The 576,716-nt window shown below is 43.5% G+C and overlaps 6 protein-coding genes and 1 pseudogene across 9 annotated transcripts; 5 read left to right on the forward strand and 2 right to left on the reverse strand.

Moving 5' to 3' along the window:
- The first annotated feature begins 4,569 nt into the window (after positions 1–4,569).
- TRAF3IP1 (TRAF3 interacting protein 1) lies at positions 4,570–36,541 on the forward strand. 4 transcript variants are annotated; one of them, XM_055001255.1, is made up of 17 exons: positions 4,570–4,711; positions 7,042–7,110; positions 8,783–8,944; positions 14,858–14,992; positions 15,095–15,559; positions 16,351–16,428; positions 20,863–20,938; positions 21,062–21,163; positions 21,435–21,500; positions 22,738–22,758; positions 23,465–23,558; positions 26,624–26,707; positions 27,538–27,658; positions 28,653–28,689; positions 29,393–29,466; positions 33,993–34,216; positions 34,747–36,541. In XM_055001255.1, exons 1-17 carry the CDS (start codon positions 4,589–4,591, stop codon positions 34,904–34,906), a joined length of 2,091 nt encoding a protein of 696 aa, XP_054857230.1. In that variant the 5' UTR covers positions 4,570–4,588; the 3' UTR covers positions 34,907–36,541. The 4 variants fall into 4 exon arrangements, with proteins under 4 accessions (XP_054857230.1, XP_054857239.1, XP_054857249.1 ...); XM_055001264.1 differs by lacking the exon at positions 21,435–21,500; XM_055001274.1 differs by lacking the exon at positions 21,062–21,163.
- Positions 36,542–43,470: 6,929 nt separating this feature from the next.
- On the forward strand, positions 43,471–56,646 carry ASB1 (ankyrin repeat and SOCS box containing 1). Its single transcript, XM_054986303.1, has 5 exons — positions 43,471–43,573; positions 48,521–48,662; positions 49,657–49,959; positions 52,927–53,312; positions 55,625–56,646. The coding sequence occupies exons 1-5, from the start codon at positions 43,471–43,473 to the stop codon at positions 55,750–55,752; spliced, it is 1,062 nt and encodes a 353-aa protein (XP_054842278.1). The 3' UTR covers positions 55,753–56,646.
- A 31,631-nt stretch (positions 56,647–88,277) lies between these two features.
- Positions 88,278–88,781, forward strand: TWIST2 (twist family bHLH transcription factor 2). Its single transcript, XM_054995542.1, has one exon. The coding sequence runs from the start codon at positions 88,278–88,280 to the stop codon at positions 88,779–88,781; it is 504 nt and encodes a 167-aa protein (XP_054851517.1).
- Positions 88,782–110,113: 21,332 nt separating this feature from the next.
- On the reverse strand, positions 110,114–111,162 carry LOC129324015 (uncharacterized; annotated as a pseudogene).
- HDAC4 (histone deacetylase 4) lies at positions 110,605–283,865 on the reverse strand. Its single transcript, XM_054970213.1, has 27 exons — positions 283,708–283,865; positions 241,867–242,084; positions 225,731–225,802; positions 208,166–208,410; positions 202,412–202,562; positions 200,402–200,522; positions 199,585–199,706; positions 197,013–197,144; positions 195,955–196,067; positions 190,713–190,829; positions 190,423–190,621; positions 185,071–185,309; positions 178,487–178,741; positions 173,058–173,244; positions 167,204–167,337; positions 164,347–164,467; positions 162,470–162,516; positions 160,674–160,781; positions 159,563–159,618; positions 152,212–152,299; positions 146,833–146,952; positions 132,695–132,792; positions 126,800–126,918; positions 124,742–124,875; positions 119,116–119,200; positions 116,113–116,257; positions 110,605–114,902 (listed from the first exon to the last, which is right to left on the reverse strand). Exons 2-27 carry the CDS (start codon positions 241,886–241,888, stop codon positions 114,863–114,865), a joined length of 3,270 nt encoding a protein of 1,089 aa, XP_054826188.1. The 5' UTR covers positions 241,889–242,084; positions 283,708–283,865; the 3' UTR covers positions 110,605–114,862.
- Positions 283,866–295,746: 11,881 nt separating this feature from the next.
- TMX4 (thioredoxin related transmembrane protein 4) lies at positions 295,747–320,372 on the forward strand. Its single transcript, XM_054995278.1, has 8 exons — positions 295,747–296,021; positions 299,908–300,023; positions 301,889–301,934; positions 303,042–303,170; positions 303,889–303,934; positions 305,408–305,509; positions 315,731–315,788; positions 317,121–320,372. Exons 1-8 carry the CDS (start codon positions 295,756–295,758, stop codon positions 317,372–317,374), a joined length of 1,017 nt encoding a protein of 338 aa, XP_054851253.1. The 5' UTR covers positions 295,747–295,755; the 3' UTR covers positions 317,375–320,372.
- A 4,277-nt stretch (positions 320,373–324,649) lies between these two features.
- On the forward strand, positions 324,650–369,186 carry HAO1 (hydroxyacid oxidase 1). The gene is made up of 8 exons (XM_055000515.1): positions 324,650–324,863; positions 335,501–335,652; positions 340,377–340,632; positions 343,430–343,605; positions 346,214–346,305; positions 360,679–360,837; positions 363,693–363,762; positions 366,981–369,186. Exons 1-8 carry the CDS (start codon positions 324,727–324,729, stop codon positions 367,049–367,051), a joined length of 1,113 nt encoding a protein of 370 aa, XP_054856490.1. The 5' UTR covers positions 324,650–324,726; the 3' UTR covers positions 367,052–369,186.
- Positions 369,187–576,716: the final 207,530 nt, after the last annotated feature.

Here is a 576,716-nt window from a genome sequence, read left to right on the forward strand (position 1 = left end):
ATACTGTCTGTGTGAAGAAACAGAGAGAAGGAGCGAGGAGGGAAAGAGTACATGGAGCAATCAGAAGGCCTTAGGAATTATATTTTGGGTTTTGTATGGTTGTTTTAAGTTAATGTGGAATGGGTTTTGTATGGTTATGTTTTAAGTTAATGTGGAATAAATTTATAATAGTAATAATAATGTTTTAAAAAGAAGGCCTCAGTGGTTAGACTGAGGTATTTCCTTTAGCCTGCAATATACATTTTGATGTAAGAAATAGATCAAGAGCATTAATGGTTTGCCTTTGCAGATGGGATAGTAATAATTGGGTGAGGAAGTATATCCTTTCATACAGAAATTATTTAATCTAATTGTCTCGTTGGTGTTCATAACATCTTTACAAACTTCTCCTTCTTTGATTGAGAACTAAACCACACTTCCCCTCTCTGTGAAAAGGGATGGTTGAGTAGCAGCTCCTTCTGCCAATACTAACCGCCTGTCAGCTTCGGGCTCACCTCACTGCCTCTTTCCCTTCTGTCCTTCTGGCCCTGCTGCTGCTGCTGCTGCTGTGACATGTTTCTGCCCCCGAGCTCCCAGAGGAAAACCTGAGCAAAAAAAAATACGTGCTGAAGTTTGTGTTGCTAATACCACTGGTGAAAGTTCCACGGTTAATTCCACTTTGCTACAGGAATAGAATAGAATAGAATAGGTTCAACCATGTGCCTCCCCCAAGGAAACTGAGGAGTCTGCACCCCTGGAAGGAAGAGTGACTGCCGTTATGAAGTGCATGTCAAGAAACTGGCCTTTCCTAGTCTGTTTCTTGGCTTTTCAAATCTTTGGCTCAGGATTTTAGGCCTGATTAGGAGGCCACAGAAGGCCAGTCTCTGGAAAGGTACAGTCACCATGACTTGCAGTTTTCAGAGATAAGTATGAGTTTGTCCTCATATCACTCCCTGAAGCACGCAGGTGCAGATAAGTTCATGGGAACAGAGAGTTTCATGGCTAAGAGACCACGAGGGAGTTTTGCACTCTCATTCACCCTGGGTGAAAGAGAATTGCTTTGGTTGCGAATGCATTCCAGCTGCAGAAGACTGTGGTCACATGTCCTAGGAACACCCCTTGATTGCTCAGTCAGGATCAGGCCAGGCTGGGGCATGAACCTGGCATGAAGCAAGGGTCTTCATTCCAGTTTGGTTCCCATTCTGTGGTTGCAGGTGGAATACCTGCCACTATACGCTTTTCTGTGCCCTCGATCTGATAACATGGATAGGTGTCATTCCAGGACTCTTGTCTCTGGATTTTGAACTTTGGAGTTCTACTTAGGGTTGCCAGGTCAGGTCCCCCAATTTGGGGGCCAAACTGGGGGACGGGGTTCTTGGGGGGCCATGGGAGGAACTTACCATGCATGGGCGCAACATGCATGCACGCTCCAGAGCCTGCCTTGTTGCACTGGGAATGACGTCATTCCTGGCGCAACAAGGAAGATTCTGGAGCATGCAGAAACACGCTCTGGAACTCCTGTTCCCCGCACCTCTCCCGCCCCCACCGGCCAGATAAGATGCAATGGGGGGCAGTAGCTAGGAGCAGAAGATCCCTTACCAGGGGACTGGGAACCCTAGTTCTACTTGGACTGCAGCTCAGTAATTATTGGGGGCATTAATATCACTCCCATTCTGCAGTCACTCCATCGGCTACTGTTTAGCTACCGGGCTCAATTGAAGGTATTGGCTATCATGTACTAAGCTCTTCACAGCTTTGGTCTATCTTATCTTTGGACCACCTCTCTCCCTATTTTCCACCACGACAGCTTCACTCATCTGAACAGGGCCTTCTGCAGGTGCCACCTTGCACACCGGCAAAATCAACAGCAGTGCATAGACATGCATTCTCTGTGGTGCCCCCCACTTTATGGAATGGCCTACCTGTAGAGGCCAGGAAAGTACCCACTCTCCTGGCTTTCCACAAACTGTGCAAAACTGAATTATTCAAGAGGGCTTTTTACTCATAGGAGGGCTGTACTGTAAGGAAACGATCTCAAAGAGATGCATAAGCAAAGGAGCAGGGACTATACTACTACGTACTGTCTGTTGCTATAAGAACACTCCTACTGGGTAGATCTTATGTTGCTTAATATGCCAGTCTTAGAGTTGCTTATGCTTTGGTTCAGCAATTCTTTAAACTCTGTAGTGGATCTCTGCTGGTTTTAAATCTTTCTAAATTGGCATTTATATACCCTATTACCTTGTTTATTGAAATTGACTGTACTGACACAAACTGTGTAATCCCCCATGAGTCTTGTGAGTTTCATAAATAAATAAATTAGTCTAACAAGGTAACATCTGTGTCAGAAACCAAAACCTGTGTAGTATTTTAGGGTAATTATTGTATTTCATTTCCAGTCTTCCACACCGTCTATAATCGTAACATTTTGCAAGTTCTTTAATAAATGTTATTAATTATACTTCTGTGGTATTATTTGGATTTGGGAGCTTCAATCTAAATCCAGTAACTTAACCTATTTGGTTACAGTTACCAAGAAATTTTTGTGGAACTCAACTTGTAGGGTTGACTTCTTCATTAACACGTGGTACAGCTAGATTTGGGTCCAGTGGCACCTTAAAGACCATCTAGATTTCCAGGCGATGAGCTTTTGGGAATCAAAGCTCCCTTGACTTAATTCCTTAGTCTCTCAGTTGAGGGTTAGTCAGGAGTGGTAGTGGCTCCTGTTACTCTGGGAAACGAGGTTTTCACCTCCGAGTATTTTGTTTTTGCTCTTGACTTCCCCTCCATGGCCTTTTGGTGGGACGAGGGACCATGACAGTGCAAGAACTAACTAGTGAACTAACTAAAGGCCCTAACTAGAGGAGTTTAGTAAAGAGAGGAGCTAAACCGGGTGCATGTCAGAGAGGGTGCTCTGCTTACTCACATAAGCTTGGTGCCTACTTCAAAGAGTTGCTTTGGCTGCAGCCTGCTCTTACACTAGAGGAGGACCCAGAAAAAATGGGGGAGACCCCATTTTTCCCCCAAGGATTTTTTTTAAGAATTCCCAGCACAAAAACTGGAACTTAGAAGGGACCCGAATTTTTGCAAATCTTAGAGCTTCCCCCCCATGTCATGATGTCACTTCCCATTTTTTCTGGAAGTGATGTCCACCATTGTAATGCTGGTGCATACCTGTCTCCACCCCGTTCCTCCCGTATTGCCTCTGGCAGGAGCCATTTATTGCCAGTATGCTGAAATGGTTGTTCATGGTTTTACACTGCTATACGAAGCCTGTCCAGGACCGCGCAAGCAGAATTTCAGTTTCACCTCCATCAACAAATCAAAACCAAAAAAAATACAGGCAGGGAGAGAATTTAACAGACAGCAGCTGTCTTGTCTTGTAGCAGCCCACCTCACCTCACCTCAGACGGTAGTGGCATGTGGAACAGGGTCTCCGTCAAAGATTTTAACAGACAGGTTCATATGGCATCACGCTATGCCAGTCAGAAAAGAAATATCATGTTTCACTCAAAGATTCCTACACTTATTATGGTAGGAACACAGTTGCCTTACAGATCTCCAGACAAAACAGTGTGTGAAATGGGCAGGGATCGTTGAGTCAAACATTTCTTTTCCTACTGCATCATCGTTTTTTCCCCTTCTATTCTTTGACTCTGCATTGGTGAGGCCTTCTTTTCTGCAACCAGACCATGCTAGAGCAGATAGCGTTTTAAAGGAAAGAGCCAAAACTTGGAATTGTACTCAGAAACTAACTGGAACGCAGTACAGCTTTTTCCAAAACTAGCAATATGTGTTTCCAGTATTGTGCCCCCGCCCGCCCCCCCCCCCCCCCCCAGTCTCACAGTTGCTGTGTATCATGATTGCCAGCTCCGGGTAGTGAAATTCCAGGAGATTTGGGGGTAGAGCCTGTGGAAGGCAGGGTTTGGGGAGGGGAGGGACCCCAGCAGGGTGTATTGCCACAGAGTCCACCCTTCAAAGCAGCCATTTCCTCTAAGGGTACTGATAGGCTTACCAACCTCCAGGTGGTGGCTGGGGATCTCCCGGATTTACAACTGATTTCCAGGGCACAGAAATCAGTTCTCCTGGGAAAAAATGGTGACTTTGGAGGATGGCATTATACTCTGCTGAGGTCCCACCCAAACCCCGCTCTCTCCAGGCTCCACCCCCCCAAATCATCAGGAATTTCCCAAGCTGGAGCTGGCAACCCTAGGTACTGATCTCCGTAGTCTGGAGACCAGTTATAATTCCTGGAGATTTCCAGGCCCCACCGGGAGGTTGGCAATCCAATTAAGCTTATCAACTCTAGGTTGCAGAATTCCTGGACGGTTGCAGACAGAGCCTCAGCAGGGTATAAAGGCATAGAGCCCACCCTCCAAAGCAGCCATTTCCTCCGGGGGAACCGATCTCCGTAGCCTGGAGACTAGTAATTCCGGGAGATCTCCAGGCCTTGCCCGGCGGTTGCCAACCCTACCCAGCCTTCTTCTGGTTGCCTTGACGACCGGCGCAGAACCTGACGTCATCTCCCGCCGCCCACTAAGAAGCTACCGCCGCACCTTCTGGTTGCTAGGGCCGCGCCGCCGGGTGGCAACGAGGGCGGTTGTCCGCCATGGAGGGGTCCGCGGTGCGTCGCACGCAGGAGCTGCTGGGCCGAGTCATCCGGAGGCCGCAGCTGCACGACCGCCTCCTCAGCAGGCCGCCCTTTCGCTACCTGCACGACATTATCAGCGAGGTCAGCCCGAGCGCGGCGGGGGGGAGGCCGGGAGAGGCCCCGGGAAGGCCGCTGGGCCCCCTCGGCGCCGCTCCGAGGAAAAGCCCCGCGTCTCTGGCTGGCCAGTCCGCCCCAGAGGCCGTTTCTTGCCAACGGCCTCGCCTCAGAGACGTGGAGCGGCTGTGATTTTGTTCTGCCCCCTTGAAGCGATTCCTCTGAAACTTAGACCAGGGCACGGGGAGGGGGCTGCATGGAGTCATGGGACTTCTTTTTATCATCATCATTATTGTTTATGTATAAAATCCACTTTTCGCACTGGGTTCCAAGGCGGGTTACATCCTGCAAGCGAGTACAATACAATCAATAGAGCAGAAATAAAACAGGGTCAACAGGACATTTCCTCACCACAAAAACACACGCCCGCTTTTAGGCAGCGTTGGGAATTACTAGACCACTGTACTCTTCCTCTTTTAATGGCTTTTATAGGAGGCATCGTTTAGATTTAGCACTGAAATACCTTGATTTTTAAATGCGGTTGTAAGGAACAGAACAAGCAAAACAACGACCAAGCCCCACTGATTTCACTGAAAGAGATTTTAAGCACATGCTTAATTTTCCCATGGGGAAAATGGGATTTAGCTGTGGTTGAGTCTGGCTGGATTTTTAGAATGAATGAATGAATGAATGTATGTATGAATGTACATACGTACTTACTTCCTTTCTCACTGAGACCCACATGCAACTGTATACAGTCTAATCAGCGGCTAGGATATTCACTGTGAATACAATGACATTCAATGGTATCCTGAAGACTAGAAAGGATGTTCCCAACAAGCATTTCTTTAAGTTTTCAGGCTAGTGATTCATTTTATTGGTTGTAGTGACTCACATTGGGCAATCCACCTTGAGTCTCAGTGAGAAAGACAGACAAACAAACAATAAAGTATTGCATTTTAGTTGCATTACTACCTTTTCTTTCTTATCTACCAAATTCTGACAGTCCTTTTCTTAGAGCTTACTTATGTTTTTTAAAATTTATACCCTGCTTTTCTCCCTGGGGCTATCATTCTCTTTTCCTCTTTATCTGCATAACATCAACCCTGTGAGGTTGTTTAGGTTGAGAAAGTTAGATGCAGACCCAAGGTCCCCCAGTGAGCTGCCGCAGCAGAGCAGGGATTCAGACCTGGTTCTTCCAGATCCTCGTCCAGCATGCAACCCTTATGCTGTGCTGTATAATCTAGGGTAGCAAGTTTCACGTTTTCTTCAGAGAGTACTATTAGTTGCACAAGAAAACAAGCACAAGACTTCTGAGTACGTCTTTGCTCCTATTCAACAGTTTTCTGTATAGGAAGGTCCCAACAGCAACAGGATGTATATGTTTACAGAAGAATGTTGGTACATTCAGTTTATCCATATCTAGACTACCAGGCAGGGAGAAGCTGCATCTACCCGAAGTCCCCTTCTTTGCACCTGTTAAAGGTACAAGCCTTTTCTGGTTCATGAGCTGACTGTTCTTGTGTAGGATTGCCAACAACAACATAGTTGCTGTCGTGATTAAAAACAGCATTTAATTTGCAATAAGGCCAGGATGGTAAATGGTGCAAGGAGCCATTAATGAGTTAAAGGATCAGTAGACATTCAACTTCTTCATAAGTGTAACCTGGGAATAGTACTGGGAGCAGAGTTACTTAGAACATCGTCATTATCAGTAGTGTTCTTTGATTCTGCCTTCAAACAAATACAGTATATATGCAACAAGATTCTAGGCCAATAGTGCCGTTAAGTCCAACAAGATCTTCAAGATATAAGCAAGAGAGCTGCTGTAGCATCATGGTTAAATGGTTGGGCTACAAATCAGCACTCTGCTAGTTTGACTCCCACTACTGCTCTGAACTCAGTCGGTTGCCTTGGGTAAGCTGCTCCTCTCAGCCCCAGCTGCATTGCAGGGATAATAATACTGCTCTGAGGCTGATTCCGCACACGTTGGATAATGCACTTTCAATGCACTTTATCAATTGTTTGGGGTGGATTTTTTGTTCCGCAAACAAAAACATCCGTTCCAAATGATCTATAAAGAGGATTGGAAGTGCATTATCCAACATGTGCGGAATCAGCTTGAGTGTGGCACTGATCTGTCCAGAAGGGCAGTATATAAGCATACCGTTGTTGTTGTTAAAGCTCCCTTTGTCACCATATATGTGTTGTCAAAAACCTTTTAGACAGAATTATGATGCCAGTGGGCTGTCTCATTTAAAATGATAAGTATGAAAGTATTAAAATCTCCATAAATTTTAAATTATAAGCCAAGTTGCCGTCCAAACCCAGAACACATTATTTATGTTTTTTAAAAGGTAATCAGATCAACTGGTTTCATGAAAGGACTGTATACAGATGCAGAGATGAAATCTGACAATGTTAAGGTATGTCTGGAATGTCATTATTCAATCTTTATCCTAAGAAATCTTCCTAATTTTCAATAAGTAGAGTTGTATCAGAGGAATGCATATATACAGTATACATCTGTACCAGGAACAAAGGGATGATACTTTTCTCAGTGGACCGGCACTAGTGGAAAAGGAACAGTTTCATTTAATCCTCACTCCACCCATGCAGTGGTTCCTCTGTGTGGTCCTGTGACCCTGGGAATCTTTTTAGGGGCAGAAGGGGCTGTAAAAACAGGAATGTGGGGGGGGGGAAGAGGCTTTGTGTACACAGAGAGATAATATACTTGCCAATATGTAGGCTGAAGTGAAATATCATACCAGACTGCAGTTTGCACTAACAAGTTACCTACAGCAGTCTCTGGAAGCAAAGCAGTGGCTGTAACTCTGGTGTGCTGGTTCAGAGTTCTATGCCAATATGAAATATGGTCCTCTAATGGAGCCCACGTGCCCAAAACTGATGTCAGAAAAAGTACCTCTCCTCTACATTTTCTTTCTCTGAATAGTAGAGATGCTGGCTCAAATTAGCTTTGGATGAAACGATATTTTCGGGATGAATACGCTTATAAGCTTCTACAAATGTGAATCCAAAGGAAAGATCCATAAAACAGTAATAAGCATCTTTGAGTGGGTGATGAAAAGCTGTCATAGGATTAAGAATGCATGATGCCAGTAAGATTTTTGGAGCAGATCATACTAACTAATAAAGTGAAGAAACCAGGGTAAGGGAGCAGAACTGAACACTGAGAAAGTGAGCAAGTTACCATGGTGTGACAGAGATGAGTTAGTTAGAGAGGGAAGGCAGGGTGGGAGAAGAGAGAAAAAATAGTTTACCAGCAGATCAGCAGAAAATCAAGTTATCAGAGGGGAAGATACAGACAGCTGGAAAATTGAAGTGGGGCGGGGGAAAGAAGCAGGACTACATACCATCAGCTAGACGGGGGCTTGTAACCCCCTTAGAAGACAGGTGTTCTCAGCAGTGAAGACACAGGTATGCACTTTGGGCAACACTGTCTCCCTTGTATAGGGCATGCAGGAGAAGCACAAAAATAAAATATTTCTGGGCTTGAAAACAAGAAAAGGTTAGATCCTGGCCTAGGAGGAGGGCAGTAGGCTAGAGGGGACACCTCAGTGATTCTGCTGCAACTGCATGCTCACCTGGTACAGGGTGGTGTGCAAAGAATCATGGGTGTTCAAACTGTGGCTGGACCCAAAGAATTAAAATCTGTTCTTTACAAATCTCCATACCTGGTAAAGCATTAGGAGTGTATCATGCTAACAGCAAGTCGTATGGGTTTTTATGACCTTTGGTTTGCATTGTGGGGGTGACTTGACAGACAGAGTCCTTGTGCGGGCCTTAATGGTGACTTTTGGTGATCTCGATGGCTTGTGGAGGGCAGTGAACATGCTCTGTGTCCATCAGGCCCATTTTTTGGAGTTTCTTGGGGTTTCAGTCTAATATTTTTCAGCAAACCTGGAGAACATCCTACAGCATGCAAAACCTCTTGTCTGTCAGCGGTTCCACTTCATTCTCCTACTGCTAGCCACAGGACCATTATCTTTATTGTTGAAGGCATGATACAGTATTAAGACCACAAAATTTCAGATTTAAACCTGGAGAATTTTCTTTAACAATCTGTTGTTGTTGTAGGACAAAGATGCAAAAATCGCCTACCTTCAGAAAGCCATAGATGTTGTTATCATGGTAACAGGAGAGTCCCTGGCAGTGAAACCTGCACGTATCGTCGCGGGGCATGAGCCTGAAAAAACCAATGAACTGCTGCAAGCAATTGCTAAGTGCTGCCTCAATAAGGTATGAGATGCCTTTAGGCACTGGCTGTTACAAGCTTCCATTACAAACACAAAACTGGAATCCAGGGAATGTGAGGAAAAAGGTATCTGTCAGGAGTCGCAAGTTGGAAGTATCCTTCCTCTCACCTCCTCCTTAGTTGGATTTATGTAGCACAGGTGAACTTTCTAGTTTCTTACAGTTACTGTGATTAAGGAAAGTGGCAATTGTGGTGGTTCTTCCCCCACCTTCCCCCCAATAGATACCACAGGGTGCTCACCAGGTTTTCTTAATCGTCTCATTTTTTAAAAAAAAAATCCAATTTATTTTTTAAAAGGCATCAGACAAAGAGACAAGTTTTTTACATGTTTATTTTCAAGTAAGTAACCCTATCTCTGCTGCAAATTGCCTCCAGCAAGTAGCCTACCAAAACGTGAGGTGAGTCTAGCCTGGCTCCAAACTTTGCCAGAGCTACTGCTGGCTTCCTACCTACCCCTTCAGTTAGGACCTGATCTTTCTACTCTAATTAGGTCTGTTTACATAAGCTAAAGATCCTTGATACAGTATGAAGCAGATGAAAAAAGAACTCTCATGGCCAGTTAGAGACACTCCGCAAAAATTCCTTCTTGAGCCTGAAGTGACTGGCTAAATCTAATATTGTATATAATCTAATATATGCATATCTTAATATCCAAAAAAGGCACACGTGTAGACCAAATGTTTCTCGATGTATTGTCGAAGGCTTTCACGGCTGGAGAACGACGGTTGTTGTGGGTTTTCCGGGCTGTATAGCCGTGGTCTTGGCATTGTAGTTCCTGACGTTTCGCCAGCAGCTGTGACTGGCATCTTCAGAGGTGTAGCACCAAAAGACAGAGATCTCTCAGTGTCTGAGATCTCTGTCTTTTGGTGCTACACCTCTGAAGATGCCAGTCACAGCTGCTGGCGAAACGTCAGGAACTACAACGCCAAGACCACGGCTATACAGCCCAGAAAATTCAAAACAACCAAATGTTTCTCATTTGTTTCTGGTCAATTAAAGGTATATATTTCTTTAACTGCAAGGTCTAACATTGCTTCAGTCCATATTCTTATATGTGGTATAACTGCCACTTTTCATTTTTGAAGAGATATTTGTGTAGTTATTACCAAAATTCATAAGATCCAGAGCCTTTGTCCTTTTGAGAGTTTTCAGGAAGAAGTAATGTACCTTAATATTGCAGTAAGTGGATTAAGAGCCAGCAAACATTCTAGTGTAAAATTAATTTGTCTATTAATTTCTAACAATGAAATGTCATGCTAAAAATGGCTTAACAGACATATCTGTAATAATTTGTTCTTGGCCGCTTATATCTCCAACACCTATCCGAGTCTGACAATTTAAGGAATCTCCTAGCTATCTAATAACTGCAGAGAGTAATAGTTTTTCTGGTATTAATTGTAATCTAAGGTTTAATATTATATTGTAATCTAAGAAGTTTAACATTATTGTAATCTAAAAAGTTTAACGTTGTACTATATTTCTTGCCATATTGTTTTCTGAATTTGGGGGAAGAAATTGTGTTTAGATTGCGTGTCTCTAAAGAGTTTAACAACCTCTTTGTTCTTTAACAGCTGTATTAATGAAATGATACCGGACTTTGCCCATGTCAACTATATGAAAGATTCATCTGCAGTTTTGATATTAGGTTGCCTCGTAGTGTCAGTTAAACATGTATAAATGAGTAAAATTTTGATGCTAACCCATTATCTTTCCAGATTCTTTCAATTGCTTGAACTCTATGGCAGTGTGCATAGTGTGAGCTCACTAAGAAGCTGTTGTAGCATAGTGATTAAGTGGTTGGGTTGTGAATTGGCACTCTGCTGGTTCAGATCCCACCACTGCTGTGAGCTCACTGCCGAGAGCCAGTTTGGTGTAGTGGTTAAGAGCGTGGGACTCTAATCTGGAGAACCGGGTTTGATTCCCCACTCCTCCACTTGAAGCCAGCTGGGTGACTTTGGGTCAGTCACAGCTTCTAGGAGCTCTCTCAGTCCCACCCACCTCACAGGGTGTTTGTTGTGGGGATAATAATGACATACTTTGTAAACCGCTCTGAGTGGGCGTTAAGTCATCCTGAAGGGTGGTATATAAATGGAATGTTGTTATTATCAGTAAGTGGTCTTGAATAAGCCACTCATTGTAAGTATCAGACCCAGCTCCCCAGTTGTATTGTGGGGGTAATAATAACATACACTTTGTTCACCACTCTGAATGGGGCATTAATCTGTCTACAAGAGTTATATATAAGCACTGTTGTTGTTGTTGTTGTTGTTGTTGTTGTTAAAGCTTTTTTTGTTTGTGCCCATAGAGGCTAAACAGGGTCCAAAGAGGGCTGTTTCCAATAATTTGCTTGTGCTATTTAAAAAGGTCATATAACAGGCCCTTAAATTAGGGTGTCCAAACTCTCTCAGTTGATAGTTGTAATTTTTGTATGCAGTTCTAGATCTTTGACTATCTCTCCAAATGAAAGTTTGAAAATTTTTGAGAAACGCTTCTTTGGGAATATACATTGGCAGGACTTTAATTAAGATTAACTTGGGGCAACATTCATCTTTGGATGTTAATTTTACCCCAGAATGTTAAAGTTGAAGGTTTCCCTATTTATATAATCTGTAATGTATTGTCGAAGGCTTTCACGGCCGGAGAACGATGGTTGTTGTGGGTTTTCCGGGCTGTATTGCCGTGGTCTTGGCAATCAAACCCAGGATGAATCAAACAACCAAGGAAAAACAGTCTCCTACAAGAAAAGTGTTTTTGCCATATATCAAAGGAATTACTGATCAGATGGGAAAGCTTATGAAAAAGCATAACCTTCAAGCAGTATTCACACCCACCCGAAAAATACAACAGATGCTACGATCAGCAAAAGACAGTAGAGACCCCCTCACCTCTGCAGGAGTATACTGTATACCCTGCAGCTGTGGACAAGTTTACATCGGGACCACAAAGCGTAGCATCCAGACAAGAATAAAAGAACATGAAAGACACTGCAGACTTGGACAACCTGAAAAATCAGCAGTGACTGAACATAGCCTAACTCAAACAGGGCACAGTATCTTATTCCAGGACACCAAAATACTGGACAACACTTCCAACTACTTTGTCAGACTGCACAGGGAAGCCATTGAAATTCACAAGCATAAGCAAAACTTCAACAGGAAAGAAGAAACCTTAAGAATGAACAGAGCATGGTTTCCAGTTCTGAAAAACACCAGGCTAACAAAACACTCTATACTCGACAATAGTCCTGCAGAGAAGATTAGCACATCAAGCACCAATCCATATGCAAAAGAACCTCCTCAGGATACAGTGAAGCCTCCCGCCATTAGCATTCCACACCCTGGGAAACTCTTACAGGATGACTCAGCTCAACCCCACCCCTCCTGAGTAGATACAAATGACCTGCCAACATCTTTTCCACACTGTGACACTAAGAGATCTCTGTCTTTTGGTGCTACACCTCTGAAGATGCCAGCCACAGCTGCTGGCGAAACGTCAGGAACTACAATGCCAAGACCACGGCAATACAGCCCGGAAAACCCACAACAACCATAATCTGTAATGTTTTTTAATTTTGTGGTGATATTTAATGAGACCACATTTCCAGGGATTATTAACCCTAAATATTTAAATTACAGTGTGGTCCACTTGTAGGGAGCAGCTAGTTCTCTCTTATTAAATTCAAATATCCAAGTTAGCTCTTACAGAGCCCTGCTTGCTTTGCTCTGAAGTCTACGTTCTGGTTAGTCTCTTCCTTGGTTGTTCTGCATACTAAAGGTATAAGCAGTACTTCTAAAGCGAGTGATTTCAGAACTGGTTATTAAAGGCACTAGAACTAGGACCCCAAGGTGCTGCTCCTAGAAGACTACACGGCTTCCTCAGCTAAACCTTTTGAAGCTTATCTTCCTCCAGCCTCCATCTTCATCTCAGTTCACCTGCCAGAACACAGGCTTCCTTCTTTGGACAGTTGTTCTTCTACTGTCTGTGCTGCTGTCCACATACATTCACGCATACTACCTGCAGTCAAGCTGTGTCTGGCCTTTTATTTCATCTGGCCAGGCCTGTAATGATTTTAAGTAAATGTGTGCATGTGCCTTTAAATGCTTGGTGTGATATAGGTGAAGAGTGGGGGTGAAAGAGAGGGATGAGTGAGCGATATGATTGGTTGATGTCTGAGAGTGTGAGCGGAGTGAATGCAGTTTTAAACTGAGAGTGGAGAAAGAATATTCAGTCAGGGAAAGAGAGGCTAGCTGTGTGCAGCCTGAGCATGTTTTAAGTATTATTGAGAGAAATATAACCTATGTGGAAACCTGATCTGAGTATGTTTGTGAAAGAACATTCAGTCAGGGAAAAGCAGGCAAACTTTGAGTGAAGCCTTAGAAGAGATCTGTATGAATGAGTTTAAGTGAAGTAACTTTAAGAATTGAGAACTACTCTTATGAAACCGATACGCTTCTTGAAAAAATAAAAGTTTACTTTGTTTTTGTTATATCCCAGAGTATCTGTCATTGCTATATCCCATTTCTATCCTCAGTGCTACATAGAACCAACCTGACGCTTGGGCACGTTACTAAAGGGAAAATTTAAATAAAATACCTTGGAATATAATATTCCTGGTGGCAGCAATCTACCCAGAGGGTGTAAGGGAATGATTAAAGGCAAAATCTACCCAAGAGAAAGAAGGGGTCGTAAGAAGGCCCTGTCAGCCAACCATTGACTGGCATATCTCAGGGCCCTGGCTCATTGTTTTTTAACTAAAGACCAGTGAGAATGGATAGCTTGCCCACTAACTGACCAACCATATGTGACACATTTGGATGCATCTATTCTATATAACTATGAGAGATTCTTTGACAACCTCCCAAAGCTTTTTCCCTGCTAATGTAATTGAAGCAGCTTTGATCCTTGGCAGGTTGCCTAAGGCCTACAACTTTGTAATTAGAAAATCAGCCTGGGAAGTGAAATCACCCCAATTTCCATCATAACTTAATTAAGTGCCCTCAAGTTGCAGTCCACGTATGGTGACTTTTCATGGGGTTTTCAACACAAGAGATGAACTGAGGTGGTTTGCCATTGCCTTCCTCTACATAGAAACCCTGGTCTTCCTTGCTGGTCTCCCATCCAAGTACTAACCACAGCCAACCCTGCTTAGCATCCAAACTTTGCGATCTCAGGGTAGTCTGGGCTGTTCAAGCCGCTGTCATAACTACCATTTTTTAATATTAAGTAGAAACATTACATTATTAAATTAGGTCAGCAAAACACCCAAACAAGTGCTCTTTGGAATCCGTCTATGCCTGTAGTCAACTCACATGCAACAGCTGTTCATCCATCAAATGCCAAAAACCTCTGGAAAGATGTCATGTAACATAAATACTTTCATTAGAATGGTGATAACTTTTGTTAAACTGTAAAACAAATTATATAATTCTCTTTATTCTTTCTGCTACTCTTCTGTTTGTTATCCTATTCTGTTGTCCTGTTGCTATATACATTTAATAAATAAAGTATAATTTTTTTTAAAAAAAACCCTCTTGTATTAAAGTATTTTGGGATTCTCTTTTTGTATTACAGCTGTGTATTAATGAGCGAAAACTTGTGTTAGTGCTTTAAATGTCAAATAATAATCATTAGAACTGAAAAAACCGGCAATTTATTTATCAGCAAGATCATATTGTGAAAATATTGGAGTGACAAGAAAATTTATCTGACAAGCGACCCAAATCCTTAATGGAAGTAAGGGACATTCTCCTGACTAAGTGTAATTAGGGTTACGTAGCCCTAAAATGAATGTGGAGTTATATGTAGATTCTTGCTTTTAAAGAATTTTTCAGATTACTGAAAAGATTACTATTGTCAGCTAAATTTTCCAGTTTGATTATATTTTTTCCTCTTTGTAGCTCTCCAGTGACGATGCTGTTCAAAAAGTTCTTGCTGGAGATAAAGTTGATGTCAAAGGAAAGCCGTCCTCTTCTAAATCCCAAAACAAAGAAAGCAAGGAATCTAAGACAGAAGAACACAGATCACATAAAGAGGTACTGTGAAATATCTTTATGATAAAAATGCTGCTACTTGCATGCAAAACAAGATAAAAGATTTTAGTACACTTTGATACTGTTTTATCTGTTTTTTTTTAGGGAAGAGATAAAGGCGTAAGTCAAGACCAAAAATCCAAAGAAGAGTTGAAAGAATCAGAAAACAAACGAAAAGAAAAAGAAAATGACAAATCTAAAGATTATGAGAACAGGCAGAAAAATCTTGAAAAAGACACTTCTAAAGAGGGTGAAAAACATGAAAGGGACAGAAACAAGAGCAGAACAACCAAACATGGGAGAGAGGCAGAGAAATACAGAGACAAAGAAAAAGGAGAGCAAGAAAAAGATCCAGAACACATTAAAGGGAGGGACAAAGAAAAGAAACATGAGGGAGGAAGAGAACGAGACAGATTAAGAGAAAAGGACAAAGAGAGAGGTAAAGACAGGGAGAAAGAACATGAGAAGGACAGAGAAAGGGGAAAGGATAGGGAAAGAGAGAAACGAAGGGAGCGAAGCAAAGATGTGGAGCCAGCACAAGAACATGGAAAGGACAAAGGAGAAAGAAAGGTAAATGACATTTTTGGAACATTTTAAACTAGTGGTTGATGGCAACTGTAATGAACAACTCTTTATAGCACCTCTGTCTCAACAGTGTAGAAGACTTCTGGACCTAGCAACTAGAAGGACTTAGCTAGACAAACAGTTTTTGGAGTTTTGCATCTGTTGGATTATTTTACATAATTCTGCATCCATGGAGCTAGGTAGAGCACTGAATTCAGCCGCCACTCCTCTAGCTTCTCCTTAGCACCTTCTGGCATCTGAGATTATTCCAGGCACTGTTGACATATTTTTCCAAACCAGAATCTATTCCCCTTTTTAAAAACTTCCTCTTTGTTCATTCTTGGAGCTGAAGTGACTGACTTGATTCAGATAACACAGAGATGTTCACAGCCTGCCTCCTCTCTGTGCACTACAAACCACACACTGCCCAGTGGATTATAGAATAATTAACATTGCAGTGAGCGGGGAGAAGTGTTCTGTACAGGTATCTCGTGTTTTACTGCTCAGAACTCCGTGACGTTTGATGGAAGGTTGTTGGAACAAAATCCTTGGAGTAAAGTTACAGAGAATCCCAACTGAGATGTAACTGATGGAATTGGCTCCACCCTAGTTCTTACATTAGGAAAGCAGGAGATGGGTGTTGCATGGGACAGAAGCTCAGTATAAGCCACGTTAGATAGCATTTGGCTTGTGGTTGGAGGGCATTTTTCTCCGTATGGATTGATTAACTCCCTTAGAAAATTGAAAATGAAAACAACAAAGTCAACGTTAATAGTGTAAAGCATTTTTTTCTGTAGTCCATAGGATCCGAAGAAAGTGTAACTAGAAAAACAGGAGAAAAGTCGACCAAAGATACAACTGAGCCAGATAAAGAAGTAAGTAATAGAAAATATGTTTTCTGCAAATACTCTGATTGTAATCTCATTTTTAGATTCCCCAAAGAAATGACAGCATGAACAAGAAGGTTTCTGTCATTGAAATGCTGTATCTCTGCGCCATCCTGTTATCTTCAGTGGACTTAGAAGGGTCTAACTCTGCATAGGATGGCACAGTGAAAGAAGGATTCACTATTACAAATTGCACAAGACTCAGTCAAAATCTTGAGGAGGGGCAGGAAATACAATGTTGCCTCCTCAAGAGCTAAGGAAATCATCTTTGTACCTAGGATATTCATACTGCAGCTGCACAGCAGAATGGTACGATGGAGAAATCCTAAGGCAGTCCCTTTGGTATTGCATTACACTCAGGTGGAGTGCATAAAAATTGCATGCTGCTGCTGCTGCTTTTGGTTGAATCATGTAAATGATGGCAGTTTTATTTGAGCGTGTTGTTAGTGTTGGAAACGGGCCTTGGAGGTCAGCCCCTTACGTGATGCAGAAATATGCAAAAGACAGCCATCCAGCCTCCGACGAAGAGGCCACCGCCTCCCAAAGCATGCCATTCCGCCCTCGAACAGCTCTTAATGTTAGGAAGCGTCTCCTAATATTTGAAATCTGCTTCCTTCTAATTTCCATCCATCAGTTCTAGTCCTGCCATCGAGAGCAAGGAAGGTCATAAGGGTCTGGAACAAGTCTCGATCTTCTGTGTGACAGTCCTCCAGATACTTGAAGACAGCAATCATGTCTCCCCTTAGTCTACTCCAGGCTAAACATTCCCAGCTCTTTCACCCTTAGTTTCTAGACCCCTCACCCTCTTGGTCACCCTTCTCAGGATACGCTGTAATTTGTCAACAGCCTTCTTTAAACGAGGTGCCCAAAACGACACGAGTAGAGATGGGCACGATCGCCATTACGATAGAAAAACACCCACGATAATGGCAATTGCGCAATCGGGACCCAGCAAATCGGTTCCGTCCACGGCGACCGATCCAGCGTTCGGGGGGGAGCTTGATCGGGGGGGGCATCGGGTGAGCCAGACACTCAGGCTCCAATAATCTATTCCCCTAGCAACGGAGCTAGGGGAATGCCTGAGCTGTATTTGCCCTCCTTCTGTCGCCCTGGAAAACCGAATGGAAGCCCAGCTTTCCTTGATTAGCAGGGCTTCCTTCTAACCACGGAGCAGCAACCCGGGAGGGGGAAGGGGGTGTTCTGAAGCCATGGGCACTCCACGTTTTTTGCTTTTTAAAAAAACGTGGCTTTGTAGGAGGAATGGGTGTTTTTCTGTCTGTCACTCTGTTTTTACCTTGCTTTTAAAACACTATTTTGTGGGAAAACCTCATTCATGGTTCTGTGTGTGTGTTTAAAATATGCTTTTGGAAGACTGGCTGCTTGCTTTTAAAATCGGGTGGGGAGGAACGGAGGATTCTGTCCCTGCTTTTTTTTTAAAGCTGGCTGAAACATGTTGACGGGATGTCTCTCTATTTGGAGAGGCAGGGACTGGTTATTTACTCCCCCCCCCTCTGCTCTAAGTATGTGTGTGTGTGTGAATCAGGACCAGATCGACAGGGGGGCAGGGGGGGGTAGTCTGCCCCCAGCGCCGCCAAAGAGGGGATGCCGGGCGCAGTTGCCAGCCCCAGGAGCGCGCATGGGGGAAGTCGAACGGCGTGGGCGGCCTCCCAGCCACCCGCGCTGCCTTTTGCCTTTCCCGCAGGACAAGGGGCGGCCAGCTTGCGGGAAAAGCAAAAGGCAGCGCAGGTGGCTGGAAGGCTGCCCGCGCCGTTCGCCTTTCCCCAGGACAAGGGGCGCGCAGGCAAGCTGGCCGCCCCTTGTCTTGCGGGGCAGGTGAGCGGCACGGGCAGCCTCTGAGCCACTCGCGCTGCTGCCAGCTCTGCAGCACGCCGGGACAGCTGGCTTGCTGCGTGGGCGGGGGGGGCCACCCAGGAGCGTGCGCGTGCAAGAGCCTGACTACGGTTGCCCTGGGTGCTGGCAACCATAGATCCGGCCCTGGTGTGAATGTCCCCTCCCTGAGGGGAGGCGGCTCGTTGCCGGGTTAAAAACTACCCCCCCCCCCCGCTCTAAGTGTGTGTGTGTGTGTGTGTGAACGTCTCCTCCCTGAAGGGAGGTGGCTCATCGCCGTCTCCCCGTGCCAGCTGGGCCCGGCAGCCGCCGCCACCACCCACCTTCCCACATAGCTGGGAATAGCAGCGCGTCCCGCTTTGGCCTCCCCGAACCATGGATCGGAAACAGGAGATGACAGATGCGCATCGGTGATTTGGGGTCGTCGCTGGTGCGGATCCACGAACAGCTTGATCGACAATTTTTTTTTTATTGTGCCCACCTCTAGACATGATACTTCAGATGAGGCCTCATTGGTGTAGAACAGAGTGCTTTCTGTGATCCATATACTGTAATTTGGTTAATGCAGTCCAAGACTTCATTTGCCTTTTAGCAGCTGCATCACACGGGGCTCATGTTAAGCTTGTGATCAGTTCAGACGCCTAGATCCTTTTCACATATACTGCTGCCACACCAGATCTCCCTTGTCCTATACTTGTGCCTTTGATATATTTTTAGTACTTTACATTTATCCTTGCTTCAGTTAACTTGATTGGTCTTGGCTGGGTCTTCCAGCCTGTCAAGATGGTCTTGAATCCTGCCCCCGTCTTCTTTGGTGTTCCCAATCCCTTGCAGCCGCATGTCATCTGAAAATCTGAAAAGCATCCCATATATGCCCTCATTGACAAAAAAATACCATTTATAAAAAAAAGTTGAACTCCCCAGGACTCGGGACAGAGCCTTGTGGCACTCCACTTGAGACCTCTCTCCAGCCATTAATGAACACTCATTGCTTAAGATTGTCCCACTTGCGAATTCATCTGATATGAATATCTTCCACTACACATTTCTTTTTGTTCACAAGGATAACATAGCAGACTTTGTCAAACACTTCAGCGACCTCGCGACATACCATGTTCATGGCATTCTCATCCTCTTCTGAACTAATGACTTTAAGGGAAAAGGAGGTGGTTTGTCTGGTATAACTTATTTTTGATGAACCCATTCTAGCTCCTAATAAACAACTTATTCTTTTGTAGATGCTGACAGACCAACTGTTTAATAAGCTGATCTAGGGTTATACCAGATATCCATGTCATATAGACCGGTTTGTGGTTTCTCAGGTCCACCTCCCTTTTTTGAAGATCAGGACATTTGCCCATCGCACCTTCTGGCACCTCACCTATTCTTCCAATAGTTTCAATGGTTAGAGCCAGTTTGGTGTAGTGGTTAAGAGCACGGGACTCTAATCTGGAGAGCCGGGTTTGATTCCCCACTCCTCCACGAAGCCAGCTGGGTGACCTTGAGCGAGTCACAGTTCTCTGGAGCTCTCTCAGCCCCACCCACCTCACAGGGTGATTGTTGTGGGGTAATAATAACATTTTGTAAACCGCTCTGAGTGGGCATTAAGTTGTCCTGAAGGGCGGTATATAAATTGAATGTTACTATTATTATTATTAGAACCAGAGACTCCAGAATGGTTAGAGCCAGGCTTCTTCAGTACGCTTGCACGCAGTTCATCTGCCCCTTATTTAAAGTAGCTGGGTACTTATTTAAAGTAGCTAGGTGTTTTTAAACCATCTCCTTGCCTATCCTTGACTGGAAGTAGCTCCTCGTATCATATGTTCTGCTTTTCCCAGGATGGACACAATTCTCCTAATGGGAAGGTTCAGATTTCTTCATGTTCCAGATTTTTTCTCTATTTTCTTTTTCCTCCAGAGTTTTTAGGCCTTTGCATTTGAATGTACCTTGTAGCAAATGGAACACTGTCAAAGTCACACTTTTACTTGTTGTTTAGCGCACAGTTGAGGAAGGAGATAGATAGGGGGTTCTTCCCGATATTGTGGCTAGCGTGACCACAGGCAAAGGAGGACCAGGCTTCTGTTCCTTTAGTAGTAACATAGACAATGGAATTTCAGCAGATACTACTTTTCTCATCTCTGCGTGACAAGTTTGAATGTATCCAACTTTGTTATTCCCAAGTCTTGTATAGACAAGAGTCTTCCTTCCTTTGCCTCTGGTCACCCAAACTGTATGTCCCCACTGACCTTGAGCATCTCCTATTCCTTGATTCTGTCTTCCCTAGAAAAGGGGCATGTGTGTGTCCTCTCTGATCTTTCTCATCCAGAGGCACAAGTTAGTGGAAAGGAATTGCTCTTCCCCTTCCTGTCATCATGTGGAAGAGTTGCTGCATGTGTGTCCTTACACAACTTTAGCAATGGTTCATCACACGTCTTGTTTGTTATGTGATATATGCCTCTTTGAAAACTCTACTCATCAGTGACTGCTGCTTTGCCAGGGTGCATTGCAGCAAAAAAAGAAATCGAATTGAATGGCTTTTGACATTATTACGTGCTTTTTCTATGTCTTTGCAAGAATGAAAATGCAGCAAGATTACCAAAGCAACATTCAACAAAGGGATCGCGACAGCGAGTCAAGCCTGGCAGTGAAGGTAACTAAAGAGAGTTTTTTCCAGTTATCCCCTGAGGATTTATGAGCAGCTGAAGCGTAACTTTGTTTCAGTGACTTAAAATTTTATGGAGGACTCACCTGTCTGTAAATTTTTTCATGTCAGGACGAAAGGAATGTAATAAAAGTATGTCTAGTGGTGCATTTGAAAGAACATCTAGCTTATTAAAAGAGAACGTTGAGCCAGTTTTTGGAGTGCAAGAGCCAGGTAAGAAGCAGCAAGGCACCCGTGCTGGGTCTTTCAGTGCTAAATGGGCTTCCCTGTTTATAGAAAGCAGCACGACTGCTGTTTATTTATTTTTAAAAAGTTATATCCAGCCTTTCCAAGTTTAGTTCCGGCTGGTTTACAAAATATATTGAAAGAACAATAAAACCATTTATTTAAAAATCACACTCTTTTTCCACTTCTTATTTTAGTTTTATCTTAAATAGCTTTCAGTATCAAATTAATCAAAAGGACCTCTCCTTATATATTTTAGAATCTGAGAGAATTGCAGTACACCCTTCTAAGCCCACTGAAATCAACACTTCGGAGTGCACTGTTGGTATGGTATAGTTAGTGGCGGAGCTACTAGTCAAAAGTACTAAGTTTAAGTCTCGTCAGAATTACGAACTCACTTGGACAAGGCACCCTGCTTTAGGCCTCCATCTATGAGTTGAGGATAATAACACCCACCTTACAGGGTTGTCGTAGAGCCTTCTATAAAATGGTAGATGATTATGAGGACGATAATAATCTTCACTGAAGACTCTAAATTTAGGGTGGCCTTTGTTTAGCTACGTTTTAATGTATGGGTCATTTTAAACTGCATTTTAAATGTATTCTTATGTTTGTTTCTGTTTCATATTGTAAGCCGCCTTGAGCTTCTCTAAGGTGGAAAGGCAGCTAATAAATGTTTTAAATAAATATTGGCACAAGATTTATCAGCCTCGTCAGGGCCAAATTATCAGGATTCCAAAAATGCAAAGGTTCTTCCCTCCTGCCTGTTGTCAGAAGATGATATCCATGGCTCCTGGGTGGGAAGTTTATAGCTCCATTCCTGAATTTATGCTCTCATCTCTGATAATGGGATGTTAGGGAGGACAGGTAGGAATGTAATGGTACTACCCTAAGCAATGTTACATCCTTCCCAGACCATTGGCATCAGTGGGCTTAGAAGGGCGTAACTGCTTAGGGTGGCTGTGTAAGCGTACCATCAGGTGTTTCCGTTGTGATTCTTGGATTCGCTGAATGTTTGAGAAGTGTGCTTGGGAATGTCTCTTCTTTGTGGGGTGGAGGGCGCTTGGGCTGCATGTAATCCGTCTTAAACAATGGATTCATCAGGACAAAGTTCTGTACAGTTTTGGGTAAGCCACTCCTCTCAGCTCCAGCTCCATTGTGCGGATAATCATGACACTGACTTTGTTCACCGCTCTGAGTGGGGCACTAATCTGTCTAGAACAGTTGTTGTTGTTTCTTATTGCTGCCTGGAGAGAATAAGAGAGATACTGAGGTTCAAAGCCAAGATCTGGAGTTTGGGGAAGGGGGAAGGGAGACCATGCATGTGCTCCTTCCTGATGCTGAATATAATGTGGATGACTCCTTGCATCTTCCTACAGTTCTCCCCGTTGCACTTACCCAGTAGAACATCTCTCCCACCCCTCACCCCCAAGTGTGTTTGTACCCTTTAGCAGTTCAAATACATTATTAGTAATCAGCAGTGGCATATATATTGGGGTATATAACCCATTTCTAGATTGCTTCCAGATCTGAAGAGTAATCGATAAATATTTATATTGCAGGTGAATCAACCAGCGATGCAGGTAAAATTAATGCTTAATTTTAATGTTAACCGTATACCAGCATGTCTTTGCAATAACATGAAACTTGGAAATAGGTTATTGGATTGCTGGCGGTGCTGCTGCTTGGCAGAAATGAAGCTGGACAGGCAAAACCACAGCAGTGGCAGCCAAAATGAGGAAGAGGCAGTGCAGCTTTCTCCTTCCTTTGACAGTTGTAGTCCCTGCCAGGAAGGGAAGGCAGACAAGTAGTGGTGGGTGGGATGCGAGGGGAGGGGAGGGCAGAAGTGGCACGGCTGCTTTTTATTTTGTATGCCCAGTGCAAGCAGCAGAGAAGGAGAAGCAAAAGTGGCTGGGAAAATGTAGCTTCTTTCCCTGTCTACTGCCCCACCCACTATCAGAGAGAGGATGTGAGCAAGTGGGGGTGGGCATGAAGAAGAGAGGGAACAAGTAGAGGAGGCAGCCGTGTTTTCTTGGCAGCCCCCCACTTGTATGAACCTAATGCTAATTCACACTAAAATTTGATAAAGGTCATAAGAGTGGTAACTGGGAGAGAAGTTACAGATTGCCCTGGGTTTCATACTGAAATTCAAATAAATAAAGTTTTTAGGGTATTATGAGAGGGATCATTGGGGGAAGGGAAGGGGGTCATCTCTTTCAATAGGATTAGAAAAGAAATGCTAAATGAGGTTTTCAGAACAAGGTGTAATGGAATCGTTTCATTTAATAGAAGGCGATGCTGTGAACGCTGCTGCTCCTGAGAAAATAACGCCTGCAGAGGATAGCAAAATAAATAATGAACCTCCTCCTCATGTCACCGTGAGGTCTGGTTTTTATCCTTCCTTTCTTCTTTCTCTGAAATACATATTAATTACGTTAAGCTGACTATTTGGTGTATGATCCAGCTTCTAAATTCTTAAATCCCATTAAGCTCTCTCGTGGGAGAGATTTAAACGTGTTCCTAATTCTTCTGTTGAGATTAGCATGATGTAAAAGTGGCGAATGTTGGTTGGCTCCTACCCCATCAGTTTAAACTAAAACTGGTTTCAGACATTTTCAGTAGTTAACCATAGTTAGAGATGCAGTGGAACAGTGTAAGGTGTGAGAGAAGTATAATTCTGGTTCCCTGTGAACCGTGGTTTGCAAGTTGGACTCCAGCTTCAGAACAGGAGCTTCTTCCCCCTTCTCCTCCTGTTTCCAGAGTAAATTTCCTTTTCCCTCCCTCCCTCCTTTCCCTTGTTACCTTTGCTCCTCATTTAGAGTTTATAATTTATTTAAAACCTTTTTTAAAACCTCTGTGGGACCGCCTCTCCCCATATGTGCCCCAGAGAACGCTCCGATAAGGAGATAAACAACTAACTGTTGGTTGTCCCTGGCCCCAGGGAGGCCCACCGGACCTCAACCAGAGCCAGGGCCTTTTTGATCGTGGCTCCAACATGGTAGAACTCTGTGTCTAGTAAGACCAGGGCCCGGACAGATTTACTATCTTTCCGTCAGGCCTGTAAGACACAGATATTCCACCAGGCGTGTGGTTGAGGCTAGGCTAGGCCTCCACCAGCCTGGATAGAGGAGGAGAAGGGAAGATCAGATTCCTCCGTATTAGAGGCGTCCACCATCCAGTTTTAAATTGGCAGGTTGATTGCCTCCGATTAGCTGATTGTTGCTACCTTGTATATTTTAAACTGTATATTGTACTGCTGTACTGGCCGTTGATTTTAAACTGTTTTAAGATGTAAGATTGACTATAAATGTTTTCACCTGATGTAATCCACCCTGGGCTTGCTTGTGCGGGGAGGGCAGAATAAAAGTTGAAAGTAATAAATAAATATGCTGCCTTTCCGCCCAAGTTAGGGTCCCCAAGACAGTGAGCACTGAAACAATTTAAAACATTTCAGGCATTAAAACAATTAAAACATTAAAACAGTGTTTAAAATACACACACACACACATATATAATGTTTAAAACCCTTAAATAAAGCATGTAAACCCAAGCAGGGAGGAGTCCTAATAAGAATTAGTGAGTTCCGTATGCATATATACCAAGGCTGGTGTGAAATTTTGAAATTTATGAGCATTAGCCATGGTAAATATACTGCACATTTAACAGGCACTTGATTAAAGCCAACAGGAAGGAAATGGGGATTTGCTTGGGAAGGAGTGTTTATCCCTCCTGGTTTACAAGCCAGGCCAGATACAAAGTAGCTGATGAAGAGAAGTATAATTTTTTTGTCACAGCCACCACCACTCATAGACTTTCAAATGGAATCTATAGCATGCTCTGTCAAATTCACTTCCATGCAAATAAAAATGGAGACAGCTCCCAGCTCCATAGAAGACCATGGTGCCTGATTCTGCCTTGAGGGAGGGAGAGGACACGGGGAAGGCCTGTCTGTTGATTCCACATGCTTCATACTCCAAACTCCTAACGTAGCCTCAAAAGAGCTGCATTTTGGGATCCTTAAATAACCTGTGCCTTAAACAATTACTAGTTGGAGCATGACACAGGCTGAACTTTCAGCCATCTAACCAGGCCATCCCCCAGAGGCTCTGAGAAAAACATTCTGTATGTCTTTTTCATGAGCTGAGCCCATCAGAGTCTGGGTTGGACTTGTGGAGGTCATGAATTCCAGAGCCAGCCCAGACAAGGGGCCTTCAGCATGAATGCTGAAGAAGACCCCTAGACCAATCTGTCTGGGGTCTCCAGTCCATCAGTCTGTGGGGAGTTGGCAGTGGTAGACAGAGGGGCAGGGCACCATGGGAAAACAGCCTGAGAGCATACAAGCGGAGTACAAATGGTTTGTCAAACTTTCAGTTGTGAAGATTGCAGCTCAGGGGTAGCTTGCAGTCTAGTGGGTAATTAGCTGCCTCTTGATAGAAAACTCCTATAGCATGCTATTCAAATCGCAGTAATTGTCAGTTTCATAGAACTGTCAGTTCTTGAACTGATATGCAATCAGGGTCTCTGATATGGTCCTTTTTGATTTTTTGTCTTCGATACTGTTGAGACAAAACCCAATTCTCAGTTGCTTCAAAATGTCACAAGTTGAATGCCACCTTGTAAGCAATCTAAAATGAATTTCCTCCATTTCTCGTTTACATTGTGCATTTTTGCAGTGCCAAGTAGACCACCATTCAGAATAGGGAAGCAGGAAGGCCTGGAGTCAGGTCAGAACAGGAACACGCCCTCCAACAAACCATCCCCACACACCCCACACCATCCTCCCCCTTGTCTGGGCAGAGGGCTCCTCCATACTTCCTGCTGCTTTGGATGGGAGATCCCACGCATTCACCTCTCTGATTCTTGGAGCCTTGACATTAGACTGTAGGGCTGCTACCTCCTGCTCTGCCTGAGACTCTAAAGGCCTGCTTAGCCACCACCAATGCGCAGTTTAATAAAGAAAACGAAAGATCAGAGGGTTGAAAGAGAATGCTTCTGTTCAGGCCAGCAACACCAGAGGCTGGTTCAGCATTGTACTTACAAAACGAGGTCTGCTTTCCTTGTCCTTCCTCCAACAGGCTGCCTTATCTTTACAGTCTTTCTGCCTCTCCAGTCTGGTCCCTGCCCAATGCTTCCCAAACTGAGCCTTTAAAAAGGGCTAAGTGGAGAAGTCTAGGGGAGGCAGACAGCAACCATTAGTTTTATTTTATGTGGTTATTGTGGTTTTGGTGGAGCCAGTGAGTGTAACATGTCAGGTGTCATTGGTCAAAAGCATATTCTAAACCAGTATCCTGGTTTTGGTATACGGTCTCTTACCATGCAGGTTCAACAGAGACGCTCAGACCTAGTCCTAGTTCAGGAAAAAAATAAAAGGTTGTTCTGGATTGAGGTTTGAGCTGCTTTTTGCTAATAACAAAAACGATATTCCACCCCCCCCCCTGCAATTTTCAGAAGATTACCACGACCCAGCAGTGCAAGGCCAGCTCCACCTCGGATAAAACGTCAAGAAAGCGCAGAGGTTTTACAGCCAGAGAGGTATGGGCAAAACGAGATCTTCACTGTGGAGATAAGATGCCTCTCTTAATAGTCAGTGGTGGTTTGTACTTGAATACTGGAAGTTTAGGTTTTTCTGACTGATCTTTTTGTTTCTGTGAGGAGTATTGAAACTTTTCATATGTCTCCTGTTGCTAAAGTTTCAGAACCGCTGGCACGCTTTGAAGAAGACGTTTTACAGTCCCTAGTTCAACATCTGAAGCCCTGCTCTTTTTTCAAGCTTTTTAGAAACATCCTCCCTCCCCAAATAGTGGAGCATTTCGCTGATTCGTTGTTAACGCATCACTGCTTTTATGTTTTCAGGGTTATTAGAAAGTTTAATGCGGCGCTGCTTTTAGGATTTTAAAATTTTTAACGTTTTAATTGCTCTTTTTTCCTTTGGCTACTGTCGCTTTTATGTTTTTGTATTCACCTATTGAGGATACGTATTATTGTTGTTTATTACGACGTTTCCTGCCTCATTTATATAGAGAGGCAAATATTTTAAATAAATAATTGGCTTCAAAACACACAGAAGCCTGTGATACTCTTTACTGTTAATATTATCGCAAAAGATTGCAAAACCTCTCAATGACTGCCGGAGGATAAAGATGCCTGCACGGTGGGAGGAAAGTGTGACTGCATGAAGTGCAAGCTAGAAGAACCACCTCCCCCCCCCCAAAAAAAATGTGGCTTCATTTTTGTTAGAAATGTTTTATCTTTTTGAAGGAGCCTGGCTCCTATTTTTCTACTGGCAACCGAGCTATGCTTCTGCCTCGGGTGACTGTCAGTCTTCTGCCTGAATCATATTTCTGTCTTGGCTTTTTCCCCAGGAATGGCAGTGCCAGAATAGTCTCAAATGTCATTATAGATAAAGAGGAGAAAGAAGAAGAGGATGAGCAGTTTGTAGTGGAAGCAGCATCAGAGGGGCCTGAAATGGCAGAAATGGCAACGGTTGGTTGTTGAATGTCACTGTTCAAATGAGAACTGAAAATTCATTTACTAGTATCCGTTGTTTTGCTTTCCCTGCTTCCAGAGAGGGTTCCAGATGATTGCTTTATACTTCTTTACTGGAGGCTGTGTCATTAATTTCAGTTCTTATTCAGCATTTCCAGGGCTTTTTTTCAGCTGGAACGCGGTGGAACGGAGTTCCGGAACCTCTTGAAAATGGTCACATGGCTGGTGGCCCCGCCCCCTGATCTCCAGACAGAGGGGAGTTTAGATTGCCAATCTACACTCCCCTCTGTCTGGGGATCAGGGGGCGGGGCCACCAGCCATGTGACCATTTTCTCCGAGGGCAACCCACTGAGTTCCACCACGTCTTTTCCCAGAAAAAAAGCCCTGAGTATTTCTATACAGTTGATTGACTGTTAAGAGTTATGGCCCAGCCTGAAGAAGAAATGAACTGGGACTAAAAAGCAAGGGTTGGCATAGCTACACAGGACTGGAGATGTCAGCAAGAATGAAATGTCAGATTATATAGCCCCTTATAGCCCCTGTATTTCTCACATGGCCCAGAAGTTAAGGCGGTAGCTTTCACTTTCAATTTGCATAGTTTTTGGAACACGAGTGAAATCGCAAGTGCCTTAACTCTTGTTTTTAAGCAAAGGTTTATTGTAAAATACAATAATCTTGGACACTTCTAGAATTCTATTATTGTCTAGGCTTCACATTTCAACACACCGGATCGAAGCTCAGTAAAAGACCTTATGATCTGTGATAGAATTTGGGCAACAGAGATCCCTTTGATTTCAAATGGAAAAAAAAGTTGTAAAATACAGCAGTCCTCCATATGTGAGCGATCAGGGGTTTAGTCCCTTTGTAGAGCAGAGAGCAAACTCACTGCTGACTCCAGTTTGTTTTTGAGTAATTTCCTGCCTCCGGAACATGCAGACTATTTAATCACAGTAATTTAAAGCGTCTTTTTATCTTCTTTGCTGATACATAGGAGGCAACGGTAGAGTTGGAAGGGGATGAGAAACATGGTAAGTGAATTATTTGGTTAGAATATTTTGCGGGTTCTTTTGCCTTTTATTCTTCAACATATAAAATCAATTCCAGGAAAATGTTTTACAATGATCTCATCTTTTTTTCCTTCCTCCATCTCTGTCTTTTCCTGCATGATGCTCCTTAACCTGGACACTGCTCACATTCTTATTCTGTTCCATCCTCAGCCTCGTTTACAGGATTCTCTTGCTTTTTTTCTCCTCCTCTGCCTGTTGTACGTACCCTGAAGAGAATTCTGACTCTGCACGTTTCTTTATTTTTCTGTGTACTGGATGTTCTTGCAGTTAATGAAAGTTGGCAAGCTCACTGTAGGTAAAATAATGGAAAGCACTTCATTTAAGATTATGTTGGATAGCGTTGATACCTGGAAGGGTGCATTGTCTAAAATCTCATTTTGTTGGAGAATGGTGGTTATCTAGGGAACACACTTAAAGCAAGATGAGATAAAACGGAGAAAGTGCACACAAATAACTCTGACCGAAATATTTAACTGGTCAAAATCTTCTCCATGTATTTATTTGAAAAAAAAGTTTTTGAAGTGTTAAGCTGTTGATTTTTGATATCTCATTGCACAAGTAAAATTGATCAAGTTTTGGATGATAGAAGTTTCTGAAAGCAGATTTAATACGTATTTGATGGAGTTGTCCTTATTTTCAGTAAACTGATTTTGATCTTCAACAGGTGGGCTTGTCAAAAAAATACTGGAAACCAAGAAAGATTATGAGATGTCACAGGTTCCAAAATCTGCTGAGAAGGTAACGTACTTTTGGAGGATTGTTCTTTCAGCGTTTTCTGTGCAGTACCCTTTTGCATTGTTGCGTAATTATATGTCCCGCAAACATGACAGTTCTGCCAGAGTTTTTAGTAGCCTGTTATAAAAGCATCTGCCACAAGGTGCCTTTGTATAAATAGATCCAGAGGAGTTAGCCATGTTAGTCTGTACTAGCAAAATCGAAAAGAGTCCAGTAGCACCTTTAAGACTAACCAACTTTACTGTAGCATCAGCTTTCGAGAATCACAGCTCTCTTCGTCAGATGCAACATCTGAAGAACTCACAAGAACTGAATCACAAGAACTGTGATTCTCGAAAGCTGATGCTACAGTAAAGTAGGTTAGTCTTAAAGGTGCTACTGGACTCTTTTCGGTTTTGTATAAATAGCCACTGCAATCTACCTTTTGCTCTGCCTTCAGGATAATCTTTTAGCCCACAAGCTGCTGAGTTCTATTCAAATACCCCTTTTGCTTTGTTTTATTAAAATATATAAAATCATATCGTATTGCTGCAGTGCTAGAGCTCTTTCTGGAGCCACCAGTGGTTAGACTTAGACTGGGGAGACCTGAGTGCAGGTCTCGCCTCCTTCCATGAAACGCTCTGAGTGACCAGGTGCTAGGGTTGCCAACCTCCAGGTAGTGCCTGGCAATCTTGTAGAATTCCAACTGATCTCCAGGCCATAGAGACAATATCTCCTGTAGAAAATGTCTGCTGTGGAAGGTGGACTCTGTGGAATTCTACTCCATTAAGGTCTCCCCACCCACCCACCCCCCCGGCAAGCCCTGCCCTCTCCAGGCTCCACCTCCAAAATCTCCAGGAATTTCCCAACTTGGAGCTGGCAACCCTGCCTGTTGCTGAGAGAGAGCGATTAACCCAACTTACCCAACAGAGCTGTTAGAGGATAAAAAGGGACACTCTTCTATTGAAGAGATGAGATCAATCAATTCCAAAGTCTTCGCGTACTAGCCTCTGTGAAGGACGGAATTTTGAAGCACTTAATTAACAAATGGATGGGAGAGATCGTTACTCAAACTTCCACTCAGCCATGAAGCTCCCTGGTTGACCCTGGGCCAGTCCTCCTCCCTCAGCCTAATCCACCTAACGGTGAAATAAAGGAGGAGAGCCACTGTGTTTCGTTGTTGTGGGTTCTGTGCAGTCGCACACATGAACTGCGCACAACAAAGTTGTCAGGCTTCTTCAGTCGCACGGTGCTTCCCTTTTCTCGAAAGGTCTTTTTACCTGCATTGCAGAAAGGAGAGCGGTCCTTTCCCTTGTTCTTCTGACAACCACTGCCGAGAGAAGGCGTGTTTTCTCCTAGTTCTTCCTCGCCTTTTTAATCTTGCTGTTGCGTTTGAGAAGAGGTCATGGCTCAGAAAGCCCTGTTTCCCAGCTGCTTCAGTGGGAAGATGTTGCCATCGGATGATCATGTATTTTCTCCGCTGAGTAAAGAGTAAACCGCCCAGATTGCGAGCAGTTTACACCCAAGTACTTAGGGCAGCACTTCAGGCGAAAACGCTCTCTGGGGAGCCACTTCAGCCTCTCTCATCACTGATCAGTTCTCAGGTCAACCCTGTCTTTGCTGGGACTGATGTTTTCCAAGGCAACAGGGACGCCTCTCAGCCTTTCTGAATCCCTGACAAAGAAAGCCACATCCAAACAGAGGCATTAGGGGATCTCTCTTGGGGAGAGAGCTAAAAACAAAAGCGAGCCTAGTTCCTCCACCACTAAAGATCCTGCAGATTGCTCCAGCGAATTGGTTTGGGAGAAGAGGAAGGCCACAGCCTCAGTTCTGAGAATGCCTTCCCCTCATTAGAGCCAGTTGTACTAGCCAAATAATGTCTACATCAGAAAGCAGCATGTCTGAGGAAGAGGTCAGGCATTCTGTTGGATGTACGCAGGGACTACTGTTTTAACCAGGAGGGTCACTCAGGGTTCCCTTCTCGCTCTGGTTCTCCTTGACGACTGCCACACTCTACACTCCTACAAGGCAATGCCTGACCAGGCTGGGATGGATCCAGACTTCCTGCTTTGCTCCTTGGCACTGCAAACAGTGATTCTGCCACTCCAAACCGATACCTCCTCATCAGTCCTCCGGATCTGTAATCAGTCTGATGTGGGAGACATCCCTTCCAGCTCCTGTCTTGAGACAAAGAGGCACCTGCCCATGATTCAGGTCTAACCCAGGTTTCTGACTCTCAGCTGGAGCATGGTTGATCTCCATCAGACTCAGAGATTCCATTGGAACCCTCCCCGACAACTCTTTTGGAAACCTGAATCCTGCTTCCCCCAGTGAGGATCTACAGTGAACAGCTTCTATGGCCACAGCTCTCTAAGCCAATGTGACTTGCTCTGCACTTCCAGCCCCAGACGTGGTCTTTCGGGGCCCTTCATGTCTTCCTTGTAATGCAGAGTTCCTTGGATGGGGCTATAAACCCATGGTTAAAACCTGCATCAGGCCCTGCCTCTAACTATAAGGTTTAGGCAATATATAAGCAACAGATTGCCACATATGCCTGATGGTACAAGGCTATTACAAATGTGGCTCGTCAGAATGTTCAGCAGTATTTTAGACAATCATAGGATCTAAAGCATTTCCGTGCTGAAAAAACTGGAAGAAGGAACTTGAATGAGCCATTCATACACATGTCCCCCTGCTTAAATTCTGCTAAGGCATTGCAAACAGGTGTAATCTGGAGAGCTTGGACTGGAGCATCCTGAGCAACGTATCACTCCCATATGGAAGGGGCCTTTTGAGACAGGGTGAGAGAAACATTGCAGCAGGTGCTGTCTGTGGCTATTTGGATGACCTTTCCTCTGAAGAGTTCCTGAAAGGCATGTTTTATAGCTCTCAGTTCTGGAACATTTTTGTGCAAATGATCTTGTGGGCCAGACCAGCTCCTGATCACAGTGAGACTATTGCAGTGTGCTCCCTGCCCCCCAACCAGACAAGTGCTGGTAGTATGAGTCAGGGTCAGGAGGATGGCCCCAGAAGGGGTCATGGAGTTCTCGAGTCCAAAGAATAGGATTGGTTATAGCTCTGGGATTGCTCAGTGGCAGAGCCTCTGCTTAGTTGGCATGCAGGAGGTCCCAGGTTCAGTCCCCAGCATCTCCAGTTCAAAGGCACTCTCATCTTCAGCTATATTTACTTACTCCATTTATATTCCCGCTTTCTCCACAGTGGGGATCAAAAGCAGCTTAACAGCAGGCCCTTCATGGTCTGGCCCCTCCTAGCTGCAAAACTGCCTTCCTCCCTGTGTTCCACCAGGGCAGCTTTGCTCATTTGAACAGGGCCTTCTCAGATACCACCCTGCGGTTGGGCTAAATCTACAGCTGCCCGTACACATGCGCTTTCTCTTGGTAGCCCCCACTTTGTAGAATGGCCCACCCGAGGAGGTTAGGAAAGCTCCAACTTTCCTGGCTTTCCACAAACTATGCAAGACTCGATTATTCAGGAGGGCTTTCTAGTCAGATTTATGGAGCTGTGTCATAAGAAATAGCTCAAAGAGATACCTTGGTAAGGAACAGGACTGTAGTCTAGGCTGTTGGGTACTGTCTGCTGATGTAGATATGCTCCTGCTGGGTAGTTCAGCATTGCTGAAGAAGTCATATTAATTACTTATGCTTTAGTTCAGAAAAGTTTCATCTGTATGTTTCGGTTTTATGCTAGTTTTCACATTTCTGGCGACCATACCCGATTGCATCTGTTTTCATTGAATGTCCCAACTGCTGATCATACTGTATTTTTGCTCTGCGGATGTCTTTGCTTACACTGTATTCACTTGCAACATGTAATTCGCCTCGGATCTCAGTGAGAAAGGTGGACTATAGATAACAACAACAACACTGTGAGGTAGGTTAGGCTGAGAACGTGTAACTGGTCCTAAAGCTTCCATAGTAGAATGGGGATTCGAACTCGGGGGTCTCAGATCCTACTCTGTAACTCTAACCACTACACAACATTGGCTTTCATGGGGTGGTTGCTGTTGAACAGAAGCAAGCAACCAGGCCTGGGCTTGCAAGTCGCCCAGTGGTCGCTACCGGGCCTTACCCCATGAATCTTCCCTCAAAGGTCAAAAGAGCCTTGGAAAGGGCCATGCCCCCTTCGCCTGCCTTTTGCTGACGGAAACCAAAGCTTGGAAGGCTTGGTGATACTGTTGTAGCTTCTTAAAGCTAAGACGTTCTTTTAAGATTTCCGGTATGTCTGCAAACCTGGGGCCTTTCTCAAGTTTGTAAAAAGATCTCTCTTGTCCTTCCATGGTTCCAGTGTCCAGATTTAAGCGTTCACAGATCTGGCCATGTTGAGAATTAGGTAGTATTGATGAGCAAGTACTGCTAGACTTCTTTTTCTTGGTACAGGTTTCTCTTCATGAGTTTGGCATTGATGCTGCTTCTAGCGGCATTTCTTGAACAAATCTGTTTTTTATTGTACTATGTTCTTTTCAAAAAGTCCCCCATGTTTAGTTCACTCTCTAATGGGGCACATCTTTTCCTTGTTTTTAAAACCATTAGGAGAAGCCACTTTTGTACGAATCAGGAAAACAGAAAGAAAAGGATCTAGTATCAAAAGAAGTAGAGAGATTTCGTGGATCCGTTCAGGCGCTTTGTCGGAGTGCGCTGCCTCTTGGAAAACTCATGGATTATATTCAGGAAGATATGGATGCCATTAAGAATGAGTACCATATGTGGAAGAATGAAAACAAGCAGCTTGCAGAAGCCCTGCACAAGGAACAGAGGTGAGTAGTATATTGAGAAATGCCATGTGCGGCCTTGGTTATTCCAGAGTAATCTACATGCAGTCTTACCAGTCACGATTGAACTGACAGGGATTTTAAGAAGCAGAGTCCATGGGACCTCTTAAAAGGACAGCTCTTGCTGACCTTCCAGTGTTGATGCTGTGAATAGACATCAGGAGTTTCTTCTCAGATATCCTGTTTTGTTTTGTTTTTAAAGTTTCTTCAAAAATACAGCCAGCCTGTGTTTTCCAAATGTTCCCGAAGCCAAAAACTACCCCCAAAAATTCCTGAAACACCGACACCTCTGAAATTTTGTGAAAATGAAAATCACGCTCCTCAAAACAAATGAAATAAACGTAAAACTCGAAATAGGTTTTTTTGGGTAACTCTTCGCCCAAACTTCATGCCACGGACAAAACCAGGATAATTATTTGAGCACATGCATTGTGAAGCACCTATCTGTATCTCTGTTTCAACTGTGATTCACAGGAGTTCTACAACGAGTAATTGGCTGTTTCTGTCCCTTTCAGCATCACAGACAGTTCTGTGGAACCGCTAAAGGCAAAACTTGCAGAATTGGACCAGCTGATCAAAGAAGAACAAGATAAAATTTGTGCTAAAAGGGCCACTGTTTTGATGAACGATGAAAAAATTCAGAAGATGATTCTTAATATCAACTCAAGAAAGTGAATGTTGTCAGAAAAAGAGGCTGGAGCTCTTCCCCCCGCCCCCCAGTTGAATATAAATGGAAAAGGAACAAAAGCACATTGTATGCAAATAAAGCTATGGCATACGATACCATATACAATTTCAGGTTCATATATTCATGTTGCTGGTACTATGTGGATGAAATTGGTAGATGAAATTCAGTGTTTGCAGCTATTTAAAAAAAGATGAATGCAAAGCATCAAGTTTAACCTTAGTATAGTAGCTTTTTCTGCTGCTATTTGCAGAGGTCATGTTCCTGGATATCTTTTGATCAGACTTCCACCTTTTGAGACGTTTTAAGCAAACAAGCTATTCTGTTACTTTATTTATCTGATTTTGGAAGGGTCGCAGTTGAAGTGGCCTGAAACACTTCCTTATGTTGGCAAATCCATTCTCTTTTAAGTCTGCTTCTTGAAGTCTTATATAACTAACCATCGTAGATTTCAGTACAAGCCGTGTCAAATGCAAGCCAAACATCAGCACAGAGAAGGAGAAAAGATGTTTATCAACACATGAATTCCATTTGATTTACTTAGAAAGAACTAGTTTAATCATCTTTCCCCACTTAAATTTAGTCATGTATGTTTTTATATTAAATCATTATACGAGAATCGTTAATCAGCTTGTGGCAGGGGGGATGCTTGAGTGTACCAGTCTTTTCCACATATGTCCCCAATGCACTTTTGAAGAGGTTGTGTTATGCTTATTAATATAGAATTGTCTGCTATGTGACGCAGACGTTGCAAACTGTGTATAATTGGAAGTATGTTAATACTTCTGAAGTTATACCATTATTTCAGTCAATGAGATGGGCATTTCGAACTTTTTTCAGTGGATAAGATTTCCCAGACATCACTGTCTTTCTGCTTGCAAACCTACCATCTGTTTTTCTGCTGGTTTAAAGGTGATTTACTACGTGCTATACAAGAGAAATGTATACTACATTTTGGACAGCTTTTGGAGGAGGGTGAAATCTAGGGTGGGGTGGGAATCTTGTAATATTGCAGGTAGGGACATAAACATATGAGCTTAGAAGTAGTGGGATTTTCTTTGAAGGACAGCAGAGCGCTTAGGGATAGTTAGTTGCCTGAGCCATTTATTGAGCAACACATACTGTTCGCTTCTGTGTGTGCCGACTGGTAGATTCTTGGTTCTTGCTTTTGACTAATAGGAGCCCATTGACTGCAAAGATGCCACCTTAAATTCCTGCCATGAGAAGCACTTCAGAAGTTTGCCACGTGTCAAGTCTCTAATCTGCCCATTTTGACTAAAATACAAATTGGCGATCCTAGAAAAGAGTATTAGAAGGGAACTTGGGGAAACTGCTGTGCGGCATCAGCATGGGTGGTAGGCTACTGCTGCAGTCTCTCTGCAAAACACTTGGTCTGTATAGTGGCCTCTGCATTGGGACAATCACACACTTGCAAATTAATTCAGTATCTGAAATATCTTGTAATGCTTCTGAACGAATCTGTATATGTGGTGAGTGCTGGTTGTGTTAGAAGAAACAAACATGTACTTGGAGAGTCGGAAAATGTACAGCGTAAAATGTAATTTGTATTATACATATGTTATTTTTATATAAAATAAATTAATATTATAAATAAAATAATATTATTTTATTATATAAAATAATAAATGACCTGAATTTTTTTTCTCTTGTACATAGCAGTGTTTGGATTGTACGGTTATTTTGGAAGGTCATTAAAATGAGAAACTGAATTCGCTTTGCGAACCCAACATCTGCTTATTCTTGTACACAGCTGTAGCTATCGATCAAAGAGGAACCGTGGACTGGAGGATAATGCAGTGAAATGAATTAAATCCTGCCCTCAAGTCATAGCTGACTTATGGCTACCCCTGGCAGGATTTTCATGGCAAAAGACTAACAGAGGTGGTTTGCCATTGCCTGCCTCTGCAACGCTGGTCTTCGTTGGAGGTCTCCCATCCAATTACTAACCAAGGCCGACCCTGCTTCTGAGATCTGACAAGATTAGGCTCACCTGGGCTATCCAGGCCAGGCTGGTGGTGTGGTACAGAAGCTGAAACATGGGAATAAAGCCTACCATTGGACCTGTAAGATGGTCTTTTAAGAGGAAGAGATGGGAATACTGTGAGGATCTTGGCTGGTAGTAAGCACAACAGTGAGTTGCTGGGGGGAAGCGTGGACAGAAGGTTGAAGTAACACGGGGAGTGACAGTCACGGAAATGCTCTTTTGAACATACAAAGCTGCCTTCAGATAAGACCGTCATCTTCTTGGACTGGCAGCAGCTCTTCAGGGGTCTGGGGAGGGTCTTGCAGGGGTTGGATTTAGGGTGAGTCTGACTTCTGTAGTTATTTCAAAAGGTAGGCCCGGATGACCTAGTTGTTAGCTTAGAAAATGTGCCAGAGACCTGGTTGAGATGACTCACTAAGTAAAAACAAACTAAATAAGCCATGAAACAAACCAAGATCCTGGGGGGCTGGTTGATTTTGTTGCGGAGCATTTTTTCCCCTCTTGCTGATTTGGAGACTCCATTTGGCTCAGTCATTCCCTCTCCCTTCTTTTGGCAAATATATTCCCTGTCCCTTGTGCCTGCCTAGTATATGCCTATTGAAACACACTAGACGCTTCACCTTCTCACTCCACACAATCCTTTTCTTTCCAACCTGGAATGGACAACCCTATTTTGAACTTTTCTTAGCACGATGCTCCTCCTCCTCGGCCAATCCCGAGCAAAGTTATGCCCTTCGAAGTCCATGTCTCTGTTACTGTAATGCCAAAAGACCTCCAAGCCCACCTGGAGGTTGGCAACCCTAGTGCTATGACTAAAAACTTGTTTTGCATTCAATACCGTTTTATCGAGTAAGTTAGCATTCTCACTTTAAAAAGAAAGTGAGTCAGATTAACCTACTCTACTAGTACAATAGGTTGTCCAGAGAGGAGTGCTGTTTCAAACCTGTTACCCCCCCCCCTACTCCCTCCCTCTTGCTGGCGTGGCCAGGGGGCTTTAGTCCCTTTAGCAGGGGGCTCTGTGTTATTTTAATAATAATGCCTTCGTTAAGAGTTCCGTGTAGGGCATTTTCAGGAAAGGGGATTCCTGGAGCTCTTTCTTCTCTGGGGTTTCTGCTTTGAGTGGAGGGAGATTATTCTTAACAGGTTAAGGAAACGTCGTGGAGGAGGGAGAAATTCATCAGAGACAAATTTTGGGGATTCTGTCTCCATCCCTGCCCTAAGATGTGAGCATGAAGACTTCCCAGGACCCTTCAGCCTTGTACAATGCACAATGCCTGATCAAATAGGAATAAGATAAATGTACACTATATGAGAGAGTATATGATACTCTAGTAAAGATCAAGATTGAGACTGGTTTGGGTTTTTATTCCTTGACTAGATGAGACTGGTTTGGGTTTTTATTCCTTCATCACCTCCCTGTGCCAAATGTTGGCTGCTGAGATTGTATATTCCCACAGTGGGTTTCAGGGACAGAATGTATCATCCGCCTAGCACATCAGCGGAGGCTGATATCTGAGCAGGGGGAGGTTGTCTCGGCTTGGTGTTGGAGACCCTCCAGGCTGGTTGTGCTGGGGGAATTTAGCGTCCATGTGAAGTCTCCTTCATCTGGCTGTGGTTCTTCTGTTCCAGGTTTTTGGGAGCCCCAAACCTGGAAAAGATCATATGCTGGATTTTGAATGGCCGGGTTGCAGGACCTGATACCCAACCTGGGCCATCATGAAATCAGGCTGATTGAAACAGGTCGCCCTTGGAGGCTGATTGATCCACTTGGTTTCCCTGGAGGAGTCTGTGAATCCAAACAGTAACTCTTGCCAAAACCATGGCTGAAGCCTGACAGCCCAGGCTCCAGAGGGTGACAGACAGGGTTATTCCTTAGCACCCTCTTCCACACAATACCCCAGATTAGTGCAACCTTGTTAGAGCTTAGAAGTTAAGTGGGATCCGCCCTGGTTATTATTTGGATAGAAGATCATCAAGGAAGACTTGAGTTGCTATGCAAAGGAAGACAATGGCAAACTACCTCTGCTTATCTCTTGGCTTGGAAACCCCATGAGTTGGTTGCAACTTGATGCCACTTAATTATTAATTGTGCTGTAGAGCGAGTTCGAAAGCCGATGAGGAAGCAGTAAATAGCAGTAAAGAAACAATACTTTCCTGTGACCATAGCAGCAGCTAAATCACATCCAGCCCAGGAATTCTGGTGTCTTGACCGGATGATTTTTCAGTTTGCATTGCAAATTAAAAACCCAGCTGATGGCAATGTGTGATTCTGCTGAAACGCATCACTGGATTGATGCCAAAAACTAACAACTTATTTTAAGGGAGGCAAAGAGCATGTCCCAGACCACAAGGATGCAGAAGATGGCATCTGGGTCAGGAAAGTCCCATACCAAAAGTCTAATGAAGAGGCATATTCAGGCAGCAGCAAGTGAAGAAAATTGCAAGGGTGGTGCAAACAACTCATCTCTTGCATCCACAATGGTATATATTATCGAAGAACACACTATTTAAACATGGGGGAAACGTCACAATTGTTCAGGCCCTGAGACCACCTTCCTTTGGACACCAGTTAACATTTCTCTGTCCTAACTGAGCATTTTTTAGCTTTCCTTGTCATACTCAACTTGTTGACAGAGTGCCTTTACAGCAGCCAGGGCATCAAACAAATATAAGATTAACAAAAGCTTTATTATCAGAACTGACAAACAGGATGGGAAAGTGGAGAGAGAAGTTTAGCTCCCAAGCTATCTCAGAGTTTGAGCATGGAGAGTTCTAGCATTCTGCAGACAGACAAGGGGTAAGGGTCCTTAAGAAAGAAGGTACTTCCCCTACAATCCTGTCTATCTAGAGCTTGCTGCCCCTGTAGGATCTTCTTCCCTTCTTTGTATATTAGACACTGCTATATTCCAACACAAGTTGAGCTTTCCTAATACTGATCCTACAAGTCTGAACTAGAGGTGTAAAATTTCCAAACCTTTTGAAGCCATGGGGAAACTGCACCCCTCCTGGACCCCCATGGATAGCTATGGGTAAAAGATTTTGTTTACTGAACTATGTGAATTAAGATTACGGAAGCAGTAGGTGGGGCCATAGCTCAGTGGTAGAACATCTACTTAGTGTGCAGGTTCGATCCCTGGAATCTCCAGTGAAGAGAATCAAACAGTAAGTGATATGAAAGATCTTTTGCTACCCGAGACCCTCAAGAGCTGCTGTCAAACAGAGCCTCAACTGATTTTGATAGACTAATGACCTGGCTTAGCAGGTTCTTATAAACTGCTGGACTGTTACTCCTCAGCTTGTGCATTTTCCTGATATGTGATAGGTTTGGTGGCCCTGGGAATTTAGCGGTCTGCTGTTTCTAGAAAGAACACTGAAAGTGAAGGCAGCGATAAAGGAACCCTTAATTTGAGTACCAATCACGAATTGTTAGATTTTGTCTGCCCTCATCATGTCAATAAATAAGACCAGACATATTCAGAGTGCTGCAGTCGACCCAGCTAAAACAAGGATGAGAGATACTGTCCTGTTATTTCTCATCTAGTGAATATTCCAGCATTAAATGTAACTTCTGGCTCACCTCCAAAGGGTAAAAGCAGTAGGAAAGCTGAGGTTTCTTTCCAGCCAAAAACAAAACCATCATGTAATAAAATCCAATTAGATGAAAAAAAGAATCTGTTGCGTGTACGAGAGTACTGTAGAAAGTGGTCAGTTCATTATGTTTCTTCCTCTTGGGTAAAGTACCCATATTTTCTAACTTCAGATCTGCTAAGGGCTTTAGATTTGTACAGCTCAGGAGTCTCCAACCTTTTCGAGCCTGGGGGCACCTTTGGAATTCTGACCCAGGGTGGTGGGCGCAACCACGAAATGGCTGCCACGGGAGGCAGAGCCCACCACAAAATGGCAGGGAGTGAGGTTATGCATAACTCTAACAGTAATTCTTGGCCTTTTCAGGTTGAAACACTGTTTTAAAAGATGCCTTTTAATTTGCACAACCAATCAGATCTCCAGGGATCTCAGAAGCCCAGCTGGGCAAAAGCCCCACCTGACCCCACCCACTTTCTATACACCGTGGTGCCCATGGGCACCACATTGGAGATCCCTGGTATAGATACTGCATAGATTCCACACCCATTTAAGTCTACTGGAAGCCAGGAGACACTTCGGGTGTTCCATGAGAAGTATTATTCAGCCCACCATCTCTTATTTAACACTTTTCAGTTACAAGGAAGTCCCCTGTGCTTGGTGCTATGATCTCCAGTGTTCTGACTCTCCCTTCTTCCTGCTATTGATGTCTGCAGTCCATGATTTTTCATGGCTGATTAAGGCAGTGGTAGGATTTTTGTTCCATGGTTTTCATACCACAGAACCGTGGCTAGGAAAGGGGGCTTTTCATGCCAAGCTACAGACATACAGAGGAGAGTGCCAGCAAATATGTAAAGGCCCTTGATGCGGTCTTATTTCAAGCAGTTTCATAACGCTGGCACAGGGTGCTTTTTCCTATTCTGAGATCCCTTTCTGGGATTACCAGTCTGCCAGAACCGGAACATGCAAAACCAGGATAATTTCAGCCAAACCATTTTCTGCCCTTAGTGTGCGTTCTTGTGAGAGCGCATGCCTCAGCGTTGTGCATTTGTGTGCTGAAGGGGCTGTGCAGAATTAATGCCCATGCATGCCCATGTCATGCTTCCATGTGGGACTCCACCACTTAAGAGATTTGGCTCCCCAAAACTGGTGGCTAAGAAACTGATTTACCAACAGTGTTGCTCCACACTTGCCCCCCCCCTTAGAAGAGCCCACACAAGAGACTGGCTTAGCACTGGCCTGCTTGCAACCTTTTCCAGCAGAAAGCACCTTGCTTGGCTCCCACTGGAGCAACTCAGGCCCCAGGGATCCCTCATGCCGCTCTTTTCATAGAATCATAGGGTTGGAAGGGACCTCTAAGGTCATCTAGTCCTCATAGGGTTGGAAGGGACCTCTAAGGTCATCTAGTCCTCATAGGGTTGGAAGGGACCTCTAAGGTCATCTAGTCCACCCCACTTTACAATGCAGGAAATTCACAACTACCTTCGCCCCACACACCCAGTGACCCTTACTCCATGTCCAGAAGATGGCAAAACACCATCAGGATCCCTAGCCAAACTGGCCTGGGGGAAATTGTTTCCTGACCCCAAAGTGGCAATCAGCCTTACACTGGACATGTAAGAAGGGCCCACGAGAAACAAGAGAGTGCTGTTGTAGCACAGTGGTTAAGTGGTTCGGCTGTGAATCAGCACTCTACTGGTTCAAATACCACTACTGCCATGAGTTCAGTAGGCGTCTTTGGGTAAGCCACTCCTCTCATCCCCAGCTCCCCAGCTGTATTGTGGGGATAATAATAACACTAACTTGTTCACTGCTCTGGATGAGGCACTAATCTGTCTAAAAGAGCAGTATATAAATCAGGTTGTTGTTGTTGTCAAATGCTGCTGGATTAGCCAAAAGTTTCATGTAATCCAGCACCCAGCTTCTAACAGCACCCAGCCGGATACATCCTGGATCTCCCACAAACAACAGCTAGGGAGGCAGTGGTCCTCCCCAACTGTTTTCCCCCCAGCAACTGGCGTCCAAAGGTACACTGCTTTTGCACACGGATGTTCCCTTTAGCTGTTGAGGTTAATATCCATTGACAGACCTCATTGCTACCTCTTCCAGCGGTGAACTTCTCTAGTTTATTCTGCATGGTTGCAGAGAACTCTTTTCTTTCATCTATCTGTACGCTGCCATCAATATCGCACACACCAAGTTCTAAAGTTATGTAAGGAGAAAAAGTTGTGTGCGTCTTCACTGCCCCTTCTCCATGCATGATTTTATACATCGCTGTGTTCTCCCTTAACCGTCTCCCCACAACCCCTTTAGCCTTCCTAGTCTCTCTACACAAGACATCTTACACCAGGACGTCCAAGTGACTTACTTTCTGCCTGGTCTTGTATTCAAGTGTACTCTGTCTCCCTAGCAGTGCAGGTGTATCCACAGTGGGAGAACAAGTGTAAAATCTTTCACTTGATCCTACTAGTGTAAGTAGGGTTGCCAGCCTCCAGGTAGTGGCTGGAGATCTCCCGGAATAACAACTGGTTTCCAAGCCAGAGAGATCAGTTCACCTGGAAAAAATGGCTACTTTGGGGGGTGGACTCTACGGAATTATGCCATGCCAAGGTGTTTTCCCTCCCCAAACTCCACGTTTCTCCAGGTTTCACCCCCCCCCCCCCCCAGATCTCCAGGAATTTCCCAACTTGGAGCTGGCAACCCTAAGCGTAAGACGTCTTGCGTAGAGAGAGATGCAGACCCTCCAACCTTTAATTGCTTCGGCTGCACTTCTCCAAGGCCTTAAAATGCAGATTCGGACAAACCACCTTAACTAGGACGCAGGACGCGCCCCCTCCATTCATTTCCAGCCAATCGGGCTGCAAACAGGCCGGGCCCAGCAGGCAAGGGAAAGAGGCGGGCGGCGGCTGTTATTGTGCCAGGGGAGCTCGGGGCCTGTGGCATGCCAGCGGGGCTCCCTTTGGGCAGATGGCTGGTGCAAGCAATCCGGGTGTGCCCGAGCCGGGCTCCCCCGGGGACCTGGGCGCCCAAAGACCCAGCGGCGGTCCCAGTACCACAAGTGGAAATGCAGGTAATGTAAGGGTGGAAAGCGCTGGCTCAGAAGGGAGGAACCAACGTCTGGCTTCGAAGAAAGGGCGTCTGTCTGCACCAAATGCCAGCGTACGGTTGCCAGCTCCAAGTTGGGAAATTCCTGGAGATCTGGAGGGTGAAACCTGGAGAAAGCGGGGTTTGGGGAGGAAAAGGACCTTGGCATGGCATAATTCCATAGGGTCCACCCCCCAAAGTAGCCATTTTCTCCAGGTGAACTGATCTCTGTGGCCTGGAGACCAGCTGTAATTCCGGGAGATCTCCAGCCACTACTTGGAGGCTGGCAACCCTATGCCGGCATGACTAGCATGGCCTGAAAATCTAGGGTTTCCCCCTGCTCCCCTCAGTTTTTTAAAAATTGTAACATCCAGCCTGACAAAGAGATCTGGTGATCTTGAAAGCTTGCACACTGTCACATAGAAAAGAGCAAGAGTCCAGTAGTACCTATAAGACTACCAAAATTTGTGGTAGGGTCGGTATTATCTGAATGGGGTTCTTGGCTTTCTGGCTTTTGCTTTTGGATCCAACAACTTCTTAAAAGAATCGACCCTTTCATTTCCATGTTACTGTCTAGACAGTTGGATGTTTGGGGCTTTTCTGCAAGGATTTTACCTTACGCTGAAGGGGAGAAAATGGGCAAAACGATGAGCCCTGCATGTTTTTCTCTGAGGGCAGCCGCATTTGGAATTTTTGCCACCTGGCTGCTTAATTTTGAGTTGTCCCAGTTATTAGGCTTATGTTGTTTTACTGGTTGTGTTTGGGCAGGATCTTCCCGATTTAACGTTTATTATTTATTGCGGTTTTAATCTTTGTAAACTGCTTCAGCACTCGTTCAAGGGAGAGGCAGTATTCAAATTTTTAAAATAATAAATAAAACAAAGACCATGTTTTCCAAACGATCATACCGCTACCGTCCCTGTAGGAGATTTTCTGGAGATTAAAGTCACTCTATGAGTAGTCATAGTGGTTAAGATGTATACCCTGAACATACAACTTAAATTACACTTTGTTGTTATTGGCAACCTGTTGGGCTTCCCTCTCAGGCTTATCTGCAGTTCCATCATTCGCTGAGATGCTTGAGCTTCAGTAGTTACTGAGTGGCTGTGGAAAAAAACATTTCTCCAAAGACAATTTTCCACAGTATCACCTATTTGTTCTCTGGTAAAGAGGGGGAGCTGATGTCAGAAGTCAATTCTGTCAAAAAGTCTGTCAGTCAGCACCCACCATGCGCTGCTAGGTTTGTGTGGTCAGATGTGGGTGAGGAGTCATGCGCCAGATTCCAAGCTCAACTGCCGGATGAATGGGGGGGGGGGCGGGATGCTTTCTCTCTGTCTTGCTGTTTGTTTCTGTAAAATGGGGATAATGATATTTTACCTGTTGTGGAAAGTGCTTTAATTTCTACAAACAAAAATGACATTTCCAGAAAGAAATGGAAAGGTATATGGAGAACATTCCATGTTCTCCCTCTCTTTCTCTCTCCTGTTCGCTCCACACAATGCCAGTCACAAGGGAGAAGGCTATTCAGTGTCCGATAAAACCATAGATTTTCACCTGCCCTGTTTACTTATATGGAAACAACTCAAGGGGTGCTCTTAGGAAACTCATTGGGTCAAGGACAACAAGTACTGTAAGGTATCTTAACCAAATTAGCTAGTAGTTACCAGCTTATGGTGAAAACGTTGCCTTTTTTCAAGCTTCAGAAATGCTCTAAGTCACTGTATCAAATGGGGCAGGGTGATTTTGGCTCTTGCTTTGTGCTCTTTTTTAAAAACCAGGGCAGACCTAGCCTACTCAGTAATTTTTAAGGGTAAGGCCTAGTTTCTGCTTAGGGGTCTCGTTTGATGATGGGGAGTGCCCTTAAGTCATAGCTGACTTATGCGACCCGTGCTGGAGTTTTCGTGGCAAGCGATAACAGAGGTGGTTTGCCATTGCCTGCCTCTGCAACCTGGTCTTCGTTGGAGGTCTCTTATCCAATTACTTACCAAGGCCGACCCTGCTTAGCTTCTGAGATCTGAGAAGATCAGGTTCACCTGGGCTATCCAGGTCAGGGCAAGGGGTCTTGTTTACATTAACAGAAAACAACGGAGTCCCTTTACTGCTGATGAGAGGGGCAGAGGGTGCTGGTCCATGCAACTGCCTGGGAAGCAGTTTGCAGTTGTGGAAGAGCCAGATTAGAAAAAGAGAGTGGCCAGCTCCACTGCACAGCAGCTAGGAGCACTGGCAGTGCCCAGGCCACAGCAGGTGGGTGGCACTGCCCTCTGAACAGGGTTGCCCCCAGCCTCTACCCCTGCAAAGAGCCAAAGGAGACACACAGCCAGCAGTGAGCAACGTTCCACTGGAAGAGAAAGCAGCCTCCAAAGGGCTGGATCACAGGCCAGTTCTGCAGCCCCCCCACCCCCCATCCCTCTACATGGGAAGGAGGTTCCCCAAGGGTGGCTGCACCCATACAGGGAGATGTAGTGTAGCTATTCAGCTAAGACTGGGAGTAGCGGTGGAATTGTGCCCATCCTCTCTGCTGGGGTAACTCCAGGGGGCCTCCGGGTATTGCAGGTGTCCAGGAAGACACTTTATATAAAGTGAATGGAACCTTGGGTTACACTGCTGTGCACAGTTTGTGTTATCAGTTTGCTATATGTATTCTCCTGCTCCCATTGCATTGTCTTCTACTTACACGTTTTCTGTATTGTTTAACAGATCATGTGCAATACCATTTTGCTTTGTCTCAGACTTCTGCAATCCTAGTCCTACTACATTGTTTATTAGGTGTCTCATCCAGTTGGGTGTAGTGGTTGAGAGCATGGGACTATCATCTGGAGAACTGGGTTTGATTCCCCACTCCTCCACTTGAAGCCAGCTGGGTGACCTTGGGTCAGTCACAGCTCTCTCAGAGCTCTCTCAGTCCCACCCACCTCACAGGGTGTTTTGTTATGGGGATAATAATAGCATACTCTGTAAACTACTCTGAGTGGGTGTTAAGTCATCCTGAAGGGCGGTATATAAATCGAATTTTGTTGTTGTTATCATTGTTATTGTTATTGTTATGGCCCCTTGTCCACTCTGGAATTAGGTGCTGGCATGGCCGTACAATCTGTTCAATGAAGAACCTTCAAAATATGTTGGATGTTAGATTCCCACTCACTCGCACGCACGCATGCGCGCGCGCACACACACACACACACAGTGGCTTGAGAATGAGAGTCGCTTTGAGCAATATTCTACATGCTTATTGGACACAGAGCACTTGAACTATTTCTCCTCTGGTTGCGCATAATGGAGAACCCCAAACTATGAGCGGTTTACAACATTTTAAACAACTCTCTAGCTTTTTGGAATATTCGCAAATAGATTTAGGGTGAAGACACATAAAAATGAGAGGCGTACTGGAAGTGGTTTAAATATATGTGCACTGTATACCCAGGCAGTTTTTTTTCAGAGCAAGACTTGGAATGTCCGTCATCACCCTTGGATTCTTTTAGCTTTGGGAGAGCAGCCTCCATCTCGTTTAAAAGAATAGAAGTGGTTGTGAATAGTATATTTGAGAGATGTGGAGGTGGCAGCTTGACAGTCTTGCCCCCCTGTGAACTCTGATCTGTCCGAGTCTACTGATTTTGAGGTGCCCTAAATTGAAAAGCCTGTTGGAGCAGAGCCACCATGGGACATGAAAAATGAGCATATCATATCGATGGACAAAGAAAGCTCGGTCAGTTTTACCTTTGTATTTCCAAAAAAGCTCAGCGAACTCATGGGAGGCCACAAAGGAAGTCCAGGGTTGCTAGGCAGCGGCAGGCAATGGCAAACCACCCGTGTTGGTCTGTTGCCTTGAAAAGCCTTTGAAGACATAAGTCAGCTGAAATGTGACGGCAGTTTCCACCAAGATCTGTAGAGAAACCGGAGCAGAGTGGTGGTTTGACTAGGAATGGAGTGACACACAGATTCATACCTCCCCTCAGCCACGAAGCTCCCTGGGTGACTTTGGGCCAGTCATTTTTTTCCCCTCAGGGTGCTTGTAAGCAGGGCTTTTTTTCAGCTGGAATGCGGTGGAATGGAGTTCCGGAACCTCTTGAAAATGGTCACATGGCCGGTGGCCCCGCCTCCTGATCTCCAGACAGGGGAGTTTAGATTGCCCTCTGCGCCGCTCCAGCGGCACAGAGGGCAATCTAAACTCCCCTCTGTCTGGAGATCAGGGGGCGGGGCCACCGGCCATGTGACCATTTTCACTGAGGGTGATTTAAACTTTAAAAAACTCCCCCCTTGTTCCAAATGACCCAAAGTGACATCAGTGTGTGGTCCTGGGAGCATGTGCGCACTTTGCGCATGTGGTACCAGAGGCACCACCTCCCGCCAAGAGTTGCCCCCTGTGCTGGCAACCCACTGAATTCCACCGCCTCTTTTCCCAGAAAAAAAGCCCTGCTTGTAAGTATTAGATGGAGAAGGGGAAGAACCATCTATGTCAACCCAAATTTCTTAGGGGAAGGGCAGGATAAAAAGTCAATAGACAGATGGATGGATCGATCTCAGGACTTCCCGTAGCTTGAGCCAGCTGACTCAGGCTCTCTTCTGCTCTGCAATACTCTTCCTAAGTAATAACATAATAATAGTAATAACAACATTTGATTTATATACCGCCCTTCAGGACAACTTAATGCCACACTCAGAGCGGTTTACAGAGTGTCTTATTATCCTCATGACAATCACCTTGTGAGGTGGGTGGGGCTGAGAAAGTTGTGACTGACCCAAGGTCACCCAGCTGACTTCAGGCGGAGGAGTGGGGAATCAAACCCGGTTCTCCAGATTAGAGTCCTGCTGCTCTTAACCTCTACACCAAACTGGCTCCAGTGACAAACATTCCCTCCAGTGACAAGAAAGCCTGAGGCTGAGTCAAGGAGCTGACCCTTGCAGTCTCAAGGCAGCCACACTCTCTCCAGCACAGGTCGCAATCTGAAGGAGTGGTTGAAGGAGCAGTTCTGTGATCATCCAATCGAGCACTGTGAGGACACCCGGCTGCATGACGCCGCCTACGTGGGGGACCTGGCCACCATTCAAAGGCTGCTTCAGGAAGACAGCTTCCAAAGGTAAACCCTGATTTGATGGAGTCTCACCCCTAAATAGGGATTCTCATGTGGCAATAATCCCACTGGGTGGTAACTCTCTTTACCTGCTGGCAAGTAATTTGAAAACATGGCTTCATAATGGAGATAACTGAAGAATCACTACCCCATTGTTTTAGGTATCTTGGTCTGCGGTAGAACAGTAGGATTTGAGTCCAGTGACACCTTAGAGACCAGCAAGATTTTCTTGAAAGCTTTCAAGAGTTAGAGCTCCCTTATTCTCCTTTAAAAAAAAAAGCACAATGCTGTGTCTTATTCTCCTTTCTAAAGGAGGCAGCTCTAACTCTCAAAAGCTTACACCCCGAAAATCTTGTTGGTCTCTGAGGTACCACTGGACTCAAATCCTGCAGTACTCCCTCCCTTCCTTCCATTGTAAGAACTGTCTATTCATTCCTACTCTCTGCTTCCAGCCATTTAACCAGCTTTTAAACCCACCCTCTTACCCCCTGACTTACTCAGGAGTCTTTGTTGAGGCATGTATCAAAAGCCTTTTGAAAGATCGAGTATATAATGTCGACCAGATTGCCCTTTATCCATATGCTTGTTCACTTTCTCGAAGAATTGCAAATAGTTGGTGAGGCAGGACTTCCCTTTATAGAAGCCATGCTGATTTTCCCTCAGCAGTCTTTGCTCCTCTGTGCGCTTAATAATTCTATCTTTAATAACAGTTTCTACTAATTTTCCTGGAATAGGTGATAGGCCGACTGGCCTGAAATTCCCTGGATCCTCTCTGGAACCCTTTTTTGAAAATCTGAGTGACATGTGCTGCTTTCCAGTCCTCCAGTACAGAGCCTAACTTCAGCGATAATTTACACATGCCGATTAGTAGATCAAGAATTCCACATTTATGTTCCCTAACAGGCCACAGGTGTATGCCATCCAGACCTGAATTTCACAGGCTGGAAGTAAGGCAGAGTCTAGGTACATTAATGCCATGTTCCTTTTGTGCCTTCTTCAGTCGCATCAATGAGAAATCTGTGTGGTCTTGCGGTTGGCTGCCTTGTACACCTCTGCGGATTGCTGCCACAGCAGGGCACGGAAATTGCGTGAACTTCCTTATTCAGAAAGGGGCAGAAATAGACCTTGTGGATGTGAAGGGACAAACGGCTCTCTACGTAGCTGCCGTGCACGGCCACCTTGAATGTGTGCACATCCTTCTGGAAGCTGGTGCGGACCCCAACGGGAGCCGCCATCACCGCAGCACCCCCGTGTACCACGCAGCCCGTGTGGGCAGGGCTGACATCTTGAGAGAACTAATAAAGTAAGTAGAGATTGATTTTACCGCCTGTTTTCAGAGCCAGTAGTCTGTTGAGGGGATATAACAGATTTACAGCAGAAAGAATCTGTTAGGTACCAACAGTTCTAAATTGGCAGGCAGAGAGAAGAGGTGAGGAGGGAGGGCTGCCAACTCTGGGTTGGGAAATCCCTGGAGATTTTGGAGGTGGAGCCTGGAGAGGGAGGGGTTTGGGGAGGGGAGAGACCTCAGCGGGGTATAATGCTATACCACCCTCAAAGGCAGCCATTTTCTCTAGGTGAACTGATCTAGCTGGAGATGAGTTGTAATTTCAGGAGATCTCTAGGCCCCACCTGGAAGTTGGCAACCCTTTGAGGAGGGTGGACTAAGAGTCCAGCAGGTGGAAATACATAATTCCCCTATTTAGAGAAACAGGACTTCTGAATCCTTTCTAACCTCTCTCCTTGGTATACAAAATTTAACTCATTACCTTCCCAACACTAGACAATATACTTCTACTACTCCTCTGTCACCCTTCTGAGTTCTAGTTCAGCCACGCACAGACCTTTTTTTCCATTGACAGATTACAAATATGCAAATACACCCTGATACGGCTTTCCACATCTACGTGGAGTGAGGTATTAGAGAAGGCAAGTCCAGAAAGTGAATGACACAAATACAGTTTAACCCTCGATCAGGTTTATATCTGTTTTGGAGGAGACAGATTATCTAAACCCCTTTCAGTTCTGATTCACGTCTGGTTTGGGATGAAAACTGCCTTGGTCACTCTAACTGATGATCTTTGTCAGGCGACTGACGAGGAAAGTGTGTCCCTGTTGGTTCTCCTGGACATCTCGATGGCTTTCAGTACCATCAGATCTCAGGTTGAAACATACCAGAGGAAGCCCCGCACCTTGATTCCCACACATTTAGATTCCCATAAAGATCTCCTTTTTCTGTAGTGAGAAGTAGTAAATCTTAAAATTACCTGTATGTTAGTCCCCTTCAGTTTAGTGTAGTGGTAAAGAGTGACAGGACTCTAATCTGGAGAACTGGGTTTGATTCCGCACTCCTCTGCTTGAAGCCAGCTGGGTGACCTTGGGTCAGTCACAGCTTCTAGGAGCTCTCTCAGCCCCACCCACCTCACAGGGGGATTGTTGTGAGGATAATAATAACACACTTTGTAAACTGCTCTGAGTGAGTGTTAAGTTGTCCTGAAGGGTGGTAGATAAATTGAATGTTGTTGTTGTTCAGCCTTTTGGCCTTCTACCATGAAAAATATATTTTTCCATACTGAGAGTTTTGGGGATTTAAATCTCCCTGAGCCTTATGCCTCTTTAGTCCTTCAGCACGAATCCCAGATTTTGAGGAGGTGAAGATAAGATCTTGACTATGGTTATTAATTATTATTTACTGTTATTTTGTATTCCCTTTTGAGTAAAAGTGGATTCCCTTTAAGCATGCTGCACGTACTCAAGGGCATATTCTTTTTTTTTTTAATAAAATTTTTATTGGAATTAGAATCATATAATTACATATTACAATCAATTGCCATTTCCCAATTTCTAACCCCCTCCCTTTCCCCCCTTTTCTTTTGACTTCCAACAGTTTTCCAACCCTTTGTCCCTTTTCTCTTACTCATTTTTAATTCATCTAACAAACCTGTATTTTCCCTTTAATCTAAGCAATAATTCTTTAACTATTTTTAATACTCTATACCTTATCTTTAAGTCCCTTCTTCCACATTAGACAAACAATTTGTCCCTTTTTAACATAATTCTATTACACAGGCAAGTTGCAGAAACGTCATTTGCAATTAATAACTAGAAACCAGACTGAGTGAAACTGTAATTTCATTTTTCTGCTCCAGTGTCCTGCTGCCTGTCCTATCCCCATTTATCCCCGAGGTAAATTTTATACTGCAAAAGAGAAAGCAGCCCCAGAGTAGTATAAACCTCACTTTAGATTTTGCCCAGTGTTCTCACATCAAAGGACCTAGGGAGGAAGAGTGACAGGACAGAGCAGAACATAATTAGATTGGTCAAGAAGGGGTTAACTGACCTTCCAGACGTCTTGTTTCTTCAGCTTCCCCTTCCATCCTAGAACAAAAAATAGGAAGGCACCTTCACAAGGAAAGACAAGCACGACTGGTACAAAGGTACATGTAAAGGAAAAAACAAGAAATCATGCATAAACACACTGAGACAGTGAAAAAGCACAGTGGCAATATTGTTAAAGGAGTCAAAGCAATTAATCAAACATTGAAGACAAACAAACAATATCACTACAGCCTCAAACCGCTGTTTATAAATTTAAAGTTGTGAATGTCCAATGAAGAAATGAAGGAAATGGCGGCCGTGTAGAACAAGTCCCAAAGGGAAACACCAAAGGGATGCCGTCTGTGGGCTAACCAGGAAGTCCTTTTCCTTAGCCCAGTTAGTCCCACTAGAAGATAAGAATTCTTCAAAACGCCTGCCAGGCATTCCAGGCTCCACCCGACAAACAGGGCCAGCAGTGCTACCTGTTGTTTCATCGGCAGGACCTCCTCCGGGGCGGTTATAATCAAAGTAACGGAGCTGATGTCTCCCAAATACAGTTAACACAGGCAAGTAGTCAAAAGCAGAGCGGCTGAGACATCCTAGGCAATTATAACAAACGCTGCTTACACATGTACTCTTATATGTCCACAACAAAAAGGGCCAGAGAGAGAGAGAGACTTTTAAAAGTAACATTAAACCTAGGAATTCAGGGAGGGACATATTATATAACTGAGGGGGTATGAGAGGCAGATTGGCTATTTACTTTACTGAGTAAAATCCTTGTGAGCTTCTGACCTGAACCCTCACCCTCCCTATGGTGGAATTGGCAAGGAGGCACACAGTGGTGCCTGGCTTCATCTAGATGCTTGGGAATGGGATTGGGTTCAGTTCTCTGGACTATAGTGGATCTGCCACAGCTATGTCCCAGTGAATGTTGCCTTCCTTTCCCCCCCAGGTATGGTGCCGATGTGGATGTGAATCACCACGTGACTTCAGTGACCCCAAACCCTTCATTCAGACCACTGACATCCCTGGTGGTTTGCCCTTTGTATATTAGCGCAGCTTATCACAACCTGCAGTGCTTCAAGGTACTGCTAGAAGCAGGAGCCGACCCAGATTTTAACTGCTGTGGTCCAGTAAACATCCAGGGTTTCTCCAGAGGCTCCGCAGTGTGCATAATGGATGCCGTCTTACGACATGGCTGTGACAAGGCCTTTGTCAGCCTCTTGATTGACTTTGGTGCCAACCTGAATTTGGTGAAATGGGAGGACCCTGTCGAAGGAGCTCTGGGGAGGATCAGAGTGAACTCAGAAGGCTTGCAGATGTTCAAAGAAGCCAGAAGTAAGTGGAAGAGATTTGGGGATATCTGCTTCTGAGTTGTGCAAATGTTGTGGTGAGCATGCTGAATGTACATCCTCCTCGTCGATATATCTTATTCTCAACACGGCCACATCGGTGGGCACATAAATCCAAAGGTTGGAGTCATAAACAGACAAGATGAATCCTACAAACCTGAAAAATGCCCCAGATTTGCAGGATAATCTGAAATCTTTAAAAAAAAACACACACACAACGCTAATACTTGGAGGAGGGGGTTTAACCCCCCTCCCAAATAATAGAAGCAGCACTTGTAGCTTTAAGAAACGAATGCCCTCTGTCAGTAAAAGGCAGGGGGAGAATGCAGGCCCTTTCCAGGGCTGTCTCAGCCTTTGAAGGAGAACCAAGGGCAGGCCCACCAGCAACCATCAGGTGACTTGCTTTCAAGTGACTTTCATGACCAGGAGCGGCACCAGGGTTTCCGGTGCCCGTGGCACGCGCACACATACCAGCCTGCGTGATGACGTCACGTGTGACGTTATCACGGGCATGCGCCCGAGCCGGCCCAATTGCTGCAGCGGGCGGCTGGGACTGCACACGGGTGGCCTCCCAGCTCTCCCGCTCAGTTGCCCTGTGCCGCCCCAGACGCCTGCCCACGGCTGCTGCGCTCGGCCGGGGGGGTGTGCTGGCGGCAGCGTGGGGCAGGAGGGCTGGGAGGCTGCAGCTCCGTGGGGTGCGCTCCCGCCCCCAGCGCCGCCTCCGGCGCCCCCTCCAGCACCCGGCGCCCTGAGGCAACCGCCTACCTGGCCTCAATAGGTGCGCCGGCCCTGCTCATGATTCACCCAGGCCTGGCTGCTTGCTGCTGTCCAACAGCGCCCCTTCCCAAAAGCCAGTGTAGTGTAGTGGTTAGTGTTTCAGAATAGGTTCTGGGAGACTCAGGTTTGAAATCCTCTGCCCCTGGGTGACCTTGGGCCAGTTACACATTCTCAGCCTAACTTACCTTCTTGCAGAGTTGAGAATGAAGTAGAGGAGAGGGGAGTGATGTAAGTTTTTATGGGTCTCCACTGTGGCTAAATGTGGTGTATAAAGTAATACAGCTGAAGACGAGGGCAGATAAAAGGTAGTGGGTGGGTAAGAGAGAGGAAAGCAGGAAAAGGGGGAAGGCTGTGGGGGCTTTTAGAAAAGGAAAAGCAACAACAAGGCACAGGGCCTTTTCAGTTGTAGCACCCCGTTGTGGAATGCCATCCCCTCATCAATCTGCCTGGCATGAACTTGTGGAGTTTTCATTTCCAAGTGCTTATTTATTTACCCAGGCATTTTGTTGAGCTTGTATTTTTTTAAAAATGTTCACTGCTGATGCAAAGTTACTGTTACTGTTTTTACTGCCTTATTTTATTGCTGTCTTGTGCCTCATGGTTTGTAAGCTGCCTTAGGAGCATATATTGGCTGAGGAATGTAACAGATACATTTAAAAATTAATTTCGAGGGAGGAGGAATTGTGGTTCAGACTGCAGTCCCATGCACACTTTTCTTAGGGTTTATTGTATTCCACTATTTACTACTTACAGATGTATTTATTTTAGGTTTTTATGCTGCCTCTCCCTTGAAACAAGGCCAAAAGTGGTTTACAAAATTAAAAACACAATAAATACGATGCATAAAAACTAAAAAACAGATCACTACAATTGAGAGGTTCAAGAAGAAAACAACCAGGTGGCAAAAAATTGCATAGTACATCACGGCTGGTTAAAAGCCTACTGAAACAGTTTCGCCTTGCATGCCCTGTGGAACCTAGAAATGCATATTATCAGGCTGAGCATTCCATCAGGATGGGGCCACCACAGAGAAAGCCCTCAACCTGGTGGAAGGGAGACAAGCCTCTTAGGGGCCAGGCACTATCAGTAAGCTGCGAGATGAAGATCACAAACTTTGTGGGGGATCATATCTGCAGAGCCGGTCTTTCAGATACAATGGTTGCAGGCCATTTAGGGCTTTAAAGGTTAAAACCAGCACCTTGAATTTGATCCAAAAACCAACTGTAAACTAGATTAATAGGTGCAATAGGTCTAACAATCAAAGTATATATTCTGAGATGATAGATCTACTACTGGTAGACTAGTTGGTTGTTTAAATAGAAGACTTACCGTAGTCGCTCATAGGCTCAGGGAACCTTGGAACATTCCCCAAAAAACACCATACAAATGCTTGGGCAGAATAAAGATTTACTAAGCGTAGATCACTGTGGCGTGGATTGGGTGGATCAATTTCTGGTCCTTCTAAGTCGTTTCTTTTTCTTTTTTTTGCTTTCTCATTGTCTGATGCTTCTTTCATTTCAGGCTGTCCCAGGAGATTGATGGCTTTGTGCCGTATGGCAGTGCGAAGAGGACTTGGCAAAAGCCGTCTGCATCTAATAGGTGCTCTTCCTGTTCCAGACCCTATTAAAAAATTTTTACTTCATGAATAACAGTGAGATCTAGATGTCCATTGCAGGGGAGGACTATTTTCTTTCTGTGCCTTTTTAAAGATCTGCTAAAAGTGGGAAGCATTCTAATGCTGTTCGAAAATATATTGTATTTGATCTATACCTTTCTTTCCTTACTTATTCTTCCTAATTTGCATCATGGAATTTATCAGTGTTATTTTCTGTTGAATCTGATACAACTTGATCATTTCATGAGAAAGATGGATGTATAATTTAGTGTAGACTTGTGTTTATTTATTTCTATTTATTTTTTTTAAATGTCTAGCTTGCTGCCTGGGCAGCTTACAGTATTACATAAGGGGAGAAAAAAGGCAAAGTGTGATAATTAAATGAGTGAGGGTGCGTGAAATGGTTTGTTTGTCTGAAACTGCCTGAGCTGGTTAACAACATAAAATAAAACAATAAAAAATATAATTAAAAGCATTAAAGCGGCTTGTCCTAGTCATCCAGTCTTGCCAACTGAAAGTCATCGATGTGACAGCCATCAGGATCGCAGACCACAGAATCCCAAATGCCAGTGATTTTCTCCACAAAATACTTCAAAACTGAGTCACTGTTCCTGTTGATGGCTGTCTTTTATCTCTTGGGAGCTTTTATGTAATATCCACTTCTTAGTTACATGCAAGATTCTCTGGTATCTTGCATGCCCAGAGGTCCCCCCCACCCCGGGATTCAGTTGCCAGAAACTGTTAACACATTTCTTAATTATTTTGTTTGCAGGCTTTATGATAAGTTGAGAGTTTCTCTGATAACTCCTTTTCTTGCTACTTTTCCGAATTGTTCCTAAGATTTACCATCTCTTAAATCTTCTGTCAGGTATTGACAGAAATGTTATCTTTGCTGTTGCAAAGATAATTCTCAAAAGGAAAAGTTTTAATTTTTAGAGGCTTCTTTCTCCTTTTTAAGTTCTGGCAGGAGCTTATTTTGTGGCTCCTCTGGAGTCTTATTTAAATTTTATCTGTGCCTTTATGAATAAACATAATACTACATGGTGTTGATTTTGTTCTCACTTTCTTAATGTATCTTTTTAAAAAAATACTCGTTTCCTGCACTTGAGTTCGTTCTCTCTCTCTGCTCAGCCTCCTGTGGCAGCCATTTTGTGGTTGGCTCAACTTCCTGTGGTGGCTGTTTTGTGGTTGGCTTCGAATCCTGAAGCAGCCATTTTGTGGTTGTGCCGAACACCCTATGTCAGAATTCCCAAGGTGCCACAGTTTCAAAAAGGTCAGGGGATCCCCTGCTCTGTGTCTGATAAAGTGAGCTGTAATGCACAAAAGCTTATATTCTGATTCATTTTATTAGTTTTTAAGATGCCTCTGGAATAAACAGGGTTTCTCACCTGTAACTGTTGATCGTCGAGTCTCTTCTGTGCAAACACACATTGGGACTGCGCAGGCGCAGGCCAGCCGCGGAAAAGATTTTTCTAGCTTTTAGAGATGTGAAGGGGACGTTCGGATCCACTGCGCATGCGCGCCGGTGTTCCCGCCAATTTTGAATGCATATATATCCGAACGTCCCCGGCATTCCCTCAGTTCACCTGAGCCGCCGGAGAAAAACCTCAGTGAACCAAGCACTCACAGCGGGGTAGGTGGGAGGGAATGTGTGTCTGCACAGAAGAGACTCGACGATCAACAGTTACAGGTGAGAAACCCTGTTTATCGTCTTCGTCCTTCTGTGCAGCCCCACATTGGGAGAATAACTAGCATCTCACCAATGGGGGCGGGTGTGAGTGTCTACTTGAACAAAGAATGCAGAACAGCCGTGCCAACAGCGGATTCACGCTGTGCATTCACGTCCACCAAATAGTGTTTGATGAAAGTGTCTGCGGTGGACCAGGTCGCAGCTTGGCAGATGTCCCGGAGCGGCACTCCTCGCAGGAAGGCAGCAGAAGCAGCTTGCGCTCTAGTGGAATGTGCAGTAACCAACAAAGGGCATCGGATTCCAGCTTGCTAATAACAAAGTTTAATCGTAGACACAATCCAGCGAGAGATGGACTGGGCAGAGGCCGGAGAGCCCTTGCGAGGGCCAGAGTAACATAAAAACAGGGCAGGAGACTTCCTGAAACATTTGGTGCGATGTAAATAAAACAATAAAGCACGCTTTACATCCAATGTGTGTAGTGCCCGTTCCCCCGGAGACGAGGGTGAGGGAAAGAAGGAAGGGAGGAACACCTTTTGCTGCAGGTGAAATTTGGAAACCACCTTGGGTAGAAACTCCATGCTAGTGTGGAGCATGACCGTACCAGGGAAAAACTGCAGGAAGGGAGGGTCACACCGCAGGGCAGACAGCTCCCCAACACGCCTGGAGGACGTGATTGCCACCAGGAAAGCCACCTTCTGTGTGAGTAAAGGCAGGGGACAAGAGGACAAAGGCTCAAAGGGCCTGAGCATTAGTTGGGAGAGAACCAGGGACAGGCTCCATTGAGGAATGGGAGGGGCCTTAGGAGGGAAGGTCTTGAAGAGCCCCTTCAGGAATTGCTTGGAAAGCCAGTGGGTAAAAACGGTCTTTCCATCAATCTGCTCATGAAAGGCAGAGATTGCAGCCATGTGGACCTTAATGCTCGAGAAGGCTAAACCCTGCGAGCACAAAAACAGGAGGTAGTCCAGAATGATAGGTAAGGGGCAATCAAAGGGAGAAATCCCTTTCGGGGCCAACCACCGGGAAAAACGTGACCACTTCCTCTGGTAGGACAGCCTGGTAGACGGCTTCCGGGCATTTAGAATGATATTAAGAACCCCTGAGGAGAGGCCTACTCTGGAGCGCACAGGAGCCAGGCAGCCAGATTCAGGACCGCCACATTGTGGTGCCTGACCCCGTCCCTGCTTAGCAGGTCCGGGGCAGGTGGTAGCGCTAGGCACCGACCCTGTGAAAGGGAGAGTAAGAGAGGGAACCAATCCTGGCGAGGCCACTGTGGGGCAATCAGGATACAGTGGGTGCCGAAGGTCCTGACCCTGGAGAGGACCTTGTGCATGAGTGGGAAGGGCGGGAAGGCATAAAAGAGCCCTGGGGACCAAGGTATTTGGAAGGCATCCCCTAGGGAGTGACGGCCAATACCGGCCCGGGAGCAGAACACGGGGCCTGCTTGTTGCGGGCTGTGGCAAAGAGGTCGATCACCGGTGTACCCCATTTGTTGAAAACCCGGTTGAGGTAAGCCCTGTTTAGGGACCTCTCGTGCTGAGGCAGAAACACCCTGCTCAATGTGTCTGCCGAGGTGTTGAGCTCCCCGGCAATGTGCACGGCTCTGGGAAGGACGTTGTTGACCATGGCCCATTTCCAGAGAGTCGTTGCCTCCCTGCAGAGCTTGAGCGAGACCGTTCCTCCCTGCTTGTTGAGGTAGTAGCAGGCTGTGGTATTGTCCGACAGGACCTGAACCCTCCTGTTCCGGATGGCATCTGCAAAAGATGTAAGGGAGTAACGGATCGCTCTAAGCTCCAAAAGGTTAATGTGCATGGATGCCTCAGACGGGGACCAGACACCTTGGGCCGAAAGCTGCCCACAACGCCCTCCCCATCCCAAGTTAGAGGCGTCAGTAAAGACGGCGACCTCCGCCAGGAAAGGGCCAAAAGGACAACCTTCGGACAGGTTCTCAGGGACAGTCCACCAGGCCAGGGAGCGCTGCACCACCCTGGGAATGGAGAACTTCTGATGCTGGCCCATAGTGAGGGGGTTGTACCTCCGGACGAACCAGTTTTGCAGAGGCCTCATATGCAGGCGTGCAAAGAAAACCACCCCTGTGGAGGAGGCCATAAGGCCCAATAACGTTTGTATCAAAAGGGCAGTTTGGAAACGGTTATGCAGGAAATGACGGGCTAAGGAAGAAAGCCTGGTCAGGCGATCTGGGGGCAGGTAGGCTCTGCCCCGTGGCGAGGCGAGATGAACCCCAATAAACCTAATGGCTGTGCCCGGAGTAAGGATGGACTTATCCCCATTAACCACCAAGCCCAACTTAGCCAGTACAGACAAAGTGAGGGCAATATGGTCCCGGAGAGAGTCAGCTGAGGGTCCCACTAGGAGCCAATCATCCAGGTACGGGTAGATAAAGCATCCCCTGGACCGTAGGTATGCCACCACAGTGGCCATGCACTTCGTAAAGACCCTGGGTGCAGAGGCCAGCCCAAAAGGCAACACCGTATATTCATATACAGAATCCCCATAGACAAACCGCAGATACTTCCTGTGGCCCTCAAAGATGGAGATGTGGAAGTAGGCGTCTTTCAAGTCTAGGATAGCTAACCAGACTTCCACCTCTAGGAGCTCCATGACCCGTGCCAGGGTCAGCATCCGAAATTTCTCAACCTTTAAATAGCTGTTGAGGCCCCTAAGGTCCAAAATGGGCCGGGAACCTCCATCCTTCTTATCCACAAGGAAGTACCTCGAGTAAAATCCCCACGGGGAAGTAGCGACATTGACCACCCGGACAGCACCTTTGTTAACCAACTCTATAACATTATTGTGCAACACAACATCACTACATGGAGAACAACGGGGAGGGAGAGAGAGAGGAGGTGCATCTGTAAACATCAATCTGTAACCATGGGCCACAACGGACAGGACCCAAGTGTCAGAAGTAACAAGGTGCCAACAGGGCAAAAAAGGCCGAAGCCTGTCCAAAAACCGGCCAGAAGAGGGAGCGTCCTCAGAGGCCAACTGGGGAGCGTTCAGGGTTAGTCAGAAGACCGAGGGCTTCTGCATGGAGGTCGAAGGCTTGGGCGAAGAGGGCTGTTGCCTGCCCTTGGACCGGCCGGAACGCCTGGAAGAGTGACGCTGCTGGGCAGAGTAGGACCGCTGGCCATAGGACTGGCCCGAGAAGAAACGACCTTGATGCTGCTGGTAAGGCTGGTAAGGGGTCTGGTAGGATCGGAACCGACCGTAACGATACCTCGGACCCTATGGCTGAGCTGAGGGGGCAACTCCCAGGGACTTGGCCGTTTGCTGATTTTTCTTCATCAGGGAGAGGGATTCATCCGTCTTCTCCGAGAAGAGCTGGGGCCCCTCGAATGGGAAATCCTCCACTTTCGCCTTCTTCTCTGGCGGCAGGGCCGTGGATCGAAGCCATGCGTGCCGACGCAGGACCACCGAAGTCGCCATCGAGCGCGCCGCGGAGTCGGCAGCGTCCTTGCCCGCTCTCATCTGCTGTTTTGACAGCCTTATGGCCTCTGCCTGAAGGGCCTTCACCAAGTGGCGGTGATCCTCGGGGAGATCGGAAAGGTAAGAGGACAGTTGTTTCCAGAGGAACAGATTGTAGGACCCCATTATGGCCTGGAAGTTGGCAATACGGAATCCCAAGGACGCGGACGAGTAGAGTTTCCTGCCCATGCCATCCAGCTTTCTGCCTTCTCGGTCTGCCGGGGCCGACGAAGAACCGGAACGGAACCGAGCCTGACCCTCCTCAGCCACGATGGAAGAGGGCTTAGGGTGATTGAAGAGGTACGGGCAGTCGTCGTGTTTCAGACGGTAGTACCTCTCAACCTTTCTTGCCGTCGCCGGCAGGGACGCCGGAGTCTGCCAGATCGCAAGAGCGTTGTCTACGAAATCCTCCACGGGGGGAAACGCCACCGATGCGGGGGACCCGGAATACAGCGCCTCCAGCAGCTTGCTTTTGGGCTTGGAGGTCGTGGAGGAGACGTCTATCTCCAGCGCGGCAGCCATCCTCACCATTTGCTCGGAGAACAGCCTGTAGTCGTCGTTTGGGGATGATGAACGGGGCCCACCCACGGTGTCATCCGGGGAAGGGTCAGAAGCCACATCCGAAGAGCACTCTGACGGGGAAGCCAGACCCTCCTCATCCTCGGAATCCGAAAATTCCGGCGAGGTTTGCGTCGGAACCGAAGACCGGCGTGGCGTCAGGGCTGATGGATGAGTCGCAGGAACTGACGGGTGGAGAAGCATGCCAGTTGTCGGAGGAGCGGACGCCGGGTGCCCGATCGGCTGAGCCGGAACGGAAGGCTGCGGAACCGAAGGGTGTTGCAGGAAGGGCACGGACTGCTGGAACCAGGCCACGAAATCCTGCCAGGAGGTCATGTTCCCAATCCCCGCGACAGGCTGACAAGGAGGCAGAGGAGCAGGCATCGGGGCAGGCCAGCGAAAAGGCGGCGGAACCGACGAGGTAGACGGCAGCGGAACAGAGGCCTCCAAAGGCGCCGGGGCGGACGGCAGGGAACGTTCAAAAGATTGGAACGGTTCCGGGAAAGGCGGAAACTGCATGAATTCCTCGGGAACCGACGGAGGAGGCGTGCAAGGAGGAGACGGGGTGTGGAGACTCACCACATCGTCAGGGATCAGGACCGGTCCAGATGGAGTACCGGGTTGCACAGTCGGAGCCGGGGATAAAGTACGGCCCTTGGCCCTCGATTTCATCTTGGCCTTCTTGGGCGGGGGCTCCAAAGTAGCCTCTGCGGCCGAAGGCTTGGAGGAGGACTTCGGCTTGGATACGGAATGCTTCTTGGCCTTCCGGCCGGAAGGACGATCCCCGGAACCGGAGTCAGATCGGGCCTCCGGAACGGGTTGCCCCGTCGGTTCCGAGGGGAGCGGCTCTGGCGACTTACGAGACGGCGCCGGCGACGGAGCGGCGGAGCGGGGCCTATCTCCCGAAGAGCCCGATGGCTTGGGGGGGAGAAGGTTGGCATCCCACAAGAAGGCACGGAGCCTGGCCTTCCGATCACTCCTTGCCTTCGGAGTGAAGGACATACAGATAGAGCAACGCTCGACAACATGCCCCTCGCCCAGGCAGATGAGGCAGAGCTCATGGCCGTCCGAGTGCGTCATTTTAGTGCCTCACTTAAGACACTTCTTAAACAAAGAAGTTTGCGACATAACGAACGGTATCTCCCGCAGATGACAAGGGGAAAAATACCGACCAGCAGAAGAACGATCCAAAACTCCGAAGAGACGCTGAGAGAACGAACGCTAGACAATAGAGCCTTTTCGTATGGCGGCGAAAAAGGAACTGAGGGAATGCCGGGGACGTTCGGATATATATGCATTCAAAATTGGCGGGAACACCGGCGTGCATGCGCGGTGGATCCGAACGTCCCCTTCACATCTCTAAAAGCTAGAAAAATCTTTTCCGCGGCTGGCCTGCGCCTGCGCAGTCCCAATGTGGGGCTGCACAGAAGGACGAAGACGATCAAGAGTTGTAGCAGTGGTAGAGTTGCCAGTTTCCTATACCCTCCCACCAGGAGGGGGAGGGGCCTGGCACTTACATTGTGCCGGCAGTGAGGTGTTCTTCACACACACGTGCTGTGACGCCTGTGCGATGATGTCACCCCCAGAAATGACATTATTGTGCCAGCCATAGGAGCGCTCTCACACTCTGTGTGGGGCCTATTCGGCCTGTTTGAGGCCCAAATTGGCCCCAAACGAAGCGCAGGAACACTCCTGCAGCCGGGGTGACGACATCACCTCCGGGGGTGACATTATTGTGCCCCTTGGGAGCGTATGTGCCGAGCGCATTCCTGAGGTGCCTGCCAGTGGCAGGCAACTTCTGGGAGCTTGCCAACTCCCACCGGCCACTGGCGGGTCAGCAGGCAAGAGGCAAACCACTGGGAGTTTGGCTGCCACCAGCAGGCACCTAAGAACCCTAAGCAGCAGCCATCTGATGCAGGGTTGGGGACTCGGAGACAACATGCTGGAGCCAGTTCTAGGGCATCCTGATGTGTCCACGTATGCCCTCTTCAAGACAGTCCATTTTCCATTCCAGGATGATCGCCTCTTGTTCCCTTCAATTATCTGATAGGGGGCAATTTTTGAGTCTTGCAAGTGAATCACTCCCCCCCCCCACAACTTTTATTTAGTTTTCAACACCAAGACACAGTCAAGGCAATCAAAGCCGCGTAACATCTTTCAGTAACAATACTGATCCCTTTATATCCCACTACCACCCTCGTCCCTCCCAGAGAAGAAAAGGAAATATTTTTCTCTTTAGGTAGTTTATTTCCATTCCTTATCATCTCCGATGCGAGGCCTGGTCATTTCATGGGGGTTGGTGGGGGGAGAGTCTGTGTAAAGATTCCGGATTCAAACTACTTTCCCCCAGAATGATATCACAATATTCTGATTTGTGCCTTATTCTGTCCCTTGATAAATGGGTGGCTTTGTCACCTTTCCTTTTTGATTTTCTTTGTCATGCTCTGAAAACTTTTTAGAAATAGAAATATTTCATAATTTTAAGAAATCCTTGTCAGCATGGGCTCTGAAGCCTGAACAAAGATTTGTTAGCTATATTTGCAAAAATATTTACTGTTCCTTGGGTGGTTGGATCACTACTTCTGCTGCAAGAATAAGCAACCCTCCTTGCTGATGAAACACATGGAAAATACAGTCAAATTGAGACCCAGTTTGGTGTAGTGGTTAAGAGCGCGGGACTCTAATCTGGAGAACTGGGCTTGATTCCCCACTCCTCTTGAAGCCAGCTGGGTGACCTTGGTCAGTCACAGCTCTTCCACAGCTCTCTCAGCCCCAAACCACTCTGAGCGGGTGTTAAGTAGACATGGGCACAAACCACAAAAAAACCCGAACCATGCAGTTCCTGGTTCGTGGATTTCCACGAACAAGGAACCATGAACTCCCATGAACTGGGGCAAGTTCCTGAACCAGTTGGTGGTTTGTGGGGTTTAAATGCCCCTTTCCCTGCTGCTTAGCAGCAGGGAAAGGCATTTAATCATTTAAAGGGCCCTTTCCTGCTGCTTGTAAGCGGCAGGGCCCTTTAAATGGCACAAACCCCAGCCCCAGCCTGGAAACAGTGAAGGCAGGCCTCAGTTACATGCACATTAGCGCACTCATGCCCATGTGCAGCAGCTGTAAATGATGCCATTTCTGGCATGATGCCGAAGCACCAGGAGGTGATTTTCTAAAAAAGGACAAGTCCCAAACACTAAGTTTGGTGGTCAATTTTTAGAGAATTAGTTCCTGGTGCTTCTACATCATGCCATTTTTGGTGCTGTGTACGACACACAGTGTCCACAGATCCTGCACACATAACCCCGTCCGGTTTGGCTCCCAGGGGAGCTGGCAACCCTAGGCTCAGCTCCTCATCTGCAATGTGGAAGTAATATTTGCCTACCTTACAGGATCGTTGTAAGGCCTATAATAGGCATATATGTGTAGTGCTTTGAGCGTTTGAAATGCTGAACACTACATATTATTTAATATAGTCTGCTTTTCTCCCCAATGGGGGCCCAAAGTGGCTAACAACACACAGAGAAATAGAACAAACCAAACAGGAAAGGGAAGGGAGACTTCCAATGGTCTAGCAGGCCTGTTCTCCAGTGGCTGATTTGCTAGCCAGCTCTAGGCTGGGAGGACAACAGCCCCTTGGCTCTGGCTCGTAGCTTCATGCTCAAAAGCCCATACCTCTGGGTATGTGGAGGCCTCATATACCTGTGTACAGGAGAACAAACTCTTGTGAGATGCTGTGCAGCTGCCGCTAACTAACAGGATCTTCCCTAATTCCTCCCCTACTAGATTAGCGTGCACTTAAATAAACTTCTCTTTTTGGTTTCTTATGTTGAGGCTTCTTCTCCCATGGAATTTTAAAATATGTCTGGGGCCACGATGACCAAAAACTTATTTCGAAGAGGTGAAGGCTGAAATGGTTAGCGTGGTGGTGCTTCTTGTTTATTGTCTACCAGTTTTTAATACTTGCCTTTGCATGGACTCAGACCAGCCCTTGGCCAACTCCCTCGTACCACCCCTCCCCCCTTTACTTCTCCATTTGGAAGTTCTGGCTCAGCGTATAGTCGTTTCGTGACCACACGGTCCAAAAGTTGCGTCCTCTGGTTTTTTAATTATAAAGGGAAAAGCCATGCTGTTTTAGCCATTAGTCGGTCTGCGCTACCGCTGCATGAAGAATTATTTCAGCAGAGAAAAGACACTCCGTAACAGACAGTGTGGTTACCTTTTCCAGGGCGGAATTTTTTACATTTCTGTGTCCTAGAGACCACAAATTAGAATTCCAGGTAAAACTAACATTTAAGTGCAATCCATGGAAAACCAAGGAGGGCTGCCTGGAAATTGTGATTTCCCACCCCCGCCAGAAGTTGAAAGTGTTCTAAATAAGAACCCACGCCGGTATTGTTGCTTGTGCACGCATACCAGACCAACACTTTTGCAATCCCTCCAGACACTTTAATTCCTGTTCTGATTTCACTGAAAGTTGGTTCTGAAAAGAGAGGAGGTTTAAAAAAAAACACAAAGTAGTTAAAAGTAGCTCATAATCTATTAACACCTACGATGGACCCCCTTGGAGGATATTGATTTGGTGGTTATTTGTGATGCTTTTGAATGGTTTTCTGCAGATAAAGGCCATTTTCACGCAACTTACTGGCTGCGCAAAATTGCGCAAAACTCCTGGAACGACGATGTCTTCGTGGCGCGATTTCCCATCATGACTCTGGTTTGTGGCGCGAATTACGATTTTGCATGGCCAGTAAGATATGTGAAAACGTCCAAAATCTCTCTGATTTCATTCTATGTATCAATTGGAATATATCCATCGCATAGCAAAGATCGTGTAATAGAAGTTTCAGTAGTGCCAATTCATCTGTTTTCAAAGGGTAACATTGACAAGCTCCTTAGAATGGTGAAGGACACCATCTGCAAGGAAAATCCCTTCACCACAGCCTATGAGATCTTGCCAAGAGAAAAAACTGTGTGCCTTTTGCTAGCACTGGGAATATATAGCCCACACCCTTGAAAGAGGCAATAATCAAGCCATTGTTTTAAAAGTCCTCCATTTTTAAAAAAAGGAGCTGGTCAATTATAAGCTTGGCTCTCGTTTCTGTTCTTCTTGGGCATGGTGCTGGCAGAGAATGTTTCTGGATGGCATCTCTGCCCTTGACTACTTTCTGGTTTGAGGCCTGGCTTAGGAACAAACAGCTTTAGTTGCTCTCGCTGATGATCTTCACTTGCAAATGGATAAAGGGATCTCTTCCATTGTTTTTTTTAATCTATCTGTGGCCTTTGATAATGCGGACCATTCAATTTTGCTGAAGCACATGGAATTTGGAATGGATATAAAAGACACTTCACCGTTGGTTTAAACCTTTTTTTGTCTGATCATAGAGAGTTGTCATCAGAGGGATTGTCAGCTGTGTGAAATTTATCTTGGGAGATGCCAGAAGAATCATACTTATCACCAATGTTCTTTAATATTTATGGTATTCTGCTAAGCAAGATCATTCACGACTAGGGTTGCCAGCTCCAAGTTGGGGCTGGAGAAAGTGGGGTTTGGGGAGGGAAAGGACCTCGGCGTAGCATAATTCAATAGAGTCCACCCCCCCCCAAAGTAGCCATTTTCTCCAGGTGAACTGATCTCTATGGCCTGGAGACCAGTTGTAATTTCAAGAGATCTCCAGCCACTACCTGGAGGCTGGCAACCCTATCCACGACTACCGGTTTGGCTCTATTTTACTGGAAGAACTAGGGGTCAAATTACAAGATACCATGTCCCTGAGTCTACAATGTGCACATGGTGCCATTTTAGAGCCTGCTTTAAAACACACACACACACACACACACACACACACCTTTTTAAACCACCACAGGGATTCAGTCCTGCTGGAGACTGCAGTATGGGGAGAAGAAGGGTTCCAATCTCCTCCCAGTGCCATTTTCAACATCACATCCAGTTTATTTGATGCATCCTATTTCTCTGTTTATTTCTCTGTTATCAAACAGTTTTATTGCATTGCTTATTTATGTGTTTGCTGGTCTGTATTAGAGCACTTCATAATTTTTTAATCTGTCTTGGTTCTCAATTGAGAAATTCAGGTGATACACGTGAATGAAAATGTCTAAATACTACAGAATATGATGCACTAGATGAATAAAGACACACGATTATGCACACCACATCAACTGGATAAATGGAACAGCTATATCATGGGGGACCACGAAGCTTGAAATAGCTAAGACCAGGGGTCATTTCATAGAAAAAGAGCTGGAGGAACTCATTAGCATACCTCATTAGCATATGCCACACCCCTTGACAGCACCAGGAGTGTGTCATTGGCATAACTGATTTGCATATGCCACACACCCCTGACATCACCTATCCTGGCTGTTTTGGACCCAATCCTGGCCATTCAGGGCCGAAATTGGGCCCAAAATGACAAAAAAGGACTGAAAATGGCTGAAAAGGGGCCCAAAATGGTCAGGATTGGGCTGCTGCTGAGTGGGAGAGTGATCCACCACCCATCAAAGGCCGGATCCAGGCCATTTCGGCCCCAATCCAGGCTGAAATGGGCCCAAAATGGCCGAGAGTCAGGTGGGCGGGGCCACCTGACATGTGACCTATTTGGGGAACTGCCGGAACTGCATTCCTGCGCGTTCCCCCTCAAAATGAACCCTGGCTAAGACTGGTAACAGCAAATAGCAAAAACATACTGGTAAAAATTTGATACAAGTCACAGGGCATAGCATTTTTATGACTATTACCCACTGTCCTCTAGATCACCTAGTTAAATGCTGTGAACCCTGAATGACATTGCTCTCTGCCAGTAACATGTCCAAATGTACGGGTTTCCATAACCCAATCGCTTGATAGAAGGGAGTCAATCAGCCTTTAAAACTAAAAAGAAAAAATTGAGGGAGAAGAAATTGGGGAGAATAAAATTCAGCTTTAAAAAAAACAAACTAGGAATAAAATGGAGGAAAAGGTCTCAAACCTTCCAAAATAAAAGGTGGAGGGAATTTTCATAACATTAAAATGTTATGGGCAAGGGAAAGAGGCAAACAAACTTTCCCTACCCTAAACTTGTATACACTCTCTTTTGGCTGGGGGTAGTGTATTACAGAATTGCCAACTGTTTGGAGGAAAAAGTGTTGTCACTTTAATAGGTGCTTATAAGACGTTATTTACCAAATGATTCTAGTGCCATGAAAAGCTTAACTTCTGCATTCGCACACATGCCTTCATTAAGGGGACAGGGCATTTGTCTCCAGACCTTATGTATCAGATACAAAAATGACAGTTTGGGAGCTGCCCTCACAATTTGACCCCGTCATTTCCCCAGGGACAATGTGACCATTGCCTCAAAAAAAAATCCAGTTTAGCAGGGCTCTTTTGTTTGATCATGTATCAGTTATTTCCTGGCATGAAGATAAAAGATAAAAACAGCAGGCTGCTGTTAAGGATCCCGTGAGCTACCCCTGTAAGAAAAGGTGGCAGCCCTAAGCACCCCACCGGGATTGCCCTCCGTTGCAGCATTATATAAAACTGTAGATCCAGATAAGAGAAAATTGCACAAAAGTTCAGAATATGGAGTCATCCAGTATAAAATCCGATAGGTTCCTGCCTGTAAGAGAAAATTGCACAAAAGTTCAGAATATGGAGTCATCCAGTATAAAATCCGATAGGTTCCTGCCTGTAAGCATTGATGAACTATTAAATTCCTACTGTGTGTCCTTTAAAAAGATAAACGGGGGGCTTATACAATGAATACTTTCCCATAATCAGCTCTGGTTTCATTGGCAAAGTGACAGTGTGGCGTGAATGCAAAAGAATACCATGGAGTAAATGGCAATAGCAGATTCAATTCTCTTGATATGATAAAATTCCTACGAGGCATCTCAGTTCTGGAGGAAGAAAGTAAAATTTTGCTAACTCATATAAGGAACGTATGCAGTAAAAAGGATATGCGCTGCTGCTCTATAACTGAAACAAGCCACATAACAGATGACTCCAATTGTCAGGCATCTTCCTCTGTTTCCCTTTCCTTCTTCTTTCTCATTTTATAGAAGATGTGCCTGGATGACTAAGCAAGGGCAGGGAAAAATAACTGAAAATCTCAAAGACTTTGAGGTGCCAGCTCTAAATAGGAAGAACGATGCCGTAAATCGGGGCAGGTTCCTAAAAATAGTGTATGGGTTTGACATGTTTGCAAGAGTCATAACCTACTGTTAATAGTGTTTCTTTCCCCTACAGTGTTTTAGTATTTTTTAATTCAAAGAAGAATATATATAACACAGCTAATAAAGGATCTAACAATAATAATAAACATTAAACAAGTGCTTACTGAAAGTCTCCAGCTATGTCTTGCAAATACGGATACAATTACAAACATAAATTAATCCATCTGTTATAAAAAGTTGCAGAATTATATACATTAATAGACAGATGTAACTTTTCCCTCTAAAAATCATAAAAAGCTTTCCAACATTCAGAAAAATAATCCTGATTAGCTCTTCCATCCCTTAGCCTAAGTAATTTTGACAATCTTGCTATCTCCCATACCTTATTTAGCCAAGAACTTACAATAAAATATTTGACACTCTTTCACTTTTGTGCAACTAACATTCTTGCAGCAATAAAGAAATCTAATACCACACCTCAATGAGCTTCAGGAATATTTTCTAATAGGAGTCCCAACAAAAAAACATCTTGGATCTTTGGGGATTTCATATTCTGCTCTTTGAGTGATTTTGTCAAGTGTCTTTTCCCAACACTGTTTAACTAGTGACCATAGCCAAAGCATCTGTTTAAACTCCACTTTTTTAAACCTGAATTTCCAACACGTGCTTATTGACATGATAAATTCTATTTAATCTGTGCAATGTCAAGTACTATTGGCATATTGTCTTACATTCTCTTTAATTCTAATGCATATGGCTGAAGCAGCAGTTGATAAGAAGGCCGTCAACCGTGCTTTCTCTGAGATCCTCTCTTCTCTTCCCAGAGCCTTCAGCAGCCAGGCAGGCAGCACCTACATTCACACCCCCTTGCCAGCTAAATGCCCAAGGATGTTGAAATTAGGGAACTCAGTATGTCATTCCCATATAAACTGCTGCTGCCATTTAATTCCTCAGACACTTTGGTCATGATGAGATAGAATTGTGTGTTCATGTGTGTGGTGTTTCTCTAAGACAACAACTTTCAAGTCTTCCATCCATCCAGGGTCAAAACAGAAAAAAATAATTTTCATTTAGAAGATGAACAACATTCAAACACTTGGATACATTGCTATTATGTGAATTTATAATCCTACTCTCTCATAACAGTGAGTAATTACAATAAAATATAACAAGTATCAGAAACCATCTTTCTTTGCTACTCCCTTTCAGTGGTTTAAAATCCTTTCCCCTCTCTAACTGTCCTAACTGATCTTAACTGCTCCAAGCCCCACCATTTAATTAGCTCTCAATGGCTGTTTATTTTTGGGAGAGGCGGAATGTAATCTGTCCGTCACACTCAGGAAACAGGTCTGGGATCCTTAAAATGCTGGCTCTGGATACTTCTGAATATTCCAGAATATTTCCCTATGCAAAAGAAGAAAAAGAAGAATTGAGAAGAGCCCCAACAGATCTATCCAAAGATCCATCTGTTGCATTATCTAGTTTCTCAGAGTGGCTAACCAGATGCTTCCAGGAAGCTCCCTGCTGATACAAGGCCAAAAATCATCCCTTGCTTTCCCCTCTCAGTAAGTGATATTCTGCCTTTGAAACTTGATGTGCCAATTATTTATCATGACTTATAGCCCGGGACAAGCCTGTCCTCCATGCCTTTCTTTAATCTCATTTTAAAGTCATTTTATCCAGCAAGCCACATCGTGTGGCACCACATTGGGTAAATTAACTGTGTGAAGAAGTGTGGAGAAGTGGGCAGCTGTGAATAGGATGCAATTCAACCAAGACAAGTGCACAGTATTACATCTGGGCCACAAAAATGGGAAGCACAAATACTAGATGGGGAATACACTTCTGGGCAGTAGTATATGTGAAAGAGATCTTGGGGTAAGAGTGGACTGTAAACTAAATATGAGCAGTCAGTGTGATGCGGTGGCAAAAAAGGCTAATTCAATCCTGGGTTGTATCAAAGGGGCCATAGCATCGAAATTACAGGAGGCCATGGCCCCTCTCTATACTGCCTTGGTCAGGCCGCACCTGGAGTATTGTGTGCAGTTCTGGAGGCCTCACTTCAAAAAGGACGTGGACAAAATTGAGAGGGTGCAGAGGAGAGTGACGAGGATGATCAGGGTCTGGAGACTGAGCCCTACGAGGAAAGGCTGAGGGCCTTGGGAATGTTTAGTTTGGAGAAGAGGAGGTTGAGGGGGGACATGATTGCTCTCTTTAAATATTTGAAAGGCTGTCATTTGGAGGAGGGCAAGGAGCTGTTCCAGTTGGCAGCAGAGGGTAGGACCCGAAGCAATGGGCTTAAATTACATGCACAAAGGTACCGGCTGGATATTAGGAAAAACTTTTTCACAGTCAGAGTAGTTAAAAAGTGGAATCAGCAGCCTAGGGAGGTGGTGAGCTCCCCTACACTGACAGTTTTCAAGAAGAGGCTGGATGAATAAGAACTACTTTCTTTTGTCTATTCTGAGAAAGCAACAGTAAGTGAAAAATAGTGTTTAGTAGTTTTTGTATAGTCTGTGTCAGTTGTTCAAACATGATGAAGAATATGCTATGAATCTATCTTTTGGAAACATGCCATTTTGAGCATTCATCAGAACTAGAACGAGATTCATTGTAGCACTTGTGGGAGCCCCTGACTCTAGTATTGTGGTCTTGGAGAACTAGGAAATAAAATCGAGTAGAGTAGCATCAGTAGATCGAGACTGCTGGTAGTTTGGACAAACAATCTTAGGAAGGAATGGCACATCTCCTGGCAGCTACAATTAGATCTAGACTGGGCAGCCTATTTCTGAGGAGACCCATTCTTGGCAGTGGATTATTGCTGGCAGATCAACCTTGAAGGGTCAATATCAAAGGACAGCATCCCCGTGAGTCCCACTTTCGGGCATGGGGAATGCAGACTGGATTACGTTCATTTATTGTTAGGGTCTATTCATTATTTATTAAAATAAGCTATGTTGGAATTTGTTTTCTGATGCTGGCAGTCAAGGGTGATTGTTGTGGGGACAATAATAATGTACATTGTAAATCACCCTGAGTGGGTGTTAAGTCATCCTGAAGGGCGGTATATAAATTGAATGATATTAAATGGAACTGGGGGTGGGTATGGGACAGGGGAGATTTTAATGGCGTGGTTTTAATGGTGTTTTCATTATATTTATTTATTTATTATATTAGGTTTTTAGTCTGCCCTCCCCGCCAAGCGGGCTCAGGGCAGAGCACAACATTTTAATTTACATAAAAACACATAAAAGCAGATAAAACATTACAATAAAATTTAAAACACTACGTACAATAAAAACTTCTCCTCAGATGGTGATGGAAGAGTTACTTCATTTCAGACATGGCCAGGGCTTTTTTTCTGGGAAAAGAGGTGGTGGAACTCAGTGGGTTGCCCTCAGAGAAAATGGTCACACGGCTGGTGGCCCTGTCCCCTGATCTTCAGATAGAGGGGAGTTTAGATTGCCCTCCATGCCGCTCCATTTTCAAGAGGTTCCAGAACTCCATTCCCCCGCATTCCCCCTGAAAAAAAGCCCTGGACATGGCCCATATATCCATATCTATAGATATATATAGTGAGGTGGACAGATCTTTTCAAGTCAAGTCAAGTATGGCCAGCGGGGGCCCAGCCTAGCCTCCACCATATGCCTGAACATCTCTGTCTTACAGGCCTGGTGGAAGGATAATAAATCCTGCCGGGCCCTGGTTTAATCAGACAGAGAGTTCCACCAGGCCGGTGCCAGGACTGAAAAGGCCCTGGCTCTGGTTGAGGCCAGGCAAGCCTCCCAAGGACCGAGGACCACCAAACATTTTTTGTGTGTAGAACGAAGTGTTCTCTGGGGTATATATGAGAGACGGTCCTGCAGATATGCTAGACCCAGTCCACATAGGACTTTGTAGGTCAGCACCAAAACCTTGAACTGGACCCGGTACTCAACTGGTAGCCATTGCAGCTGGCGTAATGTGTTATATGTTCCCCTATCAGGACTCTTGCAATCACCCACGCAGCTGCATTTTGAACCAGCTGTAATCTCCAGATCAAGCCCAAGGGAATCCCTGCATAGAGCGAGTTGCAGTAGTCTAATCGAGAGGTAACCGTTGCTTGGATCACTGCTGTTAGGTCATGGGTCGACGGGTAGGGGACAAGCTGCCGGGCTTGTCTCAGATGGAAAAATGAAGACCGGACAACTGCTGCGATCTGTGCCTCCATAGTCAAGGAGGCATCCAAGATCACCCCCAGGCTCCTCACTCTCACAAGCGGGAGTGCCTGGGTATTGCCTGGGTATATATTATATGCAATATTGCAGTTGTGTGGGAGGGAAAGGCACCAAGGGACAGGAGGATATGTTGGGGGAGAGGACTGGCCCATTATAAGAGGGAGAAGGACAACAACTGGTGTTCTGTCCTTTCTCTGAGCCTTCTCTCAATAACCTGTCACAAGATCAGAAGATAACATTGAGAAATGCTAGGTCAGTCCATGGAAATACAAGTGCCATGCAGTAATTAATCTTAAATGGGAATGCTTACCTGGCTTGTATTATTGAGATCCAGGTGGAGTTTAGAAATACGTTTATAGATATTCTGAAGAGCATTTTGAAGCACAAATCGGGGCTGGCATCAACAAGAATAAACAGGACTGCAAGGAACATATTGTGGAAGGAAGAAGAGAAGATCTTAAAATGTTTGGTGAAAAGATTAAGAACATGGTAGTGTTTCGTTTTCAGCTTCACGTGGGCATCAAAAATGAAAAAAAAAAAATAGTGTGACATTTACAGGTATATATGACATTGGACAGAAGACCGCTGGTGTCCTTTAGGAAGCTCAACTCCTGTGATATATCTTCTCCTTTTGACAGAGTGAAATGTTTTTAAAGACTTGGTGTCGCTCAAAATGAGTAATGTGAACAATTTTTATTCTGTGTATACTGTAGGCCCATACAACATATTTTAAAGAACGGTTTAAAGTTTAAATGTGACTAATTTTGTCCACAATTAATAATCTAAAATGGTCATTTTAATGATACGCCATTAACTTATTTCTGACAAGGCGAGTCCAGTTTTTATTATTCTCTTAATTCCTTGACTTCCTTAGAAGGTGAGATAAGAACGATGGGTATGAATGCAAAAAGCACGCTGAGAAAGGGTGTGAAGTAATGAAAAAAGAGCCATAATCACGCTGGAGATATAAGGAACAAATTTCATGTTAACTTGTTGATAGCACTCTGTTGAATAGTTCTGTGTGTTCTACGTTACAAAGTTTAACTTTATATTTAAATGTGCTGCTAGCCCTATCATGACTGTTGGTTTTCAAATAGTGTATTACACAATTTTAATTTTGTATTTTCAACTTTTTTTTCTTCTTCTCAGGTGGCCAAAACTAAGATACATGTGGTAAGGTAAAGTCCGTGGAGTGTAGTAAGAGTGTTGGTCTAGGACCTAAGAGAACCAGATTCAAATCCTCATTCTTCCATGGAAGCTCACTGAGTGACCTTGAACCAGTCGCTCTTATCCTAACCTACCTCACAGGGTTGTTGTGAGGATAAAATAGAGAAGGGGAGAATAAGGTAAGCCACTTTGAGTCCCCATTGAAGAGAAAGGTTATGTATAAATGAAGTAAATAAGGTAGCCTAGGATGTAACATTGTTGGCTCCATCTCAAGTATTGCAGGTATATTCACAATTTGCTTACAGAAACAAAGGCATTGCAATTCATAAATATGCCCCAAAGTACAATTTGATATGCTAAGTTTTACTGATACACTGTAAACTGATAAATCAGTAAAATAAGTCTAGGGGAGACAAGATAATGTCGCATACAGTTCAATTTCTCTCCAAATTTCTGGGGATTTTTAAATGAAAAAAAATCTACCCCCAGGGTTTCAAAACCTTGAGATTTTACACCTCTAGATTTATAAAGCACCTTGTTAGCACTTATTCCACCAAAACAATGGGACGTATCCAGCCATCTACAGACTTTGCCAGCTAAGGATAGCCTTGCATAACCACAATAAACTTGTAGCGCCACGAGCCGCTTTGTTGTTTTACCAAAATACATCCATACTGGCCTAAATAAGTATGAAAGAGCAACATCCTCAGATGTTTGTATTCCATTTTAACACAATAGATTTGCATGCCTCTTTCTCCACTTCACTTGTCACTTTACAAAAAATACGGGGGGATCGAAGTGGTCCTTTGAATAAAAAGGCAAGATCATGTGTTTCTGACATTATTACAAAACAGGGTAAATTCTGTTATTCAAGTCAGCTGCAGAACATTATATGACTGTCTTCAAAAGGATAAAAGGGGCACTTTAGTCTCCTTTCTCCACTCTAGCCTCTGTAAAATTTGCTGTCTCAATTGAAGGCTGTGAGTAAAATGAATGAACTTGTGGACAAACTTGGTAATGACATCAATGGGTTGTCAATCTGAAAGTCAATAGAAGATGAGTTTTTATTATTCCCGGTAGCCAAAATAGAACAAGAGAAACCTCTTATGAAGGCTAAGAAGTATTTAAAGCCAAAGATCCACCCCATTTTGCAATCCGAAGTAAACGTTTTAAGACTGATAACAAATTAAGGCTATTGGGTTTCAGAAGACTTTAATTTTATATTATCGTTAGGGCACCAAAATATTTCTCTAATTTCATTGAGGAGTAGTGTGTAGGTTTGTTTGTCAGCTTAATTCAACTGATTTGAAAACTATTCAAGAACCAATGATGGAATCTTCTTATTTAAATTTTGAAGATGAAACAACGTCAGATTATCTGTTTTGGGTCAATATGGATTCAAGTGACCAGCAAGATAATTTTCTGTTTGGTGGTTCTCCTCCGGCAGGGAAACCGTCTTCTAGGCTACCCATCACTTGGCAGTCTTTACTTCCTGATGCTCAAATACCGCTCCCTGACCTGGGTGAGGAGATCCGGCAGCTTGAAAGGAGTGCTGAACTGGACAGCTCCCTGTTGGTTCAATCTGATGATAGCACCCAATGGCCCGGACATCATGAGCCTCTTGCTGCTCATCCTTACCAAACACAAAGATACGCAGCCAACGTGCGGGAAAGGAAGAGAATGCTCAGTATCAACTGTGCTTTTGATGAGCTTCGAGGCCATGTACCAACTTTCCCGTATGAGAAGCGGCTCTCCAAAATTGACACTCTCCGACTGGCCACAGCTTACATTGCATTGCTTAGCGATATCCTGACTACAGGAGCTGATCCTAAATCTTTTGTGCAGAAATGTATGAAAAATGGATATAAAGGCCATCGGAATGCATGCTGGTACACAAGTGGTAAGTTGGCAAAAATTATTTTCCCCTCTTAGAGACCTGTCTTGGATCTAGCTTTGATTGCAAGAGAATGAAATCAGTAAAATAAACGAACACCCGTCTCCAACATAACAAAATGTGCTATACAAAGAGCTCATCTTAACAAAGCATATACTTAGAAAGATCATTAATGCTGATGTCCATTTAAAAATTGCATTAAGAAATCAAGATGATGGTAGACAATTTTGATGCAGCTTTTGAGACGGGCCCTTTTAAAATGTAATGTTGTTTGATGTGTCCCTGCATTTAGACATTTCCAAGAAAGAGTCTGTTTTATTTGGACAATTGTCAGACTTGGGAAAAGTTATTCATTGTAATTATTCCATTTACAATATATCACTGGTTTTAAACTTATGAATAAAGAGCATCCTTAGTTGAAATTTGTTTTTCACCAGCCATTAATTTACCAAATCCCTTTGTTTTGCAGCCACTTAAGACTACAAAAATGGTTCAAGAATAAGATGAAAACAATCCAAACAGGGGGAGACCATAGAAACAGGATAATTATAAAATCAGTAATAATTGGCTGTGTGGCTGGTACCCTGCACTGGACCACTGTAACAAAGCTTTGCATATCCACATCCTTTCTTCTACTAAGTATTATATATTCCATGTTATTCTACATATTATTGAATTAGGCAGTCCCCAGTTAAAATCCTCTCATAGCCTTAAGGTAACTATTCTTTCAGCTTCAGTTCCTCCCTTACATTATGAGAACAACTACTCACCTTCCTTTCACGGTTACTGTAAAGATTGCAAGATGGAGCATATTAAAAGCCTTGAAATCCGAATACTAAATATTATTAATTAAGGTAAAAGGTAGTACCCTGTGCAAGCACCGAGTCATTACTGACCCATGGTGGGTCGTTGCTTCACGACGTTTTCTTGGCAGACTTTTTGTTACGGGATGGTTTGCCATTACCTTCCCCAGTCATCTACACTTTACCCCCAGGAAACTGGGTACTCATTTTATCAACCTCAGAAGGATGGAAGGCTGAGTCAACCTTGAGCTGGCTACCTGAACCCGGCTTCCGCCGGGATCGAACTCAGGTCGTGAGCAGAGCTTGGGCTGCAGTACTGCAGCTTACCACTCTGCGCCACGGGGCTCTTTATTATCAATTAACAATGATTAATAGTGGCCTGTATCCTACTACTCTGCTCAGCTAAGTCTGAACTCTTCTCCAGCCCTCCAGCTTAAGCGGCTAATGCCTTGTACCACTGGTGTTCTATCTATATCATTCACATATTGTACCGGACAGTACTTAGCACAATGGACAGGGGGAAGACTGTTGATGCTGAAGTCATATTAAGTAACATGGGTAAAATGATAGTGTTAATGTTTTGTAAAGGAGTCTGCAAAGTTCTAACAATAATTGTGTCCTGCATCCAAGTATAACCAACAGTACTTTAAAAGCTGCAGTCTTGCATGTCATCAGGCTGTTTAAATCCTACTGGCTTTGAGGGGATATAAGCACCATGCAGGATTATTACCACTATGTTTTATCTAGCAAAGGGTCCAGTAGCACCTTAAAGACTAACCAACTTGATTGTAGCATAAGCTTTCAAGAGCCACCACTATCTTCATCAGATGCACCTGACGAAGAAAGCTGTGGCTCTCGAAAGCTTATGCTACAATCAAGTTGGTTAGTCTTTAAGGTGCTACAGGACTCTTCGCTATTTTGCTACTGCCCACTAACACGGCTAACTCCTCTGGATCTATGCTTTAACTCTTACTGGGTTATTATGACCGGTTTTAATCTCTAAGCAGTTTGCATTTATTATTAAAATAAATAATTATTATATAAAAGATTCACATACTTTATCACAATAATCCTTATAAAAGTCCTGTAGATAATTCGTATTATCCTCATATTGTAGATGGGATGGAAGTTGAAGTTGAAAAGGAATGGTTTGGCAGTGGCCACCTATATCATACCAGAGGCAAGATTTTAAGGAGCAACTTCCAAGTTCAAAACTCAGCCAACAAGCCATTAATGCAGCTATATAAGCACTTCTATATTTCCTCTGTTAGTATATCTAATAGCCTCCCATTGAAAGCTGTGAAGCGGACCTGAAAAACCCAGTCTCTATGTAAAAATCCATAGCACCGAGATCTTCCTAATAGAATGACTCAAGTCAGGAGAGGTTTACCTCGGAGTAAACGCTCACTGCCTCAATCTAAGAATCTCCTTAGTCAATAAATATCATGAATATATAAATATCAGTATGCCAATATCATACTGAAACAGTGTGAAAGTGCAACGGTGCATATAAATATTTAAATGACATAAACACATCAATTAATTAAACATAAATCATCCAATCAATAGAAAGTCTATAGAAAATATTTTTAAAGTCCACAATGTACCTTTAAAATTTATTATTGTGGACTTTAAAAATATTTCCGAATAGAATGAGACAAATTAAGCACTAAGATAAAATGCTCTGTGTTAATCACTTTTTCATATTTTTCTTAGCAGCTTCCTCTAATACAGGGTAACAGATGGGGAGAGCAATCGCAAGAACAATGTAATATTCTTCCGTTTTTCTACATTAACATACTCCAGCTAGGTTTCTTCAAACTCGTGAGTTGATAAAGGTTTTCACTAGCTAACAATTTCACTCAAGAACAGTGCGAACGTTTAAATGGATTTGGTGAGGGGAGGGTTTGACATTTTAACCACTTGTGAAGCATATCTGAATCTTTGTGATTTTTCTTTAATTTATATTCTGCCCCCTGCAGATCTGACAGCCCGCTTGTCCTGGATAAAATGGGATTAAGAGATTAGCCGATTAAGAAAGAAGAGTGGATTCTTCAAAGGATCGATCTGACTATCATCAGCTGTAAAGTTATCATCATCGTCCATGTAAAACTTTCAGACAATCCTGTGCCTAGTTCGGCTGCTTGAACAGAGTCACCTTCATCATTGTCAGTCAACTGCTGTTTTTTCTTTTCTTTCAGTTTCCGTGGCATTTTTATAATGCCTGCACGCTCTGTATGGTCTTTAAGAAGCTTACTTAAATTTAAGAATCTACATTTTTGTGGTAGTTGTTTCCCTGTTATATAGCTGACACTTTTAAAAGTTAATAACTAGTATCATCTCAAAAATGATTAGGCCCATTAAAATCCATTAACTAGCCATTAGTAGGAATATTGTGGTACCTTGAAGACTCAGGCTGTCAATCTGAGCAGTTGAAGGGACTGGGATTTTCTGAACTTTAAAAAAATATTTTCCATATGTGGTATGCCTTTTTTCTCCTTGAATAAGCTCCTCAGTGACGCTCATCACATTCTGGCAACCTTTTGGGCCCCACAAACAGGCGTTGCATAACAGAGAAAGCAAGCTATTTTCCCTTGAGCAAGAAATGCCAGTTGCCCATAAGACTCGAGTAAGGAGTTTGTGAGTTCCTTTAAAATCCTGGGACACAGAAACACCTAAAAACATTTTCCTGTGGAGTGTGTGAAGAAGCACGGTGTGTCTGGCAGAGGGAGTATCCACCAAGAGCTATAGGTGTAGAAATTCTGGCCAGTAGATAATATCAGTCTACATGGAACTGAGGGCCAAGCTACAAGTGACGAATGACAAACGGCAAGTAGATTGAGTGGAGCGCAAGTGAATAGGGAGAAATACACTTGCCGTTCAAGTGTCGTTCGTCACTTGTAGCTTCACCCTGAGTGAGGGTCAAACCACATGAGACAAAATACACTCGAATTACACAGGTAATTCAAGTGTATTTTGTAATTCTAGTGTATTTGAGTGTAATTCGAGTGTATTTTGTCTCATGTGGTTTGAACCTCAGGAACGTAGGCAAGGGAAATAACTCAGGAGGGCAGAGGGGAAGACAAATAGGGAGGGAACAGCTACTTAGACGAGAAGCACAGAGAGAGAGTTCAGGACAGGAGTTACATTTTTTAAAAATTTAGCATTCATGTTAATTGATACAACAAGTCAAACAGATCGATATAGAGTAGAAGAAGATGGAGGAAATGAAGAAATAATACAAGTTACAAATATTCAGCCTGGGTTATAAATGGTTAATAAAAGTTGACTATACCTTTTCAGGCTGATTTAATTTTCTATCTCATCGTAAATTAGTAAGCTTTAACATCAAACTTGTTTCTAGGGTTGCTAGCTCCAGGGTGGGAAATTCCTGGAGATTTGGAGAGTGGAGCCTGGAGAGGGTGGGATTTGTGAAGAGGCATGACCTCCGCTGAGTATAATGTCAGAATCCACCTTCCGAGGCAGCCATTTTCCCCAGGGGAACTGATCTCTGTCGCCTGGAGATCAGCTGTAATTGTGGGAGGTTGGCAACCCTACTTGTTTCTTTTACTTTTACAGTCCAGTTCTGGATATTATGACGTAACTCACATTTTCAGTAGCAGGCAAAATTAATTCTGGCTACTGAAGCAGCATATGACAAAATATCTTGAAACCTCCTCAGTAAGTATACATCTGAAGAAGCTGGTATGCCAATGTCTAAACTTTGCTTTGAGAGATCAATGATTCTTGATCAATATCAATAACAACAACAACAACAACATTTGATTTATATACCGCCCTTCAGGACAGCTTAATGCCCACTCAGAGCAGTTTACAAAATATGTATTATCCCCACAACAATCTCCCTGTGAGGTGGTTGGGGCTGAGAGAGTTCTGAGAGAGCTGTTACTGACCCAAGGTCACCCAGCTGGCTTCAAGCAGAGGAGTGGGAAATCAAACCCAGTTTTCCAGATTAGAGTCCTGCCGCTCTTAGCCACTACACCAAACTAGCTCTCAGCATGAGAACTTTCCCACCACATAAGTAAGAAATTTGTACTAGATTGTTTACAATACCAGCAGCTGCTGGAACATGTCTTATATATTTTAGATGATCTTTTAGGTATGAGATACTATTGGTGAATCATTTTCAAAAAAATTTCTTTCTATTGGAGAGAAATTCAAAAAGATAAGCCGTATGAGTTCCCTGTGCAAGAAGTGAGGGGTAAGAAGGAAGGTAGCAGTCATAGCTGTAGCACAGATGTGGATTCCAAATGGAGAAAGATTGTGTACCCCAAGTGATAGCAAGGTTTTGCTGGCAGGGCAGGGCAGGGCAGGGCAGGGCAGGGCAGGGCAGGGGTCAATATTATAAGAGATACCCTGTCAACAGTACTTAATAGATTTCAGATCTACAATCTTTCTTGAATGAGCTATAGTTCTACAAAATGAGGGGAAAGGACACTGATGAGTAGCATAGTCCATTGCCCTTGCTAGAGTTCCAGGCAGCTATCAGCAGGGCTTTTTTTCTGGGTAAAGAGGTGGTGGAACTCAGTGGGTTGCCCTCGGAGAAAATGGTCACATGGCTGGTGGCCCCGCCCCATGATCTCCAGACAGAGGGGAGTTTAGATTGCCCTCCGCGCCATGCAATCTAAACTCCCCTCTGTCTGGAGATAAGGGGGCGGGGCCACCAGCCATGTGACCATTTTCAAGAGGTTCCGGAACTCTGTTCCACCGCGTTCCAGCTGAAAAAACGCCCTGGCTATCAGGTTTCTTAACTCTCCCAGGGTGTCCTGGAAACTGATGGGATCCCTAAGTCTTTTAGGACCCATCATTTAATCGATCCACCACCCTTGCAAGGGAAGGGGAAATAACCAGAAATCTGTTTAGTACAGAATAGTCATTCCAATGTGTCTTTACCTGTAGTATGTCTGATGAAACACTGACTGGGATGATTTATAAATATTATACATCGTGCTCCATTTTTGAGAAGCAAGAGTGAGCAAAAGATTACTCCTCTCTCCTTTCTGACATAAAGTAATAATGGCCGTTTCCACACAGCTTACCTTATCCTGCAAAATAGCGAAATCTCGTGCGAAATCTCGCACGAAGACGCTGTTATCGCGTCTTCTCGCGCGATAACAGCATCTTCTCGTGCGATAACAGCGTCTTCTCGCGCGATAACAGCATCTTCTCGCGCAATTTTGCTATTTTGCAGAATAAGGTAATCCATGTGGAAACGGCCCTTGTTAGAGCACCCCAAACGGCGATGGTATGTTATCACCATGTGTGAGAAATTGTTTATGTCCTAGCAACTTCAGGATATGGTAATATGATGTTTCTGCATGCAATGTGATCCAGAGATCACAAGGTGGGCACAGAAGGAGGCATTACTATGCATGTCCCCTACTGCATTGGGAACTATGTGTGCAAATAAGTAATGTGGTTGCGGTTTCCAAGGATGAATTACCACGTCCAGATCTGGATGGTGGATAAATTCTTCCACTGAGCAAAGTTCAAATCCTTCCTCCAGCCGAAGGAGCCTTTCCCCAACTTAAGTGACTCTTCCATTGGAGGTGGTGGAGAGTGCCCCCAATTCAAAGCTGACTTATGGCGACCCCTGGTGGGATTTACATGGCAAGAGACTAACAGAGGTGGTTTGCCATTGCCTGCCTCTGCAACCATGGTCTTCGCTGGAAGTCTCCCATCCAATTACTAACCAAGGCTGACCCTGCTTAGCTTCTGAGATCTGACAAGATCAGGCTCACCTGGGTTCCCCAGGTAAGGGCTCCCTGGGAGGAAGAATCACTAATTTGGAGGAAGTTTCCTTGGAAGAAGGGTGGATCCACCTCACAGTTTTTGCAGCTTGTTTGGAAACCATATGTACAACACCAATCACATAGCTGATATTTTGAGCTTTGACATGATTGATAATCATTTGTTCATGAAGAGAAAAATAATAATAATGGTGATGATGATATAACAACAACATTTGATTTATATACTGCCCTTCAGGACAACAACACCCACTCCGAGTGGTTTACAAAGTGTGTTATTATCCTCACAACAATCACCCTGTGAGGTGGGTGGGGGTGAAAGAGCTGTATCTGACCCAAGGTCACCCAGCTGGCTTCAAGCGGAGGAGTTGGAATCAAACCCGATTATCCAGATTAGAGTCCTGCCGCTCTTAACCGCTACATGAAACTGGCTGTAGCCAATCCTCCACTCCCGAACAAGTGATCAGCACTTTCTGAACAGCTGCCAAACTACATGGAAAATTTAAAAGCTTCATAATAAAAATCTACAGGCCCCATACTTGTATTCCCTCAAATTTACCCGCTTCCACTCATATTCATAAGCCACACCCCACAACTCCATTTCTACAGACTTCTGTATATATTATTCCTATAAATATGGAATCATTATGCACCAGATTTATGAGGGCATTAGCACAGCAATCAGAAATGTTCTTCGGAAACTTATGCCATTTTCAGTATAGATTTAAAAACTGTGCCAAGGCCAACAACCCGCTTAATTGCACTGAAACGAGAGGGCTAGCAGAATTTTGGGATTCTGTTTCCAAAATTCCCCCCATACTCAAAACCTTCTTAATATAACCTTCATCCTCTTCAGTCTTGGCTCTGAGATACAAGGTTCAACATGGGAAATCTCCCCCTACCCTCCATGCTGAGCTCGCACAAGAGTGACACAGAAGGGCTGTCTACTGAAATATAGGGGTGGATTGCTTTCACGGATAACATTGTATTGGCCAGTGGAATCTCTTCCTTTCCACTCTGGGATAAATAACATTCACAGGGAAACATTCCCCGTGAATTCATTCACATTCACGTCTGGTTCTGGCCTGGAATCTATCACCACTTTAATTCCGGAAGAGAATGTACAAGAATTTAATTCACTGGTCTCATTCCCCAATCTGGACCTCCACAAAGCAAGGCGGCTTGCAATGCTTTAGGATTTCTTCTGCAGCTGTTATGCCTAGGGTTGCCTGGCCAACCTGGCAACCGGCTGGAGGACTGGGGACAAGGGGGCGTGAATTTAATGTCAAAACTATCACCAACATGGCTACGGCACTTTTGGAAGTGAATAGGGCTGCCAGGGGTCCCAGGGTCCCAAGCAAGGGGAGAGGGGACAGCAGGGAACTAACCTTCCAAGCATGCACACAGTATATACGCTCTCCTGCATGCCCTAGCCTGATGTTCCCTCAGTGAGGGTGAGGGATCCCCAGCTCCTACTCTCTGCCCCCTGTCAGAGTGTGAAAGTAACTCTGGCAAGATCCAGCATTGTCTGATCATACTAATCAAAGTGACAGTTAAGTCATGTGACAATCCAAGGTTGCAAGGTTGCATCAGCCGAAAGTGCTGAGTGCACAGGTACATGCTGATTGGATGTGAGTATGTATAAATGTATTATGAGTACTGTGTATTGTGTGCCTGCATAGGTATCAGAGTCTGGCAAAGCACTTTGCCACTCTGAATTGCATAGGCTATTGGACTGTACATATGTATATATCTCTGTGAATAAACTTGTAAATAGTTCACCTTACTTGGTGTGGTCTCTGCTGCTTCTAACCTGCTTCGTATTGCCAGCCAGTAAACCGCCAGAGAGCTTTGCGTCACCCTCCCCCCACTCACCTGGCCGGTGGGGGGAAAGATGGGGGAACAGGCCTCCTGGACATGCTCCCGGTGCAGCACAACAACATCACTCCTGGAACTGACATAATTGTGCTGCCCCAAGAGCGCTCCTGCGCTTTGCAGTGGGCCGATTTGGGCCCTAAATGGGCCAATTTGGGTCCAGTTGGGGCCCAAATTGGCCCACTGCAAAAGCGTGCATTGGCCCACTGCAAAGAGAGGGGCCTCAGCAGGGTATAATGCCAGAGTCCATCCTCCAAAACAGCCTTTTAATACAGGTGAACTGATCTCTGTGGACTGGAGATAAGTTGGAATTCTCGGAGCTCTCCAGCCACCACCTGGAGGTTGACAACCCTAGTTCCTTCCTTCCCTAAAGTCTGTCTGTCTGTCTGTCTGTCTGTCTGTCTCTCTCTTATTCTCTCAGTCTCTCTGTTGTGAAAGAAAGAAAAAAGATGGGATTTCGTCATATGTGAATAGAGCAGGCAGGGTGGAGTGGGATTCCTTGGGTGGAAGAGAGAAAGAAACGTCAAAAGGTCCAGGATTTCAATCCATGCTCACGGTTAAACTGCAACAATCTGTTTGCTGTTGTGCTACAGCAGAACATTCTTCCGGCTCTTTGTTGTTTTTGGCAGTTTTGAGTAACATAATATTAAAAATCTTCTGGATCAAACCAAAGGTACATCTGAACCAGTATTCTTTTAGTAGTGAGCCAGATGCCCCAACTGGTAGCCTCAGGCCTCTGAACTGGAATGTTTCATTTCTCCTATACTGCTAGTAGCCATTGATGAACCTCTTCTCCATGAATTTCTCCAATCAACTTTTAAAGCCATTTAAACTGGTAGCCATCACTACATCCTGTGGCAGGGAGTTCCATAAGTTAATTAATCTTTGAGTGAAAAAGTATTTTTCTTTTGTTCATCCTGAATATGCTTCACCTTCACTCATCTGAACAGATACCACCCTGCAATTGGGCAAAATCAGTCGCTGCCTGTACACATGCATTCTCTGTGGTTGCCCCCCCCCCTTATGGAATGGTGGTGGGATTTTTACAAGTATCATTCTCATGAAAGAGTTAATTTGTTTGTGTTTAGTTAGAGACAACTAGTTTGCATGAGACTAGTTAGATGTCGAGCTGTTCTTCCTGCCAGGGTAAAAAGGGAGTTGCATGTTTAATGAACAGAAATAGGATTGATTTTTGGCTAAGCAGTTTTACTGGAGGGCAATTGACATTCTTTCCTTTTCTCAGGACACCATTGCTCTCCAGTTGGTTAGACGGTTACCTTTAGCTCATCAGGATGTAAGGATGTAGGAGCTAAGTTAGCTATTCTTTATTTTATCTCCAATGTACCCTATTTTTCCCTATTTGTAGTAAACATTTATTCTAGAAGCTGAACACACATGTGTCTGTGATTCTTTATATGCTATGCAAATAATTTTTACTCTGCGACAATACTTATCCAACAAATGGCCTGCCTGAAGAGGTCAGGTAAGTAATTTGCAAAACTGGATTATTCTTGCTGACTGTGCATATGTATGTCCTGTTATGCCAATAAAGGTATTTGATTTGATTAGAAACTGGATTATTCAGGAGTAGAGATGGGCACAAAATGGAACATGAACCAAAAAGAACCACGGAGTCGGCCAGTTCATGGTTCGTGAAACAGCGGTTTGTGGAAGCTCGTTTTCCACGAACTTCCACAAACTGGTCTACTACTGCTGCAAAGCGGCATGAAAAGGGGCATTTAAACCTGTGGATCAGGCAAAAGACAGTGTGGGGGGCTGCGAGGCCACCCACACCATTCACCTGCCCCGCAGGACAGGGGGCAGCTGGCCACCCCCTGTCCCGAAGGGAGGCGAATGACACGGGTGGCTTCCCAGCCCCACACGCTGCCTCCGCCAGCACACCGCACAGGTGGCACACTCCACCCTGCGCGATGACATCACAGAAGTGATGTCATCATGCAGCGCTGGGAGCGCACACACACTATGCACTTGCGAGTGCACGAGGGGTTGAACTAGGGTTGCCCTGGGTGCCGGCAACCCTAGATCCGGCCCTGGGTGTGTGTGTGTAATGTCTGCACATATGGAGACATCTCTACTAACTTGTTGGTGCCTAGTGCCAATTTTAAATCATTTCATTGGAAAATTCCTATTCAGAGACTGCTCTCCATCTTGTATTTTGTTTAATGGTAATGATGAGAACTGGATATTTGGAGGCCTGTCAATTGAGGGGGTGTCCCATGTTCACTGCACCCCCAGCAGAAGATCTGCTCACTTTGATGCCTGGAAAATAATAGCAGAGGGCAACATGTTGGCTGCCTTAGATATAGCAGGAGAAGGGGATGAACCCCGTCTCTAAATTCTTTTCTTGTCCCCGTAAATGAAACCTTGTGCTGCGATCTGCTTGGATCCTCTTTTACCATCAGCAACATCAAGCAGCTTCGTCAGACAACAAGCAGTCCCTTTCTAATGTATTTAATTTGGAGGTCTTTCTGTTGCTGCTCTTATATATACATACTGGATTGGGGATAAAAACTTTGCCGTTATATGTTATTCAAGGAGCATTCCCAGGATTTGTAGTTAAGTGTAACATAAAACCATAAAAGTGTAGCTGGAGAAAGCCGTTTCCTCCCCTCGGCCCACTTTGTCCAATCAGAATGCCACCCCACATTTTCCTCATTTCTGACAACTCTTTAGCAATTGAACTCGGCTAAAGTTTCCAAAAAAGTTAGAATAACTTCCTCTCTCCAAGACCTCAATTTTTGCACAGCCCTGTCCTTGAAATAAGATCCCTTCAAGAGACCTAGAAAACGTTCACTCAGCAAAACCCTCCTGTTTTCGCAAAGGCTCCTTCTCAGGAATTTTAAAACACAAAGAGACACACACCACATTGGGGGGGTGTGGATGGAATTTCCCTCCCCAGCTTACAGAAGGAATGGAAGAAAGTTCTTGTTCTACTGTTTCTCCGGTGGATAGCTTGGGGAACCATGAAGAGAAACGGGAGAGGCGGGCAAAACGGTGTGGAAGGAAGAGAAGAGATAGTAAAAAGTCCAGGGAAGATGGAAGCCCAAACCCAGGCAAAAGGGGAAAGAAGGCCATCCCAAGTGTCCAGTCCTATGAGGAGCTCCAAAGCCAAAGGATTCTTGCTAATATCCGAGAGAGGCAGAGGACTCAGTCGCTCAACGAAGCTTTCGCAGCCCTGAGGAAAATCATCCCAACGTTGCCTTCTGACAAGCTGAGTAAAATCCAGACCCTCAAACTAGCTGCCAGGTACATAGACTTCCTTTACCAGGTACTGGAGAGTGGAGAGATGGATGCCAAGATCACCAGCTGCAGTTACGCCTCTCATGAGAGGCTCAGTTATGCCTTTTCGGTGTGGAGGATGAACGGACCTTGGCCACTGTCTACCTCACACGAACTAGTATCAGGGGAAAGCTAATACAGCTGCCAGCGTGGTAGGTTGGCTCTTTCTTCCTTAGTCAGCTCATGGCCTGTTGTGTTCTGTGCTTTTGTATCTTTGACGGAGGGGACAAGCAAGTAATACAGCGAATCTTGTTGAATGAAGACATGGGGCCAAAATTCCAGCTCCGCAGGGGATTCACTTGGGAGTAAGTCACTAATTGCTCAGTTTTCTGTCTGTAGAACTGGAATAATAGAGGGATGTTGCCAAGTTTGAAAAAAAAAGATTCTTGCTGTACTCTACAATTGTATAGGCTAGGAGTGTAATTTTTTAAATCATATTTCTAAACACCATTTGAACAATTCTAACCCTAAGAGGACTCTTAAATCAAAAGGAGGCAAAATGGCTTTCAACTGTAGGATTCATACCTAGGCTTCAGAACATTAAATTACATATCTTGTGTAGGATAATTGTTACCTTTGACCACATCCGGATATAAACATCTGTATGTGATTGTTAATAAAATATTGACATGGTGTTTGTGTGGCCTTCCTTAAACCAGACTTTTTGTCAGTTCCTGGTTAGTTTTGCTTCCATTTCCCACAAATTACTGGTACTCATTTGAATATTCAATTCTTATTTTGTAGCATGAATCCATACCCCCCTTCTTTTTTATTTTAAATCTCTGTGTTTTTCCTTACCCACTTCTAGACAAATTATTCCATTCTTTATTCAATTTTTTAAAGTGTCAAAAAGAATAGACAGTTTTTTTTAAAAAAAAACCTCAGCATTATATGATCAGCTTTTAAATTTTGTATTAATTCAGAAGTACTTTAGAATAATAATATAACACTTTTCCTGTAAATCATGGTAGTATTTCATATGTATTATGTACAATCAGTCATTTTTCATGTGTTGTGGTCATCTGTGGATATATGAAAAGACTGCAATAATAAGGGTATACTGCAAAATATAGGTATTTAATGTAGGGAGAATATATTTTGCAATATAGAGTACAGCAAGGAGTGCAGAGATATATTCCTTTGTGGGGGAATATGGGTTTTTCTACAATGGGTCTTTTCTAGACATTATTTAGGTAAGGTAAGGCTCAGAATTCAATAATCTGTAGTAAGATGTTCAAGGAATGCAAAGATTTTTGCAATAACAGGGAAGAATAAAAGTGCAAATTGCAAGATGTTTGAGTCTTTATGTTTTATTTGCGTGTAAAGGAAGAAACATCAGGTATGTTTTTCATTGATTTGTTCTTTAAATACACAAGTGGATGTAGATCAAAATGCAGAAAGTGTATCCCTCCAGTTTCCTCAGTTTCTCTTAATGAAAATAATCTAGATCTGTGAATAAGGATTAACTTGCATGTGGCTTTGCTTTGTTATTGGTATTTTCAAATTATACATTTATATTTTAAAAAATGCCATTAGCTTTTCCCTTGTAAATATGTAAAAACAACTATACAATGGGAAAGAGGGAAGATCAGTTTAGAGGAAATCTTTGGCATTCTTTTGTCCCAGAATTCACTAGTTTAGACTGTGCTTTTATAAGTCAGTCACAGGAACAATGAATGGCTGCTATTATTGAACACCCTTTTGGCTATAAACTGCACTTTTCCCTCCCAAAGAAACCCCATTAAATTTAGCTTTACTGATCCAGAGCAAATATTCTGAAGATGGCAACCTTCTTTATTATCTTCACTATACCGTTTTTTAAACCTTTACATTTGAAAACTCTTTCTTTAGGAGTATTTAAGAGTCAGGCTTTGTACTTCCCCACTGTTTTTACTTTATCAAACTCAAGAGTAAGTGGGTGATTTTAATTTTTTAAAATTTTTACTTGATTTATACCCTGCCTTTCTCCCCCATTGGGACCCAAAACAGCTTACATAACTTTCCTGTTCTCCATTTTATCCTCTTAACAACTCTAAGAGGTAGGTTAGGCTGAGTGTGTGTGACTGGCCCAAGGTTAACTAGTCCATCATTCTAGCCACTACACCACACAGAGTCCTGTAAAACGGAGTGGAAGAATCATATGCAATCCTCATAAGTATCATGTGCTGCTTATCCAACTGAAATTTGAGAAGCAGTTTTAGGAGATTACCTTCTCTAGAAGTTTTGGCATATTTCGGAAGCAACATGAGAGTTTTCCACTGGGCAAGAATTTGGAATCACATTAAAGAATACCAGAGTGGTTGTTCTGTGGCAGCAAAAAAACCGTGAGTTGTGGGACCTTGATGACTAATACAATTGTATTCTATCACATTTCAGAATAAAATTAGATTTGTCTTTAAGGTGCTACAAAACTTCTGTTCATTTTCATAATTAAGGAAGTAAAGGGGGGTGCAGTTACAGGGGTTCGATCCCCTGATTTTACAGATGCATAATTAATTGAATGTGTTAACAATTAGGGACTAATTTTAACTTTTTAACTAGTATATTGTTTGCTTCAAGCCTAGATTATCAAAGGCATACCCAAGGCCCCCGGTTGGTGTTCCGGATGGGGAGTGTCCTGAGGCAGGATGGATGGATTCCAAAGCACAGCTGAAATTTTACCCAGTCAAACAGCGTCTTGTGGGACAGGCCGGTCAAGCTAATTAGGGATGCTACGAACTTCATGGGAGCTGTGCTCGACCGTGGGACTTATTGCATTGGGCAGTATTGACTGGGTGTGAGACTGTGGCTGGCTGTCTTTGGTTCATCACCAAATACTTGAATGCCCGCCTTGCCCAGGCTCGCAGAATTGTAATTGTGCAAAATTGCTGCTGATCCAAACATCGGGCTAAGGACTACTTAGATGAACACCAAATGGTAGGATTTTTGTTTGTTTTTAAAAAAGCAGAACATTTATTTATTATGACTGATGTATATGAATGGTGACTGATTTGATTATTTAAACGATTGCCTGCCAAATGGAGCAGAGCTACAGAGGAGGTGTGGGGGATGAGAAAGATATTTGTGAGAATGGGCACATGCAGAAAGCCAATTGCTTTGTATTGTACCTTTTCGGAAGGAATAGTTGAACCCAGCTGAGCAGTAAACAGGATGTGAGCCTGGTGGATATTCGAGCATCCTAATGTGGATTGCTGGCTCCATATGCCCACCGACCTGCCTGGTACCATCCCCCTGAGGCACCAGGGGTCGCATACCCACCACCTTCTCCCGGCTGCCCCAACAAGATTTGTGCTCCAGCCATGCCTCCACTTTCAGGCTGCATGGCTTATAAGATACCAGCAGTGATCTGAGTGAGTGTGGAGCCCAAGCCGAATCTGTTGAGCCCTGATCAAACAACTGTAGAGCATTCCACACATTCCCTGAACAGTATCAGGAATAGTGGAAGCGATTCCGATGAAGAGGGCTGTTCACTTCCTTGTTCCAGTGAGGCACTTGTGTCTTGGAAGCCACACTGACAAACCAGAGTCATGGGTAGAGATGGGCACGAACAGAAAAAAAACCCGAACATGATGTTCGTTGTTCGTTGCCATCCACAAACAGAGACTCACGAACAACCACGAACATGGCCCTGTTCATGGATATGTTCGTGGTTGGCTGTTTGTGGGGGCCAGCAGGCTCTCCTCCAGCCATCATCCAAGTCAAGATCTCTACTGCATCACTCCCAGAAACCTGACCTGAGCAGGCACCAGGAAAGGTACCAATAATAAATAATAGCTTGGCCCCAGAGCCTGGCAGCAGCCCTGGAACTTGAAGGGGTAGATCCCTACTGCACCACTCCCAGAAACCTTACCTGAGCAGGCAGCAGGAAAGATACCAATAATAAATAATAGCTTGGCCCAGAGCCTGGCAGCAGCCCTGGAACTTGAAGGGGTAGATCCCTATCCCACCACACACAAGCTCCAGTGCACTCTATCAAAATGCCAACAGCAGCTGTCTCTCTCCCTCTCCACTGTCTGCAAAGTCAGAGCTGGGAGCCCCCCTCCCCCCCGGTCTTTGCTCCCTTGCTGTAACAAATTTGGAGCTCCACACTTGAAAGGAAGACCTGCCTATCAAGCTAAACTGGGGTTTCCAGGGCAACAGCAGGAGTTCAGACAATCCCTGCTTAAGTTGCCAAGGGAATTGATTGCAGGTGCCAGACTGTCTGGCTTGATGAACAGCAAGACAAACAGCAACGAAGGAGGCTTGCAACGACCACCTGTTCATTTAGAATGGGGCCTCACAAACAGCTTGTTCGCGAACAGCAGATGGGGCTGTCCGTGGCTTTTTTGTGTGTTCGTACAGCTGTTCATGCCCATCTTTAGTCATGGGAAGAGTTGTCTCGCTTTCTGTGTGCCTACCATTGGTGAAGTAGCTTCCAATGGTGGAGGAGCCAGGGGAGAACAAGAGAGTTGGAACCACAGGTGCATACTGGTCATTGCAGGTGCTGTTCATGTCATAGCTTCAGCATTGCATACAGGAAACAGAGTCCTTCGCCCTTTTCTTCCCACCCTTCACCCTTCTCTTCACACCCTAAGTGTGAAGAGTCCACTTAGGCATTGACAGTAATGATGAATTGTTCTGCAACAAAAATCTGGAGTTAGGGACAAACTTCATCTTATATTATTTTAGAAAGTTATCTTTGGGTGCCCCATACCTGACTTGTTTCCCCTGTAGTCTCACAGCAGCTGCCAGGAGAGGTATTTTTAAAGTCCCCAGGAGCCCAATTTGGCTTGGAACTGTGGCATGGGGTGGAGAAGGGGTTTCTGCCTTCCCCTCCATGTCATTGTCCTGAGCTGAAATGGCCCCTACAGGGAGTTATTTAAGTATGTAAGAATCCTATTATATAAAAGGCAAGCCGTATTGGCGATGACTCACTTTTTATCCTTATGCAGGCGCACTCTGGCCTCGAGGCTGGTGCAAAGCGCCTACTTGCCACTGGGAGGAGTGCTCAAGCTGTCGAGTCATGAGGCCCTCTTGCATCGGCAAGCGAGTGATTTGCAACAGCCCTCAGGCCACAGTGGGAGGGCACTGAGGGAAAGAACAGCAGAATATAAATGAATCTTTGTGCAGGGGCATTGCTGGGAAGGGGCCCGCCAAATTGACAGCCTAAGCACTTCTCCCTGTGCCTTACCTGAGAGTCGCTGATGAGAAAGCTGACTGTCCTGAACCAGTCTTTACCCATGGACAACTTTATGTTGCTTTGTCAAGAGTATGACGCTTTGATGATGCGAACATTCAAATTGTCCATGGACCAGAGCAGGGCAAGCTACTTCCCAATTCTGAAAAAATCTTTACAAAGAACATTGTACACAAAGCAATCTTTCCCCATCAATGACTGATTGTTACGTTTCATGAAAAATAAAAAAATGACTAACAACACTTTTCTAGTGCCCTTTCCCCCCCCACAGAACGGGCTTCATTCCTAGTTATATGCATAACTTTGGAGCTGCGTGTTGAGTCTTCTGAGCATGCGCAGCCCCAAAGTTGTGCAGATCTCTAACTGCCAGGGCTGTTTTGGCTCAGGAAAAAGTTGTGGAGGGGATAGCAGAAGCCCTCCTGCCCACCATGCTGCAGTTCCGAGCAGAATTTATTTATTTATTTTTATTTATTGTATTTATTGTATTTATTGTCCGCCTTTCTCACTGAGATCCAAGGCAGATTGCACAGTGCAAGTGAAGTACAGTACAGTCAACATTCACCAAGTATAATGATGAACAACATTTAGGACACTCAGTGAAACATACACAATTGGTTACCGTTGCAGAGAATTTGAAAATAAGCACGAAGTTGAGCATAGAGATGAAATCTTTCTGAAACAACTTATAACTAATTTACACAGCATGTTAAGCAACGTGGAAACTCCCTAGTAGCACATATATGCATCAGCATACAGTATCCAATAGCATAGCGTAGAGTCCCTATCCCTACCAAAGCATCCCTCTGAGCTATTTCTTATGACACAGCCCTATAATCTTAGACAGCCCTCTTGAATAATTCAGATTTGTATAGTTTGCGGAAAGCTAGGAGAGTGGGCGCTTTCTTGAGCTTCTCAGGCAGGCCATTCCATAACGTGAGAAATGCCTTTTAAAAACCTCTCTTCTGCTGAGTGACTGCAAGGAAAATGAGTCAGGTCTGGGGATCCAAAACCCATCTTACCAAAAATGTTTTCAGTGCAAAATACAGGATATAAAGATATGCTTCACAATCCATCCCAACCTCTGAACCTGTTTCAGTCCATCCTTTCTCAAGATATTTCGCTGAGCCTAGAAAAATTCAACCCGTAGGTTCTTATGTCAATTTCCACTCTTCATTTCAGTTACAACTTCTCCTTAAAGCAATATATGCCTTCTATTTTCAATTCCTATAGTCTTTGTATTTCAAAGTTTATTGATTTAGGATTCAATTGTTTATGTGGATTACATTGTTATTGCACATTATATGCGCAATTAACTCTGGATGTGGAGAGCTAGTGATATTTTTTCTGTCAAAATTATATTTATAAACATTGCTGTACTTTGCGAATCCTGTATTTTGTGCTGAAAACAAAATAAGAACATTTATTTTTGCTAAAGTGATGTTTATTGGTATTATTTAATACAGAGTAAGGTTTTGAAAGTGCGTGTTTAGTAAGTAGTTCACGACAGACTTTTTTGTTCCAAAAACGTAACGCGTAACTTAGCCCTAGGTGTGTCCTGAAAGTCTGTGCATGGTACTCTAGCAGGGTGCACAATGTGTAATAACCACTTTGTAGGTAATTCCATTGGAACTAAATGGTCTGCTGGGGCTGTTCCATGGGGCCAATCCTGCAAGGCAATGGTATTTGGTCTGCTGCAGCAGCACAGCCCGGAGTGGCATGGCTGGCCATTGTCCCTGGACTGGAGTTGTGCCCTCTACTGAGATGTGGGGTGGAATTATTTTCCATTACTAAAGTCTGAATGTTTCATAAAATTGATAACAATGGACAGGTGCCATTCCAAACATATTAGCCAAGCCTGGCAGGTTCAAAGTTGTAATTAGAGATACAAAGAGATACAAATGGATTTTTTCTTGAGAGCTTTTCTCATGGAAACATTGGGAAAGCTGGGAGAGCGTTGTTTCAAAAAAGAAACCTCCTATGATGTATTTTCTCTTTTGGAATAGGTAAATGGTTTTTTAAGACAAAGTTTTGTTTACTCAAAATGCATGGAAATGTTTATCTAAGACAAACTATAGCATCTACAGAATCAAATGATAATTCCTGTGCATACTATAGACGTATGCAAAATATACACAAAGCTTATTTTAAAGGATGTATTTATTGTTTATATTTGAATAATTTTGGCATCAATTAATATGCTATGTTTGGTAAGAATACATTATCAAAGAGTTCAGTGTTTTCTGGTTTTCTGGTTTGAACTTGTGATTTACCTGTTGTGATTTACCTGTTGTGACTGTATGAGAGCATTTCTATCCAAATAATACATGTTCTTTTCTTTATTACAATTTCTTTTTGCTAATTTTCACCCCCTTCTCCTTTCTCAGATGGCTAAAAAGCTGATATGGTAGTATAGAAAGTACAGCAATTTGCAGCCTCTCGGGTATATTTGCAATTTTGTTTGTACATAATGAAGACATTTAGAACTTTAAAGTCCATAAATATGTCAAATAGTTCAATTGTATATGTGAATTAAATTATAATTTTTAAAACTGCTTTAATGTTTTATTTTGTTCAAGCAATAAAATAAATTGAGGTTTGATAGTATTGCATATGTTTTCCTCCCCAAATAAAACCCTGGGCTTCAAAATATTTCTCATATGATCGTCCCTAGGAATTGTGGGAAAGTGTAAATGTATGCTTTCTTGATTTGTAACCTGGGGTGGAGGATAAAACCTCAAATATATATCATAATCCAAATGAATTTGTGGCTCCACCTGATCGGCTGTGCCGAACAAATAAAAAGCAGAGCTAAAATGTTTATTTATATTGTGTCTCATATTGTGGAAGGGACACAGTAATCTTCAGTCTCATACGGAGCTAACCAGCAATGCAATACGGAGGATTACAGTGAAACTCAGTGACTTTCATGGAAAAGAATTAAATTCTGTGGAAACAGATGAGTGAACAAATGTATGAATAGATACAAGTATTATTCCAACAAAATAATAATGTTTTGTGAGGATGATTGAAAACTAGCAAACTGTGATGAATTTTTAAAAGAAAACATTCCAAACCCATAAAAGTGTCATGTCACTTTTTTGTGCTTTGGGGTACTTTTCTAATGAGGCTGTGGCCCTAGTAGGCATGTATTTCTGATTTGGGTGGGGGTGGTAGTGGTGGCAGAGTATAAGGTCACAAATTGCAGGCACGTCGGTGATGAAAGTCAGCTGCAGCCCCTCTGAACCAGGTTGCAGACTGTAGAAGAGAAGAGGGTTGAGGGAAACAAAAAAACCCCTCCCTCTTGCTTTCTGAGGCCTTGGGGAAGTGACATATGTGTCTGTCTGCCTCCTACCATATTTGGCCTCGATTCTGTTTTACTATTGGCTTCTTTGCCCTGGAGGAAGCATGGTTTTTTTCCTCCCATGGGAAACAATGAAGACAAGGATGGCTTGAGTGCCTGCATGACGGGCAGGCGACACTCCTTTTTGCTGCCATGAAGTTTGCATGCTATCCCCGAGGCAGAGGAAGTCTTTGAGGGGTGGGCAATTGCTCTTCTAAACAGGCAGCAAAGGGAGGCGTCTTTGGCTTGGACTGAATAGGGACTTGGGGCAGGGGTACTTGCACACATAGTAGGGAGGTAGTTGTGGGGCTGCTGTTTTGTACTCAAAACTTGCATCCAGTACGTGACCATCTTTCAGTGTCAGAGGTGTCCATGTATTTCTTAAGTGTGCATAAGTTATTTTGCATGAGCCCTCTCTTGGCAATCAGGTCTTTTCTGAACCCACTCCTTATGGTTATGCATTTGGGCAAGTTCTGGGCATGAACTGGTGTGTGTGTGTGGGGGGGTGCTGCTGTGGACTTGCTCATAGTGCCCTTCCTCCCATGATAACTTCTCTGTGGAGTTCCACTTATTGGATGGCCTCCCTTGCACAAGAGGGTTTGTTCTTGCTCCCTTGCAATGTCCCCTTCACATCCCAGACTTCCTCCCACCTGCATTCGCCCCTCGCTCCTCAAGCAGTTCCTTCTCAAGATACACTTCTGCGAATGGACAAGAATAATGTTAATCTTCTAGCGCTTCTTGCCATTCTCCTATAGGAGGAAAGGAAGTGGGCAGACTGCTTTACATAGTTTTTAACGAAGTTTTGGATTTTTCTTAGAAACGAATAGAGAAACTGGAGAAACGAAAGCAGAGGAAATCAAGAGCAAGTGTAACTCCCATGAGCTAATTGGTTTAGCTCGGTAGGGCGGAGTCAGAAGCTAGAGCCAGGCAGCTAAGGAAGAAGCTGGTTGCTGGGGTGATTGGTAACAATCAGTGTCCTCTTATCACTGTGAACGAGGCCATTTCTACATGTCCTTAAAGGGACAGTCACTCATCGAACGCTACCAGCTTTCCCCCTTCACTCCACACGTCTCTGATTTCAAAATGGTAGCAGGCTGTTTGGCTTCCGTTTTTTTGGCACCTTTTCTCAGAATGCACTTTTCTGCAGTCCCCGAAAAGGCACTGACAAAACGAAGCCAAACAGCCTGCTACCGCTTTGAAATCAGAGACGTGTGGAGTGAAGGGGGGAAACTGGCAGCGTTCAGTGAGTGGCTGTCCCTTTAAGAATGTGCGGAAAGGCTTAAGGTAATCAGAAATGTTGTTTGTGAACAATAGTGACTAAAAGTGGTGTATGTATGCTGTGTTTGGTTGGTGTTATTACTGGGATTGTAATGTTCTTGCAGAGCTGTAATTCCCCAAGAAGAGGACAGAAGCCTGGGTTCCAGTCACTTCATAATTGGAAGGATTGTGGTGAAGGGCTCTATCACTTGGTGGGATCCAACGAGTTGAACTTGCTTACCATAAAATGGTTTCCAAAGACATTGTTGGCTGAAAGTTTCTGCTTTTGTGGCCAGGGCTTTTTTTCTGGGAAAAGAGGTGGTGGAATTCAGTGGGTTGCCCTCGGAGAAAATGGTCACATGGCTAGTGGCCCCACCCCCTGATCTCCAGACAGAGGGGAGTTTAGATTGCCCTCCGCACCGCTCAGCGGTGCGGAGGGCAATCTAAGCTCCCCTCTGTCTGGAGATCAGGGGGCGGGGTCACCAGCCATGTGACCATTTTCAAGAGGTTCCGGAACTCCGTTCCCCCGCGTTCCCCTTGAAAAAAAGCCCTGTTTGTGGCACTTACGAGTTTGGTTAAAGAAAAGAAAAAATAGTTGTATTGTTCTAATTGTTAAAAGGTTTAATGAAAAAGAAAAAAATGTCTTAATTTCAAATTGTGTGCAAGTTTCCCCCTTAAATTAGCCCCATACAATTGAGGTTACACAATCTCGATGGCTGGACTTTTCTGTTTTGTTTTCAGGTGGGAGCCTGAAGAAGGCTAGAGAAATAAACTCCTTTGGGTCTAGCAGCTTGGGATCTTGGACACCTGGTTAAGTTCTGCATAGTTGTGAGGTCTTTTCTACCATACTCCTCACAAAGGACAGGACGGGAGCCTTTCAGCGGAGTTAGTGGGAAAGGCTGCATGCAAGCTAACTTCCAAATATGCTGCTGGATTCCTTCTTTAGATCACAAAAACATGCAAACATCTTTATGTTACTTTTATTATTTCTTAGTCTTGTTGAAAGTGTGCGTTCTAAGACCATCAGATATCAACAATACTGATTCGTTTAAACCTGGCAGGGGTGGGGGCATGGCACTTCCATCCATCCACGATACGAGTTTGCAGAACTGATTAAAGTTTGTTGCATGTTTTCCTCTAGTCTGTACTGTCGAGTGGGAGTTTTTAAAATAAATAAATACGTGTTTAGGAAAGTACCTCTTTACACAGTGGGATTACGTTGCTGTTTAGGAATTAAGTTCACACGAGGCTGGCTGCTACAAACTAAAAATAGTAGTTCTTTATTATAAGTACATGTTGGATAGGAAAGAGTAAAGTTCATAGCATTATAAACTATCTGCCTAGTCTAGGATAGAGAGAAAGAGGAGCATATTTTGCTCCTAGGGTAGTTAGGCAAAGAGAGAAGAGGGATGGTTAGCCAGAAGGAAGGAAATTCCCTGAGAGCCACACTACATGTTAAGTGGCCACAGGTTTGACCCATGGCTTCCAATGCCATTTTACAGAAGGATTTGACATTTGAAAAAATGCCATGAGAGCCCGATCCTGATTGGACCTGTGTCATGGGGGGACCAGGTGATCTTGTCCCTCCCCTACGCCTTTTCAAGTGTCAAACAGCCACGTGGGGTCGAACCTGTGAGTATTGTAACAAGTAGTATGGCCCTGAGAATAGCAGTCTAAGGTCAATAGGGCAGCAGCAGAGAAGATCAAAATAAAGGGGTATGGAGAGTCTTGACCTCTCTGTCTTTTAGCTCTGTTGCTCCTTATTGAAGTCTGTGTGTGCATGTACTAAGAGACATTACACTTGTCTATTCCTTCCAACATAAATAATGACTAGTTGGGAAGGTAGAGAGGGGAGCTGAGGGAATGGAGTCAAAATGGAATCTTTCCTTGGTGGGAGAAGGGCCTTGAAAGGGAAATTTAATGCCATCTCCGAAATGCTTATATGGTTTCCTTCAGCCGAGATAGCTGAAGGCAAGTCTGTGTGCATTCCTTAATTCCATGAAAATTCAGGAAAGAAGTATAGGATTTAGATCTGGTCTGGGCACAATATGTTGCATTCTAGAATCTCAGGTTTCATTTTTTTGTAATGTATGACTGAAATGGCAACACCAGATGAAAGGAATCTAAGGGGTGCCAACCAGACTTCCCAGGGATTGGCAGTGTCCTCTTGCTCTGTGCACCTACGTGCCGGTGGTGACAGAGATTGTTACAAGTTCTATGCAAATGCATAGTTTTGCATAGAACACACGTAGTCTCACCGACTCCCTGTGATTGGCATTAAAATTATGATCCTGTCCATATTACAAAAGTGGAGAATAATCTCTATTCAATGTGATGCTGTGGGATCCTCATGCCCACATGGAAGGGAAACATCAAAATGCATCTCCCTGGTGGGAAAAAGCACGCATGCGGTGTCTTGTTCTTTTCTCACTATTCATTGACATTATAGACACAGTTCCCTTCACCCGCTGGTCAGTCTTCAGTTTTAGGGTGCCAACCCCCATCTCCCAAGCTGGGAAAACAGCAGGAGGTTAGAGGAGTCAGCCAGCCACTACTCCCTGTTCACCCCGAGGAGTCATCTCTGTCCGAGAGCTGGCTGACCCGCCCCTCTGCCTGCTCTAGGAAGCTAACTTCCATCACCAGTGCTGTCCGCCCCTGGACCTCTCCCTCTTTTATAGGTCTGGGATCTCCCAATTCAACAGCCCACCCACGCTTGTGCTGTCTCCAAATCCCACCCTACATCACCCTATCTACTCCTGAGGATGAAGCCCATAAAGTCTGCCGTCTGCCATCCCTAAATGGTGCCTTCTGTCCATACCTACTCTGCCGCCATTCTTCTGTATTTCTTTGCAATATGGCTTAGGTGACTTTTGTTATGGCAACCCCCACATAGCACTGCGGTTCTCCTTTATGCATCATTGTGTTGTATTATGTTTCATTAGGGAAAAAGGAAGAACCAGAGAACAATTATTGGAATGCGTGCGATACTTATTTGTATACTTTTCTTTCTTTTTCATTAGACTGTTCAGTTTTGGAGACTGGAGTGGAGCTGAAATGTATCCGTATTTGTAGCTCATGAACTATTAAAAAACACCCCCAAAGACTGGTCTAAAGGAATCACTTCTTGCTTTGAACTCCTGAAGTGCATTTAGAGAGAACAGAAACACAACACCAAAGCTCCGGGGTCTGTAAGGTTGCTACATTTCTTCCTCCAGAGGCTGAATGAAAACACAAAGAAGCTATTCAAAGTTGTATTTATTTTCTGGAGTGTGTGTGTGTGTGTGTTTAACAAAACCAGGAACACATTAACAGGATAATAAGTTTGAATTTCAATTTCTTTTTGTATTTTCAATTAAAATCATGTTGTAGGAAGTAATATTTAAAATTAGACTGAGGCTCTTAGGAAAACAAACTTCCTAATTCTACATTATTTATTTTACCTCCAAGGAAGCCCATACTACAAATTCTTCTTTATCTACCCATCTTCCAACTTTGTTCATTAGCATCTCCCTTTTGCAAACTGTAGAGTGATTGTATGCTTTATTTTTTTTAAATGTGCAAAGATTCTGTACTTTTCTGGCTTATAAAAATTAAAAAGATACAGTTAGGAAAGAGACGTTTGATTTGTTTGTTGATTTTATTAGTCAGAAAAGATAATAAAACATACATAATTTCATACAGTATAGGTTACAGGGAGCAGGGACAACGACCATAGTCCCTCTGTGCATCAAATGAGTTCAGAAACTGCTTATGTGTTCAAACATTATTAAAGGCACAAAACAGCCAAAATTAATCACTTGCAAGTTTTTTTTTCCAATTGGGAAATCTTTTACTTTAAAATCCCATAGTATGTGCAACCCAGAGATTCAGGAGTCCCCAAAAAGACACCCAAGTGTTGCAACATAGAAAGAAACAAAAAAGAACCCCCCCCCTGAAAACTTAACCATCTGGAGTAACAGGGTTTTAAAAAAAATTTGGCATGTAAAGGACTAGTTTTGAAGGGGTCCCTTTTTGGCTAGTTTCAGTGTGACAGACTGTGTGTAGTTGTGCCTTTCTGCGCTACAGCAGCAAAGATGTTTCCAATCTTGAAAACTTTATACTTTTTGCTTTTTCTTTCGCAAAGTTTTGACGTTTTCCTCTTCCGTTGTTATTATTTCCTATTCCTTTCTTACTTTTATGTTGTCTTTGCCCAGGATTCCCAATACAGGAGCGCTGATTCCAGCAGCCCCATTTTTTAGGCTTGCAGAATTACCTGCCCAAGGAATTTGACCCCCCCCCCCGCCCCCGCCCACACACATTTGCCCATGGTCTCTACAGACACAGGGGAAATGATGAATTATGCCTGTTATCTTTTTATCTTCTGTTTATTGGTCTCCTGTGTAAATAGTTTTATTATTATATGTTTTATTCTGCTGGCTAATGACTGTAAAAACAATTCAATTCACAGGGGAAATGGGCAGACCATTCTCTATTTAATTTTTTTAAATTAATTTTTATTCCAATTCAAACATTTTTACATACAAATAAGTACAAAATGCTTTTAATACATTGGAAGTAAAGCTTAACTTGAACCATATACAAAAATCTGATTTACTAACAGTGTGTGATATATCTTGCACGGAATTGACTTTTTTAGATAGCAAATTAGCATTGTGAATTAAGATTGAAAAATAAGGTTGAAGGAGGTTTTCCTGTATTCTTTATAACTGTACATTTTATTATTTGCTGCTAGCTTTCAGTATCTATGAGTGACTGATATGGTGACTTAAATATTTGCGAGTCGTTATTTAAAAGGTAGCTTAAGAATGGATACCATTTTTCTAAAAAATTTGACAATTTGGAATAGTTTTCTGATTGTTGTAATCAGAACATTCTCTATTTAATCGTGGCTTCCACTGCTCAGAGTTCTATGAAATTTGATGTAACACGGTTGGAATAAAAGCCCAGGACTAAAAATGGAATAAATCCTAATCTTGAGTAACCTACCCATCTATATAAATTTAATGGTCCAGCCCAGAGAAGCAGGAATCACAAATCAAACACATGCAAAATTCTTCTGTCTTATTTCATTCTGATGAAAATTTTTACAAAGTGGTCCCCTTTTACTCATCCATAGCTAAATAGCTCCTTTATTATATCATGTCATGTAACAATAAAATTCTGTAAACAAACAAAAAATCAGAAATGTGGATGTCTAAAATGCTCATTCCATTTTTTACACATTGAACAATTGTCTTCAGTGCCCCAGAAATATTTTCTCACAAGCCCCATGGATATGAGTCTCATGCCTGATGCTCATGGATCCTCATCAGGTGCTTTCCTCGGGGAGAAATCACAAGAAAAGCGCAGATAGAAGCCTTTCATTTTGTTCTCTTGCTTTTGTTATTGCAATAGAAAGACACACACACACACACAGAGACTCTATACTGCAAGCTGTAGACACATGTATGAGGTATTCCAGTCCTGAAGGATATGAAGGTAGGATAGGGTTGCCAGCTCCAAGTTGGGAAATTCCTGAAGATCTGGGGAGAAAGAAACCTGGAGAAAGTGGGGTTTGGGGAGGGAAAAGACCTTGGCATGGCATAATTCCATAGAGTCCACCCCCCAAAGTAGCCATTTTCTCCAGATGAACTGATCTCTGTGGCCTGGAGACCATAGAATCATAGAGCTGGAAGGGGCCATGCAGACCATCTAGTCCACCCCCTGCCCAGTGCAGGATTAACCTAAAGCATCTCTGACAAACATTCGTCCAGCCTGGACAAATATTCGTCCATTACCAGTTGTAATTCTGGGAGATCTCCAGCCACTACCTGGAGGCTGGCAACCCTAGGGTAGGACTTTGCCTTCTGTTCTCCTCCCAAAGCCTGCCCTGCTCTGCCCAGTTTCCCCTTGAAGTCTGAGCTCCCCTTCTTGACTGCTGATCATCAAATCTTATCCTTTGTCCTAGCAAACCTACCTGGAGATCCTCCTCCTCTTTCTTACCTGCCCAGATACCTGGCCTTCTGTGTGACCAAATGCCTTTGCCTTGTCAGTCTTCTTCTTCCTCATGCTACTGTTAAATGGCTGCTGAGCCAGATTCTTTCACTAAAAACTGCTGTCATTGTGTGTTTGGAATCTTTCCCATAGACTTTAATGAACATGGGTGCCTTTCACTAGCTGATTCCGCACACGTTGGATAATGCACTTTCAATGCACTTTAGCTATCGTTTGGAAGTGGATTTTTTGTTTCACACTCAAAAAATTCAGTTCCAAATGATCTCTAAAGAGGATTGGAAGTGCATTCTCCAACCTGTGCAGAATCAGCTACTGTCTGAAAAGGCATAGGGGCTTGATTCTATCTGTGTGGAATTTGGGTGGGTATGCCTGCAGTGCAGCATCCTAGATCTTCTTTACCGTCTACAGAAGTGTGAAGTGGAGAAACACTGAAGTCTTGCCCTGTGCCTGTCCTTGCCAAGTAGCTCATGCTGTTCTGGTATCACCCTTAAAACAATGCCCATGGCATACACCTCTGGCATGGCTAGGTTGCCTCTAGCATTTAAATGGCAGAACCAATAGTAGAGACACCATGAAGGCATTCCAGAGGGAAACAGGGCTTAAGAATGTAAGAAGAACCCTGCCAGAACAGACCAGTGGCCCATCTAGTCCACTATCCTGTCACACAGTGGCCAACCATTTACTTTGTAAGGCCAACAACAGGGCATAGAGGCCAAGGCCTTCCCTTGATGTTGCCTCCTGGCATTCAGAGGTTGGCTGTCTCTGAATGTTTCCTTCAGTCAACATGGCTAGTAGCCACTAGTTGACCCATCCTCTACGAACCTGTCTAATCCTCTTTTAAAGCCACCTGTGGCCATCACTACATACTCTCGTCCTGCCTGGATTCCGCTTCGCTTCAGCTTGTTCTGCCTTAGTCATCTGACCGCAGCCTCAAAGTACCGTTTCAGAACCCAAGATGGATCCGTCTGGAGGCATGGGTGATGAAATACAGAGTTGGGCATCATCTGCACATTGATAATACCCAGTTCCAATTCTTCAGACGACCTCTTTCAATGGCCTCGTATCTATATTGAAGAGCATGGGTGAGGGAATTGAACCCTGCGGCACTCCATAGGACATATTCTACCCAGTTGATTCTGCTCCTCTGGTGGAAACTCTTCGTGTGTGAAAAGACTCGGGCTACTCCCTTAACACCAACTCCAATCAATGTATAAGAAGGGAGCAGTCTCTAGATCAAAGGATGCTGAAAGATCTAACAGTAACAACCAGGACGACCATCCTGTTCCACTGAGTTCCCAACCCAGGCCTGAAACTGGACTGAAATGGGTCAAGGGCAGAAATCTGCAAAGGGGCAGCCGTGTTATTCTGTTATAGCAAAATAAAAGTCCAGTGGCACCTTACAGACTAAAAACATTCATTTCAATTATGAGCTTTTGTGAGTCACAGCTCACTTCTTCAGACAGGTGAAAGGAAAATCATACTGGGAATTCTTATGGGAAATATGTCGGGGAGGGGAATAGGAGGTGCTGAGGCAGAGAAACTTGGTGTGACTTTTGCCATGAATCTTTCAAGTGTAAATTCTTAGTGTAAGCGGAAAAGGGAGGAGTTGAGGTAGAAAGTTTAGGTGTGTATCTTGTCATGAATCAACAGAAATCCATTACATATAATGGATGATGACAGAGGTCAGTATTTCATACAGCCTTCTTCGTCAATGAGGCATTCACCAGGATGGGTATGGATCGAGAGCTCAAGTGGTGGCTTTCACACTCTGAAGGCAACATCAATCCGAATGTATCCATAACAAAAGGACAAGCAGGTGCTTCGGACACTTTAGATACCGGAGCTCCTCTCAGCTTGGCCTCCAGATAGGAACGAATGAGATTGATTTTGTCATCAAAGAACTTTACAAAAATATCACAGTTAAGGGCCAAATTAAGATCATTGGCAGGGTTGGGCTTGGGTGTTATGTCATGAACCAGTTGAAACAATTGAACTGGGTAAGAATCTGTGGACACAATGGTGGCAGAGAAGAATGCCATCTCTGTTGCCACGATTACCACTGTATCGGCCTACAAATGGGCTCTCTGGCATGCTTTGTCTGATTTTTCCACCCATGTCACTCTAGTCCTCTTCCAGCCCACTTTCATATCCCCCACCTCCCTGGCAAACCATGGTAGTGAGGATCTTTTAGGGAGGAGAAGAGGACACCAAGGAGCAACACTGTTTATGGCGCCATCCAGTCCATCATTCCATGCAGCTACAAGGGCCTCCATAGAATCACTACAGAGGCTCTCAAAATCCCCCAGAGCTGCCTGGAAACTAACAGGATCTATTAATTTCCAGGGGCAGACCCTCCAAATAGGTCAACTACCTCTGCAGGAAGAGAGGTGGCAATCTCAACTGTACTTTGAGAAGATCAGAACAACAGCTGCATCTCCAGACCCCTAATCAGATCCTTTCCAAGCTGTTCAGTGGAGAAAAGAAGGTCCAGATTTTTTTTTTCATGTGTTGGGCCCAGCACAATCTCAGAAAGACCCATAATTGTCCTAGTGGCCATGAAGCTAGACCTGACAAGGCAGCCTTGGCATGGATGTAGAAATTCCCGAGGACAATAATCCTTGGTGTCCTGAGCACCAAACAACCGATTGTAGAAATGAGGTGTGCATGTCTATATGAACTGCAAAGTCCAGGCAGGATAAGGATGGGGGTTTCTCCCCATTGACATAAAGGCCCAGGGTGGCCAAATGGTGTAGGAAAGATGTGACGAAGAACTAAAGCATGAGAGGAAGCTGTCAAAAGCCAATTGTCTATGAAAGATGGCTATCCTGCAGTACCAAAGATGTGCTGCAACCATTGCTGTAAATTTGATGAAGACCCTTGGGGTGGTAAAGAGGCCAAAGGGAAGGACCTTGTACTAGCAGAGGGCATCTCCCACAGCAAACTGTAGAAATCAGAGTGTTATGAACATGTAGCAGCTGTAGCATAGTGGTTAAGTGGTTCGGCTGCGAATCAGCACTCTACTGGTTCAAATCCCACTTCTGCCATGAGCTCAGTAGGTGGCCTTGGGTAAGCCTCTCAGCCCTACCTCCCCAGCTGTATTATGGGGATAATAACCACACTAACCTGTTCACAGCTCTGGATGAGGCACTAATCTGTCTAGAAGAGTGGTATACAAGTGCAGTTGTTATTATTATTTATTATGTGGAAGTATGCATCTTTGAGGTCAACAGAAGTGAACCAAGCTTTCTATGCCAGATGGGGGAAGGATAGATTCTGGAGTTGTCACTGAACTTCATGGGTCTGACGTATTCTTTGACTTCCTCAGAAATGAATGGGATGGAGACTTGCATCTTTTGGGGGGCGGGGGGGGAGTGAAGTATCTTGAGAAAAACTATGGAGAACCAGTGTAGTGTAGAGTTAGTGTCAGACTAGGATCTGGGAGACCCAGGTTTGAATCCCTACTCTGCCATGGAAAATCTCCGGGGAACCTTAGGCGAGTCAAATACACACAGCTTAAACTACTTCACAGAGCGGTTGTGAGGATAAAATGGAGGGGAGAATGCTGTACACCACTTTGGGGCCCCAGTTCTTTTAACTAGCAGTGCCTGCAATAGACCTTTGGACCTCCTGCACACAAAGCAGATGATGCATTCTGACGACTGGTCTTTACGACGTGCCTGCTTTAGTACTCAAGGGTACGTATGCAGGGGGGAGAATCCTCCTTTCAGGCTAAGGAACTAAGAAATGAGCTTGGTTAATTGAATATTGAGCCCTAAATCCAGCTACTTCAGGTGGTAAGGCTCGTTTCTGTAAGTGCTACTTAACACAAACTAAAAATTTTAATACTGAACCTGGGATCTTCTGCATACAATATATGAGTCTCTTGCCACTGTGTCACTCAAGGAAATTTCATGTTTTAACATGTGATTGCTATGGGGCCTTGCAGCAGCTGCAAACTCCCTTTGGCAAGTTAGAATCACAGCAGGGGTCCAATTAGGATTGGGAACATGATGTAGGAGGAGTTTCTGTCTCCCCCACCCCCAAACACCACCAGGGCTGAATTTAGGGAGGGGCGGGGGGGTTGTTTGCCCTGGGCGCCGCCAGAGAGGGCACTGGGTGGGGCTTCTGGGCGGGAGTGCACAGAGCTGGCAGCAGTGTGGGTGGCAGTGCAGGAGGGCTGGGAGGCCGCCTGTGCCGCGCCAATGGGGTGGCTGGTGTGCTGGCGGCGGCAGCGCAGGTAGCTCTGCAGGAAGGCTGCCCATGTCGCCCTGGTTGCCTGCTGTGCCAATGGGGCAGGCGGCTCACTGGGCACATGGAGCTGGCGGCAGCATTGCGGGTGGCTCCGGAGGGCTGGGAGGCCACTTGCGGTGCCCTGACCACCTGCCAACGGGAGAGCTGCAGCCCATCGTGGGAGTGCTTCCAGGGGGCAGCTGCTCCCGGCACGATGTCATTTCCCGGAAGTGATGCCATTGCATGGTTCTGGGAGTGCGCATATGCACTTTGTGCACGCACACATGTGGTAACAGGGGCACCACCTGACAGGAGTTGCCCCTGCTGCTGGCAACCCAAGATACAGTGCTGAGCACCACACAAATGCTAGAGATTGTAAGCAAATCACCCAATACTCAAGCATACAGATCTCCAAAATAATACTAACCCATCAGATGGATCACTATAGCTTCCTGTCAAAATCTGATTTGAGATGACATCTGAGCCAAGAGAAGTCCTACAGCAGGGGGGCTTGCTCCATCCCCATGGGTACCTAGTTACCTTTGGATACACATTTTATTTCACTTATGTCCTCCTTGTTGCTGGATGACGATTCTTGGATTACATCCAAGATGGAGCCTGTCTGCTTCTTGGCATCATGACTCTGGGTCACTGAGTGTTCTTGGGGGTAACAATCTATTATTTGAACCTATTTGAAGTATATGGATTCTTTCCCTCCAAAACATATATACTGACACTGTTTCAGCCCAATTATTTAGCGAAGATACAGATAGTTGTATATTTGGCAGACATTTTGAATGCCACCTTACATTGTATGGAATTTCCACCCAGGAATATGTTAACATTTGTTGTGCGTAGTAACTATGTGTGGGTGTTAAGCTTTAATCCAATGCCTCACAATCATTCCCTAAGCCACCAGACTATCTGGGGTGTGCAAATGGAGCTGACCTGATTGAATGCTGCTCCGTACAGAATAATTCCCTGTATATACAGGCAAGAATCCCTTCTGCTGACATCTAGCATGCAGTCATATAAGCCCCGCCACTTCACTGGAGTGATATAACCAAGACACAAGTTGCACGCATTCATGAAAACCAGTTCTTAGAAAGAATAGGTTGGATCCAGTGGGATGGATTTCCATCAGCAGAATGGGACTTCCTCCCCTTCCCCATCTCGCTGAAGCCAAAGACCACCCCCCTCAATGTTGCTCCTTCGGAACCGGGACAGCACAAGGGGTGAATCTGCAGTGTTAAGGAGAGATTCAGCAAAGATTCCTCTGCTGCTTTTAGTGGAAATCTACTGCTGGATCTTATGCAATGTTTCCTTTTTTTAACAGAATGTATCTGCAAAAAATTTCCTTCACAAGAACTCTGAAGGAATCATGGACAGGAAACAGAAGGCGTTAAGTAATTTTCTGGTGCAGGGATATGAGTGAGTCAAACAATGACAAAGAACACAACAAATACGAAAATCAGCAACTACAGTAGAGAGAGTACTTTTTTCTTTTCACTTTTTTCTTTTTATTTACACCACAAGAATAACAAGTTGTCATAATGTGGTACAAAATACTGGACTTCTATTAAAGTTGAAATTGAAGTTGGTATTATCAGAGAAAGACACCATTGGCCAGTAAAAAACAAATGAAAACAAAACAACAAAAACAGGAAAGTGAGAAAGCTAAGAAACAAAACTTTCAACTCCACCAAGTAAAGGAAAAAGGTCATCAGTAAATTTAAGTACAAAGAATATGCTAGCGTCACTTAAAGGGTTCATACAGTTAAGAATGAAACTGTTTAAATTACAGAATAAACTGGTAGCTGCTACCAATGGTGACAACATACTGAGCATGTATAGGTATAAAGCAGACTATAATAGAGTTACAACTTTTGGTACTACATATCTGTAATAAGCTCTTGGGTGAATAGTTTTTCAACCCATATATATATAGCGCCTCCAACGTAGAGCACCAGAAGTGTTAAATTCATTCATACATACATTCATTCACTCTCTTTCTCTCTCTCTCAGATCCTTTTAAATCAATATCAAAGACAAGGTGAAGCTGGGAGGACCCCAGGCTCAACTATCACAATGAAGAACTTCATTTCCTGCTGATATAAAGTTGTGTTTGAAACCACAGTGTTTGTACAGTACATCACTGCTTAAAACTGAAATCTATTCAGACATCATTCCAAGAAATTAAAAACACGTTAACACGGCTGTGCTGAAGAGTTTGCTCTTCAAGTCCTCGTCGTTTGCATCTGAGAATACAAAAAAGGTTGGCATAGGGTTGTGCCTGCCGTATCCCTTTCATGCCTAAAGGAAACACACAAACACACAAACACACAAACTCCTGCCTCTCTTACCCCCTTTTGAAAACGACACAGGCAGTTTACTTGGGTGTTCTGTGTAGTTTCCCCTGGAACATTATTTCTACATAAATACAATAAACTCTATTATTGGTTTGTCACAAGTGCTAGATATTTTTTTTCTTAAAATGACAAATGTTTAAGTAGTCCTTTTTAATTTTTACAATAAAAAGCACAGGTCCTTAATAAGTTCGGTAAGACAAACTGCCTTCCCCTCAATGCGCCTCACTTTTGATCGGTCAACATGACACAAAACATCTCCACCTTTTACTCTCTTGTGAATGCCATTCGAGGGGAACTTTTTTTCTCTCCAAAGCTGCCAAGTGTGGCGTGCAAAATCTGTATACAATATAAAGACATGCCAACCTAACAGACCATGCAACTTCAAGGTGTAGGAAACTTAAAAAAATATATTCATATATATTTTATATATATTTTATATATATCAACGCCCATAAAATGTGGGCCCAAAAAGTTTACAAAAGGAAGAATGGAATGAGTACATGACTAATAAAAAGGAATGTCTGTGTATAGAAAGTAAAATAAAACCAAATACTTGATTATTAGTACTGTGTACTACAACCTAGGAGTCACTTCTGGGTAATATAGCTTTAAGATGTTCCTTCTTTTCTAAATTGCTACAAAAGAAAACCAGTATGCCACCCAAGTGTTTTGGAAGCTGCATTAGTGAAAACATCCTCTAGTTATCTTGCTGGTGGAACTGAGTTACCTCATTTCTGTATATAAAAATGTGGGAATGGTAGGTAAGTACCTAAATCAGCTCGTGCTTCACGGAGCTCATAAGCATTCCCATCAGGTCCATATTAAGTAAACTCGTAAGAAAAAAAATCAAGGCTACAGTGGTACCTCCCCAAGTCTCATGAGGCCAATGTTCCCTTTCCATTGCACTTAAACTGTGGAGGGAAACCCAAACCTCATCTTCGTGGGAGATTATACAACTATCATTTTAAACAGATGCAAGAACTTTGGATTGTGGGACAGACAGTGATGTAACAATGTGCTTGACAAAACAAATGAAGAATCTTAAAGAAGCTATTGGAATAGCTTGGAAGCTACAACTGAAAAGTCCAGATCATCAGCTCAATACCATAAAGCTGTGTATGAATCATTTCTTGCAATGCGAAAAGTACATAACATGAAAATTGTTGTTGAAAGTAAAACATGTTTCAGGCTGAAATGATTATGGATGCATTAATGTTACCGACAGTGGTAAAAGGGCTAGATCAACAAAATATATGATCAGGTGATTCCACAACAAAAAATCTTTTCAGATCACAGCAGCAAGGCAATCCTTTTACAAAATATATGATTTTATCTTTACTGTCAAACTATACTCTCAGAGTATGCTCCTGGCAGTTCTAATGCCAAAAATAGTCATCAGTTTGAATATACTTGGATTAGTAAGAACTCAAATATTGTAGTGTATGTTTAAAAATTATATTTCTGTCTTAAAACGCTATCCTGCATGCATTCAGATGTGTTTTTGTGTTTTAATTCTCACAACTCTGCTCTTCATGGAATGAATTCTTTTCCAAAAAAAAAAAAAATAAATTACCACAAAGTGACCCTGTCATTATTATAACACAAAATAAAAGGGGTAAAGGTAAAAAAAAAATACCTCCAGTTATTCAGAAGACGAAGCGACACTACTTGAAAAAGAACACACGACTGCAGCCTCCTCCAGCCACCTGGGTTCACTACACAAAGTTTAGTTTCTTATTCTGAGGTACGCCTCCCCCCCCAGACAAGGCAACAGGAGGAAGGATGCGGTGGCAAGGATCAGTACTCCCCCTGCCTGAAAGATACGATTCTTACGTTTCACTGTGAAATAGTCTTTCTACAGAACTTAAGTTTAGGAAACGTTCTGAGTATTTGCATTAGTGTTAACTGCACCAACAGCGTTTGGCAGATCTTCCACACGGTCACTTAAATTATTAATGCCTTTAACAAATCTCGCCACACTCTATAATGAGGATATATGATACGTCACTCTTTGTAATACTAACATGTCTTAAGGTAAGAAAGCTCCGTATTTTCTTTATATAGCATAGCAAGTGTGACTGAAAAACTGAGGAAATATACAGTGTTTCCTGATATAACAAAGAGCTTAGAATCCTTCCTTTCATGAAATGAGGTTTCTGACAGCGAAACCCAACAATTCTCAACCATCCCACATGACTGTGAAAACTGTTTAAATTCCAAACACATAGACCCCACCCCCCCACCAATGTGCAACGAAAGATGGCACAGGTTCAGACAATGTTTGGAAACAGCGGTCAAATGGATAGCATAAATGAAATGTCATGTAAATAAGACATGAGAAAACTAATATAAAATGAAGCAAATACACATTCACAGAAAACTCATTTTGCCAGAAGAGGATCAAAGTTAAGAACCTTAAATTAAAATATCAATGTTTAGGGTAGTTGCCCAGTGGCTAAAATGTTGGCATTCTGAAAACATTCCAAACTACAGTCTGAAAATGGTCACTTTCAAACTAGATTACTTTTCTAAAAACCCTTACATTCCAGTCCACAAATAAATCTTCTGCAAGGGACCTTCCAATGGCTACCATTGTAATCTGCATTTATTTATATATTTTCTATAAATGCATATAAATACTTAATCAAAATTTGTAAGTCATATTTCTAAGCTTGGAATACATTTGGAATATACATTATAGATATACATTTATACATCTATAGCTAAAATATTAAGCAATATCTCATGCTACTTGCTTTTAATGAAAAGCATTCCAATTCTTTTAAATTGCAGTCGAGTCTCTCGCATGCTTTTACAACCAAATTGATAGTTAAAATGGTTATACATAATGGGTAGGAGAAAACACTGGAGGTTTTTTATTTTTAAAAATGGTTGAATTTTAGAACCCCAACAGTATTTGCCACTTTACTGGCAACTACCTTAATATCATTTTAAACAGCAATAAACCAAAACAAAACAAAATCCAAACTTGTTTTGGAGACGCTCCGGCCACTGCTTGCTTAAGTAATCGTGCCAGCACAAATCCAAGAGCCTGGCTGGCTGATTGCAGTTCTTCGCCTACCCTGCCAGAGGAACTGCTGTGGAGTTCTTTTTTAAGGCATTGTTCCTCAAAACATCAGGGAAAAAACAGTTGCCCCAAATCAATCCAATCTTTATTTAAAGGCACAACAAACTCTTCAGGTGGCTTTGGAGATATTAAAGCCAATCCCCTTTCTGGGCTACTTCCCTAGTTTAACGTTCTTCCTCTCCACATGTTTATTCTGCTTGTATATAGGTATCTATATAGGTAGAAAAATCTAAGTTCTCTTTTCACCCTTCATATGAAAAAAAACTCCTCATATTGTTTGGGTTTTGAAGAGAATGTCTGAATCACAGAGAGGCAAAAGCCACATTTTTTTAAAAAAAAAAAAATTAAAAAACTTCCAATATGGGTTGAGTGGTCTGAAACAGAGGGTAATCAAATTTTAAGCACCAGTTTCAAAAGAAAGTTGTCACATCTGTGTGAAATTTTTGATTTCTTAAAAAAAAAATATTGGCAATTCTGCCAAATACTTCACTGATTTCTTGTCTCTTATGGCTCCGAATGAGGAAAGAACAAGAATGCTCAGTGCACACGTCTTTAATATTTCTGCTCTTTGCCTGCATTTTTCCTTTTCTATAAGCATATTCTGTACAGCTATGAAGAGATTTTGCTTTCTTTCATGCATGGCTGCCTTTCTGTAGTCTGGAAGTAAACCAGGACTGGATGCAGGAGTAACAAGAGAAAGCTTCCTTGAAGAGCCTCAAGACAAGACGAACAAACAGGAGAACTCCAGCCCAGAAGATGAGTGCTACAGGGGAGGGTCCTCTTCCATGGGTTCCTCATCTGCCCTATAAACAAACAACAAGATGCAGTTGGACAGAGCTAAGCGTGAGAAGGTGACAGAAAAGGGATGCTTAACTGTTCAAAAGAACCTGATTTCAAAGTGAAGCAAGCCTCACAACTACTGAATTCTTCTCTGACTCTGGTAAGTTGGAGCCAGAGAAGAATTCTCCTTATTCCCTGGAAGCCCTTTTTCATTTCTCTGCAACTTGTCTGCCTGACTGCTGGGGAAGTAACAGCAGGCAGCTGAATGGAGAAGAAATCTGTGCTGCCTACCTCCATCCACAGAAGAAGGGTAATTCTGGGTGGGACGCCTAGACCTCCATGGCACTCTGATGAGATTACTGGATGCATCCAAGTTCTCCAAATCAACCTGACAATAAAAATTTCTTGCACATAGCTGGGCGTAAGGGAGCTCACCCATCACTAGGACAAAGTCAATTGACTGATTTGATAGACTTCTTGTAAGACTGGATCCAATCAACTGCAAACAGGTGAGTTTGCAAGAGGTGCTTCCTCCTTTCTCATTGCAGCCCTCTGTGCTCCCCCCAAAGCCACTTCCGAGGGAACCCTCAGAACAGTATGGGATGAACCACAGGAGCTGCAGCAAGCAGGGGATCACAAGTCAAACCACGCTCTTGTTTGTAGAAGCGCTTGTGCAGGAGTGAGGAGAGGTGAAAAACAAATTTGGTTTTAGCGTGCTTCAAATTATGCAGGCCACAGAATGAAAGAATCAAGATGTTAGAAGGGATTTCTTGGGTGTCAAATCCTACCCTGGCAATGTAAGGATTTGCTTTGCCCTTGAGAGTGGCCTAACTAGCTGTACTTTACACACTCTAAGAAATTGTTAGGGAAAAATTCCGTAACTTTCACTGCCCAGTTATTTATTACTCTTTCAAAGTTAATGTGGCTGCAATCTAAGCCCCATGCCTCTCACTACAATGTAGGCCTTTTCATTTTCAACATTTTAAAACTGCAAACGTTATAATTTTACTGATTTTTCTTTATACAGGTGGAATACCATCCGCTATTCTTTTATGCTGCTCCCTTGATTTTGCATTTGGAGCCTCTGTGCATTGCTTTCATTTTTCTTTAAACCAGGACACTAATCCACCCAAGGGCTAATTAGGTACAAGTGGACTGGCAGAATGACTTCCCACTTCCTGTCTAAAATATCACTGTCTGACTTGGAACTGGAGAGAAAGGAAGAAAACTCACTTCTTGTCAGGGGGTGGCTTGACTCCCACTGACAACGATGCCATGGCTGTTACAGTTTCTGCTTCTTCGTTCTCACACTTTTGCGCCTCTATCAAAGAGTAGCCAACCGTTGAGGAATAACGCTGGAGTGAGTGCCAGTACTTGCCTAAAAGGAAAACACAAATGGATGTACCATCATGGCATTCGTAGCTATTTGGTATTGTTAAGAATCTAAGTTACCAGCCTGAGAGTGCCATTCTATGCAGGTCTGCTTGGAATCCAACTTCTGTGAGATTTACCTCCAGGAAAGAGTCTTTTGGAGTGCACTGTTAGTCATGCCTTGAAATCAGTCAGCTAAACATCACAATCTCACTTCTGTATTGACCTAATTATTCAAGAGGCCAGACACGGATGGTCAGAAAGGATTGTTCTGTGGTTTTCACAGAAATGAGTTCAGGGGAACGAGGACATAAAACACTTCAGATATGTTTGGAAGTAAGATACTCAGTAAGGAAGGAAGGAGACAGATACTTTCAGAACCTCCCTTTCTGTTTCTGGAACAAAAGAAAACTGGAGTCCATTGGCAACTTAAAGTCTAAAAACATTTATTCTAAACATTTATTCTAAAAAAATTATTCTAATGGGTCAGAGCTCATTTCATCAGATGCATGAAGTGTTCATCCGTTATGCATTCACATATTAATAAATGCAGATAATGTGGTATAGCGTTTAGCGAGTTGGACTAGGATCTGGGAGGCCCCAGTTGAAATCTCAGCTCTGCCACGGAAGTTTGTTGGTGACGCTGGGCCAGTCACACGCACTTTCTCTCTATCACAGGGTCACTGTGAGGATAAAATGAGAGAGGGGAGAACAATGTACTTGTAAACTGCTTGGGGTCTTCAAAATACAGGGTATATATATATATATATATATCTAAAGAACCAATAAACAGATTCAGTTAACTTTTAAGATGCCACTGGACTCCTATTTTGGTGCTTCAGGCTAATATGACTATTCATCTGGAATTTTCAAGTTTCTGGGATCGGCTATATTAGGGTTGTTTCCTTTTAGGTTGAAGGCAGTGGTGTGATAACTAATTGAACAAGTAAAATGCTAAAAACAAATTCTGCATGTCAGGTTGGATCCTGCGATGTGCCAGCTGTAAACACTGATAGCAGTGGGTCTTCCCAGCTCCACGCCCCCGCCCCCGCCCCCCCCCCGCAGCCATTATGATCACAGAAGTGTGGGAGTTGTGTGAAGTAATAGCCCTTTGGGTCAGGGGGCTACAGTGGGGAGGGGCTTGAAGTGAAAGGGTGTCCTCCTGCCTCTTGCATGAGCGGATCCCCACACAGACCTCACTAGCTTCAAGATCATAGTAAAATTCTTTTGTTAGCTTAGTGGTTCTAAGATCACCATGATTAAAAATGAAAGTAAAAGGAAGTGGCTGATAAGCAGTTGGTTTGTTTGCCTGTCTTAAAAGAGATTCACCATGAGCCAAATTCACCATGAAGCGTAATAAGTAGGGTTGCCAACATCCAGCAGGGGCCTGGAGAGCTGGAACTATGACAGATCTCCAATCTACAGAGATCAGTTTTCCTGGAGAAAATTACTCAGTGATTCTATGGCATTAATATGTACTGAGGTCCCTCCCCTCCCAGGCCTCCACCATCAAATTTACAAGAGTTTCCCGATCTGGAGTTGGCCTATTAATAATCCATATAACACACTTAGTTGGCTTCCAGCACTTCACTTTTCAAGACCAGATGTCAAACTTCTGTAGGATTCAGATCCTACATTTGAGTTCCACACTTACCTGAGAGCTCCTGTATTCTGAATTAACATTATACCCTTCTGAAGCCCCACCAAATCGCAGGTATTTCCCAGCGTTGAGTCAGCAACCCTAATAGGGAGGGGTTGAAGGCTTCTCCAAACCCAGTGAGTTTGCAGAAGCGATTTTTAGTGCCTTCTACCAGTAACCTTTAGAGAAAGGTTCAGGATCCTTCTGGGACACTGTAACATGTTGCAAAGGGAACTTCAAGCTGGAACAGAGCAGGAAGGTGGCACTGGCCCAAACTGACTGCTCCTCAGCCTTGCACACACTTTTGCACTGCTCTGGGAGCTTGCAGGACTTGCACAAGGGTGGTGGTGGTTTCAATTTTTTTCAGTTCTTTCTTCTTACAGCAGCCTCTCAGCCACTATGTATTTTGGAGAGCCCTTCCATTTTTAGCAGCGGATTTTCAGGCATGCAGGGATTGCTAGGGGAAGGCAGTAAAAACAGGTTCCATTCACAGTCTTGGATCCAAACTGTTTCCTTATCTCCCTTAGTTCACTTTCTGACTTTGGGTTCTTGTGGGATTTTGTTTTCTCTTATGGTTCAGAGATTTTTTTCCCCTGGGTTTTTTTTAGACAAAACATTTTTGCAAAATTTCTTTTTCTGAAGTGTTCTTAACTAATACTCAGAGGGGGGGCGCCAGGGTTTTTGGCGCTTGTGGCCAGCCGGCCGGGCGCCACCCCCCCGTGCGCGCACACCGGCCTACATGATGACGGCATGTGTGACATCCTCGCGCACGCGCGCACACAAGCCGCCGGCCCGATTGCTGCAGCAGGCGGCTGGGATGGTGCGCGGATGGCCACCGAGCTCTCCAACTCGGTTGCCTGCGCCGCTGCAGACGCCTGCCCGCGGCTGCTGTGCCCAGCCAGGGGCGTGTGATGGCGGTGGCGGCGTGGGGCGGGAGGGATAGGAGGCTGCAGCTCTGTGGTGCGCGCTCCCGCCCCCGCGCCTCCTCCGGCGCTTCCTCCGGCACTCCACACCTGAGGCCACCGCCTACCTGGCCTCAATGGGCGCGCCGGCCCTGCTAACACTCTGTATGTAATTTTGAAACGATCCATCATTTAGCATGTAAATTGTAGGAAACTATTGTTATAAAATTTCACTTTTAAGAATAATTTAATCCCAAAATCAACTATTGAATGGCACCCTCCCCCCCCCACAAAAAAAACACCCCAAAAGCAGAAACCACTCACTGTGTATCTCAATGACTTTGTCGATGGAATGCAGTGCATTGGCATTTGCTCTTTGTTGTAATATCTTTTCAGGGAGAGGATCAAGCTGAAAAAGTAAAACCCAACGTAAGTCCTCGCAATATGTTTTAAAAATATAATTATCATTATTTCAACAATGTATGTACCTTTCCATATATATGAATATGATTCCCATTCAAGTGAGGTGGTTTTTACTCCTTGTAAGGCTATGCCTGATACCTGCCCCTCTCTCCCATTCCCAGTTATCATCCCCAACTATGGCTACAACTACCGTGTACACGTGGCGGACCCTTGGAAGCCAGCTAAGCACTTCCTCAAGACTCCTGTTCTTCACGCCCTTGCCTTTAGAGGGGAGGGAAGTGGCAACTGAAGACAGGGCCTTTTTAAAAGTGGCATTTTGCAAGCAGAATGTCCTTCCCCTTAAGGTTCCTCCTGCTCATACGCTACTGTCTTTTAGATGCCAAGCCAAATACGTTTCTGATTACTCAGGCTTTTAATTAAGGGGCTGCTCTTTTCATACCATTGGTATGGTGTGCTTTTAAGCCTGAACATTTCATTTTATAACAACAACTGCATTCGATTTATATATGATTTATATATTTTAAACTGCTCAATAATTTATGCTTCTATCTGATCTGTCTGAGTATTAATGTTTCATGTTTTCGTATTATAAGATGCCTCAGGTAGATTCTGCGAAGAGGTGGCATAAAAATCATGGACAATCAAAGCGTGGTAGTTATTATTATGTCCTGGCTTGATAATGCCATCTCACACAATGACCACATTTGGTTTCCTGTAACTTTAGCAGATGAGTAGAGAAAATGAATTGCATCAGGTGTCCCTACTTCTACGCGAGGGTACAAGAATCTACTCTATTTAAAGGTACAGGAAGCCTTGCGGCCTAGGTCATATCTGAAATGGTTATTCATTTGCACAAGTCTTGCTATTGCGTTTGGTTATTCAGTTGCACAAGAAAGTCCTGTTGAAGTGTAAGTAGTCTGTAGACAGAGGAATAGGCTTAATATGTGCCTGCCGAAACTCTATGTGCCACTCTATGATGATTCCTAGTGGACTGACATCACTTCCAGGATTTTTCCTGATGGTGCCCTCCCACCCTACCCCCATCCCTGACTTCCATTGGTTTCCAAGCATAACTTAACCCTAGTTCAAATACAGGAGGTGGGTTTTGCTATTATAATTAACTCAAGACTAGATTACTGTGTCTGATGTGTTATGTATTGTCTTAAACTGGAAAGGATCTTAGCGAGTCAGGATGTTTGACTGTACAATGAACCTTCTTGCAAATGGGTATCTGTCACCTTACTTTGCATTCTACTTATTATTGTTGCCATTTTATTTCCAGTTTGGTGTAGTGGTTAAGAGCGGCAGGACTCTAATCTGGAGAACCGTGTTTGATTCCCCACTCCTCTGCTTGAAGCCAGATGGGTAACCTTGGGTCAGTCACAGCTCTCTCATAACTCTCTCAGCCCCATCCACCTCCCAGGTGATTATCCTGAGGATAGTAATAACACACTTTGTAAACCGCTGAGTGGGCATTAAGTTGTCTTGAAGGGCAGTATATAAATTGAACGTTATTATCAGTCTGATTCAAGATGAATGTTTCCTTTTGCCTTACTGGCATCTGTGTTCCTTGTATGGGGTCAAAGGAAGGCAGGGGGGTGCCTTTTCAGACCCCTTTCTCTTGGTCTAGGGTCTCATAGTATACTACAAATCTATTAAGTTCCTGGAATAACACTGCCTCCTTACCCACAGCAGATGCCTTCTTAACTTGCCGCGACATTGATTTATTTATTTAATTTGAAGGAACTGTGTGTCAGAGGCACAACTCTGGCCATGCACAGTTTGAAGCTGCCTTTCTGGTGGGAAGAGGTTTTCATACCTAAATCCTTGCTCTAGAAGTTTCTGAATTGTTGGTTCTGTGAATGCAAAAAGGCTGCCAGTGTGAATGCATAGACTACCACTCAAACAACAATTACAGGTAAACAGCTTGTCTTTCTGGGGGATTTCAGCATCCATGTGGAAGCTTCCTTGATGGGCTATGCTGAGGACTTCAAATCTATGAGTTCAGTGGCAGCTGGTGCTGCTCAGAAATGGTGATGCTACAAGCCCTGCCCTGTGTGAAAAACTCAGTCTAGGGCGTCTATCACCAGGCAGATGAACACCTCTACCAGCTCAGAGTAGGTACCTCTTTGGAAAGCTAGGTCAACAGTATACCAGTAGGTTATCCTGTCAGTCCCTAAAAGCCAGCACAATGAATATAAGTCAGGTCTGGCAATTAGTTTGGTGAGTCTGGCCAGTTTAGTGTAGTGGTTAAGAGTAGTGGGATTCTAATCTGGAGAACCAGGTTTGACTCCCCACTCCTCCACTTGTAGCCAGCTGGGTGACCTTGGGTCGGTCACAGCTCTCTCAGCCCCACCCACCTCACAGGGTGATTGTTGTGAGGATAACAACAACACACTTTGCAAACTGCTTTCAGTGGGTATTAAGTTGTCCTGAAGGGCGGCATATAAATCATATGTTGTTGTTATTAACTGCACTAGGAATCTGCAGGAGAAAGATAGCCAGCACCACCCCATCCCCCCAGTATGGGGCTGATGAGGGGCTATGAATCCAGCTGTTGTGGAACAGCTAACACTTAAGAGAAATAACAATGCAAAAGAACCTTGATAGGTCGGAAAGGTGAGCTGAAACTAATACAATGAATTTTAACAAAGACAAATGCAAAGTTGTGAATTTAGGCAAAGAAAGTCCATTGCAGAGATGGGAGTGTGGTAGCTTGACTTAACTGTGAACATGAATCAGAAGATAGATCAAGATGGGCAGCCGTGTCAGTCTGTCTGTAGCAGTAGAAGAAGGCAAGTGTACAGCAGCACCTATAAGACTAACGAAATTTGTGGCCGGGTATGAGTTTTTGTGAGTCACAGCTCACTTCTTCAGATACTGCTTGATGTGGTTGGGGTGGTAGCTAAAGGCACGTAGATCTCTTTGCCCATTTGTTGGTTTCCGTTATAACGTGGTATTTATGTGTCCTTTGTGTATCCATATTGTGGCGTCCAGGAAGTTTATCTCTTGTGTAGAGTGATTCATAATCAGATTGATGTTGGGGTGGAAGTTGTGGAAGGCCTGGTGAGATCTCTCAAGGGCTTCTTTGCCATGGGTCCGGACAATAAAAATGACATCAATAAATCTCAAATAAAGGAGAGGTGCCAATGGGTAGGAGTTCAGAAAACACTGTTCTAGGTCTGCCATGAAAATGTTGGCATACTGTGGAGCCATGTGGGTGCCCATGGCTGTGCCACTGATTTTGAGGCATAGGTTCCCACCAAATGTCAAGTAGTTATTATGGGTGAGAACAAATATGCCGAGTTCAGTGGCAAGATCCGCTGCGGTCTTGTCAGCAATGATGTTTCTAATGGCTTGCAGTCCATCCTGATGGGGGATGTTGGGTGTACAAGGACTCACCTTCTGAAGAAGTGAGCTGTGACTCATGAAAGCTCATACCCTACCACAAATTTTGTTAGTATTATGAGCCAGAAGATGATGGAGCTACAAGGAAGGCCAGTGTGATTTTAGGCAGCTTTTAAATAAAAACACAGTATCCAAGTCATAAGCAGTAATAGTTCTACTCAGATGGCCTTATCACATCTTGTGTTCTGTTTCTGCTACACAAAGTATTCATTTACTTTGTTTATTCCCCACGTTTCTCCCTAATGGGGACCCCAAATGGCTTATATTGTTCTCCATTTTATCTGTAAAACGACCTCGTGAGGTAGGTTAGGTTGAGTGCATGAGATCACCAAACAAGCTTCCATAGGCAGAGCGCGGATTAAAACCAGGGCCTCCCAGATCTTTGTCTGATACTCTCTCCACTGCACTACACCAGCATTATGGAATCTGGAAACTGGCTTTTACAGAGACACTGAAAAGTTCCTGTCTGAAATTTTAGGTAGAAATTTAACATGTTATGTTTCAATGATTCCTCAAAGAATTCCACAGAAAAACCAACCAACCTGGCTGTTTGTAATCACCCCAAAAGCTTGATGGGTTTATATCACAATAATATATCAAATGAAGAATGTTGCTTGAAATAAATGTACACAATTTTGATCCAGCAGTAATTTTCACTGAAAAATGGCATTTCTGTCAGCAAAGCACAAATTTCTTGCCTCCCTAAAGGGAGTCAGAGTTTTGCAGCAGTGAGGGGGAATGTATGAGAGCCCTCTCCTATCCGCGGAAATCCTCTGCTAGATCCAACCCAGTATCTGTTAAATCTCTGAACACAATCTGATCAATCTATTTCATTAACTACTAATACATTTTAATGTTTTCAGAGGGTGTATGAATACTTGCGAGTTTACCATTCTCTCAGCAAGAACTAAGTCTAGGAAAAGGAGATCCTAAGGATCCAAGCAAGAGAATGTGTCATGCTCGACAAGGAATTGTGTCACATGCAACCCTTACCTGGTTACAGCCAATAAGGTTAGCAAACCTGAGCAGGGGGAAATTATTTTTTACCCAAATATGTGATTTGAGCCTCATGTTTGATTCCATCTCTTGAGAAACCACAGTAAATGAGACTCATAGTAAAAATAAAATTACTGTTGAATGAAATATTGCACTTATATTACAAAATTCTTGATCTGAAATTGTCCTACAATATTGTGAAAATTGTCCGTAATTACTTGAACATTCCTAATAAAGAAGCCTGGAAAAATTTTGCTGTTTCTTCAGAACCATCTCAGATGTTTTGTAAGCACTGACAACTGCTGCAATGCGCCCAGATGGTTCTGAAAGATTAACTGCTGATATTCCAGTCCTCCCTGCAGACAGATTCATAAGCATCAGCTTTCATCTAAGCATATAGAGCTGCCTGTGGATTAGATTGGGATCTGCATATCACTTTGCGAGGAAGTAGCACATGCGCTAGTATTTATTTAGAACTGATATACTGTCTTTTAACATAAAACCCCCAAGGCAAAGTACAAATCAATACTGAACTCAGTTTTCAATTTAGGTTGGATCCAAACGTACGTCTTATCACGATTTCTATAATGGATTCAAGTATAATCTCTTGATGGTATTATCTGTATAAAGAGGACGTAGTGGCATTCTCATTTCATTCTGACTATTTCCAAACAGGTTCCATCTCTTCTGATGGGTCAGCTCAACGCAGATACAAAATTGTCAATTCTAAATAGCTCCCAAAGAGATAAAGAGAATGGGTTGCCAACTGTGGTGACATTCAGGTATGTAAGAGAGGAAACCTGCTTTGGTTGCATGGACAAAACAAACTGCGGCATCTTTGCCTCATCTGTTGAATCCTCACATGGCTGCCCTTAATTCCTCTGGGAACTGCAGTGGGGAAATAAACAGCCACATGCCCAGACTCCATTTCAGTGAAGGCACAAGAAAATGTGGGCAAGCACAACTCTAAATTGCAGCAACTAACAGAGTTTGTTATTGTTCTTACGCACCTAGAGAACACAACAAATTTAAAAAATCAATTGATACTGCAGACAACCTGTGATGTGTATGCCACTGTGAATTTGTAAAGACTGAATTCAGTAATTCAGACTCTTCTTTATACCTCATTTCCTAACAGAGCAGAAACACAAGCTTCTGATGCATCACAAATAGCTGTCAGGTCATGGCCTCCTTCGAGGGCTAGAACAATTCGTCCTCCAGCAAGCCCCATGAGCTGTTTCGTAAGGTACCCAAAGCCTGTAAAACATGGAAACGAGAACTCAAGACAAGCACAAACGGCAGCAGAATCAAACTCTTCTCAAAAGTTGGAAATATAAAAAAGTAGTACATTTATAATTTGTATGATATTTGGGAGAAGAAAATATTTAACACATCCTGTGTCAATAAGTGGAATCCTAAGATTCAATTCCAGAGCCAAAAATAGATACAAAAACCACTGTTTTGATTTGTTACCATGATTTTCCAGAATGGTAACACAAAGCCAGGATTCTTAGGTACTGCGACCCCCCCCCGCTTCCCCGGGACCCAAATTCATGTAGTTTTTCATGTTCGGGTGCTTACTCTTAGCAGTGTAGCAGGCATCTTGTTTTTCTTTAGGTCTACTGGCAGCTTCCAGCCAGTCCAAGCCAGGTGCAGGGCGTGGCAGAGGTGCATTTCTGGCTTGCTCCTTCTCCTTCCTCCTTCCTTTGTAGAGGTGGGGCTGTTTTTCCCTCTGCAGGTATGATGACTGGGGGCACATTGTTCAGGGGCCTGAAGAATTGGGACTTGTTGGTCCCACTTGTTTGAAACTTGGAGGTTCTTTAGTGGGCAAGCACTGCTAGCTCTGCAGCAATTTTGGTGTCATTTGGTTGAAAAACAACCACTCTAGCACCCCTGAAAAAAGTCCTCATAGGGAAAAATGGCAGAGCTATGGATCTCCTTCTCTCCCAATCCTTCCTCACTTTGTGAAAGGAAATATACTATAACAATGAAGAGGGGCAAACAGTTTTCAGCAAAAAGGTGAATTTTTAAAATTGTCAATCAGTCACTTAAGAGTAGGAAAATTAAATGAATGCAGACAGAGGTGTTTTTTTTTTAAAATGTCAGTGGCCACTTGGAGCTCTTCTGCTAGGCTGCTGCTTGAGTGCCATTTTCCCTCTACAAGTATCAGTAAAGAGAAGTTTATCTGCACCAAGAGATACCTACTTTAGACAACTGTAAAATAGAACCTCTGTGTTCAATCTGCTTGAAACTTAGGGGGTCATTAGGTTAGAAGCAGGACTGTGTTCTGTGCAAATTTGGTGCCATCATCTTTATAAATAGTTGCCCCAGAATCTTGAAAATATTCCCCATTGAAAATAATGGTCCTGAAACGCCAAAACATGTAAAACCACATGGATTTGAATCCCAAACCAGTAACATTCTATGCAAATATCACAGTGACTCCCCCCGCCCCCGGATCTGTAATTATAATGAATTTTTTTCTTGAAACACACCACTAAAAGATTCCCTTCTGCTCAGTTGTACTTCCATAGTGAAAGACCTCATTCATCAAAGGATATTCTTTTGGAATCACACCTATCACTACTGTGATAACCATTGTATGTTTCTCCCAGAGATGCTGAACTTCAAATCTTAGATCTTGCTATTCTATTATCTTTTCAATCTCCTTTTCTTCAATTCAACTGTCACCTGGCATTGCCAAATCAATCAGTTTGACTTTCTTACTGTCAACCACAGTAATATCTGGAGTATGATATTCTAAATTCTTATCCCTTTGGATTTTGAAATCCAACAAGATCTTAAATTTCTCATTTTCATTAATGTTCTCGAGCTTATGTTCCCACTAATATTGTATGTTCAGCCTAAATTCCAATGCAGCATTGCAAGCTACTTTAGTATTATTGTTATTGATCTTATTATTATAATATTCGATGTCTTAAGTGTACTTAAGCGAGGGAAAGTAAATACAGATAAAAACCTCAATTCAGAATACAATTTGGATGTTTGTTCTACTGTACTGAAAATATATTATGTTGACTTTTACTGAAACTGTCTCAGGGACCAATGGGGAGGGAGTTTCATATTGAGTTACTGTTAAATATAGACCGAAACAGATCCTATAATCAACTAGACAGGCCCACAAAACTGCAAAATTATTGAAATGCTTGAGAAGACTCACATTTTGCTGATAGATTATATCCTCCAAGAGGTGCAGGATGACCTTCCACTGCATCGAACCCAGATGATACCAGAACAACATCTGGAGCAAACTCATTAGCAATTGGCATTACTACTGTTCTGCAACAAAAATGAACAACAGAAAGCACTTTATGTTTTGTTATTCTATGAATACTGAACTATTTGGTTATCTTCAAAGATATATCATCATATTTAATACGGAAACACAGAAAGCCAAAAAAAGGTGGGGGGGCAGACACTGCACAATAACCGCACTTCACAGGCAAGTGGTACAGAGGAACACCTTGAAACTGGCTAACTTGACATAAATAAAAAAGCCCTACAGGCTTCTTTAGTTTTTCTCCATGTCTCCCTGAAAATTCAGCAGCATCAGACTCCAACTTTAAGGCCCAGGAGAAGCAGTGGGGGATGAGCTGCACATCTTGATGTTAACTGCCAGCCAATTCTTTAAGTGCTGATTTCTGGTTTCATAAGAACAACTAATTTCACTGACATTCTGCCAACAGAGCATAAATATTCTTCTCTCTATATTTTTATAGAGAGTATCTACTTATAGTGAAATGAAGTACAATAGAAGGGGAAAAAAGCATTTGTATCACTGCCTAGCTCAAAGGGATTTCCAATGAATCACTGAAAACTGCAAAACATTCAAACGCACAGTCTGTAGGCTGCCATCTGCTGGCAGTTCCACCACTGAGGGTGGCCTGCCTCACACTGACTGGAGCCCAAGCCTTTTTTGTGCCCGCCTTGGGAAACACACTCCCTGAAGAGGTGAGAGGGAGACCTTCAGAAGGGGAGGTGGTTATTTGGGGTTTTATTTTATCTGGTTTTCATCCATAATTTTAAAATTATCACCTGAAAGCCACTATGAGACAAGTAGAAAGGTGGGAAGCCAATATTTTAATAATAAATAAATAAGATTCTAAAAGGTCCTCTAACAATAGATTATCGAGGAAACTGTGGGATAAGATGTAACAGGTTCCCAGTGTATCTTAGAAGGTGCACATGTATCTCCCACTGAAGTCGTTTCAGTGTATCTGACCTGCAAACATATTACTCTTCCTTAGCAGGGCATTTCCTGCATATGGCTGGGGAGCCCTGACCAGTGGTGATGGCTCCTGAACCCAGCTAGCCTTCCAGGCTGCAATGAGGAAGGATGCTTAAGCTATGGAGAGGGGTCTTGTTTTGCCCCCTAGGGCCCGCACTCTGCAGAGGCACTGGTGCAGCTGAGGGATTTATTTTAATCACACCTTTCCTCTTCTGCCTAACGAATCCACGGGAATTTCTTTTGTTTGCTCCACTGCAGGTCTGTTTAAGTGTGATGAGACCTGATGGGCTTCAGTCCTCAGTGGGCCTTCCTTCATATGCAGAGACTACTATGGTAGGACTGCAGCAGCAGTGGAAAGAACAATAAAGTGGCCTTGTTGATCCCTATGCTAGGAGAGGAAGGATGTGTATGACTCAGTCCAGCTCTGTTGCAGGTGGGGAATAGAAGGAAGAGTGCGGCTCAGGGAAAGAGGCACCTGGCCAAGCCCTGTAAAGCGAAGGAGACACTTGGCCAAGCTGCACCGGGCAGGGGCCAGGCTCTTTCCCCGCTCCTTTGCAGGTGGCAAGTCTGGGGCACACCATGGCCCTTTTTCCAGGGCTTTTCCCTCCCAGGTTTGCTTAGTGAGAAAAACTTCACCTCTTGTCTCGCTTCTTCCTGAAAGTGTCACAGCAAAGTTGGCAATTACAGATGAAAACCATTTAAAATGAAGAGGAAAAAAAATGAACCTTGAACTTCCCACAAGGCTTCTTTTGTTTATTTCACTCTGATTATAGTCCACCTTTCTTGCTGGGACTCAAGGCAGATTACAGGATATAAAAGAGACAGCAAAAAACAATAACTGAACAATGCAAAAGGACCTGGATTACAGAATTAGAGAACAATGCCAACAACAGATTATCTAAGGCAAAGTATAGTATAAAAAATACCTTATATAAGGTGTGAGACAATACAGTAAAAGCAGGCGACACCTGCAATTTCAGCGAGTTACAATCCTCTTCCATGATAAAGGCACCCTCCAGGAGTGCATGTGTCTACTGAGCCTCTGACCTGGATGGCCCAGGCTAGCCCGATCTGATCAGATCTCAGAAGTTAAGCAGGGTCATTTGTGGTTAGTACTTAGATGGGAGACCCCTAAGGAAGTCCAGGATTGGTATGCAAAGAATGACAATGGCAAACTATCTCTGTTTGTCTCTTGCAGATCTCTATTTATCTTTTGCCTTGAAAACTGTAGAGGGTCACCATAAGTTGGCTGCAGCATGACAGCACTTTACACACAACAGTGAGGGAAGTGACGTCATCATTCTATCTTGGGAGAGCGCATGCGCGCAAGCATGTATTGAGAGGCGCACCACCTCCTCCTGGGAGTTGCCCCAGGTGAGAGTTCCCCCACCTCTTTCCCCAGAAAAAAAGCCCTGCTCTGAGGGAAGTAACGTTGGAGCCAGGGGGGCACGGCAAAGGCAGGAATGCCATTGCAAGTTTGCCTCCTCTTGTCCTCATTTGGCTGAGCATGCAGCCTCTTCTCCCAGCTCAGGGGAGGAGTTGAATGCCACCTCTCCTTCCCCTCCCTCTGGGGAAATCTGAGCCTCTCGCATAGCCCAGGTTGCCCCAGAACCCAGCCTGCTGCTTTTGCAGGTGGCTGCATGTTGGCCAGCAGCCAAGCCAGGAGGGTAGGCTCACTTCCTGCTGCTGTCTGCGGGCTCAAACACAGCATGGGGAATGCTCATTGTTAGGCATTCAGTAGAGGCACTTGCCCAACTTGCCAGGTGAAAAGCCCACTTGTCCAGGGTGAGGAAGCAACTGATTGGGGGAAAGTCTGAGCACAACCCATTGCAGGATACCCCCAAACCATTTTTGACAAGCAACACTGAATTTCATACTTAGACAATGCAGAAGGCCAGAAGTGAGCAACATATTGTATCCTTGAGTTGTGCCCCAGTACAAGGAAGGGAGGAAAGGGTCACTTTACGGGACCTGGCCAGAGTGTGCGCGCGCGTGCGCGCCTTGGCCACAAGCCCATGACTTGTGGTCTATTTATAACATTTCACAACTAAAACTGAAAACTTCATTTCATAATTCATGAGATTATATATGGATGGGTTATTATCAGGTGTCTGTGTGTACACAAGTACTACCAACTTTGACTAATTCTAGGGTGTGTGACAATACAAGCTTGCATTAGGCTAATCTCTGATGACATTTGCCTATGTTATTTCTTGAAAAAGAGACAGTATTATATCCACATCTTGGGTGACAGGCTTAAATCACTTTTTGTCCCAATGTCACAGTATACAGGAGGATGAGACTTACTGCAATTGCTGCATAATTTATGCAGGTGTGATGGATTGGTGCCAAAAGGTTGCTGACTTTTTACAATGTGATGGATTGGTGCCAAAAGGTTGCTGACTTGAAGAAGATGGCAGTGATACAGCTGGCTGCAGATCAACCAGTGCATAGATAAGGATATTAAAATAGATGGCCTCATGCAAAAGGGGTATTAGGCAGGTTTCACACACACACACACGCATGCGCACACACACAATGTCTTATCTCAGTGTTCTAAGAAAGGTAGTGGTCTTGAAGAATTAACAGATTATTCTTGGTAAAGATTACACTACCGAGGAATGTATCCCTATAAACTAACAGAATATGGTAAAGCAAACACCTACTTAAACAACTGACTGCTCAGTTCAGTTAGTACATATCACTACAGAAGATGGACATGATAAACATTCTAGTTCAGCTGCATTTCAGCAGCTGGTATTTTGGCATAGCCAAGAATTTCTGGTCTCTGATTACAGATGTTAAATTCCTCTTTCATTTCATTTCATTCCTCTGACATTGCCTGAAGAGCGGAACGCACTTGTAGACTTGCTACAGATTCACTCTGTGAGCAACTTAAGGTATGTCAATTCTGTAAGTTACCTGTCCTTTTATTACTGGCAAATGATAACTCTGAGAGAAGATGAAAAGCTGCATTTTGTTTCCATTTTCATTGACTGAAAAGAGACCACTCTCTAAACAAATTCACTGAAATGGCTATGAATGTACCTTATTAAGTAGAAAATAATGCATTTTTTGAACTTCAGGGGGAGAGCTTTTAAAGGGGACTGTCATCTTAAATATAAACTCATTTAGAGTTGTCTTCATTCTATGCCTGGTATTTTCTGCTAACTGGGTCTGTCACTCCCATAATCCAGTTGATCTGAGGCTACTCCACCTCTGTCTGTGTACTCTCTAAATCCACTTGGCCAGAAAGCATGGCAGGGGAGAGAGTGTAGTGCCACTCCATTAGCTGGGTCATGGTTATCAATGGCCTGGGCTGTCTCAGTCAAGAGAGAGAGGTGTGGAGTCTATGCTAGAAGACATGGCTGCTGTGAAAATGGAGCCTTTGCGCGTTTGCCGCTAGTTTGTGTGTGTGTGTGTAAGGGGGGGGAGGCTGGAAAGACAAAGGATAATGGGAGAAACAACTCCCTTGTTTAAAACCTTGTTTTAAAAAGCATTTCACTTATTCTTGGAGTAATACTATTTCACAGGAGATTGTCATTGCTCCCCTCAAATTTCCACTTTTTTCCAAACCAAATCTATTTTCTGTTGCCAAAAAATGGTCAATAAAGATGGTTCTTGCATCTAAAGAGATCCCAACCAATGGGTCATTGCTCATCAAAATTCAAAGGACATTTGTAGGTTATTGCAATGTCTTTAATGTTCTTTATGAATTAAAAAGCAGCCTTGGCATTACTGAGATAGCAACACTTATTCATTCCATTAGTAATGGCTGTCCTTTTTTTAAAGATCAGAGCAAACATCAAAATTAGAAAAGTGACTTCCTTGGCTAAATTTCTTCTTTAGCAACTGAGTTATAAATTTTAAGCTAAAAAAATTTAGCCCCCTCCTTCCAATACACAGATTTTATATATATGGCTGCAGTATTCGCCTCTCCAGAACAATCCTGTAAGTTATGACTCCAGTTAAAGAACAAAAGGCACCTTGGTTATGCATGACATTTAATTAATGTAGATTTGAATGCTCATTATCTGGAGTTAAAACTTTCAGTTGCAGCATTAATGCACACCAGCCTGTGTTGTGTTTTGCAGTTTCCCTTTGGAGAGATCTGAATTATGTGTACTATAAGTTATAGTACGAAGAACGGCAATTCTATCCATTATTTCATCCCATACAGTCTATAAGCAAAGCATTTTCTACAGAATGGACTTCAGCAAAATACCAAGGATTGAAACTAAAAATTACTTAATGGTTCTGATCATGGGAATATGCAATGATATGAAGAAGTACCATAGGATACAAATAACTCAAAACGGGTGGAAGTGTACCAGTTCAGTTGACACTTCCCTGAGCTCCTTAGCAACATGGTGGGATTAAAAAGCGACAGATAAGGTACAGTACAAGAAGGGGACCTTGTATTTACTTTTGTTATTATTTCCTCTACATCCCAATCTTTTTACACTGCAGTGGTAATTCTAAGTGTAGATGCTTTGCTCTCTGTGCATCAAGAAAACAGAAATTTCCAGTCGTACTGAATTATTTACCACAACAATTCTGTTTTGTTTATCAATATACTTCCGTTTCCGAGAACAACCTGTTAATTAATATAACATGATACATGTATCTGAGCAGATCAGCACTGTTTAAGTGTCTTTCTTTCAACAACTGCTAGCTAGCACACTACCATCTGCATCGACTGGGAAAACTGTCCTTGTTTTCTTTGGCTTGGAACACTCGAAGACAGAATATACATGATAATTTCAAAGATGGCATGTTTAATTTAGAGAGAAGTCTCCAGAAAAAGTAATGAGATTTGAGGATTACCTGAAAGCAGTCAAGTATTCAGTGTCTCCCATCAGTGGATCAAGACCACCAGTAAATGCAATATTAACATTGAAACCGACACCTGGTCCTATGCCAACCTAAGCGGGGGAGGGGGGGAGAGAAGGAAAAAGAAAGTGACAGGTAAACTTCTAGAAATATTGCCATGTATCTCATCACTCACATTTTCTAAGCAACATCTCCATGCCTTTCATAGCTCTCCTACAAATCAATATGCAATTATACAATAGTTGCCATACGCACAAGTCCTTTCCCTCTTGAGGTTGTGTGAATGGAACAGAAGAGACAGCCTCCATCCTTTAGTATATTAAACATGCTTGTAGTTTGCAAGAGAGCCTTTAAAAAAAAAACCCCACTAATTTCCAGTGACAGAAACAGTCATATTTTAAAGCAGTAGACATCGAACATGAAGTATTATGTAAGCGTTTTCCCAATTGACATGGAAATTAAGCCCTACGCCACTATATCTGAAAAGCATGGGGAGCACATTTGGAGATTCACCAACAACAGGTTGTGTTATCACTGGGCTGATGTAACTTCAAAGCTACCACAGAATTGTCCAGCATCAGGAATGTACTGGGGATTTACTAGTATCCTAAACCTCTCTGGCCCTGGTCGAGCTTCAGCCCCTAGACTAATGTTATGCCAGTAATAACCCTAACATACTTTTTAAAATCCCCATTCAACACATGGAGGGTGAAAATACAAGACCCCCACCCCCGGCTTCCACTTTGCCCCAATTATGGAAATCACTTCCATCTGTGGAAATCTTGAGTGTGATCTAACCCATTATTCCAATGCAATTCCAAACAAGGAACAGGTAAATATGGGCTCAGTAGCTACATTATGCCCCTCAACTGGTGGGAACCTGCCACTGTAGAGAGAGGAACAGAACTTGCAGAACACCCCATGCAAACCTTTGGATCTTGTCAGCTCTGCCATAGGGTCATGAATTTTATTGTAACTTCAGTCTACTCTCCTGGCTGCCTACTTTGGTGCTGCATTAATTATCCATATCTTACAAAATGTTACTTATTCTAATCAGCAAATTATCAAAGAGGATTACAAATAGGATTGCGACCCCAAATTATCTACAAGGCAGGAGGAAGGAGGGGTATCACCTAGGTGGGGGTGCCAGTCCTCTTTATAGCAAAATTACCATGTTTAGCCCTGCTGAGCCCCAGTTGCTTCCATTTTAAAGCGGAAGTGACATCAATGGAAGGTTTCTGGAGCATGCACATGCAATTTTGGTGTGTGCTCTGCCATATTCAGATAGCTTCCTGACACTGTTTCCCCCCTGCCAGCCAGGTGAGTGGGGGTGGGGCCACGGCAGGTGGGGACGAGGAATCCCCCGCCCTGAGTGGGAGGCTGCTGGCCCTAATTACTAACTTCCAACTCACAGTCAAACAAGTTGGTTTTCTTGAGTGAAAAAACCTGAGCCACAAGGGAAGGGGATATGCTCTATGAAAGTGAAGTGATACCCTTTGAAACAGGAAGAACAGAACTGTGGCTTATTTCCTGACATGACATGTACTCTTTGGGAATGATAAATAGCATTCTTGTTATTGATAATTGGAGGAAAATATTCCACCACCATCAACAACAACCTCTACATTAAACCTTAACAAGCAGATCTCCAGTAGCACCTAAGACTGAAATTAGAATGCCATACCAGTATATCATCTAATCTTTATGTTGCATTCTTTTGCATTTGGCACCGAGTTGGTTGGACTCTAGGATGGAAATGGGCTAGGAATATGCAGTGTGAAGAGTAAAGGATGACATCAACAGAACAGATCTTGCAGCTCTCAGGCACCACTGCACTGGGAGATTTATTAGGAACAGGCAATTCATTTCAAACCAAACAGGATTGACAGAAATGTTGGATCCAAAAACATGCACATTCCTAAACTTAAATCAGACCATACAGTATGTTTCCTGTGCAAGCAATCTCAACTGTTCTCAAGTGTACACTTCTATGAGAAACACTGATGCATCTAGTAACAATTCATGTGATCATGACAGCTACTAAAAAGTATTATTGCCATCATACAAATTATTGTTGTTATATCCATGCAAGCACATGCTGAAGAATGATCAAGACCCCCCCATGCATAAATGAATGTATGTGTATATGATCAAGACCTCCCCATACTTAAATGAACTTATTCATATGAACCACCTTTCACTGTTTTGCAGATACGACTTAAAATGCTTAGTCTGCTGAAGCTTCAAATGTTCAATGACAGTTCTTCCATGTCTCCCCAAAAAAGCACCACTGCTTTTCAATCTTTCCCCTTTTCAAAGATGGCCAGTATCTGGCAAAGATGTTTGCTGCTGATCTAATATCAGTAGCATCCTAAGATTTGACAATGCAAGGACACCTATTTCCCCCTTCTCTTCTCTAATACTGTGCAATACGAGACAGGTGCCTCACTGGGAAGTTACAGAAAGAAGAAACTGAGCTGGCTTGCATAACAGAGAGGTGGTTGGAAGAAAATGACATGGCTTCTCTGTTCCAACAAACTCTACCTTATTAAGCTGTCCACCACCAATCCTGCACAGGAGGCTGGAGAGGAGGGATTGGTATTAACCTCTGTGAGTCCTTCACTTTCAACCAACTCCCAGTACAAACTACAGCTGGCACTGACTGTATGTTGGGGACTAAGAACAGAGTAGGCATTCTGCTTGTCTGCTAATCATCTAGTTTCCCACTGAGCACCCTCTCTGAGTTGGCAGAGATGCTCTTGGATGTGCTGCTGGTGATACCTAGACTTACTGTTCTAGGTGACTTCAACATTCATGCTGAATGCTCCTCACCAGGACTAGCCCAGGATTTTGCTGCCCCAGGCCTCTCTCAAACTGTGATGGGCCCAACTTAATCTTTTGCACTGAACCTTTGCAGGGAGCTCTTATTTTGAGGATGGAGATTTGGCCTGAACCATGGTCTGGCCATTATCTACTGAAGGCAAGCGTGAATATGGCACCAACACCCTGTAAAAAGGGGGAGGGGAAGTTAAAATGGTTTGCTCATGGAAGTCTATGGATCCTTCTGGATTCCAAAATGCTCTGAGGGATTTTAGGATTCCAAATACATGCTCTGTTGATGGTATGGTGGGAGACTGGAATTGAAGCTCTTTAAAACTATTGAAAAGAAATTATCCTTATCAACTCCTCCCATCCTTGGTGTAGAAGCCAGCCCAAGGGTTTACTGCAAAGTTGGGTGATCTAAAGAAGGCCAGAAGACATCTAGAAAGACACTGGTGGAAAAGTCTCACTGAATGACAGAGCAAATTATGGAGCCCATTGGAAGACCCATGAAGCAGTGCCGATAGTGGTAAATTAAACCAGGATTGCACTTACCTGTAACTGTTGTTCACTGAGGTCTTCTGTGCAGGCACACATGGGACTGCACATGCGCAGGCCTGCTGATCAGAGATGTTCTGCAGCTTTTAATCCTCTAATGAGTGCCTCTCTTCCCCAGAGTGCATACATGGCCGTTTCCTGCCAGAAACCGCCTGTATTCTAGGAGAGATGGTGCCCCCGATCCTCAGTTTCTCCTGAGCCGCCAGGCCCTCCAGGTAAGACGTGATGAGCATTCAGTGGGGCAGGAGGCAGGGTATGTGTGAGGAAACTACAGCTAGGGTTTCTATCAGTCCACTTTCCAGGTGTACATTCACAGGATAGGAAATAACACTATTCTTAGGGCAGTAGCCAGATCATTACTGTGGTGGTCAATGGATTCCCACTTGTTAAGAGTGGACTTTGGTTCACCCAAGATTAAGGCCACAATCACTACAGATGCTTCAATACTTGGTTGGGGAGGCTCATTGTGGACACTTCTCTATCCACGGCACATTGTTAGAAAGTGAACAGAGGTTGAATATCAATATTTTGGAGTTAAGGTGAACTTGTCACCAAACACTACATATTGTTCCTGTTCTAGTCAGAATTGCTTTGGATTCTGAGCCTGATCCTTGTTGGGGGGGGGGTACTCTGCCTCAACTTATATGCTGGCTTTTGTCTTTGGTACTGCCATTGGTTGATTGAGGCTAAATGGCTCTGAGGATACTGATACAGTTATCCGTAATAGCAGCCCTCCACTCTGCTATGTGTTTCTACAGGTATGGCTGTTGAGTGGAGCCAAGCATGCCTCCTGAGCACAATGGCCGATAACAATGCTCTGGTGGAAGCATTCCTGCCTGCATTAAATCTGCTGTTTTGAGAGCCTCAATGCCTCTTCCTGGATCACCTTTACCAGAGCTCTCAGGTCCTCAGACAGACAATTGTTGTACCCCACCATCTTGTTCCAAAGAAATATTTAGCATGCCCCCATGTGTGTGCGTGTTATGTGCTGTCAAGTCACCTCCGACCTATGGCAACCCTATGAAGGAAAGACCTCCAAAATGTCCTATCATTAACAGATCTGCTCAGATCCTGAAAACTGGAGGATGTGGCTTCTTTTATTGAGTCAAGCAATCTCATTTTAGATCTTCCTCTTTTCTTACTGCCTTCCAATTTCTCCTAACATTATTGACTATTCCAGAGAATATTATCTTCTCGTGATGTGGCCAAAGTACAATAGCCTCAGTTTTGTCATTTTAGTTTCTAGGGACAATTCAGGCTTGATTTGATCTAGTACCTACTTATTTATCTTTTTGGCTGTCCATGGTATCCGCAAAACTTTCCTCCAGCACCACATTTCAAATGAATCAATTTTCTTCCTGACAGTGTTCAACTTTCACATTCATACACAGTAATAGGGAGTATCATATTTCTATTATCTTGATCTTGGTTCCCAGAGAGATATCTTTATCTTTAAGGATCTTATCTTGCTCCCTCACAGCTGCTCTTCCAAGTCTCAATCTTCTTCTGATTTCTTCATTGCAGTCTCCCCATTTCAATTTCCTCATTGTCAATTTTAAAATTGTGTAATTCCTCAATAGTCATTACTTTTGTCTTCTTGATGGTCAGCTATAATTCTGCTTTGGCGCTTTCTCCTTTAACCTTCATCAGTAGTTGTTTCAAATCTTCACTATTTTCTGCCAGTAATGTGGTGTCATCTGCATATCTCAAACTGTTAATGTTCCTTCCACCAATTTTCACTCCACCTTCTTCTAGACCTATTTCCTTATGATATTCTCTGCATAGAGGTTGAATAGGTAGGGAGATAATATGCATCCTTGCCAACTGGAAACTGTTCTGTTTCCCCATATTCTGTCCTGACAGTAGCCTCTTGTCGTAAGTACAGGTTGTGCATCAAAACAATCAGATGTTGTGGAAACCCCATTTCTTTTAAGACTCTCCATAGCTTTTCATGATCCACACAGTCAAAAGCTTTGCTGAAATCTATAAAACACAAGCTGATTGCTTATTTTTTTCTGAAATTCCCCCATGATTACTGTATTATTCACGATCTTTATGTTGAGGGCTGATGAGGTATAGATCTTCCTTCTGAACCCATCAAGCTTTCCCCCTTTTCTATTGGCAGGTGTGGAATGAGGTCCCTGCTTATGTTTGGATTGCATTTCTTCGTTGACAAGCGATGACAGCGGGGGTATGTGTGAAGAGGAAAGGTATTTATCCTCTTTCGTTTTAAAAAGGCCCTCAGTCTTTCTGGATGTGGGTGAAACAGACTCCTTTTGGAGGAATGCTGAGACTTAAACTTGGCTTTCTTCCTCAGTGGTTCTTGAAATTCCAGGGTTTGTGCCTCCATCCCTTCAGATCTCTCTGTATTTAGATCTGAGCAGGCAGTCGAGACTACATTTGTAGCAATGGCTGGTACGATCACAAATTCTCTCGACTTCAAGCGCTGTTGGATTGTATGGATTCAAGTCAGGTCTGAGGGATTTGGAGAACCTGAGGCAGAATGATGTTGTCGGCTCTGAGGCCACTCTGATGGGCTCCAGTCATCTGAATGGTGTTGTCAGATCCAAGATGCTGATACCAATTCAGAAGGCCTCAGTGGCCTCGATGTCAGAGTAGATGGTGGGATTGGATTGGATCACTCAGTTAGCTCTGCAAAAGCAGAGGACTTAGTAGATTTGGGGGAAGGGCTGGTTGGTGCCGAGAGAACCCACTTCCACAATACTGCTTTGAGTCTACTGGCTCTTTCTGCCCAAGCCTTGGGTGGGATGTGGGAGAAGGCCAACCCGATGCAAGAGGAATAATGGAAGAGTGCACTGTAGAAGAGCCTCTTAGACTGGTGGCGAAAGAGGAACTGAGGGTCAGGGGATCTGTTTTGGTGGGAAATGGCCATGCATGCACTCTGGGGGAGGAGAGGCGCCCCCTAGAGGATTAAAAGATGCAAAACATCTCTTATATGCAGGCTTGAATGTGCGCAGTTCAATATGTGCCTGCACAAAAGACCAACAATGAATGTTATTTCTCTGCAACCACTGTATTAGTTAGTTCATGACCATCCTGATTCTTTAAAGTATCTCAACATCTGCTGACTCCTAAATCTGAATCTTTACTGTCTCCAGAATAGACGATTAGCTGTGACATCTTGGCAAAGTTTTTTTTGCTGATGAAAAATCAAATACATTCTGATCTGGATACTGGCCGTAATATAGGCCAGGCAGAAGAAATACTTAATACATCGTCTGGTCTGCTTATTAATCATTTTGACCAGTTACTTTGATGGATATTGATAGAATCCTGGGCTCTGTGAAGGATACCACTTTTGCACTGGACACTTGCCCATCCTGGCTGCTAAAATCATATAAGGACCACATTAATAAGACTATCATAAACTAGTCTATCATAAACCAGTCATTAACTCAGGTGGGTAATCGTGTTAGTCTATAGTAGAAGAGCAAGATTTGGGTTCATAAACTCAGGCCACTCAGAGAGATGATTATCCCTACCCAAAACTGAGCTCTGAACTGGATGGCCCAGGCTAGCCTAATCTTGTCAGATCTCAGAAGCAGGGTTGACCCTGGTTAGTACTTGGATGGGAAGTCCAGAGTTGCTACATAGAGGCAGGCAATGGCAAACCACTTCTGCTTGTTTCCAGCCTATAAAACCCTATGGGATTGTCGTAAGTCAGCTGCAACTTGATGGCAGGTTCTACCACCACACAAAATTGATGTGGACAATAATTACTCAGTCCCTAATCTGTCCTTTCTAGCAAAGTAATTGAGAAAGCAGTAACAGACCAATTCCAGTTCTTCTAGGATAACTGATGTGCTCTGGACCATTTTCAGTCTGGTTTCAGGCTGGACTATGGGACAGAACTGGCTCTAGTGGTTTTAGTTGATTACCTCCATCTGAAGGTAGACAAAGGCCATGCTTCTTTGTTTCTCCTCCTGGATCTATCTGCAGCCTTTGATACAGTTGGTCATGCCATCCTGTTGAAGCGTTCAGAGGCAGAAGTAGGTATCAGGGAATATGTTTTGGATTGATTTAAATTGTTCCTTATACGTCAGGCTAAAGTGTTACCATTAGAGACCAGCTACCTTCAGTGCAGGAATTGTCTTGTGGGGTTCCACAGGGTGTAATCTTATCCCCAATGTTATTCAATCTCTATGTAAAGCCTCCAGAAGAAATCATTCACAACTTTTCAACTGGATGTCATCAATATGCAGATGACACTCAGCTCTGTATCTCTATCCAAATTTCCTTGTGATGCAGTAAAGGTCTTGCACCATTGTCTGACTGCTATGGTCAAGTGACTGAAAGCAAACTGAAACTGAACCCAGACATGACGGAAGTGATACTGGTTGGGAAGGTGGAGATCTTCAGGGACACTGTGCTTCCTACTTTTGATGGTGTTCAGCTGTCCCTTGCTGACTTGATTAAGAGCCTAGTGGTTATACCAGATCCAGCACTGCTGCTGGAGAAGCAAATTAATGCAGCTGCAAAGAAGGTCTTCTCCCAACTCAGTCTAGCCCACAAGATTGCCCCCTACCTTGACACAGGTGACCTGACCACCTGGATCCATGCCACAGTAACATTGAGACTAGAATACTATAATGCACCATACATAGGTCTCCCCTCAAAGTAACTCAGAGACTTCAGTTGGTGCAGAATGCCGCAGCTCAGTTATTATCAGGAGTAACGCAGAAAATGCATGTTACTCCCGTTCTGTAGTCACTCCATTGACTTCCCATCAGTTACCAGGAACAATTTGGCTATCACATACAAAACCCTTCATGGCCCTGGTCTCTCATATCTGTGGGACTGCTTCACCACAACAGCTTTGCTCATCTGAGCAAGACCTTCTGAAACTGGGCAAAGTCAACAACTGTCTGTACATGTGCAGGGACCCACATATCTGAAGGACCATCTTTTCCCATATGTTTCTGCCCAGGCATTAAGATCACTGGGAGAGGTCTTCTTAACTGTCCCATTAGCTAAAGAAGCTGGGTACACGAGAGAGAGCCTTTTCAGTGGTAGTCCTATGACTATGGAACAGCATCCCAAGGAAGCGCAGCTGGCTTCCTCACTGCTGATCTTCAGGAGGCAGCTGAAGACATTTCTATTTAGGACTGCTATTTAATTAACTTTACTTTTATGCTTATTGGCAGTCCTAAATGTATTTTTCTATGTCCTTTATATTTTTACACTGGATTTAACTATTCTATTGATTGCTAAGGATGTATTGCCATTGTTATGGTCTCTGACCGCAAATAAATCCATTCATTCAAATTATCCTTGTCAGCTTTACACAAATTTACTGTGGAAAAGAAAAAAAAACCTGTAACTCAAAGGAAATCCACTCAAGATAAACAATGCAATGGAGGGATTAATATGTAACATGTAAGCCTGTATTATGGAATGGCTAGGTTACTCTGGATTTTTAAATGGCTACAGCATGATGTAGATCAACTCTGATTACAATCAAACTAAGCTTTTTCCAGAAAGTTTTTGCCACTGAAGACATGGATGTAGGCAAAGAATTCAGGCAAGAAAATTAATTGCACTAAATTTAGTCATCCATGATTCAATATAAACATGAGATAGTGTTAGCAGTAAATTACCCCCTCCCCCTATAACTCCCTACTGGCTTCATAGAATCATTGGTACCTCCAGGATCATCTAGTCCAACCCCTGCATAATATAGGAAATTCACAACTACATCCCTGCCCACACACCCTCAGTGACCCCTGCTCCATGCCCAGAAGATGGCGAAACACCATCAGGATCTCTAGCCAAACTGGCCTGAGAAAAATCGCTTCTGAATCCTGATCCAAAGTGGTGATCGTCATTACCCTGGTTATGTAAGAAGGGGCCATGAGAACTAAGCAGTGATGTAATTCTTCCTGTCCTCCCTCTCACGATCTGCTTAGGTTCACAGAATCAGCATTGCTGTCAGATGGCCATCTAGCTTCTGCTTAAAAACTTCCAAAGAAGGAGAGCTGACCACCTCCCAATGAAGCCTGTTCCAATGAGGGACTACTCTGTCAGGAAGTTCTTCCCAATGTTTAGCCAAAACCTCTTTTGATTTAATCTTAACCTGTTGGTTGAAACAAAATCTTAATTTCAACCTTAAGCCTTAATTTCAACCATTCTTAAATTGTGGTACCCAAAACTGAACACAATACTCTAGGTGAGGTCTAACCAGAGCAGAGTAGAGTGATACCATCACTTCACGTGATCTGGACACTATTCTTCTGTTGATACAACCCAAAATTGTATTTGCCTTTTTGGTCTCCCCCATCCTACAATTATGCATTTGATTTTCCTACCTAAATGCAGAACTTTACATTTATTTCTGTTGAAATTAATTTTATTTGTTTTAACCCAGTTTTCCCGCCTGTCAGGATCATACTGCAGCCTGTTTTCTACCATATTTGCTACCCCTCCCAATTTAGTATCATCTGCAAATTTAATGAGCATTCCCTCTATTCCTTCATCCAAACCATTTATAAAAATGTTGAACAGAACAGGTCCCAGGACCAATCCCTGAGGCACTCCATGTGTCACTCTTTTCCAAGAGGATGAGGAACCATTAACAAGCACTCTTTGGGTGCGATCTGTCAACCAATTACAGATGCACCCAATAACTAATAGGATCCAAACCACATTTTACCAACTTATCAACAAGGATATTATGTGAAACCTTATCAAAAGCGATATTTTGTCGAAGGCTTTATCAAAAGCCTTTCCTTAATTGAGATAAACTATGTCTACAGCATTCCCCTGAACTTTTTCAAAAAAAGAGAAAGTCTGACAAGACTTGTTCTTAAGAAACCCAAGCTGGCTCTTAGTAATCACAGCCATTTTTTCTAAATGCTCAAGGACTGACTGTTTAATGATTTGTTCTAAAACTTTTCCAGGTATAGATGTCAAGCTGATGGTTGGTAGTTACCAGATCCTCCTTTTCCCCCTTCTTGAAGATGGAGACATTTGTGCGCCTCCAATCTTCTGGCACTTCGCCTGTTCTCCAAGAATTCTCAAAAATAATGGACAGTGGCTCAGACATTATATCCGCAAGTTCTTTTAGTATCCTTGGATGCAATTCATCTGGCCCTGACAACTTAGTTTCATTTAAAGAAACTAGGTGTTTATGTACTACCCCCTATGCTGATCTTAGACTGTAACTCCTTTCCCTCTCCATGTGTTCTGTTATCGACATGTTGGGCACCATTTCCCTCACAGGAGAAGACTGAGGAAAAAGTAGGAATTGAGCAGTTCTACCCTCTCTTCATCGCCTGTAACAATTTTCACTTTCCTGTCCTGTCATAGGTAAGGCAGCTGGTTTCCACAGGGGGCTTTCAATTAATGGCAGAAAATGAGCAGAATCTGAAATTCTGTGCTATTGTCAGATGATTAGTAGTAACGTAGCTACATTTGAAGCAATATTGTTATGCAGTAATAATGGCATAGCAATTTTTCAATATATACAAATGGTGAGTTTCTTGATGGTTAGAATATAGAAAGGGGAAATTCTTAGAAGAATACTGTTTCTTAGGAACTGGAAATTGTTCTCTCTCTTAATACTTTTGTTATTAAACAAATGGCACAATGTTTTAGACTATGCGGTTAATTCACAGGACTGGACTTTTTTAACCCCTTTGACCTCATCATTCTCTTGTAGTCTTATGTTTCAAAAGAAAGCTTGGAAAATGTTACATTAATGACATCTCCTGTCATGGAGACTGACTAGAATGTATAAAAATTCTAGAGGAAACTATTGATCCTGTAATGAAGACAGAGCAAGCATGTGGGCTTGTATCTACATGCAGCAGCACTACTGATATTTACTCTTTTGTCTCTAGGATTAGAATCAGAAGCAAGTTGTACACCAGAATTTGCTTTATTTAATTAGGTTGTTTCAACATCAAAATGTAAATATACATTTACTCTAAATATATTATTCTGAAAAAAGAAGAATGGTTACATATTACTTTATATATGCTTTTATGCTTAAAGCTTTCCAAATATCTTAAGATGTTAAAAATAAGATTTACATTGGAAAGCAGGCTGGAGTTATGTTTTATGGAAGTATAATTCGTTACAAGTTGGGGGGCCTGGGAGAAACTCACAGGGAAATTCCACCTTTCATTCTTTTGCACCCCTCCCCCTCCAACACAGCTCCTCCCTGCTTCCTCCTACACTGCCTCTGCTTTCTGTAACTGAAGAGCGGGTGCCATATTGACCGAGTCAATTATTTTTAAATTTGAAGTATTGGTAGAAACAAGGGGCGTTAACTTTGGGGATTTTGTTTTCTTGTTACAGAAAAGCAAAGGTGCGTGTGTGTGCATGCACGCGTATTCCCCTTACACTGACAGCCCTAGGGAAGAAAGAGGGTAAATCAGAAAGGTGCTTAATAGTGTGGCAGTAGGTGGAGGAACTGGAAGTAATTCTAGCCTTTACCAGTACCAGCCTTAGACAAACACAAACACACGGACACACAAAAATACACGAGCACACACTTGCAAAGGGGAAGAAATGACAGCTGGTGAATCTTGGAATATGAATCTCCCTCCACCATGGGAAATACCACCTCCATGCCATAATGAGGTGAAAGAAAAGGACGCTGGGCCAGAAGAACGGTGCAGTGGGTAAGAGGGGGTGGGGGCGAGTCAGTTCTTATGGGGCCCCTCTTCACTTGGGTACTTTGCTGAGTGTGGAGGTAGCTTCCCCCCCTGCTTGTTGTCCATCTGAGGGTGGGGGGTGGAGGGAAGCCTTTGCCTCTTCCTCCTGCCTGCTGATGCTTGTCCATCTACTCTCTCTGATGTGGACTGGGGCAGCGGTTGGTACCTCCTGGTCCCTGCCACCCACACTTCCTCTTGACTCCTTTCTCTCCTCTATAGGGATGGGGAGTTGAGGAAGCAAAAAGCAGTGGCAACAAGTAGCAGAACCACCAACATGGCTGCCTCCTGATCCCTTCCACCTGTCTTTCTTTCCCCGGCAGCGGTCAGGAAGAGTGGCATAGCTGGGAGGAGGGAATGGTGCTGCTCCTGGCTGCCTGGTTGCACACCTGGCTTCTTCTCTGGTTTGCAGCAGCTTTTGCTGCCACCCACGGTCACTGGCCACCTGCCCTGCCCAGGCAGCTTTGATTGCCCACCCAATCTCAGTGCCTGCTTAATTTCTTTTGGCTGCCTTCGCTGCTGTTTCTGACCCTAGAAATGTTTACCGGAGTTAGCAGCCAAGCATCACAATCTCCATTTTTTGTTTACATTGTCTGCAAACCTCTCCGTTTTGGAGAAGCTTCTCTTGCTGCACCCCTGCCTCTGCCACCACTACCACCCGTCTGTTCTCCTTCCTGCTCCTCTGCAAAAGTGGTGGAGGAAGGATGGCAGTGGCTCCTGCCCTCCCCCCTCACTCAGCAGCAGCCTCCCCTCCTTCTTCCTCTCCCACACAGCACAAAGCAGGTGGTGGTTGTTGGAAGCAACAGAGGCACATTACTGGAGCAAGCAAAGATAATGCTCCTCTCTTGGGAGGATTTAACCCCCATCCTAAAAAAACTTTTCATATTTTTCTGCAAACCTGGGGAGTTCCCCAAGTTTACAGAAATAATCTCCTTCCTTTCTATATGGCCATGGGTTTAAGTATCTATCCATGGATTTAAGTATTTGCAGACGGGGTCATGCTGAAATTTAGATATACTGATATGATTGACAGTTTGAACCATTTACTCGGAGGGAGTTTCTAATTTGCATTTTGTTTTCCATCTAAAACTACATATACAATATGTAGGAGGGACTATCTCAATGATGAACTTTACTTGGTAATTTTGTAATTTTAAAATATTATTTTTTAAATTCCCCCCAATTCTATAGAACTACTAAAACCAAAGAATTCTGTAGTTTGAAACCAAAAACTTCCTGCTAAGTATATTTCATTTTTTGAACACGCAGCTGTAACTAGGCCTCATTCTCTGTGTGTGCTAATATTTTCTCAGCTGCAAGGGCCAAGTCCAACCTTTTACAGAGAGATACAGTATCACTAGCTCCAGCTATACTTTATATTAGTGTAGGGACAGACAATCTAACAGGTATAGAACTATTGGAGAAGAACAAATGGTAATGGCATCTTTGCAAAGACCAGATAGTCATCAGTGGCTTTTGTCACTGTAAGACGTTTCTTTTTCTAGGCTATTCAGGGTGTGTGTGTGGGGGGGGGGGGGGATGGGTTCCCTCTCCTGCTTTGAAGAACAGGACCTTATAACAAATTAAGGCCAAACTATCTAAACAACCTTTGATATTAAACGCCAACTTCTTTATTTTTGCATACTTTGCTCCCACCCAGTGAGATTGATAAACTTTTTCTTTAGCTGATGTACATGTAGAGGGAAAATACTGAAATGCAGAAAATAGGAATTTCAAAATGACAGACAAAATCAGATTTTTTCTCCAGTTGTATAATATAGAAAGTCTGTGGCTTGGGTACTATACCTTTGCTTCATACATGTTTCTCTCTGGACACTATGGAGGTGGTCCTCAGCTGCAAAGTGTGTTCCTCTCTTGCTAGGCGGTTTGGGGATCCTTGAAAAACATTGGTCTAGTACAAGTAGAGGTGCCGAGTGCCAGAAGACGCCAGCTCTGCAGCGCGGGACCATCTCTACAGTGCCCTTTGCATGTGGAGCAACAGGATAAGATCCAAGCCCTGTGTTTTATTGACTGAGTATCAATGCAAATATTACATTTATTATCATTATTTAACATTACCTCATCAGGAGCTCCACTTCCTGGGAAGAAGTTTCCATCATCATACCGATGTAGTGAAATATAAAGAACATTTGGATCATTGTAGAAAGCCTGCTGAGTACCATTGCCATGATGCACATCCTTCAGGGACAGAGATGGAATTGTAGAAGAAAAATTATTACATCAATTGTCAGTAAAATTAATTTTAATACTGTACTTTTTCACGCTCCAAAGTCCTGTTTATGGAAAGGCTGGAATAAAGGAAGCGTGGAACCATAATTATATTCATACAAACCCTGATTTCATTAACACCAATGAACTGCTAACAGCATTAAAACCGCAATCTCAAAATAAATATTTACATGAATGAATCCAAACAGGCTAAACTATTTACAGCTTACTCTGCTTGCTCGTGAAAGAAGGCACACACTAGGTAGAGACTGACTCGTTTTCAACCTTCTAAATAGAAGATGCTGAAGACAGTTTGGGATACATATAGCTGTCCTGGTATCATATTATGTAGAGATTAGTTATCATTATCAGGTGAGCTTACTTGAAGAACAATCTGACTCTTCCAGTTAAAACTGAATCTCTGAGAAAGGGAAGTTGGTCTTAATGCAAAGTCCCCTTAGTTCAGACAGGAAAGGACAGCAGCAGGAAAGGGTAAGCTTTTTTTCTAAATGAAACGTTACAGGGATAACTATAGCATAAACGGAACTGTTAGATAAAAGCACAGTCTCACTATAGATAGACCCAGAAAATAGATACAGGAAATCCCAGATTTCTTGGTTCTTTGGAGATGGCATAGGAATATTCTAAATAAATAAATAGACCATGTTTTGACCAGCGACTGCACGCAAAGGTCTACATACTGTCCTGCCACCTAAACAGAAGGGAATAATTTTCCGTTCTTATTTAGTCATAGGTTAAGCAGGCAATCTAGATGTATTATGTGCTCCTAAGCTGAAAATGGGAACTGAATGACTTGGTCCCACATTGATCTGTCACAGAACCTACTGCAGCACCTTCTTGTCAAAACAAAACCATCAGTCTTATAGTGCCTCACAAGGGTAGATAAACCGAAGATGGCACTACACAATGTCTTCAGTTAAGGAGTGAAGGATTACCGCACTGCTGAGGGAGCTGTCCAGTGATACCAGTTAGGGGAGTAAACTACACTAAAGTTTTTCCCAATTCTCTTTCCAACGGTGGATTTGGAGACATGACAGCACTAAGCATCATATGGGTGTACAAAATGACAAGAAATTCAGTTTGTCTAAATATGTCTGCATTTTTTCAAAGCTCTCCAGACATCATGTATGTACTACAGCAGGATGGAATAGCTTGGGCACAAGTCCTTAAAACTTGTGAAACAAACAGTTGAATCCTAAGCAGAGTTACTCCAGTCTAAACCCATTAATTTCAACTGGCTTAGACTGGAGTAACTCTTCTTAGGATTTCACTGTTATTCCTAATGTGAGATTGGTAAATTTAGAGGTCCATCCTGACTGGGTGAAAAATGTATCCCCCATTCCTCTTGGTAGGTGGTTGCAACTTTGTAGGTTATTTCTAGAGATGATCATAAAATCCAATTCGGACAGATTCACAACTGATCCATTAACCCCTCCCTCACTGGTCTTATGGGACAACAGAAGGGCAGTCTGAGAGAGATCAAATTTCAATTGGAAGCAATCTAGATTAAGCTCATTTGTGAAATCCCAGTACCCATGGAAACTGAATGTCACAAATTACTTTTTAAGTCCCTCAGATGTGCATTGCTGAGATTTCAAGATTCAGGATCCCAGAGAAAGCAGATCTATATGTGGCTTTGGAAGCATAAAATCAGCTCATTCAAAACTAGAAATAGCGTTAGACTGGATTTACCAGTGATTAGGGAGACCAACTACCAGCAGCAGAGGAAGGTGCGACAGACTGCTTCCTTTTGCCATTCTGCTGCTGGATGAACTGGAAAAACACCAGGCTAACAAAACACTCTACACCCGACAATAGCCCTGCAGAGAAGATTAGCACATCAAGCACCAATCCATATGCAAAAGAACCTCCTCAGGATACAGTGAAGCCTCCCGCCATTAGCATTCCACACCCTGGGAAACTCTTACAGGATGACTCAGCTCAACCCCACCCCTCCTGAGTAGATATAAATGACCTGCCAACATCTTTTCCACACTGTGACACTGAGAGATCTCTGTCTTTTGGTGCTACACCTCTGAAGATGCCAGCCACAGCTGCTGGCAAAACGTCAGGAACTACAATGCCAAGACCACGGCAATACAGCCCGGAAAACCCACAACAACCATTCTAAAGAGACTTCCTTTGAAAACTCAGCCAATACATGGCACTTCTATTACAAGGAAAAGTGAGAACACCATCTCTAGAAGCTATATGGGTTTGTAATGGAGCAATCTTCTGCTCTATTTCTGTCATAGCATTGACACAAAAAGAGAATATGATTCCTCTTAATGGCACTCATACTTGAACCATGATTACCTGGCTTTCTTTCACTTCCATCTTCACACTGGTTCTCATCTGCTATGATTTTAAATCTAGTGAACATGATGCACACTCTGTACCGAAGCCTCCATGTAAGGCTGAAAGAAGAGTGTGTTTCCATGCAGCGTAAACAGATAATAAACCACAAGTCCCTCTCCCTCAACATAACCCTATTCATAGGGTTGGTGTAAGGACAAAATGGTTAACGGATAATCATGTCTGCTGTCCTGAGTTCCTTTGATGAAGGGATAAAAATGAACTAGGATCAGGGACCCCCAATCTCATTAAACCTAAGGGGACTTTAGAAATGTTGAGAAAAGGCAGTGGGTGTCATCCAAAAAGGCTACCATGAGGTAGAGCCAAACACAAACTGTTAGGAGGTTATAACTCCAGTGTTGTCATATAATGATGGTAGCTGCTTCTGAAAGGGTGCTCACTGCAAATGCTATGAGGATGCCACCTGGGCTGTCTTGAACTAAGGAGGTGAAGGAATGCCAAGATAGGAGAGCTTGGAAAGCCAGGGTCCTCATAGGCCCCCTCGAAGATATCCCTCTCCTGAGACTGTGGTGAGGTCAATATGACACAGGTCAACAAACCTCTGAAATGCATACAAAAGTTTTCATACAAACTTTTCTATTTGAGATACCAACGGAAGGGGCTTGAGGTCCAAGATAGCTCTCTGATCCTCATTATAGTTTGGCATAGTACAGTAAATGAAACAAATAACCAAATAATCTTTCTGGCAACTCTATTTATGCCAATGTTCGTGATGGCTGTGAAGGCTCTCAGGTGCTTCTCCCAGGGCAATAATGCAGGAGAAAGGATGAATCTGTGTCACGATGACCTCTGCAGTTCCAGGGACTGGTCTGGACATACTGTTCTGAGAATCCTCCAGTCTACTTTTGGCTGCCTCCCACTAGATGACAATTGATAAGGTTTTTGCTGAATATGTTATGTGTAAGGTGAGATCACTCTTTCAATCCTGCCATTTGTCCCCATCCCTAGGGTCCACCACTTTGGAACTAAAGGTGGTTTCAGACAACTCCACAAACAGAAGGTTAGGCATGAGTATAGTTTCAAGGTGGAATACAACAGTCACTTTGGAACACTGCTGGGAGATTCTGCCTTGGATGGATTGTGCCTGTTCTAATCTAAGATTCTTTGACAAAATTAAGGAAAATGAATAGCTGGAAAAACTCCTAGTCCGTATAAAGCTCAGGGGGAACCTCTTTTTTGTTTGTTTTCAACTAAGTGCATGGTGCACAAAGCCTTGGAGAGAAGAAGAGGTCTCAGTTTGATTGTAGTCTACTGCTATGATTATTCTAGACATCATCTTGCTTTACTGCCTTTGTAACTCCACTTTCTCCACTGTTTATAGCACACCTTGCCCCATGCAGTTTGTTCTTACATTGTCTTCTAATGTTGTGGTTCACATTGTTTATATTCTGATTCTGCAATTTTAATCCTACTGTATTATTTATTCTACGTCTTATGCTGTATGATTACATTCCGTACAAAAAATCTGACCACCCTTGAGTCTCAGCACTAAAAGCAGTCTAAATATAAAGTAAAAAAAATAAAATAGAGATGGGGAAGACTTCAAAGTATGTTTCCTAACTGAGCCAGTTTGGTGTAGTGGTTAAGAGCACGGGACTCTAATCTGGAGAGCCGGGTTTGATTCCCCACTCCTCCACAAAGCCAGCTGGGTGACCTTGGGCGAGTCACAGTTCTCTTGAGCTCTCTTAGCCCCACCCACCTCACAGGGTGATTGTTGTGGGGTAATAATAACACTTTGTAAACCGCTCTGAGTGGGCATTAAGTTGTCCTGAAGGGCGGTATATAAATCGAATGTTATTATGTTATTATTCATCCCTCCAGTGTTGGGGATGGCTAGAAGAATCAGTGGAGCTTGTTCTAGATCTAGCAGAATGGCCTCCAGAGTCCATGAACTACTTAGAATAGAGGCTGATAATATAACAGCCTGAAAGACTCACAGGATCTCCAAGTTCCACAGAGCCCTGACACAGAAGATTGCTTGGGCTCTAGTAGAGGAGAGAAACATCAGTCCTGGCAACAGAGGAAGCCAGTCTCTGTATTTCTGATGCTAGTGGATATCCCTGTCGCTGAATGGCATAGCTGCGAATCTTGATCACGAAGTGTCTAATCCATTTAACTCCAGACGGAGTGGTTCTCCTTTGAACAAAAGGGAACTCTTGTTCTCAGTGGAAAGAAGATTTACTAACGGGGCTTCCGTTCACAACTCTAGGATTATTTGATAGGGAGCACTTCGTCATCCTGCAGCACTGCTGGAGTCAGAGTGTTCTGGTTGTCCCCTCCTTGGGAGGCACAGGGATTTGTCAGACTGTAGGCTGCAAGGGTCTTTCTCGGCTGTAATCACAGCAGCTAGCAGATGGCATTGCAGGGGGGCTCATCTACTACAAAAGGAAGTTGTATATAAGCATAGCTTCATCCTTGCTGAACTGGAAGGAAGGGACTTCTGTCTTTTTCATGCAAGAAAGGAATAACTAGATCATTTGTTTCCACTGAGGTGGGAGTCTCTAGGTAGCTGAGATAAACCTGTCATGCAGAGTGGCCAAGGAGACAATAAGCTGGAGAAAATTCATTAGGCCCAGAGAGAGCTGTCTCCCAGTGTCTGAGAAGAGTATGGAATCCAAGCCTTGGCACCCGATTAGGAAAGTAGACTTCCCAAAAAGGGCAGGAGGGCACTGATGCTCCTGAAGTCACTGCTGGCTCCCACCAGAAGAGGAAAGCTGGAAATGGGGAAAGTTGACCTCCATTCTTTTGACTTGGAAGAGGGGGGTTACAAGAACCTGCCACAGAGAAACAACAGGGTACATTGTGATTGGATTGGAAAGCTGTTTCACTCACCCAGTCCACTATGAGGATTTTGCTCACATTCAGTCTTTGTTGGAGCAGCTTAGCTGAGATTGCCACTGAATTGAAATAGCAGAAACCCCTGAAAAACAATGGAAGAGACATGGAAGATACAGAAAGGAAGTTCACGCCAAAAGTTGCCCAGAGGCAACAACATCTTAAAATGTCCTTGTTAATCTAATCTTTGCTCATTTAACAATCTAACCTGGATGAGATCACTGCGTTGCCAAATCACACTTTTTGAGGAACTGTTGTATCAGCCAAAACCAATAAAGCCGCTATATTACATGGAGGACATTCAAGTCTGCAACCGCAGGCCAGGATCCAGCAGTACCGCCAAACTCTGAAACTGCTTCTTCAGGGCTTAGAGGAGTGCAACTCTCTCCATGACTAAGTGGCTCCTCAGTCCTCCTGAGGCCTTGCCACTGGCCAACAGTACTTCAGTCTCGTCTGGACTGAGCTGCATCCAGCTAGGTAAGAGCAGAACCCCCAAACCAAAGTATTCTCCATCCCAAATCCAGCCAGCTTCTCTAGAAGGACACCATGGATGACAGTATTGAAAGCCACTGGGGGCCAAACTACATATTCAGGTTTTTAACAAGTTTGAGACAGGATTCCCTGGGCCCAGCCCAGGTCCTCCACAGCCATACAGCACAGCATCTGTGGGCAACGGCTTTTAAAAGATTAAGGAGAACCCAAACTGGCTTGGAACACAGTTGCAGGGGGAGGGCTCCCCCTTCCCCGCGGTCATTTTTGTGTGCGGAAACAGCATCAGGGGTGAGAGTCATTTCCCCATTGCCGCTGCTTCACATTCTGTTAAACAGATCTTAGTATAACCTATAGTTGGTGTCTGTCATCTTCTTTCTGGGGTGTGAAGGCAAGGGCAGTTCCTACTTTTTGAATGGGAATTGTTAATGTGTTCCCACCCCTCCTTCAAAAGCAGGGCCAGGCAATGCCTGAATGGGATATACTGGATCCTAGACAATAGGATGGACTGATGGGAAGGCTTTTAAAAGTTTTCTTGCTATTTAAAAGGTTTCTCCTCCGTTTTTTATTGGTAAAGCTTTCCCACCTTTCCTCCTTTTTCACATGGCAGAGGGGGATCAGCTGATTGCTTTGAACCTGTGTGTCTGACTGATATAGGGATGGTATTGATAAACAATATTTCGGCGCACAGGTTATGACAAATGAAGAGGGGCAAAGTTACTGCTCCACGCCTGGTGCCAGGATGGGAGCTTCCAAAAGCTAATGAACGCTTAGGAAACACCAACCTGCACTACACGGATGGGAATGAGTTAGCTGGTTGCAGTTCAGCTTCAATAATGCCTTGTGTGAAATGCCCTCCACTCTAGAACTTACCCAAATAATTCAAACATATGAGTGGGAACTTGGCTGTAAACTGCTGGCAGAATGGAATGAGCCCAGGGAATAAGCCATCAAACCCCAAGCACAGAGAGAGACAGTTTGGTGCAGTGGTTAAGAATGGCAGGACTCTAATCTGGAGAACTGGGTTCGATTCTCCACTCCTCCACATGAAGCCAGCTGGATGACCTTGGGTCAGTCACAGCTCTCTCAGAGCTCTCTCAGCCCCACCCGCCTCACAGGGCGATTGTTGTTAAGAGAATAACAACACACTTCGTAAACTGCTCTGAGTGGATGTTAAGTTGTCCTGAAGGATGGTATGTAAATAGAATGTTGTTGTTACAGAATACTTTAGTGCTTACAGATACAAATGGACGGCTGCAGTAAGAAAGGGACAAAAAAAAAGTTTGGTTCAGTGGGAAGACAATTTTTTTTCACTAGAAGATCTCTATATGTTTTGTACACAGCTCCGTCAGGGATCTTCAACAATATATATAAAAACTATATTTTTTTCAAAACCAAGCATAAATATTATAGAAGATTAAAAATGAAAGACAAATAAGTTCTAAAAAAATACAAACTGAGTATGTTAAAACTATTTTACAGGAGCCATACATATACTTATCCAGAGACGCAGCAGCTGAGGTTCTTTCATAAAAGAGGCCCATATATATTCAGATGGAGTTTGTACATACTTGCAACATCACAAATTGTACAAAATTGACATGAACATAACGCCCAAGATGAAATTAAATTCCTTAAGCTAAAGAAATTAAAAAGTGTGACCAACTTGTAAGGCAACCTTCTCTTAGAGTGTTCCCACCATAATAAAGCCGTAATAATGCTGATATACACTGAGATGGTTATAGTCAGTCACACAATATAAAACATCTAGACTTTCATTTAACCCCTGTGAAGTCTGAGGATCCGTTCTAGTTCTTTCCTCAGTAGCACCTTGTCACTTTTTGAATAGCCAAGGAAATGATGTCATTGAGACCATGATTGTGTTCAAGGGATGCTGGAATAAAGGAGCACCTGTTTGGGGGGTTTTGTGTGTGGGAAATATTGTTTTTGTGTTCAGTAATACGTATTTTGAGACTTTTGAAGGTTTTTGCCACGTATTTCTTACTGCAGGGGCAGTTAATGATGTAAAGAACATCTTTGGAATTACAAGTGGGGAAATTTTTGAACCCATACTGTTTTCCATCTACTGGATTTTTAAATTCCTTAATGCTACACGTAAACTTACATTATGTGCAGTTCCCACAGGGAAAATGACCCTTTGGTAGGCTCCTGGTAAAACTAGCTAAGTGCAAGTGGGTAGAGATGTATTGCCATGTACTGTTACTTGGTCTCTCAGATTAGACATTCTTTCAAAACGCACAGATCTGGGGAGTCTGTCCAATATCTCTTTGTAGATGCTTTTAGTGAGTCTGTCCATTACACAAAAGAGCTAAAAAAGAAGCTGCACACCAGCCTCTCAAAGTCAACTTTAATCTTAGAGCTAAACTATGAGTGACGCCTGGCAAGGGTTCTTCAAGTGTCTGGTGACGCAATTTTACCTGGGAACTGTAGTTTTAAAAGAGCCCCTCAGGATCACTGTGGAGAAGGTGCTTGAAAATACAATCAAAATTAGGTCTGAAGCATTTTTCTGGTGTAGTTTATGGGCACACACCTTTATTCCTTGCCCCCGCCCCTGGGTAGAATGTGCCAAATCTTAAAAGAAAAGTTGTGAGAGATCGTTGGGGGGACAGGAACTTTGCAATTCCACTCAGTGTGTCTGTGTGTGGGGAGGGGGATGTTGAAATCCTTCAAACCTAATTTTGCTTGTGTTTTCAACCATCCTCTCCACAGCGATCCTGAAGGGCTCTTTTAAAACTACAGTTCCCAGGTAAAATTGCATCACTCAACACTGGGAAGAACACGTGCCAGGCGTCACTTGTAGTTTAGCTCTTACTCTGAAGAAAATTATCTCTGTTATGAGAAAGCCTGGGAATATGTTAGCTGTAACATATGCTTTGGGTACCCTCTAGAGGTCAAACTATGTCCCCAAACAAGGGCCTCTTCCTGGAAGTCTTTGACTGCATGGTAAATTTCTCATAATATGTGCTGGCTGGTGACTATCAAACCCTTAAAAAGGAATTCTTATCCGTAGGGTTTTTTAAAATATGGACCTGTATTATCTTTCTGCCCTTAACATTAACCGTAACACCTGGGAAATTTATCTGTTAATGCTCCTTATTCATATGTAATTCAAGCTTTATATTCTCATCTCGCTGGTCTTACCAGTTATGAAAATATAGTAGCTGGTCCTGGTTTCCTCTCCACAGTAAGAATACATCATCAATTAACGTCATACGTAATCTGCAAAGTGGTTATCACTAGAGTAAATAAATTGCTGTTCAAAGTTTCCCATTTGTAAATTAACAACTGCTGGTGCTACAGAAGATCCCATGGCTATATATTTTGTCTGCCAATAGAATTTGTTGTTGAATGAAAAGTCATTCCTTTTGAGAGCAATTTCTGCTAATCCTGTCAAAAAAGAGTAGGTGGATAACAATGCTGCCTGTTACTCAAAATATTCTTTACTGCCAATAAAGTAATGCATCTGTTTGTAGAACAGTGCATCTGTTTGTAGAATATTGGTATAAAGAGAGACGACATCCAAAGTGACTAGGAGAACATCCATTCCAAAGCTGGCAATTTCAGACTGTTCATTCATAAAATGTTCATATAAGATGGAATTACTAATACAAAGGGTCGAAGAAAGAAAGCTGCTTATTTAGACAGTGGATCTAAAATTGAATCTCAGCCAGAAATAATTGGTCTCCCAGAAGAAGGGGAACATTCTTATGGATCTTAAGCAAAACATAAAATACTAGAGTTCAAGGATTAGGGTTAATGGGAAATTGTCTCTCCCATAAAGAGAGATACTCCACAATAAAACCATCTTGAAGGAAGGTCCTGTACATTTAACTGAGTTATAAATGCCTGAAGTGTATGTCTGGTTATTAGTTGTCTCATAACTTCAAGTTCATATTCCAACCTACTTTGTATATCTTCTTTAATGATACTACCTACATCATGAACCAAGTTGTTTAGTGCTCTCTTCTCATTGATATTTAAATTGTTCCATCTGGGTTTAGTATTCTTTTCTAATTTTTCCAAGTCTTGGGGACTCTTACTCTTAAAGATGTGTATCGTAGGTGGAATTGGACCTGAGGGCATAAAGTGAGATACAGGAGTGAAGGTGGAATGCTCTAAATATACATTCTCTTTAAAAAAAACATCTTAAACCTTAAAGTTCTAATAAATTTTTAAATATCCAACCATGCGTCCAGTGGCTCATGCAGTGGAGTTGGCAGAAAGGATGACCCTGTTGTAAATCTTCATCTTATGCTCAGATAAAATACTGTACAAACAGCTCATTCTGAATATATGCAGGCCTGTTACATAAAAGAACTTCAACTGCTTCATGTCTGGATAAGACCAAGTATTTGTATGGCTCCTATCATGCTTAATTTGAATTTTTACAGAAACTGTTTTGGGTTTTATGCTTTGTATTGTAAGACTTTTTTTAAAAAAAAATCTGGATTTTGTCTCTATTGTAGATTCCCTGATGAAGCTGTGTGTGAAATGAGTAAGGATCTTCTAGTGAAATGAAATTTCTTTTCCCACTGCACATTTTTTTCTTCTTTTCCTTGATTGTACATTGGTGTGGCCCTCTTTTCTGCTGGCTGAAGTAAGAACAGAATGTTTAATGCCTTGCTTGTTTTAATATTGATAATCTATTTTTAATGGTAAACCGCCTCAAAGCAGAATTCTGGGCAGGTGGCACAAAAATCTCCTGAATAAACAACCAAATATAATAAATGGCTAGATAGTAATTTCTTCCTCTTGAAGCCAGAAGATCAGAATGACCCTGATGGAGGGTGGACTACCAAGGGGAGATCATGAATTCTCAGGTCACAAGAAAGAACTCTCTCTTATCCTTTGGGTTTTGACCAAGGAGGCAAAGCCATGAATGACTAAGACTTTACCTGGAGACTCCCTCTTGACTACATGGTCAGGCACAATGGGGAGAATTTCCAACTCTGAGAATTCAGATAAAAATGGACTTTTAAATCGCTACAATGTCAAGATTTATCAGCCTAACCCAAATAAACATTGTTTAGGATAAGTATACAATTAAGAATTTTAGCGTTTTCATCTTTTATTCTTGCTCAGAATGATGTTTGAACTGACCAGGTGTAATCTTTACTTTCTGTTTATTTAACCTTACATTTTGAATGCTCTAAAACTGATCTGTGCAAACACACCAATTCCATTCATTCTTGCTATCTAAAAATCAGTAAAGGGGGAGGAGCAGCTCACCTTCCTTTGAGGGAAATAGCTCAGAATTGCAAAGATGTGATAGATCACCCTGTAGCAGTAAAGCAGAGGATGCCACAACTAGGTAGAGACTTTAAAAGGCAATGCAGGTACAGAGTGCAAGATGTGCAAATCTATCTAGCAGGAGATACAATCTGATACCCTGGTGGCAGAAGTTACTATCCAGTTTGATTTTGATACCTCCTAGGATAAAGGGGAAAGGGTTTCCTCATGAGGTGGAGACAGCGGCAGTGCTTTTCTGACCTTTTGGGACTCCAAAGGAACAAGGCTTGTGAGACTATTCACACCCGGTTTAATAAATCCTAGTTTAACCCATACTTGGTGTATGGAATCTTTCTTCTGGGGCACGGGGAGAAATGATATTTAAAAAGTATTTTAAAATGTGTAAGATTTCTGCAATTCTAGCATATAGTCACCAGTTTTATTACATGACTGTAAGCGCTGCATCACTGATATTTCCAGTTTTAAATTTAGACACACCACACAGGATTTGTGATCCAGCTAAATAGTCAGATTTATGTCGATCTGGCATAATCCAGTGATGCTAGATCAAACTGGAGAATTCTGTATCGGATCTGGGGAGCCAAACTCTGCTGGGCTAGATTTAATCAGCTGCAGGCAGAGGCAGGACAGCAGCGAGTGAGAGGGAAGCCAGGGACACGAATGAGAAGCAAGAGTGTGAAGCGGAGGCAAGCTCCACGCTGCCGCAGGAGAATGGTGCAAGGCTGGTAGGGACAGGAGGCAGCAGGCAGAGTCAGTTCTCATCTTGCCCCTCCACATTGTCCTGAGTTCCGAAAGAGTCCTTCAATCTACTACTAGCTGCCTCTGTGGCTCTGGTGAGCGTTACCCCCCGCCTTCAGTTCAGGATCTCTATTTTACATTGGGATTCTCTGGTTGGACATTGGTTCTGGGGTCCAATAATCATGAAACTTGGGGTTTTTTTAGTAGACAGGAAAGAGTTGGTTCTCTGCAAATTTGGAGGAATTTCCTGAAAAACGATCCCCTCCTGCCCTCCCAGATAGTTTCTCCCATAAGGAATAATGGGCAGATAAATTTGGGATTCTTTAACTGGATTAGAGAATCTAACCCAGAGTTCAGGGATACTGTATTTGGGGGGGGGGGGGGGGGAGATATCCCTGAAATCCAGATCCGGATCAACTGATTTTTTTTGGAGCACGCCATTAACCACAAATGTTTAGCATATATTTAATCTTAATAGCATATTTAATCTAGTAGTATATATTTAATAGCATATAATCTAATTGCATATATTTAATCTTGACATAAAGACATATAAATGAAGACAAAGTGCTTATTAAAACCCCGAAGCTCCTTTCTCAATAGTTCCTAACCCCAGAAAGGTCAGGATGCTCTAGCCACACTCAAGATACAGTAAAAACCACAGGACTTCAGAAGACAAAACCACTGCAGTAAAAAGTATTCACCATTACAAAAAACTCAGAATTTGGTGTTTTTAAAATTGTAAAGCAATTCAGTGCCAGGCCATGTTTCCCAATTCCACATGGGGTTTTCATTCACAAAAGGGTCTTACTATCCAAGTAAGCAATCAGTGCTCCCAAAATATACTTACATGGGTGTACTTTCTTCTGCATGGTGACCAGGAGGTCGAACTACAGCAAATCCGTTCTGGCAAAACATAATAAAGAAATGGTGTGGGAGACAGAGGAAAAAACACACACATGTATTTCAAGCAAGTTAAACAATCTTACAACGAGTTGCTGGAACAATTTCAAAGAATTCTGCTGTTTTGCTTAATAGGCAGATTTTGGTCAGAGTAGGGAGGAGAAGAGTAAGCAACAACTAAATAAATCGCAAGCCCTGCCATCTTTTAAAAGACATGCCAAATTTCTTCAGTACATTTATAGAAGACAACTCTCCCCAAAAGAAATGTTTTTACCAACACCTACATTAAAGATGCGGCTAAAATCAGGAACAATTCCAGCAACATCACACATAATAAGAATGATGTTTTATACCTTACAATAATAAATGTTTCCCAAGCTGTGGGGCATGGTTGTCAACAGTCTGGAAGAAGTTTGGTTACATTTACATTTTTAATATAATATGCAGTGTATATATGTAGGGACAATGAAAAATACAGCTAATGCAAGTCCATGTTATGTATACAGTACTAGTGTCCCTCCACACCTAGACAGGTGGGTGGCTGTGTTGGTGTGCAGTAGAACAGCAAGATTTGAGTCCCAGAGCACCTTGAAGCCCAACAAGATTTTCAGGGTATAAGCTTTTGAGAGTCAAAGCTCCCTGCGTCTTCACAAAGGGAGCTTTGATTCTCAAATGTTTAAATCCTAAAAATCTTGGTGGTGTTAAAGGTGCTACTGGACTTGAATCTTGCTGCCCCACCTAGTGGCATTTTCTAAATACTTTTCAGGGACAGGCCCAAAAGTTGCCAGGTACAGTTTAATAACTTTTAATATGAGTGAGCTGAGTTGGAGGAGAATCAGAGGATTTCTAGCAATAGTTATTACAGTTATACTGCTTAAAAATATAAAACAAAACTCCTAGTAGAATCTCGGAGTAGTGCTCTGAATCTTGGTTCATTTACAGTTTTATACATTTATATATTCGAAGACTTATATTTATACATTCGAAGACTGGAAGGACTATGAAAAGAACATCATCTAAGTCAATCTTACATCAAACCAAAACTGCATCATACTAACCTTCAGTTCTCCTGTGGCCACTTTAAAAACAAGCTCTATTACACAGCCAACAGCGAGGCGAGCAGCACTAGATGAATGTACTTCATTCCAAATTGTATCACTGTCAACCTAAACAAAATGGATTAACAGATACAATAAAGCCATGTTGTTGTTAATACAGAGCAGCTTATGTTAGTTGTGTAAACTGCAAGATCATCATCCATCAGGTTCTGATTCTTGCATTTTTGCCCCATGAATAATTTACTAAGTAAGTTTTGGGGGCCAAGATTAATACCACTGGAATATACAATGCAGGAACAAACTTAAAGGAACAAACTTAAACAATGTCAACCTAAAAAAAGAAATGCTCCATTTTACGAAACAAATCCTATCAAATGGTAAATCAGCTATAATGTTGCTATACAGAAACCATTCAAAGCTCAAATTAAAGGTGCTTTTATACCTTTTGATATAAAGTATGAATAGATTAAACCTCAGTTAAGGTAGTATATGCAACGCCACCCCCTTAAAATGTTTTTATACACACTTTTTAAACTGAGCATTTGTAAGTGAGGGTCCGTTTAAGGAAATCCTAATTTTAAGGCATAAGTCCTGGTAAGATGGCTGAACCTCAGTTCAGGAATTGTAAATGTTGGTGAGATTTTAGCCTGCTTCAGAATGTGCTAGATAAGCTAATTGCTGTAGGGTGTCTTTCCATGTTGGTTTTAAAATTTTGTTTCTTACGATGGTTTGCACAAGAAATTTCTTTATGGATTTGATTTTGTTCCCTATCATGAAGCAGATGGTGGGCATGGGCTTTCATAAGAGTAGTGGCTAAGATATAAACTCAGAAATGTAACCAAGATTCAGCCTGCACTACAGGCAACTGAACTCTACAACAAAGTAAACATATATACCATCAAACTGAAACAAAAGCCAAACAAAATCACTATGTTTTCATCTAATGCCTAAACATAGTCAAATAACATGTCAGGGGAACTTCTACAGAGACTGAATTTCATTACCAGGGCACCACTACCAAGATCTTCCCTTTTCCCATGTCCTACCCTAGCTCAGAACATGGGGTATACAAGAAGGGCATCTCCAAAAGATCTTAATTGAAAGACAGAAAGAAGATGGCTCTTCACATACTTTGGGCCTTACTATATAGGGCTTTAATTATCAAACAAGCACTTTAAATTACTCCAAGAAACCAACCAATAACCGATTCAGTTCTTTTAAAATGGGTAAAATGATCACCATAGTGTGTGATGTTTCTGATATATTTTCAAGATATAATCTAATGTGGCATGCAGAATGATGGAATGGAGAAAAGGTCCCTCAAACAAGATGATATCACTAAGGAGACTGTTACAGTTATGAGTATATCCTATACAGTATTTGTATACAAAGCACTTGGGTTGGTCCAGTGATCCATCCGTGAGAGGCACTGTCACTTCTAGATCTTTCCTGCATTCTTCTCCCCAGAGCAGCCCTTTCAAACCTCAGAAAAGTGTAATTCCAATGACAGAAGAGACACCCCTTCGTTCCCTTTGCCCTCTCTACTACAGTTTTGTGATCTGCATGGCTATTAGTAGTTGTGGATCCTACAACCTCAGAAATAAACTTTCCTAAGGCTGGAAAGGATTGCTGGGGGATAGGAATGCAGGAAAGACCCATTATCCTTGTGTCTGTTGATTACTGAATCCAATCTCATGCCCTAAAACAGACAGTAGATCACATATTATATATATTTGCCAGTCTGTTGCAATACTTAAGATAAACACAACATTATTTACATGTGTGACAATACTTACGCCAATGCCACCACAAGGGAGTCTGACAAACATTGATGTTAAAGAACCTACAAAAGGCAAAGCAGATGTCATTGAAATTACTAATTCTAAGGATTTAGAACTAAGTTACATACTATTTTTAAAACCTGTAACTGAAAATACTGAATCTTAAAGTCTGCTACTGACGAAAGTGATCCAGTCATGAAATGTCACAGTGCAAACCTAAGTAGAGTTAAAGCGCTTCTAAATCTACCAAAGTATGTATCTTACAAGGATGTAATGGTTTTAGGATGGCTCTGCAAGAGTTGTATGTATAATAAAATATCTCTGCTCTTGCTTATACCAGCACCCTAATTTATAAATTCCCTACATTCTTCAATTTTGACTGCCACCACCCCCAGCCCCAATTACATCACATCATTTTCACAAGCCACAACACCAATTTGGTAACATTTGAACTGGCGCTCCATTTGGCTCAGAATGGTATATTACAAATCAATTCATATCAAGAAAATCCTTTCTCTATATTGGTGGGAAAAATTTATTTCCCCAACTTCCAGATAAGATTCTCTAACATAGGAGTTCCTATTCTTGATAATACTTCATGTTTTCCCAGATAATAATCCCCATAGGCTAGGGGTACATTCTTAAAGTATGATTTGGTAACAGATGAAAATACATAGCATTTAAAGAATAACTCCTGTAGTTGAACAATTAATTGTTGCCATTGTATTTTTTTACCATTATACTAGCTTTTCTACTTCCTTCAACAATACTCTAATAACACAGATAAGGGATGTGCAATTCGGGTTTGGTATTCGGTAAAAACTACAGAATTTTACTTGATTTGGCAAAATTTGCCATGACTGAACTTAAATCTATATTACCAAATTCATTTGGAAATACCGAGTTTAAGTTTACCGAATTTATTCAGTAAAATTCGGGAAGCACAGCAGCACTGTTCCTTTGCTGCTTTCTGCCTTTTTACACTGGGGGGAGAAGGGTGGGGGAGTGTGAGTGTGGGCCAATCCTTGTAGCAGCTCTCCTTCTCTCACCAAAGGGATTCTCAAGGAAGAGAGTGCTTTTTGAAAACCGTTGCAAAGAGTTACATTAAGAGGCTTGCCTCAATCACCCTCCATTTTGCTCTGGCCTGGAGACTGAGAGGGACTGCCTGCTTGCTGCTGCTGGCTTTCTCTCCTGGCCTGCTTCAGACTGTACCTGGATCCTGCTGCCCAATGAGTGGAGTGGATTCCTGGCTGCCGCCTGGTTTGAGAGTTGTAGACACTGGATTTTTTCTCTCTTTGGGGGGAGGGGGGTTGGCCTGGTGGTTTCTGGCTTTTGAAGTTGGTTATATTTACTGTTCATTTTTCTACTTGTTCTTCTGGGGGTTGTTTTATCTTGTTGTGGATAATGTGTTTGGACTAGTTCTTGTTCGTTTTATTAAATTCACTTATTCTTCTGGGGGCGGGGAGGCTGTTTTCCCCTGTTATTGGGCTTTCTTAACAGAAGTTTGGTTGATATTTTTTTTCTGGGTTGTTTTCTGTTAGTATAGAAGTTTGGTCAGGTGTTGTTTGTTCTTCTTCTGGGGGGGGTGTTTGTTGGGGTGCTTGGTTCAAACTGGGGTTCCTTGCAAACACAGGATGTGAAAGATCTAAACAAGCACTCTGTTGTGTAAGTACAGAGGGCTTGGGGTAGCATTTTTCAAGTAAGCTTGTGAGCATCAAAAAGCATGCTCCTGCTAGTAGCTTATGTGCTCATGGAATGTAGAATTTTAGATTATAGAATTTAGAGAATGTAGAATTATGGATTATAACCCAGATAGAAAATAACAGATCATCAATGAAGCTTATATATCGGCATTTCAAACTGCATAGAGAACACTGAATTCCTTTCTGTACCTAACAGCTTCTTGCTGTCCAACTTCTGCCTGTTCAGAGGATTGGTACCATAAAGCAATGCATGAGCTTCTGAATGAACAGTCTGCAGCTCTTCTAGAGTTGCTTTTCTTCCACGGATACACTGCAGGAGAAATTAAAGGAATTAAATTACATTTGCATATGAGCCACAAGGGCACAAGAAAATACAAGAATTGGTCAGAAACTTAATTTTCAGGCAAATTGACTGGCATTATTTTGAAAGACCTCTATAGCTTCAGGTTAAAATCTGGAATGTTTATTCATAAAACTAACTACACAATATTTTTATTATCTGTGAATAGAGAGATGGGAAGATGCTGGCTGCGTTGGGGAGGTCTGATGAAGTAGTCAAGCTGCTCAGACGTTTGTGAGCCACCATGTCTACACTCAGCTCTTCATGACGGTTGGTATCAATCTGGGCTGCACTGGTTGAATGAGTATGCAGGAAGATATAGATCTAACTGCCTTGAAAGAGGTGGTTGTGCAACTCCTCCTGAAGAAGGCATCTCTGGACCCCCGCTGACCTGAACTACTGCTGCCTGGTGGCCAACATTCCATTTCTGGGTATCACTCTGGGGATTGGTTGAGTTGGGAGTGGGAGGGCAATGTGCTTTGGAGGTTCCCTGTAGGGGTGTGCAGTTCAGTTCAGAGCCAAAGTGAAGCAACAGGACTAACATCACATCAGAGAATTAACTGAAGCTCAATCCAGGTGAGACTGAAATGCTACTAGTCAATAACAAAGCTGCTCAAGGACTGAGGACCTAGCATATCCTGGATGGGGTTGCACTGCCCCCAAAGGAGCAAGTTTGTAGTTTTGGGGTGTTACTGGATCCTTGTCTACAGGCCCAGATCTCTCCTGAGGGGCATACTGCCTTTTATCAGCTTCAGCTGATGTCAGTTATGATCATTCCTTTAAAAGCACAGCCACAATGATCCATACTCTGATTACATCCAGGTTAGATTACAGTAATGCTCTTTATATGGCGCTGCCCCATGAAAACAGTCCAGAAAATTTAGCTCATCTAAAATGCAGCAGCTAAGCTATATTCGGGAGTCACGTATTCAGAGGCCCCATAGATAAACAAAAACAATAATTCACATCTATTCAGTATAGATCCATTAAATTTATTGGTGAATTATTGTTTTCCACAGGGAATTCTTATCCTATTGTTCTGGACCATACCATTCCAGTGCTGCAAGATCTACACTGGCTGCCTGTTTGTTTCCAGGTACAATTCAAAGCGCTGGCTCTTACCTTTAAATGGCTTGGAATTTGGGTACTTAAAGGACCACCTGCTCCCATACCGTCCAGCCCACCAGTTAGGATCTGCCTCACAAGCCCAGCTCTCTGTACCCCTGCCTTCAGAGGTGAGGCAGGTGGCAACCAGAGACAGGGTTTTAATTAGGATTGGCACCTCATTTGTGCAAAGCCCTTCCCCTTATTTTTGTTTTATAAGCTTCCACAGGCAGGTTGCAGGAGAGGTGGAGTATAAATGTTCTAAGTAAATAAGAAAAATGATGAATAATCTCTGTCCCATCTGGGGAAATGTGGGTGGTGAGGCTCTCTCAGGTAGCTCCAATTTCACGTTTATGTTGTGCAACATCAGGTCTGTAAAAACCCTGCTGGATCAGACCAGTGGTCCATCTAGTCCACCATCCTGTCACACACACTGCAACCAACCAGTTATTCTGGAGAGTCAAAAGCAGTGGGGGTAGTAAAAGATGGTAATGTGAAATACCTACCAAGCTTAATAAAGGGTGAATTAGTAGCAGTATATGAAAGCATGCTTGAGAGTAAGGTGGGAATTAAATAGGAATATTATGAATTAGATGAGTTTAGAAGGACCCAATCACTTCCATGAGCAGTTCAATGGGTTATGCTTACAACAGGAAAAATGAATTTTCAGTGGAAATGCTGGCTATGTTTCCCAAAGGAAGGTAAGTCTGAAGCACACAAAGAGCTCTTGCAGCTATCTGCGAAGGATCCGTTTTTACTCTCTGTGGCAGAACAGCCCCACTGACCTGGCAGCACCGTCCCTTCATGCCCTCATGAGGTGTCTGGGGATTAACCTGGGGCAGGCCACGTTTCTGCCCGGCACCTGCTACCTACCCATTTCCTCCCAACCCTCAGAGGAGCTTTTGCTCTCCTTTTGCCCACCCACTGGACCAGTAAAAGGAGAAGGTCAGGGAGGCTTTTCCTGAAGGCTTCAGGAGGATTCCTCTCTGGCATTTTAGTCCCCCAAATCCCTGCTTCACCCCTGTCCCCACACACCGGGAAGGGCCAGCTTTTAGCAGAAAATCTAAACTGGGCACCTGCCCAGTGGGGCATGATCGAAGTCCCAGGCTGGGTGTTGCTCAGAAAGCATGTGGCTTTCCCTCCTACCTCCTGCCTGTTCTCAGTTAAGAAAGACTTTTAAAAGTAGGACTGAAGATTTTGATACAGTCCAAACCTACAAAAAAAAAAAAGTATTTCTCCACACAGTCAAAAGATAAAAAGCCAAAAGATGTGCTGGAACAGGCAGAGTTTGCTGATCAGCTGACACTGAACAGGGTGGGATGCTATTTTTGAATGCACGTTCATGTAAAAACCACCTGCGTATAACAATTAAACATACTGGAGGGGAAGGATCTAAACAGCTTTCCCCTGCTGTGCAAGATTTTTATTTGCAGGGACTGTCAGTGTAGAAAAGCATTCAAATGTGATCTCTCAAAAATTATACAGTTCAGAATTTTATGAATGACATCTCTTGCTCATTTCACCACCTCTTTCGACTAGATTCTCCCCAAAGCACAAGAACATTTTGCCCTCCCCTATTTCTAACAACAGGCCATGTGTTACCTCACACTTGCTACGAAGACCTGTCTCCTGGAGCCGAGACCAAATGCTTTGGATTCTCCCTGCATGCTCTGGGTGACTGTTTGTGTTTCCACAGGTACACTGGTGCTTCAGCATCAAGGTGTCATACACAAGGCCTACATTAGAAAAGAAAAGATCACTTCAAATTATACAATTATTATATGCATTGACACGACCTAACTGTATAATCGAATGAAAAATCAATCTTCTAAAAGTTGGTTGGCTAAAAGACAGATGGATGGGTTTTTAAAAGTTGGTTAAACGCATTAGAAAATTAAAGTAAAAAAAAAAAGATTCCGTGTCAACATACAACAAAGTAAGAATACAAGAATTTAAAAGTAAAATTAAATTAAAGAAGGGAAAAAATGAGATTCAAAGATGTGTCTGAAAAATAATTGGTATCAAAGAATCTTGTCTCACACAATTATATGAGTAAAATTCAATTTATTTTAATGGAATCTAATTCCATGAAAGTATGTTTAATTTACATACAATTACAGTAGCAGATGAAATATCTCTGTGTTTTTTTAAAGAAACAGGAAGAATAAGTGGACAAATTTCTTGCAAATGCAGTGACTTACAAAATAACTACAACAGCAATCCTAAAGTGCTGGTTGGAGAGGCTTAAGATAACAACAAAGTCTTCCACACCAGTGTGTCCTGAAGACATGCTTGCTGATGTTGGTGTCACATTATATTGATACCAATGCTGGTGTGGGCCTAGAATAGGGTTGTGTTGAGGACTGGCTGTTGGAAGAATCTTAAACTCTATAGTAACCACAGATCACCTACAGAATCGTAAAATTCCCAGCCAGAACACCCATTAAGGAACTGAAACCATGGAATTGTGCCTTCTACATGAAGTTCTGAAAAGGAGTTTCAGACTGTTTTTAGGACAAAGGCTGAAAGCCAGCAGAGAAAAGGCTGGATTGGACGTAAATGACACAATCAAATAAACGAATGAATGAATGAACTAACAGGTATGCTTTCTGATTATTGGAAGGCGAGAAAAAAGGAGTTCACAAATCCTGGGACTATTCCCACAGATTTACCAGGAAACAATGGCAGATCATGAGAGAAACCAGCATTTCCCTAGTGCCTAGTTACAGATCATTTTTTAGAAACTATCAGAAATTAATCTAGGAGCACTTCAATGAAAAGAGGATCCTACTGCATTAACAGGTTCACAATTACATTTTGGGACTAAAAAACTTCCCCTTCACATAACCCAACGCTGGTTTGTTCAAGGTTGCTTCCAACTCTCATCACTCAATGAAGTAACTAAGGCTGACTCCAGCACTCTATCTCCTCACCTTACCTACATTTTCTTATATGAGAACATTCCCAAGATCTGGGATTTTCCTCCCTGCCTTCCACAAATCACGGAGCATGCATGTTAGTTCATCTAAATTTAATTTTTATTCAGATATTTAGATCCTACTTTTCTCCCTGATGGGGGTCCAAAGCAGCTTACTTCATTCTTTATCACCATAACCACCATCCTGTGAAGCTGGCTAGAATGAGGGCCAGCTACACGATGCATTTTCTAAGGAGTCAAGTCCATGTTTCCCAGCAGTTTACTGTACATGTGCAGCTCCAGAATGAGGTTAATAACTCTTCCCGGGGGCTACTATGGCTTGAGAAAATGGCACTGGGAGTAAAGGCAGAAGCCCCCCCCCCCCCCGTGCTGTGGTCCCAAGCCAAATCCTTGCAGACCATTAAAATGTTGTTCCCGACAGCTACTGCGTGTGCATGGTTGGCAGAGAAAATGAGGTAAATCCATGGAACTGACTTCCCTATTTCTCTAAGCCTGGGGAAAGAAAGGTATCTTTTGCCTATCATTCAAGCCTAAGCCCTATAACTCTAACCAAAATCTATCCCTAAAAAATGCTTGATGTGCTACAAACCCTCAGCGTCTTTATAGCAGCTTAAGCCCTGCCTGCCATGACATCACACAGAACCTTCCCTCCTCTTCTTCATTTTACAGCAGGATTTGAGTCCAGTGGCACCTTCTGAAGGAGGGAGCTTTGGCTCTCAAAAGCTTATACTCTGAAAATCTTGGTCTCTAAGGTGCCATTGGACTCAAAACCTGCTATTCTACTGCAGACCAACACAGCTATCTTCCTGAAATTATCTTCATTCACTGTTTTTGATTATTGAGTATCCAGACATTTGGGACTCTTCTCTTGATTATCTGTATTTGGAATACGTTCAGAGAGTTATCTTTCCTTTTAACTTTTATTTTACTGTCTTGTTCTAATTCTGTATTCTCTTGCCTCCCTCCCCTTCTTGAGTGGTACAAGTTGCACATTTTGTGAGTCTGGGTATTTGGAAACTTTGCATCTTAATACGGGCAGTCTAATATTTGGCACAGTTGCTTTATGACTGCTATTATTAGTGCATTAGCTATTCCCCCTAATAAAAGCTAGCTCTGATTTTAGCACATTTCAGATCTCAGTGCTTCTCAAAAATAGCCTAGCAGCCTCATCACTTGTTAAATGATCAGTTAGTTAGTCTTATTGTGTAACATCCTTTCAAACCAGGTGTTAAAACTAAGGAATAGCAGCAAATTTGGCTCACACCTTCTTCACCAGTAGTGATCATCATATAACAACAACAGTGTGTTTACTGCTCCTCTAGACAGATTAGAGCCCACTCAGAGCAATGGACATAGTCAGTGTGATTATTATACCCACAATACAGCTACGTAGCTGGGGCTGAGAGGAGTGGCTAACCCAAGCCACCTGCTGAGCTCCTGACAGTGGTGGGATTTAAACCAGTAGAGTACTGACTCTTAATCCAACCACTTAACCACTATGCTACAGCAGCTCTCAATCAATGAACTGTTTGGCGACATGCAACCTGTTTGTGCCTGTTACCAAGAAAAGTCTACTAGCAGCCATCAGGATGACTTGGCAGTAGTACATGTGAAGAGGATTTAGTCTTAGAAGAACATGCACTGAATATAAGTCAGCAGTGTGATGTGGTAGCTAAAAGGGCAAATGCGATTTTAGGCTGTATCAACAGAAGTATACAGTCCAGATCATGCAAAGAGATGGTATCACTTTATTCTGCTCTGGTTAGATCTCACTTAGAATACTGTGTTCACTTTTGGACACAGTTTAAGAAGCATGGTGACAAGTGGGAATGCGTCCAAAGGAGGGCAACGAAGATGGTAAGGGGTCTGGAGACCAAATCTTATGAGGAAAGGCTGAAAGAGCTGGATATGTTTAGCCCACAGAGGTGACTGAGAAGTGATATTGTAGCCCTCTTCAAGTATTTGAAGGCTGTCACATAGAAGTTGGAGCAGAGTTGTTTTCTGTTGCCCCAGAGGGTTGGTCCACATCCAATGGGTTAAAATTAAACCAGAAAGCTTTTTGGCTAAACATTAGGAAGAACTTCCTGACAGTTACAGCCATTCCTCAGTGAAAAAGGCTTCCTCAGCAGGTGGTGGCTCTCCTTCCTTGGAGGTTTTTAAGCAGAGGCTAAATGGCCATCTGATAGCAATGCTGATTCCATGACTCAGTATGAACTTAGGCAGTGAGAGGGATGGCAGGAAGGGATGAGCCAGTGATTGGCTCTTGTGGCCCCTTCTTATATGCCCAGGGTAATGCTGATCACCACTCTTGGGTCAGGAAGGAATTTTTCTCCAGGTCAGATTGGCTGGAGATTGTTTTTGTGTGTTTGTTTATTTGTTGCCTTCCTCTGGGCATAGAGCAGTGGCTACTCAGGGAGTGAGGTGTGGAGATAGTTGAGAATTTCCTGCATTGTGCAGGAGGTTGGTTTAGATGACCCTTGGGGTATCCTCCAGCATTATGTTTCTATACTTCTATTTTCCAGTGGTTGGGGGATCAGCCGGGAGCTGGATTCTGATCTCCTGCTAGGGAAATGTTGCTGTGTTTCAGCCTTGCTGGGGCCAAGGAAAGCACCGCAACTGAAAATCCAGAACCAACTCCTAGCTGATTGTGACAATTAGCTGGAAGTTGGGTTCTTCTAAATTCAACGGAATCGAGGGGGAGGAGGTCATCAGAAGCCCAGCTGATTCCATTGCCAAGCTGGATATCAGAAGCCCACAGCTGATCTTGAACTGTCAGCATGTGACCTGGAGAACAGAAAAAACAATACAAGACCTGATCTCTCTGGTTCTCAACAGCACAGACTAGCTGCTGGGGGGGGGAGTGATCTTTCTTACAATTCCACCCAAAACTGACTGCCCGGGCTACAGAAAACAAGAGCAAACCACTCCTTTTCTCTGCAATTCAAGCCGACAGTTTGGTGGGGGGAAGGAAAAAAGAGGCCTACATTCCAGCCTTTCTGGGACATAGATAGAAGTTTGGGAGCAAGGTGGAGAACAGAAGTATTGCAGCTCTTATCAGCCTAGAGTGAAACTTTTGATCTCTAAACTTCTCACTGGATCTGTCAAAGCAGGGACTCACTGAGATGTCTGGGAGGCAGCTTATATTTGACACCTGTTTGAGTTGTTCATAGGTAGATGAACAGATTGGGTGATTGGTTCATTTCTATTTAGGACAGCCAAACACGGTATGTTCAGTCGTTGAACTCATTTGCTAGAAAATTCACAGCCAGAAGCTCATATTAGCATAAGAATGTAGAAGATGCTTACACTTTGGCTTCCCCAGATGAAACTTGGGTCAGACTGGAAAGTGGGCATCATTCACAATGACACTTGTTTAGGATATGAGAGTCTTCACAACTACACCATATATCAGATGGCAGGATGTATGGCATGGGGCTACATTTCTCTGACCTCATATTGTGCATATACAGAACACACACCTTGATGATATTAAGCAAAAAAGGGAGCATTTTGCACAATAAGCCCACACTGATAAAAATCATGAAAAAGTGGTGGTCTTTGCTTCACTACAGAAGTTTAACAAGAGTCTGCATAGCCATCTGTGGTGGATATGATTGCCTATTCCTGCATGGAACAGCGGGTTGGACTAGATGACCTCTGAGGTTGTTCTGACACCTTAAGTTTTTTTCAGAACCTTTACAAGTAATCTGAACACGCACCCAACAGGACCCTCTACTTTGTCCTCCAACAGGATATGAAATCACAATGCAATCTACATGGGAATGCAAGGAAGAAGGGGGAAGTCCATGCCTCAAAGTTTAACTGCTGCAACGTCTCACAGCCACCCCCCATTATTACTAGTGCTTATAAGAGATTTGATATCTAATTTTCCAGCGTGTCCTTTGGCTGCATGATAGTGGGATGCTCTATTAAAGTGCCAAAGTGAATTTCAGGCCTACCTTCAGCACCAAAAGGTGAGTTTTGCCTTATTGCACCTTTGCCCACTGGAAAGACTAGAACTCTTAACAACTACTGTCTGCTTCTTTCTCAATGAGCGATGGAAAAGATGGCATGGATGCTTTGTGAGAATGTGCCAGTATATTTTCTCTTGTTACTTATCATAGTGTCTATGATCCCCTTTATTTGCAGAAAGTTCCTTTTCCTTCCCAAATTCTTGTTCCCACAGTGAGACCTGAATCCTTGCCTGGGAAAGACCACCCCTATTTGCTGAGATGTAGAGGTGGCTAGGTGATGTCCATGGACTGCCCATCCTTTTGTGTTCACCTATCAGAATTGCCCTCAGCAGTCTGTGTGACAAAAGGTTTAAGCTTGCATGTGCAGGGATCCCTGGAGTATGGCTGTTAATGGACAGTCCTTCAGATAGCTGGGGGCATTGCACTGAATGTGTATCTGCCTATGAGTGATGTGATGAGTGAGACCATAGAACTGTGCTGTAAAAATGCAACCAACTGAATTTATGGGGACATTTAATACTGTGAAAATAGTTCTTGACTGTACCTGTTGTGAATTGGGGTTTGCAGGGTGGCTCCTGTACTGACATGGGAAAGTTTGCAGAAGCAGGTGAGGATTGGGCACGAGAAAGTGGCCGATGCCCTCCAAAGGACACAGGGATACCAGCAGCTTCCATGGATGCTTGGTAATTTCTCAGCTGGTGAATGCGTTGCTGCTCCAGTAAAAGGGCTTGCTGTCAAGGAGGATGGATCGTGTTATCACTGCAAGAACTGTTCAGTGCATTTGATACATTTGGGTTTGGAGTTACTTTGTGAAAATGAATGCATTGACAATGACTTCACTCAGTCTCAGCAACACTAGCCAATAGATCTTCAAGTATAAATTAAAACTGATCACTATTAAAAGCCAAAATTTAAGCCTTTCAGTAGTGTTCCTATTGAAGAAAATTTTAAATGCTTTAAAACATCATTCATAACTGTCACTTAATAGTTTGCCTGAGAAGGGGGAATCTTGTTTTCAAATGATAGTTAAATTGATTACCTCATACACCAACCTGTGTTAAAGAGGAGGTTGGCAAAAAACTTTGAGAGTCTCTGCTTTAAAGCACCCAAGCTGTAATTACCATTGGATTTCTTATGCCTGAAAGTCAGAAGGAAAATTGTACATGTTAGTCCATGGGCCAAGAGCTGAAAATTCACGTATCATGTAAGGTAGCAAAATCTCATTTTGTTTTTCTGACATATATTTGTATATGGATTATGTTTTCACATAGCTAGTTGTCGCTTAAAAGTTTTATGTCAAAATGGCTGAAACAATCTTTTCTCATTTTAGCTGTAACCGTAATTGACAAAAATAATAATAGTAATAATAGTATAATAGTAATAGTATAATAGTAATAATAGTATTCTTAATTGTGGTTATTCTTTCACAAGAGAAATAACAAACAAATATATGTGGTGACAATGGATCCACCACATGAAAGATGTATACTACCATAGAATCAACTCTGTACGGACTGTATTATCCACTGCTGTAATGAGGCAACAAATCCAAAATGTGTGTCAGCTCAAATCCCCAAGCTGCAGAAGATATTGTAGATTAAGTAATAATAAAGATGGCAAAAGTTTTAGAAGAACCCTTGTACACTGCCGAACTTAGTATTTTCAGTCCTGTGTGTCCTTTAGTTTATAAGGACTTCCAATGATCTCAGGCTTCAAGTGATATGTATGACTGATCTGACCCTGAGTCATTGAATTCAGGAACTTTTATTGTGTTAACATGGTAAAAGGTGCCAGAAGAACATCACTCTGACATCTCAAAATCAGCAGTTATTCTGCTGCAGACCAACACAGCTACCCGCCTAAAACGATCTCAAAATCATTTTCTTGGAATGCTGCATGTATTACTTAATGATGAAAGAAAAGTGTTTTTGTATCTTGATCACGGCTCATCTCCTGAACTTGTAAAAGAAAACCAGGCCCTGAACAGCAAGTTACATCATTTGATTGCTCATTATTGCTTCAATTACTCCCCCCCCCCCACTTGCACCCACATGCTGTGGCTCACATTTTGCTTGTGATGCTCTCCTGATTCTCAGAGAGAAGTTTTAGGTCAAACCAAAAGACTATTTGAGAAAGAAGGAGGTGGGGAAAGACCTGCTTCAGCAACTTCTATGAATTCTTCCAGTGAACCCAGCCCTTTCCTGATCCCAGATGTTGCCAAAATGTTTATCCTACCACATGAAGAAGCAGGCCAGAATTTCAAGAATGTGTGTTCAGAATGAACTTGCCGATGTTCAGGCCAAAACGTAACTGTAAAATGGTTTCCAACTTCAAGAGGAAGATGACATTCCATTGCAGCAAAGCTAAGCAAGTTGTACTCAAAACCAATAAACTTTATTAGGTAATTTGCCAAAATTATGCATAGCTCACCCTCTGGGAACTTTGCTTGAAAACAGTGATGGATCACTCCATAAGCTGCAACTGCTAAAGAACTGGGGGGTGGAATGTGTCTCCAGTGTAGACACTGTTTGCAGCACTGATGGAGCAAGTTTCTTGCAGCACTGATGGAGTAAGGGCAATTAGAAGACATCTGAATTGCTAGAAGAATACCTAGATATGTGCATGAGGGCCAAATGTTAACCTGTAGCTGAAAACTCTGTACCACCTGACAAAATTCAGCAGCTGAGAAGGTTATCTACAAATCTCATCTAATAAGTCTCCGTTGAAGTTTTCTTTACTTGAAATCCTTATATTCAGCTTTTCTTCCCATCAACAAGTACTCAGGGTAGCTTACATCTATTAAAACTGATTCCCTCATATCTTTGGGAAGCCTGCAGAACAACAGCCATCAAGAAATGGTTGTTGTGGGTTTTCCGGGCTGTATTGCCGTGGTCTTGGCATTGTAGTTCCTGACGTTTGACGCCATCAAGAAAGCATGAGCCCAAGCAAGTAGAATTCTCACTGACCAGAGTGAAGGACCTACTAATAATCCCTGATTTGATAAATGAAACTGCCTTGTGGACACATGTGGATGGAGGTGGTCCTGCAGATATGAGGGTACCAGGTCATGAAGGGCTTTAATGGTTTACACACCAGAACCTCAAATAAAGCACAGAGGCAAAATGGCAGGCTATGTAACAATCTTAATCTTCAGGTAATATCTTAAAAAATATTAACCATCAAGAGTCTAGATGCCAAGTTCTGTAGTTTCACCACAGTCTTCAAGGGCAGCCCCACGTTACAGTAGTCCAGTTGTGAGGTCATTGTAGTTTGCACAACCATGGCTATGTCAGGTGAATTTTAAAAAGGGGACAATATCCAGGTCATATGAAGTTGAAAAAAGCACTTTTGCTACTCGGTTTACTGGTTTTTCCAACAGAAGCTCCAACAAAACTCCCAAGCTCTTAACTGAGTCTGTTAATGACAGAGCACACCATCCAAGGACAGTTGCATAACTCCTTCCATAATCTTAGCATTCCCAATCAGCATCACTTCTGTCTTATTAGGATTAAACTTCAGAATTTTCTTCCTCAACTACAATCTCCAAATGCTGTTCTAACACAGAGAAGGCTATGTCTGGATGCTTACTTAATGCAATGTATATTTGGGTGTCATCAGCACATTGATGACAACCCATTCCAAAACTCTATATCTTACAACACAGTCGTTCAATAACATTGGTGACAATACTAAGCCCTGCAGAATTCATGCAGTAATTGGGTAAAAGAAATAATAGACTTTTTCTTGTTCTACAGTTAACACTGTGAAACAGTTAAGCTAATGCAAGCATCAGTAGAATTTATTTGCAGATCTGACTGGCTTTTCTCGATAGTTTTAAAATTAAAAATTGACCACAAAGATACTACAGCATACATTTTAAAAATTGCTCTTCAGCCATCTTGATGATGATGTAAAACTTTTATGACTCAAAACGGTTATAACGTGCAAACATAATCCATATATTTGTGCCTTTCAAAGACACAGGAATTAGCATTTGCTACCTTACCTGATACTGATTTCTGCTCTGGCTCACAAACTATGTGGTTTCAGCATGTTTAAGATAAAGGGCCACTGAATTTTAAACTGCAGTTTCTAGGACAACTTTATTTAAACACAAATGTCCTAAAATCAGTTTAATTTGGTGGATTACAAGCTACAAGCATTTCTGGGGAGGGAGAGAGAGGCGGGTTGGAGAAATATGGGCAAAAGAGACATAGAAAAAATACAGATAGGTAAATAGAGAAAAAGTAAAATGTATCAGAAAAAATTAAAGATGGGTCCCATGTTGTGAGCTGTGGTTAAAGATGGTCCTGGATCTAAAAGACGGAAGACCTCTTTTCTAAAAATCATAATTTGAATGTAAATAGTTTTCTCCTTTTATGCCAGCTTTGAAAATGAGGATATTCAAAGCAGTTATCACTATAAACTTCATTACTTTATGGGCCTTCTATATGCATATTAGTTATCATTACCTTTGCAAGGCACCTCAAGAAGTCGTATAGCCATGAGGGAGAATATAAATTAATACATATCTGCAAGATTGATTAACAGGATTGGATCCCATGGAAGAATTCCACATGTGGAAGTGGAGCACTAAACTTGCTCTTCACTGTTTGCTTGCTCTAAGTAGAAGTGGTCACTATCCTTTCTGTGTGGGCAAGACCTAGCACAATGTATTCTGACAAAATTTCAAAAGCAACTTAAATCATGCAAAATGTCTGTTCAACATTCCATTGTTCCAAATGCCCGTTATTTTATTAAAAATTACACGGAAGTGTTGCTGCTGCCCTTGTGCTATTGCTTCTGCAGGTAGAACTGCGCTAAGTACATTTTCCTTCCCACTAACTCATGCATTGCTGGATTTGACCCACAACATGCTATGTTTCATATTCACATCATGAGTCACAGGATGGCTCTTCTCAATGGGCAAACACATGTTCAGATTGATTGTTCATACAAATCATGCAACTTTTGTTAAAAATGTTTCTCCCATGTTGTGCAGAGAAAGAAAGAAATCTTGGGTTCTAGCTGCAGGGTAACATAGCGGCTAACAAATTTCAAGAATACTTCTAAAATAATGTTAGTTATGAATGGCTCTGACATATGAAGGGGAAGTGGTGCATCTGCAGTCTTCCTTCTTTTTTATCTAAAACAAAACCATGCAGGAACAAATAAATAAAAACAAATACTCCTTCCTCCAAGAAAGGATCTGAAATCTCTGTTTCAGATATGATAGAGAAGCTCAGAAACAGAAAATGGCTTCTTCCTCACATGCATATTAAATCTGGACATAAGTCAGAGACCTTGTTGATGTGGCTGGCGAAATGATGTGTCCCATCATTTCGCCTGATCCAAATATAGGTTAAACTAGATGCTTCTTATTAGTGTTAAGGTTTGGGGCCATCTACTTGAAACTGACTGGCGGCAGGGAAAAGATAGTACATCTTCACATAACATATAATTGACAGGATGTGGTGAGGGGCAGTAGCTTAGATGGCTTTAAAAACGGACCTGAGAAAATCATGGGGGGGAAAGTTCCATCACTGCTGTTAGCCGCGGTGGCTGAACATGAAGGGGATACCTCTGATTGCCCCATGGTATACCCCATGGTATGCCTCTGATTGCCAGCTGCTGAAGACTTCACAGCAGTTGCAAGGCTTCGGCCTCTGTGTCCCTTCTGGGGCATCTGGTCTGCTACTATGGGGAACAGGATGTTGGACTTTATGGACCATTGGTCTGATCCAGGAGGGCTCTTTTAATGTCCTGTTCTTGCGAGAGGAAACTGTCCTACTATGGAGATAGCGCAGCACAAACTAGTCCCAGAATTTCTGTCAACTATATGGTAATGGAGTCAGCATTTGGTATCAAATATTAATCCTGTGACACCTCTCCTTTATCCTGTCTCTGTTTAGAATGAGCAATGAACATAAAGTCTGCAGTCAACAGTCAATAAATTAATGCATTCAACTTTACCTGTCTAAATAGCAGCTCTTGCTCGGCTTGCTTCTGCCCTGGTTCTAGTTCTTGTAGCATCTCTCCATCTTCATCATTTTCAAGCGGTTCTTGTTTTACCTGGACCATACTGGCCAGCCCTTGTGCATCCTTTTGGTTTGATAGTCTATCAATATATGCGTCTTCCAAAAATGCCTGGTGTTCTCGTAATTCCTCTTCAGTCTCTTCGGGATGGCTTTCATGCTGGCGAGAAGATTCATTTGGTTTTGGTATTTTCTGAAAACATGCCCCAAAATTTATTTCTAAAGCATGATCCAGGAGTCAAAGCACACAGTCTTTTCAAATAAACCATTTGAAATGGTAAAGAATAGGAGAAAATTAATTAATTTTCTTACAATGTATATGCAATAGGGCTTTAAGCAAAAGGAGTAGAATCTGGACTCACTCCGTTTCACATTTCACTTGTTTTCCTCCTCATTGAAATGCATGCACTGGTTGTTTTGTAAAATGGGAATTATACTGTAAAGTGGCTTTTAATAGTCTTCAAGTAAGAACTTTTGGAAGGGACTGTTCAGACTGATATTCATTTACTGCCTCAAAGACTCCTTGAACACTGCCACTTAACTAATGCACACTAATCATCATAACATGTCAAATTATATATTTTTGCTACCATATAACAAAGACATTCAAAGTTGCTGGCTGCATCCAACAACTCTTGCAAATTCTACTAAGCAGTTATGCAGAATATATTCATTTAATTCCACAGCACAGATCTGTAATTAATAGTTCATTTTATTCAGTGTCCTTTTTTCATTTTCTTGAGTGGATTAATATTTAGAACGGCAATACAAACATGGATATTAATTCAGATCTGTTCCTGTCTTTGGAAGCATTTATAAAAAGCCATACTAAAGCACATCTAGCATCAATTTCTTCTTCAGTATCTGTTTCCTGACACCTGAAACAATGGGTGTTGAAGTTAGTGCAGTTCATCAAATATAAAGAATGACAAAGGTAATTAATGTTGTCTTAGTTTCAGGAATCATTTTCAGCTTTTTAATTTTAAAATGGTATTATGGTATTACTATTATTTAACATTAGCAGCTCCTGAATATTCCAAAGTTTCAATTCTTTTAAAAGTGCCAGAGACTATGTGGCGATATCTGTCAGAGAATAAATTTATGTTCTTTTCCATGATTTTTATCTGAAATTGTATCAAATATAAAGACAAAGAAAGATGATCAGTGGAGAGTATCTAAAAATGTGTTTGATGAAATGATTTGAGATACTTGTTGCCCACGATAATATGGCAGCACAGCAAACGTTCTTCTGGTTTTCTACTTTTCTAGCTTTCCAAACGGAAAAGAAAACATTTGCTGCACTGTCATATTTTAAAAATGAATACATTTATGAAGAATAATCCTACGAAATGTCAGAAATAACAGTGAACAGACTGTGTCGGCCAAAGACATCCGTGGAAGCAGAAGGCTCAATGGATTGTCTGAGACACAGCATGGAGACAAATGTCCATTGCCAATAATATATGTAAGGAAATAGTCTAACACTCAGATGCTGATGGCAAGCTGCAATGACCGCTGCATATTTGTTAAAGACTGCTAAGTGTGGAGAAACTATGAAATACAAGATATGGCACTGGAAGCAATTGATTCCCATTGCACACTGGAGGTGAAGGAAAATGAAAATATTAAAATAGCTATCGCTGAGTTCTACAGATATGGACCCAACTCAGTGACAGAGATGGGGGAAACTATGTGCCATTGAGAGAACATTATGAAGAAACTGACACAGAAGATGAAGGAAGAAGCAAAGACCTCTAAGAATCCAGAGGATCCTCAGTGATCCTTCAGTTCTGGAACTAGAGTCATCCTTCACTTCTGAAGAGTATCACCATTTCTTGAAAGCCAGTGAGGTGTGCTGGTTACAACATGGGACTAAGATCACAGAGACATACGTCAAATCCCCACTTGGCCACAAAGCTTGCTAGGGGATCTTCAATTCATTACTCTTTCTCACCATCACAGAGGTGGTGTGAGAAGGAAATGGGAGTATAGGAAATCCACACATGCCACCCTGAGTTCCTTGGAGGAAGGGCACAATAAAATGCAAGACAGATATATTCTTGTTGCAAAACATGAATTTGGAGAGGACATGCAAAAGATTACTGAAGGATGCAGTATGTCATATTTGATGTAGTATAGCTAAGATCCATTAGACGTAGTCATTCCAAAATCTCAGCAAAGTTATACGAGGAAAACACTCCTATTAGAACAATCCAGGAGTTTTCATTTAGGCAAAGACTTTGGAACAGTGGTAACTGTCAGAGTATATAAGAGCAGGACTTCTTGAAAGAATGCTGGACAGTGGGGAATTGGGAAGTTAAGTAGACTGATACCAAGTGTAATATTTGGTGGAGTAGGAAGGTTTAAAGGCACCGGGGTTCATGTTAGAGAGTCATTCTTCATGGGTAAATATTCACAAGTTCTACTGTTTCGAAACTGAGAAGTAGACTGGAAGCAGCAATGCTGGTACAAAACAACAGCATCTATCACAGGAAACCAACCCTGCATGCATAACACAGATCTGGTTGTATGAGGAGCTGTGCCCTGTAGGTTCCCAGGAGCAGCATCAGTCTAAATGTCACGGCTACAGGCCCTTAGTGCCTTGACCCAGCTAAGGGGAAGAGCCAGCAAAGGTCTATCAGCAGAGCTAAACAAAATTAGCAAACTGGCAAGAGAAGGAAAGCCCCTCAAATGCCCTCAAATTCTGCCACCAGTCCCTCAGGGTTCCCAAAGCTTTAGGAGGGGAGGGACACCCTCCAAGCCTATTAGGGAGCTAAACGTAGCAAAGTCTACCTTGCAAGAATATGGTTGCAGGCAGAGTTCACAGCCAAAAATAGTTATAAGGTAGGTGGTTCACGAGAACTAGCAAAAATGGGTTCGGCAAAGTACCTTGAGTTTTGAGACCCCGAAGTCACACACCCAAACACAAAGTATAATATTATTTATTAAGGAGACTGAGCCCTACGAGGAAAGGCTGAGGGCCTTGGGAATGTTTAGTTTGGAGGAGGTTGAGGGGGGACATGATTGCTCTCTTTAAATATTTGAAAGGCTGTCATTTGGAGGAAGGCAAGGGGCTGTTCCAGTTGGCAGCAGAGGGTAGGACGCGAAGCAATGGGCTTAAATTACATGCACAAAGGTGCTGACTGGATATGAGGAAAAACTTTTGCACAGTCAGAGTAGTTCAAAAGTGGAATCAGCTGCCTAGGGAGGTGGTGAGCTCCCCCTCACTGGCAGTTTTCAAGAAGAGGCTGGATGAATACTTGTCAGAGATGCTTTAGGCTGATCCTGCACTGGGCAGGGGGTTGGACTAGATGGTCTGTATGGCCCCTTCCAACTCTATGATTCTATGAAATTTGAGAAGCAGGCAGAGGCAGTCAATGCTGTTCATCAGGCTTCTGTAAAACTCATTGGATACTTTGTCAGCAAGTGTCCCAATTTTGATTGTATGTACCTGATTCTGGGGACTCAGAATAGAATAGGGATTTTGTTAGTGTACCTCCCACCTCATAGTCCAATAATCTCACAATCTGAGCGGATAGAGTCAATTTTGGATTGGTATTGAGGAACCTATGTTATTCAACTCCCACCTTTGGGGTGGAACCTGGCCCTGTGGTTTATCATGGAGCAGGGTGAACTATGCTGGCAGAAAATCTGTGTTGAATCTGACAGTGTGCGCTATAGAGCTCTCTGGAAGAGTGGTGATAACAGCAGACAGGTTGCTTACCTGTATCAGTTGTTCTCTGAATGGTCATCTGTGCATTCACGCTGATGGGTTGTGTACCTGCACAGAAGCCAATCTCAGACACTTCTAGAGCTACAAAAAAAGGCACAAAAATTCCCTTCCCCTTGGTCTGGACTCTGGAGATACACCATGCATGCCCAAAGTCATGCTTCTCCTGCTTAGTTCCTTCCAAATTTGAGGACATCACCAATATCTGCAGCAGGGAAGAAATATGGGTTGTGTGAATGCACAGATGACCACCTGAAGAATGTGTGTTCCTTGGCTGTTTCGACTGTGTCTTGATAATCATGTCCAGGATTCTTTGCCACCTCTCCTGTGACAGGAAAACACTATCATGTCTCGTGTCTATGTACACGCTCACATTTTGAACTACTATGTGTGATCACAAATGCATTTGCATACACACGACATTCCTGCTTCCTACTTGCAGGTCTAGATCAGGAAATAATTCTGATAAGGGAAGACTGCTAGCTTTTGGAGGTAAGAGGTCGGCTGCAAGTGCCACTAGGATCTTGGTGCAGCTGCTAGATGAAATCGTGGGCCTGGTACTTAAATTTTCTTCCTGCATATACAAATGGGAGGAACATCTTGTGTGCTGAACAGATCAGAATGTGGAGCAAGGCTTTGGAGAGATCTGCTGATACCAGGAAGTCTCTGCAATGCAATGTTGCAGTCAGGCATCAGAAGGTTTCCATTCACAAGTATTTATTTCTTCTCCAGCGTTTTAGCTATTTGTAGTTGTAACTGTAAATGGTTTGCATTTTTCTTAGATATTACGTAATTTTTTAAATGAAGCAGATCCTGGAATGAAGATATTCAGCCGGAACAAGTTTAATGGCTCCTGCTTTGAGGAGATCCTGCATCACCTATTGTTTCTTCATAAGATACATTTGGAAAACTGCAAGCTCTGAATCACCGCTGTGGTAGTGGCCATCTGCCGGGCTAAGCTAAGTGTGTAAAAAGCATTTCTGTGCCTACCTTAACTTGCTACTCCAGCACTAATGCTAGGTCCTTAAGCTTTTACTAGAGTCAGCGAGGGTCAGCTGATCAATCGAGGTCCTCCATGACAACTTTGCTCATCTGAGGAGAGCCTTCTGGCACCCTGTAAGTGGACAAGTTCAACAACTGCCCGTACATGTGCCTTTTCTGTGGTGACCCCAACTCTATAGAATGGCCTGCCTGTCAAGGAAAGGAAGGCTCCCACGTTCTTGGCATTTTGCAAACTATGTAAAACAAAATTGTTCAGGACGTTTTTATAAAGGAAATGGGGGTTAAACATAACATGAGTGCTCCAAGAAAATGCACTGCGTTTCTACTTGTGAAATACCATGTTCTGCACTGCTTAATATGTTATGTTTAATATTTACATTTCGTTTCAAATATCTGAAATCCTAGTTCTATGAGCTTGGCTATGGGCAAGTCTTCCTACTGGTCTCCTGTTGGGAGAGGCAAGGCAATCTCCACCCTGGTTTCCTCCTCCGGCTGGACCACTCCCACTCCTTCATCGCCCACCCCATAGAACGTTTGATTGGGGGTTGGAAATACGGGCCGTCATCTAGAGTTGTTTTATTACTCAACTGTATGTTTATTTATGGTTTTAATGCAAATTTTATTGTAAATTTTAATACTGATGTTATCTGCTCTGAGCCCATTTACAGGGAAAGTGGATTATAAATTTAATAAATCAAATCAAATTAGATGTATCATCCTATTGACTGCATTGATTTACATTATGTAACCTGCCTTGAGCCTCAATGAGAAAGTCAGTCTCTGAATAATGTAAAATAAAAAATAATGTAGTGACCGGTGGTGATGGTGGTGGTATTTTTCTTTTAACTTGTAACTCAAGTGATTAGAGTAACTGGAAATATATGCATCAGAAATGCAAATACAGCATGCGGAAAGCAAAAGCATGGTTTCTGGATTTTTCTCTTTGAGAGAGAAGCTTCTATTAAGGTTTGAGAAAGAAGAAGATAGAGAGGAAGAATGACATGGCTTAATTACAAAGACATTCTTAGACATGAAAAAATTAATTGCTGTTAAGAAAATTCTGGTTTATATTTCTTAGGGTTGTATTCAATCAAAATTATGTCTGTTTCAACCAATTAAAAGAACAGCTGTTCTGTATTTGTATATACACTCATACATGTAAATGCAAAAGATATGTATATCTACATCAAGGAATTATTCCCTTTATATGGTATGATGCAACTGTCACTTTTGTGCATATAACAAAAGCAGCATATCACAGAGGGATTCAGAAAGAAGGCGGTCATCTTACCTTCAAAATATTCTTGGAACTTCAGACATTACACTTAAATAATCCTTCCAACCTTTACACATTTATTAAAGTAACATACTTTTTAAAAGGCGAATTAGATAAATTGTGCAGCAAAAGGCCTTAGTATAAGCCTGTCAGGCCTACAGCTGTGAACATAACCTCAGGCATACCAAGCAGCAATCCCATTCACTACTTAGGGCTATTATTTTAACGCAAAATGTCACTCTAGTGAATACATTTCGTAAACATTCAACTCTTACTCAGCTGATTTTCAAAAGAATACTTTTTTATTTCTGCCACTCAGGTTTAAGAGACCATATTTTGTTCACATGTGCAATGTGCAATATATCTTTTCTCCTGTGTTCTCTAGCAAGATCTAACAATAAGCAACCCAAAGATGAACACAACTGACATTACTATAAGCCATGCACATTATGGCAGAAGGCTATATAAGTGCATTAAAATTGCATAAGCAAGAACAGGCAATCAGTGAACCTACCTTATTAATGTGCAGCTGCTGCTGATGAAATTGTTGTTTGTGTTTTTCTAAAAATTGCTGATGTTGTTGTTGAATCACTAATTGCTGCAGGGCCTGTGCATTCTGGGGAAGAGGAGCAGACTGTGTACGGCCCAGAGGGCGATGTTGCCGCAGTTTGTGTATTGAGGGAGAGAGCCGATCCGCACCGACCAGGGATTGCGCATGGAGGGGGAGTGCCCCTAGTCCTGAAAGATACCAGTCTGAAGATAATATGTAGAAAAACAGTGGGGGAAAAAGAGGAAGAGGAGAGGAAGGGAGAAAACAGCTTTTGAGTAAAGCTCACGGTGACATTAATGTGCCATGAAGCCAGCCATGTTGCCATTTTGTTCAACCAAAAAACCTTTAAAAATAAAAGTGCCTTCAGATAAAGATTGCATTATTTATACAATACCCATACACCCATTCATCCACAACTCCCAAGACACACAAATGAGAAAAAACATGCTCTCATGTTTGAAGTTCCACTGAAACTTGAATATGATGTTCTTCAATAAAACACAGCCCCTGAATGAGACTCAGCTCCTGACTGAGACTACCTGGTATAGAAGCCCAATCTATTAAATAGCTATTTCATGAGAGGGTCAGAAAAAAGTGGCACCAGCAGCAGTATGAGAAAGTTAGATAAGAAGGTGGATGAAGACCGCATATTGAGTTGCTGTAGACCACATATGGTGGGTCTGCCATCAAGAGATATTCATCCATTTGTATATTTTTTATGGTCTTAAATGCGATTTTATTCACGGTTGTTATCTGCTATGAGCCCTCCTAAGTGGGGAGAGCTGAATATAAGATTAATAAATAATAACAATTAATACTGTTTTTCCTTTTTCATGCCTCTCGTGATAAAGTATTAAGCTGCACGTAAGCAGGTGTCAGAAGTATATGCAGCCAATGAAGTTTGCTTTGCTATGAATGAACCAAATATGTATTAACAAGATGTGCCTTCCCTGCTTTGATAAACCAATGAATACTAGCTTCTTGTTCTGTAACTTATAAAATATAACTGCACCATAGCTGTAGTTCTCCATTTTGGTGGAACAGCAGCTGCTTAAATAAAGCATTGCAGTTTATTTTAAGATGGATTGAGTGACTATTCTCCAAAACACTAGGTACTAATATGAATGTCAATGGGAACTAGACTGTTTGAAATCAGGACGATTTTGTTTCCTAGTGACAGGTTATGTTACACTCAGTCCCAAGTATCACCAATCAGCAATTTGGTTTAGCACAGAGAAATGAATGCAATTGGTTTGCAATGACATAGTCTATTCCTCATCTCTTGCGTAGATAAGCTAGTGGCCTTGATTCCAAAGTGGGTAACTGTCCCCTTAGATACCAGGTCCCCTTAGATACCGTGCTTTTAACTGAAGCTGTTTTAATGATCTGCTTCAAGCCTTAAGTTTCTTAGTGTTTTTTTAATGGCTTGTTTTAATATTGATACATTTATGGTTGTGATATTTATGATTTTATTGTATTTTTTTAACCTTGTGGGCCACCTCAAGCAAGTTTCCGAAGAGGCAGATACACATTTTAAAATAAACAAATACACTTGTTATTTATAGATATGAGGATATCTATACAGGTTTATTTGCTATGACAGCTAATCAAAACTTCAGAGTATGGATGCAGCATGCCTCGGAATGACTGCTGCTGAGAGTGAAAAGGAGGAAAGTCCTGTTTGTCTTCATGCCCTACTTTGAGGCTAGGCCTGTGGATGGCCATGCTTGGGAACTTTGGGTGCATGCTCCAGGACATGATCCTGCTAAGAAGGACTTCTGCTGAGTGAGGTGAGTCAGCTGACTGCTACTGTCAGAACCACAGCTCACCTGTGTAACTCAAGACTCCATCAGAGGTCAGACTGCACAAGAAGGCACACAGGTTTCCCGAGGGCTTGCATCCAGTGCTTTCAAACAGGGGCTTCTAGTAGGAGAGCTGAGCTTGGGAGTTTCAGCAAGGGATTTCAAAGGGGAGCAGGAGGGTACCCCCCTAGTCAGAGTTTCCCGAACCAAAGGACCTACAAGTTCTGCATCAGCGAGGAAGGCAGTGTACCACAATACTCTTCCTGTTATAGAAATCTGCAGAGATTCTTCAGGCGAGCCCCCTTTCAGCCCTAAAACAGCTTTAAACAACCAAACCAGTTATGAAGGTAGAAAGCCAGCATGGGAATGGGAGCTATCCAGTGTTTGGCACTGATAATCTGCCCACTATGTGCAAATTGTGGGTGTGTGCTCACAGCATGGGAGCAGGTTTGTTCCCTTGAGACTAGGATTGACAAGTTAGAGAAGCTGAGGGAGAGAGGTATGTGAACGAGACTTTTAGGGACTCAAATGTGAAACTGCTGATGTGCCAACCACTATATGCTAAACCTATTACCCAGGGGAGGAACCAGGAAATTATAGGCTAGTCAGCCTAACATCTGACCCAGGCAAAATTAGCAGAAACTGTAAACAGAGAGAGAACTATTCAACTGTAATCAAAGATAGAATTTTTAGGCACATAGAGGAATAAAGCATTCTGAGGGAAAATCAGCATGGCTTCTGCAAAGGGAAGTCCTGCCTAACCAAACTTTTGGAGCTCTTTGAGAAAATGAACAAACATGTAGGTAACAGTGACCCAGTAGAAAAGGCTTTTGATATACTACCTCACAAAAAACTCGTAAGATTAGATTACCCCTCCCTGCAACTGCCCTGCTGCAGCCCACCCTACTCCAACAAATTCCGCCACATTTGTTTGCAGGTCCCCACTTGTTGGAGTCTTAATACGGAGTATGCTTGCTGGGTGTCGGCGAGGGGTGGGGAGAGAGACAACACCATGCCCTTTTCCTTTTCAGCCCCCCACAGGGTAAAGCCCAGCAGCTACCAGGTCCAGTGGGTTGACTGAGGCACCTTATAAAGAGCTGTGCACCAGCCAGTTGATCTTCCCGGAGGAAGCTCTTCCCTGGAGGCACAGAAGGGGAGGAACAAGGAAGAAATGGCACAGGAGGCCCTATCGGTCCGTCACAGACTGGGCCACCCCCTCCATAAGGCTTCTGAGTAGAAGAAGGCCACTGAGCATGCTAGGTCCTTTAAAAGACTTGAGGGAGAAGGCCAAGGAGGACATACCAGTTCAGAAAGGAGACGAGACAGATTAGGAAGGTGCCCAAACCCTGCCCCTCTCTCTGTCTGAGGCCAAGTGAAGGCACTTCAGCCAAACTGGGCCCTGGAATTCATTTACATATGAATTCCAATTCAGTGACCTTTCACTGTAGTCCAACAGAAACCTTTCAAAAACAAAATCCAACGGGAAGCTGCTGAATTGGAATTCATATGTAAATTTGACTCTCTCAAGCTGGGACTGAATAGGGACTATGAATGGTTATCTCATTATCAGAGGTAACTGATTTCCTCAACAGAAGCAAACTGATCTCCATATCAGAAGGAGCTGTTTGCATCCCCATATCAGAAGGAGCTGTTTGCATCTACTCCACCCTCCCCTCTCCTCCTCTATATCTGACCAGTTTCTTTTTGCCCTCCATGCATCTGACGAAGAGACGAAAGCTTATGCTACAATAAAGTTGGTTAGTCTTAAAGGTGCTACTTGACTCTTTTTGATTTTGCTACTACAGACTAACACGGCTAACTCCTCTGGATCTTGGGTAATGGACTCCCACGCTTGTAAAAGAAGAGAAGTAGCACAAATAGTGAGCAAAACACGACTGCAGCTTGAGACTGAAAATGTACTGGACTTTGTAAATTAACCAAAAAAGGGAGGAGGGCCACTAAAATGACTTGGCAAGGAATAAACAGAAGGAAACAACTAAGCATCAGTAAAAGAAAAATGGGGAGGGGTGATAAGAAACCAATCTGCTCAAAACTTGAGTGCTTACTGAATCTTAGCAGAGGAGATTTTGAGGTATGACATGGGATGTCCCAAATTGTTATCCCCAGTAGCTTGTAATATAACTAAATATGACATACCCAGGACACCAACACTCAATTTTAGGTACTTCTAAGAACTTGGTCATATTAAAGTTTCAGGATTTACTCAAGTGAGGGTACATAAGCCTGCTGCTGCTCTGGGTTGAGAAACATTATCAGTAAGATCCTATTCCATATTCGGGAATTCTATATGTAAGAGAATTACCATGATGTGATAGGAAATTCAAATTTGTTCTGTTCCTACCTCTGTGTCACATAACTTCTGGAAGGGGGGTTCTCACTTTTTATAGTTCCAGAATTCTGTAAACATTATTCAAGGAGAGAAATCAAGAACTACCCAAATGATTATTACAAGCTGCTGTTTCCAATGTCTCTGACATCTGCTATGCATCCAAGCTAATGTCCAAGTTGGCCAATATTAGAGATACTTTATTAAAGAATCTTACCAAAAACAAAACATGGCTAAACCCAATTAATTACTTAGAGTTTAGATTACCTAAAATAAGTCTGCAAATGGCATGCTCTGTCTGATTCAGAGCATTTTTTTCTGTAGCAACTCTTAAGTCACCTTGCCTCATGTTTCATTTCCCCAACTCATCCGGTTGTGGGATCATTCTAGATTCTGGGAGGGGACACGGGGTGGCAAATCCATCTACAGCCCTTAATAATTCTCTATTTCAAAAGGACACTAGGGCATCGTTGTTTAGATTTCTGAAATCCCACAAAGTGGTACCTCATTACATGAACGCATATTAGAGTGCCATTTGTTAGCTGTTCCCAAATGTGAGTTTGTAGCATTTTCATAGATGGCCAGGATACAGGCCTGGTGGGTCTGACTAAGAGTAGGTTCTTGGGGAGAGGAAAGATTCCTCCACCCCACCACCTGAAGTTACTGACTGCCTTTAGAATATTTGATTTATCATAGAGAAATCTGGTAGGGGCTTAATTAGTACAATTTACCTTATCTCCCTTACTTTCACAACTTATGCTTTTACAAATGGGCAAAAGTACTTATACTTGTTTAGGGTAATGAGGATGAACACCCACCAACATTGAGGGAAACATTACTGCCTGGATCCAGGCAGGTAAGTGTTAAAAGTATACATCCAATTTGGTTAATGGTAGCAGACATACACTTGCATAACCCTCTGTCTCACACCATTCCTTACCAGGCTGCTAGACTGGGCACTACTCATTTTGAGTGGTCACCATGTAATTGTCAAGATTCTTGGAGTCTCATTTTCCAATCAGATCAAAGCATCAATATTGGTCTCTTCTCCACTATCATCACAAATAACCTCCTCTTAGGTATTCTACCATCTGTATTCACACTGGCTTTTAAGAAAAATCAAAGAACATACATGTACTCTTAAATTACAACTTTGGTTTTGCTCACCTTGGACTAAGGGATTTTGTGCAGTTGGTTGTTCCAGTAAGACCATGTGTTGAAGAAGAGGGTTGTGTGTAGTTCCCCCGTCCCTTTCCACAGTTGAACTGCTCAAATAAGGAGTTAGATGGGTTCCAGGAAATAAGGAGATTCGTTGTTGTAAAGATGGAATAACAAGTCTTTCAGCATCCTGCTGTCCTGATCCCCCCTGCAAACATATAACTGGTAATACATTGAGCTTATGAATGGAGTTAGTGTAACCACAACGAAACTCAAATGTTACATTAAACATCACTTACGCTGGAAGGGGCAGTTGCCGGTAGTCCTAACGTTATATTGGGTAAGGAGGGAGATGTGTATAGAGGAAGCTGCGTTATGGAGCTTTCACGATTCACTAGCCTGTGAACCAGGTTGGTCTGAAAAGAAAACCAGAAGTGACAGAAAATGAATTGAAATATGTTCAAAAAAATCAATGGATGCTTGATTATTTTACTGTAATGTGGGTAGTGTGCTGTCTTCTGTGGTTCAGTTTCTTTCCACGTAAGTGTTAAAGAACAGGGTCCTTGCTTTATTGATTTGAAAAAACCTTCTAATCTCTCTTTCTCCCCCCAAAGACCTAAGACTACTGAATCCAACAATAAATAATCCATCGAGCAGGACACATCAAAATATCACAAAACAGAAATAGATCAAGAACTAGTGAAAAGACATTCAGGTCCCACCAGGTGAGTAAACAACTCTGATTTCATCTTGAAAGGCTTGGTGAAAGAAATAGTCCAACACTTTGATCTTAGGCTGTCTATTATCCTACTGATTATAAAGCCACTTTGAGTCCTGTGTTCCAAGAGGAAGCAGCAAATAAATATTCTAAATAAATAAATAAATACGCCTTACAACCCCTTCTGAGTACCAAGGGGGTTTGAAAAAAGTGAACAGTTCTGAAAAGATTATCATTACTGGAACAGCCACTGAAAACACCCAGGACTAGGCAGAGGCATTCCGCACCATCCTGCAGGGAAGAATGACCAGAACACCCTGCAGACTGGAAGTTAGGGGGGAACACAGGTTCATATTTGGAGAGGTCCCCCTTCCAGTATGTCGGCTTTAAGGCTAGGAAGGCTTAAAGATTAAAACCAGAACCTTGAATTGAATCTAGAAGCAAACAAGCACCCACTGCATATGCATGAAGCACAAATACGTAAGTGATTTCCCCAGCCAAAAGATAGGAAGCCACATTTCATACTACTTGCAACTTTCGGGTGGTATTCAAAGACACAACGTGTACTGCCAAAGTTACCACAGTATGTGTCAGGCCTGCTATCCACAGTAACGCCGTATTGTTTCTGATGCTTTCTCATTCTGTAGTTTTCCAGTGTTATTTGTCTACAGGTTCACAGAGAGCCAGCTGTGTTCCCAAGAAGGTCTTATCTACCAGGACTAGACATCGACCTTGGAAGAGCTTCCCTCGCCTTCCCAGGCATCTACTGCAGCCGTGCAATTGGGGGGGGGGGGAGTGGAAGGAGGTTTTGATATATTGCAACTTGTAACTAACGCGTCATTCTCAACAAAGCTTCATGGTCAGCCAGAAGCTTTCATGCCTTTGGATTAATTGTGGACACCTGTACCTGGAATATAATTTCTCAATAAAGAACCTGTTGACTCAAGAGACCTTGGATTTCTTGCAGCAAAGGGGTGGGAGATGAAATCAGAGTAACTGGAATTCCATAAGCTGACAGTACGTATCAGCATGGCTAGGTGGGCCAAGTTCAAGAACAAAGACGGCTTCTTCACTATATGGAGCTGGAAAAAGCGTTTTTGCTGTTGTCATAATCTATCTTTCTAACAAAGTGCTGGACCAAAGAGCGTCAATGTACTGAATCAGCAAATGAAAGACTCACTCCATATAAAACAGGCCTTGCTTCAGCCTTGCTAGCACCACCTCCATCTTGCCGGGATTAAGCTTCAGCTTGCTTGCTCTCTCTGCCACTTGACTATGGTATCCAAGCACTTGGCCCAGCACAGACATGGCAGCTTCTGGAGACTTATTGAATGAATACAGAGCTGGGCATCACCTCTGTACTAACGACACCCAACTTTAAAGCTACAGATGTTCTCTATGTTGAGCAGCATGGGTGACATGAATGAGCCCTGCGGAATTTTACAAGACAAGTTCCACCAAGCAAGTTCAGCCTGTCCCAAAACAACTTTCCTTTGACAGCTTGAGATAAAGGACTTGTAACATGTGAATGCTGACCTCCTAATACACTCCAAGAATCTCTCTAAAATTAAATGGTCAACTGTGTCAAGTGCAGCTCACAGATGTAACAGAAGAGAGAGATTCCTTTTATCAACTTGCAGATGGAGATCCTCCTCCAGAACTACTAAGGCTATCTGTCTGCAACATGTGTGTGTAAGCTGCTCTCAAGTCACAGCTGACTTATGGAGACCCCTGCTAGGTTTTCAAGGCAAAAGACGAACAGAGGTGGTTTGCCATTGTCTGCCTCTGTGTAGCAACCCAGGACTTCTGTGGTGGTCTTTCATTCAAGGCCGACCCTGATAAGCTTCCGAGATCTGATGAGAATGGGATAGTCTAGGCCATCCAGGTCAGGTCTCTGTGTGCTATAATCAGGCCGAAAGACAGAATGAAAAGTATCAAGGATTGATGTGTCATCTAGGATCACTTAAGCTCCTCTGCCACCTCTGCTCAACAATTTTTCACAGAAATGGCAACTCGAACAATGATTTTTAATTACTCACCAGCTCCTTGTACAGTGAAAGTTAATTCAAAAGAAGACTAACAATGTACACTAATCTTAACCAAAGGGTACCTAATTTTCTCCTGGCAAGCTTTTAATAACAAGAATCCTACGTGTGGTAGCCTTCACATCTAAGATTCTGTGAACATATTTTGGGGACACCATACTTAAACTATCTGATAAAGAACAAGACAGTGCAATGGATACACATACAACTTAGGTCAGTTCTCAGAAAGGCCTCTAAGTTGGATTGGATCTGAGAAATTTTACCAAGAAAAAAAATTATACAAGAAGTCACAGCCAGTAATCACGAATACTTCTGAAATTCCATCTTTGCAGGCAATAAATAAATAATTCTGCTGGATGTGAACTATGTCTTCTTCACTGCTGAGAGCACCTCGCACAAGCCTTCCAAAGGGCTCTCTAGTATACTATGTCAGATTTAGCATGAGTTTTGCCAACAATACTCAAGTCAACTCCCCATCCTTTTCAAATTATGCAGCTCAGGGCTCTGGTGCAGGGAGAAGACGCCAAAGAGCAACCATGTGAATTGCCCCCCTGTGGGCCTGTCATTCTAGGCTCCCACAAGACTCTCAACTGAATTACCATCCAAATTCTCAAAATACCCCAGAGCATAATATTTTAGCAATAATTAATATGCTATAATGTGACTGATAATACATTATTAAGAAGCTCAGTGCTGCCGGTGTACTAAGATAGTATAAGCAGCTTTTTCTTAAGCACTGGATATATTGGCAATTTTGCGAATAGAGAACTATTTTTAAATTCCACAAATATGCTAAATAGTAGAATTTTATGTGCTAAGTTGGAAATGATGCATAAACTTCGATTTTTCCAAAAATGTTGATTTTTTCCCAGACAGTCCCACAGATGTTCATTGCTTCAGTTGTTTTCAGGTTTCTGGTTGGATCCAGATTTCTACAATCTAAATCCTATTGTATTGTTTAGTGGATGTTTCATCCTGTTGATTGTATTGACGTAGCCTATGTAACCTACCTTGAGTCTCAGGGGAAGAAGCAGACTATGAATAATGCATATAAAATTATAGTACAGTATTACCAGAGCAGATAAACATTCAACACTCCTCCACCTTGACGGCACAGGCAGTAACAAGCCAGGTATATTTCCACTCTACAGTTGTCCAATTCCAACCAGCCGTTTCATGCCAGAGAGATATAACAAAGTGCCGCCCTAGCTACAGCCTCAAGAGGCAGTCCCATCAAGAACAAGTGGCCCTCAGGATCACTACTGGTCACTCCATTTCCTTCCTTCCTCTAACGTTACTCAACCTTCTCCTCAGCTGATGGTAAAGGAAGTCTCTCTGACAGACAGGCTTTTCAGCTGAAGCCCCCCTGCCCTACCCAATTCTGAGGCCTAGGGAAGACCCCTCAGTGCACCCGGTAGGATGGTGGAGGGGCCGCCCAGTAGAGCAGGCAGTGCGGAAGCTTACATGGGCCATTTTAAATTCATACTGGGTAAGTTTGAGTAAGATTTTTTGAGCTATGAGGGGAAAAGAGAGACAAAACTTCACATCCTTTCTTGGACAAATCTCTTCAAACTTCAGAACTTATATACACAGTTTATGTGATGAGAGTTCTACGATGCATCTTTTTCTGCAGCCGTGAAGAGAGGAATGAGGCATGGCCCCTCTCTTCTTCACATGACTAGAAGGTGGGACAAACCATGGCATGGGAGAACCTTGTGCTCTGATCAGCTCTGACATTTTCCACAGCAATCCTGCACATTCCCAGTTCTGATGTGAGATTGCAGAGAAACAACAAAACTGCACATTAGATCACCAAAAAATGGAAGCCTTATTTACAACATTTTAAAATGTATCATCATGTTGATACTGTCAGTGCTTAAAACAAGGGATCTATTTTTCATTCCATATGCTGCAATTGCCTTGCATCCTACCACTTTGCTCAGCCAAGTTTGAAATCTTTCTTAAGTCTGTGGAACATTGCTCTGATGTGAGAAACTCTTCTGCCAGAGGAAAAGCCTCATCCATTGGCAGAAAGTCCCTCGGGTTGGAGGAAGGCTTCAAACTTGGCTGAGCAGAGGCAAGGGATAAGTCATTGTTATTGCTCTCAGCTTACTGCTCTCTCAGCTGCTGATGACTCCTTTCATACCGTTTACACTTAGGAATCTTTTTATTTCATTGTTATAATATACACAAGAGCAACAGACAATATAATATAGTAGTAACAAAATATCTTATATATTTACATAATACATTCCAAGCTTGACATCCCCAGTCAAGCCCTTCATATATATTGCCAAATTTCCTCATATTTTCCTCTGGTTGAATTTTGTTCCAGTGTATGATGAAGAATTGGCAGGTTGAGCATCAGTTTAGTGGTGCTGTCCTGAAACTGAATTCCCTGAATAGCACTGTTCTGCCATGTTTTTATGGCTGAGATTTCATAAGATTTTATGGCTAAGATTTAGATGCAGTTTGCGCACAGAACACTGAAAATGCATACATTTTAACAGAAAATAATCAGAAAATAGTACAAAAGTAAAAGATTCACAGGGTTGTAAAAAACAAAAATGTGAATATTCAAACTGAACCAACAAGTTGTCAAATCTCATTTCCATTTCTATTTAAAACTCTAAATACTACCACAGCTTTCATGCTAGTTTTCATTTCTATTTTTAGAAATAGCTTGTATCTGATGTCAAGTACTTCAGTTTCCATAATGTAAGGTAGGCATATTGTGGAAGCACATACATTACTATGAAGCAAAAAAACAGATTATACCTCTGCTTGAATATTTGCAATGGATCCAGTAATTCCATTCTCAGCACTTATATTACTGGAGCTGTTGTTTGGAGAACTGGGACCAGATCCAGGAGCGCTGTTGCACACTGAGTCTGAAACACATTCAGAAGCATTTATTAAAGAAACTGTCTTGCAACAATATTAAGACGATTTCCCTATGGCTTAAAAAAACAGACCACCCTTTACTTTTCCAGATACTTCTTGTTTAAGTGACAATCTTCTAGTATTCCAAAAGCAATTTAACTTCCACAGAATTTCACAACTGTGGCAAGATTAACAGTCACTGAGATCTCTTATACCAAGAATGAATCCACAACATAACCAAATACTCCTAAACAGTTTATCTTGTATATCCACTAATGTAGGTAAAATGTATCATCTAAGAGATAACTGAACAATATATTTAGCAAAAGACTGCAACCTAATTTTGCAACCTTTGCTAAGCAAACAGAATCAATGATGTCATGTTAACATGTAGCTGAGAAAACGAATGGGATCCTGCTCAGGCATAAAGGGCAAAATTTCCTTCTAGTGCCAAGATAACCAGGACACGAGTTCTACCAGATTCTCTACCAAGACACTTCCAAATCTGGAATATATTTCCTAATGGTATAAACTTGAAAGGAATTGTCTCTAAAATTTAGTACCAATATAGCACAACCCATTATAAAAAAGAAAAAAAATGTCTTGAATTATAGTAATTGTCGAGATACAATGCCCTATTTTTTTCTAAAAGTGGGGAAGGGTTTAACAAAAAGCAAAAAGTGAAGAAAGAATTTACTATTTTATATAATATAACCCAGTGGTTGTTCTGTTGGGCTATTTAAGTACACCAGTAGAAACAGATCTTGTGATTATTAACTGCTTCTAAAAATGAATGTAGCTTACTGAGAAAAACTGCATGCTCCTAAATATGATTGGCACATCAGAATTAGGCAACAGTAATTTAATGTAATGGTTACATTTACCTACATATTTTATACACATTTGTTTTGTAATTTTTAAATGTTAAATTGAATACTGCCTCTCCAACCTACCTGTAACATCTAATGGTCGCTTCTTATGAGCTGTAACAACAGGACCATCTTTTCTTCGCAATAAGGGGCTACTGCGTCTTTCAGCAACCTTCTGCTTTAATCTGGATCTCAATTTGAGATTCGGTTCAGATGCTGGAAATGAAAAGAAAGGCGTGTGGGAGAAAAAGATTGTCTTACACAAGCACAGCAGTGACTTGTCTATTAAGGCAATAATACCATCAGTGCAGGAAAAACTTTATCCCTAATAAAAATCACCTTCTGAGCTGACCCACTACACCACAGCTTTGCTCCTTCTACAAGAATGCCCTCCTGAACAATTCTGTTTTGCACATTTTGCAAAACGATAGAAGTGTGGGGGCCTTCCTAACAGCCTCATTCACAATGTGCCATAATGTAGGAGCTGCCACAGAGAATGCACGGGGACAAGCAGTTGCCAATTTTTCCTGTTTGTGACCTTCAGAAAGCTTTGCTCAGATTAAGAGAGCTGTTGCAGTAGAACATAGCAAGAGAGATGATCCTGCAGGTAAATGGGTCCAATGTTCTTAAAATCTCTACAGGTGGCAGCTAGAACCTTAAACTGAACCCGGTTACTGACTGGTAACCCATAGAGTGTCTGGAGAAAGGGAGTAATATGCAGATTCTGCTGTGCGCCTGGTAATAGCCAGGGTGTGGTATCCAGCATTAACAGGAGTTTTGGAGTTGTTTTTAAGGGCAGATCCATGTACAGTGCATTACATGAGTCTAGTCTCGAGGTAACCATAGCATGGATCCATTTGGCGGGTTCAGCAGTCAAGGCAGGGCCCGTTTTCCAAGCTAAGCGGAGATGGTAGAATGCCTTTTGGGCAGCTGCATCAGCTTGTTTCTCCAGCAATAAAGCGGGATCAGGTATCACCCCATGGTTCTTAACTGAGTCAGCTGGATCCCATCAAGGGCTGCCCCTTCAAACGGCCAAAACAGTAGGCTGACTCACAGGTGGCCATGCTGGGATCATTGTTGTTGGTTTTTCTGGCGTCACTGGACTTCTGTTTCGTTCAGCTGAAAAACATCACAGAAGTCCAGTGGTACCTTGAAGCCTCACCCTATGTATCGGTTCCCACCCCCTTCTTACACACACACTCTGCTGGCTGCTATGTGCAGCTCGAATGGGGAGAGGACTAGTGAGTGGTCTGATGGTATGTGTGGCTGCTCTAGCACAGGGAGAGGGGCACAGTCTCTGGGTCCCAGTGTCTCCCAAAACACTGCTGGCGTCTGATAAGCCATGCAGCTTGATGGCACAGGCTCAGTAGAACCAGGGTGGACACAAGAGAGCTGCTGCCACAGAGAAGTTGTGGAGCACCAATCCTACCAAAAATGATAGATTTTCGGGGCAGCCCATCTGGGCATTCTGTATCCCCTTCTGCAGGTTACAGGTGCAAAATTCAGCTTTGAGGGCTGCCCATGCACCAGAGAAGCAGTGCTAATGTCAAGCTCCTCCTCCAGCTCCTGCAACACCTTCAATGTCCATGGGACAACTCCAGACTCTGTTAAGTCTCTTCACCAAAGGTCACACCAAAGATGGCTCTTGTTGCTCCTCCTACTGAGTTAAAACGGGTCTTGGTACAGCAGGAAGAACACCATGAGCAGCAGGCCCAGCACCAGCAGCATCTAAATGTGCAGAGAGCTGTGCAGGTGGAAAAACAGCAGCTTTTTGAAAAAGGATGTGTTTTCACAACAGTGGGTGTTGGGAGTACTGCTGACTCCCAGATGCTCTTATGTCCTCCCCCCAGTCTGAAGGAAAACCAGAGCCTTTCCCCCACTCCAAATACTCTTACACCTAACCTTATCCCTCGGGAGCCTTCCACTCTGGGGTCTCATCCTTAAGCTCCTCCCCAAAACTAAGCAAAACTTGTTGCATGCCCCCCTTGCAGGCATACACAAGCACACAAAACAACCAACAATGACAGAACACACACACACATGCACTATCAGATTATTAAAAAACCATCCATTAATTTTTTAAAAATACCCACAATAAAAAACGGGCACAATCAAAGGAAACGTTTTTTAAAATCCTTCAAATGAAGGGGGGGGGGGGGGGAAACAGATTTAAAAACCAGGTCCCCGAACACATGGAAATTACCAAAGCAACAATAAAAGAACAAGTAAAACAAAATCCAAAGGGCAGCCAGCTCCCCCAACTCCAGAGAATACAAATAGGTTTTCTTTCTAAGTAAAGGCCCAAGTTAAAAAGGAAACCCCTGGGTCAGAGTGCCGGACTAGGATCTGGGATGCCCAGATTTGAATTCCCACTCTGCGATGGAAGCTTACTGCGGGACCCTTGGGCCAGTCACTGGCTCAGCCTAACCAACCTCAGAGAGTTGTTGTGAGGATAAAATAGAGGAGAATGATGTAAGCAGTTTTGGGTCCCCGTGGAGAAGGAACACAAGGCATAAATGAAGTTGATTGATTAAAACTCACCATTATTATAACTTAGCAAGCTCATACAGAAAAGAGAACAGGGGCAATACCTCATCTAATATAACTTAAAGAAAATACTTGGCATTTTACATACATTAAAAAATGTACAATGTACCTGTTTTTCTGAGTGGAAAATCATCTTTGGAATCATACATCCCTAACACAGGGTGATTGTAGGTACCCGATACTCCACTTTGTGGTGGAGAGCTCTGGTCAAGTGAACTATGTTGTGTTTTCCTAAGAAAAAAGGATATTACTGAAGTCAAGATTATGTAGCCTTAAATATACTAAGTGTCATATGGCCACTTAGCCTACCCTAGTTTATCCTGTTGTGTTTAGAAACTAGGTAAGATCTCTTATTTTTGGGAATGGCCTGACAAGATACAGGAACTCAAAGGTAACTACTGGACATACATGCATGTTTGCCAGCTACTTTCACTGTCCTACACTTATTATGGCAGAGCTTCAGGTTTATATGTTTCCACTAAAATTTGAGATATCAGAGTGCTGACTTCGTTAGAAAAGGTATAGATTACCTTTTATCTAAAGCCATTTCAGACATCCTTCTCCAACATGGAAAACACTTCCAGTTAAGGAAAAGCAGGAAACACTTGTGTAAATTGGCACACACACATTTATTCTACTACAGTGTTTGGAAGAAAAATAAGTACTTTCACACAGAATGAATTACGTGCAGATTTCATGCCTCTTTTAAGATGAAAAGGTATGGAGTGTTCCTTAGAAATTCTGCATAGTCGGTAATTCTCTTGCAACAATTTTGTCATCCATAACATGTCATCCTAACAACAAGGTAGGCTGGAACAGTTATTTCCTATTCTTAAAAGGTAAATGTCAACATTAGATACAACCTCCTATTACTAATACCTTCGCAAGAATTGTGCCAAACACAGGACTGAGTGAGGACCGCTTACCCATACCAGAAACGAGGGTCATTGGAAATGCAATGGTTGAGATTCCGCTGGGCTAAAGCTTTTTTTTTATTCAACACAAACTCTTGTAACTTCATTTTTACCTCTGTGCTTGCCACTGCACCTGAAACACCAAACCAAACATAAATAAAACCAGCATCCAATATATTAACTTGAAAGTTACTTCAAAATTAGGGGGGAAAGGGTTATCTAAAGCTTTTAATTAAACCTTTTCAATATAAATAAAGGCTATCAATAAAGAACTGTTCTTTTTGATGAGGACAGATACACAATTACACGGATGCTTAGAAATGGAAATTTAATCAGAGATTTCTCTTTTTCCTATAAAGGGTGGAGAAGCTGAATATGATTTTATGCACAATTATGTTTAGACTTAAAACACTTACATAAGCTATTTGAGCATCTCTTAATCAAAGGCTTTTAAGAACAGGCTTTTTTACATGCTCAGATTTTTTTAAAAAGTCACATCTGCAGGCAAAGGTTGAGATGAAAGGCTCATGTGCAGACATTGTCTTGAAAAGTCTTTCAAATAAGGAACTTTATTCACAATATCTGTAAAATGGGATCTACATAATATTTCAATTCACAATCAATCATGTTTTGTCAAACACAAAATCTGGCTTGTAAGAAAATTACGTATCTTCAGAGTCTAGAATTATATTTCCAACAGCACAGTTTTAATCACTATTTCCTTTACAAGATAGCAGTCTATTCATGTGTAGATAGACGGTTTCTTAAGCTGTGACAGTGATGGAGCAATAAACAGAAAAATTGGACTTCCCAAGGATTTTTATTCTGTTCTATGGAAGAAAAGGCGTTCAAGAATGTTTAACCTCTGTGTAGGGCTATATAAAAAATAACAGGAAGTAGTACCACCCCTAAGACTGAGATATAACTTTAATTTAAATGGACTAGAGCACCCCTCAATTCTCTCCATGCTGCTGCTGGAGACCCCTAGAAACTAAGACTCCAGAGAGTTCACAGTGGAGCAGGTGGGAGGGATGTTTACCTGCACAGAAGACCATTCAATGAACAACAGTCGCAACCCTGCTTTCACCTTTGTGGCTTGTGTGCAGTCTCACATCGGGAGAGTAGCAAGCTCACTTACCAAAGGAGTTGGGTGTCAAGCTCTCAATGTAAGAGACTACGGAAGATCACCCACCCAACAGATTCTTAGTGTCTCATTGACATTCACCCAGAGGTGCTTCTAAAGAAGCAGGGAGCTCTCTAAAAGCGTCCCTGCCAAACTACAAGCAGGAATGCAGCAAGGGAAAAACAGCACTCTAGTGGGGAAAGCCGTGCTAGGTAAAGGGCATCGAACAGTCATGCACTCGAAAGAGTGTGATAGCTTCTACCAACCAACAAAAGAAGGGCTGTGTGAGGATAGTGCCAGGTTTCTCCTGGAGCCTGAACAACCACCAGTAGTGTTGTGAGACATGAGGACTAAAAACCGACCCCTGGTAGGGAATCTTGGCCAGGGCATTGGACACATTAACACTGTGAAACACTATGAATGGGGGGGGGGGGCGGGGGGAGACATAGGTTAGAACCCACAATGTCCTTATTTGACAGGTAGAAGTGCTATATACTAAAAATGAAGCACTAGGTTTAAAACTTAATTCTCCTCAGCCTCAAGAATGAGGTGAAGGAAAAGTAGAGAACAGCAATGGAGATCCACTCTCTGTGGTGGCAAAAAGAGAACTGAGGGAATAGCATCCCGCTTCCTGGTCATGTTATGATTTTGGCGGGAAAGCACCAAAGGGAGGACGGGTGCTCCTAGTCTTCTAGGAAGCTATGGAAATCTCCACGGCTGGGCTGCGCATGCACAGTCCCAATGTGCGAAGCCATGAATAGGAACTAAAGAAAAACTGCCAATGCACTTTCTTTTCTTGGCATTGCAGAATGATTCAAGCATGTTATTGTAAAGCACTTTAACATTATTACAATGTAATCAGATGAAAGCTGCTCTTACAGGTCTACTGTGCTACTTACTTTCTTTCCCTTTCTCTTTGTTTTTAAGCTGTTGTAGTTTCTGTTCTCTGTGCTGTTTCTCCAACTCTTGCTCCTGTCGATGCTGCTCTAACTTTCTCTGGTGTTCCAAGAGCTCCTGCTGATGTTTCATTGCCAGAATCTCTTGCTGCTGCTGTTGGATCAGGAAAGGGAGGGAGGGAGGGGGGTAAATGCTCATTAAAAAAAATTTTTTTTTTGCAACGCTCCAGTGGCCATCTCCTAAGCAAATGGATATAGTGGGACAAGTGAATAAACTGATGTAGATTTTTTTGTAAAAGTCAGAAGAGAAATAACATAAAGGGAATTTAAGCCTTGTCATGGTGCAATAAATGCTTTTGAAATTACACTGAACTATGTTTTCACAACCCAGATCTACATCCTAAACAAAAAGAAATTTATATTAGTAAGACACACCAGTTAGATGCATTTAAAACTTCAAAATAAAATGGTTTTAGAACAAAGTATATTTCAGAATTTTCATAATGATGCAAAATGACACAAATCTAGCAGCAAGAGACCGTGCGTATTTGAGGATATCATTTTAACAATGTCCTGAGCCTATACAAACTTGGTATTATATGGAGGAAAACTGAAAAGCATAATTGAAATAAAGAAGTATGCACAACTGTGCTCTTGTTTGAAACTTCACAGAAGCCCATTCTACCTGGCTTTAAATGAAAGGCATCGGGTGGTGATTACAGTAGATTCCTGAGAGAGGTGTGAAAAGTGGCTGGTCTATTCTTTTTCTTGTGTCAAGTCACTCCTGGAGAGTATTGTGAGAGACAAATATGCAGGTCATTCATAGCAGCCTTTGGAACTCCTGTTACCTGTTTCCAAAGCTCAGTCCTGAAGCACATAATATGTTAAGACCGAAAGCGCCTTTGTGTGACCCCCTTTTCACACTACCACTCACCAAAAACCTCCCTTCCCAGGTCTGTGGCTGGCCACAGGCAGTTCAGGGCAGTCACAATATGCCACCTGTCAAGTCCCTAGTAGAGACTCAAATTCATACAGGATCCCCTCTCTCCTCTTCCCAGGGACTTCACCAGACAGGCAGCCAGTTCCTTTAATTCACTACCCCTCCCCCAGCAGAATACCCAAGGTTACTGGAATTAGGGAACTCAGTATTTCTTTCCCTGCTATACTGCCATCATTTAGTTCACTTATATTGGCTGTAGTTGCAAAGGCTGGCGTGTGTGTGTTTTATTTTCCCTGAAGCATAAGACATCCTGGTCAAACAGAAAAAAAGGAATGAAACTTTATTTACACTTTCAACAATATTTAGATAATTCAAACATAGAGATACACTGTTTCTAATTATTGACCTTTCTCTCTTCTCCACGGTTGGGGACAGAGGGTGGCGCTTGGGGAGAAATTGTCATCTTTCCACCCACTGGTGTGTGGGCCAGGGTCCTGCAGGGGGCAATACTCTCCCCATTATTATTCAACACTTATATGTGCCCCCTTGCCCAGCTGGTGCGAAGCTTCGGACTTGGGTGTCATCAGTATGTAGATGATACCCAGTTATACCTGATGATGGACAGCCGACCTGATTCAGCACCAGATGCCCTGGAACATGCGTTTGCAGCCATGACTGGTCGGTTGAGACAGAGTCGGCTGAAGCTGAACCCAACAAAGACAGAGGTCTTGTACTTGAGCCAGAGGGGACTAGGTTCGGGACTCTGGCTCCCAGCCCTCGATCAGGCACAACTTGTGCCAGTTCTGAGGGTCAAGAGCCTGAGGGTGATCCTGGATGCCTCCTTAAAAATGGAGGCACAGGTGACAGCAGTTGTTAGGTCCTCTTTTTTCCATCTGCGGCAGACCAAGCAACTTGTCCCTTACCTGTCAATCTGTGACTTAACTACAGTGATCCAGGCAACGGTCATCTTGAGGTTGGACTACTGTAACTCACTCTATGCGAGACTGCCCTTGAGCCTGACCTGCAGATTACAGCTGGTGCAAAATGCAGCAGCGCATGTTATTTCAAGAACACCAAGTAGAGCGCATATAACACCGATACTACGCGAACTGCATTGGTTGCCAGTGGAGTACTGGATCCGATTGAAGGGTCTGGTATTGACCTATAAGGCCCTATGCAGACTGGGGCCAGCGTATCTGCGGGACCATCTCTCCCCATATATTCCCCGGAGGACTCTCTGATTGGGAGAAAAACAGCTATTAGTGGTCCCTGGTCCCAAGGAGGCCCGCCTAGCCACGACGAAATCCAGGGCTTTCTTGGTCCTGGCTCCTACCTGGTGGAATGCTCTGTCTACTGAGACCAGGACCCGGCGGGGTGCTGATAAATGATAAAGGTACTCTCGAGCCAGCCAAGTATCTGGCCTCTGTAGAAGTAAATAATTTGAGAAGGGCATTTTCTTTGGCCAGGTGTTCTGCTTTTCCATCAGCGGTTGTTGAGGGTAGGTACAACAAAATCCCATATGCAGAAAGGCTATGTCTATGCCCTTTGGGAGAGGTAGAGTCTGCAGAGCACATGTTCTTCGGTTGCCCATTTTATGGAGAGGTTCGTTTAAAAATTATCACCCCACTATTAGATAGGATTCCCAGTCATATCATTACAAATAAAGCAAAGCTCTGCTGGCTCTTAGCCGATAAAAACCACATGATCACATGGCAAGTAGCCAGATTCTGCACATTAATTTTTAAACGGCGTGAAATGTATTTTAAAAGTTCTTAAATAACCGATGATTTTTCTTTTTATTGATAAGTGGTTTGGTAACATAATTTTTGTATATTGGTCTTGGTACTGTAATAAAAATGATGATGATGACCCGGCAGGATTTATTGTCTTTCCGCCAGGCCTGCAAAACAGAGTTGTTCCACCAGGCTCATGGCTAAGGTTGGGCCTCCGCTGGCCTGAGAGGGGGAAAGGAAATTTAACCCCTCCCATGAAAAACTGTCTACCACAGTATGCAAGCAAAATATTATAAGTCTTCCTGATGCTGCCGCCTCACAAAACAAAATGCCGTTGTTTAGATGGTGTTTTAACATTTAGTATTTATATAGATGTAATGTTTTTAAATTGTTTTTAAATGTTGTTAGCCGCCCTGAGCCCGCTTGTGGGGAGGGCGGGATATAAATATGAATGAATGAATAAATAAATAAAAAATTCCGGTTCATTCCAGCAGTCAATAATCACAAAGTATCAGTTCTTAGAAGTCAGTTTTATTCAGGCTGCTCCCTTCACAAACTCAGATAATCCCTCTCCCCCACTCACTAGCTGTCCTAATGGATTTCAACTGTCCAAAGTCCCATCATTCCGTTCTCTCACTGGACGTTCCCCAGGAGAACGTCCATCACAGCCTGTCTCATTGTGAGCAGTCGACCTCAGCCTCTGACATTTTAAGAGCTGCGTGTGATACAAAAATCACAAGCTCCTTGGATTTGATGCACTTTAATTCACATTAGAGCCCCTGCCAGCTCAGTAAAGAGCCATCAATCAGCTCTGATAAGTTTGTAACTCCTGCCTGGGAACATTTAATCAAGGATCTAAATTCATTAGCTAAGCTCTGAGAACATTAATTAGCAACTGTTTCTTTGTGAAACACCAGGAGAACCCAATCTGATTTCTTTGTCCCACCCTGGTAGCACCAATCAATGGTACTTAAACCTTTGTCATTCCCAGGAGGTGACCTTTAAGGTCTTCGTCCTAATGGCTGAGGGGGCTCCCCAGCCTCAGGACATGATTTGCCTGGGCTTTGCCCCATTCAAATTATGCATGCTTCTTTGGATCTGAGCGCTGTATCCTTAGGATCTCCTTCCTTAAGCTCTCCTGGTCAAGAACGCTGGCCGTTTGAAGGCCTCTTCCCCTGTGGACTACTGCTCTTCGTGGATAGGTAATCATCATCTGAAATCCCTCAAATCGATTCCACTTTCACCACTGCTTTTCCTAGGAATCCTGTATGCTTGCAGCTTGTGTGTGTTTTCCCATTTAAATAAAAATTACTCTTTTGACTTTGAAGACCACCCGTTTCATTAGTTTCCTTGGGGAGGGGACCCCATAAAAATTGGTAGAGTGTCTTGCTTTGTTACTTCGCTCACACAGCCTTCTCCTTGCTGCTAATTCCCCCCCTCTTACTCACAAGGAGACCAATTCCGGTAACATCATCACCTAAAATTATTAAGAAGCAGAAGATAATTTTATATTCAAGCCTTCATCCAAAGAATTCAGGGTTATGTAATTTTCTGGCCTCTTCTATTTTATCATCATCATAACAGCTCTGTGAGGTAAGTTAGGCTGAGAACATGTGAATGGACCAAGGTCACCCACTGAGCTTCACAGCTCAGGAATAACACTTTAACCACAACACTAGTTCTGATTAGGACTAAAATACTCCCAAGACAGAAGGTTTAAATTTTAGGCAATTTCAAGCCCTAGCACGATTCTTTATAAAAATTGGAATAGCCCACTCTTCTTATAGGTTTGTTTCTTTTAGAGGATTTTTATAGCATTTTACACCTATATGCAAAAATAATATTAAAACATAAAGGAAGAACTTGACACAAAGGAAAAGGTCCAAAAACACACCCAAAGCAGAGGGGTGGTGGTGGAATTGAAACTGTCACACTTTCTGTGAGTCAAAACAGTGGGGCTACGTAATTTGGGGAGGCTCCAGACATGGCTGCCAATGTTTGAGAAGATACGCATCAGTCGCATTTTTATTCTATCCAAATAACTTAGAGAACTGTTCTCCTTTCCCTCTTTTATCTACCAAACAATTCCGTGAAGTTGGTTAGACTAGCTAAAAAGTGACTGTCCCAAGATCTCCATGAAAACTTCATGGTGCAGTGAGATTCGAAACCAGGTCGCCCAGACCCTAGTCAGATACCCTAACTAGTACACCACACTATTCTATGTAAAAACACTCCCACCAGAGTGCACATCAGAACCACTCCCACCAAAAAGCAATTTTGAACTGCTGGCAAAGTCTCCTAGTATTTCAATCAGTGAGTTAAGGAATTTAATGAATGATTTTTTTTTGTATTTGCATTTTACTTACACACTGCATTTATATTGTCTTTTAGTGAATCAGGGCTCACAAAGCTGTCAGAGGATGGAAGGGAAGGAGCAAGAGAAATAACATCTTTGCTGAGAATTACTTTTCCCTTCCTCATTTAGGTACTTTATAAAGCTTGGATGTTGCCACATGTGAAAGCCCTTAAGCATGAGCCAAGGAACCAGAGCCAAAAGGGCTCTTGATCTTTTGTCTTTTAGCCTGTGGTTCACAGCCTGTTTTCAATCAAGCCAGCCAATGACACCAGGACCTGTTTGATATAACACTTGTTTTGCTTTTTTGTTTTATTTGCTGTGTGCTGGTTTATTTATATATTTTTCTTGTTATAAACCATTGGGGGTTTTTTTGGAGAAAAGCAGGATATAAATGCTTAAATGCATACACAGTGGCGGTGAGTGACATAGCTGACTTAAGATGACGCTGCTGGGGTTTTCGTGGCAAGAGACTGATAGAGGTGGTTTGCCATTGCCTGCCTCTGCAACCCTGGTCTTTGTTGGAGGTCTCCTCATCCAATTACTAACCAAGGCCAACCCTGCTTAGCTTCTGAGATCTGATAAGATGGGGCTTGCCTGGGCTATCCAAGTCAGGGTAAATGCATACAGATATACATACATACATAAATTCACATCATTACTTAGAGATTCTGTCCCTAAGTTAACGGCCTCAACTTTTGCTACTTAGGGTTTTTAGTTACATCACTCACCTTAACATGTTCATGTAGCTGAGCTTCATGCTGACGAGACAGCTGATCATGTTGTCTCTGGAATTCTGCTATGAGGATCTGTCTCTGGATCTGTTGTTTTTGTTTGAGGGCCAGAAGTTCCTGCTGGAGCTGCTGTTCTCGTAATGTAGGTTCTGCCACTGGCATGGAGAATTGATGGTCCAGGTGGAGATCCATGGGGACTACAGATGGTGCAACTTGCAAAGGTAGTGCGGTGGTCACATCAACTGCAAAATGAAGTCAAAAAGGCCAATCCATCTCCAATCAATAATGCGTTTGTTGAATCAAAAATATTGTATCATAACTCAGTTTTAAAAGGCATTTTGGAATGGAGGTGATCCTGCATGCCACATGAAACTCTTCAGAATGAAGTCCCTCCTTAAAAACCACCTAAGAAGAAAGAAGTGCTGTCTATTTTGACAGGCTGCATATATGCTCACAGAGGAACAAGGATTAAACTTTATAAATCTTCCTGTTCCTCATGTCAGGATGGATCTCTGCACAAAAAGAGGGATCAGACATTCCACTGCCAATATCAGTACTTAAGTATGCTGATTTTTTAAAATAATTTGAATGAAAATTAATGTTGCAACTTTTAATTGGCAGATTAATCAGCTAAAATTCTAGTTAATTAATATGAATCAGCAAACACTACAATGTGCAAGTTTTTAATTCTCCAGAAATCTTCATTAGGGTGGAAAAGAAAAAGGGGAAAGATATTTCAAGACCACAGTATAAAGGTCTTTTTATCAGTCAGTCAGCTTTTGTTCTTGGATTTTGCTATGGACAAAACTGACTACTATTTTTTCACTCTCTCTTTGGTCCAACAATGTTCATTATCTCCAGAGATAGCATGCTTGGTATCAGCAGTATATGGAGATAACAGCTGGATCAACCCTATTGTCTCTCTACCAATTTATTTACAGAGAATAAGAAATATTGATATGGGAGGGACCTGCAAGGAATTACCGGGGGCATTTCATTTTCCCATCTCCCAGTTCCTCTTCCCCTTTCCTGAAAGCCCCATAGTCTCTCAGGTTTTCCTGCTTCTTTCTCTCCTTCCCACCCACCACCCAACCTACCTTTATCTGCCCACCTAACTTCAGCTTTCCCTCCTTCCCTCCCCAGGCAGTCTTTCCCTAGAAAAACTCTGGCCATACTGTACAGTAGCAGTTGCTAGACTGGACCAAACTGTGCAATGGGGAACCTGCAAGGACTTGCAAAGTCCTTTTCTCCTGTATCCCCTTCCCCACACTATTTCCTCTTTCCCCATATCCTCACTTTCCCTGCTTCCTTGTCTCCTTCCCATTCACCCATCAACCTATCATTGATCTGCCTTCCATCTTCAGATACACTTATTTATTTACATCTTTTATATCCCATCCAAATCAGCTTATTTCATTCTCTTCTCCTCCATTTTATCTTCACAGCAATCCAGTGGGATAGGTTACACTGAAAATGTGTAACTGGTCCTAAGTCACCCTGGGAACTTCCATGGCAAAATGGGGATTCAAACTGGGTCTCCCAGGTCCTAATGCGAAAGGCTACACTAGCTATTGTGGAGTGGCTGTTGTTGAGCAGCAAGCAGCTGGGCCTGGGTGAAACATGCAAGTTGGGTAGTAGTAAGTCTTCGTTCAAAAGCCAAAGCAGCCCAGGAAAGGGCCCTGCCCCCCCTTGCTGCCCTGTAACAACAGAACCCAAAGTTGAAGACTGCAATACTGTTGTGGTTGCCTAGCAGTGAACACTGAGGGCATTTGTTTCTTAAAACTACAGGAGCTGCTTTTATGCCCAATGGATTTTTTTTATTTCAGACTTTTTTTGCAAACTGGAGATTTGCTCAGATTTGTAGAATCTATGTCCATGACCCCAATCTCCTGATCCAAGTTTCCATAGATGGAGCCATGCTGAGAATTAGATATATTGATGTCAGTATCTAACTAATGATAGTTTCCAAAAGCCGATAAAAGGTTTACATGTTGTAATAAAAATCTAATATGCCTTGCACCTGGCATATTCAAGATTTAACTAATACTAACTTAGCAACTTGCCAATTTTTTGCAAAGATCATTTTTGCAGTGATCAACAGATCAGCTATCGTAAGATGTTGGCCTGCAATTATATGACAAAATATTGTGATCTCATATATGAAAAATATGTAGACTGAATGCATTTCACTATTGTCTTACTAGCTGATTATATAACACAATCAGCTGGTATTAATAAAAATGTTCTAACACAAATATATGTCTAGTAAAAACAGAATTCTTAAGAGTGAAAAAAGCAGGATCAAACTATAATCTTATATCTAGAACAGCTGTTGGAATTCCAAATCTTTATTTAACTCTTTGGGAACCAGTATGTGGAATCTTAAAATCCATTCAGGCTCTTTTTTTCAACAGCAATTTGTCATTCTGGCAATCAAGTTTTTCTATGGCCCAAAATATAAAATCCTTAAAGCAGTTATTATGTTTTATAAAATGTTTAACCAAAGGATCATCTATTTTTTTCCAAAAAAGAACATCTGATGATATAAACAACCATCTTTATGATAAGCTATATTTGGGAAAAACAAATATAAGTTGAAAGTCATGCATGGCAGAACACAAGAGTAACATTAACTGGAAAAAAATTAATTAAAAATATGAAAAAATACTACAGTTTCATTCTGCTTGTTCCACTCTCTGTTTTCACAAGACATGTCAAAGAGACAATTAACTAGCAGGCTGGTTCTACCCTATTCTGACAATACGTAGGATTTTTCTTCAGAGGCCAACCTTTGTATATATTTGATAAAAAACTTTTTAAAGCTTTTAAAACAAAGTTATGCTACTTTCAGCAGATTTAATTTAGAGTAGGCCTTTACATACTTTTAGCTTGCTCTTTTAATCCTAACTAACTGTTATTGGGACTTTCCATCTCAACCTTTGGAATGTATTTTTATTTTGTGTTTCCATTTCATCTTTGGTATTTAATATTTGTGTATCTTAAAATAAACTTTGTATTTGTATTAGAACCATTTTATTATTACCAGCTAATTATGTTGTATTGTACATTTCCTGGAGAAGTGACAGTAAGCACACTAGAGCTATATATATGGGATCACAACATTTTATCATTACAATATTTATTGTCTCTTCCTTGCACCAATAACTTGTTGTTTTTCCTCCTTGTTTTTAGTTTTTTTTTTTTTTTTTACTGGTGCAGCCCTTTTGTTTTCCTTTTCTGTCTCTAATTATATGACCATGCAAATAACTTAGTAAAATTATTTTTGGCTTTCTGGATACTACAATGGGCACCAGGAGGACTTACCTTGTGAGCACGCTCCGGAGCAGTTCTTTGTTACACCGGGAATGATATCATTCCCAGCGTGACAAGGAAGTGAAAGCCCCTGCACAGGGCTGAATTGATAAAAATTGGCCCCCAATCTAGTGAGGGGCTCCTGAGCCTATTTTCTGCATCATTTTCCCTTGCTGGCCAGATGAGCAGTGACAGGGGTTCACCAGAGGAATAGGAACCCTAATGGGGAATGGACAAAAAATACTTTTTTACTCAAATAACCAAATGGAACTCACAGCCAGTGAATGTAGCGATGGTGTCAAGCACAGATAGCTTTAAAAGGATACTAGATCAATTCATAGACAGCAATTCATATCAATTCATGCTAAAATTCTAAATTGTGCTTACTTCATATTGAAACTAATGGTAGATCTGAATGAGATTTAAGCAAGACTTTCTCTGGATTGGGGCCCTTAAGAGTCAGGAACATTCCCATGTATGTAGTTTACCTCCCAAAGTCTCCACTACCAAGGTGGGAAATATACAGTGTATAATGCCAGCAACCAACACAGAGACTTTCTTCGCTAGCATACAAATGATTTTGCCAGTAAACCAGTTTTTGTTACAGACGTAAATGAAAGCCTTTCCAATGAAAGCCTTCATGTTTTCATTTCTTGTTACAAACGAATCTAGCTCATATGCCTTCGGCAGCAGAAGAGTACGCCAGCTGCAGAAATCATCAACATCATTCCCATTCATTATATTCATAGCATGGTGTGTCAAACATGACTCATACTATTTCAGTCACCAAAAAAACCTCAGACGGGCCACAAGTGCTGAACAGAACTGATGAGAGCTTCCGACCCTTACCATTCTTTGGGAAACAATAAAATCTTCTCTACTTAATGAGCATGTCAGCTAAACAGAAAAGGCATACATTGTCATGAATATTTAATGGAGAACTGCAAAACTGCGTTCAGCGGCTAAGTCTCACAACGTATTAGTATGATCAGATTCATGAAGTCCACAAAAAGTAGAAAGACTATATTCAGTGTTTTAACAACTAACACTAACAAACACTAATCAGGTCTAAATTATAAAAAGATTTTATTCTTGAAGTCCAATCGTATCAATAACGATGATAAAGTTATTAAGGATTATATTGTTTTTTAATTCAGGGGTACTCACTCTGTGGATTGCAAAGCACCACATTCGCAATGCCCATCAACCACCAGATCCTTGTGACTACTGTATACTCTGTGCTACACCTCAAACACAGACAAACAATGCATAACTATAAGTACATAATCCTTTTTAATTACCAGAGTACCTCTGAGCATGGAGGGTTGTCTCTCCCTACTATTGTTGAACTTTAGCCCTTGTGTATCTGGAATGAAGAGAAGAGCTTGCAAGTCAGGGTTATGACACAAAACAGCATGCAGGATTTTGACGACTTCTTCACAGCTCTATAAAGCTGAATGTTAAAAAAAAATAATGCTTCTCTTATGATAAAAATTCCCTTCAAGTTTTACTTTAATGTTGCAGGAGAAGGGGCGATTAGAAAGAACCCTTCTCTACACCAAGATTTGTTTTATGGGCCAGCATTCCATAATGGTACACCCTGTTCCATTACCTAATTCAGCTGTGTTTGTTGAGCCAGACTCATACCAAAAAACCCTACCTCTCCACAACCTTGGTACAATCGCCTTGGTTTACTATACAGCTGAGAGACTAGCAGAGGACTGGAGACGTCTAGAACAGCGCTGGCAAAAAAGGTGAACTGAATCAGACAGAATGTGCTATAGATCTTCCTGGAAGATCTATGAAGCAGCAGTAAGAGAGGCAAAGAAATACTACTTTGCTATTACCACTGCATCAGCTAGTTCAGGCCCAGCTTAGTTGTTTAAAGAATACTGGCAATTGACTCCAAAGTCTGAGCCTTTAAATTCCGAGGACCTGATGATTGTGACACTAGTGTAATTTTTTTTGCTGAGAAAACTTCTCAAACACAATTTGATTTGGATGCTGAGACACTAGTAAGCCCTAGTGCACTCTCCTGTAACATTTATGGATCACTTGATCTTGTTAATGGTGTTAGATGCTGACAGTATCCTGGGATCTGTGAAGTCCACGCTTATACTTTGGGTTCTTAAATGTCTTGGGGTTACTGAAAGCCCGGAATGGTCACCAGTGGGTCCCTAACTCCCATTATAAATCACCACTGATTCAGGGCACCCTTCCCCTGGGCTTTAAAACAAGTAGTCATCACTAGAGAGTAATGGTGTGGCCAATTATCTCTCTCTCTCTAATTTGCCTTTCCTTGTCAAGGTGGAATCACTGAGACCATGGCGTGCACAGAACAGAGAGCACCTGAAATTGATTTATTTGGATGAGTGGACAACTTGAATTTATTGTATGGGTGGACACAAGTGGCCCCTGAGGAAGATAACATCTGTGAAACAAACTCATTTATCTTTGTCGGCTGCTTGTTGGGTGAACAGGAGGAGAGGGGCCCCTCCCCTCGGGTCCCGCTTCATCTGTACTCCTCCACCTAAAGATATAGAAATCAACAGAAACTACACTATTATGGGACTCAACCGCGTTTTACATCCGTGACATTCCATCAGAGGCTTGAGCGGGGTCTCCCATTAATTGTCTACTTCATTGGATCATCACCTACACGTACCGCAGTGTTTTGTCTATATGAGCAGACTTTTCAGGACTGAAATTAAATAAGACTTTATACACACTGTTGGATACTTGTAGAGTTATACGGTCCATGAATTGCACTTATGAGAATCTGTATACCCATAGTGATGGTTTGGCTTTTGTATAGAGTCACTACTGGTTTTGTATTTTGAATTTATGACTCATTTACCTATTCATTGAGTGATTCTATATTATAAGAATTTGTATGAATTGTTATTCATTATTCTATTTATGAGTGTGCATTGAATTTTCTATTGATTGTTTTCGGAAACCCTTGTGAGGACTGTGTGGATTTAGTTTCCAGAGGTGCCTCTTTTGCTGATATTGTTCCTACTATCGGTCACAAAGCAAATGTGCTTGTCATACTCATTGCCATTGACTACTGATTAATTGCTGGGTTCAACATAAGGCTCAGGTTACTACCTACAAAGCCCTTAATGGCCTTGGACTTATATCTGCAGAACCACCTGTCCTGCTATGCCCCACTGCAGAAGATTTGCTGATCTGAGCAAATCCTTCTGAAGATACTCCCATATAAACAGTAAGATCTGCAACTGTCTATTTACGGGTATTCTCTGTGTGGCTTCCACCCAGTGGAACAACCTGCTTGAGGTGGTCAGGAAGGCCCCTCCCTTCTGTCATTTCATAGTGCAAAACAAAAATGTTCAGGAAGGCATTTTTATGCAGGGATTGGAATGTTAGAATAATGGTACAGCTCAGGACGGAGATCACTTCTATACAGGACAGTATTGTAAGTTTATTGCAATGTTTATTGTATGTGTTACTAAAATGTCCTCTACATTTGTGGCCCCCTTTCTTTGTTATGTTATGCCTTGGTCTTTGTTTGTACTGTTGTCCAGTTCTACTGCAGTGTTTAATGGAGATCATTGCTGTCTGACTGAATTGGCTTTCATGTTTTGTAATCTGTCTTGAGTCTCACCGAGAAAGATGGGGTATAAATGACATTCTTCATCATCATCTTGACCCCATAATGAAATTCCTCTAATTTCTAAAGAAGTCGTTCACTCTCCTAGAACATGGTGCAGGTGCCATGAAAAATGGTGCTTAGAAGACGAACCACCGAGTATTAATGTTTTAAGAGGGAAGGAGGACAGATCACTTTCTTTCAAGTGACTATTTTATCATTAAGATCACTGAGTTCTATTTTCAGGTCACTTCAGCCAGACAAGGGTGCCTCCTCAGCAATGGAAAGTTACAGTGGGGAAAAAAGGTAATTGCAATCGTGCTCCCATAGAAGTCAATGGAGAGACAAAAAATGACCACCTCAGAAACACACACCGTTCTCTCCACTCATTAGTTGCAGCTCAGAGGTGGAGGCATGAGAATTGGAAAAGCAATAACTCAATGCCACATTCAGTCATTAAAAAAAAAGTCTCTAGCTCATTCCATTGCAAAGGTAAAACTTTCCTCTTACATCTCTATAAGGGATGGGGCTAAAGACTTTTTTTATTAAGTTAAAGCTGGGAATTCAGAGAATCTGCTGCATGCATTGCTACAACAGTATGTCGACAGAACACTATGAAAATGACAATTTTTAAGAAATATTGCAAAAACCTGTGGGTCCAAGGAAGGGGGTGGTGGCCTCTGCTGGCACCAGAAAAAGCAGCATGGTTTGAAAAGTACACAGCCACTGCTGCTCTAGGCTCCACTGCAACAGAGGTCAGTTTGCCCTGCCACTGCTGGTCTCTACCTCATAGCTCTGGGTCAGCCAGGGAGGGACTCACCAGTCTGGACTGCAGGGGGAGGGCACTTTAGTATGGGCGGTGGAGCTGCTCCCCTTATAGGTTTCTCCACGCAAAGACTTCCCCATAAGGTCATTTTCTCCCCCCCCCTCAGTTAAAAAGTTTATTTGAAAAGAAAAAGACAATAACAATACATAAAAACATGAACAAAATATTATAACAGCACATTTGAGCTACAGAATATTGTTCCTCTCTATAAGGTCATTTTCCATCTTTTTTTAATTCAGTCCTTATATTGATATAACGTTATAAGCCTGTGCAAAATATTAAAAAAATTGTGTGCTGTGAAGTCCCCAATACCACCAATGACAACAGCACCCTCACCTGAAAATCCTGATTATTTAAGGCAAGTACAGAACAAATAAACCAACTCCACAACTGTAGAAATGCAAAGAGAGGGCAGATTTGCAGAAGAACCATACCCAAACCGATGCCAGCGCTTGGGGAGTAAATGCTAAGAATATCAGGAATAAGTCAAGTATGTGGGAAAGCCCTATGTCATATACTTTCAAACCAATTCCCCTTCAATCTTTTCCCATGTTTTGATTTGTTTCTATTTATTTCATTTATAGCTGACCTTTCTTGCTAAGACTCAATCTTAGAGCAATTCCTAATGATCTTTAGGAACTACTAACATAATCCTAAACCCCAGCTGGGAAAGGATTTAGAATAGCAACTATACCATACTATTTCAAAGGTACGCCGCTGTATCCAGCAGCATACTGTATCTGTCCACACTGTGCTTGCATAATCCCTATTCTATTCTATTCTATTCTATTCTATTCTATTCTATTCTATTCTATTCTATTCTATTCTATTCTATTCTATTCTATTCTATTCTAGCATGAAACTGGACAACATCAGAGGCATCCTGTGGGCCAGGCACATCTTCAATGCTGCTGAAATACCATTGAAAATCCTGGCATAGCTGAAAAACATCCCATAGAAGCCCATTCAGTCATAGATCCAGAAAAGTTAGCCGTGCATCTGACGAAGAGAACTGCGATTCTCGAAAGCTTATGCTACAATAAAATTGGTTAGTCTTAAAGGTGCTACTGGACTCTTTTTCATTCAGTGGAGAAAATCAAGATCCCTCCTGCTTCCCACCATCACCACTTTCCACAAGTGGGGTCACACAGAGCACAAATACAGACTGAAGTGGTTGGCAGCCAGACCAATCTGTTCTGAGCTGCTAGTGGTCCAGCATCTCTGATGCCAATTGCCATGCAGGATGAGACAACCCACCTGAGCAAGAGTAAAACAATGTCAAAGATAGAAATTATAATGTGACCAAAGCAGTTTGCTTCCAAAAGCTGCTTGTTCCTTAGTTATCAGGTGACTTTAATTTCCTTGCTTCAGTCACTCTAACAATGAAACCGTTGTGTAGTGTAGTGTAGTGTAGTGTAAAATAACCATGGTAATAATTCCAAAGAGGTAGCCAATACTGTGTTCATCTGTTGCAGCTACAAGACAGGCACCACAGGCTGCTGTTTATTATTTCTTTCACATTTCAGACAGCTGTTCTATAAATATGGATAGTTGCAAATGCACACAACTATTCACACTGGCAGAGCACCGAAATTGGCAATTATGCCCCATGATGATGCCTGTCAACCAAAATCATGTAATAAAATCTTACTACCAGATATAAATCAGGGTGTGCACACAGCACAGGCTTAAGTATAAGCAAGGGAATTCTGCGTCTCCACGGAGCTGTTCCAATGCTACAATGAATGAGGGGCCCATGTGCCCACAGAATCCCACATCTCTATGACAGGACCTACGGAACTTTAGATAAGGCTGATGGCTGTTGGAAAAACTTTGTATACTAGAAGGTAGAGCCAGCACAATTGTTCAAAGGAATCAATTCTTTAAAAGAACCCATTAAGTTAGTACAAATTCTGTTAAACTCGATCATTGTTCAAAACATGAGATTAAGTAATCAAATTTCATCTCTATAAAATGTTTCTTTCACACTGTTTTTTTCATTGCTCAATATACACCACTGTTTTCCTTCCACTCGATATACTTACTTTTAAAATGGTATTGTTTAGAAGAAGGCATTGAATACGCAAAGAACACTTTCTACTGTCTACATCTCAGTAAATGTCAAAACACAATGAAGCACTAAAAGACAGTGAGATCATAGCTATTTATAGAAACAAGCTTCTGCAGTATCTGACTGCAGTGTCAATAGAAAGGAATAATAAAGCACAAGTGGAGAAAAACGCTAAGTGAATGCAACTGGACACAGGTGACAGCGCATCACTGTGTCTACTCTTGTGGTAATGATGGCAGCTAAGGAAGCTCACTTTCCTGCCCACCATGGCATCTGCACAATGCTGTCCTGTGCGGCTTTTCCAGATTGTGAGAGGGCTTTTATTGCTGGTGAATGTTGACCTGGAAATCACACTACCCTATCATAATTCCTTTGCAAAGCATTTTGCAAATAAAATTGCTCACATCCTTCATGACTTAGACACCAGAATTGGACTGGTTCAACCTCAGAATGTTATTGGATGGATAATCAAAAAGAGTCCAGTAGCACCTTTAAGACTAACCAATTTTATTTTATTGTAGCATAAGCTTTCGAGAATCAAGTTCTCTTCATCAGATGCCTGATTTTGCTACTACAGACTAACACGGCTAACTCAATTGGATGGATAACTTTCAGTTAGGCAAAGTGCTTCAAAACGTGTGGCCCACCACATCCAGTCTTGGCCTTTCCCCATATGGCTAAAAGTATCAAGCTGGGCTTGGCTGGTTTACTGAGTCCAGGAGATATTAATGACTCTTTGAGCGTTCAGGAGGTAATAAATGAAAATATTGAAAGAGAAGATGAGGAGAATCCTCCTGAAGAAGGCAATCCCTGGACCAAAATAACCTAAACAACTACTGCTTGATGGTTAATATTCCATTCTTGGGCAAGGTGCTCAGGTGGGTTGTGGCTGCACAAAAGATTGAGTATACAGACCCATTTCAGTCTGGATTTGGGATGGAAATGGCCTTAGTCATGCAGAATCATGTCCTTTGCCAGGAGAGTGACAGGGGGAGTGCATGTCTGTTGATTATCCTGGTCCTCTGAGCAGTTTTCAATACTATTGACCATAGTAGCTCATTATTTCCTAAATCAAGCCAGGTGGGTCTTTAAAAGTCCTGAGTAGGCACCTGGAGAAGGTAATGGGATGGATAAGAACCAATAAACTGAAGCTCACTCCAGAAAAGAGTAAGGTGCTCTTGGTCAATGGAGAAGCTTCTTGGGGACTGCACAGTCAGCCTGTCCTGAATGGGGTCCTGAATACTTGCTTTCTATGTGGGGCTGCCTTTGAAAATGTATGGAAACTTCAACTGCTCCAAAATGCAGCAGCCAGGCTACTGTAAGGGAATGGTTACAGGGATCATTCACTCCTGTGGTGGAAGAGCTGCACTGGTTATCCATTTGTTTCAGTACTATTCAAAGTGCTGTCTCTTACCTTTAAGGACTTAAAATAGTTTTGGGCCAGGATATCTAAAGGATCTTTTTTTTCCATACTATCCAGGCCATGTTAGATCTCCCTCTCAAGCCCTGTACTCTGCGCTCCTACCTTCAGAGGTAAAGCGGGTGGCAACTAGAGGTGTGTTGTTTGGGGTTTCGGGTTTCCCTGAAGTGGGAAAAAATCCAGAAATATGCTTCGGAAGGTATTTTACTTACTTCGGTATGCTCCGTAAATACTCAGAGCATACTGAAGGGAGGGGGGAATTCCCCCCCCACCCCCCCCTGGGGAAACCCCTCCACCCCCACCCACTTACCTGGCGGGAGGGTCTTTGACAGCTGGGCGGCGGGCCGTGGTAGCAGCAGCGGCAGCACGAGCCTGTGACGGCCTGGAGCCAGCCGGTTCTGCTCCTCTGCCGCCGCGCCGCTGCCTGAGCCTGCGGGGCGGTGGAGAAGGCTGGAGCCGCCACCCGCCACCGCCTCCAGCCCTTCCTGCCCCTCAATTGGCTGCGGTGTGGTGGTGCCGTGGCGGCCATTTGAGGGGCAGGAAGGGCTTTCTCCGCTTCCTTCAGTCCTTCCTGCCCCTCAAATGGCCGCTGGTGCACCACGGCCAATTGAGGGGCAGGAAGGACTGAAGGAAGCGGAGAAAGCCCTTCCTGCCCCTCAAATGGCCGCTGGTGCACCACGGCCAATTGAGGGGCAGGAAGGGCCGGAGGAGGTGGTGGCTCTGGCAGCAGTGTGGCGGCAGAGGAGCCGGAGCCACCATTGCCGCCGACAAGGTAGGTGGGGAATGATGTTTAAAGGGCCCCGCCGCTGCTTGCAAGCAGCAGTGGGGCCCTTTAAACTCAGTCTCGAAGCTTTCTGAAGCATTCCAAATGCTTCGGAAAGCTTTGATTAGATATTTCTGAATCGGGGCCAGCAGATTCGGATATCCCTAATCTTTACGGATCGGGTCCGATTTGGGTAATTTACCCGAATCAGAAACCCGAAGCGCACACCCCTAGTGGCAACTAAAGATGGATTTTTTTAAGCGGTGGCACCTCATCTTTGGAGTGCCCTCCCCTTGAGGCTTGCCTGGTGCCAATGTTACTTTCTTTTAGGCACCAGATAAAACACCCTGGTTTTTAATAAGGGGTTTTTATGTTATTAGCTTTTTAATAGTCTGCTGCTTTTTTATTGATAGTTTTTATGCTGCTTATGTCTAACAACTTGTTTTGGCTTTTTTTTTTACCTACTGTGGTTTTTAACTGTAAATTGCCTTGAGCAGGATGCTGAAGAGGCAGCATAGAAATTTGTTCTTCCTCGTATTTTCTCTCTCACCCACACACAGACGCACGTGCGTGCACACACACATACAAACACAAAAAACCAAACTATAACAAGCATGGAACAACATCGCTGAAAAACACCATGTATTAACTTATTTTAACAGAATTTCAGTAAAAGAATTAAAATGTTTCACAGCACAATCCTAAACTGTTTAGGACAACCAACTAAGCCTTTTATTGGTATAACCTGAAGAAACACCAGAGCAACTCAGATTTACTAACAGTGTATCTGGAGATGTGCTGGTAGCACTGACCCATTGCTAGTTAGGCTCTACTATTACCAGTCCCAGAAATGGGTGGCACTGGGGGCATTGCTGGGATAGTAATGTAGTTTTGTAGAAACACCCTTCACCAAAAATTCACCAGAATGATTCAATTATTGTGACTTGGCTCTGTTCATAGACAAGAGCTCTACTGCAGAATGACAGCTGGCAGAAGGGAGTTGGAAATAAGAGCTGTCATGCTCCAGGCAGAGAGTGCTCATGCTTAGTTATGCTAACAGTCTTACTACCTCATCCCTTGCTCTTAAGTCACACCAAAGCCATGAAGCTGGGGAGACTAAAATGATACTTCCTTTGGGACATGAAAGCCATCCCCCAAAAGGAGGGAGGAGATTATAAAAACTCGGGCCACTGGGAAGAGAAGTCTCTTCCAGTTCAGGCAGCTCTTTGGATGCACGCCAGCCATGATGGACTAAGCTTTCACCTAAAGACTCCATCTTGTCCACAAGGCAGAGAACAACTGAGAGAGAAGTCCAAACCTGGACATCTCAGGTAATGATGCATTCTTATTTACTGTGACTTCAAGTAAAGCTCACCTGTCCTAAATCCAACATCATTTAGGAAATACCTTAAGAAGGGAAAGAGGTCTCTGTGCTCGCACCTTTACTTGTTTCCGTGCTAAACATGAAAACTTGAATAGAACATGAGTACTTTTTTATTCATTTATCAAACTTTTGTTATATTTTGAATTCTCTAAGCCTGATCTCTGGAAATTTACCATGGCAATCAGAAATGTAGTACTGGGGAGAGGACGCAGAGAAGTTTGCCATCACTGAAGCATGATAGCTGTAAAGTGGGTAGTTGTGATAGATAATAATAATAACATTCGATTTATATACCAGCCTTCAGGATGATTTAACACCCACTCAGATTGGTTTATAAAGTATGTTATTATTATCCCCACAACAACACACCCTGTGAGGTGGGTGGGGCTGAGAGAGCTAGAAGCTGTGACTGACCCAAGGTCACCCAGCTGGCTTCAAGTGCTTGTTTGTAGAATGGTAGCAGAAGGTGCAGCAAATATGTGGAAGCCTCTAACTGGAAATACAGGTATGGAGTGTTAGACATATGACTCCTCCTTGATGGGAGATATTTCTAATTGTCATAGGTGAGAGTTGATGGATTACGAAGTATTTATTACTATTTTGGCTAAAGCTGAACTTAATAACTGACACATACACTGACCAGAATGGGTTCATTAAGGACAGAAGTATTAATCATGCTGAAGTAAAAAAAAAGGATAACTGGCCTTTGTATTTAACATACATTGAAAAAGCATTTGACAAAGTGGAGTGACCTTTTCAGTTCCTAAGGATGCCTCCATGATGATGAAGTTGGGAGGCAGGTGTGGGTGGAGGGGGGAGTAAATTATACCCTTCTACTGGCGATGGTAAAGGTCTTCTTGGAAGCTAGAGGAATCAAGGTCAGTTTGACTCAAGATTATTTTACAAGTTCCAGAAAAACAGGAATCGAGGGAAAAGTCACATGTGATTCTGAGTTAAATCCTAGGATGCCAAAAGGTGGATCAGACTGTGTTTATGTTTGCCTGGTAATTTGAAATTCAAGTACTTTTCCCACTGGCACCTTCTGTTCTAAATAAAGATAAATGTCTTCTGATGGAGAAAAAGATTATAATTCAGATAATTTACTCAGCTAGTGAAGAATTGGAAGTTTCATCTGAATCTGAATCAGGGCCTTGATAGAGCCTTGAGAGGATCAGAAATTACCCAGAAGGTCTTTATACAGTCAAAGAATTTTTAAAGGAGCATTTAATTCAGTGGTAGGCACAAAAGGATTCCCTCCTTGATATTATCACAGTATGGTATGGAAGTCAAAGGAACAGTTGCCAAAGGTACTTGTGATACACATGGCAGTGCAGATCTCAGTCCCAACGAGCGATTGGCGGCGGGGGAGGGGGAAGCAGACAAGGTAGTGAATCACCTCTCTGGCGAACCTGAAGTTTCGAATCCCAAGCAAATTAATGCTGCTAGTCTCTATCCTACCAGGTTTCATGGGTAAAGCATTCATGGCCATAATGACGTCTCCTGTATTGTTCTGTAGAATTGTAGGAGTACTGGTCCTCCGAATAGTAATGTTAGAGAAGGCGAGATTGGTTGAAACGAGCGTAAGTCATCAGATACTTACCGAGACTTGCTTTTGATATTAATTTGCAATCTTTCATGGAATTGTATCTATTGAACTATACTGTCACAATTCCAAAAAGATATCAGTACTAAATCACCATGACATGATTAACTTTTGCTAAATGTTGGAAAGTTGTCTCCTAAAAAAGATTTAAATAAATTTAAGGAAGATTTTATGTTATGTAAGTTAACCGCTTTGCAAAAACCATGGGATATTAAAGAAATACTTTCCAATTTAAACATTATACTTAACAAAATGAAAATATTTTAATTGTTATTTGACAGTATGAATTTGGACTGATTTTTGTATTTTAAAGTTTTTATAATAAAATAAATTAAAACAAAAATTTAAAAAATGATCAGGACACACAAACTGAAGAAGACATATAGAAAGAGCCTGTTCCCAAAGAAAGGTATGGAGTCTAAAGTTGGTATCTTTTTTTTTTAATTGGTTTCTTCATGCTTGCCTGTTGAAGTTAAGGCAAAGAAGTCAGTATTATGAGCTTCTCTGAGATGGACAAGGCAGTGATTGTATCTGTTGGCAGAAGGGAGCTTACCTTCAAAGGAATGACAGTGTTTAAAGAACATGGCTTTTGTCACAGTCTTCGGAGGCAAAACACATCAAAGTAAAGAACCCCCTATAAAAGTTGGAGGAAACTTTTTAAATATAGTAACTGTGCTGTGCTTATATACAGCTCTTCTGGACAGATTACGACTATATACACTAAATAATATTTATCTACACTGGAGGAAAAATAGCTCTTCAAAGAGAAAAGTCAGAGAAGTGCCCTAATACTGCTGCAAGTGTAACCTAAACTTGCATCTGTGAGGAGAGATTTCCACACCGAAATCAAAGTTCTAGGACAAGGGTCCATAACATGGTGCTTATGGGCACTATGGCAAACTGTTGACACCTTTTTTGGCACCCACCAAGCATCTTCAGAAAGTGGGCAGGGACAGGTGGAGCTTTTGCCCAGGAGGGCTTCTGAGTGGCTGCTGGACATATGACTGGCAGTGCAGATTTTTAAAAATGTTACTTTGGCAGCAGGTGCCACCAAGGTGCTGGGCTGTCTCATAGGAAGACCTTCATGGCCTTGGATCCTCTTATCTGTAGGACCACCTCTCTGCTTATGTTTCACAACAGCTTTGCTCATCTGAGCAGGGCCTTCTGCAAGTGCCACTCTGCAAATGGGCAAATTCAACAATTTCCTATAAATGTGCATTCTTTATTGTGACCTCCAACCTTGAAAAATTGCTTGCCTGAAGAGATCAGGAAAGCTCCCATGCTTCTGTCATTCCACAAACTATGTAAAACAGAACTGTTCATGAAGGTATCTTTATAAAGGTAATAGGGATATATTATAAAGGAATGGTTTAGAAAGGTGCTTTAATGAAGGAAACAGGACTATGGACTATACTACTGTATAATCTGCTTCCCTGCATTGCCTTCTACTTGTGTAATACTATTTTCTGCATAGTTTACCATATGATGGCTTACACTTTTTGTTTTGATTCAAATTTCTGTAATCCTACTCTAATAGCACTGCTTATTAGAGAGCCAGTGTAGTGTGGCGGCTAGAGTACTGGACTAGAATCTTGAAGACCCAGGTTTGAATCCCCACTCAGCTATGTAAACTCACAGGGTGATCTTGGGCCAGTCACATTCTCAGCCTAACCTACCTCACAGGGTTGTTGTGAGGATAAAATGGAGGAGAGAGGAGAACAATGTAAGCTGCTTTGGGTGCAACTGAAGTAAATAAATAAACAGATGTAACATGCTATTGATTGCATTGACTTACACTGTGTAATCTTCCTTGAGTATCAGTGAGAAAGGCAGACTATAAATAAATAATAACTGTAGTGACCCAATGTTTAGATGTTAAATTCTTGAGTACGGTCTACGTTTTTTATATTATAAATGTATTTCTGAACGGGGTTTTTGTACACTGCTTTTGGTCTCATGTTTTTCAAGAGGGAAGTGGGCTAAAAAATTAAATTACAAATTATTAAAATAAATGTTTTCATATTGGTTATTCTTCCCCTGCTAATGAAAAGCATGAAGTGTTTCATAATGTTAAGAATAGGTCATGAATTTCTTGTGTATTTGCTATGTCAGGAAAATAGACTTTGCATTTTAAAAAATGATGTTCTATTGTCCAACTTTGCTTTTTTAGCATCAATTCTGCTTTCTTTCAGTGTCTTCCCTGTTCAACTGTTAATTCCACTTTTTTTACAAGATATCAAAATATTATACAGATCCATCATGAGATGCCTTGGAATGAATTTCCAAATGGAGAACAGCCAACATACATTTAAAATTGCATTTAGATGCAATTCTAAACAGAGTTACACCTTTCTAAGCCCGGTCACTCCAATGGACATTAACCTTTTTTTTTTTGGTCCACTTTTATCACATTTTGGGGGGTGTGTGTGCATGTATGTGTACACAAATGCGCATATATACTTTATTATTATCTGCAGTTATATTTGTGGGATCTTATTAATATTCTTATTTTATAGATTTCTCTCTACAGAACAGCATCTCTCACCCATGGCATAGCATTTGTCTCTTACCAGAACTTGGCATGTGGTTTACTCTGGTTGGCTTCAGTAACTCTACTGGCTGGTCCCTGCCAGAAAGTCCATCTGAAAAGAAAAAAGAAAACCCACCTTGTATTATCAGATTCTAATAGACATGCCATTGAAAAAAATAAGCACTGCTAATGGCTGAGTGACCACAAGCTCAATAAAATGCTTAATTTTAAGGTATAATTGGTTGTATTTATATCCTATTTTAGTTCTCAATCTACATGTAACAAATCTCTTATCTGTCTGCTCTGCAAGACAATGAATATACCTGCACATGAACTGAAGATTTCTCTTAGAGAGCACTCAAGAAAACAGGACTGTACTTTTGGCACTGTCAATAAATTATATTGTAAAAATATGATTTTATAAAAATTTTAAAAATCAAAATTACTATTTACTGACAAAATACATAATGGGCAAATGGAAATACAGCTCCAGAAAATATGTTGTATATTGGATAATCCAAAATAAAACTGTTAGATGTAGTTGGAGAATTTATACACCTGAAATTTCAAAGAAGTCACATATAATTAACATATATGATTCATGATTCAGGGATTCATGTGGTTAATATCTGTTGATGCTTTTTTCCTAAGTATCCAAGTACATGAAAACAAAATCAATGCCGTGCACAAACTGTCAACTCCAATTTAACTAACTTGCATAAACTTTCGAGAACCACAGCTCTCTTCGTCAGATGTATCATGTATCTGACAAAGAGAGCTGTGGTTCTTGAAAGTTTATGCTACAAATAAGTTGATTAGTTTTAAAGGTGCTACTGGACTCTACTATTTTGCAACTACAGACTAACATGGCTAACCCCTCTGGATTTATAAACAGAACTGGTTAAGATGGTTCCATGATTATAAAACGAGTCCATAATTAGGAACTAGACATGCCTGTTACCTTCATAACTACAGCTCAATTTGGCTAGCACATTCACTCTCATTCATGTAATGTACACTTCCTTTCAATTTCCTTTTCAGCAGTAAATCAGCAAACTATTGTGTTAGCTCTTTCCCTCCAAACCAGAATCAGAACCTGTGGTTGGATGTGGGTTTCCGATTCTGGTTTGGAGGGAAAACACCAACCACAGTTTGCAGATCTGGATGAGGTTAATGCTAACAAAAAGCTGAAAGAGAAGCCACATCCAAGAGAATGAGCGCGAGCCCATGACTCTATCAATCCTCCAGACAGTCACTGAATTGGCCCTAATTAAGTAATCTGTATACGAAATTAGTGAATGAATACTTGGGTGGGAAGTAGTAGATACCAGGTTCCAAGACAAAATTAATCTCTTTCATGCAATTTGGCACCCATCTGCAAGTTTTCAAAGAAGTCCTTGGATATAAAACAAAAATGTAAATCTAAGCCCGACAAAGCAAAAGAATGCTTGCTTTATACAACTGCTTGTACCACTTATTTCAGCAAAGTCAGTCTAAACTCACTTAATGGGGCAACAGCTGCTGGGTGCTGTCCACACAAGAATTCCATTGCTACTGTCAGCTGCTCTGTAAATAGCTGCCAGTGGGCAGTGCCAAACTAGGGGCCTTACATGGAAAATTTTATGTATCCCTTTATTCTCCCCCTTCTTAAATACAACACTGGAATAGCTATATGCCTTCCAGAGCCTTACAATAAAAGTGAGATGTAAATACCATCAACCAGTTTTTCTGTTTCACAGAGCAAAAAGAATGTGAAAGTTTCTAATGAAGTGGATAAGAAATGAGCCAGGAATTGTAACTGCAAGGAAGAAATAAAGAAATGTACAAAGTACAGATCACATGAACAAATGAAACTGTCTTATGCTGAATCAGGCAATAATAACAACAACAACAACAACAACATTCGATTTATATAGCGCCCTTCAGGACAACTTAATGCCACACTCAGAGCAGTTTACAAAGTGTGTTATTATTATCCTTACGACAATCACCTTGTGAGGTGAGTGGGTCTGAGAGAGCTGTGACTGACCCAAGGTCACCCAGCTGGCTTCAAGTGGAGGAGTGAGGAATCAAACCTGGTTCTCCAGATTAAGTCCTGCAGCTCTTAACCGCTACACTAAACTGGCAAATCATTTATCAAGGTCAGCCTTCTTTGACTGGCTGCGGTGCTCCAGCGTTTCAGGTAGTCTTCACATCACTTCCTAGCTGATACTTTTAACTAGAGATGCTAGGGATTGAACCTGAGAACGTCTATATCCAAATCAGATACTCTTATCACTAAGCCACTGTCCATTTCCTGATGTGACTAATTTTTCCAGCAGCTGCAATGAACATTTCAGAGAACAAAAGAAAAGCCTTAATGATTATGATAAAGTCCTATTGGATTAACCAACATAACTGAAACAGTAATTCTGAAGTATTTTCCAAGGGCCAGGTAAAGAAAAAAGTGAAGCTGCACTTATATGTCAAGATCATATGCACTTGTATAAAGAAGTCACAAGACGAGGTATACAAATAGGTTGAGTGAAATGTATTTATCATGTTACCCTACTGAACACCAAGTAACGGAGTGGGGGGAATGGGTGGGTAAGACATTTTCTGAGGAAATACCAATATATGAGCTTGTTAATACACTTTCCAGCATTAAGTAAAAACAAGACCAGATTGAACAAAATCACCTACAAAGCCCTTCACAGGATCTGCGTATCTGCAGGATTGCCTCATTTGATATGTTCCACTAGATACAGTTCTAATCTGAGCAGAGCCTTCTGAAGTTGCTGCCCCTCAAATAGGTAAGATCAGCAACTGCCCATAAACATGCATTCTATTGTGGCTTCCACTTGGTCAAACTGCGTACCTGACAAGGTCAAAGATGCTCTCACTCTCCTCTCATTAAGCCAAATGAGTAGAACAGAATGGTTCAGAAGAGTATTTTTATAAAGAAAAAAGACTGCAATTAACATCTATGCAATTTAAGGCAGTTGTCATTGTATATACTATGCTGTGCTTATTGAACTGTTCTCTAAATTTGTAATCCAGCTCTATTACATTATTGTATTTCATTGAACTGTTTTCTGATACCGTAATTCCTGCTTTACTGTCTGTATTATACTGTATTTTAGTGTAGTGTTTTCTGATTTTGAGGGATATGTTTCTCTCCTATGATGTGGAGAACAAGGACGGTCCCCAGGGCATGTGTGCCCTGTATCTGAAGTCACCAGCAATCCACACACAAAACTGTTAGTGCATAGTCTTCTGCAGAATCACTGGATTCTATCTAGGAAACCAGTCATACGAAGTGGGGCTGGATTGTATGCATATAGGCCCTTTCGAACACAAATACATAAGCAAGGCAGGGTAAAAGTGCTGAGTGGTCTGGGAAAGGAGACAGTCTTACTGGATCCTCCCCTCAACAATACTAATAGGGGAGCAAACTTTTGGAGTCTCAATGTGCATCCAACCATTGTGGACTTCACGGGACTATCTCAATTCACTTTCCTGATGGGAAAGAAGCAGAATAATAGAAGCAGAGAGTTCTGCTAAGGAATTGGTCAGGCTCACAAACGCTCTGTATCCAGCAGTAGCCTCATTCAGTGCAGACACATAGCCAAAAATGTTATAGTGAGGTGACACAGGGGTTCCCATAAGACTCACTCGTGGGCATGGGACCATCATGATGGGATCCCATGATCTCATGTAGTGGGATCTGCTGATGCCACAAGGCATCTGCGCATAATCATAATCATGTGGCTTTGTAGAGATGGGCCAGGCTAAAAAAAGGGAGGGAAATGTGCTAAATGAAAAATAAGTTGTTAATATCAGATTTACTGTCTCCTATTCCCAGTTCATGAGTGCAGCAGTTACCACAAGCAGGTGTACACAGAAGTCTTAGCAGACCTCTATCTGTAATAAATAAGTAATAAATATGCAATAAAACAAGGTTGAACTTGTCTGTAACTAGATCAAGATGGGCAGCCATGTTAATCCATTTGTAGCAGTAGAAAAGAGCAAGAGTCCAGTAGCACCTATAAAACTAACAAAATCTCTGGAAGGGTATGAGCTTTCGTGAGTCACAGCTCACTTCTTCAGAGCTGTGGCTCACAAAAGCTCATACCCTACCACAAATTTTGTTAGTCTTATAGGTGCTACTGGACTCTTGCCTGTAACTGATATTCATCCAGCGATCCCCAGTGAAGTCACACACAGTTACTGCTCAGGACTGCCTCAAAACAAACTTTTAGAGCTTTTAAAGCCATCTGAGAGCTCCCCCATCCTGAATTTCCTGCTTTTGTCCAGGCATAAGGAGAGGGCAGGGAGCAGATTCCCTCAGTTCCTCAATGCTGCTTGGGGACAGCTTAATGTCATGGAAGCAGAATAAGTACCAAGTGAGCTCTCACAGCATAGCAGTAGGGAGAGATGTGCGACTGCATTGTTGACCACTCAATGAACATCAGGTACAAGTAAGTGCAACCTTATGTTCATTGTCACTGTCACAGTGTAGTCCCAGATGGGAAAGTGGCAAGCTAACTGACTGCCTGAAGATGGTGAGTGTTATGCTCTCATCTAAACAAAGACTGTAATATAGCCTATCCCAATGATGCCTCTCTTGAATCAATTGTGTAATGTGAGCAAAGCTGGAAGTTCAAATAGCTGTGCTACAGATGTTGTCAATGGAGAGACCAGGTTAGAATGAAGCTGAAGAAGCCTGGGACCTGGAGAGTATATGTGTACCTGAAAAGAACAAGCAACTTAGGACGAATCATAATATAGCCTAACAGTAGAAACTATTCATTATCAGTTATTTATACACAGTAAGAAAAACTATTGAAAATGGTTAGTATCCCATACTGACATCTACTAAGAGGTACTATAAAGAAATAGAAGGCTGTTCTACAAATGTTCCTTTAATGGAACAGACAGCTGACCTTCACTTAAGAGAAGAGCTGGAGAAGGCCTTGGGCTGAAGTACAACTCAGATGGAGAAAAGAATTATAGGAAAAATGAGAGTGAACAATTGAGAGAACCCAAAAAATTGAAGCAGTCTCTTCCCACCTTCGAAACTCCAACAGGGAGGAAATATGAAACTGACTGACAAGGCATCACATCAAAGAATCTTTCATTCACACTAAATCATCTTAGAAGACAGATGAATGGTTTTAAAGGATTTTATATCCATGCCTGGTATTGGATACTCTTTCAGTTAAAAACAAAACCTGGCATCTTCTGCATGCAAACTACCCATGAGACACCACACCATAAGGAGGGCCGGAAGAGATGGCTCCTATGGATTTGACCGTGAGTCTGTTCTTCCTAAATTTGGACATTATACATCTGAACTGGACAATTCATAATCTTCAAGCAGTAATATAACAATAATGATAATATTTGATCTATATACTGCTCTTCAGGTCAACTTAATGCCACACTCAGAGTGGTTTACAAAGTGTGTTATTATCCTCACAACCATCTCCCTGTGAGGTGTGTGGAGCTGAGAGAGCTCTGAGAGAGCTGTGACTGACCCATGGTCACCCAACTGGCTTCAAGCAGAGGACTGGGGAGTCAAACCCAGTTCTTCTGATTACAGTCCTGATGCTCTTAACAACTACACCAAACTGGCTCTCTAAAGGAGCCTTCTATCCCCAAGCGGTGTTAGCGAGGGGCGCTAACTCCAGCTACGGATGCCTCTGAAAAAACAGCAACTAAAACTTAATTTGCTAGCGTTTGAAACTTATTTTATTACTAGACTATCTTTGTTAGCAGGGCTTTTTTTCTGGGAAAAGAGGTGGTGGAACTCAGTAGGTTGCCAGCACAGGGGGCAATTCTTGGCGGGAGGTGGTGCCCCTGGTCCCACATGTGTGCGTGCAAAGGGCATGCATGCTCCCAGGGCCAATGACGTCACTTTGGGTCAGCTGGAACAAGGGGGTTGTTTTTAAAAGTTTAAATCACCCTTGGTGAAAATGGTCACATGGTTGGTAGCCCTGCCCTCTGATCTCCAGACAGAGGGGAGTTCAGATTGCCCTCCGTGCTGCTCCAGTGGTGCGGAGGGCAATCTAAACTCCCCTCTGTCTGGTGATCAGGGGGCGGGGCCACCAGCCATGTGACCATTTTCAAGAGGTTCCAGAACTCCGTTCCATCGTGTTCCAGCTGAAAAAAAGCCGTTTGTTAAACAATTCATCACTTTGCCATGAAGCTCTCTGAATGATTTTGGGCTGATGATTGTCTCTCAATCTAAGCTATATCATGGGGTTGTTGTGAGGATAACAGAAAGAGGGAAATCATGTATGCTATGAGCTACTTGAGGGGAAATGTGGAATGAAAATAAAATGTGAATTTTAAAAAAAAAGGTGTTGTAAGCAAGCCACACTGTTGGGCCTTGCAATGTTCACACCTAGTCTTTATAATTAGGCACTCAAAGGAGCATCAGAGGGCATGCTGAGCCCTGAAGGGACTGGTCAATGTGGAACTGCCTCTCTATCACTGTATTAGCCTCTACAGGTAGATATTTCCAAGAGGTTCTGAGCGGCTGACAAAGCCTCACTGGAATGGATGGTTCTGACTTCAGAACTGGAACTGAGGAAACCCAAAAGGGAGTAAAGAATGCCTTCAGTCAGTTGGCACACAACCAAACACCTTTTACTCTATTTAACCAAACCTCTGGAGTAAACAGTCTGCCCTTCAGAACCCAACAGGTGGGGGAAGAGTGCTACAAATCACACTGGCCACAGCCAAAGGCATTCTCAAAGAGCACTATATCAATCATGCCTGATGACAGAAATCAGCCAGATTCACCACAATTCCCCAGCAGATAAAACACAGAGAATGGTCACCTGTCAGGCTTTTATAATGTCACAATCAATATGATCTGAAGACGTCCTCTTGCCATAATGACAAAGTTATTGACCTCAACTTTTTAAAAAAAAAACATTTACAGTTAGCAATAGGTAGAACTTTAAAGAGAGGGGGAAATCCTCAGTCTCAAGAATTACATGAGAAAGAAACAGAACAATGGAGGATGGAGGTCTTTAAAGTTACATTTTTTCTCAAAGAAAAGGAAGCATGGAAAAGCCACGAACAAGAGCAGTCTAATAAGCAGCATCAGTTCTCCATGGTGGCAGAGAGAAAACTAAAGGAATCCACTTCCCACCCTCCTGGACTGAAAAAAAGGTGGGAATCTCCAGAAGAGGGGGCCCGGGAGAGCTCAAACCACTTTAAGAGCTCTAGCAGTTTCTTCCACAGCAGGCTTGTGCAATCACAGTACCCATGTGGGACTGCACGGAGACCATGATGGTGAAATACAGCATATCACCAGCTGTCCAGAAAAAAAGATCTGATTATGAGTCCTGGGGCAGACTGGGAAGCAAAAAATAGCCTTCAAAAAAGCTTCAGAGGAGCCCCTTGCATGCATCTGTTCAGGTTTAAAGACAGAGTCTTGTAGGTCAAAAGGCACAGAATTATAAGGTGCCCAAGGGCAGCAGGAAAGGGTAGGGGGTAAGGGATACATCTTCATCTGTACAGAATCGTAGGCTGGGTTTTTATCTCACTCTGTCGCTGAGGAAATTAGAACAGCATGCCTAAGTTCTCACTTCCCTCATTTTATTCCCACAACCATCTTGTAAGCTAGGTTAGGCTGGTAGAGAACGAGTGAGCAACTGGCTAAAAGTCACAAAGCAAACTTCAAGGGTGAAAATGGATTGCCCCCACATCTCCCAACTAATAGATCAAAACTACATCACACTGGTTACCAAATAATCTAGGTGGCCTAAGGCCACTAGAGTGTGAGTGTGGTGAGATGAGACCTGACACAGTACTGATCCCACTAGTCAGCATCCTACACTTGCTCCACAAAGTACAGAAAAGGCCCTACTCCAAGATGCACAGCACCTGCATCAGCATCCACAGCGATCCCATCACAACCCACCAACCACGGGAAGCGTGCAGACAACATCCCTGCAATATGCAGATGAAAGCAGCCAACAATTAGTATGTGCTACACACTAGTGTACACGTACTGCTTCCCTGATGTCAGGCCACTGTGCACCTGAAGAATTCAACAAGGGAGGGAACATTAAGAATACAGCACCCTTCACTGAAAGGGAGGACTGTGGTATGACTAGGGAGAGCCCTGGACTGAACACACCCCAGACAACTTTGAAGATGCAGATTCTAATCCCCTTCTGCAATCATGTTCTTTTTACCAGGCAGTCACAGAAAAAAGGAAGCATGTCCATTTCAACCACAGCACTCCAGCAGCCTCCCCTCCCTCTTATTTTAGTATCTCATTCTCCAAGCAATCTCCTTCTTACTTAGTCAAATCACAGAGAAAAACAGTGTTTCACTTACTTGTAACTGTTGTTCATCTAGGTCTTCCGTGCAGGCACACATGGGACTGCGCACGTGCAGGCCTGCCGATTCCAGAGATTTGTATAGCTCAATACCACCCCGGGGCGCCCTCGAATCTCAGCGCACACGCGCAGCCGTCTTTCCCGCCGAAAACGGCTCCCTAAGAGGCAGGGCACCACCGACATACCCTCAGTCCTCTTTCGCCGCCGTGCTGCAAGCTAAGTCCCAAGAGTGTTAGCGGAGAAGGAGGGAAGGCATGTGTGCCTGCACGGAAGACCTAGATGAACAACTGTTACAAGTAAGTGAAACACTGTTTTTCATCAACGGTCTTCCTGTGCAGTCCCACATGGGAGATTACAAAGCTTAAATACCTGGGTGGAGGCAGTGATGTGTTATCATAGGAAGATCGACTGTAGGACTGCTGTACCAACTGCCGTCTCCCTTCTATCCAGGATGTCCAATGCATAATGTTTGACAAATGTGTCAGCTGAAGCCCATGTTGCCGCCTTGCAAATGTCTTGGAGCAGAACACCTTTCAAAAGAGCAGCTGAGGATGCCTGGGACCTAGTGGAATGGGCATGAACTCCCAACGGACAAGGTAAGTTAGCAGTTTCGTAACATTTCACGATGGTTTGCACTACCCATCGAGCTAAAGTCTGAGAGGTCGCCTTCCTACCCTTCTTTTGCCCTGAGAAACAAAAAAGAGGTGGGAATCCACTCTAAAAGGCTTGACACGATCCAAATAATAAAGGAGTGCTTTACGCACACAGAGTGAATGCAGGGCTTTCTCAGCATTCGAGGTTTTGGTTTGAAAAAAGACTGGGAGATATATCTCCTGGGAAAGGTGAAAACTAGAGACTACCTTAGGTAAAAAGTCCACTTTACTTCGAAGGACTACTTTTTTAGCGTGAACCTTCAGAAAAGGGGGCTCACAGGACAAGGCAGCCAATTCTCCCACCCTCCTGGCTGAAGTGATGGCTACCAAAAAACCCCACCTTCATAGAAAGGAAACGTAAAGGGTATGTAGCTAAAGGTTCGAAAGGCTTGGACATAAGCCTGGTCAATACTTAAGGCAACGACCATTGAGGGACAATCGCTTTAACAGGAGGGAATAAATTGTTTAAACCCTTCAAAAACAGTTTGGCAGTGTGATGAGAAAATACCATTTTGCGATCTATCGGGGGATGAAAAGTGGAAATAGCCGCCAGATACACTTTCACTGACGAGTGGGATAACCCATGTTGTTTTAAACCCCAAAGAAATTCTAACACTTCGGAAAGGGAGGAGGTGAAAGGGTCTAAACTCCATTCCCTACACCAATTAGTAAACCTCTTCCATTTGAAAGCATAAGATTGGCAAGTGGACAACCTCCTTGCATTTTGCAACACATGAGTCACTTCAGAAGAAAAACTGAATCCTGAGAGATTAGCCAGGCTGAGTTTCTCTATCCTGTGGTGGAAAATTCCCCTCCACAGTAAAAGGTCTGGTTCCCCCGGAAATTTGTGCATCTGAGTCTGTAACTGCAGCAGCATGGAACCATGGTTGGTGCAGCCAAAAGGGAACTATGAGGATGACTGACATCCTGTCCGCTAGAATCTTGCTGATCACTCTGGACATCAGGGGGAATGGGGGAAACACGTAGAAAAGGTGTCCCGACCACCTGAGTTGAAACGCATCTCCAAGAGACCCGTGGCCTAATCTGCCTCCAGAACAAAAATTGGGAACCTTGGTGTTCTCTTCCGAGATAAAAAGATCTATTTCAGGGTAACCCCACTCGAAAAAAACAGGACTTAAGTAAACGTCTTGAAGGGACCACTAGTAATTTCCCCCTGTAACCTGCTCAGATGATCTGCTATTGAATTGTCTATGCCAGGGATATGAACCGCCTGCAACCACATCGAGTGATACATTGCCCAATTCCAGATTCTCACTGCCTCCTTGCATAGCGTCACAGATGCCGTGCCTCCCTGCTTGTTTAAGTAAAACATAGTTGTTGTATTGTCCGTGAGAATCTGGACGGTTCTGTTCTTCACAATATCTGAAAAGGAAATTAATGCATAGAATATAACCCTCAGTTCCAGTAAATTAATATGTTCTCTTTCTACTTTCAGATTCACCCCACACACCATGAGCGTAAGAACCCTTGCAATGGGCTCTCCAACCTAAATTGGAAGCATCCGTCGTGACTGATATCTGCAGGTGTCTACAGCCAAATTGAGTCCCTTTGAAAAGATTCACATCGACCAACCATCAGTCTAAAGAATGGACAATGTCTCTAGGGGCATTAAATCTCTTATGCTGAGGATCCCTCTCAGGGGAGAAAACTGAGGTAAACCAAAGCTGCAAAGAACGCATGTGAAGTCTAGCCAACGGCACTACAGCCATGGTAGAGGCCAAACAACCTAACAAGGTTTGGAAGAAATGAGCCGACTGGAACCTGCATCTCTTAAGCTTCCTAACAAGGGTCTTGCTCTTCATGGGGAAGAAAACCAGCATTCTTTGTACCATCCAAAGTGGTACCTATAAACCGTATAAACTTTAGAAGGGGTAAGTTTGGACTTCTTTTGATTAACAAACAACTCCAGATGGGGACAAGTAGACAAGGTAATCAACACTTGTCTGGTTACATCCTCAGCTGAATGCCTGACGAGTAACCAATCATCCAGGTAAGGAAAAATACAACATCCCTGGAGTCTCAGGTGGGCTACTACAACTGCCATACACTTAGTGAAGACTCGAGGGGCCGTAGATAATCCAAAAGGGAGAACCCTATATTGAAAAACACGTTTCCCATAGGAGAAACCAAGGAACTTCTTATGGTCCGGAAAAATAGAGATATGAAAATCGGCATCTTTCAGGCATCAGGCATCTTTCAGGCAAACCAGGCATCAGAGCGCAACAAGGTGAGGACCATCTGCAGAATATTTTATCTTAATTTTACGAACCCTAATGAATTTATTGAGATTACGAAAGTCCAGTATGGGTCTAAGACCCCCATCCTTCTTTTCCACCAGAAAAAGGTTTGAATAAAAGCCTAATAACTCATTCTGGTCAGTGACTTCCTCAACAGCCCCTTTATCTAAAAGGGCAGACAGCTCCATTAATATCCCTGTCTGAGACATCTCAGAAGAAAACACAGGGAGTTGTAAGTAAGGTAACTGCAAAAACTCAACTTTATAACCAAACTGAACTATTTTTTGAACCCAAACATCAGAGGTGATAGAACACCATTCAGCAAAAAAGGCACTCAACCTGACCCCCAAAACCGGTCAGAGTCCTGTAATTGTCAAAATTGCTTATGGGGTTGAGGCTGGTCCTTGGCATGCTGATGTTGCGCGCCATTCTTGGTCTTCTGATTTGATCTCCTTCAGGAAAAGGAGAACTGCGGGCTCTGGTAAACTCGCTGGTTCCGGTAAGTGTACCCTTGATACGGTTGGAACCACTGCTGTCAACCTCTCTGAAATGATCTATAGTGCAAGCATGATGCACTCTGATGTTGGTGTTGTGGAAGCACCCCACAGGAACGAGCAGTCAGCCTGTCTGTCCGTTTCTTTGAAAGGTACTCATCCATTTTGTTGGAGAACAGGGTGGTACCCTCAAATGGGAGATTCTCCACTTTGTTCTTCGTGTCAGCCGGAAGGGCTGTGATTCTCAACCAAGCGTACCGGTGAAGGACCACCACTGATAGCAAAGATCTGGCAGAGGTGTCTGCCATATTCCGACTGGCGTTAATTTGGTGGCGGGAAAGGCAAACAGCCTCCTCTTGGATGACGCTCATAAATACCTTCTGGTCTTCTGGCAGTTTGGGTATAAAGGTGGCTATTTTATTCCAAAGCAGGAGTTGATATGCCGCCATCATTGCAGATTAATTAGCGATTTTTACTCCAAACACAGCAGAGGTATAGAATTTACGCCCCATCGCATCTAGCCCTTTACTTTTCTTATCCGAGGGGACAGATAGGGATCCGTTTTGGCTTTGATTGCATCTCCTCTGTCACCAAGGATGATGGTGGAGGATGGATTGACAAAAAGAGGCAGAGATCATCTTTTACTCAATAGAGGTTTTCAATCTTCCAATTCGTGGCAGGAGTCGATGCCGGTTTTAATTTCAGATCCGTCAGTAGCTTCACAAAACCCTCAGTGACAAGGAAGGAAATAGCAGTAGATCCAGAGTAGATACGCTGTAGGATATCAGTGAACTTCGGCTCCACAGAAGACACTTCAATCTCGAGAACCTTAGCCATGCATTGGAGCAGTTCATGATAAGCCCTGAAGTCACCCGTAGGAGATGCATCATCCATAGGGTCAATCTCCCTATCCGGAGAATCCAACAGAAGAATAACTAACGCTGAAATGCTTGACATCAGGTTCCGAAGGACACGGGTTTCATCCAGAATCCACATAGGAATGAGATCTACACTCTCTTCTATAATGGAGATCCGAACAATAAGAATCCTCTCTATAGAAGCGACTGGGAACCGGTTTCTCAGGTATATTGTATTCCCTCGAATAACTTCCTCCAGAATAAGGGCTCACCCGATGTCTAGAACGCCCTCTCTGACTATGGGACGAGCGGAAGGACCAAGTGTTGAGAGACAATGATCTAGGTCATCCCAATGGAGGGGCGGGCTTTTCTACAAGGATCACATCCTCCTCATGACCGCTTCTGGAACGAGGAACACTATGCGATGACAGATGGTCTCCCGAACCCTTGCGACTCTTTCCGAGGGGTTTGGAACCGTTCACCTCCGATGTTTCTGGAGGGTTCTGGGCAGAGAGAACACCTTCTAGGATAGCTTTATCCTGCTTAGAAGATTGGTGTTTCCTCTTCTTCTTCTTCCCCACATCTGTATGGGCCAGCCCTGAACTTGATATCGGATCCGACAGTGTCAGAACCAGGGCAGAATCTCCTTGTTGGAGTGGCAAAGGTCAGTTTGAGATGGCAATCGGAGCCGACGGTGTCCCACTTCGGGGAGTCTTCGAACCGGAGGCTCTCACAGGAACGTCTTTCCTCGGGCCCGAGGGGATGCAGCGACCGCTGTTGACCCCAAAGGCGTTTGACCCGATGCGGTCAGAGTTGGTTCTGAGGCAGGACAGACCGAAGTCGGAGTCGAATCCAGTGGCGGTCTAGACTCCGAGCGGGCACGTTGTGTTTTCGAGCCTGTAGAGGCGGGACCGGATTGGGTAACGGAACCCGGCGAGGCAGCAGATTTTGCCTTAGCCACTGGATCAGTTGCCTCCATGGCACACTTCCAAATGGACAATTGTAATCTACCCGCACGCTCAGCCCTGGCCTTCAAGGTGAAGGCGTGATAATGCTTATAAGCTTGCACATTACCAGTCTTGCCTAAACAGTAAAGGCAACTAGAATGCCCATCCAATCTTGTCATTTTCCTGTTGCAAGCCACACATTGCGTGAAAGGAGAGGTTTCTGACATTGCTGATGAACTTCAGATGGACAGATAGAGCTATGAACCTCTTTCATCGGCGGCAAAAGAGGAACTGAGGGTATGTCGGGGGTGCCCCGCCTCTTATGGAGCCATTTTCAGCAGGAAAGACAGCTGCGCATGTGCGCTGAGAGGCAAGGGTGCCCCCTGGTGGTATTGAGCTATAAAAATCTCTGGAATTGGCAGGCCTGCGCATGCGCAGTTCCATCTGGGACTGCACAGGAAGACTGTTGATGAACAGTTCATTACAATAGGTTTCAATATTTTATATACTCTTCTTGTTGTTAACCCCCATGCCTTTCTTTTACCTACCTACCAGGGCTCAGCAGGGAAGCAATTTTTCTGAAACGGAGATGTCACAATAAGCACATACTGCATATTCAGAGGGGCAGTTTAAAGAAAAGCTCTGAGTGGTGGTAGGGAAGCAAAAGTAGGGTAAGCAGTGAGGGGGAAAACAGTTGCACAGTGAGGTGTTGCTAGTCCATTCTGCCACAGCAATGGGATAAGGCCTGTTCCGCCACAAAAGGAACAAGCATAGCATACTCAAAGTTCTTGGTTCAAAGACTTGCATATGGCATTTTGTCCCACTGGACACATTCATATGGGATAGGCCATTTATAATAGCTTCCCCGTATATCCATCATTTTTGCCAGCATTCACTTAACTACTATTTCTCAAGGGGGCCACTGAAGGTCAGTAACAAGGCAACGGATGGGTACTGATCCCTATCTATCAAATCTCAGTGAAACAGAGCTGTAAAGCAATCCGCACATTTATTGAATGGCATTCTACTATATAAAAGGTGAGCTGTATTGGCGACAACTCACCTTTTATGCTGGCACAAGCGCAGTGAGGGGCCTGCGGGTGTGCCTATGCCAGGCTTCTAAGGGGCTGCGGAGGCAGTGGGAAGGCCCAGTGTCAGTGCAGCATGGCCCAGCAGCCCAGGCATGGCGCCTTGGATGGCACAACCCTCCCAAGGTCCTGCAGCAAGAGCCTATTGTAATGTTTCACATAACTAGCTCTGGAGCTAGTCAGGCCATAAGCCCCAGAAGACATTAAATGCATATTTGATTGTTTGATGTAGCTGATGTTGTGGGGAAAGTGTCATGCCGTCATTGTGGTCATATGGTCCATGTAACTGAGAATGGTACCAATTAACTGAAGGATCATCCAAGATTCTTGGTGTGACACTCCACTGGCTGAGTCCTAGTGAGGCTAGGATACATAATGTTGTTTTGACATGATGAGGAAGGGAAGATGAGACTGTGTGGTGAGGAACTAGTAAATGATGCGGCAAAAGACAGTGATTCCTCAACATTAAAGGCATGCTGCAAACCCTGCAAAACACTTGGTGAATAAGCGTGGATCAACACCTTGTACAAGCAACCTCCCACAGAATACTTCAGAAACCAGCAAAGTTGTGGCCTTAATAAATTCATTGATGTCTCTAAGATTAAAGACAAAGCAAAAAACCTCTGTCTTTAGGAGGAAGGGCAATGTTCCTGGAGAAGAATCCTATGCCCCTCTGGAAGCGAGGCACTGTTTCTATGACCATTTTCTGCAGAAGGGAGCCCTTCTGTTGGAAAAGGATGGGGAAGAAAAGGTTATAGATTCTGGATAGTAGGAGTAAGAAAAATTCAATCAAGTATCCCAGCCTGCCAATGATCAACAGCTGACAGCTGGGAGAGGTACTAGGAAAGATGAGGTACTAGAACTAGAGAGAAATTTCAAACACTTTCAAAACTGTGATTTAACATCAGACGAAAACTTGGACTGTGACAATGGTTGAGATTTTGGAGTAAGAAGACTTGCATGAAGAGGAGAAAGGTCTCTCAAAGGATGAGCAATCAAGGGAAAAAACAAGATTGTTTTAATCATCTAGATGATGATTGCCACTGAACTTGCTTGTAAGGCTTGAAGGATAGAGGAGTAATGCCCATCTACTTTACTGTATAACAATTTTTGCTGATGCTTCAGTTTGCTGACTGACTTGTTGCTAAGGAGACCTTTTCCCTCAAAAAGCAAGTGCTTACACACTTTGGTAGCATGTCAAATAGCAGACCTTAACCATACATGTCTTGGTTAAACCGCTGAACTTGACATTTAACACCACACTCCCACAAATTCTGTCTTCTTCCAAGTCTTAAATCCTTGTCTCTAAAAGTAGATGCCATAAACCTATCATCTGATAAGGGATGTAGGACAAGAGAGATCTTTTCTTGGGGAAAGATTCACACACACACATACACACCCCGTATTAAGTTTTTTGCCTTTGACCTCCACTTCAGTCTACTTGTGGGACAAGGGACCATGACAATCGTATCAGACCAGGTTCGTGGCTTTGTTCACAAGCACATCTACTTCTAAAAATAAGTGTCTGTGTTCTTACCTGGATGGCTTTGAGAACTCATTGCTAGAAGAACCTCAATGCTTTAAAACAAGTACTAAAGAGAGGCTGGCTTCTGAAAAGATTCAGTGCTCTGGTGGAAAACAGGAAGCATATCCAGGGAACATATTCAGCCAGTCAGAAAGACATCCTCTCCTGTAAAACAATGTCACCCAGTGGGATAGTAGATGATCTTCATGTTGTTTCCCAAATGTAGACACCTGGAAAACGGTAGGTGGGAAGATTGAAAAAAACAAGTTCATAGAACAACTACTGACATATTTTAGTTTTCAATTTTTACTATAATAACAGCATCAATTTCTAATTACTCATATCTCACCCCAACCTTCTCTTTCTGGTAGGTTTCTCTCCCTGCATAGGACCAGTTCTGAGCATTCCAAACCCAATTGATTATGCTTAGGGCCCTATGGGAATGGGAAGCTCATTCTGGGACTCCTTGTGGCTTCATAGTTTGATTACGCTGGGCTTCTGGTATCATGTGCATCTTTCTACTTCATGGGATGTAAACAAAAACACACATCATGACCCTATGCACCATCCATACCCTAATAAAACTTTCAGTCCTTATTTCAGACAGTCAGGGCAATCTTCTATACGGCTCAAGGCCATCATAATGGCATAAAAATGTCACTAACTAGAGCATGTCTCTAGAAAGTGGAAGTAAATTCTAAATCACTGGTCAATTAATTCAACACAGGATTTGTAAACAATATTGAGTAGGAATTAGTTAGGAGAGGATGTACTTCAGCACTATACAAAGATATAAAATGTATTTCCTTTGTTTATATCAAAGCAGCAGGAAGTTAGATGGATATTTCATAAGGTGGTTTCAGGGTTCTTACAAACTCAAGGTTATATGTGTTAAGAGTTCCTGCATGTGTTAAGACCCAAACCTGGTTTTTGGGATCTCAAACCTATATATACAAAGATATGAGTTGAGAAAGAAATGAGGCACTTGTATTTAACTACATTCACTTTGACTACAAAGTAGATAGAGAAAAAGGAAAGAACGAAAAGCAATTTCATTGGCAACATTAAAATATACTGTGGCAAATTTAAATAGCTGTGAGAAAGACACATCTGGGTACAATTTAATTCCTATTACTGTTGCGAAAGAAGTGCTCCATTTCAGAGCACGTCTTTCCAGTGCTAGGCGTTGTCTGTTCATTAAGAAATGCGTGAGCAGAAAACACTTAGCAGCTGAGGAAACATGCTCTACAATGGTCCTCCATCTCTGTTACAGAGAAAAGCGTATTGGAATTGGAAGAAAGTTACAACAAAGGGATACAAGTTATTGGGATTTCAATGTCTGATGATGATAAGTGGTTAAAATTTATCAAGGTTAAAAACAACAGTTAAAGGCTCCTACTTTTCTCATCTCAGGTTTGAGTGCCTTACAAGATGTGTGCACCATCTGCAAAAGATTTACACTCCAGATCCACAGAGGAAGTAACTTTTTCTTGTAATGTAGGTAAAATAACTAAACACTGAAGGGGTACTTATTAGTCTTCATCTGCCTCCTGAAGTTGGAGAGTGAGGGGTCCAAGCACACCCCCATGAGGAGATTGTTCCACAATCTCAGGAATGCCATTGAACAGGCCACCTCACATGTACCCACCAACTAAGCTTCTTGGGTCTGTGGGACACTCAGGAGGGTGTCTCTCTATGATCTTAACTCCCAAACAGGAATATGTGGGAGAAGACAGTCCTTCAGATAACCCAGTACAAAGCCATGTAGGGTTTTACAGGATAAAATCAACACCTTGAATTGGGTTCAGGAGTAGACTGGCATCCAGTGTAGTTGTTGTAATATCAGGGTGACATAGCTGACCCCAACCAACCAACAGCTGACCCCAACCAACAATCTAGCTGCAGCTTCTGAACAGTCCTCAAGGGTAGTCCCAACTAGAGCACACTGCAATAATTTAGTTGACATGTAACAAAGGATTGGATCACTGTGGCTAGATCTGAGTTAATAGACACAACCAATGCACCAGGCATCCAATACTTCTACTACTCTTTCCTTGCTCCCACTATGATTTTTAGTCCTGGACTATTCAATGCAATAAATTAAATATACTTACAATAGTCACAATGATTGCTAGAAGTCATGCTCTACTTAATGGTTATTGCTCCTATTTTTAATTTATTTTCAACTACCATTGCACCAATCTCTTATTCTGTTATCTATCTGCTATCCAAGATACACAAACCTGGCACCCCAGGGCACCCCATTGCCTCAAGCATCACTACTATCACTGTAGAAGTGCCTGGCTATTCAGATTCCATCCAAAATGGAGTGGGGTGGATCTCTCATTTTAAAGTTTACTAAGAACAAAGCAGCTCTTCAAGAAATAGTAATAATTGAAAATTTTAATTTAGATGCGTTCTTGAAAGAACAGTTCTGCACCTGAACCTAGAATCCTGAGGATTCTATGGTCCATTTTTTTCAGCAATCACTGTACCTAAATCAGACAATGAAGTGTTGCAATGTGCTTTGCCTATCTGTCAGATGTCTTGCTCTGACCTCTTAAGATAGTCCCTTCCTATTTATTCCTATTATCATTTTCCACAAAGGTTCACCAGTGGGTTGGCTGGTTTGCAGCTGGCGAGCCACAACAGCCATATAGCAAATGGTGTGGGCCTTTGCTTTCTTCCACCTCTGAAACTTAACACCTCAAGGCTTAGGAAAGTGCATGGCTGTATGGATGAGTGCCATCAGCACTCACTTTCTCAGGCAGTAGCAAGACTGGTCAAGTGTTAATTCCCTTAGCAGTTGGTAGGATCTAACTGAATGCAGTACTTTCTTCTGACTAAATGTGAACAGGACTGTTACAAAAAGAAGTACAAAATGTAATTAGGAGTTTTTCATTGAAGAATTTTTTTCAGTTTAATCATCCTTCTTTGGTTTCATGGCCTTATATTTGGGATGGATTAAAGATCTATTTAAGAAGATGTTCCTTAAAGAAACAATATGAAATTAATAAACAAAACAGATAAAGAAAATAATCTGATACAGCAAATTCAAGACTTGGAAAAGTATCTTGAGACTCGCCAAATGGAAGAAACATGGGAGAGATTAACTATGGAGAGTTACTCCAGTCTAAGCCCATTGACTTCAATTGACTTAGACTGGAGTAACTCTGCATAGGATTGCACTGTAAGTTATCTTAAATTGCAATTGGATGTTCTAAGATCTGTAAAAACAGAGAGAATGAGTTTTCTTAGGCAAAATAATTTTGAACTGGGCAATAAGCCTACAAAGTTATTTTCCAAACTATTAAAACAAACAGAAGAAAAATTCTATATATTAAATCTCAGTTAATAACAGAGGTTTTACTCACAGAAGAAATTCTTACTAAATTTATGGAATACTTTAGTAAACTGTACACATTAGATAATCCTGTTTTGTCAAATATTAATTTCTTTCCAAAATTAACATGCCTCAATTTACTGCTGAAGACATAACTATAAGCACCCTTTACTTCATCTGAAGTAGTTGCATTAGTTAAGAATTTTAAAAACAATAAAACACCAGGACGATGGAGTTTTAGAAGCAGTTCACTGATTCAATTAAAACTCCATTTACTAGCCTATCCAATAATATTAAAAAATCTCAACAAATTCATGGTTCATCATGATACATCTTATCCTCCTGAAGAATCAACAACAAAATACAGCTTTCAATCTTGTATAACATCAAAAAAATCCACGCAGATAACCTAATTGAGTATTGACTCAACAGACATAACATAGGAATGTCAATATTGTACCTTGCAGCAGCGGGTTTTATTGTTATCTTTAATGTTATTGTTGATTATCTTTAATGTTATGATTGTTTATAAGAAGTTAAAATCAATTTTAATAAACGTTTTAAAATTTAAAAAACAAATTCATTATGGGAAGAAGCAAAGGGAAAAGTATTGAAACCAGGAAAAAACATTCCTTGGGCATGAACTCCCACCAACCCATATCACTTTTGAATCAAGATTTTAAGATTTGGTCCACTTTAATTGCTCAAAGACTTCAGAGTTATTTCTAAAATTATAGATCCATCTGAAATTGGATTAATTAAGGGTAGACCTACAGTACAGATTTTAGAAAGATTTATGGTTATGAATCATGTTCAAAAAACAAACCAACAGTGTTATTTTTTATGTTAAAAAGCTTTTGATTACATAGAATGGGATTTCATGAAAACAGTTTTATCTCAGCGAAATTGCCTATTTACAACACGGATTTTCGCTTATGTATAAGAATCTCACAGCAAGAACTGTAGTTAATAATGAATTATTAGAAGAGATAAATCTCAACAGGAAAACAACGCAGGGCTTCCTTTATCCCCATTGTTACTGATTCTTATGATAGAATCATTAGCAGCTGGGTGAGAAAATTATAAACTTTGCTCTATTTGTTGATGATCTAGCACTCAATGTGGTTCAGTCCTTTATTTCAGTGCCTGCCTTAAGTACTTTGGACCAATGTTCAGGTGTTTCTGGTTATATGATTTTATTTAAAAACTCTCAAGATAGCAATTCAGGCCATGTCATAGAATGGAGACTGCTCTAGTAGCTTTAGTGGATGATTTTCATTTGAACCGAGACAAAGGACATGTTTTATTATTGCTCTTCCTGGATATATCTGCAGCCTTTGATACAGTAGACCATATCATATTGTTGAGGCATTTGGAGGCATAAGTGGATATCAAAGGATGTGCCTTGGATTGGTTTAAACCATTTCTCATGGAACGGACTCAAAGCATCACTATTGGAGATCAGTTATCTTCAGAGTGAGAACTAGCCTGTGGGGTTACACAGGGTGAAATCCTATCCCCCGTGTTAATCAACTTTTATGTAAGAGTTTCAGGAATGGAAAAGTTGTATAAACAGGAGAGAAGGAAATAAACCTTCAAAATAACACAGTCTTGTTTCAGCATGAGAGTGAATTCAAAATCCTCAAGTTACTTTGGGTGAACATAAGAACATAGAGATGCCATGTTGGATCAGGCCAATGGCCCATCCAGTTCAACACTCTGTGCCACACAGTGGCCAAAAAAACAGGTGTCATCAGGATGTCTGCCAGTGGGGAAGGGAGAAGCCTTCCCACTGATTGCACCCCTAAACACAAAGAATACAGAGCATTGCTGCCCTAGACAGAGTTCCATCTATACCTTGTGGCGAATAGCCACTGATGGACCTCTGCTCCATCAGAGGTCCATCGGTGGTGGGAGGTCCATCAGAGGTGGGAGAAGGACCGCTTTCAGGTGACAGGATGCAAAACAGCCTTGACCTGGCTCAGATCTTGTCTTTTGGTCATGAAACCAATATTCATCATTTTTAACATCCTATCTTGAAGCCCTAAAATTCAGTAATCTAAAACTCTGGATGACTGGCCAGCATGCGTTTGGTGGAAAACTTTCAGCTTGCCCTGCAAGTTCCAAAAGGTACTCCCAGGATACAGGAAAAAGATTTAAAAAGTGCCAGCCTGGATATGTTCTTGGCATCAAGAAGCAAAATCTGTGTTCAAGCACTGAAGTCTGTGCCACGACTCAGGGGCAGTCTTTGTAATATTTTTAATTTCTTCCATCCATTCCAAGTAAAGGAATGTAGAGTCCTCTGTGTAAGTACAGACTTAGCACTGCATAGGGGTTTTGTTTTAAGGACTCATAATTCAGTCCCTTTTAGTCACCCCTAAGTGGAAAGGGGGGCCTAGATGGAAGTTTGTGACAGGGAGACACAAGTCTTTGGAGAACCTCTGATTAATGTTGTTTGGATGAATTACTCTCTTATATCCAAGTACTCTTTTATCCAAGTGCTTGAAACTTCGTGGAGGGGAGAAGGGAGGATGAAAATCTCTACTATATCAGTATTTCCTGGTTAGACAAAGTATGGAATCATTAAGGGCTACAATGCAACTAATAAACTCATTATATAAGCTTCTTACAAAAAAAGAAAATTATAGTTTTTAGAATAAACGGGGAAAGGATTTGAAAATTACAGTATGAAGTAGAAATGAGATGCATTTGGAAAAAATCTTCATCAAATCTGATACTAACCAAACAGATTTTTTTTACAAAATACTACATTAATGATGTATGAAGAAGGTAGTAGCCCTGACTCTTGAAAGCTTACACCCTGAAAATTTTCTTGGTCTCTAAGGTGCCACTGGACTCCAATCTATGTTATTTGTCACTATACACTATACATGTATACTATACTATGTTATTTGTCACTATACATATTAAGTTGCATAAATAGTACCATTATGGATATCAGTTGGTTGTGTCAGAATTAAAATAAACTTATTCGTGTATTTTTGCAATGTCCAATGGAATTAAAGACAACTGGATATTGCCTCTCAATGGATCTTAACATTGTTCTTCATGGATACCTCAAGGGCAGAGATAAACAAATGAAGAGGCAGTTCTGAGTTTAACTATGGTTGCCTGAACCTGCATTGCTTCTTACAGGACCAAAGTTAACACACTAACATTAATAAGGGGGCTTAAAAGAATTTGGGAGATTGCTCTAATGCCAAATTAATATATTACAGGAGAATGAGTATGGGGTGGAGTATGGGGGAGACCAGGAAGTTTATAAGAAGGACAGTTATATTATAAATTACTTAACTAAGGCTTGGTGCTAAGTAATAAATTGTCCCCAACGATATCACCATTGGCTTTAGGATGAACAGATTAGGATTTTAAACCTGGTATACAGTTTCAAGTTCAGGGAGGAAGTAGATAATGCACATTCTAAAAATCCAGCTATAGACAAAAGTAGTATATAAATAATTAAAGAGTAACATGGTTGTCATCACCAAAACAATAAGACAATCTTTATCCCCAACCTAACTTCTCATACTTTCATTAGTACTTTAAAGAGCTCCATTTAATCCAATATTTGAGACAGTATAGAAAGAAACTGGTTAATAAATTCTTCATCACCACTGATTGGTGTAAAGTTAAACATGTAATGACAAAAACTTAATGCACATAATTTTTAATGTTGCACAACAAAGCATACTGATATGAAGTAATAAATAAGATTTACTTCTACTGAGAATTGCTAAGAAACTATGATAAAATAATTGCTGAAAATACTAGGTATTGCAATGAAATTTCTAGGCACCATGGCAACCTCACTCTCGGGATTTGTCAACCCCATTTATAGACAGAATTACTATGTATGACAAACTGAGCTAGAAGAGCGGCAGAAAGACTTCTGCATTTCAGTATGTATTTCTATGTCTGTTAAATTAAGAGTTGTTGTTTTATGATTTATGACAATTTGAAAAACCAAAGAACTGTGTTGGCTGAGGGTACTTATACAAGAGTCTTGGAATCTGAAAGCTGAAAAAGCCATACAGCAAAATGGCATTAACTCAAAAGGAAGGCATTTTATGCTTGACTTAGTTTGAAACTTTCAGTGTGAATGTGACAAGGAAATATACTTAAGATGGTAAATCAGTGTCATTTGTCACTCCAGAAATTGGCACTCATAGATAAAAACAGAAGACACGTTCGCACTTACCTGTCACTTTTGTTCATGGAGAGGTCATCTGTGCAGTCATTCATAGACATAGGCATGAATTGAAATAAGAATAAAGTTTCATGACGAATTGGGCTGATTCATGAGGCCGTGGTTTTCACGAAATTCACAAATTTGGGGGCTGATTCATTTGATTCGTGAATGATTCGTGAAGCCAGACAGGCTGGTGCCAATCCATTGATTCCGTAGGCAACATAGGCCCAGAATGTCTGCAGACCTTTTGTTGCCATTGGAAACCCCAATCTTAGCTCACATAACCTTGACAGGCAGCTCTCCCTGCCAACTGGAGAGCTTCCATTCTGCCCTGTACAGCAAGGAGCAGGGGAGTTAACCCTAGGCAACTGAGGAGATGGGCCATCTGTAGCCATGGGAACACCAATCTCATCTTTCCAAACCCTGTCTGTCAACCAGAGACCTCCTGTTCTGCTCTATGTGAGCATTTCTTATATAAGGCACAGTTTTTTAGTTCCAGTAGACAGAGGGAGAGGACCTGTTGTTGGGATTTGGAGTGAGAGAGTAGAATTGGGCTGGATTTGCTGCTGCTTTAAAAGAGAATGAAAAGCCTCTTTCTTATTTTCAGCTCTTGGCCTTGCTGGGAAGGTCACAGGGTGAGGGTGCCTTCTTTCCTCCACCCCACACCAGTCTCAGGGCATTGCCTGGCTCTGGGGCCTAGCTTGACTGAGACCTACCTTTTTTTCTTTAATTTTCTTTGCTTATATTCTTATTTAGAGCATTTGTTCTTGCTGGCTTTTTGGGTGAGGGTGGGTGGAGGAGACCCTGCTGAAGTCTCCCTGCGAGTTTGGCATCTCTGGGTATGAAGGGGGTAATTGAAGTGCCCTGATTTCTGACAAATCACGAATCTAACAAATCGTTTCGCGAAACGGAATAATTTTGTGAAAGCTCGTGATTCATGGAATGCAACAAAACACGAAATGCTCATTTCATTTTTTTTCCATTTCGTGCCCATCTTTAGTCATGCATGGGTACTGCACCTGTGCAGGCCTGTCGTGGAGAAATTTCTAGAGTTCTTAAAAAGGTGTGAAGCATTTTCCCCATCACACCAAGTTTCCCATCCATCTGATGGATGCAAGGGGAAAGGAGAGTGCCTTCTCTTAGTGCCTTAATGTTGCTGGAGAGAGCTACAGACAGCCAAAATAGAATAAAAATAATAGGGAGCTTCCAGAGAGGCAGGAGGAAGGATATGTGACAACACAGATGACCACTGAATATCAAGGGAACATAGTTAACACTCTCATCAGTGCTGTGGATTGGAACAGGACACTACTCATGAATGAAAATAGAATTATGGTGTTAAGAATAACCTGGGATCACAGACCTTGAAGTAGAGAGGGTCAGGCCACAGAGCTTGTAGGTTTGATACCCATCTTGCAGAGATGATGGCCAACAGAAATGCACTTTTCCAGGAAAGCAAATGTAATGAATAAGTGGCCATTGGCTCAAAAGGCTTCGATATTAACCTATGTAGAACCAAGGCAAGATGTAGGAGGAAATTTATTCCGTAGGTTTTTAAAGAAGGCTTTAGATTCCTTTTGAGTAAAGACTGTCTTATTAATGCCAGCGAACCAGTGTGGTGTAGTACTTACACAGTGTTGGACTAGGATCTGGAGACCCAGGTTTGAATCCCTGCTCTGCCATGGAAGAAGCCACAATGAACACTCGATTCAAGGAAGGAGAAGCCCAAAGTCCCCATAAGATCTGGGGTAATGAAGGCAAATGGGGCACCCCCTACTTAGTTTTCTGTCAACATCCACCAGTCTAGAGATTTCAGAATTGACATAAGGAATACAGAATTTTTTTTTGAGCGGACTATCTTGGAGCAGATTAAAACCAATTTTGCATAGGTTTCACATATACTTTTGCTAGAGGAATTACAACTGCAGTAGAATCATTATATTAAAACCAAAGGCTTTGGGATGATTATAGCCTGTTGAAAATGCCAAGTCAGAAGTCTCCTGATCAGACTCTGTATGGACACTGCTCTTACAAAGGAGGCAATACCCTCCCCGATCAGAGTCTAGCACTGTGATAATAAACTGAGCTTTCTGAGAGAGTTCTAGACTGGACTTCTTCCAAATGATGTTCAAATGCTGACTATTTAATGTAGACAGAATCGTGCAGATACGAAGGTAACTTGTCTTCTGAGTATAATATTATTAGCTGGTCATCAAGATATGGAAAAATCTAGCAGCCACAACTACTGCCATAACCTTGGTGAAGATTCAGTGCTGTAGGAATATCAAAGGGAAGAAATCTGTACCGAAGAAATAAATTCCCAAAGTGGAATCAAAGAAACTTTCTGTAACTGTTCTTTATTGCAAGGTGAAAAAACGCATCAAAGACATCTACTGTTACAAACTAAACTCATTGGTGAAACAAAAGAATCATGTCCACAATAGGAAATGAAACATTTTAACCATTAGGATCTTATTAACTTGCCACCAATCTAATATGGGATATTTCCCTACTTTTTTCTTGTCTACAAGGAAACATCTAAAGTAAAAAATAAACTAGAGGAACTAACTCAACAACTGCTTTATATGGCTGAACTTCACCCCTGTGTTTCAACTGCTAAGGAGAAAGTGGTTCTGAAGCCAGGGATTGTTGGGCAGGAGGGATTGGAAAAATGCCAATGAGTAAGAATTTAACATAACTGACTAAACTCAATGGTCTGTAGTAACTGTTCCCCAAGACATAGTATGCAAAAACCCAGAAGTAACAAAGAAAAGAGATGTCAGGGTGGCCCCTGCCGTACTTTGAGGAATTGGGCGTTCACCGTTCACTGATGCCATGCTTTAAGAGTGCTATTGGAGCCTGTGTATCAAACCTGCCTGAGAAACATTACTTGTTGCTGTGGGAAGCTGTGAGAAGGAATACAGTTATCAGCATTGCTACAGAGACGCAGCCAGCTGGTTGGAGAAAGACACAACAACTCTCGTTTTACTTTTCCTGCTTTCAATGTGTAGATGGGAAATTAGAGCTTAGATACGGGGAGAGAGAAATAGGGTGGGTTGTGGGTTGTGCTTGAAGGGTTTAATGCTTAGCAGGTGGAGGGGACAGGCATTCCAGTCAAGAGATGTCTTCTGTACTGTACTCTTACGTTATCATTAAAACTTTAACTCCTGCATCTATGGACTCATGCACTGAAGTTCTTTGAGATCTAAGTTGGCAGTCTCTGACAGTTTGACTGAGGAATAGTTGGTTTCTCTCCAGGGCAAACCGCTGAAAAGTGGCCAGCAGCCCCACATTTTAGCCACAACCCGCACCTTATTCTCCTTTCCCTCTAATTCAGAGTAACAGGCTCCCGGGGCCATGGTTTCTCTGTCCGCTGGTACTCTCCTATTTCTTGCCTCGGCGGCTGGGTGCGAAGCAACTCCAAAAGGTGGAGTTCTTTTCAAAGTTTCAATTCATACTCAAACACCTCCCTGAAACCTCAAATTTCCTGGCAGATGCCTTATCTTGGCTCCTGCAACATGAAAGCCAAAGGGAGGAGGTTATAGACACTATGTTCACACCAACCTAGCTGGGAGGAGCTGTAGTAATGTGCCAGCAGGCATGTAACTTCTGGGAAAACCCACCGGACTCCTGGTTAGAAAGAATCAAGGAAGAACTAAGAAAAGGAGGGGCGGGCTCCTAAGATCTTCTGATGGAGAAGAAGGATGGGTGCCAGTACAGAAATGGCAGACTATACATACCAAAAATCCTACGTGGGGAGGTTCTAAAGAAATGTCATGATGGCAAGCTGGCTGATCATTTTGGGGTCGTCAAGACATTAAATTTGGCCCAGAGACAATTTTGGTGGCCTGTAATGCAGAAGGACATTTCCCAATACATGATATCTTGCCCAATCTGTTTAATGGGGAAAAACACGGGGGGGGGGGGGGAGACCTCCGAGACTATTGCAACTGATTGAAACCCTTTCCAGATTTTGGTCTACGATTTCTATGGGCTTTATTATGGACCTTCCCCCCAGTAGGGGAAAAACAGTGATCCTGGTGGTGGTGGACTTATTCTCAAAACAAACCCACTTTGTACCATGCTCTAAGCTGCCTACAGAGAAAAAGCTGGCTGCCCTGTTTATGCAAAATATAGTGCGCCTGCACACATTCCCTGACAAGGTGATCTCAGATAGAGGAAGTCAATTCGTAGCCAAGTTCTGGCGGGAGCTTTTAAGAGTAACGGGGATTGAGCAGGGACTTAGCTTCTCCCACCACCCAGAAAAGTGTGGACAATCAGAACGAATTAATCAGATTCTGGAAAAGTTTTTGAGGCGCTACATTAACCATCAACAGGATGATTGGGATATCTGCCATATGCAGAGTATTGCTACAACAATAGCATTCATAGCTCGATTGGAACATCCCTCTTTCAGGAAACTCAAGGGTTTGAGGAGGAAAAGGCTGGCGAGCTCCCCCCTCACTGGGCCACGAATTGCGCCATTGAGCTGATTCCCGGGCAGACCCTTCCCAAGGGGAAGCTGTATTCCGTGAGTCCCACAGAATGCAAGGAGCTCTGCAAATTCATTGATAAGAATCTGGCAAGAGGATTTATCAGGCAGCGCCGGTGTTGTTCAGGAAGAAAAAAGATGGGGGCTTAAGACTGTGTACTGATTACAGAGGGATCAGTGCTGTTTCTATGTCCAATGCTTATCCACTCCCCCTCATCAGAGACTTGTTAGGGGTTGTTTCCAAAGGGAAAATCTTTACTAAGCTGGACTTAAGAGATGCTAACTTCCGTGTGCGCATCAACGAGGAAGATGAATGGAAAACCGCCTTTAACACACCCCTCGGGCAATTTGAGTATTTGGTGATGCAGTTCGGACTCCAGGGGGCACTGAGAGTTTTTATGAACCTGACCAACGAAGTATTACACAAGTTCCTGTACAAAGGGCTGGTAGTTTATCTTGATGACATTTTGATCTACAGTGATAGCTACAAGGATCATGTGAAACTGATTAAGGGTTTGAGGGTAAGTCAATGCCTATGTTGGAGACTGACTCCCAGGGAGGGGGGTCTAAAAGAGTGGTGGACTAAAATAACTGATCGGTGGATGCTGGTGAAGCAAACACTGAAAAAAGCTAAGAAGGATTATAAAACCCAGGTGGACAAGAAACACTACCACCCAACCCGCACGTTGAAACCAGGCAGTGCAGTGTATGTGTCAATGAAGAACTTTAGGGGAGAATAACCAAGCAAGAAGCTTGGTTGGAAATATCTAGGGCCATTCAGTGTTGAGATTAATTAAAGATGTGAGTGTGAAGCTGGACCTGCCTAAGAACTTAAAGCATGTACACCCAGTGTTCCATTTCAGTCTTTTGAAGAAGGACCGTGAACTGGACAAATGGCATCCAGAACCAGTGGCTCTGCCACCTATCATGGTTGGGGGACAACCACATCATGAAGTTGAACAGATATTAGACTCTAAGTGGAAAAGATGCACATTGTTTTACTTAATGCAATGGAAACATTTTGACAAGAGCCAAACTGAGTGGGTCAAGGCTACTGAAGCTAAAGTGGATTGGTTGGTGAAGGCCTTCCACAAGAAATATCTGGACAAGCCAGGGAGAGGTTGACTTTGGGGGGGGGTGGAATGTCAGGGTGGTCCCTGCCATACTTTGAGGAATTGGGCGTTCACTGTTCACTGATCTCTGATGCCATGCTTTAAGAATGCTACTGGAGCCTGTGTATCAAACCTGCCTGAGAAACATTACATGTTGCTGTGCGAAGCTGTGAGAAGGAATGCAGTTATCAGCTTTGCTAGAGAGACGCAGCCAGCTGGTTGGAGAAAGACACAACAACTCTAGTTTTACTTTTCCTGCTTTTAACGTGTAGATGGGAAATTAAAGCTTAGATACGGGGGAGAGAAATAGGGTGGGTTGTGCTTGAAGGGTTTAATGCCTAGCAAGTGGAGGGGACAGGCATTCCAGTCAAGAGATGTCTTCTGTACTGTACTCTTACATTATCATTAAAACTTTAACTCATGCATCCATGGACTAGTGCAGTGAAGTTCTTTGAGATCGAAGTTGGCAGTCTCTGACAACAGGGTTCCCAAGATTTGTCAAGAATTCTCCTTTTGGGAATTCCCCACAGACTCAGGGGACTATGATCTGTGCATTCCCCTTTATGCCTAAAAGTTCTTACACTGCTTGGAACTCCCAGACTGGTATTATGGATGGAAAGGACAGAAACTAAACTGAGATTGATACTGGTAAAGTCTCTGCCCTCTATAAAAAGGGGTGTATGTTATATGCTATCAAGTCACTTCAGTCTTATGGTGACCCTATGTATCAACAACCTCCAAAACATCCCATCACTAACAGCCTTGCTCGGATCTTGCAAATTGGAGGCCATGGCTTCCTTTGTTGAGTTAAACCATCTCATGTTGGGTATTCTTTTGCTACTACCTTCAACTCTTCTGAGTGCTGAGGTCTTTTTCATCTTTTTATAATGTGATTAAAATATAACAGACTCAGTTTTGTCATTTTAGCTTATAGGGAGAATTCAGGCTTGATTTGATCTAGAACATACTCGTCTTTTTGGTGGACCACAGTATAGCACAATCGGATGCTGTGGTACACTCATTTCTTTTAACACCACTCATATCTTTTCCATCATTCACAAGTCAAAAGCTTTGGTATAATCTAGAAAACAGTCTAATTTTCTTCTGAAATTCTCTGGTATATTCCATTAACCATCATCAATTTGCAATATGATCTCTAGCGCCTCTTCCTTTTCTGAATCCACCTTGAATAGGTAGTGTTTCTTGTTCCATATATGGTAACAGTCTTTGTTGTAGAATTTTGAGCATCACTTCGCTTGTGTAGGAAATTTATGCGATGGTACAATAAATTCTGCTATCTTTGGCATCTCCTTTTTATCAGAATCAGAATGTAGACTGAACATTTCCGGTCTGCAGGACATGGATTCCACCCCCCCTGGGTATTTGTTAACATATTCTTGTTAAGACTCTGTTTCTATAGTCTGAAATACCTCTACTGATATCCCATCTACTCCAGGTGATTTGTTTCTCCCAATTTGTTTTGAGTTCCACTTTCACTTCATTTTCTAAAATTGCAAGCTCTTCATCAAAAGATTATTTTAAGAAGGAATCCTTCATCTCTTCTGTACAGTTCTTCAGTTTATTTCCATCTTTTCTTAATTTTTTTCCTGATTGGATTCTGTATTTCCATGTTGATCTTTCAGCATCCCTAGCCATGGTTTAAATTTGATTCCCTGGATCTTGAGGAACAGCTCTCTTGTTCTTCCTTGTTTATTATTCTCTTTTCTTTTGCACTCGTTATTCTAATAGTTCTTTTTGTCTCTGCAAGCAAGTTGTTGAAAAGCTGCATTTAGAATTTTGATTCTATTTCTGTCATCTTTTACTTTTGCTTCTTGTCTATGATTGGCATTGTTAAGAGTTTAATCACTCATCTATCTAGGCTTCCCCTTTCCTTTAGCAACAGGAATTGTCTTTGCATATTCTTCCTTGATAATGTCACTGGCTTTAGCTCACAGTTCTTCCAGTTTACAATCAACTGAAGTTCTTTATATGATCTTTAAATTCTTCAGGGATATTATTGAGACTATATTTCGGCACTAAGATTGTTTTAGGAAATTATCTTCAGCTTTACTCTAATTTTTCATATTAATAGTTTGTGGTCTGAACCGCAGTCAGCCCCTGGTCTTGTATTTGTAGGGAGAACCCAAAACTCAAAAGGAGGTATGTAATCTGCTGTAGCCTTTCATGTAATTAGCTATTTTAACAGCAGACATAAATGCCTCAAAGCCACACAAAGCAAAAATTGGGTCAAAAATAACCAACAAGCCAGCAGTTGACCACTCCTACTTTAAACTAGGAATTCGTTTTCCCATTGTTGAAAAATCATGGAAAAATCAAGCCAAATATACAGTTCAAGTACCACTAATTTCACTAGGAGTTGTATGGGCTCACCTTGTTCCCACTGAAAACAGTGAGCTTTCATCTCTGTGCCCTAGTTTCTTTTTGTTTTCACGCTTTCTCAAAATAACCCCAGTAAATACCATGACAACTCCACTTTCTACATATTATATATAGCTTGCATTTTGTAAGTGTATAGCCCATGTGAGTGGTTGCAATTGCTGCAGAGCTTATCTTCAGATGACACTTTACAATAGAATTAACAAATGCAACTCCATAGCTCTCTCTACAGTACACTAGCGATGTTTTGAACGTGCTCAAGTATGTTTAGTATAAAGTGACAATCAGATTTTTCTGAACAATTCTGCAGCAATGAATCCATTTTGGCTGTTCACCAAGTTATAACTACATTGTTTATCCTTTGGGAAAAAATCATAGGTGACCACAGGGTGGGGGGAGATAAGCACCATGATGCATCCATGGCAGCTATGACTGGCCTGGAGAAAGTCTCAACTTGCAGACTCTGCCACTCAGTATCGAAGGGGGTCAAATGAAGCCAGCTGGGGTCTAAGAGGGGGATGGGTCCTTGGGTCAGCCTAATGGATACCACCGGCAGAGTCCAGGGTGGCTATACCAGCAACAACACTGGGGCAGAAAACCACAGCCTCCTTAGCCAGAAGAGAATGACAAAAATGAGCTCCACCCACTCCTGTCTGAATTTGCTTATCATTTATGCCAGGACTGGAATGGGGGGGAAGAATGTAGAGCAAACCCTCTGGCCACAAAGCCATATGCACATGCACTATCATGGCCGACAAGCAGCTAAATTGTATGAATCCACTTTCACATTGCCATGAGTTGCAAAGAGATCCACACGGGGAAGACCAAAGCGCTGAACAGATCACTTGAAACAGCTCTGGACAAAAGGACAGCTCCCCTGGTCCAACTGGTTCTGACCTATTCTGTTCAGCCTGAGCCAAAGTTGCTCAGAGCCTGAGGGCAGGAAAGGAGGGAAAACTAGACCCTCTATTGGGCCCCCTCCACAAGCCCTGCCGAGCTCTCCCTCCTATCAATTTCTGCAGCCAGAAAATTCCCCAGCTACTCAAAGTTCACAGAGACCTAAAAAACAATCAAGATCAATCCCAAACCTCAAGCACACTCATGTGCTAGAGAATTCCACACTTTAATCAGTTTTTTTTTCAAAAAAAAAATTCTTTTCTTTGACTTGAATCTACTGTCCATTAGCTGCATTTAATGCCCTTGAGTGCTATTTTGGGAGATAGAGAAATAGTTCTGTGTCCACTCTCTCTACACTGTGCATAATTTTGTACATCCCTATCATCTCTTTTCTAAACTAGATTCTTCAAGCCTTTCCTCATAGGAAAAGTACTCCAAATCCCTAATCATCTTGGTTGCCCTCTCTAGCATCGAAAAGGTTCAACATTATCACCTCTTACACTACCTCCTCCTCCAATATCTTTCAGAAATCGGTAAAATCAAAGTTCAAGAACCATAGGTTCAGTGAAGAAAAAAGGCAGTAACTTGTTCTGTCAGCACAGAAAAAATATTTTCTTCCTTTAGACTCACTCATTCCACGTTGAGAAATTAGTTGGGACCTGGAAAAGCAGGAAAGCTTGTTTCTCTTAGCCAGATTATGAACTGGAAAATGAAGGTCAAAATGCAGAGTTAACTACAGAAGACTTAAGTTTCTCACATGGATTCGGCTAACGTAGTTCATTTAAGTTTTTTATTTCACAACACCATGTTAAAAACAGTTCCAAAAACAAACCTCATTTTAAGAAACCTGAATGTTTAATCAAATTCATAAATATATATGCTATAATGGTGTTTTATTGAAATAAAATAGTTTAAATATCTGTATGGTGATTGTTATTGTTCTCCTCCCAATACAGCACAGCGAGGAAGTCTTCCAAATATTAATGATTAGTTGAATTTGATATAGTTTCCCTCCTGGTGACTTCATAATTATCTACAACTACCTTTGGTAAATAATCATTTATTTTCTGATACTGCTGTAAAACTAACATAAAAAGGTTCAAAATATATCACTATATAAAAATGTATAGTGTATAAATCTTCTAAAAATGAAACATACATCTATATCTGAGTTCTGAATATATATTAGGCTACAGCAACCAGCAAGCACGAATGCTTACATAGAAGACTATGATTTAAATCAAGTCCTCGTGAGTAGTGATTTTAATCATGGTTTAAATCCATTTGATTTAAATCCACCCTGATTCCAAAATGGTCAGAAAGCAACCCAGTACCTGGCAGTGTTTTTAGAGGGTGATGTCAAGGCATTGCACCTGCAGCTTCCTAGCACAGATCAAGGCTCCTAACATGTAGCTCTGCACATACTTGAAAGGTCATTATGTGGATGGCCTTATCCTTCTGAAATACAGAAAGAAAAGAGGTAACCGCCGCATATTTATGTGCTCTGAGAAAGCCATCTGATTTCCCTGCTCCTCCCAGCCCACGTGACAATGTAAACGAAGCTAAATCTGCCCAATCAAATTTGGAGATGGGCAAGGCTGTAGAGGCAGGTCATGCAGGAATCTTACGTAAAAAGCAAACTGATAATCATGTTAACAGGAAGCTTCTTAGCCTACTTGTTAAAGATGCCATTTTAGACTAACCAGTACATTATAGTACATCCAGACTATGGAAGCAGCAATGAGTTTTTCCATAATGTTATATCCTATTAATTCTAAGCCCCACAGTGACTTTTTCATGACATCAGCAGCCTTCCAGGAACAACTTGCCACAGTGGTGGTGGCTGAACAGTTAGGAAAGGACCACTTGCAAGAAATTCAGTCTTGGAGAGAAAATAATAGCAGCTGTTCCCCAGGCCAAACAACAACTGTGAACAATGCAGAGGAAAAGGTCACTGGAAGCAGAATGTCTAAGCAAAGAAAAGATGCACCAAGGAAAGCTGCTGATGCAGAACAGCCACCATCAATACCTATAACAGGGGTAGCCAAATGGCGGCTCGTAAGCCGCATGCAGCTCTTCAAGCCTTATTTGGCAGCTCCTGGAGGCTTGCAAGTTCACTCCTCCTCCAGGCTCATTTAAGGGGCAGAGCGGACCAGCCACTCTCCTGATCTATGCACCCAGTGTGCTTCCCCTTTCTTTCCCAATGCTGGAGCAAGGAAGGGGCAGGCCAGGACCGAGGACAGCCCACCCTCCCTCGCCATGCCGGGTGCTCCTCTGCAGGCACCGAGCTCTGCCAGCTCCGAGCTCACAGTGAGCGCCTGGGAAGGGCACTTTGGAGGAAGGGGAAGGGGAGGAGCAAAGAAGTGGTGAGGAAGCACCAAGGCAGAGGTGGCTCAGGACTTCCTGCTTGCCGGCTTACTCCTGAGTAGGCAAGTGCGCAGCTGCCGAGAGCCGCTCATGGCATGAAGCGCAGCCTATGCCGGGGTGCTTTTGCATGGGTAGAAGCCCCATTCGTTGTATGGAGGACTGGCTCACCCCTAAGTGTGTGCAGGACCGTTGGAATGGAGGGGCAGGGAGTGCGCTTGCTTCAGAGGACAATGCTGTTAGATTCTAGTTCTGAAATAAATCTCATCCATAGTGATTATCCAGCTCTGAACATAAAGGCAATGGATGCAGCTGGGGTTAAACTGGTAACTACTGATGACAAGTCACTGTTAGCAGAAGTAGCGGTTGGGCTCTCAGTGACAATGAGGTCTCTGAAGACTATGAAGTCACCAGAAATTTCTAGTACAATTCTTGAAGCAGAACTTATTTGGTAGCAGGACAAGAGTTCTTGGACTGCAAGAAGAACACATTTAGTCTTAGATAATATCTACATACTTCTCCTGACTGTAAGCGTTCCAAAATCTGAACCTCAGCATGCAGCACTACAGAATGTAGGAGGCTTAGACCATGTCACCATACTAAGAAAAAGAAACTGCTTTCTATAGTGACTCATAATAAAGTGCTGGCGAAGCCTGGACAAGATGCCCTAGCACCATGAATGTTAAACAGTCCCTGTAAGAAATGTATCAGAATATTTGAACTCAAAACCATCAATCAAGGCCTATTATTCAGGAGAACTTTGTTTCAAGCTGGGTGAAAAGGGAAGCTCCAGGTTAGAACATTTAATGAGATTGACCAAGAGCCATCTCAGGTACTCAGACCTTAGAAACAGTGTCTAAGGTAACTGATGTTTCAGAGCTTCTTCAAGATGTACAGGTTGAAAACCATGCAGAAGCTAAGTCAGTAAGTAAACTGGATATTGATTTGACAGAAGCAGAAGGCACTGCTAAGAAGCAAACGGAACAGAAATTCCTAGTGTATGCAAGTGTGTCTTCATACAATAATGAGGAACTTGGGAGATATAATAAAATACAGAATATCTTTTGGTTTTATGAATGCCCCAAGTACCTTTCAAACAATTCTTGAAGCAGAACTTATTTGGTGGCAGGACAAGAGTTCTTGGACTGCAAGCAGAACGCATTCGGTCTTAGATAATATCTAGTGCTAAAAACTGAGGACATCTTCACTTACCTAGAGGCCTTCATTTATTTCCATAAAACAAGGGAGGAACATTTGTCAGGGCTGGACAGGATTCCAAAACTATTCAAAGAGTCTGGATTTAAACAGGCAGGGAATATGAGACTGTTTGCAAGAAGTTGCATCATGTTCCTGGGGCACACTGTCAGTGAGAATGGGATGGAGCTTCAACTCCCAAAAACTAAATGTGTGTTTTAAAAAAATGGAAGATGCCAACCGCCATGGAGCAGGTTCTAAGATTCCTTGGGTTTGTTTTCTATAGATCTGTAAGATTTCTCAGAGAGTACAACTCTTCTGTACCAGCTACCAAAGAACAACTGCGTGGGAGGCAGAGCATCAGGCAGCTTTGAGGCACTGTAGAAGGGTCTATCCAATTATGAGATCCTCAAATGTCCATATTTGTCCAACCCATTTATTGTAATCTGTGATGCCTCAAAAGTTGGCTGTGGAATTTTTGCTGTAACCGAAGAACTGGGAAAATATAGACCAGAAGTTTTGGTAGCCAGAAGCTGAATGAGAAAAAAGCTAAGTGTTCAGCAATTAAACTAGTACATCTAGTTGTTGTGGAGATCACAATGCTTTGCAGTGGCTGCTTATAAAGAACAGTCCAGAAGGCCTTCTTTGAAGATGGCTCCACAAACTTCTAAATATATATATATATATTAACAATTTATCACAAACCTGGAAAGCAGAATGTGGCTGCTGATGCTCTCTGCTGCATAACAGCAGTGAAAATAGATGCAGCCGGTGTGGGAGGACATTGTCCAAGAGCAGGGCAAGAACCCTGAACTGAGTGTTGTGCTTCAGATATACTAAAAGAAACCTGGAATGGGGATATGTTGCACAATTCAGGGGAAATTATCCACTAACTCTGTTTCAAATTTCAAAAGGCTGGTATGCTGCCATCCTTAAAGAGAACAGTACTAGAATGCTTGTATGATAATAAAGCAGCAGGTCACATCATCAGCTTATCAGAAAGATGTTTTCAGTTTGGTATGGCTGAAGGATGTTGAAGAATGTGTGCAGTCTTCTCTCATCTGCCAACAAAAGAAAGCATTTGCAAGAAGAGAACCCCATTAAGGAACATGCCATAATCTACAAAAATCATGGGTATTCAAAGTTGACCTCAAAGTCCCACTACACAAACTGGGAATCAGTATACACTGACAGTGCATAATACTTTCTCAAAGTATGTAGTAGCACAAATACTTAAAAATAAGAGAACTGAGACTACGACAGCTGCACTTCTGAAGCATGCGGCATTGCAGTTTGGCCCACCAAACTGTATTTGTAGTAATCAAGACAAAGAATGTGAATCACAGTTGCTGAATAAAGTGTGCCAACATCTCCAGATAACCAGGGTAAAGACAAGCATTGCCTGCCCTGCAAGGAATGAGAGAGTGGAAAGTGTAAACTACACAATTGGTTCAGTGCTCTGAATCCTGATGAGTGAAGATCAGAAGAATTGGGATTTAAAGGTTCTGTATTTTGTGTTCACTAGTAACACTAGCAGACATTCAACAATCCAGGACTTACCTGATGAAATTTTTGGACTTTGTAAGCCCATGCTCCCATGTGATTTACTCTTCAAGCAAAAAGAACAGATGAGACATACAACCCCTTACATAGGACAGTGACTTCACACAGGCCTATGATAATGATCTGGTCACAGCTTCTGGAAAACTCAAAGCTCAGATGAGGCAGAAATGTGTAAAATAAAAATAAGATGCTAGGACAAAATAGCCCAGGTGAGCCTGATCTTGTCAGATCTCAGAATCTAAGCAGGGTTGGCCTTGGGTAGTAATTGGATGGGAGACCAAGGTTGCAAAGGCAGGCAATGGCAAACCCCTAGTCTCTTGCCACGAAAATCCTGCCAGGGGTCGCCATAAGTCAGCTATGACTTGAAGGCACTCTCTACCAACAGGACAAGATAAACTACATTCCAAACCAGGAAGGAGAGAAAGTGTAGCTTTGCGACTAGGAAAAAAATCCAAAATATGCCTTTTTGGAGGAAAACTTACACAATAGTTAAGATACTGAGCAACCTATTTTATTGATAAAGAAAGTCCACTATCACCCATTTGTAGTTACATAGAAACCTGGTGCACCAATGCATTGAAAGAAACATGATCAGAGGAGAAAGATAAGCACAGACTCAAAACAGTACAGGAGAAATAGTGGATATATCATCACAGGTTCCTGTACCTTCTGAGGGGCATGCAGTCATTGAGGAGGAGTTGGCAGGAAATTCTGATTAACTGGACATGACACTACAGGCAAAGACATAGGCCCTTAGCAGCAACTTCGAAACTAATAAGATGCCCTGAAATGCAAACCTTGCTATGGGTCCAATCCCTGATTTACTGCAACAATTCGTCAACCAAAGGCCTGTAATATCTATGTGATAGATAAGCAGTTTTAGCAATACTTTCACAGAGACTAAAATTCCCATTCTAATGTCTCTAGATGTCTCTAATGTCTCCCTTAGAATTCTACTGGCTAGTGTGCCCAGATCTTATGTAACATCAAAACAAGTTAGCCAATAGTTATCATAAAACAAAATCGACTAAGACTATGAATAACATCAACTGTAAAACCCTAAGAAGTTTGTTTCAGTGCCAGCAAGCTTCATCATCTTATCCCAACTGTAGTTACTGTAGTCTAAAATACAATCTTCAAGGAATCAAAATATTAAAAACATATGTGACTTACGGGAAGGGCTTGTTCCATTCCCCTCAACTATGCTACTACAAAAAGGAGACTGGGGTCTTAGTACTGATAATACCTTGTTTTCCACTATCTCCATTTACCCTTAAAGGTAAAACGATATTTTATATTTTTATCTTGTTAAGTAATTCTGCTAGCAAACACAGGACAGTCACATACTAAGTGGAACAAAAACAAAATATGAAGATCATTAAATCAATGAGCCAGCGCGGTAGTTTTTAGAGTGTCAGACTAGGATATGGGAGACCCAGGTTCAAACCCACATTCAGCCACGGAAGACTGCTGAATGACCTTGAGCCAGTCTCACTCAGCGTTACCTACCACACATGATGATCATTGTAAAGCAGAGATGGGGAGAATGAGGTCATAAGACGCTTTGGGTCCCCATTAGGTGTTAGTGGTCAGATATGCCCTCACGATATTAAGAAGGCTTATGAATATGGCAATATCATAAGCCCCCTCTCCATGTGCTTTAAACACAGAAACGCTGCCTATCAAAGCAGGAAATGGAAGCCAGATCCTGGCTGGGAGCTGGAAAATTACAAGCAAGCGAGGCGCCAGGCGAGACCAGCTTTCAGTCCCGGAGATGTGCAAAGATCCTAAGATAATAGGTTCTTCAAAGAGTTCCTGAATTAATCTCCTAACACATCCTACTGATCTTCTCTTATCCACTCTCCCATTCCAGGCTCCTCAGGGCTCTGATAGCCTCACCCATCTAGCCATTGCAGGTCATCAATCATCACTGATAACTTTAGTTTTGCTCAGGAAGGCTTTATCAAACCTTCAGTTTTATTGTCTCACTCCAGAGATAGCAATTAAGTTATGGTTTGGGGGCAGAAGATGCAATCTCGCCCCAGGGTATGTTCCACAGTATAATGGACTACTTGCTGCCCCATTCAGTATGTGTGCCCTTCGGATTCACACGTGCACACCCTCTGCATGTCTAAGCCCCTCTCTCCCTGCTTGTTGCACAGCACTGGACGCTGAAGCTGTCCCCCTTCTGGACTGGTAACTATAACCCTCAAACCCTGAAACTCTATCTAAACTCCTCTTGGCTTTTCCTACGAAACTGTGTGTGCGCGCACGTTCGCGCACATGCATGCATGTGGCATATGCTCTTGTATGACTGTTTTTGATATCCCCGTAATAAAAATTATTTTTGTTATACACCTGGTAAATTTCAAGAATCATCTGAGGGAAGGGACCTGGTACACATTGGGGGAGAAGATCCCAGTTACCCCTCCTCTTGCAGCCTCTCCTTTCACAATAATTCATTCCCCGAACTTGCAAGGAGACCCCCATTTAGGGTAACAGAGAGAAACGCAGAATGTCTAAACAAATAAATACTATGTTTTAAAATAATAAATACAGCTGGAAAAATTGTTTTCATTGAGACAGCCAAGCCTTGTATTTCTTTATTGCTCTGTTTGCATTTTGCATGCATGCCTTAAGCACAGACACAGTGACTTCACGGAAATATTCACAAATTTGGTGTGGTGTTTTGTAGCCTTTATGTGACCTGTATATTCTAACTAACGTCACCTCACTATCAGGCTCTAAAATTACCTATATTATACTGCCTTCTAGCTTTGTGTTTCAAAATAGTTTTTGCTGCCACCAAAGGCTTTCACCTTAGATCTCTTCAGTTGGCTTTGTATTACAGGAAGGCTTAGTTATAGATGGTACTAGGACAGAACAGTCAGCAAGTAGGGGTGATTTTGAGGTAAAAAATTAATCCTATATTCCAGATGAAACAAGTATTTTGCTTATTTTGTATTGTTGCGGAATAGGTTCATAAGCTTGTTGGTTTCAAATTAGGTCTAGATCCTTAGATGTTTATTCAAAAACTCAGCTGCAAAGACTAATTTTCCACTCAGTTGCCACTTAGGCTAAACGTATCCCCAAAAGAAAAGAAAATGGAATTATCTGAGTTCACTTGCCACATAGGCTGATCTCCACCAGATAAAAATGTAGACTACTTCCCTTAGCTCTTTACTCACAGAGTAATAGAATAACTCACCTCTCACCATAAAGACTTCCACATAGTCTCAATGAACCAGAGAGACTCGCTGAACTAACCACGTTCCCTCGGCACTCTGACCAAAAGTGCAGTTCTCTGTGCTCCCTAGGGTACAGCTACCATGCAATCTCACCCATCCTTACTTTTGAGGCCTGCAAGTTTTAACCACAGTGCCAAATATTCAAAACCTTCAATTTAACCAGCAGAAACAAAACACACCATTTAAATAGTAAAACATTACACTGGATCTCTTATAACCTGTTACCATTATAGGTTCTATCTTCAGGGAAGAGAGATCTCAGGCTACGGTAGATCTCAGGCTATGGTCACAAAACTTCTGGGATATTCTGCTTAGTTTCTCTTTTGTTGCTATTACTTGTACCTTCTCTTCTCATACTTATCTCTTGACATTGCCTCCTCATCCAGATTAAATCATCCCCAATGATCTTCTGCAAACGTAACACTTAGGTGAGTAAGGGATTGATCAAGTGTATACTAATTTGCTATGGAAAAATAGGATTCTGTTTTTCACAAAACATTTCTGCTATTAACAAGATTAATATAATTTCTGGAGAGAAAAATCCAGAGTTCGGAAATTGCAAAACTAAGCATGGTATCGTCTAGACCGAAAACTAACGCCTATTAGGTAGACAGAAAAGATTAACACAAATAATCTTCACAGAAGCCTCTTAGACAGCATGAAATTGGGCCGCTAATCAATGAATTACTAGAAATTCATTTACAAGATTTCTTAAACATTATGTGGAGATATTGTCTTGTACCACAGAATTATAAATTAATCTCTTCCATGATGAAATCTTTAAGCTATAACGTACCTTAAAAGCTTATTTGTTTTTCCTCAAAAAGCATTTTATCAAAACATCAAGTTTAATTTCTTTTAAAATTCAACCGTTTTGATTTTTTTTTAAAAAAAATCATTAATTTTCCATCCGTCTTGCAATCAGTTTAAGCTCATTACGTTTCAAACTTTCATCCCACTGCTTCCAAGATAAAGGTTAATGCAAGTGGTTAAACTGACCACTAGATGCCCAATCATAAGCTTTATAAATCTAAAGCAATGTATTTTGAATTCTTCAGTCCCGTGTAAAGATGAAAAACACTCACTGAAAGCCTCAGCAAAAAAACCACTCCCTTAGCAACAGCAACTAAGTATCAGCTCTACAGCTTGGCAGACTGCCCACAGGCCTACACGCTTTGTAGTTTTACTTCCCTCAAAGCCGTAGATGTCTCACATCCACTTCATAACACTACAATCTCTTAATAAATATTAAACAGTATCTTTCTTTTTACTGAACTTGTACTTAGAAAAAGGGCTGTCGTCAATAAATATGAGACTAGCCCCAAGGGAGAGAGCTAGAACAAGAGCAGGGGGATAAAAAGAGGGCCATGCCGAGAGACCAAAAGGCTGAGGTCAGCATCCTTGGGGGGGAAAAGCACAGTACAGGTGTCTGTATCTGCCTTTGATCCCTTTCAATCCGCCTTCAGGCCAGGATTTGGGAACTGAAACTGCATGTGGCCTTAGTTGATGACCTGTATGGCCACAGTGGGATCTCAGGCCTTTTCCATGGTAGGCCCAGTCCTTTGGGGCAGCCTGTCCATGGGGTGAGGAGGGCATCTTCTGACAGTTAAGAAGGAAGAAGTAGGGGACCTGCAAAGAGTTGTGGGAGTATTTTGTTTTCCATTGTATACCCTGCCCACACTATTTCCTCCTTCCCCCTGGCAGATCCTATAGTCTCTCCCCTTTTCCAGTTTCCTTCTTCCCTTCCTACTTACAAACTAATCTGTCTTTACCTGCCCCCCCTCCCCAGTCTTCACCTTTCCCTCTTTCCAACCCCATCAGGAAAAAATCCAGCGAAGTTGTGAGAGTCATCTGGTAGCTAATCACTCAAGTGATTTGTACAAGTTCCATGGGAGCCACGGCAGGGCCCAGCAGAACTGAGCAAGTTGTCTGATAGCAAGTTGCCCGGCAGCCACCATCTGACCTGGCTGAGGTGCATTAACAGTGTGTTGCACTAGCAAGCTGTGCAGTAGTCACCGCTGGGCCTGGGCTACTTTTGCAGCCCCAAGAAGCCCAATGGCCAATACTGGGCTTGGCCTGGATTCTTCTCCCTACATCAGAAGACATAACAGGGAAGAAAGGACAGGATTTTTTTAATGGATGTTTTTCACCTCCCTTTCTTCTTTCTCCCTCTCCCCCCTTTGATTTACAAAAACCAAGGTTTGGAAGACTCAGCAATATTGTTGTGGTTGCCTAGCAAGTCTCAAAATGCCCACCAAGTTCTCAGAACACAGTCTCATAAGACCTCAGTGAGCAGTAATTTCTCAGACCTGATGTTCTATCAAAACTGATGTTTTTTCTAGTATTTTTCTCCAACCCTTGAACTTCCCCCAGGTTTTCAGAACTTGCAGGTTTGCATTATGACCAGGCCAGAATTAGATGTCTGATGTATGGCAGTTCTAGAGCATTTAGTAGATGATGAATTTTTCCAGATCTGGCTATGAGCATACTGGTCCTGTGTGTTTTAAATCTGGATGCTTCAAAATTATTTATTATTATTATTATTATTATTTATGCCCTTGCAAATCAGACAATACATAGTTCACTGCTTTGAGTCCAAGGCCATAAAACCAGGGTGGATAAAAATCAATGATTTTTTTTAAAAAATCAAAAAAATCAGATTTTTTTGATTTAAATCGGATTTTTTTTATTTAAATCGGATTTTTTAAATTTAAATCGGATTTTTTAAAATAAAATGCTTTTTGAGGAAAATATATTACCATCCAAAGGTTATTCCATCATGAAATAAAGGTTAGTTTTTAATTATGTAGAATAAGGCTGTATATGTTTTATTTTTTTGGTAAATAAATTCCATTAATCCATTCACAATGTCATGCTCTTCCAGAGGTTTTTGTAAGATTATTGGGCAGTTTCTCTGCCTACAAGATATTATCACAGATGCTTGGTTTTGCAGTTCTCAAAACTGAATTTGTGTCAGCTCAGCAGAGATCACATGCTTCTTCTTCACAGCAAAAATGTTATAACATGAACAGAGTTGAGAAAAAGACCTTAATCCTATTGTTCTACAAACCTATGAAGACAGAATCAACCCCTTCAGTGCTAAGTTTCAAGAAGTTCAGTGAATAGAAACAATATTTTTCTGATTGTCTGGAGTGGAATAGATCTGCACAAGAAGAAACTAAGTGTGAGGAGGGAGGGGCAAGCAGTACAAAATGAAAGTTTTGAGCACAATACTGCACAAGTCTTTGGATCTTTTGTGTGTATGACCTGAGGTTTATCACATTCTTTCCTTGGAGGAAAAAACCTATAATGGCAGCAGGCCGTAAAAGAGACCCAGTTTGGGAATACTTTAATGAAGTTCCTTTACCTATCGGTAAGGCAGGTATGCGTGCAAAATGCAAACACTGCTACAAAGAAATGCAAGGCCTGGTGGCCCGAATGAGGCAACATCATGAGAAGTGCTGTGATGAAGAGGCCAAAGAAACACATTTGAACAGGCAGGATCTTCAGGTTCGTAAACATTTTTATTGAATCCTGTTTCTAAAGACTGCCTTGAACTGTCATGTTTGAGCAAAATTATATTTCTTATTATTACTGCATGTTACTGTCATTTGGTACAGTTATAAAGAAAAGCAAATATTCCTTTTGGGGCAGTGCTGTACAATAAGCAGAAATTGTATAAACAATAAAATAACAGCATTGACTTTTTTGTTTAGGGGAATTCATCGTCAACATTAAGGATTCTGGAAACTATCCACCTTCAAGATCACCATCTTCCTGTTCTACAGTTTCAGAGTTATCCATCCCGGATAGTGCTTCATTTGCATCATCATCAGACACCCACAGTATATCACCTAAAAGAAAGAAAAAACCCTTCCCTCCTGGAACCACCATAGATAAGTTTGTGATAAAAACTAGCAGATTAGAAAAAGAGTTAATTGATGAAAAAATGCCCAGTTTGTTTATGCAACGAACTCTTCTTTCCGTCTGACTGAGAACCCACATTTCATTAATATGGTTCCGTCACTGAGACCAGGATACAGTCCACCCTGCAGAGCAGATGTTGCAGGAAAACTGCTGGATAAAGTGTATGACAGAGAAATGGAGCAACGTGCAACAGCTCTGGAGGGTAGAATTGTTAACCTAAGTATTGATGGGTGGAGTAATGTCCACAATGATCCTGTTGTATGTGCTTGTATAACAACAGAAGAAGGGAAAGTCTTCCTTGCACAAACAATTGATACGTCAGGAAATGCACACACAGCAGAATACTTACAAGAAGTGGCAGTAAAAGCTATAATAACATGTGAACAAAAATTCAAATGTCTAGTACGCAGTTTGGTCACAGACAATGCTGCAAATGTATCCAAGATGAGAAGAAATTTAGAAGAGCAGGAAGGGAATACAAAGCTAATTAACATATGGTTGCAGTGCTCATTTGCTGCACCTCTTAGCCAAAGACTTAAGTGTTCCAGAAATAAAGACTAATGTTGTTGAAATTGCTAAACACTTCCGTAACAATCATTTTGCTGCAGCAGCTCTGAAAAGGATGGGTGGAACCAAGCTAACGCTTCCACAAGATGTTAGATGGAACTCTGTGGTGGACTGTTTTGAGCAGTATATCAAGAACTGGCCTATTCTGATGACAGTTTGTGAACAAAATCGAGATAAAATAGACGGCACTGTCACGGCCAAAATCCTCAACATTGGGCTTAAGAGAAATGTTGAACATATGCTGAGCATCCTGAAACCCATCTCTGAAGCTTTAAACAAAATACAGAAAAATAGCTGTTTTATTGCTGATGCTGTTGAAATTTGGAAGGAACTGAGTGAACACTTAAAAACAGAACTACACATGGACAGAATTAAATTACAAGCATTAAAAAAACGAATGGGACAAGCACTGTCTCCAGCTCATTTTTTGGCAAATATTGTCAATATCCAGTACCAGGGTCAAAACTTAAGTGCTGAGGAAGAGGAGCTAGCTATGACATGGGTATCCAGCAATCATCCATCTGTAATGCCAACTATAATAAACTTCAGAGCTAAGGGGGAACCATTCAAGAAATATATGTTTGCTGAAGATATTTTAAAGAAAGTCACACCAGTGAACTGGTGGAAGTCACTTAAGCACTTGGATTTAGAGACTGTTCAAGTAATGATTTCATTTTTAACAGCAGTAGCTTCTTCTGCAGGCGTTGAAAGAATATTCTCTTCCTTTGGACTCATTCATTCTAAATTGAGAAATCGTTTGGGACCCGATAAAGCAGGAAAGCTTGTTTTTCTTTTCCAGATTATGAACAAAGAAGAAGATGAAGATGACGAGTGAGCTACAGAGGACAGTATTTAAGTTTTTCATGTGTAGGCTGGGCTGACAGTCTAAGTTTCTTAAAATATATATATTTTGTTTAGCCAAATTAGTTAACAAACATGGATGTTTGTTTAAGCAAATAACATATGCTGTAATGTTATTGTTTCAGTCGAATAAATAAAACTATTTAAATTGTTATTATTAAGGTAATGATTATTTTTCTCCTTCCAATAAAGTACAACAGAAAAGTTGTCCAAATATGAATGATTAACCTAAACTGGGGATAATTCATCTCACAATAAATTAACTATAATGTGTTTCTAATAGTATTAAAATCAATATTTTATACAACTGTAAAACGAATATGAAAAGTTGTTATTCTAAAAATCTTCATCTACTTGCATATTAAAGTTATATCAGCAAGAATTAGTCTTTATGTAGAAAACTATGATTTAAATCAAGCCTTACTGACTAGTGATTTAAATCGTGATTTAAATCGTGATTTAAATCAGTTTGATTTAAATCAAATCCACCCTGCATAAAACTAAATAAAAATGTCTTAAATAATTAAAATTATATAAATATATGCCAACATTAGAAGCTTCCAGTTGAGAGAGCCAATTTGGTGTAGTGGTTAAGAGTGATGGACCTCTAATCTGGAGAACCGGGTTTGATTCCCCACTCCTCCATTTGAAGCCAGCTGGGTGACCTTGGGTCAGTCACAGCTCTCCGGAGCTCTCTCAGCCCCACCCACCTCACAGGGTGATTGCTGTGGAGATAATAACATACTTTGTAAACCACTCTGAGTGGGTATTAAGTTGTCCCGAAAGGGGAGGGGGGGTATATCAATTGAATGTTGTTGTTGTTGTTATTCCAAGCCAACACTGAGGAGCTAGACTGCTTAGTGCTAAATGACAATTTAGATATAGAGGTCATTCCAGAAACAGTGGAATGGGGAAAATCAATAGGATATAGCAACCTCCTGACACACAACCCAGACACTTTATAATTAATACCATTAAGAACTCTGTGCAAACTAAAGCTAAAGTTAAAAAGAAAATCTGGCACAATACAAGGCCAGTTTATACAAACAAATCTTTAAATACTCCATACAAGGAGAAGTAGCACGACCACACATGTTGCACACAAATGATTACATGCCACCTTATCAAATACATCATCAATAAATTGAATTCTAACACAGGCAAATATGTGGAAACTAAAATCCAGAGACTGGAGCAATGAATAAATACAACTTATTTTTCTACAAAGCAAATCTGACAAAGATAGAGGTGTGCAGAAAAATCTGAAACCGGGGAGAGGGGATATACTAGGGTTTAAAAATATACCCCCATGCCAAACAGAAGCAGCATCTGTTGTTTTAGGAAATACTCTCACTGACTACTGCTAGGCAACCAGAACAGTACCAGCATTCAAGCCTTGGTTTCTGACAGTAGAGGGCAGGGCCCTTTCCAGGGCTGGTTTGACCTTTGAGTAAACACTCAAGGGCCTGGCAACAACCACCAGGCAACTTACTACCATGCAATCTGCATGATTCATTCAGGCCCAGCTACTTTCTACTGCTCAACAGCAGTATCCTCATGAAAGCCAATGTGGTATGATGGTTACTACCCCTGCTCTGCTCCCCTACACCCCACTCTGCCATGGAAACTCAATGGGTGTCTTTGGGCCAGTCACACATTCTTAGCTTAACCGACCTCATGGGGTTATTGTGGGGATAAAACAGCGAGGAGAATGATGTAAGCAGCTTTGAGTACTCATTGTGGAGAAAAGGTATAAATGAAGTAAATAAACAAATATAGTTAGAGATGGGGGACAGGTGAGTGGGAAGGGGAGATGGAACCCAGAAAGGCGAAGATGCTATGAAGGCTTTCAGGGAAAGGAAAGGAGAAATAGTGGCAGAGGGAGAAATGAGATGCCTCCGGCAAGTCCCTGTACATCCGCAGTGGTATATTCCATTATGTCAGGGGGCTGCTACAACACACTATGATTTCAGCCAGGCCTGTTAACATCTTTCTATGCCAGAGTCAACAGTGACCTCAGATCCAAGTGGACAGGAGAATTCCATCACCCAATTCTTCCTCCTCTTAACAGCTATCTCTGCCACAGCCAGTGGAGAGCACATGGGGACCTTCACAGGGGTCCTTATGAAAGCACTACGGCAAATCAAGCAAGCTTTCCTGGCTTCTTTCAGATTCTAATAGAGAAAAGACTCCCTAAAAGATGCTAGGACACACTCTGGTTATGCACAGGACTGTATCCTCTGAAAATTGTTCAATTTCTTCCTAAAATATATATTTAAAGAGCACAAACAAAATAAGATGTCCAAATCACTTTCATAGCTAGGGACAAATAAATGTATTACTTCAAAAATGTGATAATGTGAACTCCAAAAAATGGAGAAGAAAGACGGCTCTCTCTTGCTCTTACCTGTAACTGTTGTTTGTCTAGGTCTTTGTGCAGGTACATATGCAGGCACAGGCCAGCCACTGAGAAAGATTTACAAGCTCTCAAATGCTAGCAGGTGCTCCTGGCCGGCAACACGCATGTGTGGAGTGTTCCCGCCAAAACAGTGTGTTGCTGGGCAAAGCAACCCTTCTTCCCTCAGTTCCCCCTATGCCACCGCAAGAGGTCTAGTGTCTCACAGTGGGGTAGGAGGGAGGGAAATGTGCGCCTGCATGAAGACCTAGACGAACAACAGTTACAGGTAAGCGCAACACTGTTTTCATCTTCAATCTTCAGTGCAGTCCCACATTGGGACAATAGCAAGCTACTCACCATTGGTGGAGGGTGTGAGACGATCAAGTGAAGAGAGAGTGGAGCACTGCTGTTCTCACTGCTGCATCGCTTCTTGTGTTTACATCCACAGTATAATGTCTTATGAATGTGTCTGCAGATGACCAAGTAGTTGCTTGACAGATGTCCTGAAGAGGTGTACCCCTTAGGACTGCTGCCGATGAAGACTATGCCCTGGGGGAGTACGCTCTAATGGTCACGGGGCAGGGGACCTTGGCTGAAGAGTAGCATCATCTGATGGCTGCAATGATCCACCTGGAAAGTGACTAGTTAGCCACCTGTAGGCCCTTACGTGGACCTGAATAGCACATGAAGAGGGCCTTGGATTTCCTAAAAGGTTTTGCTCTGTTAATATCATACAATAAAGCCCTTTCTACATCCAGTTTATGTAGTGTGCGTTCTGATTCTGATGAAAGATGTGGGAACAAGACTGGCAGGACAACCCTTTGTTGTAAGTGGAATCTGGACACTACTTTAGGGAAGAATTCTAGGCTGGGGTGCAGGATGACCTTCTCCTCAAAGAATTACAAGGAAGGTGGGTCTATGTGCAGTGCTGCAAGCTCCCCCACCCTTCTAAGAGATGCCACTACTACAAGGAGCGCCACCTTCCAAGAAAGTAAATTTAGGTTGCATGAGGTGAGAGGCTTGAATGGGGGCAACATAAGCTGTCCCAACACCAAGGAGAGGATCCACTGGGGTAAGGGAGGGGCCACAGGTGGGAAGGTGTTGACAACGCCTTTCAGGAATTGTCTAGAGGCTTGGTGTGAAAACACCGTCTTGCCATCCACGAGTTCATGGAAGGCTGAGACAGTGGAGAGGTCTTGTTTCAGAAGGGATACCAGGTAATTAAAAAAAAGTGATACGGGGCAAGAAAAGGGCGGGAATGGAGTACGGGCTACCTAGGTTGAAAAACGAGACCATTTCTGGTTATGTGATAGTCTCGTGGAAGCCTTTCTGGCATTTAACATAATTTCCGTGACCTCTCTGAAGAAAGGAGTAGTCAAGGGAGCAGGAGCCATGCCATGAGCCTGAAGATGGCCACGTTGTGGTGAAGGATCTGCGAATAAGGTCCAGGGCCTGTTGGAGATGTGAGAAGGAGCCCTTGGACATTTGCCATAGAGTTGGAAACCAGTCTCTGAGTGGCCAAAAAGGGGTGATTAGAATGCAGTGTGTTTTGAACCGCTTTATCCTGCCCAACACCTTGGATATCAAGGAAAGGTGTGGAAAGGCGTAAAAGAAGCCATGCTCCCCAGGGATTTAAAAAGTATCTCCAAGAGATAGGGGGTCTGCCCCTCCTAGTTAGCAGAAGGCCTTGGCGTTGTGGGATGTTACGAATAAGTCTATATCTGGCGTTCCCCAGTCCTGAAAAATGGGACGGAGGTAAGTAGGTTTGATGGACTACTCGTGCTGGGGCTTGACTACCCTGCTCAGGGTGTCTGCCTTCTTGTTGACTTAGCCTGCAATAGCTATTGCTTGGGGTAAAACATTGTGACATATTGCCCATTACCACAATTTCGTAGCTTTTGAGCAGAGTTAGTGAACAGTTCCCCTTTGTTTGTTCAAATAATAAAGGGCGATCATGTTGTCTGTGTTGACCTGAACCCTCTTGTTCCGCAGGAGATCTGTAAAGGAGACAAAGGAATAATGAATTGCCCTCAATTCCAGTATGTTTATGTGCATACAACTCTCTGATTCTGACCACTCTGATCTAGTATTGAACGGAGGCCACTGTCCTTCTCCACTATAAAATATGTGAAGTAGAACCCAAACTGGGAATCATCAGGCAGCACATGCTGTATGGCCCCTTTCTTCAGCAATTCCTGGATGACAGGAGAGAGTACTTCAACAGAACAGGTTGAAGGATTCAAAGGGAGTGATAGCTGTGGCAACTCTTTGAAATGTAGCCTGTAGTCTTGTTTGATACCTTAAGGACCCAGGAGTCCGATGAGATTGATGGCCAGGCCTCATAGAAGGGGGCTAGTCTGAAAGAGGAAGTGATGTGCCTGTTGAGGGGTGGTCAGTCAGAACAACGATTTTTGGCCCTGACTTGACTTAAGGGATTGAGGTTGTTGTTGCCTAGGTCTGGATTTGCTAGGCCCCTTCCTCCCCATTCTGGGGTAAGCCTGGTAGCCTCTTTGCTGGTAGAGCTGGTAGGAGTACCTACAGCATTGGTGGTATGGATGCTGCTGCTGGTATCTATACCTCTGGGAGCGTCGTTGCTGTTGTTGTTGAGGGGCGATTAAGCAAATGAGCAGTTTGTTGGTTCTTTTTCATCTGCTGCAGGGATTCGTCAGTGTGTTCCGAAAAGAGGGAAGTCCCTTCGAAGGGGAAGTCCTCGATCTTGTGCTTCTCTTGGGGCAATGCGGTGGAACAAAGCCAAAAGTGTCGTCAGAGGACAGAAGCTAGGGATCTGGACACGCAGTCAGCAGAATGCTTTCCAGCTAACATTTGCTGCTTAGCTAGCCTCCTGACCTCACCCTGGAGAGCTCTAATCAGGGCTTTCCTGCCCTCAGGTATGTCCTGGGTATAGTGGGGAAGGTGGTCCCACAAGAATAGGTTATAGGAACCCATTATGGCTTCGTAGTTGGCAATCCTGAACTCCAGAGCCGCTGAAGAGTATATCTTCCTACCCAGGGCATCAAGTTTATTCCCTTCTTTTTCTACTGGAGAGAAGTAAGATCCATACATCATGTCTGGACTGAACTGTTATAGCAGTTCTCAATCTTTCTGGATGTGTCAGAAGATGAGGCTGGTTTCTTCCAAATGCTGTGTGCTAATTCCAGGAGATCTTCCACTGCAGGAAAGGTGACAGAGACAGGAGTGTCACTGTATAGAGCCTGGAGAACCTTGCTCTTAGGTTTAGGCGTCTCTGACGCTATATCAAGGTCTAAGGCACGGGCCATTTGGATCATTTATTCCAAGAACAAAGAAGAGTCCTCTGTAGTGGAAAGGGAGGTAGTGTCCCCCACAGTTTCCGCAGGTGATGGGTCTGAGGTCAGGTCCGAGGTCAAGTCTGAGATTGTTGGATCAGGAGCCGATGTCCTCACCCTCCTCAGAGTCAGACAGAGCCAAAGATTGAGCTCGGAACCCGTAAGATGGCGTGAAAGACACTGCTGGTGCTGGACCCGGTGTGGCTATCGGTTGGTTTGGAGCTGAAGTGAACCAGAGGCAGGATTGAAGCTGCTTGCAGCCAAGATAAGAAGTCTTGCCAATTAGGAGGCTGGATGTAGGGCAAGCTGGTTGGCCTCAATGGGGCCAAGGGTGGAGCATTCAGTAGCACTGAGTTTCAAGTGGATCCTTGTTGCTGAGTTGGTTCTGAGCAGCTGGTTGTCGGAACTGGAGGTATGGGCAACGGAACCGAGCTCGGATTCAGAGAGAAGCTAGGTTGAAAAGTGTGTTGGGCTGAGGTCTTCTTCGCATTGCAGTGGAGTGCGAGGTGGTGAAGGGGCCAGCGGTGTCTCAAGGATCTCCTCCTCTATGATGAGGGATGGAGTATAGGTGGAGGAGTGGTGATGCTGGCGAGAAGGAGTGGAAGCCGGGCACTTTGGGTGCTTGGATTTATCCCTAGCCTTTTTCGCTGGGGGTTCTGAGGTTGCTCGTTCCGTCCATTCCAGGAAGCGGAGCTTTCTGGAATCCGACTTAGGCTTAGAGTGTTTAGTCGGAACTGACACCTCCTTAGGCAGAATGGCAGTTGGAGCTCGTGGTCAATTCTGATGCAGATCCAGAGTACCCACTTTGGACAGTGTCTTGTTGGGCTGCATTCTTGGTTCCTGCTCGGCAGAAGATGATGCAGCCAGCCTTTCAGAACTTGTTAGGGACATTTCCCAAAGTGCCACCTTAAGGCATGCGGCATGATCATTTCTTGCCTTTCTTGCAATGCTGGAAAGCTCCAATGTTGTGTCCTTCGCCCAAGCAGAGTAGACAGAGACTGTGCTCGTCAAAATGTGGCATTTTCATGTCACATTGCGAGCATTTTAAAATAAAGCTTTCTGAGACATAGCTTACGATGATCAGCAATACAAATATCCAAATGTCCAAAATTCCGATAGAAACAGCAGGACTAGTGAGCGAGCAAGAAGAACCTTTCTCAGAGGTGGCAAGAACGGAACTGAGGAAAAAAGAGTTGCTGCGCCTGGCAACACAGTTTTGGTGAGAACACTCCACACATGCATGTTGCCGGCCAGGAGCGCCCTCCACTGTTTGAGAGCTTGTAAATCTTTCCTGGTGGCCAGCCTGCACCTGCGGAGTCCCATGTGGGACTGCACTGAAGACGAACATGCAAACAGACTTCTTTCTTTAAACCTACCACAACTTAAACTGATTTACTTTCCTACCCCAGCTGAACTTCTATCTGCAGAATGCACAGAGAAGTGGCTGTGCAACTTTGTCCTCTTAGGACACTGTCACCTGTACAATAGTAAACAGTGCCTTTAATGTACAACCAGTTATTACTTAGTTTGCTTTATGTAAACAAAAAAGCACCTGAGGTACAATACAACCCCAGAAATATAAACATTTTGCTATGGGATAGTGTTTACCCCAAACCATTTAAACCCATGAGTTTAAGAAAATACTGATCAAGGGAACCATTTTAAGTCTCCGGAGTGGTACAGCTCTTTATGATAATATGATGATCATTCCTGATAACCTGGGGAATATTAACCTCACCACTTTTATAGCCTATCTAGTCTAGACACAGGAAGGCACGGGAAAAATGGGGAGGGGAGAGGTTTGAGGGGAAACGGTCCTTCCCAGAACCACTTTTCATTTTTTCTGAAAAAGAAAAAAAAAACTGATGAAAATGTGGAGGAAAGCTGAAGAAAAACTCCAATGCCTTATAAAATAGAATGCTTTTAAATGTTTTACTCACTCAGTGCAAAAAGTGCATTTTCTTTTGTACATTCAATAAAATGTATGGGGAAATGTATGTTCCAGGCTCTTTTTCAATCATTGTATCTTAAAAAAACAAACAATTCCCTGCCCAAAATGTTTATAACCACAGTTTTTAAAAATAAACTAAAGTATTTGTCTAGTTTTTGTTAACAAGTTTCTGAAACTTACTCCCTTCATACAGGTATAGCTTCTTTACAGCTTCTTGCAGGTTTTTCTTCAAGTTTAAATTGTGGGTACAGAGAAATCCATCTCAAGCTAGAGGAGAAAACGTAGCATCTTCTCTCTCTTTAAAAACTGCCACTGCAAAAATGTTACAGTTCCAGACTGAAAATTAAAATAGATTAAATGAACTATGTACCGGCGATGAGCTTTATCAAGGTGATAAAACAGGAGCACTTCTGCTCTGAACAGAATAGGAAACCCCACACCGTTTGCTTGAAGCACACAGACTTCAATACAAGCATCTATCTTGTTCACTCCTTGCCAATTTTTTTGTTTCCCACTCCAGATTAAGTCTGCAGTAACAGACAGAAAAGATCAAACACGTGGCAGTGCCTGCTCTGCCAAAGCTGGATAGAGACAGAATCACCCAGATCTGTCCAGTGCTGCTGCTGCTACCGCTACCACACCTCACCCAAGAACAGAAACAGCAAAGGGAGGGAGGCAGCTCGACTTTCAAGAGGCACCAGACACTACTGGCCACAACTTCTGGCCTGTTCCAAGGTACAGTCTGTTGCCTGAGCCCAGTGTGACTTTTGAGGCATGTGTTGGGCTTGCAAGGCCCTGAATCTGCTGCTGGTACACGTCTGGGTGTGGCCTCATCCTTGATCTTTTCCCACAACAACCCCTGATTGGGCTGCCTGCCTCAGGAGGGACTGGGTGAGGCTGTTCCCTGCTGGAGGTCCCTCTGGAGTAGAAGAATACTGGCGTGGAGCAGCCCCCACTGCGGACACTTTCTTATGTGAAAAGGCTGTAGAGTCTGGGACTTCTCAGTCCAGAAAAGAGACAGCTAACGGGAGATACAAAAGAGGTTTACAAAATTATGCATGGCATGGAAAAAGTGGATAGAGAAAACTTCTCCCTCTCCCTTTCCCATAACACCAGAACTTGGGGACACCTAGTAAGTTGATCAGAAATAGTAGTTAGACATAGTCACAAGCATAGATAGCTTTAATAGAATGTTAGACAAATTCATGGAGAAGAGGTTCATTAATGGCTACTAGCCATAGTGACTGAAGAGAACCACCATATTCAAAGACAGAAACCTCTGAATCTCAGTACTGTGTGAGACGGCAGCTGGGAAAAGCCTTGACCTCTACATCCTGTTTGTTTGGCCCTCTAGGACTACTGACTAGCTGCTCTATTGCAATAGCATGCTGGACTAGATGGACCAGTGGCCTGACTCACCTGGATCGTCTTATGTTCTTCAACTAGAAGGAAGAAGTAGACAAGAACACAGCTTCATGAAAGAATGCTTGCTACTCCAGCAATGGAAATTGGCAAGTATGCCAAGAACTCAAAAAACAAACAACACCATGAATGGCAGACCTTCTCAACCAACAAAGCAGCAGAGAAGCCAGGGTCAATATACTTTCTGTGGAAAGAAGTACAGACTACAAAAATCCTGTACCAGCGAGAACTCTTGCCCCAGAATAAAAGATCAAATATCCCTAGAATAGGAACACAGCTATTTAAAAGCCCCAGAGACATAGAATAGGATGGAAATATTCTACTCCCTCAACTTCCCCAAAAGCTCATATGCTGTCTTAAAGGCACAGTGTGCATACAGTATTCTTATCCAGTCGGAAGTTATTCTACTGTGACTGACCTAATGCATGAGGTGACCCATGCGTGCCCATGCCCTTGACCCAGCCAAGGAAAGGAATAATAATTTGCCCAAACAATGACCAGCCCCAAATCATGAGCTATACTTCTCATGTTTCTGGATTTCAACTTACCAGTCTACTTAAACCTGTTAGTCAAAAGTTACTATAGCAACATTTGTACAAAGGAAATCAAATTTAGGAAAGATATCGATACAAGATTCTTAGGTATATATTTAGAACATTCCGTATCCCACACAATTCAGATTCTAACTGCATCTCTTGCATCTATTCTTCAATTCTCAATATTACTTTTCTGATCTATTTGAAATCTATAAAGCAATGTTATCTTAATGTCAGCATCCCTGAGCCAATTTAGTGTGGCTACCTAGTCAAGGAATCCTAAAGATTATCTTGTCATATTAACTTGTTGCAACAAAAAGGAGAGAATTCGAACACCCAAAATACAGACCAGTCTGCTACGAAATCAGCTTTAATAGCCAAAAAGCTACTTCATAGGAGCACACAATGCAAACCGGAACAGTCTGTACAGAAGTATCCAGGCACTACACAAAAAAGGAGGGGAGAGTCAAGGTAAAATAACCCCCCCCACACACCATTTCACACATCAAATTATATATGCTTTTGTATGACAAAGTCTTAAGCTATCTCATGTCTGTTTCTTTTGGAAACGTCACTCCACAGTATATCTATAGCGTATCTACACAACTGAGTATAAACATTTAAATGAACACTGCACAGAGCATGAGCATTTTAATGAACACCACACTGAGTATGAGCAATTAGATGAACACCAATGAACACTACCGCACTACTGGTGGGGGATGGAAGAAGAGAAAGATCACAGTAACAATGAACATACAAGCCTTACTTAACAAACAAAAGTTCATTAACAAATACACCTGTAACACCTGATACACTTACAGATGAATTGCAGAGGAAACTTTTACGAACTAGAGCCCATACTGTCAGATGCATGGTGTTATTCTCTGTTGACAGACAGCTACACTGTGTGAAACCCAGTGGGGAAGAAAGAGCATAAACACGGAGACCCAGAGCCCTTTAAGTCCGAGAGGGCAGATCTTCAAAGCCGGGGCAAAAGAACACGCATTGCAAACCTATATGGCTTAAAGGACCACTTCATGCATCTGATGAAAGCAGACCAACGAAAAAACCCTTCAAACCATTACATCTTTAAGATACAACCAGCTAATCTTGTACATTAAAAGAGCAAATATTATCAATCATCATCATCTCCTCTTATTGAAACCGAGGCAAGACCCTTAAAATGGAACGCGCTGCCCTCTCCCGTTCCTCCCTCCGCACCCGAGAGCGAGAAACTGACAGGCGCCTCGGCGCAGAGGAGGGAAGCGCCATTTCCCGCCCCTTCTGCCCTCCTTCACGGCTCGCTCGGCCTCTCCTTCCTCCTCATCCCCAACAGGACTGCCCAGCCGCGCCTGGACGGGCGTCTCCGCGCCGCTCAGCATCTCTCTCTTTCCCGCCCGCCGTCCCGCTCACCTTTCGAGCCGGTGGCGAGCGACGAGGGGGCGGGATCTGCGTGGGAACAGACGGGCGCGGCTCTTGGCCCCATCCGCTTCATTCACGAAGGGCGGAGGGGGGGGGTAGAAGAGGCCCCGAAGCGCACGCTCCCCTCGGCAGCCGAAAGGGCGGTTCCCTCCCTCCGCTCGCCGAGGGAGAGGCCAGAGCAGGTGCCCATCAAAGGCCCGCGGCCCCGCCCTCCCGTTCAACAAGCCGCCGGGCTCCGCCCCTCACCGGTGACGAGCTCCTCGCCTGGCCAGTCCCCAAGCGGGGGGCACGCGAGTGGCCCAACGGCACCCGCCAAGGCAGCAAGCAGGGCCCTGGTTGGTGCTCCGCGGTGTCCGTCGCCTCACGGCTCTCCCCGCCCCCTCCCTCCGTCGCCTCCCCCGCAATCTCTCGAAGCAAAAGAACATGCCTTTTTTCCCCCCTCACAGAAACACACACGCGCGCGCGCGAAGGCTATCACTCCCTTTAAGGGCTTCTCGCCGTCGATCTGAAGGGAGAAAAAAATCCGGCGGTCAAAAAATGTCCACCACCACCCCTTCCCCTTTAATAAATAACGACTGCAGAATAATAACGGTCTCTTGTGAGGGAGACCCGCTGGGAAGCCGCCACGCCGGGCAACTGACCTGTTCGTGGAGAAAGACGGCTTACATTCAGCGCCGGCCCGGGGGTAGGAAACGAACTATCCTCTCACACGACCCACCCTCGAGAATACCGGGAAGGAAAGGCCCAGGGGCGCCAGCACAACGGTGCGCGCGCCGCCAACGTACTCAGCCCGTGACGGGACCCGCCATCTTGGAGTTTTCAGATGGAAAGTCACGTGGTACAAACCACTTTTTTTTTGCTTCCATCAGCCAATCAGAAGACTGGGCTATTTATAGTATCGTTTCCTGCCCTCTCTCACTCTGCCCCCCTCCCCTCCCCGTTTCGTCTTCTCCGGAAGTGGAGAGGGAATGAGATTTGTCGCCGCCGGCCGCCTTTAGGAAGCGGGAGGCGCCTTCGTGCCGTGCAGTTGCCAACCTCCAGGTGGGACCGGGAGATCTCCCGGAACTGCAAGTCCTCTCCAGCCCTCCAAGATTGGTTCCGCTGGAGAGCGTGGATGATTTGGAGGGCGGGATGTGTGGCATTATACCCTGCTGAGGTCCCTGCCTCCCCAAACCACACCCTCTGCAGGCTCTACCCCCAAATTCTCCAGGAATTTCCCAAACTGCAGGTGGCAACCCTAGAACTTGATTCCGGTGAATCTAGTCTGCTGAAGCTGTGACAGTTCATCGCCACTGGACTCAAATCCCGCTGCAATAATATATGAACACTGATGGGAAATTAAGCCTCTTCGGCACACTGAGACTAACTTCCAAATCAACAAGATGAGCAAGGATGCAAAAGGCCTTTCCCAATCTATTTTAAGACTGTTAGAAACTGCAGCCAAATGCTTGCATCATGCACAAAGGCATCTTTTTTTTCTCCCCTCCCCCTTTGTTTTGTGTGTATGCCTGCTTGCCCTTTTCCCATTTAGCATCCACTCTGAAGACAATATCTTGCAATCTGAAAAATTTGCATACTCGTTTCTGATCTTTCAATGGTCCTAATAAAGATATTGATCTACATCAATGTAGGAACATCAAAGTTAGTCTCTAAGATGCCACAGGACTCGAATCCTGCATCTCTACTTAGCCAGAAAGATACTGTTGCTCACAGAGCAAGACAGCAAGTAACCAGGGCTTATAGGCAACCATTCAAATCCCTCCAGCAGCTGCTTTTAGAAGAATCCCCTTTTTGCTAGCATCACATAGGTGTGAAAAGAATGCCATTCCACTCACAGGAAACAGCAAGCTGTACAGCTCCCTGTGGAGGAGGTGTGTATGGAGAATCTCTCCTCATCCACCACCCTAGGAGAGGAAGATTCCAGTTGCACTTTTGGGACCCTGCTGGATGAGGGGAGCAAGCTTTTTGTATGTTCAAAACTACTCCATTGCTCTTCTATTAGTATTTCCTTTGAAATTCCTAATAGCAGAGTGGGGAAGCCAGCTTCAGATAGCAAAAACAAACGGAATATAAATCTCTGGTCCCTTTTTCTGCACAGCCCTGAGCCAAATTGAGGCTGCACAAGCCAGCAGTTTGCATTTTTTTGACAGACCAAGGCATGTAATCATTGTTTTGTCTGTTTGAGCCCTCATATAACCAAGAGTAGAAGCCGCAAAACCAAGCAACGGAGTCAGCTTTCTACCAGCACTAGGAGACATGCTGTGAGAGGGAATAGGAAAGTAACCTGCCTTGGACAGAAAACAGTACAACCCTTACAGAATTGCTCCATAGACCAGCAAGTGCCACTCCATCCAGCCCTCTGAGCCATCTACATGCCCAGGAGCTGTCCCAAGTCTCCACTGCTGCTACAGTGCTTTCCTGGCTCAACAAACCTTGGAGGGGGTTTCTTCTCTTGCTTCTCCTTTGGTACGCTGCCACCAACTGGTTGTTTTTGGAATTACCCAACAAGAGGGCCAGTACTCCCAGCTTCCCTTCCTGAGTTGCCATTCTAAGGCTCCACCAAGCTCCTGCATCTCTTGCTATCCAGAGACTGGTTACCATGGGGACAACTTACTGCATTTGCACTCTCCTCGGGAAATAGCAGTTTAACCACTCTCATTGTGGACAAGTATGTTAAAGCCTGCCCAGCATGTTGATTGGTCTTCATGGTTGGGCATGCATGCCAGAAACCATGGGAGATTATTTTGCAAAGCATGGCAAAATTATGTCTTTGTGCCTACCTCTGCACTTGGTGGAACCTCCCTTTTGCTAGCTTTGTACATTGGTAATATAAATGAGTGGCTAGAAATGCTTTTGCCCTTGTTTAAGCAGGGAGTAATGGTTCTTGGCTGTATATAGGATTGGGGTGCATAGCCAGCTTAGGATGGGGCAGTGGTTTACCATCACTCCACAAACTGCTCTCACCACCAGTTTCAAGAAAACCACTTGTTCCCCGGAGACCACTTCGATCAGCGGATAAATGTTTACTGGTGGTCCCAGCCCTAAGGAAGCCCGCCTCGCTTCATCCAGGGCCAGGGCCTTTTTAGTCCTGTCCCCAGCCTGGTGGAACGCTCTGTCAATGGAGACCCAAGCCCAGCGGGACATATTATCGTTCCACCGGGCCTGTAAGATGGAGCTGTTCCACCAGGCGTTCGGTGGTTGAAGGGGGCAGTGCCATGTCGGCCTCCCACCTTTGGGATGGGGGGGGGGGTTCTCCCCACCATTGCACTTGGTTAATTTATTTCATTATTGTTTTGTATGTTGATTTTAGTATTGTTTTCTTGTTTTTATTGATTTTAACTTGTTCACCACCCAGAGCCCCTGAGGATGGGTGGTATATAAATTGAAATATAAAAAAATATAAAAAATTTGTCTACAGCTTTCCTAACCACAGGCACAGGGTCTGCCAAGTGCTGTTTCTGGGGAGTTTCCTCACTCCAGCCTCCACGCTTGGCCCATCCCAGGTGCCTCATCACTCTGTCCAAACCAAACTCTTCCTGGCCACTTCCTTTAAGACCCTCCCTGGCATCTGTACCCACCTGCCCCTACACTCCCATGACCTTTGGAGGTCCAGAGGGACATTGTCTGCGCCAATAGCATCCCCTGCAGTCAACCAGCCCCTTTCCACAGCATTGATCTTGTTCCCCAGGGCTAAATCCTGGTTTTTACAATATGAAGCACGGATTTGGGCAAATGAAGCCCAATTACCTTTGACTCAATGGTAATGCTATTGACTCTGTGCAATGTCCCGTTGCCCCAGAGTGTGTCCCCTATTCTGCATTTAAAAGTAAAACACAGTTCTTTACATTCTTATCAGGCCTTTTCAGAAAAGATAAGGTAGACTCACCACGACTCAGATATAAAAGATTAGGGGATTTATGGATGTGGCTTTCTTACACAGACACAATTGCGTGAGCCTCATATGATTTTCTTAAAGCATCTAATTCATTTTCTCTAATGGCATGATGTTAGACCCACCTGAGAATTCCAAAGAATAATTGTTGCCAACTTTGCTCCGTTTGTTCTGGGAATTATTCTGAACATAAAGCCATTGATTCATAAGTTATCTTTCTCAAGGCTGAAGCTGTAGGCTTGCTGAAACAGTGGAAAAAAAGCATGTTTACAGATTTACACAAGAACTTAAAAGCAAACGTTCAGACCTACACCTTCAAAACAGTGAATTAAAGTTAAAATCCACAACAGGGTAATTTTGCCTTCATATCCTAAAAAGCTAGTTGACATTCTAAAGTGCAGTTAAAAGCCCTATCCCTTTTGAAATGTAATGCTAAACTATGGTTTATTTCAACAGTGGTTAATTTATGAAACTAGAAGTGTTCCTGTAAACAATATGAATTCTGAACTTGACTTTCCAATTCCTGGGTTCGGTGCTGTCACTCTTTGCCCTGCTTCTGCACAAGAGACGCAGCTAGTATCTCAGCCTTTTTTGAAGTGCCAGACTTAGGATAAAACCTCACTTATCTAGGGGTAATATTACACCCAGCATTACTACTGGAGAAGGAGCCCTGTGGCACAGAGTGGTAAGCTGCAGTACTACAGCCCAAGCTCTGCTCATGACCTGAGTTCAATCCTGGAGGAAGCCGGGTTCAGGTAGCCGGTTCAAGGTTGACTCAGCCTTCCATCCTTCTGAGGTCGGTAAAATGAGTACCTAGTTTCCTGGGGATAAAGTGTAGATGACTGGGGAAGGTCATGGCAAATCACCCCATAACAAAAGTCTGCCAAGAAAACATCATGATGTGACGTCCCCCATGGGTCAGTAATGACTTGGTGCTTGCACAGGGGGACTACCTTTACCTTTTTTTATTACTACTAGAGAAGCAGCTTCAAAAAAGCACCCTGTTATTTTTCAGCTAGCCTTGCAGCTGACCTCCCCACACGCACCTTTGACTGGGCCATTTTGGCTATGTGGATCCCGGCCATGGTTGACAACTGTAATGCACATCACGTGGCTCTTCCCTTGAAGTCAGCTCAGAAACTCCAGTCAGGACAGGCTGTGGCAGCCATCCCCTTGGTCCCATAAACTCATCCCCGGTGCTCCCTACTCTGCCCTATAAAAAGCATTATTCAAAACAGTGATTTGCGTGACCCATTATTAGGAAGGTAATAACAACAACATTCAAAACAGAACAACTTCTTGCACGTTTATTGAAAATCCAATTAAAACTTTTTAGTTTAATTAGTTCAACAAAACTGAGGAACTTGAACCAAACATGAAAAATGACAGACAGAAACACACACAGTGGTGACAATTTCTCAAAGCGTGGTATACTGGTCTGACTAGAGCTCTGGCGGTGTGTTTACCAAAAATTCCACTAATTTCCACCTGATCCCAGCATCATGCAGAGGCAGAAACTTGAAGCGAGGAAGGCAATTCACTCTAGACTCTAGCCTGGTCAATAGTAAATAAGCAAACAATGCATTCAGGGGGCCTATATCCAGGCCTCCCTGCCACCCCCTTGCCTTAGAGCCCCCATAAGTAATCCCATTGCCAAGAGGGGCAGTACCACCCACTTTGGGAAGCACGGGTCTAGGAGAATCAACAGTCTCACTCCCTCTGTTGGGTGTAGTGGTTAAGAGCGGCAGGACTCTAATCTGGAGAACCAGGTTTGATTCCCCATACTTCCACTTGAAGCCAACTGGGTGACCTTGGGTCAGTCACAGCTCTCTTAGAGCTCTCTCAGCCCCACCCACCTCACAGGGAGATTGTCGTGAGGATAATAATAACACACTCGGTATATAAATCGAATGTTGTTATTACGTTATTATTTTGTCCATCTCCTAGCGCAGGTTATCCATCAAGGCGACCAAGTCCTATAACCAAGGCTAAAAACAGATTAGAAAAGATCTGAACGATTCACTTCATCCAGGAAAGCTTGAAGTTGTCCAGCCACCATCAGTTCAATCACCATGCTCAAGAATGGAACATTTGAGTCTGGTCAATAGTTATTAAGATCTCTTGGGTACAGGGTAGAAGTGGACTCGCCACAGTCTGTTTCAAGGCTGGGGTGAGACCTCAGTCTCTCAAGAAGGCCTTAACTACTCCTTGGACCCAGTCAACCAGCCTCCCCCTCCATAAAGGGCAAAGTCATATAAGCAAGTGGTAGGCCTCAAGCCTCCAAGGATCCTGTCAGACTGAATACACTGAAATTATCCCAAACAACGGACAGGTCGGCACCCTGGTACCTTCTGACCCTTTCACTGCCAATGCAAAGTCCAAGCTGGAACAGATGTGAGAGATTTTATTAACAAAAATGCTGAAGGAAACAGTCACAGTCTTCCTGAAGGCCAGATCCTAAAAGGCCTCTGACTTAGGGTTGCCAGCTTCAGGCTGGGAAATTCCTGGAGATTTTGGGGATACAACCTGGAGAAGGTGGGGTTAGAGACAGGAGGGAACTTAGCGGAATATAATGCCATAGAGTGCACCTTACAAAGCGGCCATTTTTGCCAGGGGAACTGGCCTCTGTGGCCTGGAGATCAGTCGCAATTCCAGGAGATCTCCAGCCACCACCTGGAGGCTGGCAACCCTACTTTGACTACCTGGAACAGCTCCATTGGCCTACACTATGTAGATGCAATAGTGGCAGGAAAGTGCTACAGACCACTCTTTAAAATGAACTTCTGCCCATGGATTCATCCCGTGTCTTCCTCCACTGTCATTCTATCCACCTGCATTGTCTTTTCGTCATTCGTAGCCCCTCACCGGGGGCTTTCTTTTAGAAACTGGAAGGCTTGTCCAAATGAGGCAAACAAACCAAAAAAACGCCCCCACACAAAGTTGCACAAAGAAAATGCAAGCAGACCATTAGGAATGCAAAAAAGGGGAGGGGAAATTTTAAGGAATATATAATTAAAAGTATCAAGACCAACAATAAATACATCTTTAAATTCTCTAAATACATCAGGAGCAGGAAACTGGCTAGATAAGTAGATTGAACCACTTTATACCAATGGAATTAGGGTACTAAAGCAGGACAAGGTGATTGCTGAGAGGCTAAATGAATTCTTCTCTGTCAACTCTGCTGTTCGTGAGCAGATATTTTCGGGAGGGAAGGAATAGGAGCTGAGCAAATAGTGATGGCAAGAAAGAAACTCATAGAACTTGTAGACAAATTGTGTGTGTGTTCCGTGTTGTCAAGTTGTTTCCCAGTTACAACCTCCACAGACAAATTGCAAACTAACAAAATCACTGGGACCAGATGGTATCCATCCTAGAATTCTTAACTAATTCAAAAGTGAAATTGCTGATCTTCTAAAAGATGTAACATGTCTGTAAGATCACCCTGTTTACTGGAGGACTGGAGGGTGTAATACCTATTTTTTTAAAAAGGGATTGGGGTGGGGGTGGGGATTTGGGAACTTGGAGGCTGGTTAGCTTAACGTCTATTCCCAGTAAATTAATGGAAAGCATTATTAAAGATACAGCTGTCAAGCATGTAGAAGGGCAAGCCCTGATGAATAAAAATCAGCATGGCTTCTGCAAAAATAAGTTCTGTCTCATTAAGCTTTTAGAGTTCTTTGAAAGTGTCAATAAATACGTGAACAGGAATGAGCTGGTAGACGTGGTTTATTTGGATTTTCAAAAGACTTTTGACAAAATCTTTCACCGAAGACTCATGAGCAAACTTCACAGTCACGATTTATTATTTTATTTTTATTTTTCATTTAAATTATTTGTAGCCCGCCTTTCTCATTGTGACACAAGGTGGATTCATAATGTAAGTCAATAAGATCTATGACTGGAACTTTCAATAAACAATGCAATAGCAGAAACAATGCAATAGCAGAAACAATGCAATAGCAGAAAATTTGAAAACAAGCAGAAATCTGAAACAGCTAAAACTAAAAAAAAAATACAAAGCATAAGCAGACAGAAATCTGATAGAAGACTAAACAATACTAAAACAAAGCATAAATATGAAACAGTAAATAGTGCAGAAATCACAGTATTGAAGTTCAAGAGAATGTGTCCTCTTATAGATTAGAAATCGACTAAAAAACAGGACACAAAGAGTAAGAATAAATGATCAGTACTGTGGAAGGACGTGAGCAACAGGATCCCTGAAGGATCCATATCAGGACTGGCACTTTTCAATTTAATCATAAATGGCCTAGATAGGGGTGAGTAGTGATGTGGCCAAGCTTGAGGATGACACCAAATTATTTAGAGTGGTTAAAACAAAAATAGATTGCAAAAGCTCTAAACGGATCTCTCCGAACACGGAGAACGGGCACTAAAATGGCAAATGAGAGTCAATGTGAGCAAGTGTAAAGTGAAGCATATTGGGGCAAAATATCCCAATTCCAAATGTACACTGATGGGATCTGAGCTGTGCATCACAATTCGAGAAAGGGATCTTGGGGTGAGAGTGGATAGCTTGATGAAAATGTCTGTCAACTTGGTGTGTGGATGCTATGAAAAAGGCAAAATTTCATGCTGGCCAAAATTACAAAAGGAATGGAGAATAAAACCACTGCTTTCATACTTCATTATACTTATTATACACATTTTGGTCACATTGTGAGAAAACAAGATTCTCTGGAAAAGTCAATCCTAGGAAAAGTAGAAGGCAGTAGGAAAAGAGAAAGACCTAAAACGCAATGGCTTAACTCAATAAAAGAAGCGACGTCCACCAGTTTGCAAGATCTGAGCAAGTCTGTTAATGATAAGATGTTTTGAAGGTCTTTCGGTCATAGGGTCACCATAGGTTGGAGGCAGCTTGATGGCACATAACACACACATGATGAGACCACACTTGGAACACTGTCTACAATTCTGGTCATCACATCTGGAAAAAGATATTGTAGAGGTTGAAAACATGCAGAAAAGAGCAAACAAAATGATTAAGATCTAGAGCAACTGGCGTATGAGGATCAGTTAAAGTGGTTAAGGCTGTTTAGTATAGGAAAAAAGACGAATAAGGGGAAACTTTATAAAAGTTGATTATAAAACATAATGGATATCAACCCATTTAAATCAGTTCAAACCAGTTTTGGAAAGTTTAGACCACTTTAAACCAGTTCAGAACAGTTTAGAGCACTTTTAATTAATACCAACTTAGATCAGTTTAAACCAGTTCAAGCCAGTTTAGACCAGTTTTCAACAAAGGGTACTTTAAACCAGTCAGAAACAGTTTCAACCAGTTTTGATCCATTTTTAAAGAAATTTTATTTAAAAAGAAAACATGAAAGTAGAAACTGCATAATAAAAGATTATACAAACACTACATTGAAACCTGAGTTGTGACTTATACAATCTTATATAAATGGTACATTTGGAATTGGTTTAAGACTTATAAAAGTACTGCATTTAAAATTACGTTTATTAAAAGAATACATTCAAAATTTGCCCTAACTAAACATAATTGTGTAATAGCTCTCCTTCCCGCTCCTTGGTTACTTTTACTATACAAACTATCAGGGCTTTTTTCGAGCCAGAACACCCTGGAATGGCGTTCCGGCCCCTCTTAAAAATACCCACGTGACTGGTGGGTATTTTTAAGGGATATTTTTTAAATGGCCTGTTTCAGCCACTTTGGGCCCAGATCTGGCCTCAAACAGCCAGAACCGAGTGACTGCTCATTGGGGCAGTACTCTCTCATGGAACAACAGCCCATTCCAGGCTTTCGGCCCAATGCGGGCTGTTTGGGGCTGATTTCAGCCCAACATGGGCCCTAAATGGCCAAGATCGGGCCCTAAACGACAAGGATCAGGCTGCTGCCGGGTGGGAGAGTGCTCTCTTGTGTGGCAGCAGCCCATTCCAGGCCAACTTGAGCCTGGATTCGGCTGCTGCCGGGTGAAGGAGTGCTCCCCTGCATCACAGTGGCCCATTCCAGGCCGATTCAGGCCTGATCTGGGCCAAATCGGGCACCCTTGGAGCACAGGAGTGCTCCCGGGGCGGCCATGGCCAGTGGAAATGATGTCATCACACATTCCCAGGAGTGTTTCCCCACCTGGCAAGGAAAATTCGGATATAAGTGGCTGCAGGTCAAATCCTTTGTTTGTGTGAGTTCAAAACTGGAAAGACCCAGAGCTCCCCCCCTCACCCAAAAGAGATGTCAGTATGCATTATGTTCTCTCTCAGCCCAAGTCCCGAATGCCCAAGAGGTACCGGAACCCCATAAAGAGGAGCCAGTACTCAGTATCATCATGTACCCTCTGAAAAGAAACCTGGAAAGTCCTGAATTCAAATCCCCACTCTGCCCTACAGTGCATTGGGTGGACTTCAGACCAGTCACCTTCTTTCAACCTAACGTATCCCACAGCTGCCAACTCCTAAACTGGTCCTTCTAGCCGTCCCTTTCATATCAGTTTGCTCTGCCACAAATAAAGGTAATGTTATTTACCTTTGTGCCATGAAAAGATTCAGCTGCCGACTCCCACAGCCTCTGTTAAAGGAGACAAGATATTTTTCTTCTGGCCAGGTGACAACCTAGGTTGCCAGCTGCAGCTCAGGAAATTCCTGGAGGTTTGGGGAGTGGAACCTGGAGAGGGCAGTGTTTGGGGACAAGAAGCACAAGGCTAGGGTTGCCAGCTCCAGACTGGGAAATTCCTGGAGATTTGGGGTGGGGGGTGGAGATTTTGGGGGAGGGCAGGGTTTGGGGAGAGACACCCGCGAGGTATAATGCCACAGAGTCCCCCCTTCAAAGCAGTCGTTTTATCCATGGAACTGATCTCTGTGGCCTGGAGATCCGTTGTCATTCTGGGAGATCTCCAGCCACCACCTGGAGGTTGGCAGCCCCAACACAGGCACCACCATGGAACGTAGTGCCACAGAGTCCACCCTCCAAAAGCAGCCATTTTCTCCAGTGGAAGTGATCTCTATGGCCTGGAGGCCAGCTGTAATTTCAGGAGATCTCTAGCAACTGCCTGGAGGTTGGTAAACTTCCAGCAAGCCTAAAAACACAAAACGGAGGGAGAGAGAAATATGTGTGCCACTCTGAATTCCTGGACAGAAGCAATAGATACAGTAGCCTAAATTTTCTGAATAGGCTGAAAATTAATTGCACTTTTTTTAACCACCAGCGCAAATATGTTCGACTTTTATATGAAACTTTGCAGCTTCCCTTTTGTACAAGGAAGCGTCAAGTATATAATTTCACGCATGGGGCTGGGCCATGTTTAGGACCCTGGCCAGGGACTCCCGAGAAGCGGGCCGGAGGGCTGCCTGCAGGGCAGGTCTCTATTTGCTTGCGTAGTTTTTATTAGAACTTCGGCTCTCCTTTGCTATCTCCACGGGCACTTCGAGAGGAAAAAAATCAATAGCCGATTGAATAGAAGTAATACGGTAGCTGTCACTCCCGGCCGCTGAACGACCTGCGCTCCAAGCCGCCTGTTTCAAAGCGAAGCCACGCCCCCTCTTTCTCTAGAGAGTCAGCCAAGGGATTGTCAAGTAAGACTTTGGGTACTCTATTAAGTCCGAGGCACAAGCCGCTTGGTAATAGACCAGTCAATATTCCTTATAATGCATTGCTTTGGAACTGCTTGGGTAAACCGCTTTCCCTCTTCTTAAAACTTTCTCTCTGCTGTAAGAAAAAGTGAAGCATTTTTCCTGCCAAAGACAAAAATGTGCATTATCCTGAACACAACAGAAGTGCTATTAGGGTGCTTCCACCATTTAAGTTCTTACAGTACACTAGAAAAAGCTGAAGGCGGGTAGTGCGATTCAATTACTGCTAAATTACTGCCAAATTATTGTCATTTGTAAAGAGCTGCTATGTGTGTGTGTGTATGTGAAAGAGCTTACATAACCTTAATAACCATGATAATTTTCTCATTATTTCAAATTTTGAGTTTATTTATGACATGATTTCTCATGAACCCCTGATGAAGTCATGAGAAACCCCAAGGTTCCACAGAACCCTGGTTGGGAAACACTATTTCAGACCCTCAGGCCTTTCACATTTTCTACTACCTTCAAGGGGGGTGGAATTGCTGGGAATTGAACCTGTAACTCTCTGCCTGCAACGGAGGTAACCTACCCCTGAGCCATGGTCCATTCCCTGGAACGCCTTATTCTGGAACAAAACGTTGTTGCTCTTGAAGCCACCACAGGTGCCTGGGTTTATTTGTTTCTGCAACAGAATAATACAGCTGCTTCTGGGATTGCCAACTTCTAGGTGGTGGCTGGAGATCTCCTGGAATTACAACTGGTCTCCAGCAGGCCACAGAGATCAATTTCCATGGAGCAAATGGCCGCTTTGGAGGGTGGATTGTATCATTTATTTATAGATCCGGAGGAGTTAGCCGTGTTAGTCTGTAGCAGCAAAATAAAAAAGAGTCCAGTAGCACCGTTAAGACTAACCAACTTTACTGTAGCATAAGCTACAGTCTTAAAGGTGCTACTGGACTCTTTTCGATTTATTTATTTGTGTCATTATATTTACTGTATTCTTTATTAATGTATGGCATTATACCCCACTGAGATCCCTCCCTTCCCTAAACCCCGCCCTCGTCAGACTCCACCCCCAAATCTCCAGGAATTTCCCAACTTGGAGCTGGCAACCTTATCACCACTCTTCCCCCGCACATGGCGGAGGCCATCTACTTAGAACCGGGCGTGTTGGCCGCGCCGCCATCGGCGTTGGCCGTAACTCTTTGGCTTCTCCCTCGCCTGGCGTGTCGGCGCCGCCTTGATGACTTCTCGGCCACCCAAGATGGCGACTGCGGCTCTCCTTGCGAGCCTGACGGGCGGGGGTTCGCCTGCTTTCCCTCACCGCAGCCGGCAGAGGAGGGCGGCCGCCGCCTGGCCGCTGTTCGTCTGGGGGGCCGCCGCTTGGGTGTCCCTCGGCACGGCCTCGGCTGTGCTGGAGCCGGAGGCGGCGGCTGGGGAGAGCTGGGTGAGGACGTTGAGCGGTTCCAACTGGAGCCTCCTGCTGCAGGGCCAGTGGATGGTGGAATTGTGAGTGAGGGGGACCGAAGGCTGGGAGGGAGAGGGGCGCTGCCTGGAAGCGCGCTTGGGGCGGTGGTTGCCAACTCCAGGTGGGGGCGGGAGATCTCCCGGAATTGTAATTGATCTCCTGGCAACAGGGATCAGCTCCCCTAGAGGAAATAATTAAATGCAACTGAACCACGGTGTGAGCGTTAGAAGTACAAGGTAACAAGCTTTGAAGGACGGACTCTACCCCACTGAGGCTCCTCAAACCTTGCCCTCCCCAGGCTCCCTCATCAAATCTCTGGGAGTATTCCAATCCAGAGTTGGCAACCTTAAATTCTGAAGAAGGGAGCTTTGGTCTCGAAAGCTTCTACCCTGAAAATATTGTTGGTCTCTGAGGTGCCACTGGACTCAAATCCTGCATGCAAACAAGCCAGCAAGTAGCAAATGCCAGGAAAGGGGCATGCATCTTCAAGGCTTCGTGTTTTATTTACACATCATCTTGGTGGGATTGCAGAAGGCCTGCCTGTGTTATTCTTTTGCAGCGAAATAAAATGAAAGTCTGATGGTACATTTATTTCCCTATGAGCAAGATTTGAGTCTAGTTGCACCTTAAAAATAATATTACCAATATATGAGGTATGCAGCCCTTGGCTCCTTGGAGAAAGAGCAGGGTAAATATATACCCACTGAATGAAAATACCAGACTTTTAAAGCACGCTTATTGAAATGTGATACAGCGATTTCCCAGGATGCTCCACTCTTTTACCCGAAAGTCACCATTCTTTATCCCACATCTCTGGATCCTGAGGGAAATAGCTAATTTGGAGGAGACATTTGCTAAAGTCCCTAACTTTCTTGTTCGAATCTGGTTTGAAAACACTCAGCCCCAATGAACAACGGTAGTCTGTGTGACCAATTCAAGGACAGCGGGTGTGGCTACCACATACCTACGAGACATCATTCTGATACCTCCATTACATGTTTGATGGGAATGGTAGTCCAGAGTGCAGAACATGTGCAATGCACTTGGTACTTGTTTTCTTGAATCAAGGATGCTTTACCAAAACAGCCTTCAGTTAAGTATATCGAGAGAGAGAGCGTTGTAAATTGTGTGATTATAATCTGGAATCCTGAGTTTGTAGCAACGTTTGCTGCAGATGGTTTGTTAAGAGTGTCTGACACGGAGGCAGGTATGAAATAGTAAATCCTTAGGTAAACTTGTACTTTGCTTTGTGCAGAAAGAAAAGAGTGTTAACAAGCATGCTCAGAGCTTTTTCTTCATTATTTCTTTGCACTCAACTATGATGGTAAAGAATGGGCTAATCTTTTTTAAAAAACGGTGTGTGATTGTACAATTGACTTTGGCTTCAATCCAGGTGCATAAAAGACTTGTCAGTGTGTGTAATGAATGAATGGTAGTCTTATTGCATAGGTGAGTAGCTAGACAGTAGCTCAAATTGCAAAGCTTAAATGCTTAACTATATTTTGTTTTAGGACTTGTTCAGTAATATGTTGCCATGTGACCCGTGGCGAATGTGTACACATTTTGAGATTGCAGATTATATGAGTACTAGCAACAGAGCCCGTTGTCTGAAAAAATAAAACGAGGTCTAGCAGCGGAGCCTTGGGAGGGCAGCACTGGCGCAGCCCTCCTAAGGCCCTGCAGCAGCCATGGAGGCGGTGGAGAACCTCCCCCCGCCCGCGCACGGCCTTCCTGCCACCTCCGTGATGTGTTGGGAGGGATGTGCTGCAGCAGCTGTGAATAAAAAGTGAGTCATTGCCAATATGGCACGCCTTTTTTGTTGTAGGATCATTTAAACCTGGACTTACTGCTTCACAGCTTGGTAGTGATGGAAAGTGCCATCAAGTCATGGCTGACTTAAGGCGGCCGCTCGTGGGGTTTTCAAGAGACATTCAGAGGTGGTGTGCCATTGCCTGCCTTTGGGTAGTGCCCCTGGGCTTCCTCGATGGTCTCCTATCGAAGTACTAACCAGGGTGACCCTGCTTAGCTTCCGTGATCTCATGAGATCGGGCTAGCCTGGGATATCTGGGTCAGGATAGCCCCTAAGAATATAGATGCTTTAATTGAAGTGGAATTCCAGTGGGATTTGAACTGGCTTAGTGTTGCCTATCCATGCACTACAGATTGGGGGATCCTGTTAATGAGAATGAATGTATACAGGGGGTGGTGCATAAATCCTGATCTCTGCAGTTTTGTTTTCTCTCTTTTGTTTGATGTAGTGGTGTAGCTTTATCATCATAATCGATATTGATATTAATATTAATGTCATTTACAGTCCTCCTTTCTCACTGAGACTCAAGGCAGATTACACAGTGTGAGATTAGTACAGTCAATCTCAAGGACATTTGGGGAGGCATGCCCTTTAATCCCAGCTTGCTTTTTTCCTCACACGTTATGACCGTTTGGGCCTTTGAATTGTGTATTGCGCGGAGATGCCTCTCTCCATGTACTTGAAAACTATGTTGATTACATCATTGAGGTCTTCCCTAGTGGACAGTTTTCTACTCCAGCATGTCATTAAAAGCCAGAGTGAGTGGTCAGTGTCGGACTAGGATCTGAAAGACCCAAGTTTAAATCTCTGCTTTGCCATGGAAGCTTGCTGGGTGTGTCCTGAGGCTGGTCACAGACTCTGTCTAACCTACCTCACAGGATGGTTGTGAAGATAAAATGGAGAAGGGGAGAATGATATAAACCACGCTGACTTCCTTGGATGAAAATGAAATGAAATCATGTCCTCAAGTCATAGTTGACTTATGGTGACCTTTGGTGGGGTTTTCTTGGCAAGGAAGGGTGGTATAAAATGTGCTAAACAGAGCCAATAAATGCCTTTCACTGTGAGTTACTGGGCTAGTGTATGTTAGTGGGGCATTCATACCTTTAATGTGTACTTGAGCCTCAATTAATCCCAAGTAATGTGTGCTTGAGCTTTATTTGAAAAATTGTCTTTGAGTGGCCCAGTATAACTTGGCTTTCCTGTATAACCGAAGGATGAAGTTATAGCATGCTTTTCTTCAATGCAGGTACGCTGTTTAAATCTGAAATGCTTTTCACAGAGCAGAATAATGTGGAAGTTAATGTCCTGTTTTCACTTTTGTGGATCTTAAAATGCATAAGGCAAAGCTGTTGATTGTCTTGATTTATGTGTAAAGGTGTGATGCTAACAGCCTTCACTGGAATTAATTTTATTACCTTCGGTGGGGGGGGGGGGCAGAAGAGAAGCTGGGTACAAATCGTCCTGATTCCCAAGAATTGAGATGTTTCTTTGTGGTACCCAAAGAACTGGAAATTCCCAGCCCTTCTTTACTGAAAATCATGGTGAAGTATTTTCCTAAATACAGACGTGCCTTTATGTTGGCACATCTTAATGCTTTACCATCTGCAGTGCTGTCAGGTAGATGCGCTGGTATTCCATACTCAGAGAGACGATGTAATTGCAACCTTAATTGCATAGAACGTATTGATCACGTACTCTTAAGTTGCCCTGAATTTTTGAAACTTAAAGACGGGAGCTGATTTCCCCCCTAATTAGCGAGGATTTTGTTTCTTTAACTGCTGAGACTTCTAGGCTACTGATGAGTTATATATAGGGTTGCTAGATTTTTGGCTGCCATTGTAGAAATACGGAAACATCCTAAAGCAACTGCATAAACTTTACTATTATGTGGGTAGCTTTTACTAATTGCCTAAACATAAAACTCTCAGCAGCTGCTCAAGACCACTGGGGGGAAGGGGAAGGGGAAGGAAAGAAAGAAAGAGGACAGATGCTGCTGCTACTTATGGCAGAAATGGTTGGAAATTGTGCAGACAACTGCAGGCTCTTGATGGGTGGTGGTCGTGCCAGGTAGAGAGACACTCATGACATTTTCTTTCTGTTGTCCCTCTTCTTAGCTACGCCCCTTGGTGTCCTGCCTGTCAACAGATGGAATCGGCATGGGAGGCATTTGCAAGAGATGGCGAAGACCTGGAGATCTCTGTGGGCAAGGTAGATGTCACTCAGGAACCAGGTACGGCAAAAACCGTTCTTCGTGAGTAATGAGTAAACGGGAATAGATTTGAACCTGCGGGAGAATTTTGAAAAGCGTGCTGTTTGCATCTGTGTGCCTTGTAAAAGTGAAAAGTCAGCATGTTGCATTACATTTGGAGGTTACTTCCACAGCATGCAGGTGGGCTTATTTGGCATAATTTTTAAGTGTACGTTGTGGCTGGAGTCATGTCTGGCAACTTGAGTGTGAGTTAACTCCATTGTCTGGCTGCCTGGGCCAAGAGGCAGTGTGCTTGGCTACAGGAGGCATGAGCGATTTCCTCTAAATGGAGGTGTAGAAACCTCATATGTTTCTTGGCTTGAAGGGTCTCATTGTTAATTTCCAGCCAAGTGCCTTCAGCTGCCAAGAGAAGTTATCTAAGGACATTCTGGAGGGACAGCCCGTTCAGGCCAGAGAAATAGATTGTGATAAGGAATTTCTAATTTGGAGCAAGGATTACCATCTAGCGGGAGCCAATTCAAAAAGCAAATGCATTTGAAAGAAAGACAAAATCATTTCAATTAGCAACACTTTACAGAAGCTGTCTGTTACAAACCAGGCATAGTTTGTGGGATAATATTTTTAGAGTTCACATGGATTCATGTTGGCAAATAGGGACTCTTTTCCCTCTTGTGCTCTGTTCGGTTTGCATTCCTTCCTGGCTGCGGCTGTCTTTTAAAAACAAAACACTATATGCCACCCTAAAACAGTTGCAGGTTCCATTTGGATTAATGATCCAGATGAATGAGAGAGAGAGAGAGAATGAACTATGTGTGCAACACTTGGAGTGGCTTGTGGCCACCTGTATTTCATTGCTTTCTTGGGGCAGTTCTTTCTGGATAGAACAGCAGGAGGGCTCCAAAATGGCCTGCCCAAGCGCTGTCATGCACCATGAGCAACTTGCTATATTCAGTCTCGGCAGGTTTGCTTCTGCTCCTGTGATGCCCGTATTTTGGTAACTACCCCCCACCCCCCAACACACACTTCCAGGTATAACATAACAAAAATAACTACTCTGCTGTAATGAGTGTGTATCCCTGGCAGTGAAGGGGCCATTTCCTCCATCGCTCTTGCTCATTATCTGTTTACTCTGCAGTATTCTGTGTTACTTGGTGCTTTGTGAATGGCCATTGTTTAGGAGCAGATACAGTTGTTTAGCTGTCAAAATTGATATAGTTGAATCCTCTCACTGTAGACTGTGTTGAAACGTTGAGCTGGGGCAACTGCCAGGTTGCTAGAAGGGAGTACTATACCTGTTACTAGTCAGCAGCTGTTGTTCTTATTTTACCAGTGTACACGGTGGCTTGCAATACACTGGGTTGATCCAGAGCAAAATCTCCTCTTGCACTAGGGCTCTTTCTTAGGCAGAAACTCAAAAAAAAAGTCAGCGGTAGCTGCCTGTACAAAGTCAAACGTATTGTATTCCTACCTGCATTGCTGCTCGCACAAGATCTTGTGTAATCAATTTTTGAGCACTATAACATATGGGCCTGAATGTGCTAAGTGTTGCACAAGATGCTGTGCAAGTGGAACTGTGCTAAATCTGCTTGTGTTTCTGCTTTCACACCACTGGGCGCAAGCCATTGTCAAACTGCAGTGGGCTAAACAATAGAAAACCAGTTTATTCCTGATACAACACAAACAAAGCAACACACTTCTAATCCATCCATCTTTGGTGGACTTAGAAGGACATAACTCTCTTTCGACAACAGCTTTTCTGTAAGGCTCATTTAAAGAATATAGACTTCATTGTAGCTAAGAGCCATGTAGCAAAATAGTTGGAACTTACAGTCTTTCCTAAAGATAATTATTTCTACAGACTTAATTGAAACTCGTTTCTTTTCTAGGTGTAAGCGGCCGTTTCTTTGTCACTACACTGCCCACTATTTTCCAGTAAGTATCTCATTTTATCTACCTGAAATTTTTAATTGCTTGCTGTATGAAATCTATCGGTCTTTTGGGAGCTGAAGGGGTTTGCAGATCATGTGTGGCACGGATGTCGATAAAAAGAAAAAATACGGGTAGCTTAGCATTTTGAACTATTTCTCAGCTTTTGATCAAGGTCTTTCAAGTTGAGTAGAAGTCTCATTTTTGTATCCAGCAGGAGGGAGATCTGCAGGCACAAAAATCTTTTAGGGTAAAATAATTGAGTCAGTGAAGCCATACGGAATTGAACTAATGTACTGCTGTCCCTCACTTGAAGGAGAAGCAACCTGCGCCTTGAACTTATAGGCAGGGAACAATGAGGTAATGGATCCCCCATGGAATTTGTTGGTTAGACTCCTTGTTTTGTCTACTGCGAGGGCAGTGAGTGTCATGGTTGTACCGTATCCAGTGAGGTTTAGTAGTATCCTCTGTTATCCTGAATTTCAGGATGCCTCGCGTGGTAGAAGAAGATCCAGAGGAGTTAGCCGTGTTAGTCTGTAGTAGCAAAATCAAAAAGAGTCCAGTAGCACCTTTAAGACTAACCAATTTTATTGTAGCATAAGCTTTCGAGAATCAAGTTCTCTTCGTCAGATGCATGATCCGAACTGGTCAAATACAGAAGAGGAGGAGAGAGAGGGGAGAAAGAAGGGGACATATATCACAAGGGGACAGAATGCAATTAGCGTGGAGGCAATCAAAACATTCCTTTGCTTGGTAGAAGAAAACGCCCATCACTATTGAAAAATGGTATGAATCAGAGCCGTAGTAAGCAGGAGGCTATTGCCTCTCTTATGCACACACAAGCATCAGAGGACATCAAGTATCGGGAAAGACTGGACGCTCACTGTGTCCTTCTCTCTTGCAAGGTCCCACACCTAGGTATCTCTGTGTTACCCTCCAAGTCAGCTGGAACAGCACAGAAAATAAGCGGGGTGGGAGGGAGCAGGGAGTGGCCAGAACAATAGAGGACTCACTTCTCGGCCTCTGCAAACCGTCTAAAATGACATTTGGAGAACATTGACTACTTCCTATGTAACGGATAGGGCACTGGTTCCTGTACGACTTTGTTTTCAGTGCAAAGGATGGAGTTTTTCGTAAATACCGTGGATCAAGAATGTTGGAGGACCTGGAAGGCTATATCTTGGAGAGAAAGTGGGAAGCTGTTGAACCCGTGGCAGGATGGAAGTCCCCGTCATCTATAATGCAAGTACATAAGTGTCTTACTGGGCTAGATTCTCTTAGAAGGGGTATTTTAACGTATGGCTGGCCTTTTTGATGGAACCTCTTAGTTTAATTGGATATGTAAGCATTCTGTCAATTTAAATCCAGAAGTGGACAATGATACATAGACTAATAACTGGCCAGTTGTACAGTAGAGTGTGTATTAACACCACTATGGCAGCCTGTGTCTACATGCTCATACTGTGTGTCTGTTTTGATCCGATGTATTGGTTGTGGATTGCTTTTCAGTTAAAGTTAGTATGCTGTCACATTGAAATGCATCAGCCTTTATGAACCATTAACGAATAACCAAGATTCCAAATTGGGAGATTTGGTAGTCTTCAGCAGCAAAATATAACACGAGCATACTGGCATCTTATAAACTAGCAAAAGCCTAGGCTGCAATAATATTGTTAAGTCTTTTAAGGACTCCTGTTTTAGCTAGCCAATTAATTTGGTGACTTGATCTTGCTCTCAGAGCTGTTAAAAGCCCAACTCTTGCATCCAGATTGAAATGTCGGACAACTTTTCCCCTCTCCTCTGCTCATTGTGTGTACCGGCTAGCTGAGTTGCGATGCAGAAAGGGAAAACAGGTGTAGCGAGTCTATGAAATGTTGAATCTGGCACAGAATGTGCAACAACTCTTTGTGTAGCTGGCCATTATTCTGATGGGTGTAAGCTAAATGTTTCTCCTTATTAGGATGCATGGCATGGCGGGACTCTTCTACTTATCTGGATGGATCAGGGTGAGTAGAAGTGCTGAAAAGGTCGAGAACCAGAAGCTTTATGCATGTTGTACTCTTCTGGGGGTGGAAAAAAGGCTTACATGTTGCCTCACAATTCTACCAAACCAAACAAACTGAGAGAGTTACGGTACAGCATTGAGAAACATGTAGGAAACTCCCACCGTCACCAGCTCAGTCATGAAAATATGCAAAAATAACATTAACATTAAAGAATCCTTTAAGTCAAGTATAAAGTACGCTCATATACTAACAAATAACTGCCCTGACCTGGATAGTCCAGGTGAGCCTGATCTCGTTAGATCTCAGAAGCTAAGCAGACTCGGCCTTGGTTAATAATTGGATGGGAGACCTCCAGTAAAGACGAGGGTTGCAGGGCCAGGCAATGGCAAACCACCTCTGTTAGCCCCTAGCCATGAAAACCCCACTAGGGATCACCATAAGTCAACTCTTACTTGAGGGCGCTCTCTACCACCACCACCATCACCACTTATTCGATAGCAGTTGCCAAATTCTTTCGTTCAGACCTCAGTGCAATTCCATAAGTGTCACAACTCTATCAGGCAAGAAGCTTGCATAGCTAGTGTTGTGTTGAACTGAAAGGCACAGAAGTTTGTGGTGCTATGACCACATAGTCATAGCAATAAGTTCTGTACTGTTGCAAACTCCGTGCATATTCTGTTGAATACTAATTCCCCTGTTGTCTCCGCTTCAAGGCAAAGTACAGCTGTAAGAAATGGCAATTCTCCTTTTTTCTGTTCAATTGCAGACAGTACTGGAAGGAGTAGTAAACAACCGTGACATCTTTGTGCACAAATGATGGCAAATGGGCAGTTGGCTTTTAGATCTAGAGACTGTTTGTTTTTATGTAAAACTGCCTTTGTCTGTGCAACATAAACTAGAATTTCACGCGATCTGTGTGTGGATGTAATGTGCTGTCCAGTAACAGCCATTTTATGATGACCCCGTAGGGTTTTCATGGCAAGAGATGTTCAGAAGTGGCTTGCCATTGCCTGCCTCTGTGTAGCGACCCTGGACTTCCTTGGTTGTCTTTCATCCAAATATTAACTAGGGCCAACCCTGCTTAGCTTCAAAATCTGACAAGATCAGGGATTAGGCTAGAGTGGGACATTCAGGTCAGGGATTTTTTTGTGTTTTACGTGCACCTACGTGGTTTACACACATACATTTAATATTTTAGCAATGAAATCTAGGAGCCAACTTACTTAGAAATGATGTTTCTAGTGATCTACCCTAGATTTTTAAAAAAGGTTAATTATTAAGATAAGGCGTTAGACGATTTTTTAACCATACTAAGTTGTACACAACTGTTTCAGACCACTGACAGTAAGAATTTGTATGTTCTTTGGTTTAGCGGCATCTCTGTCAAAAGCATCTATTGAGTTGTCTGAATATCATATGCAGAGGGTGAGAAGGGTGCTCAAATTAAAGTTATTTTGTTCATCCCGTTTACAGCAAATCCACAACTACTTAACAGGCTCTCTTGGAATCCATGAGTGGGGCTCTTATGCTGTCTTCATACTCGCCACTTTATTGCTTGGTCTTATTCTAGGCTTGGTAAGAACATATTCTTTTTCAACCTTCTAAAAAACGAATGCACGAGCGTGTTTGGTTTTTGTTTTTTAACTTAAGAAAATAAAGCCTTTTTCAAGTTGTCATGTAAGCCATCAACATCAATCCTGGCTCAAAGATACTGTGCCCCATTGTAATGGACTTTTATCCGTGTCTTTACTAAGCTTCCTCCTGTCTCAGAAGAAAGATTTATCTTTTTCTCTTGGATGGCTTTCAGCAAATAGTAAGGCCCGTCAAACAAGACCATTCTTTGAACAATTCTGCTTTTCGTACTTTATTTATATAGGGTCCTTTTTGCTATGCCTCTTCTCATCAGACACCTTTCTAGAGTTTCTTTCCTTTATTGAAATTACACTTTAGTAACAAGGTGTGGCCAAACGTGCTTATGTAAGAGCCACATAGAATAAACGTCAGATGTTTGAGAGCCACAAGACATAATGCATTGAACTGACTTCAGAGGAAGAGATGGGTTTGGGGGAGTGTCCTGAAAGTGACATCACAGGAAGGGGGTGGAGTTTGGGTACAGTATTTGGAAAGTGATGTCATTGGAAGGGGGTGGAGTTTGGGAAGAACCATCACCTGACCTTTGACCTGGAAGTGACATCACAGAAATCATGTCACATCCTTGCTAGGCACCACCCCAAAATCCCCAGGTATTTTCCGAGTCAGAACTGGCAACCCCAATATTTTTATTGAAAATATGAAAGACATGGAAAGAAGGAAGGAAGGACAAAAGGAAAAGGGAGGGAGGGAAAGACACAGAAAGAAAGATGGGAAGATGGAAAGGGAGGGCAGGGGGAGGAAAAGACATGGAAAGAAAGGAAGGGAAGGAAATAAACTAAACTAGAATAAACTTTATGACCACAGTGATGCTTAGAGACCTCCGGGAGCCTCATGATATGTATAGAAGAGCCTCATGCGGCCCCTGAGCCATAGTTTGGCCACCCCTGCTCTAGTTTCTTAACGAAGCAAGTTATAAAAATTTAGATGGTTATTAACGTAAATCCTACAAAAACAGAACACAGAAAGGCAATAAATACTAGGTTTGCTAACATTTCCTAAAACAAAATTTCTATGAAATTGTCAGGTCTTGCCAGGTAAATCCCCAAGCTCACTGCATCACTCAGGTGTATGAGTTAAAGTTACTTTATTGAAGAGAAATACCAGTCTCAAGATGGTCAGACAGGATCATTGGCTGGAATGGCTCAGGATGGCAAAGCAAGGTTAATTATAGGTCAAAGTCTCCCCCCCCCCCCCAGTAAGGAAGAAAGTCCATTAGGATTTTGGCTTGCTGAGCCTGGGAAGAAGAGAGGAGGGAAAGGATGAGCGTTGCTCAGTGTCTTAGAAGTTCAGTGCAGTCTCTGCTGTACTTCAAGGTCACTGTCTCAGGCCTGCCAGGAAACCATTACCAAAACACCTGCAAGATAAGCAACTAGCTAGTTAGTTCAACAAAACAGGTTTTACTCTGCATGTTCTCAGAGGCATATTAATCCAGCTAGCATGACAGACACAGTAAGACATTTAACACATGGCAGATATGCTAGGGCTTATCTGACATTCTGCCTCCCCCCCAAGACTCCTTTAACCTCCCAGCTTTCCCGGGTATCTCTTGAGAAACCTACGAACAAGTTTAGGAGCATTCACGTCAGAAGCTTTGACCCATTCATTGTTACTCTTATTGAAATGGACCCATTGGACTAAATAGTACATTTCTCCACGTTTCCATTTAGAGTCTAAAAGATCCTCAATTTCGTAGTGAGGTTGACCATCTACAAGGAGGGGGGGTAGGAGCCCCAGGTCCAGATGCCACACATCAGGGCCGGGCGATCCCTTCTGGAAGCTGAAATGAAATATGAGGTGGATGTGTCTTAGGTTCTTTGGCAGTTTTAATTCCACAGTCACATCATTGATAATTCAAAGCACCTCAAACAGTCCTACAAATTTCCGCCCCAGTTTTTTGCTTGGTTGTCCCCCCCACCCCCCGCAGATTCTTAATGGAGATATATACACGGTCTCCCACTTTCACGTTCCGGGAGGAGATTGTTTGCAATCCTCTTTATAATCCTTTTTAGCTTTGTTCAGAGTCTTTTGAATCACTTCCCACTGATTCGTTAATGCAGTCCAACATTCAGCCAAGTCCCCCCCCCCACGTTTTCTCCACGTCAGTCAGGAATGGCTTGCCCTCAACCCCCCGGGCAATTTTAAAGGGGGAGGCCCCTGTGGAGTTATGTGTACTGTTATTGTAACAATATTCTGCAAAAACCAGGAATTCAGTCCAGTTGTCTTGTTGGTAATTAACATAGCATCATAGGAATTGCTCCAGCACCTGATTAACCCTTTCGGTTTGTCCGTCGGTCTCAGGATGATAGGCGGAACTTAGCCTTTGTTCAATCCCCACCACTTTCATTAACTCCTTACTCAGAACTTAGCCACGAATTGTGACCCCTGGTCCGAGATGACCTTGCTCGGAAATGAATGTAAGTGCACCATGTGCTGCATGAACAGCATCGCTAACTTTTTGGCAGATGGCAGCTTAGCACATGGAATGAAGTGCGCTTGTTTCAAAAACAGATCCTCCACCACTAGAATTACAGTCTTTCCCTTAGAGGGGGGTAGGTCCATAATAAAATACATGGATATCGTGGCACAGGGTCTGGCTGGGGTTTCCAAAGCACTGGCTAGAACAGAGGCTCTTAAAGAGAGAGCAAGCAAGATACAGAAGAAAAAACACAGGTTCTCTATGTCAGCAATACAGCCAATCTTTTCTTAATTCAACATAATAATAAACAACAGTACACAATATGGAAGTGTGAAAAATAAATTGATTACATCATCACCATTGTTGAATCCATGACATCCATTATACATAGTAATTCATCTAGATTGAGAATATACAAACCACAACACATAAAACTCTAATTTAAAGGGACACATACACAGTTTTTAGAGAGTCAAAGCTCTGACTCTCTAAAATGGCTTTAGATCCAGAGGAGTTAGCCGTGTTAGTCTGTAGTAGCAAAATCAAAAAGAGTCCAGTAGCACCTTTAAGACTAACCAATTTTATTATAGCATAAGCTTTCGAGAATCAAGTTCTCTTCATCAGATGCCTGATCTGCCCAGTTTTGATCAGGCATCTGATGAAGAGAACTTGATTCTCGAAAGCTTATGCTATAATAAAATTGGTTAGTCTTAAAGGTGCTACTGGACTCTTTAAAATGGCTTTGACTCTCTAAGATGGCTTTGACTCTCTAAAAACTATACGTGTCCCTTTAAATTAGAGTTTTATGTGTTGTGGTTTGTATATTCTCAGTCTAGATGAATTACTATGTATAATGGATGTAATGGATTCAACAATGATGATGATGATGTAATCAATTTATTTTTCACGCTTCCATATTGTGTACTGTTGTTTATTATTATGTTGAATTAAGAAAAGATTGGCTGTATTGCTGACATAGAGAGCCTGTGTTTTTGCTTCTGGGGTTTCCAAAGGCCGTAATAATCCAGGAGGTTCCCCCCCAGGTTTTCCCCATCAAGCACACTTGGCAGGACGATACATATTGGGACACATCCTGCCTCATTTTAGGCCACCGAAACTGTCTTTGAACTAGATGCAGGGTTTTCAAATAACCAGAATATCCAGCTAACTTTGCATCATGACAACTCTTTAGTACTTCCCCGTGCAAACTTGCCGGAATGTACAGTTTTCCTTGCCTGTACCAGCCTCTGCTTTCGTTTTCTTCCTATTCATCTTTGGGCTTTCCACTTTCATTTTGTTCCTATTCATCACATCCCCCTCCTTTTCCACCTCAGCTTTCACTCTGTCTTTCCACTCCGAGGGAGGAAGAGGAAGGGCCGCTCGGGCTTTCACCTGTAGCCGTGTAGTTACCATCCTTCTCAGCTGGGCGGGTGAAAACATAATGTCTACAACTTCCTCCTCCTGACTATCATGCTGGGGGAGGGGTGAGAGAGCGTCCACCAGGAAGTTAGATTTGCCCGAGAGGTGTTTGAGTACAAAATTGAATCAAGAGAAGAACTCCGCCCACCTAAGTTGCTTGGCACCCAGTTTGCACGGGGTTCATAACGCCTCTAAGTTCTTATCATCAGTCCACACTCCAAAGGGCATCTTGGCCCCTTCTAACCAATGCCGCCAAGTGCACAGCACTAATTTAACTGCTGACGCCTCTTTATCCCACATGGCCCAAAGGGGTTCAGTGTCCAAGAATTTCTTTGATACATAGGTGCAGGGGTGCAGGTTCCCTTCATCATCATCCTGGAGGATCACCCCCATCCCCATCGCCACATCACTAGCATTCACGTGAACTATAAACTTGCGATTCTCATTGAGGTGGCGCAGGACTGGTTCAGATGTGAACAATCGTTTTAATTTTTCAAACCTCCTGACACTCGCCAGTCCAGTTCAGTTTAGCACTAGGTTTTGTTCCTTGGGGTCCCTTCCCTTTGGTCTTTAGCAAGTCTGTTAATGGCAAGGTGATCTGTGCAAAGTTCTTTATGAAGGGTCTGTAGAAATTAGCAAACCCCAGGAACGATTGCAGCTGCTGTCGGATTTTGGGAGCTTCCCACCCTCCTATGGCTTGAACATTTTCTGGGTCCATTCCCAATCCTTGACCCGAGATCCAATAGCCCCCAAAGTCCAACTCTTTCTTATGGAACTCACACTTGGACAACTTAACTGGCAGCTGGTGAGAGTGCAGGGTCTTCAGTATGTCCCACACCAATTTAACATGAGATTCATAATCTTGTGAATATAATAACACATCATCTAAATAAACAACCACCTCTTTGAACAGGTATTTGTGTAGGACAGCGATGGCGAACCTATAGCACGCGTGCTACAGCCGGCACGCAGAGCCCTCTCTGTGGGCACGCGAGCCAGGGCTTATTTGGAGGCATGGGTTTTGGCCCCACCCACGTGATTCCTTTTCCCAGGGCTCATTTGGAGCCGGAACGCACAGGAACGGCGTTCCAGTAGAGCTGAAGAGAGGTCACGTGGGTTTTGGCCCCGCCCACGTGATTCCTTTTCCTCTGAGCGCAAGTCGAGTGGTAATGAGCTTCAAAGGAACAATAAGCTGCTTGGATTCCTTCTGCTCTGCTCCTTTACTTTCATTTGTGACGGGGGGCGGGAGCTCTTTTAAGACAAAATATGTTAATTACTTCGAACAACTGTATGAGTTGTTTCTAAACTAAAACCTCAGTATTCAGGTTTAATTGCAGTGTTGGCACTTTGAAACAAATAAGTTGGTTTTGTGTTGCAGTTTGGGCACTCGGGCTCAAAAAGGTTCGCCATCACTGGTGTAGGACCTCGTTGATCAAATTCATAAAAACACCCGGAGCCCCTTGCAATCCGAAAGGCATTACTAGGTACTCACATTGTCCCAGAGGGGTGTTGAATGCCATCTTCCATTCACCCCCCTCCTTAATCAGTACTCTGAAGTAAGCATCTCATAAATCCAGTTTAGAGAAGATCTTCCCTTGGGCCACCACTCCCAACAGGTCTCTGATGAGGGGTAGGGGGTAGGCAGTAGACAATGAGACAGCATTGATCCCCCTGTAATCCATACACAGTCTTGACCCCCCCCCCCCATCTTTCTTCTTGCGGAAGAGCACCGGAGCATTGTGGGGAAAACTCACGGGCCTAATAAAACCTCTTGCCAGATTCTTGTCAATGAACTTCTGTAGCTCCACCCGCTCCCCAGGGCTCATGGAGTATAGCTTCCCCTTTGGCAGTTTCTGCCCGGGGATCACTTCAGTGGCACAGTCTGTAGTCCTATGGGGCGGGAGCCCGTCTGCTTCCTTTTCATCAAACTCTTGGCTCAAGTCCCAATACTCAGGGGGGATCTGATCCCTCTCCTCTTTGGTCAACAGAACAGCCTCTGGGATAGGAGGGGCCGCTTTCCCCCACTCCTTGTTCCACACATGGCTTTGACACTCTTCCCCTGGGAAACACAGCTTTCCAGCCCTCCAGTGTACATACGGATCATGATCGTATAGCCAGCACACTCCCAACACCAAGGGTAATTTAGTAGCTGCTCTAACTATAAATGTTCGGGTCTCCCAATGGTTCCCCATCCCCAGGGGAGTAAGTTCAGTCTTGTAACTGGGAGGATTCCCTTTCATTTGAGACCCATCCATTTGCTCAGACACAATGGGATGGGCGAGTCCTTTCACCTCCAACCCCAGTCCCTTCTATCCTCCAACTCCAATGGAGGAGCTTATCTGACAGAAATGCATTCAGATTCTCATATCATGCAATGCAAAGATAAGATTCTCATCTAGATTCTTATGAGATTTCTTCCAATCAGAACTCTATTTGAATTTGCCTGTTTTATAGGTTATCTTATGCAAATATCTAAGATCTTTTTCATGTGATAGCATAAACTATGATTGGTTTGATGCTTCATTAAATATTCATCGTTTCTATTGTATAACCTTCTGATTAGCCAAAATTGACATTATATCCAACTTGCAAAACAAAACTATAAATCTCTGAGAAATGACGGAAAGAGTTAAGTTGGTAGATCACCATTGGTTCATTTTCTGATATAAGAACATTCATCTCTAGATAAGAGTCCACTGTTTTTAATTGCCTGTCAAAGATGAAAGCACACCTGTTTGGGTTACCTAATATTCTGAAAAAAAAACACACCAACAGTTCATGCAAAGTTTAGAAGTTCTCGTAGAATACAAGTGTACTGCTTTGTACTGCTTACTGCAGTGTGTTTTAATCTATATTATTGCAACACTATTGGTGCATGGAAATAACATAGAAGCTCTGGAACATGTATAATAAAAATAGAACTTTTACAAGTGCTGGTCATTGGCTTGTGATACTGACTTTATACATAACAGTGTCCTAGAGCAGTGTGTAGAATTCTCTGCATCTTGTTTGGCTACAGTGCCTCAGGGTGCAATGATACAATGTTGCAATGATACACATTAGCAAAAACAAATGCATTTTTAAAATTTGTTATTTATTTGAGTCACTGAAACGCAAGGTGGATTACACAGTGTAAGTCAATATGATCAACAGCTGGGACATTAACAACCAATACGATAGGGAATGGTTTGCAGAAATTTGAAAGCACGCGTAGATCCGAGTACAGGTATGATACACTGCAGAAACAAAACATAAATAATTTGTCACGACATATTAAACAATGCAGAAACGCCCGGTAGGAGCATATCTACACCAACAGATAGTGCCCAGTAGTATAGTCTGGGGAGAATATCTGGAAATGCACATTAGAATATCTGTGTGTGGGTGAGTGAAGGGGAAACCAGAGTTTGAGATGAGATCCTCAAACCTGCTGCAGCAGGCACTTCATATGGCTTAGGAGCACATTTCCAGCCCTTGATTTAAGAGATTTCAAAGGGCAACATTGCAGGCAGGACTCTGCTTAACGCTTCATGCTAGATTGGTGCGCTTCCAGTGTCTAATGTCATGGTGATTCACAGCTTTGGCCTTGCATAAATGAGTCCAGCCCTTAAAGAGATGTTTTGGCAATTCCTACTTCGTTTGAGAGCCAGGTTTCTGCATTCCTATAGGAGCGCTTGCTGCACCCTGCTTCCCATAAAATGCGGGATGGCCAGGACTGAAAGGGATCTGCTTCGCTGGCTTATAGTACAGTCCAAAGCAGAGTGACACCTTCCATTTAAGTCATTGGGCTCAAAAAGGTGAAACTCAGCGTAAGATTGCACTGGTTTGGTGTAGTGGTTAAGAGCGCGTGACTCTAATCTGGAGAACCCGGTTTGATTCCCCGCTCCTCTACTTGAAGCCAGCCGGGTGACCTAGGAGCTCTCTCAGCCCCACCCATCTCACAGGGTGTTTGTTGTTGTGGATATTATAATAACATACTTTGTAAACTGTTCTGGATGGGTGTTAAGTCACCCTGAAGGGCGGTATATAAATCGAATGTTGTTGTTGTTATGGTAGTCTGCTTTCTCCAGTCCACACAGACAATCACAGGCTTCATCTTCTCCAAGGCACGTTCTCTTAACGTGGGCCTCTGTTTCTTTATTTCCTGTGGTGGTTCTGGTTTAGCTTTAATAATTAAGCTCCTTCTTGGTGCATTACAAATAACTTCAGGAGTTCAGTCCAGAAGTGCCAACTGGAGCTGTTTGATATTATCAGGAGGGGCTCCTGTGTCTCTGGGCTGTCATGGAAATACTTGATTAATCCATCCATCTGGTTAAGTTCCAGAAAACCTTCCGTTACTGTGGAAATTCAGTGCAGTGATTGCACAGCCGGATTTATGCCTTGGCGGTGTGCAAGCCCAGTGCTTTTACAGCAGGTGTAAAAACTGTCTGCTGCAGTCATTTCCGTGATCAGACTTCTGGCTCAGTAGGGGTTGCTCGCTCGCTACAGGAAGCAATTGTCTCTTTCCTCAGTGACTGTGTACTCTGTTCATCACGTGTTTGGCAAATTCATCAGATTCAGATTTCTTTATTACAGCACTTAGCCAATACAGAAATTCATCATGGTCAGACCAGTTGAATCGGCTACTTTTTTGACTGTTTCTTCTTTTGACCTGTGCTTCTGCTTTTGGTTTTTTGGAGTCAACTTGGGGAAAAAATTGGCCCACTCACCTTCTATCGGTATTTGGGCGGAGGGGGTCTTGCACGCAACTCTCTTCACCCCTTCGGCATTCTACAAAAGTGTATGCATCAATTTGTTTTAGTTAAAGCTGTTTTATGGCAGCTGCAGATTGGCATATTGACACCCCCCGCCATTAACGTGTGCTGTAATTAATGGCAGTCGCCCAAGTAGCGCTTTTGTATTGGTAATAATACTTTCCATTGCTAACAACTGCGACTGCATCCCAGATTGTTCCTGTTTAGCAGGTTATTTGAAGTTCATTGCAGCATGTTGGATGGATGTCATTGTGAAGTCAGCAAGTTAATATTGTAGAGTACTCTCGACATATTGTAGAGTACTATCGACATGTAGTTGGACAGTTAACAATGAATAGTGTGGAAACGGAAAACACTACTTGGGATGTTAAACTTAAAATCTGTGCTTTTTTGTGAAGCTAGTAATGTGGCTAAATGATTGGCCTGTGAATCAGCACTTGGCTGGCTTGAATCCCACTACTGCTATGAGCTCTGCAGGTGGTTTTGGGTAAGCCATTCTGCTCAGCTTCAGCTCCCCAGCTGTATTGGGGGGAACAATGATAATACTAACTTTGTTCACCGCTCTGAGTGGGACACTAATCTGTCTAGGAGAGTGGCATATAAATGCTTCTGCTGTTGTTGTTATCCGCAAATGCTGAGAAGCAGAGAGGGTCACTGTGTGTGGGCGTGGGAGGTATTTGGGAATTTCCTGCATTTTGCAGGGGGTTGGACTAGATGACCCTAGAGGTCTCTTACAACCCTGTGATTCTATGCATTGCAGGAGCTCATTTTTAAGATAATAGCTACCATTGAAACTGGCCACTAATTAGTGCATGCCTTGCCAACTGTTTGACTTGAGAGCCAGTTTGGTGTAGTGGTTAAGAGTGGCAGGACTCTAATCTGGAGAACCAGGTTGATTCTCCACCCCTCTGCTTAAAGCCAGCTGGGTGACCTTGGGTCAGTCACAGCTCTCTCAGAGCTCTCTCAGCCCCCCCCCCACCTCACAGAGTGATTGTCATGAGGATAGAATCAGCTCACTTTGTAAACTGCTCGGAGTGTGGCATTAAGTTGTCCTGAAGAGTGGTATATAAATCAAATGTTGTTGTTATTATTGTTATTATTAACCAAGGAGAAAGTCTAAGAGTTGAACTTAAGTTGAATTAAATAAGCGTGTGCATACAGTGTACACATGCTGGAGTACAAGTCAGGCAATTAAATGTGGAAATAACTGTTAATGCTGTTGCATTGTTAAGAAGATGAGGCCAAGTCGACAGGGCTGCTGGGAATCCAAATGAAAGTTCCTTGTCACAAAAGGAGAGCAAGAGCCATAGAACATGCATAATTGGGAGTTGTTAGTGGGGTTCTTCTAAGCAGCTGAATTGAGAGGCCGTTGAACCTGCACTTAAATTACAAGTATGCTCCAAGGTGCAGCATTGCCTATCAAGCGGGGATGGCTATTGGAAGAACAGAACCCCAACCACCTAAAAAGTAGCATCCAAAATGGAATAAGCCTTATTATCAAGTCTGTGTATTCCCGATGGTAACAGCCTTTGTCCTACTTTTTCTTACGTTCAGTTGCTGGTCTTGCTTGGGGACTGCGTTTTTCCATCCAAGGCTAAAGTGGAAGTATCAGGTCAGTATATTAAGAATCTGTAATTTGGTGGCAGAGCGTGTGTCGTTGTAGATACAAGAAAGTAGCCTAACAGCACAGTATATTCAGCTGAACCGTCTAGCCTTGCTTGAGGACTGGGCAGGGCATCTTCTAATGGTGATCGGATTTGTGCAGACGGTCACTCAGAGACAACAGTGAGTACGGAGGTGGTCAGCTTTATTTACATCCAAGTTTTTGTATTACTTAAGCTTAGTATCCTTAAACGACCAGTTCATGAGATCATCCAAACAAAATCAAGTCCTTCGATGGATATATCATTTGAACAGCATTGCAACCACTGCCAGAGGAACATGTCCAGAAGTTTGACATGCATCTCTAGTGGCATGGGAAAGAAACATGCCATTGGAAATGCCTGCAGGGACAAAGTGTATATTTTTAAAAAATTAAGATCTGTCAAAGTAAAGCTAAATTTGCTTTGACAATTGGGACACACGTTGCAGTTTGGGTCAAAAGCAGATTATCTTGGCTCTTTAAAAGTTTTAAGTGTAAGCGTACGTGAAAACGATTAAGTGGGACTGGTTCTGGATTTTAGGGGTGGGAGACGGCAACAGCATAATTCAGTTAGGATCACCACAGCGGTAATGAAAGGAACAGTTTCTCTGTTATTCCTGACCCCGTTTTGAAAAGGTGGGAAAGTATCTTCAAAGGATAAGTTGGTTGTATTTCTCCAACTCTGGCCTCTTGAAGTGTCTGGATGATGGCAGATGATGGCATCTGGTCTCAGAGCTTCGGAGGAGATCCAGGTTCAGTTTCTGACCCTTGATAGCTCACTTGTGAAACGGTGCTTTGTTGCCACACGCACACACTTCTCCGAGTTTTGCATAGGTCAGGTGAGCTGGCCATCACGTTTTTCCGGTCATGATTCTTGTGCCCCATAGTCCTGATAGACTGGTGTAAGAAACCCCTCCCATCTTTTAAATGATGTCCCCTGTATCCTCATCCATAACCTGCACTGACTCTGTGTGCTTTTTAGCCAACGTGCAGGCATCCCTGCAAACACAGCCTTGCAACAACAACAACAACAAAAAGCCCCGTTTCTCTTGGCTAATTTGGTCAAAGGAGAACAACATGGGGGCAGAGTGAGGGTCTGCAGTGGGGGAGGGGTGTCTGCAGAAATCGGGAAGTCTCTTCTTCTACAGACAGAAATGCCTGTTCTGTTAGAGGAACCGCTGGGTTGAATGCGTGCCGCAGTAAGCCATTCAAAAGCAATAAAGAACAAGCTGTAGATTCAACTGACTCTCAATGTGATTCACAAAGGAGTTCTGTTATCTCCCTTCTCCTCCTCAACACTAGAATCGGTGGACCGAGACTATGACCAAGTAGAAGAGCAACAGGAAATTCCAGACGACAAGGAGGGGGAGCTCTTTACAGAAAAGGGCTTGTCGGACGAAGATGAGGAGGAAGAGGGAGAAGATGAGTCCCGGGACAGCTCCTCAGATGACTCTGCCGTCGAAGGCTCTGCGACAGAAGAGGACTCGGAGCACCGCACGTCTGACCAAAGCTCCCTAAGGCAGCGGAAAAACCAGGAGGTGGCTGACGAACTATAGTGCAATTGCTGTGTACTCGTATCATCTTGGACCAAAGAAGTATCAGGAGGTTCTCCTTGACTGCAGCTGAAGCCAAACCTTTGACCAGTAAACTGTTAAAAGCTAAATCCATGCTTTGCGCCGATAGACTACTGTTGTACTGTTGTTGTTTCTAGGGCCAGTAATTTCTAAAAGTCCATTCTGCAAGAGAAGCGTTTTAATGTTGATGTGATAGCCATGACAATCAAATGTGTAACTTTTATTTTAGACCATTTGTGGCAAGGAGAAATGTGCATTGGGGCAGATCCTGCCCCCGTCTTGTGATTCCACTGTGCACAGCTGGCAGCCTTCCTCCAGTTTTTAAGTGGCTTTTCTTCCAATGGAAGAGCCGCTGGAGTGAGGCTCCTTGGATCCGCGCCGTTGTCGAGTAATGCCAACTCTCTGACAGTATTACGTGTTGACGGCTTAATTGATCTCTGGTACCCACGTTGCTGGAACAAGCTAGTGAGGGAACTAGAAGCATTCGAGTCAACATCTGCTGCAGTTCCTTGGCAGATGTCAAGCATCACCAATGATTAAGCCGCCACTCTGAGTGTGCATACATGTGGCGTATTGTCATGTTCGAAGTGGCTTGCCGTAGTAACATACGACGCAACCCCTTGTGCGACTTGCATAGTATAAGCTGCAAAATGTATTCTAATGCATTCTAAAAATATGTATGTACTTTCTTGCTGGGATACTGTGCAGCTCTCTTCCATGCGTGGGGATATGGCTTGCCCAAATGCTTGTCTGTAAGTGGATGTCACGTGACTTAACCTGCTGACCACACATGGGGAATCTCCAGGTTATTCAGGTGGCTTTGGTTACGTTAAGATTTCAGATATGCATTCCTTTGCAGCGTAGTGGTGCACCTTATGTAAGCAGAAAATGCCACTCATAGTTGTATATTCCTTAGTTGTTTTTTTAAAAAAACACTCATACTTGAAGTGATTCCTATATCATTTGTTCCTAACGACCAAAATGCTCATTTGATCGTAGAAGGGTTCAAGAAAGCCGTTGCAACTGCCTAAAGTATGATGGTGTTTGAAACAAAAAAACCTTAATGGTGCTGTTTAACTTCTTTAATGGAGGGCCGTTTGTATCCTGAATGGTTAAGAATGTTCACCAACTTGTTCATGCATCCCATGCGATCAGCATAATATAGCTGTGTCTAAGTATCTTACGCAAAATGAAAGCTCTTGGCACCTTAAATAAATGCTGTTTTGTAGTGCGTTGGTGAGAAATGAAGCTTACAGTGTGTGAAACATTGCCTCAGAAAGTAATCTATTTAGTGATAGCATAATTAGATAGCGAGATCATTGTCAAGACAGTATTCATGCGGCAGGAGTTGGTTCCACAGTATAAGTGACTGTCTTTTAAAAAACCCATCTCCTTAGCATTAAAACAGTATAATTGCAGTGTTTTGCATACTATCATAATGTTGTTCTCGTGGCTCTTGCCAGTGGCAGACAGTAACTTCTTCCGCAATTCAGTTTCTTTATGACAAAACCTAGTCTATAACAACAGTATATGCACTTCGCTCAGTTTGAGGAAGCTTAAACTTGCTGGCATCTTGATGGCATTGCTCTGATGGTTGATATAAATCTGTCTTCCACGTAGAGCAAGTACATGCAATCACAAATGGAGGAGGACTTCTTAATGCCCATTCTTGTTGCAAAAATATGGATACGGGTTGGTGTTACTTGAAAATGTTAACCAGACTCCATAGTTAACACATGACTGAGAGGTGTAAATGTTGAGTGTCGCGAATGCTTCAGTTGAAAATGTTTCACTTGTATGTTAAGCGCACTTCTCCTGTTGCTCAAATTGTGCCGGGGAAACAACATAGGCAAGTGTGTCCTGATTTGGTTCTGGAATTAACATAGCAAAACATCGTAGTTGTGATTGTGATCAAACTTATTTTTCAGGTGCAAAGTGGAAGATTTGAACACTGCCCGGATGATCTGTCCCTCTTTCCATAAAGGGAAAGGTGAAACGTTGGTTGACTGTTGTCTGTTCCTTGTTTCACATGTAGAGTCTGTCTTACTTGGCTATGGATGCCCTGACAGCACTGTTAAACACAAGTTTCGCATCTAAATTCTCTCATGATAGATAAACTATGTGCACATCTGTTCAAACACATTTTGTGGTTCTCGAAAAGCACTATTACTGGAGAAATTGCTTGTTCATGTACTGCCTCTGTTGAAAATACCCAAGCATGCACTCTTGCGTGTGCATACTTGGAAGTAAGCCCTATTAAAGTTTGTGGGATTTAATTCCAAGCAGACAAGTCTACCATTGGGCTGACATGTTCTTCTTACAGGAATATCCTGTGCACTGAGTAGTTGTCATTGACGGTCTCCTAGAAACACCTTTAGGACATTCATAACATCTTGGCGGCATCATCCAACAAATTTCGATCAATCATGGCTTCGACTGTATTTAGATAGCACTAGATCACAGGCATGTTGCAGATATATAGAGGCTCATGTAGTACTGCTTAAATTGGCTTAATGACAGGTGACCGTTGGGTACTCCCAAAGCAGCTGGGGATTGCATTGGCATTTGAACAGTTCCTCCAAATGGTAAATGCTGTTGAAATGATGGTTGTGTTACGCGTAACTGTTAAGCACACAACGGTTTGCAGGATTGCTTCAGGGTTTTAATTTGCACAGATGCCCAACTGTTGAGGGTGCCAAGTTTTTGTAAGGCAAGGCTGAGTAATTTGATTTAGAAACTGATTGCTTAAAAAAAAAAGTTGGCTTTGGGTCGTGAAGACTTGTCAGCTCTAAAACAATGGTTGCTCTGGGAAAAATAAATTATATTCTATGCTTCTGACTGTTTTTTAGCCATAATGGTTCATTTAGCTTATGTAACTTGTAAAACAGCGATATTACTAAGTAAAATATGCAAAAGGATTTATACTAAAATGCCACTAATGTTTATTTCCTTGTTAACTATAAAGTTTTTATTTATTCCATTTTCTGTGTTGGTTGTTTATGAAATGGTGATATAAAACATGCTGTAAAATTGGTGGAGGGGAGGATGCGTCTCTGTGGTTTTATATATATATATATATGTATATGCACTTTATATATGCAAAGTCCCTGGCGTCTCTTGTTAAAAATTAGGGGGATAGCAGGAGAAAAAGACCTCTTCCTTGTTGCCTTGTTGGATAAGACCAGTGGTCCATCTGGTCCAGTATCCCGTTTTCCACGGCGGCCAGTCAGATACATAGAAGCCGAGGCTATCCCTGATGTTGCTTCCTAGCACTGGTCTTCAGAGTTTGATGGCGTCTGAATATGGAGGTTTCCCTTTACGCACCACGGCAAGTAACCATTGATGGACCTACCCTCCATGAATCTATCTAATCTTCTTTAAAGTAATCTATGTTAGTAGCCTTGTTACATCCTCTGGCGATATATTCCACAATTTAATCACTTTTTTTGAGTAACAAGGTATTTCCTTTTGTCCATCCCGATTCTGTTGCCCATCAACAATTTCCTTTTGTCCTTCTTGAAACTATTGCCCCTGAAGTCCTGTGTGGGCTAGAGTGTAAATCTGACTAAACGGAATTGTTTCTTTGGTATGCTACAATGACACAATACACTCTCTAACACGGAGTGTTACCCTGCTATCAGGAGTAGACATGGTCACGAAACAGAAAAAAAACGAAACGAGAGGAGAGCTGCCAATCAAGGGTAAGTGGGCTGTGATTGGGGTTTCGAATGGTAACAAAAGGTCTTGGCTCAGTGTTGCCTAGGGAATCAATGGATCGCTGCCAGCCTGTCTGCAATTACGAATTGTTCATGAAGCTAACGAAACAGGCCAAAAAGTCGTGAATTTCATGATAATTTCGTGATAACCGTGGCCCCACAAAACGCGACACGTGTTTCGCGACACATGAAATGGCCTGTTTCGTGACAAAATTTGCTTCGTATTTCGATTCATGCCCATGTCTAATCAGGAGATCCATGTTCATTGGACATGTGTTTGTGAAGGTGGCCTACTTTCTAGTTTGGCCCAGATCCAGACTAGAATAACCTGCGTGTAAGGAACTAACTTGTCTTCGGCTGCTGCTTGCTCCTGTGCTCAACGAATTGCTGGCTCAGATTTTTACACCTGGTTTAAAAGGAATGCCCCTGATCTAGTCAGTTATCAACGTGGATGCTGTGAAAGGATCTGCTGTGATAAAGCAGTGAAGCTCCTTAAGCATGGAAGGAATACTTTTGAGAATACAGGTAAGAGTGAAATCACAAAGTTTCATGAAAGGAATAACTAGTGGCTAATTGGGAGAATTGGTAAGCTCAAAGCTTCAGAACAATATCAATCATACAGCAAAGTATGCCAGCCAAAGGGTTCAAATAGCCCCATGTACGCACACACTATAATGCATTGCGCTCACAAAGGGGCAAGCAAAAGATGGTTGCGGGGCAGGGGGGTATAGTAGGCCTCTGAGGGAAATTTAAACTCATCTTGGAATCCAAAGCAGCCGTTCAGGTAGCAAATAATTCAAAAGGCTACCACTGGGGACATGGTTTAGGTCAGGGGGAGAGTTGTCTAGAACTCAACTTTAAGGGAAGAATCTGGCTTCAATTTTAGGACCAGAGGCTTGAGGTTAAACTCAGACTTTTCTTTCCAGGCTTGCTCAGTAAGGAATGGAGCATGGTGAGGTATTAAGTGTGCCACAGGATTAGTTGAGGAGGAGGAGGGTGGTCCAGGATTTGGGAATATGTCTGACTAGGGAAATGGTGTATGTGTGTCTAGGTTGAAGGGTGTTTGTTAGCCAGCTTTAGCTGCCTTCTGAGCTGGCATGAAATTCCACAGTCTGAATACTTCAATCTGAACCTGGAGCTTCTAGTTGGAGACATCAGTGTGGGCGTAGTTATTCTACAGCAGAATCATTTGGGGCCTAAGTGCCTTGATTACTTAATTGGCTAAGAACTGGGCAAAGCTTGATGTCTCTTTGGAGCTGCTTTTCTCCTCGGTTAATTGTGATGAGACTGAAGTTCAGCCCTGTTGATCTTACCAGCTTTTGATCTTTTGAAGCGCTTCCGTGACTAGGAGATAGGTCCTGTACTCTGAAAATAGTTGGGGCAGGGGTGGAGTGGAAGAACAATCAAAAAGGAAGCTTGATAAAAACAACAAGTAAAATAATTATTTTAAAAATAAAAGTATCCGATTTAGAAGCAAAGCATTAGGGAAAATTATCTGCCTGTGTTGGAAGTATTTGAGGGAACAATCACCACTGCCTTTGGAGACGAACCAACTGCTCTAGTATAATGAGCAAAATGTAGGTAGCCAGGCTCCGAAGTGTGTTTAGTCGCTCGGATAACTTAGAATACAACTGTAGAAAAGAGCAAGAGTTCAGTAGCACCTATAAGACTAACAAAATTTGTGGCAGGGTATGAGCTTTTGTGAGTCACAGCTCACTTCTTCAAATCTGTGGTAAGGTAGGGGATCTGAAGAAATTTTCTACCACAAATTTTGTGAGCCTTAGAGGTGCTACTGGGCTCTTGCTCTTTTCTACAGTTGTATTTTAAGTTATCCGCGCAGACTAACACGGCTACCCATCTTAAAATACAGCTGAAATACACTGATAGTGTTAATAGACACAAATGTTTACTGAGGCTTGGCGGCCAAATATTACCAAATCATTTGCATACACACTGGCCTATTGTTGGGGGGGGGGGAGTTGGCTTCAAGTGGAGGAGTGGGGAATCAAACCCGGTTCTCCAGATTACAGTCCCACACTCTTAACCACTACACCAAACTGGCTCTCCAGATTACTGAATGTTCTTGTGCAGTATTTGGATTGGTCACTTCAAAAGCACTGAATAGAGTGGATTTTGGTTTGAAATTAATTTACTTCCTTAGATCTTTGTATGCCATTAAAGGTATTTGAATTAATTTACTTCAAAGGCACATCCCTTTTATTTGATAAGTACCACAACGGTAAGACCCAAGGCTGTAAAGGTAACAGCCAGCCAGCTTTTTGCCAGAAATTTTAGTCCTTCATTAATACCCCAGTTTATGCATGGCTTGGAAATAAATCCCACTATACTCACTGGGGTTTACTCCAAGTATGAATCATAAGAAATGCAACCTTAATCTCATTTATGAAGTCATGATTCTCAGTGATATAATTTTTCTGATACTATCTGAACATAGTGGTACAGTAAAATGCTTCTGGCTATCCCAGTAATCATTCCGTAACAGTCGATGTAAGGGTATGTAACACTGCTTGTAGTTTTTCCAAATTTTATTTACAACTAAGGTCCATGATAAAGACTCCCAGGAAAATCTGAACAGGCGAACAAAATCATCAAAAAGATGGTGCCAGAACCTTTTGTGATGCTAACCTGCCATAGGTATCTGCTGTATATTTAGGATAAGCATTTCACGTCAGCTGGCGCAGTGTTTGTGACTTGTGAGTTCCATATGTGGCGCCTTCCTGCGGAAACCAGTTGTAACTGAGGTTAGGATGGGCAGAAACCCAGAAGGTGTCTTTTTCTACAGCTGCCTTCCATCTGTGAACCTAGGCAGATCATGAGAGGGAGGGCAGGAAGGGTTACATCAGTGCTTAGTTCTCATAGCCCCTTCTTGCATCCCAGGGTAATGCTGATCACCACCTTGGGGTCAGGTAGCAATTTTCCCCAAGGCAGTTTGGCTAGGGATCTTGATTTTTTTTGCCATCTTCTGGGCATGGAGCAGGGGTCACTGGGTGTGTGTGTGTGTGGGAGGTAGTTGTGAATTTTCTGCATTGTGTAGGAGATTGAACTATGATTCTAATGAATTCTCTCCTCCCAGTGATGAGGCTGGTACAATTCCTACAGACCTTCTGGTCTAATCTTTTCCAGAAGGCCTTTTGGATTGGAATTGTGAACTTGTTAAATTTATTCCCCTGTCTTTTCCTCCCAGATGATCCAATGTTAATTTTGTATTGATTCTATAATGCTACTGTTTTTTCCTTGTTGGGAACTCCCTTGAAGATCTGGCGAGTAAATGGAAAATATCTGCGCTGAGGAGTTGCTTGAGCTCAAATTCTGGTAAACCACCTCAACTTTAAATATATTGTGTTGCATGTTCAAATATTTTCTGCTTTGCTCTCTCCTCGATTGATTGACATGCACGAGGGTTGCATCCCTATTGGGCGAATGAGAAATGCATGTCAAAGTCCGAAGCAGAAGTCCAGAATGTCAATATGTGGTTGATTCGTTACTCGGGTTACTTTAAATAGTCTGAACTTTGCTGAGATTTAATGATTCACAGGCAGAAAAAATCACCCGTTTCAAAGAGTTTGAGAAGTAAAACCCAACAAAAGAATCGGCGCCATGTCAGGAAGACCAATTTGTCTTGCTGACTTTGAACAGCATGCTAAGCAAGTTCTTCCCAAATCGGTGTATGATTATTACAGGTCTGGGGCAGATGATCAGCAAACATTAACAGAAAATGTAGCAGCATTTTCCAGGTAAGCAGGGGAGCGAAAGATGGTAAGTGGAGGTGACCTACTTCATACACTGAACCGGACCTCCGATGGGGTGGTGGACGGAGCAAACTGGTAGTAGGAAGCTTAAATGGTTACCAAATCTGTAAATAGTCATTGCTGACTCAGCTGTGCACCTCGGTATTTCAGGGGTTGTTGTGAAATGGGATTCCGATCAAAACTGATTTATACTTTCATCTCGAATCTTGCACTTGGTCCTGTCAGCCTGCTAGAAGGCCAAGACCTGACAAGCTGAGCCCTACCTGAAAGGAGGTAACTGAACTATGAAACTAATGCTGACCAAACTGCGCCCCTTGGTTCCCTCTAGCAAAACAGTGCGTGTGCTTATGTGATAAATTATTGCATGCTTATTAGCATAATGTCTCTTCTTCCCCCTAACATGGAAAATGGGTGCAACAAGCTAGAGGTCAACAACAAACCATAGAAGAAGAGACAATTTGAAAAATTCTCCCCTGCCCCACCCTGCTCTAGGATCTGTACCTTTGGGATTATGAAAACTTTCAGGATCTCAAGACAGCTCATCCCCTCTCTCAACTCCTCTCAACATTTTATGCTCCTGGAGTATATTTATTTATTTGTGTGTTTATTACATTATTTATAGCCCACCTTTCTCACTGGGACTTAAGACGGATTACACAGAGTAAGTCAGTATAATCAACAGGATGGGGCTTCTGATAGATAGTGCCGTAGGATTTGAACTGTAGGAATCTGGAACCTGTCAGAGTTCTGAAACAGAACTGAAGCAAAGTATAAATATTAACATGACGTGTTAAACAATGCTAAAAATTTCATAGGAGACTCTTATTTACAGCAACAACATATTCAGTCCTCATCTGATTGGAATTTGGGGGTAGAGGAGTTTGCTTACTTCTAGTTAATCTACAATGTTGTATTGTTCTGCCTACCCTGGAGTCCCACGCAGGAATAGAGCCCCGACTTTGCCTGTGTATGGCCTGGTTTAACTGCTTTCAGGAGTGACATGAGAGGCCAGCCACTTTACTACTGTACATAGTGACTGGTGGTGGAGAGTGCCCTCAAGTCATAACTGACTTATGCCGACCCCTGGTGGGGTTTTCTTGGAAAGAGACTAACAGAGGTGGTTTGCCATTGCCTGCCTCTGCAGCCCTGGTCTTCACTGGAGGTCTCTCATCCAATTACCGACCAAGGCCGACCCTGCTTAGGTTCTGAGATCTGAAGAGATCAAGCTCACCTGGGCTATCCAGGTCAGGGTATAGAGTAACTAGTGATGCTTGATTTCTGATTGAACAAAAGAAAATTTCCATTAATACACTTTAAATTTGTAAATACAGTCGTTCCCATGTCTTAACACTACTGTAGTTTCAACATTGTAAGTGTTGCAGTTGGAGTGGTAAGACAATTCTTGCTTTTATATCATCATTATATCTAATTCTGAACAGGGCTGTAGAGCATGGGTCAAAAAATCAACACAATTGGGACAGGGACAGACAGGGAGGGTTTTTTAAAAAACCAGCCCGAGGAAGCCCCAAATCTGCAGAAAAATATTGATTTTTTAAAAAAATGCATTTAAAAAAAATCATAGTCACCATGTTTGCTTCTTTAAGAAAAGACTACATTGTGAGACCTTGATTGTCATTTCAGCCAACAAAGATCCCTCCTCAGAGGATTTGTTTATTTCCTCTTCGCCACCTAGAAGGCGAGGTGAAACCTGACGGAGTCTTCGGGAGGTGAAGAGGAAATAAACCCTCTGAGAAGCCATCTCCCCTGGCTCTGTAGAGAAGGGAAATTGACAAAGCCTTCCGATCTGTCTTTTAAAACTCAGCTTCCTGGTTAACATTGCAACTCCCTTCACATGAGCGTCCTCGTGTAATTCGTCTCTTGTAGTTTAGCTCTTAGTATACTACTTGGGCTTCCTCTGAGTTTGTGGGAAATCATGGAGAAATCATGGAAGTACTGTAGCCAGCAGTTCAGGCACCACATCATGTATTTTCTTTCCTTACACGGCCCCTTTTCTCTGTCAAGTGAGGAGCAAGACGCTCTCCTGAAGGTTTGTGGCTCCCACCCAAATGACTGCAGTCTGAGGAGGCTGGCCTTTTAGGGCAATACCCCACAAGCCCTGGCTGCCCCAAATCCCCTCCTACTGACCTTCTAACCCCAATCCATGAGGTAGGTCTGTCCGCCTCCCACTCCTCAGTCTCTGCTCTGCCTTTGTGGAAGTCTGCCGGGAAGTTCCTCTTTACATGTGTCTTAAACACACATTGTCTTAAAGGTGGAGGTGAAGTGGGGATGTCAACCTCCATGTAGTGCCTGGAGATCTCCAGGAATTAGAACTGATCTCCAGACGACAGACGTTAGTTTCCTGGGAGGGAATGGTTGCTTTGAGGGTGGTATTATACCCCACTGGGGTCCCTCACCTCCTCAAACCCTGCTCTCCCTAAGCTCCACCCACCAATCTCCAGGAATTTCCCAACTTAGAGTTGGCAACCCCAAAGGAAGGCTCTGTGGGTGGAAATAATTTTAGCCCATGAAGAAACAGAGAGGAAGGAGCCCGGGGGTGGGGTGGGGTGGGGAGCTAAGAGAAAAATGAAGAGCCCTGATCAATGGTGTCTTATAGAAGACAAGAAAAATCCCCTCACGGGTTAGCTTTCCTAGTAGATACAAAAACACACAAGAGCTTTACAAGCACCAGAAGTAAACGTTGCAGTCTCCATGGTAACCTGATAACCAGTTTGTCGTGGGCTGATTTAAATGTGAGGTTGGCAAGGACAAAAAACTTGCCTGTCTGATTTTGCACGTGCCCAGTGTCTTTAAAAAGTGGGCTTCCCTCCCCCGCCCATACCCATCTGCTCAGTTCCAGAGCCCAGTAGCCCACTGGTATGCTAAGCTCTCGTAGATCTTTTGTCCAAGTGGGAGCCCAGTAGAGTTGTCAGGTCCCCCTGAAGCCCAGCCTGGGAGACAGGGGGGCGGTCATGGGGGGCCCATGGACTTTCCTGACATCATTCAGAGCTGCTGCAGTTCAGTGGTTAAGCGGTTCGGCTGAGAATCAGCACTCTACTGGTTCGAATCCCACTACTGCCATGAGCTCAGTAGGTGGCCTTGGGTAAGCCACTCCTCTCAGCACCGGCTGCATTGTGGGGATAATGACACTAACTTGTTCACCGCTCTGGGTGGGACGCTAATCTGTCTAGAAAAACGGTATATAAGCGAAGTTGTTGTTGACTGTGACACTGAGAGATCTCTGTCGTTTGGTGCTACACCTCTGAAGATGCCAGTCACAGCTGCTGGTGAAATGTCAGGAACTACAATGCCAAGACCACAGCGATACAGCCCGGAAAATCCACAACAACCATTGTTCTCCAGCCGTGAAAGCCTTCAACAATATATCGTTGTTGTTGTTATCATCATCATCATCATTCCCAACGTGACAAAGAAGGGAAGGCCCCTGTGCGAGGCCGATTTGATGAAAATCAGCCCCCAGCAAGGGGCCTTCTCTTCTTTGTCATGCTGGGAATGTCATTTCCAGCATGACAAGGAAGAGCTCTGGAGCGTGTGAGAGCCAGGTGAGTGGTGGTGGGGGGCAGAGGCTGGGAGCGGGGGATCCTCTGCTCCCACTGGAGACTGGTGACCCTATATCCCAGTTTAAGTGAAGCCCTGTGCATCTGCCGTGTGGAAAGGGTAAGTTATTTCTGGCTCCCCAGCATCCCATTTAAATCTTAGGCCTTTTTGGTCACATGCAGTGTTGGGGTTTTGATGCTGCTGTAGGAAACATTCTTGATCTTATGATGGTCTACATATGCGTACGTTGACCTCTGGATAGCCCAGACAAGCCTGATCGAGTCAGATCTTGGAAGCTAAGCAGGGTTGGCCTTGGTTAGTAATTGGATGGGAAATTTCTAAAGAAAATGAGGGTTTCGATACAGAGGCAGGCAATGGCAAACGATTTCTGTTAGTCTCTTGCCTTGAAAACCCCAGCAGGGGTCACCATAGTCAGCTATGACTTGATGGCACTTTCTACCACTGCATATGCCCAACTTTATTTTGTTCATGGGGCTCTGCAGTGTAGGTACGTACTTAGGGGTTTTTTTTGGCAGGAGGTGGTCTTCTGTACAGTGACCAGAAAAGGGGTCTTATTGCTCTACAAGGAGCCAAGAAGTGGCCCCGAAATCCCACTTACCCATCCACAGCAGCTGTTGCCAAACATCTGAGACAACTTGAGAAGTGACCGTGGAGGTAACTTTCCTCTTCCTTTTGTACACGGCTACTGCACATTTCTAAAAGCCTGCAACATAGATGGTGGTTGTGGATGGAGTTTCTGCAACCATTTACCCCCCTTCCCAGACCATGGCTTGCTTTATTACCACCAAGTTAGCGTTGGAGGACTAAAAAAAGATCACCCTCTAATTACTTCAGTTCTTAGCAGATAGAATCTCTTCCAAAATAGTGTTCGACTCGATCATTTATTAGAAAATGGATTTTGTGACAAGGTCACGGAGTTTGTGGTCTGGTGACCCTCAAGGAAATCAATTTGAAATATCTTTTTTCATCCCACTGAATTAGACTGGGAGAAAATAATCAGACCTCAGGTTTGACACCCTCTATCCCTGACTTTTCGAAACACTTTTGGAAAACAAACTGCCCTTCATGGATTAGCACAGGACCAATGATAGCTTGTTTGCCAAAGCTGATGACGCAAGCCAGTCACTGCTTCCCTAGGTCATAGCAATGGGACAGATCAAGCTGGGGTGGGGGTGATGGTAAGAAAGGGAGCTCGCCCTAAGAGCAAATTATGAACAACTGGTAGATTTGAAAATGCATGGTTCAGTTGTTAGCTATAATAGAATACTTCTAGGCAGCAAAAAGTTACTGCTGTGGCTTTTTATGAACAGCCTTGTATCCTACAGTTTCTACCCTGGTGCTTAAGTTGTTTAGAGGTGAACGTAATGTGGTGTTTGCTAATGCCTTTATATGATTATGTTCCAGTCTTTGCAAGGCCTGGTCTCTGCCACACATGTTGCCATGGCTTTGATCTCCTGCCAACATTCATTTGGCTTGTATCGCTGTATCTTCACACCTGGGTTGTCACACTGTGTCTTAACCCCTGAATCAAACTTCAGGCAGTGGGAGTTCTTTTTCTCCTTTCGTGTAAAGGGAGCCACGACTGCTTTGTATGACTTCCCTACCTTGACCAATGATATGATTTTTATTTGTGACCTTGCTTCTAGTTTGAGTTGATCATATGAATAACTAAATCAGAGCTACCCATCAATGAACATAAGAGCAAACATAGAGGGTCCAGTATTATTTTATTTTATTTTATTTTTATTTATGTCATTTATAGTCCGCCTTTCTCACTGAGACTCAAGGCAGATTACACAGTGTAAGATTAGTACAGTATTAGATTCTTCTTCCTTCCTTGTTGATTTGGACCACTTATTTAATGTTGATTTTGGTTTCAGGGTATAAGCATTCAAGAATCAAGCTCCCTTCATCAGAGAGTCTGGAGCTTCACTCAGTGAAAAAGGCTGACTATAAATAACATAAATAAAAATTAAAAATAGTTTCAGCCATGTATGATTAGGGGTATGAAGGCAATATTTGCACCACTTAGGAATGTACTTTTAAAGGAAATGTACCTCACAGTAAAGAGAATAATGTGGACGATGTCACAAAATGCTTCACTGCAGGCAGGTTTTTATTGTTAGCTAGACTTGTTATCATGACACCTGTGTTTTGAAATCATGTTTGTAATGATTTTGTGTGTGTGTGTGTGTCTTTAAATGCTTGATGTGGTATAGATGAAGAGTGGGGGTGAAAGAGAGGGCTGAGCAAGTGAAGTGATTGGTTGATGACTGAGTGTGGGCGGAGTGAACTGCAGTTTCAGTTACTGAGGGGAGAGGAAAGATTCAGTTAGGGCAAGAGAGGCCAGCTGTGTGCAGCCTGAGTGTGTTTAAGCATCTGAGAGAAATATAATCTGTGTGGAAATCTGAATTCCTGTGTGCCTGAGAGAAAACCCATTCATTCTATCTAAAGCAGGCAAACTGTGTGCGCGCCTGAGAGAAAGTCTATGTACACCTGATTTATTTATTTATTTATTTTTAACCCGCCCTCCCCACAAGCGGGCTCAGGGCAAGGTACAACATTAATTAAAATACAGCTTAAAATCAATTATAAAAACAGATAAAATACAGATAAAAACAGATAAAATACTGTGCCCCTTTTGGGGCAACCAGTGGGAGTGGACTCTCCATACCCCTTGTAGAGGGAGACCAGTGGAAGGCTCGGTAATGATGGGCTAAAATTAGCCTCCACCATATGCCTGGCGGAACATCTCCATCTTACAGGCCCGCCTAAATGATACAAGATCCTGGCGGGCCCGAGTGTCCTCAGACGGAGAGATCCACCAGGTTGGGGCCAGGAGCGAAAAGGCCCTGGCCCTGGTAGAGGCCAGCTGAGCCTCCCTAGGGCCAGGGACCACCAGTAGATGTTTTCCTGATGAACGAAGTGCTCTCTGGGGCACATACAGGGAGAGATGGTCTCTTAGGTATGCTGGTCCCAGTCCATTTAGGGCTATATAGGTCAAAACCAACACCTATTGGAAGCAGGCAAACTGTGTGTGCGCCTGAGAGGGAACGTTTAGGTATATCTGTGTGACTGAGCCTATGTAAAGAAACTGTAAGAACTGAGAACTATCTTTGAAACCACCGAGCTTAAGTACTAGTGTGAAACTGATACGCTTCTTGTAAAAAATAAAAGTGTTTGTTTTTGTTCATCCCAGAGTATATGTTATTCCTATATGCTATTCCTATCCTCAACGTCACATAGTCCCATGAAGGAGCTTGATGCTTGGGCACGTTATTAAAAGGGAAATTTAAATTAACTATTTTGGAATATAATTCCTGGTGGCAGCAATCTACCCAGAGGATGTAAGAAGAGGGTTAAAGGCAAAATCGAACTGAAAAGTAAAGGGGGTCATAACAATGTTCTTGTAAGGGTTTGCTTGCCTTATCTTCCTCTGGAGGGCTGGTGTTGGAAATGCACCTGTCTCTTTCTCATGTCGAATGGCAAACTGCTTTTTTTGTAGGTTTCAATGTTAATTCAGACATGATGCCACCTTTTCTTCCATGGAACGAGGTCATTTTTGCTCTTCCTAGATGTGAACAAGGTCTCTACTTGTCCATGGATGGAATATGTGCTCTTTGATGGGTAGGTAGGTGGGGAAGAGTGTTGAGGTCTGGGATGTACGTGCAATATACATTTAGCTTATACCATTTTGGATGTCAATGGAAGTGGTTAGCATCCAGAGGCCTGGCTTGTTGTGTTTGGACTTATCTTGTAGCAGATGATCCCTCACTATTACTGTGGCTTTTTAATTTTTTTAATTTTCTAAACAACAAAGGAGATGCAGAAAAATAAAAGATAAGAAAAAACAGAAATAACCAATGCACCTGGGGAAAATTAAAATACCCTTTACCCTTTATCTAGAGCATGATCACTATACATCATTTTAATATTATGTTCAAGCCCACAACAACCATTCTCAGAGACATTTCCTCTCTCTTCCACTGTCTTGCTATTAAACCAAAAATATTATTATAAAATAATTAACAATATTTATCTTTATACCCCTTCCACCTCCAAATGAATAGCTCATTTTGGCTTTGTTGATCTGTTTTCTTACTACATGTGGTGGGCATTGTAATTCCAGAAATCTTTGTTGTAGATCACACAGATGAGAATCTCTGTCAGTGGGATTGGAGCAGATGCAACTGTAACGTAGAGCTTGGCTGTAGAACAACGGATTGTTTGATGACTGGAGGCATGTAGATATGTTTGGCGACCAGTTGGTTTTGGCTATAAGGTGGTTCTTAAGTTTCCGTTATGTGTTTGTACAGTGGTGTCTAGAAAATGTACTTCCTGTGTGGATTGATTCATGGTCAGGTTGATGGTGGGGTGGAAGCTGCTGAAGGCCTGGTGAAATTCCTCCAGTGCTTTCCCCCCGTATGTCCGGATGATAAAAATATCATCAATGAATCTCAAGTACAAGAGGGGAGCTGGTGTGTGGGAGCTAAGGAAGCACTGCTCAAAGTCAGCCATGAAAATGTTGGCATACTGTGATGCCATGTGGGTATCCACAGCTGTGCCATTGATTTGAAGAAATTGATCATCCCCAAATCTAAAGTACTTGTTGGTGAGGACTGGCAGAGCTTGGTGACAAGGTGACTGTGGTGTTGTTGGAAATAGTGTTCCTAATGGCTTGTATTCCATCTTTGTAGGGGATGTTGGTGTATAGAGATTCAGCATTCATGGTTATTGTTATGTGGAAGATTCTCAACAGATGGTACTTTTCTTAGAAAGTCTGTGGTGTTGTGCACATAACTGGGAGCATTGATGGCAAAAGGGTTGAGAATGGAGTCCACGTATCCAGCTAACCCTGCAGTGATGGTGCTTATGCCTGACATAATAGGACATCCTGGGTTGTCGGGCTTGTGTATTTGGGCAGAAGATAGAAAGTGTCTGGTCAAGATAATGTGCGGGCCCCCAAAATAAGCCCATGTGGTACAGAGTGTAAAGGTCTAATTTTAAAGTTCTACGTGGCCATTGACTGTATGACTTTGGGTGAATCACTCCCTTTTATCCTAATGGACGTTACAGAATTAAAAATGAGAAAGGAAAAACCAGTATTTGACACCCGGAGTTCCTTGTCAGAAAAATGGGAATAAAATGCAGAGTCGCTTTAGCCAAAAGGTAGAAGGGGAATTTGCCTAGGGCAGTGATGGCGGACCTTTTTGAGCCCGAGTGCCCAAACTGCAACACAAAACCAACTTATTTGTTTCAAAGTGCCAACACTGCAATTAAACCTGAATGCTGAGGTTTTAGTTTAGAAACAACAACTCATACAGTTGTCCGAAGTAATTAACATATTTTGTCTTAAAAGAGCTCCCCCCCATGTCACAAATGAAAGTAAAGGAGCAGAGCAGAATGAATGCAAGCAGCTTGTGTTCCTTTGGAGCTCAGCACCACTCGCCTTGCACTCATTCATTTTCTATCTATCTCTCCCTCCCCCCCCCCGTCACAAATGAAAGTAAAGGAGCAGAGCAGAAGGAATCCAAGCAGCTTACTGTTCCTTTGAAGCCCAGCACCACTCGGCTTGCGCTCGGAGGAAAAGGAATCACGTGGGCGGGGCCAAAACCCACATCACCTCTCTTCAGCTCTACTGGAACGTTCCTGTGCGTTCCGGCTCCAAATGAGCCCTGGGAAAAGGAATCACGTGGGCGGGGCCAAAACCCACACCACCAAATAAGCCCTGGCTTGCATGCCCACACAGAGGGCTCTGCGTGCCGGCTGTGGCACACGTGCCATAGGTTCGCCATCACTGGCCTAGGGCCTACCACAATTAGGATGCACTGAATGCAAGAAACTCTGAACACACTACGCAGTAGTGTACTGGGCAGTGTGGACAGAAGGCAATTTGAACTGAGTATGAATATGGGAGTCCAGTATACCCATAATGGGGCATTTTGCCTGTTTCCCCAAACCCAGAGCGAGCTTTGTAACAGGTACTTTGAGAACAATGTATCTTGCACCAGTGCCCTTTAGCTTTTCCAGATCTTGGACTTATTGAGCATGGAACTAAGTAAGCTGCAAGCATGTAACGTCAGACTCGTGTGACAGGAATAGGGCTACCAAATCCCCCCAGTGGGGGTGGAAGATTCCCTGCTCCCAGCCTCCCCCCCACTGCCACTCACTTGGCTGGTGGTGGGGAGAAAAGACCTGGGGAATGGTCCTGTTTGGCAAAAAACCTTCTTCCCACTCCCACTGGGTGCGATGATGTCACTTCTAGACCAGGCCTGCCACTAGGCGCAATGACATCACTCCTGGAGTGATGTCATCACACCTGGTGGGAGTATGCCTGCTGCATGTGCATGTGACAAAGATTCCAACAGCGCCCCCTCACACCGGGAGGATAAAGGGACCTGGCAGTCCTCAAGAGGGGAACCAATGTTATAGCCTCACCAGTGTCAAGGCTGGACTGTAGGGGGAGTCTGTACTGTACAGGAGGTGTATTGTAGTGAACTGTCCTCTCTGCCATGGAGTGACAGCTCCTCACTGTTCTCCTTCATCTCCCAGTGCCTCTGCAGAGGCGGACGGCATGATGCCCTTGCTTGTCTATGCATGTGTATCAGCAGCAGATCTTTCCTAAAGGCTGCCAAATGATGATGGTTCTATAGGGGTTTGCTGCCCAGCAAGTTGAGGTGATCCTGTGGATCCTGAACTACCTGTGGATCCTGAACCAAGGGCTGAAGACCACTGAGCTCCCTCCCTTCCCAAACTCTGCCCTTCTCATTACCTAATGCAACTTCCTTTTCCTGCAAGATCTTCACTCATTGGCACGTGCTTGTTAAATACTGGCTTGCTTCCCAGAGCCACCAATTTTTGCTCAAGCTTCTCTGGTTCCTGTGCTCAATGGCTTCACGTAATCTGTAACAAGCTGTGTCAGAACTGGTTTAATTTCAAAACTTGTGCCATCCAATTGGTTTTGTTCCATGTGTCTCATGTACCAAGCAAATATTTAACGTGGCAGTCGTCATTTGACAGTTGGGCCCCGTTTCTTTTTGCGCCAGACTGAAACTGTATCCCCGGATGCTGAGGGACGTGTCTGCTGTGAACCTGTCGACTTCCATCTTGGGACAGCGAGTCAGCATGCCGATATGTGTCGGAGCAACCGCCATGCAGCGTATGGCTCATGAAGATGGTGAGACAGCTACGGCAAGAGGTAAGCTGCAGCAACAGACAGTCCTTTTGGGAAACAAAATGTGGGTCAACAATATGTCCTTCCTTGGTTATTGAAATTTTATTTTCTATCGGCTCAAGTCTTTGATAGCCCTGTCACCACTTCTGCATGAAATATCAAAGGAAACAAACTGGCGGGAATTAGTCACCAAGAGATTAGTTACGATAGCATTTGTTTTTCTTTCTACTTCGACAAGCAGGGGGGCCTACAAGATGAACTTGCCTTGTCTAATGCTCATGATATTCTGCGAGCCAATCGGAGCGACGTTCAGATTGCACTGAGCAACTGGAATATCTGCTTAAATCTAAGTTTGTAGCTGCTTCTTGGTTAGAAGCAGATTATCAGCTGATCTCTTATTCTCTGGGAGTTGGTTTCGTACTGATGGTGGCAAATAGCTTCTTCCTGTAAATACACACAAACAGGTTGTGAACAGCCTATTGAAGAATTGGCTACGTGATTACCACTGGCGAATGAGAAGTGAGCTGAAGGGGTTCAGACATCCCTGTTCGAATACTCGTTTCCAGCACAGAAATATATTTTATTTCATGTTCTCAAATCCTTTTCCTTCTTCTCCAATAAATAGGAGTTGCAAATGATAGTACCTAACAAGCTGTTTTCTCGAGCTCCCTCTGGTGGCCAACTGAAGCCACAGCACCAGGATTTGAGCGAGGCCTTTGGATGCTTTGAGATACGGTTTTACAACATAAGAGTAATATTTTTCATAATTTTAGAAGAAGCTGCATGTTGGGAAAACAAATATTGTAGCTAGCCCACTACAAAGGGATGATGCTTGGAGCAACATGGTGATTAGATTATAATGTATGTCCCATAATAGTTTTTGGTGCTACTGTAAAAATATCAAGTATAATAATTTGCTACATATTTTTCTATTTTGAAGTGGCAGAGAGTTCCAAAAGAAAGCGTTACATAATCCAGAGGCCACTGAACACTTACAACGGCTTTGAATATTTGATTCATTGACCTAAATAGAAGCAGAACATAGTAGAAGAATGTAGTATAAAAAGAAATGCTGGATCCCTAGGGAGAAGGTCATAAAACACCAAAGTGTATTGCCATCTTCCTAGTAGGCTTGCCAACTCTGGGTTAGGAAATTCCTGGAGATTTGGAGATGGAGCCCACAGAGGGTGGGGTTTGGAGATGGGTGGATTCTCAGCAGTGTGTAAAGCCATAGAGCCCACCCTCCAACAGCTGGCCACATGTCTCAGGTTACAGAGGGGGATAGACGTGGTTAGCAGTTTGTGTTGGGAAATCCATCGTGGCTCTGTGGCAGAGGACCTGCTTTGCACTGAGAGAGTCCCAATTTCAATCCTTAGCATCTCCAGTTAAAAGGACCAGGTAGCAGCTGGTGTGAAAGATCTTTGCCTGAAACCCTAGAGAACTCCAGTTAGTCAGTAGATGACACTGAGCTTGGTGGGTGACCACCGAGCGGCTGAGGGCGGCTTCGTGTTCTTTCTAAGACATTCTAAGAGCAGGTAAAATAGAAAAGAGTCCAGTAGCACCTTTAAGACTAACCAACTTTACTGTAGCATAAGCTTTCGAGATTCACAGATCTCTTTGTTTGAAGCATCTGACGAAGAGATCTGTGATTCTCGAAAGCTTATGCTACAGTAAAGTTGGTTAGTCTTAAAGGTGCTACTGGACTCTTTTCTATTTTACTACTACAGACTAACACGGCTAACTCCTCTGGATCTAAGAGCAGGTAGGCACCCAACATGGATTGTTGCTGGCTGATTCTGCACACATTGGATAATGCACTTTCAATGCACTTTATCAATCGTTTGAGGTGGATTTTTTGTTCCGCACACGAAAAAATCTGTTCCAAATGATCTATAAAGAGGATTGGAAGTGCATTATCCAACATGTGCGGAACCACTCAGTGTTAGGAACAAATCACAACCCCTGCAGCAAGTGACCAAATAGAATGGGAATGGAACTCTTCCAATTGTTGGCATTATTTCCAAACTTCCTAGTTTAGTTGTATTGTCGAAGGCTTTCATGGCCGGAGAACGATGGTTGTTGTGGGTTTTCCGGGCTGTATTGCCGTGGTCTTGGCATTGTAGTTCCTGACGTTTTGCCAGCAGCTGTGGCTGGCATCTTCAGAGGTGTAGCACCAAAAGACAGAGATCAGACACCAAAAGACAGAGATCAGACAGAGTGGTGACACTGAGAGATCTCTGTCTTTTGGTGCTATACCTCTGAAGATGCCAGCCACAGCTGCTGGCGAAACGTCAGGAACTACAATGTCAAGACCACGGCAATACAGCCTGGAAATCCCACAACAACCATCTTCCTAGTTTAGCATCATACTTGTTTCATATAACCCGCCCCCCCATGGGAAAAAGTTTTATGTAGTAACTCACCCCACTGTACGGATAGTTCTGACTGCATGGAGTTGCCCCCCACACAAGCCAAGTGGCTATCTGGGGAATGTGTTTGCTAAGCGTGAGATGCTCCATGCCTGTTTGGAGTTGTTTGTCTGGTGAGAGTTTTTTGTGCGTGTTCTCCCTGCTTGGAGCCATTGTGAGATGGAACTATTTCCAAAGATGATCTCTGTTGATGCTACTATGGAAGGCAGACAAAGCAACATCCATAAATTATCGAAAAATGTCCCAGGTCAATGAAGGAAATCCGTAGCCCTTCAGTAAGAACATTTGCTAGAAAAATAGCAAGATTCAAGTCTGATAGCACGTTAAAAACCAACAGGATTTTCAAGGTATAAGCTTTCAAGAATCAAATCTCCCTTTGTCAAATTCAAGTTCTTTTCTACTTGTATCCGATGAAGAGAGATTTGGCTCTCAAACGCTCATATCCTGAAAATTGTGCTGTTCTACGGCAGACCAATACCCGCCTGAAACGATCTGCGAGGAGAATGTTGCCATGATGAAGTCGATGTTCCACATGGTGGAGCTATAAGACCTTAAGTAGAAAACCGTCCTCCTAAACAAGACCGTCAATGAAGTAGCTAGATCGGATGTAACCAACATAGCAAGGGATTTTCTTCCCACCAAGGGAGGATCAAGATGCATTTTAAAATAAAAAAATACGTAACTGGTACAAGAGGAATGACTTGCAATAATACAAAACTGGAAGGAAGTTGTGGTCCCTGTTCTAATCCAAGCATCACATCACCAGGGGTTAGAATGCTGGACTAGGATCTGTGATCTGTGATTTATTTATTTATTTTAAATTTCTATTCCGCCCTCCCTGAGAGCGGGCTCACACAAGTTCTAATCTCTATTCTGCCATAGAAACGTGCAGAGTAATCTTGATCCAGTTCCACACGGTCAACCTAACCTATCTCACAGTGTTGTCAGTATTGTTGTGAGGATAAAATAAAGGAAAACAGAAAAATGTAAGCCATTGGGAAGAAAGGTGGGGTATAAACAAAGTAAATAGCCCTGCATATTGACAGCACTACGTTTTTTTAAGACGCAGCCATGAAATAGGAAATATAGGATTGTGCACTGAAACCTGGATGTAGCTACCTGAGAATCCTAGTGAAAAGTAACTATATAAAACCAGGGGTAATTTCGTAGAAAAAGAACTGGAGGAATAATTTGCATAACTCATCAGCATATGCCACACCCCTTGACATCACTGGAAGTGAGTCGTTGGCATAACTGATTTGTGTGTGCCACACCCTCTGACATCACCTATCCTGGCTGTTTTGGACACAATCCTGGCCTTTCAGGGCCGAAATTGGGCCCAAAATGGCAAAAAGGGGCTGAAAAGGGCCGGAAAAGGGCCCAAAATGGTCAGGATTGGCCTGCTGCTGAGCGGGAAAGGGATCCACCATCCATCAGAGGCCCGATCCGGGCCGTTTCAGCCCCAATCCAGGCCAAAACGGTCCCAAAATGGCCGAGAGTCAGGTGGGCAGGGCCACCTGACATGTGACCTCTTTGGGGAACTGCTGGAACTGCGATCCTGCGTGTTCCCCCTCGAAATGAGCTCTGTATAAAAGTGAAATCACAAGATTTGGATGGGAAATAAACTTGGGATTTTACTATGTTTTATTTTGTAAGCTGCCTTGGGCAGATTGCCTGGAGAGGCAGCACAAAAATATGCTAAATAACACAAGTGCCAAGACATTTTTTTTTAACACACAAGAAATCCCTTTGTGCTTCTACCTCTCACCTCTCTTTCTAGTTGTTGAACACTCTCATACGTGAGTTAAGGGAGTGGATTTTCAGCTTGCTTTGTATTAGTTTAGCCAGTTCCTCTTGTGTGGAGCATGCGATGATTTCAGAAATACAACTGACTGCTCTCGGTGGATTCCTTTTCGACAACGACAAAGAAAGAAGAGAGATAGAGGCATCAAGGGATTTTCAGCATGTTAAAAAAAGTGTCTGTACACTTGCTGGCTTGCTTGATTTATTTAGAAAAATTTTATGCTGCAGCTCCTGGGAGCCTGCTCAAGGCAGCGGACAAAATCGAGCATAATAAACACATAAAACATGATAAGTTGTTAATTAAAGCCCTACATTTAAAAAGTTTCAAATGTCACTGAGAGGTCCAGGAGAATCAGCAGGGGTGTGTACTCCCCCCCCGCCACTCTCTGAACGAAGATCATCAGGGCAACTGAGGCAGTTTCCATCCCAAACCGAGGCCTGAATCCCAGATTTAAATGGATCTAGACAGGGTCTTGCGTGTCATGGCTGAACATTCACTTCCTCTCTGCTCTTCAGCTTGCAGATCGATGGGCACGGGGATGATGCTGAGCTCGTGGTCCACGTCCTCCATCGAAGAAGTTGCGCAGGCAGCTCCAGAGGCAATTCGCTGGATGCAACTTTACATCTATAAAGATCGGGAGGTCACCAGGTCCCTCGTGCGGCGTGCAGAGAAAGCTGGCTACAAAGGCATCTTTGTGACTGTGGACACGCCCCTTCTCGGCAAACGTTTAGATGATGTACGCAACAAGTTTCAACTCCCTCCACATCTGAGGTATGTGTTGGTTGTGCTGCAATATTTTTGGTTGAAGTATAGTTACTTTTGGCGTTTTACACCCAAGCATCATGTCCCTGTGGTCATAACTGGTTGTTCAGTATGACTTGTATTGAGTGCCAGGTATAAAGCTGCTTTTACAACACCTACTGGTGGTCCCTGGCCCCGGGGAGGCTTGACTGGCCTTGACTAGGGCCAGGGCCTTTTCGGTCCTGGCCCCAACCTGGTGGAACACTGTCTGTCGATACTCGGACGTGCCAAGATCTTTTATCTTTTGGCAGGTCTGCAAGACAGAGATGTTCCACCAGGCATATGGTCGAGGCCGGTCTGGTTTCCATCTGACAAGCCTCCCTACCAGTCTCCTGTTAAGAGGGGGTTGTATAGTTTCTTCACATACACACCCTCTCATGAGAAAATCTGAACAGCTCAAACCCCCTCCTCTGCACTTTTTTTTTTAATAATTTTTTTAAAAACTAAAAGATAGGGGGTACAGAATAAAGGGGATGGGGAAAAGAAAATCATATTATATATCTCTAATACATTGCACTGTACAATCTACTATATTTTTTCAATGTGTTCTGCAGATCAGCCACTTATTTGCAAATTTTTCCATTCATTTTAAATAATATCCATAAAAATCTTCATCCTAACTAAAAGCTAGGTTTCTTCAGATTTCCTCTGTATCCAGCTATAAAATGGATCCCAAATGTCATTATATATTGTATTGTCCATCTCTTTCAATAAACTTGACAGTTTATCCATTTCAGCTGTCCTCTGCACGTTTTTTTTGGGGGGGGGCAAGGACTATCGGAATGTGCTGCAATTTGGGGGGTACTGTAGTTGATGTGATTTTATTGGTTTTATTGTGGAAATGTATTTATATTAGTATTTACTGTTTTATCCTTCTTGTGACCCGCCCTGAACCCGCTTGTGGGGAGGGCGGGCTGAAAGTCAAATAAATAAACAAACAAGATAACAGTGGATATTAAACCAGGTAAACAGTGAAGTGTCTTTATACATAATGGTCAAGACCGAGCCCCTGTGCAGAACAAAAGAGCCATATAGCTGGACTGGTTATGGATGAGGGGAAAGTAAGTCCACACTCAGCTCATTAAAAAAAAATATTAACCTGTAGTTTGGCTCAAAGCCAGTGGCCATCAATGCGTCTTATTGAAGCAAACTGCCTAAATGAAGTGTTGTATGAAGAACTTCTTTCTGTGTGTAATAATATAAAGGGTACTCAGCCCTTTCGGAGCACCTGCTCCTGGTCAAATGATAGAAGACACCCTCTGCTACTTATTCTAACAGCTTGTTTAAATATTTCATTTATTTATCTATAGTCCATCTTTCTCACTAAGACTCAAAGCAGATCAGAGGGTATAAAACAATGTAATCCAAATAGGACTTGGTTTACAAAAATGAGAAACAGCGCAATAAAGTATCAGATATGATACATTAAGTGATGCAGAAAACGGAATTACAAAAGCAGTCAACACTTTCAACAAACGCATAGCACACACAGTGGCAAGGACTCCAACCTTGTTCTCTTTATAAAAGCACCTTCCTGAACCATTCTGTTATACCACTGCCCTGATACCTTTATACAAATGCTCTCCGGAACAACTCTGTTTTACCTACTTTGCAGAATGACCAAAGTGGGGGGGGGGCTTCCTGACCACCCCTCAGGCAGGCCACTTCATAAGGTGGGGGCCACAACAGAGGATGCACATGCAGAGGCAGCTATTAGGGTTGCCAGCCTCCAGGTGGTGGCTGGAGATCTCCCGGATTAGAACTGACAGAGATCAGTTCACCTGGAGAAAATGGCTGCTTTGGAGGGTGGACTCGATGGCATTATACCATTTGGAGGCCCCTCCCTTCCCCAAACTCCGCCGTTTCCAGGCCCCACCCCCCAAATTTCCAGGAATTTCCCAGCCTGGACCTAGCAACTCTAGCAGCTACCAATCTTGCCTATTTGCTAGGTGGCACCTACAGCAAGCTTTGCTCCAAAGCTGTCATGGCAAAGCATTGCAAGACAGAGGGTACTACAGCTATGTGGATCTAAAGCTATGAACAGTTTTGTATGTGATAACCAGTACCTTGACTGGAACCTGGTAACTGATAGGCAGGCAATAGAGGGACTGCAGAATATGTATAATATAAATAATAATAAATATATGTGTAATATAAATAATAATCGCCATATAAATGATGGCGACTGAGCTGTGGCGTATCAAATATCAAACCGACGAGAGTATCGGGGTAAACAGTAAGTATGCAGAAGAGAACCCGCAAGTACTTACCAAGTATCCCCTTAGATGTTAACAATAAAGATAAGCCTTTTAACAATTGCTGTTTATGCAATTGCACTTTATGAATTTTTTGTGCAATATGTCCACCCATTTGGGATTAGCACTTTAGCACTAGCACTTTGTCGGTTCATTGGTATGTATCCTGTATGAGATGGTCTGCTCAATATGAAGCACTTTTAAGAACTGACCCTCTTATTAGTACAGAGAGTTACCTTGGTAAGTTACATTTGTATGAACTATAACAGAAGTGTTGAAGTTGTTATTAGTAAAATACCCAGCAATTGTTATTGTTATTATCTAAGGGGATACTTAGTAAGTACTCGCAGGTTCTTTTCTGCATAATATCAACTATCAAGCAACGCATTTTTTTTTTAGAAAATGAATATTTCACTGTGGATTGTGTTAATGGTGGTTTGGAGCTGAAGTTGAGTGGGGCTTAGGGACTGTTTTGTCTGACTGTGTTTTCTGAAACTTTTTCTTAATTGCAGAATGAAAAATTTTGAAACAAATGATCTGGCGTTTTCATCTGAGAAGGGCTACGGAGAAAACAGTGGCCTGTCTGTTTATGTTGCGGAAGCAATTGATCCGTCGATTAAATGGGAGGATCTCAAGTGGCTCAGAGGTCTGACTACCTTGCCAATTGTTGCTAAAGGCATCCTCAGAGGTTTGTTCAGCTGGAGTGAAATGTAACTTTTGTGGGCTATTGAAAGAGATTTATGCTGCACAAGAGAGTGGAGAGAGAGAGAACTTTCCTCCCTTTCCCAAAAAACTGTAACTCAGGGGCATCCAATTAAGTTGATGGGCAGCAGATTCAGGACACACAAGGAAATATATCTTTACACGAGTGATTACGATGTGGAATTAATTCTCAGAGGATGTAGTGATGGCCACAGGCATAGATAACTTTAAAAGGGGATAAGACAGATTTATGGAGGATAGGTCTACCAGCCATGGTAACTAAAGGGAACCTCCACATTCAGAAGTAGGGGTGTGCAGCCCGAAAATATTTGGGTTTCCTGCTTCGGCTTTACCCGAAGCAGGAAAAACATTCGGGAACACCCGAAACCCAAAGCGGCAAGCTGTTTCGGATTCGGGTGTTTGAATCGCTTTGGAATGCTCTGTAAAGATTTGGAGCATTCTAAAGTGACTCAAGGGGCTGGGTTTTCTCCCAGCACCCCCACCCATCACCCCCCTGCCCTTTTAAGCACAGGTCCCTTTAAACTATCAGCTGGCAGGCGGCAGGGGGGATCCCACCCAGCTTCCTGCCAGCTGATAGTTTAAAGTAATGCTGGAATTCTATCAATGTGTTGTATGCATGGGGCCCAATTCTCCTCTGGATTGCATGTAGGTGGAATTCAGAGACTTCTTCCCATTACTGTAACAAATCAAAAAACATTTGAAAGCATTGATAATTACCGTGATCATATTAGTTTGTTTACAATAAACCTCTCTCGGGAGGAGAGCTACTCTTGGTGGAATTGAGCACCAGTGAGCTGGAGAGCTACTCTTGCAGTCACTCTACACGTTACTTCTTTTACGAGTTCTCCACAGAGCCAACCTGTGCTCCACGCAGACACACGTCAGCTTGAGGATTGGTGTCTATAAAAAAAAAATGACCGCGGGTAACTTCTTTTGTATGGGTTCTATGGGGCTAAATTTAGGAAGCAAACTTTCACACAAATGGAATTTAAGGGGGAAAAAATTCCCAACCTGTTAACAATTATTACAATACAACTTTTTTTTTCTTTTCTTTAATCATACTTGTAAGTGCAACCATGCGGAAATTTCAGCAAACAATGTCTTTGAAAATCACTGAAGGTAAACATTTCACCTTGTAGGATCCCACTAAGTTAGGGGTCTCAGCCAACAACCTCCCACTTAAGGAGTGGATCTACAAGTCAGATGCAGTGATTGATCAGCTGTCAGTATCAAAATCTAAGGCAGGTCCTTGGTATAAACTAATCAAATTTGACCATTTAAGATATCCCTACCTAGACAGTATTTCTCATTACAACCTCAGAGTGTCTTTCACTGCTCTGAGCTTCCAGATGATGCAGACAGCTCTTTTGGCAGGGCGTTATTCTCACACCCCTATGGAACATCGCACCTGCATTTGTGGGTTACCTACAGTGGAGAACCTTTCCCACTACCTACTTTATTGTCCATTATATAGTGTACCCAGAGCAAAATTCTTGGCCAGAATCCTATCAGTCACAAACACACATTCTGAAATTGAGAAGATTATGTTTTTGTTATCTGACACTGATAATCATGTGTCCTATAGAGTCTCTGAGTTTGCACTCGCAGCCAAAAAGATAAGATCTAAGGTGGTACTGAACGAGGCTGCTTCGTGATTCCTGGGATAGTTTGGCATACTGTACTGTTTTAATTCATTTTAAGTAACCTATACAGACTGTGATAATGGATTTAATTGTTTATTAGTCGAAGTTTGGTATGTTGTGATGGCCTATGGCTATAGACAATAAACTCTTTGGAACTTACTAATTATAACGCATATACATCACTTTTAGTTACTATTGTTCACATATAACATGTTTTTGATTACCTTATTCAAGGTGATAAGAGTATGTAAAGTGTTATCAAGCTCCCAGCAGCCATCCTCTTCCTCAGCTGCCTAGCTGCAGATACTAACTCCGCCCTACCGGGCTAAACCAAATTAGCTCATGGATGTTACACATGCAAAAACTGTGCGGGGAGGGAGAGTTTCCCCCTTTCTGCTGATGCAAGTGCAAAAAATGCCTCCACATGGAGCAGCAGAAATGGGGAAATGTCTCCCCTCCATAATGTAATTGCATGGGGGGAAAAGCTTGGGAGAAAGGCAGGAGCTCTGAGCCCATTTGCACGCTTTCTGAGCCCATTTGCACGCTTGTTTCCTTTATAAAAACGAATCCCCGAGGAACACGTGTTGGCTCCATAGAGAACTTGTAAAGGAAGTAATGTGCAGAGTGACTGTTGGTGGAACTGAGCACCAGTGAGATGAGTACATGCCAGACTTCTGTTAACAGTGCTGAGGATATCAAAAGAGCTGCAATAGGGTGCCCTTGGGTGTGGGAGACGATAGAACAGCAAATTCGATTCACTGTGTCCTTATTAATTCCTTAGGTGCTAAACTGAACAAAAAAAGAATGAAATCTTGGGGGTTTTGTGTTAATGGAAGAGGTTTTTATGGATTTTGTAGCCATCAAATTGACAGCGGTTGTGAGTTCTAACTTATAAAGGGCAGATTATTATTATTATTTTTTACTTCCTAGCTGATGATGCTAGGGAAGCAATGAAGCATGGCGTAAATGGAATCCTGGTATCGAACCACGGGGCACGCCAGTTGGATGGGGTTCCAGCCACGGTGAGTATTACAGGAACCATTCATAAGAAGCTGGCAAATTTTCAGAAGTCAAGCTACAGCAGATGAGGCTTTCATAGGTGCTGGTGCGTTTAACATTGCAAGTGTATTGCAATATTGCAAGCCTCCGGCCGGCTTAGTTTTTCAGAAACTAGCTCTGAGCAGAGGAACTTAAGTGTGGTTGGCTTTTGGTATTGCGGTCAAACACCTGTACACTTTTTAGGATTCATTTCCAAAGGGAAGTAAAGAGAAAGGAAGCTAGACCTTGGGGATTTAGTAGTGCTGTTTGGAATTAGTTTCATGCAGTAAGATAATAAGCTTTGCTTAGTGTGATGACTGTGTGCGTCTTATGTGCCGTCAAGTCACTTCCAACTGTGGTGAAGGAATAAAGCATGAAGGATTGAAGGCAATCTTTGGTAGTCTTGGGTTCCATCTGGCTGGTGCACAAGCTATTATGCAACAGAGGGGGGTCTAATAACAAAAACAAACTAGATGCTCATTTGGACATTCTGTTTGTACTGGTTAATTATTCCCTCTGATGTGATTTGGAGGGCAACCAGTGTAGTGGAGAAGCAATTTCCTTTTGCCTACATTTCTCATGTTATGACCTCTGTGGCCCAGGTGAGTCCAATCTCACCAGATCTTGGAAGCTAAGCAGGGTTGGCCTTGGTTGGTACTTGGAACAAGGAAACATCAAGGAAGTCCAGGATCGCTATGCAGAGGCAGGTGATAGCAAAGTATCTGTTTGTCCCTTGCCTTGAAAAACCTTTGGGTTTCCATAAATTGGCTGCAACTTAACAGTACTTTACATACACACCCATTTCTTACACCTCAGGAGAACTTACTGGTCTGTTTATGGAAACTATTCCTAACATTTCATCTTCATTCCAAGATGGTCTCACAATGAGGAGATCAAGGTTATTCCTTCTTGAATATCCTAGGTTAGGAGAAAACCACCCTAAATGATTAGAACAGAGCAGGGCTCATTTCGAGGGGGAACACGCAGGAACGCAGTTCTGGCAGTTCCCCAAAGAGGTCACATGTCAGGTGGCCCCACCCACCTGACTCCTGGCCATTTTGGGCCCATTTCAGCTTGGATTGGGGCTGACATGGCCTGGATCGGGCCTCTGACAGGTGGTGGATCACTCTCCCACTCAGCAGTGGCCGGATCCTAACCATTTTGGGCCCCTTTTTGGCCATTTTCAGCCCCTTTTTGCCATTTTGGGCCCAATTTCAGCCCTGAATAGCCAGGATTGGGTCCAAAACAGCCAGGATAGGTGATGTCAGGGGTGTGTGGCATATGCAAATCAGTTATGCTAATGCGTTCCTCCAGCTTTTTTTCTACGAAATGACCTCTGGAACAGAGTAAAGTGAATTGGTGTTTTACTAGGGTGACCAAGAGCCAACCTAAATGTTCATCTTCGTTCTTCTGTGCCTCCACACATGGGGACTGCGCAGGCGCAGGCCAGCCGCCGGAGAATTTTCTAGAGCTTCCATGGCTCCGAAGGGGCCGTTTGTCGCGCGCCTCAGCGACCGTTTTCCCGCCCAAACGGTCACGTGATCCTCCAGCGACCAACGGCCCCTTCCCTCAGTTCTCTTCTTGCCGCCGCTTGGAGAGAACGTGAGCTTCGTTGCTCTGTGCTTTTTTGTGCTTCGTGCTTTATTCTGACTGATTGCTTGGCTTTTGACTTCGGACTTCGTGACCTCGACTATTCTTCGGATCTCGTTTTGGACTTTGTTGTGGACTCGGTAATTTGACTCGGACTGTTTTTGACCTTCCTTTCGCGTGCCCCTGAAGATGGCCTCAAAGGCTCTCTTCAAGCATTGCCTCCAATGCCACACTAAAATGGCCAAGACCGATGGCCATGAACTGTGCCTGTTTTGTTTGGGGGAGACCCATAATGTGTCGGCCTGTAAGATTTGCCAGGGCTTCACCAGCAAGGCCCGGCAGGAGCGCAAGGCCCGACTGAACTCCTCCCTGTGGCAGAAGGTCATGTCCGGAGGCGCTCCGTTGCCCTCCCCCAAGGCCGGCCCTAGCCCCTCTGCCGAACGGCATTCAAGAGCTGGCTCAGTGGCCTCCGCGAGGTCGGGGTCGAAACCGCGTCCCCCGAGTACCTCGGCGTCGAGAGCGGCCTCTCCAGCGCAGGGACCGGTGCGGCCGCCCCATAGCGCGTCATCTACCAGGTCGGATCCGAGACCTACGTCAGAACCGAGGATCCTGGTACCGAGTCCCCGGTCGGAACCGACGTCCGGATCGGTTCCGATGAAGCCTAAGAGGTCGAAGCCGAGGTCCCCTTCGAAGGCGAGGAGCGCGTCGGTTCCGAGGTCTTCTTCGGAACCGGCGAAGAAGAAGAAGAAGACCAAGCATCATCGGTCGCCGCGTCCCGCTCCTCAGGAGGAGGTCATCGTGCTTCCTCACACGCCTTCCCCTCATCTGGGCTCCCCTGAGCCAGAAGGCATCTCCGTGCCGGTGCCGGATCCGATGGCCTTCGAGACGGTGCCCGCAGAATTCTCGTCGGGGCCGGAGCCGAGCCCGCACCGTCGGAGCCGACCATCGCTTGCCCTTCGGTCGCCGAGGCTGGAACCGAGCCCGTCTCCTCGTCGGAGCCGTCCGTCGCCTGTCCGTCCGTCTCCACCTCCGGTCGGTCGTGAGCGGCATGGTTCCGGGGACAGTGTCCGATCAGTCCGGTCCACTGCGTCCCGGCATCGACAGGCTTCCTACCTCCCCTCGCCATACCGTTGCCAATGGGAGGGGGCACCTGCGGGCTTCTCCGTGTCGGAACCGAGGCCTTCGACATCGAGGTCGGCGTGGGCTCCCCCTCCACTCCGGGCTCAGGAATCCGAGCTCGGTTCCGATGAGGAGGAAGTGGGGAGTTTTGGCTACCAGTCGGAGTCCTGGTCCGAACCATCGCCAGCTGAGGAGCTAGTGCCATCTGCGGACTCGCCATTCGAGGACCTCCGCATCTACGCCGACCAGATGGCAAGGATGGCCAAGGCTCTCGAGATGGATATCTCTTCAGCAGTCCCCCAGACCAAGGACAAGCTCCTCAAGCGTATCTATGGGGATAATCCGGCATACGTTGGCTTCCCCATGCTCGAGGGTATTGAGGAGATAGTGGAGAAGGTGTGGCAGGTGCCCTGTGATCAACCTCCAACATCCAAGCGCATCGAGCAGCTTTACAAGATCAAGCAGGGCACCTGGCCGGCGTTGGTGAAGCACCCTCCACCTTCCTTCTTGGTCACAGAGGAGTTCAACCCCCGACGATCGGGTCACTCCTCGGTGCCTGCCGATAAAGAGGGCAAGAAGCTTGATGCCATGGGCAGGCGCCAGTACATTGTCTCTTCACTGGGTCTGAGGATTGCCAACTACCAGACCATCATGGCAGGGTACCAGCTGTACCTCTGGGAGAAGTTGGCATCCTATACCCGGGACCTCCCTCCTGAGCAGAAGGCTGTGGTGTCCCTGCTGCAAACAGAGGCTGTCCGGCTGTCTAAACAGCAAATGAACGCTGGGAGCCACGCTGCTGACACTGCTGCTAGAGGGATGGCGTCGGCGGTGGTCCTCAGGCGCCACTCTTGGTTGCGGTCGACGGCCCTGTCCCAAGAGGTGCGTTCCAGGGTGGAGAGCATGCCCTTTGAAGGGGACTCGCTGTTCTCCAAGTCCACCGACGAGACCCTGAAGAAGAAAAAGGAGGACAGGCAGACGGCGCGGTCTTTGGGTCTGGCTCCAGCGGACAAGCCCTCCTCCAGGTCACGGTACGCTCCCCGGTCTGGCCCTTACCATTACCAGGGCAGATACCAACAACAGCGGCCGGGCTACCAGCAGTATCCTGCCTACCAGCAGCGGCCTTACCCTCCCGCACAACAGCAGAGGAGGCGTCGGCCCTTCAAGCCTCGTCCGGCACAGCAACCGGCCCAGCAGAAAGATCAGCAGGGCGCCGGGAGGCAGTACTGACGGGTCACGCCAGCCGTATCCCCGGACTTTTCGGGCAGACTGAGTCCACTCCTCTCTGAGTGGGAGTCAATAACATCTGACTCATGGGTCTTAACTATTGTTGAACTGGGATACGGGCTGGAGTTCGTTGAGCTGCCTAGATGCAGTTCACCCCTGACAGCTGTCAATAACACTATGGCCGAGCTGGATGCGGAGATCGTGTCACTCTTGGCCAAGGGTGCTGTGGAAGAATTGCCCTATGAGGATTCTGTAAGGGGTTTCTTCTCTAGGTTCTTCCTGGTCCCCAAGAAGGATGGGGGCTTACGTCCCATTTTAGATCTGAGGGGCCTTAATGCCTACCTCAAGGTGACCAAATTCAAAATGGTTACGTTGGCGGCTGTGATCGCCTTGCTGAAACAGGGAGATTGGTTTGCGGTTCTTGACTTAAAGGATGCATACTTTCACGTGGGCATACGGAAGGAGCACAGGAAATACCTGAGCTTTGTTTACCGGCAAAGGGTTTTCCGGTATAAGGTGCTCCCCTTTGGCCTGTCCACTGCCCCACGAGTGTTCACTAAATGTGTGGCCCCTGTGGTTTCCTTCCTACGGGAAGAAGGCTGTACCATCTTTCCGTACCTCGATGACTGGCTCATCGTGGCTGAATCGGAGTCTAGGCTGGTGCAGGACATTGGCTTGGTACTTAGCACTTGCCAACGCCTGGGGCTCCTGGTGAACTTGGAGAAATCCAAGCTGGTGCCCAACTGCAAGGTGTCCTACATTGGTGCACTGTTAGACTCTGTGGAGGGTAAGGCCCTGCTCCCCTTGGAGAGGGCTCGGTCCCTAAGGGGTCTAGTGTCCATGTTTAAAAGGAACCGATTCCAGTCTGTGCGCACTATCCAGTGCTTACTAGGGCATATGGCAGCGGCCACCTCTGTGGTGCCTTTCGCTAGGCTGCGTATGCGCCCTCTCCAGAACTGGTTTGTGCGGAGGTACGATGCTCTGCTGCACCCTCCGTCCCTCAAATTCTCTATCCCGAGGGTCATCCTCTCCTCCTTGGACTGGTGGCTGTCTGATGACAACTTGTTTAAAGGGACCCCTTTTGGGTATCAACACCATGACATCACGGTTACCACTGACGCCTCTCTGTTGGGATGGGGGGCTTACTGTGGTGATGTGTCTGTGCAAGATGTCTGGTCTGACAGGGAAAAGACCCTCCATATCAATGTGCTTGAACTAAGGGCCATTCGTTTCGCACTTGTGTCTCTTACAGCACTGCTGAGAAATCGTCAGGTGTTGGTGCAGACGGACAACACGACTGCCATGTACTACGTGAATCAGCAGGGGGGCACAGTGTCCATGGCCCTGTGCCGGGAAGCCACACTCACTTGGCAGTGGGCTATCAAGAACGGTGTGTCGCTCCGTGCTATACACGTGGCTGGGTCAGACAATGCCCGGGCAGATGCCCTCAGCAGGGTCCCTTTACTGGACCACGAGTGGGAACTGAACGTAGAGTGCGTTGGGCCGATCTTCCAGATGTGGGGTCATCCAGTGATAGACGTGTTCGCCACTGCGGCGACCACCAAGGCCCACACGTTCTGTTCCAGGGCAGGGAGCGACCCCCTCTCTATTGGGGATGCCTTCCAGTTTACGTGGACGCAGGGCTTGCACTACATGTTTCCTCCGTTCCCCTTGATTCCCAGGGTCCTGTGCAAGATAGAGGAGGATGGGACGGACTGCATCCTAGTGGCCCCCTTCTGGCCACGGCAGGTTTGGTTCCCGAAGCTCCTGCGAATGTCCCAACGGGCATATGTGAGTCTGCCCCCTCGGCAAGACCTTCTCCTAAACGGGAGCCTAGTCCACCACGATCCCAAGAAGCTGCACCTAACGGCTTGGCGGATCGTTCCTCCCCTGTAGGCTTTACTGACGAGGTACAGAGGGTCCTCCTGAATGCTCGTCGGCCATCCACTAGGCGCGCTTATGCGGCCAAGTGGCGCAGGTTTGAGCTCTGGGCACTTGCCAGAGGAGTGGTGCCTGACAGCAGTCCCTTGGGGGTTGTGTTCGAGTATTTGTGCCACTTGCGTGGCCTGGGCTTGAAGGTGTCCTCCCTCAAGGTACACTTGGCAGCGATATCAGCTGCTCACGCCCGAGTTGAGGGTGCTACGGTGTTTTCTCACCCACAATCCCGCCAGTTCCTTAAGGGCATGTACAATCTTTACCCACCTGTGTCGGCGCCAGTGCCTCAGTGGTCGCTGTCCTTGGTGCTCTCACGTCTCATGTTGCCTCCATTTGAACCAATGGCTACATGCCCTTTGGATATGCTATCCTACAAGGTAGCATTCTTGGTGGCCGTCACATCGGCCAGAAGGGTCAGTGAGCTGTCTGCACTGCGGTCTGACCCTCCCTTTCTTGTGTTTCATCCCAACAAGGTGGTCCTGCGTCCCTGCCTCGGGTTCCTGCCCAAGGTGGTGTCCGCCTTCCACCTCTCGCAGGATATCTCACTGCCTGCATTCTTTCCTCAACCTTCCTCTAAGGGGGAAAAGGCCCTCCATTCCCTAGACTTGAAGAGGGCCCTAGCCTATTACCTGGATAGGACGAAGGGATTCCGTTCCAGTCCTCACCTGTTTGTATGTTTTGGGGCCAAGGACAAGGGTAGCAGGGCTTCCTCACAGACCCTGTCTAGGTGGATTGTGACGGCCATTAGCAAGGCCTATTCCCTGGCAGGGGTGGCTTGCCCGCTTCATGTCAGAGCCCACTCCACGCGGTCCCAAGCATCCTCTTCGGCACTCCTCAGGGGGGTGCCCCTGGTTAACATTTGTAAAGCAGCCACATGGTCCTCTGCAGACACCTTTGTCAGGCATTACGCCGTTGATGTCAATGCGGAGCAGGATGTATCTGTGGCCAAGGCTGTCTTACACTCCCTTTTTTCCTGAGGGAGTTTTGGAATGACTTTCTTGGCGTACCTGTTGGGTACCCTTGAGTGAAAGTGTATATATGTACCTGGGGGTGTGTATATATGTAAATATTGAGTATTTATGTGTCCTTACACAGTATTTTTACATAGATGTATATATGCATATCTATTTATTGTTGTTCTTGTTTGCTTAATAAAATTGTGTTGGACTTCACCCCCGCCTTCCTTATTGTGTGAAGCTTGGTACACTCCCATGTGTGGAGGCACAGAAGAACGAAGATGAAAACAGGGTTAACATACCTGTAACTTATGTTCATCGAGTTCTTCTGTGCTGACACACAACCCTCCCTCCTACCCCGCTGTGAACTCCAATGCACGATATTGTGATGGCTGTAACGGAAATTGGTGTTTTTAAGGTGTTATGGCTGAAGTTTGTTGGTCAAGCGGCGGCAAGGGAGAACTGAGGGAAGGGGCCGTTGGTCGCTGGAGGATCACGTGACCGTTTGGGCGGGAAAACGGTCGCTGAGGCGCGCGACAAACGGCCCCTTCGGAGCCATGGAAGCTCTAGAAAATTCTCCGGCGGCTGGCCTGCGCCTGCGCAGTCCCCATGTGTGTCAGCACAGAAGAACTCGATGAACATAAGTTACAGGTATGTTAACCCTGTTTTAGGAGTGACTTGAGTTGGCACATGGGTGCATGACCTGACTCATTGTCACACATAATGACTCATATAAAAGTGGCTTTATTTACCTAAAAAATGCTCCATTGAACTCTGCAAAGGGGGAGGAGTGGCTTCCAGCTTCCCAGACCTGGTTTTTTTGCCAATAGAAACAGCACTGAACAAAGCAAGGGAGGAGCTACCCCTGTAACAACGTAATCACCAAAGAGAGGCACAACTGCCCAGGGTAAGAAGAATATATACACAATTATTATCAATATAATATATATTCACTCTTATGGTGCGAAAGTGTTCAAAGTGCAAACTACAAATACACACACACACACACACACACAATCGGAAATGAATAAATGAATATCTCCAACCAGTCCTGAAAGACTTTTTCTTCTCTGGCGGTTTGAATGTCCAACCGGTGAAGACAAACTAGGTAAGTATCAAGTAAGTATCAAAGGCTGAATCGGTAGTGCTTCAATAATGTTAATAGTTCTGTTACGGGGTTTGCCGGCATATAAAACAAGCCCATTTCACATTAAGCTTCTTCAAGAGCAAATATCATCTTCATTCTGTATTTAGCCATCATTGTTACATCCACATCATCTAGTTGGTTCAGCAAATGACAGTGCAAAGCACTTTACACTTTGAACACTTTTATACCATAAGAGTGAATATATATTATATTGATAATAATTGTGTATGTCGTCTCCTTACTCCTGGGCAGTTGTGCCTCTCTTTGGTGATTAAGTAAACAACACAGCAGTGAAGCTGGGAGCCTTTCCTCTCCCCTTACAATGCTGGAGCTCAACAAAGTGTTTTTTAGGTGAGTAAACTCACTTTATGGCCGTTTCCACATAGCTTACCTTTGCTCGTAACGACCCGTAAGATTGCGCAAAAAACACGGAAGATCGCGTTTTCTCGCGCAAGATTTGCGCAATGTCATGTGATCTTCCGCTTTTTTGCGCAATCTTACGGGTTGTTACGAGCAAAGGTAAACCATGTGGAAACGGCCTATATCTGTCATATTATGTGACAGCAAGTCGAGTTGGGCACCCGTTACCCAAGCTGTACCACTTGTAATGTCTAGTTTGGCTCTTGCAAAGTGGGAGAGAAGCAGTCATTGCGGTACAGGAAGAATCCTGGTTTGAACATGAGAGACTGCATTGTGATATTATCAAGGCTAAAAAAATACAACCTTAATAACAAACTGGTTTAAAAAAATCCACGCATCTCTTGGATCAAAGTAGTTTAGGAAGAAGGTCACAATTGCTTGGAAGAAAATGTTTTAATAAATAAATGTTATAAATCTTTTAAATAAATGATGGTATATATTCAAATGTTAACGCTGCCTCATATGGCACAAATATTGGCTCCTCACTGGGAATCTTAGGATAGCCAAGCCTTCTGTGCATAAGAGGGTAAAATGCTGGAGAGAGATAGAAGCTGATTCTGCACATGTTGGATAATGCACTTCCAATCCTCTTTAGAGATCATTTGGAACTGAATTTTTCAGGTATGAAACAAAAAATCCACTTCCAAATGATAGCTAAAGTGCATTATCCAACATCTGTGGAATCACTGAGAATTATATTTAAAGTGTGCCAGTTCTTGCTAATGCTGTACAACTTTTGCAATTCTGCAAGGGGACAGATACAGATTCCTGGGCAATAATTTTGTTTGGTCTAGATCTTAAAAAAAAAATGTTTTATTTTTATTGTAGAAAAGTTAAACGATAGAACAAAGAATGAAAGTAAAACATAAAACACAACTACTAAGAGCCAACAGTGGTCTACATACAAAGTAAAAAACAGTAAAAAACATAACAAGCATATTATTAATCCGTTACAGTTCTGCGCCTACAACACTACCTTCTTTAGTATTAATCAGCTTGTGGTCTAATTAATATATTTTTTCTATATCTCATCTTCTTGATATCCCTGATCCTTATTCTTAGAAATCAAAAAACCCCAAATCATTAATTCATTTTTCTTTGTCTCCTGCAAATAGTCCATAAAGGGTTTCCAATTTGCCATGAATATAGAGTGTTTTGTCTCTGGCTGTTTTCACACTGCTTACCGGCCACGGAACATCGCACCAAGCTCCTGGAACAACAGCGTCTTTCTGGCGCAATTGCGTGCGAGAACGGTAGTTCTCGCACGAAATCGCGCCGGGAAGATGCTGTCATTCCAGGAGTTTGCCGCTATGTTCTGTGGCCGGTAAGCAGTGTGAAAACGGCCTCTGATTAACACTGTTTGGTCCAGATCTTCCGTGACTTTGTACTTGACTTGACAAACCTGTTCATAGGTATACGTTGTGCTGTGTTCAACTGCTGCATGGAGCAGAAGTCAGGATCGCCTTCCTCCAGGGCTTCATTTTAAAACACTGCTTATCACTTCAGTCAATGTGGCTAACTTTTATTAATGCTAAGCTCTGGTTGAGAAGCACACTGCAGTTGATTTATGGGTGGGGGGTTACTGAGGTTCAGTAGCAGAGAATATCATTTTCATCCAGAAAATTCCAGATTCAATCCCTGATAACTATTTTTTTTAAAAAAAGACTCTCGGGTAGGAGGTCTGGGAAAGTAATTTCTTTGGCTGAGATCCTGGACAATTGCTTTCTGGTTAAAGAGACAATATGGGTCTGACTCTGTATAAGGAAACTTCATATGCTGAAATGGATTAGCCTATATAAATTCCATACATTAAAAAAATAAACGGTGTGGTTGTGGCCTTATCTTGGTTACTTTAAGTCCTATATATTTGTAACCGAGAGTCTGAGCATTTTGGAAAGGGAAACTGGATGCATTTTTTTTTTCAGGTGAAATGGTTATAACCTGTTCTGAACCAAACAAAGATACTTTTTTTTTCTAAATAAATAATAAAGAAAGGGATATGCCAGGCTATGCATGAGGGGTTGGATCCAACGATTTTTGGGGATGAGGATTGCAGATCTTTCCTTTGTTTCCTTCTGTCCTCTCTGTCCATGGGAAAGATGATTTCACAGGTCATGGACATGGTGGGGGGAAAGGTGAAATAATGCTCCCCTGCCTCTACCATTACCCCATCTCTGCCTCAGAAAAAAAGAGGGGTAACTTCACTACCTTTCATCCCTCTAGCATAGTCCTAGGCCTCTGTTCGGGGCCCACCCATGGCCCCCGGATGAGCAGCCTCCCAGGGCCTTCCCCCAGCCCCACTCACCTCTGCAAGGCTGGGCCGGGGGCGGCCAAGGGAGTGGCGGCGGCAGCGGAGATGGCGGCGGAGGCCGCAGGGATGGCTGCGGCGGTGGCGTTGGAGACGGCGTCAGAGGCTGCAGGGACGGCCACGGCGGAGATGGAGGCAGCCGCGGCAGGGCCTGGGGCCAAGGTGGGCACCGCCCGGCACATTCGGCCGCCGGGGCTGCGGCGACTGCGGCAGCATCCCACTGGGCTGCAGCGCAATGGAGGCAGCGCGGCGGCGCGGCGCAGCCTCCGGGCGGCCTGTGGAGTGGCGGACCCGGCCTGCGCAGCCCGCGGCCACGCCAACCAGCCCTGGCCCGCAACGCTGGGCTTAGGGTAGGGCCCACCTCTGCCGCCCGGGAGACGGCAGGCGATTGGGTCAGGGGAAGGGCTGTTTGGGCAAGGGGAGGAGCCCTCACCTGACATAGGCCTGGGAGACCCAGCTGACCCAGCAGCTGACGTCAGGAGAGGAGGTGGACCCACCCAGAGGAGGCCAGGATGGCCACCCCTACCCCACCGGCGCCCGCGGCACTGCCTGACCCTGACAGCCTCAATTAGGTCTTTGTATGTGATAGCTAAAACCTTGAATTGAGCTCAGTAACTAATGGACAGCCAGTGGAGTGCCTACAATGTGGGAGTTAATATGAATACTCTGTCTAGCTCCCAATAATGGTCAACTCGCTGCGTTCTGCATCCAACTAAGATTTCCAGGTTGACTTCAAGGGGAGACCTGTGTAGAGTGCATTACAGTAGTCTAGTCTCAGTGTTACTGTGGTGTGGATCCCAGATAGCCAGCTTGGCCGTATCAAAGTAGGGGGGGGGCATAGGGTTCCTAGGTGCCCACCAGCAGGCACATGAGGAGTGTACACCGTGTACATGCTCCCACCTGGTGTGGCAACGTTGTCACACCAGCAGCGGAAACATCCCTGTGCTCCGTTTGAGGCCTATTTGGACCCCACACCAGCTGAATTGGAGCTGTGTGGAGCGTGGGAGTGTTCCTGCGGCTGGCGTGACAACATCACTGACGGAAGTCACTTCTGGAAGCGATGTCATCATGCCGCCACCAGAGCGTGCACACAAAGATTCAAACAGGAGCTGGGAAAGGTAAGGGCCAGGTCCCGAACCTCCCGGTGGGAGGCTAGAGGGACCTGGCAACCCTAGGGGGACATCTTCCAGGCTCGATTGAGTTGGAAGAAGGTAGGTTTTTACACGTAACTGTCTGCCAGGGTCAGCCGAACCCCATCAAAAGTGGGGAGCGCAATGTCCTTCAAGAGCTCTGACTTCCCAGTGAGCATCACTTCCACCTTATCTGGCTTCGGTTTCAGTTTGTTTGCTTTCTGCCGTTTGTCCACAGCTGTCAGGCAGCCACTGAATCTACACGGGTCCTATAATATGGGGGCTCAATTTTCTCAGATTTGGAAAGGGTTGCTGGGAGGGAAACAAGGGAAGAATAGATAGCTGAATCTAACCTGTAATTTAAAAAGGCAATGCTCAGTATTTCAGTGCCTTAACGAAGCTGCTTTATGCTGAGTCAAACCACAGCTTCATCTAGGCCAGTGCTGTCAACTCGTATGGACAATAGCTCTTTAAAGCCCCAAGTTGGTCTCAGCTCTGATCTCTAAGATCCTTTTAACGGGAACCAAATCTGGGACCCGATGCACGCTCTAATACCGAGCTCACGGCCCTTCCTCAAGTTTCATAATAAATAGCCTGATTGGAGCATTTTAAGTTCTTGAAACCTGACAATATGGTTTAGCTTATTTGGTTTTGAGAACAAGTTGAGTCCCAAACTGGTGAACATTTCCTAGTGTCTGGTTACACATTGATGAAATGTGTGCTTTAATTATGGTTTGTGTCATACTCAAGTAACAGCCCTTGGCACCGTTTGCCTGGATGTGAAAGTGAGCATACATATGCGGAAGTGGAACCCAAGTATTTTTGGCAACAAAACAAAACCTAAAGAGGAAAAAAACAAGCCCTTTCATTGTCTGCCAGAGGACTAGGGAAACCTCAATCAGAATATACAAGCAAATTGAAGCTGCGTGTTCTTATTGCCTCTGGCCACTGCTTTTTACCTTCAAAGACATGATTCCTGCCTTTGCTTGTCTCATAACAGCATTATTTTTCAAGGAATGGCACATCACTTTGTGTTCCTGTGTATTCCCTTGGTCTCTCTTATATCAACACTTTGGAAGAATTGTGATTTAACACTTGGAGTTCATCTGGCTTAGTTTTGCTGAGTCCCATCATGGACTTGAGCAAATAACTGAGTCGGTTGGTATCTCATCTGGTTAAGCAGGTTTTCTTGGCCAATTTGAGGGGCCTTTTATGCTAAAAGCAGATATTTTGCCCTCTTCAAGAGGGTGGATCTGGAAATATCTTGTCTGAGTTTTTTCAAAATAGAAAAATGTTTTAATTTCTGAATCGGTGGTTGCTCCCCAACATGTATAGCTGTTGCACGCCAGTTATTTAAATGCATTGCGTTTGCTACATACATAATGTCAGGGCTCATTTTGAGGGGGAACGTGCAGGAACGCAGTTCCGGTAGTTCTCCAAAGAGGTCACATGTCAGGTGGCCCTGCCCACCTGATTTTTGGCCATTTTGGGCCCGTTTTGGCTTGGATTGGGTCCAAAATGGCCAGGATTGGGCCTAAAACAGCCAGGATGGTCCCAAAACGGCCAGGATCAGGCCTCTGACGGGTGGTGGATCACTCTCCCGCTCAGCAGCAGCCCAATTCTGACCATTTTGTGCCCCCTTTCAGCCGTTTTCAGCCCCTTTTTGCCGTTTTGGGCCCAATTTTGGCCCTGAATGGCCAGGATTGGGTCCAAAACAGCCAGGATAGATGATGTCATTGGGCGTAGCATATGCTAATGAGTTGTGCTAATGAGTTGTGCTAATGAGTTCCTGCAGATCGTCTTCTGCTTGACTTTAAAGGTGGTATGCTGGGAGATTTATTTACTTACTTCATTTATACTCCACCTTTCTTGCTGACACTCAAGACAGATTACAAAGTGTAACAATGCAGTACGAATGGTATAAGATGTAATAAACATTGTAATAGAATCTGATTTCAATGTTAGAAAGCAATTAAATAGAAACAGGAAATGACACTAGGAACGCAAAAAGCAGATTACAGAAATCAGAAAACAATGCAGTAAACCCAAGACATGCAAACAATAAAACAGTGCCATAAAGTACAGCCTGCTTTGAATCCAATGGCCGTCTCTGTTGGAGACTCACTCAGTGTTGCCTGGGAAGGGACAATGAGACAGTAAGTAGCAGGGAAGATGGGATATATCTGAAGTGGTGCACCTACAACAGGTACAGGAAACGGACAGGCAATGTAGTGTGCAAAAAATTGCCAACTTCCAGGAGTTTCCCCAGAATTACAACTGATCTCCAGACTGTGGAGATCAGCTCCCCTGGAGAATATGGCCGCATCAGAGGGCAGACGCTGTTATATCACAGATTCTCGGTGAAATCCCTCCCTTCGCATGCTCTCCCTTCTATAGGCACTGCTCTTGAATCTCCACGAATTCCCCCGGCTGAAATTGGCGACCCTGAGTGGGCAAATAAAAGCTATATGGGTGCTCTTGCTTGCTTTCCTGATATTTAGGAAATGGTGTTCCTTCTTATTTTTCAGATTGAGGTCCTACCTGAAATAATAGAAGCCGTGGAAGGAAAGGTTGAAGTGTTCCTCGATGGTGGCATAAGGAAAGGCTCAGATGTTCTTAAGGCCCTTGCCCTTGGAGCCAAAGCCGTGTTCATAGGCAGGCCTGTGGTTTGGGGTCTCGTCTACAAGGTAATACGAAAACAGGAACTTGCATAGCTAATCTTTATGTTTAGTGTGCATTGTAAAGTGTTGTCAAGCTGAAGCCCGCTTATGGCAACCCATCGGGTGTTCAAGGTCGGGTTGCCAGGTCCCTTTACCATCCTATGCGCTTTGCACACGTGGTCCCGCACCTGCGCAGTGGCAGCACTTCCAGTGACATCACTGCACAGGTGCAGGAGCATGCGCGCACTTTGCAACAGGATGATTTGGGCCTCATACGTTTGGGGCCAAAATCGTCCTGCTGCAAAGCACGTACGGACTCTCGGGGCAATGCAATGACATCACTCCCAGGAGTGACATCATCATGTTGCCCCTGGGAGCACTGCTTGGAGGCCAGTTCCCATGCCCTTCTCCCCCACTGGCCAAGTGAGTGGTGGGGGGGGGGGGTGGAGGGTGAAAGCAGGGAATCCCCCACCCCCATAGTTCAAGGTAAGAAACAAACAGAGATGGTTTGCCCTTTCATAGCAAACCTGGGTTTTCTTGCCCAGGGCTGAGTCTGCTTAGCTTCCGAAATATGAAGAGATTGGCCTAGCCTGACCCATCCAGGTCAGGGCTGCATTTAGTACACTTGATGAGAATGAGCAGCTACTGTTGAACAAACTGAGCAACACTGGGTCCAGTGATGTGGATCCAACTTTTATCTAAGGAGCCCTCCTCTGGTGGAAGATCCACTGAAGTTGCAGGTGGTGTCCTTAGGCTGGAAGAGGGCTCCAAACTTTGCTCAGTGGAATGGTAGGATGATGGTTGGATCCCCCCTCAACAGTGCAGAATTCACTGGTTGTTCCTGCAAGTAGCATTCTTCCTTTTGTGTTTAGACTCACAATCGAAGCTGCCTCCAAAAATGTGAACCTCCCACCATATCTTTTTCTTAGACGATTAGTATTCCCAGTGAAGCCCAGTCTCTGCGAAGCCCGGTCTCTGCGCCAGCCATTCGCCAAATGCTTCATCGCTATGCAGAAATTGTTTGGGTTCTGGTTTCAGTTAGGGTACAGCGTGGACATTCTTATAAGGTTCAAGTTTTGTTCTTGGGTTGGGGAAAGAATAAAGGCTGCTTCCAAATTTTTGGTTAGGGCTTGGCTTGACTTCCAGACATAGGGATAACACTTACACGCAGATTTTCCATTCTTGCCCACCCATTACATTGAAAGCAAACAAAAATAAACGCTAGTGTGGGTGTAGTCCTTTGGCGTCCAGGGCCTTTTCCTACATTGGGATGGTGCTAGTCTAGCTATTGAGGTCCTGACCGCTTCCACATGGGGATTTTTTTCCCCCCAGAGAGAAAGCAGGAAGCCTCCACATTAACTGCGAATATCCACCAGACACTGTGTATATTCCAAGCGTCATTCATGCCATTCCCCCTTGGTTAAAAAATAAACTTGTTTTTCCCCAGATCCAAGAGTGTGCAGTGCAGTGACCACAGGGGAGAGTCCATATGGACACTCATTCTGTCGCCACGACAGGTGGTGGTGGGAGGGTGGATAAGTTTTGCTTTCAAAATAGCATGTGCCCACCTTCACCCCATAGCCGCCCCATCGTGGCCAAAGTGTAAGACCAGGACTTGCAAGCTGTAGTCCTTGCTCACCGTGCAACGGCTTGAGTGACCTGGGACCCAGCCACTCACTCTCAACCTCATCTACTTCCCTGGGTGGTTGTGAAAGGCAGGAGCATGTCCGCCACAGGGCATGATGATGTCATCCCTGGAAGCAGGGGTCATTTCGTAGGAAAAGAGCTGGAGGAACTCATTAGCATAACTCATTAGCATATGCCACGCCTCTTTCCATCACTGGAAGTATGTCATTGGCATAACTGATTTGCATATGCCACACCCCCTGACATCACCTAGCCTGGCTGTTTTGGACCCAATCCTGGCCATTCAGGGCCGAAATTGGGCCCAAAATGGCAAAAGGGCTGAAAATGGCTGAAAAGGGGCCCAAAATGGTCAGGATCGGGCCACTGATGAGCAGGAGAGTGATCCACCACCCGTCAGAGGCCCGATCCAGGCTGTTTCTGCCCCAATCCAGGCTGAAACGGGTGGGGCCACCTGACATGTGACCTCTTTGGGGAACTGCCAGAACTGCGTTCCTCCTCAAAATGAGCCCTGCCTGGAAGTGACATCATTGTGCCTGTGAGGAGTGTGCCCACTGCTCGGCTCCTGGGCCTGTTCCTCGGGGTCTTCCCCCCCTGCTGGCCAGGTGAGTGGTGGCGAGGGGCAGAGGCTGGGAGCAGGGAATCTCCCACCCCCACTGGGGGACAGATAGCCCTGCAAGGATGAGTATGCTTAGCTGCAAACAGAACTGGCTGATATGGTCTGGTTGTCCATTTGAAGTAGGGTTGCCAGGTCCCCTTACCCTCCTGATGGAGCGGGGGTACCTGGCACTCATCTTACTTGTCCAACAGGCCCGGGAGTGTGCACAAGCTTCACAGTGGGTTAATTTGGGCTGCAAACTGGCCCAATTTGTCCAGTTTGAGGCCTTAATTGGCCCACTGCAAAGCACAGAAATGTTCTCAGGGTGATGCGATGACATCACTCCCGGGAGTGACATCATTGCGCTGCTCCGTAAGTGTACGCGGGAGGCCTGTTCCCCTACTTTCCCCTCGCCACCAGCCAGGTGAGTGGTGGCAGGAGGTGGAGGGTGGGAGTGGGGGAACCCCCACCTGGGGAACAGCAACCCTTATTCAAAGTCTGAGACAACAGCAACTAAAGCGGCCAGTGGGCTGGATTTAGAAAACAAAATCTATCCTCTCCGATTGGTGCTTACCAAGAAAACGGATGTTTCACTCTGATCTTAAGATGATTTATTATGCAGTATGTTTAAATTAATCAGGGTGAAGAAGGGGTGAAGGAAGTCCTCCAGATTCTAAAAGAAGAGTTCCACTTAGCAATGGCACTTTCTGGTAAGATGCTCAATATGAAAGAATTATATCTCCTTCCATACATTATATTGGGATATATGTTAAATCCATAACATGGAATTAAGAGTCTTGCACATGTTCATGATTTTTTGCATACAAATATGTCATTCGCGCACTTCTGTGGTTGAAACTTACTTATTGGGAAAGGAGAGCATGGCCGATTCCAGACGACTAACCTTAAGGCGCTGCATGCCGCCATGTTCCGGATTGCGATGGGGAAAACGCGAAATATCGTGTTTTCTCGCGCGAGTTTGACGCGACGTTGTGCCAAATTCGCGCGAGAAAATGCGATATTTTGTGTTTTCCCCATCGCGATCCGGAACATGGTGGCATGCAGCGCCTTAAGGTTAGTCGTCTGGAATCGGCCCATGATTTGCAATGAAATAAATTTTTAGAAAGGGGTTTTGAATGAAGCATGCTGTTTTTCTTTCTTTCCATGTACAAGGGTATTTTTGTGAGGACCTTGTGATTCTTATAGTTTTGATGCTTCACATTCTAGCATTGCCATGGATGTATCTGTTTAAGACAAAAAAAGACAATCCGTGTAGAAAAAATGACCCCTAATAAGTCACTTTCTGAGCCGATCCATTACACCGCAGCTTTGCTCCCTCTACAAGAACGCCCTCCCGAACAATTCTGTTTTGCACATTCTGTGAAAAGAATTGTGGGAGCTTTCCTAATAACCTTAGGCAGACTGTTCCATAATGTAGGAGCCACCAGAGACAACGTGCGCGAAGGAGTAGCTGCCAATTTTATCTGTTTGAAGATGGTACTTTTGGAAGGCTTTGGTCACACAAGCAGCGAAACATTGCAGGAGGTGTGGTCCTGTGGATCCATAATGTATTTATAGTAAATCATTTGCTTTGAAGGAGAATCATGTATTTTAAGATACAAAATGCGGTGGCATGTGTTATTACAAGAGTGTCAAATAAGGCACATATAACACCGTTCTTATGCAAGCTGCATTGGTTGCCAGTGGAGTACCAGATCAGATTTAAGGTTCTGGTATTTACCTATAAGGCCCTGTGCGGACTGAGACCAGCATATCTACAGGACCGTCTCTCCCCATATATTCCCCGGAGGACACTCTGATCAGGGGACAAACAGCTGCTGGTGGTCCCTGGCCCCAAGAAGGCCAGCCTAGCCTCAACTAGAACCAGGGCCTTTTTAGTCCTGGCTCCCACCTGGTGGAACACTCTGTCTGCTGAAATTAGGGCCTGGCAGGACCTACTATCCTTCCGCTAGGCGTGCAAGACAGAGTTGTTCCGCCAGGCATATGGCTGAGGCTGGGCCTCTGCCGGCCTGAAAAAAAAAGGGGGGTGTATAAAATTTTGACCCTCCCTGTGAAGGCTGTCCACCATCCAATTTTAAATGTGTATGGATTTTTATTGTATTTTAATATGTTGTTTTTATTGTATTGTATTTTAATATGTTATCTGCCCTGAGCCTGCTTGCGGGGAGGGTGGAATAGAAATTTGAAGTAAGTAAGTAAGTAAGTAAGTAAGTAAGTAAGTAAGTAAGTAAGTAAGTAAGTAAGTAAGTAAGTAAGTAAGTAATCTATTTTAGGGACTGACATTTTTTTATTCAGTATTTGTCATAGAATATAATGGGTTAAATCCAGCCAGCTTTTTCGCTCAGTTCTCCTCCTTATTACAGTCACTGTCCACCTGGTTTTTGTCCATGCAGGTCCCCTTATCCCCAGCATAACCTCTTCGATGGACATAGGGGACTCCTTCCTTCCCCTTTTAACCAGTGAAAACGCTTACTGGATCTAACCAATATATGTTTTCACCAAAACATCCTTGTTGAAAGCATTTTGTCAGCAGCACCACCACCACCACCTAATCTAATATTTATTTACAATGAAAAAACTGTTTGTGATAATGATAAAAGAGAAGGAATTAATTGTGCCAGAAGTAGGAAAGCCAGTTTGGTGTAGTGGTTAAGAGCGCGGGACTCTAATCTGGAGAGCCGGGTTTGATTCCCCACTCCTCCGCTTGAAGCCAGCTGGGTGACCTTGGGCCAGTCACAGCTCTCTCAGCCCCACCCACCTCACAGGATGATTGTCATGAAGATAATAGTAACACACTTTGTAAACTGCTCTGAGTGGGCATCAAGTTGTCCTGAAGGATGGAACACAAGCGACATTGCAGAGGAGAATTATGAGGCAAAATAATCTTCCTAGTGTTTTTGTAGTGTATTGAAACTTAGTAGAGCTGTTCCCCCCTCCCCGCCCCCAAGTTCATACTAGGGAATAGGATGGAATAAGAAGGGGAGCACCTTTAGGTCCCCTGCCCATTCTTCCTCTTGCCCTTCACTCTTCAGATGAAGCAAGCACATCTACCTCATCCACTCTCCATCCATTTTTTCATTTGGTTGCTGACAGAGTAGACACCCTTGAAATCTCACGGGTTTCCTTCGTGTCTTAAGAATTCAGCTGCCATTTAGGTTGCCTTAGCAACATCATCAGTTGGCAGGACCTCTGCATCTTATTGGTGCTGCCTTGCCATGGGGCCTGATCTCTCTGCCAATACCCTGCAGTACCTCGATACAGGGTGACCTCTCCAGGCCTCACATGAAGCAAATGCCTCACCATCTGGAATGGCCTGCTCAGGGCTAGGGGGAATGGGAAGATCTGTGATCCGAGCATGATCAAATTGACGGATCCAACCTTGGATGTTTGTTAATTTAAGATGTTAGGATAGTTTTTCAAAGAGGTCAAAATAACGGCCGTTTTCACACTACTAACCTGCTTCTGTAATGTTGCGAAATGTTGCACAAAAAATGCGGAAGATAGCGTCTTCTCACAAGAGTTTTGCACGACATCGCGAGAGTTTTGTGTGACATCGTGCAAAACTCTCGCAAGAAAACGCTATCTTCTGCTTTTTTTGCGCGACGTTTCGCAACGTTACGGAAGCAGGTTAGTAGTGTGAAAACAGCCAATGTGTCTCAATTCAGTAAATGTGTGAAGACAGAAGCAAAGTAAAAAAAAATGAGCAGGAAAACTGATGTTTGATACAGTTTGTGTTACTGCTACTGTCCTTTTGTTGCATTTCCTACTTTTTAAGTGAATAGGAGTCATAGTTGTGGAAGAATAGACAGGACCTGCATAGTTCTGTGAAACATATAAAACCACTAAAGTGCTTATTTGGAGGGCACATGATTATTGGGCTTACATTCTTAACCTTTTCTGTTTCTAGGCTGTCGAAGCGTGGAAGGGATAGATGGAACACTGGTCCGGAGAAATCAACAGGCTGCCTCCAAAATCTAGCTATTTTCTGCCTTTTGGAAAACTATGGAATTGGGTTTGCCCCACGTTATCAAGAAATACAAAGTGCAAAGTACATTTTGATGGATTCCACTCAGTTGCTGAGATTCAGATTCTTTTCAATTATATTTTTTTCTTTTAAAAAGATTTATTTGATTTCCATTTAAAGAAAAATCAATGCACCCTTTTGTAACTTCAGCCCTTGCATTTGACAAAAGTTGTTTGAAGCTGTGCTGGTCGAAAATCAAACCACAATTCTTGTAATACCTTGCATTTAGGACAAACCAAAATGTCTCAGACCAGAGTGCAAGCTTTCAAGTTCACCAGAACCATTTATCAGAATGGATGTTACAAAATAAAAAAGAGGTGGGGGTGTGGGGGTGGGGAGAGAAGATGGTTCAGGCCATGATTTAAAGAACACAAGAGCCCTTCTGGATAAAATCAGTGGGAGCCAGTTTGGTGTAGTAGTTAAGCAGTAGGACTCTAATCTGGAGAGCCAGGTTTGATTCCCCTCTCCTCTGTTTGAAGCCAGCAGGGTGACCTTGGGTCAGTCACAGCTCTCTCAGGGCTCTCTCAGCCTCACCCACCTCACAAGGTGATTGCCATGAGGATAATAATAACACACACTTTGTAAACCGCTCTGAGCGTGGCATTAAGTTGCCCTGAAGGGAGGTACATAAAATGAATGTTGTTATTATTATTTACATAGCTTCTTACCAGTTACCCTGGTGGGTGAACAAACAAGGCACAAAAGCCATGGCCTTTCCGTGATGTTGTCTTTTAGCGCTGGATTTCAGATATTTGCTGCCTCTGAATATGGAGGCTCCTTTTATACACCATAGATAGATTAATCTATCCTCCTTGAATCTGACTAACCTCTTTTTAAGGCCTTTCCTTGCCAGCTTTCCTGTGTCACTCACTGGTAGGCAAGCAGATCTAATGTGGTGGTCCATCTACACATGCTCAGGCATAGTTTCTGTAATTTACAGGTGCCCTTGTCATTTTTTTTCATAGTTCAGATTTTTCTTCATAGCTGGGGTTTACAGAACTGTGGCTGGCTCCCGTTTTGTGGAAATTTTGATCTGCCCAGGGGCTAGCCCTTAGTTGTTAAATATAAAGGTTAGATAGATTTATGAAGAGTAGGCCTACCATTAACCATGGTAGCAAACTTCCAGTATCTGAGGCACCATGCCGAGGAAGAAATGAGAACACCAATGATGTATTCTCATTTTATTTTTGTACGAACAAGCGAAGGTTCACATGCTGGAAGACTTCAAGTCTGAAGTGGTATATTCCCGACGAGCGTTGGCCATGTCAACAGAAATGAGGCCATAGTTTTATGGAATTGGCAGAAGTCTGAGCATGAGAGAAATATGATTTATGATGTTTCATTCCACAACACAAAGTTGCGCTTTAGTACTGCATAGTGAACAAGGCTGTAAGGGATAAATTCCTGACTAGAAAGTTGTCTTCCCGCCAGAGGGTGTTGTAGTAGTTTTTGAGAAGGTCTAGATGCTAAACAATGTCAGAATGTAAACGGAAATGGAGTTGGGGGCCCTCGCCTCGAGAGTGTGTGGCAGCCAAATGCCTGGTTTGTAAAATTCTGCGCTTTATTTACTGTCGGATGTACGGGGTTGCACAGCAACAGATCTCTCTGTGCACTAAGGCTAAGCAAATGTTTCTCAGTGTGTTTACCCCACTTATCGTATTTGTTGCAATGTGGACTTTGTTGCATGTCAGTTAAGAGAAAACATCAGCGAAGTGTTTATTTTGGATAATATAAATTTGAAGATTGGAGAGTAGTGCTGTGTGTTTACATGCTTAGAGTCTCATTCCAAAGTTTAGATGCAGTGACTTCCAAATGCTCAGCCCTGTCCAGCTGGAGGAAGGTTTCCTTATGCTCTGCCTGAGCCGTCAGGCAAAGAAGAAAATCGACTTGTGCCTCACAATTAATTATTTGCCGTTACAGATTACAGCTGGATTCCCTTGCCTTCTAAAAAAGCTCGTTCTATGGTGTTAATCCCCTCTGAGCCCGTTATCAAGAAGGAAACTAATGGAGATAAAATATGTTTACTAACTTAAGCTAGTTAAGCATTCTTTCCTTAAGTGGAAATTAAAAGGTTTTCCAACTGCTTTGAGGTCATGTTTGTGTGTCTCTGTGTGTGGGAAATCCTACAGTTCAGGGTCCTGACTCCTGACTTATAAAATGGAAAGCAAAAGGCTAAGTCTGTCCTCATCTTATCTGGAGCAAAAGGGATCAACGTTCCTTCAAAGGGTGTATTTTTTGCAAGCTCTAATTCCCCTCCGCCCAACATATCACTGATAGAATTCTAATTTTTTATGGGATTCCTTCCATAGTAATAATTACAGAGGGGTAGACACAGGGCTTTTTTCCAGGGGGATCGCAGGGGAACGGAGTTCCAGCACCTCTTGAAAATGGTCACATGGCCAGTGGCCCCGCCCCCTGATCTCCAGACAGAGGGGAGTGTAGATTGCCTTCCGCGCCGCCGAGCGGCGCGGAGGGCAATCTACACTCCCCTCTGTCTGGAGATCAGGGGGCGGGGCCACCAGCCACATGACCATTTTCTCCAAGGGCAGCCCACTGAGTTCCACCACCTCTTTCCCCAGAAAAAAGCCCTGGGTAGACATGTTAGTCTCTCGCAGCAACAATAAACGGGAGTCTTGTGGAACCAAAGCAATTTTATTCCAGCATCCACTTTTGTGGATGAGAGCCCACTTCATCAAACCAGATTCATTCATTCATTATTTATGGTCATTTGACCAATCGTATTAAGCAGTTACGCTAAAAACAAAAATTCAAAACACACAATAGAACAAAGAAAACAATTTGAAATTAAGATCTAGTTACAGTACAAGATAATTTCTGAGACCTGGGCCGTCGTCACACGGGCATCTCTTCCGTTAAATTTACAGCATATAGCATCCTACCTGTTATCGGCACAGTAACGTTTCTTTGGGTCACCTAATGGCTCTTCGCACCACCAGCTGTCCACACCGAAGCACTCTGTTCTGTTCTCTCTAAACGAGCAAAAGCAGCTCCTCCCCCCCCTTTTATTATTCTGGCGTTTAATTCCGCTATAACGGAATAACAGCATATAAACATTCCGTTATAGCAAAACATTACGACCCTTTTGTTTTTCCAACTTTGAAATTATATAAATAGCCCTTTGCCCGCAGAAAACTCCCTGTCTGACATGATCCCCATCGCTGAAGACTCTGCCATGGCGATTGAGTCATTTTTACTTCAGCAGAAAGTTTGCATTGTGTTATGTTGTTATGGCGTTATAAGGACATAATAAAATAAAAAAAGGGGAGTCGCAGGAAGAAATGGATTCTGGGATTGAAGGGAGGGCATAGGATGTTGCGAGGCGAAATACATCGATGTGAGGCATTCACACTGAGGCACAAAATAGCGCGACTATCAAGCACAAAGCAGAAGAGAGAAAATCGCTACAGTGTTGGAATAAGGTGGGTGTTTGTTGGGAAATAGCACCATTTTAGCACTAAATAAAAGCCCGTGTGACGACGGCCCTGAATATCACCAAACAGTATCTGGCTACTTGATAGGTAATCTTGGCATTCGTATCCGATAGAAGATAAGCAAGTCTAGCTTTTTCAGTAAGACCAGAGATTTTTCCTAATAATGGTGTGATCATCTCATCCCATGCTTCTTTATAATATGGGCAGCTAAAAACATGTGCTGTATAGTTTCCACCTCTCTTAATGGACAGGAGCAAAGCCTTTCCAGATAGAGGATTTTATTATATCTGCCTTCCAATACTGCAGAAGGAAGGGTGAAGCACCTTGCCAGGGTGAATACTCTTCTGTAACCATTTATTTCTAAGGATGTTAAGTAAACTGCCAGCTTCACAATATTTTAAAAGTTTGACCACACATACTCATTTTATAACATCAAACCAGATTAAATCCAGTGAGATCGGTCAGTAATCACTCATGTGAATACTCTCTGGTCTTGATCACAGTTGAATTTTGCATCATCTGCTCAACATGTGAAGCTTACGTGTGGATCGGCATGTGAAATCTTTGGGCCATTTGGCGTCGGCTTTATTTTATTTATTTATTAAAACATTTATACCCCGCCTTTCCATAGTTCGAGGCTTACAAAATGATTAAAATTTCCAAATTAAAAACAAAGATAAAATCTCTCCCTCTGCCCTTGAAGGATGCCTGCCCTTCATACAGGGCCGGTCTAGGGCAACCCAAGGGCAACCCAAATCTGGCCCCTCGTGCACGCGTGCGCTCCTGGCGCTGCGTGATGATGTCGCTTCCATGATGTCATCACGCAGGGTGGAGCGTGCTGCCCACGCAGCAAGCCGTGTACCCCGGTGTGCTGCGGAGTTGGCAGAGGCAGCGTGGAGGGCTGGGAAGCCACCCGCGCCATTCGCCTGCCCCCAGGACAGGGGGTGGCCAGCTGCCCCCTGTCCTGCAGGGCAGGCGAATGGCGCAGCCGGCTTCCCAGCCCCATGCATTACCTTTTGCCTGCCCTGCAGGACAGGGGGCATGTGGCAAGCCAGCTGCCCCCTGTCCTGCGGGGCAGGCAAAAGGCAGCACGGGGCTGGGAGGCTGCCTGCACTGCCGCCCACACTCCTGGCAGCTGGCAGCTGTGCCCGGCATCCCCTCTTTGGTGGCACCGGGGGCAGACTACCCCCCTGCCCCCCTCAATCCGGCCCTGCCTTCATATACCTTAAAAGGCTCTGGCAAACAAGCATGCCTTGTAGCACCTCCTGGATCATTCCAAGGAGGGGCTTTCCTCACCTCCTAAGGGATCCCATTCCACAGAGCAGGTGCCATCATGGGTTGCCAGATGGGCCACCCTAAGTGGTGGGACAGCCAACAAATGGCTGCCTAAGGATCATAGTTGATGCACTGAGACATATGGAAGGAGACAGTCTTTTAAATATGTGGTTCCCAGGTCACAGGGATTTAAAGGTCATGCACCTTGGATTGAACTCGGAAACAAACTGGCAGCCAATGTAGCTGTTTCAAAATGGGTAACATGTTCCCGGCAGCTAGTCTGGACAATATTTGGGTCCATGAGCACTCACAAGCTATCAACCTGCTTTTTGCATGCAGAAAGTCCCAGATTCCATCCCCAGTACCTCTAGTAAGAAAGTCAGGTAGTCAGTGAAGAGAAAGACTTTAGCCTGAAACTGTGGAGACCTGCAGCCAGGCAGTGTAGATGAGACCAACCAATGGCAGGGAGTGATGTGCATACCAAAATTCCCAAACCAAAAGTATACCTGAAAAATGCCTTATCTGGTTATTCTGTCTATTTACACACATAATGAAGAAAAACGGAATTACAAAACTTTCTGGCATTACGTTCTAGTGAAAAGGGGGATCTTTCTGGGGGTCTGGAGCTGGTGTTTGTAGAGCAAATAGCACAAAAATTGCAAGGGACTAAGTCTTCCCTCTCTCCTAAAGACTCTTCGGGTTTTAAGGAGATTGGACAAAGGACACATTTTAAGGATCCCTGAACAAGGTGTTCCCAGACATCCTGCATCCAAAAGCACAATCCAAACCCAAAACCTAAATAAAATGAAACCTGGGGGGAAAGAGGTAAATGCATGCAAGCACACACACAAGCCAGATATGAGATTCCCGTCCTCCAACACAGAAGCTAATTAGGTAAATAAAACAGTAAATCTAGAGCCAGGATTTTAACGTCCCCCCAACAACTCCAAGTCTCCAACTTTACAATGCAAACAAACAAAGTCTTGCTAAGCACAAAACGAGGAAAATCAAACCAGTCCTAAGAGGCTTCATTAGATGAAGAGCTATTTAAGATGGAGGATGTCTCCTTAGGCAGGAGGAAAACTCCTTGGAGAGGATAGTTGGATCCACCTCAGTACATGACAGTGTCCCGTGGATGCTAAATTAGGTACCCTCCACTGGAAAAGATCAAATAGAGACTAGTTTACAAAATCCTGAGGTATGTACAAGTGTAACCCAGCAAATAAGCATGCTAGAAGGAGGAGGAAAATATATCTTTGCCCTGCCTCTGATGAAAACAAGGTTATTATAATTATAGGGATATAGGCTTAAGTCACTAGGAAATACTTCTATCAACTTTATCAGTGCAGCACAAGAAAATGATATGTCGGTTATTAAGGAATAGCATTCCCTGGACATCTGCACACCTGTGTGTCATGTTTAAAGCAGGGGCCATCTCTCAATGCCCACTGGATCTTCTCTACTGATTTTGTTTCTAAGTAGGGTTACCAAGCACCAGGTGAGGCCTGGAGATCTCCCAGAATTACAACTGATCTCCAGATGACAGAGATCAGTTCCTCCTGAGAAAATGGCCGCTTTGGAGGGTGGTCTCTATGATATAATTCCCTGATGAGGTCACTTCCTTCCCCAGTTTCCACCCCAAAGTTGCAGGAATTTCCCAACCCAGAGTTGGCAGCCCTATTTCTACAGCTTTGTCCTTTTGAGTTCAGCCCTTCTGATGGTTTTTCCATACTGAGAGCCAGTTTGGTGTAGTTGTTCAGAGTGGTAAAAGAGTGGGAGGACTCTAATCTGGAGAACTGGGTTTGATTCCTCACTCTTCCACTTGAAGCCAGTTGGGTGACCTTGCGTCCGTCAGAGCTCTCTCAGCCCCACCCACCTCACAGGGTGATTGTTATGGGGATAATAATAACATACTTTGTAAACCACTCTCAGTGGGCGTTGAGTTGTTCTGAAGGGTGGTATATACATAGGTTGTTGTTGTTGTTAAGTCTAGGTTGCAGTATTGGGGCAAGATAGATGTGCTTAGGATGTTGGCTTCTTGAGTGGGCCGACCCTTGGTATAGAGGAGGAAGAGGGAAGCCCCCTAAGTCACATGGCTGTTACAAGGCCATAGAACAGTGGTCACTAGGGGAGATGAGGTGGGAGATGGCTGTGAATTTCCTGCATTTGCGTAGGAAGCTAGATGACCCTCGGAGGTTTCTTCCAGCTCTGTTTCTATATATTTTTCTATGTAAGGAACTCGTCCTGAGTAATATCGTTGGCCTTCTGCTCAGATTTCCTCTGTGTGTATAAAATGTGAGTCTGAGAGAGAGATGGAGAATGTGACTGACTCTCAAGACGTGGACTGTCGAGGTTCTTTAGTTGAAGAATTGTGTCCTCGTTACAATGAATATCCCATCAACCAATCCCTTAGTGACCTTCATCTTACCTCTCAGCACCGACTCTTTATTTTTTGTCTCCTGAAGCCAAAGTCAACACAAGAGCTCTGTCACAAAGTATTATTTAATGTTACCTTTTCCACAACACCAGAAGAGGGGGAAGAAAAATAATAAAACAAGGCCATTTATGTGCGCGACTTGTCTGTCTAACTAGGAACTTCTGAACATCAATAAAGTGGGGCTTGAGGTAATTCCCTTTTTGATAAATGAAGCAGTGTGGCTTTTCTTTCTTTCTTTCTTTAAAAAAAAAGCCCTGTTGGATATGCAAGAGACTCTGAGATGAAGCAAACCTGTGGAAGTAGGCAGGAATGACTCTGCTTGTTTTGGCTTCCTCAGATGGCGTTCAGCCTGAAATCAAATACGGGGAGCATGGTGAAAGCTGGCTTCTGAAGTCATGATTGTACTCTGAACTTCTTCCTAAGGCTCTCGCTTGTTAATAGAGCTCCTTTTCATGTGCAGACTTGGCTCCGGGCGACATGGAAGCCCTTTTGTAAACACTCCATCATTGGGTGCACAGAAGCTGGTTTCCTGGAGTTCCTTTTAGAAAGCAAGGAGAACGGTACTAGGCCACTTCCTCGGTTTGTGTAATCCAGTTACACGGTGTGATGTCCATACATCAGCAGGAAACCTCTCCCATTACGTTATACAAGGTAGTGCAGAACTTGAGGCTTCTTCGGTTTTTTTTTTTTTGTTTCAGAGGAGGAGTTCCAACAAACATTTTGATCCGACCCATCTGGCCACTAGGATCCATAGCACAGTAACACTGAGCCTAGAATACTGGAATGCCCTTTACGTTAGTTTCCCCTCAAAGTCAACTCTGAGATGCCAGTTGATGCAGAACGCTGTGGCTTGGCTATCATTGGGAGCTAGATGGAACATTCATATCATATTTACTCCAGCTCTGCAGTCACTCCATTGACCACCTATCAGTTATTGGGCTCAATTCAAGGTACTAGCCAGGGTTTTTTTCAGCTGGAACGCGGTGGAACGGAGTTACGGAACCTCTTGAAAATGGTCACATGGCTGGTGGCCCCGCCCCCTGATCTCCAGACAGAGGGGAGTTTAGATTGGGGCATGGCCACCAGCCATGTGACCATTTTCTCCGAGGGCAACCCACTGACTTCCACCACCTCTTTTCCCAGAAAAAAAGCCCTGGTACTAGCTATTGCATGCTAAGCCCTTCATGGCCTTGTTCTTTCATATCTGCACAGTACTGCCACTCCTCTAATGCTCTACCATGACAGCTTTGCTCATCTGAGCTGGGCCTTCTGCAGGTGCCAACCTGCAAATGGGCAAAATCGACAACAACCTGTACATGTGCTCAGGGTTGCCAGCTCCACATTGGGAAATACCTGGAAATTTTAGGAGTGGAGCCTGTGGGGGATGGGGTTTAAGGAGAGACTGGAGCACAGCAGGATATAATGGCATGCAGCACCCATCTTTTTCCAGGGGAACTGATCTCTGTTGCCTGGAGATCAGTTGTAATTCTGGAAGATCTCAAGGCTCCACCTGGAAGCTGGCAACCTTATGCATTCTCTGCTGTGCTCCCCCACCTTATGGGATGGGCTACCTGATGAGATCCGGAAGGTCCCTGGTAGACATGGGCACGATCCAAAAAAAAATTCTGATCTAGCCGTTTGTGGATCTGGGCTGCCGCCGAATGCAGGTAGCCGATTCTAACCGATCAAGTGTCGTTTCCGGTTCAGAATCGGGAATCGGGAAGGCCAAAGCGGGAGGGCGCCCAGCTGTTTCCAGTGATATAGGAATGGTGGTTGGTGGCAGCGGCCACCAGGCCCGGCAGGCAGGGGGAGGCGGCGATGAGCTGCCTCCCTTCAGGGAGGGAGCGGACATTCACACACACACACACACACACACTTAGAGTAGAGGGGGGGAAAAGTTTTTAACCCGGCAACAAGCCACCTCCCCTCAGGGAGGGGACATTCCCAGGGCCAGATCTACAGTTGCCAGCGCCCAGGGCAACTGTAGTCAGTCTCTTGCGCGCGCGCATGCGCTCCTGGGTCGCCCCCCTGCCCACGCAGCAAGTCGGCTGTCCCAGTGCACTGCAGAGCTGGTGGCAGTGCGAGTGGCTTGGAGGCTGCTCACCTGTCCCGCAAGACAAGGGGCGGCCGGCTTGCCCACGCGCCCCTTGTCCTGGGGAAAGATGAACAGCACCGGTGGCCTCCCAGCCTCCCACGCTGCCTTTTGCCTTTCCCCAGAACAAGGGGCGGCTGGCTTGCCCACGCGCCCCTTGTCCTGGGGAAAGATGAACGGCGCAGGCGGCCTCCCAGCCACCCACACTGCCTTTTGCCTTCCCCCAGGACAAGGGGCAGCTGGCTTGCCCGCGCGCCCCTTGTCCTGGGGAAAGATGAACGGCGTGGGCAGCCTCCCAGCCACCTGTGCTGCCTTTTGCTTTTCCCACAAGCTGGCCGCCCCTTGTCCTGGGGAAAGGCGAATGGCGCGGGCAGCCTCCCAGCCTCCCGCGCTGCCTTTTGCCTTTCCTTTGTGCCCATGGCTTCAGAACACCCCCTTCCCCCTCCCTCCCCTGGGTTGCTGCTCCGTGGTTGGAAGGAAGCCTGCTAATCAAGGAAAGCTGGGCTTCTATTCATGTTTTGAGGGCGACAGAAGGAGGGCAAACACAGCTCATTCCCCTGACTCCGTTGCCCTGGAAATAAATTACTGGTGCCAGAGTGTCTGCAATTCCGAACAGAAACTGACCCATCCAATCAAGTCTCGAACAAGCAAACTCTCGACCGCTGGATCGGATGCCGTGGACAGAACCGATTAGCTGAGTCACGATGGCGCAAACGCCAAAATCAGGGTTTTTTTTTAATCGTAATTTAGATTGGGCCCATCTCTAGTCCCTGGTTTTCCACAAACTGCAAAACTGAATTATTCAAGAGGACTTTTCCACACAGGTAACAGGTTGTACAAAATGGTTCAGAAAGTTGTTTGTGCAAAGGGTTAGGGACTGTAGTCTATGCTACAATGTATAACTCATGCTGCTTGTTTTTACTATATAATTATTGCATTGTTTAACAATGCTTCAGTTCCTTTTTCAGATTTATAGTTAGTTCCTGATTTCTACAGTCCAGATCCTATTGCAATGTTTATTGGCAATCCCGTCCTCTTAATTGTATCAACTTACTCTGTGTAACCTACCTTGAGTTCTAGTGAGAAAGGTGGACTATAAATAACATAAATAAAAATGAGTGCTTTGGAGGAAGATGGGGATAAATTATCAGTCCCTACCTTACTAAACTGGCATTGATGGAACTTAAGGACCCAATCAGATACAACTATGGGAGATTCATTAATGGATCTTCTCATTGAGAAATACAGAGAAAGAAGGTGCCTTAGTACGGTTGCCAACTACTTCTAGGTAGTGCTTGCAGTTCTCCTAGAATTACAATGAATCTCCAGAGTACAGAGTTCAGGTTCCCTGGAGGAAATGACACCTTTGGAGGAAGGACTCTATGGTATCACATCCCTGCTGAGATCTTTCTCTCCCCAAACTGTCCCCCAGGCTCTGCCCCCCAAATCTCAAAGAATTTCCCAAGCCAGAATTGGCAACCGTAGGTGTTTGTCCACTTCCCCAGCTTCTAAACAGAGCAAGTGGGCGGAGACTGCTATCATGCAGAAATTTCAATAGTGTGTGTGTCCAAAATAAACTTGTGGCAAGAGATCGCGACAGTGTCTTTCGTAATATTCAGCAAGTATACATGGTCACATGGCCGATGGCACCGCCCCGATCTACAGACAGAGGGGAGTTTAGACTGCCCTCCGTGCCACCATGTGACCATTTTCACCGAGGGCAATTTAAACTTTAAAAAACTCCCCCCTTGTTCCAGCTGACCCAAAGTGACGTCATTGTGCGGTCTTGAGTTCCACCACTGAGTTCCACCACCTCTTTTCCCAGAAAACAAGCCCTGGTAAAAGTACTTGGCTAAGCATACCTATGCACTATTGGCTTATGTGGTACCTTGAGCTTACCTGTGCTACTGCCACGCAAACACAGGGAGTCTCCTGTCCTGAGTTCTTTTGCCCTCCATGTGAGGCATATTGTGACATACAAAAAGAGGTGGATATGTTGGTTTTCTTATTAGCTCCTGCTACTTCAAAACAGATGAACCACTGTATGATATCTCTCCCTGATGGCGAGAATTTGTGAAGATAGGGAGAGGCATTGTGCTGTGTGCTGTTCAGTACAGACAAATTTTCATGAGATGTCGCTTGTCATTTGGCAGGAGACTTGCCCCTTGCCCCTTCCCTCATAACCACCCTGTTATGAGCCTGGGCCTAGTGAGGCCTAGTGGCTCTGGGGAATCCTACATTAAAGTGACTGCAGGGCCTAGATTTCCCCATGATTGGGTAAGAGGGGATTCTGAGGGAAAATTGCACCAATAGAGAAGTAGGGGGTGGTGCCTGAGAGAAGAGATAAAAGACCTCACCACAGTGGGAGGGCGTTTACTCCTAGGGAGCAGAGCTGAGGAGAGGCTGATGCAGATGGAGGGATCCCTCATCCAGGAGGGGTGGGACTGTTGGAAGCCAGTCACCCGGAGACAGTTAAGGATGCGTTAGGGTATTTTAGTCTATTTGTTCACCAACCTTTACTATTCTCTTTATTTTAGAAAGTTTTGTACACCAGTTATAAATAAACCTTTTAAATAAAGTTGTTTATTATTCTGCCTGGGTCCTCACACCTCGTTTGGTCACATAACAAATAAAACCTACTGGGAAAGAGTAAACAGAAGGGGTCGGTTGGGTACTGTGTTCCTTACATAGAAACCTGTACCAGAGTGGTGGCAGCTTATAGAGAGCTTCCCTAACTCCAGCCAGCTGTGATGTCCCCCCCTTCCCATCTTGCAGATCTTTTAGCTCAGGAAAAGAGCACAGGAGGAAAGGCTGAAGCCCCTCTTCCTCTTGTGTCATGCTCCTGAACCAAATCGGGTCCCAGCATACTTGGGAACATTCCCCAACATCAGCTGACCATTCATGTTGCAGGTAATGTGTAGTTCAGCCTTGAAACTGAAATACTTTTGAGTTCAAGTTTCCATGCTACATAGGGTTGCCAGCTCCAGGTTGGGAAATTCGTGGCGATTTGGGGGGAGGAGCCTGGAGAGGGTGGGGGTTGTGTTGGGATTTATTCATTTATAGCAGAGTTGCAGAATTGCACATTGGACACAAAGTGAACACACTCCCAATGTTTAGCTCTATAAAAATAGTTTAGTACATAAAAGGATAAGAATGGTTACATTGGAATAAAACAAGAAATGGCTAATTAGCTACGTTGTTGCTAGTTAAACTGGAACTGAACTTATACTGAACAAAGAGCAGTAAAACTTCAGTATATCTTTCCAGTTAATTCCCCTCACCCCCCCATAAACTGGTTGCCCAATAGAGAATCCTAATCCTACTTCATTAAACATAAAGACTCCCATTCCTATGGCGGGAAACCTCACTTGACAACTGAGAGCCAAGCTACAAGTGACGCCTTACACAGGTTGGACACTTGTCAGCTTACCTCAAGTTTTGATGGGAAATGTAGGTGTCCTGGTTTTACAGCTTGGCTCTCCATTACAGCTGCAAGACCAGGATGCCTACATTTCCCATCAATACTTGAGGGAAGCTGACAAGTCTCTAACCTGTGTCAGGCGTCACTTGTAGCTTGGCTCTAAGTGGTTACATGCAAATAAGTTTACTAAGTAACACAAACAACAGTTTAACTCTTTAATGAGTGTACATAAACACTTGCTAATTCCCAACAGTTTCCAACCTCAGCAGGGTCTAATGCCATGGAGTCCATCCTCCAAAGAGGTCATTTTCTCTAGGGGAACTGATCTCCGTCGCTGGGAGATGTGTTGTAATTCCAGGAGATCTCCAGCCACCACATGGAGGCTGGCAATCTTAGCTGGCTATAATGTCACAGAATCCCCCTTCTAAGGCAGGCATTTTATCCAGGGGAATTGATCTCTATTGCCTGGAGATCAGTTGTAATTCCAGGAGATCTCCAGCCACCACCAGGAATTTGGCAACCCTATGTTGCAAAGGCTTTAAGACAAGCTGTGTGAAACTGTGATTCTTATGTCTTTCCTAGTTCATCCCTTCCAACAGGCCTTGGCGCTTAAGAAAAAAAAAGTTCTAAGGGCGTGGGGAGATTGCTGTCCTGCAGAATAATATGGTGTGTCTGGCTTTTGATTCAGCGAGGGGGAAACCTTGAAGTTTTCACATCCCCAGTAAGGAACCAAGGTTTTGAACTGCCAACACTCCTTCTTATTATGTCATGGCATCACAGAGTTTTAAGGCTTAGTAAAAGTCCTTTTTTTTTATCCTTTGAATCCCAAGGTAAATGTTAGGCAGACAGTACCTCTGCTTTATGCATTAAAGACCTCGACTGGGTTTTTGAAAAGCTTACAAGAGCACTTAGGGGATTTTGGACGTGTCGCCGGGCTGTGAGCTCATTCCAGCAGCTGCCATTTTGCTGATGGGGCATGAGGAGCAGTTGCTCGGTCTCCGTTTAGAACTTCGCAGCTACTGCAAATATGAACTGACGAATATTTTGTTATCTCTGGCAAAGGCCTGGAAGGCAGACTGGGGCGGTGGGGGGGGGGGGGAGACACTCAAGTTAGGCAATGCGTTTGGAACCCGGTGAGATTTCTTTACCAAAATTCTTCATGCTTGAACAGTTGCTGCTGAATGAAATCATTGTGTGGGGGGAAAAAAAGAGGGGGGGGGGGCTCTTGTTTGTTAGCACCTTGGACTTGTCCTGAACCTTCAGTGCTTAGAGGACTCCAAGGGGAAGCCCTGCTCCTTCAATCAGGTGCACTGTCTATGGAAGTAATATTTTAGCATGTTACAAGGGAGCAATTTATAACAGCTTAATAGGTATGAGTCAGGGAAGGGCAAAGAGAAGCCACCGGCTTCTGAGGAAAACACCTTTGAAAAACAAAGTAGCACTTGTTGCTCACGTAGCTTCTCTCCCCCCCCCCCCCACCGACCCACGGTGTAAGCTGATGTCTGAGAAAGTAGTAGTAGCTTTGATCCTATCCTGCACAATCCCTAATACTACTTTCCCTCTTTTCTCCTGTTCTGACAGGTGAGAAATTCCCTTTCTAGGGGGGGGCATTCTGCTTGAATGGGCATAGGTGGGTCAAGCTAAGGCAGGGCTGCCTTTTCATAGTGGTCCTTCCGGTCTCTTCATCAAAATGGCAGCCAAACAAAAAAATTTCAACCTTCCCCCCCTCCCAATGCTCTTTGTAAGCTTTTTTGAAAGACAGAAATGGGTTGAGGATGTGAAAAATTCTTGAGTACCATGCTTCTGTTTTGAGTTCCTCGGCTGGTGTAGTTTAGGCCTACTGGTTTAGGCCTAGGGCAGGATGGCTTAGAGAATTGTCCTGTGGAATGGTGATCTGTGCATGTCAGGCCTCCACTGAGGTAAACTGTTTGGTGTAGTGGTTAAGAGCAGCAGGACTCTAATCCGGAGAGCCAGGTTTGAATCCCCACTCCTCCTCTTGAAGCCAGCTTGGTTACCTTGGGTCAATCACAGCTTCTCGGAGCTCTCTCAGCCCCACCCACTTCACAGGGTGATTGTTGTGGGGATAATAATAACATACTTTGTAAACTGCTCTGAGTGGGCATTGTCCTGAAGGGTGGCATATAAATCAAATGTTATTATGAGCGTTGCTTTCAGCCAGTAGTGTGTGCAAGTTAGCACTCAGAGAAAGTGTTAAGAGTTGTTCGCCACTGGCAATGCTCTTCTAGCATGCAGTTTCAAGGTCTACATCAGACACAGGATTATTAGAAGTAATAATCTCTGAAAATTCTCAGGGATGGACACTGTAGAACGAGCACTTTAGGTTCCTTTGACTTGCCAATTTGCATTTCTTTAAGGTGTGATAAGTGTCAAGATCTGTATTTCAATGAACAGAGGTGGGAGGTGGGGGAAACTGGGATACTTTTAGCAGTTGAAGAGAAACTGATATCGAATGCATGAATGTACTCAGGTAGGTAAAGGTAGTCCCCTGTGCAAGCACCAAGTCATTACTGACCCATGGGGGGATGTCGCATCACGACATGAATGTACTCATGCAGAGCAAATTGAAGTGTGACATTGGCCATTTCCACACTACTCACCTTCATCCGGAATGCTGCAAAATGTCGCGAAAAAAACACGGAAGATAGTGTCTTCTCGTGTGAGTTTTGCGCGAAGTTGTGCAGGGGCGGGCATTGCCACCTCCTCTGCTTGGAATACCAACTGGGTTAAGGCAGGGGCGGGCATTGCCACCTGCTCTGCTCTTAATACTAACTGGGTTAAGGGGAGGGGTCGGCATTTCCACTTGCTCCGCTCCTAATACTAACTGGGTTAAGGCGGGGGTTGGGCATTGCCACCTGCTCCGCTCCTAATACCAACTGGGTTATGATGGGGGGTGGTTATTGCCAACTGCTCTTCTCTTAATACCAGCTGGGTGAAGGCATGGGGTGGGTATTGCCACCTGCTCCACTCCTAGTATCCGCTGGGTTAAGTTGGGTGGTGGGCATTGCCACCTGCCTCACTCCTAATACCAACTGGGTGAAGGCGGGAGGCGGGCATTACCACCTGCTCCCATCCTGCTCCCGGCCTGGGCTTCTCACCATGGCACTTTTTCTGGAGGGATATGGTGCCTTACCTAGGCTTCCCTTCATGGCAGCGCCCTCTTGTGGTGCACCAGGGTATAAAGTGAGTTGTCTGAAACATGATTACTCAATTATATAATAAGGTTTATTAGCTACTTTTCTACCTTACTACAGGTCTAAAAATACATTAAAATGCAATTTAAAATCACCATCTGAAACTGTCAATTGAATGCAGCTCTAAATTAAGCTGTCTTTAGTTGCCTCCTTAAGGTTGCCTCCTTAAGCAGAGCAGAGTCACCTGGGCTCAGGAGCACATGGTCTGCAGCTGCTAGAGGAGGTAAGGGCTTTTTGCCTTTCTTGGCTGTGGTGGGTTAAGCTGAGAAGCTAAGGGTGGTCCTCTCTAGCTTTGGGGCTTTTTGTGTGTAGTTTTGTGTTGATTTGAGAGTAGTTTTGAGGCTGAGTGTGTTTGGGCTTGATTGTGTTTGAGGGTGAGTGTGTTTGTAAGGCTGCTGGGGGTTGCTGGAGTACAAGCCACACCCCCCCTTTGTGCTCACCTCCTGTGCTTAGCAGGAAGTGACCTTTTGCATTGAAAAGGCAACTGCTGGGCAGGGGCAGGGCAGAGCAGAGCAGAGTCACCTGGGCTCAGGAGCACATGGTCTGCAGCTGCTAGAGGAGGTAAGGGCTTTTTGCCTTTCTTGGCTGTGGTGGGTTAAGCTGAGAAGCTAAGGGTGGTCCTCTCTAGCTTTGGGGCTTTTTGTGTGTAGTTTTGTGTTGATTTGAGAGTAGTTTTGAGGCTGAGTGTGTTTGGGCTTGATTGTGTTTGAGGGTGAGTGTGTTTGTAAGGCTGCTGGGGGTTGCTGGAGTACAAGCCACACCCCCCCTTTGTGCTCACCTCCTGTGCTTAGCAGGAAGTGACCTTTTGCATTGAAAAGGCAACTGCTGGGCAGGGGCAGGGCAGAGCAGAGCAGAGCAGAGTCACCTGGGCTCAGGAGCACATGGTCTGCAGCTGCTAGAGGAGGTAAGGGCTTTTTGCCTTTCTTGGCTGTGGTGGGTTAAGCTGAGAAGCTAAGGGTGGTCCTCTCTAGCTTTGGGGCTTTTTGTGTGTAGTTTTGTGTTGATTTGAGAGTAGTTTTGAGGCTGAGTGTGTTTGGGCTTGATTGTGTTTGAGGGTGAGTGTGTTTGTAAGGCTGCTGGGGGTTGCTGGAGTACAAGCCACACCCCCCCTTTGTGCTCACCTCCTGTGCTTAGCAGGAAGTGACCTTTTGCATTGAAAAGGCAACTGCTGGGCAGGGGCAGGGCAGAGCAGAGCAGAGTCACCTGGGCTCAGGAGCACATGGTCTGCAGCTGCTAGAGGAGGTAAGGGCTTTTTGCCTTTCTTGGCTGTGGTGGGTTAAGCTGAGAAGCTAAGGGTGGTCCTCTCTAGCTTTGGGGCTTTTTGTGTGTAGTTTTGTGTTGATTTGAGAGTAGTTTTGAGGCTGAGTGTGTTTGGGCTTGATTGTGTTTGAGGGTGAGTGTGTTTGTAAGGCTGCTGGGGGTTGCTGGAGTACAAGCCACACCCCCCCTTTGTGCTCACCTCCTGTGCTTAGCAGGAAGTGACCTTTTGCATTGAAAAGGCAACTGCTGGGCAGGGGCAGGGCAGAGCAGAGCAGAGCAGAGTCACCTGGGCTCAGGAGCACATGGTCTGCAGCTGCTAGAGGAGGTAAGGGCTTTTTGCCTTTCTTGGCTGTGGTGGGTTAAGCTGAGAAGCTAAGGGTGGTCCTCTCTAGCTTTGGGGCTTTTTGTGTGTAGTTTTGTGTTGATTTGAGAGTAGTTTTGAGGCTGAGTGTGTTTGGGCTTGATTGTGTTTGAGGGTGAGTGTGTTTGTAAGGCTGCTGGGGGTTGCTGGAGTACAAGCCACACCCCCCCTTTGTGCTCACCTCCTGTGCTTAGCAGGAAGTGACCTTTTGCATTGAAAAGGCAACTGCTGGGCAGGGGCGCGAGCCTTTGGCGCGAGCCGAAGGGCGAGAGCTAAAGGGCTCTTGGCCTGTGGCTCTTAGCCGGGGGATCATAGCCGTTTTCTTTCCTCTTTCTGTGTTATTCCTAAAACAGAATAATGAAGTCAGAATGCCAGCAGGGGGTTGGGGGCTTTCCAGTGTATTGCACTGAGTGTCACATGTATGACTATCTGCCTTCTGGTCAGAAGTCCTGGATGTGTGCTCGCTGCAAGGAGCTCCTGGTTCTCAGGGAACGAGTACGTACCCTTGAGGCCAAGGTGGCTGACCTGGAGAAGCGGAGACAGTTAGATAGGCACGAGGACAAGATTCTCAGGGACAGGATAGATGTGTCCCACTCTAAAAATGGCAGCGTTCTTGTTGTCAAGGAGAATGAGGATCTTGTGGAATCAGGGCACTGTACTGAGGATAAGGGGAACATGCCCTCAGAAGGGACCTCTTCTTCAGTTGGTGAGCAGGTTTCCTTTCGCATCAAGGAACCATCCCTGGGTGGGGCAGGAGGGAGGCTCTTGGTAGTTGGTGATTCGATCCTTAGACAAGTAGATAGCTGGGTGGCACAACCGCGTTCTGACCGTATGGTGACTTGCCTGCCTGGTGCGAAGGTAGCGGACATTACGCGTGTTATAGATAGGCTGGTAGATAGTGCTGGGGAAGAGTCAGCGGTCGTGGTCCATGTTGGAACCAACGATGTTGGGAAATGCAGTCGTGAGGTCTTGGAACAAAAATTTAGGCTGTTAGGCAGGAGACTCAAGGCCAGGACCTCCAAGGTAGCCTTCTCAGAAGTGCTACCTGTTCCACGCGCAGGGCCAGAGAGACAAACGCAGATCAGGAGTCTCAATGCGTGGATGAGACGATGGTGTAGGGAGGAAGGGTTCAAGTTTGTTAGGCACTGGGATTCTTTTTGGGACAAGCGGGAGCTGTACAAGAGAGACGGTCTCCACTTGTCCCGAGAAGGAACCCGGCTGCTGGCACTTAAAATCAAAAAGGTGGCAGAGCAGTTTTTAAACTAAATGCTAGGGGAAAGCCGACAAGAGATAAAGTGTCTCTGGTTCAGGATGGTTCATCTCAGAGAGATGAAGGGCTAGGTATAACACTTCTACAGGGAGATAGATTAGAGTTGTCAACTGAGATGGAGACAAACAGTGCAGATGACCTAACTACGTCTCGAGGCAAAGTGTGCCGGGGAAGTTACAGGTGTTTATATACAAATGCTAGAAGTGTCCGAGGTAAAATTGGGGAGCTGGAATGTTTAGTGTTGGGCGAATCCATAGACATTGTGGGCATATCAGAAACTTGGTGGGATGAGGAAAATCAGTGGGACACGGTGATTCCTGGATATAAATTATATCGGAAGGATAGGGAGGGAAGGGTTGGTGGTGGGGTGGCTCTATATGTCAGAGAAGGTATACATTCCAGTAAGATTGAGAAGGTAACTGAATTAGATTCGCTTCTGGAAATGCTATGGGTTGAAATTACGGGCCCAAATGGAAACTTAACTGTGGGAGTTTGTTATCGCCCTCCAGATCAGAAAATAGAGGAGGATTATAAAATGATGACAGGATTAAAGATGACTGCTAAACAAAAAAAACTGTGTTGTAATGGGTGATTTTAACTACCCACACATTGACTGGGCCAATGGGTGTTCGAATCGGGGGAGAGAAAGTGAGTTTCTAGACTGTCTCAATGACTGTGCTATGGAACAGATGGTTACAGAACCTACTAGGGGAGAGGTGATCCTGGATTTGGTCCTCAGTAATGCTGAAGACCTGGTGAGAGATGTAAATGTGATTGCACCACTTGGGAACAGTGACCATAATGTTATTGAGTACAACATATGTATAAATAGGAAATTGCCAAATAAGACCAACACAGCCTTGTTTAACTTCAAAAGGGGTAACTTTTCTGAGATGAGGGGGTATGTGAAGAAGAAACTGAAAGGGAAAGTAAAAAAGGTCAAAACACTTGGGGAATCTTGGAGACTATTTAAAACTACAATCCTGGAAGCTCAAATTAAATATATACCGCTGGTTAGGAAAGGCACAAATAGGTTTAGGAAAAGGCCAGCATGGTTAACAAGCAATGTAATAGAAGCTGTAAAAGGTAAAAAGGATTCTTTTAGGCAGTGGAAAACTAGTCGGAGTGAGGTTGATAAAAAGGAGCATAAGCTGTGGCAAAAAAAGTGCAAGTCTGTGATCAGACAGGCAAAAAGGGAATATGAGGAGCATATTGCAAAGAACATAAAGAAAAACAATAAACAATTCTTTAAATATATTAGAAGTAGGAAACCAGCTAGGGAGGCAGTGGGGCCCTTGGATGACCAAGGCGTAAAAGGATTACTAAAGGGTGATAGGGAAATGGCCGAGAAGCTGAATGCGTTCTTTGCTTCTGTCTTCACTGTGGAAGATAAGAAGTGCATGCCCACTCCGGAAGCACTGACTTTGGGAGGGGTTTTGAAAGACCTGAGTCACATTGAGGTGACGAGAGAGGAGGTTATGCGACTGCTAGATAATTTAAAAACTGATAAATCACCGGGCCCAGATGGCATACATCCAAGAGTTCTGAAAGAACTCAAGTGTGAACTTGTAGATCTCCTCACAAAAATATGTAATCTGTCATTAAACTCTGCATCTGTTCCTGAGGACTGGAAGGTAGCTAATGTTGTCCCCATCTTTAAAAAAGGTTCCAGGGGAGATCCGGGAAATTACAGGCCAGTCAGCCTGACGTCAATACCGGGTAAGTTGGTGGAAACTATTATCAAAAATAAAATTAGTGGGCACATTGATGACCAAAAGCTGATGAGGAAAACTCAGCATGGGTTCTGTAAGGGAAGATCTTGTCTCACCAATCTGTTAGAGTTCTTTGAGGGAGTGAACAAACAAGTGGACAAGGGAGACCCGATAGATATTGTTTATCTTGACTTCCAGAAAGCTTTTGACAAAGTTCCTCATCAAAGGCTCCTAAGTAAGCTCAGTAGCTATGGGATAAAGGGCCAAGTCCTCTTGTGGATCGAAAACTGGCTAATTAATAGGAAACAGAGAGTGAGTATAAACGGGCACTTCTCACAGTGGAGGGTGGTGAGCAGTGGGGTGCCACAGGGGTCGGTATTGGGTCCAATGCTTTTTAACTTGTTTATTAATGATTTGGAATTGGGATTAAGCAGTGAAGTGGCTAAATTTGCAGATGACACGAAATTGTTCAGGGTGGTGAAAGCCAGAGAGGATTGTGAGGCACTCCAAAGGGATCTGTCGAGGCTAGAAGAGTGGGCATCCATGTGGCAAATGAGGTTCAATGTAGCCAAGTGCAAAGTAATGCACATTGGAACCAAAAATCCAAAATATAAATACAAGTTGATGGGGTCTGAACTGGCGGAGACTGACCAAGAGAGAGATCTTGGAGTCATGATAGATAACTCACTAAAAACGTCAGCACAGTGTGCGACTGCCATAAAAAAAGCTAATGCTATGCTAGGGGTTATTAGGAAAGGGATTGAAAACAAATCAGCCGGTATCATAATGCCTCTGTATAAATCGATGGTGAGGCCTCATTTGGAGTACTGTGTACAGTTCTGGTCGCCACACCTTAAAAAAGATATCATAGCACTGGAAAAAGTACAGAGAAGGGCAACTAAAATGATTAAAGGGTTGGAACACTTTCCCTATGAGGAAAGATTGAGGCGCTTGGGGCTCTTTAGCCTGGAGAAAAGACGACTGAGGGGAGACATGATAGAGGTTTACAAGATAATGCACGGGTTAGAGAAGGTAGAGAAAGATGTGTTTTTCTCCCTTTCTCACAATACAAGAACTCGTGGGCACTCTATGAAATTATTGAGCAGTCGGGTTAGAACAGATAGAAGAAAATAGTACTTTACACAAAGGGTGATAAACACATGGAATTCGTTGCCACAGGAGGTGGTGGCAGCTACAAGCATTGCCAGCTTCAAGAGGGGACTGGACAAATATATGGAGCAGAGGTCCATCAGTGGCTATTAGCCACAGGAGATAGATGGTATTCTCTTTGTGGGGAGGTGGTGCTCTGTTGTCTTGGTGCTGGAAGGAAGGCAGTGGGAGGGCTTCTGGTGTCCTGGCCTCACTGACAGTCCTTTAGATGGCACTGGATTTCTAGCCACTGTGTGTGACAGAATGTTGGACTGGATGGGCCACTGGCCTGATCCAACATGGCTTTGCTTATGTTCTTATGTTCTTATGTTCTTAAGGTCAAAAGTGAGGGGGGCTAGGCATACCTCCCTGGGAGATGGTTCCATAATTGTGAGGCTGCCACTGAAAAGGCTCTGTCTTGTGTATCTACCAGATAACCTTCTTTGGTCAATGGGGCAGTCAGGGGGATTTCCATGCATGAGTCGTGCATGAAAGACCTTCATGTTGCTGGGACTCTCATACCACACAGAGGCTATTATGATGCACCCACAGTCTCTAAGTCCCCGAAGAGATTTATTTATTTTAAAAAGTGTCTACCCACCTTTCAGAAAGGGGCTTGTAAGAACTTGGATCCGCTGGAACATTTCTGTGGATTAAAGGATAGCCTTTCACAGAGCATTACTTTTTTACCTCTCCCATCCTACTGCAACCTAAAATGATCTCTGAAATTGACTGGTTGGGGTGTACCTTGGGGATTTCTTTTTGGCATCCAAGTAGAGTTGCTTAGCTAGGGCCATTTTGATTCAGTTGTACAATTTGGGTAGGTTATAGGATTTTCAAACCCAGCAAGGCCACTCAAGTTAGAGGAAACTCGTGTTCCTTTCTCAGCAAAATGACCACAAATGACTAAGGTTGCCACCGATCAGATGGGGCCTGGAAATCTTCCAGACTACAGAGATCAGTTTCACTGGAGAAAATGGCTGGTTTGGAGGGTGGACTCTATGGCATTTATACCCCACTGAAGTCCCACCCTCTCTAGGCTCTACCCTTGAATCTCCAGGAATTTTCCAACCCAGAGTTGGGATCTTTAACATGACCGCTGGGGGACAAAGGGATCCTCCAGGAATGGTGTTTTCAGGGAGCATTTAGGGCTGCAATGGGAGGTGGGAGGCAACAAGGTGATATCTTTCCATCCACTGCTATACTCCAGTGGATTCAAGTCAAGGCTCTTAAAAGCAACATTTTATAACAGCTGGATTCAACAGAGTTGTTCAGTCAGCATAACAACTCTTCAGTTCAGAGGAATGTGGCCCACTTTTGCCAGTTTCCCCCCCTTCAACTGCAGTCCATCAGTTTGCCCCTTTGCTGTTCACAAAGGTCTCCTGCTATCTTGGAGTAGAGCGTTTGAGAACTCAGTGGGCTGCAGCAGGAAGCGGGGAAAAGCTTTGCTCTTTTTGTGATAAATTTAGATCTGACCCGAAGTATATAAAATATAGAAGCTGGTAATAAATCTATAACAGCAGATAGAACTGCAAGGGGAAACATCAGCTGATAAAAGCAGATTGAAAACAGTTACCTATCTATGGTAGGTAACTGTCATGCCACCAATGTAGGCTAAACGCCTGCTGGATAACGGTAGAAGGACAAAAAGGATTTGAAGGAGCTGGTGCTTGTTTTGAAAAGTGGAAAATGGGATGGGGAGGGGGAGAGAACAACCTGGGAGAAAAATAATAAAGAACTTTGCTCTGCAGATTGCTTGGTTGCTCTACCTTTTGTTGTGTAATGGTTACAAGTAGACAGCAGAGGCATTGGAAGCCATTTGGCTGCCAAGAAATGAAGACTATGGTAGTTTTTCCACATGCCCTTAAAGGGACAGCCCACTCGCGGAAAGCTGGTGGCTTTCCCCCTTGACTCCAGCTGCCTCCATTTTCAAAAAGGTTGTGGGAAAGTGCAGTCCCAGGAAAGGCACTGAAAAAACGGAAGCCATTTTGCCTGCAACCATTTTGAAAATGGAGATGTCTGGAGTCAAGGGGAAAAGCCACCAGCATTCGGTGATGTTAAGGATGTGTGGAAACAGCCTATATATCACCCTACTCTATAGACTAATGTATATAATTCTGTTTGAAGTGGGCCTCTTACTTGACCACTTCATACTGTGTATTCTTAATTGCATAATGTACAACTTGTAGCAGCTTTGTTATAAAGGATATTGACGTCAGGGAGTTAAATAGCAGTATCATCCTTTTCTTCTGGTGTGTCACCGCTTTATAGATCATGAACTCCTTGGGCTTTTTCCTTTGCTTGATGAGGGTTCCAGCAGCTCTGAGTTTCTGATTCCTTTCAAAGAAGACAAAGTTGCGGTTAGCTTTACCTCTAATATGGGCTATTGCACACAGAAATTATCCACTGGGATGAGGAGAGGGAAAGTAAAGCGCACCTTTTTTTAAAAAGGAAGGGTCTGCTAAAGATCGGAATGAGTTGATTCCTTTGCTGGCTTTGTGAAAATCATCTGTTTGAAGTAGTACATTTATCCCTGGAAGTGTTGTAAATAGTTTTATGCAGCTACTTGAGATGGCAACGTCATGTTCTGTTCAGAGTATTCTTGACTCATTTCCCCCAGTTTCGCTGCAGTCTTTCCCTCTGTAGGCCCCTCAGCTCTCTAGGGCACTCTTTGGACAGAACCACGGAGTTGCTTGAGACTGCAACTCTCCCCTCAGACCCCTGAAGTCTATAAATCAGCTGCAAAAAAAGCAACTTTTAGTCAAGTGTATGAACATTGCTTTAAAACCACTTCTGGCAAAAATGACCCGGTAAGAAAAAATGAGCCAAGGGTGCAGGGGGGTGAAGATGAGGAGGAAAAGCTTTTTGAAAAATGATATTAAAAAATGGAGCGAGTGGTTTGTAATGTGCCGATGACTAGATTTCTGCCGGAACGATGCCAGAGGCTGCATGTTCTAACTTTTTATAGGGTCTTCTCGAAGGATTGCACCCAGTAGCATGAGGCAAACGGAGGGTTCATAAGCCACGTTGGCGTCATACCACAAACGCTGTGGACATTTCCAGAACAGAATCACCTGGTAATGCTTAAGCGTCTTTCCACCTGTAGGCTGGAATGCCCTCTGCCTTTTGGTAGCATTTGGCAAAAATGCTTCCGTTTCGTTCCGTTTAAGTACCTTTACTGTAGTTAAGTGGCATTTTTGCTATTTCAAAAATATAGACTTTGCTTTCTGGCAGTAGTTCAGTGCTACACCATCACCTCCGGGCTTCTGGAGCTAAGTAGACAAACCAGTGTCAGGTAAGGGGTGGTTTGAACATATCTACTAAACTTTATGCCCTGGGTATTTTTTTCTCAGATAGCTTTATATATATATATAAAGACAAGTGTCTTGACTGACTCGTCAATGCCCAGCCCAAACCCCTGGACCAAGAAATGTGAAATTCGAGAACATTCCTTTCATGATGTAAACACCCACTAAGATGGGATTTTAAGGAATTCGCCCCCTAAGGGGGTAAAAAGGGGTAAAATATGTTTTCCCAAAGGGATACAGCTTCCCTGTGTGGCTGACAGGCTGCTACCTGCTTGCGCCCCTGCCTACTGCCAGCTCGGCCACTCTTCCCTGATTGGGCCGGCCTTTTTTTTTTAAATTTTATTGGTGAGTTTTATTGGCACCTTCAAACGACCTCTGATTCATCCTCTTAAGGTTCCATTCTAGTTCTTTGTTATCCATTGCCGTCAATTGTTCCTGTAAAATTTTAATATCCTGATAAATTTTCTTTTTCCCCTGTCTTTTCTTGAGTTGTATCTCTTTGGCTTTAATTTTGTCCAAAATTTCAGATCTCTTTTCCTCCTTTTTCCTCCTACTCCTTGCATTCAAGTCCATTAGTATGCCTCTTATCACTGCTTTGTAAGTGTCCCATACCTTATTAGTCGGCACTTCTTTATTCAAGTTGTACTGTATAAAGAATTTGGTCTCTCTTCGTAGCAACGCAATATTTTCTTCTATTTGTAACAAATCTTCATTTAATCTCCATCCTTTCCTTTTGAAATTTTCCCCAAATCTCCACATAATTGGATTGTGATCTGAGCCTACCTTAGGCATTATCTCCACATCTCTAGTCCATAGTGCCAAATCTTTGGAGGCCCAGATCATATCAATTCTTGATAGTGTAAGGTGTCTTGCAGAGTAAAATGTGTATTGTCTATTTTTAGGATATTGTCTCCTCCATACATCCTCTAAGTTTTCTTGTTCCTTAAGTCCAAAAAAAGTCTTTGGCAATAGTCCTCTTTTTTTGTGAGCTGTTTTAGACTGCTTATCCTCTTCCAAATTTGTAACTCCATTGAAGTCACCTGCCAGGATTATGTGATCATAAGACAAGTCATCCAATTGTTTCTCTAAGTCCTTAAAAAAGTTCTCTTTTGCACCTCTTTTGCACCATTAGGTGCATAGATCCCAATCAACAATATCTTCTTAGAATTCCATATAATTTCCACTGCTACATATCTAGCTTCTGCATCATTTAGCACTAGTCTGGGTTGCAATTCATCTTTTATATATAATACAACACCTCGCTTTTTCTTTTTAGAAGCAACAACAAATTCTTTTCCCAGTTTAGCAATTTTCAAATATTTTACATCTTGCTTTCTAATATGTGTCTCCTGCAGACAGACTATGTTGCATTTTTGTTTTATCAGCCAGTGGAAAATAGCTCTACGTTTACAAGGTGAATTTAGTCCATTAACATTCCAAGATATAATCTTACACTCCATGATCACTTTCTTATACTTTTTGGTAAGTCCTTTTCATTTTCCCTAATAAAAGTCTCCATATCCTGACCGGATCTGATGCTCTTCCTTACTCCCCCAAACTCAAATGTCAGTCCTTCTGGTATTTCCCATCTGTACCTGATTTTCAACTCCTTTAACATCTGAACCAGTTCTCTGTATTTTTTCCGCTCCAACAGCACCGATCTGGGCAACTCCTTCATAATTCTCACCTCTTTTCCATCAACTTCTAATGGATCCTGGAATTGTTTGCTCACAATTAATTCTCTTGTGTTTCTGGTCGTGAATTGCACAATCATGTCCCTTGGTAATTTCCTCTGGGCTGCAAATCTGGAATTGATTCTGTACACCACATCTAGGAAAGCTGCAATCTCTTCCTCCTCCTTCCCCAGGTAACCTGCCAAAATCTCTGTAATCTGATCTCTGGGTGTTTTTCCTTCCACTTCTGGGATCGCACAAAATCTTAATTGCTTTTCCATCTGTTTACATTCCGCAACGGCCATTCTTCCTCTCATTCCCCTCATCTCGGTCTTATACATGTCTGCCAGCGTCTCAACCGTTTCCTCGACTGCATTAACTCTCTGCTGTGTACCTTGTAGGTCATTCTGTATTTTATCCATACCTTTCGTCAGTTCTGCCATTTCTGATTTAAGTGTCTCTTTAAAGTCTTTTAATTCTTTCGCCATCTCTAACATCATGACTTTAAGCTCTTTACTCCCTTCTGAAACTTTTTTGTCCAAATTATCCATCGCAGTTTGCCACTCTTTCTTCGACATCGTGGGGCTTGCTCTGCTTCGCTCCCACGAGTCTACCCGTTTCCTTAACTCCGTGGCGCTAATTTATTACTTTCTGACGTTCTTAAAAGTCCAAATCCAGTTTATTTTAACTAAACGCTATTTCAAAGTGCTCAAAATGTTGAGCGTTTTTTCTCTATGGTTTTATACTGAGGTATTCGCCCTTACCCTCTTCAAAGATGGCTACTTCCGTTTTGATTGAGGTCTTGCCTTGCCCTATTGCAAAATGGCGTCGCCCTTCTTCCGGCATTCAAACATGAACCCTTCTCACCAGTCTCTTTATGGTTTTGACGTACTTCCTGTTCCCCTTCGTTACACAGCAGTTCTCGCGATTTTTAAAACTTTCTCACAGCCCATTATCTCTTCCCGGCCACAGGTATGTAAACAATAATCCAATTTCCAAGCTAACTTCTTATGCAAAATTACTTTTTCAAAATTTTTCTTGCCGGAATCTTCCCCCTTACGTTCCCAATCTGTAGCAGTTCTTAAGTCCACTTTAACCACTTAATTCTTTTTAAAATCTGTCCCATACTGAGAGATAGCGATCTTTACCTTCTTAGGCATTTTTCTTGGGTTGTAATCACTGCTTCTTTTATTCAATTAAGTCCAAAGCCCCTTGCTGTTTCACAGAAGCTTGGGCATGAAGGTCTTATGCCAAAAATTTGACTCCAGAGCCACTGCAGAGATCTAGGCAACCTTTCTTCGGGTGGGACCTCAAGGGTGGGCTGGAGTTCATTGCATGGAACCCCCTCCTCACCCGAGATCGACACGCCCTCAGGTGCACGAGCGTACTCGCCTGTTCCCCGCCTGAGAACAGGTGGCTGTGGGCTGTTTTTGGCCCCCCAGCCTTCCAAACAGCGGCACGGACAGCTCAACTCTTAGAGCTGCGTTAGACCTCCATGAATCCCAAACCGGAAGTCCATTGGGCCAGCCTTTCAAGGTCATTTGCATATGCGGGCTGATTGGGGCTCACAACATTCCACACCTCATCCCCTCTCAGAGGTCATTTGCATATGCAGCCTGATTGGTCCTCTAAAGAGTATGCAGTTGCTACTGGATGTCCTTGAATGTGTCCTGAGGTAAAATGCACCTTCCAGTCTTCCCCCTAAGGTTGCCAATCTCTCTGTGGGGCCTGGCTTTGCTGTGGGGCTGGCAGGCTCCTGCCTGCTTGCACCCTCCTGGATTTTAAGTAGTTAAATACCATAGCGAAGCACGGATATTAAGCTAGTTGAGTAATAAAATAGAGTCAAGCACTGAAGTATGTGAGATGGTTAACATGGATGGGAGTGAGCAGGTAGAGAGATCTGCTTTGTCAAAAGGCAGTAATGGAGAAAGCTGTTGTAAGGTGCTTTGGGTCCCTATTGCACAGAACAGTGGAGTATAAATATCTAAATTAATAATGCATTGTATGGGATTGATAACTGATAGGCTAGGCTGCTCTTCTGAAGACTTATAGTAAATTTATTTATTTTATGAGCCTCCTTAAAAAATATCCATGAAGCAGTCCTACCATGATCCTAGGCAATCTAGGATTGCCAGGTCCCGATACCCTCCTGGCTGACGGGGGTGAGGGGAACCCGGTACTCACTGGAACAATGATGATTATGCCTACACATAGTGCACACGCGCTCCAAGCACCAATTAATTGGGTATAAAAAAATCACATTAAAAACCAGTGGGAGAACATTTCAATCTGCCAGGACATTCCATTTCTGACCTCAGAGTAGCAGTTCTCAAGAAGAGAAACTTCAAAGGAAAATTACAACGGGAAATTGTTGAAATTGAGTTCATTTGCAAATTTGGAGCAATGGATCCTCCAGGGTTGAATTGGGGCGTAGGATTTTTCTCGCATTACAGGTACTAATTTTCTGCACTTTGCACCTAGGCTCTATCGAGCTAACTACAACATGTATTTCAGCTGGCTTCCTGACTGTATTTGTGGAGCCCAAGTTGTAGAAGATCTACCACACTACCTCTTACCCTGTTTGCTCTATGCAGAGCCAAGGAATAAATTCCTAGAAGAGTTTTTAATGGGTCTAAAAACTTTTCTTCAGAATCTGAGCTGCTGCTTCTTCTCTCAAATACTGTTCTTTTGGTTTCTTATAGAGACTCTCTCTTTTTGCTTTAGCAGCCAATAAAATTCAGGTTAGAGCTGTCTCCAGTGAAAGTAATGCTTTTATTTGATTAGTATTTCCTGATTAGATCATTTTAATCTGTTGATATTTATATATGTTAGACTGTTTTATGTATCTGGATTGTAACGGCCTTTGGTCATAGACAATAATCTCCACCTGCCTACCATTGGTGACCTCAGAGTAGCAGTTCTCAAGAAGAGAATCTTCAAAGGAAAATTGCAACATGAAATTACTGAAACTGAGTTTACTCCAAGGGGGGAAAAATGATATCTAAAGTATATAAGATTTTGTTGAAATGGTTTACAGAAGAGGAAGTTGTTAAAGTTCAAATGGTAAAATGGGCAATAAACTGTAACAAAGATATACCAATGGAAGCTTGGGAGAAGTTGTGGAAAAATACAGTTAAAATTTCAGCATGTACCACTGTAAGAGAGAATGTATATAAAATGATGTATAGATGGTATTTAACACCAAAGAAGTCAGCCAACGGTAATAGTCAAATGTCAGATAAATGTTGGAAATGTAAGAAACATGAAGGTTCATTTTACCATATGTGGTGGACATGTGAGAAAGCTAAACAGTTCTGGGGAGAAATAATAGAAGTTATGTCCGATATTTTACAGAAAATTGTGAATAAATCCCCAGAATTGATGCTATTGTGTATGAACCTAGAAGAATTTGATAAAATGGACAGAATAATGGTGTTTTATATGATTACTGCGGCTAGAATGTGTTATGCACAACTATGGAAGACTCAAGAAATACTATCACTGGAAGACTGGATTTTGAAAGTTATGAATATGGCAGAAATGGACAAGTTAACAAGGAAGTTAAAAGAACAAGATACTTTGGACTATGTTACGAACTGGGAGAAATTTAAGAATTATGTGGAAAAAAAGTGGGACATGAAAGGAAAAGCGTGGTCTTTGGATAATTGCTAGAAGGGGAGAATAGATCTTTACTGGTTTGCAATTAGTGACGGAAATATGATAGTATATGTTAAGAAGAATATAGTAATATTGAAATAAATATTAGAGATATATTTGAAATATGATAGATAGAGATGAGTATATTATGGTTATATTATATTAGAGGTTAGGTTATGTTATATTATATAGTATATATTGTAATGTAGAAATACTTAAGTTCATATAGTAGGAGATAGTAATTTAGTATAAATGAAGGGAATGGGAAACTGTTGGAAGTCAACTGAAAAGTGGGGGGAATGGGTGGGAATAATATAATGTGATGGTTGTTAAAAAATATGTATGGTGATTTATATATATTGACCCATCCAATAAAAATTCTTTAAAAAAAATGAAATTACTGAAACTGAGTTCATTTGCAAATTTGGAGCCATGGATCCCCCTCGGTTGAATTGAGAGACATAGGATTTTTCTTGCATTACAGATACTAATTTTCTGTACTTCGCACCTAGGTTCTATCAAACTAACTTCAACATGTATTTCATCTGGCTTCCTGACACTCTAATTTACAACACCCCTTGCAACCTCTGCCTTCCTTTTCCCACTCCTTGTATATGACAAAGGGAACTCTCGAAAGCTCATACCCTGGAAATCTAGTTGGACTCTAAGATGCTACTGGACCCGAATCTTGCTCTTGATTAAAAAGGCTACCCACCTAAAACTTGCCCTCTATTAATTCTGCCCCGTTTTTATAACTTTTCTCCTTTTTACTAACTTGTTGTAGTATTTGTTTAATAAACAGTTCTTGTTCACTCTGCCTGGGTTCTTCACGCCTGAAATTCAGTCATAGATCAGGGCATGCCTTGACTAAATTTGGGTTGCCTGGGGTCAGAGAGGATGCTCTGGGATCAGAGACCTAGGACAAGAGTGGAAGCGGTCACTTAAGGTCCTTGCCTGTTCCAGGGATGAAAGGGGCAGGGGGAAATGAGGATGTGTGAGGAGAGGGGGCGGGGAGAGATCCCTGAAGGAACGTTCCATCTGCAGCAAACCTGCACAGCCGTGCACCATTCTATGGCCATTTCCACACACGTTGAATAATGCACTTTCAATGCACTTTAGCAATCCTTTAGAAGTGGATTTTGTATTTCACACATGAAAACCCAGTTCCAAATTATCATTAAAGAGCATTGAAAGTACATTATCCAATGTGTGTGGAAGCAGCCATAATGACAGGTCCTCAGGCCGGAAGTGGACAATAAAACAGCTGAGAAAGATTAAACCCCTTTATTAAAGTCTAGATTAAAAGAAAAGTTTTGGTAGGATGTCTAAAGGACCACATGGCAGGCATCAAGAGATGCTTGAGGGGGAAGACATTCCAAAATCAAGGTGCCATCACTGAAAAAGTAGTTTCTTGTGTTGCCACCCACTCCACCTCTGAAGGTGGCTGCACAGAGAACAGGATTGACGGGGCAAATGTTAACTGAGCCCGAACAGCACAGAGGGAGGCAATCCTATGACTAAAGGCATTTCTATTCAAATCATTTTGCTCCAAAGCGAAGCACAAACTGAAAATGGGATCCAGGAGGTGCGTCTCGGAGTTAGGTGCATTGTACTGCTAAAATAGATTCCATCCCCTAAAAGGGGTATAATCCCCTAAAGAAGGTAAGCGTGCAAGGCTGCTTTTTGTAACGGAGGAAATGGACACACTTTTTCTTCGCTCCACTAATTTCCGCCCCCCCCCCCCCCAAGTTCTTCATTTCAGCCTTTTGGGAATCCTTTTCTTTAGATCTCTCAGTGTGAAGATGAATTCTGACAAACCTTTGCTTTCAACTTGGTCTTTTTTGTCCCTGAAGCAAAATCATTAATTGATAGATGATGATGACATCCGCTTGGAAACTTTAAAAAAGAGAGGGTCGAGTGCAAAAAATATTAACTTGCGAACCACTAAGGAGCTGTTAGTGGGGAGTCTCATCTCTTGAATAACGGAGAAGATAATCGGTGGTTGCAGCTAATTAGGAGCTTATCTTGTTAGTTCTCTGTTGGACCGGTGATATATTCTCTTCACTCTGACCTGGATATATGGCTGCAAACTTATTTTACCTTGAGTCATCCCAAAAGATTATTTCTTGTGTTCCTTAGGAGGTAAATGATCAACTGAGCAGCTGTTTTTGTTATACCGTATTGCTGTAAATTTGACTGATGGTTGCAGATAACTGTTGTCCACTCAGTATGGCCCTGGCATGGGTGGCCGGTATACACGTCACTCATTTTTATGTGCTGTGTAGGGACTTGGGAGCGTAATGGGGGGAATCAAAAAGTTTTGCTGGTAGGATTCTTTGCTACTAGCATAGAGATGCTTCAGATCTCTGCTAAAGACTTCAGAGCAACACAACCATGCAAAGGGTGCATTAGTCATGTTTGTTAATGTATATTCCAGGTACTTTGCAGCAGGCAACCTCCTCCTCTGTTTGCACTTATCATACTTTTTAGTTTAATGTTTATTATTAATTTATAAATATACATTATGAAACTCCCATTAATCCCACCATCTTCCCTGGCTAGGGTTTCCAACCCTGTGTTGGGAAATTCCTGGAGATTTTGGGGTGGAGCTTGAGAAGGGTGGGTTTTAGGGAGGAGAGCAAATTTCAGTGGGTATAACAACAACAACAACAACAACAACAAAACAACAACGTTCAATTTATATATTACCCTTCAGGACAACTTAACATCCTTTCAGAGGAGTTTACAAAGTATGTTATTATTATCCTCACAACAATCACCCTGTGAGGTGGGTGGGGGTGAGAGAGCTCTGAGAGAGCTGTGACTAACCCAAGATCACCCAGCTGGCTTCAAGCGGAGGAGTGGGGAATCAAACCCAGTTCTCCAGTTTAGAGTCCTGCTGCTTTTAACCACTACACTAAACTGGCCATAAAGTCCTCCTTCCAAAGCAGCCATTTTCTCCAGGGCAACTTATAATGTTTTGCTATGTCAATATTTGCGCGTGCTTTATTTCAGCTAATTAATGTGGGGATTGGAATGTATGTTTACTGTGGTTTAAAATGCAGGTCTCTGAGTGAAGTAGGAGGGGGTCTGGATGGATGAGTGAAGTGTGTTATGATTGGATGGTAGTAGCTGTGCTTGTAGAAGGGGAGTGAACTGCAATTTAGACAGAGTCGTTCTGAGGGAAATAATTTGGTGTGTTTTTCTAGTATTGGTCAGAGGTGTTCTGGGGAAAGAGGGAGAAAGATTGGTGCGGCAATCTTAAGCAAGTCTGTGTGTTCTATTCTTTGTGGATATTGCTAGCCTAAGTGGCAATTGGGGGGGGGGGTGGAATAGGTCTTTGTGTCTGAGTTTGTTTAGAAACATTTGAAGAGCTGCACCTCTCTTGAAACCATTGCACTTAATGCACTACTCTGAAACCAATACACTTATGACACCATTATGCAAATGCATTTATAAACTCTTACTTTTGGTTAAGTAAAACATCTGTTTTATCTAGAATAAAGGGCCCCTTTTACCTCACAGCCCCACCGGATGCTGACTGTTTTGTCATTCTACCAAATATAACTAAGTCTTCCTATCATACAAGTCACACTGAGACACCTAAGGCAAGAGCCTTTGATGGCAGCAAAACCCTTTTGGGAGCACTAAGGAAGGCAGTAAGGCAGGCATATGTAGATCTCATAAAGCGGGGGGGGGGGGGGCACACCACATAACTGATCTCTGTCACCTGGAGATCAGTTGTCATTCCTAGAGATCTCCATGCCCCACATGGCAACCCTATCATTATCCCTGAACAGGGAATAGAAAAGGAAATTACCTTTTTGTCATATGTTTTGTCTTTTCAGGGTAGTATATATGATTCACCTCTCTTCCATTTTATCATCACAACATTCCTGTGACGTAGGTTCTGCTGAGAGAATGGCTGTCCCAAAATCATCTTGTGAGCTTCATGATTGGGAATTCTGACCCAAACCTCCCAAGTCCTGGTCCAGCATTCTTACTGCTTGCTACACCACACTGACTGTCCAGCATAAGTGGTCTTACAAGCCCTGTGCCTCAAACCATACTATGAATGGTAGATCTGAACCCGTGCTTCTCCTGTTTTAGCCCACTGCTCTAACTATTAAACCACACTAGCTGTAGTTGGTTTGCTAATTACAAGTTTGCTTGGTGAAAGGTGATAAAAATGGCCTTAAACAAAACATGTAATTGTGACCAAACAAACATGAGGGGGAATTCTGCTTGCTGAATGGAACTTTCCTGCTGCTGGTAAGATGCTGCATTTACTCAGGGCTACACTGAAAGTTGCCCTAGCCTAATAAAGTATAACTTTATTCAATGCAAAAAAGTATGAAATGAAGAAAGGAAAACAAGGTCCACAAAAATCTTCCCTAGCAACTCACCTGGTGGTGAGACTAGACAGGGGCATGAACAGAAAAAAAATGAACATGGTGTTTGTTGTTTGTTGCTATCCACGAACAATGAACACCAATGAACATGATCCTGTCATGAACATGTCCATTGTTCGTTGTTCGTGGGGGCCAGCAGGCTCTCCTCCAGCCATCAAGATCCCTACTGCACCACTCCCAGAAACCCTACCTGAGCAGGCAGCAGGAAATGTACCAATAATAAATAATAGCTTCCAGCAGCCCTGGAACTTGAAGGGGTAGATCCCTATCCCACCCCACACAAAAGAAAATTCAAGCTCCGATGCACTCACCGTGTTTCTCTAACAGCAGCTGTCTCTCCCTGAAAGCCAGAGCTGGGAGTCCCTCTTTCCCCGGTCTTTTCCTCTTGTAACAAATTTGGAGCTCCAGTCCACACTTGGAAGGAAGACCTGCCTATCAAGCTAAATTGAGCTTAGATTGGGGTTTCCAGGGCAACAGCAGGAGTTCAGACAGAGTTCAGACAATCCCTGCCTGAGTTGCCATGGGAATTAATTGCAGGAGCCAGACTGTCTGGCTTGATGAACAGCAACGAACAGCAATGAATGAGGCTTCCAATGACCACCTGTTCATTTAGAATGGGGCCTCACGAACAGCTTGTTCGCGAACAGCAGATTGGGCTGTTCGTGGTTTTTTTTTAGTTCGTATTGCTGTTCATGCCCATTTCTAGTGGAGACTGCCCTGAAATCATAGCTGACTAATGGCAACCCCTGGTGGGGTTTTCATGGCAAAAGGCTAACAGAGGTGGTTTGCCATTGCCTCCTTCTGAAACCCTGGTCTTCTTTGAAGGTCTCCCATCCAATTATTAACTGAGGCCAACCCTGCTCAGCTTCTGAGATCATCTGACAAGATCAGGCTCACTTGGGCTATCCTGGTCAGAGCAGCAATCTACTAGCTTCATCTTATCTAGAGCCATAAGTATAAACTGATCTGGAGCTATTCTGTATTTAGGTACCCTGAACTATAATTAAACATGGCACAGACTTTAGAATATTATATTTACCCTTGGCACTCTGCTTCCTGAAATGCTTCTCTTGGGTTCATGGGCCCCCAGGATCAGGGCTGGCCACAAAGAGGGGGATCTGTAATGGGAAAGAGAAGTGGTGAAAAGTTCAGGCAGAGACCTGTGGTTTGACACATACCAATGTGTGGTTGCATATTACAGTTGTGCTATGCTATGTTGTTGTCGTGCAAGAAGAGGGACCCTACTCATTACATCATCAATCAAGACCCCTTCATTGCCATTAAAGATGATTAAAGGCAGTTATTCCAGTACTGAACTGCAGATGCCACCAGGCCATTGTCTCGTAAATTGTGTAACCATTTTTTAAAAAAAACGTTTCAACCACCAGAAGGGAAGGGTAGTCATTTTTCTAGAGACTGCAATGAGGCAAGCAAATGAAATAATCTCGCTTGTTCTGTGCATGTGCCAACAGCTTCTACTGGATCCAGGTGGCAACCACATTGGCTTGAAAAAAGTCTTGTTGCAAATTATGAAGGCAAGTCTGAGGGCAACTCCATAATAAAATAAGTATGACAAGGGATGTAAATGTGTATGACGAGTTTGTTATTTTCAAACTCTGTTCAGCAACGTTGATCTACCTTTTAAGTCAGTGATAAACTTGATGTTAGACCTGTGGTTGCCGACACCATTTTTGAGCTGAACTTGACCATTTAGAAATGCTGTGAGGGCAGAAGCTGGAGGTCTATGTCCTCTCCCTCCTATGCCTTTTCTGTTTTGGCACAAAAAGGTGGATGGGGCACCTGGTCCCACCATGCTGTGGGCCCAATCAGGATCTGGCTCGTCTCACAGCACTTTTAAACGGCTGTGTTCAGCACTAAATGGCATCAGCGTCCACAAGTTGGACCCGTGGATGCTGCAGTCTGTGGCTTGGTCCTAAGTGTCCCTGCTGAATTCCCCAAGAGTAACCAGGAGATGTTTTGGAATTAGGGTTGTCAGGTCCTCAGACCCTCCTGGTGGGAGGTCTAGGGCCCAGCACCTACCTTGTAGTTGTGTCTGTCATGCACATGATGATGTCATTTTCGGGAAGGGACATCATCGTGGGGAGGGGCTGCCAGCAGTGTAGGGCATTTGCAAGCAGCCAGCTGGCTGCTGTCAAACACCCCGTGGGGCTGGCCGCTCTTTCCAGCCATGGGAGGGGGAGGAGGGACCTGCTCCTCCCCCTCCCATCAGCTAGAAAGAGCAGTGCTGGGCATTTGAAAGCAGTCGTCTGGCTGCTGTCAAATGCCCTGTGTGGCCGGCAGCTCTTCAAAGCCAATGGAGGCAGCATGGAAATGGGCTCTTAAAGTAAACCCTGCCAGTGCTGCTTGTTTCAGTGGAAGGTCAGGGGAGCCTCCTTCCCCGCCAGTCAGCTGAAGCAAGTGGTGCGGGGTTTGCAGTTTAAAGCAACTGTTTCTGTGTCTCGCTTGCCAGGCATGGAAAGGACCGCTTCAAACCCTGCACTTGCTTCCGCTGATGGGTGGAGGAGGTGGCTACCCCATCCTTCAGCTGAAGCAGGTGGCTGCAGGGTAAATCACCCCATGGCTTATTTCACCTGATAGGAGGGGGAGGAAGGAACTCTCTCCTTCCCCTCCCATTGCGTGAAATAAGCAGCGGGGTGGGAAGTTTGCTTTTCGATGTGCTCCTGCAGGAAACCCAATCTTTTTTTGTTATACACCCAGTGCTCCCATGCTCTGCAGGCTAAATCCAGGAGTGTGCCATACCGCCTGATAGCATGACACCAGGTGGCACGTTCCACCCTGCTGGACAGGTAAGCAAGGGCAGGGGGTAGGAGCGGGGGATCTCCCACCCTGGGCAGGGGACTGGCATCCCTATTTGGAATGGAGCAATTAAAACTGAGCAAGGTGCAGAATTTGAAGAAGGTGTGGAAACTAGTTTTTAGCACTGCTTTCCATACAGTTATCATTATGTAAATGTTTGTTACCCCCCCCCCCCATTTTTTTTTCTTCTAAACTGAAAGTGGAGGATATTGAGAATTTAGAAGAATTCGTTACTGTAAATGGTTATATCCTAAGCACTTAGCATGAAGTGGAATGCCCTGGGGCTAGATTCCCTCATGAAAGGAATGTTAATGATTGTAGATATCTGCTTAAGTGTTAAGAAATGGTTTGGTCCAGTTACCTGTTGTGTATTTAGGTTTCCCAGGTGCCCCCTAGCCCACTGATTGTCCAGTGATCGGTGGAAGGCAGCAAGCCCCCCCCCAGAAGTTGCCCACCCCCAGCAGGCACCCAGGGAATACGCGCTGTGCACACGCTCCCTGGGACACAGTGGCCTCACTTCCAGAAATGATTTTGTGGCTCTGCCCATGGGAGCATTCCCACGCTTTGTTTGGGTCCAATTTCACCCCGTGCGGAGTGTGAGAGCGCTCACATGTCCACCACAGTGATGTCACTTCCGGAAGTGACGTCACTGCATCAGCCATGAAGAATACCCTCACGCCCAACACGAGGTAAGTGCCAGGGACTCTACCCTCCCGCTGGGAGGGTAGAGGGAACTGGCAACCCTATGTGTATTGCCTCTTAAGAGCATAACCCAGAAGGCCTTAGTACAGGCAGGGTTCATGGAGAGGGCCTGGCCTAGAGACGCATAACACCCCAAATGCTTTAGTTGATACCGGGGCTGCTGAGAAAGGGGGAACTCGGGGGACACAATTCCAGACGCTCCATCAGCTCTTGAGGGCCCCAGAAGCGGAATAAATCATGCATCGGCAGAGGCACTTCATTTTTTAAAATTTTGATGCAGTTCTGCTGGCAACCACTAGGGGGTGGAGGGACAGCTTAGCGAACAGGAGAAACTAGCTTTCTGGATTCGTCTTCTGTTTTTGCAGGTTTTTTTCAGAAAGAGCCAAGCTACAAGCGACGCCTGACACAGGTTGGACACTTGTCAGCTTCGCTCAAGTTTTGATGGGAAATGTAGGCGTCCTGGTCTTGTAGCTTGGCTCTCCATTTAATTGAAGTTTAAAGAGTGGCAGTCTATGGGAGGGAGAACATGCGGTCAGGAGGGGAGTGCAGGCATCGGGGTCTCGCTGGGTGCCCCCCTTCCTCTCTGCTGTGTGTGTGTGTGGGGGGAGGGTTCTGTAAACTTCAATTAAATGGAGAGCCAAGCTGTAAGACCAGGACGCCTTCATTTCCCGTCAAAACTTGAGGGAAGCTGACAAGTGTCCAACCTGTGTAAGGCATCACTTGTAGCTTGGCTCAAAGAAAGCTCTCGGGGGCTGCAATGAGGCCGAGGCAAGCATGGGTTAGGGTTGTCAAGTACCCTGGGGCTCAAACTGGGAGACAGGGGGAGTTGTGGGGGTTGTGATGGAAGTACTTACCTCCAGAACACTTTCGTGTTGCTCCAGGAATGACATCATTTACCAGATCCGCCCCTGGTGCAACTCCATGCTTTCACATTGGGCCAGGAACAACATCATTCCCGTTGTGACTCAGAAGCAGTCCAGGGGGGTCCCGGCCCATTCCTAAGTCTTTTCTCCCCACTGGCCAGGTGAGAGGTGGCAGGGGGTGGAGGCTAACAGAGAGGCATTCCTGCCCCCCTACTAAGAGATTGAGGACCCTAGCATGGACCCACCATCCCTGTGTTTTTCTCTCCAATTATCCCTACTATAGCCGGGATAACCATAAATCTTTGTTTGTATTATTTTCAGAAAGGGTGTATGTATTTCCCAAGAATCTATCAAAGTGAAAGGGTGATCCCTACCCCCATAGCATAAAATGAAGCTTACATCTAAGGAGATTTGCTCAGGATTATGCCCAAATAGGTGCCCGCAAGTGGCAGGCAAACTCCCAGGGGTTTGCCACCTTGCCTGCCAACCCGCTAGTGGTTGGCAGAAGGTGGCAAGCTCCCAGAGGTTGCCTGCCACTTTCAAGCACCTCCGGAACACGCACTGCACATGCGCTCCCAACAAGCACAGCGATGTCACTTCCGGAAGTGATGTCATCGTACCGGCCGTGGGAGTGTTCCTGTGCTTCGTTTGAGGCCAAAGAAGACCCACCGGGAGGGTATAGGGATCTGGCAACCCTACTCCCAAAAGATTTCATCAGTTCTGTATCCTTTGATCTGTACATTCAACTTCATCAGAAGCATGGATTGGGCCACTCTAGAAATTATTTCCGGAGTCATTTTAATTGCCGAATCTGCTCCTCCTCCTTTTTCCTTTTTCCTCCTTATGGAGACAGCAGCAGCAGGAGGGGAGAGGAGGGGAGCTGGAGCTAGTTAGACTTCAGCATCTGGAGATTAAAAACTCTTTCTAAAGTTAGGGCAGGTGCCGGAAGGCAACATCATACGGAGCCTTGGCTCACCTGCCTCCTCTCCCTGCAGAGTAAAATTGACTTTTCACATGTCCCCAGTTTTCCTTCCCCCTTCAAGCATCTTAATGTTGCTGTGCATTTGCTTTTCTGTTTTGGTTAATAGAAATATTTTTACAGTATTTTTTTCGATTTAGTGTTTTTTGAGGCACTAAAATGACGTCTCACTTTATTCAATGGGGCTTATTCCCAGGTAACTTGTGTCTCACCTATATTTAATTGTAGAAAAGAGCTAGAGTCCAGTAGCGCCTATAAGACTCACAAAATTTGTGGTAGAGTATGAGCTTTTGTCACATCTGAAGAAGTGAGCTGTGACTCATGAAAGCTCACACCCTGCCACAAATTTTGTGAGTCTTATAGATGCTACTGGACTCTGGCTCTTTTCTACTGCTACAGATAGACTAACACGGCTACCCATCTTGATCTATATTTAATCGATAGCGTGCTTGAGTGTTCTAGCTAGCCTCTTGGCAGGAATGTCCTCTTGATTCTGGTTTCTCTTAGTTTGTTCTTGTTTGATGGAAGGGTTGCACCATAAACTATTGCAATTATTATTCCCTTCTCAGTAACAGAAAGCCAAGTTATTTTTTTTTGTTATGATTGTTTTAGATGAGGGGGATTGCTGGGGGCTGAGCTGGCCCTCCTTCAGTGGCTGCTGGCCGAGGAATGCACTGAGCTGGCGTCGGCAGCTGTGCCATAGGGCTGAATCGCAGGGCCACTCCCAGGGGAGGGGCATAATTATTAGGGGGCAGGGCACTCTGCTGAGGAGGTGGCCCATACCACCCTGGCTGCCGGCTGTGCCTACGGGGTGGCTGGTTCACTGTGTGCCGAGCTGGCCCTTCTGCAGTGGCTGCTGGCCAAGGAGCACACTGAGCTGGTGGCAGCGGCGCAGGCAGCTGCGACAGAGGGGTGCCAGGTAATGGACAGGGAGGCAAGAGGCCCAAATTGCAGGAGCGCTCCTGGGGGGGGGGGCAGCCGTGCTCTGCATGATGCCATCACTTCCCAGAAGTAACGACACCCCACAGTTCTGGGAGCGCGCGCGCAGCGCCAGAGGCACCACTTTCTCCTGAGAGTTGCCCCAGGTGCTGGCAATGCCATTGAAGAGGAGAGATAGAATCTAATCTATCTAAGCTAGGATGCTGGTTGATACGGGGAGCAAGCCCTGTGCCCTCCATGTTGGCAAGATGGAGAGAGAGAGAGAGAGTGTGTGTGTAGGTGAGGAAGATGAAGAAGGAGGAAGGAAGTTCCCTGAGAGTAGCAATCTACATATCAAAGTGATAGCATCGGATAGAGCAATATAGTGTATCGTCCTCTCTCTCTCTCTCTCTAAACTCTATTGTAAGCCCCATCTGTAGCCCGAGAGAAGGAACAAGGGGCAGAGTACAAGTCCTTCACTTCTTACACAAAACAGCCTTGGCTGATGCTTGTAGTTGTGCCAAGCTTTATAGTTTTAGTTGCTCCCTTTTTCACTTTCCCCAGCATCGTAATAGCATTTTGGAGACTGCGTGTCCAGAAGTCCTATTGGTTATGGTTTCTAGTTCTCTTCTGCCCTAAATCAGGCACAGGAAGCAGGATACGCAAAGGCCAATAGCTTATTTCTTAGTTTGACAAATAATGTTTGGCGATGGCCTCCTCTTGCCCTGTAATCAAAGGAGCATTCCTGCTTAAGGACTCGTGTTCTCGGACGTGTCGTACCGTGTTACAATGTTGTGGCAAAGGCTGGTTTGAGTTTTGACCACAGGAAGTAGAGTAAATGAAGCACTATTTAATCGGAAGGGTTTTACTAAAGCACAAGACACTTTTAAATGTTTGCATTTTAATAGCTGAGTACTGACAACTAACAAGGTCAGCGGATGACTAAGTCCGTGACACAGCTGTTGGTTTACACATACTTTTCATTTTTAGTTTGAGATTAGAATCCCAACAAGTTCTGTTCTTTCCTCTGAACCCCTAAGCGACTAGAGTTGTTCACTGGCATTTCTCCCGAGCCTCTTGAAGTGGAATATCCTTCACGTTACTTTAAAAAATGCTTCATGAACTTCAACTATTTTTCAAGGAAAACCCACGGAAAGTGTCTGGAATTGGAATCGAACAACTTTTTCTACTGCGGTTGTTTTTTCAGGGCTTCAGTTGCCAATTTTTGCCATGACACATGAAGGAGAACAACTCCAGGTGCTCCAGGAAGTGATGTGGGATGATTCAGTTAGGTGGGTATGCGTCCTTCTGGGTCATGCTGAATAAACATCTTCATGTGGTATTGAAGACTTCTTGAGATGTGAATCGTGGGTCACAATGTTCGTTTGCTTTTACCCCTTCCTCGTTGGGTGTGTGGGAGGGGACACTAAACGAAAAGTCATCTTTATGAGCACAGGTTACCACATGCCGAGCGGTAGTCTCAAAGCAGGCAGTTGTTTTGAGGCCAGGAACATTAAATTAACTATTGATAACTAACTTCAAAACATGGTCAAGTTAGAACAGCTGTGGCCAGCTGAGAGTGGATAAAGGAAAAAGGATTTGGTAGTGTAATGTTCTTAAAAGCATAGCGATCATGTTTACAGACTGTTTCGTTCTCCTTCAGTGGTGTTTGTGCTGTGCCCTGCTCCTTTAATATCAAATCAAGAATATACTAGAAATGGTTCAATGTATGGCTGGCTTGTTGAGAATGGGGCTACGGTGCTCGGCTCCTTGCGTATACACAGCCATGGCGATATGCTCTTAGTATTGAAAGTGGTCATCTGACGATGAGTGATTCCGCACACGTTGGATAATGCACTTCCAATCCTCTTTATAGATAATTTGGAATGGATTTTTTTGTGTGTGGAACAAAAAATCCACCTCAAATGATTGATAAAGTGCATTGAAAGTGCATTATCCAACGTGTGCGGAATCAGCCTGTGTGAAACTTCCTGGAGAGGCCAGCTGATTGTGAGATTTGGCTGTTCTTCCTTGACCAGCGAGTACAGCAGTGTGCTACACTTGACCTATGCTTGACATTGTTAGTGTTACAGCATGAACGGTGGCCCACTGGAGATGTACAAGTCAGTGTCTCATAATTGGTGGTTGTTGATTGGTCAGCATAGCAAGAAAAGCAAGCTAGAATCCCTTTCCCCCCTTCTTCTAAGTCTGAGCATGCTGTGATGTAAGCTGATGAGCCAGTCTTCTTGGAGTAAACCACGATGCTCAAAGAATAAATTCCGTGCAACTTACCAAACATCTATTAATTAACTTTTCTGGTGCAGTTATACGTGAGGGTCCCCCCCCACAAAGAAGGTCAAGACTGCTCGACAAAAGAGACTCTGGATGAGAGTACACGTCAAGAATTTTGACAGCAGCTATTTGCTGGAATGATCACAAACATCGTTTGTCGTACGATTTACCTTGACTGTATGTTTTAATTAGATTGTATGTTGTGAACTGTCTGGTCTTTGACCGTATTAAACATCGATTGATTGATAGTTTGTATGATAGCACTGAGAGGTTATTCACACACTTACTGGTGACTCTTCTTGGGTTTCAGACCTGTTGTCACTAAAAAGGCTCATTGGAGCTCTACATTGCTGTAATGGAAGTTCATTTTGTTCCATCTGCTCTGTACTTTATGCTTTAATGTGATGCATTTGGCAGTCAGCTTCAGAAGAGGGATATTGTTACTAGCATCAAAGGTAGCGTTAGTGTCTGTGGTTGTATTTCAGCAAAGTTTTGGGAAGGCATGCCTCTCGTTCGCAAAGTGACCTGAATTTCCTCCAAATCACCCACATGCACAGCCCGCTTACAGACTACGGTACGGCCAGGGCTTTTTTTCTGGGAAAAGAGGTGGTGGGACTCAGCACTCAATTGGCCTGCTGCAGGAGGGGCGAGGGAATCCCCTGGCCCCTCCCGCATCAGGCAAAGGAAGCAGGAGGGCTGTAGGTTTAAAACCTGCCCCTTCATCACTCAGCGCTCACTTTGCCCACTGTGGGAGGGGCGAGGGAATCCCCTGGCCCCTCTTGCACCGGGCGAAAGAAGCTGCAAGCGGTAGGTTTAAACCGACACTTTTCTAGCTGCTTGCAAGTGGCAAGAAAAGTGTAAGTTTAAACTTCCTGCCCTGCTGCTTATTTCACCCGATGGGAGGGGGAGGAGAGGCGGGTTTGGGGGAGGGCGGGGTTTGGGGGAGGGAGAGACCTCACTGGGGTAAGATGCAATTGAGTCTCCCTTCCAAAATGGCCATTTCCTCCAGGGGAACTGATCTCTGTCTGGAGATTGCGTGGGGGGTGGGGGCAGGGGCTGCTAGATACGTGAATATTTTCAAGAGGTACTGGAACTCTTCCACTGCGTTCCGGCTGAAAAAAAGCCCTGGTCTGTGGATGGAGGGAGAAAGAATACCATCCCACAAAGTGTTGCCAGGTTTTCTAAGTCCAAATAGATCTGTGGGGCTTACATCAGTTATCACATGGATCAATCAGGGCCAAACTACAAGTGACGAATGACACAGGTTGGACCCTTGTCAGCTTCCCTCAAGTTTTGATGGGAAATGTAGGCAGCTTGGCAGAATGTTGGACAAGTGACAGTTGAAAAGTCCATTGGACAGCGGTTGGAGAGCCAAGCTGCAAGACCAGGATGCCTACATTTCCCATCAAAACTTGAGGGAAGCTGACAAGTGTCCAACCTGTGTCATTCGTCACTTGTAGCTTGCCCCTCAGTGTGTCCTATTTCAGCATTGTCACAAGAGCTATTTATTTTCTCTTCTGTGCCCAGAAGGCTGAGGTGACAGTTAGGGCTCAGCAAATGTTCCATGTTTGGTTTCAAATTCATTTCTATTTTTGTCAGATATTTCAGATCTCTGCTTTTCACCATTGGTTCCATGTCATTGTTTGTGTTCCCACAAGCTTGTTCCAGTCATCCGCCCAGGGGTTATCACTCAGTTTCTCCAGTTAGGTTAGTGAGAATGGTTTCTTCCTGGGCATTCTCTTCTTCAGTGGCACCAGGTGTTTATGAAGCGGTCTTCTGGGAGACATCAGGAAGTGCCCCAGTCCTGCAGATGTTTCGAAGGCTCCGTAATGCAGAACTGATATTATATATGTGGGAAATGAGGTTTCAGCTGGTGTTAATTATGAAAGCCACTTTATGTCCTGATCATTGGGAGAAAAGTAGGAGTCACTCTAGCCACCCCCAGGCCTTTACAGCTGCTCCATGGAGCACCGGGAACAAAAGGGGGAAGGATATGCATTAAACCATAGATTTCTGGTTAATCATAGAGTGTCTCACCGATGTGATCACACAGGAAGTGATATCAGGGTTTCAGTGTGACACCAATAAGGAAAGTCCCCACCCTCCGCTATCTCCCAGTGGGTGCCAACAGGATATATATATTTAAGCTATTAATTAAGCACATGCATTTTTAATATACAACTGATGTGAGAATTTTTTTAGAGGCAATACATGTTGTTCAAATATGGTGTAGTGCTGGTTTGTTGATCCACAAATAATGTTGACAATGATTGGCATCAGCTCACCAGTTGTCTCCTTTTGCACCAGTTGAGTAAGCCCATGGCCCAATGGTGGTGCTGGTGGGGTCTGAACTGGGTGGCTTGCTAGTTTGTGGCATAGCGAGGGCTACTCTGCTTGGCTTCCTGCTGAGCTATGTTAACGTTCCAGTCCACTTGGGAAAGTTAAGTCTCAACAACTGCTGTATTGTGTGTGTGTGGGGGAGGGGCTTAGGAAATTTGGTTAAGGGAAGAGAAGAGCCAGCTTAGTGTAGCGTTTAGAGTGTCAGACTAGGATTCAGGAGTAGACATGGGCACGGACCAAAAAAATTTAACGAATCCCCAGTTTGTGGTTCGGTATCGATGACAATCCCGAAGTCGTGAACTGCAACGGACATTTCCCGTTCATGAACCGGTTCACAGTTCATGGTTCTCAGAACGGCCCCTGTTGTACTTAAAGAGCCCATATTCACAGGGAGTGTGTAGCAAACTCTCCTCCAGCCAGCACCCAAGTTTGGTCAAGATTGCAATAGGGATCTTGGAGTTATACCCTCTCCAATCTGAGGCTCCCAGGAAACTCCCACAAAAATCCAAGCTCAATTATACTCTCTCTGTCTCTCCCCAAAGGCTATCAAGTAGCAAGCAACAGCTCTCACACTCCACTGCTCACTGAAAGTGAAAGGCAGCCTAGGAGTGCAGTGCTTTTTATAAGCTGAGGTCCCATAGAGCAACGCAGGAGGTCTGTGTTTGGCCATCAGAGCTGCCTATCAGGGTTTGCAGGGATGAGATTGGAGTGCCCGTGGCTACAGAACACCCCACCCCTCCCCCTCCCTCCCCCGGGTGTCTTCTCCCAATTTGTAACCACTTTGCAGCTCCATGGTTGGAAGGAAGACCTGCTGATCAAGGTAAGTTGGGCTTCCATTTGGGTTTCCAGGGTGACAGAAGGAGCGCAGACAGAGTTCAGGCATTCCCCCGGCTCTGTTGCCAGGGGAATTGATTGATGGTGCCTGACTGTCTGGCTTCCCGAACCGCAGCCAAATGCACCGAACCAGGCTTCTTCCGAACGCTGGTTCATTTGCCATGGACAATCACGAACTGCCAGATCGTGATCAAGTGATCGCCAATTTCATGGGTTTTTGAAGTTCGTAATGTGGTTCGTGCCCATCTCTATTCAGGAGACCCAGGTTTAAATCCCCACTCTGCCATGGAAGCTTGCTGGGTGGGTGACTTTGCTCCATTCACATACTCTCAGCCTAACCTACCTCACAAGGTTGTTGTGAGGATAAAATGGAGGAAAGCAGAGCAATGGAAGCCACTTTGTGTCCCCATAGGGGGAGGGAGTGGAGTATAAATAAAAAAGAATAAATAAGTATGGCATGTCATCTATGAGAGTGTAACTGATCTGGGATAATGGAGCTTCTGACCAGCTGCTTGTTTGTAGAGATACATGGTAGAGAGGGTGTGAGGAAGGGTGAAACATTTGTTTTGAAACTTAGTAATCCTTTTGCCATGGAAGGGAGTTTAATTGATCTGGAACTGTGAAAGTGTCTGTGTGTGGATTCCCTTCTCCAGGTTTTGACCTCATTTCAGGAAGGGGGAGTTGACGGCCATGTCTTTCCCCATGGGCAGCCTACTGTTCTGTGTGAGTGAGAACCACCTTTTCAAAATCTGCTGGAGATATCAAGGTTGGCTTGCTGTCACTGGGGAAAGAACTCTGTTATCTTGATTCTAGGCCTGCCACCCTTGTTGCTACAACACCTTCCTAATCTCACATTTTGCTGCCTCATTTTATGGCTTTTTATTCATCCTGGTTAGAGAAAATTTGATGAGTGTGTATTAACTTTCCATGGGGATTAAGATGAATATTTGTCTGAGAATGACTTATCTCTGGGGCCAACTTTGTTACATAGAGAATGGACACAGTGCCCTTGTGGTAACGGTTGGAGAAGTTGCCCATGTTGAAAAACCCCTTTGGTTGTTGTCCTGTAAGTCAGAATTTATAAAGATGACCTTCTTTGTTTCTGTACAAAGTTATTATGGGGTGAAGGAAGGGTTCCCATGATAGGAGGAGTTCTGAATATAGAAACAATAGGCAGTTATCATTATTTCTGATTTTTATTGAATGATATAAGGGCAGTCTATCATTCTAGACTATAAACCATGTTTAAAAGGGTGTAAGCTTGTACATGAATGGTGTCACAAGGAACATTATGTTCTTCAGAGTTGAGTGCAATGTCAAAGAAGAGCTGAGAACAAAATTAGATTATTTCCATGTTCCAGTATTAGACTGTTCAGCACTTAGCAAGGAAGAGGGACAGTAAAACTTTACCTCACCTTTAGTGACAAAAAAATCTTCAGCAATCCTGCTTACCAGAGGAGTGGGTGGGAAGCAAAAACATTTGCTGGAAACTATGGAGTACTCGTAGGGGGAAATTTACCTTCTGAGACTGGCCTATTGCAAATTTATGTGTCCATCAGCCACTGAACAGGTCAACTGGGACATTGGGTGCTTCCCCAGTCTGCTGTGTTGGACTTTTGTTGGGCTGATGTACTGTGCGTTATGTGCCATCAAGTCACCTCCGACTTATGGTGATCTTATGAATGAAAGACCTCCAAAATGTCCTATCATTAACAGACTTGCTCAGATCCTGCAAACTGGAGGCTGTGGCTTCCTTATTTGAATCAAGCCATCTCTTTTTAGGTCTTCCTCTCTTCCTACTGCCTTCCACTTTTCCTAGCATGATTGGCTTTCCCAGAGAATCTTGTCTTCTAATGATATGGCCAAAGTACGATAGCCTCAGGCTGAGGTACGACTGAGTCATGTTTTTATAGATCACAAATTGTTATGCAAGGAGAGAACATCTTGTGGAATCTCTTAGGAAACGTAAAATAAGACACCAAGGGAATGAATTTTCAACTGGGTTGTTCAAGGGCTAAGGATGGATTGCAGTCAGTTTTAGGAGGTGATAAATTCCACCCAAACCAGAGTTGGAGCTGGATGTAGGCATCTTCTGTGACCAGAAAGTGTTGTAGATTTCTGGGCTACACTTACTCACACTGTTTGAAGGCCTCATTGGGCTGTCATAGAAGCTTGTAGCCTTTGACTTACGTCAGTAGCTAGAGCCCTTAGGCCAGGCTTTTGCATGCAGTGTGGGTCAGACCTGCTCCATCATTGCCATATCACAGGAGTGGTCTCTAGAGATACTAACCAAGTTCCAGAAAGTTTTACTGATGCAAGGGAGATCTTCCCAGTTAGTACAGCAACAGGGGAGGGTCTTTGGAAATCTTGCCTGAGTTAAACATAAAGTTTACTTTTCTATTGTCACTTATTCCTGAATTACTATATTTACCAGTTCACATAGACCAACTCTAGTTCTAAAACATGACTTTTAATATCTCCATTTTAATACTAGAGATGACATAACAGATGCCTAAAGTGTACAGAGTTCTCTGCTTTATCTGAGAACTGGATTATTTGTTTTTTACTCTGTCATGATATGCTGCTAGGATCAGCATACGAATTAAGGAATGCTGTTCATATATTTGTTACTTAAGTGCTTCTTTTTTTTAATAATATTTTTTATTGTTTTCCAACACATATATACAAACATGAGACAGTTATCATTTTACTTGTCGATATCTATTATCTATTTCTTTTATCTCTTATATTCCACCTTATTACATCAATTGTGAGCTCTATTATGTCATTATAGAGTTAATTTTAGTATCATATTTACGTTTACTGGTTATTGTTATTTGTCATCCATTTGTAGAAGGGTTCCCATGGTACAGAAAAATCTTCTTCCACTTGCCTTTCATTAACAATGTTAATTTATCCATTTCCGCCATCTCCATTACCTTCGTTATTAATTCTTCTTGTTGGGGGACTCTTTGTTGTTTCCAATAGGTTGCTAATAAGATTCTAGCCGCTGTTACTTATATGGATTACTAAGTGTTCTTTCTCTCTCTTCATATCTGACATACAGTTTAATAAAAAAAAATTCTGGTTTCAAAGGAATTGTTATCTGTAAGATATTTTTTAGTAACTTATGTACCATTACCCAATATCTATGTACTTCTTTGCAGGACCACCACATATGGAAAAATGTCCCTATACCTTCTTTACATTTCCAACATTTATTTGACATATTTTTAAACATTTTAGCCAGTCTAACTGGCGTTAGATACCATCTAACTTAAGTGCTTCTTGAGGTGGCTTACAGTTAAAAAAACCTGAGCCATCTCTTAAATGGTAAGCAGTCAGTAAAACAACTAACCACCAATAAAGTTCAGTAAAACCATCACAATAAAGAAACAGCAGTGTTCAAAACTGGAAAAGGTATAAAGTGTAGTATCAACATTTTATTAGCATTTTTGAAATAACTATAAAACATACAAACAGGAGGAAAAAAGAAAAAACAGCAAGAAAAGAAAGGAAAAAATAAGAAAAAAAGCGAGAAATAAAAAGGGGGGTATAGGGGGAAATAGGAATATATACTCATTTTCCATTTGAAGAAGTCTAACAAGAAGTATAAAGTGAATCTGCTTCTTCCACTTTGAAGCAATAAAAAGATACAGCAACAATAAAAATTAGAATGTACCAAATCAAGCAATCCATAAATGTCTGGACAAAGGAAATCTTTTTATCTCTTGCAAAAAAGCGAACAGATTTGGTGCCAGATGTGTTGTTGGTAGTGACTCCGTGGCAGAGAATCTGTTTTGTATGCAGCTGGTCTCAGGTTGAATACCTGGCATCTGCAATCAAATGGGTCAGGTAGTAAAAGACTTCTACTTGAAGAGACCTTGGAGAGCTGCTGCCAGTCAGAGTAGACAAGACCAAACCGTGGTTTGACTCAGTATAATGCAACTTCATTTGAAAAACCATTTACCTTGACTCTGAAGGTGGGGGAGGTTTAACCCAGCTCCATCTGTGATGAACTTTATTACAGTAATCTTGACTTACACAGAAAGATTTGAGTATATGCTTCAAGTCATACTGGCTTCTGGGGAGCACGGAGGAAGAGGAAAAAATATAGCACAAGAATCAGACTAAAATAGTTGGAACTTGCTTGGGCATTTTGAGCCACAAATGTTGCCACAGATTTAAAATTGATAGTGTAGCTGTAAGAATGTAAGAAGTGTCCTGCGCTGGACTAGACAGAGGCCTATCTTGTCCAGCAGCCTGTTTCACAGAGTGGCCCACTAGTTGCCATGGAGACCAACAATCAGGGCATAGAGGCCAAGGCTTCTAAAGAACTTTGCCTGTGCTCAGAGGCAATATTAGGGGGGAGTCCTTGGCCCACCAGGACATCTGCTAACCTACTGTGTGAAGTAGGATGCTGGAATAGACAGAACACTACTCTGACCCAGCAGGCCTCTTCTTTATATTCTTGTCTACCTTTCAAGATGGCTTCTATAATCCGACATTTGGCTTTCATGAGGTGAGTAGGCTGTTTTTTCCTCTCACTTTTGTAGCTACCCACTTTCACTGCTGCTGTTAATGTTGACAGTCTCTCTCTCTCTCTGTTTGTGATTAAATTGAATGGTTTCCACAAGATGATTTAGCATGCTGTCTTCTCAGACTTGGTTTGATCTCCATTTTTATTTTTGTGCTTGGCAATAAATATCTTAATTTCATCCAAAGATGTATATTTATGTTTGAAAGGAAGAAGTTTCTTAATACGTTCCCCCCTACACTTCTTTAAAAAAGCAAACAAAAACAAGCTAAATTCCAGTTTCTATGGTAAACCAATTGCTTATTTCACAGCTCAGGACATGCTTTTGGATCTTTGGACTTCAGCCATATTTTCTAACATCATATTCCTGCCATGGTCCAAAAGATTTATTATGCTCTATTTTAGTTGAGATTTTTTCATTTCTCATACTCCAAAGAAGTCAGTTGTGTTAGTGAGAAGAGGAGACAAATACTTTCGTTCACTTTCAGGGATTTTTTACGTGACCAAAAAAAAATCACACCTGGTAGCCTTCAACATGGTTCCTGCAATCCTTTGAAAGCATTCTAGTGCCTTTCACATCAAAAGAAGGAAATCTAACTTTTTGATTCCGAAGATTTTACTAAAATGCCCATGGGTTAAATACATTTTCCAACTTTTCCATCAATGGGGAAAAGATTTTCAAAAAAAACCCCTTTGCTAGACACACAAGGTGAGTGTATGACACTGTATAGTATTAAGCATTATCCTTATGTTGAAGTTTCCTTTATGTCCAATATCATGAATAAGTATAGCATCAATTGTGTGTTTCCACTACCAGTTTCAGTGTGAACAGCCAATTGCAACTGGGCCAACCCACCATATTATGCCGTTTCTTTCGGCTAGAAGTCGGATGAGCCCCATGCACTAAGCACATCAGGCACAAATCAATGCATTTCCCAAAGCAAACTCAAATCTAAAGGGCGTATGTTATTCTGTTTCTATTTCCATGCTTGTTCTCACACTCTGCATCAAAACCCTGTACACCCCAGAACAATCTTTTATTAGCAATAGCAAAGTCAGAAGGCATAAACAACCATGCTTCTGGTTGTTGGGGGTTTTCCGGGCTGTATTGCCGTGGTCTTGGCATTGTAGTTCCTGACGTTTCGCCAGCAGCTGTGGCTGGCATCTTCAGAGGTGTAGCACCAAAAGACAGAGATCTCTCAGTGTCACAGTGTGGAAAAGATGTAGGTCATTTGTATCTACTGAATCAGCACCCCACAAACCCAGTGTATGGTTCCGGTTTGTGGATGATACATTCATCATTTGGAGCCATGGGGAGGAAGAATTGAGGGAGTTTTTGAATCATCTCAACAACATCCACCTGAGCATACAATTCACAATGGAGAAAGAAAGTGAGGGAAAACTCTCATTCCTGGATACCTTGGTCATCCGCAAAGCAAACTTTCAGTTAGGTCACAAGGTCTACAGGAAACCAACTCACACTGATCGTTACTTACACAAAAACTCCAATCACCACCCCCGACAGAAAAGAGGCATAATGAAAACATTAGTGGATCGTGCAAGACGGATATGTGAGCCGCGCTTTCTCAATGAGGAAATTAATCATCTGAACCACGCACTTCAGGCAAATGGCTACTCCAGAAATGAAATCCGAAGAGCAATCAAACCCAGGATGAATCAAACAACCAAGGAAAAACAGTCACCTACAGGAAAAGTGTTTTTGCCATATATCAAAGGAATTACTGATCAGATGGGAAAGCTTATGGAAAAGCATAACCTTCAAGCAGTATTCAGACCCACCCGAAAAATACAACAGATGCTACGATCAGCAAAAGACAGCAGAGACCCCCTCACCTCTGCAGGAGTATACCGTATACCCTGCAGCTGTGGACAAGTTTACATCGGGACCACAAAGCGTAGCATCCAGACAAGAATAAAAGAACATGAAAGACACTGCAGACTTGGACAGCCTGAAAAATCAGCAGTGGCTGAACATAGCCTAACTCAAACAGGGCACAGTATCTTATTCCAGGACACCAAAATACTGGACAACACTTCCAACTACTTTGTCAGACTGCACAGGGAAGCCATTGAAATTCACAAGCATAAGCAAAACTTCAACAGGAAAGAAGAAACCTTAAGAATGAACAGAGCATGGGCTCCAGTTCTGAAAAACACCAGGCCAACAAAACACTCCACACCCGACAATAGCCCTGCAGAGAAGATTAGCACATCAAGCACCAATCCATATGCAAAAGAACCTCCTCAGGATACAGTGAAGCCTCCTGCCATTAGCATTCCACACCCTGGGAAACTCTTACAGGATGACTCAGCTCAACCCCACCCCTCCTGAGTAGATACAAATGACCTACATCTTTTCCACACTGTGACACTGAGAGATCTCTGTCTTTTGGTGCTACACCTCTGAAGATGCCAGCCACAGCTGCTGGCGAAACGTCAGGAACTACAATGCCAAGACCACGGCAATACAGCCCGGAAAACCCCCAACAACCATCGTTCTCCGGCCGTGAAAGCCTTCGACAACCATGCTTCTGCTCAGAAGCTGCGTGTTCTCTGTTCTTCAGTTTTTGAGCCACAACGTCTCAAAGTTTTCTGGTGCGCTACCAATTTCATCAGTCACCTGACACCCATGATACCATTTTGTGTACTAAATATTCTTGTTCGAAGCGTTTTCATGTCCGCCTTGAGTAATGCTCTTTTGTATTATTTCTGGCGACCCTGATTATTTTCCTACATTATTTGGCCTTATTCAGCTGAGATTATTGGTCTGGTTGAACCAACTCAGTTTCCAGACACAGGCTACACACACCATTAGAGGCACGTTGACAGGGCTATTAACAAATAATAGGAGACTTAGTCCACATAGTAAACAAATGCACCTTGTGTAATGTCACTCTTTATTTTGCTTCCAGGCATAGATGAGTTTTTTTCTTTCTTTACAAGCTGCTTCCTCCTGTGGATCTGCCATTTATATCATACGGATGGCCTACTCAAATGCAATAAATTGAAATTATTTGGCCGAACCTGACTATTTAACATTCATGGCTATTATGGAAAACCAATCAGCCCGCCTCATTGCTACCCAAGCCCACTATTTCCCTTCTCTAAAAACAATAATGGTTATACATTCCCGTGCAGCTGTTCAAGGTCTATTCCCTGAGTAGGATCCAAAGCTCCCCCTGGCAATGCAAAAGGTGTCTTCTGCTCTGGCAGAGCCGTGTTACACCCGTGTACCAAAAGGAAACAGTCTTCAGCTGACAATCTACTTAAGGAAGCACTTGTAGAGGCATTAGAAGAGCTATAGAACTGACCTGTTATTGTATTTGATTGGCTCTTGATCCAATGCCATCTCTGTTTCTTCAAGTCCTTCTTTAAAGCATAGTGTGTCTATGTGATGCCTGGCCAGGCCACCTGGATTCACGTTTTCATTTTTGTTAGTGTTTGCAAATGTATGCCTACAGAGGTTTTTTTTCCCTATTGGAGCAGATTGGCCATTAAGGCCAGCATGAAAAATCCTGATGGGCTAGTGGCTGAGTGGGGTGGGGTGGGGGCACCCTGGCCCTAAGTAAGGGGCAGCCCATGTGCAGCGTGCAGCGGGTGCTGCTGTCGCAAGCCAGCAGCCCAAGCCAGACTGGATGGGGAAGGAGGCATGTGGCTAACTCCCTTAGAGCGGCAAGTGAATTGCTGCCATGCTTGGCTGGTGGGGCAAGCTTTCCCCCCTCCCTCCCTCCTCTGGGGAGCACGACCCTTTTCATGTATGCATTTAATATATTATACCCTGCCTTATATTCACAAACTCAAGGAGGCTAAAAAACAACAAAAGCTGCAAGGACGCAGCATTGCAACTTTATTTATGTATACCCTGCCTTCCTTCCCAATGGGGACCCAAAACAACTTACATCACTCTCCTCCATTTATCCTCACAACAACCCTGTGGGTTAGGCTATGTTGCCAAGTAGGCCCCCTCCCCTGCTTTAAGGCCTGCCATGAACTGTGTTAAAGTTTCCTGCATTGCTGTTTTACTGCTACACAAAGATTTGCCTTGCACGTGTGTGTCCTGATACACGTGTCAGTTTCCTGCCTGCGTGTCAATTACCCTGCTGCAATAGACTGTGTAGTTTACTGACTCCATGTTTGGGTAACTGCACAAAAGGACTCTCTTTCTGGGCAGCCCTGCCCTGACCTGTATCTGGACTTCCCAGTGCGTGTTTGGACTGTGTTACAAGTGTGCCCCGTGCCTGCATTGCCATCTGCCACGGACCGTGCCTGTTCCCTGCTTTGGACTGTGTTTTGTGTGCTGTTCCCCCTGCCTCCATGGAAGCCTGCCTCATATGGGCCCAAGCCGCTGCTAGCAGCCGGGCGCCTGCCGGGGAAACCTCCAGCGAGCCTGGCTAGGCGCTCCCTGGTCAGTTCCCGCCTGGAGCCTCCCGCGGGCCGGTCGCCGAGCTTGCCCTCGCTACCGGGCAGCCTGCTATCCAGCCCCAGCTATGCCCAGCCGGCATCCATGTTCTCAGGCACCCAGAAGACCCAGAGGAAGAGACTGCTTTGAGAAGCCATTTCGGCGAAGCGGGCACACCACGTCCGCAGCGAGAGCCCCTCGCCCCGCTCTGCATATCTTAGGAGCCGCCCCGGAGAAGAGCTAAGTGCTGACCATCCCAAGCACTTAGAGAATGCATCTCAAAGAAACCTCCGCATTCCAGAGCTGATGACATCAGGACAAGCCCTGTCCGCTGGAACATCCTTTCAGCCCACTTGGATTTCCCCCTCCCTCTTTTGTCCCCTCTTCCTGAGGTGTCACTTATCACAATCTGATTACCAAAGTGGCCCATCTAAGCCATTCAGTAGCCCATTAGAACCTTTGTTTTAAACTGTGAGAACCACCAAGTACAGCACCAGCCCCAGGGTACGTTTTGGGGTATTTAAACTGGTCTCTCAGACCACTCGGTGCTCAGGCCATTCCCTATCCAGACCTCCTTGCTGTCCGTCTGTGGTCCCAGTGCTGGCATTGGGCCACCCTCGCTGCTGTGTCTCTGCTTCGCTCCAGGATAAGTGAGTATTCCCCCTATCATCGTTGGGAACCCGCTAATGCGAACGTCTCTGTATTTCCTACTCTGTATTTCTTAGATCTTGTGTGTTCCTTGTATGATCGTGCAAGTTAGGCTTACGCCACACTAAATACACGTGTTTGGAACCTATTCGTTGTCTGCCTCTTTTTCACTAGAGTGTCTGGGATCGGGACCTCCGTAAACATAGGTTATGATCCTCGCTTAATATTAAAGTTACAGACTGCTATAGCTAATTCCCCATTATAATAAAGAGCAGTTCTGGTAACAGTTTACTGGTGGAGAATGCGGGCATAACCCGGTTCGTGTGAACGCACGTGAGTCGACACGCGTGTCTTCAGCGAACTGACTTAGAGGAAAATTTTCCAGACCTCAGTGTAAAGAGCGCAATTTAGCTCAGGGAATTAAAAGTGTGAATGTGTGTGGCTCTAGCGAGCATTTCTATCTTGTGGGTTGGCTTTTCCCCATTTCCTCCTTCAGCCAGCTTTGGACTACTTGCCTTTTGTGGTGCACCGCGAGGCCCTCCAGCCGTTATAACCGGTGTACTGTGGGTGAGGACCTCTGAACTGGTGAAGTTCCTGGCCACCTTCTGGGCCGCCTAAACGCGTCTATGTGGGTGGGATCCCAGAAGTAGGCTCTATAGATATATATACATCTTGAAGCAGCACATATAAAATTCTCTTCCGCCCTCCCCCGTCTCTCCTAAGCCCGTCCAAACCCCCGTTCCTGCCAGCACTTAGGCTTCAATCCCCGCTCCGGAGGAAACGTGAAGGGATCGATAGTCCGTTTGGTTGTTCAGTCAGTTTAGCTTTGGGAGTCTAAAGCCAGGTTCCTGAAGTCCCGCGGCAGCCGGCCGCACCGTGCTTAAGAGTTTTAAGTTAGACTCTTGAGCGCTTTTCGCCTGAGAGTTTTAAGGTAGACTCTTGGGCGCCTTTCCGCTTGCGAGTTTTAAGTCAGACTCGTGGGCACACCTCGCTTGGGAGTCAGTGGGACTCTTGGGCACACTTTTGCTTGGGAGTTGTTAGAACTCTCGAGCGCTTTTTCCGCTTGGGAGTACCGTGGTTTTACTCCTGAGCACTTTTGCTTGGGGACTTGCAGAGGCAGTCCTTGAGCGCTTTCAGTCTTTTGGTCTTGGCTTGGAGACAGTTTAACCGTTTGTCTCTGAGCACGAGGCCTGGGGACACTTTGAGTTTAGTTCTTGGGCAGAGAGCTTGAGAGCAGTTGTAGCTTCTGAGCAGAGGCTTGGGAGCATTTCTGGTTGCCTGAGCAGAGGCTTGGGAGACCCCTTTAGTAGCAGTTCCTGAGCAGAGGCTTGGGGACACTTTTTGGTTTTCCGAGTATAGGCTTGGGAGACCCCTGAGCTTTGGTTTTCCAAATATAGGCTTGGGAGACCCCTGAGCTTTAGCTTCTGAGCAGAGGCTTGGAAGCACTGAGCGTTTTTTTGGTTCTTGGGCTTAGAGAGCTTGAGGGCACCTTCTGAGCCAGTAAACTTTTCCTGGTCCCGTGGCTTGTAGGCAAGCTTGAAACGGGAATAGGAATTCTTCCTTCTCCCCCGGTGGAGAAGAACCGAGTGTAGGACCCTTAAAAATCCCCTTGTGAACCTAAAAGTAGAACCTTAAAACCCCCTGGTAAAAACCCTTGAGGACCTGAGGGAAGGATAAAACCTCCCAAAAGGGACATAGAGAGGAAGAAGTTGTTAAAACCCTTGAGCAGCTTTAATCGCCCCACCCCTGGTGTCGCTGATCCACTCTTTAACCTCCCCCGAGATCAGCCTTAAACGAAAAAGTAAAATGTACCGGGCAGCCCCCACCGTGCCCCGCCTGGAGAAGTGGCTAGTTAAGAAGGGAGATTGCCCCTGGGAAGCCGGTTCCTTCAAGGGACCCGACCCGCTCCAGATAGTTAGAAGCGCCTTCCAAGATTTTTGTGAAAAGGAGAAACCTAGGTCAAGTAAGAAGGACAGATATGGAGCCTGGGCACTTTTCACCGCCCTACAGGACAGTGTGTCCCTAATTAATAAGTTGCAGACAGCTCAGGAAGAACAGGAACAGGAGATAGAACAGTTAAGGAAGGAGAAGAAGGAGTATGAGGAAAAGGCAGCCAAATGGCGCTCAGAACGCGTTAATTTCATGATGGAAAAACAGGGTCTAGCTGCTGCCCTCCAAGACGCCCAGCACAAGGCTGAAGTAGCCGCCGCTCGTGCTGATATGGCTGAGCATGCAGTAATCGAGGGACAGGAAAGAATCGCTAAGCTAACCCATGCCGCCCAGTTCATGGCAGAGCACAACCACTCCAAGGTAACCTCCGCTGATCATTCCGCTTGTAAGAGGGAGCTAGAGGCCCTAAAACAGCACCTGGGGATGCAGCAGGCCGTAATCTCCGCCGTGCATCCCGCAGCCCTCTTGGCCCTCCCCGAAGGTAGTACCGACAGTTGGTCACCTCCTTCGCCCCAGCCCGAGGAAGCTCCACAGCCCCTCCATCCGATAGCTACCAAGGAAATTGTCACCACAGACGAGGATGGCAGAAAGACAGACCGGGTCATTAAAGAAACCCGCAATTGGAGGCCCAATGAGCTCCAAGCCATAGCAGATCGTATGGGGACCCTAAACCGAGACACAGCCATCCAGTGGTTCACCCACGTAGCCACCTCTCAGCCCTCCGCTAGTGGTTCCAACGTGGCCCAGCTGGCCCGCCAATGCGCCGCCCCTGAAATAGTCTCGGCCCTCAATGCCTATATTTCTAACCGAAGGTTAGTCACCCGCAGCCAGTACGGAGCAATTAAAGAACTGTGTGCATTTCTATGGCCCACTAAAAGCTTAAAGGCCCTGTACATTGCAGAGTCTCAAAAACCCGGAGAGGACCCAGAGGCATATTTAGCCAGAAAGCAGCTCCTAGCCGAACTAGCAGACGAGGTAGACTTAGACTTGAGCGACATGCCTGACTTCGATGACTTAGAGTTTAGGAGAGCAGTCATAGATGGGCTCAACAGCACCACTCGCCTAGCCCTAGCAGGAGTAGAGCCCGGGAGCATTACATGGGGAGAGCTGGAATCCCGCATCAGGAGCATTGCTGGCCTGTTGCGAGAGACCGGAGCCATCCGTCATGTGAAGTCCCCGGCCTCCCATAGGAAAGAGAGTGAGCCCATCAACACAGTCATGTATGCCAACCATGGTCCCCACTCCCAATATCGGCCCCAAGGGCATAGCTCGTACTCGGAGCCTAGAGGTGGCATCTTGCGTGGGAGAAGTGGTAGCTTCACTCGGGGCCGCAGCCAGAGGGACTCCCGTCCAGGAGTAACCTTTGTGCCCGCCCCCAGTCACTACCCTTCCTCCCCACAGGTACCCTCTGAGCCCTGGAGACCTGCGCTGCCCTCGGCACCCCTGCCCCCTCGGGCACCTCACCCCTACAATCACCAGGTCTACCCTCCCCCAAGTCAGGCTGACTCCTGGAGACTGCGGCCAAAGGACCATGAGGAGCCCTCTGACCTAGGAGAGCCGCCACCAGCTGGGAACCCCTTTTTCCAATAGGGATGCCCGGGGGTCACACGTGCTTCTCCCCACTTAACTGCCTGTGGGAGAAAACCAAAGGTTGAGGCTAGCCTTTGACCTCCGGGAACTAAAAATAGCTGGAAACTTAAAAGAGAGAAGGAAAGATTCCAAAGGGTGATTCGCACCCAGAACCCAGCACCAACTCTGCCAGACACCTCTGAAAGAAACCTGGCAGAGCTGCAAAATAAAATTCAGGAGCTCATAAGTGTAAATAGGGAACAGAATTTAAAAATAAATGATCTTAATAAAGAGAATGAGGAATTAAAAGAAAAATTAAATGCTTGCACAATAGAGAAAGAGCAGCTCCACAATAAATTCCTTAGCATGCAGACTTTGCTGGAAAACCAGAATAATGAAACTGCCACTTTAAAAACCCTGATGCAAAATCTCCTGGAATCCCAGAGACTCACTGAGGCCAGATTAAAGACTTTAGAGGAACAATCAATGATTGAATCAGCACCCCGCCCCGCCAAAGGCAGTGAAACAGGTAGCCAGTCACCTCTGCCTTCAATTTCACCCTCAGCCCCCATGCCCAAGAAGCCAGAATTCACCTTAGCCTCTGAGCATGTGCAGAGTTTAAAAGTCATTCCCCAAGTTACTGCCTTGGCCCCTATAGAACCCTCCACAAATTTTTGGACCCATATCCAGTCAAATCATGTACAGCCCACCGTGACTGTGCCCTCTTGCAATGACCCTGAAGAACAGGTAAACAAAAGTAAAAATGCAGTTCCTTTAAAAGAATTAAATTGCTTTGAGAATCCAGTGCTTGCAACTACACACCAAATAGCTTTCTCTCAGCCTTCCCTGACTAACACCCCTGAAGAAAACCTAATGTTGTGCCTGTGTGGCTTAGTAGTGCTCGAGCTAATTCAAAGACATTTGTGTATCTGTTTCCACGTTTTAAAAGGCTCAAGCCCAAAACCTAGTGAAAAGGTAGAGCCTCCAGCAGTAAGTGCAGTCAGGAATGTAATAATGCAAGTGAGCAGACTCCTGAAAGAATCCCAGTTGCTAGCAGCATCTAAAACAGACTGTTCCCACTCAGCGTTACACCCCCACCCCTCATTGAAATGGAAAGACTGGTCAGACCAGGAATCTGACCTCCTCCCAGTTCTTCCTTTTGTCCTCTCCCAGGCTGAAGTAAGCCCAAATAAATGTAATCACTGGTTCCCTGTCAGAATTTGGAAGGGATTGGAACCAGGAGTGGAAAAGCCACCTTAAGGAGACTTGAGTTCAAGTCCCTGCAGCCCCCGTCCCTTTTCGTTGTGCAGTCTTAACTTTATGTGTGTGTAAACCTGAAGCCCAATTCCCTTTTGAAATTAGATGTAAAAAGCCAACTTGGCTTCATATAATCATTTAGGGTTTTTGTTATTTCGTGTCAGTTCTATCCTTTAACTTCATTAGGCGGGCCCCACAGTTGGGACCCTGAGTATAGGGGGAACACGGCAACCAAAGCCAAATAGGACCACCACCAAAAGTGATTCTTAATTGGATTTTAAGCCGCGTATTCGGAAAAATTGCACAGGCAAAAGAGATTTGCTGTGTGTGAAAGTGTTTGGAGAGGCTTTAGCCCAAAAGTGAATGCAGTCTTCCAACGTTGAAACCACCAAAAAAGGTGATTTCTTTGTTTGAAAACATTTCACCCGCCGTGCTGGTGAAGATCCCGCATCTACGTAGATTCGGGGTCTCACCTGCCAGACCCACGCTTTCGCATGATGGTCGGCTTTGGCTTTGAGGGCCGTGCCTCCCCTGGAAAAGGATCCCCAAATAGCCCAACATCCCTCTTTTACTAATGTTCATATTCGTCATGGTGAGTTGCTGTACGGCGCCACCAGCCAGTACGCTTTAGTGCAAAAGTAAAAGACCCGCCAGTATTTTGTAAATATGTAACCTCTGGAATATGTTATTGGGGTGCGTTCGCCACGCACAAGGGGCAGCGTACCTCATTTACATAGCCAGGATCCCCCGCGCCAAGATGACCCCCGAATAACCCAGACCCAGTGGCGCCGGCAGATCTCGGCCGTCTCCGCCGCTTTTCGATAAACGCCGCCGAGCGCCCTCGGCTCCACTTCGGCCCTTTCCGCCAGCAGCCGCCCGCCCCACGTAATCTTTTCCCTTGCCCGTACCGTACAAGGGAAAAGAAGGGGGGGAGACATATTGAAGTTATAATGAAGCCCTGCCAGGCCTTCCAAGTGAGGGCAACCTGAAAATAACCCACGCCCGTGTGCTTTTGCTTTGTGTGTTTCTTTCTTTTAACATGAAATTGGGGCCTCCCGAGGGAGTCCCTCCAAAAATTGATCCTAGGAAAAAATATGGTCCGCTGAAATACATACATGAGGTCCTGCAAAAAAGCAGAGGGAAAAAGGCAAAGCAAAAGCAAACCATCGTAAAACATACCTTTAACCCTAACCACCCCTACTTAAAAATTATTTTAGGAAAATAGAACGAAGGTCTCCTTTAGCAGCAACCCTTATAGTTAATGGAAACCGCTCTCTAGTTTTTTCCTTTTTAGAACGGCAAGGCCAGGCCGAGCCGGACAGGTAGCTCTCAGCCCGCAAAATAAAAGTAGCCCGCCACCGAGCAAGGGGCACCTGAAGGCCACATAGCCTAGGCACCCAGGGACCCCTGGGGCGAGTTTGCATAATCCCGCCTAACGCGCAGCCGACCCTCTCGACGTAAAGACGTTACCCTCTGAAATATACATGCTTTAGAAAGAAACCTTCGCACAGGAGTTCCCCAGAGCAACAAGCTGGAAGGCTCGCTTAGTGCTCCGGGACTTCTCGTTCGAGCCCCACCTAATAGACAGTGCTGGCAGAAATACGCCCTCCTTTTTCCCCGCTTTACTTCATTTATTTTGCTGCAAGAAACTCAGGGAACCTGTACTTATATCCGCAGGTCTCCCCAGGATATTTTCACTACAGAAAGGAAAGGAAGGCCAGGAGATGAGGCACCTGGCTACTCTGTGTTTGCTCGTACTGGCAGGCACCCTAACAGAGGGACGCCCGTCCAAATTAATGCCCTACCCCCACTGGAGATGCATCAATACCCTAGCAGAAAACGAAATGATGGTCTGCAAGGTTGTACAGCAGATCAATATGACCACCCCCACGGATCGCACAAACTTCCGCAGTTGCGAAGAGCAGTGGATCCGACCCCCAGAGCTTGTTATTTTATGTGTGGGAGTAAAAACTCTGTCCCAAGAATTAGTATGCTATTCGCCTACTGACACAGTGTCACCACTTGCTCCGATTCCATGTATGTTTCTTCCCCGTATCAGGCCAGCCCCCACCGCAGTCCCGGTGGTAGACAGATATACCACCCCTGCCAACTTCGAAACCTCGCCATTTGTCACTGAGGCTTTCGGACCATACTGTGAAGTTATCTTAGTGTCGGCCGCAGTATGGAAGGCAGGAGACCCCTTCAGAATGACCATCCTACTAGGCACCACTGCCACTGAGTCTGCATCAGTCACTGTCACGCCCCCTTCAGGCGCAGTTCTCTCCTTCGCTATAGAGCGCTGGGAGAACCTGACCTGGATTGTAAAGGAAGAAGACCTAGCCAAACACGGCCCACCCGATTGGATACTGGTTCAACAGACGCCCGAATGCCAAACCAAGCCCCTAGTAGAGAAATTTCACCGGCTTGGGCTGCTCTTTGTAAATTTGACTCACGAACCAGGCAATTATTCCCTGCTGATCCGGACCCAGGAGACCCACACCATCCAAATTGACCCTTTGATTGCTAGCAATGAACAATTAAGCCAAGGCGGCACGCATATAGTGGGCTCCCATGTTTTGAAAACTGACATTCGAGAGAGAGTTCTAGTCCGCCCGCAAATGTCTTTAAAAGAGATCCGCATAGACTTAGCTGAGCTAAATGTAACCCAGAGGCTGCCGCAGTGCGCTCCCTATCTGGAGGCCGGTAGCAAGGGTTGGAATGCATGGCTACAACTGTGGATCGATCCCTCCCCCTCTCTCTCGCGTGCCAGACGAAGCATTGCCGACTGGACTGCTCCTGCAGCCGGAGGCTTAGCAATCATGGATTCGGTCAACATTGAGACTCTCGCTAATAAGTTTGCCCATGTCACAACTAGCATCTCCGACTCAGGTAAACCGGTGGTGCAGTCCCTAAATTCCATTTCAAATGGGCAACACGAGATCAGCTCCATTTTAGTTAACTGGGAGAGTCAAATTGAAAGAGATTTTTCTCTGCTGCTCAAAGGAACACAGTCTTTTGAACGCAACGTGTCAATAGCCATGGCATGTATGCAAGCCCAACAATTAAATCAGGCTGTGGCCATGGGGCTAATTCGGCAAGCCACGGACGGGCATTTGCCCCTGGAAATTAAAAGATTGATTATGCCCAAATTGTCACCCATAGAACTGGAGCTTGAATCCTGGTGGTCTCTCGTAAATTCCTCATTCTCGCCGACCACCCAGGAGCTTAAACTATTTTTATTAACGGCCAGTGCGCACGAGTCATTCCATGTGTATCCAGTCGTGCCTCTGGGACTCCAAGTCAGCGACACCGAAGTCCTCTACGCCCGCCACCCCGACCATTGGGCCCGCTTCACCCCGACCGGATGGCAGCTCGTCAGCCTCCAAGGGTGCCAGCATCGAGACCAGACCGGCTTCATTTGCCAGGACCAAGCCTTTGCACCTCATCACCCCTGTGTAGCCCCGCAAGTCGACGCCCTCAACGAATGCCCTTTCGAGGTCGTCTGGGAGAACAGCTCCGCTGTGGTCTACCTTGGGAAAGGATGTGCCTGCGTGCGAACGGCCTGCGACTTTGTGATCCTGAACTCGTTCCAGCTCAAGCCCGTGATCCCGGGAGTCAATCGCTGCTTCTGCAACCTGTCTTCGGTGGCAGCCTGCGACTTCACCTACACGGTACCGGTCTGGACCCAAGAAGAGATCCTGGTGGCACCCTCCATCTATCGTTATGTGAAGCCAGTTTCCCTTGGCATCGGTCTGGAGCTAATCCACGAGCTCTTGGCCCACCCGCAGCTCCACCGCACCCTCCAGAGCATCCAGAGCGACGGGGACACCACTGCTTTGGTTGTGTCCCACAACGGGAAGGAGATTTTGGATCTGGTCCAACGAATCAAGACCACCGGTGAGCACTCGTGGTGGGAAACCCTCTTTGGCTGGAGCCCCACTGCCACTGGAATTTACAATTTGGCGTTGCACCCGATCGTTGTGATTTTGGCCTTTCAAGTTTTGTTATGTGCCTCACTGCTTTATTTGGGCTGTTGGAGCCGCCGACAGCTCCAGCAACTCCAGCTGTCTTACCGTTTGGATCATTACAACCCCGACCTCCTCCTGCCCTAATGGTTATTCTTGGCGCCCTCCTTTAACCCTTGTTTAGTTGCTTATGTTGGTATGAACTATGATTATGTTTATTATGTGTATGAATCCTGCACCGGCCCCATGGACGCTCTGCTGCCGGACACCGCTCCGAGGCCCTCTTGTGGACTAGGTTGGGACATATTTCTCTGCCTCCCAGCCCACGGCCCGCCTACAAACGACCGCCAGCGGCACTACCTCCATGAGGACTAGAACTGTGTGCCTGAAGCCCTTCTTGCCGCCAGCCGACCCTGCTCTGCGGATTGATGCAGACAGCAAGGGGGGGTGGAAGTGTGTTTTGAAACACATGGACTAAGTTTGCTTGTTTCTGTAAATATGCAACCCAGTCTAGCAGCTGTACTGCGGACTGAGCCATCTGTGATCTTTGTTGCTCTATGGTCTTATGAATTTCTTGCCATTGCTTCTTATGAATTTTACTCCCATGAATTTAGCCCCGAACTAGTCCCTCTCTCTATTTACTGCAAGTGCGCCCATGATCTTCCCATGAACTGGGACCCTTTTATCACCCCCTATTAACTTTATCCCTATGAATTTGATTTTAACCTTAGGAATTGCCTTTTTAACCTGACTCCCTCCGCCGAGGTAATTCTAGCCTATTTATCATTTTATGAATTTGGTTTTAACTGAGACCCCTCCGGAATGGTCTCTTTTAAAGGTTATTTAATTACTGATTTTAAACTCTATGAATTTGGTTTTAATCTGGCCGCATGAATTGGTTTTTTAATTGCAGAGTTTATTTTTCTGACCCCCTATGAGCCCTTCCGCCGCTTACCCCTCATGAATTGTTTCCACGCACTTGCTTTTATTATTGCTGCTTTTATTTATATACTGGTTTTAATCTCTTATGAATTGTTCTATCCTATCGATTGCTTTTAACCTCATATATACATATATATTTATTATTTTAACCACCCATGAATTACTCCAATATTGTATCGATGAATTGACCTATGCCTTGCTTGCACATTTCACTTTTATCCTGTATGAATTGCTTTTACTCCTACATTCATGAATTGAACCATGAATTGTCTTTGCTTTTAAATCTTATGCTTATGAATTAATCCATGTATATGAATTGCTCCTGGTTTTTAATGCTTTTAACCCATCATGAATTCCGTATGAATTACCTTCATCCATGAATTAATCAATGTACACAAATATGAATTATTGCTATTTATATGCACGAATTGCTCATTGCTGCTCATATCACCATGAATTGTTATTGCTTATGAATTATTGCTATTTATTCTGACGGTTGCACTTAGCACACCCCCTGGTGTGAACCCAGAGACCTGCAGCCCATTGGCTGATCTAAATTGCACTTATTCGGTTAGGTGGTTCTCCAAACTAAATTTTGAGTGACGCCTCCTCCCCCTTCCCTTCCCACTCCTTCTTCGCTCGAAGCTCGACCACCGGACATTGCCGACCACCTCGCCTTTGAAGCCAAGTTCGGAGACCCGCGCGCCTGACGCCACGGGGTCTCCGAGGGGGGGAATTGTTGCCAAGTAGGCCCCCTCCCCTGCTTTAAGGCCTGCCATGAACTGTGTTAAAGTTTCCTGCATTGCTGTTTTACTGCTACACAAAGATTTGCCTTGCACGTGTGTGTCCTGATACACGTGTCAGTTTCCTGCCTGCGTGTCAATTACCCTGCTGCAATAGACTGTGTAGTTTACTGACTCCATGTTTGGGTAACTGCACAAAAGGACTCTCTTTCTGGGCAGCCCTGCCCTGACCTGTATCTGGACTTCCCAGTGCGTGTTTGGACTGTGTTACAAGTGTGCCCCGTGCCTGCATTGCCATCTGCCACGGACCGTGCCTGTTCCCTGCTTTGGACTGTGTTTTGTGTGCTGTTCCCCCTGCCTCCATGGAAGCCTGCCTCATATGGGCCCAAGCCGCTGCTAGCAGCCGGGCGCCTGCCGGGGAAACCTCCAGCGAGCCTGGCTAGGCGCTCCCTGGTCAGTTCCCGCCTGGAGCCTCCCGCGGGCCGGTCGCCGAGCTTGCCCTCGCTACCGGGCAGCCTGCTATCCAGCCCCAGCTATGCCCAGCCGGCATCCATGTTCTCAGGCACCCAGAAGACCCAGAGGAAGAGACTGCTTTGAGAAGCCATTTCGGCGAAGCGGGCACACCACGTCCGCAGCGAGAGCCCCTCGCCCCGCTCTGCATATCTTAGGAGCCGCCCCGGAGAAGAGCTAAGTGCTGACCATCCCAAGCACTTAGAGAATGCATCTCAAAGAAACCTCCGCATTCCAGAGCTGATGACATCAGGACAAGCCCTGTCCGCTGGAACATCCTTTCAGCCCACTTGGATTTCCCCCTCCCTCTTTTGTCCCCTCTTCCTGAGGTGTCACTTATCACAATCTGATTACCAAAGTGGCCCATCTAAGCCATTCAGTAGCCCATTAGAACCTTTGTTTTAAACTGTGAGAACCACCAAGTACAGCACCAGCCCCAGGGTACGTTTTGGGGTATTTAAACTGGTCTCTCAGACCACTCGGTGCTCAGGCCATTCCCTATCCAGACCTCCTTGCTGTCCGTCTGTGGTCCCAGTGCTGGCATTGGGCCACCCTCGCTGCTGTGTCTCTGCTTCGCTCCAGGATAAGTGAGTATTCCCCCTATCATCGTTGGGAACCCGCTAATGCGAACGTCTCTGTATTTCCTACTCTGTATTTCTTAGATCTTGTGTGTTCCTTGTATGATCGTGCAAGTTAGGCTTACGCCACACTAAATACACGTGTTTGGAACCTATTCGTTGTCTGCCTCTTTTTCACTAGAGTGTCTGGGATCGGGACCTCCGTAAACATAGGTTATGATCCGCGCTTAATATTTAGTTACAGACTGCTATAGCTAATTCCCCATTATAATAAAGAGCAGTTCTGGTAACAGCTAGGCTGAGACTGTGTGACAGGCCTAAAGTCACCCAGTGAGCTTCCATGGCGAAGTGGGGATTCAAAACTGGGCTTCTTAGATCCTAGTCTGACACTCTAATTACTATGCAACAGTCACCTCTAGACTGAATGACTGTAACTCGCTCTACCAAGGGCTTCCCTTGAGTCTGGTATGGAGGTAACAGCTGGTTCAAAATGCAGCTGCACGTGTTATTGTGGGAGTCCCAAATGGAGCACACCTATATTGCGCCAGCTGCACTGGCTGCCAGTGGAGTACCGGATCAGATTCAAGGTTTTGGTATTAACCTATAAAGCCCTATGTGGACTGCGGCCAGCATATATGTGGGACTGCCTCTCCCTATCTATACCGGAGGACCCCTGGCTCTGACCAGGTGGAACTCTCTGTCTATTGAAACCAGGGCCCGGCAGGATTTGTTATCCTTCCACCAGGCCTGTAAGACAGAGACGTTCTGCTAGGCATATGGGTGAGGCTGGGCTGGGATTGCCAGCCCCCCGTCTGGGGCAGGGGATCCCCTGAGCCCACCCTTCCCCCCCACTTACCTATTAGCTGATCCCACTCCCAAACAAAGACAAACAAAGCTTCATTCTACTGAGTCAGACCATTTGTCTATCAGGGTCTTTGTTCTCTGACTGGTAGCAGTTCTCTTTTTTTTTTTTATAAAAATTTTTATTGGATTAGATGTCATTAAATTGTACATTACAATCAGTTTCCTTTAATTTTTCCAATTCTAAACCCCTCCCTTTCCCCCCCTTTTGTTGACTTCCAACAGTTTTCCAACCCCTTGTCCCTTTTCCTTTACTCATTTTAAATTTATTCTGTCAAACGTAGACTTTCACTTTCTTCTAAGCTTATCTATATAACACAGGGCTCCTTCTGTCTTCCTACTTACTTTAACAACTAAATAATACATAACTAAATAATACATTCTTGGCATATTTTCTTTTGATAATAATCATTTAGCTAATTTTGGTACTCTATACTCTATCTTATAATCTCATCTTCAATATGGGACAAACAATTTATCCCTCATTTAGCATAATTTTAGATACTTCTATAAACAGTACATTCAATATAAGTCAACCAATTTAACTTATACTCTATATATTACTTTTTCTACATATCTTATCTTCATACTGTTTTAATTATATAATTATATTATTCTTTCATTATGCAACTATCCACCAAAAATAGTCAACCAATTTGACCCATATATACCTCCAAACCAATTCAATCAATTTAATACATTAATATATATTTTCCCACCTTACTTAAATTCCTTCATTGCAATTATAAAGTTATCTCCATTATACAATTATTGCCAGAAATGAAATTAATTAGTTTCTATCCTTATAATTAGTTAATTTCTATCATTATAATTCTTGTAATAACACCTATAATACTTAATGCTATATATAATAGTCTAATAAAGTAGTTGCTTAGAAATTCTCATTTACCTCTCCACCCCCCGGTAAAGTCACCTCCCTCTACTTTTATTGTATTTCAGTAATTTTCAAACTGCCACAGTTCTCCTCCCACCTCCCATTTCTTCACTAAATATTGTTTCAGCTTCTCCCAATCCGTGTTGAACTGTCCTGGATCAAGGTCTCTCAGTTTCCTTGTCATTTTGTCTATTTCCGCCATGTACAGCAATTTATATATCCAGTCCTCAATAGTTGGCACTTCTTGCACTTTCCACTTTTGCGCATACAAAAGTCTAGCCACTGCTGTCATGTAAAATAGCAATGTCCTATATTGTGCTGGAATGTCCTCCATTCCCAAGTTCAGTAGCAGGAGTTCTGGGTTCTTATTAATATGAAATTGTAAAATCTCGCTTATTACTCTTATTATTTCCCCCCAGTACTGCCTAGCTACCTCACAAGTCCACCACATATGATACAAAGATCCCTCATGCTTTTTACATTTCCAGCATTTATTAGACGTGTTCAAATTCCCTAGCGCAATTTTCTTTGGTGTCATATACCAACGATAAATCATTTTGTAGACATTCTCTTTAATATTGGTGCATGTTGTGATCTTCACTGTATTCTTCCACAAGTATTCCCACGCCTCCATTGTTATTTCCTTATTAAAGTTTATAGCCCACTTCACCATTTGCACTTTAACTGTTTCATCTTCAGTATACCATTTCAGCAGCACTTTGTATACCTTAGAGATTTCCTTTTTATCCTCTTGTAAAAGTGCTTGTTCTAATTCCGAATTCTCCATTCTTATCCCTCCCTTCACACAGTCCGAATTATAAAGATCTCTGATCTGTCTGTACTGAAACCAATCATAACTTGGAGACAACTCGTCCTGTGTCTTTATTTTGAGTTTAGAAAATTCCATTCGGGTTATCTCCTTGTATGTTAAACACTGTTGTTCATTATCGACAGTTCTCGGATCTATTACTTCATATGGAACCACCCATGAGGGGATTCCATCTTGTAGGTAATTTCTGTACTTCTTCCAAGTTGTGAATAGGCTTCTCCGAATATAATGATGTAAGAACATAGAGTCCGCTTTTACTTTATCATACCATAAATATGCATGCCATCCGAATATTTTTTTATATCCTTCTAAGGGCAGTAATTTCCGGTTTTTCAGCATCATCCAATCTTTCAACGACACTAAACAAATTGCGTCATAATAAAGTCTTAGGTTGGGCAGTTGCATTCCGCCTCTTTCTTTTGCATCTTGTAACACTTTCATTTTCACTCGAGGCTTTTTGCCTGCCCAAACAAAATCTGATATTTTCCTCTGCCATTTTTCAAACTGCTTAGAGTCTCGGATAATTGGTATTGTCTGTAACAGAAACATCACTCTTGGCAACACATTCATCTTAATTACTGCAATTCTTCCCAACCATGACAAGTTCAGTCTGTTCCATTTAATCAAGTCTTGCTCTATCTGAGTCCACAGTTTCTCATAGTTGTTTTTAAATAAATCTATATTCTTTGCAGTCAGTTCAATTCCCAGATATTTCACCTTACTTGTTACTTCGCAGTCTGTTATTTCCATTAATAGTTGTTGTTTTTGTTTAGTCATATTTTTACATAATATCTTTGACTTCTTTTTGTTTACATAAAATCCTGCCAAATCTCCAAACTCCTTAATCTTCTCTATTACTTTTGGCATATTCTCCATTGGATCTTCCACAATTAACATTATATCGTCCGCAAATGCTCTGACCTTATAGGAAAAGTCCTTTATTTTTATTCCACGGATTGCATTGTCTTCTCGTATCTGTATCATCAGTATTTCCAAAACCAAAATAAACAACAGTGGAGACAACGGGCAACCTTGTCTTGTTCCTTTACCTATAGTCAATTTCTTGGTCACCTCGTCATTCACCACAATTGCTGCACTCTGGTCTCTGTAAATTTCCTTTACTGCTCTTATGAATCTTTCTCCCATTTGTAGCTTTTCCATGGTGGCAAACATAAAGTCCCAGTTCAAATTGTCAAATGCTTTTTCAGCGTCCACAAAGAAGAAACCAACCTCCTTGTCACAACGTTTGTCATAGTATTCAATAGCATTTATAACTTTCCTTAAATTGTCTTTGATTTGTCTATTTGGCAAAAAACCAGCTTGCTCCTCCTCAATAACTTCAGAAAGCCATCCCTTCACTCTTTCCGCCAGTATCTTCGCAAAAATTTTATAATCATTATTAAGTAACGATATAGGTCTATAGTTTTTCACGTTAGTCAGATCTTGCCCCTCTTTGGGGATCAGTGATATATTAGCTTCACTCCAAGTGTCTGGGATCCGTTGATCCTTTAAAACACCATTAATCACATCTTTTAGGAATGGTGCCAGTTCATTAGCCATTACCTTATAAAATTTGGCTGTAAGTCCATCCGGTCCTGGCGCCTTTCCCAAGTTTGTTGACTGTATTGCCTTTCTTATTTCTTCCTCTGTTATTTCATTGTTCAATTTGTCTCTCCAAGCTTCCAAAATTACTGGGAGCTTCATTTTCTCCAAATATGTCGCTGTTGAGTCTTTATTCACCTCTTTTTTATTATACAATTTGGCATAAAATTTATAAAAGGCTCTGCTAATAGCTGTCTGTTCCAGGTACACTTTATTGTCCTCACAGATTTTATTTATTATTTTCTTCTCCTTTCTCTTCTTCAATTGCCATGCCAAATATTTCCCAGGTTTATTTGCGCCTTCGAACACCTTTTGATTCATTCTCTTAAGATTCCATTCCAATTCTTTGTTATTCATTGCTGTCAGCTGTTCGTGAAGAATTTTAATGTCCTGGTAGATTTTCTTTTTCCCTGGTCTTTTCTTTAACTGTATTTCTTTGGCTTTTATTTTCTCCGTGATCTCCTGTCTCTTCTCCTCTTTTTTTTTCCTGGCTCTTCCATTTAAGTCCATTAATATGCCCCTAATAACTGCCTTGTAGGTGTCCCATACCTTATTGGTTGGTACTTCTCTATTCATGTTATATTGTATGAAAAACTTTGTTTCTCTTCTCAACATCTCCATATTTTCTCCCTCTTGCAGCAAATCCTCATTTATTCTCCATCCTTTCCTTTTACTCCTTTTCCCCAACTTCCACATAATTGGATTATGATCTGAGCCTACCATAGGCATTATTTCCACATCCTTAGTCCAAAGCGCTAAGTCTTTTGAGGCCCAGATCATATCAATTCTTGATAGCGTAGAGTATCTCGCGGAGAAAAACGTATATTGTCTGCCTTTGGGATTTTGTCTTCTCCATACATCTTCTAAAGTTTCCTGTTGCGTCAATACAAAAAACGTCTTTGGTAATAGTCCTCTTTTCTTTTGTGCAGTTACTGACTTTTTATCTAGTTCCAAGTTTGTCACTCCATTGAAGTCTCCTGCAAGAATTATCTGGTCATAAGAAAGTTCATCTAATTGCTTCCTCAAGTCCTCAAAGAAGCTTTCTTTTGCTCCGTTAGGTGCATAGATTCCAATCACCAATACTCTCTTTAAATTCCATGTACATTCCACTGCTAAAAATCTGGCTTCCGCATCTTTCATCACTAACTTTGGCTGTAGCTCCTCTTTTATATACAATACCACTCCCCTTTTTTTCTTATTAGAGGCCGCTACAAAATCACTGCCCAATTTATTCAATTTTAGATACTTTGCATCCTGTTTTCTAATATGAGTCTCTTGCAAACATACAATATCACATTTTTGTTTTAATAGCCAGTGGAAAATACTTTTTCTCTTATTCGGTGAATTAAGTCCATTTACATTCCAAGATAAAATTTTGCACTCCATATTCATAATCTTGTTGCTGGTAAGTCCTTTTCATTGTCCCTTATAAACTGCTCCATCTCTGATTCAGATCTAATGCGCTTTTTCGCTCCTCCAAATTCAAAGGACACTTCTTCTGGTAGTTCCCATCTGTACCTTATTTTCATGTCCTTCAGAATCTGAATTAGAGCTTTATATTTTTTTCGATCTAACAACACCGATCTGGGTAATTCCTTCATGATAATAATCGTCTTACCATCAATCTCCAATGGATCTTGAAACTGTTTAGTCACAATCTTCTCTTTTATATTTCTGGTCGTGAATTGCACAATCACATCTCTTGGTAGTTTCCTCTGGGTCGTGATTCTTGAATTTACACGATATACCACATCTAGGATAGCCACAACTTCCTCCTCCTCCTTCCCCAGGTATTCAGCTAACACCTCAGTGATCTGTTCTTGAGCTGTCTTTCCTTCCACTTCCGGCAAGCCGCGAAACCTCAGCTGCTTCTCCATATGTTTACTTTCCGCAACCGCCATTCTCCCCCTCATCACCCTCATCTCTGTTCGTTGCGTATCTGCTAAGTTCTCCACCGCGCTTTCCACTACCTTGACTCTTTGCTGTGTTCCCTGCAAGTCATTTTGCATTGTTTCCATACCTTTCTTCACTTCTGCCAGCTCATTTTTCACTGTCTCTTTAACCTTTTTAACCTCTTTCACCAACTCCGGTTTCATGTCCTTGAGCTCTTTAATCACTTCTAAAAGTTTTTTATCCAAATTCTCTATCGCCGATTGCCACTCTTTTTTCGACATCGTGGGGCTTGCTTTGGCTCGCTCCCACGAGTCCGCTCTCTTCCTTAGCTCCGTGGCGTTTAATTTAATGTCCTTTTAGTTTAAATGTCCTGGTCTTTCAAAAAAAAAAACTTTTAAAGAGTCCAAAATGTCGGGCGTCTTTTCTCTATGGTTCCTCTATGATTTTTGTAATCCAATATGGCTTACTTCCTCTTTCGCTGAAGCCGCGGCTCTTCCCCTTTCAAAAATAGCGATTCCCTACTTCCTGCCCTCTGGCAAGGGCCACCTCTCTCCAGCAACTCTATTGTTGTTACGTACTTCCTGTTTCCCGACTTCCCACAGCAGTTCTCGCGATGGTGAAACTTTCTCACAGCCTGATATCTCCTTATAGCCACAGGTATTCAAAACAATAGTCCAATTTCTTTAATAACTTCGTTTAACTTAGTCCTTTTTCTAATATAATTCTTGCCGGGTCCTCCCCTCCTTATACTTAGTCTGTTGTAGTTTAAAAGTCTACTTTAATTCTTCTTTACTTTTAGTAATCTGTCCCGTTTCAAGAGATAGTGATCTTTACCTTCTCATTCACTTTCCTTGGGTTGTAATCGCTGTTTCAATCTTAGATTCCCATCCACTCTTCCTTCCCCTGTTGAAGCTTGGGCATGTAGGTCTTATGCCAACCGCATTGGCACCAGGACTGCCGCAGAGATTATAGCCGACCTGTCTTAGGGTGGGACCTCAAGGGTAAGTAAGTAAGTAATTTATTATTACAGCACTTGGCCAGTACGTTAACCATAAAATTTAAGTGCACATTTTACAACCATTTGAAACATGAAGCATATAAGTATATACAATTTAAAAACATAATTTCCTAATATCTATCAAAATTTGTAAAAACCAGGAAGTCAGCATAGTTCTAAGCAAGCAACTGAAATGGAGGCCTAGGCTTTAATGGGCTTTAACGACCAGAGCACAAAATTTCGCTATCTGGTGTAATACAGTAAAATCGGAGTTTGACAGCAGTTTCTCTAATTTTTTCTTATCCGAATGTTCAGAGATACCATCCAGAAAGGGAATAATAAATCTCATACGTGCTTCCTTATAGAAAGGGCATCTCAGGAAAACATGTTCCTGGGTTTCGACCTCCCCAAGTATGCAAGGACATAGTCTCTCATTCCAAGGAATCTTGTTAAATCTGCCATCCAGAACAGCAGAGGGTAAGGCAGAACATCTGGCCAAAGTAAGCGCTCTCCTGAGATTATTTACCTCCAGAATGGATAAATAAGAAGCAGGTGCAGAAATATATCTGTTACTAGGAGGAGCTATAAAAGCAGGAGTGCCTTGTAAGTCGGATTGTCGTTCAATATCATCTATCCTTTGCCTAACCATTTGTCTTGCTTGATCGCTTCCCATCATGAGAAGTACTTGAGGGGAAAATCCTATTGCCCTGATTTTCTGTCTAGTGGCAATCATCCACTTGGACTGAAAATCATCAGTTAAGATTAGGGGTAATAAACCACAAGGATTTAAATTTATCCTTATCCATAGGAAGATGGAATGCAGGGTGATCTTTGCTTCAACTTTCTGCATGCCAGTCTCAAGGCGAACCATTGCATTAGAAACACACTTTGGAACTTGAAGGACCGCTCTCAAAAATTTCGATTGAACTAACTCTAAAGGTGCAAAACAAGAAGTTGGTGGTCCAAGAAGTGACCCGTATAACATCTGAGTTAGTGATTTGGCCCTAAACAATTTTAAGGCTGCCGGCACAAAATATCCCCCTGAAGTGCGGAAGAACTTCAGTATACTTTGAGCAGATCTATCTCCCACACATGCTGATGCATGACTATGCGCGACCTTGGATCCTGAAGCTTGGATAATCATTCCGAGATAACGATAATGAGTAACCTGCTCAAGAATATGGCCATTTATACTCCAATTTCTACCTCAAGGGTCGGGAGAGGATCCGTTGCGTAGGACCCCCCCTCACCCGAGATCGATGTGCCCTGAGGTGCTTGAGCGTTCTATGCCTGTTCTCCGCCTGAGAACAGTCGGCCGCGGGCTGGATTTTGCCCTGCCGGCCGCTTAAATGGCAGCCCGGTCAGCTCCACGATTAGAGCTGCGTTAGACCTTCATGGATCCCGAACCGGAAGTCCGACTGGCAGCAGTTCTCCATGGTCTCAGGTAGAAGTATTTCACAGCATCTCCTACCTATTCTTTAAACTGAAGATGCCGGGGATGATGACAACAATGACGATGACGACGACAACAACAACATTCAATTTATATACCGCCCTTCAGGACAACTGAATGCCCACTCAGAGCTGTTTACAAAGTATGTTGTTATTATCCCCACAACAATCACCCTGTGAGGTAGGTGGGGCTGAGAGAGCTCAGAAAGAGCTGTGACTGACCCAAGGTCACCCAGCTGGTTTCAACTGGAGGAGTGGGGAATCAAACCTGACTTTCCAGATTAGAGTCCCACCACTCTTAACCACTACACCAAACTGGCTCTCAAACTGGGATTGGACTTTGGGACCTTCTACATTCCAAGCAGATGCTGTACCACTGAGTCACAGCCTCCCCTTGATTTGATATGGAGAAAGCACTGATTTCCCCCCTCCCCTTTCTCCTAGCACTAGCACTTACATTTCACAATGAGGCTGAGAGATGGTAAATATAAGGCAAACAGAAAATCTTTCCTACAACTTCTTCCCAATACAGTTCCTAATACAACTTCTTCCCAGTAGCAACAAGTAACTTATCTCATCCTCGTCTCCATTCTATCCTTTCACAACAACCCTATGAAGTAGACAAGGCTGAGAGTGTGTGACCTGGCCCAAGGTCATCCATTGTGCTTCCATGGCAGAGTGAGGATTTGAACCCGAGTCTCTCGGATTCCAGCCCAACACTAACCACTACACTACAGCTTCATTTGTTTGCTGCCTCAAGACTTGGTTGCTAGCTTCAGTTCCTTTAAAAAGGGAGAGCAGTTCATGAAGAAGAGACCTGTCGATGTCTATTCATCACAAAAGCCGAATGCAAGCAGATTCAGAAGCAAAATGTCTCAGAGGGCCAAACTACAAGTGATGAATGACACAGGTTGGATACTTGTCAGCTTCCCTCAAGTTTTGATGGGAAATGTAGGCAGCTTGGTGGAATGTTGGACAAGTGACAGTTGAAAAGTCCATTGGACAGCAGTTGGAGAGCCAAGCAGCAAGACCAGGATGCCTACATTTCCCATCAAAACTTGAGGGAAGCTGTCCAACCTGTTTCATTTGTCACTTGTAGCTTGGCCCTGAGTATCAGTTCCTGACTGGGGCTGGGGAATAATTAGAGGGAAAGGTATATAGGGCAAACTGTTCCCTTTATACTATGATTATGATTTATACTATGATTATGATTTATACTATGATTATGAGCCCAAAGACATCTACATGGCCACTAAATTAGATGGGTCTACTCTTTGATCATTCATTCATTCATTCATTCGTTCGTTCGTTCGTTCGTTCGTTCGTTTGTGGTCAACGACCATTAAGAACCATTAACATACGTATATTTACAACAGTCCCAAATAAACGAGTCTTTGATCTGATGCAGGTAAGTGAGGGTCCTCAAAATGATGTTGGGAAGGGGGAAGTATTGGGATTTTAATCCCTCACCAGGTATTCTAGGTCACTGGTCAATTGAGTTTCTGAATCATAGTCTCTTGTTAATATCCTCTCCTTTCTTCATCTTTCCATTCTGCCTCTGAGGCACCGGCTAGCGAACAAATGTTGGAGCATCTGAAAAACCCTATCCTTGAATCTCTCACCAGTTAGGGTAAGTGCGCAGTGCAGCTTTTGTGTGTCGATAGATAATAGCTGGGGGGGGGGGGGTGGCGGTCCCACAGACGAACACTGTCCATTCACTTCAAGCTTTCCCTTGCTGGAGGCTTCTGTTCCAGGGGTTGAATTGGGAGTTCAAGTTGGTTTTGGGTATCTTTGTAAGCTTGCTGTCCCTGCTTAAGATACAAATTGTTTTCCAGTTGCCATAAGGAGAATGAATAGTGTTCTATATATATATAGAGTCTAGTTGTATTTCATGTCGTGTGCTTCCTTTAATTTTCTCTGGTGCTCTATGAGAAAATGGAATATCGGCTCGTTCAGTATTAATGGAACCAACTGCAGTTCCTCAAAATGATGGATGCAGTAATTTTTTCCTCCTCTGTGGCAGGAGTTATATTTCTCAGTGACACAGGAGGAAAGAAACAAACACTTAAGGGGAGCAACAATCTTCCAGTTCTTTAAAGATGCATTGGTATTTCCAGAACTCGAGTAATTTTTCTGCCAGAAGTAGATGTGACCGAACTTCAAATCTGGCCTTGGTACAGAATCCCCATTGTTAAAGATGTGACTCTTAAGTACTGTACCAAAGATGTGAATGGGCAGATCATCAAGCCAGGAGGTCAAAGTTTGTCTGAGTTAAAGCAAGGCTTTAGACAGACAACCTGGATCCTGTCACAAGCCCATCTGTTCTAATGTAGACTGTGATATAAGCCGAAACGTTTTTTTAATAGCTCCTTGTATGTATCCCCCATCTTGGTAACTACTGCTTGTTTACAAAAACAATGTTTTAGGAGATGCTGCAGGAATTCCCGTGAAAAGGCTTCTGTGTTACAGCATTCCCAGAAGCTGATTAGCAGTGCCATCCTAGCAGAGTTATACTCTTCTTAGTCCATTGACTTCAACAGCTTTACAAGGGCATGACTCTGTTCAGGATTGTATTGTAAGGGTCACATCTCACAAGCCATCTTGCAGAATACTTTGACCGTGTTCTTCTGACCCCTTGAATGGAGCCTGTGTTGGATCGTATCACTTTGTTCTTGTTCCATCTACACTGACTCCCAATTGGGTCAGTCACAGCTTCTAGGGGCTCTCTCAGCCCAACCCATCTCACAGGGTGTTTTGTTTTGGGGATAGCGATAACATACTTTGTAAACTGCTCTGAGTGGGCGTTAAGTTGTCCTGAAGGGTGGTATGTAAATCAAATGTTGTTGTTGTTGTTGTTATTTGCTTCTGGGCTCAACTCAAAGTACTGGTATTTAAAAACTTGGGGACAGCATACCTCAAGGACCCACCTTCTCCCATATGACCTACCTATCCACTTTTCAGAGGCCCTGCTTTGGGGGGCCCCCATCTGAGGCGAGATGACCCGAGAAAGGACCTTCTTGGCCATGGCACCAAAACTCTGGAACTCCTTCCCCAGGGAGATTCTGAGCAGAACCACAAGTGACAAAAGGCACAGGTTGGACACTTGTCAGCTTCCCTCAAGTTTTGATGGGAAATGTAGGCATCCTGGTCTCACAGCTTCGCTCTCTGACTGCTGTCCAATGGACTTTTCAACTGTCACTTGTCCAACATTCCGCCAAGCTGCCGACATTTCCCATCAAAACTTGAGGGAAGCTGACAAGTGTCCAATCTGTGCCTTTTGTCACTTGTGGTTCTGCTCTCATTTCTCTCCCTCTATTGTCTCATCTGGCATATCCCCAATGACTGTCATTGGCCCACCGTCATCGTTTTGGTGCTGTGTGTTTATATGTTTTTATTGAATTGATTTATATAACAACAACAGCGTTCGATTTATATACTGCCCTTCAGGACAACTTAATACCCACTCAGAGTGGTTTACAAAGTACTTATCCTCACCCTGTGAGGTGGGTAGGGCTGAGAGAGATCTGAGAGAGCTGTGACTGGCCCAAGGTCACCCAGCTGGCTTCAAGCGGAGAAGTGGGGAATCAGACCTGGTTCTCCAGATTAGAGTCCTGCCACTCTTAACCACTACACCAAACTGGCATTTAATGTTCAAATGTTAATGTTTTCAGGTTTGCTGCCTTGGGGACCCTTTGTAAGTGGAAAGGTGGCATTTAAATGTTTTAAATAAATAATGGGGCCAGTGACAATGCTGTGGTCATCCCCACAGGGTCTTTCTTGACTTGAGTAGTATTCTTGGGCCAAGAGGCAGCTTGGGAAATGTCAGTACCCATGCTATGTAGCTCCCTGTCTTTTACATCGTGAGGTGTAGCAGGTCCGGGAAATGGTTCACCCTAAGGAACTGCTAGGACAGCTCGTGCCTGGATCTTTTAGAAGCTGAAAACTGTACATTGCAACGTTCTCCCTCTGGGGCACTGTGGGCTGCTTTAGCAACTGGAAACAAGGAGATTGTGGAGCGTCCTATTCTTTGACAGAGAATTGTCCCTGGCTATATTTATTATTTATTTATAAAATGTATACCCCGACCTTTCTGCCCTCATCACTGCCACCAAGGCAACTATGCCAGTGTTAGGCCTGACGTACTCATTCTGCAGGTTGCAGAGAGCCACTTTTATCATTACTAACCACGTAACCTGTTGGTCTGCAATAGAACAGCAGGATTTGAGTCTAGTGGCACATTAGAGACCTACACGTTTTTCAGGGTATGAGCTTTCAAGAGTCAGAGCTCCCTTCTCAAGATACCAGAGCTCTGATCCTCAAAAGCTTATGCCCTTAAAATCTTGTGGGTCTCTAAAGTGCCACTGGGCTCAACCCCTGCAGTTTCACAACTACTGTCAACCAAAAGACCCACACTGACTTCTATCCCTAGTATGAGTCCTGCATCTCAGGGAGGCTTGCAGCTTCTCCATTCCTCCAGGGGCAGCTTTTCAAGGTGGGTCCGAACTGCCAGCCACAGTCCCACAGGGCCTCCTTGCCCGATGCCCTGAATCATAAGGCAGGTGCCACACTGGGGAATGGAACTCAGAGCGGGACCACAAGTGACTCCTGACACAGGTTGGACACTTGTCAGCTTCCCTCAAGTTTTGATGGGAAATGTAGGCAGCTTGGTGGAATGTTGGACAAGTGACAGTTGAAAAGTCCATTGGACAGCAGTCAGAGAGTCAAGCTGCAAGATCAGGATGCCTACATTTCCCATCAAAACTTGAGGGAAGCTGACAAGTGTCCAACCTGTGTCAGGCGTCACTTGTGGTCCCGCTCTCAGAAAAGCCAGAGGTGGCATTTTCAAAGAGTCATGTGTGGCTCCAGAGCCCCCGAGTGAGTATCACTGTGCTAAACTGAATGTTCCACCCTGTTTGGGTTTTGAAACAATTATCCATTCAGTCAAACGCGCCAATAATCCTGCAGTCTGGGCTGGATTCCTGATGTCTTTGCCCACATAGAGCAGAACCACAAGTGACGAATGACACAGGTTGGACACATGTCAGCTTCCCTCAATTTTTGATGGGAAATGTAGGCATCCTGGTTTTGCAGCTTGGCTCTCCGACTGCTGTCCAATGGACTTTTCAACTGTCACTTGTCCAACATTCCGCCAAGCTGCCTACATTTCCCATCAAAACTTGAGGGAAGCTGACAAGTGTCCAATCTGTGCCTTTTGTCACTTGTGGTTCTGCTCTGATTTTTTTCTGAAATATTTGCCCCCTGGTTGTTGCCCACTTTCTGACTCAGTTGTGCAGGCTGCTCTCATGCAGGAGTAGAGGGATAGCTTCTGAATGAAGAATTCAAGCATGCTTGTTTGGAAAAATTTCTGTGCTGCCTGTCTTGGGAACGTGCTCAAATGGGACGGGATGGGTGGCTCCGTGTGTGGCTGGTGGCTGACCAGGTGTCTCAAGGTGGACAATCTGTGTCGAAAGAAGAACTTTATGTCAGAGGAGCAGGACTTTCTCTCTTCTGCTACAGCTCAAGAAGCAACCTGAAGCATGTTCTTGAGGGAGAGGAACAGAAGGAAGGGGGGTATTTGGAAGTCTACCACAGAAGGAGAAAATCAGTGAAAATCCTGCAAGCAAAAATGTACCACTGGGTCCAACCGAATGAATTCTGGCCCCTTTCCCCCCAGCCATTCAAGATCACAACTTTAAAAGTATCCTGGAGATTCTCCTGTGAGTTTAGTGGTTTATAAATCAGCGAAACACCTTTGACTTCCTTGCAGCATGATGCTGGGTCATGTGCTGACACTTGGCGCTGCACGGTGTAATTTAATTAAAACTGATCAGAAGGAGCCCCTATAAGTTTGCTAGTTCAAAAAAAGAAATCATTTACACTGGTGATGACAGCTCCAAAATGGCTTTGGCAGAAGGGAAAATTAAGAAAAATGAGCACCTTGCATTGGACTGCAGGCCTCCATGTCCTCTGGATTTAGTAAAACTCTGCTTTCCTTTCAGGCCCTAAGCGCTTTGGTCTTATTTGCTTTATTATATTGTAAACTATTGTAAATAAAGGAAAGAAACATGGTGGAAAGAGACAAGGAAAGAAGGAAGGCAGGTCTTCTTGTCTCTCCTGCCTAATCTTCCTGCCAGCTTGAGGCTGCAACCCAAAGACAAAGAGCCCTTCAGCTTGCACCTCTGGAAGAACACAGCATGCATGAGGGATTTGGGGAGGAAAGTGGCCGGAGGTGAAAGAGCGAAGCATCACCTGCCCTGCGGGGCCTCCCCTTAAGTTCACGTCTCATTTAAGTGGGAGGTTGCAATATTGAAGTAAACTCAGAGTGGAGGCAGCATTTTTCAGTTGTTACATTTTTGGCACTTGCACATCGGCAGAGCAAAGTACCCACAATCCTCTCGATATACACCATCACCATTGTGTGTTATTTTCAAACTTTGGTTTGCAGGGCCGGGTGCAGGTTTTGGGGGGCTCTGGGCAGAGTGCTATGCTCACGACTAGGCTCCCCTTCTTGCCCTCCCACCCATGTTTTCCCGCCTTCTTGTGTGTCCTTCCTTTGCCCATTCTCGAGCTCTCCTACCACCTGCAGTCACACAGCTACCCACGCTGCCTGCACAGTCTTTCCCCGATGGTGTTGGGTGGCTGGTAGGGTTGCCAGGTTGCCTTACCCTCTCGGTGAGAGGGGGGACCTGGCCATCACTTTTTCGTATGTCTTTCGAAGCAGCACAAAAATGTCACTTCTGGGAAGTGACATCATTGTGCAGGGGCTGGGAGTGCTCCCACGCTTCGTAGTGGGCCTATTTGTGCCCCAAACAGGCCTAATTCAGCCCATTGGGGGCCCAAATCAGCCCACTGTGAAGTGTAGGGATGCTCCTGGCCTGTACAGTGCATGAGTGCTCCCAGCCTCTGCACGATGATGTCACTCCTGGGAGTGATGTCATCACACTGCCCCAAGAGCATGCCCAGGAGGCCTATTCCCCACCTTCCCCCCCTGCTGGCCAGGTGGGGGGGGGCAGAGAGTGGGAGCGGGGGATCCTCTGCCCCCACTGGGGGACCTGGGATCTCTAGTGGCTGGTGCAGCTAGAGGTGTCACTGCTGTGGCCACCACGAATGCTAATAATGCTTTGTGCACCACCCACATGCCCTTCTCCAGCAATGCTAGGTAGCAAATGTAACTTGGAAGCAGAGATGACAATGCATTCACAAGCAGGGAGTGGAAGGATGTGAAGGTGTCAGAGAAGATGCGCGAGTAGGGAGTCAGCAGCAGAGGGCCCCACCCGAAGCCACAGGCTCTGACAGCTGCCCAACCATGCCATGTGCTGATGCTGATCCTTTGATATGTGCAAATACATACCCACAACAAACTTGGGTTTTCTATCCTGCGTGCTGAAGGTAGAAAAAACACACGTTGCCCTATTCACTGTGGAATTCCCTTCCCGGTGGAATTCGTCTGTCCCCTTCTCTCATTGTCTTCTGCCAGTGGGTGAATTCTTTTCTGTTTTGGTTGTTGGTGCCTCGTTGACTCTCACGGAGTCGATTTTCTGCTTCGGTGTCTACATTTCCATGTGTTTGTTTTTAATATTTTTGATTGTTCCCCACCTTTTGGACTCTAAGTGAAGTGGAACGGGGGCTTTAAAATATTTTAAACAAACTACTTTGTTTAAATAAATTTAAATAAAAGTTTTTACATTAAGTTTCAAATTGGGACATCTTTCTACCTCATTACAAAATTGAAAGGTTAATCATCAAAGAGGTGTTCATAATGTTTTCTAGTAAAAAGTCCAATAGCACCTTTAAGACTAACCGACTTTATTGTAGCATAAGCTTTCGAGAACCACCGCTCTCTTCGTCAGATGCATCTGACAAAGAGAGCTGTGGTTCTCGAAAGCTTATGCTACAATGAAGTTGGTTAGTCTTAAGGGTGCTACTGGACTTTTTACTATTTTGCAGCTACAGACTAACACAGCTAACTCCTCTGGATCTATTAACTTTTTCTGTTTTCTTCATCATCTAGAGAGAAGTTACGATGTTGAAATTAGTAATTACATCAAAGTGTATTGTTCTCTTTGATGTAATATGAAACTTTATTTATTAACTAAATACATTATGCCAAAAAAGGAGAAAAGAAATAAACTATGCCTACCAAGAAAAAATGTTTTAAATAAATAATACTATTCACACAAAATGACAATTGTGTATATTGAGAGGATCATGCATACGGCATTTTCCCAATCTGTAAGGTGAATGCACCAAAACCATAATGAATGAAAATGGCCAGTGTAGTGGGCTGGCTTTGCTGGTGTACATGCTCGATGTTACCTAACTTCAAAAGCATTGTGAACGTCTGGCAAAGAGCCACATCCTGTGAAGGCTGTACTGTCTTTTTGATTTGAAAAGCAGCTCTGCTTTGGTTCCCCATAAGGGTCTTTATCTCCAAAAGCACTTTAAAAAATTCAGCCTTTAAATCAGGGGAAAGCATCTTTCACCAGGTGCAGTTTGCGTTTATTATTATTTTTTTTTAAAAAAATTGATTGCACAGCAGTAGCCATGGATTTTTTTAAAAAGCATAATAACATGCGTGGCCATGCTTGGCTTGACAGCACATTGCAAGGCAGAATGATGGAACTGGGCAGGAGGGGGAGTCGAGGAAATAGGAACTGACTTTCTAAGAAGCTAATGTTTGATCTCATGTGTCTATGGGGTCCTCTACCATACAACACAATCCCTAAAAATGCATACAAACATGGCTTTGAATGGAAATGTATGCTTTTTCTTGATGAGATTCATCATGGGCACTCGCTCACGTTTCTTGTAAACAGATCGGTGGTGCAGTTAAATATTTTATACTCGAGACTTAATGCCTTATAGGGACTGCCCTCCTCCCTTCACCACAAGATCTAACTGATTTGAAAGATGCTGACAAAGTTTATATTCCTTTCCCTCATGAGCCTTCAGTTGCTGAATTCCTGTCTGATTTGGATGGTGAATTAGAGCCAGAGAAGATCTCTTCCCCACCCAATTTATCCGCCCGTTTGCTTGGGAGTGAGGGGGAGATCAAGAAGAGAGAAACTTCTTGTAATGTAATCCCCCCATTTTATTTCCCCCCTCGACTTCCACTTCCCCAGTGCATTCTGGGAGTTCTGTAGTTCTCACAGTGCCCAATAATTAAAGCCAGGAGTTGTGTAAACTACAGACCCTTGGATGCACATGAGAAGAGGGAGGTGATGGACGAATAAAAAAGAGGGGGAAGCTTTCCCATATCTAGATACAGACTAGCACCCCCCCTCCACTGAGTTAGTCCAGCTGGAGGAGGCCCAGATTGTTGTCCTGTACTCTAGCCCCAATGACACACACCACTGAAATCAAATGTTAGGTTTGAATTCTGCTTTAGTGTTGAAAAGGCAAATACCTAGTTAGATACAAGTGTAAGAACTTGCTGTGAATGCTATTTATCATCTCCGGCATGATGCATAGGAAAATGTTTATTTTATTTATTTTATTATTTATGTCATTTATAGTCTGCCTTTCTCACTGAGACTCAAGGCAGATCACACAGTGTGAGATCAGTACAATCAGTAGCAAGGACAAGGGGTGGCATTTCCATACAGTGTCAAGGACATTTCCATAAACAATGTCAGAGGGTAGATGAATACAAGTTTACAGAGACGTAGCATTAGCGAGGATCCAATACAGGGTTGAAGGATTGCTGAAACAGAACATGATCCATTCTAGGATTGACATTAGACAACCTGAAGCACAAGAAGTACGAGTACATATTCAAAGCAACAGATAATATGTAAAGCAACATAATGGTGGAGCCCATGGTTCCCAACTCATTGGCGAAACATCCGAGACCCCCTCCCTACAAAACCGCCCTCCTATCTGAGTTTAAAAGCCTTTTTGAATAATTCAGTTTTGCATTGTTTGCAGAAAGCCAAGAGCATGGGAGCTCTCCTGACCTCCTTAGGCAGGCTGTTCCATAGGGTAGGGGCCACCACAGAGAAGGCCTGTGTATGGGCTGCAGTTGATTTTGCCCATATTCAGGCTGGCACCTGCAAGAGACCCTGTTCGGATCAGCAAAGCTGCCATGCAGGGTCATAGGGAGAGAGGCGGTCCCGTAAGTATGTTGGGTCAAGTCCATGAAGAGCTTTGTATGTAATAACCAGTACCTTGAATTGAGCATGGTAGCTGATAGGCAGCCAATGGAGTGACTGCAGGATGGGAGTGATGTTCATGCTCCTGCTTGCACCTGCTAACAGTTGAGCTGCAGCCTTTTGCACCAATCAGAGCCTCCTAGTTAACTTAGATGGAAGACCAATATATAATGCATTTCAATAGTCAAGTTTTGATGTTACCATAGCATGGATCCAGGTGGCCAGGTTGGCCGTGTCAAGATAAGAAGCCATCTTCCAGGCTAGAGTGAGATTGTAGAAAGCATTTTTTGCAGCTGCCTTAACTTGTTTTTCTAGTAGTAGCACTGGATCCAGTATATCCCCCAGGCTTTTAACTGAGTCAGTGAGGGTCAAACAAACTCCATCAAAAGTGGGGAGTACAATGTCTTTCAGAATATCTGACTTCCCAACAAGCATCACTTCGGTCTTGTATGGGTTTAATTTCAACTTGTTATTTTTCAGCCATTTCACCACGTCTGTCAGGCAGTGATCTAAGATTTCTACTGCATCCTGCGGGGACCTGGATAGCAAGATATAGAGTTGGGTGTCATCCGCATATTGATGACACCCGACTCCATAGCTGCAAATGAGTTCTCCTAAAGGTTTTTTGTAGAGGCTGAATAACATGGGAGATAGGATTGCGCCTTGTGGAACCCCACAAGATAGTTCCCATTCTGGAGATAGCTGATCTCCGATGGCAATCCTTTGAGTCTGTTCCATGAGAAATGATTTAAACCAGTCCAGGGCACATCCTTCTGTTTCTAGATGCCTCAACAGGATGGCATGGTCTGCTGTGTCAAAGGCTGCAGACAGATCCAGGAGGAGCAATAAGGAGGCATGGCCTTTGTCTAAATTCAGACAGAGATCATCCACTAATGCTACTAGTGCTGTCTCTGTTCCATGCCCTGGTCTGAATCCAGACTGGAAATGGTCTAGAGCGCTAGAGTTTTCCAAGAAGATCTGAAGTTGGTCAGCTACTGCCCTCTCAAACACTTTGCCCAGAAAGGGCAGGTTAGAGACTGGGCGATAATTAGCCACATCAGTTTTGTCTAGGGATGATTTTTTAATTAGCGGACAAATAACTGCCTGTTTGAGTGGCTGGGGGAAGGTGCCCTGAGTTAGTGATTGATTTACAATACATCTCAGTGGTTCGCTTATCTGATCTGTACTTGATTTTAACAGCCAAGATGGGCAAGGATCAAGTGCACAAGTAGTGGCTTTCATAAATGCAAGGATCCTGTTAAGGTCTGTCATTGTAATTGGTTCAAAGCAGTCTAAATATAAGCTAGATGATGTATTAAGCATTTCTTCTATCTCGTTGTTAATGTTTGAAATACTATTCTACAAATGTGCACATAGGGGTTGAAAGTATAGTTATAGGAAAGATAGGATCAGGGCTTTTTTCTGGTGCCCATATGCAGTGGTACAGTATACTGGCACTTTGTTTGGCAGGGCTTGGGCATCTGTTTGGGGCCAGGCTGGGGTTGTTGGGCTACTAGGGTTGCCAAGTCCAGGTTGGGAAATTTCTGGAGATTTTGGGGATGGAGCCAGGAGAGGGCAGGATTTGGGGAGGGGAGGAGCCTCAGTGGGGTATAATGCCATAGAGTTCACCCTTCAGAACAGCTATTTTCTCCAGGGCAACTGGTCTCTGTTGCCTGGAGATCAGTTGTAATTCCAGGAGATCTCCAGCTACCACCTGGAGGCTGACTGAGGGCTGACCTAGGGCTGACCTAGGGCTGACTGAGAAACTATGGTCTGGCCTAGCCTGCTATCAAAGTCCATTGATGATGTCAGCAGGTGTGACAATGTACTTCAGTAGCAGCATTGCCTTCTTCTGCATCCCAGCTGCCCACTTTCTTTGCTGGTCGGCAGGCAAGTCACGAAATTTGTTGCTGTTTTTTATTGGGTTAGGTCTGGGTGGTGTGACAGACCCTCCAGAAGGAATCTTTGGCTGGGTTCTCAGATGAGAACATATTTGGAATTTCCTATGAAAAGTAAATTCAGTGTGTTAAACTGACAGAGTTGGTTAGATTAAGAGATGGGTGTAGCAGTTTGGTTGCAGCCAGAAATCATAATGATTTATAGTTTGCTTGTTTCACCGAGTTATATCTTTATTTATTGTCTGCTCATCTCACTGAAAATGGAATATGAACCATTTACGCCTTAATTTGTTCCATAGATTTCTAGCAATATAAATACATGCATTCGCATGAGTATACAATATAAAAAATATGTTTTAATCTCTTAATTCCATATATGTTATTTATTAAAAACCTTTCTGTTTTAAATACATTTCCACACAAATAGGGTTTCCAATGCAGCAAATGAGTACCAGCACATAAAAACAAAACACAAACACTGGGCAGGATATATCATGCTATACATGCTAGTAGAGGAAAACTGCTCTGTTCAGATCAATGAAAGGTCTTGGGCACCTTAAAGGTGACCACATTTATTGTGGTGTGAATTTTCATGGAGCATTGCTGATCATTAAGATGTATCATTTAAGGGTTTTTTTTTAACCAAACGAAATGAAAAGTCAAGGAATGTGAGCAATTAGCAGTAGATGTACCCAGGGGTTTTTTTTCTGGGAAAAAAGGTGGTGGAACTCAGTGGGTTGCCCTCGGAGAAAATGGTCACATGGTTGGTGGCCCCACCCCCTGATCTCCAGACAGAGGGGAGTTTAGATTGCCCTCCGTGCTGCTCGGCATGGAGGGGAGATTGCCCTCGGTGGCGCGGAGGGCAATCTAAACTCCCCTCTGTCTGGAGATCAGGGGGCGGGGCCACCAGCCATGTGACCATTTTCAAGAGGTTCCAGGACTCCGTTCCACCGCGTTCCAGCTGAAAAAAAGCCCTGGATGTACCAATACTGTGTAGTTCACAAATGAGTCCAAGACCCACCCTCGAATAATGACCCCTGGTCTTGAATATGCACAGCAAAATCAATAACATAAAGTAATCCTTAAGAGTAGGGGTGCACAAACTCCTGTGGGTTTGGCTTGTGTCATAATTGTGGGGAATATTCCCCACATTGTCTGCTGGTTGGATCGAGTGATCGCCGAGACATTCATCTTGAGGCTGCGGGGCTGCATCTAGCACAATAACACGTATGCACGATCAGCTTTTATACTTGTGCGCTGTAGGTCACATGTGCAGTTCTGCAAAAGAACATGGGAGATGTATTTTCTACTTGCTGATAGTTAACAAGATTATCTACCTCCCCGTGCCACTTTAACCCTTCCTACCTTTATCCATCATCTTTTATTGCTTTCCCTTTGTTGTTGTCCATGCTGCCAACCTCTTGGCCAGTCATTTGCCTATTTGCCTTTAAAGAGGCTGGTACCCTGGAAAGGAACAACAACAAAATGCATGTGTCTACATTACAATAGGGAATTGCACAAGTGCAAAGGCAGGTGGAATCGGCAAGTGAGCCAGATAGCTTACTGTGCAACTACAGAGGACAAGGAAGTACAAGTTGACAACAAAACAAATACATTTGCGTATAGTACACTGAGCATGGAAATTCAGTTCAAATGTTTATTATGAAAGATTTCCATTGGTTATGAAGCATTGTGCCCCTCCCTCTTGGGAATGACTTTGCTTTCCACAAGTACTGTAACTGGCTTAGAAAAAGTTCTGTTCTGCTTTTCCACATATATGGTCAACAAGACAGGGGACTGTACCACCAGGGCCTGAGCAAACAGCTTAATAGGACCTATGTATCAGCACAGGTCGGCACAGAATTCACTAAGGTAGCTGGAAAAATTCTATACAAGGCAAGAAAATCACCAAGTTGTTTCAGAGTACCTGACTGAGATATGGGGATGGGGGAAGATAGGGGAATGACTCTGGGGTAACCTGTGCTATTACTGTCCAAATGGGCAGGGTTTTGCAAAATAGCTCCTGGCCGACTGATCATTTAATCCTTTCCATGACAAATAACTGGGAAGACATGGTGAAGAAACAGCCCATTGCCCTGCCTTGTCAGTGCCACTGGATGTAGCCAAAAACACTCCCCCCACTTCATAACAGCAAGCCCTAATTTGCATACCCACAATGCTCCAGGGCTTCATTCAGATTCTCCCTTCTGGAACTGGAAAGACCAGAGCTTACCAGGATGCTGGGTTCTTCTGTTAATTGTGCCCAGAGATCAACCCAATGGTATGATTAGTAGCAACCCCCCCCCCCCAAACCACTGTATGGCTGCTTACCAGGTTTTGTGATGTTTGCCATGCAAGCGAATAATCCCAAGATCAGCTCACTGCAACTGCTCCCAACAAATATGGCAAGTCCACCTGTCTGACTCATTCACTGCAAAATCTGGCATTCGTACTTATAAGGGGCAGCTATTTTCTGCAGTGGGCTAGAAATGTTTACAGCCTGACCAAATTCCAATCTGACCAAATTCCAACCTGGCAAATTTGCTAAGGAATCTCACTTGGCTCCCCTTGATGTGAAATCAGGCTTCTTGAAAATCCTAAACTTGTAGCTATAGTTGAGGTGGTTCAGTATAGCCTTTTTTTCTCTAGTTCATTGATATTTCAAGCTAGAAAGTTAAACAAAGAAAAAGATTGGGTTGTCTGGATTCAATCTTACCCTGGCCTTCAAATACAAGACTGCAGATGCAAACAAGGACTCGTTTACGCATCAATTCTACACGGTATCCGGATCATAGAATTTACAGATTCCCAAGAATGTTGAAAATTAACACTGCATGTTGGTTGATGAAATGGAGCCTTGCTGTTAAATCAAGAAAATGTGGACCCAGTTCCAAGAAAGTAACCGAGCAGTTAATGGGTTTAAGCTTCTGCATATGTAAAAAAATATCTCGGGCTGTAGTTTATCAGAAAGGCTCAAAGGAATGGAAAGAAGGGCAAATGTTCTGCTTTCGTTATGTCACATAGTTTTGTTTTTTGTCTGAACTGAGCTTTTTTCTTCCTCAGTTAAAAATGTCGGTCCGGTTATACCTCAGCTTCTGTTCCCTCCCATCTACTCAGCTGTACTTCGGTAGGTGTCATTCAAAATATTCAAGAGAATTCTCCAAGTACCAATCATCATCTCCTATTTGCATCAACCACCTCATCATTAGCCATCTACCATTTTGCCTAATAAAAGACGATCCGTCAGCAACTATTATAGAATTTACAGAGAGCTAGTTTGGTGTAATGGTTAAGAGCGCAGGACTCTAATCTGGAGAGCCGGGTTTGATTCCCCACTCCTCCACTTGAAGCCAGCTGGGTGACCTTGGGCTAGTCACGGCTCTCTGGAGCTCTCTCAGCCCCACCCACCTCACAGGGTGTTTTGTTGTGGGGATTATAATGGCATACTTTGTAAACTGCTCTGAGTGGGCATTAAGTTGTCCTGAAGGGCGGTATATAAATTGATGATGATGATGATTATTATTATTACACTAAATTTCTTGTGATCCTTGATCATTGGTTCTTTTTTCTGCAATGTTCCTTATAAATTTCCTGGACAAAATGAGATTTCTCCTGGAAGTAGTAGTTAATAGACAATAAAAATGTGCTTATTTGAAGCACCAAATGCTCATTAACTTAATTAAAAAAAAACAACCTTTCAACAGATGGCGTTCATCAGCTCATATTCAGATGCTATTTAATTGTCTTGTTTGGATTATGGAATTGTGCAAAGTAAGCTTGGTGGTAGAGCACAGGCTTTTCAATGCAGAACATCTCAAGAACATCTTTAATGTCAAAGTACCACAGGTACCAGGATCAGTTAAGAGAACACCGGAGACCTGGGCAGGTGTCTAAGTTAGATGGGCAAACAATCTGATTTTGTTTAATGCACCTCATATTCATAAGAGGTCTGTTGTGTTGCGCTTTTCCCACTGGAAGGCTAATGGAGGAAAAAACAGCTGTTTTACCATTGTGTTTCTCCCCCCTTTAAACTTCTGAACCTGAAAAACGTGTCTTGGTTTGCAGCCTATGCAGTAATGTAATGTAATGGCAGGGCAGTAAGACTAAACTGAGAGTAGGATTAACATGCACCGTTCAGTTTACAATGGTGCGTACAATGGAAATATACAGAGGAGTGCTTCCCCCCACTTGGGCTTAAAGAGTTCTCTTTGTGAAGCACGCTGTGATTTTTGGCTGTTGAAGGGAAGCGGGGTATGCAAAAGACAGCTCTTTTTACTAGTCAAACGTTTACAGTACAAACAGATTTGGGGGTCGATGCATGACTTCCAATTGAAAATTAACTGACCCAAGTTCCATTCAAGAACTCTTTATTGTTTGCTTTCTTGTTTCTAGAAGGGACTGGAATTTCACAAAGGAAACAGTGGAGGAAGAAAGGTGATCGGCACAAGGAAATAGAACAATTTGCAGAATTAGATTCCCGTTTGCTTAATTCCCCCACACATGAGAGGGTTTGAGATATTGTTTTATATGGATGCTGCTGCATTAGTTTATTTTATGTCTCCAGCGTTACAGGGAGGCATGCCCTATGGAATGTGGGATTCTTAGTGAAACGTTGAAAGGGCTCGATCTGTTAAGTTTTAAAGAACAAAAATTTAAGGGGTTGGCGATTTTCTCAGTCTCGTAGAGCAAAAATGTGGCAACGATGCCTCATGTTTCTGGGTAGAGCTTAAGTGTGCCAAAACCCTTTCAGTCTGTACAACAACTGTCTCTTCAAGCCAATCAGCATCATGATCCCCATTAGGAATGCTTAAACGCTTGCTGGATCGACTCATGTCTTTCGCCAGCTGTGATCAGGCAACACATTTAATGATGAGCTGTTCACAACCTGTTCATGTCTGTGCAGGACAAATACTCTAGCTGCAGCCAGGGAACAGAAGTGTGTGTGGGTTATGTGCTGTCAAGTCGCCTCCAACTTATAGCAACCCTATGAAGGAAAGACCTCCAAAACATCCTATCATTAAAAGACTTGCTCAGAGTCTGCAAACTGGAGGATGTGGTTTCCTTCACTGAGTCAAGCCATCTCGTTTTAGGTCTTCCTCTTTTTCTACTGCCTTCCACTTTTTCTAGCATTATTGACTTTTCCAGAGAAGCTTGTCTTCTCATGATGTGACTAAAGTACGATAGACTTAGTCTTGTCATTTTAGCTTCTAGGGAGAATTCAGGCTTAGTTTGATCTAGTACCCACTTATTTGTCTTTTTGACCATCCATGGTATCTGCAAAACTCTCCTCCAGCACCACATTTCAAATGAACCAATTTTCTTCCTGTCAGCTTTCTTCACTGTCCAACTTTCGCATCCATGCATATTAACAGGGAATACTATCATCTGTATTATCTTGGTTCCCAGAGAGACATCTTTAAGGATCCCTCACAGCTGCTCTTCCAAGTCTCAATCTTCTGATTTCTTCATTGCAGTCACCCTTTTGGTTGATGATTGAGCCAAGGAATAGAAAATCTTGGATAATTTCAATTTCCTCATTGTCAACTTTAAAATGGTGTAATTCCCAAGTAGTCATTACTTTTGTCTTCTTGATGTTCAGTTGTAATCCTGCTTTGGCGCTTTCCCCTTTAACCTTCATCAGTAGTCGTTTCAAGTCTTCACTATTTTCTGCTAGTAATGTGGTGTCATCTGCATATCTCAAATTGTTAATGTTCCTTCCACGAATTTTCACTCCACCTTCTTCTAGATCTAATCCAGCTTTCCTTATGATATGCTCTGCATAGAGATTGAAAAGGTAGGGAGATAATATGCATCCTTATCTGACACCCTTGCCAATTGGAAACCATTCTGTTTCCCCCATATTCTGTCCTGACAGTAGCCTCTTGTCCAGAGTACAAGAGGGAACAGAAGTGAGAGTGTTTTTCTAATACCTCCCGCCATATCTACATTCCAGCAAGGCCGGGCGCAGTGATGTTGGAGATCAGAAGTACTATGTGGTGTGGATGCAACCATTTTCTTCTGAAGTGTGTGTATCTAAATCAGGAGCTGACTCACAGTTTTTCCTTGTGATAAGCTGGAAGCCGCCTATGGTTCCCCTATCCTTCAGTTCCAGCAAGGGTTGAGCAGAGCAAGGTTTCCCAGCTGGCTCCTAGCTAATCCTCCAGTCAGCTGAGAGTCAGCTTCTGAACAACAGGTCAGCAAACCTGTTCCGCCACCTACTTGCAATATTTGGCATGTGGTGAACATACCTGGGTTCAGCTCAGAATCTGATCATGTGCGTTATACACAGAGTGGAAATACATGTTGCAGATTACCTGGGGATACTCAAGTGCAGGATTTTATGTGTGGGCCTCAATTCACATGCAGGCTATTCTTGCTCGGTGCACGTGCATGCTGCTTTCACGGGAGCTCCCTTTGTGTGATTGCATTTGCAAGTGTGTCCGTAGGGCTTTTGCTGCAAGTACAAGTACTGTAGGCTCCTTCGACTTGCCAATTTGCATTTCTTTAAGGTGCAAGAAACTTCAAGATCTGCATGTCAATGAATGGATGTGGGAGATGGGGGAAACTGGAATACTTTAGCAATTGGGGAGGAACTGACATTGAATGCGTGAATGTTCTCACGGGGAGTAAATTGAAGTGTGACTCTACATGGGAAGTTGGAGGGGGGGCGACACATGAAATGAGGTTCAGTTGAGCATCCCTAGGGACATAGTAACGTGTATTTGCACCCACAGTATTTGGCTGCTGAACACATTTCGTTGCGAAATTTGTAGCATCTCTAATTCTCAAATTGCAGTTGGTTGACTTAAGGCTGAATGATGGGAACGTCCTTAGGGCTACCAAAGGACGTAAGTGAGAATCAAATGATGGCTTTACTGTTCACAGTTAAGCATTTTCATACTATGCTGGTAATGGAAATTATTTAGGCTACTGGTTCAGGGTAAGGCATTTTCATATTTCTTAGGCAGTGTAGCAAAATGGGACCCAGCAACATTGGTTAATTTTGACATTGTTGTTCCACAATTTAGAAAGCTAGTTTGGTGTAGTGGTTAAGAGCACGGGACTCTAATCTGGAGAACTGGTTTTGATTCCACACTACTCCACTTGAAGCCGACTGGGTGACTTTGGGTCAGTCACAGCTTCTAGGAGCTCTTTCAGCCCCACCTACCTCAAAACACAGTTTATAAACTGCTCTGAGTGGGTGTTAAGTTGAAGGGTGGTATATATACCTGAAGAGTGGTATATAAATCAAATGTTGTTATTATTATTAATAATAATTTATCATTTTTAAAAAATGTGATGGATTTTTCCCCTTTCTTTCATGTTTGGCAAACAATATCCTAGCAGCAACAATTATATATGCTACAATTTCACATTTCTATCTCATTTTTATTCTTCTCTTCCTTTAATGAGCACAGGGTGTGGCATACATAGTTCCCCATTTCCCACTTTCCCCTCACAATAACCCTATTGTGTAAGATCAAGATGGGCAGCCGTGTTAGTATGTCTGTAGCAGTACAAAAGAGCGAGTCTAGTAGCACCTATAAGACTAACAAAATTTGCAGTAAGGTATGAGCTTTTGTGAGTCACAGCTCATTTCCTCGGATACAGCTAGAATCTGAAGAAGTGAGCTGTGACTTATGAAAGCTCATACCCTACCATAAATTTTCTAAGTCTTATACATGCTACTGGACTCTTGTTCTTTTCTACTCCTATGGTGTAGAGAGAGAGAATGAGAATGAATGGCCCAAGGCTATCCAATGAGCTTTGTGGCGGAATGGGGATTTGGGCCTTTCTCGTGTTGCAAATCAAAATTCCTTGAATAAACAATCACTGGCAACTTTACAGGGTCTTAGATAGTCAGGCTAGGACTGCCCGACTCTGCCAGTCTTAGCAGAAAAATGCCTGATAAATGAACCCAATGACCCTTGTCCATCCTTTGAGAAGTGATCAGTTAACATTTCCCAAGTGTCTGCCCAGTTATTGTCCTCCCCCAAGTTGGAAACTGGAAACAGGAAGTTTTCCACATCCTCCTATTTCCTTCTCTTTCCCCAATCACTTTCTATATTTCCTGTCCGAGTGAAGATGTTTAATTGTAAGGGGAATAGAGTTAGAATCCCATTTACTCTTCACTAGTGTCTCTGGGAAACAAAGTTTTCTCTGGTTTCTCTTCCTTTCATAAATTTATTTAGGGGCTGGGGGACATAAAGCAGATGTCTAGAGAGATTGTGATAGACAGATGCTGAACCTGACTGCTGTTGCCATAGAGTCCACTCGCAGGTTGATATGATGGTGGTGGAGAAACCTTCATTCTCTGCCACCTCTGTATCAACTGGATCATATGGTCTGGATGTTTTCTCGGTTGCCCATGATTTATTAAACAGTAAATTCAAAACCTCCAGATGGGGAGCTATCTTTAGTGACAGTTTTGCTAGATATTCTGCAGCCAAAATCATACATATCTGATCTGACCTGCACACTATATTACAGTCAGCCTATATTGGCAGACTTGGAAGTACCTAATTGGTACACTTGCTCGGATTATTTCCATTTTCTCTTTCTGACTCATCCCGACAAGTTTATTTGGGGTTATAAAGTCCACCACATGTCAACTTGGATCATTGCTCATCATGTCTGGTCAAGTACAACCAACAAGAGTTGGATAGATTTGCTGTCCGAGATAATTACTGCTTCTTTAGCGGAGATGTCTTCATTTGAGTTCCAAAAGAAGCAGTAGGGTATCCAATATTGGGAAAAAAACGTCTCTGGCCAATTTTAGATCCGTCTTTCCTTTTTTGGGATAATTGCTCATGTGGTGGTTTAGCAACTTCAGATGTATCTGAATGAAGCATCATTCCTTGACCCTTTGCATTCTGGGTTCAGACCTACTAATGGAACCAGGACAGCTGGTAGCTGTGGATGGACCTCTCCACATGAATAGAACAGATCTTTCTTGTTTAATCGATTGGATCTCTCAGCTTTATTTGATAAAGAAGAATAGCATGATTAATCAGAATATTTTATCTGGGATACTATGCTCACTGATGGTTAGTTATGGAGGTTATAAAAGGGCCACAATTTGTTAGATGCTGTACATTGCAGTATTTCGAAAAACATAGTTTCCTAAAAAAATCTGTGTTAATGCTGCAAGAATTAGTAACCGGACAAACAACTTCCATCTGTATCTGAAGTCAATTTAATGGTGCAATAATTACGGAGTTCATGCCTTGTGCCAGAGGACTAAGATTTTGGTCCACATCCATTGGCTTTAATTACTTTTTCCTTTAAGTGCAAAGTGGGGAAAGAAGCAGATGCAACAATTAAGATTTGAGCTTTGGCAAAACCTTCAGGGCTTCCATTAGTTAGCCAAATTATGGGAGAGATTGTTCTCAGAACAGCTGTCCTTGTTAAAAAGGATCTTGCTCTCTCTTTTTAAAAAGTAAACAATAGGATTGTTTTAAAAAAGTTTCCTTTGCCCCACATCAACATGTTTGTTAAGAAAACAAGTTAACCATAAAAGTGCAGGGTTTTTAAAAGACATTTCTTGAAGATCTGAGAGAATATAAATTGGAGGTCTCGGCAAACTTTGCATCAGCTGGTTCACGTCCATCTCAGTTGTTTAAGATATCTTGACATATTTTGACTCCTAAATCTGAACCTTCACTGGCTCAGGAAGAGACAATTAGCTGTGACACCTTTGCAAAGTTTTTCTGATAAAATAGCACAAATATGCTCTGATCTGGATGCAAGCTGTAATATAAGTGAGGCAGAAGTCATGTTTAACACACCATCCTGTCTGCTTCTGAACCATTTTGACCCAGTTACAGGGATGCATATTAACAAGATCCTGACATCTGTGAAGTTTGCTATCAGTGCACTGGATCCTTGCCAATCCTGTATGCTAAAATCTTATAAAGACCACATAAATGAGTCCTTGATGTCTATCATATAAGACACTAACTCAGGGCACTTTTCCTCAGCCACTCAAAGAGGTGGTCATCCACCTGCTACTTAAAAAACCATCTGTAGACAAAAATGATATAGCCAATTATCACCCCGTCTCTGATCCACCCTTTCTGGGCAAAATGATTCTGAGAGGAGCAGCTGACAAACTCCAGTCCGTCTTAGATAACTCTGGTGCTCTGGACCCTTTTCAGTCTGGGTTCAGGCGGGGCTATGGGACAGAGACAGCGCTGGTGGCTTTAGCAGATGACCTCCATCTGAATATGGACAAAGGCCATACATCTTTGCTGTGCCTCCTGGATCTATCTGCAGCTTTTATACAATAGACCAGGCCATTCTGTTGAGGCATTTGGAGGCAGAAGTAGGTATCAGGGAATGTGCCTTGGACTGGTTTAAATCATTCCTCATGGAATGGACTCAGAGGGTTCCTGTTGGAGACCAGCTGTCTGGTCCACAAAGCACAATCTTATCCCTCATGTTATTCAACCTCTATGTAAAGTCTTTAGGAGAAGTCATCCATCATAACTGTGAAACTGGATACCATAAATGTGGAGATGATACCCAGCTCTATATCTTGTTATCCAAATTCCCTGGTGATGCCGTAGAGGTACTGAGTTGCTGCTTGACACCTGTGGTCAAATGGCTGAAAGTGAACAAATTGAAACTGAATGCAGACAAGACAGAAGTGATGCTGGTTGAAGGACCTTGGCCGTTTTCACATGCCCTAACCCTCCGGAAAATCGTGCAAAACTCACAGCATGAAGCGTCTTCCTAGCACAATTTCCCAGCACGATCCTGTTTAATGGTGCTCTGGCCATGGCCCTGCAAGGAAGTATCCCCATCAGAGTCTTGACCTGAGTCTGCAGGGAGGTTGTGTGCTGCTCGCCTTGCACTTTGGCCCCGTACTGCTTTGATTTATCCTGATTTCTGCACACAGTTTTGCCCTTAGTTTTCACTTTTTTTGTTCCCCCCCCTATTTTTTCTCCAGTTCTTCTGAGACCATTTTTACCTTGATCTCTTTTTAAAGCCAATTCTGAATTGCCTTTGTTCCTTGTGCCTAATGCTTCTCTTGATTTTGTTTGTCGCACTCGCTCCTACCCACCTCCAACCACTTTTTGATCATTGGAAGCTCATCACTGTCAAACCACTCCCCTTCCACCTTCCTTTACACCCCTCTCCTGCTTTCACCGTTGTTCTTTTTAAAAAAAAATCATCACTTTCATATCACTATATTAATATACTACAGTAATAATAGATGCTGCAGTTTCTCTGGGTTCGCAGCTTTCATTTAAAAAAGTAAGTCTCTATCCCTTTCCATAATACAGATATGCCTTTTCCCTTATATCTCCTCATGGAAAGGGGCTAGAGACGTACTTCTTTTTAAAATGAAAGCTGGGAATTCAGAGAATCTGCTGCATCTATTACTACAATGGCATATCATTTTAGCAATATGAAAGTGATGATTTAAAAAAAAATTGCAAAGGTCCTGGTGACCCAGGGGAAGGGGCTGGTGGCCACTTCCAGTCCCAGAAGTGATGTGGTTTGAAAGAGACATAGCCACTCCTGCTGGTCTTACAAGAAGCAAGATGGTTCTGCAGAGCTCTCCAGTGCAAGCTTGTAAGAGGCGCACACATACTCCTGCTCACATACAGCCAGATTCGCTGTCCGTGTGTAATAGGGAATAGTGTTATTTAGGCTACATGTCTATGTTTTCTCCTGCTACTACATAATTGCAAGTGAATGTGAATCAGCTTCAATAGAAGTAAGTTTTATCTGTTGCAGTATACTGGCTTTAACGAGTGTTTCTCCACACCTGGTTCTACACTTTCCTTAGGGTGCAACTTTGCTACAAATACCTCCAATAGCTTTGATGTATCTTCCTGGCAAAGACCAGGAAGTGATCCCCCCCCCCCCCCCAGTAATGCTCTACTAATCCCTTAAACTCTATGGTAAATATCATAGTGATTTGGTCCATTCCTAGAGCATCACCAAATCTTTATCCATGAAGTAACATAGAAACAGCAGGAACATGGTTTCCACTCCCATTTCCCTCCCATTGTTTACCAGAGCAAGAGTAGGCAATGGCCGTTTTCACACTACTAATGTGCTTCCTTAACGTTGCGAAACATTGCACAAAAAATGCGGAAGATAGCATCTTCTTGCAAGAGTTTTGCGCAATGTCCCACAAAACTCTAGCGAGAAAACGCTATCTTCCGCGTTTTTTGTACGATGTTTCGCAACGTTACGGAAGCAGATTAGTAGTGTGAAAACGGCCAATGAAAGGCAAGGGCAGAAGTTTCTCCGCCCTCAATGGATACCTGGCAACCCTAACTATAGAAGGAACATGGCAGAAATTAGATCCACCACCATCACCACCCATTCCAAAAAGCACCTTCATATTAGTACCTGCTGGAAAGCCTCCACAGACGGATTAAAGAAATGTAACCATTTTTCAGCCTTTTAAAGATAAATTAATAAACATATAGCACATAATTTATGCCTTCTGGACATATTAGGAAATATTCGACTTGAAGCCTAAAAATGTTTTTTTTAAAGTCTTAAAAGCAGCTGGGTGGCCTTACTGGAGAACATTTGTTAAGTATTATAGTAAAGGATTAGCCATTGTTTGGCAGTGTTTAAAATTAGACAGGAGAAGGTGTTACATTCTCTTCTGCTAAATGATGTTATTCTATTGCTAATGATTGCGAAATCGCTCTTTCATCATATGAATATTTTGGCTACCAACTTGTGAAGTGGTTTGTACTGCGATGGAATGTCAGGATCTAATGTCATACAATAAAGTGACTGCCATCATTCTTGCCAATCGGTGTTGCTCTTTTGGGCTCCCTCTCGGCTTCAATAGGCATTTGCATTACTTCATAATGAGTGAGTTATCTAAATCACTGGGGATATTAGAAATGTTGTGTTTGCTTGTCGGAACAGGAAAATGGGGGAGGCGTTATTACAGACAGTGCAATACTAAACAGAGTTATACCCTTCTAAGTCCATTGACTTAAGAGTATAGTGGATAACACTATAAGAGCCTCACCTTATTGCCCTGTTAGCAAGTTCATAGCAAGAGATGAAATTCTAGGTGGTCTTAGGAAAGCCACTGGACTGAACTCCAGCCCTAACCTACCACTCTGCTGAGCAAAGTTTGAAGGCTTTATTCAGTGAAGGAAGAGCCACTTGAGTTGGAAGTCTGAGTTTGAGGATGGTAAGATGTACCCCATTATCTCTCAGACACCCAGAAAGAACATAATTTTGAGCTACCTTAGAGGGCTGTAATAAGAATTAGAGGATTATGCTAAGGAACCGGTGCTAAATTAGCCAGAGCTTGCATTTTTCATGTTGCAACATACCCAAAACTAGATCCTTGATCTATCTAGCTTGGTACTATGGACTCAGATTGGAAGTGGCCCTCCAGGATCTCCAGCCCAGAAGGGTCTTTCCCAAACCTGCTACCTGAGTTTGTTGAACTGGTGATATCAGGGAATGAAGTTTCTCTGTGGAAAGAATATGCTCTTCCAGTGTGCCCTAGGCATGTTATATCCAAGTGGAATAGCTGCCAAAATACTATTAGAAGCTCTTTTGTTAAGCCATGCCGGTTAGATTTTCAAGAGCTGACAGCTGAGCCAGAGTGGTGTCCCCTCTCTCTTTGTAATGAAGTTCATACAAACATGGGAATCAGCAGCCATTTGGAACAGTGCCCCATGCCTTTCGTATTACTGAACAGGGTAAAGAACACATGGTATGTACACTTATGAAAACCTTCACAGTACAAGTGAGCTGGATGGAGAAGCTGAAACTACTGTTCAGTGATCCAACTTCCCCTTGAATTTGCCTTCACATCTCCTCTTCTGAAGCCTTTAAAAATTTCTGCCTGTGCTGTCCTTGCAACAGCATCTTTTGGGGTACAGTAGTGGCGTCTCCTTGGTTTAGCGGCACATGCCTGATGGTCGTTCCAGGGCATTTGCCAGCTGTTGCCAATCAAATCAGTCCCCATTTTACACTGAGTTTATCTCAGCCTAGAAGTTGAGGAACAAAGGTGCAGGGAAAAGATATTTCCTAATAACTATGGAATATCCCCCTGCCTGAATCATTGGTTTCCTCATGGGAAGAAGAACTACCTAAATACAACAACATCTGCCTTCTGAATAAATAGCTAAGACTGTAAATAGGAATTCTTTAATGAAAGCGGAACTTGCTTGGGGTGCTACTAAACAGGCAGTCAATAAACTTTTGACCTTTTCCATTGTAACTAGAACTAGAACTAGAACTATGAAGACAGTCGTTTAGCGTATAACAAGAGATGCAGCACATATTCCAATCTCTTTGTTGGGGACTTTGATGTACTAAAATGATTTGTTTGTGAGAGAACCTTTATGGTTTTAAGCAGCAGAGGATGTTTCCAGGGGAAGAACAGCACTGCAGTTTCGCCACATCTTGCACTTATAAACCTGAGTATTTTCTACCTGGAGTGAGCTGGTTCAACTGGTTCAGAGCATGAGCTGCTGCAGGTTGAAGCAAGGAATTCCAGGGTAAAGCACAGCAGTGTTGTCTCATGCTCAGAAAATAGACATTTGCTGCATTTTGTAAGGGGGAAATAACAGCTGGCCAACAAGCGTTGCAGATACAAGGTCCTCAAGTAGATGCCAAGAGCTGTCAAATGATTGTTATTTATTTATTTTATTTATATATTTACGTTATTTATAGTCCGCCTTTCTCACTGAGACTCAAGGCGGATTACACAGTATGAGGTTAATACAATCAGTATTAAGTAGAGATGGGCACGAACTGAAATACGAACCAAAATTAAGCACAAACCAGGCCGACTTGTGGTTTGTGAACCGCAGTTCGTCGGATCCCATTTCTGATGAACCACCACGAACTTTAGGCTGGTTCGTTTGGTTCGTTTTTTGGTTCGTGACTGCAGATTGATTGTGGTGCCAATCAATCAGTTTCCTAGGCAACAGGGGATGAACTTCCTGCAGACCTTCTGCTGACCCCAAAGTGACCTTCTTCTGGCCCGGAAATGACCTTCTGCTGACCCGGAAGTGATGATTTTCTGACCTGGATGTGACGTTTTCATGAACCAAATGAACTGGTTCGCGAACCAGGGGCAGGTTTGTGAAAGTTCGTGGTTCATGCTCTCGTTTTTTTCCTGGTTCGTGCCCATCTCTAGTATTAAGTACATTTCAATACAATACCATAAGGTAAACAGATAAAATTTTAAAAGACATAGCATTAGCAAGGATCCAAGACAGAGTAGAAAAAATACTGGAGCAAAACATAATCAATTCTAGGACTAACATTAGACAACATGGAGCACTGGTTGTACATAGGAGTACATATTTAAAGCAGCAGGTAATATATAAGGCAAAATTAGATGTTTTTTATGTCTGGGCAACAAGAGGTCTCTCTGATTCTTCCTGAATTACTTGGTGGCAAGCATTTATTTGGCTTGGGTGACTGTGAGGCACCATGATGACACTGTTGTAAGCAAGTAATCACAACTGGAGCTTCTCTTGATACTCATCCTTGGGATCTCTGAGTGGTCAGGTGTGCACTGCAGCTCTTGCATGTTGCCTTGACTTGAGTCCTCTGACTTCACTGGTCCTAGCATTGGTGGGAGAAGTCAGGGGGGGTCTAGTTCTCAGTAGAGATGGGCACGAACAGAAAAACAAACATGATGTTCATTGTTTGTTTTCATCCATGAACAAGGACTCATGAACAACCACGAACATGGCCCTGTTCATGAACATGTTCATGGTTGGCTGTTCGTGGGGGCCAGCAGGCTCTCCTCCAGCCATCATCCAAGTCAAGATCCCTACTGCACCACTCCCAGAAACATGACCTGAGCAGGCACCAGGAAAGGTACCAATAATAAATAATAGCTTGGCCCCAGAGCCTGGCAGCAGCCCTGGATCTTGAATAGGTAGATACCTACCACACCACTCCCAGAAACCTTACTTGAGCAAGCAGCAGGAAAGGTATCAATAATAAATAATAGCTTGGCCCAGAGCCTGGCAGCAGCCCTGGAACTTGAAGCAGGAGTTCAGACAGAGTTCAGACAATCCCTGCTTAAGTTGCCAAGGGAATTGATTGCAGGTGCCAGACTGTCTGGCTTGACGAACAGCAATGAATGAGGCTTGCAACGACCACCTGTTTGTTTAGAATGGAGCCTCATGAACAGCTTGTTCGCGAACAGCAGATTGGGCTGTTCATGACTTTTTAAAATTCGTATTGCTGTTCGTGCCCATCTCTAGTTCTGAGTCTGTGATAACTTGGCAATGGTAGTGGGAGAATTTCAGGTTCCATCATTCCTGGATGTACAGGCATCAGGGGGTTATGGTCGAGTTTCACGAGGAGGAGAAAGGCAGTTTATTTAAGGTTCTGCCTCTCTCTAAATTGGTAGCAGTTGCGTACAATTTGCCTGACTGTCCTTAACTTTCTGACCTTCTCTAGCAGAATGGATTTAATATTGTAATAATTGCTGCAGCCTTCAGTTCTTCCAATTGATTTAATACCTGGATATGGTGGGGTTGTAGATGCTAGTCCCATGTGTGCCTTGTGGAAAAAGTTTGCAGGAAAAACGGCTTTTTGAGAGAGGCTTAAATGAAACTGGATTTCATTAACTTCCCACTTTAGAACTAGCATAGGGCGAGAGAGAACTAGCCTACTGGTATTTTGTGTGAACCATGTTGGCTGATTTATTGTCTGCCCAGATCCTTCAACAAAGCCTCAAAAGACAAGCAACTCCTTGAATCCTGATTTTGTGGCTTGCGGTAATTCACAGAAGTTTACTTTTATGAAACCAATTAAGATTTCCATTTTGCAAACCAATGTGTAAAACAAACATAATAGTCCTAGAATTTTTTCCCCAAGCCAACAATGTTCTTCCCAAATAGGGGACTCATTTTTGTTTTCACAATGTTCTGAGTTTCCATGAAGTATCCCAGATCATTACAAGAGAAATGCTTCGGTTATTACAACAACTTTAACCTTCATAGAATAAACTGGGCTCATAAAATAACATGATTGTTGCTTGGTATGAGTTGATTTCTGGATTCGGACCATGTATTTGAGTGTCATGTTTGCTTCCCAAATAAGTAAGTTATCCAAACTGCTAAAACTCTCTATTGCTTAAATCCAGGGCTTTTTTTCAGGGGGAACGTGGGGGAATGGAGTTCCGGAACCTCTTGAAAATGGTCACATGGCTGGTGGCCCCGCCCCCTGATCTCCAGACAGAGGGGAGTTGAGATTGCCCTCCACGCCGCTCAGCGGCACTGAGGGCAATCTAAACTCCCCTCTGTCTGGAGATCAGGGGGGGGGGGCACCAGCCATGTGACCATTTTCCCTGAGGGCAACGCACTGAGTTCCACCACCTCTTTCCCCAGAAAAAAAGCCCTGCTTAAATCTGAGTATGGTAATCTCTTTTAATCTCAGTCCTACCCTTTTTTTCTGGAGTAACCTGTTACAAAACACAATTCCTGGAATTAATTATCAGGAGTCCATTACACTGTTGCTTTAGATGAGTAGTTACATTGCAACAGAAATAAACTGTACTTTTGTGGCATTGTAAAGACTAACAAAATTTTATTCCACCATATGCTTGTGTGGACTAGACCCTGCTTCTTCAAATACATTGAGCGGATCTTCACTATGCAGGCATTTTATTGTAGTATTATGAAAAAAGCAACTTGTAATTATGTAAAATTGAAGCATGATCAAGAAAAATACAGGTACCATTCACTGATTATAGTAACCAGTTAACACCTAGAATGGGTGGAAAGTCCACCCATTATAGTAACCAGTTAACACCTGGAATGAGTGGAAAGTCCGCTTATTATAGTAACCAGTTAATACCTGGAACAGCTGGAAAGTATCAGGTTATGCTGAGTTAAGAGGGGTAACGAGTGAGATATCCAGCAACCTTGGTCAAGCTGGGGTAGGGTATGTCAGTGTTGCCAGCCAGTGGCTGGGGGGAAGGGCATGGACATGGGAGTGGTGTTATGGCAACACCGTGATGTCTGTTCCAGGGTAAACTTAGATGCAGAGGAGTTAGCCGTGTTAGTCGGGGACCACAGTTCTCTTTGTCAGATGCTGACGGGGAGAGCTGTGGTTATCGAAGGCTTATACTGCATTGGAATTGGATGGTCTAGCTGTTTTGCTGCTACAAACTAACACGGCAAACTCCTTTGAAGCCTCACACAAGCCACCTGATCCCCACACCAAAAGGAGATGTTTACATTTACTAGCAAAGGAATGTTTTGGTTGCATCCTCCCTCTCCCCCCCAATTGCATCTTCTCTCTCCTCCCCTCCTCCCCCCTCCTCTTCTATATTTGACCAGTTTCTGTACCATGCATCTGACGAAGGGTAAACTTAGGGTTTTATACTAGATTTTCCAGTAAATCCTAGAGTGTCAGGCAGAAGTAATGATGTCACTTTCAGATTCATCCCAGAAATGATGTCACAGCATTACCATAATACCAATTTTGCTCTGTTTCCCCCTCTGTCACCCTACTGAGCGCTGGTGGTGGTTGGGGGCTGCTGGCAGGCAGCCTTAGGGGGTGTATGAGTGTGAAATCTCACCGTTTTAGGCTAGCGTCTCCCATCTCTCTCTCTCTCTTTCTCTCTCTCTCTTGTTCAAGAATGTTGGCTTTTCGATCCAAACAAATAGGTTGGCCTCAAACTTTATTTTCCATATGCGGAATGGGACTTTCTTGCCTCCCCCTGCGCACTGCACCTGACTGATCCCCATAAATTCTTCTCCTGGGGGATAGGTGACCCTGAGGAATGACACAGGGGGTGTCTACTGTAAGAACGGAGACTTGGTGGAAATTGCCAATTTAGTCTGGAGCCACCCAGTGTTATTCCACTGGTTTCTGAATATTGAATATTTTAAAATATTAGATTTGTATCAATTTATATATAGACTGACATGTTTGTCTTAAGTAGGAAGAAGCAGGCTATGGTTAACATGTGATGGTATATATCACATTGGAGGATAAAAAAGATGAATCCAAAATGGCGCAGCAGATGTTATTGGGTCCTATACTAGTATAATGGTATTAAGGAGGGTTTTTTTGATGAGTTTTAGTGACATTTGGTAATTCTGTTTGAACTGCTCACTGTTTGGTTTTGATAATTCTGAAATTTAGAAATTGCAAGTATATTTGAAAATAGTTATTTTTAATTATGTTTCCTGTATGACCTTGTGGCATATTTGTTAATAAGCTGTGTTGATTTTGGTGGGAGAAGCAAGGTAAAAACATTTTAAACAAGTCCTTGAGGGTAGGTATAAGGGATATTACAAGCAGCCGAGTAGAATGAAGGCTATTTTAATGCATAGAGAAGGCTATGCATTAAAAGAGGAGCAGTGAACTTGTCTTTCTGCTGTGTGATAAAGTCAATAGATCCCAGACTTCACCTCAGTTGGTAGACGTGCGTCAACCAGCAAATGGTTAAATAAAGTCATAATAGACAATTTAAAATTTGAGACATTCCTAAAACCTTTACACATCAGACGCTTTCTCCCCCTAAAGAATTGTGGAGTATGAGACAGTGGGGTTAACCACGAGAATGAGCTATTTTATTTGACGTGAACAAACAAGGTTTTGATGGGTTTGGTCAAAGTGGTTAACAGATACCAAACAGGCCTGCTGCTTCATGACATTTTCTCAGAGTTGAGGTACGTTGAGCCTCACTTGAAACTTTGCATTACTTTCCTGTCTTTTCTGAGCGTTTTGTAGGAGGTATGTTCTGGCGTAGCAGGGGGGGACCAATCCTACGCACAAAGTGGTTATACAGACTTTAAAAATTCACAAATCATTTGAAACCCTTCCCACTGAGAGATGCCAGCAGCAGAGCCAAATGTGCTATTCAGATCTGAAAACACAATGAAAATGCCTTGTGGTTCACAACTGGTTGCAAAAAGTCAATGAAGTGTGCCCAAAAAATCTCATCTTTTTGTAGAAACATACACGGGTATATTGTTTTGGCGTCTCCACATGAAAGCATTTTTCTTGTTTCTTCCCCCTCTTCTTATTGTAAAGAAAGCAAAAATTAGTGTTTTTATGGATAACAATTATCAGTTGATGGCAATTTATGGGTAACAATATGGATTGTTCTGCTGAACCACATCCTCAGTAAATCTGCCTATTCGGCAAAATCTCCACAGAACAGCTGCCTGAGACTTGCTTCGCTCTGGTGAAGTTGAAACGCACTCCATGCAAATTGCAGCGACAAACTCATTCCTCTGTAAGTTGTGGGGAGCACCTGAGGGGAGCAACTGGCAAGCAGCTTCTTCAAGACAGACCCTTATACTCTGTTCCCGTGTGTTAGGAGAAGAAAGCAGTCCTGCAGGCCTTGAGATTAATGCCAACTGATAAAGTTGTGAGGGCAGAATAGGGCTAACCTATGGAAGGGCAGGACTGGTCGTTTAGTGGGTTTCGCATGTATGTCAAGAAAAGAGTCGGCTGCAGATACTTCTTGGTGAAGTTCAGTGATTTTAGACACTAGATTTTAGATATCATTTCCCTCCCACACCCTCTCACTCCCACACAAGGCCCGACGAATCTGAATTTCAGGTGGGTAGCCATGTTGGTCTGTAGTAGAAGAGCAAGATTCCAGTCCAAGGTGCTACTGGACCCAAATCTTGCCTGACTAATCTGAGGATGTTAATGAAGTTTGTATTCATTTGGCTCAGAATATGAGATTAACTTCCCAGTTGCTAAATTCCTCTTTGGTTTAGATGATAAATCTGAATATGGCTCCCCTCTTCAACAGTACCTTGCTCCAATTTATTGGCTCTCTTGATGGGAAGTAATGTGGTGACTGCAAGAAGCAACCAAAAGAGAATCATCTTTCAGTGTAGTCCCTCAATCTTTAATCTTCTACTTCCTTCCATTAGTGCATTCTGAATTCCAAGAATGCCTGATATTAACTATCATGGATTCTGGGAAATTTATCAAGGTATGTGGAACTGTGTGACTGAGCTAAGAAAGCAGGCAGGGAGAATAACTTAAGGTCATGAGGAAAGGTAAAGAACGAAGGAACAGCTACAGGAACAGTGCAGTTCTGACATAATCTTCTGAGTCCATGTGTGTGTGGTGGGGTCACTGGACTTAGAATGGTGTAACCCTGTTTAGTAGAGTTGCCACCTCTGCTGGAAGGGCATAACTCTGCTTAGTAGGGTGGCCAGCTGGCAACCCCCGGGAAACTAGGGTGGTGGTAGAGACTTACCAAAATACCATCCTGCAGTATTATGACATCACTTCTGGGTGTATAATCAGAAGTGCCATCCCTGCATCACAGGACAGTCTAGGATTTCCTAAAAACTCTATGGTAAAACTATAGAGTTTGGGGGAAATCCTAGAGCATTCCACAATGTGATTATGTCAGTTCTGATTACACAGTCAGAAAGGATATCATGGTGCCATCGGACACCATTTCAGCTCTCCACCCACCCTGCCCTATCAAGTGACCTTGGGGGACCAAAACAGAGAGCAGGAGATTGTTCACCAAAGCAGGCAACGTGGCCACCCTACTGCTTAGAATTGTACCAGAAGTCACTCAGTGCAAAAACCCAGCAAAATAACAGGAGAAAGCGTGCTGAGGAGGTATAAGCAGATCTGTTTCATAAAACTTTTTCTTATTATTCTTCCCGACTCACAGCTAATTACAAACTACATATGAAACAGAACAGAATGCAGTGCAGTGGAAACGACTAAAGCAGCAAGTATTTTGGCCTCATGTAGCAAAGCCTGAATCCACCATCACCAATGGTTCAATGACAATCAATCTAGCCAAATGGCTGGATGCTTGCTATTGGGTTTTAGTTAAGGCACGTTAACTAAACAAACTGCATGCAGAAAGCTCTCATCCAAGTTAGAGAACCAATAACTGTTTATTTATGTAAAGAAATACATTCACTTAAGATTAGTGGAGAGAGAGAGAACAAATAACTGATCTAACTAGCTAAGGATGGCTTTAGATAGAAAGTAGGCCATCTCTCTCAGGAGGAGACACCATGCTGCCTCTCCTGGCGCATGCAGGGAAGAAGAAAGAGAGGAGGGGGAGAGAAGGGAAGGAAGTTCCCCTGGCATGAAAGAGACTGATAGCAGCCTATCTATCTAACTGGCCCTATGGTTGTTGCCTTCCTTTTTCTCTGCTTCCAGTCCTGAAGGCCTGAGCAAGAGACACCGCCAGTCCCTTCTTCTAACATTTGTATGTAGGGGGCAGTGTCTCAGGAGAAAAAATAAAAAGAAAAATAAGGCTTTCTCTTCTTACAGGAAGTTCTTATCATAGAGTTCTGGTGATTCCTAGAGCTACTGGAAGTATGCTAACATCTTCTGGCTTTACCATTGTTTCCTAGAGCTATCTTTGTTACTTCTGGGTAGCTCTAGAAATTGCTAGAACTCTTTGTTAAAAACTTCCTATAAGCCGACCTTATGTTTCTTTTTAATTTTTCTGGTAACAAGACCTGGGGGTTGGGGATCCTATGCCCCCACTGGGGCTTGGCAGACTTAATGCTTATGTAGCTGTCTTAAGGACCTATGACGTTCCCTCATCCTTAAACAGAAATGGTTCCCTTGTATTTCTAGTATACTTTCTTTCAATATCCTCTTTCTCTTTTAGAGTTAGGAATGCTAGTACCCACTATCTAGTACCCGAGTCCACTTCTCTCCACTCCCTCCCTCCCAGCACGCTCAGCTTGGCTCTGCTCCCTCTGGCTGCTGAGAGCATTTAGGGGAGCAAGGGGAGCACGTCGGTGGGAGCGAGAGGGACAAGAATCCTATTGCCACTGCCAGCTCCCTCTGACTGCTGCAGGCACAATCAGCTCCCTCCCTCTGCCACCTGCACGCTCAACTTCTTCTGGCTTCGGAGTGCTTTTAGGGGAGCAAGGGGACCTGGCAGTGGCAAGAGGGAGCCAAGCAGACTAGACGAGATGCCTAGAGAAAGAATTTCTGCCATGAATTCTCTCCCTCTTCTCCCTGGCAGGGGTTCATTCTCACTACATTTCCCGTGGGACCTGGCAGGAAACCAACGAGCATCCTCCATGTGTCAGGGGTCTCATCTGTTTTGGCTCTAAGAAACTCTAAAAACAGGGTACCTGTCGCAGGACCGCTGAAGCAGGGATTGGCCAGTTTGGAAACCAAATGCAGAATTGCTCCTGTGCATACTAGCCCAATATGAATCAGCAGCCTAGTTATTGTGAGAAAGCCATCAGGAAAGAAGTGCCTTTTTATTTATCTTAAACACCTGAGCAGAGCAGTAAAACATAACCATTACCCACTATCAGCTACTGCTGATGTGATATGTGATCGATTCTATCTAAGATTTTCTGGGTGTTTCATTTAAAATAATGGATTGTGGCACAACATAGAGTCTAGTTATGTGACCATGATTACAACTCCATTTGGCAGATATCATTGACTACATATGCCAATGGGCATCAACCCTGCTATGTTAAGTGTTCCAGCAAGGCTAAATAAAGAACTAGAGCATATTCCAGGCATAAAACTAATTGCAGACAACATTCTATTTGTGAGAGAAACAGGTTCAGAAGCAATACAAGATCATGACGAAAAGTGGTGTCTCTTTTTGGAGCAATACAGAGTATAGAATATAAAACAATTGAGGTCTAAGACTACAGAAAGTGCCTTGTACTGAAAACCTGTTGACAGCAGAGAGTCAGAAAGCTGATGCAATTAAAGTGATGCCAGGACCTGCGAGTGTGAATGGTGTCCAAAGATCCTCGAGCATGGCCAAGTACCTAACAAAATCTTGCAAAGGGTGAACAGATTATTGTGAGCCTAACAGCTGACACAAGGAGAGGTGGAGAGGGAATGGGCAGAAAGTCATTAGTGGGCATTTGAGGAGACCAAGAACAGAATAACAAAGAGCTATGTACTCTGCCCAGGTGAGCAGCTAGTGCTACAGAGTGATGCATCGTGTTACAAGATCAGCAACTGATTGCAATCACCAGTGGAGCACTCCCAGAAAAGTGAAAGAGGATATGCACAGATTGAAAAAGGGCTGTTGGCTGTACTATTTGGAATGGAACGCTTCCATCAGCTCATATTTGGCCAGAAAGTTCACATTCAATTGGACAATAAACCTCTGGAAGCCATTACTGGGAAACCATTATTGAGTGCCCCCAAAGTGGCTTCAGCGGATGTTGCTGCGACTTCAAAAACGTGCACATTCAGTACCACTCTGGGAAACATCTGGTTATGGCAGATGCCTGAAACATAACTTACCTTGCAAACCCCAGTGAAGACAACACAATAGAGGAGGATATAGAATCAATAAATATGCTACAGGATGTAGCAATTTTCCGAGCTTGTTTACAGGCAATACAGGAAGCCCCAGCTCAAGACGAGAATTTCCAGATAGTTAAGGAAATTGTTCTTGCAAGTTGGACTGCAGTAAAGCCACTAAGAGATTGCACCCTGTTTCGCAGTGAAGGACAAACATAATGTGGGATTCACTTTAAGCATAACAGCGAAATCATCCCCGAGGCATTGCTGTTGGAGAAAGTGAAACTGATATTCTTCACACATGGAAATTTAGACCCGTCTGCAGAAAGCAGGAGAATGTGTATACTGGCGTGTCATCATGAATCCCAACTAAAAGCTTACATGGAACAATGTGAGATCTGTAACTCAGGGATAGAGAGCAACAGGAGACGACACCCACATAAAATACCAGTGGAAGTTGAGGGGAAAGTAGGAGTAGATTTGTTTACATGGCAAGTACAAGATTATCTCATAATGGTAGACTGTTTTCCCAATTTTGGGGAGATAGATTCACTGTCAGTAAGCAGATCTCAGTTATTAGCAAACTGAAGAGCCATTTTGCCCGCTACTGATACAGTATTCTGATACTGATACAGTATTCCTGGTTAATGGCCTCAATTTGTTTCAGAAGAAGTCAGAACCTTCCAGACATGCTTCTCTTGACATTGATCACCAGACCTGCTTCCTTTGTTGTCCTTAGAGTAATGGGAAAGTTGAATCAGCTGTCAAAATGGCTAAGACAATTTTGGGCACAGCAAAGAATTTGGGGCCCGGACCGGGATGGCCCAGACTAGCCCAATCTTGTCAGCTCTTGGAAGCTAAACAGGATGAGCCCTGGTTAGTAATTGGATGGGAGATCACCAAGAAGGTCCAGGATCGTTACGCATAGGTAGGCAACAGCAAACCGCCTCTGAATGTCTCGTGCCTTGAAACCCCTATGGGGTCACCATAAATCAGTTATGACTTGACCGCACTTCCCACCACCAAGGAAACTGGGAACTGATCCATCCTTCACTGTTATTATTATTATTTGTTAAATTTATAGCCTCTCTCCCTGAAAGCAGGCTTAGAGCGGATCACATCAGTTTAAAAGACATCAAATAAAACAGACTAAACTGGTAGCGTAAAAAACAGATACAATTTGCAGATTCGCCCTCAGCAGCACATATTGCACAGTCCCATATACAACCATCCTGGGTCTGTGGGGGCCATTGACAATCATCAGATGAAAACAACAACCAGGGAGGGGACATGCCCCCACCCCCCAATAGGAGGCAGAGTTGGAGGCCTGCTTGTCTCAACCACGAAAGGTCCGGTGGAACATCTCCATCTTGCAGACCCAGTGGAATGATACTAAATCCCTCTGGGCCCGAGTTGTCACAGACAGAGTTCCACCAGGCTGGGGCCAGGGTCAAAAAGGTCTAGGCCTTGGACGAAGCAAGACAGACCTCTTTGGGGCCAGGGACCACCAGTAGATGTTTGTCTGCTGAACGGAGCAGCCTCTGGGGAATATAGCATGAGAGATGGTCCCGTAGGTATGCTGGTCCCAGTCCACTAAGGGCTTTAAAGGTCAAAACCACCCCTGACTACCTGAAGACACCTTCATGAGATTTGGATGGGAGTTCAGTGCAGGGTTTAATGAGTCTGAAGAAGGAAGACTTTGCTGCCTATGTGAGGCAGACTATTCAGGAAACGTAGAGTTGCCAATTCCAGGTTGGAGGAGATTCCTGGAGATTTTGAGGGTGGAGCCTAGGGAAAGCAGGGCAGAAAAATAACCAAGTTGCCATTTTTCATCATCATCATCATCATCAACAACAACACTAATGAGGAATGCTTTTTTTCAGATAAGATCCTCCTCAAATTTTCTAAATTGTTGTGACTGCAAGTCAGTTTTGGAAAATGCCCCTGACGTTTTGAGGGAAAGAACTAAACATGCGTTATCCATTGCAGACACTTTGACAAGTAGGGTGCAGAGAGAAAGTTATTTCAGGGTGAAGCCAAGGTGGCAATGCAAACTATGTCTGCACAGAGGCCAAAGAAGTTAATAAGCCATGTAATGCTAACTTCTCAAAATGCTTCAGATTCCTGTGGTTTTGAAGATTTTTTGGTATTTTTGCTTTGGTAAGAGTGCGGCAGCTGTCAATAGCATGCTTTTGCTAGTGAACACTCATTTTGGCAAATCCTAGCATGTTGGCACTATGCATTCCTGTAGAAACAGTAGCAGTATCTCCACAGGGAATGCTTTAGAATTGTGCTGGCACTGGAATGTCTTGCATTTGGGTTGCAGTCTTCATTTGTGTTTATTTCTAGGTCTGACATTACAAAATCTTCAGACGCGTGTGGGGAAAATAGGAGACGATGGGAATTCTGAGCTTTCATTTTCTTCCACCTCTTCAAAAACTTAATATAATCCAAATGGCAGCTCTGGTGGTGGTCACTAAGTAGGCAAAACAATTTGTAAATCCTTATCTATTGAAATTAAAAATAAAATCATGAATAATCAGCTGTCCAGCAGCCACAGTAGTGGCAGAAAAACATGTTTTGCTATGAGTGTAGGAAGATGCCCATGCTGTGCTATGAATCCACGAGGTTGTTGGTCCTTCAGACCAGCAATGTTTACTCTTTGGAACTATTTTAATTCATCCATCCATCCATCCATCCATCCATCCATCCATCCATCCATCCATCCATCCATTCAGGATGTTTCTATGCCTTCCCTTCTGAGTCCTGCCTGAGGTGGCTTACAATGCCAATGTCTCAGTTAGAAATCTTTCCTAGCTTTATTATTTGATCTCTCTTAACTGGAATTGCTAGGAATTGAGTTTGGGGCTTTCTGCATAGATAATACATCCAGTACCATATTATTATTTGGACTTGTTTTCTGCAAGTGAGAGATATAGGTGAATATTTTTCTTTGGCCTAATTCTCAGAAGCCACATTATGAGATGGTCAGTTTGTGCTAGTGGCACATGTTGCCACTAGCAACATGCATGTTGAGGCATGTGTCCTCATGAGGAAAAAATGAACTTCCATGTATAGAATGCTCCTGTTTTCCTTCTCAGGCACTCAGGAAGATGTACATGGTTCTTTCCCCCCTTGGTTTTATTCTCGTAATCTAGTAAGCTTCATGGCCAAGCAGAGATTTATATTGAGGTCTCCTTGGTCCTAGTCCTCCCATATCACCAGGCTAGTTTTCATAGTTTACTGGAACCATTATCAACTTCACAAAGAGGTTAACTGGCTGCTGGAATTCAAGGGTGGTTAGCAGAGTGTTTGTAGCCACTGCTTGATTCCGTATGTAAATCTTTGTAAAAGGGAGGCCAGGTTCTTTCTGATTTATAAAGCCAGCGTATTAACCACTAATTTTATGCCAGCACAATTTACATCCCTAGAATTCTTTGCTACTTCTGCAGAGTGTAATGAGGTGTGCAAGATCTTGCAGTTTTGGGGATCTTAAGTGGAGCATCTCATCAGAATATGGCTGAATCCACACTACCTCAGCGCATCCCGGTGTTGCACTAAATGTTCACTAAACATCCAGAAGTATAGCGTCTTTCTAGCACGATTCAGGAATCGCGCTTGAAAGACGCTATACTTCCGGGTGTTTAGCAAACATTTAGTGCAATGCCGGGACGCTTCGAGGTAGTGTGGATTCAGCTCCTAAGAGCCCTGATGAATCAGACCAGTGGTTCTTCTAGACCGCTTAGCATCCCGTCTCACACAGTGGCCAAGCAGTTGCTTTGGAAAGCCAACAAATGGGACATAGAGACCAAGGCCTTCCCCTGATGTTGCCTTCTAGCATTGATTTTCAGTGGTTTGCTTCCTCTGCATATGAGGTTCCTTTTCCTCGCCAAGGCTATTAATGGACCTCTCCTCTGTGAATCTGTCTAACCCACTTTTAAAAGCCCTTGGTACTTCTGGCCATCACTATAGTGATTGGCAGTGAATTCCTTTATTTAATCATTCACTGAATAGAGATGCTTTTGTCTACTCTATACCTATGGAGAAAAAACTCCCTCTATTCACTTTCTCCACCCCATGCATGATTTTATAAACCTCTGTCATCCCCCCCCTCCGCCCAGTTGTCTTTTTTTCTAAATTAAAAAGCCTGGACTCTTCAACCTTTCCTCATAGGAAAAGTGCTCCAACTTTTTAAAATTCGACTATAAGCTTTCATGAGTCACATCTTGCCTGTTTAGATTCATAGGACAAGAAAGGTCTAATTCATGAAATCTCTCTTTTTTAATTAAGAATTTTATTAAAAATTTTAAACAATATAAAAAGCTAAAAAAGAAAAATTAAAAAGAACAAAGATTTAAAAGAACAAACAAAAACAAAAAATAAAAAAGGAAACGCTAATATAAAGAAAGATATAGGAATAATCTCTAATTTTCTCTGTGAAAGATATGTAGTCATACACTCACTCTAAAATTACCATAAACAAATAATTCTCAGGAAAGGTGCTCCAACTTTTTTATCATCTGCTAGAGATCACTGTCCTTTAAAACTTTTTTATGGGGACATTGTGAGAGAAGGGTAGATGAGACACTGCAGAAACATTGTAAATATTCTAATTGCTTTCAAATGTTTTCTTAATTAATTCATGCATTTTGTGTGTTTGTGTGTGTGTGTGTGCACCCGCATGCGTGTGCCAACAAGTTGCAATTGAATTATGGCAACCCTAGAAAGGGGCTGTCAAGGCAAGTAAGAAGCAGAGATGGTTTGCCATTGACTTCCTCTGCAGAGTCTTCCTTGGTGGTCACCCATCCAAGTATTAATTCTGTTTAGCTTCAGAGATCTGAAGAGACAGGGCTATACCATGCCACCTTCCAGCCTATGCATTGAATAAAGAGGCTAAATCTTATTTTTAATCACTTATACAAGAGGTGTGTGGCCTTTTGTCCTAGCTATGTGTTTGGTGTGTGCACTTTAGAGGCAACTGCCATTTCCCTTCAAGCATTCCCATACTAGAAGGTGGAACTTAGAAATGTAGTTACATAATTAAACAGATCAGGGTAAAATCCCCAGGTCTAGATCCTTATAGAGGTGGAGGGGGGACAGTCTTGAACATCTATGTATTAAAAGAGACAATTCTTCCAGTTATTGCTGCACTTGTCTTGTAAGCATTTTGATGGGTGGCTTGTACCTGACCAAAATTCCCTGTTGTATGCACTTGTTAGATACAAGGAACAAAATTCCGGATGGAACAGCTGGTTCATTTGCAAAGAACCACACGTTCCGTAGCGCTGCATTTTTATGAAACACAACTTTTTCCTACTGTTCCGTTTCCGGTTCGGGAAGCCAGACGCTTTGCACCATTCAATCCATTGCCCAGGCAATGGTGGCAGTCTTTTGGTTGCCCCCCAATCTGAGGCCTCCATGCTTGATTGGCAGCTGTCCCTGTGAACTAGAGAGCTCCCACTCTGGCCCATCCAGCCAGGAAAAGGGCCAGCCCCTCAAAGTAGCTGCCAGCAAACACTCTAGTTTTTGCCACCGCGAAGAGAAAATGACAGGAAAGGGGGGACCCATGGATCATGCCTTTCCTGGGGTTCAATCTCTTTGAAACTTGGGGGGGGTCTTTAGAGGACAATGGGGACTATGTCCCCTGCAAATTTGGTGGGTATTGGACATTGGGAAGGTCAGTTTGTGGCCCCTCAAAGTAGCTTCCAGCAGACACTCCAGTTTTTGCCACTGTGAAGAGAAAATGACAGGAAAGGGAGGGACCCATGGATCATGCCTTTCCCGGGGTTCAATCTCTCTGGGGGGTCTTTAGAGGACAGTGAGGACTAGGTCACCTGCAAATTTGGTGGGTATTGGACATTGGGAAAATCTTGTTTAATATGGCTGTGAGCATGAAGGTGCCCATTCTGGGGTCCCTCGAACCTCGAATCGGTTTGCGAACCGTCTCAGTTTGGCTAATTCGTGGTTTGTGTTCCATGAAAATGAACGAACCGTGAACCATGTGGTTCATTCCCCCCCCCTTTCCATGCCCATGTTTAATCTCTACCCCAAATTTGCTGGTTCTCTCGTACATATACTTGGCGATTTTATTGGTCAATCAAAAAAGAACAGATGTTTTTATGGAACTTCAAAATAGGGACAGGACTATATTGTAAACTTTTATTTTTATTTTGTCCATGTTGGTCACCAGTATCTTTTTAACTTAAGATGGTGGAAACTGAACTTGGGATTGCATAGAAAACATTATTTTCCACCTTATGTTTTTGCCTACAAAATGTTATTTTTCCCCGTCCCCATGGTGGAGGAAGAAGTCAGCATTCTCTTTTGTGTTTGCTAAGCTGTTTCTCCTGTGTTGTCACCTTTCTATCTAGTTTAGGCCTTCTCTGCTCCCGATTTCAGTCTATGCCCCGCCCCCCATGAAATTGCATGAGGCAAATTTTCACCTCAAATTAGATGAAATGAGCAAAAAGCTTAACTGAAACAATTCTCAAGGCAAGCTGTGTGATCTTCAGCTTTTGGCAGCCGCATAGTACATCTTAATCTGGAACAGGTTAACAGTAACCAAAAGGCTCAATAACCATCTGATGGGTTTCCGGTAGATTCTCAACTGTTTCTCCCTGAACAGATGTCTCCCACAGAACCCATAATTAAAACAGGACATTTCTGAAATGGCTGTGCATTTGTGGTTTTAAGTCTTTATATTACAGATGCTACTTCAAGGACACTGTGTTTACTAGCTGCGAATCAGGGCCAGAAAATGGCTGAAGGAGAAGGATGGGGTATGCACTGATTGCTATCTTGTTTCAAGTTTAGGAGTCTTGGGGGAAGGGGTTGATAGGCCAAAGCCATATTGGGAGTGTGGATTGGGGTGTCGTGCTGTATCTGAGAGAGAATTTTCCTGTGTATCAGGTTAATATTGCCTTTTTTGTTCTCTCTTAAAAGGCTGGTCCTTTTCTTAAGCCTGTATTTCATGAGGTAAAAAAAACACTAGAAACAATAACAAGTGAAATTATTCAAGTTGTAAAATGGCGGCATTGATTTGGTAGTGTCAGAATGCTGATGGCTGGATCTTACGAGTGAAAACCTTCCCTCTGCTATCATAGGTTGTTGTGTTCTCCAAAATGCAGGCCACGGGAACTGGACGATTGCATATGAAGACACATCGAGGAGGGGCTGTTCTTTTTTTTAAAAAATATTTTTTATTGTTTTTTCCATACAAATAACAAACAGTATATAAAAGAAACAAGATGTAAAACAAGAGAAGAGAAAGGTAAAAAGATACAGATAAGAAAAGAACCAAGAAGACAGGAAACATAAGAACATAAGAACATAAGCAAAGCCATGTTGGATCAGGCCAGTGGCCCATCCAGTCCAACATTCTGTCACACACAGTGGCTAGAAATCCAGTGCCATCTAAAGGACTGTCAGTGAGGCCAGGACACCAGAAGCCCTCCCACTGCCTTCCTTCCAGCACCAAGACAACAGAGCACCACCTCCCCACAAGTAAAGTGGGGAGAAGAAAGAGAAGAAAGAGAAGAAAGTGGGGAGAAAGAAAGAGAAGAAGAAAAAAGAAAGAGTACCTTCACAATGGTCTGCTTACAATAGCATTCAACATAACATTCCACATTCTTGATAAATAAATTTAACTATTTTTAGTAGAACATATACGTCCCTTTGTATTTTAGCGTGTACCGATGTTCATATTGCTTTTTGTTCCAATTCTAAAGTGATCTCTAAAGTCCAGCAAACTCCTTTCTTACATCCATTTAAAATATATTTCAATTAAAAACATCTCCAGCTTAGAAGGTATCAGTGTCTGTATATGGGGTAACACATAGGAAAAGTAAGAGGAGGGGCTGTTGTGGGAGAGGAGAATTGGCAGGCATCATCGCTGTGCATGAAGGGAAATGTGAGTTGCATGGTCAGTGGAGACTTCAGAATCCAATGCAGTACTTTGATAGCAGTCTTCGGTTTTTATCAGGGCTTTTTTTCTGGCGAAAGAGGTGGTGGAACTCAGTGGGTTGCCCTCAGAGAAAATGGTCAAATGGCTGGTGGCCCCGCCCCCTGATCTCCAGACAGAGGGGAGTTGAGATTGCCCTTCACATGGCTGAGCGGCACGGAGGGCAATCTCAACTCCCCTCTGTCAGGAGATCAGGGGGCGGGGCCACCAGCCATGTGACCATTTTCAAGAGGTTCCAGAACTCCGTTCCCCCACGTTCCCCCTGAAAAAAAATCCCTGGTTTTTATCATTATTTTGATGGGCTGAGAGAAACTTTTTAAAGATCCATGCACAGGGGGAAGAATGCCACAGAGTCATCAGAGAATCATTACCACATGCCAGTGCCAACAAGCTGTGGTTTGTCTAGCCTCTTCACGAAAAGCTTGAGTTAACATTGACACACAATGAAACAGGACAGACATATTGAACTTGCTGTGCCAGTTGTCCGTGGCTTTTGGTGGTCAACCAGCGGCCCACCCTTCTCTTAAACCATTGTCTCAAAAGGAATATGTGTGGAGAACTGTGGTCATATTTAGTAAGAATTTGCAGGTTGTATGGCATTTTGTGGCTTGGAAATTTCCAGAGTGACTATCTGTGTAACCTCTCCTACATAGTGGTAGAAGGGTATTGAGGGTGGTATGTTGGAGAGGAAATGAAGTAGAGTCTGGTGTGGGTTTTTTCCCCCAGGTTGAATGCAATGGAATTTCATACTCATTCTTGCCCCCACCATGTCAAGAATTCATCTTCCTGGTGAGTGAACTATAATCCTTATAATAATGATAGCTGGTAGAGTCATGTTTTCCAAAGGGCCTGAGTCTGATTCCACTGCCTGAAAAAACAAGGGTGAAAAGGAATGGGGAAATGAGGAGGCTTGTAGATGAGATGACTGACGTAGCCTAAACCATTCTGGTTGCCAAGCATTGATTAAATATTGTTGCTTTTAGTATGCTTGCTGCTGGCAAACAACCAAATAGAACCGTGTGTGTTGAAATTTCGCCAGGGCACCTTATCCTGAGTATATCTACTCTGTGGGTTGGATCCAGTGCGCACTTCCATTGGTAGAAAGGATTCTGCTAGTTGGAAGGCTCCTTTTACTTACTGGGGGAGCATTGTTCTAAGAAAAGCTGATTGTATCCAAACGAGGGCTGGGAAATCCCTGGAGATCTGGGGGTAGAGCCTGGGGAGGGCAGAGTTTGGGGAGGGGCCTCAGTGGGATATAATGCTATAGAATCCACCTTCTGAAGCAACCATTTTCTCCAGTGGACCTGATTTCTGTAGGCTTTGTCAATTTCACCTCCCCTTTGCAGAGGTAAAGATGAAATTAACAAACCCTCTGAGGAGTGATCTCCACCAGCTCTGTCTTTTAAAACTATGCTTCCCGTCTAAAATTGTGTCTCCCTAAACTTGAGCGTCCCCGTGTAAAATGTCTTGTGTAGAAACACTCATGACTTGCATAAAGCCCTGTGTTTGCTCAAAGGTTTGCAGAATATCACTTGGATATGAGTGCATTCCACAGGCCATTTGTAAGATCCAACCCAGCTTCTTCACTAGTTTAAGCCAATCTAAAACTGTTATGTGCAACTGTAACATCAGTGCCCCTCTTGGAGAGTTAGCTAGAGACCTGGGAGATGGATGAAACCTGCAGTAGACTAGTGTACATCTGTGAACACGGAAACATTTTTAAAAAGCACTTTAGCATCTTGTTCAGAAGGCAAAAAGAGAAGCCATATTTTAACAGGGGCAGGTGCCAGTGAGAAACTAATGTCTTTCCCTGGAGTGCATGCTAACATCCGAGTGCAATGCAGTGGATGTACATTAAAGGGCTTATTATTAGCTCCCTCTCTGATTTGGGATTAAATAGGGATTTGGCAAACTGTAGCAATGTTGACAGTAGGAGTAAGGATATCGCTGACTGAGTGCCCTAGGGAAGTCCGAAAGGAAAATAAACAGGAGGGGAAAGTGTAGTGGTGAATGTTAGACTAAGTCTGGTTTTTGCAAATTGATCTAAATCATATGCTGTCCAAACAGCAATTGTTCCTTGTACATCCAAGCAGGTGTAGCGGCATGTGATGTCAAATACTGGGGACAGTATAACTCATGAGGACCAGTCTAGTCTCCCTAAGATGGGCTGGTATGGCTGTTTGCTTATTTGTAACACAGTTCATCTTAAGTTCATAACTCAAACTGTTTTCTGTCCTTAACTAACATTGGCCACCACAGCTGAACATAATGGGCTGGTGTGGCTGTTCGCTTGTAACACAGTTCATCTTAAGTTTATAATGCAAACTGTTTTCTTTCCCTACTAAAGTCGGCCACCACAGCTGAACACCGTTGCACAAAGATGGCTTTCGGCCTTGGCACTGTGAAGGAATGCAGCTTCTCATGGTACATGTGATGCGTTACAATAGGTCATTTGTAAACACTTCCTTGCTACGGGCTTTTTCTTCATTATAGGTCAGATTAAGATGTTTGTCTCCCTGGAAGGTGTTTTATGTACAAAACGAAATGAACGAAGCCTTGCTTGGGAAAAGGTCACACAAATTGAAAGAGTATTCGACATGGTCCCTTTAAAGCATCATAAACCTATGTAATCCTTATGAAACCTGCACTAAGAAGGTGACGCATAGCTTTGTTTCCAGATCTACCTCCCACAGATAGCCATTGTTCTGTTTTCCATCACAGTTGTACCTGCGGGCTTAACAGAGCCATTGAATCATTGCTTATTATTATACCAAGATTTTTTCCATGTGTTTGTGTTTCCCCCCTGCTTGCTTAAGGTTCATCATGTGCTTTTAGTCATCTCTCCTGCATCTTGGAGGATGGCTTTCTTGCTTAACTGTGGGCAGGTTAGGCCATAAGCAGGAACTAATGCCAATACTTTACCTAAAGAAGCAGAGAAACGGCTAAAGAGATAAGACATTGAATTGGAGCCCACGGCACATTTCTGTTCACACAAGAGTGCTTGCATTTCTACTCGGACAAGAAATAAACTTCTTTGGTCAAATCATAATTGGACTTCTAAATTGGACTGTAATGGCTGGATAAAATCGCATTTTGCCTTTTGATTTTTGTACACTAGAACACTGATCAGAAATGAAAAACTAGTGCTTGAATAAACAGTAGCTCTTTGCGAGGCCAGCTCAAGGGCTGGCAACAAAATGGATGGGAGACAGTGACTGGAGCAGAAAGGGCCACAAGTTCATTGGTTACAGTGGTAGGAGCATTGGCTAAGAATAGGGGGTGGATTCCCAGCACCAGCTGACTCTCTTGCCGGCCTATGCCCCCCTCACCCCTTCAGCCTGCTTGCTGAAGGGGGAACCGTGGAACGACAGTTAGTGGGATCACATAGGCCCAAGTCTCTGCGTGGTTCCCCTGTCACCTGGAAGCAGGCATGCCCTGACAGCCCCTGAGCTGGACTTGTCCCTGCCACGCTTGGTCCAAGGACTCTTATGGGGATCCCCAGCTGTGGAGGAAATAGTGCCACGCAGGCCCTGTTTCCCCACAAAGGATCTGCTCCCAATGTCAAAACCATGAACCCAAAGTTGTGACAGCAGTAAAGAAACATAGGATACAGAAAGTAAAACATCCCCCTAAATAAATCCCCCACCAAGCGCCGTGAAAAAAACCCCATGCCCCATGATGACCCAATGCCAGGAAAGGGTGGGTGGGTAGGGATGCTGGTCAGAGCCCAACTGCCACTCAGTCGGGCTGGCCCCTCTTTAAATAACTGGCTGGTGGACCTGAGAGGAAACTACGCCCATCAGGTCTGGCGGCTAGTGACCGCCCCATCTCAACTGGTCTAGCACTGATTTGGCTAGCCAGGATTTGAATTTCATGGCTCAGCACCTTGGTCATGGGAGCTACCCACGAAGGGCTGGATGGAGCAGAAGACAGACTTGGCAGTGGCCTGCAGACTTCGGTCCCCGGTGAATTCTGGGGCCAGGGGCTTTCAAAGTCTGGTGCAAATGGAACTGCCTTATGTAAAACTTCTCCAAACACATGGATGGGATCCAGCCCATTAACAGTGCAGTGCTAAAGCAGAGTTACGCCTTTCTAACAGTGCAATCCTATGGAGAATTACTCCAGTCTAATTACTCCATTGACTTCAATGGGCTTAGGCTGGAGTAAATCGCCATAGGGTTGCACTGTAAGAGTACTTACTCCAGTGGAGTTTGAAGGGTGCAACTCTGCTTAGGAATGCACCATTAGAAGATAATGAGGCTTAACCTGGTGGCTGAAGATGTGCAAGAACTGGAGAAGGTAACATTATTCTGATAAGGTTTGGTTGTGGTAAATGATTTCCCCAGTTTGGTTTCATAATTCTTCTGAATGTTGGCTGTGGGTTGATCCCATGTTCTACTCTGTTTCTCTAGTAATTTTACATGCAGAATTTCCATAAATATGCTGAATTTATTTAAGTGAAAATATTTACGAGTTTATTTAAAAGAGGAGTTATTCCTACAATGGAATATGCTTGGGTATCTGAAGAAGTGAGCTGTGGCTCAGGAAAGCTCATACCCTACCACAAATTTTGTTAGTCATATAGGTGCTTCTGGACTCTTGCTCTTTTCTACCATTTTTAAAAGGCTGATGGAAGTTGCATAGAATCATTTGGTGGTGTGTGTGTGTGTTCAACTCTTCCTCCCTTTGTTACTCTGTAAAAACTCCTTCTCTTTGAATTGTTGCTAAACCTTGAGGTAAAAAGTCAGGTAGCCCATAATTTGCCTGTCCCCCCCCCCCCTTTGAGTGGCAGAGGTTCATGGGAGAAAGAGTTAACCACCATCACCCTACCTGGGCACAGAGCCATGATTTGGGCTACCAAGCCTCCAAGCTCCAGTTACTGCCACCACTCCAAATGACAACAGGAAATTTTTTTAAAAACCCAGCAGCATGATGACATTGATTTTGGGGAAAACGATACAGTTTCTGGCAATTTGTAGAACTGTCACTTCTATGTTTTCCTGGAAGTGACTTTGTCACACGCACGGCAATCCCGCAACCCTACCCTGATCTAAACTTCCCATGCAACATCTGTTAGCTTTAAAAAAAAAAATATTAAGAGGATCCAGTCACAGATCTCCCAGTGTCTTCTGTTTTGGCCCTGAGGCATTTTAGCAAGATTTCAGCAAGGTTCAAAAAGCGAACGACTCGGATATTATGAACTGGTTACCATTTCTAAAATTAGGAATTGTTTTCAGATGGCTATATAAGCATCTTCCTTTAGTTGAAACTGGGTTGTCAGATCTTAGAAGAAACGTAGAATTTGATTAAATAGGTATAGAATGAAATGGCGTTACCATTTCATAGTGCCAGTTGGGGCCCACAAGGCATTGGGGGGACATTACACCAAAGAAAAAATAGGAATAAAATAAATAAACATATAATTTTTTAAAAAAGAAAAAATGGGAAAAGGCAGGGCTCATTTGGAGGCGGAACATGCCGGAACGGCGTTCCGGTAGATCTGAAAAGAGGCCACGTGGATTTTGGCCCCACCCACATGATTCCTTTTCCTCCTGGCTGTCCTCGTCTTTAGCAGCAGACTCTGCTGCTCTATTTTCATTTGTGACTCGGGAGAGAGAGGGAGACAGAGAGAGAGAGTGAGAGAGAGAGAGAAAATGAGTGAGTGAGTGCAAGCCGAGTGGGGCTGGGCTCCAAAGGAGCATAAGCTGCTTTGAATTCATTCTGCTCTGCTGCTTGCGCTTTGTTTTCTGACACACTTCTGGTGATGTCGGGGTGTGTGGCATATGCTAATGAGATATGCTAATGAGTTCCTGCAGTTCTTTTTCTAGGAAATGACCCCTAGGAAAATGGGAAAAGGTCTTAGTGATGCCACAGAGAGAACAAATCAACAAGTGAAGACTTCAACAAAACTAAGACCGCAACAAAACCGTGCTGTTTACATGTCACAACAGATAAAATGATGTGTAGTAACATGGAAAAGCACAGTAATTCACAGCAGAATGAAACACAGAATACTGTATGTAAAAATGTCCACACATACATTTCCACAATGTGAAGAGAGGAATAATTAGTTTCAAAATACTCTACGACAGACACAATAATTCACAGCTGAATGAAAATTATGTGTAATACATGAAAAAATAGTTTCAATATACTTTACAACAAGTACAATAATTCACAGCAGACTTAAACAAAGAGTACTGTATCTGAAAAATAGCCATATTTATGTGTTTCCACAACGTGAGGAAAGTAGTAATTAGTATCAAAATACTCTACCACAGGTACAATAATCTGCAACAGAATAAAGCTTGGGGGTCACATAACTAGTTAGTATGCTAGAGTCTCATTCATTATTGGAATTAACCTTGACAATCAAGCCAATAACTGAGAATGGCCATGTACCCCCCGCCCCTCAGAATCGAGAGAGAGCTATCAATCTGTCAGTCCTTTCCATATCAGCTCAGTTGAGTTCCCAGGAAACCTATATTGAAACTAATTTTCAATATATTACACATCATTTTATCTGTTGTGACATATAAATTGTATGGTTTTGTTGAGGTCTTTACCTGTTGGTTTATTCTCATTGGGGGAGCATTGCCATTTCCAAAATGGGTGGTGGGTGGGGGAATTCCTGCCCCTCATTGTTCACTGTTACTTTAACAAGCAGTAGGGAGAAAAATATGGGCCAGAGTGACAACCAAAAATGATGTCACTGTGTTTCTGGACTCTCTGACATTCGCCCCAAATTCTATGGTTTTACCAGAGTTTTGAGGGAATACTAGAGTGTCCTGTGAAAAGCTGATGTCATTTCTGGTTACAGGAGATGATAATGATGTAATCAAACACTACTCCGTGTGTTTCCACACCAAAAGCCTTCTGTATGATCCTATTAATCTACTTTTGGAGGGGCAATGTTTATCAATGCACATATGTGCATGGGTAGCATATAATGGAAAAAAAAGTTGCACATGAACAGAAAGTGTTGAAAAATGCAGCAAACGATGTACATTGCAGAGCACAGTGAAAGAAATTCAGAACTTAGAACAGAATGCAAGATTTCTAATTGGTTATAATTGAGAATGTAGTCCCTGTAATTTGGAACTCTAAAATCCAGGAAGAAATTCAAACAAAGCTAATTTCTGAAGCAGTCCTACGTAAAGGTTGAAGGCAGATCTCGTGGACAAAATCCCAATTAGTTTTCTTTCTTCCATCCTGCTAAATATTCTTTTTTTATTTTAATGAGTCTCATCACAGGGCTGCTATGTTTACATCCATGTCATAAATTATTGTGTATTCTTTATTCAAGGGGTGGTTTAAACATGTTTAAATAGTTTAGAAAACATGTGAATGGTGATAAGGTAATGGAGCAGAATAATCGGCTGGTGTTTATCAATGAAAGCTAATGTTTAGAAGCTACTCTGTTCTTCATTGTTGACTTGGAGAAGACGATCCCAGCTAGCTGAGGTAAGAGGGATGCATGTGTGTTTATGTGTGTGAGCTGCAGAGAGAACTGCAAACAGAAATTTGGCTGAAAGCAACAACAAGAACAACAACAACGTTTGATTTATATACCGCCCTTCAGGACAACTTAACGCCTACTCAGAGTGGTTTACAAAGTAAGCCATTATTATCCTCACAACAAAGACCCTGTGAGGTGGGTGGGGTTGAGAGAGCTCTGAGAGAGCTGTGACTGACCCACGGTCACTCAGCTGGCTTCAAGGGGAGGAGTGGGGAATCAAACCTGGTTCTCCAAATTAGAGTCCTGCACTCTTAACCACTTCACCAAACTGGCTGTCTATGCCACTGTGAGGCATATGTGGCACTAAGGAGGTACGTGGTCTTTGAGTTTGATGTAGGATGAGAGATCTACTGTGCTGTAAAAGTGTCTCTCTGCTTCCATCTGTGTTCTACTTCGACAGAGGTAGCGTGAGGTAATAGTTTAGCATGACTAACCAGGAAACCTATGTCGAAATCCCAGCCCTGCTGTGGAAGCTGGCTCGATGATTGTGGGCCAGTCACTCTCACTCAACCTAACCTTTCTCAGGTGGTTGCCGTTGCTGGGGTGAAGTGGGAGAGAGGGGTGACTGATATTGTATACCATTTTTGAGTCTCCATCAGAGAGAAAAATGGGTTCTAAATATCTAAATAAATAAAAATCAATATATGTAATAAACATACTGCCCACCCTTCCTCCATCAGAGTATACCTAAGATTCTCGAGAGGTCTTCCTTCTGGGCTCTGAATAGATCCAGGATTTCTCAGCTTCAGCATGGTTCAGATATCCTTAGACCAGGGGTGGGCAAATTGCGGCCCGCGGGCCACATGCGGCCCGCTACAGAGTTTTTTGTGGCCCGCCAAGACAGTCAGAAAAATCCGCCTTGAACTGAGCTATAGATGATATGAAATTAGCGCAATAAATAAATTGAATAAAACGACCACTATTTTATTTAATTTATATTTATTGATTTTTATGATACAATTTATACCTTTTCTGAAATGCAAAGTTAACTAATGAATGCAATCATTTTAAAAGGTGCGGCCCTCCGCTAACCTCCGCTCCCACAAAGTGGCTCCCGCGCCAAAACAATTGCCCACCCTTGGCCCCTGCATCTGTAATGAAAGCAAACCGTATGAAGACACCACAACTCTCCAGTGTGCTCTTTTCCAGAGGTAATCAGATGCAAGTGTCGATGCCTCTTGAACTTCTTGCTGCTTGGGGGAAGTGGGAAGCACATTAGAGACTATTGTAAATTGAATTTGGCTTTGACCATCTCAGACACACAGCTGCGGACCTAGGGAAGAATTCTGTCAAATGGAATGAATAAATGTTTCAGAACATAATGAAAGAATTCAAGATGTTATTTGGTCTTGAGTACGATAGATTTGATAATAAGCTGAGGATTTTTGGTACATTCATTTTGTATTTAGGACACAAACACAATAGTGGACATGTTTATGAAAAGTGTCGGTAACAATTTCCCTTCTCCATGCTGACGTAAATGGCGAATGTTATCGTTATTTTTTTAGTTCCATATCCCTTCGCTTTAGCAGCAACTCACACTGAAAATATTTTCTGTATCCCTTCAAATACAGTCAAGGCACAACATGAGAATTCCTTAAAAATTGCGCTTACTCTATGGAAAACGGTGGCAAAGAGCCTTTGGTGTATCCCATCCCATATATTTGTTTTAGTTGATGACATGATTGCAGTATTCCTCGTGGCTTGCTACTAGATCATCTCTGCCCACAGAAGGATTCCGGGATGTGATATCTCAGAATGTATTTGTTGGCATGGTGCATATTGTGTCAACAGCACTTTCTGTGGTCCATTTTGGAATTGGAATAGAACTGTGCTTGGCCAGCCTTTCTGGCTTGGATATCACTTTTATGCTGACATCGCTACTGCCCGGTATCGTGGGTTCCAGAAGCATAATGCAAATGTCTATAATATTTTGACAGACGCATGCATTGTTTCTTGGAGTTGGCAGTGGGAGTACAACAAACGTGTCCAGTTTTTTGTGAACACCATGGTATAAAGCGGTGGTAAGGCTTTCTAAGTGTCATATTTACCTGTGGCGCATGATGTAAATTACATGTTTCCTTTTAATTATTCCTCTGAGGATTTCAGCTAACCAAAGCCATTGAAATTATATGAAAAGTCTGCAGCCAGTGTTTTGACTGGTAAATTCCAGTGCATACAGCCCGCTTCCCTCCCCAATATATCCAAATTAGCAGGCTGTGGGAGAACTTCTTCTCTGTGTGATCTCTCCTTTCCACACACTCCTGATGCATTCTCTTTGGGTGCTTTCCTTTCCTGCCCTGTGCGCACATACTCAGAAGTCGGGATCTTTGCCACAAATGAGTTCACCAGATGAACTTACCGTATTTCATGGCACCAGTTCTGGTGAGCCGATCCTAGGATTCGTTTGTTGATACAGCAGATGTCCCGAACTCTTTATGAACTGGTTGACATCCAAGCAGTGGCTTTTTTGCTAGTTGTCGTACTAGTTGGCTGATCTCCAAAACCTGCTAACAGACAGACCTAGCAGCCTGCTGAACCAGATGGTTCTGAGGGAAAGTGTGAGCTCTTGCACACCATGAGAATGCAAACTAGGGGGTACGCTGAGCCGGATGCAGAAAAAGACATTTCAGCTGCAACCCATGCCATTGCAAGGCAGCAGGGTGGTGAAGGGGTGTGTGTGATGTCTTGACCATGGTATGAGTGAGCATGTGAATTCACTAACAAAACAACACATGCGTTAGTTTTTTGTTTCTATTAAATGTACACACTGTGCTGCCTTGGCCATGCCAGAGTGATGTGGGGTGTAAAAGACTGGGGTGGGGTTGGGGTTGGTGCTCCTTGCATGTGGAAAATACAAGCCCCGTGTGAGAAAGATGATTGTGTGAGCGCGTGCATGTGTGCTGTTGCACTAGTTATGCAGCCACCCAGTGACCTCTGAGGAATGGCTCCATGAATCTCAATCCAATCGTCAATCCAATCATCAATAAACTGGGGGCCTGTTTGCAACTTGCTGTTGCAATGTGATCCAAGCCTGCAGGAGTTCAGGCATCCCTGAAGTCCCATTGTGTTTGTGTGATTGCAGGTTCCTTTATCTATGCTGCTACTTGGTGCTCTGTTAACAAAGGAGAAGGAAGATAATATCCCACTGCTCTCCGCTGCACCCACACACCACCTGAGCTGCTCCCCAAACCAGCTGTTTGCTTCATCAGTAGCCACCTGTGTCTGCTACTGAAGCAAACGGGTTCTTTGTAGGCTTGCAAGGCCTCCCACTATGGTGAGATGCCTCCCACTGGCAAGCCCCCTTGCCGGCCACTGCTCCAAGAGTCCATTGGATTTTTGCACCAACTAGATGATGATGAAAAAATAGGCCATATGGGTGTTTGGATGTCAATTACATTGTAATGATCCAGTGAAGAAGTGTTAGATGAAACAGGATTTTACAAGCTGGCAAAGCCCATAGGTTCGGTTCTGCAGCTTTTGGACCAGTATGATCTTCATATTCTGAGTCCATATAGCTGCACATCCTTTGTTATCAATACACATCCATATCTAGAAGAAATAACAAGATACAGCAAGAAGCACGATTACGAAGTTGAATGATTGAACTAGTTACTTGTTCTCCTTACCTGTTGAACTTCTTTCTCACCAGTTGGACTATGTTATAAATAATACCTACTGTAGTCAGATTTTTGTAGACTGGAAGGACTGTGAACCAATCATCCTTGGATTTATTATTGAATTTATTGGAATGGTTATTTATTCATAACACTTTGAGCACTTTGCACTTTAATAATTTATATGTACAAAATTTTTAAAAATCTTAAAATTTTTGCAGTATTGTGTGTGATTGTACATATACAACTGGATTACTTCCGGAAGGATTTCCCTCTTTGGTTTCTAACTGCTCCAAGAGGTGGAAGAAGAAAAATAAAATAAAAAACAGGGATATCGCCAACATTCCTATACCATTTCCAGGTGGGGATAGTGGTGGTGGGGGTAGCATAGGGTTGCTCTAAGAATTGCTGGAAACTCTATGGTTTTACTATAGAGCTCATGGCAATTCCTAGAGCTACCCTTTGTTTCTTTGGGTTTTGCCCGGAAGTGATGTCGTGATGTCACATGTGTGCCCTCTTGTCCTCAACCCAGGCCTTCTCCAGTTCCCACATTCAGCCTGGCAATTTTTATTGTTTGCTAAAGCAGGTGGTAGCAAAGGGCAATGTTGTCATCTGCTGTCTTTGCTTCCTAGACACGACATGTGGAACAGGCTCAAAAGTAAATAAATGATTAAAGGCTCTAGTCCTGTGCATGATCACATGGAATGGAGGTAAGTACTGTTGAACTCATCTGAATATCACACCTGTTAACCTGAGAGGAGAGAGGTAGAGAGGCCCATCTCAGACCCTCCCCTCTTAGGTTGTGAACAGATGTGCTATTCAAAACAATACTTCACCATCACAACACAAGATGGAGTAAGATGTCTGGTTTCTGAAGCATCCAGAAAAATAAAAAATTAGGAAGGCCCAACTATCAGTGAATTCTGAGACCATCCATGTGCAGTGATAAGGTTTTGGTTTTTTGACAGGCAATCATTCTGGCATGATGTTTGCTGGAGGCCTCTGTAAGTGACCAGTAATGCTCCATTGTATACCATCAAAGTATTATCTCATTCTGGTTTCTCTTTTGTTCATGTTGTTTTCTTATACTGAAGTTTGTTTTAATGATAATTTGTTTCCGATTAAAGTAGAAGAGAACGTGTGTCAAATGCTCGTTTTAATCTGCCTTATTGTTCTCCTCTTTTTATGGCTGGGAGGAGGTAAACTGATCTGCAACGTAAAGAATCCAAACTGTTTTTGCTCTGGATTTGTGTTCCAAACCCACGCAAAGATCATGTGGAATTCAAAGAAACAGCAGTAGAAGCCTGAGTTACTGTTCTGGAGTCTGTCTTTGTGTGCATAAAATTCCATCAAGTTGCAGCTGAGTTATGGCGAATCCCATAGGGTTTTCAATGCAAAAGACTTTAGAGGTTATTTGCCATTGCCTGCCTTTGCATAGAGACCCTGGACTTCCTTTCAGGGCTGACCCTCTTTAGCTTCCAAGATTTAATGAGATCAGGCTAGCGTGGACTATTCAGGTCAGGGCAGTCTAGCTTTACTTTTTGCTATTTTGATGGGTCATCTTCTCCTTCTCCTCTCTTTCTCTTTCTTGGCTAGCTCATAATCTGGCCCCAGGTTAGATTGAGGGTGTTTGTCCATCATCAGGACAATGACCTGTGACACACTTTCTCCCTCCACCCCTTCTCTCTCATTTATTCCTCAGATTGACTCAGAGCTAAACTACACGAGACAAATTACATGAGGAGACTCAAGTGGAGAATGTGACCTCCAATGTTAGCCAGGAAGTGTAGTTTGAATTTCACTTCTCTCTACAGAGCCGGAAAAGATCACTCCTCAGAGGGTTTGTTAATTTCCTCTTTCCCTCCCCGAAGGCTCTGTCAATTATTAATAAACCCTCTGAGGAATGATCTTTGCCAGCTCTGAAGAAAGAAGTGAAATTCAAACTATGCTTCCCGGCTAACATTGCGTCTCCCTTTACTTGAGTTTCCTCGTGTAATTCATCTTGTATAGTTTAGCTCACAGTGGCTTTTCCCACTCAGCAGGTTTGCTGCTGATATTCTGGTGCTAATCTGTCTTGTGGGTTTGGGTGCAGTTGATCCTAACCCTAGGCTGCCACCCTTTTGAGTGGTTGTCCTTTCCAATTTCTTTTTAAAGCTGCATTCCCTGTATTGGTTACAACTTTCTCTTTCCTATGCTTCCCCCATGTTCCTCTTTCCCTGATAGTCTACTTTGTTTAGTGACACTGTTGCGGGCTGAAGACTATAAATATTAAAAAAACATTTGGAATATCTAGGAATGGGGGTTCATTAACATGTGTGACCAATGACTGATTTTTATTTATTAGAATATTTGTTTCCAATTCTGATGATTAGTGATTGGTTAGTCAATGTTGTAAGTCACTGAATTCCCAGTGTGGCAAAATCAGTTTCTGCTACCTGGTTGTTGTATGCTTCTTTTGGGCTGTATTCCATCTGTTAAACATTTCCCCTCCAAAGGTCTTCCTAACTAGTTAAAACTCTTCTTATCCAGCTCTCTGTATTATTGGAATGTGTGATACAGCAGGTTCCTATCTTCGGGCCAAGTGAGACTCATATGTTGATCAGAGGAAGTTTAAACCCCCATGAAAACAGAGAGAGAAGAAACTGTGGTTGAACCACAAGTATTTTGAAACAGAAGATCAAATATAGAGATGCCGGCTCTTGAGAGACCAAGATATCCAGGCCATCTGGGAAGAGGCTGGTGGGCAAATGGAATCAAAAACTTCTGTGGCCACAATCATGCAAGTCTTCCTTCCATTATCTTACATGCACTTTTAATGCGGTCCTTATTTGGTTTCTAGGCAATGGTCATCTACTGTTTTCTCAGGGATACCTGTTTAGCAGCTGTTCATTGATGTAATCAGTAAAAGCAAAGATTACGAACACAACAATATTTGGCAAGAGCTGGGGCAGCTATGAACTGATGAAGCTGCCTCTTAATGAGTCAAACCTTTGGGTCTAGCAAGGTTAGTATTGTCTACTCTGATGGGCTGGGCAGCATTTCTTCTGGATCTCTGGCAGAGGTCATTCACACAATGCACTACCCGATCCTTTTCACTGCAGATGCCGGGAACTTGAAGGCTTGAAAGCACAATATGCCCAACGTGTTTGGGGTTACAGGTTTGCAACCAGACTGGCAGTCAGATGTGCATGAGGGGGAGCTCACCTTAAACAGTACTCGTTTACTCAGTGCTGCAATGGAATACTGTGATGCGGCGGGGGGAAAGGTCTGGTTTTCTTCCTGTCTCACTTTTACCCCTTTTCTCTGGCTTCATGTGTCCTTCTTGGGGCACTTGGCTGAAATCTCCTTCTCTTCCCTTGTAATATAAGGGCTGTTTAAGGTGAATTCCTCCAATGTATGCTGGACTCCAAGTGTGGTCATGCCCCCATGACCCAACACGTGTCAGGCGTATTGTATATTTCAGCCCTGTGGATGAAAATACACATTACTAAGTACCTCTTGTCAAGGCTTCCAGCCATGGCTCTGCCGCTCTTCCCTAGCTCAGAGGGCAGAGACACATAGACACCCATAGCTGACCTTGTAGAACTTAAAAAACTTGCTAATGAGAGAGACTGTTCTCACATTAGCCTGAAATGCTGCCACCATTCCCTTTGTCTAACTCCAGGCTCTGAAGCAAAGGAACAAAACTCCAGGCCTATAGGAGGACTAAACCAGAAAATCTACCTTATAAGGTTGACTTACAAGCAGAATTTCCAAAACAGAAATTTATCTTGGTAGGTGGTCTTGGGCCAGGGCATGGGATATTGCAGGTCTTTTGAAGTTTCAGAGTCAAGGACCACACAAGACAAAAAATATAATTAAGTTATTTAAGGTACAAAAGATGTTCAAAATTAGACAAGACAGATTGTGAGGATAAAAACAAACTTCTAAAGTATATAAGCTTCTAACTACTACATACCACGGTATTCCAGAAGGCAAACACAAGTTAGGCAAAATACAGAGGCCATTTTCACATGCGCCCCGGGAGATCGCGCAAACTCACAGCATGAAGCATCTTCCTAGCATGATCTCCCAGCACGATCCCCTTTATTGGCCTGATGACATCAGAAAAAGGGCCATTAAAGGGGATCGTGCTGAGAAATTGCGCTAGGAAGACGCTTTTATGGCGTGAGTTTCACAAGATCTTCCAGGCGCCTGGCCGTGTGAAAACGGCCAGAGTCTATTTCCAGAGGCACACAGGTCTTCAGTTGTTCAGCATAGCAAAACACAAAGATGGTCGCAGTTAAGCTTCCATCCTACAGAATCAGAGACAGAACTGAAGCAATAGCTGGGTCACAGCATAATTTGCTATGACCTGACTAGAACCTAAAGCCTCATGTTGGTTAGTTAATTTATGGTTCTTGGAGTCTCGAATGATCCAGACCTGTTGACCAATCAAGAGTCCAAGAACTGATGTCACTGTTGCTAGGGGCGTACGTGTGGAAGGAGTAAGACCAATCCGCAGCTTTGACGCCACCCCTTTCTCCCACCAGGTGCAATGGTGTGATCAGACAAGAATGTTAATTGGCAGGAAACTATACCATGGAAGCTCTACTTAGCTAACAAGCAAGCTCACTATCTTATCTTACAAGGTCACTGTGTAAGCTCTGCAAGTTTCTCATGAAGATTTCTCTGGAAGGCCTGGAGCCTTAACCAAAGTTTCAAGAACCTGGCTACAGTTTGAATGCAAAAGGCAGGCATTTCCTTCACCCCTCTCCAGACAGAACTACGGAGTGAGGGGCAGAGCCTCTCTTATACACCACCTTGGATAACGATTGGCCATTATTGAACCCAGCATGAACAACTGATCTGGCTGGCCAAAAAGGAATGCAAGTACTGGACAGAAGTTGAGAGGCAAGGATTACTTGAAGAACAACCACCCTGTGCGGTAGGTGTGGATGACAGTGGGCAACTGCCCCAAGGTCACCCAGCAAGCTTCACGGCAGAGAGCAAGAATCTGAAAATGGAGCGCTCAGATCTTCGTCCAACATGCTAGCTACTGTTCCCACACTGTCATCCAAGCGAGCTGGTTTCTAACATCAGATACATCAGGTGCAAGCAAGGAATTCATAATGCCAATGCTTTTTTCTGGGAGTATGTACCGGTACATAGTACTAGCACCTCTTTCTGCAGCACTGGCATCTCTTTTGGCCCATGGGCTTGGGCCCAAAAGGCAATGAGCATCATGTGTACTAACACCTAATTTTTTTTTAAAGAAAAAAACCACTGCATGTTCTCTTACGTATTTAACAGAATGTGGCTTAAAGTTGAAAAGGAAATGAAATGAAGGGATCTTGGTGGTATCATACTCCAAATAGTTTCTACTTAGATCAGTTACACACAGCTCTGGCGCTCAAATGTGGTTGATTCTTTGGCAAGGGTCATCTTGGCCATCCAACTTGGCCAGCTTTTGCTTGAACTTCTATCTCATTGGAAGTTTTTCCAAGTTAGAATGCTAGCATGATATGAGCCATTGTGTTGTCCCATGTATCCTTCTGTGGTTTGGGTTTGGTTCTGCTACGCTTGTACTGGCCCTGGGTTCTACCTACCTGGCTCCTTTGAGTGACACCGGTTCTGTTGGTATTTGGTATTTATGGTTAAAACTGAATTTGAATTGAGATTATGATCCCAATATCAGGAATATACAATATTTATGATATTCCCAAATACTGGATCCGAATTTCGCCGAATTTTTTAAAACTCCTAGTCAAAGTTGCAATGAAAGCTAAATCCAAACAGAAGACAGCCCCCAATGGAGTCCAGTTGGTATGATTGTATATGGGTCTCATATACAAGACCTCCCACAACAGGTCTTGTTACAAATTCAACAAGCTGACAGTTACAAATGATTAAAAAACACAAGCATTCCACTTCCCACACTGGACATTTTTAAGTGATATACAGGAGAGAGCTTACTTTCTAACCACAGCATTCCTACACTGAGTTTCAAATAGATTAATATTGTTGGCAATGACTTCACCATACCCTTCCTTGTGCAAGTGTGTGGTTAAACTCTCCTTATATTTAAATAGCCTGTTAGATCTAGATTCCATTTACAGGGAGTCTATTTACTACTTAAGAATAAATTCCTATTTGTAAGTTCAATGACATTGATGCATCATCCCAAATATTGGATGATAGGGTTTTCATGAATGGGGCAGACAAGTTGAATAATAGACAGTTGGATAATAGACAGGTATTAAGATAAAGGAGCGTCTTTGTCTTTATTGTCTTCAAGAATAAATGGCTGAGGAAATGCATTGCACTGAAAAGGAACCCAACATTCAAAACAGGAAATGATTTATTGTCATTCCTCCCCTCTGCACATACACATGAGAGAGGGCTCTACAAACCCCAGGATTATGCCGATACATCTGGGTTTTATGTATTCGGCTTCACATTTATAGGACACCTGAATGCTACTAACATCCAGCCCCTTCCTTCCCCAAATTATGTCTTAGAATCAGGAGTAGGATTTACAAGCTATATAAGTTGTAACACAACTCCAGAAGCTGACTAAAGACAGTTGCTTAAGACGTACAAACCCAGTACTACATTAACAGTGAAATCCCAAGCAGTTACTCCAGTCTAAGCCCATTGAAATCAATGGGCTTAGACTGGAGTAACTCTGCTTAGGATTTCACTGCAACACATGGAAGCAATTGACAGTGGTGCTTTCGAAAAGGGGAGTTTGAAATGTTGGCTGTTTGACGCCTCTAAACCTGTCCTTGTTCCCCCAAACCTATGTCCTTGTTACTCTTGTGAGAAGCAATTTCTCATTGCCTTAACCTTTCCTCCCCTCTCCCTTCATAGCATTAGCTGGACATCGGTCAACTTTCCTTTCTGAAAACATCATCACTTCACATTCGTTTTCGTCAACGAGTCAAGGCCACATATCGTTCAAAGAGGCAAAGCCTTTAACTGGTGCACTTGTATTTTTGTCATGTTGCCTAAGAGATTGAGAGGATTAGATCCCAAGAAAAGCATCCATTAATAGAAGGAAGAGTAATTTTCGATCCCCCAGTCGTACTGTTCCTGGGGAGCAGCATTTTGGGAATCATCTGAGGTGGCCTAAACAACTTCTTGCAGACAACTGAGTAGCTTTTGGAAGGGGTAGAAATCCCTGCTTTTGCAACATCAGTGCGCCACCCTTGAAAAAACTGAATAATGCACATTGTTACGTTTTTGGATTGCTGCGCACTGTCCTGATTCCAGAACAACAGCTAAATGTTAACCAAGCCCAATTGGAAGTTCTATTAAGAGCAGGGCTTTTTTTCAGCTGGAACGCGGTGGAACGGAGTTCTGGAACCGCTTGAAAATGGTCACATGGCTGGTGGCCCCGCCCCCTGATCTCCAGACAGAGGGGAGTTTAGATTGCTCTCCGCGCCGTGCAATCTCAACTCCCCTCTGTCTGGAGATCAGGGGGTGGGGCCACCAGCCATGTGACCATTTTCTCTGAGGGCAACCCACTGAGTTCCACCACCTCTTTTCCCAGAAAAAAAGCCCTGATTAAGAGATTTTATTGAGGTACGTTTTGCTCCTGGGCTGCCACCTCTTTGAACAGCTTAATAGCTTGGTTCGGATTTCATGGAAACCCAGTGGCTTGTTTCTATGTGAATAAGCCTTCCCCTAACCTCTTTCCTCAGCCATGGTCTGATGATTAAATACTTCCAGGTGCTTGGCAATCCAAGTGGTCATTAGATCTGCAGCGGCAAACTGTGGCTCTGCGAACGACAACGTTTTCTCCGTTTGGGATCTTGGCTTTCAGGGAAATTGCAAACCACAGTTCACTGATTTGGATGTGAAAGTGAAATCTCTAATGGGTTCACTGCATGTAACGGGGAGCAAAGAGTGTATTGTCTTCAGTCTGGTTACATGGAGTGGCAAACCATGGCTTGCTTCTCAACAAGACTCACACAACTGTTGCAAGGTAGAAGAACCGTGATGTATGAGATACCATATCATTTCAGCGTACATTTCTGTATTTCCGCTGCTCCATGTGGAAGTATTGTGTGCATGTGCAGCAGCAGAAAGGGCACAACTGCTTCCCCCACTGTTTTTGCATGAGAGGAATAAAGTTTGGAGAAAGACAGGAGCTCCCCCTCCCCTGGTGGTAGTTTCCTGAGCCCATTTGCTTGCTATTTTTTTTTTTTAAAAGAAGCCAGTCTTCGAGGTGATTTGTGTCTGTGCAGAGCATAGGTTGGCTCCTTGGAGAGCTAGTAAAAAAAAGTAACGAGTAGAATGACTGTTAGTGAACAACAAGACTAGAATGGATGTTTCGGTCAGAATGATCAAGCTATGGAAAAACTAATTGACAGGTAACAGTTTGAGAGGCCTTTTAAATACTTAGCAAGCTGATCACATGTTTGCACAAAGGAAACTATTTTAACTGTAAAGGTTGGGGAAAGATGACTTGGAATGCCAGTGTAGAATGTGCCCAAATAAAAAATGCCAAAGCACATGAATGAATAGAAGAGTGTAACAATTCACTTATATGACAAACTTTGACTAAAAGAAATACACTGTGTATTATATTATAAATTAAAGGTATGTTAGGCAGGACGGTTTTAAAATCACGTGAGGATGGTTTTTCATACTGTTTGTTGGCCCTCTTGGGATTGGGAATCAGTGTTCTAGCTGAGTTCTGCCAAAAATTCAGATCAGTTTCTAGCCTAAATACGGGTCTTAAAATAGGCCAAAATCTGGTACTTTTCTCCACTGTGCAATCGTACAGTCAATTAGACAATATGATTCTATCCATCACATAGGTCATAGGTGTATGATAGTTAGGTAAAAAAAAATATTTTTCTAGCCAAAATGGCTAAACTGACTACATAAATTCAACTAATCAATTTGACTGGCCTTTTGTTAAATTTATGAAAATGCTTTATAATCTGAAAATTGGTTCATATGAGACGTTTTTAAACTGTGCAAATGTTGTTAGCTGTGTATTTTTGTACTGTACTGTTGTATTTCAATTATATATAAATTGCTTTAATATCTCCATACTCTAGTGATAGATAACATTGCAAGAAAAGAAGCAACGTATGTCAACATGGCAAAATCCCTTTACTAAGTGGGAGACTGTCTCCATTGTAAATTCAAGGTGGTGGAATACAAGGAACTAGCAGTAGTCACTGATTTATCTTGGCAACTACTAAGGGAATGCCCCAAAGGCGAAAGGTATTTCCTCTCTTTGTCGGGATGACCTTCAATTATCCTGGTTAGTTGTGCATGTACTTTTCTTCTTTCCTTGATAGCGTTCAGCACCATGGTCAGAGTATGAATTATTGGAAAAAGTTGGAAATGTTGGGTTACTGTTTGTAATGGCAGTTAATATATTAATGTTTTACTTTGACTAGAGGCTACACAGTCACCAAGGCCATCGCCAATAGATGGTGGTGACTTCTCTGAAAAACCTGAATGTGTTCTCAGGACGAATTTATCATATCCTGGTCCTTCCCCTTCCAACAGGAATTCTTCACTTTGATCTAGCAAGGCTCATATGTGTTCTTGGGTATAATAACAAAGAAGGGGAGATTGTTGCAATCCACTCTGGGTCCCCATTAGGGAGAAAAGTGAGGTATACATGAAGTAAATATATAAATACATATCTAACCCCACAAAGTTCAGCTTTTTCATCAGTGGCTAACCAGCTCTTCTGAAAGTTCACAGAGTACGAAGCTGATGACCTTCCCGTAGTATTCATTTCAAGAACATGTAAACCAGTTTTTCTGCCTGCAAACATGGAGTTTCTCTACACGAGATGCCTTGGTGCATGTTTGTCAAGTGTAGGAAGATGCAATGTTAGCCAGGAAGTGTAGTTTTAAAAAAATGAGCAGGCAAAGATCACTCCTCAGAGGGTTTGTTAATTTCATGTTTGCCTCCTGGAAGGCTCTGTCAGTTTCACCTCTCCAGTCTAAAACTGTGTGGGATTACAACCAGAGGGCAGTGAGGAATGGAAATGGGCTGGAGCTGCCTTCCAGAGCCGGGCTTGGACCTGGATAGGTTATAATGGGCTGAAGTTTCCCTTCTTCATTTCACAGCCTCTTCACACCGCTCCAGTGTATAGCAAAGTCTTTGCCCTGCCACAGGCTCTGTCTTTTTAAATTATCCTTCCCGGCTAGCATTGCATATCCCAACATGTGTTCTTCACATGTTAGATGTCTCGTGTAGAGAGACTCATGGAGATTCTATTTTCTACTGCTAAATGTGTAAGAGGTAGATCATGGGTAAATCAAAATATCAAAGCAAAACTGAGCTCCATTGGGGCACTTGTCTGTCTATCTGTTGTATCTCCCCTCCCCCATTGAGTTTTGTGTCACATTAAAGGCTAACGTTAATGTTCATGTACTTGAGCCCCACTTCATTCAATTCCAAAAGACCCTGTATCCAAAAACAGGGTGAAAGTGATGCACTCAGAGCAGAGATTTCCAATTACAGTGAAATCCTCAGCAGAGTTACTCCAGTCTAAGCCCAATGAAAGCAATGGGCTTAGACTGAAGTAACTCTGCTGAGGATTTCCTTATTAGTCTAGTTTGCTTCATTGGGGAACAGTTGGATGCTTTCCCAAAACACACTCGATGGGCCACCGGTCTATTAGCACCCATGTTTTGCAGTTAGAGAAGCTTACAAAACTGAAGTAGCTCCCTAACAGATGAACTAGGAACACTTCTGCTGATTGCTGGGATAGAGCAAATAGTTTATGGAGATAGTGTCATGGCAATGGGTAGTAAAGTACTAAAATATCCTCCGCTGAGAATAACGCTGAGGCTGCAAATACCTCCAAAGAGTTTATTTAACAGTCCCCGAATATGCCCTATGAAAATATCTGCAGGGAAGAATGTGATCTTGTTTACATCCTATTTTAACTAGCACTTGCGATAACTTCATACCAGATTTTTCTTGTCCTCCTGTCAACCAGACATGCAATTAATTAGTCTTAGTGCAGTAACCCAGTCAGACTTTTGAACCCTCAAGTAGAGAGGTCAGGCACTTAACATCATTTTAAAATTCTTGTTACATGATAGGTAGGGTTAAAATGGCCAAAGGCTAAATAGTTCTGGTCAGTTTAGATTGGGCTTCTAGTGGGTGTGGAAATTAGGCAGTGTGTGTATGTGGTGGGGGGACGTATTTTGAGACTTATTCTCATGTTTCTAACAGGTTCCTTTTTCTGTAAAGGAGTAAATCACACAGTCCAAAAGAGCAAATACTTTCCTGTCTCCTTGTAACTTTAAAGATTAATTGCGCAATCTGATGTATACGTACCAGGGGAATAAATCCCGTTGACATCAGTGGGACTTATAATATAATCCTGTGCACAATTACTCTAGTATAATCCTATGGAAATGAATGTCTTTAGACTGGAGAAGCTTTGCATAAGATTGTGTTTCATGTGTGCTATTTCCATGTGCAACTTTAGGTTTTCAGAACATTGTTGAAGTTAGTCGGGTAGGAGAATATAGTTGCAATGATGAAAACATGCCTTTCTATTGGAAATGAAACTTGACAGGTTAGTGAAAATTGGAACAGTTTTGTCATACTAATGAAGTGAAAGCTGTTTCAGAGTTCCACTGGGACCTGATTGTAAAGGTCCTACGCCTGTCTTTTTTTAAATTGCTGCCACCATATTTGATCATGGGTTGAGTACAGATGTTTTTATTTATTGGTTTGTTTTCTTTTGAATTGTTTGAATCGGTTGATCAGGGAAATTCTTTAAGCAAAAGACTACCCACGAACCTTGGTAAGTCTCAGTCAATGAGTTCTGGTTTGCTATCAGTTTGTGAGTTACGCAATTAGGTGTCAGCATGAAAATTGCTTCAGACTGCAAGGTGCAAAAAACAGGCAATATATCTACTCTTGGATACTTAAAGAATGGTTCTCATAGCACACGTCCAAAGATGGGGGAGACTGTATTTCTATGCTTAAAAAGGTTGTCACTTTAAATACCTGACCATGACCCTATTGGATACTCTCAGTTTCACCTGGCAATGAGCAAAAGACAGAGATGGGACACTGGGTGGTGGTGGCCATTGGCAAGTGGCATTGTGTCTCTCTAGGAATTGGCCCAAACTCTGCAGTTAAACCATAAAGTTTCTGGTGATTCCTTGAGAGGACTGACGTCACTTCCAGGTTATCCCTCCCTTAGTGACTTAGTGGGACAGCATCTGCTTTGCATGCAGAAAAGCTCCCGGGTTCAGTCCCCAGTTAAAAGGACCAAGTAGTAGGTGATGTGAAAGACCTCTGCTTTAGACACTAGACAGCCACTGCCAATCTGAGTAGACGATTTGGACCTTGATGGACCAGTGGCCTGATTCAGTAAAAGGCAGCTTCTTCTGTTCACATGAGCTGGTTTACTTTCAGTGGTCCTATTAAAAGGTAATACTGGGCTTTTGTTTTAAAAATTCACATGCATCATATGTCTTGAGAGGAAATATCAGTGCTGAATCAGATGGTGATGGCAACGATCGTGCTGTTTACTGCAAGTTTGGTAGCCTATGGAACCTTTAGTATTGGCTTCACATGAAGAATATTAAAAACATCCATTCTCTCATTAAAACATTTGGTTGCCTCTCTGCCAGATACACATGTCCAATATTACTCCCAGACCGCACATAGCGGTTCATTCCATCTGGAAACTTCAGAATCAAAACCGAAGAATCCAGACCTGAATCAAGACCTTTTCCTTTTTGAAAAGAATGGTAACAATGCAATCTTATCCACGGTGACTCCAGTCTAAACCTATGGATGTTCTTAGACGGGAGAAAATTCTGCGTAGGATTCTGCTGTCAGATTACCAGGTTGCTCTGCAGCTGTTTCCTAACTTGCGTTGAGAGGCTCATCTCTGCTTCACTTCCCATTATCTTAATATTACAGTGCATATTTAGGGACCCACCAAACATCAATGAAAACATAATCTGCCGCCGAAACAATTTAAAAAATTTATCGTAATCAACCTTGTCCCTCCTCCCCTCTGGCTGTTGTAGGTATGGCATTCTAAGGCAGGCATTCTTCATTTCACTAAGAAATCACTATTCCCCCCCCACCCACCCCCCCACCCCCACAAAGCACATACCAAAAATTCCACTTGCATTGCTGGCAGAGATGAATTTTAGCTGTCACACAATTTTAAATGCAACTTACTGGATCATCCAAGGAGTATGAAATAAAGGGCTGAACATCTGCTGGTAAACATGCAACAAACAAAAGACATGTAACTCTGAGCCAAACATCTGTGGATTTTGGGCTGCTTCGTTGTTTATAACCTAAGCAATGTTTTCTCTTAATCATTAACAGAGTTATTGATTTTAGATGTGTATCTCACAGCACTATAATTTTGTCAGGGAGTAGACCACATAAGTTGTTCTTTTTTCTGGTTCTTTCATTTTGTCTTATTCCAAAAGTCTGTAAATTGATGACCAGGACAAAAAGTATAATTGACATCATCTGTGGGAAATATTTCATAAAACAACAGGCCCAGATGTAGCATTAAAGCCATGTGGTAGTAAAATACCATGCTGAAGAAAAGCCCAGGTTGCATGGTGGGTTTTGTTGAATTTTCTTGTGTGTGTGTGTGTATTTTTACAAAAACAGATGTGCTTATTCCTCCAGCCTGCTTGTTTTTAATACCATTTTTTTTGTCAATTTTTTTTTGTTGCAAATATTGCCTTCCCCTTGCCCACACAAACACACACACACACAATTGCCGTGGAAGAGACCATAAATTGTTTGCAGGTGTTGAGCAAGACTTTTAACTGTCACAATTTTTGAAATAAAAATAAATGAAAGATTGGTGGGGGGAAGTATATGGGACTTTTACTAAAGGTAGCGGCGATTGTACAAACAGGTCTGCTCGTTATTTATATAGGACCTTCAGGCATATGTGACACATCTATAAGGCACTACTTTCCTTCCTGTGTTTTTTTCCCCTCATCTCCAAATGTGGACTGGATTAAGGGTTTTCGATTGTGTTTCACACACCAGGCCTCCTTCTCTCCGATCCACAAGAGTGCTCAGGCCTTTGAACAGTCCTGAAGCGGAAAACGATGTTCAGGAGCACGTGGGTTTCAAGACAGTCTTCTCCCATGTCGAGCTGAGGCCGACAGCAAGCCTTTTCTGTCATCACATGGGATCATTACTGCTTATGGTTAGGAAATCTGCAAGAAGCAGAGTCGGAAATGTGCTTTGGCTGCAGTGCTGGAAACAAGCTTACAGCTAAAACAGCGCACCCTGCTTGGCAAGTGGGACAGATCAACCTGTCAGGGAGGGGGGAAAGACTGCCTGGAAATTTGCTTGAATTCCTGGGCTGACAACTAGAATCCCCAGTGATGGGTTTCTTGGTAGGGTGCTGAATCAGAGAGTGGGGGAGGAACAGTGTCGAGAAGTACAAGAGCGTATCAGGCGTTTTATGTAACAGCTGCACTGGTTCTGCCCATCTCAGGTCCCTCATTAGGTCTGACAGAGATCAGTTAAAGGTTTAGCACAAGCTCTATGCAGCTTGCTTATGTCGAGCAGGCTGAATTGTAGCGTCTGCAACCTGCAGAGTCTGCTACCTTGAGAGATCTTTGACTCCAGAGCAGCTGTTTTTTAGCTCAGTCACCTGCTGATAGTACATAAATAGGTACCAGGCAATATATTAAATGCTAACACAAATTTTTGTACACATAAAAGAGCACTATAATCAAGAAACAGCCTTCCATATTTTCACTCCAGACACAGCTTCCTATAGTTAAAACCTGATTGACACATAAGAATGTCCTAATAATCTCAGTTTATGGTTCTTGGTATACCAATATCTATAAGTGAATAAGTCAGGATGTCATAAACACGTACATGGCTGGTGTGGCTCAGAATGTTCTCTAATGAGAGCCAGTTTGGTGTAGTGGTTAAGAGCAGCGGGACTCTAATATGGAGGACCCGGTTTGATTCCCCACCCCTCCTCTTATAGCCAGCTGGGTCACCTTGGGTCAGTAACAGCTCTCTCAGAGCTCTCTCAGCCCTGCCCACCTCACAGGGTGATTGTTGTTGTGGGGATAATAATATTCTTTGTAAACCGCTCTGAGTGGATGTTAAGTTTTCCTGAAAGGTGGTATATAAATGGATTATTATTATTATTATTATTATTATTACTACTACTACTACTACTACTACTACTACTACTACTACTACTACTACATAGTGCCTGTGGGCGTAGTGGTGCCCTCCAACACCTTTCATGGTTCCCACCAAGTGTTTTTAGACAATGGGCAATGCCAGATGGGGCTTTTGTAGCAGACATTTTGTGGTTGTGCCCACCACCCCATGTTAGAATCCCAAAGGTGCTCGGAGACTCAAAAAGTTTGTGTAACTATGATAATCTGTGATAAGTGGGTTCAAATTCCTCACTCACCCACAGAAGCCTGCTAAGTGACCTTTGGCCTGTCACAACCTCTCAGCCTTACCCACCCTCACAAGGTTGTTATTTTGAAGTTTAAGTGGCGGATGAGGGAATAATGTGAAAAGCTGCTTTGAGTCCCGACTCAAGGACAAAAGTGGGATATAAATAAGGGTGTGCAATTTGGGTTTCCGATTCGGGAAAAATACCCAAATCAGACCCAATTTGCAAAGATTCGGGATTTCCGAATCGGCCCCAGCATGCCGGGACTGTTTCAGAAACCCCGAATCAAAGATTCCTGAAGCGATTTGTATCACTTTGGGAAGCTTTGGGTGCTGCACAGTGGCACAGAAAGGGGCATTATAACCCCTGAATCAGCTGCTTGGTGGGGAATTCTGCACCTGGCAGCTGAGTCAAGCCGGCAGGATTATAATGTCTCCTTCCGTAGCACTGCATAGCACCACAGAAAGCGGCATTTCAACCCCCGAATCAGCTGTCTGGAGGGAAGTGCCCTGCCAGGCAGCTGAAGCCTTTGGGATTTAAACTATCCCCCCGCCGCTTATTTCTCCCCCTCTCCCCCTCTTCCCCCTCTCATCAGGAAAAATAAGCAGCTGGGCGGGGAAGTGCTCTGAATCTTTACAGAGCACACCGGAGTGGGTTAAATAAGTGATTCCCGAAGTAGCTTGCTACTTCAGAAATCCCTTAATTACGAATTTTTTTTCTCATTTCAGGTTTCCTGAATTTTTTTTTTTTTGCTGCACACCCTAAATATAAATAAAAATAAGCTCATTCAACTATCTGATGGATTTGCATCCATGTAGATGACATCTGTACAAAAGATGTTTGCCCCTGGATAAATTGGAGCTTGAAGAAGCTATTTTGGAGGGGGAATTTTTACATTTCTTGATCTACGTTGGTGCGAAGAGGTAACAATTGTCACCAGGAAGATACATCATAACTGAGAAGTGAAATATTACATGTGTCAATAACAATTTCTTTTAATGGTTCCAAATTTTAGTATGCTATTTTAGATTTCTGGAGGATAGGATGATCGAATTATTGAGGCTGGTACTTACTAAATGTCTCTCTGCATACCCTCACCATGCGAAATGGCAGCATGGAAGGCCCCTAATGGAAAATCCAAGCCATTTAGAACACTGTAGCCTCCATGAAACAAACTCTTCAGTTGTGCTCAGAACATATAGTAAGACAAAGCATATTTATTGAAAATTACATTCTGTTTCTTCCTGCATTTGAAGTGGCTTTCAACTTACGGTACCATAAAATCATGTAATAAAATAACAGCAAACAACCATATAAGGTATCTCATGCCCAGATCAATACAGTCAGCTTTTCTGCCCAGCAACTTGAAACAGGTAAAAGTAGACCAACAACGAACATGGTCAAAAGCCTTGTTGAAATAGAGCAGGGCCGCATCGATGGGGGGGGGCCAGGGGGGTAGTCTGCCCCTGGTGCAGCCAAAGAGGGGGCGCCGGGTGCAGCTGCCAGCCCCAGGAGCGCACGGGTGGCGGGACAGGCAAAAGGCAGCACGGGTGGCTGGGAGGCTGCCCACACCATTCGCCTGCCTCGCAGGACAGGGGGTGTGAGGCAAGCTGGCCGCCCCTTGTCCTGTGGGGCAGGTGAATGGTACGGGCGGCCTCCCAGCCACTCGCACTGCCACTGCCAGCTCCATGGCACACCAGGACAGCTGGACATCACAGAAGTGACATCATCACGCAGCGCCGGGAGTGGCCGGTCTTCGGTTGCCCTGGGCGCCAGCAACCATAGATCCAGCCCTGAAATAGAGTAGACTTTTAGAATTTACCAGAGAACATGCTCTATGTTCCTTCTTTGGTAGGCCACTCCAAAGGGTAGTGCTGCTATAGAGAAGGCAAGCACCCAGCAGAGGTCAATTGAATTCACCAGACAGAAGGCTCTTCTAGAAACTTATGGGAAGACCGATCTATACCAGAAAGCAGATCCTTCTAAAAATTTCAGGGAAGATCTACCAGTCTGCTTGCCAGTCTATGGACCAACATAGACATACTGTATTCTTAATGGCCTAAAATTTTCCAAACACAATGGGTTGAATCCAGAGTAAAGTTTCTATTAATGGAAGGGGGCAGTTTCTGATTATTCCACTTCCTTTAGCAGAATCCCCCTAATTTGCACCTCATGCTCTTCTTTAGGGTGCCCTCTTCCCCAAGAGAAGTACGGGGTAAGGGGTGGGCTCTATTGGGGAGAATGGGCTCTATTGAGGGGAGAAGCAATAAAGTTCTGTTCTAATGATGGAAGCAGAAAATTTAGCCTGGATCCAACCCATTATTAGCGACCCGCGGTCAAGGCAGTCGCTCAGCATTTGGCAAAATGAATACAAATGATCAAGATTTTCTGCTATAATGTCCACCAACAAGAGATGGGGAAAACACAAGGTTTATAATGCAATCCTAAACAGACTTACTCAGATTCCTACTGTGGTCTCCTCAATGGGGCTTATTCCCACAAAAGCGTTCTTCAGATGGCACTGCAAATGTCCTCAATTTATCTGACCCTTTGTAATACATACCATTTTGGTTTAATTCACTGGAAATATAAATACATTTTAGATAATGGCTAATTATCGTGTTCAAAACCCTACATATTCATGCTGTTCAATTAATCATTTAAAGATATTTGTAGACATCTAACGTTAAAAAAAACCCTTCATAAATGGAAATTTGTACTGTACGAGTGCAACATAGCTTCATCAGTGAAGAGTAAACATTTGCTGTGGTACGGCACAAATACTTTTGAGTGGCGTATATTCTAAATTTAGGAAGTACCACACTAAAGTCAATACCACAATATAGTGTCTGTTTGCTTTTTCATGGGGCCCCCTCTATTAAAAGTCAAACATGTAAAATATGATACAACACAGGCTGGGAGAGTTGCTTTTGTTGTATGCATGGTTTTGGAAACCAAGTTATCATGCACACACGCACACACACACCCTCTGGCATGAACGATATGCACATTTCAGCAAAGTTTTCATTCTTCAAGGCAGAAAATAGTTCAGACCAAAGACAAAGTTAGCGTATACGTTGCAGTTTCAGGTGGGTAGCCGTGTTGGTCTGTAGTAGAACATTAGGATTTGAGTCCATTGGCTCTATAAAGACCAACAAGTTTTTCAGGGTGTAACTTTTGAGAGTCAGAGCTCCCTTCTTCACTATATATGTTAGGTGAGAACTATGTGACAATGTCACTTTTCCAGACTCTGGGCACAATTCCTCTGTCATGAAAAATTATACTCTGAGGGATTGCACTCTTACTTTCGGGAACCACAGATCTCTTTGTCAGATGCATCTGGCAGTGAGAGCTGTGGTTATCGAAGGCCCATACTGCATTGGAATTGGATGGTCTAGCTGTTTGGCTTCTACAAACTAACAGGGCAAACTCCTTTGAAGCCAACTGATACACACACCAAAAGGAGATGTTTACATATACTAGCAAAGGAATGTTTTGATTGCTCCCTCCCCCTCCCCCCCTAATTGCCTCTTCCCTCTGCTCTTCTGTGTTTGTCCAGTCTCTGTATCAGGCATCTGACGAAGAGAACTTGATTCTCGAAAGCTTATGCTAAAATAAAATTGGTTAGTCTTAAAGGTGCTACTGGACTCTTTTTGACTCTGAGGGAATGATCTGTAGAGAAGTAAGAAAGAGGTGCCCTAACCTAGATGGCCAATCTAGCATGATTTCATCAGTTTTCAGAAACTAAGAAGGGTCTGCCCTGGTTAGTACCTGAATGGGAGACCACCAGAGAAGTCCAGGGGTGTTACAAGGAGGCAGGAAATGTCAAATTACCTCTGAATATCTCTTTCCTTGAAACCCCTACAGGGTCAAGTGCAACTTGAGTTACACCCTTCCAAGCCTGTTGTCTTCAACTGTGATTAAGGCTGCACTGCCAATGTGTAGTTCTGGGCATAGTCTCAGAGCTAAGCTACAAGTGACGCCTGACACAGGTTGGACACTTGTCAGCTTCCCTCAAGTTTTGATGGGAAATGTAGGCATCCTGGTCTTGCAGCTGTAATGGAGAGCCAAGCTGTAAAACCAGGACGCCTACATTTCCCATCAAAACTTGAGGGAAGCTGACAAGTGTCCAACCTGTGTCAGGCGTCACTTGTAGCTTGGCTCTCAGTGTACTTTTAGATCCCATGTAGTTTCTGAATTTGATTGGCCATGCGTTGGGAGCAGAGTACAGTAAGAGTGCAAGAAAACAGGAAGCTTCATTTTCTCTGTCTTCTTTGGGACTGAGGGCTTCCAGCAGGCAAAGTTGCAATCTGATACCACCCAGCTCCACTTTATTCTGCCTAGCATTCTATGCAGGATGAAGGGGGAAAGCCTTCACAATCAGATACTGCAACATCTTTTTTCTTCTTCCCCTTTTTAATTTGTAACAGCCTTCAGAGTCTTGAGCCCAGCACAGTTTTTGATAACTTCAACTCCCTTATCCTACACTCAGGAATGTGTTCATGTTGAACATTGGGCCCAATTAGAAATATTCAGATGCCTCCTATTTACCATTTAGTAAAGAATCCAGTAGCACCTTTAAGACTAACCCACTTTATTGTAGCATAAGCTTTCAAGAAGCGCAGCTCTCTTCATCAGATGCCTCTGATAAAGAGAGCTGTGGTTCTTGAAAGCTTATGCTACAATAAAGTTGGTTAGTCTTAAAGGTGCTACTTGACTCTACTATTTTGCAGCTACAGACTAACGTGGCTAACTCCTCTGGATTTGTTTACCATTGTCATTTGTTGGTTTAATTTGGTAATATTTGTGGATCTCAGATATTGTGCGCTGCATTTGTGACCTGGAATGTGCAGTATTCTAGCGGTGTAAATACAAAACACTGTGTGCATACATTTGTTGTATGCTCCAGTATAGCGAACATAGCTGTAGCGCCTGAAAATGTGGGTGAGTCAACAGATAGGATTCGAGAGGGTCTTATCATGTATAGTGCTATTCAGAGAACAGAAAGAATTCGATGCAATATTTTGGCATGAGCAAGATTTTCATAAAAAAATCACACGAGAATACAAAAGGAATATTGCAGTAATACGAAATTTCACTAAAATATCTGGTAGTTATCTGCTGTGGGCAGGGAGTCAACCCATTAAATGCTGGGTTGTGAACCTAATTCAGCTGTGATTCAAGTTGTTCAGATTTGGTTTCATTTCAAACAGATAAAGATTCCATGGCTGGTTCAGTACACCATAGCATATGAATCATTTGATCTTTGGTTCATACTGGAAAATAATAATTTAAAAACTTATCCAGCTATGATATGCATTTGAGAAAAAAAGCAAGGAAAGCTACTTGGTCTAATTTTATGCAGATCAGAACCCTTCCAGATCAAATGGGGTCGAGTGGTTGGAGATAAACAGCTGCACAGGATCTAGATGTTGTTCCAAGAAGCAGAATTGTTGGTGGGGAAAATAATTTCTGCAGTAATCAAACAACGAAATGGAGTTCCTGGTAAGGTGGAATGGTGACCATTTTTGACCCCTTATTTTAATTTTAACTGCTTGGATTGTGGCTTTGAATTTTACATGGATGTAGCAGAACGATTTACAGTCTTCGTCATCCTCCAGGGCAATCCAAGGCAAAGTTACACTGTTAGGCCAATTGATTTCAGTGGACTTAGAGGGTAGTTGTGTTAGTCTGCAGTAAAATAACAGGATTCAAGTCCAGTAGCACCTTAAAGCCCAACAACATTTCCAGAAAATTAATATCTGTAGTGAGATAAGAATCCTGTGCTAATTTTCTGCATTTCCTACTTCCAAGCATTTCTCCCCTGCTTCAATCAAGCTGATTAAATAACGTTTTGCAATGTGCCTTTGCATCACAACTCCCTTATCTGCATTCTGCAACACCCTTCCCACCTTCTGACTGGGATATAAGGGCTCAGGCATCTCCATTCCTACTTCTGTCTTGATGAAGGGAGCTTTGACTCTTGAAAGCTTATACCCTGGTAATCTCGTTGGTCTTTAAAGTGCTACTGGATTCAAATCTTGCTCATAAAGGGGCGTAACTCTGTTTAGGATTGAACTGTTAGTCAATCCAATCCAAATCCATTCCATCAAGAAATCACAAGGTTCTCTTCTCAATGCACACTTTGTGAGAACCTGTTCATTTATATTTGCATGGGGGATTTCTTTTATAATGGGCATAGATCCAGAGGAGTCAACAACAACAACAACAACATTTGATTTGTATACCACCCTTCAGGATGACTTAACACCCACTCAGAGCAATTTACAAAGTTTGTTATTATTATCCCCACAACAAAACACCCTGTGAAGTGGGTGGGGCTGAGAGAGCTAGAAGCTGTGACTGACCCAAGGTCACCCAGCTGGCTTTAAGCAGAGGAGTGAGGAATCAAACCCGGTTCTCCAGATTAGAGTCCCGCACTCTTAACCACTACACCAAACTGGCTCTCAACTGAGTTAGTCTGCAGTTGCAAAATAGTAAAGAGTCGAGTAGCACCTTTAAGACTAACCAACTTTATTGTAGCATATGCTTTCGAGAATCACAGCTCTCTTTGTCAGATGTATCTGACGAAGAGAGCTGTGGTTCTCAAAAGCTTATGCTACAATAATGTTGGTGTCAGTCCCTGGCAGTTAGATCCCCAAGTTCTCCACAGTTAACACACAGGTGTTCCAGTTTATTAGAGATCCATTCAGTACAAGATGCTTGAACAGTGAAATTGGCAGAAGTGACATAGGTGGGGTTAGCACTGTTAGTTATAGGGAATATTTCCGCCTTTGGGACCTGGGCCATTAATGGAGGGGTGGGTGGGTGGAGTAAGACATTATTTAGAGCAGGCAGTGGGAAAGATGGACTTATCTTTGGTTCTCAGGAAGAGCATACTATGAGCAGGCTTCAGCTGGCTGTCAAGGACAATAGTTCAGCGGAGCGAGAAAGGGAAAGTAAACTTTGCAAGGTAACAGGCACAGAGCAGTAAAGAACAACTTCCCACACCCTCAGGAGCCATAAGTCGAACCCACATACATTATTCATGGCAGATATGCAGTGCAAATATGACAGCTGGTTAGTCTTAAAGGTGCTACTGGACTCTTTACTGTTTTATAATGGGGTCTCTCAATAGAAAACCTGGGAGTCCTTCCTTTAAGAGCTTTGCTAATGGTTGAAAGTGTCCCTTCCCTGGTAGGTTGAAATGGGCACTCGTCTTTCTCATCAAAAGGATGGAGCAGACATTCACAGAAGTTTGGTTTCGAATAATCCTCTGGGCTTTACTTATAGTTTTGAATGTAATTGTCTTCCAAATCTCTTTCTTTTATTGGTCAAAAAAGTAGACTTACTTACCCTTGCAAAAAGTGAGATTATCCATGTGAAATAACTGATCACATATAAAACGGCTATTGGGAGCCCAGAGGAGCAGGGGGGAGGGGTGGGGGGAGCTTTGTCTCTGCTTTGCACGTTCTAGTCTCATGTTCAGTCTCTGGCATCTTTAGTTAAAAGGGTCAGGCAATAGACTTTCCCCCCTGGAGAACTGTTGCCAGCCTGAGTAGCCAATACTGACCTTCAGGGGTCATTTCATAGAAAAAGAGCTGGAGGAGCTCATTAGCATAACTCATTAGCATGTCTCATTAGCATATGCCACTCCCCTTGACATCACCAGAAGTGTGTCATTAGCATGACTGATTTGCATATGCCACACCCCCTGACATCACCTATCCTGGCTGTTTTGGACCCAATCCTGGCCATTCATAGCCGAAATTGGGCCCAGAATGGTAAAAAGGGGCTGAAAATGGCCGAAAAGGGCCCCAAAATGGTCAGGATTGGGCCACTGCTGAGCGAGAGAGTGATCCACCACCCGTCAGTGGCTTAATCTGGACTGTTTCAGCCTCAATCCAGGCTGAAACAGGCCCAAATGGCCAAGAGTCAGGTGGGCGGGGCCACCTGACATGTGACCTCTTTGGGGAACTGCCGGAACTGCGTTTCTATGTGTTCCCCCTTGAAATGAGCCCTGCTTACCTTGATGGACCTTTGGTCTGATTCAGTATAAAGCAGCTTCATGTGTGTTCATGTGTAATTTTTACATCCAAAGGGATTCACAAGTGAGTTAAGATGAAGATTATTTTTGATTTTTCTCCCGGCCTGGCTTACTTCTGGCACCAGATTCAGTTGGGGAACAAAGAATTTTGGGAATGAATCACATAAAAGCAGGGTGAAGAAGAGCAAGAGTTCAGCTTCCCTTTGATGTAAAAATCGGACTTGCAGTGCCTGTTTTATGTGTGAACAGAACAGATGTGTAAGCAGAAAACATGGCTGCCCTGTCAAATCTAATTTAGCCATAGCTGCATGCTTTTGGGTGGGGTTTTGTGAGCTCTTGTCACTGTTTTTATTTCTTAAAAGCTGTTTTATGTGAAACTGCAGTTGTATGTACTAGTCTCATTTATAGAACTGCAAAGACCCGTTCATGGAGGCTGGGCTTAGCTACCATTTGTGTCCAGTCACATCAGCTAAATCTAATTTATATTTGAACTTGGATAATCTGTTCCATGGAGCTGGACATTCTTGTAGGACCTGTCCATTTGATGGTACTCTGTGGAACTTGGGGGTATTTCATCTGCATATGAGGGGGTTGAATAAGTTATTGATACATTACTTTGTGGATCTTCTGTGTGTATTTGTATATCCATGTGGCCTTTCTGAGGGCCACATGGATGCCTGCAGTACTTCCATTTGATCTGCAGCTGCTGACCATTTGGATCCCAGGGCCAAGGCCCCACGCCCCTCTGTCTCTTTTCACAGCCTGTTTGCTAGCCTGACTATTTCACTGAGGCACTGTGCAGGGAGGCGCGAGCCCCTCGGTGCGAGCTGAAGCACGAGAGCCAATTAGCTCTTGGCCTGAGGAATGCAGCCTGGGACCAGCCATCAGCTACATGAGTTGGATCACACAAGATGATAGGAGGAACATCACTATATTAAGCACTGTATCTAGGATGGTTGCAACAGTTCTTCAACCCTGCTGCTCAACTATACCATGATAGTAGCCTAGTTTGTTGCCTACACTGAGACCACCAGTATGTTTGATTCTCCAATATGTTGGTCGTTGGGTCACATCCTGAGTTTCTTACTACTTACTTACATGGTGAAAAAGTCTGATAAATGTACTATACTAGTACAATTGGGAGCTGGTAAATATGGGAGTGGGACTTACCAAAGGCACCCAGCATCAAGCAGTAATGCTCGCTGCTTATACAAACTCTCTAGGATTCCACCTGCTTACAATGGGGCCGCTTCCACCCCCCTCCACTACACTAATCCTGTACAATGCCAGATCTGTTAGGAACAAGATTGCATGCATTGCTGGGATGTTGCAGGAAGAGAAAATTGATGTGGCTTATCTAACAGAGACATGGCTGCAAGAAAATGATGAGGTGTGCTATCCCAGCTAACTCCCCCAGCTATGCAGTCCTACACCAACCTCGCTATGGTAGCCAGGGTGGAGGGGTTGCTATTATTCTTCACGAGTCCTTTGACTTCTGCAGATCTCCAGTAAAAGCTATAGCTGGTATTGATTGCATGTTCCTGTCTCTGGGAATTAAAGATAGACTGGGTATCCTACTTGTTTACAGACCACCCAGCTCCCCCTATAAGCACCCTTTCTGAGTTGGCAGAGCTGCTAGTAGACATGGTGTTGGAAACACCTAGACTTATTGTTCTGGGAGACTTCAGCATCCATGCTGAGTGTTCAAATTCAGACCCGGCTCAGGAATTTATAGCTTCCCTGGCAACCCTGGGCCTCTCTCAAATAGTGTCAGGCCCTACACGTGAAAGAGGCCACACGCTAGACTTAATATTTTGCACTGAGCCTTTGAAGGAAAACCTTGGCTCAACGCTGGAAATTCGCCAAGAACCATGGTCAGACCATCATCTGCTGAAGGCAAAAGTGAATATAGCCCCAACACCCCTCAAAATGGGAGGTCTACTTAAAATGATTCACCCACAAAGGCTCATAGACCCTCCCAGATTTCAAAATGCCTTGGGGGATTTTAGAATTTCAGACACATGCTCCACAGAAGCTGCTGTAGGAGCGTGGCACACAAAGCTCCTTGAAGCGATTGACACCATTGCTCCTTGTCAACCCCTCCTGCCCTTGGGATGGCAGCTGGCACCATGGTTTACCATGGAGCTGGCAGATCTGAAGAGGACTGGAAAACGTCTAGAAAGATGTTGGCGAAAAACCCGCAGGGAAGCTAATAGAGGTTGCTAGAGAACACACCGGAAGACCTATGAAGCAGAAGTGAAAGCAGCAAAGAAACGTTATTTCTTGGCAACCATTGTGTCGGCTAGTTCACGACCCTCCCAACTGTTCAGGATATCCAAACACTTTCTGACCCCTAAATCTGAACCTTTACAGTTCCAAGAACCGATGATTAGCTGTGAGGTCTTTGCTAAGCTTTCACTGATAAAATAGCATGCATAAGCTCTGATCTAGATGCTAGATGTAATGCAAATGAGATAGGAGAAATGCTTAATACACTGTCTGATCTACATTTAGACTGCTTTGAACCAATTACAATGACAGACCTTAACAGGATCCTGGCTTCTATGAAAGCTGCTACTCGTGTGCTTGATCCTTGTCCTTCTTGGTTGTTAAAATCAAGTAAAGATCAGATAAGTGAACCACTGAGATCTATTGTAAATCAATCACTAACTCAGGGCACCTTTCCCCAGCCGCTCAAATAGGCAGTTATTTGTCCGCTAATTAAAAAACCATCCCTAGACAAAACTGATGTGGCCAATTATTGCCCAGTCTCTAACCTGCCCTTTCTAGGCAAAGTGTTTGAGAGGGCAGTAGCTGACCAACTTCAGATCTTCTTGGAAAACTCTAGCACTTTAGACCATTTCCAGTCTGGATTCAGACCAGGGCATGGAACAGAGACAGCACTAGTAGCATTAGTGGATGATCTCTGTCTGAATTTAGACAAAGGCCATGCCTCCTTATTGCTTCTCCTGGATCTGTCTGCAGCCTTTGACACAGTAGACCATGCCATCCTGTTGAGGCATCTAGAAACAGAACTGGGCATCAAAGGATGTGCCCTGGACTGGTTTAAATCATTTCTCATGGAACATACTCAAAGGGTTGCCATCGGAGATAAGCTATCTTCAGAATGGGAACTAACTTGTGGGGTTTCGCAGGGCGCAATCTTATCTCCCATGTTATTCAACCTCTCTTTAGGAGAACACATTCGCAGCTATGGAGTGGGATGTCATCAATATGCAGATGGCACCCAACCCTATATCTCACTCTCCAGGTCCCTACAGGATGCGGTAGAAATCTTAGATCGCTGCCTGACAGCTGTGGTGAAATGGCTGAAAAATAACAAATTGAAATTGAACCCAGACAAGACTGAAGTGATGCTCATTGGGAAGGTAGAGGTCTTGAAAGACATTGTACTTCCCACTTTTGATGGAATTCGTTTGACCCTCACAGACTCGGTTAAGAGTCTAGGGGTTAAACTGGATCCAGCGCTACTACTAGAAAAACAAGTTAAGGCAGCCGCAAAAAATGCTTACTACAATCTCACTTTAGCCTGCAAGATGGCTTCTTATCTCGACACAGCTGACCTGGCCACCTGGATCCATGCTATAGTAACATCAAAACTTGACTATTGTAATGCACTATACATTGGTCTCCCATCCAAGTTAACTAGGAGGCTCCAATTGGTGCAAAATGCTGTGGTTCAACTGTTATCAGGAGCGAGCAGGAGCATGAACATCACTCCCATCCTACAATCACTCCATTGGCTACCTATCAGTTACCGTGCTCATTTCAATGTATTGGTTATTACATACAAAGCTCTTCATGGCCTTGGTTTAGCATACCTATGAGATCGTTTCACTCCTTACGTCCCTCCACAGCAGCTTTGCTCATCTGAACAGGATCTCTTGCAGGTGACAGCCTGCACATGGGTGAAATCAACAGCAGCCCGCACACGGGTTTTCACGGTGGTGGCCCCCACCTTATGGAATGGACTGCTTGAGGAGGTCAGGAGAGCCCCCACTCTCCTGGCTTTCCGCAAAGGATGCAAAACCAAATTATTCAAAAAGGCTTTTTACTCAGATCAAAGGGAAGCATTATAGGGAGGGGGTCTCAAATTCTTCGCTAATGAGTTAGGGACCATAGACTTCACCACTACGTTGCCTTGCACATTATCTGTTGCTTGAACATTTACTCTCACGCTACCTGTACTTCATGTTTATCTAATGTCTGTCCTAGAATTGATTATGTTGTTTCAGCAATTCTTTAACTCTGTTCTGGATCTTTGCTAATGCTACGTCTTTGTAAAATCCTATGACATTGTTGTGGAAATGTCCTTAATACTGTATTGAAATGTCCTTGTTGCTGTATGGAAATGTTCCTGATACTGACTGTACTAATCTCACACTATGTAATCCACCTTGAGTCTCAGTGAGAAAGGTGAACTACAAACAAACAAACAAACAAACAAACAAACGAACGAACGAACGAACGAACGAATGAACAAACGAACAAACGAACAAACGAACAAATGAACAAACAGGGTCTTGGCAAAGTAACCAATGAATTGGCACTCTGTCTTTTTTAAAAACAAAGACGATTGCGGGGGGACTGTGTTACGGGGAAGGTAGTAGTTTTTAATTATCTGGCAGCAAGTTCCATTACTATCAATGGGACAATTCCAGGTTAATGTTCAAATTGATTTTTAAATAAAATGTGTTCTATCATTCCTTCTAGTAGCTAAGTGGGTGATCCCTTAATTGATTGATCAACATTGAAGCAGGGCTCCCTAGACAAAAAGGCGAAGTCTGCATGGGTGACAGTACCCAGTTCCGTCTCATACTGAACAATAAAGTCCATTTCCACATGTCCTAAAAAGAGCACCCCACTCTCAGAGCACTGGCAGCTTTTCTGCAGGATTCTGACATCTCTGATTCCAGTTTTGCTTCCATTTTTGCAGCGCCGTGAAAACTACCTGCTTCTGTTTTGGAAACGGAAATGTCAAAAATCCCATGGAAAAGCCACCAGCATTCAGTGAGTGGGGCACTCTTTTTAGGACATGTAGAAAAGGCCGAAGAGTGGATTTTAAAACCTGAAATTGCCCATTGTAGAGTTAGTGTGCCATTAAGGGGAAGAAATGGTTTATGGGCTCTGAGGTCTCCACTGGAAGATGAGGTTTGTCCCATAATTCATTATCCATTGTGAGAGTCTTCTTGTGGTTCTTGTTGGGATTTCCAAAAAGGGATTTAACTTTTCTGCTAGAGGGGAGTCAATCCTATTAACTGGCTCCAAACTGAAAGGGATATGCTCAGTGCTCAGATTATTATTCAAATATGTCTTCTCTAAGAAAACAGAGTTTTGCCACCCATGTTAGGTATTTGCCTCTTCACTCTCTGTTTGCCTTGTCCCACTTAGCCCTTTTGACTTTTTATTTTACATGAAGTAGGATAAAGGTCAGAAATCTGTCCAGACCTCCCCTCACCCCGGCTTCAATTTAGTAACTGTTCATAAGGTTTGAAAATGTCCTAAAGCGGAAACATTTGTCCTTCTCGAGGTTTGAATTCAACTGATGACTAATATGGAAATCTACTGAGTGTCTTTCTTTTTCACCAGTAGAGTAGCTAGTGATTTTCCTCTTTGTATGAGTGAAGTGGCAACTTTTTTTTTACACCTGTTCCAAAAATGATGTCATCTTCAGATTGGACAAGTGTTGTTTCCTAATTCTGCTGCGTCAAGTATTCCATTTTGTATCCTTCCAAATAGAATTTATGCAACGATGGACATTTTAATGTGTTTTAGACACAACCAGAATGTGTTGCGAGTCACGACCTGTATTTCCCTAATGGTTATATGTATTTAAATGCATTTCCAATGTGTACTCTACTCCCCCCAAATTAAGGACACACCAAAAGAGAATGGGCAAAATGAATTTGCGTGCAGGCATGTGCCATGAATGGACAAATCTGATCAGAAGGAAATATTCCAGGGATATTTCCTACAGAAAGAAATCTGGAAGCATCTCTACTTCAGCAAATCCAACTGAAACCTCATCTTTTCTCCTGCCTTCATCCAGTACTCTGTTAACCTCATGTTGGTTTCAGAATGTAGCAAAGAATGCTTATTATTGAACGGCTTTTGGAGGATTGTATATTCCTTGCCCCCCCCCCCCCCCGCCCAGTTGGAATAAAGAAGCAGACACAAGGCTTGGGTATAAAAGGGCCACTTTTTATTAGGCAACAACATTAACTGTAACATGAACTCAAACCTGGCAAGGGCCTAACTAGTGGTACAGGTCAAGCCCTGGGGTCACCCCTGGGCTACCACCTTGACCTGTCTGGGTGAGACCTGCTGCCCCAGGTGCGAGCCATCCATAAGCATGGCTGGGACCCAGCTGGCCAGCGGGATGGTTCCCCCCTTAAAGCTTCAAGCGCACCAGCCATGGAGGGAAGTCTTGTACAGGAGATCTCACCAGGCAGCCTGCCCTCTCAACTAGCAGCCGTGTAGCATGCCAGCCGATCCTAACAGGCCCCTATATCCCCACTAATGGAGATGTGCCAAGGGTGCTCACCGGCCCACTGACTTTCCCAACTCTATCCTGCCAGTGACCTACTTTGGCTCCACCTTAGCCATGCAGTGTGAGGTAGGCAAAAAAAACCTTTCCCTAAGCCAGGGGTGGCCAAACTATGGCTCGGGAGCCACATGTGGCTCTTCTATACATATTGTGTGGCTCCCAGAGGTCTCTGAGTATTGCTGTGGCCATACATTTTATTTTTAGTTTATTTCCCTCCCTTCCCTTCTTTCTTTCCATGCCTTTCTCTTCCACCCTTTCTTTCTTTCCATGTCTTTCCCTCCCTTTTCCTTTTTTCTTTCCCTCCTTCTTTCTTTCCATGACTTTCATATTTTCAATAAAAATATTGGGGTTGCCAGGTCTGACTCAGAAAATACCTGGGGACTTTGGGGGTGAAGCCTATCAAGGACATGACATCATTTTTGTGATGTCACTTCCAGCATACTGCACCAAAACCTCACCCCTTCCTGTGATGTCACTTTCAGGACACTTCCCCAAACCCACCTCTTCATCTGAAGTCACTTCAATGCATCATGTCTTGCGGCTCTCAAACATCTAATGTTTATTCGATGTGGCTCTTACATTAAGCATGTTTGGCCACTCCTGCCCTAAGCCAATCTGGGGAGGGAGAAAAAACTTCTACCTGGCCCTGGCAACAAGCGACTGGCTAAACCTGCACTGCTAACAGATGGGTGCATGGGCCAAGCACAGTGCAGCAACTGCCAAGCAGGTGGGCAGAGCAGCCTTTTAAGATGCCAAGCTCCGCCCCCTCCCAGTACCCGTATGGCTGGGAGACGCTGCCGCTTTCCCCTTCTGGAGTGGCAAAGTCGCGCCCTGGCCTCAAGCTTTCATCCACCAGCTGGGAGGATTAGCAATTGAATTAGCAGTTCAAAGCCAGATTAGCAATTCAAATTAACAACACATTGATATGTGAGACAACCTAGACATTAACTGGAAGTAAGCTGATGTATTTTGTGATGGTTTTCACCCCCAGCAATGACCCCTGTGTGGTATATTTGATGAACTGTCAAGGGATGTTCATGAATGTGAAATCTCCTGGTAGTGTTGGTCAATCTTACCATGCTGGTGAGAGCTAGTTTGGTGTAGTGGTTAAGAGTGTGGAACTCTAATCTGGAGAACAGAGTTTGATTCCCCACTCCTCCACTTGAAGTCAGCTGGGTGACCTTGGGCTAGTCACAACTTCTTGGAGCTCTCTCAGCTCCACCCGCCTCACAGGGTGTTTGTTGTGTGGATAATAATAACATACTTTGTAAACCGCTCTGAGTGGGTGTTAAGTCATCCTGAAACTATTACTATTACTATTACTATTACTATTACTATTACTATTACTATTACTATTACTATTACTATTACTATTACTATTACTATTACTATTACTATTACTATTACTATTACTATTACTATTACTATTATGAGCTTCATGGGTTGAAATGAGAACCCTCAATACAGAGAGTGAGGGCTATGTGGTCAAGGCCGGAGAGGAGATGGGTATGCAAGCTAGAAATCTCAATAGGAAAAGTCTGAGGATGTAGGGAAGCTAAGGGGCAGAGAGCTAAATGAAAGAAGCAATGTTCTCAGGTACTTGTCGCTCACTGATGGAAGGGGCTGTGAGTCAGTTTTGAAGAAAAGGAGGGACCAAAAACTGAGAAAAGGCTAATGACAAAGTTTGGCTGTAGGAGAACTTCAAAGGGCCTAAGGACAAGAGTAAGTAGTATTGACAAGCAGTGTGACAGATAGAAGTTTGAGCAGAGAGGGCTACAGGAAGTGAGGCAATTCCTACTGAAACAAGGAAACCTGAGAAAACAATACATGATAGAGGCATGTAGATGGGAAAAAGTGGGGCTGGAGAACTGCTTCATAAAGGGGGCATGTACGAAGTGACAGTAGAAAAGAATACAAGCAAGAAACTCTAGACTACCATGGGCAGAGACCAAAATAAATATAGACTTGCCAGATATACACTCCGGGACCTTTCTTAGAATGGAAAATTCCACCAGGGTCTTCCCCCCAACATTTTAAAACTATGACAGAAAAAGGCCAGCCTACAAAATGTGGTCTAAAAAGATGACAATAATATTAAAGCAGCTCTTTTGTAGTTCTTTTAAAATTGCCAAACTTATTTATAACAGCCAGGATCTTTTCTTAGTACAGTGACTCAAGCACGGTAAATATGACTATGTACCAAAAGAGAATATGCCCAGTGGAAGCAGGTCCAAATGAATAAGACAGTAATCATTTATTAGTATTTAATGTGTTTGAGTTACTGGGATAAGTAAAGGTTATATTTACTATAAATAACGCCCCCCCCCCTTTTAAAAGGGATGTCTTACTATATAGATGCTTAGTTAGGCCAAATTTCAGTAAGTTTGTAATTCATAGTTTATTGCACACACGTGTATATCTTTGTTTTGGTAAGGGAGCACTCTCGTGCTTGACCCCAAATGGCTCATATTTTGGAGATTATTCCTGTCGCATTCATATGACCAACAGGCATATTCAAGAGTTCAATAGAATGTTCACAAATGGTGTGCATTTAATACATACGGGTGCCGTCTCCTCTCTTTCCAAGCCACAGTCCTTTCCAAAAGGTGGAGGAAGGCAACATGCCACTGGGGAATACTTGCACCTGTGCCTTTAACAACTCCTGAGATGCAGAAACTTAGGAGGCTGAGCTTTCCTGATGGAAAAAACAGCAGAAAAGAGATAACCTGCTAAATCTCCATGTGTTTATTTCCATTAGCTGCTATAAAAGGCATGTTAGCCAATCCAGTTAGAAAAGATGTCATTTTTATGTTGAATGAAGAATGAATAGCAGGCCACAGGCTGGAAAAAAATAGTATCAGTTGTATTGTGAACCAGTTCACATAAATAACTTCATACCCAATTGTCTCGTTTGGCAGTAGCTATATTGCTTTAAGTAATGTCTGAAGCACCTCAGAAACTTCACAGAGTTTTTCCGCCAAAAAAAGGATCATGGAAGAGGGAAGGGGAAGTTAACTCAGGCAAGTGCTGCTTAAAACCTTCCGCCTCTGTGGGTTTAAAACTGTGTTGTGCTTTTATTATTTTGATTTCGATTTATATTTCGATATATCAGGGGCTTTGGCAGCCCCTTGTTGATGCATTGTGGTAAACCAAAGTAGGATTGCTAGCTTTTCTTACCTGACTGACAGGAATGTAATAGGTAAATTTATTCTCGATATGGAAATGCAGTAGTGGGGAGAGCAGCACCTGTTATGTTTCTGCTCAGCATGTCACTTTAACCAAGGTTGGGTGGAGGGCATGATTCTTAGTGTATCAGCAGTTCTTTTAGTTGTTTGAAAAGTAGACATTAAATGCATTCATTTTGTTAGGTTCAGTTTTGTAATTTAAAGAGAATGATTTCTAGGAGTCTAGTCAGAGTCAAATGAAATCTAGGTGAAACCTGATAAAATATCACCTGACTACAGGATTTAGCAGCCTGCTTCCAGCCACATGGTCCCTCCATTGGAATGGCATTTCCATTGGCAGAAGAGTGGGCAGCAATTTCCCTCACTCTCTCACCGTAGACCCTCATTTTTCCTACCAATGCTGTTCCAGGGTATCCCAGGAACAAAATTTCAGGGGGCCCAGAAGGCAGCAGAATAGAAAAGTGGTAGGGATTTTGCAGGAGGTGGAGACATGGGGAGGCCAGGGTCATTACATCACTTCCAGGAAAAACCAGAAGTGTCATCATGTCACTCTAGGAATTGCTAGAAACTCTATGGTTTTACCATAGAATTTTAGGTGATTCCTAGAGCGAAGTGATGCCACTTTTGGGTTTCCCCCAGAAGTGATGTCATGCCATGCATGATATCAGCACTTGTTGTTTTTCTCCCCACTGCCGCTCAGAGCAGTGATGGTCAACAAGCATTGTTAGCAGGAGTCCTCCTGGCATAGCAAGTGGCCTGCGAACCGTAGAATGTAGGATAATCCCTCTCCACAAAGTCTACGAGTGGTTGGATATACACCAGCATTACTAACAATCAAAGCAAAATCTGAATAGCCATAAAAGCAGGTTTGGGTATGTGCTTACTACAGTGAAGCCTCTTTTTCTGTGTTAATTATATCACTGTATTACATTGGTCATGGAATTGCTAATACATATTGCAAGGTATCTTGCTTGCTTCATAAGATTGTTATCTGCACTTGAGAAAGCACATTGGGTTGTTGATATGTGATGTATGGATAGAGTAAAGTTGTTTTGATTGTGTTTCAAGAAGAGACCCAACTTTGCTGTAAATTCACAATTTTTAAGTGCTTCATAAACAGTGAGATTGTACTTTTAATTTTTATTTTACTCATTGTAGATATTCAGCAAGGGGTTGCCATAAGTCAGCTTTGACTTGCGGGCACTTTCTACTACTACTAGATAGTCGGCAGCTGTGTTGGTATGTATACGAATAATGAACATTTAGTTCAGCAATCTCCAATATAATGCTTCTGGGCATGGAGGTGCCCACCAATGTGTTCCTGGCAGCCATTTCCTTCATGAGTCTTCAGGATAAAATTAACAGTGTCTTGAGCAGAAAAGAAAAAAGCATAAGGAACTTCAAGCCGCTCTCTCAATGATCAGCAAAGAAGTGGAATCATCCTGGTCAGACGTGTCACAGTTGCCTAGGCACCCTCAGTTTGTCAGTAGAAATGAAATTATATATGTGTCTGGGCCTGGAAACATTTCACTATGGCTGAACAGGAAGCAAACACTGTCTTGTCTTTGGAAATTGAAACCAACCGGTGTCTCTTCCCTAAAAGCAAAGAACCAATCCTATTTTTTCCACCTCCTTGAAGGAGGTGCTTCAGAAATGTTCAGGATTCTACTGCAAGTGCCCGTTCAAAAGTAGCTGCCTTTGTATTAAGAGAATTTTTGGCTTGAGACTTCCCATTTTTTTTAACCTTCCAGCATTTTGTGATTGGCCTTGGCCTCCATGATAACAACTGCTATGTAATTGTCTTTGTTCCTTGTGGAAGCCATTTTACTGAGCTGCCTACTACTGTTTCTCAAAATTCCAATTGCACGTGTAAGCTCCACAAGGTTGGATCTCGTTTACTCAGACATTCACAATAGACTCTCGGTGCTCCTGTAGCTTCCAGGAGGCTCTGCTACCATCACAGTTGCCGTATTGTGGCAAGATCCTGTTTTCCCATCTGGCCAAATACTGCAGTCTGATACGTGGTTACATTAAATTATGCACCACTGTACAAATCAAGATCTATGATTCTAGCAACCGGTATCTAGCCTCTTTACTGAAAGAATGAGAGCTTGCTTCAAAACATAATCAAGAAGGAAATATTACGTGCAAGCAGTATTTGAGTCCAGTGGCACCTTAGAGACCAACAAAATGTTCAGAGTGTAAGCTTATGAGAGTCAGAGCTCCCTTCTTCAGACATGAGATTTAAGAGCAAGTAACTTATAATAATAATAATATTGGATTTATATACCACCCTTCAGTACGACTTAACACCCATTCAGAGCAGTTTACAAAGTATGTTATTATTATCCTCACCACAATTAACCTGTGAGTTGGGTAGGGCTGAGAGAGCCCTGACTCGCCCAAGGTCACCCAGCTGGCTTCAAGCAGAGGAGTGGGGAATCATACCCGGTTCTCCAGATTAAAGTCCTGCGCTCTTAACCACTGCACCAAACTGACTCTCATACCAAACTGGCTCTCTTGAAACTTGAAGTTTCTTTAATCTGTTGTTGGAATATTGTGCTGATTCACTGCAAGGAATTAAGCCCCATCCCTGCAAGGAATTAAGTCCCCTTCTTAAAAATGACAAAGAAGATCATGGCACTCTACTGCTACAGCTATGCAGCTTTTTCGTAGACAGCATCCAAGTTCCAGCTGCATGTGGAAAATATTGAATATTAACCACATCTTTATGGTCCTATGCGAATTTCTGGTCTCCCTTTCAAGTGCTCATACTGTACAAAGTATGGCAGCAAGTGCATGGATCTCCAAAAGTCAAGTGATACCCTGGGAATTTGATCGTAACTTATAAAACCCAGTTTAGACAAAACCATAAAGTTTAAAAAGTAATGTCGCATCGTTATGTTCCTTAAATGTCACAGTAATTTCAGTAAGTGCATCTTGGCAGAGGCCAGCTCACATCATTAGCTTCTTTCCTGGTTGCTTTTGGGTTTCTTTGTTCCACATGGCTGGACTTGACAGGACAACAAATAGACCTTCCATCTGTACACATTTATTAGTGAATTTTACCATCTGAGATCAAGGGGAAAGAGGCTCATCTCAAGGTTTGCAAGAGTCCACATCTGTGGATTTTACAACCTTCCTTTTATATCCAGGGCATCTAACAAAAGGTTTGGGAAACATACTCATAAGATCTAATTATAATAATTTGACATTTTTGGATAGAGGTCATTGGCTGCTAGCGTAAACAGTTGTCAAACATTTATAGAGTACGGCTAGTACACTGCCTGGTACCTTCAATGGAAGATCTTGTTGAACTACTTAATGTTGGTAATTATAACGCAGAGGTAGGAAACTTCTGTGTCACAGCTGTATGCAGACACGATTAAATTCTAGCCTGCCTTGCGTCCATATGACTTTCAGTGGTAACACTGGTTCAAAGTTTCAACCAGCAAGAAACATATCCTTGTGGACTATCAGCTCACAAGTCACCTTACTTTGGCTGCAATCCTACAAACACTTTCATGGGTGTAAGCTCCATTGAATAAAATGGGACTTTTTTAAACAAACCTGCTTAGAATTGCTCTGTTTATGTCAAGCTGTGACATCTGCTGATAAAGGGACCAAAAGAGACCTCAGCTGAAATGTCCCCTTCACAGTACGGTGTTCCCTTTACATATCTGAACAAAGGGCTTTTTTTCTGGGAAAAGAGGTGGTGGAACTCAGTGGGTTGCCCTTGGAGAAAATGGTCACATGGCTGGTGGCCCCGCCTCCTGATCTTCAGACAGAGGGGAGTTTAGATTGCCCTCCACGCCGCTCGGCAGTACGGAGGGCAATCTAAACTCCCCTCTGTCTGGAGATCAGGGGGCGGGGCCACCAGCCATGTGACCATTTTCAAGAGGTTCCGGAACTCCGTTCCCCCGCATTCCCCCTGAAAAAAGCCCTGTCTGAAGAAATGAGCTGTGACTTACACACACTTATATTGAAATAAGTGTTTGTTAGTCTTTAAAAGTGCCCATAGACAATGGTTTTATTTTGCTACAACAGACTGCCCCTTTGCAATTATTATTGGCTAGAAATGTTAACATGTGTGTTGTAATATGGGCCTTCTTGTGAAAGCAAAGAAACTCCCCTTTCTCTTTTTCTCAGATGCCTGTAGTCTTTCTAGGTTTCATATCAAATAGTCACTCTAATTCCAAGCGCCCTCCAGTGTGAATGTTCCTTTTCTTGCAGACCGCTACTTGCATTTGGTGGAAAGAACCCCAGAAGATATTGCACCCATATGTGCATTTTTTCCATTCTCATTAAGTTTATAAAACTCTCAAATTTAGACCATCTGTCCAGTAAATGTTTCTGAACTCCACCAAGATGAGAGAAGCTGTCTTTTTTTCTTTTTGATATAAGTGGTCAGAAAACCAGAGCAAAGTAAATGTTTTCTTGTCAGACTTACTTCCAGCCATGATGGATTAACTGTTATTTTGATGTGTCTTGGGAATCTGATTTTTTTTTAAAAAGGGGGAAATGCCTCCTCTAGATATGCAGCCTTGAAAACAAGCCAGTATAAATGCAAAGCATTTCTAAGCTGGAAGAACAGAGATGGGGCGATGACATGGTATCCTATATTAATTTTTTAAATTGTATTTACTTCATTTATACCCCACCTTTATTTCCAGTGAGGAGCCAAAGCAACTTTCATTGCTTTCTGTTCTGGATAGAGGGCTGTGGCTCAGTGGTAGAGCATTTGCTTGGCATGCAGAAGGTCGCAGGTTCAATTCCTGGCTACTCCAGTTAAAAGGATCAGATAGCAGAAGATGTGAAAGACCTCTGCCTCAGGCCCTGGAGAGCTGCTGCCACTTTGAGTAGACAACACTGACTTTGATAGACCAATGGCCAGATTGCGTATAAGGCAGTTTTATGTGTTTAATGTTTTCTTCTATTTTTAAGGGCGCATGGGTGTGGGTCATGTCACAGTGTTCATACTTTTGCTGAAAAGGTTGTGCAAGACCGTGTCTTGTGGGAAGCCACACTGGAAAAGCTGCATACAGGCTTCATCTTGGGCTTTCACAATGAAGTGAACGTGGTGCAACATAATCCATTCGAGACTATTCCCCATGCCTACCAACATTCCCTGTAGATTGAACAGGACAGAGGGCCAAGCTACAAGTGACGAATGGCACTTGAACGGCAAGTGAACAGACTCACACGTATTCCTCCCTGTTCACTTGTGCTCCACTTGAGTACAACTGAGAGCAGAACTCCTGCTAGGGGGTTGGATCCAGACTACGGCTGTTTCCGTATATCCTAAAAAGAGCACTGCACTCACTGAACGCTAGCAGTTTTTTCGTGGGATTTCTGATGTTTCCATTTCCAAAACATATGCAGACAGTTTTTGCGCCGCTGCAGAAACAGAAGCAAAACTGCCTGCATCTTTTTTGGAAACGGAGACGTCAGAAATCCTGTGAAAAAGCTGCCAGCGTTCAGTGACGGGGGCGCTCTTTGTAAGACATGTGGAGATGGCCTACATTTCCCACTCACATTAGGCATTTTTATCAGAGGGGCTGAATATTCTTGACTTCCCTCTCGCATCGTGACTCACTGATCTCACTGAAAGGCTGCTCCTGGGTGACCCTTAGAACACCATGAGAGGCAAATCAGGGTCTTTAGCAGGAAGAGACAATGAATGGAAACTACCCCACAGAGCAGAAATGCTGAAACAAAACATATGCAAATTGATATGGCCTATTTAATGACACATTAGGGGCATAATTACAGAAAAAGACAGTACATAGTAGTCAGTACCTGAGGGACCGTCTCTCCCCGTATGTGCCCCGGAGAGCGCTTCGTTCAGCGGGTAAGAACTTACTGGTGATCCCTAGCCCTAAGGAGGCTCGTTTGGCCTCGACCAGGGCCAGGGCCTTTTTGGTCCTGGCCCCAACCTGGTGGAACTCTCTGTCTGAGGACACTCGGGCCCACCAGGATCTTGCATCATTTCGGCGGGTCTGCAAGATGGAGATGTTCCATCAGGCTTACGGTTGAGGCCAGCATCAGGACCATCATTGAGCCTCCCACCGGTCTCCGGTATTCAAGCACAGCTCATGTGTCTGTCTACCTCCTCTTTGTATGCTGGGGGCAGAAATGTGTAGCCAACTATATCAGGTTTTTGTATATATATATATAATTTTAATTGCTGAATTTTATTGTAGAATCTGCTATGTAATTGTATTTTATGACTGTTGTACCCCATCCTGAGCCCACTTGTGGGGAGGGCGGGTTAAACACCGAATAAACTAAACTAAAAACGAAACGAAACGAAACGAAACGAAACGAAACGAAACGAAACGAAACTAAACTAAACTAAACTAAACTAAACTAAACTAAACTAAACTAAACTAAACTAAACTAAACTAAACTAAACTAAACAATAGAGGTGTGCAGCAAAAAAAATCGGTATAATTCTGATCTGGATATCAGGAATACCACAAATATTTGGTATGCCTAATATCTGAGTCAGATTTTCTATTTTGCTTTGGTTTTATAAGAGAATCTCTGACTATATTTGGCCATTATTCGCTATAGAGGAAACTATTTGGGGTGCTGGGGAGGCATTTTCAAGAAAACTCCACAAATTTGGCAGGAACCTAGTCCTTCCAGTCCACTAAAGACCCCCACAAGTCTCAGGAAGATTGGACCCCTGGGTTCAGTTCTATGGGCCCATGAACAAGCTGCCCCCAGCCACTCTCCATTGTTTCCCATGGGGCGGGTTGAAGGAGAACATTCCAAGACTTTCCATGGCAAAGAAGCCTTAAACAAAGGGGCAGCCCCTGGCCATAAGCCAGTCCCAATGCAAGTTCCACTCACAATGCGAGCTGAACCAACAGAGCCCACCAGAACCAAACTAAAGCAAGGAAACCAACATCAAACTAGAGAATCACTCCCCCTGAAAAAAGGAACAAAAACAGCTTGGAGAAGAAGCCAGCCAGCTTTAAACTGACTGAGCTGCATTGGATAGATAAAACTGAATCTATTTGGTTTTATCCGGAATTAATGTATTTGGTATCCCAATTTTATTTGAGATTCTCTGATTTGTATACCCGAATGATGCTAAGTTAGCCATTACTCAAGTATATATTCAGTATACCAATACCAAATTGCACTCATGTAATTGTCACCAGCCCCTGTCCTTTTACCAATGCATCTCTGTCGTTCAGTGAAACATATAAATATGAATATCTTCCCCTTCTCCAAAGCTTCTGTTGTTGCCTTCTCCTTTGCAAGTTGCTTCTCTAGAATGCTGCCAGAAAGGACTTAATGATTGGTTATTAGCAGGGTTTTTTTTCAGCGGGAACGCAGTGGAACGGAGTTCTGGAACCTCTTAAAAATGGTCATATGGCTGGTGGCCCTGCCCCCTGATCTCCAGACAGAGGGGAGTTTAGATTGCCCTCCACACCACCGAGCAGTGCAGAGGGCAATCTAAACTCCCCTCTGTCTGGAGATCAGGGGACGGGGCCACCAGCCATGTGACCATTTTCTCCGAGGGCAACCCACTGAGTTCCACCACCTCTTTTCCCAGAAAAAAAGCCCTGGTTATTAGGATTCAGAATTAAGAGCAGGGCTTTTTTTCAGGGGGAACGCGGGGGAACGGAGTTCCGACACCTCTTGAAAATACTCGGCAATAGTGCTTGAAAATAATATGATTTCAAAGAATCCCATGTGTTTCTTTCTCATTTTCCTTTTGAGAGTTCCGCCACATCTTTTCCCAGAAAACACTCCTGATTAAGAGTTTTATCTATATGTCAGAGGCAGGGATCTGCCTGCTCTTTCTTACTTAGGTCTTCTTGAAGCTTACATACTTGCTAGTCACAGTCAGATCCAGTGTTTGTGTGTGACGAACATTTCTTAAGAGTTTTGGATTTAATTAGAGTTCATTTGGGAAAATGAAAATGAAGAGTTGTAAATGCTCACCATGTATGCTGGAATATGAACCGAGAAGTTATGAGCAAGTGAAAATGAAGGGATATAAAATTCCTGTGAAATGTGACCCGCAGTGGCAGTGTGTGGGCAGAATATAAAGCACAGCTCTTTACGAAAGAGGTGACCACGAATTCTACAAAGAACTAAAGTGCTTCACTCTGTTTTTAGAAAGGAAAATACAGACACTGTAACTAATGATGCAGAGGAGTTAGCCATGTTAGTCTGTAGTAGCAAAATCAAAAAGAGTCCAGTAGCACCTTTAAGACTAACCAACTTTATTGTAGCATAAGCTTTCGAGAATCACAGTTCTCTTCGCCAGATGTATGGAGGGCAAGAAGAAACTGGTCAGATATATAGGTGGAGAGAGGAGGGAGGAATAGATGCAAACAGTAGCTTCTGATATGGAGATCAGTTTGCTTCTGTTAAGGAAGTCAGTTACTTCTGATAATGAGATAACCATTCATAGTTCCTCCAGTCACAAGCCTGCTCTCAACCATCTTTGGGGGCGGGCAGCTGCAGCTTTCTCCCTGGGCGTCTTGCTCCCAGGGAGCTGCTCTGGATTTGCAAACACTGCTGCTGCTGCCGGCTTTCTCTGGCTTTTCAGACAGCGATTCTAACAGAGAGGGGAAGGACACTGGGACTTCAGTTCCCAGGAAAACTTGCAAAAACGATCAAGTGTTCTATGCGTGAAAAAAGTCACTTGTAGCTTGGCTCTCAGTGTCTTAAAATGTATGTAAAACAAGTGTACTGTTTCCCTGCACTTGTAAGTACTCAAGCCATGTCTGGGCATTTTAGACTCACGTTTGGCCTTTTCTCCTGTTGTTAATCAGCAGCAGCCAAGGAGAGACCAACTTTCAGCACTGAAGGGAAAGATACTCCAGGCTCCCATAGATGGTAACTCAAATGGTGGAGTGAAAAAAAGAAAAGAAATAACCTTGACCTTGGAATAAGTGGAGTCGTAGTGTGTCTGAGCATGCATTTTGTTTTCCACTAAGCTGTCACAGACAACTACACATATTTATTGGTGCATAGTATACCCACGTATCGTTTGAGTGAAGGGGAGAGGCTTAAGGTTTTAGGGTAGTGGCAAAAGCAGGTTTGATTCCCTGAGCCTCTCTAGAGATGAACCATTGGTGAGTATGAGAGTATCGAAATACATAAATTGTTCAGAATTAAATAGGCACATCTATGTTCTCTCCTCTTTCAGTTCCAGCCTAAGCAGAGTTATACACCTCCTCTACGCCTAAATCAATGGATTTAGAAGGGTGTGACTCAGCTCCTCTATAAGTGTAGGAAATTGCTGTCAAAGGAATGGAGATCTCATTCACAGGGTTATTTTGAGGGCTAGATGCAGTTACTGTAAACTCATGTACTAACGGTTGGCAGAGGTCAGAAAATAATCCAATCCACGCTTTGGAATTTGCTTTCAATGAATTTACTGTAACCGGATTTTTGCAAAAGACAATAATTGACTGCAGGCTATTAATACAACAGAGGCCTTCAGAGCACAAGCACTAACACATACTGACGCGCAGCAGAGAGAGAAAAGACAACAAGAAGTAGATTGAACAGCAAGAGAAAACATTCAATAAACCCTAAATGCTAGAGAATGCTCCACAGCTTTCCCTAGGGTACAAGTGGACTAAACCACTTTTTCAGTGGTATTTAAAGTAACTAGACTTTTAGCAGGCTGTCGCTTCTCAAACAGTCCTTCTTTACAGCATGTATACTATTTCATACCATGTTTACCATATTTAATACTATTTCATACCATGTATACCACGGCTGATTCCGCACACGTTGGATAATGCACTTTCAATGCACTTTATCAATCATTTGAGGTGGATTTTTTGTTCCACACACACAAAAAATCTGTTCCAAATGATCTATAAAGAGGATTGGAAGTGCATTATCCAACGTGTGCGGAATCACTTCATGTTTAATTTTGCTAGAAGGGTCCAATGGTGGTCTCCAGGCAATTGTTTCATGAAAGCATCAACAGTCATTTCTTCGGTTGGTAAATACTGCAGAGTCCTTGATTCTGCATATCCTTCAGAAAATGATACTTAACATCAACATGTTAGACCATGGGTTGACCTTTTCAGTCTGTGACAGTTTTATATACCCTTGATTTTCCTTAACGATTGTTATTGGTTCAGGTCTATCCAGTCCTAAGTCTAAGATTAACTGGCAGATAGCCTTTTGGCATACTTGTGCAGCTGCAACATATTCTGCTTCTGTTGAAGAAATTGATACAATAGTCTGCTTTTGGTTTGCCCATCTAATGGTCCTTTCTCCATACTGAAACAGATATCCACTGGTGGACTTCTGATCAGTGGTGTCCCCAGCCCAATCAGCGTCCACACATACTTTCAGTTTGGGATCTGGAGTTGCTGATAGTTGCAGCTTCAACTAGCTTGTTCCCTTCAGATACGGCATCACTCTTTTCACTGCATTCCAGCCTGCCTGGCTAGGTGCAGAAACTTTTCTACTCAGAAATCCTACAGCGGCACTTATATCTGGCCTAGACACTGTGGCTAGATACAATAGTTTTCCAATTGCTTCACAATATTATTATTTGATAATGCTTCTTGACTGCTGTCATTTTTCAGGTATCCTGTTTCCATGAGTGTTTTCACCTCTTTTGCATCTTTCATTCCAAAATGCTCCAGCATCTGTTATTTTTTTTTGTTTCTAAGGAGATAGGTCCCATCAGTTGCTCTTTCTATCTGAATACCAAGGTGATATGTAATGTCCCCCAGTTGTTTGACTTCAAAATTTTGATTCAACTGGTATATTATCCTATCACAGTCACCTTCTCGTTCAAAACAAAGTATTATGTCATCCACGTAACTCAGGATGTATGTTTATCAGTTATTTGTTTTTTTGTGTACAAACACAGATCTGCTTTGCCTCTCATGAATCCATCTCTGGTGAGTACTTCATTTAATTTCTCATTCCACACTCTGGCTGCTTGCTTTAGGCCATAGATACTCTTTTGGAACTTACACACAAGGATTTGGCCTTGTAATTCCTCAAAGCCAGGTGACTGGTCCATGTAAATATCTTCTGTAATATCACGATACAAAAAGGCGTTTTTTATGTCTAAAGGTTTGACATGCATTCCCTTTCCAGCTGTTATGCTCAGTAAGGTTCTTATAGTGGGGTACTTTAATATTGGAGCAAATATTCCATCGTAATCCTCACCATATTTTTGGGGATATACTTTGGAAAAATGTTTTGCCTTATACATTTCAATTTTCTGTGCTGCATTATATTTAATTTTAAATGTCCATTTGCATCCTATAGTTTTGTGCCCAGGCGGCAATTTGGTGAGTGTCCAAGTCTTATTCTTGTGAAGTGATTGTATCTCTTCTGCTGCTGTCTCTCTCCATTTTCTGACTTCACTTTCAGACAACTTGGAGATGTCTTCTCACAACAACAGGGCCCACAACAAGGTATTTTCTGAGCTTTAGCTATACAGGTACTCTGCAGGGTGGCATGCCTTTAGTAGCTCGGGTTGAGCATCAGAGGGTGGTAACTTTGCGTGGTCCCATTTCCTCTTGAAACTCTAATAAGTCTGAATTCCACCTCTACTTCACTTGGTCTTGCTGTCTCTTGCTCGTCTCTTGCTCACTTGTTAATGAATTTTCTTTAACTTCTGTGAGTTGCATCAGATTTAGTCCTGGACTCTCATCAAATTATACTGTACCACTTATTGCAATCTTGTCTGTCTTCAGGAATAGAATTCTGTACCCTTTACAGAGATTACTGTAATCCACTAATATCCCTTCTGTGGCTCTGATACCTAGCTTTGAACGTTTTTCATTCGGAATGAAGACATAGGTTTTGCATCTGAACACTCTGATGTGCCTGACACTTGGCTTTGATCCACGCCATAATTCATATGGAGTGCTGTTAATTGCTTTTGATGGTAATCTATTTTGAAGATATATTGTTGTCAGAATTGCTTTGCCCCAATACTTATTTGGCAATCCGGCATCCAGAAGCAGGCACCTGACCATTTCAACTAAGGTGAGATGTTTCCTTTCTGCTGTTCCATTTTGTTCAGGTGTGTATGGCATGGTTGACTGGTGATCTATACCCTGTTCGTTTAGGTATTGTTCCACTTCTTTACTTGTATAATTCCCCCCATTGTCTGTGCGGAGTGTTTGTGGCTTACTTTGGAACTTATGCTGGCTGTTGCCACAAACTCTTGGAGTATCCTAAGTATTTCACTCTTTCGTTTCAGGAGATATGTGATAGTGTACTTGGAATAGACATTGATGGAAGTCAAAGAATCACAGAATCACAGAGTTGGAAGGGGCCATACAGACCTTCCAATCCAACTCCCTGCCCAATGCAGGATGAGCCTAAAGCATCCCTGAGAAATATTCATCCAGCCTCTTCTTGAAAACTGCCAGTGAGGGGGAGCTCGCCACCTCCCTAGGCAGCTGATTCCACCTTTGAACTACTCTGACTGTGAAAAAGTTTTTCCTAATATCCTGAATTTTAACTCTATCTTCTTGGGTGTTTGCCACTCCTCCCAATTTGGTATTATCAGCAAATTTAATTAGTAGCCCATTTACCCCTTCATCCAGATCATTGATAAAAATATTGAAAAGTACCGGGCCCAAAACTGAGCCCTGTAGCACCTCACTGGACACCTCCCTCCAATCTGATGAAACGCCATTGATCAACACTCCTTGGGTGCAGTCCTCTAATCAGTTCCCTATCCACTGAACTATCCTATAGGTATCATCAGGTATTTGTTTCCTTCTGCTGTAACAGTTCTCATAGGTCTGCAAATGTCACTATGTACTATATATAGGGGATGTATAGACTTGCTTTAATTGTCTTTAGGAAGCAAGATGTGTAGTGTTTGCCTTTTTGCAGTACGCACACTTCATCTTCATGTCCTTGGTTAAGCCTCAATTTTCAAGCGCTTTTATGGGTTGTGGGTGTCTGTGTCCCAGACATCTGTGCCACAGGTGGATGCAGTTCCTGTGACAAACCTGTGTAGCAATTCCAGCATCCTCATTAGTTAGGGTAAGCTTATGCAGATGATCTTTCACAATTCTTCTAAGTATACACTTTTTCTTTCTTAATCTCACATTGGTTTCTTTGAAATTTCACTGTAAGATCATTACTGGGGAGGTGATTCACAGGCAGAAGGCTTCACTCCAGTTCTGAACGTATAAGATATTTGTCACAAGGAGTTTATGTGTTCCTTTAGATGGCCCACAGCACTTTAAGAATCCATACCCAATTCCTTTGACATTGATCCTTTTCCCATCTGCAAGGAAAATCTTCCCCTTTGTGCTGAGACCAAGATCCGTGAAGAACTCCTGGTTGCTTGTCAAGTGACTTGTGGCACCTGAATCAATGTACCATCCACTTGATGTGTTGCTCTGCATAGTTTTTAGACATCCATTCCATTTGTCATCTACAGATTCACTTGCAGCTGTCTAAGCCTTTCCTTTGGATGATTCTGTGATTTGCTTTCTCTGTTTAGCTTTCCAGATTTAACTATTCTGTCTGGCCATTTTGCAGCAGTAACACCCTGGTTTCTGTCGCGTCCTTTTTCACCTCATTTACCTTGAGAGCTGTTTCTGGCTTTTCAGTATCTTCACCTGCTTGTAGTTCCTTTCACGATTATCTACATCCATTAATTTGCCCTTAACATGTTAAAGTGTTAGAGCTGCTTGTAGTCTAGTCTCAAGGGCATTGATGAGTAGACCATAGGACTCTGGAAGACTGCACAGTAATAGTACCACTATTTGATTGTCTTTAATTTCTTCTCGAAGCCCATGCAGTTGTTCCATAATTTCTAGCATGGCATTTACATGTTCATACATACCTTGCTGTCTGCCAAGTCTCATTTTATAAAGCAGCAGATATAGCTTGCTGTTTAGGTTTGAATGCTCATGCAGTTTTTGGAGTGTGTTCCACATACCTTTATCTGTTTCTTCTTTTCTTATGTGGATCAGCTGATCATCTTCAACCAATAGGTTGTCTTTGCTTGTCTATTTTTCTTGTCCCATTCTGTAGTGTTATTGGCTGGTCTGTCAGTGATTAAAACATCCCAGAGGTCATCTTTGCACAGCAGCATTTCCAATGTGACCTTTCACAACTGATAATTGCTATTATTCAGTTTAACCACTGCAAACTTAATATCTGCACTGCTTTCCACCTTCCTATGGATTAGGCATGCCCCTCCTTTCTCTTACTAACTCACAGTTATAGCTTTCTTGCAATTTATCCTGAGGTCTGGGCCCATAACCTGTTGACAGAGTTCAGGAAATAATCCAATCCACACTTTGGAATTTGTTTTCTTTCTTTTTCTTTTAAAATTATTTTATTAAAACAGAGAATAGCATTGAACTGTAGATAGAATATTAAAAGCAAAATGTATAACAGAAAGTGACATTAGACAGTAAACTTAGTATCGATAACAGAATATGTAGCAAAATATTAAAATGACATAACAGAAAATAACATTAGTGAATAGACATAACAGAATGTTAAAACTACAAAATATTTCTCCTCTCCAGCTCCCCAATTCTTTATGTTAAAAAACATTATACTCAACATTTTATGTTCAGCATTTTTTTTAAAAAAACTTTGCTTTCAGTGAATTTACTGTAACAAAATTTTTGCAAAAGACAATAACTGACTGCAGGCCCTTAATGCAACAGAGAGGCCTTCAGAGCACAAGCACTAATACATCCTGACACACAGCAGAGTGAGAAAAGACAAGAGGTAAGCTGAACTGCAAGAGAAAACAGTCAAAATTTGTATGCTAGGGGGTGCTATGGAGCAGCATTCTCTAATGTTGAGAAACCCTCAGCGTACAAATGGACTAAAGCACTTTTTCAACAGTATTTATAGTAACTAGACTCTTAGCAGGCTGTCACTTCTCTAACAAGTGCTACACAAAATATCACTGTAGAAGCAGAAAAATTCTTCTTTGTTTAGTACTTAATATGTGCAGTAACAGTTGTGGCAAGTATCTGTGTGAGTACTGAGGCCACAAGAATAGCAACTGAACTTCACTAGAGTTTGTGTAACTATTTAAGTATTTGCTATTAAGTGTAGGGAACTGTCTATGCAACCTGTTAATGTTTTACACCAAGGTAGGGCCTTCTAATGGTACTTAGATACCTAGATAAATATGACAGAATAATATGAAATGTTTGCATTTCCTGTTGGTAATATAACATTTCTTTGCAATGGTCTGTTACACATACGCTAGACACAGAGAAGGTTTTCCTCTCTCCAAGATTCTGAAACACAGTATATCAGCAGAACAGGGAATGTGCAACAATCTTCTTGGAAGTTATCTCATAAATATCCTTTTCTGTGGTACTGTGATAGATCAAGATGAGTAGCTGTGTTAGTCTGTCTGTGGCAGAAGAAAAGAGCAAAAGTCCAGTAGCACCTATAAGACTATAACAAATTTTGTTAGTCTTATAAGTGCTGCTGGACTCTTGCTCTGTGGTACTGTGAGAATGGCACTTCAGTCATTTGAGTGGCCCATGTGTACTTGATGCTCCCTTCATGTAATTTTAACTACGGAAATGTTGTGCATAAAGGGTCAAATACATTTCCCAGTCACCAGCTCTTGATAAATCAGGGTGGACTGGAATATGTTTTGGCACCAAACTCAAAGGGGCAGTGCAAAGGAAGGAATAAGCAAAAAGAAACTTTTTAGAAGCAAGGAAAATTGCACAGAGAAGCTATTTTGCAATGAGCCTTGGAGAACTCATCAAGTCCACAAAAACTCTGTTTCAAATGAATACAAATTTGCCAGTGTTGAAATCAGCACGTGACAGCTTATCCGATGACACTTTTTCGCCCCGTTCTTTCATGGGAAAACAGGAAACCTTGCATTTTCCTTTTCTTCTTAACAAGGGCAACCTGACTGGCTTTATTTTCATGGCTTTTTTTTCCATGGTGCAGCAAAAAGCATACCGAAGTTGGCACCATTTTAGAAGCTGTAATGAATGGGCCAAAAATTGAATTTGGATGGGCCACTTAACGATGTCTTAAAAAGTATTACTATGTGAATCCAAGTTGAGCTTTTCCAAATGAAATTTTCTCGCTAAAAAATCCCGGCCAGGTTGAGATCCTGATGGACAGTCACGAAAGTCAAATGTTTTTCTAACACACTTTCAAGCAATTCTACCTAAGGTCAATGTTTGCTTTGGGGAGCTGTGTGGTGTGCTTGGATTATGAAATGGCTTTGGAATGCTGGAGACTTGCGGAGTCTTCTTATTGGCTGTCAATGATGTCATATGGGCAACTTCGCGGATAAAGCCCAGTAGCTGCTTTAAGCAGTTCTGACATTACCTCGTTTATTTTGCCTGTTTAATTCCATTTGAGACCACACTTTTTTTTTCCCTTTTGGAAGCAGTAGTTCATACTGAGACTTTTTTACTAGAAAGTGGAGCAATATTGCTACGCTCAAGGTAAAGTGAATAACGCTCTGTTTCCAAAAGCTTCGTCACATCATGTTTTCTTTACAGCCAGATAATCTCTGATGTTGGAGCCAATTAAAAGGAAACCCTTAGATAAGCTGCCATTGAAGAGCCCCATATTCTCTTCAGCTCAGGCAAAATCTCTGAACTTTGCCTCCTTAATATCCATTCTAGCAGCCTCTGTGACCCTTTTGGCATTGAGGGGAAACTTTATAGCTCTATCAGGATTTTTTAAAACAGAGGACCTGAAGTCTTCTTAGGAAAAAAAAAACCCTCTAACCATGTTTTTCAGAGATTATTTTGAAAAGAATGCATCATTGAAATATGATAGGGATTGTGTCTGTCATGAGTGTTAGAGTAGAGGTGACTTAGCATGCCTAGACAGTTGAGGGGTGCTGCGTGTCTCTTTATAAGTATGTGTTATTTTCCTGGTGAACAGGATGCTTCTCTTTGTCTAAGGTGGGAACACCTCTCTGACCCCACCTTTCTCACTGTGCCCATTGTGTGAGAGATTCTCTGTCTTCCCTTTTGGCTTCTGAAGTTGAAGAATGCATCGATATCTCTCTCCTGCCGTGGAGGCCCGATCTGCATCTATGTACACATGAGAATGTACAAACAGGTTGTCGTGGGCTAGTCCAGTAGCGCAGTCAAAGTCCATTCCAAGGTCAGTGCCAAGTTGAGAGTTGTCTATGGTCCAGTCAGAGGGTAGTCCAAGTAGCAAAGTCAGGAGGTCCAAAGGCCAGTTACCAACAAGTTCAAGGGCTAGACGCAGACAGAGTCAGGGCAGGTTCTGAAGGCCATTGAGGCAAGGTTTGGTGCCATGGCTACAGCAGTAGCAGGATTCCAGCCTGTTGCTTCCATGCCCAATAGTCTCTTATGACTGGTTTTATAGCCCTGTGCTTGAAGGGCCATGTTAGCAGCCAGCTGCTTGGTCATGATCCCACAGCTACTCACTGCTGTCATCAGCAAGCAGCTGGCGTCGGGTCAGGAAACATGCACTGCGTCGTCTCTCCTATAGCTCCACCCTTCTCCTCCGTCCATGGCGCTCAAAGGGTGTGGGTGATCTTGGAGGGTTGGAAACCACTGGCTGAGCTTCACCTGTTGTTTCAGGGCTGTGAGGTGCCGGTTGCTCTGCTTCAGCTGCTGGCTGTGAATTCTCATCAGATGGCAGCTCCTCTTCTTCTGAGTCCTGGCTGGCTTCACAGGACTCCTCTCCGCCTGAGGAGTCCTCGCTATCACTGAGCCCAGGATGGCCCAGGACACAGGCCATGTAACTAGGGAAACTAAACTAGGATTCTTTCTTCTTCCAGAAATACTGTGAATTGGGAACTGCCTCAATAAATGTAAGTTCTATATTTTTAACAATTGAATTGCCTGAAGAAGGATTTCTGCATGTGCGGTTTGTGCTTCTCTGACTGGGTAATTCTACTAAACTCTGCTGAACTATGCTAAACTAATATGGTGGTGGTGGAGGTGGTGGAAAGTGCCATCAAGTTGTAGCTGACTTAGGTCGCCCCTTGCTGGAGTTTTCAGTGCAAGAGGTTAACAGAGGTGGTTTGTTATTGCCTGACTCTGCATAGCAACCCTTCCTTGGTGGTCTCCCATCCAATTACTCACTGAGGACAACTCTGCTTAGTTTCCAAGATCTGACGAGATCAGTTTAGCCTGGGCGATCCGGGTCAGGGCACTAAACTTAACATATAATCCTAATAATAAGGTAGAAAGTCAAATCCAGCTGCAACCTGTAGGGTGTCACGTGAAGCTATTTTTTGTATAATATTTCAGAAACAAGGCCAAAGGGAAGAAGAGTTGCACCTATTGGCCTACAGTACTGAAGGTGTGGGGTAGGTGAGTTCTAGCCTCCCTGGTCTGCCTAGATCAGGTCTGCCCTTGTGTAGATATTTGATCCTCCCTTCTCAATCCCACTTTAAAAAGCACTTAATTTGCTTTAAGATGGTTGCATATTAGGCTTGCCAACTTCCAGGTTTTGAGTCCAGTTGCACCTTAGAGACCAATTAGAGTTCTAGGTATGAACTTTCGAGAGTCAAAGTTCCCTTGGTCAGATACAAGGAGTGGAAAAAGGTCTTTATAATCCAGGCAGAGGGTGGGAGTGATGTTGCAAATTAGCATGTCAGGAAGCTAGTTATAATACCTGTTGTAATTAGCTTGATCAAGGAGGGATGGGAAGTGCAGAAAATTCGCATCTGTAGTGCAAGAAAAATCTGAACCCTGGGGGGAGTTCACTGTTCTGAACTTGCAAATAAATTCAGATGTTCCTTGGGATACAGGAACTCCCACAAACAGCACTGAGGGGCATTTTAGTGGGAACGGAGAAATGAAAAAGTTGTGTTCCACAGGTAGAAATCTTCCCTTGCATCCAAGCCATTTCCTTTCACTTTCTATAGCAATTTATTTATAATTATTTTATTTATTTACATTATTTATTGTTCACCTTTCTCACTGAGATGCAAGGTGCAGGGCTGGATCGAGGGGGGCAGGGGGGTAGTCTGCCCCCAGTGCCACCAGGGAGGGGGTGCCGGGAGCAGCTGCCAGCTGCTGGGAGCGCATGGGCGGCAGCGTGGGCAGCCTTGCAGCCCCCCGCGCTGCCTTTCGCCTGCCCCGCAGGACATGGGGTGGCTGGCTTGCCGCGCGCCCCCTGTCCTGCAGGGCAGGCAAAAGGCAGTGGGGGGGGGCTGCAAGGCCACCTGTGCCATTTGCCTGCCCCTCAGGACAGGGGCGGCCAGCCGGCCCCTGTCCTGCGGGGAGGTGAATGGCGTGGGCGGCTTCCCAGCCCCGCACGCTGCCTCCGCCGGCACAGCACGTGGGCGGTACGCTCCGCCCTGTGTGATGACATCACAGAAGTGACGTCATCACACGGCACCAGGAGCGTGCGTGCGGGTTGCCCTGGGTGCTGGCAACCCTAGATCCGGCCCTGGCAAGGCGGATAACACAGTATAAGTCAATATGATCATTGAATGGGGACATTCAATGAACAATATATGGCAAGGATTTCAGAAATTTGAAAACACGAAGAAATCCTGTACAAAGACGGTGGGGAGGGAACACTGCATAAGCAGATTGATATGATATATTAAACAGCAAGTATTATCCAGTAGGAGTATACTTGCTGCAACAGGTAAATAAACAGTGGTATATGACCAACAGTACACGGGTGCATCCCTTTATCTCTCTGAACCATTCCCTTACAGCACAGCCCTATTACATGTGTAAGGAGACCCTCTTGAATAATTTGGTTTTGCAGAGCTTGCAGAAAGCCAGGAGAGTGGGAGCTTTCTTGACTTCTTCAGGCAAGCCTGAACAGTTGTATGGGAAAGAGATGATTATAAGCAGGGCTTTTTTTCAGCTGGAATGCGATGGAACGGAGTTCTGGAACCTCTTGAAAATGGTCACATGGCTGGTGGCCCCGCCCCCTGATCTCCAGACAAAGGGGAGTTTAGACTGCCCTCCACGCCACCAAGCAGCACAGAGGGCAATCTAAACTCCCCTCTGTCTGGAGATCAGGGGGTGGGGCCACCAGACATGTGATCATTTTCTCCGAGGGCAATCCACTGAGTTCCACCACCTCTTTTCCCAGAAAAAAGCCCTGATTATAAGCACATAAGAAGAGTTCTGGGGTGGGGTATGTCTAAGTTTCACCAATGGTCAGCCAGATGCTTCCAAAAAACCCACAGGCAATGCATAAAAATAACCATCATTTCCTGTTAGCTGTCTCTAGCCTCTTACAATGAGTACACTGACTCCTGACTACTGTCTCTGAATATTTATCATAGCTAATAGCTGTTAGTAGACTTACCCTACATGCAGTTGCCTAATCCCCCTTTTAAAGTCATTTATCCCCTTATCTTGCTGCATCAAATTCTATTTATTGTATGCAGAAGTTCTCTTTTTTCCGGATCATAAATCTATTGCCCATCTATTTGCGTGGCATCCCTGAGTCATAATATTATAGCCTCCAGTCAGCTTGCAGTCTCTTTGCTTTTTCTCCATATATACGGCATTGCTCCATTTCTGTATAAAAGGGAAACCGTGTTTCCGATGACACACTTCTATCCTGGTGTGCCTGTGCAGGAGCACCAGAATAAAAAGTGCGCCCTGGCCAATGCAGCCTCCAGAGGGAGCTGCAGCTTCAGGACAGCCAGGCGAGTCTGCCCACCCCTCCAGAGGGCGCTGCTGTGGCAAGCCGAGCTTTCCCAGGTTTTCTAGGGCCCATTTTTTAAAAAACAAGTTCTGTTGCTAGTGATTTTATAAATCTCATTCATGTTTTCCGCCTCTTTAGTGGTGTTTTTGCTCACTTTAAAAAGGCCCCAGATGTTTTAGCCCTTTGTTCAAGGTAATGATAAAAACGAATTAAAGTGATCATCCAATTAGTATTCTCTCGTCTAAAGTCCAAGGTTATTTTACCGATGACTATAGTCGTCATAATGAAAAAACGGTGTGACAGAAGACCCGAAACAAAATCAAGCAGCTTGAAAGCAACATAAAATCTGATTCATTAAAAGCCGCACCAAATTCATATAGCTAGAGATCCCATTAAATAAAATCCACAAAAGAGCACTTCTGAAGGGTTACCAGGAGCATATGCAGGGGCAGAAAAATGATGGGGAAGATAAAAATCAACAAAAAGTATCACAGGATATCTTCACTTATTGCCTATGGCTAACTGGAACTCCATGAGGGTGGTACCAGGCAGACTTTTATGAGAAATGAATTCCCCGAATGCTCTGAGGAAGCAAAGGCAGGGAATTATCGGAAGATTGTGGCAGCTGTGTAAGATCCAGGCCAAAGTTTTGTTTCTCTTTCTGTTACTGGTCCTTAAAGCCAGGTGTCATGTCTGTACCCATACATCCATGCTATTGTCTAATGTTGGCCTGATATTTTAAACCATTGCTGTTGCTGTACCCCGATGTCATATTGCTAATACCATAGCTTGCTTTCACAGGCCCTCTGAAGATGCAGGTGACTTATCTAACGCTTTGAAGCTCTCAGTGCTTGTGTTTCAGTTTTAATCTCATGCCTTTCTGTGTCTAGACTTGATAGGTAAAATATGTGAGAAGTTCTCAGAACTGGTTCACGCCAAAAGTTGTGTTTTACTATTGGGAGGGGGAAAGGAGTAATTGTGCTCTATAATAGAATGATTTTCACACATCTTGAGTATTCCTGTCAACCTGCTGTTACTGCTTAGTTGCTTACCTTGCTTCTAAGTAATCCTATGGACATATCTATGGAAATGATCTGATTCCTGAATAAACCAAGAACCTGGATTCTTGCTGTTACGGTACAGGGGTCTATCTGCCATAGCTTGTCATCCATAGCCTGCCATAGCCAGGCACGCAAGCCTTTTGGCAAGAACCTTAAAAGACTGCAGCCTTGATGGATCTCCCCAGTGGATACCAGCTAGGGTTGCCAACTCCAGCTTGGGGATTTATTTATTTATTTGATTTATACCCTGCCCTCCCCACAAATGGGCTCAGGGCGGATCACAACATTCATAAAATACAATGAGTTAATCATAAAATGATAACATCAATAATAATCTTAAGACGATCATTAAAATGGTCCAGGCTCAGGCTACTTAAATAAACAGTTGGGATTCCGTATATGGGCATATATATGGGCACAGCACATGGCTGAGGGCAGTCCCAGAAAAAGTGGTGATCTTAGGTGGAAGAAGGGGGACACCTGCTGGCCCTCAGCCAAAGGCCCGGCGGAACATCTCCATTTTACAGGCCCTGTGGAACTGTAACAGGCCCTGCAGGGCCCCGATCTTGAGTGGGAGAGCGTTCCACCAGGCCGGGGCAGAAAAAGCTCTGGCCCTGATTGAGACCAGATGGATGTCCCTTGGGCTGGGGACCAAGAGGAGTTGCTTGTCTGTGGCACGCAATACCCTGTAGCGGACGCAATGGAAGAGGCGGTCCCGTAGGTATGCAGGTCCTTGAGAAGCTTTAAACACCAAGGTTAACACTTTGAACCGAATCCAGAACTCCACTACGAGCCAGTGCAGCTGGCACTGCACAGGATGAATATGCACTCGAATTGGCGTTCCAGTAAGGACGCATGCTGCTGCGTTCTGGACCAGCTGTAGCTTCCAGGTCAGGCCCAAGGGCATATTTAGAGATTTAGTGGAGATTTGGAAAGAGAGCCTGGGAGGAAGAGTTTGAGGAACGGGGGAACCCCAGCAGAGTATAATGCCATGAAGCTCACCCTCCAGTTAGGGTTGCCAGGTCCCCTGGACCCAAACGTGGGGGATGGGGGAGTTGTGAGGGGGCCCTTTGGGGAGATTTACCTCATGTGCTTGCTCTGGAGCACTTCCTGGTCGCACTGGGAACGACATCATTCCCAACACAGAAGCAACAGGTTGCGCGCAGGGCTGGTTTGATACATTTTGATAAAGTCAAAAAAATGGATAAAATCAAATTTTATTTTGATAAAAATCAGCCCCAAACACTAGACTGAGGGCTGATTTTTATCAAATCAGCATCATGTGTGACCCATCACTTCTTTATCATGCTGAGAATGACGTCTTTCCCAGTGCGATGAGGAAGTGCTCTGGAGGGCACTGTGGGGTTTCTAGGCCTGTTCTCACACCTTTCCCCACCACTGGCCAGGTGAGGTGATGGAGGGTGGAGCCTGGGAGTGGGGGATCCCCTGTTCCAGGGGATTTGATCTCTGTTGTCAGAAGATGGGTTGCATTTCCAGGAAATCTCCAGGCCTCACCTGGAGGTTGGCAACTCCAACATCACCCAAGGGTACCTCTTATTTATTTAAATTTTATTAGTATTTTTTGGAAGCCATTTTGAGTCTCCCATGGCAGGGAAGTGGGATAACAAATGTCCTAAATAAATTAACTGTTAGATGAGGAGTATATATTTTAGAAATAATAGCATGAGCTGATGAACCTTAAATCAAAGGTGCAGGGGTTTTGTGTGTGTGTGTGTGTGTGTGTTACTGTCTGACTCTAGAGAGAAATGCATGTATAATTTCAGCAACTTTTAACCATGAGATCTAGAAGCTTAGGTTACACTGGGTTTTTGTTTTTAAAAAATGGTTTGCGTGCACAAGCAGTGCTAATATTCTCCAGCAGCACAAATCAAGAGAGTTGCAAGGAATCAAGCACAGCGTCTGACACTTCGCACAGAAAAGCCATGGCCGTTTTCCGTCGTGCGTTTGTTCTTGGTTGAGACCTCCATATAAAAAAAGAGGGTTGATGAGGAAACCCTGTCTTACAACACAAAGAACGTTCTGTATCGTTCACAGTAGTTGTTCTCTTTCAGGGTGGCTTCCACTGCTCCAAAGGCACATTTTATGGAACAATTCACAGCATCAATGGAACTTCTCAGCAAATGGGTGCTACTTCATACAACAGGGCCTGTAAGAAGGCAGGAATTTGTTTTCACTACATGTCAAGGCCTTTTAATCCTGAATCGAGACTGAGTGGACTGTATTTAGACTGACCAGGAAGGACTTCATAGAGCTGCGTTAAATGGCACTTCAAAGATTGCCATGTATTATACGAATTTCTATGAATGCTTTGTTTCATTCTCTAACACTGCAGGCAGATATTCCCCCCCCCCATTCTTGGCGTACAGTCTCAGATTTGAACAAGAGACCAGATGCTAACCAATACTTGCAAAATGTTTCTTTTATTTTCCCCATACAGTTTAAAGGCTAGCAAAATGCTTTGATAAACAGACTGCTGTAGATGTGTCATCTGAGGTAGTATTGTCATTTTGGTAACTGTCGATAATAGTACATAGGTTTATCAGCTCTGGGTAGGGAAATTCCTAGAGATTTGGAAGCAGATTCTGAGGATGGCAGAAGTTGAAGAGGGGAGAGACATTGGCAGGTATGTAGGGATTCCAAGTTACCTGGGCCGATTCCGCACGGCTTACCTGAAGCCGGAACGTTGCAGGACATTGCGGAACATGCCGGCAAAAATGCGGAAGATCGTGTTTCCTCACACGAGTTTTGCGCTATGTTGCGCAAAACTCGCGCGAGAAAAAGCGATCTTCCGTGTTTTTGCCAGCATGTTCTGCAATGTGCTGGCTTCAGGTAAGCCGTGCGGAATCGGCCCTGGTAGGGACAGGGGATTCTCTGCTCCCACCCTCTGCACCTGCCACCTCTCACCTAGTTCGTAGCGGGGGGGGGGGAGGTGGAGGGGAAGGAAGATCCAGAGCACAATCCAGAGCACTTCCTTGTTGCGCTGGGAATGACATCATTCCAACTGCGACAAGGAAATGCTCCAGAGCACTCGGGAGCATGCTGCAGGAGCTCCTGGGCCCTTTCTCTGCACCTTTCCCCCTGCCGGCCACATGCGCCAGTTTGGTGTAGAGGTTAAGAGCGATGAGACTCTAATCTGGAGAGCCGGGTTTGATTCCCCACTCCTCCACTTGAAGCCAGCTGGGTGACCTTGGGTCAGTCACAGCCGTCTTGAAGCTCTGTCAGCCCCACCCACTTTATAGGGTGATTGTTGTGGGGATAATAATAATAGTGAAGGAAGCATATTGTGGCTCATGAACTTACCTTACACGAGACAGTATTCAAAAGTCTACTCCATTTTATTAAACTTTCAGGATTTCAGAGACTGGAGCAGTTTGTGGCTCGGCTGGACATAGGCAGGATCTAGCAGGCCTCTGTGAAGGACTCTTGTAGACTTTGTTCTCCTTTCTTTATTTCACACGGGTGGTTCTGTGTTAAGTTTATACTCTGTTTCCTGAAGCAGATTCCTGGGTAACTGTATCTTAGCCATGATTAGTACACTTTGTGATGGCATGCAGATGTTGCTTTTGACCAACATTGAAAGCAGTGTGAAAATAACTTCCACAGACTGAATTCTGGATATATTCACTATCCCAAATCGAATTCCATAGTACAAAATGTCACCCCCCAAAATCTATGAGTTAAATCCCAGTGAGGATTTTCACAGAGAGAAGAGGGGGTGATTTTCATCATTTTTTCCACCTGCTGACCTCTGACTCTCACCTCATGCTCTTCCTTGGGGGGGGTATGTTGTCCCCCAAGAACAACATTTCGGGGATCATTTTGAGGTGCAGCTGGAGGGGGAGACAGAGGAAGCTGTTCTCTGTGGATGGAAACGCCTTCCATATGTGCAAAATCCACATGGTATCCAACCTCTTGGTGGTGGCTGAATGTTCCAGAGTCTTTCTAACCCCCATCATTGTGACTCGCCCTTTTTGATATTTGTAGAACTATTTTTTCCACCCCAAGCATATATGATGCGAGAAACGTTCTCCACTCAAGTCTATTGTTTCCCCAGTCAATTGACAAGAGCACTTTGCTTCAATGTGTCCCTGGATGAGTTTTGCTTTGTAAAAATAGGAAGGGGCCATTTTTTATCTCAATACATTAAATTGGCTGGAACGAAAAAGCACCCCATTGTCAAAATCAGTAGAATTTTGTGGCGGCAAGTTACGCTCAAACTGTTTTTCTGATTAGAGAAAGAAATCTGTACCCGTACTTCCCAGAACGAGGGGAAGTAAGAAATCTGTAAAAGGCAAGGGAACATTGGGGGCATTGCTTATGTGCAAAAGACCGTCTCCAACAAGGACAAAGCTGTTTAGCCACTTCTCTAGGCATTCTGCAACTGGAGTAGCTTTTTACCCCAAAATTTTTGTTCAAGGCCTGAGATATTCGCCATGCTTTCTGCTCCCCCACAGCCCCAGTTTCTCACACAGAGAATCACAATTAGAAACTAATTCTGGTTACCTGGAAGGGACAAAAACAGGGTTTTAAAAAAATTATGTGCAGTGACTTTCCCCTCCAGTCTATGGGAAGTTATCCCACATCCCTCCATTTGTACATTACCGGTAATTGGAGTTAGTTTCTAATTAGAACTCTCAGCACAAAAACAGAAGCAAGATGCATCTCGCAGCAATTCAGATTTGTGTAAATCCCAGCATAAATGTGGGTTAAAAATAACTTCTGAATGCAGTCTGTGAGTTGGGAACGTGCTGTTAAATTAAATGCACATGGGGGGAAGTAGGAGACGTGCAAGATCCTTGCGTCTATACCTGACATCGCCTCATGATCAGGGAAGGGGCATAGCTCAATGGCAGACCCATGCTTTACCCGCAGAAAGTCCCTGGTTCGATTCCTGACATCTCCAGTTTAAAAGGATACCAGGGCTGGGAAAAATCTTTGCCTGAGAATCTGGAGAGCTGCTCTATCGGACTAGCCAGAGATGCTCAGTGAAATGAATCAATGGTTTTATTTGGTATAAGGCAGCTTGGTGTTTGGTGTTTGGTTTGGTGTTTCAGTTTTATAGCCACATAAATTCTTGGAAAAGGTGGTGGTGGTATAAACTCAGAACCAAATTTGTATCTGTAGTTCAGAAACTGAGCATCCTCTTCGTTGTTTATTCAAGTCAGACGTGCAAGAAATGTTTGGAAAGGAAGGCAATATACTGTACAGGAAATTCTTTTTTTATTTAAGATCTCATTTGGAGGTCTTGCTTTACCCACCTCTTTGGCAGTGAAGTGAACTGTGGCAAAAAAGACAGTAGATGTATATTGAGTGTTCGAAATTGAATTTCAAATGCATGTTCTCAGTTGGCTACTTGGGAAATGTGGTTCGCATGCGAGTTAGGTTCTACGTTGCTTATGCAGCCATTTGACTATCAGTATATTTCACACATCATGAATACCTTGCACCATGCGTCTAAGCATGCGCCATCACTAGTGATGACCTGCCTGCCTGCCTCATACCATGATGAATGCTTTCTACTGTGCAGCCGCAAAAATAATACATTTAACATGAAAAACATATAACTTCACATTGCTGACTTATCAGTTTGACAGTCCCAAGTGAGTTTTCCCAATAAAAATAACTGAGCAAAATAAGTCCAGTTTTTGAGCAGGTGACTTTTGATGACCACAGCATCACTTTATTTCACTACATTTTTATCTTGCTGTTTCTCCAAGGAATAAAAATAACCCCCGTGCCACCACCATATGCCCGATTGAAACTGATTGCTCCCGTTCCCGGTGCTCATTTTAAAAAATATAAAAAAGAGCTGATGATCGAATCTCACATCTTGTTCTGTTATCCCTTTGGAAGGAAAAGGGTACTGGCAGTAAAGTATTCTATAACCATCTTCCATAAGATTCCTACCCCTGGGCCTTCCATAAAGATTTAATGGGATGTCTTCATTAATTACCCTTTTCCACTTCATTTTTAAAAATGTTGCTGTTACCATTCCCCAGTTTAATAACCAGCAGGGCCAGATCGAGGGGGGGGCAGGGGGGGTAGTCTGCCCCCGGCACTGCCAGGGAGGGGGCGCTGGGAGCAGCTTCCAGCTTCCAGGAGCATGCGGGTGGCAGTGCAGGCAGCCTCCCAGCCCTTTGTGTGGCCTTTCGCCTGCCCCCTGTCCTGCAGGGAGGCGAATGGCGCAGGCGGCTTCCTAGCCCCGCACGCTGCCTCTGCCAGTGCACAGCATGGGCAGCATGCTCCGCCATGCGTGATGACATCACAGAAGTGACATCATCATGCAGTGCCGGGAGTGTGCGCTTGCTGGTCAGACTAGGGTTGCCCTGGGCGAAGGCAACCCTAGATCTGGCCCTGATAACCAGAACTGTTTTTTACTTTGTAAGTCCAAACTAAGTCTGCGTCACACTTTATTTGCTCCTTCGTAAGGCTCTTAGAATCAACAGATTTGCATTGTCAAACGATGTCTTTTTGATGCCACCTTTTTGCATCCTGCCCAATGTAAAGTTCAGGGGAACACATCTAGGAAAATACATGCAGTTTAAGGCTCGTTGGAGCCTAAGGAGAGTTAATTTTGTGCAGGGACAAAGTGTGGCTATTTTCACAGCATTCAGCTTAAGGAAGCAAGTGGAGACATGCGGCAGGATGAAGATCAAAAAGAAAACTTACGTTTATTGGCTAATATTCCATTTCCATCAGGAACACATCTATCTAGATACTAGTTGCCACAAACAGTCCCTGGAGCTGACCACAGGTGTGGATATACACTTGGCAAGCACGCTGGAACTTGCCTGCCTTTGGAGGAGAGATAGCCACACAGGCTAGTTCTTCAAGAGCCTCTAGAAAAACAGAACGGCGGGATGTAAGAATGTAAGAGGGAGGAAACCAGGGCATTTTTTCTGGGAAAAGAGGTGGTGGAACTCAGTGGGTTGCCAGCACAGGGGGCAACTCCTGGCAGGAGGTGGTGCCCCTGGTACCACATGAGCACGTGCAAAGTGTGCACATGCTCCCAGGACCGCACAATGTCGTCACTTTGGGTGGGCTGGAACAAGGGGGGAATTTTTTAAAGTTTAAATCGCCCTTGGCAAAAATGATCACATGGCCGGTGGCCCCGCCCCCTGATCTCCAAACAGAGGGGAGTTTAGATTGCCCTCCGTGCCACTGAGCAGTGCGGAGGGCAATCTAAACTCCCCCCTGTCTGGAGATCAGGGGGTGGGGCCACTGGCCGTGTGACCATTTTCAAGAGGTGCCGGAACTCCATTCCACCGCGTTCCCCCTGAAAAAAAGCCCTGGAGGAAACTATTTGGTTACCCATGGACAGAGGCATTAAGAGGAAACATATTCCATTGCCAAGAGGAGCATATCTTCCCCTTGGTGTCCCAAGCATGCTGAGTTGCCCTTTTCCATCCGCTTGAACATGGAATCTCTATTTTATGATGCCTTTCTTGGCCCTAATAAAAGCATCACCCTACAATTGGTTTTGCATTTCCCCTCCTGTGGGTTAACACGGCCACCTCCAATTTCTGTCTTCTTCTTTCTCAAGTTCTTTTTCTGAGTAATGACCTTTTTTCCACTTCAGTTAATAGAAAGTTTTATTTATACTTTTTCCAGAATTAGAGAGTTGCATCCAGCTGTTTGCTTTACAGGACTGTAAGTAATGTAGTTTCTAGATGTGGTGGGATTACAGTGGTTTGGAAGGAAATCTGCAGCAGTGAGGGGGAAAGATGTTTGTGATTAGCAACATTTCTTCTCCCATCCACACAGTGTACTTAATTTTTTTTAAAGGACTGAGGAGTATGGGGGAGTGGGGGGTTCTACTACTATATTGCCTTGGTTGGTACACATTTCATATCTTTAACGATGAAAATTTGAATCCTCCGTCATTCTCAAAATGCTACTTTGTATTAAGCAAAGTACAGCCAAATAATTTTTTAAAGTATTTTTATGACAGTAGTAACGAGTTCCATTCCACAACTAGAATTGACCCCATGTTACAGTTTTTGCTTCTTGTAAAGTTGCTTCAGTGTGTTGTGATCAGGGCTTTTTTTCAGCTGGAACACAGGGGAACGGAGTTCCGGAACCTCTTGAAAATGGTCACATGGCTGGTGGCCCCTCCCCTTGATCTCCAGACAGAGGAGAGTTTAGATTGCCCTCCGCGCCACTGGAGTGGCATGGAGGGCAATCTAAACTCCCCTCTGTCTGGAGATCAGGGGGTGGGGCCACCAGTCATGTGACCATTTTCGCTGAGGGCGATTTAATCTTTTAAAAACTCCCCCCTTGTTCCAGCTTACCCAAAGTGACATCATTGGCCCTGTGAGCATGCATGCACTTTGCGGGCACACATGTGGTATCAGGGGCACCACCTCCCGCCAAGAGTTGCCCCCTGTGCTGGCAACCCACTGAGTTCCACCGCCTCTTTTCCCAGAAAAAAGCCCTGGTTGTGATGATATTAAAGCCAGTGCGGGGTAGTGGCTAGAGTGCCGAACTAACATCTGGGAGACCCAGATTTGACTCCTCACTCTGCCATGGAAGCTTAGTGGGTGAGCTTGGGCTGGTCCACACTCTCAGCCTGACCAGCCCTCAAAGGTAAGGAGGCCAGGCAGGGTTTGACAAAAGAGCTTTGTCCAAATTCTACAGCATCATGTGGGTGCCGTACCAGCGATGTGATGTCACTTCTGGGTGTTTGCTGGAACGATGTCACGCCATTTGAACTATGTCGTTCCCCCCTCCCCACCCCCTCCTGTTAGTTGCCAGCTGACAAAAATGGATGCAGTCCTAAGGAGAGCTGCACCGTTCTAAGTCCATTGAAGACATTCGATTTGGAAGGGTATCGCTCTGCTTGGGATGCCACTGTGACTCACAGTGCAGTCCTGAGAAGAGTTACTCCAGTCTAAGCCCATTGAAATTAATGTGCTTAGACTGGAGTAGCTCTGTTTAGGATTGCACTGTTAAGCTTAGGTTACCTGCACACTCATCTAATTTACCATGCAGGGTTATTGTGAGGAAAAGAGGAGAGCCATGTACTCCATTCTGAGCTCTGTGGAGAATGTGTAGAATAGATACTGAAAGATTTGCTCCAGCTCACCTTTTATATCTTATTAAACTTTTGTTACCCTGACTTGGATAGTCCAGGCTAGCCTGAGCATGTTATACCTTGGAAGCTAAGCAGGGTCAGCCCCCCTAAATAGGGATTAAGGAAGTCTAGGGTTGATACACAGAGGCAGGCAATGTTAACCACCTCTGAACATCTCTTGCCTTGAAAACCCTATGGGGTTGCCATAAATTTGCTGTAACTTGATGGGGGGGAAGCACATTTCTTAGTAAGTCCTGCCTTACGCTAGATTATAGCACATGTGCGGTAGGTTGAGCTTCATAAAAATGACTGTAATGATTTTAAGTGTGTGTGTGTGTGTGTCTTTAAATGCTTGGTTTGGTACAGGTGAAGAGTGGGGGTGAAAGAGAGGGATGAGTGAGTGAGATGACTGGTTGATGACTGAGCGTGTGGGCGGAGTAAACTGCAGTTTTCAGTTACTGAGTGGAGAGAAAAGATTCATTCGGCTTTCTGGTTTGGACAGGCAAGCTGTGTGCAGCCTGAGGGTGTCTATGCATTTCTGAGATAAATATTGATTCTGGTTTAGACAGGCAAACTGTGTGTGCGCCTGAGAGAAAGTCTATGTACATTTGAGTGAGTGATTGATCTATCGGAAGCAGGCAAACTGTGTGCGCACCTGAGAGGGAAAGTTTAGGTATATCTGTGTGACTGAGCCTATGTAAAGAAACTGTAAGAACTGAGAACTATCTTTGAAACCATCAGGCTTAAGCACTAGGGTGAAACCAAGACACTTCTTGTAGAAATAAAAGTTTATTTTGGTTTTTTGTTCATTCCAGAGTATGTGTTATTCCTATATCTCACTCCTTTCCTCAGGGCCACATAGTCCCACGAAGGAGCCTGACACTTGGGTACATTATTAAAGGGGAAATTTAAATTAACTATCTTGGAATATAGTTACTGGTAGCAGCAATCTACCCAGAGGGTGTAAGAAGAGGGCTAAAGGCAAAATCTAACTGAAAACTAAAGAGGGTCATAACAATGACTCTAACAGAATATTTAGTAGTTGAGAAAGAATGGGCAGGTTGTGCTCAGCAACGCTGGTTATGAAGCTGAAGGGGTTGTGAGGAACCTTTTCTGTTGAGCATATGAAAATAGATTGGGGTTATGATGTTAGGTACCATAATAGTTGTTCTTTCCTGGCCATTGAAGTGAATGAAAATGAGGTGAGTTGCCTTTGAAATGTGTGCTGTCTTCCCCCTAGTGCGCGCGCGCACGCACACACGCACTGTTGTTGCACATGGTTCTAATTTTTGTATTTGCTTGAGCTGACAGGAAAAAAGAATTTAATAGGTTAATGAACACCCCAGTACTCATTAGCAGACGCTTTTTTGATTTATAACGATGAGTTTGTAGAACATTATTGAAGAATAACATTTACCTTATGACAGACCACCCTAACACTTTTGACTTCTGTTGGCTTGCGTGATATGGCAGGTGCTTGAAGACCAGTAAAAACACCAGGCTACAAAAATCAAAGCAGGCTGCCAAATTTGTTACGCAGGAATCCAGGGATGGAAATAATTTTTATTCCATAGAATATAATTCATGTAGTGTTGCCTTTATGAAAACCACTACAGAACTGAGTAATCAGCTTTAAATAAATGTTTAGTCTTATAGAGGTCAGTGACTGACTAACAATCAAGATAAAAACCGGTGGGTCTTTCAGCGGCCGGAAGTATGAGAGCTTGTATCTCCAAGGTAGATTGGGCTGTGACAGGAGAGGTGTTTAGGGAAAAAAATTACTTATTGCATCTGGCACGAGAAAACATGAAATACTCTAATAGCGTTCTGGCAAGTTATTTCTGCAGACATGACGTTGGTGGAAAAGTAATTAAGAAAGAAGAAAATATGATTTAGAGTTGAAAATATTGCCCGAATTCCTCCCCCCACCCCTACCTCCATATATGCCAATCCCTAGGAAACCAACTTGTGAAAACGTTTCATGCAAAGATATAAGGGGCTGTACCTTGGTACAATTTTTTTCCTTATCATTATTGTCAAATGGCTTTTCTAAAACAGATGAGGGAAGACCAGATAATGTAGACGGTGCCAGTTTAGAGGGTAAATAAAATGGTCTGTCACAGCTGTTGCACACAGCAGTTTATGTGTTTATGCCTTCGTCCCTTATATTTATTTATTTTACTTAGGACTGCTCTTTCTCCAAGGAGTTCAGGGTAGCATGCTTGGTTCGGTTCAGTTTTTGTTGTTCTTTTAATGTGGCTGCTTTTTAATGTATTGCTGCTGTCTAGTAGGATTTGAGCCCACTGGAACCATGCTTTTCAAGGTTTAGGCTTTCAAGAGTCAGAGCTCCCTTCTTCAGACATGCGAAGGGAGCGCCTTCTCTGAAAACTTTGTTGGTCTCTAAAGTGCTGCTGGACTCAGTCGCGTTTTCTCGCACAAATCTCGCACGAGAAAATGAGATCTTCCACGTTTTTTGCACCATGTTCTGGGTCGTTCTGAGGGAAGGTAAGCAGTGTGGAAGCACCCCTGCTGTTCTACTGCAGATGATTGTGGCTACTACTCACCTAAAACTACTGTTCTCGTATGGCTTTATGTTTGGGGTTTTGTTTTTTTGTGCACTGGACTGCCCCATGGGGAAGAAAAGCAGCATATACATTGTGAAATAAAATAATAGCGATATATATCAAACTTTATTGTCATAGATGCAGAGGAGTTAGCCGTGTTAGTCTGTGGTAGCATAATCAAAAAGAGTCCAGTAGCACCTTTAAGACTAACCAATTTTATTTTAGCATAAGCTTTCAAGAATCAAGTTCTCTTCGTCAGATGCCTGATACAGAGACTGGTCAAACACTGTCACGGGGATTTCTAATTTCCGTGTTACCCACCTACCTGGGGTCTTGGTGCAGGCACTGGACCCCCCCCCCCTTCGCTGCTGAGATCTCTACTTCACTTCAGGAAGGTGAGCTTGTCCCAATTCATCGTGATACCCGGCTCATGCATTAGTCTCTAATTGTCCTACTCTGTATTTCTTAGCTCTTGTATGCAATCTTGTGTGTGTGTGTAAGATTAGGCATACGCCACACTATTAGAAAATACATGTTATTGATTGAATAATTGTAGTCTGCCTCTTTGTCACAGAGATTTCCGTTTGGCAGGACCTTGGTAGACATTGGCTAGATCCGCGCTGTTCTAGTTCTGGACTGCTAAGCTAACTCCCTTCACTGTCATAGTAGCTGTGAGAAAGGTCAGGATTGGACCCCTTTTCCAGAGGACCAACTGAAGGAAGAGGAAGAATGACTCAACAAGGCCCTCTGCTGCCCAAGAAGGCTCTTTCATGCCCTGCAGACCTCTTACGCCATTCTTCAAACTGCTTATAAAACTCCCCTCAGCGTCAAACCGGTAGCGGCAACATGTTTGCTAAGTAAAGAATTGTACAGAATGCTCATTAGGACCACAAGACCTGGCTAGACCTGCACATTTTGTATAGAACTGCTTGCTAGGAAAATACCTGGCAAGTATCTTGTATGTAAACTCAAGCTCCTTCAAAGGGCAGGTTAAAATGTAATACACACAAAACTGATGTCATAATTCATGGTACCTGAACTAAACGTTATGAGCAGCTTGATAGAGGGGTTGCCTTTCCAGGTAGCAAACCATGGTCACATCCTGGGCTTTTTTTCTGGGAAAAGAGGTGGTGGAACTCAGTGGGTTGCCCTCGGAGAAAATGGTCACATTTGAACATTGAGCCATGTGACTGTTTTCGAGGTTCCGGAACTCCGTTTCACTGCGTTCCAGCTGAAAAAAAAAAGCCCTTGATCAAGTTCCATCTTTAGTTTACAAATACACAAGTATTTTTATTTATTTTTATTTTTTTAATTTGATTTATACCCCGTCCTCCCCACAAATGGGCTCAGATGGGCTCACACAACATTCATAAAATACAATAAATTAATCATAAAACCATAAAATCAATAATAATCTTAAAACAGTCATTAAAATGGTTCAGATGCAGTATCCATAGGCATACATATGGGCATAGCACATGGCCGAAGGCAGTCCCAGAAAAAGTGGTGGCCTTAGGTAGGACACCCACTAGTTCTCAGCCAAAGGCTTGGCAGAACATCTCCGTTTTACAGGCCCTGTGGAACTGTAACAGGTCCTGCAGGTCCCAGATCTCCAGTGGCAGAGCATTCCACCATGCTGGGGCCAGGGAAGAAAAAGCCCTGGCCCTGGTTGAGGCCAAACGGAGTAACTTTCAGGAGTTCAAGTCTGAATGTTGGTCCTCGTCATCTCTGAAATTGTAATTTGGAGTATTGTTTATTTACCTTTTAAAATAGGAGCGTCCAGACATCCACTTACATCTGACTTTTGCTATCATATGGAAGCCTGACATTTCTTGAAATATTTCTTCCCAAACCGATATATAAGATGAAAAAATCAGTAATCAGTTTGACCTATGATGGGTTGTTTATATTTAATTAGTGCTTTATACTGAGATCTAAGCTTTATTAGATTCCTGATTGGTGCCCTGTCCCTATTGTGCCAGGCCTGTCTCATAGTATGGAGGAGTTCTTTTTTAAGCACTCTACATTCGTGGTCAAACCAACCGCTTTGAGCGTGTAGTATTGGCTTCATAGGCCTTTTGTTTGTTAAAATGAGTTTAAGCTGGGAATGAATTTTATCACAAGTTTTAATCACATTTGAGGTGTTTTGTAAAACAGATTATCTCAGTCTGCTCATTTCCAAGGATGACAAGGTATAGAATATAGTGCAATGTAGGTTGTTCATAAAATGCATGATCTGACATGATTCCAAGAGTGTCAGATTCCACAAGAGTCAATCAAGAACTGTGATATAAGAGACTGCTCATATTGGGCATAGATTTCATCCTGTACAGTAGCAACTCCATTACTGGTTTTTTTCCAATACAGGTGAAAAAGTTAAATCCTTTATCAGGGGATGATAAAGTGGCTGGATGAGGGTTTTAATAAACCAGATTAATCCAGACAAGACAGGAAATCCTGATGGTTAATAGCAGCCTGTGTCTTAGCTCTTTATGCACATTTTCAAGTAGTCTTGTGAGATGCCTTTAAAAAGAGACCGGGTGTGAAAATTCATGCTCAGGTTCTCCCAGTTTCAAAATGCTTAATTTAGGACCTCCTAGCCCCGTGGCGCAGAGTGGTAAGCTGTAGTACTGCAGCCCAAGCTCTGCTCGCGACCTGAGTTCAATCCTGGTGGAAGCTGGGTTCAGGTAGCCAGCTCAAGGTTGACTCAGCCTTCTATCCTTCCATTGGTAAAATGAGTACCCAGTTTCCTGGGGGTAAAGTGTAGATGACTGGGGAAGGCCACGGCAAACCACACCATAACAAAAAGTCTGCCAAGAAAACGTCATGATGCAATGTCTCCCCATGGGTCAGTAATGACTCGGTGCTTGCACAGGGGACTACCTTTACCTTTTAAAAATTAGCACAGTAATATGCTAATTAGCACAGTAATATGCTAATTAATATTTGCTTTATCATATATATTAGGCCATCCCTTCCTATTGTTAAGGGTGATCAGTAAACCATATGTGTTTTTGGTTCATTTTCTGAAACAACCAATGGAAACACCGTTTCTTTTTTTAGCAAACGTCTGCCATGCTCGTTGTCCATTTAGTTTTTATAGCAGACATGCAGAGAATTGAAGAATTGGCTATGTAACCTTGTTTTCATCTGCACCTGCACTTCAAGGCTATAGTAAATCCAGAAAGTGCTGGTAACTTGAAGAGTAGGTCACTAGGGAAAAGTCGGTTAGCTGACTGAAACAAGAGAAATCCTTAGAAAAGCTGTAACTTCCAGGCCAGTACTACTGTTAAATTTCCCAGATTGTTGCTAGTGGAATAAGTGTTAGCTTATAGAATGACCTTTACATACTCCGTCCCAATTCTGGCTCAATGCTAAGCTGATGGGGGCCAAATTAAGAAATCTGGCACAGGCTTCCCACTTAAATCAGCCGACCATCTGAGTATATATTTTTGAGCGGAAGTGAAAATGTACAGTATGTTTCTGAGAAGCAAGTCCTAATGAGTTAAATGGAGCTTGTCCCATGAAATAGTTCATATTATTGTCACCTTAATTCATGGAATGTGTCTTGCTGAGGGGGAAAGAATTTGACCTACAGAGACAGGGGAAATGGGCTAGGAGCAATCTTGAATGCTAGGTTTGCATCCATCTCTGAAAATCTACTGTATATTATATTAAATATAATTTCCCCTCTGTTTAAAAATTATCCTGGATGTTCTGACATTTTTAATGGGTGTGAACGAACAGGTTAATATTAGCTGCACTAAAAATTTTTCTGCTGCCTGTAGAATTCGTTGTGTAAGGATTTTAAATTTTAACTAGTGGTCATGGGTCTGACCAATTGTTGACCTTATTATTATTTTTTAAGCTTGCTTCTGATTTGTACTGGTCAAAGGACAAATAAATAAATTGATTTATTGATACTGTAATAAGCTCCCTTCCCCAAGATTATATCATCAATAGCTCATGGAATTTCCGTTTTTCTGTGCTAGAGATGTCTGCCCTTGGAATGAAAACCCACAAATTGCAGACTTTGCAGAAGAGAGAAGCTGAAAAATAGTCAAGCAGCTGGAGAGCTTTCCCTATGGAGAAAGGGTGGAGGGTTCCCGGCTTTCAAGTTTAGAGGGAACACAAAATGACCAAGATTTATAAAAATCATCCATGGTGTGCTGTAGAAAAAAAAAGGTAGACAGAGATTTTTCTTGTTCTTTTATAACATTAGAATTTGGTGAAGAAGATGGGCTGTAGCTTCAGGACAGACGGGAAGAAGTTGTGCATAATGAGCACATGGGCTTTGCTCCTGCATTATTTGGAATAGCCGCTGGATAGCTCTAGAAGGAGGCTTAGGTAACTTTGTTGAGTGTAGTTCTCTCAGTGGCTGTAAGCAATGATTGCAAAATGAAACCTCCAGGTTCGGGAAACTTCCTAGTGACTGTTTTCAGCTGGAGGCTGAAACAGATCTTACATTGTCTTTGCTTCTCTGATGTACCCTCCTGTTCACAGAAGAAAAAGGAGATGTCCCCAAGTGGATTTCGTAAGGGGAAGTATAAGAGTGTCTCCTCTAGTCATTTTCCCCATATGAGCAGCCATGTATGGGTTGCTTAGAGCTAAGCCACAAGAGATGAATTACATGAGAAGGAGCACGTGAAGGGAGTTGCAATGTTAGCCGGGAAGCTGAGTTTTGAAAGAGATCGGAAGGCTTTGTCAATTTCCCCTCTCTACAGAGCCAGGGAGATGTTCAGAGGGTTTGTTCATTTCCTCTTTGCCTCCCAAGGGCTCTGTCAGTTTCACCTCCCCTTCTAGGAGGCAAAGAAGAAATTAACAAACCTTCTGATCAGGGATCTCCCTGGCTCTGTAGAGAGAAGAAATTGACAAAGCCTTCCGATCTCTTTTAAAACTCAGCTTCCCGGCTAACATTGCAACTCTCTTCACGTGTCTGTCCTCGTGTAATTCATCTCTTGTAGCCAGGGCTTTTTTTCTGGGAAAAGAGGTGGTGGAACTCAGTGGGTTGCCCTCAGAGAAAATGGTCACATGGCTGGTGGCCCCACCCCCTGATCTCCAGACAGAGGGGAGTTTAGATTGCCCTCCACTCTGCTCGGCGGTGCGAAGGTCAATCTCAACTCCCCTCTGTCTGGAGATCAGGGGGCGGGGCCACCAGCCATGTGACCATTTTCAAGAGGTTCCGGAACTCCGTTCCCCCGCATTCCCCCTGAAAAAAAGCCCTGCTTGTAGCTTAGCTCTTAGCTACCTATGAATTTAGCTCTTTTGCATTCCCTTGAGAATTGCCTACAGATGCTGGATGTTTGTTTAATTTGGAGGTGTTGAGGCTAAGGAACTATCACAACCACAAAAACTCACTTGATTTCACTGAGGGCTCATCACCCCCACATTTCAGAGCTCTAATGTGAAGACTGCTAGCACTGTCCTTAAGATATTGTTGCTCATTGTCATTGATACCAATCTTGTCCTCCAGCACCCTGAACTTCACCTCTGTTTTGGGATGCTATACGGGACTTTTGTTAAAACCAGATTGCTCACTGTAGTCCCATTGATATTCATTGTAGAAATTACCTTCTGTTTTTCTATGCTTGGTTTTCATTTTTGCTGGCCAGTTGGGCATAGACAAACATTTTTTCACAAAGCTGGAGAACAAATTACAATAATCAAGAAGACTGGCAAATTAAAAGAAAATCCTTTTTTTGCTGTTGGGCTGAAGTGTTGAACAGCACTGCCCCAGGAGATGATGGATAAAAGGGTGCTTTCATACAAAACTCACTTTTGTTTGAGAAGCCAAGTCACAATGGCTGCCATGTCACGAGTGATTCAGGAGGTCTTCCTTACTTTGGATTAATCATATAAGAGGGGTGGGGGAATGAGTATCCTGTTGGAAAGAATATTCTGTCTCAGTGTAGTGAGTATTGATTTTATTACAGCGTAGTAGCAGGAAGTTCTTAGACATCTGTTCTATGAATCATGGCCCATAGAAACAGGAGCAATTAGCTACATTTAGGCCAGAAAAGGTCTTGGAAGGTGTCTAACTGAGTGACTTGCAACAGTGCCAGGAAACAATGTGAAGTTGACAAGAATCCCACAATTCATTTGTACGTTGGCCCTTGTGGGACATAATTTGTTAGCATGTACCTATTACCCTAGATAACTAATCCAATTCCTTCGTCGGCCACTGAAGCCAGACATGCTTGGCTAACGGCTTTTAAAAGTAAAGGATGTAGTTAAAGGCAAATCACTTTACAGACCATTATTAAATCTGTGATCATTTAAACATTAAAAGGGTTATTTTGGCAAGTTCAAGGCCACACGTTCCACGGGGAACCAGTAAAGATCTTTAGAGAACAAAAGTGTAAAAAAAATTATGCACTAGTTAGTGAACTTCAAGAACGGTGTGAACTGATCACATGTTTATTTTACGACAAATATAGGTATGAAGGAAAATGTAAAACATGTAGATGTATTTTAGGGAAGTGGGAAATGTGTCCAGTTCTTTTATACAGATTTCTAACCCTCTGAAATGCTAGCATTGGAAAGGAGGCGCTATTTTTATAGATGTTGCTTCCCGTTCAAAACTATGACTGGTTGTTTGTCATTAAGATGGGGTTACTGGCGTTACTGAAACCAGTTCTTTACCTGGAACATAGACAGAAGTAAGTAGCCATTTTGTTTATTTACTTAGGAGCTTTTTATGCTGCCTTTTCCAGGAACCTGCCCGAGGCAGCTTACAAAATAAAACATAATAACATTAAGATTAATTCAATTCCAGTATTAAAAGCCCAGCCAGAGCGTAAAACACTGAACAACTTAAAATGTAAGACTTTCCAGGCTTAAAAGCACTATAAAATGATGGTTGTTGTGGGTTTTCCGGGCTGTATTGCCGTGGTCTTGGCATTGTAGTTCCTGACGTTTCGCCAGCAGCTGTGGCTGGCATCTTCAGAGGTGTAGCACCAAAAGACAGAGATCTCTCAGTGTCACAGTGTGTAGCATCCAGACAAGAATAAAAGAACATGAAAGACACTGCAGACTTGGACAACCTGAAAAATCAGCAGTGGCTGAACATAGCCTAACTCAAACAGGGCACAGTATCTTATTCCAGGACACCAAAATACTGGACAACACTTCCAACTACTTTGTCAGACTGCACAGAGAAGCCATTGAAATTCACAAGCATAAGCAAAACTTCAACAGGAAAGAAGAAACCTTAAGAATGAACAGAGCATGGTTTCCAGTTCTGAAAAACACCAGGCTAACAAAACATTCTATCCCCGACAATAGCCCTGCAGAGAAGATTAGCACATCAAGTACCAATCCATATGCAAAAGAACCTCCTCAGGATACAGTGAAGCCTCCCGCCATTAGCATTCCACACCCTGGGAAACTCTTACAGGATGACTCAGCTCAACCCCCACCCCTCCTGAGTAGATACAAATGACCTACATCTCTTCTCTTTTCCACACTGTGACACTGAGAGATCTCTGTCTTTTGGTGCTACACCTCTGAAGATGCCAGCCACAGCTGCTGGCGAAACGTCAGGAACTACAATGCCAAGACCACGGCAATACAGCCCGGAAAACCCACAACAACCATCGTTCTCCGGCCGTGAAAGCCTTCGACAATACACTATAAAATGATTTTTAAAAATCAATCCCTTAACTAAAAGTCTTGGTAAACAGAAATGTTTTGTCCCGGGGTCTAAAAGATAGCGGTAGTAGAGTAGTTGGCACCGGTAAGCTTCAACGGTGATAGATTTGATAGCCCATCACCCACTAGCCAATATTGTGTAGCAGCAGTCCCCCTGTGTAGCAATAGTTAATCCTGTGTAGCAATAACTAACAGTACGTGATAGCAACCAGCTTTGCTTTGCAACATAGCTAAGAGTAATATGTTGTAACAAACAGCCTTGCTTTAGCTAACGGTTTATGATGGCAATAGACTTTGCAACAAGACACGACAAAATCCACAGGCTGTACACAGGGTGGTATGCATTGCTGAAGGGGAAGTCACAAGTTTGGAGCATGACACCCAGCCAAAGAAGACACGTATGCCTTGCTGTAGTAGCATTATATGTGAATTGGGCATGTTCAAGTGTACAGTTCATATTTTGTTGGTGTTTGTATGGCTTATGGCTTCGGCCGGAAAAGCAATAAACATATTGTTATTGTTAGTAAAAGCTCTGAGTATTCTGACCGAAGTCAGAGGAGCATGGTGACTTGCTTTTGAGAGCCTTGTTCATCTCCTTCGTTGCAATGAAGCTTTCGTATCATTCTACCTACTCCAGCCTCTGCGTGGTGATTGGCAAACACACAGGGGAGCCAACTTTGGAGCACCAATGGGAAGGGCATTTCATAAACGAGGTCTCACTACTAGAGATGGGCACGAACTGGAAAAACCCGAACCATGTGGTTCATGGTTTGTCAAAATTCACGAACCATGAACCACGAACTTTCACTAGCCTGCCTCTGGTTCGCGAACCGGTTCATTTGGTTCATGAAAATATCACATCCGGGTCAGAAAACAATCACTTCCGGGCCAGCAGAAGTTCACTTCCAGGTCAGCAGAAGGTCTGCAGGAAGTCCATCCGCTGTTGCCTAGAAAACTGATTGGCACCAGGCTGCCTGCAGTGAAGAAACCAAAAACTGAACCAAATGAACCAGCCTAAAAGTTCGTGGCAGTTCATCAGAAATGGGATCTGACGAACTGTGTTTCACGAACCATGAACTGGCCTGGTTCGTGCTTAATTTTGGTTCGTATTTCGGTTCGTGCCCATTTCTACTCACTACTAAAAAAACCCCTGTCTCTGGATTAGTCACTGGGACTTGGACTAGACAGTCCTGGGTTCCAATCCCTGCTCCATGATGTGCTGTATATGGTCTTGAGTAGTCAATTTTACTGTCTCCATCCAACCCAGCAACCCACCTATCCCCTGTGAAAAATGAGAGTGTAAATAATTGATGTCTGAGTATAATGTAAAAGAAAATGCAAAAGGAAGGTGATCAGTAAGAATAAGGAGATTTACTTGGTACCTCTGGTGAATATTGCCTGAGACACATCACCTGAAGTTTTTTTCCTCCTGAATTTAGAACTTGCTGTGCAAGTTCAAATGGGCTGTATTCAGAAGGTTTGCATTCAGGAAGGCAGTTATTGAACATTAAGACATTTTTGATCCTTGTCACTGAAAAGAAATCAGTGGGTATTCGGTCTATTCTCAACCAGCCATGCTTAGAATTTTGTCGCAAATATGATCACTAGATGACCTCACCTTGGTTGTACTCCATCATTCACACATGAGGCAAGTTCCTAATGGGTTGCCTCAGTGTTTCCTGTCAACATTTGACTTGAACATAGTATTGAGCTACAAGAGGGGCACCGCATAGTAAACTACTCAATGACAAATAAGGACCTACAGCAGTAAAGTCTAAAAGACCAGCAATTTCTTAAAGAGAAATTGGCAACTAGCCAAAAATGATGTACTCATATGTAACTTATCAAAAATACCTTTTATCCAAAGTGCGAGGTGCTCCACAATATACAGACTAATTAACAAACCACATAATTGGCATAAGCCGGAACTCAACAATACTTCAAAACAAGTATGTGCAGATTGAATTAAGTGGACCCACCTGCTAGTCCAAAGTCTCCAAAAAGTCCTTCCTCCAATTTACAGTGGAGAACATTCTCTCTTCTTTCTGTTCTGCAGAGATTCCCAGCGGTGTGAGTAGGCGGAGAAGCCAGCTCCCGGCCAGGAGAAACCACAGAGGAGATACGGGACATGCAGGGAAGACTCATAGCTGCCCAAAATGCTCGACAGGGCGCAAGCTGGACTCCTGTTTTGGGGAGGCTTTCTCAAGAATGTTAAAGGACGGCAAACAACTGAATATGCAAGAACTGATTGCAAGAGTACCTGGATTCATGGGCAGACATGAAGGAGTACAGAGACACCTAAGCAGTAACTCTCATCCAAAAATCTCAAACAGATTTTTTTTCTTTAAAAATGGGAAGTGCTGGCAGATGGAGAAAGTGGCTACTGCAAAAAACGTACTTTGTGCAAATGAACACATTCAAATTAACTTGGATTCATCCAAACATGGATATGCACACATTCTGTACTATGGCTGATTCTGCACACATTGGATAATGCACTTTCAATGCACTTTATCAATCGTTTGAGGTGGGTTTTTTGTTCCGCACTCAAAAAAATCTGTTCCAAATGATTTATAAAGAGGATTGGAAGTGCATTATCCAACATGTGCAGAATCACTCTATGTTTTTAAAAAGGACTTTAACTGCTCTAGGTGTAGAAGCAAGGGTAATTTTTATCACAGTGGCATCATAGGCACAGCCCAGTCAGGGCCAATAATAACTGTACACATGTTTCCTGCAGTAATGTGCTGCTGTCAGTTCATTTCAGTTTTCCCCACATACTACAGAATCAGAACCCATTAATATGCATTTATTTAGCTAACACATCTTTATCCCCCCTTTCTAGATTGGTGTAGTGGTTAAGAGTGGCAGGACTCTAATCTGGAGAACCGGGTTTGATTCCCCACTCCTCCGCTTGAAGCCAGCTGGGTGACCTTGGGTCAGTCACAGCTCTCTCAGAGCTCTCTCAGCCCCACCCACCTCACAGGGTGATTGTTGTGAGGATAATAATAGCACACTTTGTAAACCGCTTTGAGTGGACGGTAAGTTGTCCTGAAGTACATTATATAAATCTTCTTCTTCTTCTTCTTCGGAGCTAAATTTTATCCTTACAACAACCTTGTGATGTAGGCTAGGCTGAGCAATGAGCCAAATGTTAAGCTTCAAGACAGAGTGGGAATTCAAACCTGGGTTTCCATATCCTTGTCCAGCATTTTAACCACTCTACCACATTGGCTGTCAGTAGCCAGCTTTAGGCAAAGATAACTTTAGAGACGGTACCACCTTCTAGTCTACACACAATTAACGCACTACTTTTTTGTATGGGATTCTCTCAGAGCCGACTGCCTATGCTGTACATTCAGTAAAATGAGAGTCTTTCCAAATTACATTTTGAATATTGGCAAGATGTACCTGAGGAGAAGATTTTGGCCTGTGTAGACATGTCTGCGTTTTCAGTGCCAACATACACGTTTCTTGTGTTGTGGCTCTCACTGAGTGAACAATTCCCTCATAAATGTGGCTGACCTGTCATGATCAAGTCATTGGCAGTCATGACTGCAGGGGGAAAATAGAGAATTAATTGCCAAACAATTAAAGCATCTTTATTTCATCTTCCCACAGTTATTAGTGAGGCTCAGCTCCCCACATCCTCTTCCGCACAGAAGTCCGTCTGCCTCCAGTGCTGCTGTCTTAGGTCTATGAGGCCGCTTACGTTTAACTTTATGGCTTCTGTGAAATCTTATTGCTCTCATAGTTAATATATTTGTTTCATTTCACAGTGGGATACTGTCTGTTTCCAGATGTCTGTTTAAGTAAGCAATGGGGGCGTTTCCGAGACTGACATCTGAGTTTTTAAGACGCATACGTATGAGAGGAAGTTCAGTCAGAAGGTACTGCTATTCAGAAGAGTCAGGAGCTCTTTGATGTACGGTGCAATGGTTCATCAATTAAAAAAAAATGTTTGA

Source organism: Eublepharis macularius, chromosome 1, assembly GCF_028583425.1.
Source record: "Eublepharis macularius isolate TG4126 chromosome 1, MPM_Emac_v1.0, whole genome shotgun sequence".
Taxonomy (NCBI): Eukaryota; Metazoa; Chordata; class Lepidosauria; order Squamata; family Eublepharidae; genus Eublepharis; species Eublepharis macularius.

What these genes read in the sequence shown, in the direction of transcription:
- ASB1 (XM_054986303.1), top strand. Translation starts at nt 43,471, where the DNA reads ATGGCTGGTGCAAGCAATCCGGGTGTGCCCGAGCCGGGCTCCCCCGGG. An exon ending in CAGGAAGACAGCTTCCAAAG is followed by an intron (nt 48,663 to 49,656) that starts GTAAACCCTGAT and finishes TGCCTTCTTCAG; the next exon opens with TCGCATCAATGAGAAATCTG. An exon ending in ATCTTGAGAGAACTAATAAA is followed by an intron (nt 49,960 to 52,926) that starts GTAAGTAGAGAT and finishes TTTCCCCCCCAG; the next exon opens with GTATGGTGCCGATGTGGATG.
- HAO1 (XM_055000515.1), top strand. Translation starts at nt 324,727, where the DNA reads ATGTCAGGAAGACCAATTTGTCTTGCTGACTTTGAACAGCATGCTAAG. An exon ending in TGAGACAGCTACGGCAAGAG is followed by an intron (nt 335,653 to 340,376) that starts GTAAGCTGCAGC and finishes TCTGCTCTTCAG; the next exon opens with CTTGCAGATCGATGGGCACG. An exon ending in TTTGGGGTCTCGTCTACAAG is followed by an intron (nt 360,838 to 363,692) that starts GTAATACGAAAA and finishes TAAATTAATCAG; the next exon opens with GGTGAAGAAGGGGTGAAGGA.
- HDAC4 (XM_054970213.1), bottom strand. Translation starts at nt 241,888, where the DNA reads ATGAGTTCTCAAAGCCATCCAG. An exon ending in GGACAGCAAGAAGCTGTTAG is followed by an intron (nt 162,517 to 164,346) that starts GTACAGAAAGGA and finishes TGCCTTTTGTAG; the next exon opens with GTTCTTTAACATCAATGTTT. An exon ending in GAATACTTGACTGCTTTCAG is followed by an intron (nt 126,919 to 132,694) that starts GTAATCCTCAAA and finishes TTTTTGTTGCAG; the next exon opens with AACAGTAGTAATGCCAATTG.
- TRAF3IP1 (XM_055001255.1), top strand. Translation starts at nt 4,589, where the DNA reads ATGGAGGGGTCCGCGGTGCGTCGCACGCAGGAGCTGCTGGGCCGAGTC. An exon ending in TGCACGACATTATCAGCGAG is followed by an intron (nt 4,712 to 7,041) that starts GTCAGCCCGAGC and finishes GTTTTTTAAAAG; the next exon opens with GTAATCAGATCAACTGGTTT. An exon ending in AGGACAAAGGAGAAAGAAAG is followed by an intron (nt 15,560 to 16,350) that starts GTAAATGACATT and finishes TTTTTTCTGTAG; the next exon opens with TCCATAGGATCCGAAGAAAG.
- TMX4 (XM_054995278.1), top strand. Translation starts at nt 295,756, where the DNA reads ATGACTTCTCGGCCACCCAAGATGGCGACTGCGGCTCTCCTTGCGAGC. An exon ending in ACACTGCCCACTATTTTCCA is followed by an intron (nt 301,935 to 303,041) that starts GTAAGTATCTCA and finishes CTTTGTTTTCAG; the next exon opens with TGCAAAGGATGGAGTTTTTC. An exon ending in GGCTAAAGTGGAAGTATCAG is followed by an intron (nt 315,789 to 317,120) that starts GTCAGTATATTA and finishes CCTCAACACTAG; the next exon opens with AATCGGTGGACCGAGACTAT.
- TWIST2 (XM_054995542.1), top strand. Translation starts at nt 88,278, where the DNA reads ATGGAAGAAAGTTCTTGTTCTACTGTTTCTCCGGTGGATAGCTTGGGG.